General features: G+C 43.0%; 6 protein-coding genes and 2 long non-coding RNA genes across 59 annotated transcripts in view; 2 read left to right on the forward strand and 6 right to left on the reverse strand.

The window, feature by feature from the left end:
* The window catches only part of LOC123575853 (cartilage associated protein), a 26836-nt gene extending 899 nt beyond the window's left edge, over positions 1–25937 (forward strand). Inside the window, exons 1-7 of the mRNA XM_045436700.1 lie at positions 1–1404; positions 5618–5767; positions 8917–9088; positions 12081–12209; positions 15405–15550; positions 16679–16762; positions 25079–25937. The exon at positions 1–1404 is cut by the window's left edge and continues 899 nt beyond it. Coding sequence (XP_045292656.1) covers positions 934–1404; positions 5618–5767; positions 8917–9088; positions 12081–12209; positions 15405–15550; positions 16679–16762; positions 25079–25132 — 1206 coding nt within the window. The 5' untranslated portion in view covers positions 1–933 and the 3' untranslated portion in view covers positions 25133–25937. The remainder of the gene's footprint in view (positions 1405–5617; positions 5768–8916; positions 9089–12080; positions 12210–15404; positions 15551–16678; positions 16763–25078) is intronic.
* A 4718-nt stretch (positions 25938–30655) lies between these two features.
* On the reverse strand, positions 30656–81795 carry SUSD5 (sushi domain containing 5). The gene is made up of 5 exons (XM_045436705.1): positions 81610–81795; positions 71904–72081; positions 67518–67636; positions 53540–53728; positions 30656–34171 (listed from the first exon to the last, which is right to left on the reverse strand). Exons 1-5 carry the CDS (start codon positions 81713–81715, stop codon positions 32880–32882), a joined length of 1884 nt encoding a protein of 627 aa, XP_045292661.1. The 5' UTR covers positions 81716–81795; the 3' UTR covers positions 30656–32879.
* Positions 81796–98538: 16743 nt separating this feature from the next.
* On the reverse strand, positions 98539–110919 carry LOC123575857. The gene is made up of 2 exons (XR_006701039.1): positions 110751–110919; positions 98539–98673 (listed from the first exon to the last, which is right to left on the reverse strand). It is a non-coding gene; the product is annotated as an uncharacterized LOC123575857 (long non-coding RNA).
* Positions 110920–111000: 81 nt separating this feature from the next.
* Positions 111001–245919, forward strand: FBXL2 (F-box and leucine rich repeat protein 2). 6 transcript variants are annotated; one of them, XR_006701040.1, is made up of 17 exons: positions 111001–111110; positions 131211–131320; positions 145268–145329; positions 174649–174703; positions 175067–175141; positions 180910–181004; positions 191807–191875; positions 191976–192071; positions 192543–192669; positions 192791–192865; positions 194361–194491; positions 196186–196282; positions 197162–197206; positions 197785–197841; positions 224335–224547; positions 225205–225431; positions 244809–245919. XR_006701040.1 is itself a non-coding variant. In XM_045436710.1 (16 exons), exons 2-16 carry the CDS (start codon positions 131249–131251, stop codon positions 225310–225312), a joined length of 1377 nt encoding a protein of 458 aa, XP_045292666.1. In that variant the 5' UTR covers positions 111001–111110; positions 131211–131248; the 3' UTR covers positions 225313–226141. The 6 variants fall into 6 exon arrangements, 5 of the variants coding, with proteins under 5 accessions (XP_045292666.1, XP_045292667.1, XP_045292668.1 ...); XM_045436710.1 differs by lacking the exon at positions 244809–245919 and having other exon boundaries at positions 225205–226141; XM_045436711.1 differs by lacking the exon at positions 244809–245919 and having other exon boundaries at positions 196222–196282; positions 225205–226141.
* LOC123575861 lies at positions 169783–170603 on the reverse strand. Its single transcript, XR_006701041.1, has 2 exons — positions 170488–170603; positions 169783–170032 (listed from the first exon to the last, which is right to left on the reverse strand). It is a non-coding gene; the product is annotated as an uncharacterized LOC123575861 (long non-coding RNA).
* Positions 227252–278998, reverse strand: UBP1 (upstream binding protein 1). Of its 3 annotated transcripts, XM_045436707.1 has the most exons (17): positions 278889–278998; positions 278321–278504; positions 264076–264227; positions 255006–255082; positions 250404–250509; positions 249848–249954; positions 247096–247248; positions 246881–246991; positions 246323–246430; positions 241083–241186; positions 239177–239231; positions 238840–238933; positions 235865–235955; positions 234991–235106; positions 232276–232418; positions 231505–231556; positions 227252–229202 (listed from the first exon to the last, which is right to left on the reverse strand). In XM_045436707.1, the coding sequence occupies exons 2-17, from the start codon at positions 278431–278433 to the stop codon at positions 229165–229167; spliced, it is 1620 nt and encodes a 539-aa protein (XP_045292663.1). In that variant the 5' UTR covers positions 278434–278504; positions 278889–278998; the 3' UTR covers positions 227252–229164. The 3 variants fall into 3 exon arrangements, with proteins under 3 accessions (XP_045292663.1, XP_045292665.1, XP_045292664.1); XM_045436709.1 differs by lacking the exon at positions 246323–246430; XM_045436708.1 differs by lacking the exons at positions 246323–246430; positions 278889–278998 and having other exon boundaries at positions 278321–278714.
* Positions 278999–283956: 4958 nt separating this feature from the next.
* On the reverse strand, positions 283957–286531 carry LOC123575862. The gene is made up of 2 exons (XM_045436715.1): positions 284529–286531; positions 283957–284418 (listed from the first exon to the last, which is right to left on the reverse strand). Exon 1 carries the CDS (start codon positions 285505–285507, stop codon positions 284563–284565), a length of 945 nt encoding a protein of 314 aa, XP_045292671.1. The 5' UTR covers positions 285508–286531; the 3' UTR covers positions 283957–284418; positions 284529–284562.
* A 4882-nt stretch (positions 286532–291413) lies between these two features.
* On the reverse strand, positions 291414–473565 carry CLASP2 (cytoplasmic linker associated protein 2). Of its 45 annotated transcripts, none has more exons than XM_045436717.1 (45): positions 473208–473565; positions 459441–459519; positions 453390–453493; positions 451601–451692; positions 450362–450437; positions 448472–448569; positions 439100–439170; positions 416078–416224; positions 400777–400856; positions 397522–397614; positions 393442–393587; positions 390817–390952; positions 385348–385418; positions 380605–380664; positions 379345–379422; positions 378444–378611; positions 376202–376257; positions 374852–375025; positions 368530–368553; positions 366557–366574; positions 364351–364455; positions 364168–364194; positions 360524–360550; positions 357827–357997; positions 357275–357382; positions 353021–353083; positions 351938–352044; positions 350256–350279; positions 348618–348862; positions 346158–346221; positions 343588–343590; positions 335324–335487; positions 334493–334571; positions 334316–334366; positions 330203–330346; positions 316269–316412; positions 314380–314486; positions 312817–312970; positions 309314–309542; positions 302128–302321; positions 301489–301617; positions 297181–297387; positions 295539–295655; positions 293098–293207; positions 291414–293028 (listed from the first exon to the last, which is right to left on the reverse strand). In XM_045436717.1, exons 1-44 carry the CDS (start codon positions 473400–473402, stop codon positions 293121–293123), a joined length of 4716 nt encoding a protein of 1571 aa, XP_045292673.1. In that variant the 5' UTR covers positions 473403–473565; the 3' UTR covers positions 291414–293028; positions 293098–293120. The 45 variants fall into 45 exon arrangements, with proteins under 45 accessions (XP_045292673.1, XP_045292672.1, XP_045292676.1 ...); XM_045436716.1 differs by having other exon boundaries at positions 400777–400859; XM_045436720.1 differs by lacking the exon at positions 366557–366574 and having other exon boundaries at positions 400777–400859.
* Between the last annotated feature and the right edge of the window lie 60761 nt (positions 473566–534326).

A 534326-nucleotide genomic window follows, 5' to 3' on the forward strand; every position in this document is an offset into this window, starting at 1 on the left:
GATTGTTGTCTGTAGATTTGCTTTTAGAACCTACAAACTGACAGATTAAGGGCCAAGTGGGCTTGATGTATGCGACCTACTCTCAAATGATTCAGGGGAAAAAAAAACCCTATAAATAAAATAGAGGAAATGTGGTGTAATATTAGCAATTTATGAATGTGGATCATGGATACATAGGAGTTGTTTGTACTATCTGTGCAACTGTTCTGCAAATTACTTAAAAAGTTTAAAGCATTAGAAAAATAACAGGTCTGCCTTTAACATCCCACCCCTATCTCTGGATGCACACATACAAGTTTCTCCAGCATATTCTTGAAGAGTGGAATCGCAGACTGAAGGTGTGTGCATCTTCAACTTGATCAGCTGAATAGTTTACAAAGGGTCACTGACATCCGCATTAATTCTGTTTATCCATCGTCTTCCTCTCACTGAGAGGTAAGGTCGTTGGCAGTGCCACCAAGGTGTATAGGCCTTGGACCCGCGGCATCAGCCTCACCAGGATGCTGGCTAGAAATGCAAATGCCCGGACTCTCACCCCAGACCTTCTGAGTCGGAAACTCTGGGGCACCGCCTAGGAATCTGCGTTTTCACAAGCACTCTAAGCGATCAAAAGGTTTTAAGCGGCGCTGCGATCCGCTAGGGCCGCGTCCGGCTTGCAGACCACCAGCTCCAAACAAATGAACAAAGGAGTCCCCAGAGCCCGGTGCAGAACCGGAGGGCAGCGCGCCATCCCCAGGGCACCCTCCCCGGCGCGGGCAGCTTCTCCCGGACCCCCCGGCCGGGTGGCTGGGTGGGGGAGGGCGCAAGGACGGGGCGGGCCGGAGGCTGGTGTCCCCGCCTCCCAAGCCTTGGGCTCGCCGCGTTGCGCAGTCCTCCGCCTTCCTTGCCTTCTCGTCCCCTTCCTTCCTTCCTTCCTTCCTTCCGCCGGGCGCGATGGAGCCGGGACGCGGGGCGGCCGCGGCGCTGCTGGCGCTGCTGTGCGCAGTCTGTGCGCTGCGCTGCGGGCGCGCCCAGTACGAGCGCTACAGCTTCCGCAGCTTCCCGCGGGACGAGCTGATGCCGCTCGAGTCGGCCTACCGGCACGCGCTGGACCAGTACAGCGGCGAGCACTGGGCGGAGAGCGTGGGCTACCTGGAGATCAGCCTGCGGCTGCACCGCCTGCTGCGCGACAGCGAGGCCTTCTGCCACCGCAACTGCAGCGCCGTGCCCCAGCCCGAGCCGGCCGCCGGCCTCGCCCGCTACCCCGAGCTGCGCCTCTTCGGAGGCCTGCTGCGCCGCGCGCACTGCCTCAAGCGCTGCAAGCAGGGCCTGCCAGCCTTCCGCCAGTCGCAGCCCAGCCGCGAAGTGCTGGCCGACTTCCAGCGCCGGGAGCCCTACAAGTTCCTGCAGTTCGCCTACTTCAAGGCAAGTCGGCCCGCCCCTCCTCCCGGGCCCCGCCCCCAGGCCCGGGCCCCGCCCCATCCCCGGGCCCGGGCCCCGCCCCATCCCCAGGTCCGGGCCCCGTCCCCAGGCCCGGGCCCCGCCCCATCCCCGGGTCCGGGCCCCGCCCCATCCCCGGGCCCAGGTCCCGCCCCATCCCCGGGCCCGGGCCCCGCCCCATCTCCAGGTCTGGGCCCCGCCCCCAGGCCCGGGCCCCGCCCCATCCCCAGGCCCAGACCCTCCGTCTGGGCGGCCCCGCCTTTCCTTGACCCGGCCTGCTCCCACCCAGCCCTGCGAAAGGAAGCCTCCAACTTCTGTTCCCCTTCTTCGACTTAAATAGAGGTGAAAATGCTTTTCTGGAAGCGTTGTTCTGAGGCAGAGAATTCGTACACAGAGCGTCTAGCGCAGTGTCTGCCACGCAACAGTGCCTGATGAATGTTACCGGGTATTTGACAGACTCTCCTTTTCTGTGTGTTCCATGAAAACCCCTTTTTGTCTCCAGTGGCGGCTTTCAGTAATTGAGGGGAAGAGGACCTGAGCTGCCGCCTAGTCTCTCTTAAAGAGAAGGAAACTGAGGCCAGGCCGGGGCAGAGTCTCCTTGGGAGCACGCACCCCGGCCTGGAGGAGCAGAACGGGCACTGGTTCATCCGGGTTGGTCCTCTCCGCTCTTTTTCGTCTAGAATTTAACGCGGTTGACTTCCTCCTTTGCGGCTGCTTAAATCCTGTGATTGCTGGCTAAAAATAGCCACAAATTGCAATTCTTGACCCTCTGAGGCCTTTCTCAGGGGACCCACAAGTTCTAAGGATGGGCTCAATTGCCTGTTACTGGACGAAGTGACTTTAACTTGGCAGGTCTTTACCAGATTTTGCCAAGGAAGCCCTCCTAAAGCCCAGCTTCTGCTTTACCTAATTGGAAACGCTTTTCAAAGGAATATATTGCGTTTATGCATTTGTTTTAACGACTACAAAACTAGATTCATGGCATTTTCCAGACTCTGGAGGTAGAAGTTGTTTGCTTTTGTCTTTGCTTTGAGTCTTTGCACTGCAGGGTCTGTTTTTCGTATTTCTGAAACAAATCCATGTTACGCTGTGCTCATAAGAGTAATAAAATAGCGTGAAACCCTAAATAGGTGAACACCTGAGTTATTTCTATGCTTACATTTTTGTACGAGGTCTCGATTTTGTGAATGTTTGTTCTGGCAATAAAAAAAAAATAAGCTTTAAAATAAAACCAGGGGATAAAGTTCCAGGACGTAGAAAAATGATGGCTGGCTCACACCATCCCTATTTTTAAGCTAAAAGTGACTCATTTAATTTTCTTTTTTTGTATAGCTTTTGCCAGATTACTGTCTGAACCGAATTTGAGTCATATAATCAAGGGGGAAATGTTTTATTTTTAAAACTGGAGAACAGTAGAAGCTGATTTCTTTTCTATACAGATGAATTTGAAACAAAAGGTATACATAGGGAGGAGGGAAAGGATTTTCCTTAATGTGACCAGAAGGCAAAGGTTTTCTCCTTCGGCATGGCGTCTTCAAAGGTCGGGATGGTCACAGCTACTCTTCAAAACCCTTTACTTAAGGGGCGCCTGGGTGGCGCAGTCGGTTGAGCGTCCGACTTCGGCCAGGTCACGATCTCGCGGTCTGTGAGTTTGAGCCCCGCGTCAGGCTCTGGGCTGATGGCTCAGAGCCTGGAGCCTGTTTCCGATTCTGTGTCTCCCTCTCTCTCTGCCCCTCCCCCGTTCATGCTCTGTCTCTCTCTGTCCCAAAAATAAATAAACGTTGAAAAAAAAAATAAAAAAAAAAACAAAACCCTTTACTTAAAAGTCAGTAAAATAGCATCTGTGTTGGTATTTTGAGATCTCTTATGGGACAGGAAAAGGTTCAGAGTTTTGTGAGTAAGCCAGAATCTTCACTTAGTCGCTTCGACTGAAAATCACTGAAGAAGTGATTTTGGGTGGTGTTACTGCATGCTTTATTCTTTTCCTTAGCGATGTTTCTATTTTCAGACCCAATGGGTGGGGACCAAACGAGGGTGTGCCGGGCCCATACATCGGGCCTGGCACCTGAAACCCGAGGCTGGTTCTGAGTGCCGCCTGCTGTGGGAGGACTTGAGCAGGTGTTATTGTGCCACTCTGACTTGCAGGCCTCTGTTTCCGTGATTAAGGACAAATGCCTGAGTTGAACACACAGATGGGGATGGTGGGGCTGGCCTGTCAGAGTGAGGCAAAGAGGTATGGACGTGTGCTTTTGTAGGAAGGGGCTCCTGGTATGGCCCGCAAGCCCACGTAGGTTTTAGGTCATCGCCTATCTTAGGTCCACGTCCCCAGCCGTGGGTTCTCTCCATGGCCGCATTTCCACGAAATGCTCACCGTCCCCACAGGCTGAGCAAAAAGTGGGCCCCCGCACTTGATCAAATCCCGAATGACTGTTGAGGCCTGCGCAGGTAGAGCGGGCCCCGTCCCAGGCACTCCTAGCCCACCCTTGGCCGGGACCAGGACCCTCTCCCCACGCCCCAGCCCCCTGTCACCACATCGAGGAGTGGCTCGTAGGGAGGTAGCTGGGGTCCTCCCGTGCAGGTGGCTGGTTCTCAGGAGCTCACGGGAGGGTAGTTCTCCAGAACCTGCCTGGGTTTCTGTGCGAGGTTCAGCTGCCAAGATGTGGCTCCACGTTTCAGCGGGCAGAGCCCGACCTGAAGTGAATACACCACCCTTTCCTCTCCAGGAAGGGCTTCCATAAAACTCAGATCCTAAGTTAGCGGCCTTGAAGATCCCATTCTATGCCCTTTTTTCTAAGTGCCCTTCTAAGAATTCGAGAGTCTCATTTCATTGGCAGATGCTGTAAAGGGCTGCATTCATACCTCCTCCCTTCCTGCGGGCCTGCCTGTTTCTGGCCCGGGGCGTAAGGCCTTCTGTAGAGCTCTTGCGAGGGCATTCCCACACGGGCCACTCGCGGGCATTTCCGGAATGCCAGCGCTGACATCCGGGAGTCTGCCCTCGTTACTTCTCCGGCCTAGCTGCCGCCTCGTCTCCAAATGACTTGGTGCCAATCCTGGGGCGCTTTCCTGCGGATATACGCTACCCTTTGATGCGCAGAATTCCAGGATGTGCCAAGTGTCCCTTTGTTTTCTGTCTGCAAACCTCACTCCCCCCTCTGAGCGGCCCTCTGGATTGGCTGAAGGAGGCCCCGTGCACATGTATGGGTGCCTCCGCTTCCCCACAGCGAGGTTGTGCCATGATTCCCGGGGACGGCCAGGGACAGCACGTCAGCGTGGGGGCCCTCTGCTTGAGGGTCGCGTGTCCGCCCAGGGGGGCGTCCACATCCTTGCCCTCCCGCCTGCTGGAGCCCACACCCCAACACACGCTTCCTCCCCGAGGACTTCTGCCTTCCTGGTCACTGTCCACGAGGGTGCCCTGCCTGAAGCTCCCGGGCCACACACCTTAATGGATGTTGCCAGGAGATCGGGAAGCATACTCGAGGGCGCGGTACATGGCGGCAGGGGTTTTCTTTTCCTGTTTTGCTCGTTGTTACAGACCCACTTCCTAGAGCAGCGGCTGGCAGGCAGGAGGCTCTCAGCGAATGTTTGCCCAGTGAATGGATAAGGGAACGGTGATGGGGGTCATCGAGAATGGTGAGCAGGAGGTTCTGCCAGACATGTGGGGAAATATTAATATATTTAGGAACATACACGTATCTTGGAAAATACTAATGTATTTTTCCAGAAGGCGTGGTGTAGTCATACTGGGTAGTTGGAGGAATGTTTGAGGGTGGTTATTTACAAAGGCTAGTGGTGGTAAGTGTGAGCACCCCTTGGCCAAAAAGGGCGAGGGTGAGGACAGTTCCAGGACGCAGGAAGGAGGGAGACTATCTGGAGAGGGCCGCCTTGAAAGGAGCTGTGGCCTTCAGTTAAGGGGCACTAGCAGCCCAAGGTGACAGAAGGGAGGGAGCCAGGAGGCTAAATAATCCAACCTCACCCTTTTGCCTTCCTTCGGGCTCCCACTGGGGCTCCTCACTGGTGACCCCCATTGGAAGCAGGAGAGCAAGAGTGTAGGTTTCATGGGCCATGGAAGTCAATGAACCCCCGGCTGGAAGCCCTGTGTTGAAACACAGAGTTACTTGCAGGACTGAACATTCTTGTTTTGCAAAAATCGCTGTTCATCTTCCATTGAGTAGATGTCACATCTCTTCGTTGTACTTAGGCAAATAATCTCCCAAAGGCCATTGCCGCCGCTCACACCTTTCTACTGAAGCATCCCGATGACGAAATGATGAAGAGAAACATGGCGTATTACAAGAGCTTGCCTGATGCCGAGGACTACATCAAGGACTTGGAAACCAAGTCATATGAGGTATAAGTGGGTTTTCACACAGCCGACAGTGGCAGCGTGAGTGGCTGAAGGAGGAGGTCTTGATGAACAGCTGTTGACGTCTAAGGGCCTCTAGGATTTTTGATGACACTGATGAATATTAGGGCAACAAGAACGATGGACTGTTTCGCACAACGGTGACCCACTTAAGAGTGAGGTTTTACATTCCGTGATGCACCTGAAGCCATCTTTCCTTTATCAACGTTTATTTATTTATTTATTTTTTAAATTTTTATTTTTGGGACAGAGAGAGACAGAGCATGAACGGGGGAGGGGTAGAGAGAGAGGGAGACACAGAATCGGAAATAGGCTCCAGGCTCCGAGCCATCAGCCCAGAGCCCAACGCGCGGCTCGAACTCACAGACTGCGAGATCGTGACCTGGCTGAAGTCGGACGCTCAACCGACTGCGCCACCCAGGCGCCCCACCATCTTTCCTTTAAATGCTATATTTTATTTTATTTTATTTTTTTAATTTTTTTTTCAACGTTTATTTATTTTTGGGACAGAGAGAGACAGAGCATGAACGGGGGAGGGGCAGAGAGAGAGGGAGACACAGAATCGGAAACAGGCTCCAGGCTCTGAGCCATCAGCCCAGAGCCCGACGCGGGGCTCGAACTCACGGACCGCGAGATCGTGACCTGGCTGAAGTCGGACGCTTAACCGACTGCGCCACCCAGGCGCCCCTAAATGCTATATTTTAGAAATAAGGTCATTTGATCGTTTGGTTTTTAAGATAGAGGAATAAACACACAGTTTCTGATGAGACTAAAAGACATATCTTTACACACACACACACACACACACACACACACACACACACACACCATATGTACTGAGGTGGAGAGGGAATCGGGGAGTGTGGAGGGCTGACTTGACAGATTAGAGACTACTGGAATCTCTGCCTCTGCAGGGGGGAGTCTGATGAGAGGGAATGGGGAAGAACCTAACCCCTGTGAGCACTTGCTGTTGTCTGGACCTGTCGAGCGTGGGCGCGGGGGGCATGGGTCCTAAGGGAGGGCGGGGCCGGGTTGAAAACAGAGGGATGTGTTGAGGGTGTCCATGGGCAGCTGGTAGATTCCAACCAAGGCCCAGGGTTTCCTGTAGTGCGACCAGACTGCAAGCTCACTTTTTCACTGGTGGGGGCCCTCCAAGTCTCTATTCTGAGGGCCCTTCAGTTTTCCAGGGAAGAGTCCTCCAGCCTTTTGCAGGACTGGTGGCGGCTCGTGCTCGTCCGCTGGTGTCCGAGAGCCGGTCTGGGGAGAGGGATGGGGTCGCCGCGGCTGGGTCGGAGACCTCACCCGCTTCCTGGCTCTCCCCCCCCATGCCTCCACCCCCGCCCTCCTATGCCTGGTCCCTGACCCTCCAGCCTTTATGGATGGGGTCTCTAGAAAAGGAATCACTGGTCTCTGGTAAGGAGCAGCTTTGGGAGGTGGGATCTCTTGGGCCCGGAGGTGGGTGTGAGAGGAAACCTAGGGCTCCAAAAGCCCCGTTCAGACTTCCAGTCCTGCTCTCTGCTCCGCGCCGGGCGCCAGTCTCCGTGCTCGCCAGCGCCCGCAAATCCGACAGGCGTGCGGCGTAGTGCAGTGTGTGGTGTGTGGGGGTCACTTCCCCCCGAGACCCTCCTCTGCGATAATTTGGCTTTCTGTCCTTCCAAAGGTCGCCGGAATGTCTTATCTGCCGCTCGCTCCTTTTTCATTCTCCCGTGCAAAGGGTTTATGCCTTTTAACCCACTTCGTCGCCGTGGCTGTCGTGGGGCTTGGGGAGCAAAGCGGAGCGCACGTGGTCGGTGTACTGGGCACAACTGCAGCTTGGCTGGACGGTTCTTTCCCTCTTCCGAGTCCTGCCGGCTGTGGTGGGGCTGCCCTCCTGTGTGCCCAGGGGCCCCTCTCCACACGTGGCTTTCTTCTTGTCGCCCCGGCCCTGCTGCCCCTGCAGAGCCGGCTGCCCGGGGTTGCTGCTCGCGTCCCCGGGCAAGGCGCCTTCAGTTCTCTGCTGGCCTCGTTTGCAGGGGATGCTGCCTGCCCGGGAGGTTTAGGGAGGTCTTGCCGCGCGAGCTGACACCTGAAGCTTGGCGAGAAGCTCAGGTCTGAGGGGTGGCCCTTGGATACCCCGTTCTGGAGCAGCTGGAAGAGGACCTCGAGGGGAGCATTCCCTGCTTACGTCCCGGCCCGTCCTGCACCATCCACACTTGCAGGGTCGTGTATGCATCCCAGATCTCTGCTCATTTCTTCTGAGACCAGGCAGCTTCCTCGGCCCCCGTTATTTCTCTCTGTCTGGTCCAGCCGACGATGAGCAGAAATCCCTTGACTTCTCCGCTGCCAGGCAGGTGGCCACCGTCCCCAGCAGCTAGTGTAGTGGCTTTCCTATTTTATACGTAGCCGTTGGGGGAGGGGGCCTGCCACCTGCTGTCGAGCTTATGTGTTTTCTTCGGTTCAGTTTTAAAAATCAGCTTTACTGGGGCACCTGGGTGGCTTGGTCGGTTAAGCGTCCGACTTCGGCTCAGGTCATGATCTCATGGTCCGTGAGTTCGAGCCCCGCGTCGGGCTCTGTGCTGACAGCTCAGAGCCTGGAGCCTGTTTCCGATTCTGTGTCTCCCTCTCTCTCTGCCCCTCCCCTGTTCATGCTCTGTCTCTAAAAATCAACTTTACTGAGGGATAGCTTGCTTGAAATGTATTCACCAATTTTAAGTGTATAATTCAATGATTTGGGGGGAGGGTGTGCAATTGTGTAAGCACCACCATAATCACACTATAGAATAGTTTCATCTCCTCTAAAATGCTCCCTCAGGCCCCTTTCCAGTCAAGCCTTTGTCCCAACCCCTGATCGTTGGGGGGGGGGGGGGGGGGGGAGCCGGGTGGGGCACTGCTCTGATTTCTGTCACTGTAAGTTTTTCCTTTCTTCTCGACCTGAATTTGGTTGTATTACCCAGCCCCCCCTACTTTTTGAATTAGATGAGAAGGTACCATTGTACACAGGACAGAAAAAGCCAGATAGAAGTCAGTTCCCGGTTGGCTCATGTGTGATTAAGGGTCGGCGTGGTTTTCTGGACACTGAGGAGAGCAGAACTCCGTGCTGCTCTGCCTCCTTCAGGCCTGCAAGCTCCCCGCCCCCCCTGCACCGTGCCTTCCAGAGCCTGTTCGTCCGAGCCGTGCGGGCCTACAATGGCGAGAACTGGAGGACGTCTGTCACAGACATGGAGCTGGCCCTTCCCGATTTCTTCAAAGCCTTTTACGAGTGTCTGGCGGCCTGCGAGGGCTCCAGGGAGATCAAGGACTTCAAGGACTTCTATCTTTCCATAGCAGGTTGGTGGCGTTTTGCTTTGGACCAGGGACCAACGGGACAGCCTCGTGTGGCATCTGCGTGCCTTCCTGGTGCCTGCAGTGGCCTCTGGGGGACGTTTGAGCGTCCCTCTGACTGGGTAGCTGGGGAGGTACTATGTAACCCACGCAGACCAGCCTTTGACTTTCCAGGGGCTTCTGGAAAAATAACTGAGTACAGCGTCCAAGCACAGGCCTGGAAAGGGGGTCGGCCAGATCAGCCCTGCCCAGTCACAGATTCCCCACAGGCTTTCGGAAAAATAAAACCGGGCCCGAGAGCAACTCACGACCCACGTGATATAAAACATTGCCGTGTTCGCCATCTCTGAGCGTGCAGTCCCTTGTCGTACAGCCCCCGCCACCTCCCGCCGTTTCATCTTCTCAAACGGAAATTCTGTGCCCAGTGAGCCCAGCCCCACCCTCTTCCCACCACGGCCCCTGGCAACCACCGTTCTAATTTCTGTCTCCACGAATTTGGCTACTCTAGGTGCCTCGGATGAGTAGAGTTAGTATTTGTCCTTTTGGCACTGGCTTATGTTACTTAGCATAACATACTCAAGTTCCAAAAATATTGTAACAAATTGGTCATCTTTTAGGTTTATTTATTTAACGTTTATTTATCTATTTTTGAGAGAGAGAGAAGGAGAAAGAGACAGAGCGTGAATGGGGAGGGGCTGAGAGAGAGGGAGACACAGAATCTGAAACAGGCTCCAGGCTCTGAGCTGTCAGCACAGAGCCCGATGCGGGGCTCGAACCCACAAACCACAAGATCGTGACTTGAGCCTAAGTCGGAAGCTTAACCCACTGAGCCACCCGGGCACCCCTATGCTATTGATATTTTTTAGGACTATAAGCCACTCACTTTATAGACTATTCCTCAGTTTGAGTTTCTGTTGTGTGTCCTCACAATTACATTCAGGTTGCGCACTTTGGGCTGGAACGTTACGGAAGTATGCTTCTCAGGGTATCACATCCAGATGTACGTGGTATCTTTTTGCCCCTTACTGGTGACGTTAATTTTGAAGCACTGGTTAAGGTACTTTCCAGTTTCCAGTCTCTCTACGATACTGTTTTTCCTTTTGATACTAATAAGTAATTTGCGAAGAGATACTTCAAGGCTCGGACAATTTGTTGTCCCTTAAACTCTGTCTCCACCCCTCCCCCCACTGCCACACGTATACTGATTTAGCATGTATTGAAGACTCTTGCCTGATTCTTTTTTCTCTATAAAGGAAAATAGACATATATATATTTTTTTCTGTATTTTTATGTTTACTTCTCTCATACCGAATAGGTACCATACTTTGTACACTGTTCTGCTCTTGATTTTTTCTACTTAGCAATATACCTTACCTAGCACGTGGAGATAGTCATTCTTTTTATTGTTGCTGAGTACTCCATCGAGGGGTGGTGGGAATAATATGCCCCAGTTTATTCAGTTACCTGATGGACATTAGGTTTGGCCCAATCTTTTGCTATTACATGAAATATTGCAAAGGGGGAACTTTAGGGTGTGTTTGTTTTTTTTTTTTTTTTTGCTAAGTGTAGGGGTATGTTTTCAAAGTCAACACAAGTGGGATAGACAGTTCAAAGAGTAAATGTCTCTGTAAATTATTTAGTACGTTAAGGTACCATTTTTGTATTCCTACCAAAGGAATACACAACATGTACACATGTACTCCTACAAAACATGTACCGTCATCCTGGAGTCTTCTGCTTCTAACTGCGTGAAGGGAGAAAAGGGAGAGGACCGAGGATCATGTGGGAGACTTTAGGGACCAGTCCCAGAAGTGGCACGCATTAGTTGTTGCTATCCACGTTTCATTGGCCCAATTACCCATAGGGCCCCACCCTAACTGCAAGGGAAGCTGGGAAATGTAGTCTTTGACATCTCGCCCTGTTATATTTACGTCTACCTCTTCTCTTTTAAAGGCTGTGTAGATTCCATTGTTTGTATGTATCAGAGTTGAGTAGTCACTAGCCTGTTGATTGGCATTTAGGTTGTCTGTTTGCTGTTACAAACAGTGCCTGGGTGTGCCTGTGTCTAAGGAAAATTTCCTAGAGGTAGACTGCTGGGTCCGAGAATTTGTGTATTTTAATTTGATACTTTTTGCCGAATTTGTCTCCAAAAAGTGTGTTTCTGTTTTGCTTCTATCAAGGGAATATGAGACTGTAAGTTTCCCCATTTTCCCTCTAATGCTGAGTGTTATCAAATTTTAAAAATGTTGCCAATTTAACTTGCAGATGTGTGGAGTGGCCATGTGGTACCCGTGAAACTGATGTAATAGGTGTGTCCACCATACTTAAGTTAAGCAAATTTTTATTTGCCAGTTTAACGCTTTAAGATATTTTAGGTGGGATTGTGTGTGGGTGTGGAAGGGGCAGAGAGAGAGGGAGGGAGAGAGAATCCCAAGCAGGCTCCCTGCTCAGCACAGAGCCTGACTCGGGGCTCAGTCCTACCAACCGTGAGATCATTGCCCAAGCCAAAAATCAAGAGTCAGAAGCTTAACCGACTGAGCCACCCAGGCGCCCCTGGATTGTGTTTCTTAATTACAAATGAAGTATAACATATTTTCACAATGTTTATTAGCCATTTTTACAATTTCTTTTCTGTGAACCTCCTTTGGCCATTTTTATATTGGGTGTTTGTCTTTTTCTTACTGACTTTGAGGAACTTTGTATATTAAGGATTTCAGCCCATTTATCATCACTGTTGTTGAACTATGTTACCTTGATTATCTTTACCTTTCACCGGGATCATGAGGAGAAGGGGGGCAGAAGTAGTTTTAAGAAACTAATGAATGCAGGGGTGCCTGGTTGGCTCTGTTGGTGGAGCATGTGACTCTTGATCTCAGGGTGGTGAGTTCGAGTCCCACGCCAGGTATAGAGATTACTTAAAAACTAAACAAGTGAAAAAAAGAAAAGAAAAAGGAACGAATGAACGTACTGCTCTGAAAATCTGTGTGTATTCTTTCAGATCATTATGTGGAAGTCCTGGAATGCAAAATGCAGTGTGAAAAGAACCTCACCCCCGTTGTAGGAGGCTATCCCGTGGAGAAGTTTGTGGCCACCATGTATCATTATTTGCAGTTTGCTTATTATAAATGTAAGTAATTATCTTCCATGCGAGCTTGGGCAAGGTGCTCAGTCCTCCTAAGACTCAGCTTTCCCATCTGTAAAAAATAGGGTTAAGAACCCTTACCTGTGGTTGTCGAGAGGAGTTGTCAAGGTCACGTCGACAGCCCCAGTGCTGGGCCTCGCACAAAAAGGTGGCAAGGCCTGGTGATTCAGGGCGCATGTCAGCTGCCTCACTTACTAATTTCTCTCTGCCTCGGGTCCTCATCTGTAAATCAGAGGTCATCGTATTAACCTCCTGAGGTTGCCATGAGGGGCCAGTGGGTTGACAGGTGTGGAATGCTTGGGGTATTCGTACACGGGCGTGTGACAAACCTCTATCAACGTGCTTTGTTGAGTGGCTGTCCTGCCACGGCCACCTGCCGTTTTACCCCACCTCCTGTCCTCTTGAGGGTACTCTGAAAGATTTGCCTGCTGAAGGTTAAAAAAGGGACCAAAAAAAAAAAAAAAAAAGGTTTTTCTTCTATTGTGCATATGTGAGTGTATACATATATATATTTAAATTTTTAATTTTGGTAATCAGGATTGTCCCTGGGAAGGCTGTATAGCAGTCATTTGTACCAGAGCTCTGTGAGGAAGGGAAATGGCCCCTTCTGGCAGTGACCCTGCCATTACGACGGCCTGAACCTCACCTAAGGATGCAGTGAAGTGTCCTGGAATGTCCCTTGCTTGGGACATCGCAGGTCAAGAGGAGGGCGAGGTGTGGCTTCATCGGGTGTCCTTCCCCTTGCACAGTGGGCAGGGATGAAGTTTTGTGTTTAAAAAAAATTTTTTAATGTTTATTTATTTTCGAGAGACAGACAGAGCGCGAGAGTGGGAGGGGCAGAGAGAAGGGGACACAGAACCCGAAGCAGGCTCCAGGCTCTGAGCGGTCAGCACAGAGCCCGATGGGGGGCTCGAACTCACAAACTGTGATATCATGACCTGAGTTGAAGTCAGATGTTCAGCTGACTGAGCCACCCAGGCGTCCCTGTCATGTACATTTTTTAAACACCCTGGAAACTTAAAAACATACATTAGAGAGAGTGGTAGTATGCCCATCACCCAGCTTCAACTTTAAAAAAAATTTTTTTCAATGTTTATTTATCATTGAGAGACAGAGAGACAGAGCATGAGCATGGGAGGGGCAGAGAGAGAGGGAGACACAGAATCCGAAACAGGCTCCAGGCTCTGAGCTGTCAGCACAGAGCCCGACACGGGGCTCGAACTCACAGACCGCGAGATCGTGACCTGAGCCGAAGTCGGATGCTCAACCGACTGAGCCACCCAGGCACCCCATTTATTTATTTATTTTTAATGTTTATTTATTTTTGAGACAGAGAGAAAGACAGAGTATAAGCTGGGGAGGGGCAGAGACAGAGGGAGACACAGAATCCGAAGCAGGCTCCAGGCTCTGAGCTGTCAGCCCAGAGCCTGACATGGGGCTCGAACTCACGGGCCGCGAGATCGTGACCTGAGCCGAAGTCGGACGCTCAACCGACTGAGCCAGCCAGGCGCCCCACCCAGCTTCAACTTTTGTCTACACTTTAACAATCTTGGATTCACAGTTTAAAAGTTTTCTGTTGGATGAAAAGAAAAGTTAGCGTTTTTGTTGTTGTTGTTTTAAATTATCTTTTTCTTTTAAGTTTATTCATTTTTGAGAGACAGAGAGAGACAGAGCATGAACGGGGGAGGGGCAGAGAGAGGGAGACACAGAATCTGAAACAGGCTCCAGGCTCTGAGCCATCAGCACAGAGCCTGATGCGGGGCTCGAACTCACGAACCGCGAGATACTGACCTGGGCTGAAGTCGGCCACTTAACCGACTGAATCCCCCAGGCGCCCCGATGTTGTTGTTGTTTTAATAAGCTAGTATTTATTTCATTTTCACAAAAATCTCTGTTGGTCCCTCTGTTGGACTTTGAAACCCAGGGAAGAATCGATCAGGTCTCCGAGCCCTGTGAGCCCGGCTTTGTGCTGTGTGCACAGGGCCAGAACACTAGGAGTTTAGGAGTGTTCCAGATACATCCAGGCTCTGGCGGCTCATGGGTCCTCGAAATTCTCATGTGCTCAGGAAATCACCCCGCATCTCGGAAACTGTGGCAATGACTTATGAATACTGGCAGACCAAAACCTTTACATCTGCTTGATGCTTCGAAAGAAAATCTTTGCTTTCCGGGTTTATAGGTAAAGAGTATGAGTTAACGTTTACTTCTTGAAATTGGCTTCTTGAAAGCTGGCCCTGTTGTGAACTCTTTCTACACTATCTGCCACACTAAAGTTTTTGAGGGCAGGTGTCATTTATACTTGAACCCCGGCCCTGAAAGGCCTTGACCTAAGTGCCTTTCCCAGCCTTCTAGACCTGGTGAATAGCCTGTGCCCTTAAGTGCAGGTTTTAAGGTTGTTGTCACAGGAAACAGCCACTAGGTGGCACAATTTATTCATACCCGAGTTTTGGTTACTCTGGCCAAGCTGAGCTTTTAGCAAGGGTAGTGTTCTGGGTTGTAAATTGGAGTGCAGTGTGTCAGGATTAATTCCCCGGGGGCCTGTGGCTTATCACCTCTTTCCCTTTGCCCCCACCCCCCCCCCCCAAAAAAAAAAAAAACAAACCCCAGCCCCTGCAGATCCTCTATGCTGAAGGTGCCATCGGAGGTGGGGCAACTCTAATGAGGGATGCTAGAGGTGGGAACCCCAGTTTCCAGGACATGTCAATACCAGGTGACTTCACATCTTTTCCGGCCCAGAGGGCCCACCGCCTTTTGGGTTTCCTAGCTTTGGTTTAGCTGTAGGAGGGCTGCCTGGATCTGGCCATGGTGGTGCCATCCGGAGGGGACCCAGGCACGTGCTCCCTACCTCCCTCAGCCCGGGAGGACAGTCCAGGCCTTGGGAACCCAGCCTTTCCTGCCCAGGTCAATGGATCCCGCAGTGCAGTCTAATAGACATTTCTGCAGAGGCGTCTGCCTAACGAGGAAGCTCCGTGTTTGAAAACCACTCCCCAGGCTGCTCTGGAGACCCGGTCTGTGACCTGCCCGCCCAGGGGTGATTCTGGTCCGTCACAGGCTTTCCCGAGGAGGGGATGTGCACGAGGGGCTGGCTCATGGCCGTTTCCTTTAGGCGGCTGTGCTGGTGAGGGGAATTGCAGGGCAGGGTTTGCTGATTTCCCGTTCCTCTTTTCTCCCCGGCCTCAGTGAACGACCTGAAGAACGCGGCCCCCTGTGCGGTCAGCTACCTGCTCTTTGACCACAGTGACAAGGTCATGCAGCAGAACCTGGTGTATTACCAGTACCACAGGGACAAGTGGGGCCTCTCGGACGAGCATTTCCAGCCCAGACCAGTAGGTATCAGGGCGCCAGGCATCACGTTTGCTGGCCTCCTCTTCATTCTCACTTTCAGCATACTGTTCCGCATCTTAAGACGAAGAGTTATTGCAGAAACGAAGGGGAACTCCTTTTCTTCTGTTGTTTTTCCAGTTGTCGTTGTTGTTTTGTCCTTGAACATTTTACCGCTCTATTCTGATTCCTAAATCAGTAAAAACTACCAGTTTCACACATCATGGAAATGTTTTACTCGGAAAGCGAAGTTCTTTCAAAGTCCCATGCCTTTTCCCTACGCCCTGCCTTACCGCTACATACGTCTCATGTGCACAGCACGTGTGTCTTTGATTTTATGGAAACAGGGTCACACGTTACCTGCTCTTGTGCACGTTGCTTCGTCTTTCTCGTGAACGTTTTCCGTGTCACATTCCTACGCCTGCTTATTTTTTGCACCTCCAAGGCATCATTTAATTCCCCTGATGGACGGGCCCAGCTTGGCGTGTGTTGCCAGGAACTCCAGGATTGTATCCTACTCTTTTTTTTTTCTTTTTGAGAGAGAGGGAAAGAGGGAGCGAGAGTGCGTGTGTGCGAGCAGGGGAGGGGCAGAGAGAGAGGAGGACAGAGCATCCAAAGCAGGCCCTGCCCTGACTGGGTGACTCAAACTCACAAACTGTGAGATCACAACCTGAGCCGAAGTCGGACGTCTAACCGACTGAGCCACCCAGGCGCCCCGCTCCTATATTACTTGCAAAAAAGCTTTTTAAGTTGGCCTCTGCCCTTAACTTGTATTTTCATTGGGATTTCTATGTGCTCTCCTGTCTGCCATCCATACGTTTTCCTTCGTACCTCGCTCCCCAGCCAACGCACCCGCACGCTTTCTCTCTCTCTCTCTCTCCCACTCTCTTACTTACTTGGGGCTGGCCACTCTTTCTTAATTGAGATAGGATTCACATGCAATAAAATTCATGCTTTTAAAATGTACAGTTGAGTGGTTTCTAGCACATTCACGGAGTGGCACGACCATGCCCACTCTCCAATTTTAAACATTTTTATCGCCCCCGAAAGAAGCCCATACCTGTTTCTCCCGCCTCCCGGTTCTGACGTGCAAAGGTTGGTCGTAAAAACTGTTCTGTGTTTGTGTCGAACAGGAAGCAGTTCAGTTCTTCAATGTAACTACGCTCCAGAAAGAGCTGTATGACTTTGCTAAGGAAAATATAATGGACGATGATGAGGTAAGTTTGCACGGTTAGCACACGTCTGGCTCGGAGAAAATATTACTCACATCTTTGCTGAAGTCACTAGAAGCCCTAGTCGTCCCTGAAACAGAAGGGGACCCGGAGGAATACAGTCTCTGTGGGCGTTTTAGTGGAAGCCAGAGCTCTGGGGAGGGGAAAGACGGCTTTCTAGGAAACCCAGGCTGCAGCCCCACATTTCCTGACGGTGAGTGTGGAGGGACCCATCATAGACGTCATCCAGACATCATGTTTTAACTTTATAAAAACACAGTGGATTCTCAATTACTCAGTGCTCCGAACACCCTTGGAAACCCTCATCCCGATTTCTCTGTGATATTATTATTATCTCTTTTTTTTCTTTCTCTTTTTGTTAATTAGGTCCTTGCTGAGTGGCATTTTATCCTTCTCGGAGACAGCTTGAAATTCCTGATTTCAGCTGACTCCTTTTTGAGAAAGACTCGGCTCTCCTGCTCTCGGAGCATTTTGGGGGGGCGGTATTTAGAGAGATGCATTTGAAACAAACCAGAACATGCTTCCTAAGGCCTAAGCCTAGGGGCTTGCCGGCTGTTGGAGCATATCTGGGCCTGACCCCTCACCTCTGAGCTGCTAGGCTGCACCCAGGCGCCCGGGCCCTCCGGATCTCCTGTTTCCACTGCCCTGGTTTTTGGTGGAGCACCTCTAAGTAAGATACCGTGGGATTTGTTTTCGATGCACAAATTTGCACGGGGTGGACCTGTATTCATTGGATTTCCCAGAGCTTCATTGTTTCACTTATAAAATGGGACGAATAATGGGGACCTCACAGGGCTGGGGAAATGAAATACCATGCTGCATGTGGAAGTGATTTATAGACCAGGAGGTGATCGTTGTGGCATGTGTCTGAGAAGCAGAGCCTCAGATAAGGTCACAAGGATGCTGCAAAGGCAGGGGTGCTGGCTTGATACAAACAGGGTTGGCTGCTGTTGTTTGGAACGTGGAGAAAACCATATTGAAAAAAAGGGAGAGTTGAGTTCCTAGTGGAAGCCACTACTGACATTTTGAGATGTATACCTCCACTTTTTTCTATCCATTTTCCAATATATATTCATTACAAACCCAATTGTAATAGATATCATGGCTTTTCCATTTAACGCTGTAATATGAGAAGCTCCCCTTGTTATGTTTTTCTAGAACAGCTTTATTGAAATATTATTTGCACATCATAAATTATCCTTTTTAAAGTACAAATACAGTGTGTTTTTGTATACTCACAAAGTTGTGCATCCATCACTGCTATCAAATTTTAGAGCATTTTCATCACCCCCAAAAGAAATCCCAAACCTGTTGGTGGTCTCATTCCCCATTCTTTCTCCTCTACCCACTGCCCCCCCCATCTCTGCCCCCAGCCTCTGGCAACCACTAATCTACTTTCTGTGTCTATGGATATGCCTGTTCTGGACGTTTATATAAATGGAATCATAGGGTATGTAGTCTGTTGTGACCGGCTTCTCTCACTGAGCATAATGTTTTCAAGGTTCAACCATGTTGTAATACGTATTATGTTACATGTGAATTTCCATTTTTATTGCTGACGAGTATTCCACTGTTTGGTTACCTGTTCCTCTGTTGATGGACATTTATACTGGGTTGTTTCCACTTTGGGGCTATTTTGAATAATGACACCATGAGCATTTGTGGGCGTATTTGCGTTTGGACAAAGGTTGTTAATTCTCTTACGTACCAAAAGTACATATGTGGAAGGGGAACTGCTGGGTAATATGGTAACTCTATGGTTACCTTGTTGAGAAACTCCCAGACTGTTTTCCAAAGGGGCTGCACCGTTTTACATTCCCAGCAGCAATGTATAAAATTTCCAACTGGCTACATATTTGTCAGCCCTTCTCGGTGTTTGTCTTTTCTATATTAGCCATCCTAGCAGGTAAGAAATAGCATCTCATTGAGGTTTTGATGTTCATTTCCCTAGTGACTAATGATGTTGAGCATTCTTTCATATGCTTACTGGCTATTTGTATATCTTCTTTGGGGAGATGTGCAGTCTATTCACACTCTTTGCCCATTTTTTTTAATTGTGTTACTTTTCTTTTTATTGTTGCATTATAAGAGTTCTTTATCTATTCTGGTTATAAGTCCTCTGTCAGACACAGGAATTGCAAATATTCTCTTGCAGTATTCTCTGTGGGTTTTCTTTTCGTGTTCTTAATGGTATCTTAAGGCATAAAAGTTTTAAATTTTGATGGGATCCGATGTATCTGTTTTTTCTTTTTTGCTTGTGTTTTTGGTATCAATCTCTACGAAACTATCACTTATCCAAGATCATGACATTTTGCTCCTATTTTTTTTAAGATTTCTATAATTTTAAGACTTTAGGTCTACAATCTATTTTGAGTTAATTTTACATATGATGTGAGGTAGGGGTACAATTCCATTCTTTTACATACGGATAACCAGTTGTCCCAGCACCGTTTGTTGAAAAGACTTTCTTTCCCATTGACTTGTCTTGGTACCCTTGTTGGAAATCAACTGACCGTAACTCTGAGGGTTTATATCTGGGCTCTCAATTCTAATCCATTGATCCAGATTTCTGTCCTTATGCCGGTACCACACTGTCTTGAATACTGTAGCTTTGTAGTACGTCGTGAAACTGAAAATGTGAGTCTTCTGATCCCATTCTTCTAGATTGTTTTGGCTATTCTTAGGTCCCTTGCATTTCCATACGAATTATAGGATCAGCTTGCCAATTTCTCTAAAGGGCAGCTGGGATTTTTTATAGGAATTGGGCTAAATCTGAAGATCCTTTGGATAGTATTGACATCTTTTTTAAAAAATTGTTATTATTTTAAAATTTAAATCCAAGTTGGTTACATATCGTGTAATACTGATTTCAGGAGTAGAATTTAGTGATTCATCCTCTACATAGAACACCCAGTGCTCCATCCCAACAAGTGCTCTCTTTAATACCCATCACCCATTTAGCCCATCCCTCACCCAAAACCCCTCCAGCAACCCTCAATTTGTTCTCTGTATTTAAGAATCTTTTATGGTTTATCTCTCTCCCTGTTTTTATATTATTTTTGCTTCCCCTCCCTTAAGTATATCTTAAATTCCACATATGAGTGAAGTCATATGATATGTGTCTTTCTCTGACTTATTTTGCTTAGCATAATACACTCTAGTTCCATCCACGTTGTTGCAAATGGCAAGATTTCATTCTTTTTGATTGCCAAGTAATATTCCATTGAAAATGTATATACCACATCTTCTTTATCCATTCATCCGTCGATGGACATTTGGGCTCTTTCCATACTTTGGCTACTGTCGATAGCGTTGCTATAAACATGGGAGTGCATGTGCCCCTTCGAAACAGCATACCTGTATCACTTGGATAAATACCTAGTAGTGCAATTGCTGGCTCGTAGGATAGCTCTTTGTTTAATTTTTTGAGGAACCTCCATACCGTTTTCCAGAGTGGCTGCACCAGCTTGCATTCCCACCAGCAGTGCAAAAGACATCCTCTTTTTCCATATCTTTGTCAACATCTGTTGTTGCCTGAGTTGTTAATGTTAGCCATTCTGACAGGTGTGAGGTGATATTTCATTGTGGTTTTGATTTGTATTTCCCTGATGATGAGTGATGTTGAGCATTTTTTCATGTGTCGGTTGGCCATCTGGATGTCTTCTTCAGAGAAGTGTCTATTCATGTCTTTTGCCCATTTCTTCACTGGATTATTTGTTTTTTGGGTGTTGAGCTTGATAACTTTGTTATGGATTTTGGATACTAACCCTTTATCTGATATGTCGTTTGCAAATATCTTCTCCCATTCTGTCGGTTGCCTTTTAGTTTTGCTGATTGTTTCCTTCACTGTGCAGAAGCTTTTTATTTTGATGAGGTCCCAGTAGTTCATTTTTGCTTTTGTTTCCCTTGCCTCCGGAGACGTGTTGAGTAAGAAGTTGCTGAGGCCAAGATCAAAGAGGTTTTTGCCTCCTTTCTCCTCGAGGATTTTGATGGCTTCCTGTCTTACATTGAGGTCTTTCATCCATTCTGAGTTTATTTTTGTGTATGCTGTAACAAAGTGGTCCAGGTTCATTCTTCTGCATGTCGCTGTCCAGTTTTCCCAGCACCACTTGCTGAAGGGACTGTCTTTATTCCATGGGATATTCTTTCCTGCTTTGTCAAAGATGAGTTGGCCATACGTTTGCGGGTCCATTTCTGGGTTCTCTGTTCTGTTCCATTGATCTGAGTGGCTGCTCTTGTGCCAGTACCATACTGTCTTGATGATGACAGCGTTGTAATACAGCTTGAAGTCCAGAATCATGATGCCTCCAGCTTTGGTTTTCTTTTTCAGGTTTCTTTGGCTATTCAGGGTCTTTTCTGGTTCCGTACAAATTTTAGGATTGTTTGTTTTAGCTCTGTAAAGAATGCTGGTTATTTTGATAGGGAATGTGGTTAGTATTGACATCTTGACAGTATTAAGTTTTCTGATCCATTAACATGGGATGTCTTTCCACTTCTTTAGGTCCCCTTTAATTTCCTTCAATAATGCTTTCTTACATTTCATTAAGAAATGAAATTTTGCTAATGGAATTTTTTCTTATTTTTGTTTTCAGTTGTTCATTGTTAGTAGATAGAAATACAGTTGATTTTTGTATATTGACATTATAATTCTGCAAATTTGTTGAAGTTGTTTATTGTAATAGTTGTGTGTATGTGTGGTTTTGCTTAGGAGGTTCTATATACTAGATCATGTTATCTATGAATAGAGGTGGTTTTATTTCTTTTCTTCCAATCTGGATGACTTTTATTTATTTTGCTTTGCTAATAGCCCTGACTAAAACCTCCAGTAAAATGTCAAATAGAAATAGAGAGATTGGACATCCTTGTTTTGTTCCCAATTTTAGAAGGAAAACATTTGGTGTTAGCATTAGGAATGCTGTTAACTGTGGGTTTTTTGGTAGGTGCCCTTTGTCAGGTTGAGAAAGTTCCCCCTTCTACTCCTAGTTTGTCAAATGTTTTTATCATGAAGTGGTGTTGAATTTTGTCGGTTGCTTTCTTCTGTATCCATTGAGATGATCGTGTGGTTTTCGTTAACCTTGTTAGTTAATGTTTATTTTAAACATGACTTTTTAGTGACTAACAGTCCGTGGTATGGATTTTTAAAGTTGAGCTTTTTGTTTTTATAAGCATTTTAGGTTGCTTCCAACTTTTTGCTTTCACAAATAACACAGCTGTGACTACATTGATTACCTTTTTCCTGGTCATTTCCTTAGGATAAATTCCCATGGGTGGGATTCCTGGGTCTAAGGCTATGAATGAGGGCTTTTGATGTACAGAAACAATATATTTAGAAAAATCATAGGTGTTAGAACAACAGGAGAACTTTTACGATATTCACTCAAGCTCCCTCACATCACAGATGAGGAAATAAATTCAGAAAGGTTGAGTAACTTGCTCAAAGTCACACAGCTGGTTAGTAATCATCCATTGCTCACCAGAATTATTCTAGGCTTCAAAATTCCTAGGATTCTTGGACCTGACACTGCCATGATAAATTTTTTTTTTTTAAACGTTTATTTATTTTTGAGACAGAGAGAGACAGAGCATGAACAGGGGAGGGGCAGAGAGAGAGGGAGACACAGAATCTGAAACAGGCTCCAGGCTCTGAGCTGTCTGCACAGAGCCGGACGCGGGGCTCGAACTCACGGACCGTGAGATCGTGACCTGAGCCGAAGTCGGATGCTTAACCAAGCAAGCCACCCAGGCGCCCCAACACTGCCATGATAAAGAAAGAAGTCTGTCGAAGGTCCTAGAAGCATTTAGCTTCTTTTTTTTTTTTTTAATTTTTTTTTTCAACGTTTATTTATTTTTGGGGGGACAGAGAGAGACAGAGCATGAACGGGGGAGGGGCAGAGAGAGAGGGAGACACAGAATCGGAAACAGGCTCCAGGCTCTGAGCCATCAGCCCAGAGCCCGACGCGGGGCTCGAACTCACGGACCGCGAGATCGTGACCTGGCTGAAGTCGGACGCTTAACCGACTGCGCCACCCAGGCACCCCACATTTAGCTTCTTAATCAAAGCTTTAGAACCGTGAGCAAGCGACTTTCTTTTCTATATATCAAATTATATTTCAGCTTATTTTCAAATCATATTGGGTTATTTCTATGTATCAAAGAAATAAGTATAATCAATACAATAAAATTATTAATTTAATCTTTAAGATTCCAAAGGCCAAAATACTACATTGAGACAAAACGTCAGTATGATTTAGCTACTGATATTAGGGGATTTCTCCTTTATTATCCTGAAATGTGTTGTAAGAGCTCCTGAAAGTTTTGCACACTCGTTAAGAATTTTGCAGACGCTTATTATAGTTTCAGAAACCTTATAAAAAAGGCTGAAATGGATGCATCAAGTTTCAGGATCTGATGGTTATTTGTTTCGGGAAGGTCCAAAAGAAATAGATTACAGTTTGCAGGAGTGATTTACTGAGAGGGAGTGCTCTCAGGAGGGAAAGAAGTGAGGGGCAGGGGAAGGAGCCATGAAAATAAGAGGTCTCCGCCAGAGTCAAGCTCAGCCTGATCCCATGGGAGCTCCGGGGCACGAACTGTCCCACAGAGCTCTTCCTGCATTTTGTACGCACCTTATCATCCTCTCCCTGGTGGCTGGCAGCCTGGAGGGCTTGGGGTGCAAACTCCCCGGTAGGGCTGCTCCCTTTGGCCAAGGTCAATTGTCCAGAGAAGGGGCAGCTGTAAGCCATCAGCAACTAACACTCCCAGCAGCTGGGGGACGGGTGCCCCCGAAAGATCTGAGCAAGGCCTCTGCTATAACAGGCCACAGAGGGGTAGTGTTTCTTTCGTCTGTATTGCCTTGGGTACTTATCAGTGAGCTAAGAGCAAATAATGCCACACCCCTATGTCACGGCAGCCACACCGCGAGAAACGGTAACTCTGGGAACCGCTGTCATGGCCATACATATAATCCCTCCACTGTGTTTTCCTTTTGGGGCCCAGAAAGCAACGGAAGCAAACATCGTTTGTTCAGTCGGTCGTCTTCCACTTCTGTCACTTTAGTTTCTAATCTCAGGCATGATACGGTAGAAATATTTGACGAAAATAATAAGACCCCCTTTTTTTTTTTTTTTTTTTTTTTTTAATTTTTTTTTTTTCAACGTTTATTTATTTTTGGGACAGAGAGAGACAGAGCATGAACGGGGAGGGGCAGAGAGAGAGGGAGACACAGAATCGGAAACAGGCTCCAGGCTCTGAGCCATCGGCCCAGAGCCTGACGCGGGGCTCGAACTCCCGGACCGCGAGATCGTGACCTGGCTGAAGTCGGACGCTTAACCGACTGCGCCACCCAGGCGCCCCAATAAGACCCCCTTTTGTGTCTCACGTGCTCGGGAGGTTTCCCAACTATTCTCTGATGCTGAGAGGTCATAACAGGAAGTGTGGTAAAATATGAAAAGGAGCAAAGAGGCTCTTGGCCTGTGACGGTGACCTCTGTGAGGGAGGCCAAGCTGGCCCTCACGGTGGGGGGGGGGGGGGGGCTGGCCCTCGTGGGAGTAAGACTCGGCCTGCTTGGTGATTCGCTCATTCTTGGCACTGGAGAAAATGGGTGTCCTCAGCTGGTGGCCCAGGTGTGTCGTGGGAGAGAATTCAATGCAGGGAGGAAATGAGAAAGTGTGCTGGGCTATCAGATTGAGGCTTAAGGCTGATTGCGGAAGGGGGGAGCGGGCGTGCTCCTGGTACTAACCGTGGGCAGGCGGGTCCCACGACACCCAAGAGACCGTCCTGTGAACGGAGTGACCGCTTCAGCCACACCAGGGATACGCACACATACACTCTTCCTGTAGCAGGTTTCCGACTATCTCCATTCCAGGCTCTAGGGAAGGAAAGTCACCCGGGTCCTGGTCCTGGTCCTTGAAAAGCTCATGATCTGCTGGTCAACGTAGAAAGGGAGCAGACAGAGAGTGCTCCTGTGGAGTAACTACCAAGAAGGGGGATGCCCAGAAAGGGGGGCTCTAAACGGGTCTTTCAGAGGGTGGCTGACTGCCCCCCTCCCTCACACAGGCCATCTGTGGGGGTTGCAGGGCCCTCGACTCCAAGTTCCCAAGGAGTGGAAGCCAGGTCCCCTCCCAGGTAGAAGGCAGGTCCTCTGGGCCCAAGGGCAAGGGGGAGGGGCTGCTCCAGCCCACACAGGCAGCTGGCAGCGTCCGGCCCACAGTCTGGGGGCTGGGCCTCTTAGAAACAGTCTTGGCTCAGCAGCACTTCTAAAGTCAGGTAACCCACTTAACAGACGTGTCCTGTCGTCTCTTACAGGGAGAGGTTCTGGAATACGTGGATGACCTCTTGGGGCTGGAGGAGACCGGCTAGTCCACAGCAAAGAGAAGCCCCTGGGTGTCCAGGGGACACAGATTCTGTCTGCCTTTCCCCAGTAGCCCACGTCGCTGATACCTCAAAGCCTTCCCTTCACTCTGCGAAGTGAAAGGGAAGCCTCGTCTCTCACTACGTATGATAAGGGGTGAGCCTGCCTTCCCCGTGACCACACCTGCCTCCCCACGCGCCTCCCGCCTTCACACGGGCCTTTCTCACTATTTTGGTTGGAAGCACAGCCCTCCATTTTCTCCCCCCAGAAAATCACAATTTTTTTTTTTAATAAGAAAAATACTCCTCTAAATTAGATAATTGTGAAAACCTATTTTGGGCTTTCCGCTCTTTCAGGTTTTAGACCCCATTATCCCCATGCCCTGATTCAGGAAGACAGTGGAAGACACGGGCCAAACTTCTCCACACACACCCCCGACCCCGTGACAGCGTACAAGTGGTCAGACCCGCACCATTTCTGGCACCCACTGAAAGAGAAGCTGCGTAGATAGTGCAGGCTCCAGAAATGTGGCTTTTGCCCCACACTTCTGCATCTCCAAAGTCTTAACAATGGCTGGTCGATCCCTAGGCACCATAGTTGCAAGTCTCAGAGTTGGAAATGGAAGAAAGCAGAGGGGGTCTGGTCTCATTCATTTTTTCAATAAATATTTATTGAGCACCTACTACATGCTAGACGTTGATGGGGGCACTAGAAACGCTGTGCAGAATGATGGGGGGGAAAATCCCTGCCCTCCGGAGCCTACGTCCTCTAAGGGAGACAGACAACAAATAAATAAGAACAAATGTATATAAACTATCGAGAGTGTTAATTGCTATGGGAAAAAAATTAAGCAGGAGCGCGGGCAAGGGGGCCTGGAGATGAGGCCTGGAGTCTTAAATCGGATGGGCAGGGAAGGCCTCGCTGAGAAGGCGACATCACGGCCAGACTTTGGGGAAGCAGGTCTCAGGGAAAAGCATGCCAGGCAGAGGGAACAGCGTGTGCAATGCTTTACATGGAGAACACGCTCCCTGTGGCCACGGAGGCCAAGGAGAGGAGTGGGCAGGGGGAGAACGGAAGGAGAGAAGTCTGACAGGTGTTAGTACATGAGGTGGGACGAGCACAGACGGCTTAGGCCAGCGTGAGGCTTCTACTCCGGCTGAGGTGGGAGCCGCTGGGAGAGCGCCCTGACTGGATCCCTCCAGCTGCCACGTTGTGAAAAACCTGAGCGTGAGCCGGGCGGGAGGGAGTGCTGGCTCGGACCAGGGCGGTCGCGATGGGGACGTAAGAAGTGACCCACTGGATGTGGAGCCTGAGAAAGAGGGGCTAACGGTGGCCTCCAGGCCTTTGGCCAGAGCACCGGGAAGGATGGCGTTGCCATTGGCCGAATATGGGGAAGTTTGGTGCGTGGGCTCCGTAAGGAGTCTGGTGCAGAGCAGCTGAGGCTGGGATGGGAGCCTCCGGCTGCGACCAAAACTTGAGAAGCTTCTCAGATCGGGTCTTCAACAGAGCGTGAAGCAGGGACCCAAATGCCTGTGGTTAATTGTGGGGGTACGTTCAGCAGGCACCTGTAAGGTCTCCATCACTGAGTCATTGACTGCCCCTTAGTGGGGTGGAGTGGACCCTCGCAGGCAAGTGGCTTGGTCAGCCAAGGGCAGGTCTCTGGAAAAAGGCCTGTGGACCCCTGGCAGGACCGCTGTGGAGAGGCACAGCGAGGGGGCCGGGGGGCAGGGGTGCGGGTCCTGACTCTCGTGAAGGGGCTCTGGGAGGAGCGCCACGCCCCCTGCTGAATCATGGGCAAGTGTGAGGCCGGAGGGGGTCACCTAGACTGAACGTGTGTGAGAAGCCAGAGAGAAGGGCCAAGGAGGAGCCCTGGGGCTCTCTGCGAAGTGAGAACCCCACCAAAGAGACCGAGAAGAAGCCACCTTTGAGGCTGGAGAGTGGTGTTCTGAGTCTCCTTCATTCAAGCTCATTCCCTCTTTCAATGAGCTGCTTAGTCTAGTTGGGACCCTCTGGGGCTGCAGGGTGGATGAGACTGGCGTGGCCTTGGGGAGATGGGAATTTTCTCACAGTGGCATGGGAAGGGAAGAAGGGAGAGAGAGTTGGGGGTCTTTAACGTAATGGGGAACAGTGGGAGGTGGAAAACGCACGTATTTTTGGCTTTCCAGCCCCCTCCCCCTCCCCCCCCCCATGTCTCTATCCGCCCCCCCCCCCCCCCACCGTTCCCCCATCTCACTATCCGAAGCTCCCGGAACACAGATGGGCGCTTGTGTTCCTCCTCCTGAGCTAGTCTGCTTCCTCCCTGGGGAGCACCACATTTATGGAAACAGTGTTTTCACGTTTGAAACGTGAGCTGGAAACCTAAGCTACTTCAGGTTTTTTGTTTTTTTTTTACTTTAATTCAATAGTGAAACTGCGGGGAAAAGGGGGCACTTGCGCTCTTACCTGCACCAGAGTCCTCCCGTGAGGTCCCCTCCCAGGGCACTCGAGACCGTGAGCGGCGGCTCTCTCTGGCCGGACTTGGCCTACAGAGCCTGCGCTCCCGGGGACCGTGGGGCCAAGGAGTCAGGGTGATTGGCGGCACGCGGGTCCCCAGCAGCCCCCACCAGGGCCCCCAGCCACGAGTCCGGTCCTCCGCGGGTCCTCCGCCTCGCCTCGCCGCCCCCCACCCCAACCGGACAGACTTCCTTCCCGTGGAAGCCGGTGGAGAGGACAGTCCTGGGGCAGGACTCCCGAGAGGGGTCCAGGCAGTGGACGCCCCGCCCCAGGAGGCCTGGGCCGGCGGAGAGGGCACACCTGGTGGCCGTTGAACTCCCCAGCGAGCCTGGCCGCAGCTGTCCCTCCCAGCCGGGCGAGAGCAGCCAAGCACAGCGGCGCAGGACAGGCCGGGCCCGGCGGTGGGAGCCCCCTCACCTCTGCGCGCCCTGCACAGCTTCCATCTGGTCCCGCCCCTCTGAGCCGGGGGCGAGCTCTTGGTGGAGGATGGTGTTGCGCACAGGGTTGAGTGGTGGCGGTGGGAGGGGTCCGCGTTCGCTCCCTGAACTTGGCCCCTCTTCACGGGGGACCGAAAAGCCCCCGGAGGAAGCCCCCGGAGGAAGAAGCCCCGGGAGCAGTCTGGTCCACACTGTCTGGTCCACACCGCACGTTGCTCCATCGACCGACCGATCCATCGATCGGATGGATGGATGGATCGCAGGCGGTGGGGCTGAGTAACTCACGTTTTCATTTCAAAGGAAACCAAACCAATGTTAAAGCAAACAGCCAAAAAACCAGGAGGAGGCGGGCTGATTCCTCCACACCTACCGTGAAACCCAGTAGGCAGGCTCTACTCAGCGACCTCAACCCAGCACCTCCCTGACAGCGTTTCTTGGAAGAGCCTAGAAGACTCCTGCATTGAGACTTGAGGGGTTCAGCGTGAGTTGGGCCTGTCTTTTGAAAGAACAAACACGTCTGGAAGCTTTGTGGGAGTTTCCAGGCCCGGCCTTGCTTGTCCTCTGACCCACCTGCACGGGGCCCAGCGGTTGTTCTGGGGAGTCTCCTCTGGCCGGTCCACCCCAGGGAGGGGGCCCCCGCCGGGAAGGGTCTAGAGGCCACCCACCCAGGCCCCCGTGAACGTTCAGACTCCACACGAGCAGTGGAGGGCCGAGGGGAGGCTTGTGCGGACTCGGGTTTAAAAGCGCCTAATTGCAGCCTCTCACACACCAACATGCCAAGTTGTTGGTGCCTCTGAGTTTTGAGCCTTTCCGACGGCTGCCACAGGCCTGCTGGGCTCACCGCTGGGATCAGGTACGTTGGCCACGAAGGCCGCCTCAGGAAATGTTGCTTTTCGGAGCTCTCACCAAGGGAGTTTTAAGAGCACAAGCATTTTATTGAGCCCAACTGCGTGGCAAACAGAAAATGATCTGTTAGGTTGTCAGTGGGAAAGGGTTTTTTTTTTTATTACGACTGCCGGTGGAGTCAACGGAGGCCGGTTTCTGCCAACATTTATGGAAATAATGTTTTTAAGTTTTAAATGTGAGCTGTAAACCTAAGCTACTTTAGTTTGGGTGTTTTGGGTCTTTTTTCTTTTTTTTTTAATTCAATACTGAAACTGGGGGAAAGGTGGGTTGGTGCCAGAGAAAACATTCTCATTTAATAGTGTTTGCACATGGGACTGCGACGCAGTTTGTAGCGAGGCCCCGAGGAAAACCCACAACTAATCCTTCATCACAGCTGTCTGCACTCTTGATCATCTGCCATCGCCCCGAACAGCGACTTCTTTTTTCTGGTGACTCCAGGCTTGAATGACCTAGTGTGGAGATTTTAGGCTGTATACAAGGGCAGGGGAGAAAGGGAAAGGAGCCTCAAATAAGCCTCAGCCAAAGGTTTTGTGCAGAGGACTTCCTGTGCCCGCAGTCAGGGGCAAGGCGGTTCCCCACCCCATCCCTGTCCTCGTCCTCATAGCGGCTCCCCGAGAGGGATGACACCGTGAGAGTTCAGCATCGCCTCGACTGACCGGCTCCTGTCCCCGCAAAGAGTCAGGACTGGCTGTGGTTTGTGCCACAGTAGGGCGCCTCTGCCCTGGGGCAGGCTCCCCCAGCCCCTCCGGCTGCCCCCAGACGCCTCCCCCTCCCCCCCAGATATCTGGCTTTGGTGGCTTGTTGAATGAATGAGTTGGCTCGCGACTCTCTTGAACTGACAGGGTAAGATACTGATGCCCATTTTATAAGACAAGGATAAGAAGGAAGCAAGCAAGCAATTTGGCCAAGAAATACAAATAAGATCAGTTTCAACCTTCCTTTAAGGGGACACTCAGCAGGCCAAACGAGAAATACTGTTTCTCCCCTCCCCTCCCTCGGCCAGGGGGGTGTGTACCATCTCACTCGTACTTACAGGAAATTAGAACTTGGAAAGTCATTGAAAACAAAGATTTTTTTTTTTTTAATGTTTGGTTTTTTTTAGAGAGCGAGAGAGCGAGTGCAGGGGAGGGGCAGAGAGAAGGAGACAGTGGATCGAAGCAGGCTCTGTGCTATTAGATTGATGCAGGGCTCGAACCCACGGACTGTGAGATCATGAACCAAAATCAAGAGTCAGATGCTTAACTGAGTGAGCCCCCCAAGCGCCCCCCCCCAGTTTTTTTTATTAAAAAATTTGTTTTTAATCTTTTTCTTTAAAAAAAGTTTATTTCTTTTGAGAGGAGAGCGAGAGAGAGAGAGAGAGAGAAAGAGAGAGAATTCTAGGATTCCTCTGGAATCCCAAGCAGGTTCCTCACTGTCTACACAGAGCCCAACATGGGGCTCAATCTCACCAACTGTGAGATCATGACCTGAGCTGAAATCAAGAGTCGGTTCCTGAACCCAGAGGCCCCTAGAGAATCGTTTGTGTTTTTTTTTAAACCATCATGATGTAACTCAGATATAAAATACATTCAGCAACTGTTTGGGGAAAGTATTTATTTTAAAGATCCCGGAAGCTTTGTGTTAATAAACCACCCAACCTCAGTTTTCATGAACATTAAATGTTTACCAGTCCCAAACACGAATCATGACATAAAATTTAGGTACACAATGTTTTAATCATTCCCTTTCTACATGCATTTTTAGATCCTATGGCATTAATTTAGATGACAGTAAGTCACTAAAAACGTAAAAACTCATGCGTTGGGTTTGTTTTCATGTAGTTCACGTCTACAGAATAATACATTTACATGTATTAATGTATCTGTAATAAGTTTATTAATACATTCATATTAACATTCCCCATTTCTGGGTTGATATTCAGTGTTCTTGGGTTATGACATAATGATAGTTGAATAACACGATCCCCATGTTGAGATGGAGGTTATTTTATATAGTTAAAAATAGAAACGGTATCTTGTAATAGATCAGAAGAGAATCTAATTTATAAATACATACAGTCTCTGGCTTTTATTCTGTGGCGTTCTGCTTTGGCTACACACGCAGAAAGTATTCGGTCCTATTCTAGATTTTACCTGACGTGTAGGTGTTCCATTCGGTCCCTTCAGGCCTTCGCTTTACCCAGTGATGGTGACTAGGGTCTTTGACTTTGCCACGCTGCCTCTATAGATCCTTATTTTTCCAAAGCATGCACCCAGGTGCATTTTTCCAAAGCAAACAGGTGGCGGGGTGGAAAACACGGTGTGCGAATTTTCCACACGTGCGTGTGCAAAACACCACCACCAATTCCTCCATTGTAAAGGAGATCAGGATTTCCTTGCATGTAAAACCCCTCAATTAGTGTCTTAAAATCAACGTAAGGCCTTCGTCACTTTTTTTTTTTTTTTTTTTTTTTTAACCACTGAAAACTATTCCTAAGAAGGTGACTCATATTATAAAAGCATAATGTGTTTCGTCTCTGGGCCAATATATCGGAGACCATTGGCGACGGCGTAGCAGCGGCTTCAAATGCTGCCACAGGTGCGCGTGGCGATGCCCGGCTTCCGCGCAAGGCAAGCCACGGGCGCTACTCATCTTCTGGGCCTTCAGCTGGCTCAAGCTCACAATTTATAGTCTAAAGCAATGGTTGTCCAACGTGACTGTGCTTTAGGATCAGCTGGGGGGCTCCTTAACACACAGCGAGCTGAGCCCCGCCCCCAGGGTTTCTGCTTGGGAGCTGATACTGCCTGTCCGAGGACCACGCTCTGAGAGCCTCTGTTGGACACGGTACCTGCCGAACCGTCCTAAGGGGATCTAGATACCATGAGATGGGGTGCTCCATAGCCAGGAGGAGCCCATCCCGGACTCATGCTGTTTCCATGGAGCTCCCAACTGCCACGACAGAGTACAGAAGACGTCAGCACGGGGAATTTCATATTCCTTTTTAATTCCTCTGCATCCCTCTACTTTGATATCCTAAGCCCTCGGCCCTCTTAAAAGATTACTTTCCTCCCGTGTCATTCCCTCTTGCTGGAGTTCGGAAAAATGGCGAATTCTAAGAGAGGAAACCAAGAACTGAGCTTTGTTAGTTCAACAAAAAACTCTATGGCATTCTTAGGCACAGACTGGTCAAGAACAACTAGGCCACTGCATCCAAGAGGAAATCGTGCTTACTGGTACAAAGATGACCTTGTTTTCAAAAAAACAATGGTCTGTCCTGCAGAACGGAGGGGACAGAAGTGGATGGCGTTTCTCATTACTTTTCAACTCCCCTCACCCCCAACGAAACAGCAGTCCTGAATTCTCTCCAAATTCAACAAACAGCTAAAAAGAAACCTCAAAGCTTCTAGACTACGCCCCGGTTCCTGGCTCATTTGCCCCCACAATGTCACAACGTTAAAAGGAAGTAGCCTATTAATTTTCTATATCCTACCCTCAACAATTAAATATCTATCTCCTAAATAACACTGTTCTCAAATGTCAGGTTATCACACTTTTTCTAAAAATTTCACGTTGTGGAGTCATTTTTTTTTTTTTTTCTCTCTTAAAAAAGGGAAAGAAGGCAATAGCATGATGGAGTGGGAGATGACTTTTGACCTCACATGGGAATCAGGGCCCGAGCACAGGTCTGGGGTTAGCGCAGCACATTCCGGGGCAGTTGGTTAGGGAGATGTTGATGTGTGTGATGATGCCACCGAGGCCTTCTTGTCCTACCAGGTGCCCCCAGAGACACTTCTTGGCCTGTAGAACAAAGACCTGAGCACAAGAAGGATGGGCCCAGCCCCACCTGTTTCATGGTCTAGTGAATCATGCGTGTTTATCGGCGAGACGTGGCCCGGTTCATTTTCCTCCCAAGTGGCTTCGGGGGAGCCCACACTGAAGGCTAGACCTTCTCCATCTCAATCTGCTGGTGGTAGTGCTGAGCCTGCCGCTGGCCCACGTTCAGCTTGTACACAGAGCTCTTGTGCTGGCACTTACGGTGGCCCCACACCGCCCCCACGCCTGCCAGGAGCAGCAGCAGACACAGGACGGTGACGATGGTGGCAATGACAGGGCCCCTGCCGAGGCCGGGACACCCATCCCCTACACACGGTTCCCCGGTTGGGAGAAGCTCGTCACTTGCACGTGGGCCGGGGCTTTCCTGTCCCAAGAAGTCCTCGGACAGCAGGTAGGGGAAGCTGTCCCGGACCTCAGGAGCAATGGTTTCCACTGGAGTCTGGGTGGCCGCCATGACAGTCGAGGGACTGGGATCCGGCATCTGCCGGGCAGCAGTTGTTACCGTCTCCGGGGCAGAGCTGGTGAGTTCATAGGGGAGGGTGGCCACGGGAGACTTCTCTGTGGCAAACTTCCGAGGAACAGTTGACTGGTACCTGGGCAAGTCACCATCTCCCTCGCTGGGACTCTCCGTTTCGGACACATTTATCGGTCCGAGAGCCAAAGCTTCCACATCTAGCGTTTGAGACAGAAGAACTGAACCGCGGGTCACGTCCTCACGTGGTGTGAGCGTGGTACCTCCAGGCTTCTTAACTTCGACAGGAGTGGGCTGGTTGGGGGCAACTAGAACCCTCTCTTCCGGCCCTACTGACCCACCTCCCTTGTCCCCGTCCTCCTCTTCTGCCCCCGTCTTCCTCCAAGCCCCGTCGGTCACAGGGTAGCCATCTAACCAGGACTCATCACTGCTGCTCACCATCGGGTCCCCTGTCTTGCCGTCGGTCCTGCCCACAAACGTCCCTGAGTGCCCGTCTGTGCTGCTATCGGCCATCTTGGCGTCAGGTTCGCCTGGAGCCGGTGTGATGCTACCATGCTTGTCTCCAGCCAGAAACTGCTTTTTGGTGTCATCATCCGTCCCCTTTTCCCCCTCAGGCTTGTGGAAGGGCTCCGCGGGAAGCCAGAACAAGTACTTGCGGCCCAGCCGGGATCCTGGCAGGTCTGTGGGGACGCTGCTCCCAACGATGGACAAGCCTGTCGTTGGCACAAAGGCCGTATCCTGGGCTATGTTGTCTTTCCCCACGGAAACGGAGACCAGACGGTCCTGCCGTGGAGCCTCCTCAGAGGCCTCTCCTGGACCTCTGTCCTCCTCTGCCTCCGTCCGGGAGTCCTCCATGAGCTCTCTGAGTGACACAGATCTGTCATCAGGGAAATTATCTTCATAGTCAATGTGTGCCTCGGCATCATCTGGAAAGGAGAAGGAAAAACTCCATCAGGTCCTGGAGCCGGTGGTGTAGAACCCAAGGACTAGAAAGTATAGGGACTGGGACAGATGGAATAACACTGTCCTCCACAGATGCTGAGCCTTCTCAGATGACAAACCCAAAGAATCTCCATGCAAACTGTTACAATTAACATACGGGTTATCAAGGACACAGGGTCCATAGTCAGTGGAAAATATCAATTGTATTTCTATATACCAGCAATGTACAGAAACAGACATTTTAAAAGACACCATTTGCCATAGCATTAAAAAGAATCCAACACCTAGGAATAAGGCTAACAAAAGATGTGCGAGGTTTGTACAAGGAATGGTACAAAATACCACTGAGCAACATTAAAGAAGACCTGAATAAATGGATATACCATGATCATGTAACAGAAGGCTCAAAACTGATAAGCTGTCAACTCTGTCCAAATTGAGCGACATAGATTTGATACAACCCTAATGAAAATCTCAGGCTCGGACAAGCTGATGCTGAAATTTCTGGAAATGCAGAGAACCAAGAAGATTCCTTGAAATGTGCAAAATTTCAAGATTTACTATTAAACTGAAATACTTTGTAAGACTCTGGTATTGGCACAAGGATAGATAATTGGGTTATATTAACTTTAGGGACTTCTGTTTATCAAAAGCTACCATGAAGACAGTTAAAATGTAAGCCACAGACTTGAAGATATTTGCAACACATATCATCTCCAAAAGATTCACGTCCAGAATTGATAAAGAATGCCTACAAATCAATACTAGGTAGGCAGACAAACCATAGAGAAGTTGGCAAGATACTTGGGTTGGTATAGCACAAAAAAGACATCTATCTAGGTAGTCATTAAGCATGTGTAAAGATGGTCAACCTCATTAGCAACAGAGAAATGCTAATTACAGCCATAAAAATATGCCATTACATAGCACCAGAATGGCTAAAATTAAGCAGACGGACAGTATCTAGTGTTAACTGATGATATCCAGTGTTTGGGCCCCAACAGACATGCACGTGAATGCTCATAATAACCAAAACCTGGAAATAATCCAAATGTCCATTCACGGCAGAACTGATGTAAATCACTGCGTATCTGTACGAGGAAAATCTGTACATCGATGAAATGAACAAGCCGTTGCTTCTGACAAGGACACAGATGAATCTCACAGCCAGCATGTTGCGCAAAAGAAGCCAGACACAAAAGAATACACTTTGTGTGACTTGCATAAAGGTCAAAAATAAGCAAAGCTAATCTATGGTGTTAAAAGTCAGGTTGGTAGATAGAAGCAGTAATTACTGAGTCTGGGGACAAGCAGGGCTTTGCGGATACGGGCAACTTTCTACTTCTTGACCTGTGTGATAGCTAGTTTCTTTATTTTCTGAAAACTAATTGATCTGTTCCCTTAGGATTTGTATGTACGTTATGTTTACATAAAAATGTATCTTTTAAAACGCGGACTTGCTCTTTGTAAGACTTCTTGAGATTATGCTGTGAAATACTCTAAATGAGCTGAGCAAGAATGAACAAAGGGCCCCACAGTTAGGAGAGCAGAATGAAGGGACAGCAGGTCAAGAAGGCTCAAGAAGCCGTGTCCTCAGAAGAGAGCAGCCCATGGGGCTTTCCCCATTCACAATGGTTTTTGAAAGTCAAGTCCTACTGGAAGTCATACTTCATTATTACAACAGAAAGACTCCCTGTGACGTTGGGATATAGCAAGACATAGATGTTTAGTTCCTAGCATGAGCTCCTAAAAGCCTTGGGATTTCCAAGCAATAGGAGTGAGAGGAACATTTTTTGTTATTCATAACACGGTCCTCTTGGCCATACCTGAATTTATGCTAATGAGGTGACCCCTAGATGGCTTCCGGATGCGGCTGGTTGCCAGAGGAACCAACCAAGTGATTAGAGGGTTGGCGCTCTCGGCCCCGGCCTCTGACCTCTGAGGAGGGGGAAGGGGACTAAAAGATGGAGTTAATCACTAACGGCCATGATTGAATCAATGATGCCTAAGTAATGAGCCCTCCATAAAACCCCTGAACTACCCGGTTCGAAGAGCTTCTAGGTTGGTGACTGCATCCAATGTGCTGGGAGGGTAGCTCCCCCTGACTTCACGGGGACAGGAGCTCCTGTGCCTGGGATCCTCCCAGACCTTGCCCTGTATACCTCTACATCTGGTTGTTCATCTGTATTCCTTTTTTTTTTTTTTTTTAATTTTTTTTTTTTTCAATGTTTATTTTTTTGGGACAGAGAGAGACAGAGCATGAACGGGGGAGGGGCAGAGAGAGAGGGAGACACAGAATCGGAAACAGGCTCCAGGCTCTGAGCCATCAGCCCAGAGCCCGACGCGGGGCTCGAACTCACGGACCGCGAGATCGTGACCTGGCTGAAGTCAGACGCTTAACCGACTGCGCCACCCAGGCGCCCCTGTTCATCTGTATTCTTTATAATATCCTCTTATAATAAATCGGTAAATGTAAGTAAAGTGCTTCCTTGAGTTCTGTGAGCCTTTCTAGCAAATTACTGAGCTCGAGGAGACAGTTGTGAGAATCCCCAATTTACAGCCGGCTGGTCAGAAGCACAAGAGGCCCAGGACTTAGGCTTGGCGTCTCAAGTGGAGGCAGCCTGGAGGGACTGAGCCCTTCACTACTGAGTAGCTAACGTCAGCACTGGATTAAATCGTATGACACCCAGCTGGTGTCAGAATTCCATGGTCTTGAGACCTGCCGGGTCGAGTTGCAAACCTTTGGTACGCGCAAATTCTCATCCGTCCTGCCAAATAAACACTAGGTTTTGCACTGAAGTACCATTTTTTCCTTGAAAACAGAACAAAACGAAAAAAAAGCTACTGTGACAAAACGTTTCTCTAAAATCTACCCAAACAGCTGGACATTTAAGACGCCCATGACTTCAATCTTTGACCTTAAGATAATGCAGTTACATCGTGTGAACGTGTGTGCGCCGACTGGCTGAGGGGGGGAGATCACGGAAATGGCCACACCGCTCTTTCCTGCCCCGAGTCCTTTTGCAATGTGATCGTGGAGCTCCTCCTTCCAGAAGCGGTGACTCTCTTTCCAGCTCTCGAATTGGGACTGGCCTGTCACTTGCTTTGACCCACAGAAAACAGTGAAAGCCTTGCATGCTCACTCTCTTTCTCTTCCCCTCTCTCTCTCTTTCTCTGAAGCCTGCCAGCTGCCATGTGAACAAGCCCAGGGAGCCTACTGAGGGATGAGAGGCCATGTGGGGGAGAGGCGACCGGCACCAGCTGAGGCCATCCTACACCAGTCAACCCCGGGGGGCTGGCCACATCCCCCCGAGTGAGCCCAGCCAAGACCAGAAGAACGAGCCAGCTAAGCCCATCCCAAACTGTTTACACAGGAAATCGCCACCAGGTAAATGAGTGCTGACTAAGCCATTACGTTTTGGGGGGTGGTTCATTATGCAGAAAAAACTGACACACTGGCCACGAGCTGCAGCTGCTCGAGGGCAGGGTCCCAGGCACTGTGTCAGCAGAGCAGAACAGCGCCCCGCCCATTAGAGGTATTCTTATGGGTATTCTTGAACGAGGGGACCCATGGCACTGGGAGAAACAGGAAGGAAAATCTACTCGGATCCCAAGATTCTCCTGATCTTTGCCTCGTACCTGCTCAGAGCGGAGATCTAGTTCCAAGAACACAGTGCTGAAACCCAAGGGGACTGTGGGCTCATTTCCAATTTACGAGGAATGCATTACACATAACCATGGTTTCTTCTATCAGCTCTGAAAGGTGCCATCATTGGAGTACTACTTGAATATACTGACATCCACATGGGAGGGCAACACACACACACACACACACACACACCCCTTTCACACGCAGGTGAGCAAATCAGCCCACAGCCAGGCCCATGAGAACATCTCTTCTCTTCCCAGCCTTTCCTTGGTGCCCCCGCCCTACAATGTAAAAGGGCACCCTAACAGAACTCCCTCCCCGCTGCCGGTAGACTCACGTTGACACAGGGAGGTAACCTCTCTCCGCAAAATTTAGCCCTCGCGCAAAGAAACTTGGCATTTCACACATCCGACAGGTCATTTCTGCCTCAAATCGGCTGTATCCAACTTGTTTTTTATTTAAAAAAAAAATAGGATGTATTTTATGGCGTTGCAGACAAAATTAGCATGTTTGCAAAACAATACCCATATGCCAGTTGTCTCCCAGAGGTGCTGCCGTTGAGGATAAATATGGCTGTGTTCTCAGAACACAGCCCCCTTTCACGATGGGGAAAGGCAGGAAGCAGGTCTCTCCAAGACCATTTTTCCTCCAGAAGCTTTGCCCCACTTGAAATCGCAGACTATTACCTCACGCGCAATCTTAAGTGGAAGGCCTCTCACCACACGTTATTTTACCAAGGAGCATTTCTTTGTTGCCTCACTGCAGCCCCGAGATGCCAACCCGCAGAGAGCCCACACGTGGTCCTGTTTCCTTCCGTGGAACTCCTGTCGTTGCTGGTTAAATTCTGACCCTGTGTTTTCTCTCAGCTCATCGACCAGAGCTCACCGACCGTTGGGTGCAAGTTGGCCAACGGGACCCACGTTTGCAGGGCAGTGTCACAGTGGGAGCTGGCCGGGGGCCGGCGTGAGGGCGGGCAGCAGTACGGGGGTCTCTCTCGCGGTCCAGACGGCCATCGCCCTACAACCCAGAGGACGCCCAGACTCATGTGGCCTCGGGCAAACTGAACTCGGCCCACATAGGCGACAGCTGAAAAGAAGTGTGAGTGAGGGAGACGCAGAACCTTCCAGAACTTCAGAGTATCTGTGGCCTTGACGAGTCCCCGTAACCTCTGCTCTGGCTTCCTCCCTTCTCTTCTCCCCCAACCCCGATTCCGTCGCCCTCGGCTGCTGTCTGGGGTGCTTGTTTGTCCTCGCCCCTTCTGACGGCTCTCCCTCTGTTCAACCTTCTCTTCCTTCTACCTCACCCCTCACACTCCAGACGGCTAAATATGTCGCCGGGGCATAAGCAAACATTTCCTTATCCTCAGAGTGGATTACATGCCACACTTTACAACACCCAAGTGGTCCAGCTGAACCCACATCACGCATTTTCTCTACCCTACACCTTCAACATGAGGACACACACACACACACACACACACTAGGCTTGCTGAATACGAATTTTTTTTAATGAGGAAAAAACACGAAACACCAGGAAAAAGTTCTTACAAACAACCACCATGCGCGGAAAGGGACATTATATTCTGCAGCAAACTTCAAAAACCAGTTACCAGAGGAGAAACGGAAAATTCTGGAGAAGAGTCAAGAAGGGAGCATGATTCCACTCCCAAGCCATCCTTACCCTTCACAACCGTACTGAGGAGTCAACAAATCCCAGACAGAAGCAAAGTGGGTGGAAACAGACCAGTAACCTGCAGGGCGGGTGGTTCTGGAATCCAAAACGCCAGCACCTGCCTTGTGCAGGTGAAGCAGAGCTTCACATGGGACACGTAACCTTTCTGGAAAGAAAGCAGAGCCCAGATACCTTAAAGCAAACAGATAAAGTAAAATTACACCCCCTTCTAGCTACCATTCTGCCTTCAGATGAAAGGAAGATGCATGTAAAAGGCAAAAAACCTAACTTAGAAGAAAGAATTCACAGAACAGAACGAATTCCTAGCAACAGCCTCACACTACAGAACTTAAGAAGAAAGTGGGCACGGGAGCACCTGGGTGGCTCCGTCAGTCAAGCTCTTGGTTTTGGCTCCGGTCATGATCGGAGCGGTTTTGTGAGTTCGAGCCCCGAGTCAGGCTCTGTGCAGACAGCACGGAGCCTGCTTGGGATTCCTTCTCTCTCCCTCTCTCTCTGCCCCTCCCCTGCTCACACTGTCTCTGTCTCTCTCAAAAATAAATAAATAAGCTCAAAAAAAAAAAAAAAAACAGGAAGAAGAAAGTGGGTGCAATTAAACGAAAGTTCCAAGGAGAGGTGATAACAGGATGTTATATGAAAAGAGTGATTTTAAACTTCAGGAATCAAATTGAGGACCAATGTAACACAGAACGAAAAAACAGGAACTTCAAGGAACAGAATACCCTGAGAATTTTACAAAGCTGAGAAAAATAACAGGAAGACACGCATTCAAGAGTCAATGCAAACCCAACGCGGGGCTCAAACTCATGGACCGTGAGATCACGACCTGAGCGGAAGCCAAGAGTCGCACGCTTAACCGACCGAGCCACCCAGGTGCCCCGACCCTGCGATACCTTTAAAGTGTCACAAGAAAGTTAGAACGGCCACCCAGGACTTCTTTGTGAAAATATCCTCGCGGAAAGCCTCTGCACTGAAAGCCCCATGATGTCGGCAGGAAAGAACACTGAAGCAGGTGAGTATGAGGTGGGGGACGAATCTAAGTGAATACTGACTGCATAAAACGAGTACACACACACACACACACACACTATTATTATTTGAAACGTGTGGCAACCGTATAGAAATTGGGAGGAGGTAATTGGAGTCAAAATATTTGAAGGTATTTAAATTGTTCAGGAAATGGTATCACCCTTTGATAAGTCAAGGATTTGTGAGTAACCACCAAGTGTAAATGTGTTAGAGGAGCGCCTGGCTGGCTCACTCTATAGAGCATGCAACTCTGATCTCAGGGTTGTGAGTTCAAGCCCCACGCTGGGGGTAGAGATTACTTAAAAAATTAAATTAAAAAAAAAAAAGAGAGAATGTGTTGTTAGAATGTAATAGATGGAGTGAATATAATAATTTTTAAAATGCTTAATCCCTCCAAAAGAACACAGGAAAGCAGAGGATAAAGAACAAAAAAACAGCTAGAACACAGAGAAAACAAATAGAGACAGTAATTTTAAACCCAAATCATTGATGATTAAATGTAAACGGATTAATGCTCCAATTGGTTGTCTGATGCTTATAAGAGACATACTTTAAATATAACTTTACGGGAAAAAATTTAAAAATAAATATAACTGTGCAGGAAAGTCGAAAGTAAAAAAAAGAACGAAAAAAAAATACACATAGAAAGACTAACCGGCAAAGAAGACTTTAAGCCAAAAAACAATACTAGAGAGAAGGAGGCTCATTTCGTAAAGATAAATGTTTCAATTTACCAGGAAGACATTAATTTTTAAATCTGTGTGTACTTAACGGAAACTCAAAGTATATGAATCTAAAATAAGTGAACAAGGTGAGCTTGGGCGGGTTAGTCGGTTAAGCATCCGACTCTTGATTTTGGCTCAGGGCCAGTTCTCACGGTTCGTAAGTTGCAGCCCTGTGCCAGGCTCCGTACTGACAGTGCAGAGCTCACTTGGGATTCTCTCTCTCTCTCTCTCTCTCTCTCTGCCCCTCTCCTGCTCGAGTACTCTCTCTCTCTCTCTCTCAAAATAAATAAATGCACTTAAAAATATGTGAACCAAAAAAAGAAATCCATAATCCATGATCATAGACAGAGGTTTTAAATATCTCTATCAGTAACAATTAGAGTAAGCAGACAAAAAGCTAAGAATACATATCTGAAAAACATGCTTATCTAATAAATTTGGCCTATTTGACATATACAGATCATATCTAAAAACTGTAGAATACACATTCTTTTCAGATACACATAGAATACTTTTACAAAATTGATCATAAATGAAATGTCAACTGACTTGAAAGGATTAAGTCATATATATGTTCTCTAGCCATAGTGAAATTAGACAAAAGATTACTAGGAAATTCCCATATGTATGGAAATTAAGCAAAATATTTCCAAATAAATCATGGGTCAAAGGATAAATTACAATAGATATTAGAAAATATTCTAACTGAATAATGAAAAATGACATGTCAAATCTTGTAGGAAGCAGCAAACACTGGGCTAACTGGAGAAGTGATAGCTTTAAATACCTCTTTTAGAAAAGAAGAAAGGCTGAAAATCACATCGATCTCAGAAGACTAGGAAAGGAAGAGTAAGTTAAACACAAAGAAAATAAAGGAAGGAGATTTTTAAAAAAGCAGAAATTAATAAAATAAAAACCAAACATACAATAAAGGGTCAATGCAGCCAAAAGTTAGTTCTTGGAAAAAAACTACTGATTGATAGCTCAAAACATCGAAGTCCCTAGCAAGAGTACTTAAGAAACTCTTAGAAAGAACACAAATTAAAGCACCAGGAATAGGGGCACCTGAGTGGCTCAGTCAGTTGAGCGTCCGATTTTGGCTCAGGTCATGATCTCTCGGTTCATGGGTTTGAGCCCCATGTCAGGCTCTGTGCTGACAGCTCAGAGCCTGGAGCCTGCTTTGGATTCTGTGTCTCCCTCTCCCACTCCCGTTCTCTTTCTCTCTCAAAAATAAGTAAATATTAAAAAATTTTTTTAATATCAGGAATAAAAAAAAGCATCACCATAGATCTTTCAGATATTAGAAAAGACAGTAACAAGATTATGATAAATTTATGCCCCCAAAATAAAAAAATATTTTTTAAAAAATTTTAACTTTTTAAAGTTTTTCCTTCCTTCCTTCCTTCCTTCCTTCCTTCCTTCCTTCCTCCCTTCCTCCCTCCATCTCTCTTTTTTCTATCCTTCTTTCTTTCTCTTTCTTTCTCCCTTTCTTTCTTGTAATCTCTACACCTAACATGGGGCTCAAACTCATGACTCCAAGATCAAGAGTTGCATGTTCCTCCAACTGAGCCAACCAGTCTCTCCCCAAACAAAAAATCCTGATGAAATAGACAAAATCCTGGAAGAAGCTCACCAAAAGTGCCACGAGAAGAGGGAGAAAAATTTTATATGCCATTAACTATTAATGCAGTTGAATCTCACTACACACAGAAAACTTGGCACAGCCGGCTTTGTCAATGAATTCTATCAAATATTCATAAAGGAGGATAATTCCAATCTTCTGTCCTCTTACTCTTCCAGAGGACAGAAAAAGAGGAGATACTTCCCGACTTATTTTATACATCTGGTGTAACCTTGGGAACAAAAGCTGGCAAGGACATGACGAGAAAGTGGAATTGCAGACCATTCTCACTAAACAGAGATGCAAAAGTCATTAACACAATGTTGACAAATGGAAACCTGTAGGCGTTATATTAAAAGGATAGCACATCACACCACGTTACGTTTAATCCCAGGAATTCATGATTGGTTTATTTGAAAAAAGGAGTTTCAGGAAAGCAACTGACGGAAGTCAACGGGATAAAAACCCCTAGGATTTAGGAATGTAAGGAACCTTCCTTAACCCGATTTTTAAAATATATAAAAACTGAGGAAAAACGGAAAAGATTACTATCACATGCTAAAACACAGATGAACTTTGAGGACATTGAAATAAGCCTGTCACAAAAAGACAAATACTATCCAATTCCACTTCTATGAGGTACCTAGAGTAGTCAAATTCACAGAAACGGAAAGTAGAATGATGATTGCCAGGGGCTGGGGGGAGGTGGGAGAAGGTAGTTGTTATTTAATGGGTATAGAATTTTGGTTTTGCAAGAGAAAAATGTTCTGGAGATCTGTTTGACAACAATGTGAATATATTTATGGCTAAGATGGTGAATTTTGTGTTCTGTGTTTCCCACCATAATTTTTCTATTTTTTTTAAATTTTTTTTAATGTTTATTTATTTATTTTTGAGAGAGAGAGAGAGAGAGAGAGAGAGAGAGCGAGCACAAGCAGGGCCGGGGCAGAGAGAGAGGGAGACACAGAATCCGAAGCAGCCTCCAGGTTCTGAGGTGTCAGCATGGAGCCTGACATGGGGCTTGAACTCATAAACTGTGAGATCATAACCTGAGCCGAAGTCAGACACTTAACTAACTGAGCCACCTAGGCGTCCCTCCACCACAGTTTTTTTTTTTTAAAGGAAAGGATTAATAATATACCCTACATTAAAATTCTATTCATCAAAGATACTATGAAGAAAGTGAAAAGGCAACTTACCTAGTAGAAGACATTTGCAACATATATAATATACCTCAAAAGTTCAGGTATCTAGAATCCTATAGAGAACTCCTACACATCAATATGAAACAAATGGACAACCCAGTAGAAAAAATGAGTGACAGAAATGGATAGGCACTTCAGAAATGAGATATTCAAATGGCCAATAAACATATGATAAGGCGCTCAACACCATTAGTAACAGGGGGAATTAAAATTAAGTGACAGTACGACCTACACATCGGAATGCTAACAATTAAGAAGACGGACAATACCAACTATTGGTGAGGATCTGGGGCTCCCGGAGTTCTCACACCTGAGACAACAAAAATGTTCATCGACAGTAGAATGGAATATTCCACAACAAAGAAAAAGAACGAACTGTAGCTTCATCGAACAACACAGATGCGCCTCCCAGACACATGTTGGACAAAAGAAGCCATACACAAGAGGGCATCCTTTATGCTTCCACGGAAATAAAGTTTAAACAGGGAAAACATAGTTCCTGGTCATGGAAGTCTTAGGAAGGCAATGACTGGAAGGTGACGTTGGGAGCAATTCAACAATGTTACACATCGTTAATGGACAACAACAGTAGGCATTCATTCTTCTTAGGATGTTTGTACTTTGAAAAGATTTCAAGAAAATACTGTGTGACCTTATGCATGTGTCACTTACATTAAGCCGTGAACCAGCTGCTGCTGACATTCCAATTAAGAAGTCACAGTCCAGGGCCACCTGGGGGGCTCAGTCGGTTGAGCGTCCGACTTCAGCTCAGGTCACGATCTCACCCTCCGTGAGTTCGGGCCCCGCGTCGGGCTCTGTGCCGACAGCTCGGAGCCTGGAGCCCGCTTCGGATTCTGTGTCTCCCCCTCTCTCTGCCCCTCCCCTGCTCATGCTCTGTCTCTCTCTGTCTCAAAAATAAATAGGAACATTAAAAAAAAAGAAAAGAAAAAGAATTCACAGTCCAGGGGCGGACAATTAGCATTCCCATCGGGACATTTGCCCTCTAGATGTGTGCCTACGACAAGTACTTCTATTATCTGTGCCTTGCTCAAAGCCACGGCAATGCTAATTAGTGTCCTGAATATCTGAAATGACCACTGGTAAAATTAGTGGCCTGGTAACGACCACGATACGTATTAGAAATGGGCTCTCGTTGGCAAAGTGAGAGGTATTTATGAATGGGGATTGGCTAAGGATATCTTGGAGACCCTTCTCATCCTTATGGACGCTGGGTAGCTGCAATGCATACCTTGCTGGTGCTTGAGACTTAAACCCCAAACGGTCTCATTTGGGAATCACGGTTACGCATGGAAACTATGGGAGCAGTCTCGATCTGTGCGCTGGGCACACCTCCCTGGTCTCACTGCACAGTAGGTCCGGCCGGCCCCTCCCGGCCTGGGGCCTCTGAGAACAAGGAACTTTGCCTTTGCGTACCCTGCACACAGCGTGGTGCATGGCACTCCATAAACATTTGTTGAATAAACAAATGAGTGGGTTAAGAGGTGAATTCGTGAGTGGTAGAAACCCTTTTGATGAAGCTCGATTCAGCCCAGAAGTCCATCGAATGGCATTATCTGATTCGTGATGGCAGCGAAGAATAGTAAAGGACCTCTTAGTTCCAGTACTGGGCATGATCGACGGCTGCTAAATTCCCTCTCCCGTATAACCCACCCCACGAGCTTAAATATGCCATGAAGTCAAAAGGCACCCAGAGCGTGGGCAGTACATGAGTCTGTTTTCTTCCCCCACCCCTCGTCCTGCAGGCAACAGTGGCCTAACGTATAATGGTAGAGCTGAGGGTTTGGGAAAGGCCAGTCCACTGTGGCCGTGAGCGGGCCTCCCCTGGCCTGGGCCCTTATGGTCAGTGTGAGCAGTGTGTGTGTGTGTGAAGGGTCCGCTTCCAGAGCCCCTGAGCCTAGAGCATCCCTGGGCAGCAGCCTGGGGCCTTGAACCAAGTGCTCCCTGTCTCCCTAGGTTCTCAGGTCGAGGTCCCGGCTCAGAAACAGGTTTTCATCACGTCACGGTTCTCCCGAACCTCAACTGAAGACAAGGGCACTGACCGTTTACCAAGAGGCTACCCCTGGGAAAGTATCCCAAGCCTGCTTTTCTCCTCATGAGTAAGAGTAAAGTTTGTTACTCATTGCATTTCAACCAAAAATTAGGTTCTGCCTTTAAGCTGGGAAAGTCCAGTGCCGTGCCTGTTGAGCGGCTCGTTCGCTCACGTCCCCTCTGCTTTCCTGTGTCTACACTCTCCTCAATCATCAAGGATGCAGCCATCCTCCTTGCCCTCTCCCCTCTCCCGCGCTCCCCCTCAAACCTGTGCTAATACAACCTGGGGTCCCCTGAGTGGACCAGAAAGTCCAGAAAATGTAAACTTCACCGGAAAAAGCCAGATCATTCCCCGGGTGTTTACACTTCACTGTTGCCTTAGGAAAGTGGAAGATCCAGAGAACCCAGGAGTAGAAGGAGAAGGCTCGCTCGCGTCCTGCCTGCATCTACCCTGAAGTGCACGGGGTCACAGCCCAGAACCCGGAGGCTCCCCCCGGGCCTGCTGCGCTCCACCTCTTTTCAAGTCGTTGCATTTCCAGAAGCCCACACATTCCTTCTTTTTTCCTCTCGTCTTGGCTACACGGTCGTTAAAAATAGTAATTCCGAAAAAGACAACCAGACAAGCCAGAAATAGCCACCGGCTCGATGAACTTCTGAACAAATATGGCAATATGGACAAGGAAATTCTAAATTCAGTTGCAGACTCCGGCTTCATTCTAGGAAGGAAGTGAAATCCAAAAAACGGAGACAAACAGAAACTGGAGTTAGTTTAAGAAAACAAAAGGAAGGCTTTCGAAAGGCGATCAAAGAGCCAAGGAACATGGCGGGAGAAGAGCCAGTGCGCAGGGCCCGGCGCCCCCCGTTTCTCTCGCTCCCTGAGCTGCAGAGGCCTGTGGAGGGAGCCCGAAGACCAGACAGGTGTTGGAAGGAGCCCTGCCTCTGCTTTCACATCCTGGCTCTGCTGCTTTCTGGCTGCGTGTCACAGAGGAGTCGCTGACCTTGTGCGTGCCTCAGTTTTCCCATCTGTTAATTGGCGCTAACCACGTCTACCCTCAGATTTCTGCGGATTCAGTGACGTAAGATGTGTAAGACTCCTCTCACGGAAACGTTCGCTGTCGTGGGTGGTCGTGGTGCCATGGGTGCGGAAACCTGTGACAAGTCAGAGGCTTTCGTAGCTCGGGTGGGCACAGTTTATTGGATGCCAGTTGGACCTCAACCGAGTTGCTGGGAAAAAAGGAGCAAAAACAAAAAAGACAAAAAAGACAGAGACGGCCCAGAGCGAGCGTTGGGTTTTACGAGTGCTACGTGGGGAATGTCTTGTTTCCACAGCTGTGGCCGGCCAGGGAAGGGAAGGAGAGAAGCTATTTGTTGTTGGACTCAGAGGAGGTGGGGCGGGTGGGGTGAGGTCAAAATGGGTGTCACTCACTTTCCTGATATTCCAGACCACAAAGCGTAAACATATCCCAAGGAGCTTGGGGTGGAAAGTCTTTTTTTTTTTTTTTTTTTTTTTTAATGTTTATTTATTTTTTGAGAGAGAGGGAGAGACAGAGCGTGAACAGGGAAGGAGCAGAGAGAGAGGGAGACACAGAATCCGAAGCAGGCTCCAGGCTCTGAGCTGTCAGCACAGAGCCCGACGCGGGGCTCGAACCCACAAGCCGTGAGATCATGACCTGAGCCAACATCAGACGCTCAACCGACTGAGCCACCCAGGCGCCCCTAAGAGTGGAAAGTCTTAAAGGATTTTCTGAGCCTGTCTTAACACTTGGTGATGCCTTTTGTCCGGGCAAGTTTGAAAGGGCCAACAAGGGGCAACTGACAGAGGGAGAGTCTCCGAGTCTTTCACTTCCGGGTCATCTGCCCTATGCTACTTTGCAGTAGTTGTCCTCTCCCACCCCGACCACAAAGACGGGATAAACGGCCTGGCCTGGAGCCCAGGGCGGAGGCCACAGGACCCCTGAGTGCTAAAGTCAGGAGAGAACGGAGGTGTTGGAGGCAATGTGAGGCCAGGACAGCGAGTAGGGGAGGGGCAGCATGCCAAGGGAAAGACACAAGTGAGACTGTGTGGGCACCATCACTGGGCTTGTGTGGCCAGGGGTGGCCTCTTGTGGGGCTGAGAGGCCCGATGGTTTTCAGAATACAGACGACCAGAGACAAAACACAGCCTTGAAGGTGACTGTGGACTTGGCATCAGAAGATGCCCAAGGAAAAGCAACCCCAGCATGGAAGCCTGCTGCATACACACTCAGGGGCCAAAGCCTCAGGATTTCTCGGTAATTAGGGCCACGACCGGTTAGACACTGAGGACATCAGAGAGGTGTGACAGGTATTTCCTACTGCCCAGCTGGGAACAGGAACCAAGAAGATGTGTGGCTTTGGACAGGAGAACGGGAAGCTGAATGGCCAGATCCAGACCTGGCCTCTAGGAACCGAAGCTGGAGAGACACCGGCTCACAGGAGGCAAGGCGGCAGTTAAGTCAGCCCTCGCCCATGTAAGTTCACGGTCAAGGACAAAGTCACGGTGCTTAAGCGAGAGACCTCACTGGCGCCACTGAGGCTCGACCTTACCTGCAGTGAACGCACAACCCCGGGCAGCAGGCGAGCGAGGCACGTCCTGCACCCCCGCCCAGGTGTACATGCCCCTGTGGGTTCATCCTTGCTCATCGTGACACAAGCTTTTCCAGCCAGTCCCCACCCTGTTAACGGATTTCAAGCCAAACCCAAACCACTGATGGCTTAATAAACAGCTACGTTCTCCACTGCAGTCGTGGGGGCTGTGGATGTCCCCAACCACGTCCCCTTTCCCAGGCCGGTGCACCCATCCCCCGGCTGCTGTGAGTGCTGGCAGCTAATGGTTCACAGACAGGCCCTTCTCTGGACAACTGCCCTCGGTGGAACGAGAACCGGCCTCGGTGCCCCCCACACAGCACGTCACCCGGCCCAGCAGCCAATGCCGGATGGATACAGAGGAACTCGGAGCTGGCCTCCTCGCTTCCAGTGGGACCGACCCTGTGGCACAGTTCGTGAGGTCAGGCAAAGGGAGAGGGCTGCCGGGGTCACATCGACCCGCCCCTCACCTCTCCTGCCTCCCTGCCCGCTTTCCTCCATTGATAAATCACACGCATCTGCACAGGCTCCATGTGTAGACAACGTGACCCAAGACATCCCGCCAGTTTTCAGGTGTCTATACAAGGCCAGCTTTGAATGGAATAGCCTTCCCAGTAGCCTTGACCTCCTAAGCCTCCAGAATGTCAGACAGCAAACTCGTCAGAGCCCCAGGCTGTTTCAAGTGCGACCTCCGCTCTCCAGAACCCTCTCCAGAACCCGAGACGCCTGCTGGCAAAGACTAGTTTCTCACAAGGAACAGACAGTTGTAAGTCCCAGCATGCCTTTGGTTGCTCGGTGGAATAGGGGCTAGAGTCAATAACATACAAGGAAGCGGGCAGGGAGCCAGAGTCATGCGCAAAGCCCCTCGGATCCCGTAAGTGAGGGGGCCTGAGCGCGCTCTTGGATCAGCATGAAGGTGAAGGGGAAAGAACATTCCGTGAGATTCCATTCATCTCGCAGGTCCTGCTCTAAGTGGTGCAGCGGCAGGAACCCCATGCGGGTGTCCGTGCTTTCCTGTGAGCGAATTAAGACTCGGGGAAGTCAAGAAAACAGTTCAGTCTCCCCTCCTCTTCCGAGCTTTTCCAGCGTCGTTTACACAGCCTGAGGTTTCTCCCGCCTTAAAATGACAGAGTGAGCGCGCAAACGACATAAACCCTCACAGTCTCTCTGGTCCCCCGGTCCTCCCCCGGCCCTGCCCTGTGTCTCTGCCTCGTTCTGGTGGTGAGCAGGCAGCGGCAGAGCTTTTAGGATGACTCGTCTGCCCCCACCTCTTCCTCACCCCGCCTCACTCCTGTCTTCGCGCTCCCCACGTTCACACTGAGAACACGAGGGCACCCGAGCCTCCTTGTGCCGCGACGCTAAGGCAGCCGCTTCAGCTTTCATTTACTTGCTCTCTGCAGCCTCTCGCATCGCTGAGCGCGTCTGCCGTCTGGAAACAGACACGGCCTCCAAAATTTCACCTGGTTTCCAGCTTCCCCTTCCACCGCATCATCTGCGGCTCGGGACTCCCTTGAGGCACCGGGTTCGTAGAGTTCCCTTTAGTGCTGGGACAGGCTTGCTCAAGGGCACACACAGAGCACCTGGGCCGGGCCAGACGAAGGGATGTGAAGTGGCCCCTCAGCCCAGAGCAGGCAGAGCCGTTTTCCAAACCCGCCGGGGTCCAGCCCCCGAGCGGCCCCTCTCCCAAGACGACTTTTCCCCAACTTGAAGCAGTTCTCTCGCCAAAAGATGGACGTTCACTCTAAACCTCCATGTGCCAAAGGGAGTGGAATCCCTGGTGAGGATATTCTCGTAACACACACACACACACACACACACACACGCCCCTTATAATGACACGGCTAGTTTGAACGTTAAATCTACAGGGCAACGAAAACTGTAAGAGTCTGTATACTCAGCCAGGGATAGAAACCAGAATTCCCGCCCCACAGCTGAAAGCTCTGACAAGTCTGCCTTGCTGTGCGAAAATAAACACGGCAGCACACACACAAAACCTGCATTTAGTTCTCACTGCCCTGGAGCCCGGTAAACAGCCCAGCCCCGGGGGCGGGTGGGCGTGGCTCCCGAGCGGGTCAGGCTCCAAGGCCGGAGCCTCACCAGAAATGAAGCCCGCTCCGCTCTGGGAACAGTCTCGGGGGGTGGGCTTTACTCTGGGGCCCCGCAGTCTACAAACAGGAAGCCGGGGCCTCAGGCCTGGTTTCCTCCAGCAGGTGAATGATCAGAACCAGCAGGGAGGCTCCCGCCTGCCACCAAACAACAGCAAAGTCGCCGCGATGAGTCGGGTGCTGAAAGATCACCCCCACAGTGCTTTTTGTTACTAGTCTGCAATTTCTTGTTACTAGTCTGCAACAAGGCGAGTAGATACCTGGAGAGCACGTTTTTAGAAGCTTTCATAACAATTTGGCAGGGGGATTTTATGTCTATTTATAAAAAAACAAACCAGTATTGTATTTGGGGCTTTAGGTTAGCTTTATATTAATTGGCTTTCACTATACTTTGTGCTAAAGCATCAGTCTGCCAATACTAGAAAAGAATTTTCAATGGTGCACAGAGAGTTTGAGAAGCAGTGAAATAGGGAATTTTAAACAATCCCATTCGTGGGGCGCCTGGGTGGCGCAGTCGGTTAAGCGTCCGACTTCAGCCAGGTCACGATCTCGCGGTCTGTTGAGTTCGAGCCCCGAGTCGGGCTCTGGGCTGATGGCTCGGAGCCTGGAGCCTGTTTCCGATTCTGTGTCTCCCTCTCTCTCTGCCCCTCCCCCGTTCATGCTCTGTCTCTCTCTGTCCCAAAAATAAATAAACGTTGAAAAAAATAATAATAAATAAATAAATAAACAATCCCATTCGTTACAAGATACTCCAAGAGGAAAAAGATAAGCCACGGAATGAGAGAAAATGTTTCCAACACACTGAAGAAAGCTTTATGTGGGGCACCTGGGTGGCTCAGTCCGTCAGTTGAGCGTCGGACTTCAGCTCGGGTCACGATCTTGCCATTCGTGGGTTCGAGCCCCGTGTCGGGCTCTGTGCTGACAGCTCGGGGCCTGGAGCCTGCTTCCGATTCTGTGTCTCCCTCTCTCTCTGACCCTTCCCCACTCATACTCTCTCTCTCAAGAATAAATAAACATTAAAAAAAAACTGACAAGACAGGTTTATGTAAGAGAGAAATCCTACATGACGTAAATAATTTGAATCAATTAGAAAAATGGGCAGAAAGGCTTGGATAGGCATTTTACAGAGGAAATGCTAATGCCTGCTGAACATGCGGTAAGTCTTCAACCAGAGAAATAAATGCTACAAGCAAGTGACTGCAGAGCTGTCCCTAGGTTGGCAAAGGTAAAAATGTCACAGTCCTGAAGGTTGGTGAGGAGGCTGAACAATGAGGGCTCTTAGACATAGCTAGTCCAGAGAGTGAACTGGTCAGAATACTCTAGAAAATTCTGCAGCAGCATCCACCGACACCGAACACACGCTAACCCCCGGAAGGCAATTCCAGTCCCAGGAACCAGCAGGGAGACGCTCGCGTGTGACCCAGACGACCCGGATGAGAACAATCGTGGTGGTACAGCTTGCAAATGACAACAGGCAAAGGTCCGCCGGCAGACCGCAGGGACAGTGCTGCTGTGTTCACCCTTCGCAGACAGCAGCACAGACAACTAACCACAGCTCGGGCCACAGCACGGATGCATCTCATAGACAGGACATCACCCTAGTCTCCTCGTGGTTCCCCCGTGGGATCTGTGGGACGTTCTAGGGACAGACTGCCCAATAAATGCGTTACCATTGTGCCTCTGGACTCATTCCCCTCTGTGGAGCCAACCTCCGCTTGGTACCCAGATGTCACGGGGGGTGGGGGGGGTGGTCAGGAAGTGGCCCCCAAAGGAGCCTTGGGGTGAGAGGAGCCTCCTGAGGTCAGGGAACAATTCACAGTCCGGCAAGAAGCCATACGCCCAGGTCACGAGGAGGGAGGCCAGGCTGTGGCTGGGGACAGTGATTTCTGCTACAGGGAGAATCCCCCAGGGTGGTGGGGGGTGGGTGCAGAAGCCTGAGACCCTCAGGTTTACGACAATAATGGAGTGGGGACACCTGGGGGAATCAGATCAGGTTTCTGGTGTCTGATGTCCACCCGGAATCGTTAGTCTCAACTAAATATCTGCCTCAGGCTGCAGCCCCAGGAATAGAACGAGGTGGCAGGACAGCGGCGGGCAGCTGTCGTCGGTGGGGCCAGACCACACAGCTGTCTTGGAATATCCTCCCGGCGTCACCCTCCACCCCCACGACAGCCCCAGGACGGCTCAGGGGCAAAGAAGCAGGGCTTGCATGTGAGGCTGTGGACCCGCCCCGGTGGATGAGCCCCGGGCCCCACAAGAGTCACGAGCTCCTGTCACAACCCTTAGCGAAGCCCTCAAGGTCCCCACAAAGGTTAAGCCCAGTCGCGAGACCCCCCACACTCGGGGAAGCCCAGCTTGCATCCTGCGTTCATGACCACCCTCCGGCCCGGGTTACAATCAGGGCTCCTCTTTACCACAAGCACTGTTACTTGGTTCGGCATCTTGATCAGATTTCCAGGGAAATAAGTTAGAAAGTTAACCTAAGGTCAAGTGCAGACGTGGGCAGGTCCAGAACTCGGCGGGGGGGTGGGGAGGTCTGAAAGCCTCTTTCAAAGGTACCTTTGTGGAGAAGAGGCCACCCCAAGCTGCCAGCAGAAGGGGCGAGGCCCTGCTCACGGTGTGTGGGCGCCCGGAGGGGGCCCAGCCCTGGGGGGCGGGGGGGGGGGCGGTGCTTACCTTTCCCGCAGGCCTGCACCAGGCCGTACCACTCCCCGCAGCTGTTACACAGCAAGGTGAAGGCCGATCCGCGGCGGCCCGTGGCGGGGCCCGGGGCGCACACGTACAGCAGCTCATCCCCGGTCTCCAAGCCCGTGCGGCCCTGCAGGATGGTGTGTGGGAACGAGGGCGGGTCTCCACACGGCTTGTCTGAAGAAAAGGAGGCAGCAGTCAGCCTTCCCCAACTACCGGGAGAAAACAAACCTGAACGAACAAACAGCTCTCCCCCTCCCGGGTGCTGCCTGCACCCTGAACTGGGGTCACGGGGCCCACTTCGCCTTCACCCTGGTGCCCCCAGAGCCTGGCCGGATGCCTGGCACCAATGGGGCACTAAAGACAAAATACCGGCTGGGGGCGCCTGGGTGGCTCGGTCGGGTAAGCGTCTGGCTCTAGGCTTCAGCTCAGGTCACGAGCTCACAGTTCAGGGGTTCGAGCCCCACGTGGGGCCCTGTGAGGACAGTGTGGAGCCAGCTTGGGGTTCTCTCTCTCCCTCTCTCTCTCTCTCTGCCCCTCTCCGGCTCCCCCCACTCTTGCGTTCGCACGTGCGCTCACTCTCAAAATTAAAAAAACTTAAAAAAACTTGTTGAGTGAATAAATGTGCTACAAAGTGCTACAACTTTGTATCTTGAAATTGCCAGGCAACATGACCCACTAATGTCTCCTGGCAAGGAAGACCCAGAAGCGAAGGTCTAGCAGCAAAGCTCCTTTCCGTCTCGCTAACGAAAGCGAACAGATAGATACTCTTGGTCGAAAAGCTAAAAGGCTACAGACCAGACGGTACAGCAGAAAGTGCCCCTCCCTTCCCCCAGCCTCTGATGGGACCCCGTCACCAGCTTGGTGTATGCAAAGAAGCACAGATATAGGTATGGATACATACCAACATACGTACACGTGTCTGTAGACACATAGGTATAGTTTTGTGTGTGGTTTTAACCTAAGTTTCTAGCATATGTATTACCGATAGCTGTTTTTTGGAGCAGTTTTAGGTTTACAGCAAAGTACAGTGGAAAGTACAGAGGGTTCCTATGTGTCCCCCGAGCCCATACAGGCACAGTGTCCCCTATTATCCACATCCGACACCACGGGGGGCACATCTGTTACAAACTCGGAACCCACACTGTCATGCCACTTTCACTGGAAGTCCACAGTTTACATTCGGGTCCCTCTGTGGGGGAGCCCCACGCTTGGCTCTAAAGATGAAGAAGAGCCCCCCCTCCCCCATTCCCTGGAACCTCTTCCAGGGCTTTGCCCTCAGGCTGGTCCCGAGAGTCACTTTTGGGGAATGAGGCCCAGGTTTCCTTTTAAACCCTGGTTCTAAATGTCCTCTGAGAATGTTTTTACTGGTGCATATATTTTTTTTTTTTTTTTTACTGGAAATGAGCCTGTTAGCCATGAATGTAGGCTGGTTTGTATTAAAACTTGCAAATTGCTTATGAAAAACCCAAGACTTCAGCCAGCGACGGAGCCCTGAAGGTGAGAAGAGGAGGATCCGAGCTTTCCTGCTTCCGCATCAGTGGGAGCCCTGGGGTCCGGCTCATGTGAGACCCTTGGGTTCAGAGGTCTGTGGGACAGATCCCAACACGGAGTCCGATTGTGTGGAATGAACTCTTAGCTGAAGGAAGAGGTTAATGGTTACAGAGCTGGGGCTTGAGACACGGGTCAGACTCCACCCCCGAGGTGGGCAGGGCCACTCCTGCTGTGATCCGAAGCCCCTCACCTACCCGGTCCTCTCATGTAGGGACAGACACAATAAATTCCCTTCAAAGTACACAAAATAACTTCGTGCTCCCACTAAGCTTTCCGGCTTCAAATTTCCCACCATTAAGTACGAGGGTGTCTGTAGGGTTTTCATAGATGTTCTTTATACAGTTGAAGAAGTTCTCCTCTGTTCCTAGTTTGCTAAATCGTATCTCGAATGGGTATTGATTTTGTCAAATGCTTTTCTGCATCTATCAATACGATCATGTGCGTTTTCTTCTTTAGCTCGTTGATGTCATGGGTTATATTAATTGATTTTTGAATGTTGCACCAGTCTTGCGTACCTGGAATGAATCCCACTTGGTTATGGTGTATAATTCTTTCTTATAGGTTGTTAGATTCAAATTGCCTACGTTTTGTGGAGGATTTTTGCATTTATGTTCATTAGCTATTGGTCTGTGGATTTACCTTCTTGTCATGACTCTGTCTCATTTTGGTAATAGGGTAATGCTGATCTCATAGAATCTGTTAGGAAGCATTCGCTCTGCTTCTAACTTCTGGAAGAGGTTGTCTTAGTAATTGGTATTATTTCTTCCTTAAGTGTTTGGTAGAATCTTCTGCGAACTCATCTGGGTCTCGTGCTTTCTGTTTGGTGAGGTTATTAATTATTGGTTCAACTTCTTTCCTTACGTGCAGGGCTGTAAACTAGAAGCCTGTTTTTTCCCTAACGTTTTAGAGTTCCTTCCACATTAGCACTTTAAATTACCCCAATCTTTTGAAAAGCTATACCATAGCAAATTATTTAATCATTACAGACATTTTGATTCCAACTTTTCAGTGTTTTCAAAAAAATTTTAACTTTATTTATTTCTTTGTTTGTTTGTTTGTTTATTTAGAGAAGCAAGGCAGGGAAAGAGAGAGAGGAAGAGAGAGAATCCCAAGCAGGCTCTGCACTGTCAGTGTGGAGCCCAACCCAGGGCTCAGACCCACAAACCATGAGATCATGACCTGAGCCGAAAGCAAGAGTTGGACGCTTCACCTACTGAGCCACCCAGGCACCCCTCACGTTTTCAAAAACAATGCTACAAAATGACCAGCTCATTTCGGCACATATTTTATTAGGATAAACTTCTAGAAGCGGAATTGCTGTGCCAAAGGGATGTGGTGATGCTTGTTTTTCGTGTTCAAAGAAAGGAAATAATTTTTAATTTTTTTTTTCGACGTTTATTTATTTTTGGGACAGAGAGAGACAGAGCATGAACGGGGGAGGGGCAGAGAGAGAGGGAGACACAGAACCGGAAGCAGGCTCCAGGCTCTGAGCCATCAGCCCAGAGCCCGATGCGGGGCTCGAACTCGCGGACCGCGAGATCGTGACCTGGCTGAAGTCGGACGCTTAACCGACTGCGCCACCCAGGCGCCCCAATTTTTAATTTGAATTTCTTCTAGTTTTATGTTGGAAAGGAAAGCCTTTCAGTCAAATTACCTAAGAAGCATATTGCTTAAAAGAAGACATGCTAAAAAAAAGAAAAAGATGAAAACAGAAAATAGGACTTGTGCCCGAAGCCACCCTGATTAGCCTGTCAGCTTGTAATTTTGGTAGCACTTTCTCAAAGAGAGTCGTTGCCATGCATGTTCTTCCACACAGGAGGTTTTGAATGAAAAACGGGGTGGTTGTACTTCGGGAAGCTGGCGCAGAGTACTGCATTTTAACCCCAATTGCCTTGACTGTGAAGCCCAGGAGCTCAAGTGTTTGCTTCACGGGTGGGGCAAGTAGGCCATCTGAAACTTGCCACAAATCCAGGGGTCCCCCCAGCCGAGCAGGGAAGCGTCATCCCTGGGTTCGCTCGGTCTGAGCAGGGCATCCTGGGAAGAACGGACCAAGCCTCAGTCAAGCAGGCGGGCCCGAATTCCAGCCAGCAGCTCAGGGGCTATAGCCTCCCTCGCTCTCTCCACCATCCTCGGCTGGCCAGGACTCGTGCTGGACGTGCCAACTTTCTCTCCTCTTCCCAGGATCTAGTCCTGGAAACCGGAGGCTCTTGGTCCAACACTCACTATCGAAGGACTGGTAAATCCCATGGGTCTCACACGGTGCTATCTGTGGGACACGACACCAACTCCTTGGAAGGAAAATCCAGGGGCAGAGTCACTGTTCCGAGAGTCGACAAAGGGGCGCTTCAGGCCAAATTCGCAGCCTGCCAGATTCGTGGGATCTTCTCCCTCAGAGTTAATTTGCAGAATGGCACAGGCTGGAATCTGGCTCGGGAACAACGCAATCGTGCTGCGGAGGGTCTGCATACACACACCATGCATTTCTGAACTTCCCGCAAATGCTCAAGACAGGAAACAGACGGCTTCTTGGTGGTGTAATTTCAGAAACTCCAGGACAACAGTTCCGTGTGCTAACACAACCAAGCACGTGTCAAAAGCACCACCCACGTCCAGGCACAACTTGAATCATTTCTTTTCATTAGCCTTTCCATCTTGAACCTCCCGAGGGAGCTCGGGGAAGCAGCTGGCTATATGCCTGGGTCCTCTTCTCTTCAGGGCAACTTCCATTTGGGCAGCCTTTATTTCTACTTCTCCATTATTCCGCAGGTAGGGACTGCGGTTGGTAGATTTCTCAGACCCTCAAGCTGGATTTCAGCAATTGCAACATAAAGGGCAATTTCTATTAGTTTCCCTTCCAAGAAAAGAGATTTCATAGAAGATCTTGTCTATAAAATCGTATTATAAAATAAACGACTCATTTGCCAATCACAGCTTGTGAAAACCAGTTTCCACAGGTTTAGAACTCATATAAAACTTGGTGCTTCTCTTTTGCGAAACTTGAAGCCTACAGACCCTCATTATTACTTTGCAAAACCAAAATGTAGAAATTCTGATACAAATGCTCAGCCTTTCCTCCTTCCTTTTGGTGTTTCTAAGCTACGTGAGGCAGCTGTCTTCTGGGCTTAACCTACCCCGTTCCGTCCCACCCTACTCACCCCATACACAACCAGCGCTGCCCTCCCCATTCTGTCCAATTTTGTTCTTAGTCCCCAAGCTCTTCAAACTTGAACATGACCAGAATCACCTGAAGGCTGGTAGTGCGCACGCGCACTCTCTCTCTCTCTCTCTCTCTCTCTCTCTCACAAGCACACATACACACACACTACTCTGAGTTTCTAACTCAGCAGAAGGTCATGGTTAGGGCCCAAGAATTTGCATTTGTAACAGGTTCCCAGGTGATGTTAGTACTATTTGGTCCAGGGACCATTCTTGGAGAACTACTGTTCTAGATAAAAACCTACCCCCCAAAATGGGCTAAACTAATATATGGCGATGGGAATCAGAACAGAGATTGCCTTGGCTCTGCTGGGATGAGGACAGGCAGAGGATTTTTGGAAAAGGGCTCCAGGGAACTTTCTGGGGTAAAGGAAATGTTCTGTATCACAACTGGGTGTTGGTTACACAGGTGTATACATTTGTCAAAACTCATCAAACTTAAGATCTGTGCCTTTTGCTGATATAAATCATACCTCCATGAAATAAGTTAATTTAAAAAATAGCTCCCCTCCAGAAAGTCTGTAATTTATTCAGCATGAGGTATAAATGGGTGAAAATTACTCACAACCTCTCCCAAGGGAAACTGCGTTTGACAAGGATCTGTGCCTTTTAGGGGAGTGGTTTCCAATTTGCAGACTTTCTACCCTAGAAGTATTACAGTATTTGCAAGGTGTGGGAAAGCTCATACACAGTTAAATCCTGTGTAAATCAATAAATTTAAATCAATTACTGTCACATGGAATCTACAAGAAACCAGTTCCGGAGTTTCCCCTCCTAAAAATAATTTTCAAAATTTCTAGAATGAAATGATATCATGTCTGGCATTTGTTTTAAAATATCTCAATGGGGGGCGCCTGGGTGTCCCAGTCGGTTGAGCGCTGACTTGGGCTCAGGTCATGATCTCACAGCTCGTGGTTGGTTCAAACCCTGCATCAGGCTCTGTGCTGACAGCTCAGAGCCTGGAGCCTGCTTCAGATTCTTTGTCTCCCTCTCTCTCTGCCCCTCCCCTGCTCATTCTCTGTCTCTCTCTGTCTCAAAGATAAATAAAAACATTAAAAAAAATTAAAATATCTCAATGGCAGAAAAACACTGGAGAAAACAGATGAAATCAAGTTGGCAAAATATTGCCTACTGAAGCTGGGTGATGGGTACATGGGGATTGGTGATACTATTCTTCCTGTTTTTGTTTGTTTGAAAGTTTTCATGATAAAACATTTAAAAATTATCCATATGGGTATTTCTTATACAAGCCAGAAAACCTGAAAAAAATCACAGGGAAAAAATGCCACAGGAAAAATTAAAATTCTCTTTGAATTTCACCAATGATAACCATTGTTAACATGGGTTTTGTTTTCAGTTTTGCACACACACAGTATCTTGCCACACTATGATATAACTGTTTTGTTCTGTAGCTTATTAATTTAACATTATATTGTGGTATTTTCCCTATCAACAGATAATTGAATCATTGGAATTTACTTGTAAATCGCTATGTATTAATCCATTTGTAATGGATTTATCAGAGTGGACTCCCCTACTGTTAAACATTAACTTTGTTTCCAATTTTCCCTACTAAGTAATTAATATCTTTGTAACATACTTTTGTACTTATCCAAGCTCATTCCTTAGAATAAAATGTTCAAAGCAGAATTGATGGATGAGATGGTGTATGAATTTTTTGAAAGGGCACACACATTTTTAAAGCTTCTGACAGGTTATGCCAAGTTGAATATGAGTGTTTTAAGAATCTTCACCCCTCAGTGGTGTATAATCTTGCCTGTTTGTCCTCAGCACCCTGGGGACTATCATTTTCATAAACTTGGACAATTTCATGAACCAAAAAAGTGATTTCTTATACAAACATGCATATGTTTAAATTGGTAAAAAGAGTTGAATATTTATTGACCAACTGTATTTCTTAAAAGTATTTCTGGGGCGCCTGGGTGGCGCAGTCGGTTGAGCGTCCGACTTCAGCCAGGTCACGATCTCACGGTCCGGGAGTTCGAGCCCCGCGTCAGGCTCTGGGCTGATGGCTCGGAGCCTGGAGCCTGTTTCCGATTCTGTGTCTCCCTCTCTCTCTGCCCCTCCCCCGTTCATGCTCTGTCTCTCTCTGTCCCAAAAATAAATAAACGTTGAAAAAAAAATTAAAATAAAATAAAATAAAAGTATTTCTGTATTTCGGTCTTTCCCTTATCAACCTATAAGAGATTTCCTTACATCGGTACAACAATGCATTGTCTCACCTTCCCAAATTCTTAACCAATCACTTAGCACTAACTATCAAATACTCCACCCATCCTTCTCCCACTGATCTGAAGTCTCACCATCCACTATGTACTGATCTACTCCCACTATATACTAACACTTAAGCACATTGGGTCTGTCTGGGTACTTCCAGCCTTCTGCTTTCGAGGATTTATCTACTGTGCCCTCTACAGTGCCAAATGATTTTGCTTACTATAGCTTTAAAATGTATTTTGATATCTGAGCCTTTCTCATTACTTGAGGCATGGAAATATGTGAGTGAGACGGGAGGCTAAAATACAACGGAGGCAGGTGTGAGTTTAGGGCAGGCCGTTGTAAGCCGGGTAGGAAGTCTGGAATTTGTCCAGTGGGGAAAGGGGGACAGTTAAAGAGTTTAGAGCAGGAAAGAACACAATCCCCGTGGCACTGTAGGAGGAGCACGGTTGCAGGGTAGAGAACGGATTGAGGAAACAATCTGAAAACTGAAAGGAGCAGTGAGGAGGCCATTTGAGACGTCCAGGGGAGCAGGACAGGGGCTGATGTGACGTGCAGATGGCAAGAGCCAGGTGAATCCGGGAGATACTGAGTAGGGAGGTTTTGGAGAACTTATAACAGAAAAGTTGTGGGAGTAAAGGAGAGGATGGGGCAAGGGAGAGGGTAAGGAGGTTAAAGGACATGAGCGCAGTGTAGGACTGGTGGCGTTCGAGGTGCGAAAAGAAGCATCTGTAAGTAGCTGCGCGTGTGGAATCTGGGGCTTAGTGGAGACCCCTCGGCTTAGGGAGACCCCAGATGAGTATTTGGATGAAAATTGAAGCCACTGCGGAGTTAGGGGAGATGAGGGCCCAGGTGAGAGTCCCAGGAGGCGAGTAGAGAATGAAGAGTTCATACAGGTCCCTGCTGCAGCCAGGCAGATACACAGGAAACCCAAAGGAAGTCAAAGGAAAACGTGTTTCAAGGATGAAGGCAGGACCAAGTACTTAAGGCTGCAGAAATAGCAAGCAAAATGCACCACAGTCGTCCATAGGGAAGCCTCCAGTAGCCTTGGTGAGAGCACTTGCACTCACGTGGTAGGACAGAAGCCAGAAAGCAGTGGACAGAGGGATGAAGAAACGATGGGAGGTGAGATCATAGAGACGGTGAATATAGAGGAATTTTAGGGCCATGAAGGGGAGGAGAGAGAGAGAGGATGGCAGCAAAAGATAGCTGTTCAATGAGTGTATGAATTATTTTCTAAACAGTTTCATCTGCTCTGACTCCTTAAAGTAATGCCCTCTCTTTTGAAATGTTGACACCTTTCACTTGTATCATAATTCCTCTCTGTTTGCTTGCTGATTCCAACTGACCAGTGGTGTGCTGGTAAATACTAACAACAGGCTCCTGGTTGGGGGTGGGGGGGGTGGGGATTGTCTCTGCCAGGAGGCTGACCCTGTCTAATGCAGCATGCAGTAGACAAGGTCTTAGTGCAATTTCTGACACAGTTCCTGAGAAATCGTGGTTATAAAAGGAGCCTGAAATAATTAAAGATAGGCAGAGGGATATATGTATGAGGATGCTCAATCATGGTATTATTTATTACAACGAAAACCACACAACTACCAAAATGTCTGAGAACAGGAGAATGCCTAATTTATGGTACATTCATAATAGGCTGTTGTAATAGCCGTTAAAAAATCATCCTTTGGAGCATATTCACTGTCATGGGAAGATGTACATTACGGAGTGAAAAAGACAGAATGCAAACCTATATATGGTCCATAGAATCCCAAATTGGTGAACTAAAAAAAAATGCAGGGTAAAAAGATCTGTCTGACGATGAAGTACTTCTCTCAAGGCAGACTTGTCGTGAATGATTTTCATTTTCTTTTTTTAATTTTTTCAAAGTTTATTTTTGAGACAGAGACAGAGTGTGAGCAGGAGAGGGGCAGAGAGAGAGGGAGACACAGAACTCGAAGCAGGATCTAGGCTCTGAGCTGTCAGCACAGAGCCCGATGAGGGGCTCGAACCCACAAACTACCCTAGGACCCAGCAATAGCACTGCTAGGAATTTACCCAGGGGGTACAGGAGTGCTGATGCATAGGGGCCCCTGCACCCCAATGTTTATAGCAGCACTTTCAACAATAGCCAAATTATGGAAAGAGCCTAAATGTCCATCAGTTGACGAATGGATAAAGAAGATGTGGTTTATATATACAATAGAATACTACTTGGCAAAGAGAAAGAATGAAATCTGGCCATTTGCAGCAACGTGGGTGGAACTGGAGGGGATTATGCTGAGTGAAGTCAGTCAGTCAGAGAAGGACAGATAGCATATGTCTGCACTCATATGCGGACCTTGAGAAACTTAACAGAAGACCATGGGGGAGGGGAAGGGGGAAAATAGTTATAGACAGGGAGGGAGGCAAACCACAAGAGACTCTCGAATACGGAGAACAATCTGATGGTTGCAGGGGGTGGGGGAGAGGGGAAAGTGGGTGAAGGGCACTGAGGAGGGCACCCGTGGGGATGAGCACCGGGTATTGGATGGAAGCCAATTTGACGATAAGTCATGTGAACAAAAAGAACCGTCTACTCTCAAAAATTCCTTACTGCTCTTAAAGAGGTGAGCATCCAGCTCCCTCCTCGATGACATAAAGGAAGGGAAGAACCCCTTCTCTGTTTTCAGGGGAAACACAGGCAATTGTCCAGGATGCAGAGGAAGCAGTGTGCAGGGCTGAGCAGGTAAGGCGGCTGGTAGGAAGGAGCAGGCCGGCCAGGGGGGAGACAGAGGCATACCTTTCATGGAGCCTTGGGGGTGCACCGGGAAGGGGGCGAGAAGAGACGTGACGCCTGCAGACGTCAGGCCCTCGACCCCACAGACGAGCCGCCAAGAGAAGCAAAGCCAGAGAACCGCGCGGAGGCCGCTTATGCCATCGGCATCCAGCTGGTTAAAAATAACTTCACTTATTAGTTTAGGTGAGATCACCAGAGGGCTGGAAACTCACTGTCAGTGAAACAAAAATACTGGAAGGAAAATAAGAAAAGTCTACATTCATGATGAGCTTTATTTCAAAAAAGAAACCCAGGAAGGAAGCTGCCAGGATATTCCACAGGCTCTGTTTTCCTTCTGAGCTCTTTATGAGGCCCACGTCTGCCATTTTCGGAGTGAACACGCTTCGTTGTTCCCATCTTGCCAAAGACAAGTGGGGGCACAGAGTTAAGTGCCGTGAAGCATCGTCAGGGAAAAGGCAACCTCAGGAGGGGACACTGCCCTGGTGCCTATGCTGAACCACACCTCACCTCCACCACCACAGGAGCCGCAAGGACGCCCGTTCCCCTCGGCTTCCGCTAAGGCGTTACACCTTCAGCACACAGGTTTCCCTTGTTGACTGCGCTGTCGACAAAGGCTCCACTGAGGAAAAGTAACGGCTCCACTGAGTAGGGCGAGGCCTGCATGGGAGCGGTTTCAAGGCTCAAAAGGATGAAAGGAGGCTCTGAACAGGGACGGCGCTCTCTCTGAGTGACTCTGGCAGAATCCATCCTCCTTTTCTAGAATATTCAAGAGAGAGCAGCCCTCCATCCCTAACACCCCCTCAGCATGCATTCCTCAGTCCCCTTCATGGCCCACCCGAAGCCTCCTCATAAATCAGGCCTGTAGGACCAAGACTCCAGTCTTCCCCACATGAGGCTATCCCTCTCGACCTGGAGGTGAGGGGAGGCCAGGCCAGGCTCAGGCAAAGTGTTCTGGGAGGCAGGACTCTGGAGCACTAAAGAGCCACACACGGTGCTCCCTCTCCTAAAATGACATCACCCTTCACATAGGCTGACAGCCGTCACGAATTGGCTTCCCATGTTGGTTCCCACGATTCAGAGTGTTTTTTGTTTTTCCTGTTGTTGTTATTGCTGTTGTTTTTTGGAGAACTTCGTAGACCATTTTTTTGTTGTTGGAAATTTTTTATTTTTACATAGTTTAACGTTCCAGAAAAATTTTAAGAATCAGGATTTCCACAAAGCCGTTTATCCAGGGGGGCACGGCACGGATGGCTCAGTCGGTTAAGCATCCACGTGCGACTCTTCACTTGGGCTCAGGTCATGATCTTACGGCTGGTGAGATCGAGACCCGTGTTGTGCTCGGTGCTGGAAGCACAGAGCCTGCTTGGGATCCTCTCTTCCTCTCTCTGTCTCTGTCCCTCCCCTGCTCTCACTTGCTCTCTCTCGAAATAAACATTTAAAAAAACAAAACCCAAAAAACCCATTTATCTGGATTTACCAAGGTGTTTTCATTTCATCCATTTGCTTTATCATTTCCCCCTCTCTAGATAGATAAATAGATGCATGATAAATATAGGTATCTATTTATACAGAGACAAATATATGTATGTTTGTGTATATATATCTATATATGTATGTATATCTGTATCTGTAATTCTTTCCTGAACCACTTGAGAGTATGTTGTAGATATGATGTCTCTTCATCCCTAAAACCTTGGTACACATTTCAAGAACAGGGATATTCTCTTACACAACTGCAGTACAGTTACTAAACGATTATCTAATTCCTAATCCATATTCAGATGTTATCAATTATAGCTATTTCCTTCTGGTCCAGGATACGGCCCAGGCTCACAAATTATATTTTGCATTTTGTCATCAAGTCTTTTTAGCCTATTTTAATCTAGAACAGTTGCTTTGCCTTGCTCCTCTGAGACATTTTTAAAGACTAGACTGTTTCTCAGTTTGAGTTTGGCTAATGTTTCTTCATGATTAGAGTCAAACTATGCCTTTTTGGCAGGAATACCCCTGAATTGAAGTTGTGCTCCTCTGAGTGCGGTATATCAGAAGGCACATTGCGTTGGTTTGGCAAAAACTCAGTAATTCTGGAGTTAGTATCAGGGCTTTGAGCTTGGTGCCCTACGGGATGTGAATCGATGTTTCCAAACTCTGCCTTCACGCATTACACTTGCATAGACGCAACCTGTCTGAAGGCCTGTGAGGCGGGAAGCCCAGGCTACCCTGTTGGATGATGATGAACAATGGTTCAGTGGCCCCTGGGGCCCTAGCCAACAGCCACCAACTCCCAGAAGCAAGGCCACCTAACCAGCCACTGACTGTAGACTCCTGAATGAGCCCAGCTGAGCCCAGCAGCAAAACACAAACCGCTGGTCCAAAAAAGACGGTGAACTCAATAAATAGTTGTTTAACGCCACCACACTGTGGGGTGTTATGTTACGTAGCGAAAGCTGACACCCATGGTTATCAGGGAAAGAAAAGACTCAGAAGCCCCACATATTCACTAAAGGAAGAAAGTCATGCTCTCTTTCTTCTGGCTCTGTTCTATCTCTCTCAGGGATCTGAGCTTTTGCCTGCGTTTGGGATTCAAAGGATCATTCTAATTTACTTAGGTGATTTTGAAAAACAAACCATGGGTATTGTTCTCCCCAAGCCCTGCAGAGCAAGGCCACATCATTCACTAGCTCCACTGGGCAGATACTAGGAGACTCTCCCAACACACCCTTCCATAGCAATTAGCAAATGAAGAAACCCTTCTGGAGGAAGAGCCCGTAGGAGCAGAGAAACCTGTCACTGATAAGCATCTAACGGGCACCAGCCAGGGCCTTGGGGTTCCCCTGGCTCTCTGACTTCCCAGCTCCTCTAAGCCCTTCCTCCGAGATTAGGATTGGTGCCTCTAGAATACAGCCTGAGGGTTTGTATTCCTAACAGGTCCATTTGGTATTTCTCATCATCAGAGCAGTTTGGGACACTCTGCATTAGGAAAGCAGTTCTCGGGGCGCCTGGGTGGCTCAGTCGGTTAAGTGTCCGACTTTGGCTCAGGTTCTCACGGTTTGTGGGTCCGAGCCCTGCATCAGGCTCTGTTCTGACAGCTCAGCCCGGGGCCTGCTTTGGATTCTGCATCTCCCTCTCTCTCTGTTCCTCCCCTGCTCTCACTCTCTCTCTCTCTCTCAAAAATAAAGATTAAAAAAAAAATTAAAAAAAAAAAAAAAAAAGGAAAGCAGCTCTCAAGCTGGACGATGTGTTAAAATCACTGAAGAGCTTTAAAGAACCCGAATGCCCAGAACATTTATATCTGAATGTCTAGGGCTGGTACCCAGGAATCAGTACCTCTTAAAACCTCCCGGATGAGGCCAATGTGCAGCCAAGCAGCACGTATGCTGATTTCCAGCACTGACGAGTAAGCAGCTGTCTTTTGCCCCGTTTGCACGTACACCCCCCTCTCAACAGCACTTGTTTCTGATAATGAAGGTGTACTGATTTCAGTGCACATGAGATGCTATCCTGGAGACTCCACTGTGGTTTTCTCACTGCTCAGCCGATTTACCAGAGGGAAGCAGAATTATCCATCCTAGGAGCAGTTTCCTAAATCCTGTAAATTTCCTTTTGGGGGAAAAAATGATTTTTTTTTCCTTTTTAGTGTGCTGTCCACTGCGAAGACAGACCGAAGGACAAGCTGTATCAGCAACTGTAGCAGATGCTGCAGGGGTCTGCCCCGCATCACCTAGATGCCTTGATCATTTCCATGGTGGCTCCTGGTGGGCACTTTTGCATCTTTGCCGGAGGGTGGCACTCAGGCTACTGGAACCCTTTGCCAGCACACATCGTAAACCAGAAGAGCCTGGGGATTTACATCTCCCTGAAGCAGCCCTTATCCAATGACTGACAGGTGCAGTGGTGTGGATACCCCTGCCTTCTCACCCCTGATCCAGGAAACTGGTGACCTTCACTGTCTCCTGAGACCTCCTGTAGGACCAAGCCAAAGTTACCCGTCACCTCAACACCACTGTGGACTTTGCTGAGTGTGGCACCCCTGCTTGGTCCACTTCCTTTCTCTGCCCACTACCCCACGGGCTTTTCTTTGGAAGCCTTTCTCGTCACAAGGTCTGCTTCCAGAGAATGCAGCCTCAGATGGCAACCACCATGCACACCCTCCAGAACCTTTACAAGGGTTCTGGCACTGACCTTCATCCTTCATACAGAGGGCATTGGACCTGCCACCAGGAACCGGGTTGCTTTCAATTCTCACGTCCACGGCTCTCATGATTTGCTGCTCACCCCTCCCCTTGCTGCACACGGTTGTCCTGAAACACACAAAGAAGACTGTGTCAGGGGGACTAAGAACGGGAAAGAACAATTCTTTTCTGCTGTCGGTTCGGAATCAGCAGACATTTTTCTGATTTAGAATCTTTGGCTGAAAGCATCCGTAGGGAAATACTCTCCCCAAACACATGTCTACAGTCAGGAAGACAGGTGATGCTTCAGTGAGGCCGAAGGTACCAATTCAAGTTTCAGAGGAAGGACCTCATTGATCTTTTCTAGAGTGTGGTTTTGTTTGGTTTTGTTTATTTCACAAAATGCTGCTTTTTTATCAGTTCCTTTCTTTGGGAGGGGGTTTTTCTGTTCCTTTTCAGATTTATTAAGACGGATTGTAACTTAGTTTATAAACCTTTAGCCTTTCCTCTTCTCTAACACAAGCATTTAAATGCTTTACGTGAGGGGCGCCTGGGTGGCGCAGTCGGTTAAGCGTCCGACTTCAGCCAGGTCACGATCTCGCGGTCCGGGAGTTCGAGCCCCGCGTCAGGCTCTGGGCTGATGGCTCAGAGCCTGGAGCCTGCTTCGGATTCTGTGCCTCCCTCTCTCTCTGCCCCTCCACTGCCCATGTTGTTTCTCTCTCTCTCTCTCTCTCTTAAAAATAAACATAAAAAATTAAAATACTATATATTAACATACTTAAAACACTTCCTGACTTATATGCCACTTAGTGTTTAGTACTATTATTCTTGCTTTATATAATTACACAATTTCAATTTACCCCTATGTTTACTCTTTCTATTCATTTCTTTTTTGAATCTCCAGGCTTCCACCTGTAACTACTGTCCTCTTGCCTCAATATTAGCCTCTAGGGTTTCTTTTAGTGCGGGTCTGACATAATGAATTTTTTCACTTTTTGTCTGTCTGAAAATGTCTTTATTTTACTTTTATTCCTGGAAGATATGTTCACTGGGTATAAAATTCTAGGTTGGCAACAATTTTCTTTCAGCACTTTGAAAGTATCATTCAACTGTTTTGGGGCTTTCATTGTCCATTTATTGTCGCTCCTTGGAAGGTACCCCTTCTTATTACTACTTTTAATATTTTTCCTTCATATTATTAGATTCTTATCAGTTTCACCATGATGTGTCAAGTTGTGAATTTATTTGTCCCACTCATGTTTTGAAGGGTTTCTTGAATCTGTGCCTGGATGTTTTTCCTCAGTTGTAGAGAAGTCTTTTCTTAAGTTTTAGATAATTGCTTTTGTTCCTTCTTTCAAAATTCCAATTACTTATTTCTTTGCCTCTTACCCTTTCTTCTGTATTTTTCATCCTTTTTTCTTCTTTTTTTTTTTTTTTTTTTAATTCTGGATACTTCCTGAAATATCTTCTGGTTCACTAATTTTCTCTTTGGGTTTTTTTTTTTTTTTTTTTTTTTAATCAGCTATTAGATCCATCCACTATGCTCTTAATTTTAGTTACTGTATGTTTCACTTCTGGAGCTTCCACTTGGTTACTGTCATAGTTTTAGTCTTTTGTCAAAATTCTCCTTGTGTCTTCTGTAACTTTGAACATTTGAAAAGTTATTTTAAAGTCTGCATCTACCAATGCTAATATCTAGAGCTTCTATTCACTATCTTTTTTCTGGTTGCCTTGTCTCCTTATGTAACTGGTTAGGTTATATTATGTGGCAGGGTGCCCGGGTGGCTTAGTCAGTTAAGTGTCTGACTTCAGCTCAGATCACCATCTCACGGTTTATGAGTTTGAGCCCCGTGTCAGGCTCTGTGCTGACAGCTCAGAGCCTGGAGCCTGCTTCGGATTCTGTGTCTCCCTCTCTCTCTGCCCCTCCTCCGCTCACATCTGTGTCTCTCTCTGTCTCAAAAATAAATAAACATTTAAAAAAATTTTTTTAATGTTATATTATGTGGCAAATCGTATTTTTCCTAAAATTGTTTGTGGAAATACATTGCCTAGGATAATGTCATCCTTCTAGAGAGGATGTTTAAAATCAGTTCCACTAGCTATATGGGACACTGGAGCTCCAGTATCATCTCAAGCCACACTCATGGCTCCAGAAGATTTTAAGCCACGCTGCAGTTCCCGTGAGGGCCTGCATACTTCTTCCAGTTTACTCTTACTCCTGGGGTACAGCCCTGGAATGCCCCAGCCCAAAGCAAACGACTCCACAGGACCTGCCTACACAAAACCTGAATTCCAATCTCTGTCCTAGTCCTATGAAGCTATGTAAATTGTCGCTCGGTTTTGTTCAGTCATCCTTTATGGAATGAGCAAAGGCTTCCAGGAGGCGAGTGGCCCCCAATTTTGGATTCACCACTTTAGGGCTCCATCCCCCTCTGGGTTTATGTGTATAGTCAACTGAAATCCATGGAGACACAGATCACATGAACTGTATGTTTATTATGCCATCAATTGTAAGACGTGCCATACATTTAATAATTGGCCTTCAGGGTGGAGGGCGGATGGCTGAAATGTATGTATTGATGATCAGATACTCCTTAGTTGCAGAAACATCAAAATAGTTTTTGTTTTTGTTTTTGTTTTTTTTTTTAATTTTTTTTCAACTTTTATTTATTTTTGGGACAGAGAGAGACAGAACATGAACGGGGGAGGGGCAGAGAGAGAGGGAGACACAGAATCGGAAACAGGCTCCAGGCTCTGAGCCATCAGCCCAGAGCCCGACGCGGGGCTCGAACTCACGGACCGCGAGATCGTGACCTGGCTGAAGTCGGACGCTTAACCGACTGCGCCACCCAGGTGCCCCAAAATAGTTTTATTTTTAATACGTCGTGTTGTAAATCTATCAAGGAAGTATGTTTGCTACAAAGAAATATCATCTAAGCAATGTAGAGATCTGCTAATATGTCCTAACACCATACCGCAAACCCAGAGAGGACAGACCTTTCCAAAGACCCACTCCTGATCTGTAAAGCCTGGGAGACCTAACCCTGGCTTCAAACTGGCTGTTCGGAATTCCTAAACACCCTGGTGATCTGATGTAATGACAGCAACAACGTTATGAAAAATATTCACACTTAACTACATTGTGGAAATATGCATGCACAGGACCTACTTTGTCTGTCCAGAACCCGGATGTAAAATGGAAGGCAGAGAGAGCCACGGTTCCAGATTCACTGAAAAGCTTTGGGGGTAGCCTTAGCGGTCTTCTTTGTTCAACTGCTGCTTCACGTGTGGCCCAATTGGAAATGTAAGTCAGCCCGGTTGTGTGTGTTGTCTATGGCCATCTGCCAGCCCGTCCTCAAGGTTATTATCAACCAAAGTAGTTGTTGGAGCCCGCTCCGCTCGTTCACATTCCTGTGGCATGAAGGAGACAGGAATGGCCCCTGCCTTTTCTGAGTATGACTAAAGAAGCAGTGACCAGAACGAATGGGAAGTTTTCTCCCGGCTGGCCACAAGAATCATTTCTCCACAAGGATTCCTTTGGTCAGGAACTGAGGGCCTGAGGGGAATGGCTTGCCTCCGATCTGTGATGTCTAGGGCCTGAGCTGGGAAGACCCAGAAGCTGGCAAGAACTCAACAGCTGGGGGACAAGAATCACGGAGAGACACCTTCACTGGCATCTCTGGCGGTCGATGCTGGCTATGGACCGGGACCCCGGTTGGGGCTATCGGTGAGGGCACCTCTGTGGGGCATCTCCCTGTGGCCTGGACTTCCTCACAGCATGGCCCTCTCAGGATAGGCAGACGTCTCACATGACACATCAAAAGTGAGTGTCCCAGGAATCTGGGCATGGATTTTTCCGACCTAACCTCAGGAGTCACATGGTAGCACTCTTGCTGTATTCTATTGGTCCAGGCCATTCTATGCTGTGCCTGATTTAAAGGGAGAGGACACAGACCCAGCTCTCCACGGGAGTAACACGAAAGAACTCGTTCCCATCCTCCTATTTGCAGGTATGTAGACGAACCCCCACAGGGAAAGAAGAGATCAAGGATATACACCGAACAGTTAACAGCCATTACCTCTGAGGTGGGGAAGAAGAGAGAAACTCACTTTGAACTTTACACACGTCTGTATGACTTGAACCTTTCACAAGCATGTATTAGTTTCGTGACTTAGAAAGAAACTCGGCACAACAAAGTCAGGGGGGAATACCGTGACAGAACTCCAGAAACGTGTTTTTATTTGAGAACTGAAAACAAGAATGTGCCCGAAGCCACTGCCCGCTGGCCTTGGCCCCTCCTGGCACCTCAAAACGGTGACCGAGCCCCCGCAGGAGCCCTGGCGGGGGGGCGGGGGTGAGAGGGAAGGAGAGCTCTCCGCAGCATGCCCGACTCACCCCAGGGTGCCATCCGCCAGCCAGCCCGTGGTGCACACCGCAAAGGCACAGTCCCGGACCACCCTCCGCAGCTCGTCCGCAGATACCAGGTGTGCACCCCTGCTCCTGCAGGAAAGCCGGGCCACCTCCAGTTCCAGGCCGCGCGAGCCGTTCTGAGACTCCAGCACAAACAGCTTCCCTGTGTGGGGACAGGCACGAACACGGGCTTACCCCAGGATCCACGGGGTTGAACCTCAGCACACTCAGTCTCTGGCAGACACGGGTCGCAGCTGTGGTTTCCTGCTGGCCGCGAGTCCCCAGCGAGCAGCGACCCCCGCACTGTACTCGTCCCGGGACGAGGTGACGACACTTACTTTGGTCCTTTTACCTGTTTTATGCTCCTGTCGCCTTTAATGACTTCTTTTTGCTTTTAAGTTTATTTTCTTAGAGAGAGACAGAGACAGCGCAAGGAGGGGAGGGGCAGAGAGAGAGAGAGAGAGGGAGAGAATCCCAAGCAGGTTCTGCGCTGCGAGAACAGAGCCTTGATCCGGGGCTCAAACTCCTGAACCACGAGATCATGACCTGAGCTGAAACCAGGAGCCGGAGGCTTCATTGACGGAGCCACCCAGGTGCCCTGCTCCTGTCTCCTTTAAAACAAAATTAACCATCTGCTTTGCATGCTTCTCTGGACACACCCTTGAAACCTTCCTTTTTCAAAGCTATTTTACAAACACCGTGTCATAAGGCCCAGCGTCCTAGTTGTCCCGGGCAGCTGGGCAGTCGGTGTCCAGGGGACGGATGTCGGACTCGGGTCTGCCTTCTTCTGCCTGCCCTGGCCCCGGGGTGACCCCGTACACGGCAGGCTGCTTCCCCTCTCCTTGTCTCAGAACATCATCGGGCCCGTCCCGCGGTGAGTCCACTTGTGCAGGCTGCCACTTGTCCCGGGCCGGACGAGACAGCGGAGGCCACATCTGGGGCACCGCGGCTTCCCGTAGCACCTCGGTAAACGGGCGTGCAGCGAGCCTCAAAAACGTGGGACAGGTGAGTGCCATGGGAACAGGAAAGCAGGCAGAGGAGGAAGCTGAGTCTGAAGGCGAAAGAGAGCTTTCGGCAAGAAACTCATGGCGGAGGAGGGAGGGAGCACTGTGGTCTCTGGGAGCCTCCTGCAGAGGTGAAGCAGTGCCTGGGAAAACCCTATCAGGTTTAAGGTAGGGGGGAGGAAAAATCCCGGTTAGAATGAGGCACTTCGCTTCCCTCTTTTGGCAAAATTATCGCACCGTGTTGATTTTATTGGAATGAGACACTTCAGCTGTTATCAGCTCTGAGATAATTATAATAAATACGATAAGCCCTCAGCTTTGGGATCAAAGCCGTGAGGAAAATTAAAAAATGTTTCACACGAAACGTATCTGTAGGTGACTCGTCCTCCCTTAGACTTGGTGCCAGTGTGCAGTACACGGTCTGAACAACTGTACTCGATGGCCCTGCCTGGAGAAGCATGTGCCCCAAGACACTTCTGTGTCAATGGCATTTGCCTCAGTGGGAAAAAATATTGGGAAATTTAACCGATGCGCTGAGAGTCAAGCCCTTGAACGAGGGGGACAACAGTGAAAGCCCAGGGCACACATGAGGCAGAGAAGGCGACAGGCCTCTCCTCTCATCTCCACCACCATCACACCCGCACGTAAATACACAAAGCTGGGACCCTGAGGGGTTTAGCTCTCAGGATAAGAGTGACCGAGGATAAACAGTACTCCCTCCCCTCATTCTCAAGGGACTGTGGGAAGAGTTGTCTGAGTGCCAGATACCCAAGCGCTAATACTCAGTGGGAAATGTCACCCTGACAAAAACTGACGTCTAAGCTACTTTAAGCCGTGAATTTAGCTTAAAGTGGCTTGAGGCCGACATTTATCGACACCTGGTAGGAACAAAGGGAAATCTTGTCTGGAGGGAAAAAAATATCTTCATCGTAGGCTTCGGGAAATCCCATGCAAATATTCTTTCAAAGGCAAAGACCACAACACTGAAACACGGCTAAGTGTTCAGGAGACGAGGCACCACGAGTGAGAAACAACATACACAGTGTCCAGCAGAAATTGACCTAAAGGTACATCTGATAGTGTTATTAATAGGTACAGATCATAAAACAATGATAATTACCACATTTAAAGGAAGAAAAGACAAGTCTGAAAATATCCGCAAAGAAGAGAAAACGACAAAAAGGGGCTTAGCTGAACTGCAAAAGAACCAGGTAGGACTTCTAGAAATAAAGTCACAATGATAAATCAAAAATGCAGTGGATGCTTTTGGCTGCATGTCAGACACAATCGAACAAAGAACTTATCCTTGGGGAGCCCGGGGGGCTCGGTGTTCGACTTCGACTCAGGTCATGATCTCACAGGTCATGAGTTCGAGCCCCACGTCGGGCTCTCTGCTGACAGCTCGGATTCTGTGTCTCCCTCTCTCTCTGCCCCTCCCCCGCTCACACTCTGTCTCTCTCTCTCAAAAATAAAATACAAACATTAAAAAATTTTTTTAAAAGAACTTATCCTTGAAACAGAAGTCAGAAGAAATCATTCAAAAGGTAGTAGAGAGACAAAAAAGATGGAAAATAGTAAGTTAACAGAAAGACATAAAGGAAAGAATGAGATTCCAGAAATAAATCTCCACGTTGACAGTCAACTGATTTTCAACCAGGGTGATCGAGACCACCCAATGGGAAAAGAAGAGTCTTTTCAAGAAACGGTGCTGGAACAAGTCAACAGGCACGTGCAAAAGAGTGAAGCTGGACTCCCGCCTCACCCTTTACACAATAATTCACTCAAAGTGAATCAAAGGCCTAAATGGAAGAGCTAACACCGTAACACTGAAGAGAAAACATAGGAAATCTTTGTGATCTTGGATGATGCCATGGTTTCCTAGATATAACACCAAGAGCACAAACAACCGAGGAGAAAATATACAAACTGAACTTCATCCAATTAAAAACGTTTTGCTTCAGAGAACAAAATCAATAAAGTGAAAAGACAACCCACAGAATGAAAGAACATTTCTGCAAATACACATCTAGTAAGAAACTCGTATATAGAGTGGGTAAGGAACTCCCACAACCCAACAATTAAAGAGACCAAGCAACCTGAGTACAAATGGGCCAAGGACTTGAAAAGATCTTTCTCCAAAGAAGCCATACAAATGGCCAACAGGACATTGCTGATGTTGCTAACCGTCAGGGAAATGAAATCAAAACTACAATTAAATGCCACTTCATGCTCACTAAGATGGCTACTAATAAAAAAGAAACGACAGAAAATAACAGGGTTGGCAGATAGGTAGGGAAAAAATATCGAACGTGTATGCATTGCTGGTGGGATTGTGAAGTATGATTCCCGACAACCATTTGCGGAAGCAACCAAACTGTCCATCAACAGATGAACAGGTAAACAAAATGTGGTATAAAACACAAAGGAATATTAATTATCCTTAAAGAGAAGGAAAATTTGACAGATGCTACAACATGGATAAATCTTGAAGACATTATATTAAGTGAAGTAAGTTAGTCAAATTCATAGAGATAAAAAATAGAATGGGGGTTACCAGGGGCTGGGGTGGGGACGGTAGAGAATTAATGCTTAATGGGAATGGAGTTTCGGGTAGGAAAGATGAAAAAGGCCTGGAAATGGATGGTGGTGACAGTTGTATACCCAGCTGTACTCAAATGCCACAGAATTGCACACTTAAAAATGGCTAAAATGGGCAAGGGATCTGAATAGACATCTTTAAAGAAACGGCCAATAAGCACACGAAAAGATGCTCAACGTTATTGGCCGACAGCAAAATGCAAATCAAAACCACAATGAGATGCTACTTCCTATCCAGTAGGATGGCTATCATCAAAAAGACATTTTTTGACATAAGTGATGGTGAGGAAGTGGGTAGAGTGGAACCCTCAAACGCTGCTGGTGGGAACAGAGAAGGATGCAGCTGCTTGGAAAACCGTCTAGCATCTCAAAAGTTGATAGCAATTTCTCCTAGAGTTACCACGTGACCCAGCAGTCATACTCTTAGGTGAATACCCAAGAGAACTGAAAACACATGTTTATATAAAAGCTTCTGTATATGCACTGGGTGTTGTATGTAAGTGACGAATCATTGGGTTCTCCTCTAGAAACCAACACTACACTGTACATTAACTAACCTGAATTTAAATAAGTGAATAAAAAAAAAAGAAAAGAAACTTCCGTATGAATGTTCCTAGCAGCGTTATTTATAATAAATAATAAATTAAGTCCACAATTATAAAACTGTGTGTATCATAGCCAAAAGGTAGAGTCCACCCAATGGCCATCAACTGATAACTGGATCAACAAAGTATGGTCTGAATAGCCACACAAAAGAATATTATTTGGCAGGGAAATGAAATGAGGTCTTGACACATGCTACAAATGGATACAAACATTATGCGAAGGGAAAGCAGCCAGTCACAGAAGTTCACACATTGTATGAGTCCATTTACATGAAATGTCCAAAACAGGCAAATTCACAGACACAGGAAGTAGTTGCCTAGGGGTTGGGGGGCTGAGGAGTAAATAAGTGCCAATGGGAATAGGGTTTATCTGGGGGCAAAAAAAATGTTCTAAAATTGTGCACAGTGATTCATAACTTGGTGAGCCTGCTAAAGACCAGTGAATCACACGCTTTAAAAGGGCAAATTGTACAGTATATGAATCATATTTCAATAAAGCTGTTATTAAAAAAGCCATTGCTAGAGAGGAACAGGTTCTGTTATGACAGTTATTTCATGAGTAATGTAAAATAATTTTGAACAAATAAATAACAACTCTAGACTAGAAAAAGGCAATATTAATAAAACTACAGGGAGAATTGGAAAAAATCCACAGTGCTTATGAAAATTTTAACCACTGGCCTCCTCAGGAATCGATAAAACAGGAAAAAAACTGGAAAGAACATATAAGATTTAAGCAACACAATTAACACACTTGATGTAAGGACTGATGCACAATATGGCAAAGTATAGAATGCACATTCAGTATAGACACACAAAGGACATTTATAAAACTGATCAAATACTGAGCTTCAAGGCAAATCAAAAAACATTTCAAGACTCAAATCATACAAAGCATATTAAAAAAAATTCTTTTTAATGTTTTTATTTATTTTTGAAGGAGAGACATGAGCAGAGCATGAGCAGGGGAGGGGCAGAGAGAGAGGGAGACACAGAATCCGAAGCAGGCTCCAGGCTCTGAGCTGTCTGCACACAGCCCAACGTGGGGCTCGAACCCACAAACTGTGAGATCATGACCTGAGCCGAAGCTGGACGTTCAACCTACTGAGCCACCCAGGCGCCCCTATACAAAGCATATTTTTAAACGACAATACAAACAACCTAAAATGACTTGTTTTATTTATCAAACACTTATACAGTGTTTACTATGGGTAAGCACTTTATAAATTGCTTTATAAATTGCTTTATAAATATTAAATTAATCCTTATAACAACTCTGTGATGCAGGTGTTATTATTATCCTTATTTATAGTTAAGATTTGGTATGAATTATTTGTCCAAGATCACACAGCTGGGATACAAAACCAGGCGTTTTGGCTGTATCTCAAAGTTCCTAACCACTGTATTATATATACTGCCTCTCAATAGCAAAGTAATAACTAGGAAAATCCCCTTGGGGATGGAAATTACAAAATATACTTCTAAATGAACGATGGGTTCAAAGAAAACCACAATTCAAACAAAACATTTTTATGGAAGTGACAAAAACTTGTGGGGAAACTAAAGTAGTATTTAAGGGACATTTGTAGCCTCAAATGATCATATCACAAAAGAAGAGTTGTTGATAACCAATGATTTAGTTTCTTATCTTAAAAACATAGAACATAAAATTAAAGCTTCTAAAGAAGTAGAAGCAGGGAAATAACAAAGATAGAACAGAAATCAATGAAATGGAAAGCAGATGTACAATAGAGGAAATAAAGCCAAAAATTGGTTTTCTAAAGAATGATAAAATTGATAAATCCTTAGCAAAACTGATCAAGACAGAAAGAGAAAATGCAAATTACCAATATCAAGAATGAAAGGGGACATTACTACAGATCCCATGGACACTGAAAAGATAGTAAGCGATTATTATGTTATATATGCCAGTACATTTGACAATTTAGATGAAATGGACAAATTTCATGAAACAAACTTAGCAAAACTGACCCAAAATGAATAAGAAATCTGAATATGTCTTTACCTACTGAAGAAATTAAGGGGCACCTGGCTGGCTCAATGGTGGAGCATGTGACTCGATCTCAGGGTCTTGAGTTTGAGCCCCATACTGGGTGTGGAGATTATAAATAAATAAACTTAAAAAAAAAATAAATTAAATTCATCATTTAAAAATCTTCCCATGAGAAGAACTTCAAACACATATGACCTCACTACCAAACACTAAACAAAACGAAACAAAACGACAGCTCACCTTGCAGCCACCTTTTTAGACAACAGTGGAGGGAACAACTTCCCCACTTATTTAGAAATCACCATAATACTGATGTCAACACTTGACAGGAATATTACAAGAAATGAAAATTACAGGCCAATATATCTCACGAATGTAGTCAGTAACCGTAAATCTGTTTCTTACTCCAGGCTCTAGGTCATCTCTTTTCACTACGAAATGTTTCTCTAGGATTCTATCCACACACATGGCTTCATACCTTACACAGATGACTCACCTTTTTTCTCTTTAGTCCAGACCCTTCCCACTGACCCCAGCCACCTCTACACACCTCCACCCTCTCTCGCCTGCACAACTCAAATGGCATCCTATATGGTCTCTCTCTATGTCCAGTCTTGCCCTGGTCCCATCCGTTCTTCCTACATCACCATCAGGGCAATCTTTTCAAAATGCAAATCTTATTAGCCATTCTACCACTGGAAATCATCCAATGACTTCCTTCCCTTTTTTGGATTAAAAAGAAACTTTGTCTATGACGCCCCACCTCATTACACCCACTCCAATTTTCCTAGCATCATTTCAAACCGTTTCCACCTCGGACTCGTGACTCCAGCCACTCTGTCTCTTATCACACGGCCCGTTTTCCCTGCTCACAGACTTTGTGTGTGTGTGTGTGTACGTGCTATTCTCTACCCAGACACCTGTTCTTCCCCCTCTTTGCCTGGTCAATTCTTATTCCTCTCTCGGATCCTAACGCACCAAACCAGAATCTCCTGGTACAGGCCCCCATAGTACCTCTGTCCTTTAATTTAATCACTTATCAAAATCACAAGTTCACATTTTATTCACTGACTAACCCATTGGATGTTAAACTCCCTGATAGCAAGGACCTACTTCGCCTCACCATTCTATCCCCAACAGCAAGGGTTGTACTTAGCATATGATAGATGCTCAATCAATTATCTGTTGCATTAATGAATCTTTTCCTATAATCATTACCCAAACACAATTAATTTCCATTCAGTCAATGTGAAAAGTTCTCAGTTTCAAAAGTATTTTAAAAGCACAGTAGAAAAAAGGGGGAAAAAATACAGGGGCAGATCTCTCTAATATAGGAGATGCATATCTCATTAGTCAAATGCAAACTAAATGTTTTTCATTTGAATTTATCTCATTGACATTTTGTAATGAGTCCATGGAGGTTTTAATAACTCCAAGTCCCGGGGCGCCTGGGTGGCTCAGTCGGTTGAGCATCCGACTTCAGCCAGGTCACGATCTCGCGGTCCGTGAGTTCGAGCCCCGCGTCGGGCTCTGGGCTGATGGCTCAGAGCCTGGAGCCTGTTTCCGATTCTGTATCTCCCTCTCTCTCTGCCCCTCCCCCGTTCATGCTCTGTCTCTCTCTGTCCCAAAAATAAATAAACGTTAAAAAAAAAATTAAAAAAACAAAAAATAACTCCAAGTCTCTCTCCAGATGTCTGTGACACATCAAGTCTAGCTGAATGTTTCTTGTTCCTTCCACCACCGTAGAGCACAAATAACGAAATGTGGAAAGCGAAGGTCGTTAAACACATATTTCGTAGGGAAAAGAATCCTTTCATAATATAGATTATAATTCTTCAATGGCTCTGTTATAAGAGTTGGAACTCACTAAATGGAGTTTCTTGAAAGTAAGTGTACTTAGGGAAGCAGGGAGAGGAAAGAAAGGAGAAGGGAGAAACAGAGGCATTTCTGGCAAGGGATAACCAGAAAAAGAGCCGTGGTGTTTCTGTTTCTCTCTCCTTGTCCAGTGAAAGTTCTGCCTTCAAGTTTCTAGGACCCACACTAAGCCAGATAGGCACAAAAAAGCTGATCCGTATCCACTCCGCATTCCACTTAAGCAGTTATAATAGGGTGAAACTCTAAAGCCTCGTGGATTCAGAAGTACTTGTTTAAAACGAATTAAAGTTGGTACAATACTATACGTTGTTCAAAAGTCGATACCAACCCCTATTTATTCCACTTGCATTCATCAGACAAAAAATACTACAGTAAAAAATTAACAGTGGGTTGGCTGCTAATAGGTATGGGATTCCGGTTCAGCGGGTAGAAATGTTCAGGAGTTAGTGGTGATGATGGGACAATGCAATCAATGTACGAGCTCCACTGATTATAAATGTTTAAATGGTAAATTTTACACGGACTACATCTCAATGAAAAAAAACCCAACAGTCTTCAGGAGGAACCTTCAAAGTTAAAACTGTTTTCTTTTCTAACACTCTGAGGCTATGAAGAAATAAGACATTCATCCTTAATTAGGAGCAAAGGGTTCTGCAAGCTGGCACTTAGGACAAAAGCACCAAGATTCTCAGATAGTATCCCGAGGTTTTTTTTCTCACTTTCCCCCTTTCCCTAACGACCACGCCTCTTTCTGGCAAGCCCACTTCCTTCACCGGGAATTGTTTACTCAAAAAGCAACGACGTTTAAAAATATACAAAGCATCCCGAATCAGCCAAGCGTTTTTCTTCTTCATCAATCCAATCTGTGCGAAGCTTGGACTTTCTAGAAACCGCTCATGGATGTGAGAACTGCTGTCTTCTTTCCTCCCAGATCCTCCTGCACGAACTCAATGGGGTTTTGTCCCAAAATGAAAATACAGCTGAATTAGCTTTTCAAAATGTAGCCGATATAAGGCTCTGATCCTGCCAATTTAAGGGAGGCGCTGAACGCTGAATTCAGGTTTTTAAAAAAAAAAAAAAAAAAAAGCAAAGAAACAAGCAAACAAAACCAAAAAAGCGGGCCAATTCTCACAACCTGCAAGAACCTGTTTCTTGCCTATTTCTGCGGCCTCGCGTCACACGACAACCTCACCTCGCACGCTCGGCTCCAGCCACTCTTTAATCCCATCTCCCCTGCCCGTCACAGGGCCTTTGCACATGCTACTTCCTCTGGGCAAGGCACTCTCCTCTCCCCTTTGACTGCTGATTCCTATACTCATCTTTCCGATGTTCTTGGACCAAGACAAACCAGCCGGTGGCCTTGTCAGCCTCGCCGCCGCCGGGAGCCCCTTGAACGGACGTGGAAAAGCAGGTCTCCGCAGAGGCGGCTCCGGGGCGCCCTAGACGTGACTTCACCGCAAAGCCCTTTCATGACGACCTTCGGAAGGCCAGGCTTTCTCGGGTGCTCGGGGAGGGGTCGGGAGCCAGGGTGGGGGGGCGAGAGGGGACCCGGAGGTCGAAGGAGGGCAGCGGGGGGCACCCCCGCGCACACTCACCGTCCGCCTGCACGCACACGCGCGGCAGCCCCAGCAGCAGCAGCAGCAGCAGCAGCAGCGCCGCGGCCCAGAGCGGGGCGCGGGGGCCGCGTCCCTCGGCGGCCATGGTCGCGGGCGTCCGGGCGCCGCGGGCTGGAGCGCGGGCTGCCCCGCGTGGGCGCCGCTCGGCCGTGCGCGCCCCGCGCGTCCCGGGGAGGAGCGCGCCGAGCCCCGGGGAGGCCGGGCGCCCGGAGCCGCCGCGCGGGGGCCCCCAGCTCCCGGGGGGGTGGGGGGTTGTCGTCCGAGGCGCCGGGGAGGCGGCTGGACGCGCGGCTCCGCCTTCGCGCCGGGCACCTGGAGGTCTCGGCACCGCCGGAGGCTGCGCCGCACGCCGAGCTCGCGGGGCGCCGCCGGGGCGGAGGGTGAGGGCGCGGGGAGGCGGGGAGAGCCGAGCGCCGGCCGCAGGGACCCCCCCTCCCCCCCCACCCCGCCTGCCTGCGGGGGGGCCGTCGGCCAAAGGGGGACGCGGTCTGGCGGCCTGACCCCGGGAGGAGGGTCCGAGCCCGAACGCCCACGTCTGCGCTCTGCACCCCGCCTCCCCGAGGAGGAACACGGTGGTGGAAAGGGGCCTCCAGCCAGCTCGCCCCAAGGAGCCAGGCGCACGCAGCCGCGAGACCCCTCCGACGGCGTGGCTGCAAAGGCCCTGCGGGGGGGGGGGCATCTTCCGCCGCCTCCCTCACGTCCCCAGGTGCGCCCAGCATTTCTCCAACGTCGCGCCTCCCAAGGCAGGGCTCCTCCACCTGCACGGGGCCTGGAACTCGCGGTCCGTTAGGGGCTGGGATTCACCTGCTGAAGCATCCTGCCGAATTCGGCCGCGGGAGTCCCTGCCCTCAGTTGCTTCCTCCTCCCGGTTCGCCCCCCCCCCGTCCGGTGTCCTAGCATCGGCCTCCCGCGGTGGGCGAAGGCGGGTTTGCGTTCTTCACGCGTGCAGTGATAAAGAGCCGTGTTGTAACTCGGGCCCCGTGGCGCCGGACGGTTTACCAGCCCCTCCCGCCTTCGCGTCCTGGTCAGACGTGCCCACGGCGTGCCTGCCCCCGAGCTGGACCCCGCAGCAGGGAGGATGGGTCCTGAAAACGCTCAGACCGAAGTAACACAGGTACGTAAGGAGGACGAACAAGTGGTCTCAAAGGAACACATGCTTGGCCCCAGGACGATGCGCTAGGACGCAGACGCTGAAAGACTACTTTTTAAGGTAAAAACTGGGATTTGGGGTCCCTGGGTGCTCAGTTGGTTAAGCGGCTGACTCTTGACTTCTGCTCAGGTCATGATCTCACCGGTGCGGGAGATCAAGCTGGCTCTGTGCTTGGGATGCTCTCTCTCTTTCTTTCTGCTCCTTCTTCCCAGGTCACATGCTCTCTCTCAAGTGAACAAACACCAAAAACAAAACAAAACAAAACAAAACAAAATCCACGGGGATTTGAACCCACACCTGATTTACTACAGGCATCATTTTTCAGCTCGTATAATTTTTGAAGTCTAGGGAAAAGATGTGTCCTCTCCTTGTTCCTCCCCGGATGTCGACTACAAGGCTATTATTTATTAGTGAGTAATTCCTTTACGAATAAAACTTGGCTTTCAAAATACAAATACTCTAGGGTGTTAAATGCAGTGAGGCCTGACAACCATTCACATGTGAGTGTAAATTAATTTACTTAGTCACTTCTCTTCTAACAGCTATATGGTAGCCTAAGGAGTGGAACTTCACATGTCTGGGTTGTAGGGGACCTCTTAAAGCCTGATTATTGCTGAGAATGGAGGGGAGGGGCCAGGAAGCCCCTGCAGGAGCTACTCACTGACTTTCTCAGGAGCCCCACCACTTACATGTTTACAGTAGTCAATTGGCTATTGCTGTCTAATCCTAATGACACTTCAAAGTTGGTCTATTTTCAGATGCATCTTGGCTTGTCCCAATCTGGGGAGATGGTGTGCTCTGAAGGTTTGGTACAGCTGATTAGAAAACCATTTGGACTTTTCATGCAAAGTTAAATATCCACCTCTCCTGTAACACAGAATTCTGCTTCTAGATGTATATCCAAAAGAAATAAAACTTATGTCCACACACAAAAAAACTTGTACACACATTTCATAGCAGCTTTATCCACAACCATGACAAGTTGGAAGCAACCCAAACGTCATCAACAGATGAACAGAAACCCAGACCGCATCGTGGCCACACAAGGGAGTACTATTTAGCAATCAGAGGAATGAAATACTGGTACACTCAGTAATGTGGTGACTGACGGAAAGAAGCCTTCCACAGAGCTCGAACTCACAAACGTTCGACGCGGGGCTCGAACTCACAAACCGTGAGATCGTGACCTGAGCCGAAGTCAGACGCTCAACCGACTGAGCCCCCCGGGCGCCCCGCTGAAGTATTTGTCCAGACCTTAATAGCAAATTCGGAACATTCCCACTCGTCAGAAGCTCCTTTGTGTTCCTACCCTGTCAAAGGCAGCCACAGTATTTACTGTCACCACAGACCAGTTTTGCCCCTCTTGAGCTTTGTTTGAATGGAATCATAAAGTACAAACAGGTCTTCGTTCAGTCAGAAGTAGGAAGCCGTCACAACTTTGAGGCCCGAGGGCAGGAGGGGAGGTGGAGGTGTTAGCAAAACCCAGCAAGGGCCGTTGCCACGAAAGAGGCTTCCCGAAGGGGACGTTCGTTAGCCGTAGGTAGCAGAACAAAATCCCTGCCACTTGTCTGGTAGGAAGGGCGTGGGGCAGAAAATACCCCAACATCTCTGTCCTCCGCCCTTCGGATTCCTCCTGATGCCTCCTGTTGGCTGAGCCATTTGATAGGTGGAGGGGAAAGGAACACAGGTACCAGCGTCCTTAGAGGTCATGGTCTCAGGGTGCAGACTTGGCCAGAGGAGGGTGGAAAACGGAGCTGGAGACACAGTCGGAAAACAACCAGTAGGTCTATCTAGTTTTTTCATTCATTGGGATGAAGAAAATGCAAAATAAGACTGAAGTGCTATCAGTTTCTGTATGTCGATTCATTCATATTCTCACCCGAAGATACACTGTAGTATTAGCCACCATCCGTGGTCATTTTCGCATAAGTGCTATTTCACATAAAAGGCAAGTGGGAGAAGCAGACAATGATGAACTGTGGATGCTACAGTCCCCACTTCCGTAACTGGTCATGGGCCCTCATTTGACGATCATTGCAATGTTCCCCCATTCGAGTCTATGAGCCTCTTGGCCTGCATGACTGTTTTCTTTTAACCGGTGAGTGGGACCCACACTTTCATTTGTACTAGAGGATCTTTATTTGTTTATTCATTATTTTATTCATTGGCCTTGGTTTCTCACGGACTGTTGTCATTGGACATGGGAGCTGTCTGGGATCTGGACAGTCTTTCGTGCCATATTATGTAGCAGCAACACAACCTCCCCTTGGTAGTCAGGACCAATCACCAGCCAGTAGGGTGACCTTCTTCTCTGCCGGTTGGAGAGCAATCTTTGCTTCCAAGTTACTGGCACATGCCTGAGTGTTTACTGGTGGAAATATTTCTCCTTTGCCCACCCAAACCTCCCAAGTCACGAATCTAAATGTCGTGGGGATGCTATACAAAACCTTGGCAGGTGGATTATTATATATAATGCATGGGAGGTCATTGCCACTTCCACTCCTTGGTTTTTAGACGGCGTCTTCTGTCTGTAAGAGAAATGGCCCCACATATCGGCTGGTGGTTTAAGACATATGCTGTATCTGGGCAGATGCCCTCCTCTCTCAAGGTCACCAGCTAGTGACCTCACGTTTCTATGAAGCCACCCGCTTCTGAGTAGTGAGGCATATAGTAAAAACAGATGTGGCTGGAGTAGGAGGCACCTGACGACTAGAGAACGGGTCCAGTTCTCAAGGTGTCAGCCTGATTATTCAGGAAACCCTCTCCATTGAATGCCCCTGGGTGGGGGGCAGGCAGCTAGTTTACGTCTATATTCACAGGCTGCCAATTCCGGTAGGTCCATACGGCCATCCTTGTTATTGGCCTTTCGGTCTTGAACTTTTCAGGTCTTTGACCAACTATTTTAGGTATCATCCATAAATCAGTGTGGATTCATGAGTAAGGCCACTGGTCATGGAAACCAAAGTTTCACCCATTGGGAGGATTTTCTTTTGCTTTCTTTTTTTTTTTTTTTCATTGTGGTAAAATATACTTAACACAAAATGTACCACTTTAATCATCTTCAGTGTGCGCTCTGTGATATTAAGTACATTTGTGTTGTGGTGCAACCCTCACCGCCATCCATCTCCAGAAAATCTTCAGCATCCCTAACTGAAACTTCGTACCCATTGAACAATAAATCCCATTTCCTCAGCACCCCCAGCCCTGGCAACCACTCTTGTACTTTTGGTCTCTCTAGATTTGACTGTTCCAGGTACCCCACGTAAATGGAATCGTACAATGTCTGTCCTGTGTCACTACTGATTTTTAGTGCTGGACCGGAGTGGGGAAGGTTAGTGCCATGCTGTGGACACTCAAGGGTAAAGCAGGCCCAAGGATTTTCCTCCTCTGTGAAGTGAAACTCCACATGAGTCCACAGGTGTGGGCTGGGGTGGAGGAAGCCGAACAGTAAAACCAAGTGCCATGGAAGTCTGAGCCACCGGCTCATCAATTTACTTGTCCCTTCCAGGCCCACTGACGTATATACCATTTCCATTTGAGAGTGGAATTCTGCTATACATTTCACAATAGCTCATTCATAAGACCAGCTAAGGTCTCACACTCACGTGATACCTGTGGTCAAGGAGCCCGATAGCAGGATACAAAGTGCTTATCAAATGGAGAGTAGTTGATTCAACTCTGACACTCTAGGGGTCTCCATTGCCCTTCTGCTAGCTGGTGTGCCCAAGCATCATAAGGCATCCGTATCTCAAAGTATTGTGCCTTTTGTGACATGAGGCCAAGGTGGCAAGGCAGTTTGTACTGAAGCCTGGTTGCTACAAAGTTCCCTCTTGCTATGAACTGCTTTCAAAACTATGAGCCTTATGGGTTTACACACAGTAACTGGTCCCAAAACCTTTGTAACTTTTTATTCATGCTGGCAGTACACACGTATCGATTTATCCCTAAATACAGCTCGGAGATAACACAATGAAAATCTCCTACTATCCTAGCTAGGTGAAAGCAAATGGCTTCTGATTGTGTTTGCTGACGGAATTAAAAATAAACCATTTACTTGGTTAATAACCCCCTAACAGGTGCCCAAGCCTGTATTGATTTATTCTAGTAAGGACAGTATTCCCGGAAGGGCACGTATCAACACCTAATTCTTTTGAGGATAAGCCACTAACATTTCCCAAAGTCTTCTGGCTTCTGCTCCGGCAAACAGGAAAGAAACACTGAATGACCAAACGTCCGGTTCCTTCCTCTTGCTCGTCACTGTTGTCCCAGTATCCCATCCCATTTCGTATTTGACCTGGGTGTTTCATTTTCTGAAGAAATATCATCAAGAGTAGACTCACCATAAGCCAGAATGATCGTCCTCCATCTTGCACTTCGGGTTTGTGAATGTTCTCATCTAATAGTGTGTGAGATGCATGTACCGTTCCGGCTTGAAAAGTGATTAAGCGTGAAAGCTAACCAGTGGCCCATCTCATTTTCCCCGGCCTTTTTCCGATGCCATGTCACCAGCTTCTCCCTTTCAAGGACAGTATGCAGAACCATCAGTTACATCAGTTACATCATCGAGTGCGCTCAGACACGGGTGGCTAGCGACAGCTTACTCCTTATGGTCTGTGGTCGTGGCGGGAAAAGTATTCAAAGCTCCCGCCAGCCACCAGTCAGTTGAAGATGCATGAGGCCACCAGTCAGCAGGTCGGTGGGGAAAGTGGGACATTCTAGTTTAGGTTTATGTGCAACACGTGCAGAAAATGAAGGCTGAGGAATTCAGGCCTGGAGCCCTTCGTGTGGAGCTTCAACAGTCTTGCTACTCAGAATGATCATTTATTGTATGGTGCAAATCTACAACTACTTAGTCATTTATTTTGTTTTTGGTAACAATGTTGCAATAAATCCTTTTGGTGGCAATGAGTTTTAAGAAGGAAATGCATATTTAATGAAAAGCACTGTATTTCCCTTTCTCAAGATAGTTAGTAATGAACACGTAGGTTACCCAAAATATTTGTCAATATTTACCAACCATCATGGACCTGAGAAATATCACGGACAACATGAAAATCAGAACACATGAATCTGCTAAGGAAGCATCGGCAATCATTTCAAAAGTTTGAAGACAACATTTTAACAGGTACAATATCCATTCACATATCATTCTATGAAACGTGACTTTTCTATTCAAATGACTTTTCTTTTAAATCAATTTCTTTCATTTTATTTCAAGTTTTCTTGTGCACATACGTTGATTCCATCGATGCCTAAATGATGACAGTTTCACATGGTGTTACCAGATACTTTAAATAGAAAATAAGTCTACTCCAATAATGGTCCAATTTTTTTCACCAACTGTATGCATGAAATCAGAATAAATTTTTTGGAAGCTCAGTTCTGTCAAAAGATAACATTTGACATTATTTAAAGGCTATCATAAATTGTTTTATTTTTTTCTGGTGATTATATAAATACCAATAAATAATATCCACGCTAAATTAAGAAACCTCTGGATGTTTCTAGAATTCTTGAATACATTATGATGCCCATATAATCCATAATTTCAAACAAGTTGTGGTATCCTGTAGACCTGGGGAATTTGCTTGGATTATTTGTTTATTATTGAGTATATTTGACATATAACATTGTATACATTTAAGGTGTACAAAATGTCATTTTGATACATTTATATCTTGTAATATCATAGCCTTTGTTCTATATTATCACATTCCGTAATCATGGTGCAGTATTGTTGTCCATATTCTTTAAACAGTGCATTCCATCAATGTGGATACATTTGTATCTTGTAATATCATAGCCTTTGTTCTATATTATCACATTCCGTAACCATGGTACAGTATTGTTGTCCATATTCTTTAAACAGTGTGTTCCATCACTGTGGCTTACTCACTACTTGTTGAAGTTTGTGCCCTTAAACAACATCAATCTTCTTTCCACCCCCAACTTATATACTTTTATCATTTATTCAATGTTTCCTCCCTCTGTCAAATCTCTTCTTTCGGATTTCCTTTTTTTTTTTTTTTTTTTTAATTTGAGAGAGAGAGAGAGCGTGCTTGTGAACATGCACGGTGGGGCATGGTGGGTGGCGGCAGTGGGGGGCGTGGGAGAGAGAGAGAAGGAGAGAGAATCCTAAGCAGGCTCCACACTCAGTGTGGAGTCCAACAAGGGGCTGGATCCTGCGACCCTGGGATCATGACCTAAGCCAAAATCAAGAGTTGGATGACCACCCGACTGAACCACCCAGGCGCCCCTCTTCTTTTGGATTTCCTACTTTTAATCTCCTGGGATCATTCTTTCATTTTGTTATTTTTTCTCCCTAAAGTTATGAGGATGGCCGAACACATGATCCCCAACACTAGACAGGTAAGATTGACAGCAGGTTTTTTTTTTTTTTTAATGTTTATCTGTTTTTGAGAGAGAGAGCAAGCACGTGAGCGAGCGAGGGAGGGGCAGAGAGAGAGACACAGAAGGTCTGAGGCAGGCTCCGAGCTGGCAGAAGAGAGCCTGAGGGAGCAGGGCTCGAACTCAGGAACCGTGAGATCATGACCTGAGCCAAAGTCTGGTGCGTAACTGACTGAGCCACCAAGGCATCCCAGTAGTGGTTTAATAGTCACTTACACTCACAGCGTAGGGGAGAAGGACCCCGCATGCCATGGAGGGTCATTTGGGAACAAAGTGAACACGTAGGGGCTAAGGGACATAGGCTTTGAAATAACAAGAAGGTCAGGTGTTCTCTGATCCTCCTGGGAGGATGTGATTGTCCTGTTTGAGTAATTTCCTCAGGCTGGTGGGGAACTGGAACTCTCCACTACTCAGAGAAAAGCAGACACTATGCCTGGTCCCCACGGTAAGGAGGGTTGTTTGGCTAAGGGACCTTGTCCATGGGATCACAATGGGGACGAGAACTCGAGGCTAGCCGTGTGAGAGCCTCCTGCTTTTACCAGATGCCATGACCACGGGGAACTGTTTACGGGCTGAGTTTCACATCCTTGTTTGTGAAATGGGGATAATACTATCAATGCCCTTTGGTCCTCGCTTTGATGGAATAAGAGGTCCAGCGTGCTGCAAATGCAGTGAAGGAACTGGCTGAGCAACAGGTCTGTAGTTCATTCCCTTCATGACTTGGGAGAGACACCAGGAAAGGAAGAAGGTGATCCAGTCAGATACCTTTATAAGCATTTAATGACAGACCTCCTAGCAAACAATCTAATGATACTGCTGGCAGGGAAGTCTCGCCCTTGGAATGCTTTTGGAAGGATGTACTTGGTTGTCTAGGATTGCTGATGGTAAATAAGCCTTTAGTCTATGGCTCCACGGGGCACGGGTGCCTGGAGGTGTCACGTAAGTTACGTAACCATCTAAATAGAAAATGGAGATGTGTCATGACTTAGATGGCTCCTTATGTGTCAGTGTTGTCACAGCACACATCCCTTGATGGCTTCATGTGTTGAAAGGTAGACAATGCAGGACCACCAGATATCTGAGGAAAACCTGTAATATGATGGAGACCTAACTAAGGAAATGACAAAGAAGAAGAAGAAGAAGAAGAAGAAGAAGAAGAAGAAGAAGAAGAAGAAGGAGGAGGAGGAGAAGGAGAAGGAGAAGAAGAAAAACCCAGAAAAGACAGAAACAATGGAGGGAAAAGGAAACTTCAACACAATAACCTTACTGCCCTCTTGGAGATAAGACTCAAGAGTCTGGAGGCTGCCTCAGATTCTGTGTCTCCCTCTCTCTCTGCCCTTCTCCCACTCACGCTCTGTCTCTATCTCCAAAACAAATAAACATAGAAAGAAAGAAAGGAAGGAAGGAAGGAAGGAAGGAAGAAAGAAAGAAAGAAAGAAAGAAAGAAAGAAAGAAAGAAAGAAAGAAAGAAAAAGAAAGAAAAAGTGTTATACCCTGCTGAAAAGAAAACCATCAGCCCCAAAGGGCATCTCTTAAGTCAAGTCACCGAATCTGAACCTAATACCTCATTGCAGTTTCAACCTCCCCCAAATGTAGTCTTAATTGGTCAGTCAGGAATTTTCTGATCAGCATGTGTGAGGAATCTATCACAGATGCCTTCTCCACCCATTCAAAACAAGATGAGGTAATCTACCTAATAAGACCCTTGCCCTTTCCCCTAAGGAAAGGTGACCTTGCCTCAAACAACCCTTTCTTTTCCTTTGCTAATAACTTCGCGCCCCATCCTTCTTCCTATAAAAACCTTCTAGGTGGGATGCTGCCGGCCTAGTTCGTGAATCATTCATGAATCATTTAATAAAGTCAGTTAGATCTTTATATATTTACTCGGCTAGATTGCTTTTACAACCCTCCCCCTCCCAAAAAGGAATATTTAGAGACCACCGTAAGATCAGAAATGGAAAACTCAGTAGACGGCCTTGAAGATAAAGTTGAGAAATCTCCCAGTGAGGATAGTGAAAAGACAAAGAGATAGTGAATAGGGGAGAAAAAATAACATCCAGAATGCTCTCTGCCTGCACCCCGCCTTGACCTTTCCACGTGGTCCCCTGAGGCACGGCCAGGTAATTACTTCGAGACCTGCAAGTAATAAACTTCTCTCTGGCTTCATTTAACACATGTGAATTTCACAAAGTCACAAGTGTCTGTGGAAAGTCCAAAGTCCCCCCAAAAGTTTCTGAACTTTCCTGCGACACCTGGGTTTTGAATCCCTGCCCCTGCTGCTGATTTACAGAAAGTGGCTGTCACTTTATTTCCAGCCTAGTGTCCATTCAAATGGGGAATTCACGTTGGAGTACCTTTTTCTTTATTTGTGCGCAAACTATTCCCTTAAAGCTTTACCTACAAAATAGCCCTTTCAATCAAAGGATTTAGAAAAGAGAGAGGATATGTTTTCATAAATGCGAACCACTTAAAACGGAGTATTAGATTTCCCTATTTTTAGCAGTCCTACTGGACACTGTGCAATAGTCTGTGGCCGCCTTCTGCTCGTGTCCCCCCTCTTCTCTTCTCAGGTCTCCTCGTCCCCTAGTTTCCCATAATCACATACAAACACAGCGCTTGTAAACATTCCGTGCTGCTTAAATTTGTACGCGAGAAATGGAATGAGCTTAGACCCTCCCTGAGAGTCCACTGTTTACATTCAAAATATTTTGCTTTGGCTAAGGTATTTCAGAGTTCATGCATTCAAAAAGATGTCTGGCTATGCTCCAATCCCTAGAAAATCCATAGACTAGTCTATACTGTCCAACTTGTTTTCTCGGTTGTAGAGAGAGAAAGTTGGTTTTCTGTCTAAAATCTGACCAAGGACTCTAATGGCCTGGATCATTAAGTAGGATCTCTTGGAATAACCACTGAAGGTTCAAAAATTGAATTAGCATACCTGGCCTCATCTATATTTTGTTATGTCCAGATTTCTCCTGGTCATATGGAGTCAGAAGGTCAAACCCTGATCATAGTTTTCTTAACAGTGAAGTAATGAATAATGATCAGCCTTAACGTCTCACTTCGGTACTGGAAATTCACTTCTCAATGTTATTTGTGCACTAAGAAGTAATTGCCTTTTACTGATCACCTATGATAACCAGGCACTTTAATAATATAGATTATCTCTAATCCTTGCAACAACCATAGACAGGTTGCAGATGAGAAGATGAAGCTTTTTTTCTACGTACGTTATGCAAATTGCCCAAGGTCATACAGCTAGCTTGGCAAAAGTGGGATTTGAACACAACTGTATACGATTCTGAAATCCCCACTCTTACCTTCGTACCATGTTGCCTCTTGTATACCCTGTAAACATTTCTTCCTATTAAATTAGGGTTAAGTTCTAGAAAGGCAGACTCTAATGTTGACACTCTGTGTCCAGGTGTGAGAAAGAAACCATAAGTAACCTCTTGAACACCTTCTGACTGCACACCTTAGGTCACTGTATTATGGTTCTATATTTATAGGTCTATCCCTTCCTCTGGAGAATAAGTTTCCAGGGGTCTTGCCATTCTGTGTATTGCTAATGTCTACTACAGTACCTATTCCAGTGCCTGGCACATAACGGGCACTCAATAAATGTCTGATGAAAGAATGAATGAGATACTGTCCATGGTATTGGGGACACTGTTTCCCACAGCCCACCTGGATGAACACCTGCTCATCTTTCTTGAATCAGTACCATCATCTCGTCTGTAGAGTCCTCTTTGTAACTTGGTCCAGTCCCTCCACCCAAGACTCTCTCCCTTGTGCTTACACCATAGCCTGAACGGTTGTCTCTTACTAATTATGGCTCTTTAATGCAACCATTGCCCGGCAGATCCCTCCCTCCCACTAGTCTGAATATCCTCGAGGACAGAAACCATGTTTTTCTGTGTTGTTAACTCTGCTGCCTTGGGAAGTACCTGGTTCTATGAAGTACCTATGTCTGATGAATTAATCATATACCCCAATCTGTTGAGTTTAACTCATCAGAGGATCCCAAGAAGAGAGCATGACAAGGGTCACGTTAATGCTCTGAGTAGAATAGGGAGCTTGTCAAGGGATTGCACAGGTCTCTCCTTATCATCTTTTTTTCAGGGCAATGACCATGTCCTTTTATGTTTTCCTATAGCTGGTAGCTAGTACAGTGCCTAGCACACAGGAGGCATTTAATTAAGCTTTGATGAATGGAAGGAGGAATGAATGAGCGTAAAAGCAAAACATACCAGCCAATGTCGAATTTCAAACCTGATGGATCTGAAGCAGCCTCACAAATCATCTGCCACCAGCCTGAAGCCACATAACCCCCAAATCACTGCACAATGTAGCATTTACATGCAGGCCGCCTTTGGGGCTATGGAGGTTGTGGGCTGGTCCTGAGTAAACACAGGCTGCACTGAAGAACCATTGTGGGCACTGGTAGTTCTTTCAAGTTCCTCTGGGGTCTGAAGTTGATTTGCAGCTGGAGGCAAGTCCCTGCCAAGCCCCTACCCCCCCTCCCCCACCGACATTTTTGGCAATTGAATTATTAACTAAAAGAAAATCATCCAGGGTGTAGCCGCTAGCAGTGGGCTGCCGATGCTAGGGAATTTTTATTTTGTTTACTCAGAGTGTTTGCACCTAATCTAATGAAAAGTAGGAATGAGCCCACAGAAAGCAATTCAGAAGCCCTGGCCCCAGAGGAAGACAGTCTTTGGACTTGGCAGGAAGGCCATTCCAGGCGGCCAAGGAGGCGGCTGCAGGGCTACCCCTCAGGGTGAGACTTGTTCCCAGGGGAGTATTACCCACAGGTTGCTGCCGTGCTGGGTTTTCAGGGACCCTGGGAGGGCTCCAGCGCTCCAATCTCCTAAATATCTCCGGGAGTCCCTGGTTTGAATCCTGCAGCTTTCACGGAAGACTGATCCTTATTGAGATGCACATGCCACTGAGAGGGACAACTCGGGAAAGGAGTCAGCAGAACTGAGTTTAAGTTTGACTTTTGCAACTTCATATCCATCCTGGAGACATCACTTTACATCTTCCGTCTCAGTTTGTTTGCCTATAAAATAGACATGATAAGGCCACCTGACGTACAGGGTTTTTAGATCGGATTACTTGGTAAATCAAAAAACTTTCCACAGATAAAATGATTATCCATAATAATTTCTAATAATACGTGGTACTTTAGCACATTGCCTTGCTCTGCAAACTACTTGAGGGCAAAGGCTGTGACTTCCTTTACACCTGCAGCTTCTAGCTCAGTACATGGCACAGAAGGTGCCCAATAAAGGGTAGGAGAGCTGAGCAAGGACAAATTTGTGGCAGCAGGAAGGCTAAATATACTCCACTCTCCTATCATATCTGACATCAAGAGCCTCACTTCCTTAAAGATCACAGAGGAACTGCTGAACCACACCCTCTTGCTCTGGGAAAGCGGGGCATCTCTTGGTCAAATTTCCAGTGTGGCCCTCAGCCATTAAACAAGACGACTGCTATTCTGGGGGCCATTCATTCATCCTAGACCTCCTCCAGATAGTCCGCGTGTTATCAATAGACTCTTTTGGAAACACTGGTATGCCTGTACTTGTTGAGCTATGCACCCAAATCTTTGTTTCCACAAGAATGGTCATCAAGTACATGGAACATGGGGACAAGCCAGGAAAAAACTTGGTCTAATGATGTGACATGTTAAACATCTCGCATCTTAGCCCATATGTTGATTCTGCGCCTTACCGAAGTGTAGCAAAGGCATGGATATTTTAACATTTGCTTCAAAAAATAGTGTGACAGAAGGGCCCAAGATGCCTAGCCATCAGAAGGCTGGATTCCCCTCTTAGTCTGCCATCAACTCGCTGGGTTAATTATTCCGTTGCCCTGCATTTGTTGTTCAGTGAACCCCAGCAAGGGAGAGACGACTGGGTCCAGGGGCCTCTTTCCTCATGCATGGTGGTTCTTTGTGTTTGGAGTGCCTCCTGTTGGCCAGGCTGGAGCCTCTATCCCCACACTCCCAAAGTTGTCAGATTGTGGGACCAAATGTTGGCCCTGCTGGAAAGAGTTGGCATGGAGTTGTCTTGGTCCTGTCACACAAGGCTGCCTGGAAGGGCGAGGAGACTTCAACAAGAGGACAGAGGTTTGTGTAAGCTGTCCAAGAGCTGAGAAAAGAGCTATGAGCAATCGCCAAAGACAGAGGCCCCCACAGGGACATGGGAGCCAAAACAGGAGGAGAGAAGACAATGCCAAGCAAGACTGTGTATTTGATCAAGTGTCTAGTGCCACTTTCTGAAACAAAACTATTTGTAAATTTAAGTGTGGTGGGACCTTTACCTTCAAGTGGAAAACAAATCATGGACCCACAGGGAGTTGAGGGACAGGGACAATTGTCTCCATTAAACAATGTTCAGAGGAACAGTGGGAGGTAAAAACAAACATGTGCTTTTATCGCAATGCATATATTCCTTTTGTTCAACGTACCAACTCATCTTCTTTCAATATTTGTTACTCATCTGAGGCTTCAGTCTGAAGATGTGTGTCAAGCTATGTGCAAATATTGTCTCATTTTAATATCATGTAACAGAAGCTAAAACCACTCATTGCCGAGTTAGCAAATCAACAATAACTAAGTCATCCACAAATGACAGTATAGATACATTTATAGGAAAATACACGAGACGGTTTTCCAGGCACGTAACTAGAATTGACTTGGACCCACATAGGGAGTCAGCAAAAGGAGAGGGATTAATTTTGTGTCTCTCTTACTTTCTACAGTGGGTAGCAGAGTGCCGAACAGAGAAACAAAAGGGTTCTGCCCCTCGGTAGTACTATGACCACGAGCAAATTAATGAGCTTCTATTCATTCACTCACTCACTCACTCACTCATCGAATGAACAAGTGATAGGAAAACAAGAAGTCAAGAAGCAGTCTCAAGGAACATTCCAGTTGGAGGAGGTTGACTGCCAAAGTCCAGGGATGAAGCTGGATTGGGATTAAGAGGGGACAGCCACAGCGTGGGAGATGCTGCATAGGTATATAGCCCCACCAGACATTGACTTAATACCAGACTAAACCCTGCAGAAAAAGATCCCTGCTCTGAGAAGGTTTGCATTATTTACATCTTAGATCGCTAGTCACGCCCTGTTTACTTTCTATGCCATCCATGAAAAGGTGGCCAAGCTTGCTTTAATTTATTAGAAAGGGTAGGAAAACCTTTGGGAGAATAACTAGAAGCCCACTGTTTTTCATTATATCATATTTTAAGACAGCACATTTTCTTGTCTACTGACTTTTAAGAGGGCCCTGCAAAATAGTCTGTGTATGAAGAAATGAGCAGATAAAAGAATTGTTCTGTAGCTATTTGGACTTGGTTTTTAAGGAACTTCATCTTCATTCATATGAAAAAACAAAACAATTCTTAACTTCAGCTTCCAGGTCCCACAAAAATGCACAATGTTTGCTTACAAAGCAAAAGGGAAAAACAGATGGAAAGAATGACTCAGTATTCAGAGGAAAAGATTCTGTTATCAGTGAACAGATTATACGGATTGATTAGCTGGTGATATTGACCAAATTACTGAGGAAAAAATGGAGGAGGAGGAGGATGTTTTGAAATGCTACAGAGAAAAAGTTACTGTAAACACAGTATGTTAGGGGCGCTTGGCTGTTGCAGTGGGTGGGGCATGAGGCTCTTGGTCTCAGGGCTGTAAGGTGGAGCCCCACATTGGGGGCACACATTACTTAAAAAATAAAATCTTAAAAAACATAAACACAGTGTGTTACATATAGTCCCCAAATGCCAAAGAAGTTGTCTGGAAAAGTGACGCTCCCTTACCTAAAGGTTTTCTGTTCTTACTACAAAATGCCCTTTCCACCAGTATGGCTACTCATTTTTCAAATGTTTAATTATGCAACTCAAAACAAATTCATTCACCTTATAACATAATGAAAATGTTATACAAAATCCGAGGTACCCTTTGACTACTAATCATGTCAAAAGGCAAACCCTTACGACCCTCCCTGTCCATCATTCTGAGTTTGGTGGGTATTATTCAGAAAAGAATGAGGAAGATCTGTATGTTTTAATATGGAAGCCTGTGCCATACTTGTTGAGAAAACAAAGACATTTACTGAGTACAGTTATGATATCACTCATGTAATAAATTAAAATGTACTTAATACCAATACCACGTATGCCTATTTATCTATAGCATATCTATCTATCTATCTATCTATCTATCTATCTATCTATCTATCTGTATTTATAGCTATGATATCTACCTCTATCTCTGGGACATAAACAGGAAATGTTTAAGGGAGTTTTCATTTCTGGTAATGGCGAAATAAGTTAGATTAGTCTCTTTCTGAAGCACAAGAACAGTTTAAAAACTTGCATAAAATTTGGTAATGGCTATTCAAAGGCATCACACAGCTAATAACATAGCAAATAATTGATTTGAATAAATAAATTAACTGGGGAGAAGGAACAACTCTTTCTTTTCTTTTTTTAATGTTTATTTTGAGAGAGAGAGAGAGAGAGAGAGAGAGAGAGGCAGAGCACGAGCAGGGGAGGGGCAGAGAGAGAGGGAGACACAGAATCCGAAGCAGGCTCCAGGCTCTGAGCTGTCAGCACAGAGCCTGATGCGGGGCTCGAACTCACAAACTGAGAGATCACGACCCAAGCCGAAGTTGGACGCTTAACCGACTGAACCACCCAGGCCCCCAAGGAACAACTCGTTCTTGCAGAAGAATGTCAATAATAAGTGTAAAAGGAGTGAGGGAGGAGAAAAACCACCATCACAGTTAGAACACCACAGTTACACTGGCTGCAAGAATATGTGCCCATAAATACTATAATTAGTTGGCAAACGTTTCAGGAGAAAAACAATATTTGCATATCTTCAAAGTATGTCTCCACATATATGTATTAACTACAAAGGGAAATGTCACTATACAGTGGAGAAACCTGGCCAACACCACCTGCACCAAATGATCAGCTTTAACGTCACCTCAGTAAGACTTACTTTAAAAAAATTTTTTTAAAGAGAGCATGAGCAGGGAAGGGGCAGAGAGAGAGGGGCACAGAATCTAAGGCAGGCTCCAGGCTCTGAGCTGTCAGCACAGATCCCAACGCGGAGCTCGAACCCACGAACCACGAGATCGTGACCTAAGCCAAAGTCAGATGCTTCACCGACTGGGTGCCCCTAACGTCACCCCAATAAGACTTATTGACATGAACTGTCTTCTGCCATGCACTGAGGAGGAACCACAGGCTTTGTTGTATTCTTCCCCCAAATCTACGACTTCAATAGAATCACGAGAAACTATCAGACAAACACAAATTGAGGAATGTTCTCAAAAATGCCTGATCAGTACTCTTCAAAAAGTATGAAGGTCATGAAAGATTGGAGATGACTGAGGAACTGTCACAATTTGGAGGACACCGATAAGGCAGGTCAAGGAAATGCAACGTGAGGTCCTGGATTTGATGCTGGAACAGAAAAAGGACATCGGTGAAAAACCGGTGAAATCTGAATAAAGCTGCAGTTCAGTTAATAGTAAGGTAGCAGCGGTAATTTCTTAGTTTAGATAATTGCCCCCTGGTTGTGTAAGATATCAGCATTAAAGGGAAAGATGCAACAACTCTGTCCTATCTTTGCAACCCTTCAGAAGTCTAAAAATCATTTTAAAAAATGTAAAATCACTATAAAATGTGAAGAGTCAGCTGTGAGAAAAAAAAAAAACTAAAAAGGATTTTGAAAATACAACACATAGCTGTTGGAATTTGCAAAAACCCAAATAGATGGGTTGAATAACAGACTGGATACGGCCAAAGAATCATTAGAGAACCGAAGGTCAAGCTGAGACTATCTCTTGGGACACAGCACAGTGAGATAAAAGATGGAAAATATGGGGGGGGGGGGGAGATCAATCTTGTATTGATTGCCTCATATGGCGAACAGACCCAGAAGTCCCACGGTGTGTCTAATAGAATCCTAGGAAGAGACAATGGAGAGTGACATCAGTGAGTGGTGGAATAGGAGTTTCTACCTCCTTCTCCCAAAGAACATAAACACTGGCCATCAGCCATGGATGAGAGTGCAGAAGTCCGGCACCGTTGGAGGAAAAAATACATATTTGGGATTAGATGCGCTGGAGAGGGTAAGAGAAACAGCTTCACTTCGCCTGTGTCGCCCACATCTCTCCTACGGGGGCACAGCTCAGTGCAAGAGAAAACTTCCCAGCCGGCGATTTCTCCCATGGGAGAGAGTGAGAGCGTGTGAGCGGCTGTGGAGAGGCCGCTCTTTTCCTGCTCCGTCCAGAATCCCGAGGCCTTCTCTACAGCTCGGGTCGGTGGGGGACAAAGAGGCTGGCAGGACAGCAGGCGGGACACTCCACGGCACAGAACCCACTGGCTGCCTTGCGGACTCCGCTGGGGAGGCTGCCCACACGTTGCTGGGGATGACTCACTTGTGGATCCCCCCACCTGGGCTGTAGGTATCCTCCCGACCCTACCCCCACTCCACATACCGCCCCCCTCCAGACCAGCACCCCACGGCTTCCTCCCTATGGCACCCCCAGGGGCGGTCAGTGCGAGCCTTCTCGAATGGCTAGCGAAAGCCAGGCCGGCCAGATCACTTTTGCATTCGGTGAGGAAAGCTTGATGATGCTTTGCCACTTTGCTAGAATTGATGTGCTAACACTAATAGTGAGGATTTTCACACCTGTGTGTATAAGTGAGCCTGCCTTCTGCTTAGTGGCTACTGTTTTGCTGTCTATGTGGGTCTAACTTTCGTGACAAGATTCTTCCAAACTCACAACATAAGTTAGTGTTCCATGGTTTCTGGGCTCTGCAATATTTTGTATAAGATAGCATTTTTCTCTTCCCTGAAGTTTTTTGCAAAACCTGTCTGTAACATCATTTGATACATTTGGGAAGTTTCCTAGATTTTTCCATTTCTCACGTGGTCAGTTGCCTTTTTATGTTTTCTACATTTCCTTTACTTTTTTTTTTGAAGTTTACAATTTATTTTTGAAATTTACAACTTTAGAGAAAAATGACTATTTTCATCTGAGGTTTCAAATTTATTAGTGCAAAATCATTCCTGGTATTATCTATTGTTTTTCTCATAAAATGCCTGTAATGTTTTTACGTGCACTTTCTCCCTTAAAAAAAATTTTTTTTATGTTTATTTAGTTTTGAGAGAGAGAGAGACTGAGTGCCAGTGGGTGAGGGGCAGAGAGAGAGGGAGATACAGAGTCCCAAGCAGGCTCCAGGCTCTGAGCTGTCAGTACAGAGCCCAACGCGGGGCTCGAACTCCCGGACCACGAAATCATGACCTGAGCCGAAGTCGCATGCCCAACCAACTGAGTCACCCAGGCACCCCCACCTCCCTTTTTGACTTGATCAATATTATCGGGAGTTAACTATTTTACTAATTTTCTCAAAAAACCACATTCTGGTTCTCTTCAACTCTATTTTTCCCCCTGTGATGAATTTCTGACTTTTTTTTTTAATTAAGAGACTTTAATATTTTAGAGCTCTTTTGTTTACAGAAAAATTGAGCAGACGGCACAGAGTTCACATATATTTTCTCTCCTGCCCAACCCCACCCCACCCCAGGCCATTCCCTCACAATTTCCCCTATTCTGAACATCTTGCATTACTGTGGTAATTTGTTACCACCGATGAACCAATACATTATGATTAACTAAAGTCTATAGGTTACATTAGGGTTTAGTCTTTTTTTTTTTCCAATTGGGGTATGGTTGACACACAAGTTACATTAGTTTCAGGTGTGCGACACGGTGATTGGGCAAGTCTATACTTTATGCTGTGCTCACCGTGAGTGTGGCCACCCTCTGTCACCACACGATGCTGTATTCCCTATCCTGTAACCTTCCCTGCCGTGACTTACTCATTCTATAATTGGAAGCCTGTACCTCCCATTCCCTTTCACTTATTTTGCCCATCCCCCCATCCTCCCCTCTGGCAACCACCTATTTGCTCTCTTTATTTACGTGTCTGTTTCAGCTCTTTGGCTTGTTTATTTTGTTTAGATTCCACACATAAGTGACACCGTTTGGTATTTGTCTTTCTGTGTCTGACTTACATCACTTAGCATAATAAAGGTGTCTCTCTTTGTACTGCGTAGTTCTAAGGGTTTGACAAATGGATGACATCTGTCCACCATTACAGTACCGTACGGAATCATTTCACTGCACTAAAAATCCCCTGTGCTCCCCCGCACTCCTGACAACCATTGATCTTTTAACTGTCTTTATACTTTTGCGTTTCCCAGAATGTTATGTACTTGAAGTCTTACAGTACGTAAGCTGTCAGATTGGTTTCTTGCACTTACCAATAGACAGTAAAGATTCTTTGATGTCTCCTCATGGTCTGACAGGTCATTTGTTGTTATGGTAATAATATCCCGTTGAAGAGATGTAACACAGTACCATTCATTCATCTACTGAAGTATATCTTCATTGCTTCCAAGTTTGGGCAATAATGAATAATTATGCAGGTTTTTGTGTGAACATACACTTTTGACTCGTTTCGGTAAATACCAAAGAGTAGAATTGCTGAGTCAGTATGTTTAGTTTTATAAGAAACTGCTAACCTGGGGTCGCCAGGCTCAGTCGGTTAAGCGTCCGACTTCGGCTCAGGTCATGATCTCACGGTTCATGAGTTCAGGCCCCGCTTCAGGCTCGGTGCGGACAGCTCAGGGCCTGGAGCCCACTTCGGATTCTGGGTCTCCCTCTCTCTCTGCCCCTCCCCTGCTCATGCTCTGTCTCTCAAATATAACGTTAAAAAACACACACACACACACAAAAAACCCCTGCTAACCTGTCTTCGAAGTGGCTTTACCACTTTACGTTCCCAACAGTTCCTGTTGCTCCGCATGTCCATTAGCCTTTAACCATTCTACTAGGTATACAGTGGTATTTCATTGTTGTTTTAATTTGCAATTCCTGTACGGCATATGATGTTGAGCGTCTTTTCATAAGCTTATTTGCCTTCTGCATGTAGTCTCTGGTGAAGTGTCTGTTCAGATCTTTTGCACATTTTTAAATTGGATTGTTTTCTTACTGAATTTTAAAAGTTCTTTGTATATTTTGGTTACAAGTTCTTTATCAGATGTGGTATTTTGCAAATATATTCTCCTAACCTGTGATTTGTCCTTATTTTTTTGTCGTCTTAAACTTCCTTCATTTTTACTAGTTTTTTCTTCAACATAATTTTTCTTTAAGTTTTCTTTAAGTAATTTCTACACGCAACATGGGGCTCAAACTCGTGACCCCGAGATCAAGAGTCACAGGCTCTTCTGACGGAGTCATCCAGGAGCCCCTCTTCAATGTACTTTAGGTTTGTGTACTTTTTCTAGTTTCTTCTGCTTTGTTTTAGTTGTTTTGTTTTTTACTTAATGATTTAATGATAATAACATTTCCTCTACCTACTGCATCGGCTGATACCCACAAGTATGCATCCATATTATTTCATTTTGTTTAGTTCTAAATATTTTTATTTCAAGTTTTATTTCATCCCTCAACCATGATTGATTCAAATCTGCCTTTTAGGTCTTCAATTTATGGTTATGTTTTGTCATTTGTCTAATTTTATTGTACCATGGTCAGTGAATAGAGTCAGTAGGGTTTTTTAAAGAATTTCAAACAACATCCTTGGTGTCCCACTATGATTAATTTTGGGCAGGGATATCATGTTGCACAACTCTGGGGGTACTAATTATGTCCTAATTTATGTGACTAATGCCCTTTATGGTTGCATAGTATGGAGGCTTTGTAGCTCTCCATGGTGGCCCTTCCTGATTAAGGGAACATTTTGTGTATTTGAAAAAATGTGCATCTCAGTCACATTTGTCAATTTTTGTGACATGTAATTTAAAGCTCTGTTGTTAACGGAATAACATTGAGAGTCCAGAAATAAACCTATACATCTGTGGTCTGCTGATATTCAAAAGGGTGCCAAGACCATTCAATGGGGAAAAGAACAGTCTTTTCAAGAAATGATGTTGGGATAACTGGATGTCAAGATGCAAAAGAATGAAGTTGGACCCTTACCTCAGGTCATGTGCAAAAATTAACTCAAAATAGATCAAAGATCCAAATGTAAAAGCTAAAAACTCTTAGAAGAAAACATAGAGATAAATCTTCATGACCTTGGATTTGACAAAAGATCCTTAAAATATGATACCAAAAGCACCTACAACAAAAGAAAACAGGACAGCTACCTTGATTAGAAATGAGCAGGGGTGCCTGTGGATTAAGCGTCTGACTTCGGCTCAGGTCACGATCTCGCGGTCCGTGAGTTTGAGCCGCATGTTGGGCTCTGTGCTGACAGCTCAGAACCTAGAGCCTGCCTTGGATTCTGTGTCTCCCTCTCTCTGTGCCCCTCCTCTGCTTGTGCTCTCTCTCTGTCTGTCTGTCTCTCTCTCTCCCAAAAAGAAATAAACATTAAAAAAAAAAAGAAAGAAATGAGCAAAGGATATAAATAGACATTTCTCCAAGGAAGATACAAAAACCAGTAAGTGCCAGTAAGCACTTGAAAAGATACTCGGCCATCATTAGTCATCAGGAAAATGTAAATTAAAACCACAGTTTAGGGGGCCTGGCTGGCTCAGTTGGAGCATGCAACACTTGAACTTGGGGTTGTGAGTTCAAGACTCATCTTGAAGAGTGAATTGTACTTACAATATTTTTTAAAAACTTAAGGGGCGCCTGGGTGGCTCAGTTGGTTAAGCGGCCGACTTCGGCTCAGGTCATGATCTTGCGGTCTGTGAGTTCGAGCCCCGCGTCGGGCTCTGTGCGGACAGCTCAGAGCCTGGAGCCTGTTTCAGATTCTGTGTCTCCCTCTCTCTGACCCTCCCCGTTCATGCTCTGTCTCTCTCTGTCTCAAAAATAAATAAACGTTAAAAAAATTTTAAAAACTTAAAAAAAAACCCACAATGAAATATCACTTCACACCCACTAGGATGATTAGAATCAAAAGTGAGATAATAACAAGTGTTGGGGCATCTGGGTGGCTCAGTTGGTTGAGTCTCTGCCTCTTGAGTTTGGCTCAGGTCCTGATCCCAGGGTCATAGGATTGAGCCCTGCACGTTCAGCATGGAGACTGCTTAACATTCTCTCTCTCTCCTTACCTCTTCCTCTCCCCCACATGCATGCTCTCTCTCCCTCTCTCTCTAAAAAAAAAAAAAAAAAAAGAAAGAAAGGAAAAGAAAAAAGAAAAGAAAGAAAAAAGAAAAAAACAACAAGTGTTGACATGGCTGTGGAGAAATTACAATCCTCATTCACTACAAGTAGAAATTAAAATGCGGTAGCCACTTTGGAAAACAAATGCTCCCCCAAATGCCTAACCATAGAGTTTGATCCATATGATCTAGCAATTTTACTCCTAGGCATATACCTAAGTCAGATGAAAACATGTGTCCCTACAAAAACTTGTACAAGAATGTCCATAGGAGCATTATTCACAATAGCCAAAAGATGGAAACAACTGAAATGTCTGTCAATAGAGAAATGTATAAGCAAAAAGTGGTATGTCCATTCAGTGGAATATTATTTGGCCATAAAAAATAATGAAGTGCTGATATGTGCTACAACTTGGATGAATCTTGAAAATGCGCCAAGTTAAAGAAGCCAGTCACAAAAAACCCAATTATATACATAAATACAGCCATATAAACTTTTAGGATAGGGAAATCTGTATATTGCACAATGGAATATTATTTGGTCTTTAAAAAGAAGGAAATCCTGCCATTTATGACCACATAAATGAACCCGGAGGGCATTATGCTAACTGAAAGAAACCAGATGCAGAAAAACAAATACTGTATGATCTCACTTATATGTGGCATCTATCAGTGGTCAGATACGTAAAGGCAGAGAATAGAATGGTGGTTACCAGGGCTGGGGGTAGAGGCAAATGGAGAGATGTTGGTCGAGGGGCACAAAGTTTCAGTTATGCAAGATGAGTAAGTTCTGGAGAGCTAATGTGCAATAATGTGATTCTAGTTAACGGTAACATATTGTGTACTTAAACTTTGCTAGGAGGGAAGATTCTACGTTCTTAGCACACACACACATACACACACATGAAGAAAAGGGAATGGTAACTCTGAGGCAATGACTGTGTTAATTTACTTGATTGTTATGGTTACTTCACAATGTATACCTATATCAAATCAAATCATGAAGTTGTACATCTTAAATACATATTATGTTTAATTATCAAGTATACACCAATAAAGCAGGGGGAAAAGTAAATGGGATTCAAAGAGAAAAGTTCAGGACCCAGAGGGATAGTTCATACTGATACAAAGATAAATGACCAGGAATATGTTAGAGTAAGAATGTATATGAGCTGAGGCACCTGGGTGGCTCAGTCAGGTAAGTGTCTGACTCTTGATTTCGGCTCAGGTCATGATCTCATGGTTTGTGGCTCTGTGCTGACAGTGTGGAGCCTGCTTGGGATTCTCTCTCTCTCCCTCTCTCTCTCTGCCCCTCCTCCACTCATGCACACATACACTTTCTCTCGAAATAAACATAAAAAAAGCATGTGTATGAACAACATAGCTTTAAAAAAAAACAGCTTTATTGAGATATAATTTACATAGCATGCATTTCACTAATTTATTTATTTTTTTTTTTTAAATATTTTTTTTTTCAATGTTTTTATTTATTTTTGGGACAGAGAGAGACAGAGCATGAATGGGGGAGGGGCAGAGAGAGAGGGAGACACAGAATCAGAAACAGGCTCCAGGCTCTGAGCCATCAGCCCAGAGCCCGACGCGGGGCTCGAACTCACGGACCGCGAGATCGTGACCTGGCTGAAGTCAGACGCTTAACCGACTGCGCCACCCAGGCGCCCCGCATTTCACTAATTTAAACTGTGCAAGTCAGTGGTTTTTAGTATATTCACAGATACGTGCCACTATCACCACAGTTTTAGAACATTTTCCTCACCTCAAAAAGAAACCTCATACCGTTTAGAAATCATCTGTGTACCCTGTCCACTTCTCCCCCAAGCCCTAAATGACAAATAGCCATCTCTACGGATTCTCTCCCTTCCCACAGGGTTTCTGGTGTGGATCACTGAAGGTCACAGCTTTCCACTTCCAAACTGTTTTTGCAAAGGATTGTACTACTTGTCACATATGCTCACTGAAGTCTCTGTTCTGTCATCTCAGCAGCCAGCCAGGGGACAGAATGTATTTCCTTAAGTGCCTGAAGACAAAAAGAAAAGAAGAGAAGAGAAGAGAAGAGAAGAGAAGAGAAGAGAAGAGAAAAGAAAAGAAAAGAAAAGAAAAGAAAAGAAAAGAAAAGAAAAGAAAAAAAAACCTTCCTGGGTCTTTGCATATTGGCTCTGAGCCAGGATGCACCTTCGATGCTAAGCCAAGCTGATGACAACTCTGCCTTAGCCTTCGCTTCCTACTTAAATGTAGTCCAAGATCAGTCAGAGCTGTAAGTCTAGAGTCCTGTCAGGTCTTTTCTGAGTCTGTGTCTGTCCCTGGGCATGCACACTGCCCTCCAGATCCCCCAGTGCACACGGTAGTCCTTTACTCATCTTGTCTCCCCAGAACCTTCCTCCTCAGACTTCTCGTACCCAGGCCTTTGGGCCTGTCACGCTATTTGCTTCACCCTTCATTCCTTACCCCAGTCAGCAACAGGTAGCATATGTCTTTAAATGCTTCTGTCGGATGCCACACAGAAAGCCACTCCAAACCGAGGCAAAATAACGATCAGTCTCTGCACTGGTCCCTTAAGCAACCGCCAGACAGGTCAAATTCACGACCACAGTTTTGGAGAATGATGTCCATGTTGCTTTCCGTGGCACCGATACATTGTACCAGGAACATGGGCCATTGTCCACAAGGCTGCTGTTGAGCTCAGGAATAAAGGATGCTAGGCAGGCAAGCAAAAACTACACGGTGCCTCCTACCAAAATCCAGCTGCTTCTCCCCCCATGAGGCGCTCGCGACTTGACACATGTATTTGATTGGATTCCGGAGTTCCAAAAATGTTGCCTGTGTCAGTTTTTGGCTAGCTGGATTCTTTCTGAGAAGACCAGTTCTTGCAAGGGACCCATTCTTGGAGCTCTCTACTCTGCTAATTCCAAGTCACTTCTCTTGAAAGTACTTTGGAAAACACTTTGCCACCATGTGGCAAATCTAAAGGTATACCAACCAGGAATTCTACTGCTTGTTCTTTACCCCAGATCAGTGATTCTCAACGGAAGCGGGGGGGGGGGGGGCAGTTCTTCTCCAGTAACATATGGAAACGCTTGGAAACATTTTTGGTTTAAACAACTGGGGCCATGCCACTGGCCAAGGTTAAGAAATTGCCAAGGTTAAGAAACCCTCATCCAGAGAAATGAGTACTCCCATGCACAAGGAGAAATGCTCATAATTGCATTGTTTTAAAATAGTCCTGGGGTGGAGCACGTGGGTGGCTCAGTCGGTTGAGCGTCCGACTTCGGCTCAGGTCATGACCTCCTGGGTCGTGAGTTCCAGCCCTGCGTCGGGCCCTGTGCCGACAGCTCAGACCCTGGAGTCTGCTTCGGATTCTGTGTTTCCCTCTCTCTCTGCCTCTCTCTCTCTCAAAAAATGAATAAACAATTGGGAATGGAAACTGGTGCAGCCACTCTGGAAAACAGTATGGAGGTTCCTCAAGAAATTAAAAATAGAACTACCCTACGACCCAGCAATTGCACTACTAGGCATTTATCCACGGGATACAGGTGTGCTTTTCGAAGGGACACATGCACCCCCATGTTTATAACAGCACTATCAACAACAGCCAAAGTATGGAAACAGCCCAAATGTCCATCAATGGGTGAATGGATAAAGAAGATGTGGTATATATACATATGTGTATATATACATGTATATACACACAATGGAGTATTACTCGGCAATCAAAAAGAATGAAATCTTGCCATTTGCAACTACGTGGATGGAACGGGAGGGTATTATGCTAAGTGAAATGAGTCAGTCAAAGAAAGACAAATATCCTATGATTTCACTCATATGAGGACTTTAAGAGACAAGACAGATGAACACAGGGAAGGGAAACAAAAAGAATATAAAAACAGGGAGGGGGGCAAAACATAAGAGACTCTTAAATATGGAGAACAAACACAGGGTTGCTGGAGGGGTTGTGGGAGGGGAGATGGGCTAAATGGGTAAGGGGTACTAAGGAATCTACTCCTGAAATCATTGTTGCACCATGTGCTAACTAAATTGGATGTAAATTATAAAAAATAAATAAATCATAGAAAGTAAAAAAAAAAAAAAAAGAAGAAACATTATAAATAAATGAATAAATGAATGAATGGATAAATAAATGAATAAATAAATAAATAAATAAATAAATAAATAAATGAATAAATAAATAAATAAATAAATAAATAAATAAATAAATAATAGTCCTGGGAACCTGGGTGGCTCACCTGGTTAAGCAGCTGACTTCAGCTCAGGTCATGATCTCACAGTTCATGGGTTCAAGCCCCGCATCGGGCTCTGTGCTGACAGCTCAGAGCCTGGAGCCTGCTTCAGATTCTGTGTCTCCCTCTCTCTTTGTCCCCCCCCCCCACTCATGCTGTCTCTCTCTCTCTCTCTCTCTCTCTCAAAAATAAACACTTAAAAAATGAAATAAAATAAAATAAAATAGTCCTAAACAGTAAATAACCCAAACAACCTAAATGCCTATCAACAGTGGAATGGATATATTCTTGTGTACATATTCAGTGGAATACATTATAGAAATGAGAATTAATGAATTATAAAATTATATAAAGAATAGCAAGAAAGCGTTTTGTATAAATATTAAGATAGTGGTCGCTTGGAAAGGGGGGGGTTAACATTGGGAAAGGACACATGAGTTCTTCATTGCTTTTCGCAATGTTCCATTTGTTGACCTAGGTGGTATTTACATAAGTGTTCACTTTTGAAAAACTGTACATTTATATTTTACTACTTATATGAATATTTTATGTTAAAATAGATAAAACGTATCAGTAATTACAGTTTTTCTTCTTCTATCACACTCTCCATTTTGACAGGTCATGTTCTCTTTTGTATCTTCATCCAGTCTGAGAACAGATGTTCATTCATTCAATCAATCAATCAATCATCAATATTTATTGAACATCCACTATAAGCCAGGAACTGTTCGAAACAGTAGGAACATAGGGAGGGAACAAGATAGACATCTTGCATTCCAGGGTGAAGAGACGGGCAGTAATTAATATACCAAAAATTATAAAAGATGATCTCAAGGGGTACTAGGTATTTTGAAAACAAGACGGTTATAAGAGAGGTTGGCTGAGGTGAGAAAGTAACTGGGGTGAAATATTTCCGATTGAATGGTCAGGGAAGGCTTCGTTGAAGATGACATTTGAGGAGACAACCCACCTGTTTCAAGCAAAGAAGTGGGCAATGCGGAGTTCTGGAGCAAGAATATTCCAAAGAAGGGAAGCAGCTATTGCTGAATCTTAAGCAGGAAAGTGTCGGACACGATTGAGGAACCCGGGGAAATAAGGCGTGGCTAGTGTGGACTGGAAGGGGGAAAAGTGGTAGGAGATGAAGTGAGTCAGTGCAGGAGGCAAGACCCCCACCAGGAAGAGTTTGGATCTTTTTCCTAAGTGCCGTGAGAAGCCACTAAAACGCTGCTTTTGTGTAGGCTGTAGGAGAGAAGACAGGTGGCACAGAGACTAACTTAGGCAAGAGATGATGGCGACTGTGAGGTGGAGATAGTGACAAAAGGACAGATTCAGGTTTTATTTAAAGATAGATTCCAGAACGTGAGGAAAGGAGAGAATCGAGAATGATTCCTAGGTTTTTGTCCTGAACAACCAAGGGGGAAGTGGGAACTTTTGCTGGGATGAAGAACACTGGAGAGTGAGTATGACATTTGGATCAAAAGTCTTATGTGGCCTATATTCAGTTTGAGATACCTGTTAGACATTCAAAGGGAGATGCCAGACTGGCTTTTGGACATGTCTCCATAGATTTAACGGGCTGGATGTGAGGATATCGAAAGTTCCCTTCAACCATATTAAGCACATCCAAGAAATTGCCAATTGATTTACTAACCTGGAGTAGACACACGCAACGGCATGCAAAGATGATTTTTATCCAAAAGAAGTAGCTTATAACAGTGCGTCCGGTTCGCTTCTATTTTCAAGTTTATTTACTTTGAGAGAGAGAGACAGAGACAGAGAGCATGAGCAGGGGAAGGGCAGAGAGAGAATCCCAAGCAGGCTCCATGCTGCCAGCGCGGAGCCCAACACGGGGCTCGAACCCACCAACCACGAGGTCATGCCCTGAGCTGCAACCAAGACTCAGAGGCTTAGCCGACAGCCACCCGGGCGCCCCTGGTTTGCTTCCATTTTTAAGAATACAGTATATTATAATGCACCCTTCACTGGAAGCAGATAAACGAGGAGAGAAGCAGGGGTTATGTGCGCGGGGAGTCAGCGTGGCTTTATTCTTACTTAATTCTTGCTCTCGTTAGTTTCAAAAGCCCTTCACAACCACGCATTACCTGTGTAATCTGCTTCCGAAACAAAGCAGCTCCACCAAAGCCTCTTCCAGCGGGGCAGCCGGTCAGGTGAGGGGCGTCCAGGTGACCATGGCGACGGGGCCCCACGCCCAGGGTGAAAGGCCAAGAGGCCTCGCGCCCAGGACCCGGGCGCCGGCCGGGCGGGGGCGCAGGGGGCGGGGGCGCAGGGGGCGGGCCCCGCGGCCCCGCCCTGCGCGTCACGTGCTCTCCGCCCGCCAATGGCCGCCTCGGAGCCCACCTTGGGAACGGGGCGGGACGCCCAGCTGGCGTCACCAGGACAACGGGCGTTGCCGGCGCCGTGTGACTCCGGGCTGCGGGCGCGCTCGCGGCTCTTCGGCCATGGTGAGTCTGGGGCCCGCGCCGGCCGGGCCTCCGCGCCCGGCCCCGCCCGGCCCCGCCCCGGCCGGGTCCCGGCGCCGCCGCTGCCGGGGTCGGGCGGGCGGCGCCGGGGTCGCGGGGAGGCCGGGCCGCGGCCTGCGGGGCTGCGGGGCGGGGCGGGGCGGGGCGGGCCCGGGGGGAGGGGGAGCCCGGGGGGGGGGACCCCCCCCTCCGGCCGGCACCCGTCTGGCGGCGGTGGGGGGGGCGGGGGGGAGAGGGTGGTGCCCGCGACGCGGCGCTGTCTGCAGGGGGAGGTCTGGGCCTCCGCCGGGACCCCCGCCCGGTGGGCGGCCGGACGGCGTGACGCCTTTGGCCGCGGCGAGCCTGGGAGGCCCCCCAGGGAGGGTGTGGTTTTTTGTTTTTTTAAGAAAGGGACCTGTGTGCCCACCCTGTTTTGCAGTCTGTGCGCTACCTGTCTCGTTCCTGCGCAATTACACGCAAATAACCTGACACACGATCTGCATTTCTTCCCAGTTCATCATTCGTACAGGTCTTTTGGCAGTTGGGAGACGTGGATGTGTAATTTTGGGTTTTTTTCCAAAAAAATGGGGGCACTGAGCTGGAGGCTCTTTCTGCGAGCGGCCCCCTCAGAGATTCGATTTGTGATCAGTGTGTGAACGTCTTAAGTGATCACTTGGATTCCCTAAACTTGTGAGTGGGCGTACCACCTGGCCCCCGTCAGCTCGTTTTTAAAGCCTCACTTGAAGACCCGGCCCCCCTGTTGGCTTGAGCAGACAGGGTTCGAGGAATGGCTAACCAAAGGTGTGATTTTCCCCTGGGGCGGTGGGGGGGGGGCCTCCAAAGGGTGTAAGAGCAGAGGAACTGAACGAACTCTGCTGGGGACACAGCTTTGGTACAGCGCCTGCGAGAGGGGTTTGGGGTGGACAATAAGGAAATGCCTCGTTTTCAGAAACAGGTTTTCTAACCGTCAGTAATTTCGTGTAGATTTGCTCTTTCTGTGCAAGGTTAGTGCAAGTGCTGATAAGCTGAGATGGCAGGGGGCTCCCCAAGTGCCAGTTGGCCTGGAGAGAAAGCCTACCACTTGGAACCCGGCAGGCTTTGTCTTTTCAATAAGTAGGGAGAGGCATGGTTGGAGAAGGCGGCTGGCTGGTCTGTATCTGTCATTGACTCTGAGAAAACAACTGCCAGACGCGTGGCCTTTTGATAGTAGGGAAAAAACCATTACCCACAAATAACAGGGCTTTGTTTCGTGTATGCTTCTTTTTCATTCTGAATGGCTTTTAAGTGACAAATTAACGGAGCCGGCAAGAGTTTCCGAAAATGAATTTTACAGAAATCGGAATGTCAAATATTGCAGTGACTTTAACATGGTTTATGAGAGAAAAGCTCTTACAGCTAGCCAGGAGAAAGTAAGAATGTTCAGGAATTAAATTCTCACAGCCCTCTGAAGTCTCCCATTCCTCCCGCTGCCCGTTTTTCTTTTCTTCTCCTTTGTCTGCCCCCTTCCATTCTCACCCACCTTGATTCACTGTTGTGCCTTTTAGAGTTTTATTTACTTTAAAAGCATTCTGCTATACTTGTGTACTCGTGGTTGCTTTGCTACACTTAGAGATGTTTTGCTTTTTGTCTGTTTTGAAGCATTAAGGTTTCATTCGTGGAGAGGATTTAAGGGAGTGAGGAGCCGATGCCTGGGCTCCAAGGGGAGTGGGGGGATGGTTGGTATAGGAGGCGGAATGAGGAGGGTGCCTGTGTGAACCCCAAAACTGCATCGGAGATCATAACATTGCCCTTCACTAAATGCTTGAAGATACAACTTTAGCTGTTGGTATGAGTGACTTTGCACGTGAATTTGGAACTCTGCTTAACTGTTTCTCAGTGAAAATGTCTTCAATTAAGCCACTCGCTTCTATTGCTTCTGTAATGACACCTGGCATTTATTGTGTACATTCTACGTGAGATATTTTACCGAGCACCTTACATGTCTTATTTGAGCCTCACAATAGCCCTATGAGGAATATACCATTTCCCCGTTTTAGGGATGAGGAAATTGAGGCACAGAGAGGTAGAGAAACTTGCACAGGTCAACCAGCTGATAAATTAGGTGAGGTTACAAAACCAGGCAGGTTGTCTCAGAACCTGCTTATGTAAACACCGGATGACACCGTAATGTATAGAGTATCAGTGTGTGTTCCCTAATTTATACGCCAGGTGTATGTTACAGAATTTGCTTTCTTACTTGGATTTTAGTATTTTTGAGCACTTATGAATACTTGCATTTTGTGGTTCCTGGCACTGAGCTAGATGCTACAGAACAGAGTAGGCCTTCTCTTTTCTTACTTTTCCCTCCCCTGAAGAGAGATTACTGGATTGGGGTTCATACTCATGACCGTAACAGCTTTGAAAGTTCCTCCTGTCATTTCGGTTTGCATTCAGGAATTGGCACATCCTTTTTGGGAAGCACAAAGACTAGTGTTTTACATAAAGCCATTTAGACTTAGAGAATGAATCTGTTTTAAAACATAAAGTTACATTTTCTGAGATTTTCCCCAGTAGTAACTTTCTACATATATTTTAGTTGTATATTCTAAAATTGTTACAAAAAGACATCAGTTTGATTCCTATGGATCAAAATAGACAGGGGATACCTGTTGTCATCATGTTTTTTGCTGTTGCCTAATACTTTGCGGTGTAAAGCAGATTTTTTAAGGGGGAAATATAAAATAACATCGTATCCTACTGTTTTCCCAATCTTCATTCATTCACCTGGACTTTCCCACTATTTTGGCCCTCTTTCTGTATTGTCTGTAGTTAGGACTTCTTGGAGTTACTGGGAAGCACAAGGTCGGGGGGAAACTTTACAATAAAGCATATCCAAGTTTACAGACAGTTTTGGTTTCTTTGCCATCAAATGCTACAATTAAGAGAGCTTATATGCTTATATAATGAGATCCATGTTAACAGATCATGAAAAGAAGAGGTTTATACATTTTCCCTCTGTTGACGATATTGGTCTCCCTGTGGTCTGCACTGAGGTGGGGGTGGGGCATAACTTTTAGTAACTGTAACAATAACTTTTCCCTAGAGCCCTTCTAAGAGTGTCCAGTTTTAGGGTGATCATATTTATCTCACTTAATCCTTCCACATCCCTGTGAGATTGACATTATCATACCCATTTAGCAGGCCCAGATTTACTGAGGTCACATGTCCAGTGTCACATAGTGGCAGAGCCTGGATTGGAACTCAACCAGTCTGTCTCTAAAGCCTGGCCTCTTAGCCATCACACCATGGCTTCTTTCCAGACTGAAGATCGTTCCCAGCGCCTGGCATGAGTGTACTCAGTGTTTTATCAGTGGAGCCAGCGAGCTTGTTTTTTACTTTATGACATGCTCTCTATCGTGATGTTGTTTAATGACATCCTGCAGGATTTACTCGGCTTCCTTCCTCCCCACTTAACGGTGCAGACAACCAGGGGCACCTGGCTGGCTCAGATGGTGAAGGGTCCCGCTTCAGGTCAGGTCATGACCTCACGGTTGGTGAGTTCAAGTCCCGCGTTAGGCTGTCTGCTGTCAGCATGGAGCCCACTTGGGATCCTCTGTTCCCCTCTCTCTCTGCGCCTCCCCCACTCTCTCAAAAATAAATGAAAACGTTGGGGAAAAAAAAACAACAACTGTGCAGGCAACCAAAGCTCGGATACGGCCAGCCATGAATTGGGCTACCCTTCTCCCTCTGCTTCCTGGCCTCATTTTGGGTCTCAGCTCTACCCTGTGTGGGGTCTCCTACTACGACCTCCCGCACTGGGGTGGCTATGAGACGGTGCGATGGAAGCAGAGGGGTCTAAGAAAGCACAACAGGCAGTCGTTGGGGACGTTTTTGTGGAGTCAGAACCAAGGTCCACACCCAGCTTTTCAGCGTTGCCCCTATGGATTGTCTTCCCATTAAGTTTTCTGGCCTGTGGTTTTCTCTCCAGCAGATATTGGTTGTGCACTACCACGTGCCGGTCACTCTTGTAGGCAGTGGGTACCCAGCAACACAACAGGCAAGGCCCTGACCTTAGGGAGCTTATGTTGCGTAAGCGTGCAGATGAGGTGGTGAGAGCTCTTTGGAGAAAAGCAAAGCTGGGTGAGAGAGGGCGGGAGGAGAGGAGGGAGGAGTTGCGTTTTATATGGGTGGAAGGGAAGGCCTCTCTGGCGAGGTGACGAGGTGACGTTTGAACAGAGGGTGTGTCACAGGGATGCCCGGAGAAAGGCCATTTCAGGGGAGGACACAGGTGCGCAGGTCCGATCGTGCCTGGTGTGCTGGAGGCGTAGCAAGGAGACCCGTGTGGCCAGAGTGTAGCGGGACCGGCGCGCAGGGTAGGAGGTGAGATCAAGCTAGTTAGGCCAAGTCACACAGGATTCGTGAGGCATTTGAAGGGCTTCGTCTTTCCCTTTGAGGGAAGGGGAAGCACTTGGCAGAGTTTAAGAAGATTGACATGGTGTGACCGTTCTGTCTGCGCTGTGGAAAATACGTTTGGGGTTTGAATGAGGGGAGAAAGGACAAAAACAGAGGACACCAGATAGGACATTATTGTTGCAGTAATCCGTAGGATTAGTTGATAGATTCATGGTGGAATAGAAAAGAAAAGAAAGTCCAGGATGGTTGCCATGATTTGAGTCTGAGTGATAGGAAGGAGTTATCATGTACAGGGATGAGGACCAAGGGAAGAGTAAGTTTAGGGAATGGATAAAGAAAGCAGGTGTCGGTTTTGGACTTGGTAAATTTGTGATCCTCATTAGGCATGTGAAATCTGAAGACACAGGCTTTCAGAAGTAGTGTGATGCTATAGATTTTATTTTATTTTATTTTTTTCAACGTTTATTTATTTTTGGGACAGAGAGAGACAGAGCATGAACGGGGGAGGGGCAGAGAGAGAGGGAGACACAGAATCGGAAACAGGCTCCAGGCTCCGAGCCATCAGCCCAGAGCCTGACGCGGGGCTCGAACTCGCGGACCGCGAGATCGTGACCTGGCTGAAGTCGGACGCCCAACCGACTGCGCCACCCAGGCGCCCCATAGATTTTAAAAACACAAACTTCATTGAATCTTGAAGTATTAGGTTTGAAGAAGACGTTGACTTTCTCTAGCACGGTCCCTTCAGTTTACAGACTAGAAACACCAAGAGGTTAAATGGCGGGTGCAAATAGCCTTTTACTACCTGTCGTGCAGTACGAAGAATGCTGGATTGGAGTCAGGAAATATACGTTGAAATTACAGGTTTTCTGTTTGTTTGTTTTGCAAGTTCTAAACCTTGTGCAAGTCATTTATCCGCCCTGTTTTTCTCCCATCAAAAAGAATGAGAAAGACTCCCACTTTCTATGAGGATGTTGAAAATGGCAAAAGTTAGATGTGTTTCCACCCTACCGGGGAGAAAAGGTGGAGAAGCTAGAAAATTGGCAGTTCTCTCGAAACCCACCAGAGAGCTGAGGACACAAAGAAATCTCGATGATTAAAACCCAGAACATAATGAGCCTTCCCAGAAAAAAAGCCTTCCCAGAGACACATAGATACTTCCATCCGTGGCTGGACAGCAGGAGGAAGAAGAATCTGCGATAGACTGGTAAAGAGAAACCAGCCAAACTTTATTGACTGCATATGGGCTGGAGTGACCATTTGGAATTTTTGAAGAGCCCCAGCCACAGAGGGAGGCCCCACCCCCCTGCCACCTCTTTCCGAGGGGCCTTCGCTGAGTCCAAGGAAGTAGTTAATATGCTTGAGCCTGGGGTCAGGGAAAGAGCTAAGAATGGTCCTGAGGTGGATGAAGCCTTCCAAAGGATAGAGGCGGGGCAGGACAGTTCCTAGAACTCTCTCTGAGCCACTGGAGGCTTTTACCAAGTGTCCAGTGGGGCTGTCGCAGGCTTGCGGGCATGGCGGGAGAGCTGACACATACTCCCCTGTGGCCATCCCGGTTTTCACTGTGGTCAAGGCAACAGCCTTTCAGAAGGTGGAGTCCAGAGAGACAGACAGATCTGAAGGTACAGACAGCAGAGGGTGCTCTGGGAGAGCAAAGACAGCTCCCTGGCTGGCCGCAAGAATGTAACTTAGAGAAATCCCTGAGTTCAGGAAGCAGGCAGCTAAGTTGCACGGCTCAGGGATCTGGAAAGATTCACCAGTGCTCAGATCCCGACTTCCCCTGAAGGGTAGGTTCTGAACTTGCCCTAAAATGATTTTAACCCAATCCTGAACCGAATCTAATAAATACTAAAATCTCAGACCCAGCTCAACCATAGATTAAAAGGATTCAGTTCCCCTTACCTCCCCACCCCCAGCCTCAGCAACCTAATTGAAAAAGGAACTGCATTTTATGGAGGTAAATTACTGTTTGTTTTAATCCAAGTATTATTGACATATAACGTTGTTAGTTTCAAAGGTACAACATAATAATTCAGCATTTGTATATATTGAGACACGATCACCACAGTTGGCATAGTTAACATCTATCACCATACTGATTGCAAAAAATTTTTTGTGTGTGATGAGAACTTTTAAGATGTACTCTCTTAGCAACTTTCAAATAGATGCAGTACAGGATTACTATATAGTCACCATGCTGTATGTTAGTTTACATCCCCGTGACGTATTTATTTTACAACTCCAAGTTTTTACCTTTTGACCCCTTTCACCCATTTGGCGCACTCCCCACCCCTGGCCTCTCTGGCAACCACAAATCTGCCCTCTGTATCTATGAGCTTGGGTTTTTTGTTTGTTTGTTTGTTTTTAATTCCACATATACATGAGATGATAGTATCCTTGTTTTTCCCTATGTGACGCATTTCACTTAGCATAATGCCCCCTAGATCCATGTCGTTGCAAATGGCAACATTTCCTTCTTTTTGTGGCTGAATCATGTTCCATTGTATATGCACCACATTTTCTTTATCAGTTCATCCATCGGTGCTCACTTAGGTTTTTCCGTATCTTGGCTATTGTAAATAATGCTGCACTGAACATGGGGGTACAGATACCTTTTCAAGCTATGTTTTCGTTTTCTGCAGATAAGTACCCAGAAGGAGAATCTGTATCATAGGGCAGTTCTATTTTGAACTTTTTTTTTTTTTAAATGTTTGTTTTATTTTTGAGGGAGAGAGCACAAGCAGGGGAAGGGCAGGGGAGGGGGACAGACAGAGGATCTGAAGCAGGCTCCACTAACAGAGTCTGATGTTGGGGCTCAAACCCATGAAGTGTGGATCATGACCTGAACTGAAGTCGAACGCTCAACCTACTGAGCCACCAAGGCGCCTCCTGTTTTGAACTTTTTAAAGAACCTCCATACTGTTTCCTATAGCAGCCGCACCAATTTAGACTTCCACTAACAGTGTACAAGGTTCCCTTTTCTGCACATCCTTGGCAACACTGGTAATTTCTTGTCTTTTTGATACTAGCCGTTCTGGCAGGTGTGAGGTGACACCTCATAGTGGTTTTAATTCGCATTTCCCTGATGATTAATGATGTTGATGACCTTTTCATGTACGTGTTGGCCACCTGTGTGCCTTTGGAAAAATATTTAGATCTTCTGCCAATGTTTTTAATTGGATTGTTTGGTTTTTTGCCATTGAGTTGTAGGAGTTCTTTGTATATTTTAGATATCAACCACTTATGGGGCGCCTGGGTGGCGCAGTCGGTTAAGCGTCTGACTTCAGCCAGGTCACGATCTCGTGGTCCATGAGTTCGAGCCCCGCGTCGGGCTCTGGGCTGATGGCTCAGAGCCTGGAGCCTGTTTCCGATTCTGTGTCTCCCTCTCTCTCTGCCCCTCCCCCGTTCATGCTCTGTCTCTCTCTGTCCCAAAAATAAATAAACGTTGAAAAAAAAAATTTTAGATATCAACCACTTATCAGATACATTATTTGCAAATATTTTCTCCTATTCAGTAGGTTCATTTGTTGATGGTTTCCTTTGCTGTGCAACAACATTTCGTGTGTGTGTAGTTTGATATAGTCCTGCTTGTTTATTTTTGCTTTTGTTGCCTTTGTTTTTGGTGTCAAGCCCAAAAAATTGTCACCAAGCCATCGTCAAGGAGCTTTCTTGTAGGAGTGCTGTGGTTTCAGGTCCTGTGTTCAAGTTTTTAATCCATTTTCAGTTAGTTTTTGTGAATGGTGTGAGATAGTCATCCAATTTCTTTCTTTTTCATGTGGCTGTCCAGTTTTACCAACACCGCTTATTGAAGGGACTGTCCTATTCCCACTGTATATTCTCTAGTCCTTTGTCATAAATTAATTGATCATATATGCATGGGTTTATTTCTAGACTTTCTAGTCTGTTCTGTTGATCTGTGTGTCTGTTTTTATGCCAGTACCATACTATTTTGATTATCTTTATAGTATAGTTTGAATTATACAATATGATTGTATATTGAAATATATAATCTGGGATTGTAATGCCTACAGCTTTGTTCTTCTTTGTCAAGATTACTTTGGCTCTTTGGTGGCTTTTGTGGTTCCACACAAATTTTAGGATTCTTTGTTCTAGTTCTATGAAAAGTACTATTGGTATTTTGATAGGGATTGCACTGAATCTGTAGATTGCTTTGGGTGGTATGGACGTTTTAAGAATAGTAATTCTGGGATGCCTGGGTGGCTCAGTCTGTTGAGCGTCTGACTTCAGCTCAGGTCATGATCTCACGGTCTGTGGGTTTGAGCCCCACGTCAGGCTTTGTGCTGACAGCCTGGAGCCTGCTTCCGATTCTGTGTCTCCCTCACTCTCTGCCTCTCCTCTGCTCATGCTCTTTCTCTGTCTCTCAATAATCAATGTTAAAAAAAAATTAAAAAAACAAAAACAAATAAACACTAAAACAATTCCAAGAATAGTGACTCTTCCAGTCTGTGAAGCATGGTCTATCTTTCCATTTATTTTTGTCATCTTCAATTTCTTTCATTACTGTCTTACAGTTTCCAGAATACGGGTGACTTTACCTCCTTGGTAAATTTATTCCTAGGTATTTTATTATTTTTGATGCAGTTGTAAATGGGATTGTTGTCTTCTCTTTCTGCTAGTTTGTTATTAGTGTGTAGAAACACAACTGGTTTATTGATTTCGTATCCTTTATTGAACTGAAACTTTACCAAATTCATTTATTCTCACAGTGTTTTGGTGGAGTCTTTACAGTTTTCTATATATAGTGTAATGTCATCTGCAAATAGTGACAGTTTTACTTCTTCCTCTCCAATTTGGATTTCTTTTATTTCTTTTTCTTATCTGATTCCTGTGGCTAGGATTTTCAGGACTATTTTGAATAAAAGTGGTGAGAGTACACCTTGTCTGATTTCTGATCTTAGAGGAAAAGCTTTCCGCTTTCACTATTGAGTATGATGATGTTAGCTCTGGGTGCGTCCTACATGATCTATGTTTATGTTCCCTCCAAACCCACTTTGTTGAGAGTTTTTATCATAAATCGATGTTGAATTTTGTCACATGCTTTTTCTGCATCTACTGAGATGATCATATGATTTTTATGCTTTGTTAATGTGGTGTATAACATTAATTGATTTGCAGATGTTGAACTATCCTTGCCTCCTGGGAATAAATCCCACTTGATTGTGGTGTATGATCCTTGTAATGTATTTTCTTAATTCGGTTTGCAAATATTTGAGGATTGTTGCATCTGTGTTTATCAGAGACAGTGGTCTGTAATTTTCTTTCTGTCTTTGTTTCTGCCTTTCTTTCTGTTTTTCTTTTGTAGTGTCTTGTCTTTCTTTGCTTTCAGCACCAGTGGTGTAATGCTGGCCTTGTAGAATGAATTTGGAAGCATTCCTTCCTCTTCTGTTTTTTGAAATAGCTTGAGAAAGATAAGTATTAACTCTTCTTTATGTGTGTGGTAGAATTCACCTGGGAAGCCATCTGGTCCTGGACTTTAGTTTGTTGAGAGTTTGATTATTATAATAAATATTTTTTATTTTAGAGCGCACGCAAGTGGGGAAGAGGGGCAGAGGGAGAGAGAGAGAGGGAATCTCTTTTTTTTTTAAAGTTTGAGAGAGAGAGAGAGAGAGAGAGAGAGTAAGCTAGGGAGGAGAAGAGAGAGAGAGAAAGAAAATGAACCTCAAGCAGGCTTCATTCTGTCAGCACAGAGCCTGATGTGGGATTTGAACCGACAAACCATGAGATCGTGATCTGAGCCGGAGTCAGCAGTCGGATGCTTAACTGACTGAGCCATCCGGGCATCCTGAGAGGGAGAGGGACTCTTAAGCAGGCTCCCTGTTCAGTGAAGAGCTGACACAGGGCTCAATCACATGACCCTGGGATCATGACCTGAGCTGAAACCAAGAGTTGGATGCTCAACCAACTGAGCCACCCAGGTGTCCTGGGAGTTTTTTGATTATTGAGTCTATTTCATTACTGGAAATTGCTCTCTTCAAAATTTTTATTCCTGATTTAGTCTTGGAAGATTGATGTTTCTAGTAATTTATCCATTTTTTTCTAGGTTGTTCAGTTTGTTGACATGTAACTTTTTGTGGTAGTTTCTCATAATCCTTTGTATTTGTAAGGTGTGGGTTTTAACTTCTTCTGTTTCATTTTTGATGTTATTTGATCTCTCTCAGTATTTTTTTATATGTCTGATTAAAGTTTTATCAAATTTATCCTTTCAAAGAACCGACTCTTAGTTTCATTGATTTTTTTTTTTTTTCTGTTTTATGATCTCTATTTCTTTTATTTCTGATCAAAGAACCGGCTCTTAGTTTCATTGATTTTTTTTCTCTTCTATTTTTTGGTCTCTATGTCATTTATTTCTGTTTCATTTTATTTCTGATCTTTATCATTTCCTTCTTTCTGTTAACTTTGGGCTTTGTTCTTTTTCTAGTTCCTTTAGGTGTAAGTTTAGATTATTTTTAGCGATTTTTGGTTTTTCTTCAGGTAGTCCTGTATCACTATGAAATTCCCTCTTAGAACTGCTTTTGCTGCATCTCTTGGGTTTTGAGCTGTTGCATTTCCATTTTCATTTTTATCTAGTTATCTTTTGATTTCTACTTTTTTTTTCTTTTTAGGTTTATTTCACTGTGATTGGAAAGGATACTTGCTATGATTTTAGTCTTTCTGAATTTATTGAGATTTGTTTTGTGGCTTAACATGTGATCCAACCTGGAAAATGCTCCATGTGCAACTGAAAAGAAGCTGTGTTTTGATGTTTTTTGATGGGATGTTCTATAATATTTGTTAAGTCCATCTGCCTAATGTGTCATTCAGATCCATTGTTTTCTTAATGATTATCTGTCTGGATGATCTATCTATTAATACAAGAGAGGTGTTAAAGCTTCCTACTATTACTGTATTACTATTTCTCTATGCCTGTTAATATTTGCTTTATATTTTAGGTGCCTCTGTGCTGGGTGCGTAGATATTTATAATTGCTGTATCCTCTTGTTGGCTTGGTCCCATTATCACTATGTAATAATACCCTTTTTTGTCTCTTGTTACAGTTTGTTTAAAGTCTATTTTGTCTGTTATAAGTATTGCTACCCTAACTTTTTTTTCACTTCTATTTGCACAGAATATCTTTTTCCATCCCTTCACTTTCAATCTGCATATACCTTTAGATCTGTAACAAGTTTTTTGTAGGCAGCATATAAATGGGTCTTTTTTTTTTATCCATTCAGTCATCTTCTGTCTTTTGAATAGAGCATTTAGTCAATTCACATTTAAAAAAAAAATTTTTTAATGTTTATTTATTTTTGAGAGAGGGAGAGAGACAGAGTGTGAGCAAGGGAGGAGCAGAGAGAGAGGGAGACACAGAATCTGAGGCAGGCTCCAGGCTCCGAGCTGTCAGCACAGAGCCTGACACGAGTCTCGAACCATGAACTGTGAGATCATGCCCTGAGCTGAAGTTGGACACTCAACTGACTGAGCCACCCAGGCACCCCTATTTTTAATTTTTTGAGGAACCTCCACACTGTTTTCCAGGGTGGCTGCACCAGTTTGCATTCCCACCAGCTGTGCAGTAGGGTTCCCCTTTCTCCACATCCTCACCAACAACTGTTGTTTCCTGAGTTGTTAATTTTAGCCATTCTGACAGTTGTGGGGTGGTATCTCATTGTGGTTTTGATTTGTATTTCCCTGATGATGAGTGAGTTGAGCATCTTTTCATGTGTCTGTTTGCCATCTGTACATCTTTGGAAAAGTGTCTCTTCATGTCTTCTGCCCATTTCTTCACTGGATTATTTGTTTTTGGGTGTTGAGTTTAAGTTCTTTGTAGATTTTAGATATGAACCCTTTATCAGATATGTCATTTGCAAGTATCTTCTCCCAATTCCATTGGTTACCTTTTAGTTTTATTGATTCTTTCCTTTGCTGTGCAGAAGCTTTTTAGAAGGTCCCAGTAGTTCATTTTTGTTTTTGTTTTTCTTGCCTCTGGAGACTTGTTGAGTAAGAAATTGCTGCATCAAGAGGTTGCTGCCTGGTTTCTCCTGTAGGATTTTGATGGTTTCCTATCTTGCATTTAGGTCTTTCATTCATTTTGAATTTATTTTTATGTATGGTGTAAGAAAGTGGTCCAGTTTCATTCTGCGTATGGTTGTCCAGTTCTCCCAGCACCATTTGCTAAAGAGACTCCGTTTTTTCTATTGGATGCTCTTTCCTGCTTTGTTGAAGATTAGGTTGGCCGTATATTTGTGGGTCCATTTCTGGGTTCTCTATTCCATCAATCTATGTGTCTGTTTTTGTGCCAGTACCATACTGTCTTGATGATTATAGCTTTGTAATATGACTTGAAGTCTGTAGGAGGATTGTGATGCCTCCAGCTTTGGTTTTCTTTTTTAGCGTTACTTTGGCTATTTGGGGTCTTTTGTGGTTCCACACAAATTTTAGGATTGTTTGTTCTAGCTCTGAGAAGAATGTTGGTACTATTTTGATAGGGATTGCATTGAATGTGTAGATTGCTTTGGGTAGTGTCGACATTTTCACAATATTTGTTCTTCCAATCCATGAGCATGGAATGTTTTTCCATGTCTTTGTGTCTTCAATTTCTTTCATGAGCTTTCTATTGTTTTCAGCATACAGATTTTTTTACCTCTTTGGTTAGGTTTATTCCTAGGTATTTTATAGTTTTTGGTGCAGTTGTAAACGGGATCAATCCCCTGATATCTCTTTTTGTTGCTTCATTATTGGTGTATAGAAACGCAACTGATTTCTGTACATTGATTTTGTATCCCGTGACTTTGCTGAATTCCTGTATCAACTCTAGCAGTTTTTTTGGTGGAGTCTTTCGGGTTTTCCACTATCATCTACAAAGAGTGACAGTTTGACTTCTTTGCCAATTTGGACGCCTTTTATTTAGTTTTGTTGTCTGATTGTTGAGGTTAAGACTTATAATACAATGTTAAACAGCAGTGGTGAGAGTGGACATCCCTGCCGTGTTCCTCATCTCGGGGAAAGCTCTGTTTTTCCCCTTTGAGGATGATATTAGCTCTGGGCCTTTCATATATGACTTTTATGATGTTAAGGTATGTTCCTTCTATCCTGACTTTCTTGAGGGTTTTTATTAAGAAAGGATGCCGTGTTTTGTCAAATGTTTTTTCTTCATCTGTTGATAGGATCATATGGTTCTTATCCTTTCTTCTATTAATGTGATGTATCACATTGGTTGATTTGCAAATATTGAACCAGCCCTACAGCCCAGGAATGAATCCCACTTGATCATGGTGAATAATTCTTTTAATGTACTGTTGAATTTGATTTGCTAGTATCTTGAGATTTTTACATCCACATTCATTAGGGATATTGGCCTGTAATTCTCCTTAAAAAAATTTTTTTTTAATGTTTATTTTTGAGAGAGTGACAGAGAGGGTGTGAGTGCTTCCCCCCCAGGGAGGGACAGAGAGAGAGGGAAACAGAATCCAAAGCAGGCTCTAGGCTCTGAGCTGTTAGCACAGAGCCCAACATGGGGCATGAACCCATGAACCATGAAATCCTGACCCAAGCTGAAGTCAGACGCCTAACCGACTGAGCCACCCACACACCCCTGTAATTCTCTTTTTTAGTGGAACCTTTGTCTGGTTTTGGAATCAAGGGAATGCTGACTTCAAAGAATAAGTCTGAAAGCTTTCCTTCTGTTTCTAATTTTTGGAACAGTTTGAGAAAAATAGGTATTAACTCTGCTTTAAATGTCTGGTAGAATTCCCCTGGGAAGCCATCTGGCCCAGGACTCTTCTTTGTTGGGAGATTTTTTGAAAACCGATTCAATTTCTTTGCTGGTTCTGGGTCTATTGAAATTTTCTGTTGCTTCCCATTTGAGTTTTGGTAGTGTGTGAGTGTCTAGGAATTTGTCAATTTCTTCCAGATTGTCCAGTTTGTTGGCATGTAATTTTGATAGTATTCTCTGATAATTGTATTTCTGTGATGTTGGTTGTCATCTCTCCTCTTTCATTTGTGATTTTATCGATTTGGATCCTCTCTCTTTTTGAGAAGTCTGGCTGGGGGTTTATCAATTTTGTTTATTTCAGAAAAACCCAGCTCCTAGAGTCATTGTTCTGTTTTTTTTTTTTTTTTTTTTTTTATTCTATATCATTTATTTCTGCTCTAATCTTTATTATTTCTCTTCTGCTGGCTTTGGGCTTTATTTGCTGCTGCTTTTCTAGCTCCTTTAGGTGTAAGGTTAAGTTGTGTATTTGGGACCTTTCTTGCTTCTTGAGATAGACCTGAATTGCAATGTATTTTCCTCTTAGGACTGCCTTTACTGCATCCCAAAGGGTTTGGACTGTCATGTTTTTGTTTTCATTTGCTTCCATGTATTTTTAAACTTCTTTAATTTCTGGTTGACCCATTCATTCTTTAGTAGGATGTTCTTTAACCTCCCATGTATTTGGGGGCTTCCCAAGTTTTTTCTTGTGGTTGATTTCAAGTTTCATAGCACTGTGATCTGAAAATATGCGTGGTATGTCAGTCTTTTTGTACTTGTTGAAGGATGCTTTGTGACCCAGTATGTGATCTGTTTTGGAGAATGTTTCATGTGCACTCAAGAAGAATGTGTATTCTATTGCTTTAGTATGAAATGTTCAGAATATATCTTGATAAGTCCATCTGGTCCCATGTGTCATTCAGAGCTGTTGTTCCCTTATTGATTTTCTGCCTAGAGGATCTGTCCATTGTTGTAAGTGGAGTAGTAAAGTCACTTACAATTACGGTATTATTATCAATAAGGTCATTTATGTTTGTGATTAATTGACTTATATGTTTGGGTGCTTTCATATTGGGGGCAATAAACATTTACAATTGTTAGCTCTTCTTGATGGATAGACTCCTTAATTATGATATGATGCCCTTCTTCATCTCTTGTTACAGTCTTTGTTTTAAAATCTAGTTTGATATAAGTATGGCTACTCTGGCTTTCTTTTGACATCCATTAGCATGATAGATGGTTCTCCATCCCCTCACTTTCAATCTGCATGTGTCCTCAGGTCTAAAATGAGTGTCTTGTGGGCAGCATATCCATGGATCTTGTTTTTGTATCCATTCTGATACTGTATGTCTTTTGGTTGGGTCATTTAGTCCATTTGCATTCAGAGTGATTATTGAAAGATATGGATTTAGTGCCATTATGTTATCTGTAGATTTCATGTTTGTGGTGATGTCTCTGATCCTTTGTAGTCTTTGTTGCTTTCCACTCACAGAGTCTCCCTTAGGATCTCCTGCAGGGCTGGTTTAGTGTTGATGAACTCCTTCAGCTTTTGTTTGTCTGGAAAAGCCTTTATCTCTCCTTCTATTCTGAATGACAGCCTTGCTGGATAAAGGATTCTTGGCTGCATATTCAGCCATTGAATATTTCCTGCTACTCCCTTCTGGCCTGCCAAGTTTCAGTGGACAGGTCTGCTACTACCGTTATGTGTCTCCCCTTGTAGGTTAAGGCCCGTTTGTCCCGAGCTGCTTTCAGAGTTCTCTCTTTATCTTTGTATTTTGCCATTTCGTGGTGCTGACCTGTTTTTGTTTATTTTGTTTCGTTTCTTGGAATCACTTAGCTCTCTAATTCTCCCCTTGTGATCTAGTAATTTCCTTTCCCTCTTTTTTTCAGCTTCATCATTTTCCATAATTTATCTTTTATTCCATCTATTCTTTCCTCTGCTTCTTCCATCCTTGCTGTCACTGTATCTAGTTTATTTTGATTCTCATTTATAGCATTTCTTTAAATGTTTGTTTATTTTCGAGAAGGGGGAGGGGCAGAGTGAGAGGGAGAGAGAGAATCCCAAGCAGGTTCTGCAACTGTCAGCACAGAGCCTGATGTGGGTCTCAAACTCATGCACTGTGAGATCATGACCTGAGCTGAAGTCAGATGCTTAACCGACTCAGCCATCCAGACACCCCCATTTATAGCATTTCTTATTTATTGCAATAAATAAGAATAAATAAAAACTAGTTCTTAGGTCTTTGATCTCTGCAGCAAGAGATTCTCTGCTGTCTTCGATGCTTTTTTCAAGCCCAGCTATTAGTCTAATGGCTGTTACTCTAAATTCTTGTTCAGATATATTGTTTATATATTTTGAGCAATTCTCTGTGATATCTTCCTGAATTTTCTTTTGAGGAGAATTCTTCTCTTTTGTCATTTTGGCCATTTCTGTCTTTTGTATGTTTTAATAGCTGTACCTGCGAGTACTACTGTATCAAAAGGGGTACACTCCAGGGCCTGGCACTTCAGGAAGTATTTTTGGTGCATCCTGTATGCATCCTGTTGTTGCATTTTGGCTGCTCTGTCTCACTGGTCAGTGCTCTGCAGAGCTCCTCCTTGCGTGTAGTGGTGGAGCGTTTGGACCTTCAACCAGGTGTGCTTTGATTTGTTTGTTGAAGTAACCCTGGAAAAAAGGAAAAACGGGAGGGGGGAAGCCTGATCCCATAAAAAGACAAAAATGAAAGGGCAGAAAAGAAGGACCAGACAGATAAAAACAAACAAACAAAACAAAACAAAACAAAAAAACCAAAAGGCTAAATCCAGAGAAGGGGAAAGGAAATAAAGAGGAATAAGAGATAGAAAAGGTGTAAAAAGAACAGAGTAAAAATGCCTGATCAAACAATTTATGTATATGTATAAGTCAGAAACTATAAGCCTAATTCCAAAAGAAAAACAAAAGGGTAGAAAAAAAAGAGAAGAAAAGAAAAGAAAAAGACAAAAGCAAAAAACAGCTGTCTGTTGGTGCTGGGACTGGTGGCCGTGGTCGTGCTGGTCTGGAGGAGAGGCCGTCCGTCTGGCTGGTCCGGGTCCGTCGCACTCCGGTACATCAGCAGTTACCGGCCCGGAGGGGTGGGACTTGGTGTAAGCGGGTGCCGCCTCCCACGGGAGGGCGTGGGGTGGGGAGGCGCTGTCCTGCGTCCTGAAGCCCCACGGTGTTGGTGATGGAGAGAAAAATGGCGACACCCCAATCTCTCCCTCCCCGGTGGGGTGTCTCAGACCCCGCTGCTCAGGCAGCCCTCACAGAGTAGCATGGACCCCCCGGCTCGTCCTGCTCCACGGTCTCCCCCGCCTCCTAGGCACTCTGCTGGGTCTCAAAACCCCATGTCTTAAAGGACCCTGCACCACACAGACCCCATTCTGCTATAGCACCACTCAGCCCTGCTGACAAAGGCCTCTGGCTGGCGCCTGCAGGGTCTTTTGTCCTTTGGGGGGGGGGGCAATAAACCCTCTTCCTAAAGTACTTGAGGAAGGGGACTGTCCTCTCCCAGGGCACCCCTGAGATTGTTGCAGTGCTCACCGTTGGCTCCCTCCTCCCCAGGAGTGCACATGATTCTGGCTTCACTCTGGAGACCCTTTACACTTCGAAACCTCTGAGTTTCAGCTCCTAAGGCTGTTTGCAAAATAGGAACTGACTCTCTGTATTTCTTGTTCCCCAGTCTGTGACCCGGAGAGAGGTTTTCCCCTTGTGCTAACTCAATACCACAATTTCACAGCCTCCCCCCCGCCTCTCTTTTTCTTCCTTTTGTCTCTCCACAGAAGGGATCCCCTCCCCTCCGTGCCTATGCTGTTGTATCTACCCCAGTTTCACATACACGCACCTCGATCCTGCCAAGCTCTCTCCTTCCACCTGTGGAGATCCTTCTGCCACTGCACACATGGATTTCCTGGCTGTTCCAAGTGATCTGACCTCAGTACAGCTGTGTTTGAGGGACGAGGAAAATCCTGGTTCCCCTACTTCTCTGCCATCATGACTCCCCATATGCCTGGAACCCTTCCTCTATTTTTCGTGTATCGTGGTTTGCAGTTACCATGAGGTTCATATATAGTATCCCATATATACAGCAGTCTTTAGCTAAGTTTGAACACATTCTGAAAGCACTACAATATCCATCCTGCCTCCATGTTTTATGTGTTGATGTCACACTTTAACCTTTTTATTTTGTATGTCCCTTGACCAATTTTTGTACATATAATTGATTTTGCTCTTTCTGTCTTTTAATCTTCATATTAGCTTTGTAAGTGATTGACCTACTACCTTTACTGTAAGCTTGCTTTTACCAGAAGTTTTTTCCTTTCATGATTGTCTTCCTTCTGGTTATGGCTATTTTCTTTTCCACTTAAAGAAGCCCCTTTAGTCTACGGCCATACCACCCTGAACGCGCCCGATCTCGTCTGATCTCGGAAGCTAAGCAGGGTCGGGCCTGGTTAGTACTTGGATGGAAGAAGCCTCTTTAGCATTTCTTGTGAGGTCGGATTAGTGGTGATAAATTACTTTAACTTTTGTTTTTCTGGAAAACTTCTTATCTCTCCCCAATTCTGAATGATAACCTTGCTGGGTAGAGTATTCTTGGTTGTAGGTTTTTTCCTTTCAGCACTTTGAATACATCATGGCACTCCTGACCTGCAAAGTTTCTGCTGAAAAATCAGCTGATAGCTTTCTGGGCTTTCCCTTGAACTTAAATGTTTACTTTCCCTTTGCTGCTTTGACGACTGTCTTTAATTTTTGCCATTTTAATTATTATGTGTCTTATTGTGGCTATCAGGTTGGTCTTTTTGGTGCTCTGTGGTTCCTCAGCCTGGGTAACTTTTTCCTTCCATAGGTTAGGAAAGTTTGAAGCTCTTGTTTCTTCAAATAAGTTTTCTGTTCTCTTTTCTCTCTTTTCTCCTCATGGGACCTCTAAAATGTGAATGCTAGTAAAGCTCACTTTGTCCCAGAGGTCGCTTAAACTGTCTTCATTTTTTAAAATTCTTTTTTGTTTTTACTGTTCAGCTTGGTTGCCTTCCATTACCCTGTCTTTTAGATTGCTGATCTAGTCTGTATCCTCTAATCTGCTTGTATTTTTCATTTCAGTTGTTGTATATTTCAGTTCTGACCGGTTCTTTTTATGTTTTCTGTTTCTTTGTTGAAATTCTGACTGAGTTCATCTACTCTTCTCTCAAATCCAGTGACCATTACTTTGAACTCTTTATCAGGTAAATTGTGTATCTTCATTCATTTGGCAATTCTTCTGGGGTTTTATCTTGTTCTTTTGTTTGGAACATATTCCTCTGCCTCCTCATTTTGTCTGAGTCAATGTATCTATGTATTAGATGGGTTAGCTATGTCTCCTGGTGTTGAAAGTGGTGGCCTTATGTAGAAGGCGCCCTGTGGTGCCCAGTAACACAGTCTCTCCTGGCACTCCGGGGGTGTCTTCTGTGTGGACTGCACACTCCTGTTGTGGCCAGGCTGCCACTGCTGCAGGCGTGCTGGTGGACAGGGCTGTCTGCAATGACTGTCTGTGACCGCTACAGGGGCATGGTGGACAGGGCTTGCCCCAGCGGGGCTGGTTGAGAGGCCCGGCTGTAGCTGCTGTGGTTGTGCTGGTGGGTCAGGCTGGCTCCCTCTTTTTCCCCAAGGTGGGAGTCACTCTGGAGGAGTGCTGGTCCTGTCCGGGGTCGCCTGCTGTGTGTGGTAGGGTGGGGGCTGGTTTGGAGGGGCATCTGCTAGGGCAGGTCCACAGGGGAAGTCCAGGGTGGGGCAGGTGGTACTAGGAATGTAGGTGGAGTGTGTCAGAACTGCTTCCCACAGCATTAGGCCAGCTCGACTGAAAGAGGGCAAGAGAAATGACACCCACCAGCACTTCCATTCCCATAGAATGTCCTTACAGATCCCGCTCCTTCACATCCTAAAATTAGTCTGTGAATGTCCTTCACGTGTCACCCAGGCACCGCTGCCTTCAAAGTGCTGCTCCTCTGTCTTGGAATGAGAGCTACGTCATGCAGCCTCTTGGAGAGCACAGACTTGGTTTCCGGGAGCCCTCTGACTCTCGCAGAGGTAAGCCCTGCTGATGTTCAAAGCCAGACAGTGGGGGCTTATCTTCCTGGTGTAGATCCGCAGGGCTGGGAGTGCCCGGTGTGGGGCTTGATCCCCTCGCTCCTCCATGCCTGTGATATCCCTGCTGTTTGTGGGTCACCATGCTGGAAGTTTGATTCCTGACCGTGTCCTTGCCCCTCCCACCCTGCTCTGTGGCCTTCTCTTTATGTCTTTAGCTGTGGAAGATCAGTGCTGCCAGTATTCAGGTCACTTTCAGAGTGAGTTAAATTACATGTAGTTGTTGCCTTGGTGTGTTGTGGGAGGAGGTCAGCTCGGGTTCCTCCCACTTTGCCATCTTCTCAAGCATTTGAAATTGCAAATGGGATTGTTTTCTTAATTTCTCTTAACTGTTTATTATTAGTACACAGAAACACAGCAGATTTCTATACATTGATTTTATATCCTGCAACTTTACTGAATTTATTAGTTCTAACAGGTTTTTGGTCAGGTCTTTAGGGTTTTCTGTATATGATATCATGTCATCGGCAAATAGTGAGTTTTACTTCTTCCTTTCCAATTTGGGTTCTTTTTATTTCTTTTTCTTGCTTAATCACTCTGGCTAGGACTTCCAATACTGTGTTCAATACAAGTGGTGAGAGTGGGCATCTGTCTTGTTTCTCAGAGGAAAAGCTTTCAGTTTTTCACCGTTGAGAGTGATACTGGCTGTGGGCTTGTCATACATTGCCTTTATTATGTTGAGGTACATTTCTTCTGCACCCACTCTTTTGAGAGCTTTTATCATAAATGGATGTTAGTTTTTTTAGGTGCCTTTTCTGTACCTTTTTAGATGATCATATGATAATTATCGTTCATTTTGTTAATGTGACTTCTCACATTGATTTGTGGGTGTTGCATCCCTGAAATCCTACTTGATTGTGGTGTATGATCCTTTTAATGTATTAGTGAATGCAGTTTGTTGGGGATTTTTGCATTTACGTTCATCAGGGATATTGGCTTGTAATTTTCTTGTGGCATCCTTGTCTGGTTTTGGTATCAGGGTAATGCTGGCTTTGTAAAATGAGCTTGGAAATGTTCTCTTTTCTATTTTTTGGCAGAACTTGAGAAGGATTGATATTAATTATTTCCGTTTTGATAGAATCCACCAATGAAGCCATCTGATCTGGGGTTTTTGTTTGTTGGGAGTTGTCTGATTTAATCTCCTAACTAGTAGGGAGTCTGTTCAGATTTTCTGTATCTTTGTGATTCAGTCTCGGTAGGTTGCATATTTCTAGGATTTTATCATTTGTTTTACATTGTCCAGTTTGTTGGCATATAGTTGTTAATAATCTCATATTTCTTTGTATTTCTGTGGTATCCATTGTAACATCTCTTTCATTTGTGATTATATTTGCATCTCTTTTTTTTCCTGATGATGAGCTTGGTTAGAGGTTAACTTATCTTGTCAAAGAAACAGCTCTTGGGGCGCCTGGGTGGCTCAGTGGTTAAGTGTCCAACGTAGCTCAGGTCATGATCTCATGGTTCGTAGGTTTGAGCCCCACGTCAGGCTCAGTGCTGACAGCTCAGAGCCTGGAGCCTGCTTCAGAATCTGTGTCTTCCTCTCTCTCTGTCCCTCCCCTGCTTGCACTCTGTCTCTCTCTCTCTCAAAAATAAATAAACATTTAAAAAATATTTTAAATCAAGGAAACAGCTCTTAGTTTCATTGAACTTTGTAAATTACTGTTTTTTACGTACAATATCTGACATGAAATAACATTATGGACATGCAAAGAAACAAAATACCAGGAGAAGAGATAAGAGAAACAAAGCCAGTGAAGGTCCAGATGTTGAACATGAACAGAAGATATTAGCAGGAAAATGGAAAACTATAAAAAGAACCAAAATGAAAAATGTGTCAGTTACAGTATTCATTTGATGGCCGTAATAGTAGACTGGACACAGTCAGCAAACCCCAAGCAAGATAAATACAAAGAAATCTAAACTTAGGCAAGTCATAGTCAAGTTGTTAAAAACCAGAGATTTTTATAAAGGTAGAAAAGAAATAATACATAAATGGAAGCAATAATATGAATGATAGCTGACATCTTTTCAGAAAAAATGCAGACCAGAGGACAATGGTATAACTTTTTAAAGTGATTTTTTTTTTTTTTTAAGGCACACATGCTCACTTGGAATTCCATATTTAGGAAAATGTCTTTAAAATGCAATAAAAATAAAGGTATTTTCTGGGAGACAAAACCAAAGGCAATTTGTCTATAGCAGACCTATATAATAAGAAACATTAAAAGAAGTATTTCAGTGATGAAGGGAAGTGATAATAAAAGAAGCTTAGATCTGAACGAAGGAGTGAATTACACTAGGAAGGTAAATGTAAGATTAAATGATTAAAACATACGATCAAAAGATTATGCCTGCATAAAGCAAAAATAATAGCAATGTATTGGATACTTAGTGTAAGAAGTAATATATATAACTATAAATGCAAAACATATGAGGAAATTAAGTTTGTGATAAGTTAAAGATGCACTTTATAAACACTAGAGCAAACATTAAAAAAAGATACGCAGCTGTGAGCCACAGCTGAATCCACACACTAAAGGAAATTGAATAATATTGCTTTATCAAAAATTAGTCATGAAAGCAGGAACAAAGTACAAGACAAATGGAAGATAAATATCAAGATGGTAGACAAAATGAATCAAATCAAAAAGTTCATTAAATATAAGTAAGCCATATACTCCAGTTAAAAGTTAGCAATTGTCAAACTGGATAAAATAGCACGGCTCAACTATGTGCTGCATATAAGAGACACTTTATCTTTTTAAGTTTATTAATTTTGAATGAGTGATCATGAGCAGGGGCAGGGCAGAGAGGAGGACAGAGAGAATCCCAAGAAGTCTCCAGGCTGACAGTGCAGAGCCCGACACGGAGCTCAGTCTCATGACCATGAGATCATGACCTGAGCCAAAATCGAGAGTCGGATGCTCAACCGACTGAGCCACCCAGGCACGCCTGTAAGAAACACTTTAAATATAAAGGCACACCAAGTGTTCATCAATGGATTAATGGATAAAAGTGGTATGAGATACAAATATAGATATATCACATAATGGAATATTCAGCCATTAAAAAGAATGAAGTCTTGCCATTTGCAACAACATGGCTGGAGCTAGAGAGTATAATACTAAGCAAAATAAGTCAGAGAAAGACAAACACCATATGATTTCAGTCATATGTAGAATTTAAGAAACAAAACAGATGAACAAAGGAAAAAAGAAGGAGACAAACCAAGAAACAGACTCTTAGCTATAGAGAACAAATTGATAGTTACTAGAGGGAACATAGGGGGATGGGTGAAATAGGTAATGGGGATTAAAGAGTACACTTATCATGATGAGCACTGAGTAATGTATAGAATTGTTGAATCACTAAATTGTACACATAGAATTAATATAATACAATAAACTATGCTGGAATTAAAAAAGTAAAACAATGTGATGTGTGTGTGTGTGTGTGTGTGTACAATTACAGTAAGTGATAAACCACACTTATTGTGGTGAGCTTTTGTAATACATGTAATTGTCAAATCACTGTCTTACACCTGAAGCTCATATCTGTTTAAAAGATAAGAGTTTTTGTTTTTAATGGAGTACTGTGACTCTTCACAAAAATATTACTGAGGAGGGTCAAAGATGGTGGTGGAGTAGGAGGACGCTAGGCTTTTCTCGTCCCATGAACGCAACTAGATAATTATAAAGTCATCCTAAATACTGCCAGAAATTGGCCTGAAGACTGATAGAACAAACTCTACAACTAAAGGGAGAGAAGAGACCACTTTGAAGAAGGTAGAAGTGCGGAGACGTGGTTTAAGGGTGAAATGGATCACCAGTGCTTTAGAGGAGAGGGAGCAGTGGTCATGGAGAAGGACAAGAGAGAGAAGGGAACACATGGAGAACAGTTCCCCAAAGCCATTGGTTTGGAAAATGAGAGGGGTGGAATTGAGTGAATTACTGCAACCAGTAGGGCTTAAAGTGTGGAGTTTTAAAGTTCAGTGGGCTTGGCTGGGATAGAGCCAGGAGGGCACTGCCCTGCTCCTGGAGAGAAGGCAGGCAAACATCTGGGGGCAGACAGTGTGGAAAGAGCAATCTGAAGAACACTTAGGTCACACAGTGGGGAGATTATTCACTTGGCTCGGAGAGTGTCTCTGGGAGATAACGTACACAGAGATGCCTCTCCAGGGACAGGGGAGCTGGCTGGTGCCATTTACCTCCCCCACCCCTCATAAACAGAGCATAAACACAGAGCCACTGGTAGGAGGCAGTGCAGTGCTGACACTGGCTGGCTAACTTGCTTACACCAAGCCCCAGCTCCTCCAGCGCTGTGGTAGGACTGCCCTTCTTAGTCTGGCTTGATTCAGTCCCAGTGTGGTGGGCCCCTCTCCCAGAAGACCAGCACAAATCCTATCTCCCAACCAGAGAGTTCTTCAAGGCCTCAGTTCTAGTGGAAGTAGCATCAGGTCTCATTTAACAAGCAGACCAGAGCACACTTAGTTAAAACTCGCCACATTCAGGCCAGAGACCCAACACTGCCCACAGCAGGCAAGGAGAACCTCTGTAGGTGAGTAGCCTGAAGGATAGAGCAGCCAAAACACAGCAGCAGAATGCACGCAGCATATACCAGAGACACTCTCTGAAGCACCAGGCCCTGGCCACTGTATGACCTCTTCTTCATAAGACCATTACTTTCAGGAACAGGAGATATAACTGGCTTTTCTAACACAGAGAAGAAGGCAGAGATTTCTACAAAATGCCAGGATGGAGGAATTTATCCCAAATGAAAGAATAAGATAAGGCCATGGCCAGAGACTAAGTGAAACATACATAAATAACATGCCTGATGGAGAATTTAGCGCATCGATCATAAGGATACTCACTGGGCTTGAGAAAAGAATAAAAGATGTCAATGAGACCAGTTCCTCAGAGGTAAAAGAGTTAAATAAGAAACAGACGAAGAATGCAATAAGTGAAATTGGAAACAGGCTTGATGCAATGAATAGCAGAGAAACGAATTAGTGACCTAGAAGACAAAATAATGGAAAATAATGAAGCTGAGCAAAAGAAAGAAGAGCTATGCAACATGAGAATAGGGACTCAGTGACTCATCAAAGGTCATAACATATAGGAGTCCCAGAGAGAGAGAAAAGGGGGAAGATTATTTATTTCAAGAAATAATAGCAGAAAACCTCCATGATCTGGGAGAGGAAACAGCCAAATCCAAGAGGCCCAGAGGACTCCCAACAAAGTCAACAAAAGCAGGCCAACGCCAGACCTGTGGTAATTAAATTTGCAAAATTTAGTGATCAAGGAACCATTGTGGAAGAGAATATACTTGGTATGATTTCAGTCTTCTTGAATTTGTAATATTTGTTATGTCTCTTTTTATGTGATTTAACCAGGTGATTTTTTTGTGTGTACTTGAAAATGTGTTGTATTCTCTCTTTTTTTTAAGGATGGAATGTTTTATATATACATATATACAATATATATAATATATAATATATAATATGTATTATCATATTATACATATAATTATACATATATATCATATTATATATTATTATATATTATACATACATATACTATATATAATATACATATATTATGTATTATACATATATAATATATAATAATATACAATTACATATATTGTATATGTGCATCAAGTAAGAAATGTCCATGTTGAAGAAAAATAACTTTAACTGAGGGTACTCATTCATATCAGAGGGGAAGTAAGTAGGGGGATGGGTAACATAGGTGAAGGGTATTAAAAGTACACTTTTGATGAGCACTGAGTAATGATATATAGAATTGTTGAAGCACTATATTGTATACCTGAAACTAATACTAAACCATGTGTTAACTGTATTGGATTTAAGTTAAAATCTTAATTAAAAAATAGTAAAAGGGGCACTTGGCTGGCTCAGTTGGTAGAGCATGTAGCTCTTGATCTTGGGGTTGTGAGTTTGAGCCCCATGTTGGGTGTAGAGTTTACTTAATTAAAAAAAACATTGGGGCGCCTGGGTGGCTCAGTCGGTTAAGCGGCTGACTTCGGCTCAGGTCACCATCTCGCGGTCCGTGAGTTCGAGCCCCGCGTCGGGCTCTGTGCTGACCGCTCAGAGCCTGGAGCCTGTTTCAGAGTCTGTGTCTCCCTCTCTCTCTCTGACCCTCCCCCGTTCATGCTCTGTCTCTCTCTGTCTCAAAAATAAATAAACGTTAAAAAAAAAAAATTAAAAATTTTCTTTAACGTTTATTCATTTTTGAGAGACAGAGACAGAGTGTGAGCAAGGGAGGGGCAGAGAGAGAGGGAGATACAGAATCCGAAACAGGCCCCAGGCTCTGAGCTGTCAGCACAGAGCCCCACGCGGGGCCGAACTCACGCGAGATCACGCGAGATCACGCGAGATCATGACCTGAGCCGAAGTCGGACGCTTAACCGACCGGGCCACCCAGGCGCCCCAATTTAAAAAAATGTTTAATAAAACATGAAAAATATTAAAGAAGTAGATTAATTGAACACTAAGAAATATTGTTTGGTTGCTTTAAAGATCTATATAACATGTCTTTCACAACAAATATAAAACTTTGAATCTATAGCAATAATCTAGAAGATTTTATTGTATATTCAGGAATGTTATATACTAAAATGGCCACAACAACACAGCATAGGGAATATAGTCATACTCTTGTAATATACGTCATGTTGTAATGGCATTGTATGGTGACAGACGGTAGCTGCAGTTGTGGTGAGCAAAGCATAGCATATAGAGAAGTTGAATCACTTTGTTGTATACCTAAAACTAATGTCACATTGTATGTTAGTTATACTCAAAAAAGTTTTTAAAAATAAAAAACAAAATGGACTCTAAGTTTGAAAATACACACACACACACACACACACACACACACACACACACACATATATATATATAAAGCCACAGATTGCAAGTATAAAAGGATGAAAAAGATGCAAAAATCAGAAGAAATCTGGTGTTGCGGTATTAATATCAGTCAAAGTAGATTTTGGGGCAAGGATAATTTCTAGAAAGAAAGGACATTTCATAATGCTTAAGGGTTAATTCATTAAAAATACATAATAATCTTAAATGTATATGCACCTAACAAAGCTTCAGAATATATGAAGCAAAACTCAGCAGAATCCAAGGTGGAAAGAAACAAATCTACAATCATAGTTTTAAATAACACCTCTCTCTTACTAATTGATAGAAGTTGAGGATCAAGAAAACTCAGTAAGGATATAAAAGATTTGAACATCACTACCAGTCATCTTGACATAATTCACATTTATCTAAGGATTTACTTCAGAATATAGAAATAGCAAAATGGTAAAAGTAAGTCCTTCCTTAATAGTAATCACTTTAAATGTAAAAGTATTAAGTATAAAAGTGATCGTTATATTTTGATAATTCCTCAAGAAGTTATAATAATTATAAGCATATATGCACCAAACAACAGAGCCCCAAAGTATGTGCGGCAAACTGACAGAATCAAAGGAAGAAGTAGACAGTTGTACAATAATAGTTGGAGGTTTCATAGTCATCATCATAACTATTATTTGTTGAGCACTCTCTTTTTGCCTAGACTGTTCTAGCCATTTTATGTATATGAATTCATTTAACTCACAGCATCCCTTGTGGCAGGTTCCATTCCCCATATTAAAAAGAGGAAATCGTGGCATAGAAAAATGACATACCCGAGGTAACAAAGGAGTATGTGGCAGAACCTGGATGACAGATTCTGTAAATTAAACTTGGTTCTTAGAGATGTTCTATTCAGACCTCCCACTGAAAGAGGGATTCTTTTCTTCAGCGCTCCTGGTTCTGTGATCCACGGGAGCACTGTGGATAGAGCATCACTGCTTGAAAGAGTAAAACATTCTAGTATGGGCCATTCTAATTGCTAGACAGTTCTTTCCTATGCTGAGTTGAAGTCTTGTAACTTTGGTTTACTCGTCTTTGTAATCACAGAAAATAAGCCCATCCTTCTATCAGCTATTGGGGTGTGTGAAGATTGTCGTGGTGTCATTCACCAGCATCCTCAAGACCACTTGGGCATGTCAATACGTACTTTCAGTGACAGGGCAGTTAGATGGCAGATCAGTAAGTAGATAGGAGACTTGAACGATGCTATAAACCAAACAGACTTACTGGAGATATATAGAACATTCCACCCAACAACAGCAGAATACGTATTCTTCTCAAGTGCACAAGGAACCTGTTCCTTTTTTTTTTTTTTTTTTTTTTTAATTTTTTTTTTTCAACGTTTATTTATTTTTGGGACAGAGAGAGAGAGAGCATGAACGGGGGAGGGGCAGAGAGAGAGAGGGAGACACAGAATCGGAAACAGGCTCCAGGCTCTGAGCCATCAGCCCAGAGCCCGACGCGGGGCTCGAACTCACGGACTGCGAGATCGTGACCTGGCTGAAGTCGGACGCTTAACCGACTGCGCCACCCAGGCGCCCCTTTTTTTTTTTTTTTAATGTTTGTTTACTTTTGAGAGAGAGACAGAGTGTGAATGGGGGAGGGGCAGAGAAAGAGACACAGAATCTGAAGCAGGCTCCAGGCTCCGAGCTGTCAGCACAGAGCCTGATGTGGGGCTCAAACCCACAAACTGAGATCGTGCCCTGAGCCGAAGGTGGGCACTTAACCAACTGAGCCACCTAGGCACCCTGGAACCTATTCCTATAGAACCTATCCTGTTCTCCAGGGTAGATCTTATGTTAGGCCACAAATATAGTTTCAAAAGATTGACATCAGAGAACTCTGACCACAATAGAATGAAGCCAGAGATAAAAAAGAAGGAAAAGTGGAAAATTCAAATATGTTGGAATTGAACAGCACACTCTTATACAACAAATGCGTGAAGAAATAGAAAGGATTTTAGAAAATAATTTGAGGTGAATGGAAATGAAAACAACATATCAAAACTTATGAGATGCAGTTAAAGCAGTGATCACAGGGAAATTTAGAGTTGTAAATGCCTACATTAAAAAGAAAGGGGGCACCTGGGTGGCTCAGTTGGTGAAGCATCCAACTCTTGATTTCAGCTCATGTCGTGATCTCACAGTGTGTGGGATTGAGCCCTGCATCAGACTCTGAACTGACAGCATGTAGCCTGCTTGGGGTTCTCTCTCCCTCTCTCTGTCTGTCCCTCCCCTGCTCACATACCCCTGGTCAAAGTATCTCTCTCTCTCAAATAAATAAACATAAAAAAAAAAAACCAGGAAAGATTTCATATCAATAACCTAACTTTACATTTCAAGGAACTAGTAAAAGGTAAATTATCCGGTTAACACAGTGCTTAATGGGGCTTGGAATACAACGGGCACTTAATAAATGTTAGTGTCTCTCTGTCATAAGGTGGAGGGGGGTCAGATTGAGAAGATTCTCCAGATTGAGAAGTCACTTTAACGTGAAAATCAAAGCAAACCACTCCATGCCACTTACACAGAGTTTTGTTCAGGGTCCCTTATTGACAGGGTATCGGGCCAGCAGGTGGAGGGAGGATCCAGGGCGCTGCACCGCCATTCTCCACCCGGCTCGGACCTCAGCCCTTATCGAACAAGGGGCATGGTGGTGTGGTCACAGGGTAGTTATGTAAAGTGAGTGCTAGTTACCTTCTGCACACCAGTCATCTCCACTAGTTATCTGAAGCGGCGCCGTCTCTGTTCCGGGGGGAGAACAAGACGGGGGCCAGTGGCGGAGTCTGTAGTCAGCACTCCTGTATGCACATACACATCGCTAAGACTGATGGTTCAACGTACGTTGCAAATGAATGTAGGATACTATTTACAGCACTTTCTACTTCTGCAGTTTGCCTTGATGGATTAGGGCACATGTGGGTGTTCTAAACCATGAGAATTCATGATAGCCTCGCTTTGAGTTTCATGGAGGAAGACTTTATTAATTATAAGGGAAAGGGAATATAAAGAGCTAAACAACTGTAGTGAACACATATAGAGAGAGAAGTATAGAGAAGAACAAAGTTTACTACCTCAAATTGGATACATACAATATGCACCCTTCTGGCTGGGGAAGCCCCATGGTAAACAGCCCGGCTGGGGTCCCGATTGCGTGTCCTGGGAAGAGTGTCCTCCCCTGAGGTGAGACTTCCAACTAGCTATTCCTGCCAGGGCAGTCGATATACTATCCGCGTGTGATTTGTGGCTAGTTATTATGTTTCTTATGTGCAGTCCTGAGCGAGCTATTTTTTCTCTGTTTCTTTTATAGTATCTCGCAATCTTAAGGGCGTTTGCATATTCCTCTTCCCTCCCTGATCCATCCCAGGGGGCCAGCTTGGTCTGGCTCAAGGAGGAATGTGAGGCATATTAATCCCTCGTGGCATCAGGAACAGAGGGGCCAATTCTGACCCCTAGAAAAATATAGAGTCCAAGCCCACAAGCCCACCAAGCCCCCAGGATGGCATATCATGGCTCTGGGCAGAAATGCATGACAAGTCACATAAACAGCTTCTAAAAAAAACAGTGGGTTTTTAAATCCATCTTTTAAATTGAGATATTATAGGTGCGCCTGGGTGGCTCAGTCGGTTGAGCGTCCGACTTTGGCTCAGGTCATGATCTCGCAGTCTGTGCGTTCGAGCCCCGCGTCAGGCTCTGTGCTGACAGCTCAGAGCCTGGAGCCTGCTCCGGATTCTGTGTCTCCCTCTCTCTCTGCCCCTCCCCTGCTCATGCTCTGTCTCTCTCTGTCTCAAAAATAAATAAAAACATTAAAAAACATTTTAAAAAATAGAGATATTATACATGTGCTGTGAATTTCACCCATTTAAAAAGTACAGTCCCGTGTGTTTTAGTATATTCACCAAGTTGTGTCTTTGTCACAACTGTCTAATTCAAGAACGTTTTTGTAACTCTAAAAAGAAACTCCATACCCATCAACGGTCACGCTAGTCTTAGTTGACCACTAATCTATGTTCTTTCTCCATGGATATGCCTTTTCTGGATGTTTAATGTAAATGAAATCTACAATGTGTGGCCTTTTGTGTATGTCGTTTTTCACGTAGCACAGTATTTTCAAGGATCGTTCCTGTTGTAGCATTGTCAGTGCTCTGTTCCTTTTATTGCTGAATAATTTTCCATTGTGTGAATATACCACGTTTTGTTTATCCATTTATTAGCTGTTAACATTTGGATTGTGTTCACTTTTTTTTGACTTACTACGAGTAGTGCTGCTGTGAACATTCACGTACCAGTTTTTGTGCGGAAACGTGTTTTTGTTTCTCTTACGTAGGTACCTGTGATTGGAATTGCTGATTTATACGGTAGCTCTATGTTTAACCTTTGAAGAACTGCTAGACTGTTTTCCAAAGTGGTTGCGCCATTTTATGTTCCAGTTTCTCCACATTCTTGCCATTACTGTTTTGTTTTAGCCATCCTTGTGGCTGTGAAGTATCTCCTTGTGGTTTTCATTTGCCCTTCCCTAGTGACTAATTATGCTTAACTTATTTTTGTGTGCTTATTGGCATTTGCAGATCTTTGCAGAAATGTCTATTCAGATCTCACGCCCATTTTTTTTTTTTTTTTTGAGAGAGAGAGAGAGTGTGCGAATGCACATGTGAGCGGGGGAAGGGAGAAGGAAAGGGAAAGAGAGACTCTTAAGCAGGCTCTATGCTCAGGATGAGATCATGACTTGAGCTGAGATTCAAGAGTCAGATGCTTAACTGACTAAGCCACCCAGGTGCCCATCATGCCCATTTTTAACTGGTTTATTTTTCTTTTTGTTCAATTGTGAGAGTTCTTTGTATATTCTAGATGTAATTCTCTTATCAGATATGTAATTTGCAAACATTTTTTTTCCTATTTTATTCATTGTCTTTTCACTTTCTCAGTGATGCCCTATGAAGCACAAAGGTTTTTTTAATTTTGATGAAGTCAAATTTATCTATTTTTTCTTTGATTGCATGTACTTTTGGTGTCATATCTACAAAACCATTACATACAAAACCATTACATGCATACAGGTCACCAAGATTTATGCTTATGTTTTCTTTTAAGGGGTATAGTTTTAGGTCTTATATATTTTTTTAGCTCTTCGATCTATATCAAGTTAACTTTTTAATATAATATGAGGTCGACATTATATTTTTATTGCATGTAGACACCAGTTGTCCTGACACCATTTGTTGAAATACTGTTTTTCCCCCATTGAATTACCCTAATGCCCTGTCCAAAATCAATTGCCCGTAAATATAAGGGTTTCTTTCTTGACTATTAATTCCATTCCATTGATCTATATTTCTATCCTAGGCCAATACCATGATATTTCAATTACTATAGCTTTATCATAAGTTTTGAAATCAGGAAGTGTGAGTCCTCCAACTTTGCTTCCCTTTTCAAGATTATTTTGGCTCTTTTGCAACCCCTGCATTTCCATATGAATCTTAGAATCAACTCTTTAATTAAAAAAAAAAAAAAAGACAGCTGGAATTTTGATAGAGATTTCATTAAATCTGTGGATTAATTTGAGAAATGTTGCTAACTTAACACTCTCAAATCTTCCAATTTGTGAATGTGAGATGTGTTTTGTTTGTTGTCTTTAATTTCTCTGAACAGCGGTTTTTGTGTGAATTTTCAATAGATGTCTTGCATTTCTTTAGTTAAATTTATTCCTAAATATTTTACTCTTTTGATGCTGCTGTAAATGAGATTGTTTTAATTTCGTTTTCAGGGGGGCACCTGGGTGGTTCATTCAGTTGAGCGTCTGATTCTTGATTTCAGTTCAGGTCGTGATCCCAGGGTTGGGGGGAGCAAGCCCCAAGTAGGGCTCTGCACTGAGTGTGCAGCCTGCTTGACATTTTTTCTCTCTCCCCCTCTGTCCCTCTCTTCCACTCGCATTCTCTTTCTCTTTAAAATAAAATAAAACTAAAAGAATGTTTAATTTCATTTTCAGGTTCATTGCTAATACAATTGATTTTTATTTATTTATTTTTTTCAACGTTTATTTATTTTTGGGACAGAGAGAGACAGAGCATGAACGGGGGAGGGGCAGAGAGAGAGGGAGACACAGAATCGGAAACAGGCTCCAGGCTCTGAGCCATCAGCCCAGAGCCCGACGCGGGGCTCGAACTCACGGACCGCGAGATCGTGACCTGGCTGAAGTCGGACGCTTAACCGACTGCGCCACCCAGGCGCCCCGATTTTTATTTTTTAATGTGTGGGTTTTTTTCATTTTTTTGTGGGTTTTTTTTTTTTTTTGAGAGAGAGAGAGAGAGAGAGAGAGAGAGAGAGAACAAGTGGGGAAGAGGCAGAGAGAGAGGGAGATAACAGAATCCGAAGTAGGCTCCAGTCTCTGAACTGTCAGCACAGAGCCGGATGCGGGGCTTGAACTCATGAACTGCCAAGATCATGACCTGAGCAGAGGTCAGACACTTAACCGACTGTGCCACCCAGGCGCCCCTACAATTTATTTTTATATAAAAATACTACATATTTGTATATTCTGTAACTGTGCTAAACTCCTTGATTGTTTCTAATGGTTTTTTGTGAATTTCTTAGACTTTTCTATATACGGGATCAAGTCATCTGTGAATAGAAGCTATTTACTTCTTCCTTTCCAATCAGGGTGTCTTTTATTTATTTTTCTTACCTAAGAGCCTTGGCTAGAACTTCTAATACAATGTAGCATAGAAATTGCTGCCTTGCATTTTTATGAAATGGTGATAGGGTGTAAACTCTTTTATATCCATTAATATTAAAGTGTGGTGACTTCATGAAATTAGTGTCATCATATCTGTAGGACAGTAATTGGGACTGTTATGATCTAAAAAACATGTGAACTGTTTTTTTTGTTTGTTTGTTTGTTTGTTTTAGTTGAGCAACACTTTAACAATGTCTGTGTTTTTTTTCTTTTTCTTTTAGGTTTTCTCAAATAACGATGAAGGCCTTATTAACAAAAAGTTACCCAAAGAACTTCTCTTAAGGTAAATGTAGATAAACTTTAAAGAATTCAGATTTGATTCAGTCATCAAGTTCCAAGACAATCTTCTTTCTCACTATGAGTCCATAGCATAGAAAAACAGACAGAATTAGCCTAACTGACTTTTTGTTTTTGTTTTATAGAATGCTGTTCAGCTTGTTGTTAAATTTTACTTGGTCTAATCCAGAATGTACTAAGTATGTACATAGCATTGGTCTGGATTCTTTTTGTAATGTGGTAAGTATTGTAATAATCTTCAGTAGGTGCCACTGTTTTGGTATCAGTAGATGTTCTCAATGTAGTCAATTACGTGAGGAGAGATGATTATTAAGGTTATGAGCTCCTGAGGTCACAGGCATTTGGATGTTTTCTAATCAATTTTAAAATAAGTATGGTCAAAATTCTGAGTGCTTAGAATTTTGTCAGTCCAAATGTTGCTATATTTTTATCCACTTGATGAAAATTATGTGCTAAGTGACAGTACTATAAAATATGGTTTTTGTCCTGTATTTCTGGCATCACAATATACAGTAAATGGTTTTTGCTTTACCACATAAAGCCGTCAACCAACATTTGTTGACCCCGAGGCACTGCAGTTTCCTTTAGTGCTCTGCCATCATCAAAGAAATCTTCTTTTAGTTTTGGATGTTATATTTTACTTGTTTACAAGTAATTAATACATGTATACATGGTAATCCTTGAGTGGCATTTCCCAAATGCCGCTGATGTTCCGCAAAACAAAAAAAAAACCCACCACTGTGTGATCAAATAAGTAGGGAAATACCGGGTTAACAAAACCAATTTCTTTATGCATGACTTCTCAGAGCCTTAATACACATGATGATACTCCCAGATGGATAGTTCTGACATTTCAAAGTGACTGACCATGGAATTCTTTTAATATTCCATATTAATTCCGTATTCCATTGACAAAATTTGGGGAAATGCTGACATACAGTAAGTGATAGACCAGATGACTCCGTTCCCTGGTTGTGCTAGATCTCATGTTAACATTTAGGGAATGGGTGTGAGTTTTGTTTACATATCGGAGTTCCCCACAGACTTACCCTGTAAATATCACATATTACTCACCTCAGGATGTTAAACTTTGTCTTGAAGGAGAAACGGTGCAGACAGCGCTTCTTTGTGGTGAAGATCACATTCCAGGGGCTTCAGAAGGTGTTCCGTTAGTCGCTGGGTATCGTGCGGCACTGTCGTCATAAACTCATTCACTCAATAAAAAAGAAAATTAAGTCATGACAGAATCATATGAAAACTACAGCGATAATATTTCAGTAACATACTTGTTTGGATAGGAGAGGCTATTCTCTGGCATTTCAGACTCTTTTAAAGTTAAGAAAGTGGTAACAAAGGAATGATGTATCTTTCATATAAACCTGGGAGGTCTTGATCAAGCACCGTGAGCTCTTAGAACGAACATGGGGGTGCTTGGGTGGCTCAGTTGGTTAAGCGTACGACTCTTTTTTTTTTAATTAAAAAAAATTTTTTTAACATTTATTTATTATTGAGAGACAGAGCATGAGCAGGGGAGGGGCAGAGAGAGGAGGAGACACAGAATCCGAAGCAGGTTCCAGGCTCTGAGCGGTCAGCACGGAGCCCGACGCGGGGCTTGAACTCACAAGCCGTGAGATCATGACCTGAGCAGAAGTTGGACGCTTTACTGACTGAGCCACCCAGGCGCCCCAATTTTTTTTTAATTTTTTTAATGTTTATGTTATTTTTGAGAGAGAGAGACAGAGCGTGAGCAGGGAAGGGGCAGAGAGAGAAGGAGACTCAGAATCTGAAGCAGGCTCCAGGCTCTGAGCTGTCAGCACAGAGCCCCACACGGGGCTCGAATCCACAAACCCTGAGATCATGACCTGAGCCGAAGTCAGACACTTCACCGACTGAGCCACCCAGGCACACTGTGTCCGACTCTTGATTTTGGATCAGGTCATGATCTCACAGTCCGTGCGTGGGTTTGAGTCCCGCGTCAGGCCCTGCACCGATGGTGCGGAGCCTGCTTGGGATTCTTTCTCCCTCTCTCTCTCTGTCCCTCCTCCAGCTTGTGCTTGCTCGCTTGCTGTCTTTCTCTCTCTGTCTCACAATAAGTAAATAAACTTAAAAAAAAAAACGTGGCTGGGTTAGGATAGGCAGGCTGTTACTATACAAATAAGTGGACGGGATGCCATCCACAACGGACTGCAGAGTGCGTGGTGTCCCCTAGAACTGTGCAGTTTCACTCTTGGTCCGAACATTATTTAGCACAGGCATCAAGCTGTAATATGAACATGTGATTCTCACTCTGGGGAATCAACCAGCTTGAGGCAGACCCATTATTAGTCATTCAGCACTGGGGTGTGATTAAACTCCACTCTTGTTATGAATACTGCTTCTATCTGTGACTCAAAGCTGCTAAGTTAATCTTTTTCCCCTTTGATGCAGTTAGCTTTGACACTGTTCTCCTCCAGGGAGCAGTTTCCATCTCCTGAGCAAAAAAAGGGGGCGGGGGCGGGTGGGATTTTATCAGATTCTGTGTTAGTGTGATTTCCGAACTGTTTGGGAAATTTTAGTTCTTTTAAAGATCCCTGGTGGACTCAGCTATTATAAATTCTGCAGTTGCCGGTTTGAATCATGCCACGAGGCTCAAACAGGGATCGTTTTTCAAAAGGAATTGCCACTTGAGACCAAGTGTTCGTAACATGTCTATTCATAGGTTTGTATTCCCACTTCTGCTCTTATTTTGGAGTCTGTAAGGGGAATTTAAATTATAAAGTACAGGTCTTCCCTGGCTCGTGAGTCTCAAAATTAATTCTAGGCAACCGTGGTATTTTAATCTCGGTTGGCCTTCGAGTCGCATCTGCCGTTTTACTCGCAGACTCTCTGTTCTCAGTAACAGCAGCTCTTCCCTTTCCTAGCTGCGCTTTCTGAGCAGAATCGTGGAGAAACGTTTGAACCAAGTTACCAAAGCAGCCATCGTCGTCACCAGCCTCCTGGAGCTTAAGCCTCGATTATTTTCCCAGTTAGATGATGTCTTCATACTCTCAGTGGGTCACAGGCTCACTTTTTTAGTTCCTATTGCAGATATCTCTGTGACAGTGCAGACTTCCTGTCCTTGTTGAATTCCTGTCTACCTTCCGTCTTACTTCATCAGTAGATGTGACTCCTTTGGCTTTATGATCCTCCTGTTTCCTTCCAGCCGGGGTCGTTTTCTCTCTGCCATTTTTCTCTGCATCTGTTACCACCCTCTCAAATTCTCTAACTTCCATTACTGGTCACATCAAGTGAAGCCCCCACTTCCCGTTCGGAGCCAGTAACAAGCACAACCTGGAATTACGTGCGGTTTTTTCCCTTTCTTGATGTCACTTTGAATCCACCGAGAAAAATCTGCGAGGTGGTTTTCATCTGACCATCTTCTTGCTGGTTTTAAGACTGCCCAATATTACTGATTCACAGATTCCTTCTCCCACCCCGTTTTGAGTTTGTTACTTAACAAGTTCTTCCAATTTTGCTCTTTGTACCCAGTTTTCACGTACAAATGAAAGGTATTCCACTTCTCCCTCTCTATCCTTTATGCCCATACAATTGACCAGCTTGTAATTTTACTCTTCCTGGGGAGTCCGTTGTATAATGCTTATTATAACAATGGGACTCTTCAGTTTTTTGAAACCTGTATACATAATATACATATATATATATATATATATATATATATGTATATATATATATATATATATATATTAGTGAGTTGGGTTCTTATATTTTGTCCTCATTGTTATTGCCTGTATGACTTTTGGAGCCAGACTTGGTTGGGATTTCAGCTCTCCCCATTTCCTACTTGTATGACCTCAAATTTAGTGACTTAACTCTCTGGGCCATAGTTTCCTATATCCGTAAAAGGGGGGTAGTAATAGTTCTTACTGAACGGGGTTGTAGCTAGCCCGTAGGGTGCCTGGCAGTTAACGAATGTTAAGTGATGTTAGCTTCTATTGTTAATTAATTTCAATTTTCAATGCCTGAATTACTTACTAGGTGCTGTTTGACAGTGTCCTCAATACTTATGCAGGCAACTGATAAAAGAAAGCTGCCCTGCTGTGGATCTCAGCATATGCTGCTGCCGCTAACAGTATCTCAGTAAATAACCTGACTGATAAGTCGCCGAGACCCAGTGCTCCGTTTCATCACCTGGGCTGATTCGGTCCCAGTGGACGGTGCTCGCTACCAAGTGATACTGAACCGACGGCTACCAGGGCTCACGCAGCTTAGGGGTGGCAGCATGGACTTTTTGACTTGGAGTTTTTCCTTCTGTTACGGTTGCACTCAGGTGTTGATGGTGACAGGAAAACATATGTAGACCCCCTCAGGGGGTAGGGAGTGCTAAACGCAGGAAATATTTTAAAACACTCAGAGAAGGCAAAGCTCTTGTTAGTAATAAATAATAATGAAGGAAACCTCATAGTAGACACATTTTTAAAAACTTAAATCACCATTATTTAGATCATTTTGTGTCCACTTAAAATTTATGTGGATACGTGACAGAATTAAGCACCAATCGTGTTTGTTGGCTCGATGAGAGGAAGGTTTGATTGCCCTGAACAGGAGAGCCGAGCCTGATAATTCTGGGCAAATGAAGTCAGCTACACAATCACATATATTCAGCGGTTTTACTGGTCAGCTAGGGAAAATTGTAAAATGACCCGTGCAAACATTTAAAAATTTTCCTTTTCTAAAATTCGTAAACCAATTCCACGAGTGAAAATAATTGTGGCTTGTGTTGCAATCATCAAGTGCTTACGCGTCATTGTGGGCCCCTGAGGAGCAGGGCAGCGAAGGGCCCCCTCCTGTCCAGGGCATCATCGAGTGGGTGTTCCTGCCCGGGGGCTGGCTTCAGCACACCAGGGAGTTTTTCAAGGACTGGGGCGTCCGCCTCCTGCTGTGTGCGATGCCTTGTTGTGTGTCCCAAGGCAGCCCAACAGGTAGGATGCTCTTTGGGGGGTACACGCTGCAAATTCAAGTTTAAGCAGCTGTGCAGGGTTTTCCTTTTTGTGAACAAATGTTTTCATTTCTTTGTTCGTTTTTATTGTTTTTTTACCTAGCATGAGGCAGTACATGACTAAGTTAATGTGTGTTAAAGTCTCAGGTGCAGAGACTTAAAGGCCTTTCCTTTTCATTACCTCCGAATACTGTTATATACTCTTTTAGGGTTGGCATCTAAGTCTGAGTCATGCAGAAGCAAATTTTCCTCTTTCTAGGTTGGGGTTATACTTACGCACTAAAAGTCCGTGCTGCCTTTGGATTTTTTACATATATGTATGTATTTATTTATTTTTACCTACGTTGGTGTGGCATCAAACACCAGCAAAGCTCCACAGCTAAGAGTGATAGAACTGGTACATTCTTTTCCAGAGCTTCATGCCTGGAAAGTTATGTTAGAGAGCTGTTAATTAAAAATCTGTGAATTCAGAAGTTACAACAGAAAAGATTGGTAAACTTGACCCTGTGAGTAGTAAGATATGGCAAAATATACCATTACCACAGATACATAGCGCAGTGGTGGGTGAAATAATTAGAATACACGTTAGAAGCAGGGGCCATATTCTTCAATGCACAAATAAAAAACGCTTAAGCATTAGGAATAAAGTGGATTCTTCTTTTTTTTTTTTAAGGTGGATTTTTTTTTAATTTTTATGTTTTTAATTTTTTTGAGAGACAGAGACAGAGACAGAGTGCGAGCAGGGAGAGGTAGACAATGTGAAGAATCCGAAGCAGGCTCCAGGCTCTGAGCTGTCAGCCCAGAGCCCGATGCGGGGCTCGAACCCACAAACGAGAGATCATGACCTAGGCTGAAGTAGGATGTTCAACCGACTGAGCCACCCAGGCGCCCCTTAAAGTGGATTATTCTTACAACAGTTTGAAGAGAGTTATGAACGAAGGGAGAAATACAAATGGCCAGTTTGCTTGGTTCTCAGTCAGGACCATATTTAAATATAAATCTCAATAATGAGATATTACTTATCTGGCAAAACCCAAAAGTTCGATAGTGCTAGGTTTTGGTGAGGAGACAGAAGACAAGTCACTCTAAGATGCTTCAGAGGTGGGACTAGGAACTGCTAGAGCCATTCTGTGGGGCCACTGGGGGGAGATCTTCGAAATGCTAAACATACGTCTTCACAGACTCCATTTCTAGGAATTTACTAATATATTTGCAAAGACACATCTATGGGGATGTATCACTCAGGTGTGTATACAGGAATGATTACTGCAGCTTTTTTTTTTCCTTAACTCTAGTTAAATTGGATTGCAGAGTTGGATTACTCGTAATTCTTGGCTCATCGTCCTTTTCATCACTGATCTGTGTGTTGCCTATTCCCCCTCCCCACCGTCAAGTTAATATTGTCAAGAACTTGGTATTTATGATTCTTTTCTTTAAATTTTTTTTACCTTAAATATATTTGACTAAACAATCAAATTCCTAAAAGTAAATAGTGTTTACGTTTGCTTGTGTATTAACTTTGTAAAAAAAAAAACAAAAGTGTGCCTTCTGAGACATGGTTTTCACTCAAAATTATGGTACTTAGAGTGACCCATGTTGCTTTGTTTCACTGTTTTTCATTTTACTGCTGTATAATATTCTATCGTGTGAATGGACCAAGATTCACTTATTGATTGTTCTTTGGTACATGCTTGGTTTCCATTGTTTTGTTAGCAAAAGCAGCGCTGCTATGAATATCCTCATAGATGTCTCCTGCTACAAATACACAGAAGTTTCTCTCTGAAGTTGCCGGGGGGTCATAGGCTATACCCCTAAATAATCAACTCTATTTTAGTAATACTGTTTTTCCAAAGGGATCTTACCAATTTCCCTTCATACAAACAATCAGTTAAGAGCCTCGTTGAGTCAGTCTAACATTTAGTGTTGCTACATGTCTTAAGGGTAGCAGAGCATCACATTGTGCTCTTGATGTGAATTTTTCTGAATTCTGGTAATGCTGAGCATCTGTTTATCAGTTGCATGTATGTCCTCTTCTGTGAACTATATTTTTTGCCTATTGGGTTGTCTCTTAGTGATTTGCCATTGTTTTTTTTTTCTCTCTTTAAAAAAATTTTTTTTGTTTTTACATTTATTTATTTTTGAGAGACAGAGGAAGACAGAGTGGGTGAGGGGCAGAGAGAGAATGAGACACAGAACCCAAAGCAGGCTCCAGGCTCTGAGCTGTCAGCACAGAGCCCAACGCGGGGCTCAAACTCTTAAACCATGAGATCATGACCTGAGCCGAAGTCGGATGCTTAACCAGCTGAGCCACCCAGGCGCCCCTTCCCTCTTGTTTTTAATACTGTATCTTCTGTATTTTGTTTATCAATCCAATTTGCCAAATAGTGTCCCAATGTAATAATCTTTGCAAGAGGGCAATTTAGGATTTTAATGATTAAAACTAATATTTTAGGGGCACCTGGTGGCTCAGTTGGTTAAGCATCTGACTCTTGGTTTGGGCTCAGGTCACCATCTCACAGTTGGTGGGTTCAAGCCCCATGGTGGTCTCTGTCCTGACAGCACGGGGCCTTTTTGGGATTCTCTGTCTCTCTCTACCTCTGCCCCTCTCCCCCACTCACAACGCTCTCTCTCTCAAAAATAAATAAATAAACTTACTTTTTTAAACTAATACTTTATTCACTATGATTATTATGATTTTCTTTTTTGTTACTTCTTTTTTTTTTTTTTTTTTTTTTTTTTTTTTTCAACGTTTATTTTTTTTTATTTTTGGGACAGAGAGAGACAAAGCACGAACGGGGGAGGGGCAGAGAGAGAGGGAGACACAGAATCGGAAACAGGCTCCAGGCTCTGAGCCATCAGCCCATAGCCTGACGCGGGGCTCGAACTCACGGACCGCGAGATCGTGACCTGGCTGAAGTCGGACGCCCAACCGACTGCGCCACCCAGGCGCCCCTTTTTTTTTTTTTTTTTTTTTTTTTTTTTTTTGTTACTTCTTTATCTTACAATTCTGCCTGTTTCCTGCCTCAAACCTTTCTTACTACCTTTAGTGTAAAGCCCATTTAAATTGTTATGACCTAAGTTATTCACCAGAAATGTATACTTAACTCTTACTCTGTCACATCTCTCATTCTTTTCCAGCTTCCTTGCAAACTCTGGGAACTCTGAATTTGTTCCAGTCCCTGAAATTGTCATTCTCTAATGTGTTTTCTCCTGGATTCATTCTGCTTCTTGAAAATGTCTGTCTTTCACTTACCCGTCTTTCACTTAGTTCAACCTAAGGCTTTCCCCAAGTTCGAGGCCATGTTCTCTCCCTCTTGAGTGTGCCTATAGATTCTTTAGGCATTTTGTAACTTCTGGTCTTTGACTTGGACTTTATGTGCCATAACACAGTCAATCTAACTTTTAAAATAATTTATATATGTATTTGACATATGACATTAGTTTTCAGGTATACAGTGTAATGATTCAACACTTGTGTGTATTGTGAAATGAACATCACAACAGGTCTAGTTAACGTCCATCACCATACATAGTTACAAAAATTGTTTCTCATGATGAGAACTTTTAATGTCTCCTTGCTTAGCAACTTTCAAATAGGCCATACAGTATTATCCGCTGTGGTCACCATGTTGAACCTTACATCCCCATGACTTACTTATGTTATAACTGGAAGTTTGTACCTTTCGATCCCATTCATTCATTCATTTTGCCCCTCCCCTTTCCCCACCTCTGGCAACCACAAATCTATTTTCTGTACCTATGAGCTCAGTCTTTGTTTTGGATTCCACATGTAAGTGAGATCGTACAGTATTCGTCGTTCTCTGTGTGATCTATTTCACTTACCATAATGCCCTCCAAGTTCATACATGTTATCGCAAATGGCAAGGTTTCTCTTTTTTATGGCCGGATAATACCGCATTATATTAGGAACCAGTTTCCTTATCCACTCGTCCATAAGCAACTTAGGCTGCTTCCATGTCGTGGCTATTGTAAGTAATGCTGCAGTGAACATGGAATGCAGATATCTTTTTCAAGTCTTTTTCATTTTCTTCAGAGAAATACCGAGAAGTGGGATTGCCGGATCATATGGTCGTTCTATTTTTAATTTTTCGAGGAGCCTCCATACTGTTTTTCATAGTGGCTGCATCAATTTACATTCCCACCAGCGGTGCATAAGAATTCCCTTTTCTCCACATCCTACTGTTGTCTGTAGTCCCTATAGTTGCAGTTTTGTGCCCTTAAACAGCATTTGTTCCATTCTTCCACCGGTTACCCACAGTAATTGTTTTACTCTTTGTTTTGTATGAGTTCAACTTTCTTCGTTTTCCCAAAAATGAGTGATACACAGTATTTGTCTTTCTCTGTCTGACTTATCTCAGCATATTGTCCTCAGGGTCCACCCAGGTTGCTGCAAATGGCAGGATTTCCATCTTTCTCATGGGTGACTAATACACACACACATGCTCATGCACACGCACACAGACGCACGCGCTACATTTTCTTTATCCATCCATCGATTGATGGGCATCCAGCTTGTTTCCATCTCTTGGCTATTGTGAATAATGCCACAATAAACATGGGAGTGCGTCTCTCTCTGGTGTCCTGTTTTCATTTTCTTTAGTTATATGCCCAGAATTGGAATGGTAGTTCTGGTTTTTATTTTTTCAGGAACCTCCATATCATACCCCATCCAAGTTACAATTGATTCTTCCTTCTCCAGAAGTAACCACTATCTTGACTTTTATAGTTATCACTGTATTTCATTTCTTTTTAGATTGATCACCCAAATATGCATTGCTGGACATTTTGTATTGCCCACTGAAAATTTATAAATCTTTTAAGTCTCTGATAATCAGGAGATCCCCTTTTAATCTCTTTCTGTTCCGTTTTATGTTGAAGAACTTGGGTTATCTGACTTGCAGAAGTTACCACAGACTGAGTTTTGCTAATTGCATCCTGATTGTGCAATTTCAGCCTGTTGCCTTTATCATCTATAGTTCTTGGAACTTGAGAGATCCAGAAACTTGATCAGATGCAGGTTCTGTCCCTTTGGTAAGATTTTATGTGGTGTTGTACTCTTTCATCAGGAGTCACAAAATTGTCTGGTTTTCTTTTTTTGTGGGGGATGCTAGTATCTATTGATGCTTACTGCTTAGACCATTAACTTAATTGGGATTGCAAACTGATATTCTGATTCTTTTTTCATTTATTAGTTAGAATACTCTTATAAAGAGCAATTTCTCTTCATTTCTATTTGATTATATAGTGTTACAGTTTACATGAAAGTCAAGGTAAATGCTTGATTCTTCCTGTTTGCCAGTTTTTGACTTTTTTTGTTGTTGTTAATTTTTTTTTTCAACGTTTATTTATTTTGGGACAGAGAGAGACAGAGCATGAACGGGGGAGGGGCAGAGAGAGAGGGAGACACAGAATCGGAAACAGGCTCCAGGCTCTGAGCCATCAGCCCAGAGCCCGACGCGGGGCTCGAACTCTCGGACCGCGAGATCGTGACCTGGCTGAAGTCGGACGCTTAACCGACTGCGCCACCCAGGCGCCCCTTGACTTTTTAAAAAATGTTTAGTTATTTTTGAGAGAGAGAGTGAGACAGAGTGTGAACGGGGGAGGGTCAGAGAGAGGGAGACACAGAATCGGAAGCAGGTTCCAGGCTCTGAGCTGAAGTCGGACGCCCAACCGACTGAGCCACCCAGGCGCCCCCTGTTTGCCAGTTTTTGAAAGTGAGATATGTGAAGGTTTGACATTGGGAAACCAAACATTTACATAGTTTCAAGTGATCTTCCACAAAAAGCTATATTAATTACAAAGGGAAAAATAGTAATTTTATTTTTTTAATTTTTTTTTCATTTTTCTTTTTTTTCTTTTTTTTTTTAATTTACATGCAAGTTACGGGGCGCCTGGGTAGCGCAGTCGGTTAAGCGTCCGACTTCAGCCAGGTCACGATCTCGCAGTCCGTGAGTTCGAGCCCCGCGTCGGGCTCTGGGCTGATGGCTCAGAGCCTGGAGCCTGTTTCCGATTCTGTGTCTCCCTCTCTCTCTGCCCCTCCCCCGTTCATGCTCTGTCTCTCTCTGTCCCAAAAATAAATAAAAACGTTGAAAAAAAAATTAATTTACATGCAAGTTAGTGAGCATATAGTGCAACAATGATTTCAGGGGAAAAATTGTAATTTTATAATGAGGCAGTCTGGCAGACAGCATCTTAACCAAATGATCACAGTTAATATCCCCGATAACAGGACAAATGGACACGCTGTGCCTCCTGATATGATGTACGAGAAGACCACAATATTATTTCTGTGGCATTTGTGACAGAAATTAATAACTTGAATCTAATCATGAGGAAACAGCAGATACATACAGAGGGACATCCTACAAAGTAACTAGCCTGTATGCTTCAAAAAAAAGTCAAGAAAGATAAAGGCTGAGAGAATGTTCCAGATTCAGAGACTAAAGAGACAAGACAGCTAACTGCACTCTGTGGTCCTGGGCCAGAAAAAAATGTTTTTCTTTTGTTGGGAGGGCCATTAATGGCACATTTGGCACATTTTTAATATCTATAGATTGAATAATAGTATTGTATTACTGTCCTTGTTTTGATCATTGTACTGTGTCTTTGACAAAGAGTGCCCTTGTTTTTAGGAGATACTTGAGTGTTTTGGGGTAAATGAACATCACGCCTGCAACTCCCTCTCAAATATTTCCGGGACAGTTACATATATGTGTTTATATGATACTGGTTAAGAGGTAAACTAGGGCATATTAAGAGTTGTAAGATTCCTTTGAGCAAGAATCCGTTTGGGGCACTGCGAAACCAGGAATGCCAGGGAAAAGGCTTCTGTATACAAGGGAAGGAGGCGAGGAAAGGAAGTTCTGTGATAGGCTGTGTATAGTTTTTCACGTTTGTTTCTTTATTTTTGAGAGAGGGAGAGAAAGGCAGGCCGAGAGAGAGGAGAGAGAATCCCAGGCAGGCCCTGAGCTGTCTGCGCAGAGCCCGATGGGGGGGCTCTTTCTTAGGAACCACGAGATCCTGGCCTGAGCCGAAAACAAGCGTCTGTCGCTTGACTGACTGAACCACCCAGGTGCCCCTGATTGGCTGTGTCTTAAAGCTTAGTCTGCTCTTTTGTGATTGGTTATCCCTGGATTCCGATCTCATAACTTGGGGGCATCTAAAGACTTCGAGTTTTGGTTGCTCAGGCGGCCCCAGCACTGGAGCCACCTCAGTCTAATAGGCTCCCCGTTTGATTAGTTTAACATCTATCCATCTATCTGTAAAAAGAATGATAATGCAAAGACATTATGTTGTTAGCATGTTAGCACTTGGGGAATCTGGATGAAAAGTACACAAGAGTTCTTTGTCCTGTTTTTGCACCTTTTCTGTAAGTCTTAAATTACTTAAAAATAAAAATGAGGTGGTTTCTTCACATCTTTTGGAGGTGACTTAGAATTTTTTAAAGTATTATAAATTTATGAATTCAAACCTATTTAATGATTTTTAATTCATTGCAGTTATTACTTTCATTGAAATTCAAATGGTCTTATCTTTGTTTCCTGAGTCCTTTCCCATGACCGTAGCAGTTTTGATAGTTTCCTTCCTGACAAATATGCAGGTGTATCAGGCTCATTTCATATATTCCCTGCCCCAGACCTGAAATCAGCTACTTTCTCTATACGTGTTGGTTTCTTTTTGTGGGAAAGAGTATGTCAGAACTACGATCTCGTTGCTAGAGGTATTTTTTCAGTGAACGTATAGTTATTTCTAGTTCAGTATAGTGAACGTATAGAGAGATGAGAAACTCATGATTTCATGAGTTCATACTGAGGTATCTGATGCGTAACTTAGTACCTTACTTCATCAGTCTGTGCAACTACGTCTCCTTTTTTCCATACTACTAGTCCTGGCTCGGACACGGGGAATTCTAGAATTAGGCCCTGTATTTTCCCCTTTGCTTTCTCCACATCACAGACACGGCAGCCTCAGAATAACAATCCCAGAACGGTTTTCACCAGTATAATTACCGAAGAAAACAGTGACATTTTTTTGCATACGTTCTTTTTCCTCACCTCTGCTTTTAAATGGTTATACTAAATCTGCATTGTCAAACTTACAGCCATCATGTATTACACCCTCTCCCATTTAATTCTCATTTGGTCTATTTAATGCCCACCACCAGTCTTTATTTAAAGTCTGTGTAGTCATTGTGTTGTCTGGTGCTTATCCTGTCGAAGATTCCTCAGGAAGGGTTCCCGGGAACAGTATTCTCCGAGGTCTTGTATGTTGACCCCAGTTTGTGCCCTTCATACTTGAAAGTCAGTTTTTTTTATCTTAGTTGGGTTCAGTCCTTAATTTTACTAATATCCATACGAACCTGCACATTACAGTATACATGTGTGTGTACACATTACAACATCCATACACATTTTGGTGAATAATTTTGAAATATGGTGGCTTGTGAATGAATCCAAACCTAGCATTGGTTCCTGTCAGTTTAATGGTTAATGTTTGAACCCGTAGGTGATCAGTATTACAGTAAGTACTGTGAGAAATGCAGTGGAAATTAGCATTTAAAACATTTGATGAAAAAGACAAGTCCCAAGAATGTATACAGCTTTATGTATGTAGATTCATTTTAACTTTTTCAGAAAGTAAAGGAAAACTGCATGAAAAACTTTTTTCGTTAGTATAATTTATAATTAACTCAGTAAATATTGTGTAGAATTTTATTTTTTCATTTTACCAGAATTTCAAATGCCACCTTTTTGACTTAGGATTTGGTAAACAGATAGGGACAAATTCTGTAACTATTCAGATGAGTTTATTTCTAAGATCTGTAAATAAGGCAATGACTTACTTCTGAGATGATGGATAAATACACATTCCAAAATTTACATGAGATAGTACCTGTCAAAGTGACTACCCCCCACAGTGTTTAACATACAGAAAGCACTTAGTAAGTGATGTGTTTTAAATCTGCTAAACTTGTGTGATAATCTTGTATTTACTTATATTATTTTCTTTTTTTTTTTTTTTTAATTTTTTTTTTCAACGTTTATTTATTTTGGGGACAGAGAGAGACAGAGCATGAACGGGGGAGGGGCAGAGAGAGAGGGAGACACAGAATCGGAAACAGGCTCCAGGCCCTGAGCCATCAGCCCAGAGCCTGACGCGGGGCTCGAACTCACGGACCGCGAGATCGTGACCTGGCTGAAGTCGGACGCCCAACCGACTGCGCCACCCAGGCGCCCCTTATATTATTTTCTTTTTAAAGAAATGAACAGTGTTAATATTTAGATTACTATTAGCATTCCTGGTGATTTTTTTAAAAATGTGTGTTCTTGATTCAACTTTAAAAAAATTTTTATTTAGTATAAAAATATATCTTTAAATATGCAAAATACAGAAGAGTGCCAAAGAGAAAAAAAAAATCACTCGTACTGTCATTGACCAAGGAAATGAAGTGTTGGGACGCCTGGGTGGCCCAGTTGGTGGAGTGTCCGACTTCAGCTCAGGTTATGATCTCACGGTTCGTGGGTTTGAGCCCCACATCGGGCTCTGTGCTGACAGCTCAGAGCCTGGAGCCTGCTTCTGATTCTGTGTCTCCTCCCTCTCTCTGCCCCACCCTCCACTTGCACTCTGTCTCTCTCTCAAAATAAATAAACATTAAAAAAAAATTATAAAAAAAAAAAGAAAGTTTTGCTGGATATACACTTCTTTGTTTACACTTTCTTTTCTTGATTATCTTCAATCTATTATTTCATTTTCTTCTGCCATAAAGCTTTGCATATGAGGTTGGAAAAGGGAGGGAGTACTTTCATAGCCTATTCATATAATTGTGGATATTTTGCTGTGCCACCTAAACTTGACAGGTGGCAATTTCTTTAAAAATTTTTTTTTTTTTCAACGTTTACTTATTTTTGGGACAGAGAGAGACAGAGCATGAACGGGGGAGGGGCAGAGAGAGAGGGAGACACAGAATCGGAAACAGGCTCCAGGCTCTGAGCCATCAGCCCAGAGCCCGACGCGGGGCTCGAACTCACGGACCGTGAGATCGTGACCTGGCTGAAGTCGGACGCTTAACCGACTGCGCCACCCAGGCGCCCCGACAGGTGGCAATTTCTTAAATATTAGTTGCAAATTGGAATTTTAAAACCATGGCAATCAACTTTTTGTACCTTACTAAGTTAAACTCCATTGGTCTTTGTACTTTGAGTAGATCTTTTCCTCATTCAGTGTGGGTTTTGAAACATCATGAATGTATCACTTGGAAAATACTGGTTCACTAAGTTCTGCAAATCTTCCCATTTTTTACACATTTCATATATAGCATGAAAATACAGTATTCATATATAGTATTAAAACATCACAGGCATTGAGGTATCTGGGTGTCTCAGTCAGTTAAGAGATCAGGTCATGATCTCGCGGTTCGTGAGTTCGAGCCCCGCGTCGGGCTCTGTGCTGACAGCTCAGAGCCTGGAGCCTGCTTCAGATTCTGTGTCTCCCCCGCTCTCTGCCCCTCCCCCCTCATGCTCTGTCTCTCTCTCTCTCTCTCTCTCTCTCTCTCTCTCAATCTCAAAAATAAATAAACATTTAAAAAATTGTAATTAGCATATTTTAGGCCAAGAGTTTGGTTGGATTCTTTGACGGAATTTCAGAATTTGCTAATCTTCTGATATGTTTGATTCTAGTTAGTTCCCTGTGCCTGTAACCCCAACCACTTTTAGACTGCAGCCCAGGACTCCTTTATTGTACTTTTTGCCCCTACTTCCTCTCTTTCTCAGTGGTATCTCTCCCCTGAAGCGATAATAGGCTTGGGAAGAAAGGGCACAACTTTAATCCAGTCTTTGCTGCAGGATTTAGCTAATGTATTTAACAGAGAATTTCAAGTAATCTCAAGGTAACTTGTAAGTTGTGGAAAGCAGTATTCAGACAGACAGTAATTGGCTTTTCGGCAGTCTCGGGCCTGCAGTTTCTGTGCTCTCTCCCTTTTCTTTCCGCTTGCCAGCCAACCAGTTTTTTTCCGGAGCACTTGCTTTCTTATAATGCCTTTCTAAATGTGGCAGCGATAAGCCACGAGTCGTTAAGTCTTCTCTAGTTGAGAAGTTTCTAGAGGTAGTTTCCAGAGAGAAAGGAGTTGGAGGGGTGGGGAAACAAATGAAAATTAAGGGGTACAAGCTCTCAGTTATAAGTCATGGGGATGAAACATACAGCCTAAGGAATATAGTCAATAACACTGTAACATATGGTGACAAATGGATTACACTTATTGTGATGAGCATAGCATAGTGTATATGATTGTTTGATCTCAGTGCTGTACGCCTGAACACTATCTTCTACGTCAGCCATACGTTGATACATTTTTTAATCATGAAAAAAGTGTTAAAGAATATACAGAAAAAAAATGTCTGTATTGAGTGAAGAGAAGGGATATTTCATGAGATATGTGGAAACTCTAAAAAGAATCAATGGAATTTCTAGAGCTGAAAAATACTCAAATGTTTTAAAAAAGTTGGTTAGGCTTTCAAGCAAACTGAACAATGCAAAAGATAGAATCAGTAAACTTCAGGAAAGGTTAATAGAAGTTATCCAAAGTGATCTGCACAGAGAAAAGAGACAGCAAAAAGTTAACACATCCTTAGCACCTCGTACTGTCAAATGGTCTAACATGTGTAATAGGAGGTCCAGAGAAAGGATGGACCATAAAAAAGTTTGAAGAAAGAACCCCAAATTTTCCAAATCTGATGACAGTCTACAGATTCAGGAAGTTTAGTGAATGCCAAGTGAATAAATATAATGAAAAATATCCCTAGGTACACCATGGTTAAATGACTGAAAACCAAAGATAAAGAGAAATCTTAAGATATATATATGGAGGGGCGTCTGGGTGGCTCAGTTGGTTAAGTGTCCGACTTCGGCTCAGGTCATGATCTCGTGGCTTGTGGTTTGAGCCCTGCATTGGGCTCTGGGCTGACAGCTCAGAGCCTGGAACCTGCATCAGATTCTTTGTTTCCCTCTCTCTCTGCCCCTCCTCTGCTCATGCTCTCTCAAAAATAAATTTTAGGGGCGCCTGGGTGGCGCAGTCGGTCAAGCATCCGACTTGAGCCAGGTCACGATGTCGCGGTCCGTGAGTTCGAGCCCCGCGTCAGGCTCTGGGCTGATGGCTCAGAGCCTGGAGCCTGTTTCCGATTCTGTGTCTCCCTCTCTCTCTGCCCCTCCCCCGTTCATGCTCTGTCTCTCTCTGTCCCAAAAATAAATAAACGTTGAAAAAAAAAATTTTTTTAATAAATTTTAAAAAATTAAAAAAAAAAGATATATATGTGGAATAATAATACAAATTCTCATTGACTTCTTTTTTTAAGTTTATTTTATTTTATTTTATTTTATTTTATTTTATTTTATTTTATTTTATTTTATTTTTTTTAGAGAGAGAGCAGAGAAGGGGCAGAGAGGGAGAGAATCTCAAACATGCTCTGCACTGTCAGCACAGAGCCCAGTGTAGGACTCAAACTCACGAACCATGAGATCATGACATTAGCTGAAATCAATAGTCAGACACTTAACTCACTGAGCCATCCAGGCGCCCCCCATTGATTTCTTATAAGAAATAATTCAAAACAAAAGACAGCAGAATGGCATCTTTAAAATGCAGAGAGAAAAGGGGAAAACCTCTCAAAATTATCTATCCAACAAAATTATCTTTAAAAAATAAAAGTATTTTCTGGTAAAACAAAACTAAGAATTCATCACCAGCCTTCCCATACTGTAAGAAATGCTAAAGGAAATTCTTTAGGTTGAAGGGAACTGAAAATCATGTACAGAAAAGAATAAGGAACACCATAAATGATAGGTATGTGGGTAAATATAAAATACCTTTGCCTCTTAAAAATTATTTATAGTTGTTTTAAGCAAAAGTCATAACACTGTATGTTTTATAATATATGTGAAGGAAAACAGATGACAACATTAACACAGAAGATGAAATGAGAGTATATTGTGATTGTGGCTCTGGAGGTATAATATTAATTTAAGCTGGATTGAAATGGGGATGTATTGTGTTTAGAGCAACCACCAGAAATACAGAGACGTCATTCATTATTTGGTTATTTTAAAGAATTCTTAAAAGGAGAGCAAAGGAACAAAGAGCATTTGGGGAAAATGGAAAACAAATAGCAAGTGTTTAAATTGGAGTTTTAAAAATGACAAGAGATGAAGTTTGATAGAAAGTAAAAGCTGTTGTGGCTTCGTTAACATTGACAAAGCAGACGTTAAGTCAAGATGTATATTAGAAACAGACATTTCTTGACAAGAAAACATCTATTGGACAGCAATAGGTATCTTAAGTTTTGATGAACCTGATAAAATAAGTTGAAAAAATATAAGGCAAAACTAAAGGGAAAAACAGACAAATCCATAATCATATGTAGAGTTTTAACATACCCTTGATAGACTAATAGTAACTGATAGAATAATCAGACAAAAAAAAAGTAGAATATAGGAGATGTGAACCATACTTAACCAACCAGACCTATACAAGACACTACATCCAACAACTTTAGAGCACACATTCTTCTAAAATGCACATGAAACATTTATCAAAGTAGATTCTATGTTGAGCCATAATGTAAATCTCAACAAATTTCAAAGGATTGAAATTATCTAGAGTATTTTGTCTGACCAGAGTGGAACTAAACTAGAAATCAATAATAATAAAATATTAAGCTACCTATTTCTAACTCCATGAATCAGAAGTTATCACAGTGGAAATCAGAAAGTATTTCAAACTAAGCAAGAATGAAAGTATGGCATATCAAAATTTGTGGGATGGTTCTTGGAAATGCTTTAAATGCATGCATTAAAAAAGGAAGGAAGAAAGTCAGTAATCAAGAGTTCCATCTCAGATGACTGGAAAAATGCAGAAAATTCGAAGAAATATAATGAAGGAATTGATGAAGATAAGAGGATAGATTAAGGAAACAGAAATCAACAAAGATAATTTTTATTACTGAAATTGATAACTCTCTAGCTTGACAAAGGAAAAAACAAGAGAAATTATTCTAAAACTGGAGACATAACCAATTTTTAAAAGTAGTATGGATAGGGGCACCTGGGTAGCTCAGTTGGTTGAGCATCCAACTTCGGCTCAGGTCATGATCTCACAGTTCATGAGTTTGAGCCCTATGTTGGGCTCTCCACTGATAGCTCAGAGCCTGGAGCCTGCTTCAGATTCTGTGTCTCCCTCTTTCTCTGCTCCTCCCCCACTTGTGTTTTCTCTCTCTGTCTTTCTCTCTTTCTCTCTCTCAACAATAAATAAATAAACATTTTTTTAAAAAGTAGTATGGGGCGCCTGGGTGGCTCAGTCGGTTGAGCGTCTGACTTCGGCTCAGGTCATGAACTTGCAGATCATGAGTTCAAGCCCCGCGTTGGGCTCCGCGTCGGGCTCTGTGCTCACAGCTCAGAGCCTGGAGCCTGCTTAGGGTTCTGCATCTCCCTCTCTCTCCGTTGCTCCCCACTTGCGTGCGTGCTCTCTCTCTCTCAAAAATAAAGATTAAAAAAAATAATAAAAGTAGTATGGACATAATTATGGAACACATTTAACCACTATATGAAACTAGATTAAAGGAGAAAATTCCTTGAAGAGCACAACTTTTAAAAACCAATAGAAGAAATTAAAAACCTGAAGTTATTTTACTACACTTGATCTTAGCCAAAAGGCCAAGAAGGAAATGGGGAGTTATCTGTTGAACAGAATTTAGGAATAACATTTTCCTGAAGAAAATAAACCCCGAAAGCTTTTTTTTACCACTCCTGTTCCAATTGCTTTGGAAAATATCCAAATTTTAAGGAAGAAATGATACCAGTCTTAGACTCTTTCAAAGTATAGAGGCAGTTTTATGAGGTCAACATAACCCTAATACCAAACTGAATGAGGATGTTATAAGAAAGGAAAATTATAACCAATAGTTGTCATGAGCATAGATGTAAAAATCCTAAACAAAACTAGCAAGTCAAGTCCAACAATATATAAAATGCCTAATAATTATAACCAATGGGTTTGTTTTAGAGATACAGGATTTGTTTGTGTATTTGAAAATCAGTCAGTGTAATTAAGCACAATAATTTGAGTTTCCATTTTTGGAAACTAGAGAGAGGATCAATGGAAGTCTAAAGCAAGCAAAACAAAGGACCTAATAAAAAGTTGAGCAGAAATCAATGAAATTGAAAACAGTAGAGGAAATCAACAAAACCAAAATTGGTTCTATGAAAAGATTAATAAAACTGATAAACCTCTGGTCAGTTTAAGTATGAAAGAGGACACAAATTACTAATATCAGAAATGGGAGAGGGATCATCCCTGTTGATCTCTTGGACATTAAAGGAATAATCGAGGAGTATTATGAACGCCTCTATGTCCACAAACTTGATCACTTAGATGAAATGGACCAATTTTTTGAAAGACAAAAACTACTAAAGATCACACAAGGAGAAATAGATAAACTGAATGGACATATATCTATTAAATACAATGAATCAATTATTAATAACCTTCCAAAACAGAAAGCACCTGACCCAGATGGTTATTTTGGTGAATTCTACAAACAAGATTCTTTACATCGTCCAGAAAATAGAAGCAGTAGACTTCTTAACTCATTCTGTGAAGACAGCATTACTGTAATACTAAAATCATATAAAGACATTATAGAAAGGAAAAACTGCAGAACAATGTATCTTGTGAACATAGATGCAAAGTTCAACAAACTTAGCAAACCAAATTGAAGAATGCATAAAAAGAATTATATGCCACAATCAAGGATACTTCATTCCAAAGTGAAGGTAATCCATCACATCAGTTGTCTAAAGAAGAAAAAATTACAAGGTCATCAGTAAATGCAGAAATAGCATTTGATAAATTCTAATGTCCATTAGATGATGATGACCAAGAGTCTCATCAAACCAAGAAGAGAGGGGAACTTCCTCAACTTGATCAAGAACACTACAAAAAAACCAGGCTATGGCACAAGAACAGACACTCAGATCAGCGGAACAGAATAGAGAACCCAGAAATGGACCCACAAATGTACGGCCAACTAATCTTTGACAAATCAGGAAAGAATATCCATTGGAATAAAGAGACTCTTCAGCAAGTGGTGCTGGGAAACTGGACAGCGACATGCAGAAGAATGAACCTGGACCACTTTCTTACACCATACACAAAAATAAACTCAAAATGGATGAAAGACTTCAATGTAAGAAAGGAAGCCATCAAAATCCTCAAGGAGAAAGGAGGCAAAAACCTCTTTGATCTTGGCCACAGCAACTTCTTACTCAACACGTCTCCAGAGACAAGGGAAACCAAAGCAAAAATGAACTACTGGGACCTCATCAAAACAAAAAGCTTCTGCACAGTGAAGGAAACAATCAGTAAAACTAAAAAGCAACTGACGGAATGGGAGAAGATATTTGCAAATGACATATCAGGTAAAGGGTTAGTATCCAAAATCCATAAAGAACTTATCAAACTCAACACCCAAAAAACAAATAATCCAGTGAAGAAATGGGCAAAAGACATGAATAGACACTTCTCTGAAGAAGACATCCAGATGGCCAACTGACACACGAAAAAATGCTCAACATCACTCATCATCAGGGAAATACAAATCATAACCACCATGAGGGGTGCCTGGGTGGCTCAGTCGGTTGAGCATCCGACTTCGGCTCAGGTCACGACCTCGCAGTCCGTGAGTTCGAGCCCCGTGTCGGGCTGTGTGCTGACATCTCAGAGCCTGGAGCCTGCTTTGGATTCTGTGTCTCCCTCTCTCTCTGCCCTTCCCCGCTCATGCTCTGTCTCTCTCTGTCAAAAATAAATAAACATTAAAAAAAAAAAAACACCTTAACACCTTTCAGAATGGCTAACATTAGCAACTCAGGCAACAACAGATGTTGGCGAGGATGCAGAGAAAGAGGATCTCTTTTGCATTGTTGGTGGCAATGCAAGCTGGTGCAGCCACTCTGGAAAACACTATGGAGGTTCCTCAAAAAACTAAAAATAGAACTACCCTATGACCCAGCAATTGCACTACTAGGTATTTATCCAAGGGATACAGATAGGCTGTTTCGAAGGACACATGCACCCCAATATTTATAGCAGCACTATCAACAACAGCCAAAGTATGGAAAGAGCACAAATGTCCATTGATGGATGAATGGATAAAGAAGATGTGGTATATACATATATACAATGGAGTATTACTCGCCAATCAAAAAGAATGAAATCTTGCCATTTGCAACTACATGGATGGAACTGGAGGGTATTATCATAAGTGAAATTAGTCAGAGAAAGACAAAAATCATATGACTTCACTCATATGAGGACTTCCAGAGACAAAACAGATGAACATAAGGGAAGGGAAACAAAAATAATCTAAAAACAGGGAGGAGGACAAAACAAAAGAGACTCATAAATATGGAGAACAAACTGAGGGTTGCTGGAGGGGTTGTGGGAGGGGGGATGGGCTAAATGATTAAGGAGCATTAAGGAATCTACCCCTGAAATCATTGTTGCACTATATGCTAACTAATTTGGATGTAAATTAAAAAAAAAAAAAAAATTAATAAAAAAAAAAGAAAAATGTTTTAGGGCTCAGTAGATTTATTTCATCTCTGAGTTTTTTAATAAAAAGCAGCTATGTGTTTTCTCTTTTAAAAAAAATAAATTACCTGATTTTTTTTGTATGCATCAAAAAAACAAACAAACAAACAAACAAACAAACAAAAAAACCAGGCTACCTGGCTGGCTCAGTCAGTAGAGCACGTGACTCTTGATCTTGGGGTCATGACAGAGCCAGCTTTGGGTCCTCTGTCCCCTTCTCTCTCTCTGCCCTTCCCCCACTTGTGCTCTGTCTCTCTCAAAAATAAATAAACATTAAAACAAAATAATATCTATGAGAAACCTACAGCTAACACTTAATGGTGAGAAACTCAATGCTTTTTTCCTGAGATCAAGAATAAGAAAAGGATGACCACTCTTACCACTCCTGTTCCTCATAGTACTGGAAGTCCTAGCTAATGCAATTAGATAAAAAGAGGAAAGAAAAGGATACATGGGAAAGGAAGAAATAAAACTGGTCTTGTTTGTGTATGAAATGATTATGTATGGAGAAAATCCCAAAGAAGTGACAAAATATTTCTATAGCTAGTAAGCAATTAAAGCAAGTTGGTAGGATACAATGTTAATATGTACAATGTAATTGCTTTCCTATATACCAGTGAACAACTAAAAATTGAAGTGAAAAACAATACCATTTACGTTAGCATAAAAAAAATGAAATACTTAGGTATAAATCTGGTATAATTTGTACAGGATCTGTATGATGAAAACTCCAAAATTCCAATGAAAAAAATCAAAGAAATATAAATAAATGGAGAGATGTTACACATTCCTGAATAGGAAAACCCAATGTTGTTAAAATGTTCATTCTTCCCAAGTTGACCTGTAGAATCAACACAGTCCCAGTCAAAATACCACCAAGTTATTTTGTGGATATTGACAAGCTCATTCTAAAGTTTAAGTGGAAAGTCAGAAGATTCAGAAAAGCCAGTACAATACTGAAGATCAATATTGGAGAACTGACACTACTTGACTTAAAGACTTACCATAAAGCTACAGTAATCAGGACAGTGTGTTGTTGGTGAAAGAGTAGACAAATAGATCAGTGAAACACAATCAAAAGCCTGGAAATAGAGCCACACAGAGTCAACTGGTCTTTGACAAAAGGGCAAAAGCAATTTAATGGAGAGAGTATCTTTTTCCACAAACGATTTTGGGACAATTGGGCATCTATATGCAAAGGCAGTATGTAGACACAGACCTTACCCCTTTCACAAAAATCAGCTCAAAATGGATCATAGACCTGTATGGAAAATGGAAGACTGTGAAACTTCTGGAAGAAGCATGGGAGAAAATGTAGGTGACCTTGGGTTTGGCAGTGAGTTTTCAGATACAGTACCAAAAGCATGATCCATGAAAGAGAAAGCTGGACTTTGTTAAAACTTTCTTCTCTGAGAAAGACAACATTAAGAGAATAAAAAGACCACGGATTGGGAGAAAATATTTGCCAAAGTCATATATGATAAAGGGCTGATGTCCAAAATACATAAAGAACTCTTAAAACCCAGCAAGAAAACAAACCCAATTAAAAACTGGGCAAATATTTAGGCAGATATCTCACCAAAGAAGATCTACAGATGGCGATGAACGTATGAAAAGTTGCTTAGTAGCATATGTCATTAAGGAGTTGAAAATTAAACAATGAGATATCACTGTACACCTGTTTAAATGGCTAAAGTTTAAAAATCTAATCATACCAAGTGTTGACAAGATTCAGAGCAACAGGAACTCTCATTCTTTGCTGGTGGAGATTCAGAGTGGCACAGGCAGTTTGGAAGACAGTTTGGTGGTGTTTTGTTTTTGTTTTGTTTTGTTTTTACAATGCTAAACATAAAGTTACATCATCTAGCAGTTCTATTCCTGGGCATTTATCCAAATAGGAAACATCCACACAAAAACCTGCATGCAAATGTTTATAGCAGAAGTATTCGTAATTACCCCAAACGGAAAGCACGTAAGATGGCTTTAACTGGATGAATCAGTTCAATATTATACAGCAGTAAAAAATAGTGAGCTATCTTGCCACTAAAAGAGAAGCACCTTAGGGGCGCCTGGGTGGCGCAGTCGGTTAAGCGTCCGACTTCAGCCAGGTCACGATCTCGCGGTCCGTGAGTTCGAGCCCCGCGTCAGGCTCTGGGCTGATGGCTCAGAGCCTGGAGCCTGTTTCCGATTCTGTGTCTCCCTCTCTCTCTGCCCCTCCCCCACTCATGCTCTGTCTCTCTCTCTCTCTCAAAAATAAATAAACATTAAAAAATAATAATAAAGGGGCGCCTCGGTGGCTCAGTCGGTTAAGCGTCCGACTTCAGCCAGGTCACGATCTCACGGTCCGTTAGTTCGAGCCCCGCATCGGGCTCTGGGCCGATGGCTCAGAGCCTGGAGCCTGTTTCCGATTCTGTGTCTCCCTCTCTCTCTGCCCCTCCCCCATTCATGCTCTGTCTCTCTCTGTCCCAAAAATAAATAAACGTTGAAAAAAAAAAAATTTAAAAGGGAAGCACCTTAAATGTATATTGCTACATGAGGGACACGAATCTGAACAGGCACATACTGTATGATTCCAATTATGACATTCTAAAAAAGGCAAAACTGTGGAGACATTAAAAAAATCGGTGGCTGGGGCACCTGGGTGGCTCAAGTTGGTTAAGCATCCAACTTCAGCTCAGGTCATGACCTCACAGTTCATGGGTTCGAGCCCTGCACTGCATGTTCATGGGTTCAGCTGTGCTGACAGCTTGGAGCCTAGAGCCTGCTTCCCCGACTTGTGCTCTGTCTCTCAAAAATAAACGTTAAAAAAAAAGATCAGTGGCTAACAGGGCTTCGTGAGAAGGAGGGACTTGTGAATCAGGTGACTTATAGGCTGGTGAACTCTTACATATAATACTGTAATGGTGGGTATATGTCATCCATTTGTCAAAACCCATAAAACTAATTATACAATGCAAAGAGTGAACCTTAACCTAAACTATGGACTTTAGTTAATAATAACGTACCAGTATTTAACTGTCAGAAATGTGCCACAAGAATGCAAATGTTAGTAATAGGAGGAAGTGTGTGTCAATATGGAGGGTAATATATGGGAACTCTATATGTACTATTTTCTTTTAATAAATTTTTCAAAGGGGAGATAAGTGAACGTGAAAGAGATGTTTAAGTCGTGCATGGACAAAACTGAAACCTTTTACAGGGTATAACAAAGTAACTTTTAAAAGTTGAAAAGGAAGGGGGAAAACCCTATAGTAAATGTCATAATAACTAAAAAGTGACAGCTTTTTCTCTGAAATGGCAATGAGAAAAAGATGTCTTTCATTACCATTATTGACACTAGAGAAGAGCATATATTAATGAATTTGGAAGTGTTGGTGGATACAAGGTAAATGTATGGAGATTATGTATACTCGCAATGATTAGAAAATGACATTGAAGAGGCGTTTGGTTGGCTCATTCGGTAGAGCATGTGACTCTTGATCTCAGGTTCATGAGTTCAAGCCCCATGTTGGGCATAAAGCTTACCTAAAAAAAATATGTGGGTGTCTCAGTTGGTTAAGCATTGGACTCTTGGTCTCAGCTTAGGGCTTGATCTCAGGGTCATAGATTTAAGGTCCACGTTGGGCTCCATGCTGGGCATGAAGCCTACTTAAAAAAAAAAAATGACATTAAAAAATTTCATTTTAATAGTAACATATCAAATAACTGGGGGGCGGCAGGTAGAATCTAAAGATGAACAAAATCTATGTGGAAAACTACAAAAATTACTCTGAGAAATTAAAGATGTCCTAAATAAATAAGGGAATATATCATGTTTCTGAATTGGAAGACTTAATATTGTGAAGATCTCCTTCTCCCCAAAGTTTCTATAAATGCGATGTAATCCCAATAAAAACTTCATAAAGTTTTCTTGTGAAAATTGACGTGCCAATTCTAAAATGTAAGCGGAAATTCTAAGCATCAATAGCCAACGTAATCTTGATGAAGAACCAAGTTGAAGGACTTACGTTAACAGACACCAAGACTTAGAAAACTTCATAAGTCGAAGAGTCTTACAAAGCCCAGAAGTACAACCACTCCTGGATACCCTTCTATATATTCGCTTATGACCAAGTTGCCATCGCAATGCTTTCTTAATGAAGGGTGAAATGATAACATTCGAGGTAGGAAGCAATATCCAGGAAAAAAAAAAAGATTGCCTTGCAAAGTGCAGAACTCAACTTCCCAGGACTCTAACTCCTCTAGCGAGCTCCGTTTCTATTGCCAGTGTCCCCGGCGCTGCCATTCAGGGCATTTATTTTATTCACCAAAACATGATTCAGGAATTTGGCTTAGGCTGCGCTTTGGCAGTTTGGAGTCCCATCTTGCCTATTTAACTTGTGCAAATTCAACTACATGGTTTCGTGGGGTCATGGGGAAAGGGGAAATAATGTAAATACTACAGGCGGTCTACTTTTTCATTCAGTAACCACGAAATTTGCTAGTAAGCATGAGAGACGTAAGCTTGCGTTCCAGCTGTTGGTTCTCGCGTGTGTCTGGACGTGTGGGCATTTCGCTTCTGTTAGTGTGATTCTAGCATTCGAAGATACGTGTTTTCCATACGTAGTTGTCTGTGGAAACACAATTGCTTCGTCTGCTGTTCAGTTGAAGCAACGGCATCCGGTCCAATCCTGAAGGAAAACCAGCTCTGGTAAACTCTCTGAGGCTGCGTGGATAGTGGCCCTAGGCTTGGGCTCTCAAGCCGGACTACCTGGGTTTACGTCCTAGCTCTGCTCTTACCGTCTGTGCGGCCTGGGCAAGTCACTGACCTCTCTGTGCTCCGCGTCCGAGTCGGAAGAAGCAGATCACGACAGCATCTCGTGACGGCGTTGAGACCGGGAAGTGGCTAACATAAACTGCGGCTCGCACCTGGCAAGCACGCGCTCAGAGTTAGCTACTTTTATTACCATCAGGACAGCCGTTCTTGCTAAGAGGTGACGGCACGTGGTCTCCAAAGCGGCAGGTCTTGAAGGGTTTCAAGGGAGACTTAGCAGCTCCTCTTTCCCCCTCGGCTCACGCTTTAGAGCTCAGCCCCAGCGTGGAGCGCTCCGCCCTACCGTGGGCTTTTCTCCGCGGGGTCCTCGTTCTTTTGGGGGACTGGTGATCGGCTGTGGCCCGTCGGAGGAGGGTCGTCTGGCACAGGACGTGGGCCTTGAGGCGGCAGGGCCCGGGGGTGGGGCGCGATGTGTTTCCACGGAGGCCGTGCGAGTGTTGGCGGACACGCTGAAGCGTGTTTGGCGTCGTGTGAGTGCGCGTGTTCAGCCACCGGCATTTTCCTGTAGACGGAGTCCCACCGGGGTTTGTAAGGTCGGCGTGGCCCGTGCGCTTCTAGCCTCTGCTTTTCACCCGAAGCCGCTCGGCGCCTCCGTTGTCCACAGCGGGGCCTGCGGCCTCACTAGCGCCGTGGCGCTTGCGGTGCCGCGGTGGCTCGCGGGTCCTTCCTGAGCGCGCGGGTTTTCGGCTCGCCACCGACTGTCACCTCTGCAGAGCCTCGAAGAGCTTTGTAGGCGCCTGTTGGCCAGCGCCCTCCCGCCCCTTGCGCCGCACGGACGCAGACTGCCGTGGGTACCTTCCGGAACGATGCGAACGGAGATCCTATTACCGTCCCCGACCTCGGCCCCGCCCACCTTTCTTCTCGCGAGAAAGCCGCTCCCTGTTTGCAGCCGCCGCTGCGCAGCGCCGACCGCCCCCGGCAGCTGCCTCCACCGCCCGCCTGGGGACCGCGCTCGGACGCCTGCCACGCTGACTGGCGGTGCCGCGTCCTCCGAGGGCACAGCTGGCGTCAACTAGGGTTTCGTTTCCTCGCCTGCCTTGCTTGTTCCCACCTTCCTCGTCTCCTGTGGTTCTTGGCCTCTGCTCAGGAAAAACCGGTCTCCCGTACAACTTGCCAGTGACCGGGCTCCATCCTTCTGCCTTGGCGAACAAACGTGCCAAAACCAAACGGAGTTTAGCACGGAGTGTTGCTCGACCGCGTTATTTGAGGCTCGGGCATGTGAGCCTGTTGGGTCCATCTGCCACCAAAAGAGGGGTTTGGGACATGAAAATTAGAAGGATTTAGCTCTCCCTGGGCTTAGTGTCTGGGAGGTTAGAGATTTGGCTTTTTATTTTATTTTTTTTCAACGTTTATTTATTTTTAGGACAGAGAGAGACAGAACATGAACGGGGGAGGGGCAGAGAGAGAGGGAGACACAGAATCAGAAACAGGCTCCAGGCTCTGAGCCATCAGCCCAGAGCCCGACGCGGGGCTCGAACTCATGGACCGCGAGATCGTGACCTGGCTGAAGTCGGACGCTTAACCGACTGCGCCACCCAGGCGCCCCGAGATTTGGCTTTTTAATAGAACAAGTTACGATCTAGTGTCCCGTGTCCGTGTCCTTGGAACAAAGGGCATACGAGTTTAATTGGTGCTGTTTTAAGGGGATTTGTGTAGTGCGTTTAAAACAGCTTTGGAACGTGTGGACATTTAACATTTCACAGAAGTGACGTAGAATTGTAGTGAGCTTGTCTATTGTGAATTGAGGAATCTTGAAAAAACTTACGATCTATCCAGGTGGCACATGAGATTTTATTAAAGTTGTAAATATCCTAAAACGTTAATACTGTCTCATTTTTTTGTTTTTCCCCTTTCTTCCTAGAATATTTTCCTTCTTGGATATAGTAACTTTGTGCCGATGTGCACAGATTTCCAAGGTAGAGTATTAACCAGATGTTTATCAATAAATATCAAGTTTTATTAGAATGAGAATGAGTTTTAGTTCAAGCAAGCAGTTAACTTTAATATCATCTTTTGTATTTAACATAATTCCATATTTGATTGTCAACTTAATGTATATCAAGAATAAAAGTTTAGGGGCGCCTGCCTGGCTCGGTAGGTAGATCATGGGACGCCTGATCTTGGCGTTGTAAGTTCGAGCCCCACGTTGGGTGTAGAGAGGACTTAAAAATAAAATCTTTCAAAAAAGATAATAAAAGTTTGAAAATACAGAGGCTGAGTCAAGACTTCCTCTAACAGTTGCCCTCACCCCTGTCTCTCCTCTTCCTCCCGCCTCCCAGGCCTGGAACATTTTAGCCCTGGATGGAAGCAACTGGCAAAGAATAGACCTTTTTAACTTTCAGACAGATGTGGAGGTAAGTTAGCTTTATTTTAGCCATAGGACTTTTTAAAAAGGTGAGTAAACTGGTCACTCTTTCCTGCCTTTTAATTTTGCTGCATTTAGTCAGATTTAATATAAAGACCCAAGAAGGTGTCTGCATACATGAGGACCAAAATTCTACTTGCATTTTGTTTTGGGTTCTGTATCAGTAATAGACTACTTTTCTCCTTGTTCATGTTTATAACCTTAGTGGTATCACTGAGCTTTTTATTTTTTTTTAAATGTTTTAATTTATTTTTGAGACAGAGAGAGAGACAGAGCATGAGCAGGGGAGGGGCAGAGAGAGAGGGAGACACAGAATCCAAAGCAGGCTCCAGGCTCTGAGCTGTCAGCACAGCGCCCGACGCAGGGCTCAAACTCACAGACCGCGAGATCGTGACCTGAGCCGAAGTCGGACGCTCAACCGCCTGAGCCACCCAGGTTCCCCATCACCGAGCTTTTTAAAGCCCCATTCCTGCATCATTAACACCTGGTTCCGTGCTTTAATCTTAGGAGACTCTTGACACACATTTATTGATCTGAAAGCTCCACCGAGAATTCTCATTCAGCACCAAGAATGGAGGAATAGCAGAAGAATTGGGGCCAGGAGTGAGGCTGGAGACCTGGACGATCGCTCCCGCTCAGCCACTTAAGCCACAGACTATCTCAGCGCTTCAGTTTTATTATCCGTAAAGTAAAGAAGCAAAATGATCCTTAAAGCCTTTTCTAAGTGTAGGATTCTCATGTATTTACCTAGAAATATGGGAACATCTCCATCTAGGAGTGATCAGCCTGAGCAAATGAGAAAAGTTTATTTTCAAACAACTTTAGTATTGAATACCAATTTGTAACTAAAAAGCAAGAGAGAAGTAATAAAGAGCATTGCACACAGGGATTGTCTAGAGAGCTGTTTTAGGGTGTTGAGATTCTGAAGTTTATCTACCCAATGTTAGGAAAACCTTGTTCACTTCTGGGGTAGCCAACTCAGGTATAGTCAGTGGAATTGCATTTTGGTTCGGTTCCTCATATAGCATTTTCGTGAAGTGTTTTTGCCAAAGTGTACGTTCTGTGTCTTTTTTAACGGATAAGGAAATAATCACGCTTGACGGTGAGTTGTGCCCAAACAATTTCCTTAACCCGGTTACTTAACCCGGTGCCAGTTACTTAACCCGGTGTTACCTCGGGGAGCTAATGGCCAGTGTGGGGCCCCTTCACCTCCTTCTCCAGGGGATTAGCTGGAGAGTCTCCAACCCAGTGTCAGACCAGTGGGGCAGAGGGGCTGAGCACAGTGCTTCCCACTGTGGGTTCCTCGCTTGTTCTGAGCTTGGAAGGCCTCAGGGCTTCACGCTCACCTGGAAAGACAAACTCTCTTTGCTGGCTTGGACTGTGGCCCCGGGGTTAGGGGTTCTTTAGCGCTCTTTCCAGACTTAATAGCAGTGATTGCAACAGTGCCCCACCCAAACATGCTGACACGTGATTCCCCTTCAGACCGATAATCTCTAGATCTTTGTTCATTGTGTTTACTTAGTGATGTTGAGAAGCACATTAGATTCCAAAAATTGCAGTCATTTATGCTGGCCAAGGGAGAGTCATTGTTTTTTTTTTACAATTTGCAAATTATGCATTCTTACTCTTGGTTCTTATTGTCCCCTCAGTGTTCTTTGATGATTTTTCCAAACCGTACAACCTTTTGAAAGCACACTTCAAACATTTACGGCCAGAGTTTTAAAAATGCTATTTCAAGTGAGTGGCGCTACCTTATGTATCATTTGACTTCAGAATTTTAGCTGATGGCTGACTGCCGTTCTATAAACACATTGCAGAAATATTTAAGAGTACGTACTTCCGCTGAAGAGAGACTAGCTTACGGCTCACCAGTTATGTAAAACATTACTTGTGAAAACTTGAAACAGTTGGTACCAGGGTTTCAGTCTAGTCTAACACTATTTAGTCACCCTTGCGGGCTAGCAATTTGAACCCAGATTGGATTCAAGTGTTGAGGCCCCCGGTATTGTGTAAATAGGACCCATTGGATACTCACTCTGGGAAGCATTCCATGGATAAGCCAATCATCTCAAATTTATTTGGGACGAAAATGACGATTTATGGATATGTTGAAAGACAGAGAAGGTACCAAGGTTCTGGATTAATAGGTTAATAGTACTTACTGTGTGCCTGGCACTATTTAAGCAACTTATTTATGTTCATTTAATCTCCTCAGAAACACCACATTGAGGAAGCCGAGGCACAAAATGTTTGAGTGACTTACCCAAGGCCATTCACTTAGTAAGAGGACAGTAGTCACCTTGAACACAATGGATTACGTGATGTCATGTTTTAGAGAAAAGGCAGACTAGAGTGCCCAGAAGGCACGTGTGCTTCGGCGCCTTTCCTTCAGCATCACTCTTTCCTGAATAAGTGTTGTTTCCCTGATGTTTAGGCATTTCCCATGCCTTTAAAAGTTGGATATTTTTGTGCCATTGGATTCTACCAGCCAAAAGTGAGGAATAACCGAGTGGCATGCTCATCTAAAAATTACAACTCCAAAGGTCCCTCCATTTAGGCTTTGTTTCTCTCTAAATCCCTTCATTCCAAAATCCACGCCTACAACATACTATCTAAATGGATAACATACAGCCATTGACTTGACTTTTGCATTCAGAAAGAATTTGCTCATTTTTTCCTCTTAGTTGGAAACAGCGGAGTAGAAAATTCTGAATATAATTTTTTTTATTCCAGTACAAAAGCCTTTCCTCCAAAGAAAGGAAGAATAGAAAGCTCATATAAATGTAACTAAATTTAAATGGAGAAAAACATGTTGTGTGCTCCAATTGCCGACATTGGTATGGAGGGGTTTTTGCTGTCTTATTCTGTACTTAAATATTTATTTATCTTGGACTTCCAAGTCATAATCTGTTTTTCCCTCTAAAGACAGAGATTTGTTAACTCTTAAGAAAGCATAAATAAAGCTGCTAGCAATACCGAAGTTTAGATTTCCATCTTTTTTTAAAAAAATTTTTTTATTGTTTAAATTCAAGTTAGTTAACATACAGTGTAGTATTGGTTTCAGGAGTAGAATTTAGTGATTCATCACTTACTTACAACACCCAGCGCTCGTCCCAACAAGTGCTCTCATTAATGCCCATCATCTGTTTAGCCCATCCCCCACCCCCACCCCTCCAGCAACCCTCAGTTTGTCCTCTACTTAGGAGTCTCCCCCTCCCTGTTTTTATCTTATTTTTCCTTCCCTCCCCCTATTTCATCTGTTTCTTTCCTTAAATTCCACGTATGAGTAAAATCATATTTCATTTTTCTTTGCCTGACTTATTTTGCTTAGGATAATACACTTTAGTTCCATCTACATTGTTGCAGATGGCAAGATCTCATTCTTTTTCATCACCGAGTGTATTCCATTGTATATGTATCTGTATCTATCTATCTATCTATACGACATCTTTATCCATTCATCAGTTAGCCAGGTAACAACATATGTGAGCCCTGTTCCTGTGATCCTGTGGTTTGATGAGATCTAGTGAATTGTTAGTGCTTACAGTTCAGGGCCCAGATGGCTATTATATATAGTAAGGATAATAGTATTTTTTTAGAAACCCCAATGGCCCTTTTTTCGGTATTTTCTACCTTGTAGAGGTAGTACTTACGCAGAGTACACGGCCTTTAGAATCACACAAACGTGTTAGAACCCTAACACTACTACTCACTAAAGTGTAACCTTGGCGATGTAAACATTTTCTTTCTTTATTTGCAAAATGAAGGTAATAGATCCAGTCTGCATTAGGATTCTCCAGAGAAACAGCCACTAGTGTGTGTGTGTATGTAGATACATAGATTTAGTGTAAGGAATCGGGTCAGGCGATGATGGAGGCTGAGAAGTCCCAAGGTCGGCAGTTGGGAAGCAGGAGGCCCAGGAGAGCTGACGTGTAGCTCCAATCTGGGTCTTAAGACCTGTGAATGAGCAGAGCTGATGTGGGAAATTCCAGTCTGAGAGCCGACAGCTTCCAGACCTAAGAAGAGCTGAGGTTTCCCCCGAGTCCCAAGGCCAGAAGAGACCAGTGTCTCAGCTCCAGCAGTCAGGCAGGAGGAGGAGTTACCTTTTACTCAGCCTTTTTGATTCCATTCAGGTCTTGAGTTGATTGGATGAGGTCCACCCACACTAGGAAGGGCAATCTGCTTTACTCCCTCCACTGATCCAAATGTTAATCTAATCCAGAAATGCCCTCACAGAGATACACAGAATACTGTTTGGCCAGCGACCTGGGCATCCCGTGGCCCAGTCAAGTTGGCACATAAGATGGGTTAGCACAGGTTCACCCCTTGTCAATGTGGCGCCCATACGCGTCTCCTCAACCTGCACTTAATCTCTGAAGACTGTAATTGCACCTAATGTGATACAAGTATCCAGCCTACAACGGAAACACACCAACTCCTTCCTCAGAGGAAGAGAGAAAGTCCTGAGTGATGTTCACTCTTCCTGATACCCTGTACCTTAAATACCGTGATGCAGAAGTAACAGTTAAATACCAATACATCTTATTTTACATAAGGGAATAGGAGGGGAAAGAAAACAAACGTGGGGCGCCTGGGTGGCTCAGTCAGTTAAATGTCTTACTTTCAGCTCGGGTCACAATCTCACTGTTGGGGGACTGAGCCCCACGTCAGGCTCCGTGCTGGGCACAGAGCCTGCTCAAGATTCTCCCCCTCTCCTTCTGCCCCTCCCCCACTCGCACTGTCTCTCTTAAAAAAAAAAAAAAGTATTATCTCTACACACACACACACACACACACACACACACATACTCATAACAAAATAGGAAGAAACACTCATGACAATAGCAGTTTTCATTTCTGGAATTGGTCACATGGTGATCCTCGGTATTTACAACTACTTTCTTCTACTGCACGTTCTGTGCTCCCTTTATCTCCAGCAGGCCCCCCAGCTAAGTGCAGGCCCCATGGTTCGTTACCATGGTACTTTCTGAGGTGTATGGGTCATTGGTCGTTCCACCTGGATTGACCTGTAGTCTTTTACTGGCCTGAATCACAGGGCATGGTAATGCTAAGAGAGATTCCTAAGGGATCTTCTGTATTCCAGACACATTCTTCATGGTCTCCATTGTCGAGTAGTAGCCCGTGAGGTTGTCGTGAATATTAAACGAGTCGTAATACGTACAAGGAAGTGTTAAAATCGTGCCTGAAAAAGTGAAAGCGTTAACCGATGTTCATTTTTTTCCCCTTTAACGTATCTGCCAGCCCGGGTTCCTTTTTCAAAGGAAATGTGTTTACATAGAGATTTCTAAGAAGAATGCGGGGGAGCTTTTATGATACATCTTCAGACTTCTAGTGCCGTAATGTTCGGCTACAACAAAGTTTGGTTTTTTTGGAGCAACGTTGTTGTAGACCCCTGCTCAGCACCCAGTGTTCCCATAGCTGACGTCACAAAGCCTTGTCATCGGTGGAGTACCCATGAGCCCTGTAAGGGGAGGCCTAGCTCCGGGGCTAAAACTTCCAAAACATAGTGCATGGATTTTTTTTTTTTTTTTAATATTTAATGCTTTAATTGAAACTATTTCTCCATGCCTGCAGCTCCTTTATACGCTAGGAACAAGGTGGGGTGTTGGAGGAATGTTCCGAAATAGCTTCTTTTATGCCTGGGAAAATTCGATTCCGTTTCTAAATTTCAGGTTATTATGCCATTAGATAAGCAGCATGAAAATTAAGATGTTTTTCCCGATTTTCTTGATTCAAGGGTCGAGTAGTGGAAAATATCTCCAAGCGATGCGGTGGGTTCCTGAGGAAGCTCAGCCTGCGGGGTTGCATCGGTGTTGGGGACTCCTCCTTGAAGTAAGTTGGATCCACAGTGATTCACTCTGTCGTGGCAGCTCGTAGCCGACTTGCCATCAGCAAGAACAAACCAAGCATATTAAGTGCTCTTCTCCTGTGACGTTGTTTCTGTGGTAATTTGTGTAGAGTAATAAAAGAACCGTAAGTGTGGAATCCTCCGGCCTGGGTTAGGGATGCGGCCTGAGGACGCATTATTTTACCTCGCTGGGTGTTGCTCTCTCTTCTGCAAAGCGAAGGCAGCTGTGGTTCCTGCGTGACAGTGTCACGGGCATCACTCGAAACAGCACGCATGAAGGGCCTGGTGCATGATGATACGATGGTTCGCCTCTGTTCCCTTCTTCACTTCCCCTTCTTGCTAGCTTCATCTTCACGAAAGTGACCACCTTTTTGTGTATTCTCCTACTTGGCAAAATAATTCTTTCAGAAGCGTCCTGCACATAACCTGGAATTTTGCATGCGCCTAAAAGGATGTGATTACCACAGTCTTTTTATGATAGTTAACCCAAACACATGCTTGCCCACCTCTTACCGGGTAGCCATTATTTATTGGAAATGTTAGCAATCCGCTGTTAAGAACACGTGCTTTTCTGGAGACAAGACATAATTAAAGCCTTTATGTTTTTATCCTTGTGGCCTCTACTATTGTTTGAGGTTGGCTACATTAGAATACACACTGCCCCCTAGAACCTTGGGATGGACTTTGTCTCTTGTAGACCTAAGCATCACCCCCATGTACGTCAGTCACAACTGCCAGTGAGAATGTGCAGTAAAATTACAGATGGCGTAATTTGTCATTGAAACATCTGCTGCACCATTGCTAGGAAAATTGACTCGTAACATGTTTTTAAATGTTTATGTATTTATTTTGAGAGAGACAGCACAAGCGGGGGAGGGGCAGAGAGAAAGGGAGAGAGAGACTCCCAAGCAAGCTCTACACCATCAGCACAGGGCTCGACTTGGGGCTTGATCTCAAGAACGATGAAATCATGACCTGAGCCAAAGTCAAGAGTCAGGTGCTTAACTGACTGAGCCACCCAGGTGCCCCCCGTTCATACTATATTTTAAGGACCATAATACTCCCTTTAAATGTTATGGAACAAAGTTTTTTTTTTTTTTTTTTTTTTTTATTAAATCAAGAAATTCAGGTCATGAGGCCAAATTTTCTGCTACTTCAAAAGTTCTGTGGGCGCCTGGGTGGCTCAGTCGGTTAAGCGTCCGACTTCAGCTCAGGTCACGATCTCATGGTCTGTGAGTTCGAGCCCCGCGTCAGGCTCTGGGCTGATGGCTCAGAGCCTGGAGCCTGCTTCCGATTCTGTGTCTCCCTCTCTCTCTGCCCCTCCCCCGTTCATGCTCTGTCTCTCTCTGTCTCAAAAATAAATAAACGTTAAAAAAAAAACAAATTAAAAAAAAGAAAGTTTTGTAAACTGATGGAATAGATTAGTTCTATTTTAATATGAAGCTTCAATGTACCAAATAGGTCCTAAGATAATTGGTAGTAGAGAACATAAGTTTAATAGTGGTTCCGTTAAAAAAAACAAATGTGAAGATGTGGATTATAGATAAGGAATATCAAAGAAATATATTCTTACCTTGGCAATTAGAATAAAGCCATATACACTAGCAAAACTATCCTGTGAGACTGAGAATATTATTGGTTTACCATAATTTTTATAGTAAAAATCTATGTTAATATCTCATACATCTTTAATATGTGAGACCAGATTACTGTGAGAAAACCTGACAAGCATAATCCCAGAATTATGACTCGGAAAGAATTTTGTTATGTCTCCGGGTTTTTTTTTTCATTAAAAAATTTTTTTTTGACATTTGTTTATTTTTGAAAGACAGAGAGTATGAGCAGGGGAGGGGCAGAGAAAGAGGGAGACACAGAATCTGAAGCAGGCTTCAGGCTCTGAGCTGTCAGCACAGAGCCCGATGCAGGGCTCGAACCCACGAACCATGAGATCATGACCTGAGTGGAAGTCGGACATTTAACCGACTGAGCCACCCAGGCGCCCCTCCAGTTTTTTCTTGTAATGACCTAGAGCTAGCCTTGGCATCTCCTCTGTTCCACATATGTAGTGTTGTTTTTGATGGAGGGAGGCTATTCGTTTGCAAATGTTTATTGAGCCCGACTACGCCAGGCACTGATCTAGGGAATGGAGATACGGTAATAATCAAAATAGATTAAAACCCCAGTACTAATCTTCCATGAATGCTTCTCTGTAACTCTTGCTCCATCATTATATATGAAGGCCTGGGGATTTTTAACAGGTTTATTGAGATGTGATTGAGATACAATAAACTGTATGTACTTGAAGGGTACGATTTGATCATTTTAGGCATATGTATATACCCACAAGACCAACACTGTAATCAAAATAATGAACATTGCATGTCCCGTGAACGTTTCCTCGTGTGCCTTTATAATCCCTCCCTCCCTCCTACCCTGTGTCCGTCCCACTGCTAGGCAGCCACCGATCTGCTTTCTGTTGCCATAGCTTAGTTTGAATTTTCAAAAGTTTAATTATCCAGTATGTACTCCTTTTTGCCTGGCCTCTTCCACTCAACATCATTGTTTTGAGATCCACACGTGTGGTCGTATGTATCAGTAATTCATTCTTTTTTATTGCTGAATAGTGATCCATTTAATGGATATAATACCATCTATTAATTTCTCATTTGGGTTCTTTCCAGTTTGCAGCCATTACATATAAAGCTGCTATGAACATTTGTGTATAAGACTTCGTATGTCATATATGTTCATTTCTCTTGCGTAAATACCTAGGATTAGCTAGATCATTTGGTGGGTGTGTGTTTATCTTTTTAAACCTTTCAAACTGTTTCCCAAAAGGATTATGCCATTTTGTATTCCCACCAGAAGTGTGTGGTACTTCCAGTCCCTCCCCCACCTTGTCAACATTTGGTAGGTCAGTCTTTTTAATTTTAGCCTTTCTGATAGATAGATATGTGTAGTGGTATTTCATGGTGGTTTTAATTTGTATTTCTAATGATTAATGTTGTTGAGCATCTTTTTTTTTTAAGTTTATTTCTTTATTTTGACAGAGAGAGAGCATGAGCAGGGGAGGGACAAAGGAGGAGGGAGGGAAAGAGAGAGAAAGAGGGAGAGAGAAAGCACATGTGAGAGTGGGAGAAGGGCAGAAGGAGAGAGAGAGTCCCAAGCAGGCTCCACACTGTCAGCGTGGAGCCAGACACGGGGCTCAAACTTACGAACTGTGAGATCATGACCTGAGCCAAAATCGAGAGTCAGATACTTACCCGACTGAGCCACCCAGGCACCCCGAGTATTTTTTTATGTACTTTTGCTATCCACATATTTTCTTTTCTTTTTTCGAGAGGTAGTGAGAGTGCATGAGTGGATGAGAGGGGCAGAGGCAGAGAGAGATAATCTTAAGCAGGCCCTACACTCAGCATGGAGCCAGACACAGGGCTCGATCCCATGACCCTGGGATCATGACCTGAACCGAAATCAAGAGTCAGATGCTGAATTGACTGATCCACTCAGGAGCCCCTATCCACGTATTTTCTTTGCTGAAATATCTGTTCAAATGTGGGGGTTTTGCCCTTTTTGTTCATTGGATTGTTTTTTGTCTTACCATTGAATTTTGAGAGTTACACTCTGAATACAAGTCCTTTATCAGATTTGTATTTTGTAAATGTTTTCTTCCAGTCTGTGATTTATCTTTGTATTCTCTTAACTGGTTTTTGAAGAGAAGTTTTTCATTTTAATGAAATTCAACTTACCAATTTTTGTCAATGATATATGAGATCTTTGCCTAACCCAGGGTCATAAAGATTTTCTCCTGTGTTTCTAAAAGTTGGTAGTTGAGATCTATGATCCATTTTGAGTTGATTTTTGTAAATGGTGTGAGGTATAAATTGAAATTCATTTTTGGCATATGATGTTTGGTTATTCTAACACCGTATGTTGAAATGACCACCCTTTCTCCACTTCATTGCCTTGACACCTTTGTTGAAAATCAGTTGTCCAAATAACTGTGGGACTATTGTTATACTCTCTACATTTTCCATTGATCTATTTGTCTGTCTTTATACCAAACCACACTGTCTGGATTAACTGCAGCTTTATAAGTTTGAAATCAAATAGTGTTTTTCCTCCAACTTTGTTCTTTTCAAAATTGTTTTGCTGTTCTAGATTGCATTTTCATATAAACTATAGAATCAGCTTGTCAATTTCTACAAAATATCTTGCTGGGATCATGATTTAGGATGATGCTGAATTCATAGATCAATTTTGGGAGAACTGACATCTTAACAATATTGAGTCTCCCAACTCATGAACATGGTGTATCTCTCCATATAGTTAGGTGTGTTAAAATTTCCTTCAGCATGTTTTACAGTTTTACAGTTGTCATAGGACAATTATACACGTTTTGTCATATTTATCTGTGTTGTAATGTTATGAAATGTTATTATAAGTAGTGTTTTTTGTTTCAATTTTTGATTCTTCATTGTTAGTAAACAGAAATACTATTGATTTTTGTACATTGATTGTCCTTCAGCCTTAATAGACTCCGTTTTAATAGCTTTTTGTTTGTTACTTTGGATTTTCTGCATAAACAGGAGTCATGTCACCTATCATCAAAGATAGTTTTTCTTCTTTGTTTCCAATCAGTGCCTTTTCTTATTCTTGCCTTATTGCACTGGCTAGAATCTCTAGTACAGTGTTGAATAGAAATAGTGAAAACAGACATCCTAGCCAGTTCATGACCTTAGGGAGAAGGCATCCAAATATGGTGTTAGTTCTAGATTTTTTTGCTGATGATCATCAAATTGGGGGAATTTTCCTCTATTTCTAGTTGGCTGAGGGTTTTTCTTTTCAGTGGAGTGTGGGTGTTAGATTTTGTCAAGTCCTTTTTTTGTGTAAGATTATTGTATGGTTTTACCTGTTTAGTTAGCATGGTGAATTACATTGGCTGATTTTTTTTTTTAGTATTTATTTTTAATTTTATTTTTTATTTTTTAAAATTTACATCCAAATTAGTTAGCATATAGTAAAACAATGATTTCAGCAGTAGATCCCTTAATGCCCCTTACCCATTTAGCCCATCCGCCCTCCCACAACCCCTCCAGTAACCCTCTGTTTGTTCTCCATATTTATGTTTTGTCCCCCTCCCTGATTTTGTTATTTTTGTTTCCCTTCCCTGATATTCATCTGTTTTGTCTCTTAAAGTTATCATATGAGTGAAGTCATATGATTTTTGTCTTTCTCTAATTTCACTTAGCATAATACCGTCCACTTCCATCCACATAGTTGCAAATGGCAAGATTTCATTCTTTTTGGTTGCCGAGTAATACTCCATTTGTGTGTGTGTGTGTGTGTGTGTGTGTGTGTGTGTGTGCGTGTGTGTGTGTGTGTGTGTGTGTGTACACACACCACATTTTCTTTATCCATTCATCTGTTGATGGACATTTGGGCTCTCTCCATACTTTGGCTGTTGTTGATAGTGCTGCTATAAACATGGGTTGATTTTTTAATGTTAAACCAACCTTCCATCCCTTGGATAAACAACATTGTGAGCCATCATGTATTATATTATTTACATATTGGTGTATTCTATTTGCTAAAATTTTGTTAACTTTGTTTGCATCTATGTTCATGAGGGATACGGTTCTTTGGTTTTCTTTTCTTGGGATATTTTTGTCTGATTTGGGTATCAAGTAATACTGGCCTCATAGAATGAATTGAGAAGTGTTCCCTCCTCTTCAGGATTTTGGAAGAATTTATGTAGAATTTTGTTATTTGTTTCCTTAAATGTATGGTAGAATTCACCACTGAGGCCATCTGGGCCTGCATGTTTCTTTTTCAGGTTTTTAACTACAAATTCTATTTATTTAGTATATGTAGAACTCTTCATGTTTTCTATTCCTTCTTGAGCAACCTTTGGTATAATTTTTATCTTTCAAAGATTTTGTCTATTTCATCCAAGTTGTTAAATTTATGGTCATAAAGTTGTTTATAATACCATCTTATTATCATTTTATTTTTATTTTTTTAAGCAAACCCTACCCCTAACATAGGGCTCAAACTCACAACACTGAGATCAAAAGTCACATGCTCTACTGATTGAGCCAGCCAGGCACCCCCACCTTCTGATTATCATTTTACTGTTTGTAAAATCTGCAGTGATACCTCCTCTCCTTATTCCTGATGTTGGGTAATTCTTTTTTTTTTTTTTTTTTTACTATATGGAAGTAGTTGCGATGTCGAATCAAAGGCACAGTGACCGTACATTGCCTATTTCAATTTACATATTCTTTGGCTTTTTTATTGACATTAATAGCGTATTTTAAAGTGAAGATGTGTCGGTTTCTCTGATACATGTTTTCCCTTTTGTGTTTTTCCCCCCTGATCATTCTGGCTACAAGTTTATTAAGTTTAATGATATTCTCAAAAAACCACCTTTGGCTTTTTAAAATTTTTTTCATTGTTTTCCTTTTTGCTGCCTTATTGATATACATTCTGATCTTTTATTCTTTTCTTTTGTTTACTTTGGGTTCATTTGATCTTCTTTTTTCTGGTTTCTTAACATGAAAGCTTAAGTCATTCGCTTGAGACCTATTTCCCTTTACTAGAATGGAAAGTTAGTGCTATAAATTTCTCCCAAAGTACTGATTTAATAGCATTTCATAAGTTTGAATTCTTTGTTTGCATTTTCATTCCATTAAAACTGTATTCTGTTTCTCTTTTGATTTCTCCTTTGACCATGGGTTATTGAGAAGTGTATTAATTAGTTTCTAAATATTTGGGTGTTTCCAGATTTTTATATTATTGATTACTAATTTAATTCAATTGTGATCTGTGAATATACTTTGTATGACTTGAATCCTTTTAATTTTATTAAAACTTATTTTGTAGCCAAGAATATGGTCTGTCTTGGTAAATGTTCATATGAACTTGAACCGCTGTGGGGTGGAGTGTTCTATAAATATCAATTAGATCAAGTTGATTGAGAGTGATGGTCAAGTGTTTTATATCTTTACTGATTTGCTGACTTCTTATTTGATCGACAGTTACATTGAAATCTCTGCCTATAATTTTGTATTTGTTTCTCTTTGCAGTTCTGTCACTTTATTTCTTCATGTGTTTTGAAGATCTGTTATTAGGTATATAAACATTTAGGGTGCTGTGCCTTTATGATGGATTGACCACGTATCACTATCACATGGCCTTCTTTTATTTCTGGTAGTATTTTTTGCTGTGAGGTCTATGTCATCTGATATCATAGACGCTCCAGATTTCTTTGATTAGTGTTGGCATGGCATGTGTTTTTCTATTCTTTTACTTTTCACTGATTTGTATCTTTATATTTAAAGTTAGTTTCTTGTAAGCAATGTATGGTTGGATGTTGCTTTTTTGATCCATTATTACAATCTCTGCTTTTTAATTTGGGTATTTAGATTATTTAAATTTAAGGTGATAATTGATATAATATGGTTGGTTTTATATCTACTCTCTTGCTATTTGTTTTCTATTTGTCCCATACACTTTTTTCTTTCCCTTTCGTCTTTGTCTGCCTTTTTCTGGATTAAGAATTTGTTATGGTTCCATATTTTATCCTTTTTTGGATTAGAGCCGTAATGTGTTATTTTGTAATTTAATTGTTGTTTTGGAGTTTATAGCGTACATCTTGGACTTGTTATAATGTAGCCTCAAATTATATTACATATCAATTCCAGTTTTCCTCACTCAGCCTTTATGCCATTATTGCTACACATTTTCAATCTACATATAATATAAATTCCACACTAGATTGTTAGTAGTTTTTAATAGTCAATTATTTTTTTAAGAGATTTAAATAACTAAAAAATTGACTTCATATACCCAAGTAGTTACTGTTACCAATTCTTCATTCCTTTGTGCAGATACAAATTGTCATCTAGTGTCACTCTTTTTTCTACCTAAAGACTGTTCTTCCACATTTCTTGTACCGCAGATCTGGTTCATTCTTTCAGCTCTTTTTTTTTCCTTCTTCTTCTAGTTTTGAAAGAGAGAAAGAGCACGAGTCGAATAGGGGCAGAGAGAAAGGGAGACACAGAATCTGAAGCAGGCTCCCCACGGTCAGCAAAGAGCCTGAAGCAGGGCTCGAACTCACAGACTTTGAGATCGTGACCTGAGCCCAAGTCAGAGGTTTGACTGACTGAGCCACCAGGTGCCCCTCTTTCAGCTCTTCTGTGTCTGAAAAAACTTATTTTGCCTTCACTTTTGAAAAATATTTTTGCTCAGCATAGAATTTTGTTGACGGTTTTTTTTTTTGTTTTCAGTATTTTAAAGATGCTGTTCCTCTGTTTTCTTGCTCTTTTGTTACCTGTGAGAAATCTTCTGTCACCCTTATTTTTCTTTCTCTGTACATAATGTGTCTTTTTCTCTGGTTGCTTTAAGATTACTCTGTCACTGCTTTTGACCAATTTGGTTATGATATGCCCTGATGTATTTTTCTTCGTATTTCTTGTACTTCGCATTCTTCGAGTTTCTTGGATCTGTAGGTTTATAGTTTTCATAAATTTTGGAAAAATTTTGGCCAATACTTCTTCAGATATCCACTACCCGCCCCCCCCCCCAATCTCCTATTCCTTGGAGACTCCCAGTCACATGTATATTAGGTTGCTTGAAGCTGTCCCACAACTCATTCGTGTTCTGTTCTTTTTATTTTTTCTTGTTTTCTTTCCATGTTTCATTTTGGATAGTTTCTATTGCTATGTCTTCAAGATCACCAATATTTTCTTCCACAATGTCTCATCTGCTGTTAATCCCATCCAGGAAATTTTTTATCTCAGCCATTGCCTGAAAGTTTAATTTGGGTCTTTAAAATTATCTCTGTTGTCTCTACATGGCATATTTAATAAACATAACTCGTTTAATCTTTAGGTAGCACCATAGAACTACATTCTACAGAACACAGTTGTAATAACTTTTTTTTTTTTTTTTTTTTTTTTTAGTTGTAATAACTTTCAATGTCTTTGTCTGCTATCTCGAATATTTGTGTCAGTTCTGGGTCAGCTTTGATTGAAAATTTGTCCTCATTATGGTTGTGTTTTCCTTCTTCTTTGAATGCATGGCAACTTTTTGTTCAATGCCAGACATCGTGAGTTTTATTTTGGTAGCTGAATATTTTGTATTCCTATAACTGTCTTTGAGTTTTGTTCTGGACACAGTTGAGTTATTTGGACATAGTTCTCTTCAACCCCTTTTCTTTTTTAAATTTGTTAAGTTGGACTGAAGCAGTGTTTCGTGGAGGGCTAATTGTATACCTGAAGCAATGAGTTCTCAGTGCCCTACCCAGTGTCCCACAGATTAAGATGATTTGCATTGTTGGCCTGTGGGAATGGGCACTTTCCTGACTCCGGGTAGGCTCTGGCCGTTGTTCCCTTTAACGGTTTTTAAGGATTCTTTCTCTGGCTTTGGGTAGTTTCCACATACGCATGCTCTGATTAGTACTCTGCTGAGTTCTTGAGGGGAACCCTCTAAAGTTCTCTCTGCTCTGATACTCTTCTCTGATCATTTGAATCACCTTGGTCAGACTTTGGGCTCCATATCTTCAACTTCGGCATCCCACCAGGCTCTAGCTCACTTCCATAGCACCCTACCAGGGCAGAAGGAGCAGATAAGAGTGACATGTGGTTTGAGGCCAGGTTTGGGAGACATTTGGCTACTGTATGCAAGAATCAGGACTCACCCCTAAAGATACATTGAAGCTATATCTCAGGAAAATGCAGATGAGCGGAGCCCAGTCCAAGCTGATATGTTGAAGAGTAAGTGGAGAGGAAGAGATATTTAATTTTCCACTTCTGGCCTTGCTACCAACCCACAAATTGTTGAGGAAGTTGCCTTTTGTGACTGAGTATTTGCACCAGTAGCTGGATGGTTCTTCGTACTGATCAACCACTGACCCTATCAATGGCCAAAGATGGTTTCTCCGGGAAGGCTCTTAAATAACCAAATGACAGCATGGCACAATACAAGAAAGATTCAACCCCCTTGCTTCGAACTGATTTTTCTATAAAGAGAAGTAACAAGGAGCCAGGCCTCCACCCTCAGATATCAACCCACCAAGGTGTGGTTTGAAGGAGAATTATGACCGATGCATAGTCAGTATTAGGCTTTGCTTCTCAACCTGTAGTTCCAGAGCAGCAGCACTGGCATCACTTGGGAATTTTGTAGAAATGCAGACAGGAAGGAAGGAAGGAAAAGGAAGAAAAGGAAGAAAGAAGGGAAGGAAGGAAAAGAAGGAAGTAAAGGGAGGGAGGGAGGGAGGAAGGGAGGAAGGGAGAGAGAAAGAAAAGGAAGGGAAGGAAGGAAGGAAAGGAAAGAAGGAAAAAGAAAAGGAAGGAAAGGAAATAAAGAGAAAGAGAGAAAGAAAAGGAAGAAGGGAAAGAAGGAAAAGAAAGGGAGGGAGATGGATGGAGGAAGGGAAGGAAAAGAAGAAAGGAAAGGAAGAGAAAGAAAAGGAAGGAAGGAAGGAAGGAAGGAAGAAAAACACAGACCGTTAAGCAGTTTGCTTAGCAGTACCATTAGAATCTGCACTGTGGGAAGAACCCCAGCTGTTTCATGTGCACATTAAAGTTTGCGGAGCACCAGTACCTAAAGTCAGCCATAATATATTGTACTCTTAAAATTTGTGGAGAGTAAGTCTCATGTTAAATGCTCTTTGCACAGTAAAACAAAATGTTTAGCTTGAGGAGCACTGTTCTAAATGTGAATGGTGACCCGCGCCCTCTAGTGGCTGTCCAGGGAGTTTTTAAATGTTTTCTCTTTTTAGGACCTTTGCACAGAACTGCCGCAACATCGAACATTTAAACCTCAATGGTTGCACCAAAATCACTGACAGGTAAGTAACGAGAGTTAGTTCGGTGGCTAATTGACCATGCGGAGAGTGAGGGGAGAGAAACATGGTTGAAAATATCTTTAGTGTGTCTGCTCTCTTCCAGCACGTGTTATAGCCTTAGCAGATTCTGTTCCAAGCTGAAACATCTGGATCTGACTTCCTGTGTGTCTATTACAAACAGCTCCTTGAAGGGGATCAGGTAAGAGTGCCCGCTGCCTGGAGAAACACCCTAACCTACGATAATCCTGGTGTGTCTATCTTTCCATCTATCTTTTTTTTTTTTTTTTTTTTTAATTTTTAAAATGTTTATTTTTGAGAGAGAGAGAGAGAGAGAGAGAGGGACAGTGCTAGTTGGGAGGGGCAGAGGGAGAGAGGGAGACACAGAATCCGAAGCGGGCTCCAGGCCCCGAGCCATCAGCACAGAGCCCGACTCGGGGCTCGAACTCACCGACAGGAGATCGTGACCTGAGCCGAAGTCGGACGCTGAACCGACTGACCCCCCGGGGCGCCTGTCTGAAACCTAGCGGTCCCATTGGAACAAGAAATAGGAGACACGGGTCACAGCGATTTTCTCTCCCCGAGGGGCTTGTGATTTACCGAGCTCACGCTCGGTAACAAGCTCTCCGTGGGACGGGTTGCCCACGCGTCGCGTCGCCTCTCGTTCCCCCAGTGAGGGCTGCCGAAACCTGGAATACCTGAACCTGTCGTGGTGTGAGCAGATCACGAAGGACGGCATCGAGGCGCTGGTGCGCGGTTGTCGCGGCCTGAAAGCCCTGCTCCTGAGGGGCTGCACGCAGGTACCGAGGGGCCGGCGACACACGGCGTGGGCCCCTCACCGGAGAGCTGCTGCTGGTCCCTCCTGGTTCTCGCCGCGCCCGCAGCCGGTTCCCTCCTCTTCTGTTTTCTGTGTCCGCGCAGTTAGAAGACGAAGCCCTGAAGCACATTCAGAATTACTGCCACGAGCTCGTGAGCCTCAACCTACAGTCCTGCTCGGTAAGTGACGCGCTGCCCCGGGGGCGCCCTCCCCCGGGGTCCGCTGCGGGCCCCGCCTCTAGGCACCCAGGCAGGGGGGTGGGGGGTCAGCACACCCTCGTTTCCCAGTCTGTGTCCTCGCGCGATCTGTCGCTTTGCCACAAGATGAAAGAATGACAGTCGAAGCGAAATGGCCCATCCAGAGCCGCTGACGTTTCCCCTACAACTGGGGTCTTGGTCTGTTGTAAGATACCAGGAATTCCGTGAACCAGTCACGAACCTGAAGGAATCCCTGGTAAGGTCTCAGTGTTTTGTTTTGTTCTCTTCACTTCCAAAATGGGGAGGATGACGGTCGTCCCATCTCAGTGGATGAAATGAAATGACAGATGTGACGGTGCGTTGAAAGATAAAGGACAAATGCGAGATCGAGGTGTCACTTCCGTCATAGCGTTAGCGTGCGAAACGCTCCTGTTGCTTCCTCACTGCCATTGTCGCTGTTGACCCTTGAAGAGGCCGCGTGCTGCGTCCTGCGGGTGTCTCAAGGGGAGCATAAGTTTTGAGGAGAGTAAGAGAAATTGGTTGCGCGCGCTCCTCAGTGAACGAACCCTAGCGGTCTTTGGAATCCTTGATGGTGGCAGATACAAGAGAACCGCCTTCCGGACAAATAACGACCTGACGGGCGCTGCTCGGTGTTCAGACCCTGAATTGTGTTAGGAGAGCACTGACAGGTGACTTCACGTGCAATGTCAACGTGCGAGCAACTTGTCGGTCTTTTAGTGACTTCCTCCATTTACCATTTGCTAAAACATTTGAGGGCATGTTATAAACATATACATATATGATTTAGACGGTAGATATTTAAAGCATTAATCTGTAGAAATTCAACCCAAAATTGTTCTGTCACTTAACCGGGCAGTTCCTGCGAGCTCTTTATCTAATGTGATTTTTAACACGAGTTTATGAACTTTTCCTGAAAAAAACAAAATCAAATCAGTGCCGGGGAGGAAAACGGAATTTTAGAGTTTCAGTCCCCGTTAGTAGCACTCAGGTATGTTGAAGCTGTGCGGAGGGGACAAACACAGGTCCACCCTGTGTGTCACCTTGTTTTATGTATGTATGTATGTATTTATTTTTTTTAAGCATGTTCTTCGTTTTTTTAATGTTTATTTATTTTTGACAGAGAGAGACAGAGACAGAGCATGAGCGGGGGAGAGGCAGAGAGAGAGAGAGGGAGACACAGAACCTGAAACGGGCTCCGGGCTCCGAGCCGTCAGCACGGAGCCCGCCGCGGGGCGCGAACCCACGGACCGCGAGGTCACGACCCGAGCCGAAGTCGGCCGCCCAACCGACTGAGCCCCCCCGGGCGCCCCTCACCTCGTTTCACTTAAATCGTTAGGGTGAAACGCTAGTAACTGGCAGCCCAGACCCACCGGCCAGCACTAGATCGCGTTTTTCTGCTCTCCTTCCGGTGTCGCCGGTGCCTTCTGACGCCCCTTCCTGTTCTGGTTTTCCGCAGCGCGTGACGGACGAAGGAGTCGTTCAGATTTGCCGCGGCTGCCATCGGCTGCAGGCCCTGTGCCTCTCCGGCTGCAGCCACCTCACGGACGCCTCCCTCACAGCCCTGGCGCTCAACTGCCCGCGACTCCAGTGAGTGCGCCGCGCTTTGGCTTCGCGGCTCGGAGCCCGTGGCCGAGGCCCCCCCGCAGGAAGGGAAGGGAAAGGCTCGCGAGCGGGTGGGGTGGGTGGTGACGGAGGAGGTGGTGGCCGCGTCGGCGGCGGGTTGGGGCGGGACGGAGCGTAACCCAGTTCCTTAGGGACGGACGGGAGGGCGCAAAGCCGTCCGCCGCCCCGGAGTCTGAACTGCAACTTCTTGACGGACTTCACCCGTGTGCCCGCCTGATTTGCCCCACCCTGTCACGGCCGCTGACGTCAGAGTGCCCTGACGGTGGCACCACGATAGCCTCACAGCCAGACCAGTCACTAAATGGACAGAAGTGGGGGGAGATCACAGTCGCTTTCTCTGTCATCTTCCCTAGCAGAAGGAGGTCTTGTTTTAACAAAAACGATGGGTTTTCTGATCCTCCAGAAGTACTGTGAATCTTAAAACTTTTTTTTTTTAACGTTTATTTATTTTTGAGACAGAGAGAGACAGAGCATGAACGGGGGAGGGGCAGAGAGAGGGAGACACAGAATCGGAAACAGGCTCCAGCTCTGAGCGTGAGCACAGAGCCCGATGCAGGACTCGAACTCACGCGAGATCACGCGAGATCCTGACCTGAGCCGAAGTCAGCCGCTTAACCGACTGAGCCACCCAGGCGCCCCGAATCTTAAAACTTTAATAATGGCAGCAAAATGCTAACGCTAACGTCAGTTGAACTCACGTATGGTTATCGCATTCGATCCTCCTCCCCTCTAGGGAGACATGCACTGCTATTCCCACTCGTTTGGCAGAGGAGAAACCAGGGCTCCAGGAAAATCACATAATATACTGAGTCACGTGATGAGTAGGACGTAAAAGTAGAGTTTGAACTTGAAACTTTGACCTCAGAACCGGTCATCTTAACCCCTGTGCAAGAGGCAGAAAAAAGATACTTCTTTCCTTGTTTACTTGTCGGTGAAACTGATCCATTTCCCCCGTTTCGGCCAGTTTCCCATCTTCTTCTGTCTGTTGTCTTTTCATTAGGGATGATTCTGGGGAATTTTGATATTTTTGAATAGGGGAAGGAATGTGGATGATCAAAACTTGTCAGAAGGTGGTCAGAATTACTGCTATAAGGGAGTATTTAACTTCAGAGTGTTACTTATCCCTCTGTCCCTGTTAAGCATTAACTCCTGTTTTTTCACTGGCTGCAAATTTTTAAAATTGCCTTTACGGTAACTGGGAATTTCATTAAATTCAGTCTATATCGAGACGATTTTGTTCAGTAAAAGTTGATTTTAATTGTGTTTAAAAGTCAACAAATATTAGATGGGGGCGCCTGGGGGGCTTAGTTGGTTAGGTGTCTGACTCTTAATCTTGGCTTAGGTCTTGATCTCAGGGTTGTGAGTTTGAGTCCTGCGTTGGGCTCGAGCCTACTTACAAAACATTCAACAAATATTGGAATAATGCTTAGAAACAACAGCAGCAACAATGTCCTGGTTTTGTGGAAAGATTGTTGGGTTCACTCCCAAGTTTGGGCTGGAACTTTGGGCCGTAGAGCAGGCCACGTGTCTCCTTAAGCCTCCTTCCCCTCATCTGGGCAGGGGACAGCAGTCCTCAGGACTGTTCCAGAAGCGGAGGTGTGTCAGCAGAAGAAAGTCAAGAGTGTGCATCATAAAGTTTGTTTTCTCTTGTTAACCAGTCACTACCTTTTCCTCCCGTGCGCTTCGCATCCCAGGATTTTGGAGGCTGCTCGGTGTTCCCATTTGACGGATGCAGGCTTTACACTTCTAGCTCGGGTAAGGCAGAGCTTTCAAAAAACAAAACCCAACTGTAATTCACCGCCCTCACTTCCAAAGGACTCGCAGTGGTTTTGCAGTGTGCAAAGTGCGTGTCCCGTCACAGAGTTGACCAAGTGGTGTTGTTGGTATTCTACCAAGTAGAATGGCGGGCACAGGGTGCATTTCCCCATTGTCCCAGAAAGCTCAGGTGGCCCCGCAGGAGGTCCTGGAGCAGTCTGGACCTCACTGTCACCTGGTCAGGTGGGACCACAACGAGAACGTCCTCCCTGCGGTACGTGCCCTTCGCCCCGCGCACCCTGACCCAGCCTCTTGGTGCCTCCTCCAGGTGGGCTGTGCCCCACGTCTGTTCCCTTTTCCACCTCGCCTGGCAGACGTGACCATCATGGAGGTCCCCTCTGGCCTGCTGCCGGGAACCCGTGACCTTGTGGGGATGGTGATACGCTCCCTTCCTCCTCCCCTAACCTTCACCTGTCCACACTGTGCCCAAGCACCACGCCCCATGCCTTCCCAGAGCCTCTTCTGTGGCTAAAATGTACAGGATGATATCCATGAGTCGCTAGGAAGGTGGAGGCCACTACCTTTCGGGGTGAGAGGAGGCGCAGCCCAGGGCAGCCGCATTCCTGTTTAAGTGAGTGTGATTCAGAAGGCACTGCTCACAAGTGCTGGCTCGCTGGGTCAGCTTAGGGACAGGGCACCCCCTTCCTGGAGGAGAGTAAGGGAGGCGGGGCCGGTTCACACAGGGGCAGGGCACGCCCCTTCCTGGAGGAGAGTAAGGGAGGCGGGGCCAGTACACACACACGCACACACGCACACACGCCACCAGTGCTGCCCTGACCACTGACCGCACGGTGGGGGTGGTTTTATTGGCTTTTTCAGAACTGCCACGATCTGGAGAAGATGGATCTTGAAGAATGCGTCCTGGTGAGTAGACTCGACAAGCCCTGCTAGCGCTGGCCCCTCAGTCCCGACGGCGGGCCTCAGCCGCTCAGCCACACCCCACCTGGCTGTTGTGTGCACCCCGCCTGCCGCCGTGTGCGTCTCGGGGCCTGGGAGCCCACGAGGGCCTGACAGCGGGCTGCATGGACTTTGGGCTCCTCTCAGCCATCCCGGCTACAGCTGAGACGTTCAGCTCTATCGTTTGCAGACATCGAAATATACACGTCTTTCCCAGAGCCGAAGGGAGACTTAAGCTTGTGTGTCCAGTGATGGGGTGACTCTACAGAGGAGAATCCTGGGGGACCCTCCTTACCTACTTCCTGTGTGTCCCCTGTGCCTGGGCCCTCGTGGGGCCCAAGAGGAGAGCCCCAAGAGCAGCTTAGTGACCATACGGGTGGGCAGGTCTGAGGTGGCCTGCAGCGAGAGGAGCCCCCAGCCCAGGTGTGCTGGCGATGAGCTTTCAGTTCCATTTTGCACCTTCGATCGTCGTGTTCAGGAGAAGCCCAAATCAGGTGCTAGGTTCTGGCGTAGAAGCCACACTGACACAGCGTGTTTGTCTGCAGATAACCGACAGCACTCTCATCCAGCTCTCCGTCCACTGTCCCAAGCTGCAAGCCCTGGTGAGTTCGGGATTTTCGTGACATTACGCGCCGCTTAGGGACGAAAGACTCTCCCCTGGCACCGAGAGTCTCTTTGGTTTCCTTTCTGTAAAGGCGCCATCATTCTTGGTTTCAGACATCTGTGAGTTGGGCTAACTTGGGAGGCAGGGTATCTAAATGTTCCTGCTTTCATCTTACGATGCAAACCTAGTCTAGAGACCCGCGTCCTTACCACTCCGTTCACAGTCATCGTCTCAGGGACGGTGAACTTAGCATGTTTCGACGATAGATCTAGACAAGAGATCGAGGCCATCCTTGTGTCATACGTGCATTCCATACCTGCTCGCACATATCTACAGGGGGACGGGCATGAAAATACCTCGCAGGATCCTAAATGAGCCGTGAAAAGTGTCACCGAGACTCTTGGCCATGCGGACCTCTCGTGCACATTTCACGAGCGGCCGTTAGACGGTGAGCGAGCCCGGACAAGGAAGGCATCCTTGCGTTCCCTGGGCGAGCCCGTGTAAGCTGTGCTGTGCCCCTGGACACACTGCCTCGTTTTAATCCCCCCACAGCCCTGGGTGGAGGCACTCTGGACGTCCCCTTTTTAGTGGTGAGGACCCTGCGGCTCAGAGCAGCTAAGAAACTTGCCCGAAGTCGCACGACTGCTCAGAGGCCCCAGATCTCTTGGCCTCCACGAGTCTGGTCTTTCTCCTCCCCCTGAGGCACACCACAGGTTTTTCTTAAGCTACAGAAACTGTGGTCTTTGACACTTGCTCTCTCCTCGGGGGCTAGAACTTTTTATGACGTCATTCAGACTCCTTTGGCCTTGAGTTATCGTCCCCACCGGTTTTCCTTATGGTCACATTTCCTCTGGATACTTTTCCCTCCAGGCACAAGTCCAGCTGGACGTGGACAGCTCTGGTACTTTCTTTTTTGTGAAGGGCCTGGAGTCAGATTGTATCCAAACCCTCTAAATTGTCTCCCTCCCTACATGTCTGCGTATGGAATGCAGATAATTTTGTAGTTTTGCCTTTACTCCCAAATTAGTTCAGATCCAGTTTTGTAATTGACTTGACCCTCTCTACTCCTATCCCCCTTGACCCCCAGGCTCTCAGAGATGGGAAATTCAGGAGCCCTGTGCTTTATTTCCCACTTCAGCCCCTCCTCTTGGCTGCTCAGGGTTCTTGCTGCCGTGCCCTGAGGTACCCTGCACTCAGACTCCCAGGCCTTCATCAGCATCCACCAGAAATCTCAGATCAGGGTGGAGGGGCCCAAGTGGAGGCCCACGAGCACAGCAAACCTCCTGCTAGCTCTGTGCCTCCCGAGGAGTGTGGGGCCCGCTGGCGACAGACTGGGTCCGTCTGACAGATATCAGGTGTTCTCCCAGCAGGGACACTGGCGACTGAAAGTCTTCTCCATCTTGTACCTATACTTCTACAAGCTCCTTCTAGAAATGGGACTTAGAATGAAAGATGAGCTATAATAAGGCCAAAAGTCCAAGAGCCCCAAATAAAAGCTAAGAAGGATTATTAGCAGAAAAGCAGGGAAACAGTGGCAGTTGCAGTCCAAGCTTAGCGTTGATAATGCGTAACCGCCGGGACAGAACAAGGAACGATCTGGGTTACGTCTGTTGCACGTTCACCCCATTCAGCCCACGAACTCCTGTTGGCCACCACGTGCCAGGCTCTGTTCTAGGCCCCGGAGAATAAAAGACGGGTCATCAGGGGGCACCTGGTGGCCCAGTCGGTTGAGCGTCTGACTCGACTTCAGCTCAGGCTGTGATCTGGTGGTTTGTGAGTTCCTGCTTGGCCTTCTCTCTCTCCCTCGCTCTGCCCCTCCTCCACTCGCACGCTCTCAAAATGAATAAACTTAAGAGAAATCATGAAACTTTTTCAAAAATGAAAAAAAATTCACCAGGAGAGGCCAACTTGATGCTCACTCTGAAACTCTGGAGCGGTGGCCTGGATCCTCGTTTTGGGGATACCGTGCTCCGGGAGCGCTAGGCACTGTGACGGGGGCAGCCCTCAGGTGAGAGCGCGGGCCTGGGGAGAAATGCGCGTTTCCCGTGTGGACGGCGCCCGTGTGCAGCGCCCGTGCCCGCAGTGCACCCGGAGGTTAGAGGCCGGCAGGCCGTGAGTGTGCCCAGTGGCTCCTGCCCACTCCTTCCCCGCAGGCCTCATGCTGAGCCAGGCGGCCACCGAGAGCAGCCCCGTGCCGGCCAGCGGGCAGCCCGCCTTATTGAGGGAGCTTCAGACGGTGCTGTCTCTCGACAGAGCTGGGGACGGGCCTCTCTGGGGTCCCCCTCGGGGACTGCGACCCCAGCCTGCAGAGATCAGAGGAGGCAGTTACTACTGGGGGGAAGGCTCCACAGACTCGGAATTTTGGAAAACGGCTTTTGTGTCTTACTGTAAAGATCTGCGAGCAGGAGGACGGAAGTGACCGCCAGTCCAAAGCCAGGTGACCATCACGTCTCAGCTCCCAACATTTCAGTTTCCGAGGCCGTCCTTAGACGCGCCCTACTTTTAACTTGTAGGCTTAGGCTGTGTCGCCGGTAGGTTCTGTTCATTTTCAAACTTGCTTTGTTTCCTGCTTTCGTTTTCAATGCCAGAGCCAGTTCGGAGGGACTTTTGAAAATCTTATTATGCAACTCATTTGTCCCAGAGACTATCCAAGAAGAATTTTAGCAGTTTATTATATACACATTAAAAAAAATTTTTTTTAACATTTATTTGTTATTGAGAGACAGAGCATGAGCAGGGGAGGGGCAGAGAGAGGAGGAGACACAGAATCGGAGGCAGCGTCCAGGCTCCGAGCCCTCAGCACAGAGCCCGACGCGGGGCTCGAACTCACAAGCCACGAGATCGTGACCTCAGCTGAAGTCGGACGCTTAACCGACTGAGCCCCCCTGGCGCCCCAGGCAGTTTATTATATTAAAGAGTAAGGAATATACCCTAAAAGCAAAAGCCCCATTCCTGTCTTCATTGCTGTAGAGCTTTATCTTTCATCCAGATCGGTCAGAGCTCAGGGATGTCGTGTAGGAAGCCCAGGCCGTCAGGGGCCTGGTCAGTCACTGCCCCTTTCAGAATGACAAGCATTTAAGTCACCCCACTGCTAGAAGGCCGCTCCTGGGGATATGAGACAATCTCGTTATCGAAACGCTACTCAACTGCTCTAGAGGAAAAGTAGGGACTTGGTACCATTTAGGTGAATACGTTGTCCGTTTTAAAGTGAAACATTTAACGCCTTGGAAGATAACAGCGTGAAGCAGACTGTGTGCTGTCGATGTCTCACTGTCGCAGCTCACAATCTGACCAGCATCTCCTGTCTGTCCCAGTCACTCCTGTCACCCACCTGCAACCCGAATCGAACCTGAATGGGTACTTTGAACCCACCATCTTGGGATTGCCAGTCCCCACTCGATGTCCCCTCCCTCTCCCTTAAATCGTCTGGTCGCTTATTAACTCACTCCCTTGATCCTCAAGATTCACCTTCACTTAGCACAGCTGTCGTTCTGTTTAACTCTCAGCTGCTGAGCCCAGGTGTTCTTTTTTAATTTTTTTTAAGTTTACTTATTTGTTTTGAGAGACAGAGACAGCGTGAGTGGGGGAGGGGCAGAGAGAGAAGGAGAAAGAATCCCGAGAAGACCCCACGCTGTCAGCGCAGCGCCCCACGCGGGAATCAAACCCGTGGAACCGTGAGACGGACGCTTGACCGACTGAGACACCCAGCTGCCCCTGCTGAGCCAGCCTCGAAGCAGGAGCAGGCATAAGGTCGAGAAGGGCTTACCAGCTGTTTGTGTGCTGGAAACAGTACATACTCTTAGCCTGACGGAAGCCATGGCTGGGTTTCAGAGTGAGGGAGGAAAGGACATGAGGCTCAGTGACAGGCAGGACCAGGGCCTCACGGCTCCTCCTAAGTGGGCAGACCTGTCCCTCTCCAGGGTGTCTGTGAGACCTCCCAGGCTGACGGTGAGAAGCGGAGGTGAGGGCTCGCAGTCCGAAGGCCCGGTGTTCCGTGGCATCCCCGAGAGCCAGCTGGCCCATATTTTGCTTCCAAATTAGGGACCCTGGTTTATTCATGCCTTCTGGTTATCTCAGCTAGACTCGGATCACTCCTGAAACTTTATGAGCAGAGCAACTCCAAGCCCGCAGGGGACCCACAAATCCTGTCCCAGCTGCTGGGGCTAAACCCCACTCCCAGTACACAGTATCCCATGGCTAAGACTTTAAGTTTATCCTCACTAAGGTCTTATCCTCCGATGTGGGTGCATACAGATTTATGATGGCTAGCTGTATCTTCCTGATGAATTGACGTTTTTATCACTATTAAATGTCCTTTATCACTGAAAAAACTCATTGTCTGGAAGTCTACCAGTATTAATATGTCTTTTTATGCTTACTTTTTGCCTGGCATCTCATTTTCTTCCAGATTGTCTATGTTTTTATATATAAAGACTGGCTTGATTTTATCCAGTTCGAGAAACTCTCTTTAATTGAAATGTTTAGTCCTTTATATTTAATGTAATATTGATACGGTTGGGTGTTTTTCCCCTTTTGTTTTCTATTCTTTGCCCCTCTTTTCCCACCTTCTTTTTGGGTTAACTAAATATTTAATTGTATTTTGACTTATCTGTTGGCTTTTTAGCCATATCTCTATGCCTTGAATTTTTTTTTTTTTTTTTTTTTTTTTTTTAGTGGTTACACTATTAGCAATGGGAATTTAGGAGTAGTCTAGGATTGTGATTTGGACATCAATTCCCAGAAGACAGAGACAGGATCTTCCCTCTCTCCTCTACCAATAGCACCTGGCACAAGGCTTAGCCAGGGGAAGCCACTTTCAATCCTCTTTTGGAACAAAGTGAGATACAAACAAGCCAGCCCAAATCTGAGAAACTTTTGTGTGAGTGATAAAGGTGGTCCCTACAACTATGGTGCTCAGGTCCCAAGGATTGCAGCCCTTCTCTGGAGACTGCCAGCAGCTCCCTGGCCATGCTAGAAACCTTCTATGAGAAGCTGATCTTTTGGAGGAAGGAGCAGTCGAGGAGCTCCTGCAATCAGAAATCCTAAACCCCCTACGTTCCCCTTACAGTATCAAGCAACCTTGTCAAGGCAGCCTGGCCAGCTCCTTCAGTTTCACACCACCAAACTCAGAGAGGTGAGGGGGAGGAGAAGCCATTTCTTGTTTCAGTGTTCTTGTTGGAACAGATTTCAGGGCAAGATTCTGGGCCCTGGGGAAGAGGAAAGTGTCTGGATTCCTTAGGTCATGGCCTATCCTAACTTTAACAGACAAGTGGCTTGGATTTTTAATTTTTTTTGATGTTTCCATAAATTTCCATTAAGTCCCTGGCTTTTGGTGGGGAGCACTGCCCAGGATGTGGGACATACACACACACATACATGTACACATGCACATACACACACTTCTGAGTCCTAGGAGACCCCTGGCAGCCTAGTAGAAGTGGAAGAAAGGGGATGAGAAAAAACAAGTCTGAGTACTATCATATCAGCCTCCTATCTCTGCTGTAAATGAACTTCCTTAGCTTTAAAAATAGCAAGTCCTTCCTTATCAATAATCATTCCAAATGTTTAAAAAATTTTTGTTAATGTTTATTTTTGAGAGACAAAGAGCACGAGGTGGGGAGGGGCAGAGAGAGAGGGAGACAGAATCCGAAGCAGGCTCCAGGCTCCAGGCTCCGAGCTGCCAGCACAGAGCCTGATGCGGGGCTCGAACTCACGAGCCATGAGATCATGACCTGAGCCAAAGTGAGACACTTAACTGACTGAGCCACCCAGGTACCCCAATAATCACTCTAAATGTAAGCGGATTAAATTCCTCTATCAGAAGACATAGAGTGGCTAAATGAATAAAAAACCATGACCTAGATACACGACTAGACCTAAAGCAATCTAACTTTACACTTAGAGCTAGAAAGAAGCTGGAAAGGAAGAAGCAAACCAAGCCCAACGTTAGCCAAAAGAAGAAAATAACAAAGATTAAAGCGGATATAAATTTAAAAGGAGAAAATAGAAAAAAATAAATGAAACAGAGTTTCTTGAAAAAATGAAATTGGCAAACTCTCAGCTAGACTATGGAAAAAAAGAGAAAGGCAAGTAAAGTCAGAAACAAGAGAAGAGACATTACAACTTAAGATGTGAATACAAAGAATCATGGAGGTAACTATGAACAGTTATTTGCCAACAAACTGGATAACCTAGAACAAATGAATGAATTCCTAGAAACATATAACCTACTAAAACTAAGTCATGGAGAAATAGAAATCTTTAATCAGAATCATAACCAGTATATAGAGATTGAATCAGTCATCAGAAACCACCTAATGAAAAGCCTGGGACCAAGTAACTTCACTGGTGAATTTTACCGAACACTTAAAGAGGAATTAATGCCAGTCCTTCTCAAAAGTTTTCAAAAACTTAAAGAGATAAAAACACCTCTGAACTCATTTTATAGGCAAACATTATTCTGGTACCAAAGCTAAACACACCACGAGAAAAGAAAATTACAGGCCAATATCCCTACTGCATATAGATGGGTACATCCTCAATAAAATAGTAGCAAACTGAATCCAACAGGACATCAGTAGAATAAAGGATAAAATCACAAGATCACTTCAGTAGATGCAGAAAAAGCATTTGTTGAAATTCTATACCTTTTCATTAAGGCTAAAAAGTCTTAGCCAGAGAGGTGAGATTAAAAAAAAAAAAAAAAAAAGATAAAAGACATCAACATTGGCAGGGAAGAAGTAAACATATCCCTGTTTGCAGACAACTTAGTATTATATAGAGAAAACCCCCAAAGACTTCATTTTAAAAACTTAAAGAACTAGTAAATTCAGTAAACTTACAGGATACAAAATCAACATACAAAATTTGGTTGTATTTTGTATACATTAACAAAGAGCTATTTGAAAAGGGGATTAGGAAAAATAATTCAATTTCCAATAGCGCCAAAAAGAATAAAATACTTAAGAGTAAACTAAGGAAGTGCAACACTTACATACTGAAAACTATAAAACGTTGATGAAAGAAATGAAACAAATGGAAAGACATCCCATGTTCCCGGGTTGGAGGAATTAATATTATTAAAATGTCCCATACTACCCAAAGCAATCTACAGATTCAATGCAGTGCCTATCAAAATTTCAAAAATATTTTTTTACGGAAATAGAGTGATGCTGTAGTGCATATGGAGCCACCAAAGGTCCTGAATAGCCAAAGCAATCCTGAGAAAGAACAAAGCTGAAGGCATCACACTTCTGATTTCAAGTTATATATTGAAACTACAGTAACCAAAACAGTATGGTACTGGTATAAATACCAACATGTAGATCAGTGGAACCCAATAGAGAGCCCAGAAGTGAATCCATGTGCATATAGTCAACTGATGTTCAACAAGGATGTCAAGAACACACGATGAGAAAAGGATAATCTCTTCAACAAACGGTGTTGGGAAAACTGGATATCCACCTGTAACAGAATGAAATTGGACCTGAACTTTATTCATACATAAAAAAACAACTCAAAAATGAATCAAAGACTTAAATATGAGATCTGAACTGTAAGAATGCTAGAGGAGGGGTGCCCGGCTGGCTCAATCTGTAGAGCATGCAGCTCTTGACCTCAGAGTCATGAGTTTGAGCCCCACTTTGGACATAGAGATTACACACATACATACACAGACCCCTAGAGGAAAAGGGGGGAAAAGCTTTATGACATTGGTCTTGGCAGTGATTTCACAGATATGACACCAAAAGTTCAGGCTGCAAAAACAAAATTACACAAACGGGATTACATCCAACTAAAAAGCTTCTGCAAAAGAAAACAATCAGTAGCGTGAAATGGCAACCTGTAGAACAGGAGAAAATATTGCAAGCCATTTCTCTGCTAAGGGATTCATCTCCAAGTTATAGAAGGCACTATAGGACTCAGTAACAAAAAAACTAATAACCTGATTAAAATAGGCTGAGGACTTGGATAGATATTTCTCAAAAAAAGATACACAAATGGCAAGCAGATACATGAATAAATGCTCTTCACTAATCATCAAGAGAATGCAAATAAATATCATATTTGCCAGGATGGCTATTAAAAAATTTTTTTTAAGTGTTGGCAAGGATGTGGAAGAACCAGAAGCCTTGTGCACTGTTGGTAGGTGCAGCCACTGTGGAAGACAAGATGGAGATTCCTCAAAATTTAAATCCAACTACAATATGATCCTGCAATTCCACTTCTAGGTATATATGCAAAAGAATTTAAATCAGCACCTTGAAGAGAGATTAGCACTCTCATTTTCACTGTAGCACTATTCACAACAGCTAAGATGGGGAAACAACCTAAAATGTCCATCAACAGATGAATGGATACATAAAATGTGGTATATACATACAATATAATACCATTCACTCTCAAAAAAGAGGGAAATTCTGCACTATTTGACAACGTGGATGGGCCTTTAGGACATTATGCTAGGTGAAATACACCAGACACAGAAAGACAAGTACCACACAATTCCATTTATATGCACTGTCTAAAATAGTCTAATTTATAAGATTAAAGACTGGAATGGTGGTTACCAGGGTGTGTGGGGGTTGGAAAATGGGGAGTTATTTATCAACAGGCATAAAGTTTTAGTTGAGTAAGATAAATAAGGTCTAGAGATCTGCTGTACAACTTTGTACCTAAGTCAACGATACACTTAAAATGTGTTAGGATAGAGTTTATGTGTTTTTAGCACAGTAAAATCTAAAAAGAAAAAAAGACATACTGTGTGATTACACTTACATGAGGGTATCTACAGTAGTCAAATTCATAGAAACAAAGTAGAATGGTGATTGCCAGGGGCTGGAGGAGGGGAGATGAGGAGTGTTTAATGGGTAGAGTTTCAGTTTTGCAAAATGAAAAAGTTCTGAAGATCCATTGCACAATAATGTAGGCATATGTAACACTATTGAACTGTACGCTTTAAAATGTTAAAGATGGTAAATTACAAGTTATGTGGTTTTTACCCCAATCAGAATTTTAAGGAAAGAATGGAAATCATGAAAAAAGGGATCTTAGGACATTAAGGAAGAAACAACAGTGGAAAGAACAAGGAAAAATGTGTAAATAAAACAGATTTTTTTCTAGATTTTCTAAATTTCTAAATTCTGAGTTTTCTAAATTTTATTTGATGAAGCAAAAATTATAACCTTGTCTGCTGTGGTTCTCAGTGCATATAGAGGAAGTAATTAACACAACATATGATAGGGGCACCTGGCTGGCTCAGTCACTGGAGCCTAGAGCCTAGAGCCTCACTCTTGATCTCAAATTTGTGAATTTGAACTCCATGTTGGGCTTAGAGTTCACTGAAAAAAAAAAAAAAAAAAAAGACAACATATTATAAATGAGGAAAGGTGAAAGGACTTTTTAAAATTTTTTTTTTTTTCAACGTTTATTTATTTTTGGGACAGAGAGAGACAGAGTATGAACGGGGGAGGGGCAGAGAGAGAGGGAGACACAGAATCGGAAACAGGCTCCAGGCTCTGAGCCATCAGCCCAGAGCCTGACGCGGGGCTCGAACTCACGGACCGCGAGATCGTGACCTGGCTGAAGTCGGACGCTCAACCGACTGCGCCACCCAGGCGCCCCTGAAAGGACTTTTTAAAAGGGAGGTAAAGTTTCCATATTTTACTCAAGTTGGTAAAATCTTGATGCCAATAGGTTGTGATAAGTTATGGTTGCATAATATAATATCTAGAGCAACCACTAAGAAGTCTACAAAAGAGAAACACTCAAACACAGTAGGTAAACCAAAACGGAATTTTGAAAAATGTTTCAGAAACTCTTGGTAAGGCAGAGAAATGAAGAGCTGAAAGAATAGGGGAAAAGGGCCAAACATAAGCCCAAGCATATCATTAAACATAAATGGTCTCAATATACCAATTAAAAGGCAGAGAGTGCCAGAGTGGATAAAATAACATGATCCAAGTATAAGCTATGAAAAACTCACTTCAAATGTCACATTATTGGTTGGCTAAAGTAAAAGAAAGGGACAGATATACAAAAGAAACTTTAAACAAAAGAAAACAGGAATGGTTATATTATTGTTGGATACAGTAAACTTCAGAGCAAGGAAACTACCAGGGAGAGAGAAAGACATGCCATAGTGATAAGAAGGTCAGTCCACCAAGATGACAATGCAATCCGTAATGTATATGCACCAAACAACAGAATTGCAAATTATGTGAAGCAAAAACTATTAGAAACAGAAAATCCACAATTACAGTTGGACACGTCCATATTCTCTCAACAATTGATAGTGCAACCAGCCAGAAAATCAACAAGGATATAGAACTCGACACCAGTATGAGAGTGCAAACTGGTGCAGCCACTCTGGAAAACAGTATGGAAGTTCCTTAAAACGTTAAAAATAGAACTACACTATGGTCCAGCAATTTTAGTGCTAGGTATTTACCCAGAGGGTACAAAAATACTGATTTGAAGAGATGCATGCACCCCAGTGTTTATAGCAACATCACCAACAATAGCCAAATTATGGAAAGAGCCCAAATGTCCATTGACTAATGAATGGATAAAGATGTACACACACACACACACACACACAGCGGAATATTACTCAACCATTAAAAAATGAAACCTTGCCATTTGCAGTGACATGGATGGAGCTAGAGAGTATTATGCTAAAGTGAAGTAAGTCAGAGAAAGACAAAAATATGATTTCACTGATATATGGAGTTTAAGAAACAAAGCAAATGAATATGATGGTGAGGGGGTGGGAGCAGGGTGGAGAGAGGCAAACCAAGAAACAGACTCTTAACTATAAAGAACAAATTGATGGTTACCAGAGGAGAGGTGGGCAGAAGAATGGGTAGAAATAGGTGATGAGGATTAGGAAGGGCACTTGTGATGAGCACCGAGTATTGTTATGTAAGTGATGAATCACTAAATTCTATGCCTGAAATTAATATTGCACTGTATGTTAATTAGCGGGAATTTAAGTAAAAACTTGGGGGGAAAAAACCATAAGGGTAGATGCAAAAAAAAAAAAAAAAAAAAAAGGAACTCCACACCATTAAGGACCTAATGGACATTTATAGAATATGGACATATAGACCTAATGGACATTTATATTATACAACATCAAGGGGTGCCTAGGTGGCTCAGTGGGTTAAGCATCCGACTCTCGATTTCAGCTCAGGTCATGATCTGACAGTTCATGGGGTTAGAGTCCCAGTGGGGCCCCACACTGGCAACACGGAACCTGCTTGGGATTCTTTCTCTCTCTTTCTCTGCCCCTCCCCCACTTGTGCTCACTTGCATCAAAATAAACATTTTTAAAAAATAAAAAAGAATACAACAGCAAAACACATTCTTCTCAAGAGACCATGGGACATGTACAAAAAGAGGCCATACCTATATCCATAAAACACCTCAAAAAAACTTAAAATTTAAAAAGAAATAATCCAGAATGTGTTCTCTGACCACAGTAGGATCAAACTAGAAATCAATAACACAAGGTAACAGGATTTCTGAAGATATGGAAATTAAACAACACACTTCTAAATAATCCATTGGTCAAACAGGAGGAGTCAAGGGAAGTTTTTTTTATATATATTTAAGTACTCTCTACACCCAGCATGGGGCTCGAACTTAGCCCCTGAGGTCAAGAGTTGTGTGCTTCACCAGCTGAGGCAGCCATGTGCCCCTCACCCATTTTTTCTAAAGCAAGTCTGTATTACGTTCCCCCAAAAGTTAACGTATCAACCATAAGAACAAATTTTGGCCATGTGACTCCAGTAAATACACCTGTCTCTTGGAAAGAAGCATTTCTTTTTTTTTTTTTTTTTTATCCTTTAATCCTTTAATCTCTACACCCAACATGGGGCTCAAACTCACAACCCCGAGATCAAGAGTCGTGTACTTCACCGACTGGGCCAGCCAGGCACCCCAAGAGCAATTTTTTTTAAAGTTAAACTAAATGAAAATCAAAATATAACATATCAAAATGTGTTGGATATAGCAAAACAATGCTAACAGGTAAATATATGGCATTAAATGATTACGTTAAAATAAGTAAAGTCTTGGGGCACCTGGCTGGCTCAGTCGGTAGAGCACATGACTTGATCTCAGGGTTGAGTTTGAGCCCCATGTTGGGTGTAGAGATTACTTAAAATAAATAAAATAAACTTTGAAACAAATGTCAGTAATCTTAAACTCCCACCCATATGAAACCAGAAAAAGATCAAAATAAGGAAAAGAAAGGATATAGAGCAAAATAAGGAAAAGAAAGAAAAAATGAGAGAACCCAATGAAATTGAAATGTGAAAAGTAGAAGAAAATCAGCAAACCAATTCTTTGAAACAGAGCTCTAGCAAGACCAAGAGAAGACACAAATTACCAATATCAAGAATGAAAGAGGGTACTATTGTTGCTAATGTGTGTGTCCCCCCAAAATTCATATGTTGAATGGGAGGTGATTCATGAATGAGTTAGATGCTCTTATAAAACAGCCTCCAGATGGAGCCTCCCACATCCACCACTTGAGGACTATGCAGTGAGAAGACCTTGGCTGTGAACCAGGAAGGGGGCTGTCTCCGGCCACCATATCAGATATGCCTCCACCATGACCTGGGACTTCTGGCCCCCAAACCATGAGAGAGAGAGGTCTGTTGTTTGTAAGCCAGCTCGTCTGTAGCATTCTGTTACAACACCACGAACATGCTGAGTGAGACACGGGGCATCACCACCAGCCCTGAAGACATTAAGGATGGTAAGGGAATGCTAGGAACATCTCACAGAAATCACTTTGACCACTTCACCTAGTACATTTAAAAGCACGAACTAAAGGGCACCGGCAGCTCAGTTGGTTTAGGTGCCCGACTCTTGCTTTAGGCTCAGGTCATGATCCCGCGATTCGTAGGTTCGAGCCCCACCTCGGGCTCTGTGCTTACAGTGCAGAGCCACTTGGGACTCTTTCTCTGCCTCTCCCCTGCTCTCTCTGTCTCTCTCTCTTAAATAAACTTAAAAAAAAAAAAAAAAAAAAAAAAAGCACAGACCAACACAGCTCGTTCATTATAAAGGATCATTTGAATAACCTTGTTAGTACTAAAGTAATTGAATTTATAATTTTTAAACTGCCAATATATATTGCTTATATAGATATACAAGCAAATGCCCTTCCTTAACAAAACATTAGCAAATAGAATTCAGCAATATATAAAAATATTTATTACCCTGACCAAGCACAATTTGTTCCAGGGACACAAGTCTAGTTTAATATTTGAAAATGAATCAGTGTAACCACCATGTTAACAGGCTACAGAAGAAGAATTATCGATTGCATCAATTAATGCAGAGAAAACATTTGATAAAATTCAAAAGAAAAAATTAAAAAATTTTCTCAGTGCCAAGAATACAAGAGAAAAATCCCACTCTTATTTAAAACCCTTAATTACCCTGTTCCCCCACCCCCTCAGGGATAACCTCTGTCTGTTCCTTCTAGAGAAATTTTCTGTGAGATGGAGAGATGATTTTTCTCCCCCCCCCCCACCTCCCTTACTTACTTTATGCTGTGTTGCATTTAAAGCAGTCCTTCCTACTGTGCTCCTTTGTCCCTGCCTTCCCCTTGCCCTACCTCCACCTGAGTTCTCAGGAAGGCTCGTATCAGCTGCTCACTTCCAGAATGTGGAACTCCTAACTAGATAATGCCTAGCAGTGGTAAGCTTGTTTTCTGGAATATTCCTTCCTCCTAACATACCTATCACGAACAGACGAGGAAATAAAAACCAGTCATAAATCTGTAGGATGCCAGGGGTGGGGGAGGGGGAAGAAAATACTGGGATTGGGGAGAAGCTTTAAGGCTAGCCTGAGCTGATTATAATGGACAAGTCTCATCTTCTTTGAGCCTCAGTTTCCTCATCTGTAAAATGGAGATCATAATACCTATTCTGCAGGGATGCTCTGAAGCATAAATGAGATCATGTATAAATCGTGGCCTAAAGCAGAAGGCTTTGACTCTTAGCTCTTTATTAGCGTAAACTAAAAGGCCCTTCTTCTGTGTGAACCATGTTGGCAGATTTTCCTGTGAACTCGGGGAACAGGTCAAGAGTTCCTCTGATTATCTTTTTTTTTTTTTTTTTCCTCTGATTATCCTTAAATTAAACCAGTTTTAAATAATGTAAATACTTGCATATGCCAGTATAGAAGCTTTTCAATTAATATGGGAGTATCTGCTTGATCCCAGAGGCAACTGTTAACGTTTTAATTCCTCAGTTCCTCTGTATTAAAACAATGAAGCTGACACTTTTACACTATCTCCATCGTCCTCTTCCTCTAATCCTCGTGGTGCCTATGCGTGTATATCCACAGATATATGTATATGTAAATTAATATACATACACACACGCTTTGTTTCTGGTTGTTCTTTATGGTAAATAATTGTTTCTTTTAAAAAAATTTCAGCTCTCTCAAAAAAAAAAATTAAAAAGGCGGGGGGAGGCGCCTGGGTGGCTCAGTCCATTAAGCGTCCAACTTCGGCTCAGGTCATGATCTCACAGTTCCTGAGTTCAGGCCCTGCGTCGGGCTGTGTGCTAACAGCTCAGAGCCCGGAGCCTATTTCGGATTCTGTGTCTCCCTCTCTCTCTGCCCCTCCCCCGTTCATGCTCTGTCTCTCTCTCTCAAAAAAACAACAACAAAGACACACCAAAAAATTGGGGGGTGCTCCTGGATGGCTCAGTTGGTTAAGCATCTGACTCTTGATCTCGGTTCAGGTTGTGATTTCATGGTTCGTGAGATCAAGCTCCACACTGGATTCTGCGCTGACAGTGTGAAGCCTGCTTGAGATTCTTTCTCTCTCCCTCTCTCTCTGTCCCTCCCCTGTGCGCGCGCTCTCTCTCTCAAATAATAAACTTAAAAATTTTTTTTAATTAAAGAAATTTCAAATTCAATTTCTTGATTTAAACAGCCTCCTGAAAAGTTTTCTGGCTTTATTCATAAATCAGTTCTAAAGCTAAAAATGAATGAGCATCGGTAATTGATTACATAAATACTATTTTATGAAGAATCATGTAGTGTGGTTGGATTCATGAGAAAGGAAATATTTCCCTTGTTCAAACAGACCTCAAAGAGGAACCTTTCAAGCATCACCGTCTGACAGAATTTCTCTTTTTCTTTCTAGGTTCCCTTCCCCCTAATTTGTACTCAGCTGCCTATCTCTTGTTGCCAATATCAGTCTTTCTTGATTCTTTTTTCCCTTTGCAGAAACACCTCTCATCCATCCCCTTATTTGTCCCATCCTCAGAACTCATTGGGCTCAAACCAGCAGGCATTTCCTTGTCTCAAAGATTATAGTAGGCTTCTAATTGCCCAACTGCATCTACATTTACATCCTGAATAATCTGACAGGGTGCTTTATCTTTTCTTTTTTCCTTTTTTTTTTTTAAAGTTTATTTATTTATTGAAAGTAATGTCTACACCCAACATAGGGCTTGAACTCATGATCCCAAGCTCAAGAGTCACATGCTCTTCTGACTGAGCCAGCCAGGCTCCCCTGGTGGTTTTGTTTTCAATTTTAATCTTTTACTGAAGTAAAATACATGCAGAAAAGAGCACTTATCATCAGTATATATATCAACGCACTTGCATAAGCTGAATGATGAAGAATCAACATTAGCAGACTCCAGGCAGCCCTTTTCTGCTGTTCCAGGCAGCCCTTTTCTGCTGTTCCCTTCTGGTCACCAACAGACACCCACCCACCACCATCAAGGGGAGTGACTTCTGACCCTAACCCCAGATTAGTTTTGCCCTTGTTTTGTACTTTATTATCCAAACTGTGTGAATGGAATTATCATGTGTACTCCTCTGTGTCTGGCGTCTTCTCCATTATGTTTGTGAAATTTCCCCATATTCTTGCATGGAAGTGAACGTTGTTCATTCTCCTTGCGGTATGAGCGGTTTCCAGGTTGGGGCTATTCGACCAGTATTGTAATGTCTTGTGATGAACACGTGTGTGCCTTTCGGTCCCAACAGCCGAGCCCCCGCGGTGGAGGAGAGTTCTGGTTGCTCGGCGGCCTCCCCGGCAACTTACTTTCCATCTTTTTCATTTTAGCCATTCTGGCAGGTATGTAATAGTACACGATGGCATCTTTGAAAACCAAGTAGAATACCGCCTTCTTCTTAGCATTTCCCAGTGACCCAAGAACCAAGGTGAAACTCCTTCCTGTGCCCTGCACAGCTCCTGTTCCCTCTGGCCCTTCGGCATCTCCATGCTCCCTCCCTTCCCCTGTGCAGGACGTACCGTTCTCCCCCTGCTCCCTGCAGTACCACCCACAACACTCTCCTCGCTCTCGTCCGTCATGGCTCCTAACCCTTGGTGTGTCCAAAGGTCTAAAGCGGTCTAAAGCCACACTGTTTCATTTCTGGACCCGTTGCTCCACCAGTGCAGAAAAGCGTGTTCTTACTCACCGTTGCCCCGTAGGGCTGGCCACAGAGCCAAGGAACAAATGAGTAATAGGACTTTGGTGTAACCTCTTTTGCCCCTGAACGGTTATGGTGGGATGGATATTGCTTTTGTATGCATTTGGAGAAAGTGTCAGGTCTCAAACAGTTGAAATGGAGAACTTAAATTACAATTGTAATTTCAATTACAGAAATGCCATCTGGCTATATAACATTAATCTGAATTTGTTATGTCTGTTTATGCCCAAGAGAAGCCAGGAATGTCAGATCACACTATTCAAGGTCTGTTTAACCATAACCATCAAACGTGCTCAGTATGTCTCCCGAGTCATGGCTGCATGCATACTTTTCTAAATAACATGGGCATCAGATTCGTTGACTGCACTGTTCTCCCTCAAGGGGAGAACTGGGCTATCAAACTGCACTAAATGGAGTAAACTCTGAAATTTCCCTGCAATCTTTTTTTTTTTTAACTTTAAAAAAGGTCTTTAATAAGTGAACAAACTAATAGCAATTTAATAAAAATGATATAGCCATGCTGTGTCAGGAGTGGGTTTTCATCCCATTCCTCCATCACCAGAATATTAGTGAATCTATGGCATATGTGGTTTCAGTCCACATCATAATCTAATACCCAGCAGTTTGCTTTTCTTCCAGCACCCTGCTCCTACCTGACTCTAATTGAAAGCAGGAAGCTCTATTATTCTTTTGCTCATTATTGAACTGGATTCTTCTCAAAGCACCCCCACTCCATCCCCAGGGCATGGGGATCCCTGCTTAGGCAGACCACCCAGGATCCCACAGAAAAGTGGTCAGTCTGAGTGCAGGTAGGTGGTTGATCTCAGGTTTCTGTTAAGAACCATTAACTCTGTCTTGATGAACACTTATGAGCATTTACTCCATTCTCAAGCCTTGTGGCAGTAAAGTTTGAATTTTCCAGAATTACTGCTACTCAGAGGTATAATGGAGGTATAATTGATATAATATTATTTTAGCTTCAGGTGTACAATGTAATGATTTGATATTTGTAAATATTGCAAAATGATCAACATGATAGAGTTTAGTTAACATCTGTCACCCTATTTAAAAATTTTTTTTCTTAGAATGAGATCTTTTTTCTCTCAGCAACTTTCAAATAACATTAACTACAGTCACCATGCTATACATTACATCCCTAGAACTTATTTAATAGTTGGAAATTTGTCCATTTTGACCCCCTTCACCCTTTTCACCCCACCCCCACCCCACTTCTGACAATCATCAGTGTGTTCTTTTTTTTTTTTAATGTTTCAAATTTTTATTTAAATTCCAGTTAGTTTACATATAGTATAATATTGGTTTCAGGATGTATTCTCTGTATCTATGAGCTTGATTTTTTTTTAATTCCATGTATGTGGCATCATACAGTATTTTCTTTCTCTGCCTGATTTATGTCACTTAGTATAATGCCTTCAAGGTCCATCTGTGTTGTTGCAAATGGTAAGATTTCATCCTTTTGTATGGCTGAATAATATTCCACTGTGTGTGTGTGTGTGATGTTTTCATTACCCATTCATCATTAGTGGACACTCAGGTTGTTTCCATGTCTTGGCTAATGTAAATAATACTGCAATAACCATGGGAGTGCAGACGTTTTCGAATTAGTGTTTTCATTTTCTTCAGATAAATACCCAGAAGTGGAAGTGCTGGAAAATATGGCAGTTCTATTTTTAATTTTTTTAGAAGATTTTTAAATGTTTTATTTTTGAGAGCAAGAACGTGAGCTGGGGAGGGGCAGAGAAAGAGGGGGACAGAGGATCCAAGGCAGGCTCGCCCAGCAGTGAGCCCAAAGTGGGGCTTGAACTCATGAACCATGAGATCATGACCTAAGCTGGAGTCAGACACTCAACCGACTGAGCCACCCAGGTGCCCCTATTTTTAATTTTGTTTAAGTTTATGTATTTATTTTGAGAGAGAGAGTGTGCAGGGGAAGGACAGAGAGAGAGAGGGAGGGAAAGAGAGGATCCCACATAGGCTCTGCACCATCAGCACAGAGCTAGATGCTGGGCTAAATTCCACAACTGTGATATCATGACCTGAGCCAAAATCAAGAGTCAGTCACTTAACTGAGACACCCAGGTACCCCTTAATTTTTTGAGAAATCTCCATATTGTTTTCCATGGTGGCTGCACCAACTTACATTCCCATCAACAGCACACAGGGGTTCCCTTTTCTCCACATCCTCAACAACATTTGTCATTTCTTATCTTTTTAATAATAGCCATTCTGCCAGGGGTAAGGTGGTATCTCATTGTGGTTTTGATTGGCATTTCCCTGATGGTTAACAATTTTGAGCACCTTTCCATGTGTCTCTTGGCTCTCTGTATGTCTTAACTGGACAAGTGTCTCTTCAGGCCCTTTACCCACTTTTTAAATCAGCCCCCCCCCCTTTTTGCTACTAAGTTGGATGCATTATTTATATATTTTGGATATTAGCCCCTTATCAGATATGTGCGTTGCAAATATCCTCTCCCATTCTTTTTATTTGGTTGGTGGTTTCCTTTGTGCAGTATTTTTTAGTTTGATGTGTCCCACTTGTTTATTTTTACCTTTGTTGCCCTTGCTCTGGGCACTCATTCCAAAAATGTCATTACCAAGACCATTGTCAAGGAGCTTACTGCCTATGTTTTCTTCCAGGAGTTCTGTGGTTTCGGTTCTTACATTAAGTCTTCAATTTGAGTTAATTTTTGCATACGCTATATTAAGATAGGAGTCCACTTTCATTCTCCTGCATGTGGCTCTCCAGTTTTCCCAGAAGCATTTATTGAAGAGAGTGTCCTTTTGCTGTTGTATATTCTTGGCTCCTTCATTGTAAATTAATTGATTGTTTGGACTCTATTCGGTTCCACTGATCTGTGTTTCTGTTTTTATTTTTATTTTGTTTTGAGAGAGAGCACAAGCAGGACAGAGGGGCAGAGCAGGGAGAAGGGAGAGGGGGAGAGGGAGGGAGAAGATCCTAAGCAGGCTCCACACACAGCATGGAGCCAGACACAGGGCTCAATCCCATGACCCTGGGATCATGACCTGAGCTGAAATGAAGAGTCAGACGCTCAACCAACTGAGCCACCCAGGTGCCCTATGTGTTTGTTTTTAATGCCAGTATTGTACTGTTTTGATTACTATAGCATTCTTTGTAATGTAGCTTGAAACCAGGGAGTGTGAGGTTTTCAGCTTTTTCTTCTCAAAATTGCTTTGGCTAATCAGGGTCTTTTATGGTTCCAATACAAATTTTAGGATTCTTTGTTCTGTGTTTCTATGAAAAATGCAGTCGGAATTTTGATAAAGATTGCTTGAATCTGTAGATTGCTTTGAGGAATATGGACATTTTAACAGTTTGCCTTTTTCCAATCCATGAGCACAAAGTATCTTTCCATTTGTGTCATCTTAAATGTCTTTCATCAAGGTCTTGTAGTTTTCACAGTACAGGTCTTTTACGCCTCCTTGGTTAAAGTTATTTCTAGGTTTTTTATTCTTGTTGATGCAATTGTAAAAGGGATTGTTTTCTTAATTTCTCTTTCCGATTGCTCACCAGTGTACAGCAGTGAAGCCAGGTTTATGTGAATTTTGTATCCTGAGACTTTACTGAATTTGTTTCCTTTAAAAATTTTTTTAATGTTTACTTACTTTCGAGAGAGACCGAGCACAAGCAGGGTAGGGGCAAGGGGCTGGGGGGGTAGGGGTGGGGGACACAGAATCCGAAGCAGGCTCCAGGCTCTGAGCTGTTAGCACAGAGCCCGATCCCGGGCTTGAATCCACAAACTGTGAGATCATGACCTGAACCAAAGCCAGACACTCAAGCAACTGAGCCACCTAAGCACCCCTGTTTATTATTTCTAATGTTTTTTGGTGGAGTCTTTAGGGTTTTCTATATATAATATTGTGTCATCTGCAAATAGTGAAAGTTTTCTTTCTTTATTTATTTTTCTTACCTAATTCCTCTGGTTAGGATTTCTATTACCGTGTTGAATAAACTTGGCAAGAGTGGGTATCCTTGTTTCTTCCTAAGGGGAGAGTCTTTCAGGCTTTTCACCATTGAGTATGATGCTAGCTGTGAGCCTGTCATATATGGTCTTTACTACATTGAGGCATGTCCCTTCTTTACTGGGTTTTTTTTTTAATCACCAATGAATGTTGGATTTTGTCAGGTTCTATTACTGCATCTATTTAGATCATAGGATTTCTGTCCTTCATTTTGCTAATGTGCTATATCATACTAATTGATTTAAGAATGTTCAGCCATCTTTGCATCCCTGAAATAAATTCCACTTGATTGTAGTGTATGATTTAATGTACTGTTGAACTCAGTTTGCTAATATTTTGTTGAGGGTTACTGCATCTATATTTAAGAAGTTGTTTTATTTCTTTTTGAGAGAGAGTGTGTAGGGGAGGGGCAGAGAGAGAAGAGAGAATCCCAAGCAGGCTCTCCACTGTCAGTGTGGAGCCTGATGTGGGGCTTGAACCCATGAACCATGAGATCATGACCTGAGCCAGTATCAAGAATTGGACACTTAACGGACCGAGCCACCCAGGCGCCCCTGCGTCTATGTTTATCAGAGATATTGGTCTGTAATTTTCCTTTTTTTTTTTTTTTTGGTTGTTGTGTCTTTGTCTAGTTTTGGTTAGCAGGGCAATGCTTGCCTTGCAAAATGAGTTTGGAAATGTTCCCTCTTCTTTTATGGAAGAGTTTGAGAAGGTTTGGTATTAATTCTTCTTTAAAATATTTGATAGAATTCACCAATGAAGCAGTATGGTCTGGGACTTATCTTTGTTGGCAGAGTTTAGATTACTGATTCAATCCCTTATTAGTAATCAGTCTGTTCAGATTTTCTATTTCTTTATGACTCAGTTTTGGTTGGTTCTTTGCTTCTGTGAATGTACTCGTTTCTTCTAAGTTGTCCAATTTGTTGGCATATAATCGTTCTTAGTGTCTTACGATTTGTTGTACTTCTGTGGTGTCATTTAGAGTGTCTCCTCTTTTGTTCCTGAGTTTATGTAGTTGATCCTTCTCTTTTTTTTCTTGGTGAGTCTAGCTAAAGGCTTGTTAATTATATCTTTTCATAGAACCAGCCCTTCATTTCATTGCTCTTTTCTCTCATTCATGTCTTCTCTGATCTTTATTTCGCTTCTTGTACTAATGTTGGGCTTTGTCATCTTCCTGTAGTTCCTTAAGGCGTTAAGTTAGATGGTTTCACTTTGCTCATTCCTTGAAGTAGGTAGGCCTTTATTGCAACAAGCGGTTGCCCTGGAAGTGCTTTTGCTGTATCCCCTAAATTTTGGTATATTCCATTTCCATTTTCATTTGTCTCAGGCATTTTTAAAACTTCTCTTTTGATTTCTTCTTTGACCCACTGGTGGCTCAGTAACATGTTACAGATCCATGTATTTGTAAATTTTCCACTTTTCTTCTTATAATTGATTTCTACTTTCATACCATCATGGTTGGAAAAAATGCTTGATATGGTTTCAGTCTTCTTAAGATTTATTAAGATTTCTTACATGTCCTAACGTGATCTGTTCTGGAGAATTGTTCCACGTGCACTTGAGAAGAACGTGTGTTCTGCTTGGATAGAATGTTGTGTATATATCTGGTAAGTCCATCTGTTCTAACATGTTGTGTATGGCTGATATTTCCTTACTGATTTTGTCTGGATGGTCTATTGATGTAACTGGGGTATAAATGCCCTCTACTCTTATCGTATTGCTGTTTCTTCCTTTAGATCTGTTAATATATGTTTTATATATTTAGGTGTTCCTATACAAGGTGCATAAATATTTACCCATGTTTATGCTCTTGTTGGATTGACCCCTTTATCACTATGTAATGCTCTTCTTTGTTATTATGGTGTTTTAAAGTGTTATTTTGTCTGATGTATGTATGGCTACCTCCAACTTTCTTTTGATTTTCATTTGCATGGGGTATCTTTTTCCATCCCTTTACTTTCAGCCTGTGTGTGTCCTTACACTTAGAGAGTCACTTATAGGCAGCATATAGATGGGTCTTTTTTTTTTTTTTTTTTAATTCATTCAGGTACTCTGTATCTTTTAAGAATTTAGTCCATTTAAAGTAATTATTGATAGTTATGTATTTATTGCCATTATGGTAATTTTTTTCTAGCTGTTTTGTAGTTCCTCTTGTTCCTTTCTTCTTTTGTTCTCTTCCTTTGTGGTTTGATGACTTTCTTTAGTGGTACACTTAGATCCTTTTATCTTTTGTGTATCACAGATTTTTCCTTTGTGGTCACCATGAGGTTGTTACATATAACAACTTATATTTGCTTTATGTTTGTTTGTTTTTGAGACAGAGAAACAGAGCATGAGTGGGGTAGGGGCAGAGCGAGAGGGAGACACAGAATCTGAAGCAGGCTCCGGGCTCCCAGCCGTTGGCACAGAGCCCGACACGGGGCTCGAACCCACGAGCTGTGAGATCGTGACCTGAGCCGAAGTCGGACGCTCAGAGGACTGAGCCACCCCAGGTGCCCCAACAACTTGTATTTGTAACAGTCTATTTTATGGTAACTTATATTTGAATACATTCTGAAATTCTACATTTTTACTCTCCCTCCCTCCCTCCCGTTTTGTTTTCAGTGTCACATTTTACATCTTTCTATCTTGTGTATCCCTTGTTTGTAGTTTTAGAATTTTTTTTTTTTTTACTACTTTTGTCTTTTAGCCTTCAAACTACACCATTATTCCATATTTACCTTGACCAGTGAGATTTAGCCTTTCTCATGTTATTAATTAGTGCCCTTTCTTTTCAGCTTAACAAAGTCCTTTTAATATTTTTTGTGAGTTGGTTTAGTAAGATGATTAACTCCTTTAGCCTTAGCTTGTCTGGAAAACTCTATCTCCAATTCTGAATGATAACTTTGGTAGTTAGAGTATTCTTGGTTGGAAGTATTTTTTCTTTCGGTACTTTGAATTTCATGCCACTCCCTTCTGTCCTGCAGTTTCTGCTGAAAAACCTGCTGTTAGTCTTATAGGGGCTCCTTCGTGCATAACAAGTTTTGAATCTTGCTGATTTTAAGGTTCTCTTTAACTTTTGACATTTTAATTATGTGTCTTGGCGTGCATCTCTTGGGGTTCATATTTTTAGAACTCTGTACTTCCTGGATCTGGATGTCTGGGGTTTTTTTTGCCCTAGGTTGAGGTTTTTAGCCACCATTCCTTGAAATAAGTTTTCTCCTTTCTCTCCCTCTCTCCTCCTACTGAGAGCCCTATGATATGAATGTTAATCCACTTGATGTTGTCCCACATATCTCTTAAGCTATCCCCACTTTTTTTCATCTGTGTTTCTTTTTGTTGTTCTGTTTGGGTGAGTTCTACCGCTCTGTCTTCAGGTTCACTGATCCTTCTGATTTATCTAGTCTGCTCTTGAACCTCTCTAGTGATTTTTTCTGTTACTATATTCTTCAGCTCCATGACCCCTGTTTGGTGTTTTCTTATATTTTCTTTGTTGAAGTTGTGTATTGATCCATTTTCCTCCAGGGTATGGTGAGCATCTTTATGACCATTACTTATCCTTCTTAAATTTTGTAATGTTTATTATTCTGAGAGAGAGAAATAGAGATGGCACGAGTGGAGGAGGGGCAGAGAGAGAGAGAGAACCCGAGGCAGGCTCCATGCTCTCAGCCCAGAGCCCGATCTGGAGCTCAAACTCAGGAAACCTTGAGATCATGACCCGAGCCAAGATCAGGAATCAGATGCTTAACTGGCAGTCAACCAGGCACCCCACTTATCTTTTAGTAAGGTGTTTTTCCTGAGGTTCCTAGATAAAAAGGCCTCTCCTCTTCATGGAGTGAGCTCCTGTAGAAGATGGACCTTCTTGTTCAACCAGGTCCTATCAGTGGCTCTCAAACCTTTGTGTCTGTACAGCCTGTTTTATTATTCATGGTTCCCAGTAGTTGAGGAGGTGCCAAGATCGGTCAGTGTCCCAAAAGGGAGAAGCTCAGCACCTAGATTCAGGCTGACTGGAAGATACTCGGGCAGCAGCTTAAAAAATATGCAATGTACACAGTTCTTTGGGACTGCAAGCATGAACTCCACTGGCCACCAGGGCCAGGTGATCTAGGTGTCCTCTGGGTGGCAGTTGCAAAGACCAGGACTCCACACAAGTGCATAAACACCTGTGTGGGAGATACCGGCATGCTGTAGTGAGGCGGGGGGACCATGCGCGCAGAGATGGCGTGCACCGGCCTGGTTCCCTGAGAACACGTGGTAGGCCTCGGGCACGTGCCAAACTCGAAGCCCACCCTGCAGGACTAAGCTGCAGCTCAAGCACGTACAGCTCTTTATCGTCAGGCGGGGGTGCGTTTCGGTCTGCTTTCTGGGAAACGTCCTGGGGGCGGTAGCCTGCCAGGGAAGAGCTGATGATTGAAGTCCCGTGGGACCCAGGAGCCCCTCTGGCCAGCAGGGCCAGGTGACCAAGGGGCATCCCCGAGTGGCTGGCCCCAAAGACCGGGACACCAGATGCATGTAAAAGCTCCCCTCCAGGAGATCCCGGCGCTCTGGAGTGTGGCAGCAGGGTGGGGGGGGGGGGGGTGGAAAGAGGGCGCCTCCCGAGGTCCCCGGGGAGGAGGGCGGGCAGCCCTGAGATGGGTTTATTGGAAGCCTGCCCCTCAGGCTGCCGCTGCAAGGGTGAGCCACGAGGCCTCTTTCGTAGACAGGACTCCTGGGCCTGTTGTCCATTTACCGTCTCTTCCCGTGCGGCCCACCAGCAGAAGCCCCGCTGGCCCCCAGAGCCAGGAGATGCAGAGGTGGTGTTCTCTAGTAGCCGGAACACCAGGGTGCCAGGTGGGAAACCCAGGCACTGGACACACAGAAGTTCCTTCCGGACAGATAATGGTGTTCTGAAGCACAGCACGGGGAGAGGGAGAAGTTGGTGCCCACTGGCTGAGGAGTGACCGAGGGGGGCTGTAGAGAAGGTGCCCACCGAGAAAGAGAAATTGGGAAAAAAAGCCTAGAATTCCTTGTCTTCTTTTTTAAGCCTTCTCAGTCGGAGCAAGACAGAGGGAGCGCACGAAGGCGGTGGCCGCCAGTCCCTGGGCCTAGAGCGTCCCAGCAGGCCCCGAGTGTGTCTCAGACCAGATGCATGGGCCTCAGGCCAATGCTCCCACACAGAGTCCAGGAGGCCCTCAATGGGCCACTTCCAAGCTGGGCTCTGGGGCGGGGCAGTCCAAGTGTGTGAGCCCTTTAAGAGCCATTTCTGGAATCACTAGCCTCGTGGGCCTGGTGGATGTGAGCCTGTTGGTGTTCAAAGCTAGATGTTTTAGGGGCCTGTCTCTCAGGCACAGATTTTAAAAGTTGGGGCGCCCAACGTGGGGTGCAAGCCCTTTGCTCCCCGGGGAGAAACTCCGGGTTTTGAGCTCTCTCCCAGCCGTGGGTCTCTGCACTGGGGGTGGGACTTACAGCAAGACGGTGTCCCAGCTTCTCCCACCCGCCATGACACGGGCCTTCTTTCAGTGTGTGAGTCACTCAGCTAGCTTTTAGGGCTCTTTTGTCAGATCAGGCTGTCCTTCACGTACCCGTAGAATCAGGGTGCCGAGGGGCGCCTGGGTGGCGCAGTCGGTTAAGCGTCCGACTTCAGCCAGGTCACGATCTCGCGGTCCGTGAGTTCGAGCCCCACGTCAGGCTCTGGGCTGATGGCTCGGAGCCTGGAGCCTGTTTCCGATTCTGTGTCTCCCTCTCTCTCTGCCCCTCCCCCGTTCATGCTCTGTCTCTCTCTGTCCCAAAAATAATTAAACGTTGAAAAAAAAAAAAAATTAAAAAAAAAAAAAAATCAGGGTGCCGACGGGAGGAGGGGAGACAAGATCCTCTCATGTCATCTTTAACCGGATCACCTGCAGCTGGAAAGATGAGAGAACAGCAAACCCATGGCCGGAGGACCCCGAGGCTTTGTGTTTGATCCTGTTGATAAGCGGCCGCCACAAGGCCCTGCTCAGGCCAGCTTCCGTGCTTTAGGCCTCGGGTCTTGCGAACATCCGCGCTTTCCTCCCTGTTCCAGAGTCTGTCCCACTGTGAGCTCATCACAGATGATGGGATCCTGCACCTGAGCAACAGCACCTGCGGCCACGAGAGGCTGCGGGTCCTAGAACTAGACAACTGTCTCCTCATCACCGACGTGGCCCTGGAGCACCTGGAGAACTGCCGCGGCCTGGAGCGCCTGGAGCTGTACGACTGCCAGCAGGTCACCCGCGCGGGCATCAAGCGGATGCGGGTAAGCGGGGGGCACGCGTCCCCTGGCGCTTTCGAAGCTAACGGCGAACACGCCAAGAATCAATGTCCGCTCCCCACATTTTACCCTCGGCCCGTATTCTGCAGACTGGCAGGCTGAACAGGAGTCTCCCTGTCCAAAATCTCCATAGTAGACCTCACCCTGGCAGTTTCCACTTCCAGAACGGTGTTGGTCTGAGGTTCCTCGTAGTCTGATCGGAATCCTGAGGAAGGAGCCTTACGGCCGTTACCGGCAGGAAGGAGACCGGGGTCTTGGTTACTTTCCAGATGAGAGGGCTTCAGGAGAATGTGGCTTCCCCTCCCCCCAGGCAGTTTACCTTGTCTTCTTGAATGCGCTCTGAGCTTTGCATCTCCCTCCCAGAGCTGCCCCGGGTGCCAGAGCTGTGAGGCCCGTGCTCAGTCTGCATCCAGGGCTGGTGACGACACCAGGGCACGTATTCTGTGCTCTTTGGAAGGTGCTGGCTTAGGGGGACAGTGTGTCAGCAGCAGCTCTTGCCTGCACCGGGAATTCGCTCTGAACTATCTGCCCGAGGGGAAGGGGGTCGATTCTATGTGAACGCATGGGCCCGTCTAGGACTGTGCCTCTAATCCTCAGATCCCCGCGTAGTGGTGACTCCAGGTCGGGCTTTTCTGCTTCCAGGCTCAGCTCCCTCACGTCAAAGTCCACGCCTACTTTGCTCCCGTCACCCCCCCGACAGCAGTGGGAGGAAGCGGACAGCGACTGTGCAGGTGCTGTGTCATTCTCTGACGGCAGCGGCCAAGCCCAAGGCGCGAGGTGTCCCTTCCTCCAGAGAAGACCCAAGTCTTCCCGACCTGCCCCACCTTCGCCCAGATCTCTTGGTTCTCCATTGGGAAAGGCACGTTCAGGTAAAAGACTCCGGTAGGGACCGCAGTAACTCCGGTGAGAGTTTTCACCTTTATTCTGCTACGAGGCAATCCCGTCACAGCCCGGAGTCTGGTGGCACGAGGCAAGAGTGGCCTCGGGGTAGCTGGGCCACACGGGAGAGGTGGGGGCCTTCTTAGGAAGTCCCGCCCTTGGCTTTGTCGGCGTTCCTCAGACCGACCATCAGTGTTAGCACAAATTGAGCAGAAGAAATAAGCTGTTGATCTTCTGATACTTAAGCCAGCGGCCTACTTTAATTCACACTGATTCCATTTTGACGAGTAGGACTTTTCCACTTTGAACACTAAATAGCAACTTTCTCAAAGTGACTACTGCAAATCCACGATGCCTGCTGGTTTTGTATGTAGAGCCTTGGGTGGGAGGCAAGTTAGCCGGTTTCCACGAGACACCAAAGAAATGAGGACTCTGAACTGGGTGGGGCAGGGTCTTCACCCTTCTGTGTCCGTCAGCTTGTCACACACACTTTCGGGAACCGAGCGCTAAACACACACGGCTCGGAGGTTGCGTCGCTGCCTGACCAGACGGGCTGTGGCCCGTGCCGCGGCACGGAGTGCGTTTTCGTTATAGGAGAAGAGCTAATCACGCCATCTCTCGCAAGACCTGGGGGACCTTAAAGAAACAGAATGACGGCTTAAGTTATCTACAATATAATCAATTAAAAATAATGAATGGATGCATGTAGAATGGGTGTGATTTTTTCCAAGTTTATTTTAAAATCTTAGAAATCAAGTTACACCAGAACTATTCAAAAATTGTACACACTTAAAACTCAGATCAGTAAAGTGTTGGCACCTTTCAGACTCATAATATAAAAATGAAAAAACCATAGCAATGCTTAAGTCAGAGGGTTTTATTGCTATAATCTTATGGCAGACAAATCTGAGCAAAACCACTTTCCCAACTCAGACCTTCCTAATATTATTTAAAATCTGATAAGCTCTAGTTTCCACTCTGGGCTGTCCACACGTGTGATATTAAGACTAGAAACCCGTCACCACCCTCACATTGTAAACTTCAGCGTTCATGGCAGCTGATGACCCTTCCTAGCGACCGCTCCCCACAACGAGGAGCACAGAGCTCACGGGAGGCTGCGGTGGGACAGCAAAGCCGGGGCACTGGTCTCCCCCAGACCAGCAGTCGGTCAGAGGGACCGGTCAGGAGCATTTAGGGTACAGTGGGAGACAAGGCGGTACCTACGCGACCCCTTAAGTCACTTTAACAAGGTCTCGGAATAAGCGTTCGAGTCCTGATGACTTCAGCGCCCGAGGACACATCCTCTGGCATTCCCTGGCCGGAAGTGTGCACACACCACAGCAGTTGTTTGAAAATACATTTGTACCACTTTGTGTGGCGGCGTGACTGTGGAAGGGAGCTATTTAAGTAAACAAAGAGCAGGGAACACAGGCTTGCTTCAGTAATTATAGTCTCCATTTTAAAAATTCGCACGACCAGGGCTTTGTATACATGGGCTCTCTTGAGCCAGGGCACAGCCCACTGGGGTTCCTGGACTCCCTCCTCAGTGACCCGTGACCTCATTCAGGAGAACCCCAGGTGAGGTTTCCCAGAGGCACGGGCTGGGTCCGCTTCCTCTCCGTGTGGGGAGCAGTCGATAGAAAAGTCTGCCACATCAGCTTTGAGAAAACAGACCGAAGAGAAAACCGCACAACGGGCCTCACCTCTCGCAACATCTAGACTTCGGTGTGCTCAGCAAATGTCCGGAACCCCTCAATTCTGGACTCGAGGGGACACGGTCAGGAACTAGGGTTTAAATGAGACACGCGTGTGCAAAACAATCGGAAAACATTTATTTTACTGAAATGTATACATCCTACTGTTAAAAAAACAAAGTAGCAAATTTGCTGGTGCCATAATTTAACCTGCTTCACTGGGACAGACTAATTTTCAATGCTGCTTGGTAGAATTTCAAGTTCGATGAGCTTTTAAAGTGTTTTCAACCCCATTTCTAACACCTGATGAGGAATTCGAAATAGCACACAGCATTAAATGACATTTATTGTTCCGTATATCTTGAGACTCAAAAAGGAATGCTAAATAGACAAGCAGAACTCTAAAAACAAGAGATATGCTCACTTCTTTCCCAAGTGATTGGTACAGAAAACATGTGTTCATACAAAAGCAAAGGGAGATGACAGAAAGGAACGTTCCCCCGCCTCAGGGTCTACAGAGTTACAGATATTTTCAAACTAAAGATGAAAGTATTTAGAGACCGTGCGTCTTAATCCCCTTGAAGGATAAAACACGAACCGTCAAAGCTTTTTACCCACTGAAGTGGTCTGTCTTCTGGGAGGGATTTCAGAGTCCAAATCACTCCTATTTCTGCCCGAACAAAGATAAGAATCGACACGTTCAAAACCAAGACAGCCGGGCACGTGGACAGAGGTGCTATATAGCTAAAGGGGCGCCGAAGTTTAAAACACGGTCTGCTCCACCACAGGTTTCACAGGTGCCTGCTGGTGCGTGTGGGGAGGGAAGCGAGAACGAGGAGGAAATCGCAAAAGCCGTGGACTCCCTCTGAGAGACAAGCATTTGGTTTTGTGGAAGACGCACCCTTTTTAAGAAAAAGAGGCCATCGTGTGGTGTAGCAAAAAGCCTCTTAAATAATCACCAGAACGTTTACCATGATTGTACTAGAGCTCAACATCTCAGAAGCGTGGGCCATTTTTACGGCACAATTTAGTGTTTCATTTGCGACATCTGGTTTGCCGCGATAATTTCAACTCATTGATAACAAAGACCCCTCAACGGCAAGTCAGAAAACTACCATAGTCTTCCCCCTCCCCAGGGCAGCTGGTTCCACGGTCTGGGGTAGGGCTTTAAAAACACTTAAGGACAGGACGGTTCAGAGCGAGGAGGGATGGGGTGGTCGGAAACAGCGAAAGGGAGGAACGCCACATGAGTTTAAAAGGCATTGGGGCTTCAAAAATAAAAACCAGAAACAAAATGCTAAAAATGGAAGCGGAAGCAAAAGGTTTTTCAAGAAATCTGTGACGAAGCAGAAACACAAAAGTCTTTGTACCTATTAGGATTTACACTGATCCTCTCACCAAGGTACTCTTGATAATGCAGTTTGCTTCACACCCGCCTTCCTGGCTCGGGTCTTCCCCGATCTGGCATGATCCCGTCACACACACCCTTACGTGATTTCTTCCGAGAAGGTGCCAAGACTCTTACCTGACCACCAATCACGGTGTCAGCACGTGGCCTCTGCAGACAGACTCCGTGCTGGTTCCACGACGGCACTGTCCCCCACCCCCACCCCGGGTCGGCATAAGGTTCAGGCCACAAAAGCCAAACTGGCACAGAAAGGTAAATGCCCACGGTACATTTTTACATTCATTTCCAAACCGCATACAGTGTAGAGAGACAGCCAAGGCTGCCTCTAGGAACTGTACCTACTGGCCTCTGCCAGAGAAGCAGCAGCCGGGCCTGCGCGTGGCCCCCAGAGCTGCACGCGTGCCGTCCCGACGTGCTCACTCTCACGAGGATGCTTGGCTATGGCAGTGACAGTGAGGAGATTCGCCTCTCATACAGCTCATTAGAAAGGTCATCTTGTGTTTTCAATATGAAACATTTCATATGGTAAAATCCAATCCCAAGACTTCTTGGATTCAGTCTTCACACACTTTTAAGCGTGACTTTATTTGGTACTGAATATAGTTCAGACTAAGTAAGACATCACTTCAAAACTATGTGGATACCGTCACCATTCTCTGCTGCGGGAAAAGGAAAGGCACGTTACACACGACTCCTTTCGCCAGGCCCAGGAGAAGCCAGACTCTTAAATCGCAACTCCCAGAAAGCTACACCCTCCCTTCCCAGTATTTCTGGAGAAAAACACGGACACCTTCCCTTGGCTTTTGCTTTTTAACATCCGGCCCATATGCCCGTCGGCGCCCTGTGCCCATGCTGCTGGGCAGCTCTGGGGTGCTTGGGGGATCCAGACCAGTAGCCAAAGCGACGTGAGCAAGGGGGCGGGGGCCGGCGGCAGAGCAGGTGACGACACCGTGCCGGGCCGGAGAACGGCCACTCCACGCAACCCGCACAGACCGAGTGCCTCCGTCCCATCTTTTCTGGAAATGATTTCTTAGCTCCTCAGAGGCCTGTCTGAAACATTCTGAAAATATCGCTGCTTTTGTCTGATGGCCTAGTGTGTCTTAGGAAATAGCAAGAAGCGGCACGGGCATTCATCGAGGAACGAAAGAGACTTTCTCGTGGGGACGAAAAGGCTGAGAAACAGGGTGAGACTGGAGGGGACGGCCCGTCATGTCTGACACGAGCAACAGCCATGGCCGTCGTGAGACCCAAACATACAACCGGACTACGGCTTTGCTGTCGTAGACGATTGGAGTCCGCAGGGGAAACGCCGCACAGCTTTCCCCGCGAGAGCCGGGCGCCGGGACAGTGAACGATGGAGCCGGAGCGAGCCAGCCTGGTTCAGGCTACCCTGGCTGGCGGTGGCTGACGGCAAACGCAAGGCACCAGCACAGGCGAAGTCATCCCTTCCATGCTGGTGTGGACTGTCCCTGCAGGAGTGACTTCCGGGAAAGGGGGACACAGGAAATCTCGGCTCTCCGAGATACAGCTGAGGCTGGGTTTAGATCTTAACCCACCAGACTTATTTTAAAAGCCTCTTCTTCACATACTATCATTTTGCATTTAGAAATCCCCTCCTGGGGCGCCTGGGTGGCTCAGCGGGTTGAGCGTCTGACTTCAGCTCAGGCCATGATCTCATGCCTGGTGAGTGCGAGCCCGCGTCGGCCTGTGTGCTGACAGCTCGGGGACTGGAGCCCGCTTCTGATTCTGTGTCTCCCTCTCTCTCTGCCCCTCCCCTGCTCACACTCTGTCTCTCTCTCTCTCAAAGAGAAACAAACATTAAAAAAAAAGGACAAAAATTCCCTCCTTTAACCCCCCAGGTGGAACTCGCCTGAGCCCCCTCCAGGCCCTCCTTCCGTATCCTTTCCCTAAATGACCGCGATCATTTCCACAGCTTGGAGCCACTGCTGATGTGCCGAAGGCCTCCAAATTACATCTCAAGTCCAAGCCTCTCCCGCCAGCCCCAGACGGGGACAAATCACTGCCAAGTTGACCTTCCCAGCACACCTAAAAGGGGACTCTTAACCGCTTCCCTGCAGTCACTCCTGCCTCTCTCCTGGGACCACAGTCTGCCTGCCCAGCGGCTCTTACAGGAGCCACAAGTGCCCCTCCCCAAGTGTAGAGCCCAGCAGGGCCCTGCCCATAAACGTGTCAGACTCAGGTGACCTCTCCTGCCTCCAGCTTCGCCCCATTCTCATGGCTCCAGGGTTGCAAGAGTGGAAGAAAAACCAAACTGCATTTACACAAATACTCCTTTGTTTAAACAACTTCACTGACTTCCCAATACGTTTCAAACAAAATCTGTCGTGCCCGGGTCCTACACACCCGACCAACACCCCCCACTCTGACTCCACCTGGTTCACGGGCCTCTCACACTGCGTGGCCTTCTCTCAGGTTCGCACGCAGCCTCACATCGCCTTGGGGGGTTCCCCAGGCGGGCAGCTCCCCTCGCTGCTCCAGTCTCAGCATTACGGACACGACACCCCCTCGCCCAGCCGCTCCATGTTCCCCAACCCAGCTCCTCCCAAAACACAAGCTCCCCTGCTTTCCCACTCCTTCACGGCACCTACAAGATTTCGTAATTATGTGCATCTGTCGGCCAATTCTGGTTTGCTTTCCGCTGGGAGTTCCAGGAGTCTGCTTTGGTCAAGACCTTTCTAGCACCAAAAGCTGTCTGATACAAGGTGCTCAGTAAAATGTGGCTGAAGTTTTTTTTCCCCTAATAATCTAGGACTGACTGCTTTTCCTTATTTGCCAGTTTCCCTTACAACCACTGGAAATACTCTTGATTCGTTTTTATAAATCTTCTTCAAACTCTTAAAGCCAGCATTTTCAAAAGTAACCTCACAAGAGGACAACTGATGACAGGCACACGCTTTCATGATTCCAGCATTTTGAGACACATGCACTCATGCAAAGTACCTTTTACTGTGAAGAATAAAAAACAACTCTCATCTTGAAAGTTCTGAACCATCTAGAAGGATAAAGCAGATAAATGATTAAGATCCAACTGTCTTTTCTGAGCTGATTAGAAAAGAGTAAAATTAGAAGCTACAGGAAAATGTCAGAATCTATGTATCGTTGCACACAGAACTCAGGGGTTAAAAAAAAAAAAATGCCTTCACGAAGGCAGTGTGAGGTAGTCGAAGTTTACACCTGCTGCACTGGGCGGGACCCCATGCTGACCATGCTTGCCCATGACTAGCCCCTGAGACATCGAAACAGCTCATCTGACCCCCTGGGAGCTCCCCCACCCCCACCCCGGGCCCTGTGAATAATGACTCTTAAGAGAAAGTCCTGGGGTAAGCACTCTTCTATTACCTGCTTGTCACTGAACACCAGGGACACAATAACCTTAATGTTTTTAAAAATTAGTCATCAAACAGTGGCCAAAAGGAAGATACATCCAAACGCCTCCCTGCATAAAACGGGCCAAAGCCCTGCTAACCCCAAAGTTCCCCGGTGAACGTCTAAGGGGTGAGGGGTGGAGGTGCCTGAGCCACGGGTCTCCTGGACCTGTAGTCCTTATGTCACCAGGAGACCCAAACTCTTGTTATCAATTCTTACAGATTTGATCCCAACTCTGAAATTGATTCTCAGGAGTACTTGCACAAGAGACCGCAGGATTTCCCATAGTTCTTCCACGAGACAGAGGAAGTGTGCAAAAGCAAGGGGCGTGCCAGTTCGAGTTACCTGGTCGCTAACAAGAATGTGAATACCGGTGGGACCCTGTCTGTAGACCTGGTTAATTTGGTGGAAAGGAATATTGAACACCGATGCAAGTTTTCGAGCAACTTCTGAAGCAACCATTTCTTCCAAGTAGATCGCATGATAAACTGAAATAAAAAATAAGAACAGCATTTTAGCAGTAATCTTTGATCTGTTTTCCACCTCATCCATAGGAAGATCACCCTTTCAAAGTACTAAAAACCATACATATAAAAATTAAAAATGGGAACTAGTATTTCTTTCCCCCTCATTACTACCTGCTGAAATCTGATACTGTATGAACTATGCTGGGGCTCCTAGCTGGCGCAGCTGGTAGGGTGCACGGCTCTTGGTCTCAGGGTCAAGAGTTTGAGCCCCACGTTGGGGGTGGAGATTACTTAAAAATAGGTATAGATGGGGCGCCTGGGTGGCGCAGTCGGTTAAGCGTCCGACTTCAGCCAGGTCACGATCTCGCGGTCCGTGAGTTCGAGCCCCGCGTCGGGCTCTGGGCTGATGGCTCAGAGCCTGGAGCCTGTTTCCGATTCTGTGTCTCCCTCTCTCTCTGCCCCTCCCCCGTTCATGCTCTGTCTCTCTCTGTCCCAAAAATAAATAAATGTTGGGGAAAAAAAAAAAAAAAATAGGTATAGAATTTTAAAAAATTAACTATGCCGCACATGCAATGTAATAACCATTAACCGTAAACTGTACGAGAGGATCTGAGGTTTTCATTTTTCTTACAGGAATTAACTGCAAATGGGAACAGGGGACTTTTTGAAATGTTGGGACTCAAACGCAATAGCGGTAACGGCTGCAAAACTCTAAATTTACTAAAAATATCCTGAAATGGTTTACTTACAATGGAAGGATTTTATGGTATATAAATTATAGCCGAAGAGAGCGGTTTTCAAAACCGCCACGTGTTTCTAACAACATATAAGAAGAGCCAACCCTGTCACTGTTCTGGACTCAGTGATCCTACTACTGGGAGTATACCCTAAGGAATAAAAGCCGCCCCCCGTCCCCCCAAAACCATTAACCGCGTAGAAGACCCACACAAACAGCTAGGGACGTGGACGGTGAAAGCTGCTGCTGTTTCCGAGTCACAGCCACAGGCCACCCAGGGTCCTGTGTCCCTGCCACGTGGAACCCCGCAGCAACTGTCACGTGCACAACACCCAGTCCCTCTGCAGTGAGCACGGCCCCTGTAGGTCCCACTCGGCCACAGACCCCAGGCAGTGCCAGAACTTGGCTTCCCCGAACAAGGGGGTTTTCTTGTGTTTACGATAATGGAAACCTCTGCTAATTACACATTACGAAAAGCCTAGAATGTGGAACTACAATTAAGGAAAGCACAGAGCCGATCTAGAGCGGAGCCCCCGAACTACAGCCTGTGTGAGCCAGACCCTGCCCTCACTTGCTCTTTTCAAAACCACAGTGTGGCCCCAACCATCGCTACATACGGTCTGTGGTGGTTTTGGGGCCACAGTGGCAGAGCCGGTGGGAAAGAGATCCCGTGGTCCACAAAGTGGAGACCTTTACTACCTGGCCTTTTATGAAAGTTTGCCGGAAACTTAGAAAACCCTTGATGAAGGGCTGAGATGGCCGCTGTTTCCACACATTCCTCCACAAACACTTTCCCAAGCATGACGGGCCTGACTCTGTATATGTAAATGATACACAAAATCTCGATGATACACGGAGAGCTCCTTAGAATTTTATCCTTTTACACAAAGACTTGTTCGTTAGTCTCAAAATTCACAGCTTTAGAGTCAAATGGAAAATGGAAAAGCTCACAAGAGTGAGACTTTCCTTGGGATTTTTCCAACACCGTGTTTCTCAGAGCGCGACCCAGGATTCGGGTAAATGACTGCCACTGTGAATGCCGTAACACGGTTCTCTCCGGAAAGTCTGGGGTGTGCTGCCCTTGATTTGGAGTGTGGGAAGGAGGAAGAATTACCTGACAAATGAGAAAACACATCCTTTAAAAGAACTGCTTTTGTTTTTAAGGGCCATACACAGAAGAGGAGAGAAGGGCCGAGGTTCGTCTCTGCTCTGCAACAATCTCTTACACAAGTAGGGAAACTCTAGGCTGAGAAGCCCGCCCATAATGGCATCGAGCGTGTTTACAGTGTCACAAGCACAGGGAGCCACTCAGCACCCAGCGCTGGCCAGCTGCCTGCTGGAGACAAGTCCACACGCTTAGTACTGTTCTACACACGGATCTTTGCACGTGGGATATTTGAAGCTCCGCCCCCCAACCCCCGCCAAGCCAGTCAGTAAAATAGAGGGAAGAAACAAAAGAGACACCTTCCTGTTTTCTCACCAAGCTGCTGCCGTCATATTCACCGTTTCAGTAAATGTGAGATGCGGGGAGGAATAAAGGCCAGCAAAACTCCAAAGAGCACTCGGGCTGGTCTCGCTTGTTAGGTACTTCTGGCGCCAAGGGCCACACACACAGGAGACGGAGGTGTGGCGGAAACAGCCGACAAGGGTGGCTGGCGGCCCCCCCCCGCCCCCCGCAGGCCCCACACTGCCGCCTCTCCCTGCTGTCGGGACTCCGAGCGGCTGGGCAGTCTCGCCGGGCCGGGACTAGGGTCACAGCCCCGCTCGGGGCCCTCCTGCTCCCACTGCAGTGTTGGGAGAGGGAGGGACGGGAAGGCACGACGCCCTCAGTGCCCACCAGTGCCCACCGGTACCCACCGTAGGGTGTCCCGCCGCTGCCCTCGCCTCCGCCGCCCGCCAGCTGCTGCCCCTGCAGCGGGGAGCCGCTCGGCTGCTCCTGGCAGACGTAGATGGTCAAGCGGGGCCTCACCGACCTGCAACCAGAAAAGGCCACTCGTCAGCCCAGGGGCAAGGCTGCCCACAGCGGGGACAAATAACTACCGGAGTCTAAGCTCTATCTCCTTAGGAGGACTTTTCAGCATTATTTCATTACACAAAAGAATTCACGAAGAAAAAGGTAAAAACGCACCCCTCACACCAACTATCCCAGGTGGTCTAATCTGATGATCCAGACTCTAAACCATCGAGATGGTCTGTCAGATGCCGGTAAATTTAAGTTTCAAGATTAACTCAGCAATTTCAAATCAGTAGGATTCCACTTCAATGGAATTCTCATACCACAAGTCTAGAAACAGCAACGACAGTAAATGGGCCTCAAGAGCCAGAATAATTTACAATTCCATCCTTCTCATTCACAATTACGAGTTTACATTGTAGCAACTGTTTAGTAGTAGTCACATGACCTTGGAAAACCACAGATTCTGTACCTCTCACCTAAACGAGAAGTCTGTTTTCTTGGAGACAAACCCAGTGGTCTTCAAGAATCAGTACCGCCCATGTGCATTCCTACCGTCTTACGGTCTACTCTGCCCCCATCAGTGCCTGCCTCGTATCTGGGCCCACCCTGGGGGTGCACACGAAACAGTCTTCTTGTGAGCACGATGGGGCCCAGGCCCCGCAGCACACGGGCACGCGCCCACCTGCCACGGGAACACGTTCTGCCCAAATTCCCCACAAAGAAGGGTACGTCTTTACTTCAAGCAAACCGTTCCTTTTAAACACAGTACTTTACCTTGACTTGAGTGAATTATAGAGCCGAATGCCATCGGCTGCACCACAAATTTGTACTAAATCCTCCTTTGTCAGTTTTAATAAGTCGGCACCTGGAGAACAGCAAAGAGAGATTCTTCTCAGAGACGTGGAAAAAACAAGCAGGACTGGCCGCTGGGAGCACCTGAATTCAACACAGTGAACCCCCCCTCAAGACCATCGCACCGCGGCCTCCATACACCCGCACACACAAACTACACAAACACAAGAGTGAGCATACACAGTCCCTGTCCCAGAGAGCCCAAGACAAACGCTTCCATGTTCCAGGAGCTCAGCTCGGATGCCTGGGTGGCTCAGTCGGTTAAGCATCCGACCGGGGCTCGGGTCACGATCTCGCAGTCTGTGAGTTCAAGCCCCGCCCCAGCCAGGCTCTGTGCTGACAGCTCGGAGCCTGGAGCCTGCTTCGGATTCTGTGTCTCCCTCTCTGCCCCAACCTCACTCATGCTCGCACGCGGTCTCTCTTTCTCAAAAATAAACATTAAAAAAAAGGAGGAGTCCAGAGGCCCAGAGGCAGGTGAATCGGATCGGTGAGCGGGGCCTTCCGGCTGTCTGGTCCTAGTACGTGACTTCACTGCCCGCCTTGTTTTGGCTATCTGGCAGTTGTGTAGATAAACAGGATTCTGACCCCAGATAATTAACCTTGAGATCACAACAATAATGTTTTATTTGACCAGAAGAGGAAATGAAGTCTCAAGTTTTGGGGACCCACCCATTCACTCGAGATGGCAGCAGAGCAAGGACTCGGCCTCTTCGTATCGCAACACACACTGTCAAGTCAGGCCCCCTGCAGCCTGTCGCCGCAGCCGGTCTTAATACGAAGCATGGCACAGAACCGCACGTTATACCTGAAGAACTAAGAACTCCCCCATAAATCACTGGTAAGCAGAAGTGTCACGGTATCCGAGATCCGCTTTAAAATATGACACAAAAGGGGGAGAGGGAGTGGCAGAGAGCACGACTGACCGAAGGCTGGGACGGTTACATGGAGCTTCATCGTCCTCTACCTTGTGTGTCTGAATGTGTCCATGATCTTGCTCCCCCCACCCGCCCGCTATTAACACTCGAGATTTAGTTTATTGGTAGAATTTAAATGCCCTCTGGGATTAAGGCATGACTTCCCTGTAAAAAAGATGCACTTAGGTATGAAACAAGATAACGGAGTTATCTTTTCTATTTGAACACGAAAGCCTGACAACTCTCCAGCTTATAAAAGACCAGAGAAGCCCGGCTCCGTGAGGCGCGAGCCCCGGTGGTGTCACTGGACGGAGCGAAAAAAGCAAGACTGGCGGCTTCCCGATCTCTCCGGGGCCCACAGCCGTGCCCGGGGACGCTGGGCGTGCATCTCCTGGACGTGCACACGGAACAGGACGGACGCTCGCGTGCACAGCCTTTTCCGGAGGTGAATGCCCCGGGGGGCTCAGAGCCGGTGGCCTCACCCTCCTCCCCGTCCTACTGCCAGGAAGCTCCAGGGCAAGAAACAGCGGGCGGCCGGGCCGCGTGGGCGCCACTCAAGGTGAAAAGAGCTTAAGACTCTCCACACAGAAGCTAAGGCCCTCCCGGGGTTCCCACTGCCAGGGCTTGCGGTGTGTGCTTCGCTCTTCGTGTGTCTTCCCACGAGGGTTCCAGACGCATCTTCCCCACACACGCTAACACTTTTAAATTGCCAATTTCTCACAGATAAAAGGTACAGTCATACAAAAATGTGGCTACCAGCTCGCAAGACTTTCACCCGTAGTTTCCTTTTAAAGAGACAAGGAGCTACCCGGGAAGGACTAACCGTGCACGACACTGCGGCAAGGGGCTGACAAACAGAACCCGTCTTTGTGAGATCAAGCTCTCCCCTGGGCCAGGTGGGCGCACACACAGGCCTGTCCTCTCCAAAGGCTCGCGCCGTGGCCCCACGGCCCTGCGGGCGAGGCAGAGTCACCACAAGGGTACCGCGGCCCGGGGATTCCCGGGGTGTTTGGCCAGGGTATGGTAGTTGGGCCACCGACGCCGGGGAAGTGCCGGTCCCGCCCTGTGTGGCGCATCTATCAGTGTCCCTCTAAAGCAGGCTTCCTGCTGCACCGCCTGGAGAAAGCCCGCTTGGCCCCTTCTGAGAGCCCGTCTGCATCTGCGTAGCTCGCTCTGCAAGAAGACACTTAAGGATGCAAAAGCCATACCCGAGGAGATTCACATCTCATACTACCGCACAGCAAGAAAGAGGAATAAACTATTGATACGCCCACTCGGAGGGACTCAAGGGCATTATGCTGAGGGGCGGGGAGGGGACGCCAACCACAAAGGTCACATACGGTGTGATTCCATTTACATCACAACATTTTCGAAACGACAAAATCCAAGAGACAGAACACAGATTAAGGATTGCCAGAGCAGGCACGGTGGGTGAGGGGTGCGGTAGCACGAAGGGAATCCTCATGGGGCTGGTGTAACCCTGTATCCTAACTTCAGTAGTGGTCCTACGAGCGCATGCTTGTGATAAAATGACACAGAACCATACAGACTCATTCCGCCCACGCCAATTTCCTGGTTTTGACGTCGTACTAACATTATGCGAGAAACCTAGCGAAGGGCACACAGAACATCTCTGTACGATCTTTGCAACTTACTGTAAAGCAAAAATTATTTCAAAATAAATTTAATACATTTAATAAAATGAAAAGCAATGCCCAGAACTATATACAACTGTGCCAAAAGGCAGGCACGTAAGACTGGTGAAGCCACGGACTGTGCCGAAGTCAGTTTCCCACTACAAGAGGTATGCGGGGTGTTACCACTGGGCGAGGCCAGGTGACAGGTACGCGGGACTTCCCAGTACATGTTGACAACTTACTATGAATCCAGAATTACTTCACGTTTTTTCTTAAAAATTAAGGTTAATGAAAGTCCAGAAACAAGTACAAAACACTCATGTACACACACGTGCACAAAACATACCTGAAAAATTGGAAAACAGTCTTGTGTAAGAAGAGAATCTGTTTTTGAGCAGCCATTGTTGTGTTTCCTGGATCGTGGCTGAAGGCTGAAGTTGCTATTAACAAAGAAAACGAACATAAACAGAAAAAACAACTCAAACTTAATAAAAAATAATCCAAGTCCCTGTCATGCTGTGAAGAACATTTCAACAAAACACAGAAACCCTGCAAGTTTAAAGTCCAAGAAGACCCAAGGGGAGCACAGGTCTGACTACCCAGAGACCCGAACGATGACTGGAAGAGCCTTAAAAACGCAGGAGCCTTACAGCCTCTGCCGGTTTCAGGACAAAGATACTTACTTCACTGGAGGGCTGTGAAACTCCATCTCCCTGATGATTTGGGGAAGAAGAATTGCTAGGGAGAACGGAAGGAAGGAAAGGAGGATTATTACACACATATATTTAAATCAAGACGTTAAAAGGTGAATTTACCCTAACACTGTGGGACAGAGCATATAAATCTGCAAGTTAACAATGTTGGCACCACCGGTCAGGGAGTGAACAGGACGATGAAATTAAGCCAGGAGGCTGTTTAATTTGCGCCTCCTCCTTCTCCAGCAGTTCTAGTAAGAACTTCCAGTTTTATGAAACATTATCTCCAAGGGCTTCATGAAAATGAAGGCTACGCATTCATTTTAGTAAGGAAAAAAATATGAGAATCCAAGACGAACAATTTGAAATTAACTGCAAAACACACACGCTTTACTAAGGAGCTACAAGAAATGGTATAATGATCCTAAGCCAACACGGAAAGTGTCCCTTAATTAACACGTTTATCCATCATTAAAGACGGGGACATTCAAGGCAGCGGAAGGAACAAACGGGTGCCGCTGTCCTCGGGTTCCTAAGGGAAAATGAAAACAAAGGCAACTCCACAGACAGGGTGGCGCCTTCCTGGTCCTGTGCTCTGCCTCCTTTCTTAGCATCTGTCCTTCAATCACTTCAGTTCTGACACTGACTGGTGACTGTCCTTCTGGACCCACTGGGACGGGGACGGCTCCCGGACGGTGCGGGAGCCCACAACCCGCCCCCGAAGTCATGACCGTCACGCCACCCAAGAGGACTCAGGACCGGGCTGTGACAGCAGAAGGGCCCCCACATGGGGACACACCAGTCCCTGGTCTCCCCGACGTTCCTCCTCTTACAGCGCAAACATCTACGAGCTGAGCTGCCCACCAGTCTACTCCTCTGCTTGTCTTCTCATCAGACCCTGTCGCAGACCGGGTCCCTGTGTTCCCTCAAAATGCGGATGTTGACCCCCAACGCCCCACTCCCTGCATGACCGCACAAGGAGGCGGGGCTGTGGGGCAGGGACCAGGAAGGCGAGGTCCCACGGGCGTGAGGACACAGGCAGCCGCCATGGCGGAGGGCCCCCGCCAGAGCCACCCGACCCCACGCTCCCAGCTCCACCACCGCGGGAGACGAGCCTGCACCGTCTCTAAGGCCCCGGGGGCTGGTGTTCCCTTCACGGCGGCCAGGGTGGACCGCGACGGACCGCGTCGGGGCAGCCAGGGCGGAAGGAAGAGAACCTCTCCCTCGGCAGTCTCCTGTAACTTTCCTTCCCAGCGAGAAGCTTCCAGCAACAGGGGACCTCCGACGTGACCCGCCGGCATGAGCTCTTCGGCAGAGGGCGCCTGCGGCACCCCCACGCACAGGCCCCGGGGTCTCAGGTGCAATCCCAACCGAGAGGAACGTGGAACGAGTCCACCGTCTCCGGGTCTAAAACCACAGTAAGGTTTTAGAAACGGAAGGCTCTTCAAGTTTAAAGACTCACCAATAAACGTAGTGTGTGTAGCAGGAGGGCAAAGGAACAGGGCAGAAAACAGCCCTGATGTGGTGCGATTCAAGACCAATGTACGTCCTAAGAAAGGCAATCTCAACACCTGCAAGTCCGTTCCACCGTGGTAACTCACTGTCCTTCTCTCTCCAGGACTCCACTAATGTTCCTTCTCTCTCACCTAGGATGTATCTGGAAAACGCCCCCTTTCCTACAACTTCCACAGTTGTGAACGTGTGAGGCACCAGGGCTGAGAACAGAAAGGCCAGCAGGCAAGGAAGAGACGACTTTCCTCTCAAACCGAGGCAGCCGGACCCCACCACTAAAGACTTCAGATCCGTGTCAACGAGCAGACGCCGTCAACCAAGGAGGGGACGCGAGGGGGCACGGCCCGGGCCGCCCCGGGCGCACGCCGGCACGAAGCAGTACCTGTCTGGGACGCTGCACGTGCCCTGCTGTGGGGAGGTGAAGGCGGGCGCTGTGGAAGGGCTGCTATTCACGTAGGCTGTGGGGGTATCGGGCCACGGAGAGCACTAAGGACAGAAACAGAAATAAATTAGCGAGCTGCTTTTAGAAGTGTATGAAGAAGTATTTCTGCAAGTCACTCTCTAGTCTGGCCAAATGCAAGGTCATAAAACACAAGACACTTGACACTCATCAAGAAACCCCACAGAAACATCAAATTTACTGCCGCGTGGCCTTTACGTGCCACCTGCGTCTATGCACGGACTCATCACAGGGAAGGCCTGAAGTGAGGACAGCAGCGAAAACGTATGCAGGCATTCGAAATGTACAGTTATGCACAGCCGGCTTTCAAGACCCCTCCCCTTCCTCTTAGCAAGGGTCTCACAGGCACCTATCAAGGTTTAGGAACTGCAGAGGCAAGGACGGTTCGTAAGCATCCGCCACGTATGGTGACCAGGACAGTGGCTCTGTCCCCCTAGTGCTCCTCTGCTCTCCTGCTCGAGCAGCACCCTCACCAGTACCCACTCGCCTCCCAGATTCCTTTAAGGTTAACAGTCCCCAGCCAAGCAAGGCAAGGCAGGCCTAGCATCGAAACACATCAACTGTGCACGGTGCTGCCTATGTCTCTCTACCGGTCTACCCATGTCTACACACGCTTCTGGCTTCTCTTTTCTGAAAGGGGCATGGTGAACTAGGACAGCTTTCAGCCTAGGCACCATTCTGACCACAGACAGAGCAAAGACACAGACACGCGCTATTACAATTAGGAGAAGTGGAAAAGCTAAGTCAAAAGCATGCTGAGCAGGTCAGGGCAACCAAGGAGGAGCTTCAAACCTGAGCAGGAGTCCACCTCACTCCCTGACAGAGTCCCTAGAATGAGTCCGTGGGAGGACGCCCTCGGTTGCCAGGCCCCCTTCGCAATCACCCTTCTCAGGTTTTACACAAAAAAGCCATCATGTCTCACCACGGCCAGGGGACAGAAGACCCTCCCCCAAACAAAGCAAAAGACCAAAGATATCGGGATAAATCAGAAAGTACATGACTCTAAAGCAATGCTTCTGTATATGTCGGGTAGTCTTCAACTCCTTGCCTTCCAACGCTTCAGGAACACCTAGCATCAGCTGACACCTACTCAAGTAATCGACCAGATCATAAAAAATAGGTCACTGGGATTTGGGGCAAATGACTCAAAAGGAATTGCAAGACCTGAATGACACCACTCAAAGAAAAGTAAGCACGTCTAAACAAAGTTTCTTTTCTCTACAAAAAGAAAAAAAAAAAAAGACAAATGTAGAATGTGACTGCATTCCTCCCTGTCTCATCCTTCAACAGGCGTTTCCAATAACATTTCTATTTTTACATTTAACTGTTTATTAATAATTGTATAATTTGTTGTTTTGATAAACTGGTACCAACAATAAGTAGCTGGCTGGCTCAGTCAGGAGAGCACACAACTCTTGATCTCTGGGATGTGAGTTCAAACCCCACACTGGGTGTAGAGTTTACTTTCAAAAACGTTTCTCAACAGACTTAAGAGCCTTATGGTCAGAGAAAATATTAAATTTCAGTTTGAATAAGTCTGTCATAAAGAAGTAATTAGGGTGATGGTTAAAAGATTTTCAGGCGTAAGAGTCTGTCGTATTGAGATGAAATTATTTATGGCAAGTGGAAGAGAAAACAGATCAAGGAGGAAGAATGGGATAAAATTTCAGGCATAACTACAGAACTCCATCATGAACTTTTTATTTAACATTTACTTATTTTTGAGAGAGAGACGGAGAGGGAGAGAGAAAGCGAGTGGGGGAGGGGCAGAGAGAGAGGGAGACACAGGATCCAAAGCAGGCTCCAGGCTCTGAGCTGTCAGCACAGAGTCCAAAATGGGGCTCGAACCCACGAACCATGAGATCATGACCTTAGCCAAAGTCGGACGCTTCACCGACTGAGCCAGCCAGGTGGCCCCATCATGAACTTTTTAAATGAACAACAGTTGGGTGTTAAATTGCTATGGTATTTAAATTCGGCAGGATACACTTCAAAAAGCAATGTCATAGTTGTATCTTAAATCGACCACCCATCATGTGTCCCCTCGAAAATGGGAAAATTGACCAGAGTGTTCCACTACTACCAACTTTCAAAAAGAAATCTCATCTGCCCAGACAGCACCCTGAACTTACTGCACGCACACCAATTTCACTGTAAGTGGCCTTTTACGCATCAGTGCCCCCTCTCCTGCAACTAGGTCGTTTCTCTTTCCATCTCACAAAGTAACACCGCCTCATCTTGCAGTCTGAGGAGCCCAACTGGCAGATGGAGCAAGTTCTAGGTGTCACATGTTCACGGTCCCCTCCACTACCTGGAAGACGGTTCCCTTGCTACACCATAAAAAGTATGACCATGTCGCATAACATGCACATCTAAATAAGGTAACCTTTTAGTACTAAGTCTCCCCAAATCTGTTCATCGCTGCCAGCTGTCTGAGGAAATGAAGCCATCAAAAGCTCCAAGTTAACACGGCACAGTAATACGGCAGGGACACCAAATTTATGAAACTTCCATAAACACACCTACTTCACTTTTACACAGCGAGATTCCTTCACCAGTAGAAACGCAGGGATGCTAACAGCTTACTTCTAAAACCTGCCCAATAAATATGAGGCGTGACTCACTGAACACCAGGAAACCAGTGAAAACTGGTCCTGTTGGGAGGCCTTGGCTTCTAAGAAAATGATGGGTGCCAAGTTCTGAAATGGCCAGGCTGAATGGAACACCAAGGCCCGCTCTCCTTTATAGGTTTCTCTTGCAGTCTCAACTGGAGAGGGGAAGGGCATACCCACGAAGATTTTCACAATGTTTCTTCTACCCTGTCGTGCTTCCCTGTCTTTAAGCAATGGGGGGTGGGGGACACCTGGCTGCCTCAGTCATGAGAGGGCACGACTCTTGATCTCAGTACCCCACGCTGGGGGGAGAGACTACTCAAAAATAAAAATCTTTAAAATAAAAAATAAAAGAGAGCGGGCACCTGGCTGGCTCGGTTGGTTAAGCATCCCACTTTGGCTCAGATCATGATCTTACGGTTCGAGAGTTCTAGCCCCGCACTGGGCTCTGTGCTGACAGCTCAGAGCCGGGAGGTTGCTTCACAGTCTGTGTCTCCCTCTCTCTCTGCCCCTCCCCCATCCTCTCTCAAAAATAAACATTAAAAAAAATTTTAAATAAATAAATAAATAAAATAAGCAACGGTGCAGCGCCCACGTTCCGGAGGAAAGTCTGTGATTCGTTATGGCTCCAGCAATACCCGGCTTGGACTGGTGGGGGCACGGTTTCAGTGCACCGTGAACGAAGTCCCTCCCCAGGTAGACTGGAAAATGCCAGCCCGTTTTAGACCGCAGACATTGGCAGCCTGATCTGAGCCAGTAGAATACAGCTCAGGGACAAAGACCGACAGACACACTAAAGGGGTTGTCGTGCAGCAGCTGGCCAGAGCCAACAGTAGGGCCTCTACTCAGCGTGGGACCATTTCAAACAGCACCTGGTAACAGGTGAGCCTGCCGTGCTTTCCTAACGAAGGCCAAGTGTAACTACCCAAGAACTGTAAGAAATGCTGGCCTGCCTTTGTAGGTACTCGCACAAATATACGAAATGCTGTGGACTTTTTTAGAGGGACTAATCTGTACCTTACTTTTTCTTCAACAGGTTTCAAAGAGGAGCTCTCGCCACCCCCTACGAGTATCTTAACCAAACTAAATACAGCCCAGGGCAGCAAGCAACACGCTCTAGGAAGATGTGAAATCCCAGGCCAGTGAACTGCTGACGTTTTGCATACTTTAGACTTAAGAGTCATTAATAATTTACCAACAATTCTACCACCTCCAGATTAGCTCCGGACTATAATAGATTTCCTCAATTTACGAGTTATCAGAACGCATTCCTTTTAATTAAATCGTTTCTAACAAGAAAGGAAAAGCGACTTGAGTTACCAGGATCTCCCCAGAAAAGTTTACTAAGAACGATTTGTGAGTCTTCTGCTGGGAAATGCAAAGAAGATTGAAAAATATAAAACTGAAGGGGGCCCAGGGGACCCTGGGGAGGGAGCATATAGTTGTCCACACAAGCTTTGATCCAAATCAGAAAAGCCCAGTTAAAGAAAACGCGTTATGTGCGCTCCCTATCCAGACATCCGCTTTTCTGTTTTACCGCACAAAGAAGCACTTGAAATATTTTCACTCAATGCTTTAATCTGGAAATGAGGGTCCTGTGATAAGGCCTGTGACTTTCATATTCTACAGAGAATTACATATACACGTGTTAAGAGTGAAAACGTCATGTCTGGCACCTTGATTTTACAAACACTGCCATGATAAATAGAGCAGCCGTGAATACAGACGATGACGGTTACTTTTAAAAATTACCGAATGCTCTGTGTTTACATTTACTGCGGGTAGCCGGTGATCTAAGTTTAAGTAGCAAGAGAATGCTTGGTGGACGTCGTCAAATAAAGACATGCTGTACTTAAGGTGACAGAGCCAAAACCCTCGACTGCACGTTGGGAGAACCAGGTCTCAGTGGAGCAAGATGCGCTCGCTGTTCTGGCCCGAAGCACAAAGTCACAATGCAGGAGCCAAGAGGACACACTGATGCAAAGACTTTTTTCTACCAGTGCCGCCAAACAGGCTTTTAAAAGCACAGACAGACACACATTCTTATACTACATGCAGGGAAATGTGACACAAAGTATTGCCTGTTAATGTCAAGCTTGCTGCCACCATTCCTCTAGATATCCATTGCATTTTCTTATCAGTTATACACATGAGAAAGCAAAACCTTTTTTAATTACACAAAAATGATTAACTCTTTTACTAAAGAAAGTATTTTCAATTAATTTCAATGCTCTTGAAGGGAGTGTGTGTGCAAAGGAGAGAGAGGGAGGGAGGGAGGAAGGGAAGGAGGAAGGGAGGGAACACATTTCTGAGTGTCGTTTTTCCTTCCAAAACCACCCAATATGGTCCGCTTTGTTTTAAAGTGTTAGATTTAGGAAATTTTCCTCAGTGAGGAACAAACAGAAAGCAGGAAGTCTAAACAAAAGCAAATTAAATCAAGACAAGGACATCAAAAACAAATTTGGCTTTACTTTTCGGTGGAAGTTGATCCTATATCTAACACTGCACAAGGTTTCCTGCACAATGAGAAGAGAAGCAGAAGTCCCTTACACTGCCTCGCTTTGCCAGAGAATCACCGTAGTCTGCTGGCAAAGTCCGCTTGCTGGACTTTTTCTGCTCATGTTCAACTGCATCTTCAATTATAGGCTCAAGCCTCATCTGGACAAACACCAAAGATTGGGATCAATGTCTTTTCATTATACAAAGAAAGATCTAATACCCTGTTTTATGTCTCTGCAGTCCAATTAAACAAAGGTATGACTAGCAGGATTCAAAGTTAAAGAAAATGCAAAACCCCAGCAGTGACAAAAATCAGACATTCTAGGCCCCGACTTAATCTCTTGACAACTCTCAAGGTTTGTAAGGTCTGCTTCTGAGACCTGATTGGGATTTCAGCATCTTCATTCCGGACCCCACCCAGGAAACTAACCTATTAAAATCCCCGAATTTAAATAAAACATCTTCCCCACAAATTTCACAGAGAACGTTAAGTCAACCCCCCGCCCAATCTTCCCAACCCTCTGTAGCGAAACCCCTCCTTAGAGTGCTGCTATGCAGACCGCTGCGCGTTTCCCTTCAGAAACCAGAGCGCTGCTGGGCGGGCGTTACCTCCGTAAGGATGGTGGTGTCGTAGGACGGCTGGTACTTTTCCTTCTCGTGAGCGGTTCTCTTCTCCATCTTCTCTCGGTCCGTTTTTTGTTTCCTGTCTGCACCTTTAGGCTTAAACACAAAGCAGAGGGCTTCGTCCAGCAGGCTGAAGACGGAAAACTTACAAGCAGCACCGGCCCTTGGTTATCACTAAACGCCTACCGTCTCTCTCTCACCTTAAACACTTTGATTTGGCAGCTAGCTGAGTGCAGATGATCTGTGTATTCTCCGTTTTCATTCTGCTTAAAGGTGTCGACCTGGATCCTGAAAGGCACCCCCTTCTCGCCTCCGTGCTTCCGGGGAGTAAATTCTGTGCTGATGCAGTGCACCTGGAGAACAACTCAAGCTGAAAGGCACTCAAAGAACCGTCCAAAGAAGAGTCCCCTTCTATTTTAGTCCCTCTTGGACGTCCTGCCGCGGCCATAAATTCAAGATCTCTTCAAACCAACCCCTCATGTTAGCCAGATGCCTGTCATGAATTTCTCTGTACGGCTCTCCTCTCACAAATCCAACTGGGCCTTTCTGGACTTTCCCCAGTCCAACGCCTCCCGTCCTTTACTGCAGGACTTGTTCCAATCACGGGTACGCTCCTACCTCCACTCTGGACTCAGTGATGCTCTCAGACGCAGGGTCCTCGGCCTTGCACACGGCTCGGTCCACGGCAACGGACACCTCACCGTTGAGAGCTTCTGTTTGTCCGCCCTCTCCCACCACCGCCTTGTCTAGCCAGCCCATCACCTTACCGCCGTGCCTACACACGCCAACTGTGAGACCGACCACCTGGGCAGTGGCCACCTTCCCCCAGAGCCCACTACTCACCCTGCCAGTGTGATCTAAACTCCTCTGTCAGCCTTCAAAGTGCACTGAGGACAATGCCCATTTCCCACCACAGGAACTTCTGTTCCTCTTCCGATACCAGGACAAGGTCAGCTAATATGAACCATGTCCCTAGTGATTATTAGTTGATGGGAGGTACTATTTGGTAGGCCACAAAAACACAAAATACTAAAGATTCTTTACAGTTCACACAAATGAGAGCCTACTTAGGCTCATCAGCAATTAAGCAATTTCCCTTTCTACCTGATGATTACCTAGCAATTTCCCTTTCTACGTGAAGATTACCTAACTCAGTAGTTTTAATAACACCATACACAAATTTGAACATAGAGGGCATAAAAATTACTACTAAGTATATTTTACACATATCATATTTATATTTTTAAAAAACTCATCTCTTAGGGATACAAACTGGGTATTTAGGGCGAAATGAAATGCCTGGGAGTTGCTCTAAAGTACTCCATCAATAACAAAAACCAGGGAAACGACTAGTAACTGTTGAAGCCAGGTGGTGGACACGCTGAGGATTCATTCTTCTTCTTCTCTCACTTTGATGGGGGTTTGACATTTTCAATATTAGAATGTCTTTAAATAATGGCAGAAGGAATCTTGAGCTGTACACTTTTTTCAATCTCGCCCTTTAATTTTTTTTTTTTTTTTAAATTTTTTTTATTTTTTTATTTTTTAAAAAATTTTTTTTTCAACGTTTATTTATTTTTGGGACAGAGAGAGACAGAGCATGAACAGGGGAGGGGCAGAGAGAGAGGGAGACACAGAATCGGAAGCAGGCTCCAGGCTCTGAGCCATCAGCCCAGAGCCCGACGCGGGCCTCGAACTCACGGACCGCGAGATCGTGACCTGGCTGAAGTCGGACGCTTAACCGACTGCACCACCCAGGCGCCCCTTTTTTTATTTTTTTAAGTAAACTCTATGCCCAACGTGAGGCTCGAACTTACAACCCCAAAATCAAGAGTCGCATGCTCTATGGGCTGAGCCAGCCAGGTGCCCTAATCCTACCCTTTTAAAAACAGCAGCTTTTGGGGGTGCCTGGGTGGCTCAGTTGGTTAAGCGTCCGATTCCTGGTTTTGGTTCAGGTCACTGTGTCGTGATTTGAGTTTGAGTCCCAAGTTGGGCTCTGTGCTGACAGTGCAGAGCCTGCTTGGGATTCTGTCTCCCTCTCTCTCTGCCCCTCCCCCCGCTTGCTCTCTATTTCTGTGTCAAAATAAATAAAAATAACCTTAAAAAAAAAAAACACCTTTCGTTTCGAAGGAGCACATGCATCCCAATGTTTACAGCAGCAGTATCAACAATAGCCAAAGTATGGAAAGAGCCCAAATGTCCATCGATGGATGAATGGATAAAGAAGATGTGCTATATATATACAATGGAGTATTACTCGGCAATCAAAAAGAACGAAATCTTGCCATTTGCAACTATGTGGATGGAACTGGAGGGTATTATGCTAAGTGAAATTAGTTAGAGAAAGACAAAAATCCTATGACTTCACTCATATGAGGACTTTAAGATACAAAACAGATGAACGAACATAAGGGAAGGGAGCAAAAATAATATAAAAACAGGGAGGGAGACAAAACATAAGACTCTTGAATATAGACAACAAACTGAGGGTTGCTGGAGGGGTTGTGGAAGGGGGGATGGGCCAAACGGGTAAGGGGCATTAAGGAATCTACTCTTGAAATCATTGTTGTACTATATGCTAACTTGGATGTAAATTAAAAAATAAATTAAAAAAAACCCAGGAGCTTTTGTTCAAGAGAAATACATCTTACGAGAAATAGAAGTTTTAATTAGAAGTTCTGATTAGTGTTATTACCAATGGTAAAAGTAGTTTGAGTAATAGGTTAGTCTATAAATGACGGATTTAGTAGGATAACCCCAATTTCACTTTATACACACACGTATACAGTTATGTGTACGTAGGTTGAAAAATATACACAGATAGAAGACATTATAAGATAGTTTACAAACAAGCATTTAAAGAAGAGAACATTGTGTGTCAAGAATTCAAGCTCATCCATGGTCCTTCAGATGACCAGGCTGGTGGACTTCTAATAAGGTAAAACTCCAAACCTGAATGAAAGCAGACGTGCGCTTTGCAGGGTCCCACAGAAATTCAACCGCATTTAACTGGCTTGGATTTGTCCTGGTGTCAATTATTCCCACAGACATTGGAATATCTGTATTTTAAGAAGAAGTTACACAGAAACTCATCTACTACAAATAACTGAAAAGCTTACAACTTAATATCATTATGTGCAAATGAAATCATTCAACACCTCCACGACGAACCTTTTCCTTCAACGTTCCCATGGTCAACCACACTAACACCCAAGCCCACCCAACGTGCACGAGACTTTCTCCCACCATGGTTTCTATTTCACTTCATTCAACGCACGATGGATGTGCCAGTCGAGAACTAAATAAATGGTTTCAAAGTCAAAATTCCTGACTCAGGTTCTTTTAGCACCAAAAGACCCACTTCATTTCGAAGTACAGAACAAATCAAGGCACGCAGGACCCACTAACACCAAACCTCTCTCCTCACAGTTAAACATGCTGCCAACACAGTGACAGGTACGGCTGACCAACCGCCGTCTCTCCAGAGTCTTCTGACAGCCACTCGTACCTAAATCGAGGAGTCTGTCTCCAGGGCGATTCCACTTCCAGCCTTCGAGTTGCTGATGCTCCGTGTACTGCAGCCGTCTGTCATGGAATACAACTCTTATGATGCTCTATGGAGTAAGTGGGGAAAATGAGCACTTTTAAACTATTCCAGCTAAAAGGCAGAAGTGTTTTCACTTCTTATGCATTAACCTATAATAGACGAGCATGCAAGGAAAATTCTGCTTTCAACATTTTCTAAGTGAACTGCTTTGTTCTTGGAATATGTGGATTGTGGGTATAATTATTCGGTGCAAAAAGAATTACAACTCAGAAATAAAAAGCACAAATAAAATGATCACTTAGGTAAAATTTTTATTTAAAAAGTTGACATCGCCACTCAAAATTAAGGTACATGTCCATAAAATCAGAGAGCAAGAATTTGACTTCTATGAAGAAAACATCAGATTACAAAAATGAAAGGGCAGTATAAGCAGACAGAAACCCGGGCACAACGGCAAAACTATTTAAAATAATAGTTAATAACTGAGGGTTTTTTTTTTTTTTTTTTACAGATAGTCAAAGACAAGTACTGAGTAATATATAGAAATGCTGAATTGCTGTACCTTACAACTGAAACTAATGTAACACTGCATGTTAATTTTACTTCAATAAAATGAAAAACTAAAAAGACAGTCAAGGGACAGGTGGGAGAATGTGCCCACACCCACCAAGAAAAGAACATATATGCTAAAGTCATTCTCTACTATTTACGTGCAAGAGGTTATCTGAGGTAAGCAGTGGGGGGAAGTTCCGCCCACAGGCAAACTTCATCCAAACACTCTGGTGCCCAGGGAAGACTTTACTCCACACACTTGAGGCCAGTTCTCTGCTCTCCACCCATCCCTCCTTCACTTCCCACACGTTTCAGGTGCCAATGATTGTTTGGTTCCAGAAACAAGAAAACAGGTCATGCAATGTCTTCAGATACCAGATTTACCCTAATTAGTGTTTCTGACGCATTTATAAGCAACTTTCTCATGATGCAGTAAGATCATGTTGCCAGTCTATGCTCTTGTTTGACTAGGAAATAATCTGTTAGCAACACATATAAATACTACTTTAGTGCCTTGCCTTCCCTACCCACCAGGGTACTGCCCAAAATGTGGCAGAATGGAGAAATATTTTGAAGGAAACTATTAAAAAGCAGCAGTATTTTAATGTGAAATACAGTTGACCCTCGACAGCACAGGGCTTGGAGGCGCTGAACCCTCCCACGGTAGAAAAGCCACGTGTAACTTTGGACTCCCCCAAAACAACTACTTAATAGCCGACTGTTTACCAGTTTACCGATAACATCGACAGCTGAGTAACACACATCTTGTGCATTCTTACAATAAAGTAAGCTAGAGAAAACAAGCTTATACTAAAAAATCGTAAGAGAAAATACATTCACAGTACTACACTGTGTATATTGAAAAAATCTGTTCCTAAGTGGACCCGCGCAGTTCGAACCCTTGTTGTTCAAGGGTCAACTGTAGTTTACAAAGAGGCCAAAAAAGTCACTGGGACCAAAGTGGAAATCTATAAAGGCACAGTCACAGCTCTGGTTCGTGCCACCCGCCTTGCCACCTCCACCCACGTCTGCGGGGCCTGCCCGGGCCGTCCACCAGCACCCACGTGACACCACCGCCCGAGGGCAGCGAAGACCTCACGGGGAAGGTGCACGGGCTGGCGGGGGCCTTGGGTCACATTGCCCAACAAGCTGAACTCAGAATAAGGTGCGGCACAGAAATGTCATGATTTTGATTCTTTCGTATTTAGTGAGAACCAGATCGAATCCACAAATTCAGATGAAAATAGTGTGAGAATATCGGTATTAGATTTAAGAGCTTGACTAAACCTCATTCTAGTAGGCCAGACTAAGATGGCACAGTAAAGAATATTAAAAGAGAACCAGAGTTAAGAAGTGGCAGCCTATTAAAAAAAAAACTTATGTGAATTTGGAAGGGGAAAAGAAAGTCAAACACCAAGAGAGCCAGCAGGGGAAAGGGGCCCTAACAGCAAGAACGAGCAAAGCGAGCACATCACCAAGGCTACTGAGCACGGTCAAGTTCCAAAGCACCTCTGCCGACCTGGCATTTGTTCCCTAAGATGCCCCCACCATAGCAGGCTCAAAGATCGTGGAGTCAGGAAATTAGACACCAGATTGCTGCACAGTACTTCTGGGATATATATTGCAGATAAAAAAAAGGGTGGGATTCTTAAGAAATTCACCCTGCAGTCCTCTGGCAGGAGCAGACTGTTGCTCTGAGTCCCAGGCAAGCTCTCGGGCTCTAACTTGATGTATTCTGGCACAGCCACCAAATATCAGACATGTGGCTTATCATGTGGAAGATGAAACTGATTGAAAACCTTAAAAAACGTTTTTAATGTTTATTTTTGAGAGAGTGAGAGAGAGAGGGAGGGAGGGAGAGGACGAGTGGGGAAGGGGCAGAGAGAGAGGGAGACACAGAACCCGACACGGGCTCCAGGCTCTGAGCTGTCAGCACAGAGCCCGACGTGGGGCTCGAACTCACAAGCAGTGAGATCCTGACCTGAGCCAAAGTCAGACGCTTAACCGACTGAGCCACCCAGGCGCCCCAAGACCTTTTAAAACTTAACCTTTCCACTCTGTAAGCTAACTGTTTAGGAAAACTGATGCTTTCAAAATAAGTGCCCTTGTCGAGGAAGAATATGCTTGTTTAATGACAGCAAAACACCCACTTTGCACTTAGAGGGAGACGGTTTCTCTACTGTCAACAGTTCACTTACCTCATAATGAAGAGTTGTTTTTGCCTTAATTTCTTCACTGGCATGAATCTTGTAAATTAGATGTTTTTACATATTTTAATTTGGAACTAAATCCAAGAGGCAGAACTTAAAGCAATCAAGCAACAACTTAATTAACCCTGCCATTCCAAGTTAACCTGACTGGTATTCTCGAGTAGCTTATCACAGGCACCCATGATACACGTGTGTTTACCATAAACCACGTGATAAACACATGTGGATGCATCATCGCACCATTCTACCTGTTATGTTTCAGTTTTACCATATAAGTAGCTTTTTATTAACGTCTACCATTTTTAGGTCCAGTTTTCAGGACCTCAATACCAAGCACATAATGCCTTACTTCATTTTGTACAGAAGTCTACAGTTTAAACAACTGTTCAACACTTCCACATCGATTTTTTTTAAAGCGGCTTCTCACAGTCATCCGATGTAACTTTCACAGTGACAGAAGAATTCACCCACATCTTCCCTTAAAATATACACTCCTGGTGGCATTTTCACAAATACAATTGGCAGATTTGCCTGCAGGTGAACCAGGGCACCCGGTGGCCTGACAACAAGCCAGCCTGGTAGGACGAGGGCATTCCGAGAGAATCTCTGACATTTCGAAGCTTCCTACACACTAGAAAATGAGAGCTGTTAATCTGACCTGACTCACCTTCCGGGGAAAGGACCAAACCCACTGACCAAGCACAGACCCGACAGACTCAAAGTGCAAACTGGTGAATGTGAGAATGGGAAACAAGCTGTCTCCCTCTGGTCCGGGGAAGATGGGAGCCCTGGGAGTCGGAAGTCTGGGAGCTCGCTCCAAGCTGGCAAGACAATGATCAGTGGGGAGCAGATCCCCATCTTTCCTCCAACCTCCCAAAGGATTGGGGTCATCCTGCCTCCCAGGAACGGAGGAAGCACTAAAACATCCCAAAGATGCTCCGGCTCTCCCAGATGGGCCCAAGCTCCCTTTCCCACGCTCACCCTCTAAAAAGGCAGACCCACAGAGGGGAGTCCTTCCATGGAACGCCTCTCCATACCGAGAGCCCAGCAGTGCCCAGGCCCCTGGGTGCCTCTCTGGGAAGACAGAAGCGTCAAGAGAACAAAGGTCTGCTTCTCTCACGCTGACACTTAGCCACACTGAAGCTCTGCCTTCCCTCAAGCTTCTTCCAGAAGTCCTGCCCTGTAATGCCACCGAATCTATAGTACAGCACTCTGTGTGACAGGCAGACTGTCACACAGCTCTGCAGGACACTGGAGGAGCAGGACGGTCCCGAAGATCTATCCTAAAAGGAATGGACTAGCCAGCCGATGGTTATGCCTCCTACACTTGGAATGACCGCCCTCATTCAGATACGTCTCAGTGTGGACACAGGGTGCACAGAGATTTCCAGTCTTCAGAGAGATTTTAAGAGGTGAAATAAAAGGGCTTTAAAAGTATCATATGAACACTTAACATTTCCCCCCACATTATTCTTTTACTTTTAAAGGAAAAACTTAAAAGTCTCTGTTGTGGTGGTGGGTTTCTCCCCCACGGCTGCAACTGTGGTGCCTTAGTGTCCAAAGGGCTTTCACATTTACTTAACCCAGTAACTGCTATCATTGCTGTTTTATAGACAAGGACACTAAATATAGTTCAAAACGTCAAGAGTTGCAGTATAGCCATTACTTCTTAAAGTGAAATTAAATGATTTTAAAAGAACGACTCTCGTGCAAAAAAACCTAAACCTTCTATGGCAAACCTGCTACTTTTTTCAGTCACTGCAAACAATACCTGTTAGGAATCAAAATGGATCATCCTTACCTTTACCAATTTTCCAGTAATCTCGGGCATATCTCCCATTTTCCGATTATCCAGCATCCGAATTTCGTAAGACTGACCTATTTTGAACAAATTGATGAATTTAAAGAAACTGTGTATCACCGACAGTCCACACGAAGAACATCGCTGTTTAACATAAAACTTCAATGGCCTCTCAACCAGAGAAACCATTCGGGTTGATCTTTCTTTCCTACAAACCACATCATCCTTTCCTTCGTACACTATGACAGAAGAATGAAGAGCTTCTCTGACAGTTTATTTTCAAGTGCTAGACTCTCACATTAAAATTTTATTATACACACAAGCATAATCCAAGACCAGTTTTTTACCACAGCTTTACTGAGATACAATTCACATACCATAAAATTCATCCTTTTAAAACCTGACTCGTGCTTAGCATATTCAGAATTGTGAAATCATCACCACTACCAACCATGGGGCATTCTCATCACCCTGAAAAGGAAACTGCACCCCTCAGCAGGCACTTCCCACCCTCACCCACTCCGCCCCTGGCAACCACTCATCACTCTATTTTCTGTCTCCAGGGACTTGCCTGGCTCACACCGGACATAAACAGTCACACGGTATGTGATCCATCGGCTTCCTTCACTACGCATGCTTTCAGCGTTCACGCATGTCACAGCAGGACAACGGGCAGATATCCTTTCACGGCACTCTGCTGCATCCCCCTTGGCAGACGCCACGATTTTTACAACTGGAGGTTTGTGACCACCTGCATCAAGCAGGTCGATCGGCACCATCCTTCCAACAGCACGTCACTAAGAGTCCTCACGCTGTATCTGTCACATTTTGTCATTCTCGATATTTCAATTTGTGTAATTCACAGTATTGCAGACTTTTTCATCATTATTGTGTTTGTTATGGTGAACTGTCATTGTAACCCACTGTTTAGCAATAAAGCATTTTTTTTGAAGTTTATTTATTTTGAAAGGGAAAGAAAGAAAGCGAGAGAGCAGGAGAGGGGCAGAGAGAGAAAGAATCCCAAGCAGGCTCTGCGCTCTCAGCGTGGAACCCGATGCGGGTCTCAAACGCACAAACTGTGAGATCGTAACTGAGCTGAAGTCAAGAGTCAGACTCTGAACCAACTGGCCTCCTCACTGCCTGGGCCTCCCAGATGCCCCGCAATGAAGTATTTTTACCTAACATACATACATGGTTACTGCACGCTGACTCGACCACGGGATGGTGTAAAGAGAACGTGCATGTGCACTGAGGAGCCGAAAAGCTCATCTGACTCATTTTACTGCCACGGTCACTCTACTGTGGCCTGGAACGGAACCTGCACTGCCTCTGTCTGAGGTGTGCCTGCACTTCACTCCTTTTTACTGCAAATGTTCCATCGCAACAACGTACCCCGTTTTGTTTGTCCATTCACTAGCTGACGGACATCTGGTTGGTTCTCCTTCTTGGCCATTAAGAGTAGCGACACCGTGAACATCTGTGTACCGAGTTTCGTGTGAGCCAAGACCACGTTTTAATCCTAGAACCTTCTTCCTTGTGACCAATGGACCCCACGCACATTCTCTCACTGTTTAATGTCCATAAGAAAACACAAATAGACATCGACACACCAACCTGTATCATTAGGAACATGAGCTGTTGCCAACAGTCAAGAATGTACTCCGCAACCACAAAAATGATTTCTCAATTACCCATCATTAAGTAGTAACGACGACAGCATAATCTGATATGGAGAAAATCAAGAGTGCTTACAGGAGCACCTGGGTGGCTCAGTGAGTTAAGTGTCCGACTCTTGATTTTGGCTCAGGCCACGATCTCATGGTTCACGGAATCAAGCCCCACATCGGGCTCTGTGCTGACAGTGTGGAGCCTGCTTGGGATCCTCTCTCTCCCTCTCCCTCTCTGCCCACCCCTACTCGCTCATGCTCCCTTCTCAAAATAAATCTACTTGAAAAACAAAAAAAAAAGGCGTGTGTCTGGTATGCATCATATGAAGCTGAGGATATTTATGACCTAGTCCACTCCAATGGCGCATACCCTGTATAAAAATATACAGAAGGTACTAGATCATATGGTCAAAATACAACAAAAGGTTATTAAATCACAACCGAATCACTCCAAGGCTGGTGAAGGAAAACCACTGCATATAGTATGTTACTAAGAAAAAGTCCTTAAGTCCTTCAACAGATTGAGATTACCACTAGCTAACACCATGGCAAAAGACATTCTTAAAAAGTTAAATTTGCAGCATACTTAACAATGGATCTAAACTCAGAAAAACAGTAAGAAATAAATTTTAAAATAAAGCATATGAATAGGTATTTTGAAAACTATACTATTATACATTTAAAAGTACACTCAACTTCACAAAAATTTAGGCAAATTAACAAAATGTTTGTGTTAATTATCAGATCAATAAAAAAATGTTTAATTAAAAACCAAGTAGGTGAGGACAGGGGAGAAATAACCTGCCCAGGAGGGAGGGAAAACTTGTCCTGTGAGGATTATTTTATGATCCTCAAAATCTCAAAATTCTCAGCACTGAAAAAAAATCAAATCAGGTGCCTGAGTGACTCAGTCGGTTAAGCCTCTGACTCTTGGTTGAGGCTCAGGTCTTGATCTCAGTTTCCTGAGTTCGGCCGGCATCGGGCTCCGTACTGGCAGCGAGGAGCCTGCTTAGGATTCCTCCCACCCCCTCCCGCCCCCGCCCCTCCCCCACTCACGCTGTCTTCGTCTCTCTCTCTCTCTCGAAATAAATAAACTTAAAGAAAAAAAACATCAAATAAGGACAACATCTCCGTGTTCCTGTCTTCCTTTGTATGGTTTTTCCTAGTCAACCTAACAGGACACCTCTGTGCTCAATACAAAGTTCAATGTTTTCACAAACAGATCTCAGGATTCGTTGCTCCTGTATTAAAGCACTGGCGATTTCTATTCTAAAATCCAAAGTAAGTTTCTACAACAGGCTCTGTAACACTTGCTCTTCTTTTTAAAAAAAAAAATTTTTTTTTTAATGTTTATTTATTTTTGAGACAGAGAGAGACAGAGCATGAACGGGGGAGGGTCAGAGAGAGGGAGACACAGAATCCGAAACAAGCTCCAGGCTCTGAGCTGTCAGCACAGTGCCCGATGCGGGGCCGAACTCACGCGAGATCACGCGAGATCACGCAAGATCACGCGAGATCATGACCTGAGCCGAAGTCGGCCGCTTAACAACTGAGCCCCCGGGCGCCCCACGCTTGCTCTCCTTTAAATGGCTTCTCTGTGGGCGCCTGGCTGCCTAAGTAGGTAGAGCAAAAGACTTCTGATCTCAGGTTTGTGAGTTCCAACCCCACGTTGGGTGTAGATTACTTAAAAATAAAATCTTTGAAAAAGAGATGATATTCACTGAACAACCAGGCCTTCATTGGTTTAATTTCTCCTTCTATTTGATCCCCTTCCATAAATCTCTTAATAATATAGTTTCCAGAAGCATGTCTAGGTTTTAACTGAAATATAAAGAAGACTCCAGTATCAATGGAGTATACAGTTAACACAACAGCAGTACTCTGATTTGCTAGTCCTATTTTACTTTTTTTATTTTCTTTTAAACTCTGTAAAAAATGTCGATTTATTTATTTTTGAGAGACAGCATGCATGCACCTGCGTGAAAGAGCAGGGGAGGGGCAAAGAGGGAGACAAGAGAATCCCGAGCAGGCTCCGTGCTGTCAGCACAGAGCCCAATGTGGGGCTCAAACCCACGAACCGTGAGATCATGACCTGAGCCAAAATCAAGAGTCAAACACTTAACCAATGGAACCACCCAGGCTCCCACTAGTCCTGTTTCCAACTTTATATTCTGAATTTACCTTTCATGTTTTGACTTTAAGTTTTATTGAGAGAGAATGTGCGTGTGCACACATACACACACACACACACACACACGCGCACACGCGCGCTCGCAAGAGTAGGGGAGGGGCAGAGAGAGGGAGACAGAGAATCCCAAGCAGAGTGCACTGTCAGCACAGAGCCCAATGCAGGGCTCGATCTCAAGAACCATGAGATCATGACCTGAGTCAAAACCAAGAGTCCGAGGTTTAACCTAAGCCACCCAGGCACCCCTGAAGTTTTGACTTTTTATTCTTTTGGCTTACAAATGCAAAAGCACTGACAGAGTTGAAAACTATAATTGTTGTGAGTTCACATCCCCACCCAGTCTAGCTTCCTCAGATGGACTCCAGAGCAACATGGAGCCCAAGCTGTGACAGTCCCCACCACCCCCCATGGGTAAGTTCAAAGAATTGATTCCTAAGGTCCTAATATAGACCTTTAATCTATAACAAGAACCACAGCTAACCTCAGGGAAATGCACAGCTGTAAAATGAAATTAACAAGAAATATATTCTTTTTTTGAAACTTCTATCATTTAACAGTATTTTTCTTTTTTTTTCTTTCCAAGTTTTTATTTCTTACATATTGGTTTTCTTCTCTCTCTTCTCTTAACAGTATTTTTATTCCAACAGACACGCTATTTCCTAGGGCCTAAAACCTGGGTTCTCCAAATAGAAGTTGGCCTTCCAATGAGTAGGTATTTCTCATCTGACAGCAGCAAAAAGCTGACCTGGGAAAATCAAGGGGTTCAGATGTCACATCCCTACCATAAGGAGGGAAGCATCGAGGACTCAGGTGGAGCTGTAAGACAAGGGGCGGTCCAACTGCAGCCAGATCCCCACCCCAGGGGAGAGCCAGCTGCCTTTACTCCACCCTCCGGGGCTCCGCAGCATTTAGACTACAGTCTTTCACTTCGCAAAGTTGAGACTAATTCTTGTTACCTAAGGGCAGAGGAGGTTAGCTGCTCAAGCATAAACAGGAGAACACAAATATAGTTTTTAAACTCTGTACTTGTATTGTTCAAAACAGCACAAAAACTGACGCTCCGAGGCACTGAATACAACTTGGAAAACTTGCTCCAATTTACACGTGCCTAGGACGCTAAGACTACCCAGAATTTATCTTTTCTTTATGGTTTTATGCCATGGCAAATATTCTTCAGCAATGGCTGCCCAAGAGGCAGAAGGGGAGCAATGAACTTTAAGGGTAGGCTACCTACCAGCAGTGACCGAGCTACAGCCAAAGGATGGCACAAGCATGTGCCAACACTCAACTGAGGAGACCCATCCATAAAAGGCAGTGGTGAAGGAAGCTTGCATACTTGCCTGAATATTCAAGGTGATTAAAATACGTAAGCAGGGGTCCCCAGACCAGCAGCAGCGGCATCACCTGGAAACTTGTCAGAAATGCAAATTCTCCGGCCCTACTCCAGACCTCTAGAGACAGAAGCTCTATGGGGCACAGCGATCACGTTTTGACAAGCCCTCCGGGTAACCCCAAAGCATGCTACAGTTGGGGAGCCACTGGTATGTGAAGCTCCCAACAGCCAGTCCATCAGTACTCTCTCCAACACGAGGCCCTCAGGACCCTCTCCTGGGAGTAAACTTTATATTCAAAAAGCCCTGAGTAAAATGCCAAGAATTAACCATCTTTTCCTTAGCAGCTGAATAAATACCGTATTATGATAAACACTCCCAAAGTGCTATGCCAAAGAGAGAAACAGCCTGGTTTGCAAGGGCTGGTTATACACAATTGTATCATTTTGCACAGGGTTCATTTAATATAATGCTTTATCCACCACTGTGCAATATTACAGGTGATAAGATTTCAAAATCCTTCTTAGTTTAAATGGCTTACCGGTCTACGCCGAAATTAAGAACTAATTCAATCTAGAGCTGTTTAAATTGCATTATGACTCCTTTGCAAGTAACCGCAATGCATTACATTCGTTTCCTTGTCTGACAGCATCCCAACAGTCCAGGATACCTCTTACTCCGTCATTAACGGGTGCTCCACAAATACACTATATTCACATACGTGCATTATACATGTGTGTACAGTTCACATATGTGAATATACACACATGCGCAAGCACACACACACACACACACACACGCACAAGCACAAGAGCTCAGACTTGGTGAGATGCCCTTTCGAAATCCAGCTTTGGCAAGGCCTTCAGAGGTAAGCAAGGAGGCGGGACCATATGATGCAAGCGTTTTCATCTAGACTCTAAGAGTAGATGATGCCCACCTTGTGGAAACAGCTCTGATACACACAGCAGTGGCCTACTCCGCACCACCCTGGAGATCAGCCACCTGGTACACATTTGCTTCGGCTGACGTCATAGTTGTTTACTGTTGCTACAACAAATTTCGACAAACTCAGTGGCCTGAAACTATACAAACTTATTATCACACAGTTCTGGAATTCAGAAGTCCAGCATAGGTCTACTGGGCCAACATCAAGCAGTCAGCAGGACTGTGTTCCTTTTGGAGGCCTTCGGGTAGAACCCACTTCCTTGTGGTTTTTGGGTTTTTTGTTTTGTTTTTGATGCCACTAATATCCCTTGGCTCATGGCCTCTTCCTCGGTCTTCAAATCTGACTCCGACTCTCCTACCTCCCTCTCTATAAGGACGCTTGTGATTTCACTGGGACCACCTATATAATCCAGGATAATCTCTCCATCCCGACACCCTTTATTACTATTTTTTTAATGTAATCTCTACCCCTAATGTGGGGCTTGAACTCACCACCCTGAGACCAAGTGTCACATGTGCCATCAGGCGCCCCTAACACTCTTTATCTAACCACATCTTCAAAGTCCTTTTTGCTATATAAGGTAAAATATTCACAGGTTCTGGGGATTAGGGCATGGACATCTTTGGGGAACAATTATTCTGCCCACCACAGTTCCTAAGCAGTGCAAAAATGCTATTTCTACAGTTTAAAACTCTGACTGGCTTATTTAAAAGATTGTGATAATACACTTTCCAATAAACCTGGCAAACTTCCTGAGTCACGGAACAGGTATCTAGGACCAGGTTGGGTTCTAGCAATTTGCAAAAACTGCTCATCCAGCTGCAACAGGAAACTAACACATCAACCAAGGTCTAAATAGTTGGTTTCCAGTGTGATCAGAAACCATTAAAGCTACTTAGTTGTAAGTGACAGGAACAGCAAATAAAGGTCGTATTGGACTTCGTATGTGTTGGCTAGCTTGTAAGTGCATCATATCCATTAATTCAATTTAATCAACTGTTCTCACCTTGTCTTACGAATCTGTAAAATGCGTTTTTTAAGTAAGCTCTATGCCCAACAGGGGGCTTGAACTCATGACCCCAAGATCAAGAGTCTCCTGTTCTATGGACAGCCAGTCAGGCACTCCTAAAATGGATTAATAAAACTTCGGGAGTTATTGGGGAACTAAATAACACATGCATAGTACTTAGTACAATGCTTCACACATTGTAAACACTCAGCAAACGTTAGTCTAATACATCATTACTATAGATGGTGGCTGGCAACTTTTATCAACATGAGAGATCTTTTCCCAGTTTAATAGTAACAGTGATAAATTATGGATGTTTCCCCAGGCCAACAGACAGACACATCCAACACATTCCTTTAAACAGGGGTCTGTGTGTACTCGATCATCCTGTGGTATGCATGCAACAGAACTTACTCAACTATTCCCCAAGTAAGAGAAATGCACGTGACTCCCTTGTCATTAGAAATAAAGCTACAGCGGATATCCACGCCCCTACATAGTTTCTTCTGATATTTTTTTATATCTAAAACAGGTTACCATATACACTTAAGGTTCTTTCAAATATGACACTTAAGTCTCAAACAACAGAAGGCCTACCCAAACAATATTAACACCAAAGTTAGGGTACTGCTATGGGTGCTATGGTAGAATAACCTGGGTTGTAAAACCTCATGGATCCTAAATTTATAGATCAAATGAAAGGCTAGCATAAGTTATTCTTCCATATTTCAGAATACTATTATTTCATAATAATCTAAAATCTACAGCTCACAGTTCAAGGAATTAAAGATCCTATTTAATGATGGAAAAATAATCATAATATATCTTAAGCGAACAGGTGTTAATTCCAATTTTGTTGAAATATACACAAGAAAATACACCTAAAATGACATTTAAAATACTAAAAAGTATTCTTGGTGGGTGCAGCTACAGCCAATTTTCATCTTTATCTCTTGAGGTATTTCCCAATCCTTCTACAATGAGAGTATGTACTACTGTTTTTACAAGAATAAAAGTTCAGGGGTGCCTGGGTGGCTCAGTTGGTTAGGCACCCAACTCTTGATTTCGGCACAGGTCATGATCTCACGGCTCGTGAGTCTGGGCCCCACTGCACTGTCAGTGCGGAGCCTGCTTGGGATTGATTCTCTCTCTCTCTCCCCTCCACTGACCCCCGCCCTCCCTTGCTCACTCTCTCGCTCTCAAAAATAAACTTTAAAAAAAAAAAAAAAAGGAAACTCTAGATTTAAAAGAAAACTAAAGGAGCAACATGCTTTCAGTATGTATATCCAACAAATGAATAGCTGTGTACCAAAGTACTTTTGTTTCATTTGGTCAGTCACATTGGCCCATGCCCAGACTGCTAAAGGTACCTGAGAAAAAATCCCTTATAATTTCCAAAAGTAAATTCTACACCCACATCCGTTTTCCACTCTGCCAGCTCTCGTTTTCATATCACCAAAACATGATATTCTCATCACGTGCAGACAAGATACGGGTGGACAGAATCTGACACGGTTTATTTTAGCCACAGACTCCATCCTGGCGCAGCTTGTCTATTTTCAGCACAAACCTGCTTCAGGCCTGAGACCCAGGTTCCTTGCTAGCTGGATTTCTGATTCATTCTCAAGTTCCATATTGAAACCAGGGTTCCTAAAAATAACTGACATCCTTTCCTACTTGCTCCTCCTCTGGATTTGGTCTGAAAAACCCTGTAATAAATCTTGTTCCACAGACCTTATTGATGCAAATCGGCTTCCACAAACTTTTACCTCGTTGGCTCACAGTAAAATTCCGACAATTTCTGTTAACTGAAGCTGTCGAACTTAAGAAACACAATCGAATTTCAAGCTGTTACCAGCAGACTAGGCTGTAGGGCCGCCGTGGATATATCGAAGTTCTTCCGGCAAAACACGACCCAGCCATACGAACCTTGGTTCAAGTAAGTGAGCGTCTCGTCGTGCAGTTTGACGGCTGGCGAGGTGGCGGCGCACATCACATACTGAAAGGGTGGGTGTTTGGTCTCACCGTCCAACGGAAGGCTGGAATCTTCCTGCTTAAAAATGGGCAATGCCAAGACATCGCTGAAAGGCAAAGGAATCAACATTGACCTGAGTTTGAGTTTAAAATACTTGAAAGCATATAAAAACATGTAGGGGTAGCTTCTTTTAAAACTTTAAGTTCAAGGGCACCCGACTGGGTCAGTTGGTGGAACATGCAACTTCTGATCTTGGGGTTAGGAGTCTGAGCCCTGCATGAGGTCCAGGCGCTACTTAAAAAAATAAATAAACTTTTATAAAAAAATAAATAAAATTTAAGCCCAGAAACGTCATGTAGAATGAGAGAAATATTAATGTTAATCTGGCTCCCCCAAAAGATAGTATTAATAACCCATCTCTCCAGCGTGGGTTGGGGTGGGGGGGGGGGAGTGGGAGAGCAGCTATGATTAGGCAGATAAAATAAGAAGTATTTAATAGTTAATAAAGTCCATGCTGATTAAGCAAGAGATCTAACAATATGTATTTTACTTCAAAAAACTCTTTAAAAACTTTAAACTCCATATTATTTCTATGAAAAAAAAAGAGCGAGTGCATAGCTACCTGTTTTGAAAGGTAGGTCACACTGGCACCATAAAATCACAAAGAAGCGTCTGATTAAGACGGTACTTTACAAAAAGTGCCCCGCTAGGCCTGGCAAATGCTGGGCATAAAGCTTCAGGCTTCGTCTGAAACAGTGGCTTCTTCTGAGAAGCAGACAGTTGCTGCAGAAGCAGCTGCTATCTCCCCAAGGATAACTTGGGCACCGGCTGGGGGGATGCGGGGGGGGCCTTCTGGGGCACTGCCTATATTCTTCTCTGTTAACCCAAACGCATGGATGTGTTTGCTTTGCTTTTTTACAAAACCAGCAGAGATATAACTTACATTCCATAAAAACTCACCCTTTTAATCATGCAGTGGGTTCTGGCATATTAATAGAGTTGTGCAGTTATCCTATCTAATCCCAGAACATTTTCATCACCCCAAAAAGAAATCTCATGCCCGTTAGCAGTCACTCCCCAGCCCTATTGCCCGACACTAACCCTAGTCCTGGCAGTGACCTACTGTGTCTCTATGCACTTGCCTATTCTTTTTTTTTTTTTAATGTTTATTTATTTTTGAAAGAGATAGACACACACACATGGAGTGTGGGCAGGGAAGGCGGGCAGAGACAGGGAGACACAGAATCTGAAGCAGGCACCAGGTTCTGAGCTGTCAGCACAGAGCCCGACGTGGGGCTCGAACTCATGAACCACGAGATCACGACCTGAGCCTGAAGTCGGACACTCAACCTACTGAGCCAGCCAGGTGCCCATGCACTTGCCTATTCTCAACATTTAATGCAAAGAGAATCCCGTGGCCTTTTGAGACTGGCTTCTTTTACTTGAGGTTTTCAAGGTCCCGCTGTTGTAGCATTCCCATTTAGGGATGAATGATACTCCCTTCAATTAGACGGATCTAACAGATGGATCAGTCTGTTTATCCACTCGGGGGCATCAGGGCTGCTGCTGCTAGTGTAAACCTAGAAGAATTGCCAGGTTATATGGTTACCCTGTTTAACTTTCTAAGGAACTACCAAAGGGCTTTCCAAAGAGGATACACAATTTTACATTCCCACCATTAATGTATGAATTATAGGTATTTGCTTTGGAGATAAATCGCTGTTTTGTACACCTGTATCTTGATAATGTCTCTATGTTCCTTCCTCCATAAAAAAGTAAAGTAATAACAAAATATTCAAATGAATACTTTATCAACACCACTAGCAAGGGGTTGTCTGAATTGCTTCCCCCCCCCCCCCAAAAGCTGTTAACATACTCAGATATTTGGCTAGTCCATTTTAATTAAATTCAATTTAAAACCAAAAGTGTAAATAAATGAGATGGGAAAGGCTGCACTGCATTCGCTCCTCCCTGCACACACTCTATTAAAGCACCAGACTGATTATTCAGAGACTAATTACCCACTAGCCCTCTTCGCACCTGGGAATTGCCAACACGCTCCTAAGCACTTAAGTATAACTGAGAAACACACCGTCAGCACTGGTCCTCAATCCTCTCGAGTTCTTCTCAACACTGCAACCTGAGGGTCACCCGAGGGGCACAGATCTAAAACTTTGCGGCAGATATAAAAACTTTTCAGGAGGCTGAAAAACGGTGCTTTAAGACTTAGAGTAACTCTCTTCATGAAAAACAATCATGATTGTTCCATGGTAGATGAGTGTATATATATATTCTTACGTTCTATATACGTAAGCATTTTAAGGATGAGAAAAAGGGGCACCCGGCTGGCTCAGCCAGTAGAGCATGCAACTCTTGATCTCCGGGTTGTAAGTTCGAGTCCCATATTGGGTGTAGAGATTACTTAAAAATAAAATCTTAAAAAAAAAAAAAAAAGATCCTTTGCTATTGAAATCCCAATTCACTTGAACTAGGGTCCCGGCAAGGCCCCACTCTGCTCTTCTTCCCTCTTCTACTTGTCCTCACTGCCCCTGGCCCCCACACCAGCCTCCTACCCTGCCTCTTTCAAGGCATCGGTACCGGTGCTGGGTTTGGAGCCACTCTTCCGCTGATGTCCATCTACTTCACTTCATTTAAATGTCACCTTCACAGCGACAGCCTGCCAACTGCAGTCCGCCCATCCGTGTTCCCAACTCCCCTTGTCCTGTTCCATCTTCCCACAGAGCTTATCACCTTCCCACAGTACACAGGACTTCAGTTTGTACCACCCCTAAGTATACAACCATCTCCCAAATTTGTTTCACTTCACTGACTCACCCCAACATTTAGAGCCTCAAATACCTGCTGAATCAATGAACCAACTGCAGCCCTAATAATCAATCATTATTAAAATGAAAAAAACAGGTATCTAGGTAATTTAAGATCCTCATGTCTACTAAGCCGAACCTTAGGAAAGAAAGTCCCAGGAGTCAACTGTTTTTTTGTAACCCCACATCCCAGACAGGTAGAGCTCCCAGGGATCAGACAAGCAAATGAAAAGTCTCAAGGCTTCAAATTATTACAAGTAATTTTGAAATGCCAGTACCCAAAAATAACCAGGCACACAAAGACAAACAAGACTCTGGGAGCAAGAACCAACAGCAAAAACAACAGATGGCATACACCCAGCTCCAGATCTGTCTGTTGGTATTCAGCTCTTTTCCGCCTCTGTTGCAGAGGGGTTCGAGGTCTGAAACTACATATACAAGACTTCTTGCCAGCTGGAGTCTTGCTAAGTCATCCCAGAGGGAAGCACTGGTGGGAAATGAAAAGGGAGTAGGAAAAGACAGAGGCGGGCAAGCGCACAGAGGGTGGCTACAGGAAATTTCTAGGCCACGGCAGCCATGCCCCCAGGCACAACCAGGTAACAAGCCCTCCTCCCCAAACTGTTCCAGCACCTTTGCAAATACTTCACTACATCTTTCTCTGCTTGAAACATCTAAATGGTTTCTATTTTCCTAACTGGACACAGACTGATACCCCCAAAGAATTCAGATGCTGGAATTATTGAACCCATACTATAAAATTATGCTTACTCTGTATAAAGAAATACAAAAGGCAAGCCCAGGGACACCTAGGTGGCTCACTTGGTTGAGCGACTGGCTCTTGGTTTCCACTCAGGTCATGATCTCACCATTTGTGAAATCGAACCTGCTTGGGATATATTCTCTCTCTCTCTCTCTCTCTCTCTCTCTCTCTCTCTCTCTCTCTCTCCATCTCTCTCTCTCTCTATCTCCGTGTCCCTCCCCTGCTCACTCACACACACGCTCTCTCAAAATAAATTTAAGAAAATGTAAATAAAAGACAAGCCCAAATGATCTGCAAGGAAGAGATAATTTTAAGGGACAGTAAAATAAAAAGGAACAAACAGAACTTCTAAAACTGGAAAATAAAATTGATAAAATTAAGAACTTAGCTTTAACAGCAGCTCAAACAGAAATATATAGGTAAAAAGAAGTTATGGAAAATGCAAAGAGACATGAAGAAACAAAGGACAAGGTGAGACAATTTTACACTGAATTGAATTCCCAGAAGAGGAAAACATATCACAGAGGCAGTATTTGACCTAAAGGCTGAGCAATTCCAGAACTGATGAAATATACCAATTGACTGATTCAGGAAGCCCAAATAACCAAAGCAGGATAAGATGTGGTACATATACACAATAGAGTATTACTCAGCAATCAAAAAGAATGGAATCTTGCCATCTGCAACTACGTGGATGGAACTGGAGGGCTTTATGCTAAGTGAAATTAGAGAAAAGACAAACAGCATATGACTCCACTCATATGAGGACTTTAAGACACAAAACAGAGGAACATAAGGGAAGGGAACCAAAAATATAAAAACAAGGAGGGGGACAAAATGGAAGAGACTCTTAAATACAGAAAACAAACTGAGGGTTGCTGGAGGGGTTGGGGTGGGGGGTGGGCTACATGGGTAAGGGCACTAAGGAAGACACTTGTTGGGATGAGCACTGGGTGTTATACATGGGGGATGAATCACTGGAATCTTCCTGAAATCATTATTCCACTATATGCTAACTAACTTGGGTCTAAATAAATACATAAATTAAATTAAATTAAAATAAAGATATTGTGTTTAAAGAAAAAGGGAACCAATCACTGGAAAGCGGGAATGGGGAGAAGAGGTGGGAGATGAGGAGGGGTCCTGGAGTGTCCTGGAATCGTCAAGTGCTAGGGGTGGGGAGCAGAGGATGAGGCCACCGTGGGAGCAGCACAGTCGCAGCTGTGGCAAAAGGATGCACTTGAATGCCGAGGCTGTGAACTTCAAGTAAGACCCATTCACTGCTTTTCTAGACCACATTCAGCTGCTTAGGTGTGTTAGGTGTCACATTTAATCAGGGTTACAGTTTTGCTACAATAAAAAAGGTGGGAGGGGAATAAAGCAAGAGGGCCAAGAGAGAGGGAATATTAACAAGGAAGAAGTAATTACAACAACTGCACATGGAAATTAAAAGTGGCTGAAGAAAAAAAGGTGTTCAAGAAGGCGAACTGAGTCCAATCAACGACCGTAGATGGGCCAAATGACAGAGCAAGAGGGTCCTAAAGGAATGAGCTGGGAGGGTAGAAGGTGGTAGTTAACGCTTAACTCTGAATTTGAGAGTATATGTGGGTTGCATGGTTGGAAATGTCAAGGTCTAACCATAAGATTGAGTAGCTAAAGATAATACCACTGTAAGAAAGATACAAGGAACAGAAATGTCAGGCTACTAGAAGGCCCATTTAAGTGTCTTCTGAATCACCAAAAATTAAAACAGCAATAGTGTCAGATAGTGACAGTGAACCAGGACCTAAAATTTTAAAAATGAAGAACGAACCAGGGTGCCTGGGTAGCTCAGTCGGTTAAGTGTCCAACTTTGGCTCAGGTCACGATCTCATGGTTCCCAGGTTCGAGCCCCACTTTGGGTGAACCTGAGCCCCACTTTGGGCTCCACGCTCTCTCCCTCTCGTGGGATTCTCTCTGCCCCTTGCTCACTCGCACTCTCCTCTCTCTCTCGGGGGGGGGGGGGGGGGAATGAGGAATGACCCAGAAATCACTAAGATGACTGCAATAATTGGGTGACTGGTTGATATTTGGTAACATGAAATTCAAAGTTGGGCGGTCTTGCAAGGAAGGAGACAGGAAGCGTAGTTTGAGATGGCAATGAAGGAAGGGGGTCCTTCCCTAGGCCTGTGGAAACAGACCACCACCGCTTGAGAGGGCTTCAGAGGAAAAGTCATCATTAAGAGACAGAGTTGACTACGTTAGTTTCCCAGGACCGTCACAACAAAGCACCAAGAACCGGATGGCTTAAAACAGAAATGTGTGTCCCTCGGCTCTGGAGGCCAGAAGTCCGCAATAAAGGTGTCAGTGTGGTTGGTGCCCTGTGAGGGCTGTGAGCGGGCTCTACTCTGGGCCTCTCTCCCAGTTTCTGGGATTTGGTGACATCTTTTGTGTTCCCTGGCTTGTGGACGCATCACTCCAATCACATGGTCAGCAGCAACCAGTGTGCCTTCACTTAAGTCTTCCTCTGTGCCCGAATGTTCCCTTTTTATAAGGACACCGGCACCTGCCCTGATTACATCATTTTTACTTGATTACCTCTATGAAGACCTTATTTCCAAGTAAGGTCACATTCTGAGGTCCTGTGGGCTAGGACTTCCAATATATCCTTCTGGGGGGGGGGGGGGAGGGAGGGGCACAATTCAACCAATTAACATTGACCACTTAGGGGATTTTTTTTTTTTTAATTTTTTCAATGTTCATTTTTGAGGGAGCGACAGAGCACAAGCAGAGGAGGGGCAGAGAGAGAAGGAGACACAGAATCCGAAGCAGGCTCCAGGCTCTGAGCTGTCACCACAGAGCCTGACGCGGGGCTCGAACCCACGAACCGTGAGATCACGACCTGAACCAAAGCCACCTAGGTGCCCCACTAAGGGGATTTTCTGATGACAAACTGAGAATTCCAGAGGGCAACATGGAAGGAAGTTAGGAACTGGTAAGAAAGCGGAGATGGGTAAAGAGTTGGGGGGGGGGGGTGCAGGGGCGCGTGGGTGGCTCAGTCAGTTGAACGTCTGACTTTGGCTCAGGTCATGATCTCACGGTTTGTGAGTTCGAGCCCCGGGGACAGGGTCTGTGCTGACAGCTCAGGGCCTGGAGCCTGCTTCTGATTCTATGTCTCATTCTCTCTCTGCCCTTCCCCCACTTGTGTTCTATCTCTCTCTTACTGTCGATCAAAATATAGGAGAAAAGCAGCGACCTGAAAATCTGGAATTTCTCGTAGTCCTGACAAACAAATACTAAGGGCACAAAAGGTCTGGCCCAATATGCCCTAAAAAACTTACACATATGTCTAGGAGAGACAGATCAAAAAGGCACAAGTATAATAAAAAAGAAGTTATAACTAATGATATAACAACTAAAAAGATGAGAATATCACTACCAACTTTGTGCCAATATATTGGAAAATATGGATAAGATGAATATGCCCTAGAAAGAGAACTTATCACAGGGTGCCTGGGTGGCTCAGTCCGTTGAGTATCTGACTTCGGCTCAGGAGTTCAAACCCTGTGTCAGGCTCTGTGCTGACTGCTCAGAGCCTGGGGCTGAAGCCTGCATCAGATTCTGTGTCTCTGTCTCTCTCCCTCAAAAATAAACTTTAGAAAAAATTTAAGAAAAAAAAAAAAAGATAACATCAAAACTTTCTTCAAGACATAACAACACCTGGCTGGCTCAGTTGGTGGAGCATGTGACTCTTGGGGTTGTGAGTTCGAGAATAAAATCTTAAGAGAAACAAAAACTTTCTTCAAGACATAAATAGCTGTTACAAAATAATCCTACAGACACTGATATCATGGTTAAAACATTTCCCCCCAAAGAAAATCCCTGCCCTGGAATGGTTCTACAGGCAAGTTCTATCAGACTTTCAAAGGCAGTTCTTACACAAACTCTTCAACAGAACAGAAAGAGAACACTTCCTAACTCATTTTATGCCTAGGACTGTAATCCTAGGCATAGTCTATAAAGTAACAGATCATTAGAAAAGACTGTAAAAATATCTTTGAACCTCACAGTAGAGAAAGACTAACTGTAAGTGAAAACATTAGTCAATTTGACCATCTCAAAATCAAGAACGTCAGCTCAAAAGCCACCAAAAAGACAACGGAAAGACAAGTCATGGAGGTGAAGTATTCATGACCTCTATGCATAATCAAAGACTATATCCAGGACCTATGAAGAACTACAATAGGAAAAAAGAAAACAATAGAATTAAATGACGACAAAGGTGCTGCCTTCAAATCTTGAGACACTTACAGATAAACATATACACCCTTAAACGTATCTATTAGAAGACAAACACCAGGAGGAGAAAGCACCCAACCAAAGAAGTTGGAAAATAACCAGAGCAAGCAAGAACCTGAGGAAGAAAATAACCACAAAAATAAAACAGAAAACCCAACCTAAAAGAAAAACAAAACCAAAACTGGTTTCTTTTTTTTAATGTTTATTTATTTTGAGGGAGAGAAAGCACGTGGGTGCAGGCGTGACGGTGGGGGAGGGGCAGAGAGCGAGGGGGAGAGAGAGAGAGAGAGAGAGAGAGAGAATCCCAAGCAGGCTCTGTGTGCAGGGCCCGATCCTGAGAACCAATCCTGCAAACCCTGAACCGAATCAAAACTCAAATGCTCAACTGACGGTGCTCCCCAAAATTTGGTTTCACGCAAGGCACTAAAGATACAGACAAACCTCTGACATAGGTCACAAAAGCAGGAAAAGACGGGGAGTTCCTGTGAGGTAAAAGGGAATAATCACAAATACAGAGGTCTTTTTTTTTTTTAAACCTAAAAACTTAAAGCAATTTTATATGAAGAGTAAAATGACCACAACTGGCTAACGTTCATAAATTCTGAATATTCTTATGTCCACTGCATAAATTACATGTACAGTCAAACATCTACTTTGTGCGAAAAACTTAAAATCACCAAATCCAGGCTGCATTCCAGGTGAGCTTTACAAAATCTTGAAGAAACCGTTAAGTCTCATCTCCTAAAAAATTTCTAGGGGTACCTGCCTGACTCGGTCCGTAGAGCGTGAGATTCTTGGTGCGTTCAAGCCCCATGTTGGGCATACAGTCTACATATCTAAATACATAAATACAACTTTTAGCCCATAAGAGAGAAAGCTATCCAACTCACTTGAAAGTGATACAGCCTTGATGTTAAAAAAAAAAAAAAGAAAAAAAAAAGTCTTGATGTTTAAAAAAATAACAGGAGTACAAGAAAATAAAATAGAGGACCAATCTCATCTAGGAACAAAGATCATCTATTTATGAAACTTTGGAAACCTTCTCTAAAATCAGTAAGAAGATTAAAGAATCAAGTTTTTAGTGGTTCTAAACAACACTACAGCAAAGCCACGGCCAACACACCAAGGCAAGAATGTGAAATGTAAAGACCATACAGGAAGAAACAAGTCTACCGCTATTTACAAATACTGTTGGGGCGCCTGGGTGGCTGGCTCAGTCAGTGAAGCCTCCGACTTCGGTTCAGGTCATGATGTCACAGTGTGTGGGTTCGAGCCCCGCGTCGGGCTCTGTGCTGACGGCTCGGAGCCTGGAGCCTGCTTCGGATTCTCTGTCTCCCTCTCTCTGCTCCTTCCCAGCTCGCACTTTGTCTGTCTCTCAAAAATAAATAAACGTTAAAAAAAAAGTCAAAGTAACTATGAATAAACGTTTTAAAAAATATATATTTTTTAAACGTTTAAACGTTTATTCATAGTTATCTTGATTATGAAAAATAACTAGAAAAACTGACTAGAAAGTCTGAGGGCCTACAAATTACTAGAAGAGTAAATTCACCGAGGTCCGGGGCGGGGGGCGGGGGGGAGAAGCAAAATACAACAAGTCGGAGAAGAAACATATATACAGCCTTCCCGGCAGATTTTCCTTCTATCCAGAAAGAGCGCGTCCCACTACACGCATGAACTGGCAGGCGGCCAGAAGGTGCCATGGAAACAAGTGGAAGCCGTAGCCCGGCTCCGGAGCGTCGGAGCCCAGCCGCGCCGCCTGCTGAGCCGCACGGTGGCAGGCTGCTCGACTTCTCTGAGCTCCGACACCGGGTCTGCTCTTCATTTGGAAGAAAGTCTGTTTCCCGCATCTCCAGTCCAGGCACACGGCGAACCAGCGACGGTCGGAGGTGTGGTCTACGGAACCCTGAGGAAACGGAGACTCTTTCAAGGGGTTCGGAAGGTCAAAGTTATTTTCAGCATCACAGCAAAGCGTGATCTGCCTTCTTCCCTTCGATGACATCTGCACTCGGCCGACGGTGATCAGAGCTGCTGGTGCCTCGCACGAACCGGGGCAGCGGCACCAAACCGGACCCAGATCAAAGCAGTGGGAGCCGCTGGCAGTAATCATTCATCTCCGGATACAGCGGCTCTTGGGCGGGTATCACAGATTTCCGCTGCACACCTAGTGGTTGTCCGAAGGAGAGCGGTTATGCCACCGTTTGATCTGCAGGCCGCCCCGGCAGTTTCTCTCACAAAGTATCAGTTTTACTTGAAAGAAAAACTAACAGGCGCGCCCGGGTGTCTCAGTCGGTTAAGCTTCCAGCTCCTGATTTCACCTCAGGTCACCATCTCAGGGTTGTGGGACCGGAGCCCCGCATCGGGCTCCCTGCTGACAGCACAGAGCCTGCTTGAGAATCTCTCTCCCTCCCTCCCTCTCTCAAAATAAATACATAAATATTTAAAAAAAAAAAAAAGAAAAAGAAAAAGAAAAACTACGATTATTCAGACCTAGGTATCTGGCAAATTTCCTCCAGAACCGAACAAAGCGGGCCCGTCGTTTCCTGGAAAACAACTGTGAGAGTGTTAGAGTAGGCAGTCGGCCGGGTTCTAGAAGGACGGCTGGAGGCCGCCAAGAGGAAGTCGTGGCCGGCCAGGAGGCAGCCAGAGGCCGGTGCTGGCGCCGCTCCAAGACAAAATCACGAGCGACTGGATCAAAGCGGACAGGCCAAGATGGCTGCTGCAGTCGGGCAAAGTTCAAGTTCGCGTGACTCGTTACCCCGCCCGACCCCACTAAAATCTCCCTCGGGCTCAGGGTGCCGTGGCAGGACACCCCGGGCCAAAGCAGGAAGACGAGGCTCGGCCTCCGAGAAACGCCCACCGCGAGCGGCAACCATTCCGGCCCCCGGTTAACAACACGACAGAAGCCCGACACCCGGCGGGCCCCGCTCTGCCCTCGGCTCGCCGCCCCTCGCGTCCTGACGGCGTCCTTCCGCCTTCACGAACTTTGCTGCTGGCACCGCTGGGCTGTGTCCTTGGATCCTTTCTCCTGATGGGATTAAGGCCCTCCAGGGCCGTCTTCTGGACGAGCGAGCGGGGTCAGAAGCCTCGGGCCGAGGTCTCCTCGGTCTACCCGGCCGTAAGACCACTGCCCCTCGGTGAGGTGATGACCTAATGCGTTATGTGTGATCTAAGGAGCTCACATTACTTAAGTCCTGAAAATTCCGTTGCTACAGACTCTACGTTTCATGTCAGCAAAACTCAGGTGGCCCCAAAGACCCTCTCAAGAAAGTTCTGAAGAGTTACTTTCTAGAGGCCACGTGGTTATCTGCCCCTCACTTCGCAAAACACCAATGACCCAGATTCCAAGTTCCGAGGGGCTTCAGACTTCCGTCCTTCGGCGACGGGAACCTCGGCCTTCGTCTGGAACGGCAGTGCCACCGGCAGGTGACGCGGGCCGACCCCATAACATCTGTGGGCTCCGGGTTACCCGCTTCAAAGGGAGGGACTGGTTAAGAAGTTCCTAGGATCTCTTCACCCATCTCGAGAATCCTGATGTAACGAGCGCAAAGACTCTCGGAAACGTTCATGAGCCGCCTCGTTTCCAACAGAGTCTGCAGCGCTCACACCTCGTGCACACACGTGGCACAGCCGTAGACACAGGGGGAGGGGGAAGGGGGAGGAAGAGAAGCAGAGAAAACAAACGAACCCAAGTCAAGTGGAAAGAAAGGAGAAGCAAAGGTAATACGAGAAATTGCCACAACGTCCCCCAACACTGTTAGCCTGCGCTGTTTAACGCACACAGGTTTTTCTTTTTTATTTTTATTTTTCACCCAGGCTCCGTGCCTAATGGGAGGCTTGAACTCACGACCCCGAGATCAAGAGCTGCATGCTTTACTGACTGAGCCAGCCAGGGGCCCTAATGCAAACAGATTTTTAAGTCAGACTATCGAGAGAAACCGTCTTTTTTTACAAGCCGTCTTCCCCCAAATCCACAGAAACCATTTCTTAGAAAGTCTTTAAAAATGGCTTAAACCATCCAAAGAGCAAATAGAGTAAGCACACTTCACTCTGGAACACGAAAGGAAAGTTTACTTTGTAGGCAGCTTTCCATTTTATTAAGAAATCCGTTCTCCAATAATTTCCATTTTTGCACCTCAAATTTACTTCTTGAACTTACGGGAGAACAGATCAAAGGGAAAGCTAGGCAGCAACGGCCTTACTTCCCATCTGATGCAGAGGAAAAGAGCTTGCCTGCCCGCGCACGTGCATTAAAAAGACACCAGGCCCCCCTGAGATCCAGCCTCCTCAGGGCTCCAGGTCCAGGCCAGGGAAGGACGAGGGCAATCACAGGACGCCTGCAACAGCCTAAATCTTTCTTCAGACTTAGTCCACAGAAAGTCCATTTTGGAACTGTCCAAGTTTGAATCTCAAATCAAGGGCCTTGAATTTGCAAGAGGCAGGCAAGTACTGTCATGGGTTCCTCAGTTTTGAGGACCCAACTGCATATGAAAAAACAAAACTAAACTAAACAAGCTCCTTGAAAACCCGGCATTTGCCTTCAAAGATACCTGGAAATTTAGATGAAATGGTACACCGTGAAACAATAACCAAAAACATCCAATGGAACGTTTCCCCGTGGCAAGTATTGTAAGAGACCAATACTTGTAAGATGTCAGGCATTATTTTAAGAACAAGGTCAGGGAAATGGTTTACAGCATGATTTTCTTTCCTTTCCACAGAATAAACCATAGATAAAAGTTCATTAGTTGGCTGAGTCACTAAAACAAACAAAACTCTAGGAAAAAAGTAAAAGCTCAAAATAACCCTAATAAGCAAAGTTCTTGGCAACAAACTCTCCTTTTCCTGTAACTGAGAAGTGAGAAGCAGCTTTTCAGCTGAAAACGCTACATTCCCTTCAGGTGCCTTAACTAGCCTCCAGGAGCTGCGTGGCACTTGAGGCCCACGTTTTCAAGTGGGGAATCACGGTCTGCAGGACGCCTGTCCGAGATGACCCTATGACTTTCAATAGATCAATTTCTTCAAGTGAAACAGTTGTTCCCGAAAATAAGCCACCTCACCCAGAGCCCTCAAGTTGCACAAGTGCCGAGAGGAAGTGCCAAGTTCAGGGAGAGGAGCACATACCCACCCAATCAGGGTCAGAGTCTGGTGACGAAAGGCTTTCCCCCACCCACTTCCACGCTCTAAGAAACACCTCCTCCTTTCTGAGAGTCCTTTAGTGCCCAAAGTTTCCCGTGTAAGACCCACAAGCTGAATTTCTTCAGGGAGCAGTCTCCACCATCCCCGGCCTGCCCTGACCCACAAGTCTTTGCTCAGGACAGTTGTGTCCTCGGTCCTCGCGCAGAGCCACAGGGAGGTGTATGAAAGCTACTGGGAGACTGGACAGCTCTTCAAAGACACAGGCATTACGTTAAAGGACTTACTGAGAAAATCTCACTGAATTAGCCTTCATAAAAAGCTGCCAAGCCACGGGATTTTACACTTTAATCGGGTGAATTTATAGTGCATCAACTGTATTTCAATAAAGCTGCTAAAAATAAAAATAGCGAGCTACCAAACTGACAGAAGTTATTTAAGAAAACAAAAACAGAACCACGGCATTCTTCAGGATAAAGGCCAGAGACTAAGCTCAGATCTGTTGCAACCTTCAAAATTAAACAAAATGAATGGCTGCTGGTACAGGCAGCAGAGACTAAACAAACTATTGTTTGTTGTGCAATCACGGCATCTTAAAGCCTTCTTCAAAAGAAAATAGCCTAAGAGGGTGGTCCCCAAAACGAAAAACTTCACATTGAAACAATCAAAATACAGAACTAAGGCGCTCCCCCCCACCGTGTCCACTTTCGCTTATGACATAATTACTGTTGTAACAGCCGTGATTAAAATTTGCAACCAGGAAAGACTACAATGTAGAACAGAATAGGAACGGGTAACCGAAACCTTAAAGAGTATTTTCCCAGTACAAGTTCTACTATTTCGTACACTGTATTCCAGCTCCAAGCGGCTTGTAAATCACTTGCCAGGAAAGGAAGCCCCTTCCCCCACCAAGCCAAGCCATCCTAACAGCCAGCCAGTTTTCCAGCAAAAATGAAGCCCTCAGGAGCAGTTTCCCGGAGCCAGGCTCGCTCCCACCCCCCGCCACCCCCCTGCCACCCATCTGGGCAGAGGCCCGCGGGGCTCCCCGGCCCCGACGACCACGCGGCAGGGCCCGGACCCCGCGACCGGGAGGCCCGGGCACCGCTGGGAGCAGCCGCACCCGGTAGAGGCCCAGGGTCGCGCAGGCCTTCCCCCAAGGAGACCGAGGCTTCCGCCCGCCCAGCCCAGGGCGCCCGGTACCTCATGCTGTAGGCGCCGGCGCCCAGCTCCTGCCCGATGCCCGAGAGGCTGGCGTCGAAGTCGTGCACCAGCCCGGACTCGATCACCTCGTCCATCTTGAGCACCCAGGCCATCTTCCGGCCTCGCCGCCGCCCGGCGCGGCCTCCGCGAGCAGGCGATGGGGCCGGAGCTCCGCGGGCGCGCCCTGGGGGAGGGCGCGGGTGAAGCCTCGGGCGGCGCGGCGGATGGTCACCACTGGCGGCCCGGACGGCGGCCGGGACGAGAGCGTCCGGGGCCCCGCAAGCGGGGCACGGCGAGCCCGGCGAGCAGCTGCAGCGGGAGCGGCCGGGCCGCCGGCAGCGCCTCCCTCCCGCGGGCGCCGGCCCCGCGCCTCATGCCGCCGCCGCCCACCCCCTGCGCCGCTAGCGCTGCAGCCGCCGCCGCCCGCCCCGCCCCGGAGCCCCCGGCCGCATACTCCCCGGCCTTGCGCGGGGGCGGGAGCTCAGCCCGCCAGTCACCCGATCCCCGGCCTCGACCCCGGCCCTCGGCCCGCCCGCCCAGGCTCTAGCGCCCCGCCGCCCCGGCCAACCCCGCCGACGCCGCTCTGCCGGCCCGGACGCTGGCTTCTATATGGCTGCGGCCCGAGCTCTCTCGCCGCTTCCGCCTCCTCCGGCCCCGCCCCGGCCCCGCCCCCAACCCCGCGTTCGCCCCTCGCCGGGGCCCGCCCCGCACGGCCCGGCGCTCCGGGGCACCCCCGGCGCTTCACCACCGAGAAACTGTTCAGGCCGTGCGGCGCAGCCCCGCCCACGCGGCAGCTTCGCAGACCCTGCGGCCAGCCGCCTCCCCGCCCCCGGCCCAGGAAGAGGCGGTGCCAGCAGGGCTGCCAGTTTCCGCTCATCCAGGAAAGCGGGCTGATTGACAGGCCAGCTGGACAATAATGGCAAGCGCTTGGTCGAGGCTCCCGTGGGTCTCTGTGCGAAACACCCAATCAAAATGCTCTTCCTCTTGGGCGGTCTCTAGGACTGAATTGGCTCCCAAAAGAAAGAGTTCATTGGACCGCACCGGAGGAAGTCGCGCTAAACGCCACTCCTGGAGGTTCTTTGCTCCCCCGTGGTCTTTCCGGGTAGCCTCTGGGTTTGCCCCGACTACAGATGGAGAGAGCGTGCCGTGGTGCCTGGGGGCCGAAAGGCCTATTGGGCAGAAAATCTTGATCGACACGAACGTAAGCCAATCAACACTCCTGAAAAGGGCTCCGGAAGTCTTCCCCCCAGTTGCAGAATGCCGACAGCATAATGGCGAGCCGGAGCTACACTGGGCTTCGGTCGCGGTAGCCGCGGGGAAGCGTGTTGTGGTTGTCGCTCATGCTTCTGCAGGTTCATTGGGCTTAGTAAGCTAGATGATTCTCGTTCACGGTATCTGCTCTGTTGTACTCATATGGCTGGGGCTAAAGTCCTCTAGGGCTTCCACACTCAGGTGTTTAATTGCTTGATGTTGGCTGTCGACTGGCACCCCAATTGGGGTTGCCGGAATGCCTACACAGTGGCCTCTCCGTGTGGTCTAGAGTTACTCTCAGCATGGCAGTTGGGTTCCAAAAGCGAGTGACTCGAAAGGAAGTGGAGATTGCTGGTTTCTTAGTGACAAAGGTTCTTTGCTTGAACACACTTAAGTCAGGCTCCCACCCGAACCTTCTCCTGGTCCCATCTGTGCACTTCATTGTAAAGTTCAGTTTTGGCGAGAACGCTCCACCTCCCTGGTCTGATCAGGTTCCTTAGCCTCCGCCATCCTCCAGGTGATGTCTGATGACCGCGGCAGGCCTTCAAAAGAGTCCTGTTAAGTAGTTCTGCCAGAACCACCCTGCCTTACCTCCTAGTAATTTTTTCATAGTGACTTTTACATTCAGCGCCTCCCAACCTGCTTCTTGGCTGTAAATTCCCACTTAGCCATCTGTATTGGGAGTTGACCCTAATCTCCACCGCACATTGCGTTGGTCTGATCCCTGATACGTATTGCGATGGTCCTGAGTACAGTCTGCCTTACCATTTTTAATAATTGCCACGGAATATTTTTTTCTTTAACACAAAACCTGGGATCAGAAACTGGCACAGACTCTTTATTCTGTACTGTATTAGTGAAGCAGCCGTAGAATCAGGTTGATTGGAGGAGAGTTCAATCATTTGGGGGCCATGTTTTAAAACTTTCAAAATCCAGGGGCGCATGGGTGGCTCAGTCGGTTGGGTGACCCACTTCGGCTCAGGTCACGATCTCACGGTTTGTGAGTTCGAGCCCCGCGTCGGGCTCTGTGCTGACGGCTCAGAGCCTGGAGCCTGCTTCCGATTCTGTGTCTCCCTCGCTCTGCCCCTCCCCCACTCATGCTCTGTCTCTGTCTCAGAAATAAACAAACATTAAAAGAAAAATAAAAATAAAAACTTCCAAAATCCACCCTCTGGCCTCCAATGTTTCACATTCTTTCCACATGCAGTAAACACTCACCTCCTCCCCAGACCCCTGCAACGTTGTCATCCCATTACAACATTAAGGTTCAGGAAGCTGTGAGGTCCTGGAACAGATGAGGCTCCTTGGTTGTGCATTAATTAAGTGGTTCCTCTCTATGAAAATCTGTGAGATGAAAAAATGATCTGCCCAACCACAACTGCACACATCACATGCAGTAATGGGAGAAGCACAAGAAACTTGCCTCTACAGACATTTCTCTTGGAAGAGAGGGGAACGGAAGGCACACAGCAGTCACTAGACCACAGACATTCTGAAATCCAGAATGGATTTCCTTGAGTAGGACTTCGTGATTCATCCTGGGAATACTCAGTGGCTCCTGTCTCCATCCACTGGATTCTTGATTCCATCCTGAGGTATCCTCCTGTTCCTTAAAAAGGAGCCCATGTTTCCAGCTAAATAGTTTTCTCTGCTGCTTCCTGTCCCTAGTTGTGCAGGGACCTGAAGTACTCTCTCTGTGTGGTACTCAACTTGTCCCTTTCTGATACAATTCATTTTTAAACTTCGTGGGTTTGTGTGTGTGTGTGTGTGTGTGTGAATCAATTTATACTTACTCCAGTAAACAAAAACTACCGACGTATATTTCAGGGGCAGCGAGGCTGCACCCTTCTTTCTGGCTCAGGTTTCTCATAAGGTTACAGTCAAGATATCAGCTGGAGCTGTGCTTATCGGAGGGCTTAACTCAGGAGGTGCAGGAGGGTCCACTTGCAAGCTCATTTGGTTGACTTGTTGGCCAGAAGTCTCTGTGCCTCATTTGAGACCACAGGGCCACCAAGTGTCTTCAAAACATGGCACCTGGCACCCCCCAAAGCAAGTAAACCAAGACAGAGAAAGGAGGTCTCCAAAGTCACTCATTATCCCTTCCACTTGATTGCTGTTCCAGAGAAGCAAGTCGGTCCATCTAGCTTCTATTCAAGAAGAGAATTTGTCTCCATCTTTTGAAGGATGAATGTCAAAGAACTTGTGGACATATTATCAACCAGAACAGCAGTGTTCTTGGGGCACCTCGGTGGCTCAGTCGGTTAAGCGTCTGACTTCAGCCCAAGTCATGCTTTTGCAGTTCGTGAGTTTGAGCCCCGTGTCAGGCTCTGTGCTGACCGCTCAGAGCCTGGAGCCTGTTTCGGATTCTGTGTCTCCCTCTCTCTCTGCCCCTCCCCTGTTCATGCTCTCTGTCTCAAAAATAAATAAACTTAAAAAAAAATTTATAAAAAAAAATAACATCAGTGCTCATTATTATCACTTAATACGTTTTTGAAAGCACTAAACAGCACAATTCAATCAAAAAAAGATTAGAGATTTAAAAGTGGAAAGAAGAAGTTAGAATTATCACTATTTTAGATTACATGGTTCATACACCTGAAAATCTCATGGGAAACAAAAGTTTAATAACATAGTGGCATACATCATGAATTTTCATAAATCAATAGTTTTATACAAAAAAGTTTGACAATATGAAAGCAAAGGTTAAATTTCTAACTGGATTTAAAAAGGTTAAAATACCTCAGAACTAACCTAACAGGAAATGTAAAGAACTATGTGAGCAAAAATTGTAAATTCTCAAAATGAACACAAAAGTACAGTGAAAAGAAAATACTACGTCCACTATTATAATGGTAGTTCTGCTTAAACTAACCAGTAAATTTAATGTGATTCCAGTAAAAATGTTAACAGAATTTTTTTTTTAATTTTTAATGTTTATTTTTGAGAGAGAAAGAGACACAGTGTAAGCCGGGGAGGGTCACAGAGAGGGAGACCCTGAATCTGAAGCAGCCTCCAGGCTCTGAACTGTCAGCCCAGAGCCTGACGCAGGGCTTGAACTCAGGAACAGTGAGATCATGACCTGAGCTGAAGTTGGGACGCCCAACCAACTGAGCTACCCAGGTGCCCCTGACAGAATTTTTTTAATTGGACAAAACGATTCTGCGATTAATGTGGAAAAGTAAACGAGCAAGAATAGTAAAAAAAAAAAAAAAAAAAAAAAAAAAAAAGGGGGTGCCTGGGTGGCTCGGTCGGTTAAGCGTCCGACTTCAGCTCAGGTCATGATGTCACGGTCCGTGAGTTCAAGCCCCCCGTCGGGCTCTGTGCTGACAGCTCGGAGCCTGGAGCCTGTTTCCGATTCTGTGTCTCCCTTTCTCTCTCTGCCCCTCCCCTGTTCATGCTCTGCCTCTCTGTCTCAAAAATAAATAAACGTTAAAAAAAAATTTAAAAAAAATAAAAAAAAAGAATAGTAAAAAAAATTTATTTTAAGTGAAGATATTAAAACATTATGAAACCTAAATTTTTAAAAACAGTATTCATTGATGAAAGAATAAATGGGCAAAGGAAAAGAACGAAGAATCTAAGAACAGATCAATATGCATATGGAAATTTATTATGCACTGGCATCTCAAATCAGTAAAAGAAAATAAATTATTCAATAACTGCTTTGGGGATCAGCTTTAAGTACCCGCTTATGCCAAAATAAATTCCAAGTGGCTCAAATTTCTTCTTCAAAAAAGTCTAAAAGGATAAAAAGCAAAATTATAAAACACTAGAAGAAAACATGGGAGAATAATTTTAGAAACTCGGGAAGAGGCTTTTATAACTTTTATACATTTTCTAAAGAATTTAGAAATCTTAAGAGATTGATGCACTCTACAACATGAAAATATTATTTTCCTTTTTTTTTTTTTTTTTAATTTTAGAGAGAATGCATACACGCAGGGAAGAGAGACAGAATCTCAAAAAGGCTCCCCTACGTGGGGCTTGATCCCATGCCCCTGGGATCATGACCTAAGCCGAAATCAAGAGTTGGACTTCCAGGGCGCCTGGGTGGCTCAGTCGGTTGAGCATCCAGCTTCGCTCAGGTCATGATCTCACGGTTGGTGAGTTCGAGCCCCACGTGGAGCCCCACGTTGGGCCCTGTGCTGACAGCTCAGAGCCTGGAGCCTGCTGTGGATTCTGTGTCTCTCTCTCTGCCCCTCCCCTGCTCATGGTCTTCCCTATCTCTCGAAAGTAAATAAACATTAAAAAAAAAAAAATTTTTTTTAAAAGAGTTGGGCGCTCAACTGACTGACCCACCCAGGTACCACCCAAATACTGCTTTCTTTTTAGTAAACACACCGTATGCAAAATCAAAAGAACAGGAAAAAAAACAAAAACAAAAACAAAAAAAACCCCCAACTATTTAGAACTTGGATCATGATCAAAGTTTTATTTCCCTAATGTATTAAGAGTGCCTGCAAATAGATTAAACACATTGGTGAAAATGGCATTTGTATCCTGCCCCTCCGAAGAATGCACACTGCACGAGCCGGAGCGCCTCCGTTTGAGATACGCGCACACAGGAATCTTCACGGAAGAGGGTTGAAGACCTGCCTCCTACGACACAATCTGGATCCGGTCACGAGAATTTTATGTCGCCAGCGACGGATGAGGAGCAGCAGCCCCCGAAGAAGGCTCTTCCCCTGCTCTTGGGCAGAGTCGTGAAACGAGCAGGCACAGCTCTCGGCAGAAAGGCTGCCACGGCCACGGTCACTGATCCCGCGCTCTCCATCTTCTCCCAGTGAAACGTGACCCCGGAGCCCGGCCGAGGGAACAGCCTTTATGCGCTCAGTGCTTAGCAACAGCTAAGGGACGGGAAGGGACAGCCGGCAGATAGGAAGACGAAGCTCGTGAGGGAGAACCTCGGGTCTTCCAGAAACGTTGACGTCCGCCTGCCCAGATGAAAAAGACCTACCCGCGCGGACCTCTGCACAGCAATTCGTTCTGCCTCAAGACAAGTCAGCGATAAACGCTACGATTTTCAAATGCTCTCGAGTCGCAAACACGCTTTCTGCGCGACGGCCCTGGGGCTGCTTAACCGTCTCAGGACGCGTATCGTTCCGGAGTCTGCCTTCGTGAAGACGTTCACGCGGGCCCGCGCCTGAACGCCCGTGTCCCTTCAAAATCCGCACGTTGAGATCCCCCCCGCCGGGGCTAGTATGAGCACGTGGGGCCTCTGGGCGGGGCTTGGCCCTCCGGAACCGGATCAGGCTCTTTCCGAGAGCCAGGAGCTCTCCCGCTCCCCTCTGCCGCGTGGGATCCCCTGAGAAGTCTGCGCCCCGGAAGAGGACCCACCGCGACCCCGCGGGCACCCCGATCGCAGCCCTCCAGCCTCCGGAACCGTGAGGTCTGCAAGTCACCCGGTCCGCCGTGGTTTCTTCGACGGCCTGAAGAGACGAAGACGGGACGGTAGCAGGGGCGCCTCTGAGACACGCCGCGGTCGGCGGGGAAGCCGGGGCCACGTACCCAGCCAGCCGGACTAGAACGAACGTGCGCCGGGTTCGAAATGTAACGACTTCAAGCAGCGAGCGTTCCCTTGGCTCGCGCTGCTGTGCGTCGGGGGTTTCGCGCGGCTCGGCCGTGCAGCGCCTCCGAGCCCTGCGGCTGGGCCGATCGGGCCCGGCTTTCCCACACGTCTGGGGGTGGGCCGGGACAGTCGGGCTGACTCGAGTCGCCCTCCGCGGCCCCCGCTCTCCGGCCGACCAGCCCCGCCTCGTCCTCCTCGCGGTGGGATGGGTTCCGAGAGACCCCGGGGCCGCGCGGAGCCCCAGCGCGGGAACGCCATCGCTTCTGCGGAAATCCCTCGACCCGAGCAAGCTCCGGCCCGGATCCGAGGGATGGAGCAAACAGACTCCACCTCTTGGTGAAAGGACACGCAAAACCGCAGAAATCATGCAGCCGTGGATGTTGACCGGGAGAAACCATGCTTTGGGTCGGGGGGTTCTTGAAATGCTTCGCCGTTATGAAACACACACTTCTCAGATTCTCTCTTTGAGAGAAATGGGACAGGGGTTAGGAGATCGTGGCCATGCTTGTAAACAGCACATACAGCCGGGCAGGTAGCAAGACGGCTGAAAAGCTTCCAGTCGAGTGGATTCAAAACTAGCAAAATTGGTTCCTGGAGCCGTTCACAAATATACTCATCCCGAGACTGGTGGGTAACGATGCCATTAGGTGGGATTCCACGAAAGTCCCCTTGTCTTTAAAATGAGAATGTTACCGGGGCGCCTGGGGGCTCAGTCGGTTGAGCGTCCGACTTCAGCTCAAGTCATGATCTCACGGTTGGTGAGTTCGAGGCCCACCTCGGGCTCTGTGCTGACAGCTCAGGGCCTGGAGCCTGCTTCGGATTCCGTGTCTCCCTCTCTCTCTCTGCCCCTCCTCCTCTCTCTCTCTCTCTCAAAAATAAACATTAAAATACATACATACATAAAATGAGAATGTTACTGGCCCTGGGGGGCAGGGGTGGGGGGTGCCTTGCAATCAGATTTTGAGAACTGGAACGGTGTCAGAAACAATATGAAAATCATGCAGACCACACAACCCCAAATATGGGCCAGGTATGCTTTGGAATATAAGATAGTCAGCCTCCGTAGCTAGATTGCCTGGATTCAAATTCCAGTTCTGACAATTACTAGTGTGCGCTCTAGGGCTATTTGTATAACCTCTCATTACCTCAGTTTCCTCATCTGTAAAATGGAGCTAACAGTAGATCTCCCTCATGGAGTTGTTGTGCACGGATGAAATAATACATCGGCCGAGCTCAGAGTAAGTGTCACGTAAAGTGCCTGCTGTGGCGTGTAATCTCTGAAGAGCTTTTAGCCTCTGACCATCTCATCCACAGGAATTAGCTGCCTACCACGTCCCGGATAAGCAGGAGACCCAAGAACGGTGCCCTTGCTGTCACCGTTCGTGACGGTGTTGACCATGTCGTAAAATCCGACAAGGACGACCTGTTATTTGACCTGTGCGAATGCGGACACTCTCCAGCTCATAGTCATTTTGTCAACACGCTGAGCCATTTGGGAGTTTCTTAGATATTTTACTCAGTAATGACCCAGAAGACTCTGACCCTGGGGAACTGTAGACCAGATGATCCGAAGATGCTTCCAAGTGGCCCAAGTGAGGAAAACAGAACAGGCGAAGTTTTTTTCTCCTAGGCGCGCTGAATATCAAATTCTGCTTTTCCAAAACACCTAATAATCTTCCTTATTTGTTTTCTCCAACTCTGTATTTAAATTTTTTAACCTACAGAAAAGCTAAAGGAACAGAAAAACAACCAACTATATATTCTTTAGTCACATATTTTATTATTGTTAATATTTTACTCATTTCTCTCCCTACTTAGGTGTTTAATCACGTGAAGCTAAGTGGTAGCTTTCAAGGTAGCTCAGGCCTAAATTCTTCAAAATGCGCTCTGAGAGGACAGAAATGCTCTATCATGATTCTAATATCATTATTACATCCAAGAAATTCAATAGTAGTATCTAATAGTCCATTCATTTCCCAACCTCTCCATCTGTCCCTGCATTGTTTATTATAGCTTTTTTCGAATCTGGGTTCAACCAAGGACCACAGCTACATTTCTTTTTCAGTTTCTTGAGTCTCTTTAGAGCAGTTCCCCCACCTCCCATCTGTTTTGTTTTGTTTTGTTTTATTTACATTTGTTTATTTTGAGAGAGAAAGCACAAGTGGGGGAGGGAGGGAGAGGGAGGGAGAGACGGAATGAGAATCCCAACAGGCTCTGTGTCGTCAGCGTGGAGCCTGATGCAGGGCTCGAACTCATGAACCGTGAGATTATGACCTGAGCCGAAGTCAGACACTCAACTGACTGAGCCACCCAGGCGCCCCGAAACCCGCCCCCGCCCCCGCCTCCACTATCTGGTTTTTAAGAGGCTTCTTTTAGACCAGTTTCTTTACAGAAAAATCGAGGGGAGTACAGAGAGTTCCCATAGGATGTTACGTCCAGCTTCCCTTCACATAAGTTACTTCAAGGCTTGGCCGTTTCAAAGCTCTCGGGAGACTCTTTGCATCCTCTGTTTCGGGGGTGACTTACTCTGATTTCCTTTAACAGCCAGACCCGATGGAGAGGATTTCACGTCACTGGACATTTGGACTTGGGGTGGGGTGTGGACTGAGTAGGCTATATCCCTTACCCAGAGTCACTGTTCCGGGGGGGTGGGGGGCAGAGGTGTGCACAGACATGTGGAGGCCAGATGGGAGAGCGGGTATTTTGCCAAACCAATTTTCTTTCGGCGGGGCCGGCCAATGCGGTCCAGTTCCCAGGCTCCCTTGCGACAGCTGAGCCGGCCGGCCGTGCAGGACACAGGTAGGAGGGTCGCTGGCCTCTTCCAGGCCCAGCCACTCGAAGTCTGCCTTGTGATCGTCCCTGCTCGCTCTTTATCTTCGAGTCGGATGCGAAGTGCCCGGTGGGGGACCGTGGGGCCCACCGTGTCCGTAGAGGAGAGCCGCGGCCCGCCTGCGTCGCGCTGGCGCGTAGATGCGGACTGAACGGCTGTTGGCGGAGGCCACCACGATCCGGGCGGGGGACGGTGGCCGGGCTCCGTGTCCAGCGCGCCGCGACCGACCCCCGGGCGGACGAAAACCGGCAGGACGTGTCGCGTCGCCACTTCGGGAGGGCCGAAGCCCCGCGGCGACTTCAGCGGGCCTTCCGCGGGCCTGAAGGGCGGGGTCCTGGGGGCGGGGACCCGTCCCTTCGCCCTTGGCAGGCCCCGGGGGGCGCTCGCCCGGCTCGGACGACGTCTGCTCCCGCTCTGCCCCTCCCGCCTCCCTCCTTCGCGGACAAGGACACTGATGACCTCGGGCCCACCTGGGTGGTCCCGGCCCGCCCCCCGCAACATCCTCCAGTCGGTAACACCTGCGGGGCCCCTTGGCCGCATGGCGCGCAAGAGGCGCGGGCCCCGGATCTGGGGCACAGACAAGTCGGGGGTGTTGGGGAGCCCTTCCTCCCCCCCCCCCCCCCCCCAAACCCGCACCTGTTTGCTCGGCCTCCTTCTCAGGGAGGGCTGCCCTGGCCAGTCCTCGTGAGCGGGGAGCCCACCCTCCCCTCTTACAGCCCCCCTTCCCCGACCTCTTGCCCGCTTAGCCCTTGTCACCATCTCAGGTGCTACTTGCCTTATTTCTCCTTTCCCTTCGGCGACAGGCGGGAAAGGCTTTTGCCTGCTTCCCCAGTGCGACGCTCCTAGGGCCCAGGACACTCTCCGCCTTTCCCCCAGGGCATCCGAGCCCTCGCTGAGCAAGGGCTTTTCCAAGACAACGCAGTCACACTCCTTGTGTGGCACTTAGGCCTCAAGCGAGGCTCGTGTGGGGCCAAAGGCCGTGTCACTGCGATGCCGCACACCTTTCGTGACCACAAGCCGGGTGACCTCAGATGTACTCCCGGAATTTCCAGGACGGCAGTTAATGAATCTGCTCCTAGATTTCCTAGGAGGACGTGTTCTGAAAAAAAGAGCTGCCAGCTGGAAGGCATCCAAAGAGGAGCCCATAAACCACCGGACAATTGAAGCAAAGGCTTTTTTTTTTTTTTTTAATGTTTATTTTTGAGAGAGAGAGAGAGAGAGCATGAGCAGGGGAGGGGCAGAGAGAGAGGGGGACACAGAATCGGAAGCAGCTCCAGGCTCTGAGCTGTCAGCACAGAGCCCGACGCGGGGCTCGAACTCACGGACCACGAGATCGTGACCTGAGCCGAAGTCTGACACCCAACCGACTGAGCCCCCCAGGCGCCCCACGATTGCTTTTTAAAAGTAGGCCCCATGTCCAACCCAGGGCTTGAATTCATTACCTGAGACCAAAAGTCACATGCCCCGCGGAGCCAGCCAGGTGCTCGCGTGGTGACTGATTTTTTTTTTTTTTTTTTAAATGAATTCAGTTTCCTAGTATTTTGTTGAGAATTTTTGCATCTATGTTCAGCAGGGATACTGGACTAATTCTTTTTAGTGGTGTCTTCATCTGGCTTTGGTATCAGGGTAATGCTGGCCTCACAGAATTAATTTTGAAAAATTTCCTTCCTTTTCCTTTTTTTTGGAATAGTTTGAAAATAGGTACTAACTCTGCTTGAAATGTTTGGTAGAATTCACCTGTGAAGTCATCTGGTCCTGCACTTTTGTTAGGAGTTTTTTGATTACTGATTCAATTTCTTTGCTGGTTTTCAGTCTGTTCAATTTTTTCTGCTTCTTCCTGCTTCACTTGGGGTGGGTTATGCTTCTAGGCATCTAACCATTTCTTGTAGGTTGTCCGATTTGTTGGCGTGTAGTTTTTCACACTCTGTTTCTCTGGTGTCATTTCTCTTCTCTCACTTGTAATTTTATGGAGTCCTTTCTTTTTTCTTGGTAAGTTTGTCTAGAGGTTTATCGATTTTATTAATTTTTTCAAAAGACCACTTCCTGGTTTCATGGGTCTGTTCTATTGTTGTTTTTGTTAAGTATCTATATAATTTATTGCTACTCTACACAGATGGGTAACTTTTTAAGAGCTTTTTAAAGCTTCTTTCTTTTGCATAGCTGTAAAACTGTACTTGACTGATCGCAATGAAACAAACCTAAACAACACAGGAAGCAAAGATCTCAAAGTTTAAAAGAGCCCACATGTATTATGCCAATCCTCGTTTCTATTGACTGTAAATGTTATTCTAAATTAATAATGATGATACATTTGAATCTACAAACAGATCTGGCCTGATACGTTTCCAGTATTTTATTGTGAGACATATTGGGTGAAAAGTCATTCTGACCCAAAGTTAGATAGCTAAGTTAGATAGATGTAAGATAGATAGAATATGAAAGAATGCAGTAAACACACTCTAAATTTGAAACCTCAGGTTCAATCCACATGTTACTTGAAAACCCATTACAGATTTTGAAAACACAAGAAACAAACACGGCTTATAATTTGGAATTATGTGCTCTTAATTAGTTCTGAGCAGTGCAGTAAAGGAATGAGACTGATAATGGTTAGGGAGAAAAGCAGAAAGAAGAAATTTAACCAGGAGCTTACCACCATTCTTTAACAGTTGACATCTAAATGTGTTTCTGGGATGAACAAATGTGAATAGTCAATAATAACTTTCCTAAAGCCTCACTAACTGAAGCTATACAATTTTTTCATATGTGTGTGTGTGTGTATACATATATATACATATTAATTTTTATTTATTTTTTGTTATTTCTTAATCTCTACACCCAATATGGGGCTCGAACTTAAGACCCCCAGGTCAAGAGCTGCATGCTCTATCGACTAAGCCAGCCGGGTGCCCCTGAAATTATACAACTTAAATATGACTTTTTTCATGTGTTTATGTATTAGCTTTCACTCAGTCACATTAAACCATCCTCTTTCAGAGCTCAGTTCATTCATTTGAACACCTGCCTTTAGACGCCAGGTCCTTGATCTAAGTTTTCAAGCAGAGTTATTATTCAGCTTACGTCACACTACCGAGTCGTCAATGGTAGTTAAAAGCAGTATCTTAAAGCAGAGGTCAAAATTAAATTGTTAGATTAAAAACGATTATAAGACATACCAAAGGTTATGGAACAAAACACATCACTGAGAAGAATTCAGTGTTTAAAATGCCTTTTCTTCCTAAAGATAAGCGATGTTATAGACGTGCAGATACAGCTATATAATTTTGTGGATGCTACTCCTGACAAATCTTTTCTCCTCAGATGCACTTATAAAATTCATGAGAATACCACTGATACAGGACCTTCAAAATATTTTTCAAGACCTAGTTAGGAGCTAAATGACTTGTCACACAGTGAGACCGAAAAACAACCGATGTACGTTGTTAATTTTTTCAAGTAATGTTATGTACAGTTTTATTGCCAGTATATGCACAACAGTAAGCATAGAACTATAAATACACGATGTAATTAACAGTAGAAAACAAAATTGTTACAGGTAAAGGGGCGGGGATATAGAGAAACTATTTTCCTGCTGCTAGAACAGAAACAAAGGGAAAAGCCCATGACAAACCATCCATCCAGTACTTTTGTCTTAAATTCTTTACATACATTTCTACATGTTTTTCAGTTAAACAAAGAAAGTACAGATCACTCTGTAACAATAGCAAACTGCTATTTGCCTTTCCAGTCAAATTCACTTCATGTTAGGATTAAAAAAAAAAAAAAAAAAGCCAAGATGAGAAATCATTAGTGTCCCGGTTCCAAGTGATCCCATTCGCTTTGCACCAAACTGGTAAGTTTTGCAAGTCGGCTGCACAGGAAAAGAACAGGTGTAGCGAAAGGTGATTAAAACAATGTGTTAAAATGTAACAGAAAATCACCCTTGAAGTAGTTTTCCAAAAGACACTGTAGGCAGCAGCTCAGTTAAAAGGATCAGCCCTGAAGAGGTAGAGAATTTGAGTCCATTACAGAGATAATAGCTTTGTGCCACCTTCTCTCTCGTCAGGATCGTTTTCAAGTAAGACAATTTCACGGTCAAAGGAAACCAGGTGCCACCGTTTAAAGAAAAGGTGCTGGTTGACTCGCGCGTCTCCGTGATTAATAAGTTTGTTTTTTAATGAGAAACAGAAGACGGTCGAGACGCACGTGCACTGGATTTTCTTCTCTCTTTCCATTATCAAGTTTATTCATAAGTGAATTTGATATTAATAAATACGAAAAAAGCATCATTCACAACAACGAAAAACAAACCAGAAACCCTGCAAGAAAACCTTCTATTGTAATAAGCATCTAGAAAACAACAGGCGGATGATCTGGTGCAGCTTTCTTAAGGGGCCGCAGGGGGGACACGGTTGTAGGCGAGGCGGCAAGATCGAGAGCCAACACGCGGGATCGGCGTCACAGAACTGGCTGATTCTGTGGCACTCTCTCTGAGGACGTCGCTTTACGCTACGGGTCCCCCCAAAGAAGTTGCGACCAACGACACGTGGCACCGTCACGTCGACAGAGTCCAGCTGTGGTTCAAATCAGTCCTGCTTCGTTTCACATCATTTCAGTATTTCTAGCCTAGGACATGATACAGAACGAAACTCCAAGTAGCAATAAAAATAGTATTCTGCATTTGAATAGAGGCAAAAAAATGTTTTAGACTGTTAAACTTTTAAAGCTTTAAGCATTCCTCTTTCACCAGCATTTAAAAAAATGTATACAATCATAACACTGGCAAAGGTTAATGGGAAGACAAGTACAAACATGTGAAATGATGAATTCGATTAAAAATTACTCTGTGTCGATCCACTGATGTTAATACTGCTTCTTCTTGAATTTGGAATAACTATCATAAAAGTTACATGCAGACTGAGGAGAGCCCTCTGTTACAGAAAATACAAAACGAAACAAAAAACTAAAGCCGGGAAAAGATGGGGAGTTCCGAAAGATGCGTTTGAGTACTTCCTCTCGCTGCTGAGGGGTGGTCTGCCCGTCCCGGGTCGGGGCGGCCTGGCCCGCTTCGGCCCGTATTTCCTTTCACTGCTGAGGGGTGGTCTGCCCATCCCGGGTCGGGGCGGCCTGGCCCGCTTCGGTCCGCGTCACTAACTCTGTCCGGAAACATCAGCAGCGGGGTCAGCTCCTCCAGAACCTGTCTGTGCGCGTTTGATGTACAGATTCAGGAGCTTCATCTGCAGATTGAAAGCAAAGCGAAGGCATTGAGCAGGCTGCTCTAAATTACAGGAAGACGCTCACGAAAACAGGTCTGTACGTATCGTGAGTCTAAGAAGAGAGGTTTTAGGGGCGCCTGCCTGGCTCTGTCAGGGCGGCATGTGGACCCTCGATCTCAGGGTTGGGAGTTCGAGCCCCACGTTGGGTGTAGAGATTGCTTAAAAATAAAATCTTAAAAAAGTAACTAGCGATTTTAGATTACGTTATGCCCAAGTTATTGCTGATAGTTAAGAATTACCAAAAAGCTTTTCAAGTCTCCATCTGTTCATGACTGAGTGCTCTATTTATGCATTTATTTAAGTAACCTCTGCACCCAACGTGGGGCTGAGATCAAGAGTGACGTGGTCTACCGACTGAGCCAGCCGGGCGCCCCTGGTGACTCTTACAACGTGCCTTTTCTGTGACACTAAACCTGCTGTAGTGTTAGCATGTGAAGCTTAAACGTAGAAAAGAAGTCTCATTAGGACAAACGTTCGAGCACGGTGTGCTGTAGAGTAAGCTAACGACCTCACGTTGCCTCTATCTCAACGACACTTTACACACGAGGAAATCAAGACACGAAACATGCCAGTCGCTGTCTAGAGTCACAGAGGCAGGTAAGAAGCGGGCCAGGACAGAAAACCAGGCCCCTGGGTTCCAGGACCCGAGATCTTCAACGACTGTAACACTGCCCTCCAAGAATGTTCTTGATTGGTGTCATTTTGTGGTCTTTACCAGATGAGACCCTATTTTTGTCAAGTGTTAATCAATGGATACGCCATTCTGTATTCTACTTCTTTTCGTCTGATGTCATTTCCAAGTATTTTTTCGGCCTGGCTATAGTCTTCATATGCAACATTACTGGCTGCCTCATATTCTGACAAAGTGCTTAACTTTAACTCTTCCACAGACATCTTTGGTCATCAGGACACAACCTGAGCTTATCCCAAGACCTGAGATCGTTTCTCTTTGAAAAGCACTGTGTCGGGGCGCCTGGCTGGCTCAGTTGGCAGAGCACGTAGGGCTCTTAATGTCGGGTGGCGAATGCAAGTCCCATGCTAGGTGTAGAGTTTACTTGAAAAAAAGAAAGAAAAAAGAAGACTGTGTTGTTTAAAGTTTGCTTTTGTAACATTAAACCATTGATCCAACGGGTTTTTAGTCTGATGTCCAGGGGCTTCGGGCACTCACTGAATCCCCTGAAGCCACGTGTAAAATTTTCTGTATTTATTTACCTTTCTTGGATGTGGTAGTAATGCCCGAATCTCAAAGCGGGTCTGCGAGTCAGAGTTAAGAACTACCACCCACCGAGAACGCAGGCAGGTATTTAACGCAAGGTGCGTACCTGAGCCTTACGGGCATTTTCTCTACTGTTTTGGTATTTTAAAACTAAATCTGACGATAGTAATGACGATCGCTAGGGTCCTGGGAAACTCTTAAAATGAGGGTGTCTCCTGCAAACAGCTCATAAGCAACAATCCAACAATCATCACCTCGTAGAATAAATTTCAATGTTTGATAGTATCAAAAAAATGAGGGAAACAAGACATATTAAAAACATTTTTTAAATGTTTTATTTATTTTTGAGAGAGACAGAGACAGAGTGTGAACAGGGAGGGGCAGAGAGAGGGAGACACAGAATCCGGAAAGGGCTCCAGGCTCTGAGCTGTCAACCCGGACGGAGCCCGACGCGGGGCTCGAACTCACAAGCCACGAGATCGTGACCTGAGCCGAAGTAGGACGCTCCACGGATGGAGCCGCCCGCGCGCCCAAGACTTACATTTTTTAAAAGTTTATTTATTTAAGTAATCTCTACACCCGACGTGGAGCTTCAACACACAACCTTGAGATCAAGGTCATGTGCTCTACTGACTCAGCCAGCCAGGTGCCCCTGGTTTTTCTTTTAAGTCTTAAGGACAGTGAATACTTGATTATCGGAATTCATAGGGGAAAATCTAAGAAATATTCCAGGATTCCCCATTTTGGGAGACAGGAAGTAATCCACGAACACACAACCACTATTTATTCTTAAACCGTCCTTGGGGGCTATGATCGGGTGTGGGAGCTGGAAAGGAGTCAGCTGACTGGAGGCGTTTCTCTCACAGCCACACACCCTCTACCGAACCGGCGGCTTCCCCCAGCGACCGATGCGAAAGTAGAAACAGTTAACACTCAAACGGTAGGAGGAATGAGTCGGATACTCAAAGCCTGACTTATCCAAAGCCAAATACGAATTTACCCTTTAACCCGACAGAGACCTAAATGTGAAACAGGCACCACTGCCACCACCTGTAGACCAAAGCGTCGCCACTTACCTTGCTGCCCGTGAGCTGACTGAGATGTGGTTTTAGTTCGTCACCAATTACCGCGTGAACGGCCACCAGGCAGAAGACACAAGCTTTCCGAACACTGCTCTCCGAGTTATCGTAACCCTAGGGAGGAAAGTCCTCGTTAGCACTCCTGGGGGGCGGGAGAAAGAACCATTCCAGCACGGACAGGCGGGGTGGCTCCAACACGAGATCGCGGGCGCACCAAGGACAAGAAGCTTTAAGGATGGAAGTGACTCCTCCAGCTCTCCCGGCAGAAACGTGCCCTCCTCTCCTTCCGCCTCCCCTTCAGCGCCTCCCCTCCACCGTCAGCTTTCCTGATCGGCTCCTACCTGATTTGGCCTGGAAGGCGGTCCCTTTGCCGACCTGCCCTGTAAAGTGTCGGATGAACCTTGCTAAAGCACTCAGCCGTAGGGAGCCCAAGAGCGCCTCCCTTCCGGAAAAAAACCTGAACTGAAGTAACATTGGGCCTGGCGGTCAGGGCCCGCCTATAACCCAGGCTGAATTCTAAGCTCAACATATGTCCCACCCCTACCGTTACTCGAAGTCACTCACCCAACAGAACATGCAGTCAGTAGCCACCGTGTGTATGATACACACACCATGTACATTCTGTACAAAGAAAGGGATTTGGATCCTATCTTCAAGGACCACACAATTTAGTGAGCAATATTAGACTCAGAACAGAGTCAAAGAGAACACTACAGATGCACAAAGAAATGAGTAATTCTCTTCAGGAGGGGTATACGCTCTGCAATTCTGGCCATTAAAATTACATTACAGAATAATAATTTACTGGATGGGAGAGTTAACAATTCATGATTAAGCAAAAAAGCATGCTATAAAATATGATCCCGTTATGAAAATGTTTCTGCAGATGGGTTTGTGTGCATAGAAAAAAACCACATTACACCTATGGCTGTAAATCAGTGTAACCATTTTGGAGAGCAATTTGGCAACACCTAGGAATTCTACTTCTAGATATATACATAGAAGTATAAGAAGATACTATAAAGAAGTTCACTGCGATATTTATATCATTAAAAAAGGAAACAATCCATATATTCATCAAGAGACGAGTGGATCAACCAATTGTGGGATTCACATACGTGGAAATTACTCAGCCATAGGACAGGAATGAAATTCTAACACATGCTGTAACACAAGCCCTGAAAACATTATGCTAAATGAAATAAGCCGGCCACAATAGGACAGATACCGCGGGATTCCATTTAGGCCAAGAACCTAGCAAGTAGAAGAGCCAAAGCAGAATAGGAGTTACCGGGGGCTAAAGGGCATGGGAACAAGGAATTATTCATTAATTAATGGGTACAGTTTCCACTGGGGACGAGGAAATCTGTTCTGCACATGGGCAGTTGTGAGGGCTGCACAACAGCATGCACGTATTTAATGCCGACGAATCTCACGCTTAAAAGCGGCTCAATGGTAAGTGTTAGGTTACGTATGTACTTAACACACACACACGCAAAGCTGGCTACGGAAAGTCTCTGCTCTGAACGTCCGGGGAGGCAGGAAGGCTTGGTTATGCCGCTCGTGCTGCCTAGAGCGTGCCTAAAATAACCGAATCCCCAAGGTAGTACAGCTTACCCCTCCAAGTTTGGTTTCTTACCTGTATCAAGCCTGGCATAATCTCTGGCAAAAGCAGGTTAAGGGTGTCCTTGGACACCCGCTCTATCACTTTCGTTTGCATCTTGATTGCAGCCAGATTGATTGGGTAATCTGCGGTTTGGATGATGGGGCAAAGCACTTTGATGCACTGCTCGGGACTGATAGAAGTGGCCAGAACCGATGCTGCTTCCTCAGCAGATCTCACCACCTGAAACAAAGGGGAAATTGGGCCGGGAGTAAATTTAAGAACGTTATGCTGGGGCGCCTGGGTGGCGCAGTCGGTTAAGCGTCCGACTTCAGCCAGGTCACGATCTCGCGGTCCGTGAGTTCGAGCCCCGCGTCGGGCTCTGGGCTGATGGCTCAGAGCCTGGAGCCTGTTTCCGATTCTGTGTCTCTCTCTCTCTCTCTGCCCCTCCCCCGTTCATGCTCTGTCTCTCTCTGTCCCAAAAATAAATAAATAAACGTTGAAAAAAAAATTAAAAAAAAAAAAAAAAGAACGTTATGCTGCGTCCTGGAAGTACAAACGTCGTGAAATATGAAATAGGACAGGATATCTACAATTAAAAGCAACTTTTCAAAATGTTTGTTTATTCTTGGAGAGAAAGGGAAGGAGTGGGGAGGGGCAGAGAGAGAGAGGGAGACAGAGAATCCGAAGCGGGCTCTGGGCTCCGAGCTGCCCAGAACCCAACACCGGGCTCGAACTCACAAACGGTGAGATCATGACCTGCGCTGAAGTCGGGACGCTTAACCGACAGAGCCACCCAGGCGCCCCAGCACATCTACAGTTTGCTTTGAAAATACTACAATAAACACGACACAGTGAGGGTACAGATAAAACAGGAGTGGCAAAATATAACCTGCTGAAGCCAGAATGGACACATGGGGAGAATATTTCTTCCAGACATTCTTCCTTCTTTTGTGTTCTTAATGTTGGCTAATGCGATTTTTACTTTTACTCTTTTTGAGAGACAGAGCAAGTGTGTGTGTGCGCACACAAACGTGGGAGGAAGGAGAGGAGGAGGAGGAGAGGGATGAAGAGAGGGAGGGAGAGACAGAGGAAAAGAGAGGGAGGGAGAGGGGGGGGGAGAGAGAGAGAGAGAGAGAGAGAGAGAGAGAGAGAGAGAGAGAGAATCTCAAGCAGGATCTGTGCTCTCAGGATGGAGTCCAACACAGGGCTCGAACCCATGAACTGTGAGATCACGACCAGAGCTCAAGTCAAGAGTTGGATGCCCAACCGAACGAGCCACCCAGGCACCCTGGCTAATGCAATTTTTAAGTGCTACTGTAGTCTTGCTGTGCTGGGCAGTGAAGGCTCTATTTACCAAGGCTCTATTGACTGTAACGCGAACGGACCCTCTGCAGCAGCCGTGCTGAGACCCTGCTCGTTATCCTGTACCCGCAACTCCAGGAGTGTTGGTGTTCTTTTCATCACGTTAGTACAAACTAAAACCTCGTTAGTAAGTTATCAAGTTCACATGCTATTCTGTTCATAGTGATTTTCTTTCCTTCTGCACTGGGCCTAGGAGAACGGACACGGACTTTGCAATGAAGAAAAGAAATGCTTGTCCATCTTCACAGAATCTGTAGTCTCTAAAGATGGTCTTGAGACCACGCAAACATTACTGCTTTGGACTCTACTTTAGTCGTTTCTCACTTAGGGTCTCAAGCTGTGAGCGTCACCAAGGAAAGGTACAGCGGCAAATCCAATGGTAGACCCGGGGCTAATTTTAGCTGGATTACCTTAAGAATGTTGATTTTACCTTTTGTAAACATACGGATTCCGGGTCTTATTTGGGTCAGAGGGTGGATAACTGCACCACAAATAGTCATTTTTTAAACCTTCAGCAAGATACTATGGATGTTCCACTACTGCTGAACAATAGCTCAATAAAAAATAATCCGAATAAAAATCCACACAGATTTAAAAGTTATGACTTACTCTCCTACAAGACTCACAGTCATATCATTTGAAACCCAGAGGGTTTCAATTTCTTCAAATATGCACCAACACTTCTTTTTTTAAGCTATCTCCACACCCAAGGTGGGGCTCGAACTCAGGGTCCTATCAAGAGCTGCTTACTCTACTCACTGAACCAGCCAGGTGCCCCGAAGTCCTCACCAACACTTTTGTTTTATTTATTCATTTTGAGAGAGAGAGAGAGGGAGGGAGGGAGGGAGCCTGTGTGCCTGAGCAGGGGAGGGGCAGAGAGAGAGGGGGAGACAGAGCATCCCAAGCAGGCTCTGCACTGCTGGTGCGGAGCCCAACTCAGGCCAAACCAAGAAACCCTGAGATCACGACCTGAGCCGAAACCAAGAGTTGGATGCTTAACGAACCGAGCCACCTGGGGGCCTCATCTCACCAACACTTCCAATTGTCGTTCTTCCTAGTGTACATAAAGTGGTATCTCATTGTGGGTTTAGTTGTATTCTCCTAATGAGTACTGATATTGAGCATCTCTTCTTGTGCTTATTGGCCATTTGTATATCTTCTTGGGTGAACTGTCTATTCAGGTCGTTCGCCCATTTTTAAATTGAGTTATTTCTTTTCGTTGTTGAGTTGTCAGAGTTCTTTATATATTACCTCATCAGACATAGGATTTGCAAAATTTTCTATTCTGTGGGTTAAATTTTCCACCTTTTTTATGGTGTCCTTTGAAGCACTAAAGTTTTTTTTTTTTTTAAACATTATTCTTTGTGACACTGCTTTATTTATTTTTTGAGTAAACTCTATGCCCAACGTGGGGCTTGAACTCATGACCCTAAATGAGTCTCACTGACTGTCGCAGCCAGGTGCATCTGAAGCACAAAAGTATTTATTTATTTTATTTTATTCATTTTTAAATGTTTACTTATTTTTGAGAGAGAGAGAGAGACAGAGCATGAGCAGGGGAGGGAGAGAGAGAGGGAGGGAGACACAGGTTCCGAAGCAGGCTCCAGCTCCGAACTGTGGGCACAGAACCCGACGTGGGACTCCCAACTCACAAGCTGTGAGATCGTGACCTGAGCTCAAGTTGGACACTTAACCGACTGACCCACCCAGGCGCCCCGTTATTTTATTTTTAAAACAATATTTTACTTTTAAGTTATCTCACCACCCAATGTGGGGCTTGAATTTACAAGCCCGAGATCGAAAGTTGCGTGCTCTGCCCACTGAGCCAGCCAGGCGCCCTGAAGCACAAAAGGTTTCAATTTTGATCAAGTCCAATTTATGTTCCTGTTGCTGTTGGTTACTTGTGCTCTTGGTGTTATATCTAAGAAACCACTGCTCAATCCAAGGTAACAAAGGTTACAATCGTGTTTTTTCCCGAAAGTTTAGTTTCAGCTCTTTCATTTAGCTTTGATCTACTTTGTCTCACTGCTGTTTTCTAACTTTTCTTTTTTGATTTCTTTTGCTTATGTCTTGGTTCTACAGAGACATCTAATGCTACTGCTCTGGTGCCTTCTCTTAGAATTGCAGTGTGTACCTGACATTTCCTTTTTTTGTTATGTCTGAGACAATACAAATCCTCATGGTTATCTCATCAATGCCACTGTAGGTGGTAGAAATATTGTGACTAAAAAGAGATGAGACAGGAGAGCGAGACAAACCAAGAAACAGACTCTTAACTCTAGAGAACAAACTGATGGTCCCGAGAGGGGCAGGTGGGTGGGGGATGGGGGAAATAGGTGATGGGGATTGAGGGGGGCACTTGTGATGAACTTGGGGAGTTGTATGGAAGTGATGAATCACTGTATTGTACCCCTGAAACTAATCCAACTCTGTGTTAACTAACTAGAACTTAAATACAAACTTAAAAAGCACCCCCACCAAATGTTTTTTTACACAACTGTAAATGCATACAGGAGACAGATTTGCAGGACTTCCAGGAAAGCTATCCTCATTATTTTATTGAATAAACTTTTAACAGATATCTAGTTCCCAGAGGCGATTTATTACCACTTTAAAATAATGATTCTTGTCTTCATTAGTTATCTCAAAAAACCAAATTCTTATCGGTAAGTGGAAAGAGAAGGCTGGCGATTCTAAGTAGAAAACTACAAGACAAATTACAGAGGAAATGAAATCAGGATTATTTCCTAGAGCTGGTTGTATTAGGGGAAAGCCCATGATATCACCATAATTCACTTAGTAGAAAAAATATGACTGCAACTCCATCAGATATTACCTGGAACATCGAAGTGAAGTGTTCGTTTGATTGAAATGATGGATACTCTCCAAGGGTACCCTTCAAGCAATGTTTGTATGTTTCATGCAATCACATCAGAGGTACTGAGAATAAAATAGTAACTTAATCATCAGGTAACTCACCTCCTTATGAGGGTCTTTATGTGCTTCCAACGTTTTCATGACCGTCAGTTCTGCATAGTTTTTAAATCTGGCTGGTTGATGCCTTAGGATTTCTCTTAAAACCTTTAATGCCAAAGCCCTGATTGTAGGCTAAGAAGAAATATTTTAATGTTTTTAATATTTTGGGTTGTAGACACTAACCTACTACATTTTCTGTATCTGTATCAAGGATCTTAATGTTGGCGCGGGGATAAGTTGTAGACAACTGTATAAAGCATACGGTATATGGCATAATTAAGTTTTCACATCTCTACTTGAAAACTTATATCATACTTCATATATTTGTAGGAGATCCAGAACCAACAACATTCTATGAAAAAGGAAATTTTACTTCTGAACTGGTTTAAATACGCAAAACAAGTACTCGTCTATAAAAACACTTTCAGCTACCTTTCATTTCTCCCATTGTCAATTGTTCCAAATCAACTGAGTTGTTGGTTTAGAAGACAAAGTACTCATAATGAAAATTTCACACGGGAAGAAACAGTAAAAGAGACCGATCTTCTCAATTTCCAAATTTGTGAAGCACTTGATTAGCAGGCAAGGGTGGGCAATAAAGACAGGAATAACAGGCTATTATTTACATATTCTGCCATTTACCTCTTTATCCCCAAGGGTTTCAAGCAACAGAAGTAATATTGTTTTGAAGTGTTCATCCCAAACGCTGAAAGATTCCTCCTGTGTCAGTTTCATGAGTTCATAGAGGGCAATTTTTCTTTCCTCTACACGTTCATTATGGTTAGACAACTCCTTCAACAACTCTGCAACCAGGTCAGAATGGTCTAGGGAAAGATCTGGCAGGAGGACACAAGATTAATTCTGTAACTCTTGTTAAGTATGGGGATGACAACTTTAGTTTTAAGGGAAAAAAAGGACTAATTTTCTTTTCCATTTAGTCATCTTGAACCCATCAGTTTTAGTTGAAAACTTTTTATAATAAAAATTTACATGGAGAAAATATATAATGAACCCCATATACCCATCGCCTAGATTTAATAATTAGCCAGATTTTACCGTTCTTACTTCATCTTCCTCCCTCCCCACATTCTTCCTGAAATATCTCTAGTAAATGGCAATACATCACTTTATCTTTTATCTTTAAGTACATCAGCATGCACATCTATGGTGTCACGCCAGGAGGCTCGCAATGTTTGATGCCTCCATTTTCAGAGGTACCAACAATGGCCAACAGATTGAGGTGGTGACAACGTGACCTTCCGTTGTAAAGTTCCCCCTCAATCTTTTTTTTTTTTTTTTTTTTTTTGAGGGAGCTGGGGTATGGAGAGAGAGACAGACACAGAGAGAGAATAAGTGGGGGAGGGGCAGAGAGAATTTTAAGCAGGCTCCACACCCAGCACGGGACCCGAAGCAAGGCTTGATCTCAGGGCTGTGAGACATCATGACCTGAGCTGAAATCAAGAGCTGGATGCTCAACCGACTAAGCCACCCAGGCGCCCTAAGAAAGACTATATTTTACTTAAGGGGGGATTCAGAAACCTGAGGAAAGGAAATAGAGCTGAACCATTAGAACAGATGAGTTCAACGAGAGTAAAACTAACAGATGATAGGGAAGGAAAACGGAGCCAAAATGATGACAACATTCGCTAACTATTAAAAAAAAAAGTTTGCTCTGACAACTTTCATGGAATTACAATTAGAACACTAACGTCATCATACACAGCGCACAAGATATGATTACTGAACTTAAAAATTTGAGATATGTGAGAAGACCACTCACATATATGAAGATCTATGACCACTAAGGTGAACCAAGTTGGGGTTTTGGAAGATCAAGCAGAAGAACCTCTATAAAGTGCAGAGCAAACCATGAAGAAGAAGAAATCTGAGTTTAAGGATAACATCAACATCTTAACTTGTAGGATGAAAACTGTCCACAGTAACTTCATTGCCAGCACTGGAACAGCATTGCCAGTTTAACAGGAAATACCAAAGCAGGATAAATGCGTCTCTATAAACCTCATAAAAGTCATTCCTGCAAAGTTCTGTTATCAGACTTGCACAGAGGATTGTTCCAGTAAGAGTGTATTTTATTTCGGCCCAATAAAGGGAAGTCACCAAAGAATGCTTTCCAGGGAATGCAGCTCTTTTCTCTACGAATATAAGCTTTGTAGTTACCTAGGAGATAATCAGAAATGACTAAAATGGTCTGGACAGGTGACTGACAGGAAAATCATTTCTGCCAAAGAAAACACATTTGTTACAAAACCAAACTACTTATATCATACAAATGAGATAAGACTAAAGTCATTAATTCAGATAAAGTGTAACCGACTGTATTTCCTCTTCTGATAGACAGGCATCAAGGTCATGTGAAAAGAAAAGGCTCTGGACCCACCAAACCTGTGCCTCTGATTCTGGGTGCGACAGAGGTACATTCTTAATTACTGTGGAGGCTCAGATTTCTCACGAGTAAAATGGGAAAAGAACACCGACTTCCTACTGTCATGGGGAGGACCTGGGCTGAACTAATAGTTTTTCTTGTGTCTTTATGATAAATATTGGCCCAATTACAACTCTGATAATATTTCTGTTGCAGTGCTGAAAATATATGGGCTATTCTTTTCACTGGCAAACTTTGATAAGAGGATTCCTTGAATAACAGTATCATCCTCACCAGCAGTAATATTCTGAAATCTTATGGTCTCTGGTAAACTTTACAAACGTCATGTGGACATTAGTGGGGTGTTAGTTTTTTGTGACACGTTAATCTTGATAAATTTATCACTCATGTGTCTGTAATGTGTAGAGAATCATCTGAAGAATAGACATACTAATTAAGTCTCAGAATTTCAAAACAATTTCTTTCTACAGAAATTCTGACTTAAAAAAATAACTACATCCTGCCAAAAGTTATGGATTTTAAAAACCAAAAAAAAAAAAAAAAAAAAAAAAAAAAAAAAAAAAAGAGGAGGAATTTTGCAACCAGGCAGACATGAAAGGACAATCCAAAAACCAATGGAGGTCAATACGCTAAAAAGAATGGGTAATGTTAGCAGTGTTCACGATAAAATAGGCCTTTCTAACAAGGCCTTCCCCACCTCAAGTTTAAAAATGAACGCAGACAATAAATGAAAAGAACTGCAATATGAAGCTTAGAGCAACTACTGTTTTGTTTGATGGCTTATCCATTTTCAGAGAGTGTTTACTCAACGTAAAATGGCTGTCTTAGGTTTCAGAAGTCAATCAAGTGTTATGCTGTGAAGAAATTTTCTCAAGTTCAAAAATATTCCACCCAGTTTAGATTTTGGTTATGTAATTTCCAAACACATCTTCCTTTAACAAATGGAAAATATATGATCTTTAGTAAAGGAGAAGAGAATTAGACAATAAGTGGATAACCTTGCCAAACTGTCATCATTTTGGCTTTGTGATAATATTAACTCTCTGAACCTGAGCAGTTGGTAAAAACATAATTCTTCAGCCTCACAAATGAAGAGATTTTTCCATTCACCAAACTACAGATGACCAGGCCTGGGAACACAGATTTCTGAACAGCGTAAGTAGGGTCTCCACACCTGACAGTGGTGAACTACGGAATTTCAGGGCTCAGCCGGGCCAAGAAGGGTGTCCACATGGAGTGGTGACCAGGTGTGACCTGTGAGAGCCCAGGGAGAAGGAGAAGGGCACCCATGGCCCCAGGAGTCAGAGCCCAAGGAGGCTGAGCGCACCCAGGTGGAGTGGCAGAGACGGAAAGCTGGCTGCAGACAGGAGGACTGACCCAATAAGTAAATATATTAAAGGTAATGAAAGGCAGGTTGCTCAGTGTCACAAAAGGGGCTTATCCAAAAGGGGGCTGATGCCAAGAGCACATGACCTGAATCCAATCACAAGAGAACATCAGAACAGGAGGATACTAGAAATAATCTTATGGTGCTAAATTGAATTGGGAGTTTATGTAAACTCATAGCTCTTGATATAGAAATAAATAAGTATACATCAGTGTGTGTATGTGTGCCCATGGACAGACATACGTATACATATATTCCCTTAGCTTTGGCCGCTGAGAGGTCTTAGGGGGAGTGATATCTCACTAGCAGTGGGTATCCCTAGTGCTCAGACTTTAGCCTTTAAAGACCATTTTCTATTAAATGAAACCGAGGACCGACCCCTGGGGAAATGATTGATTCGAAGACTCAAGCAGGGTCAGCACAACATTTTGTCATGCCAGATGCAAGGATGGGGACACTGGCAAAAGAACAGGTCAAATCAAAGGCAATCTGAGCATCAACATAAATAATGATATTACGAATTATAAACGGTTGAGTACAATGCAAACCATGAGTTCATGTAATTATAAATACATAAATGAAACCTTTTAAATGAATACATTTTAACACAGTTTTAAAGTACCACCTTACAAGGCACTTACTAATTATACTTTTTTTTTTTTTTTTTTAAACGTTGACTCCTTTTTGAGAGATAGAGAGACAGGGCATGAGCAGGGGAGGGGCAGAGAGGGGGGAAACACAGAATCTGAAGCGGGATTCAGACTCTGAGCTGTCAGCACAGAGCCCGATGCAGGGCTCGAGCCCACGAACTGTGAGATCATGACCTGAGCCGAAGTCGGATGCTTAACCGACTGAGCCACCCAGGCGCCCCGAGCACTTATGAATCATAAAAAGAGTAACTTCACAGTGGAGAAGCGTGGTAAGCACCAACATAATCAGGTGATAAAAGTTTCTACACCAGTCACTGGGCAAAGTGAAACCATTTATTACCTGAAGAATGGACTATCACTTCTGGGACACTGATGCCAAGAGCACATGACCTGAATCCAATCACAAGAGAACATCGGACAAACCCAAACCGAGGGAGATGCTAAAATATAACTGGACTTCACAAGTGCCACGGTCACTGAAGGAGACTACAGAGACACGATGAGATTCTGAAGTGGGTCCTCTGGCTACAAGGTATTCTCACTGGACAAGTGACAAAACTCAAATGGAGTTTCAGGACAGGCGATTATTAATGCACGAATGATAATCACCTGATTCTGAGGCGTATCTTGGGGTTATGTGGGAGAGGGTCTGTGTTTAAGGAGAGCACATCCTCAAGTACTTGAGGTGACGGATCATCGGTCTGAAGCTTACTCTCGAGAGGTCAAGAGAAAGTTCTTTGTGCTGTACCTTCATTTTTTAAACTTTTGATTGCTTTAAAATTAAAAAAAAAAAAAAAATACATAAATTGCAGCTGAGGTAAGAAATGTCAGCGGACCCAGTCTGGTCTGCCAGCTTGTGACGGCTGTACCTAAGTAATTTTTTTTTTTTTTTTTTTAATTTTTTTTTCAATGTTTATTTATTTTTGGGACAGAGAGAGACAGAGCATGAACGGGGGAGGGGCAGAGAGAGAGGGAGACACAGAATCGGAAACAGGCTCCAGGCTCTGAGCCATCAGCCCAGAGCCCGACGCGGGGCTCGAACTCACGGACCGCGAGATCGTGACCTGGCTGAAGTCGGACGCTTAACCGACTGCGCCACCCAGGCGCCCCTGTACCTAAGTAATTTAAGAACAAAGCTGCTAAGCTACAGGTCTCAGTTTACTGGGCTGCTGGAACCACACAGGGATTAAGGGACAGGCACACGCTACGTCCAATGCATTCCCTCTGGTTCTGTTGCTGCCACAACTAAACCTCAGCAACAGAGCCAGCTAATTGTGACAGATCAAAATACACCAAAATCAATCATTTCGGCAGTTTATAGATTCTTCTGTAATTCAGAGTTAGTTTGGCAAGTTGCCGTAATTTTGTCTTTGTGATAATTGAGATATATTAATACTTAAAAAAATTTTTTTAAATGTTTATTTATTTTTGAGAGAGAGACAGAGAGAGAGAGAGGGAGAGAAAGTGCAAGCAGGGAAGGGGCTGAGAGAGAGGGAGACACAGAATCCGAAGCAGGAGCCAGGCTCTGAGCTGTCAGCACAGAGCCAGACGCAGGGCCTGAACTCATGAACTGTGAGATCATGACCTGAGCCAAAGTCTGACGCTTAACAGACTGAGCCACTCAGGTGCCCAACATTTTTTATATTATTAAAAAAATTTTTGTTTTAATGTTTGTTTCTTTTTAAGACAGAGGGAGACAGAGTGCAAGCAGGGGAGGGCCGGGGGGGGGGGGGGGGGGGGAGACACAGAATCTGAAGCAGGCTCCAGGCCTTGAGCTGTCAGTACAGAGCCTCATGTGGGGTTCAAACCTATGAACCACAAGATCATGGTGTGAGCCAAAGAAGGACGCTTAACCGACTGAGCCACCCAAGGTGCCCCTAAAAATTTTTTTAAAGTGTTTCTTTTTGAGACAGAGCGTGAGCAGGGGAGGGGCAGAGAGAGAGAGGGAGACAGAATCTGGAGCAGGCTCCAGGCTCTGAGCTGCCAGCTCAGAGCCCGATGTGGGGCTCAAACCCATGAACCGCAAGATCATGACCTGAGCCAAAGTCGGGTGCTTAACCAACTGAGCTGCCCAGGCACCCCGATACATTAAGACTCTTAACGTGACATATTGGTAAAAACATGATTCGTCAACCTGGTTGGTAATCAAAGAAATAAAAATGAAGATATTTTTCCACTTACCAAATTATAAAAATTAAAAAAAGATTGCTGATCTCTAACTTCTCAATCTTTCTAGTGATTGAGGAAATGCTACCATTGGGATGACCTATTTTATATCCATCATGGTGACAAAATTTTAAAAGGTTTGAGTGTTCTGTGCTGGTGAAGCAATCAGCACTACACCTCAACTGGCCAAGTATTCTGAGTCAGTAATTGGGTAGTAACTCTCAAAACTTCAACTTAGATAGCCCTTTATCAAGCAATTCTATCTCTAGAAATCTCTCAGAGTAAATTACTTACATAGGTGCATGAAAGCTGATGCAGAAACATGTTCACTGACAGCAACACTGGGGGAACAAAGGAAAACCAGAAACTACCCGAGCGTAGTATCATACGAATGTTAAGGGGGGGATTTTCAAATTCACCCACATACAGTTATCTATTATTTTACATTACTTGAATCTTCAGTAAAAAATTAATGACTTATATAAATTTGCAGAGAAAAATGTAGTTCCTTCTTACTAAAAATACCTAAGCCATATGCAGTGTTTTGTACTTTGTCTCTGTACACCTTACTCGAACCTAACTGCAAAGTGTGGCTGGAAGGGCAGACCGGTAGTACGTATCCACCCTCCTTCAGAAGGGACGCTGAGGAACAGTCAACCAAGCGCCAGGCCGGGCAGCGGAGTCAACGTTGCAACTCAGTCCTATGCCCTTGGTCCAAGCACCGTGAGTGCTGGAGCTCGTCCCGCGCCCTCGGTCCAAGCCGCTGACAGCGTTGGAGTTGGTCCTAAGCTGACTTCAAATTCTAATGGTGACTTTGTCCACACTTGGTCGTGAACGCATCTTATGAGAGTTTATGATTTCACACTTTATTAAAGGGCCCTTACAAAGAATGAGTAGTTCTTCAAAGGTTTTGTCACGCTGGTCTAAAAATTAACGGCTGAACGGCGTCTAGAGATAAACTAAATTTAAGCCGCAGCGGACTTCACTTGTTTCTGGGCGGTCAGTATGGTTTTCCTGGTTTTTGAGGATGATGTCAGGGTTACCCTGTTTCTCTCTCTGCGGCAGAAAACTACCAAACCACCAGAAAGGAGCTCCTGGAAGATGGGGGAACACCTCTCCATCCCGAAGCTCCTTACTTCTTAGGGAGTTACGGTATTTCTCCTGCTCCACTGATTACCAGCCCCCGAAAGCACAGGTGACCAAACATGACCCACGACCTACCGTCAGGAAACTGGTCGGCGTCGTCGTCAAACATGGCTTCCTTGAGGGCAGACTTATTGAAGGGACTGATGCTATCTGAATAGTTATATGGATTATAGTCTCGCGAGCGTGGGGAGGAATGAGCAGGCATCGACTGGAGCAACGAAGCTTTATTATCAAGGGAGGTTTGGCTTGAGTCGGTAGCATCGCCTCCTGCCCTTGGGTCAGGCATCCCGGGACCGCCACACATCTATTAATGGGAAGGGGAAGGCGCAGAAAATTAACTCACTTTCAAGTATCTCTTTGAAATTCTAAAAAAGATGTTTCTCTGTTGCTTCAAAGGAACCAACATGAGGAGTTAAAACTTACATTCAAAATGTCAAAGCTTATCGTAAAGATGTAAAACAGAAACAAAAAAACCAAAACCCGCAGCTGTGAGAGCAAATAAGAAGCACAAAAGAATGTTGTTTCCAATGACTGCCGCAGTTCCCTTGCTAAGGGCTTGACCAAACAACACGCAGGCAATTACAGCTCTCTATGCCACTTAAAGACATAAAAGGACTTTCGCTACCAACAGGGAACTAAAAGCTGCCAGATTCCATTGTTAAGGTAGTAAATCACACAAGGACAGGATGTCAACAAAGTATAAAAGAATCAAATTTTGGGGTTGCCGGGGTGGCTCAGTTCGTTAAGTGACCGACTCTTCATTTTGGCTCAGGTCATGATCTCACAGTTCCTGAGACTCGGCCCTCCGTCAGGCCCCATGCTGGGCATGCAGTCTGCTTGGGATCCTCTCTCTCCCTCCCCCTTCCCTGCTCTCTCCCTCTCGCATGTGCACCCTCTCTCTGTGTCTCTCTCTCTCAAAAAAGGAAAAAAAAGGGTGGGGGTTGTCTGGGTGGCTCAGTCAGTTAAATGTCCCACTTCTGCTCAGGTCATGATCTCACGGTTCATGGCTTCGAGCCCCGTGTCGGGCTCTGTGCTGACCGCTCGGAGCCTGGAGCCTGCTTCGGATTCTGTGCCTCCCTCCCTCTCTCTCTGCCCCTCCCCTGCTTGTTCTGTCTCTCAAAAATGAATAGTAAAACATTAAAAAATAATAAAACACTTTTACCAAAGGCCTCAAGGCTTGTAACTTTTGAAAGGATGCCTGATGGAGTTGGAGCGCATGAACATACTTTAATCATAAAACATCAATACTGACACTGATTCTAATACTAGTATGAAACTCATTACTACCACCAGATCACCATCACCACCGTCTACTCAGCAACTATGTGCTAAGCCATTACTCAGGTGCTTTACTAACATTCTTCAAACATTCACCGTGCACCTACTGTGTGCCGGGCTTCATTCTTGGCAGGGGGGTATATTAACGAACAAAAGAGAATGCTGTCCACCTTCACGGAGTCTACATTCTAGTTGGGGGACAGACAGTACAAAACTAACGAATGAGTAAAGTAGACAGAATGGTGGAAGATGATTCGCGTGCGGGAGGTGGTGCCGTGTTAAAGGGACCGTGAGTGCTGCGGTGGGAGGGAGGCAAGTGCAGGCCAGTTAGGGTGGTCGGAGTAAGCCGTGCGAACCAAGACTTGAAGGAAATCAGCCAGGAAGCAGGTTTCAGACAGAGGGAACAGCCCAGACAAAGGCCCCGAGCAAGAGCCCGCCCGGGAAGTTCAAGGAACAGCAAGGAAGCCAGTGTGGCCGCAGCAGAGGAAAGCGGGAGGAGACGAGGCCAGAGAAGTGACAGGGAAAAAAAAAGCCAGTCGTGTAGACGTTGGCTTTTATTCTGGGACGTCCCACAGGGTTACAAGCGGAGGTGTGCCAAGACGTGACAGGGGGTCACCGGCAAAATCGAGGAGGCCGGTTCGCTGCCGATTTTAACAGCCCAGGGGAGAGAGGACTGATGGGAAGGCCGGCTGGAGCCAGAAAGGCAGTGACGGAAGTGGACGGAGTTTGGATCGATTTTGAAAACGGGACGACAGAGCGAGCGTGGAGGATGAGAGAAAGAGGGGCGGTGAGGACAACTCTCCGGTCCCAGGCTTTTGGCTAAGTGACGAGTGCTACCAACCGCGACACAGAGGAGCAGCGTCGTGGACGAGACTGCAGATGCGGCAGGGAGCTGGCTGGAGGCATGAGAGCTCCAGAGGGAAGTTGGGCTGGACAGACGCGTATCGCTTCTGACACTGACAACACCTTTCAGAGTAGGATGTCGTCGCCTCGTCTTCCTAACGGAAACACTGAGCTTTAGACGTGATAACATCGTCTGACTACTGGGTATCTGCCAGGAAGCGGGATTTGAAGTTACTTCGGCCAGAATCCTGTGTGAGCTCCCCACCCCGCACCCTGCGATCTCTGAGGAAAAAAAGTCTCAGCAGTGATTCTTACCAAACCGTTATTGCTTTTGGGGTGGGGAACCTCAAATATGAGTGGTGAGCCGGCTCTGGCCCGATAGGCACGGGGAGAAAAACAACAGCGGGAAGGCAGAGGAGGGAGCCCTTTCGAGATGTGCTGAAGAATTGCCATGCTCCCCAATTCTGCAAACGCTGAGAAACCACAGATTCCATAGGAAATGACGGGATGGCTTGTTCTGAGAAAAGTCTAAGCAGCAGCAGCAGGGTAAAAGACAACTACTCTTTTTTTTTCCTTCCCTCGCCCCAAACAACTACTCTTTGTATGAACAAACTGAGCAGTATTCACCAATGTCAGAAAAATGGGTCATAACATTCTTCACTGGAGCCACACAAACCGATGACACAAATCTCCACCACTGCACTAAGGGGGAAAGAAAAATCGAAACACATTAGGTCTTACGAGACCCATGTGATCTGGCCCACGTCCCACGCCCCAACCCTTTCCCAATGATCCAACAACACTGCCTCTCATCCTGGTTCCCGACTAGGCACAACTTGCTCTCATCTACATGCCTTTGGACTTGCCACTTCTTCTATGGGATTCTCCTCTCCCAGATCTTGTACGGCTCCATTTAGGTCTCGGTGGAAAAATCACCTACTGAGAGAGGCCTTCCCTGACCGATTAATCTCAAACAGATTCACTTTGGGGAGCCTGGGTGGCTCAGCTGGTTAAGCGTCCAAGTCCTGATTTCGGCTCAGACCAGGATCTCATGACTGGTGAGATCTCTCCACACGCGGGGCTCTGCGTGGACAGTGCGGAGCCTGCTGGGGATTCTCTTTCTCTCTCTGCTAGTCTGCTTGTGTGCGTTCAAGTTCTCTCTCTCTCAAAATAAACAAACGTTAAAAAAACCAGATTCATTTTATGTTCTAACCTAAAACTCAATAGTACTCATCTCTATCAGAAAATTAATAAGGAACTTGAGGGCGGCGACTTTGCCTTGTAAAATCTACGACCCAGCACGGTGCCCGACGTGTGGCAGATACTCATTGAACGCTTATAGAGTGACCCCTAAAAAGTGACATCTGAAGACGACAGAAAGTTAAAAAAAAAAAACACAACCCAGGAAAAATCTCTTAATGAACAAGTCTGCACCGTAAGAATGTGCAAATACTCACAGAATCACCATCATCTTTTTTAGAATCTCTTTTCAACGGCTCATTCATATCTTCTTGACTACGGAAGCTGAAATTCTGAATTGCTTCAGTGACACCTCTAAGAGAGCTATAAATATCTTCAGAGTTCATATTTTCTGTGTCATAATCAAATGCACTATGAAAAAGACGACTAATTGTTATTTGGGTGTCATTTTAAAACACATAACACATTTGAGATTAGGTAGGGTATTTCTAACAACAGGATGAGAATGTACACTCCCCGAAGCACAATTAGCAAAACCAAATCAAACCTGACAACTGTCAACGGTGAAGGCACATGTCCCCTGGTCCATCCACTAAGGGCAGCTTACGAGGACTGTGAATGCATAGCCCTTAACAACTGGTTTGTCTTTCACCTTCAAAAATGTTCTGATTAACCAGAGGTCAGCAAACCATGACCCGTGAAATCTAAAAATGTTTACTTGTTTAAACACTTGGGAGAAAAGTCAAAGTAACAATTCATGACACGTGAAATAAAATTTCACGTTACATAAAATTCTTCTTTCAAGGTCCGCAAATAAAATTGTTATCGGGTATCGGTACCCGCAACACTTATTTACTCCGGCCTCCTCTACGGCCGCCTTTACGCTGCACCAGCAGAACTAGGTACAGGTAACAAGGCCTAAAATACGTACCATGCGGCCCTTTAAAGAAAGTTTGCTAACTCCTGTGATTTGTTTACAATAATGGCACAACTTGAAGACAAGATAAAGGTATTATACACAAATTTACAGAAGGCAGAGAAGTTTCACTACTGAACATATGTTTATAGTACAATTCTATAATTAGATTCTAAAACTCAACTGAAGCTGGAATTCAGCCATCAGATCGTCACATATGTGTGACAAGGAATAACTAGGCTAGATGTTAAGTCTGCAATGTATTTTTCTTCCTCAGATGCTGAAGTATTCTATAAACGTAATGAATATGATGAAGCATGCTATGATACATGGCTAATAATAAAATTAGTAACTACACTAATAAAAATGGACTGCTATACAAATGTTTTTAAAAGCTAGGAAAAGGGAAAAAAATGTTAGTCCATTAATGAGTCAAGAACTTCATCTGAAATACAGCCTATGCTTGAACTTCACAAGTGTGTGAAAAGTTTACACAGCTTATATTTTGTATTAAGGCCCAATCTCATAGTCACATTTTTTTCCGAAGACACAGTCATAATGCTATTTCATATTTAGCCTTTCCCCATTCTTCACTATTTTTATGCTTTTGTCTATAAGCACATCTGAGAAACATAGAAACATAACTATGCCATTTAACGCATTAAGCAGTAATTTACAAAAGTAAGTGTCCTTTGCACTTACCAAAAAATTTGATATCCTATGCGTTATTTTCACTTAAGGCTTAGTTTGGGAATAAACTTAAACATTTTTTGAATCTGCTAAATTTCTACGTGTCAAGACCTTTGAAGCCAAGTGGAAATCAACTGGAATTGTATCAATGTCCGTTGTCTAAGAGTGGGAATCTGCAAACACAAGCCATGATGGAAAAGAACTCTTTTGTTACCTTGGAGATAAAGTATTCTGTGATGTGTTGGTAGGAGAAGTAAGAGGACTGGACCAGTTGGCTGGTGAACGTGCTGTTGGCCTTGTCAAAGGACTCCCCATGGGACCCTGATGGGGGGAGTCAAGTAAATATTAACACATGACAGGTAAGTTCAACTAAAAGGCTCTTGAGGAAGCCATGCAATCAAGAAGTTGAACAGTATGAAAGAGCTGTATTTGCAGGTCAGTATTTTAAATATTCATGTCTTTATCTCTGCTTTCTGTAGGGAAAAACTTTCCCCCTACTTGGAAACCTAACTCTTTAGTCTTCTCTTGTTTTCCTTACCCACTTCCTACCCTCAAATATCATCAACATCTTCCTCCTCAAAGATTCATTGGACCCCAAACTAACAATTTGTTTTTTAAAAACAATTTTGTTTTTAAACAACAGTTTATTTATTTTGAGAGAGAGAGTGAGCGTGCATGTGAGCAGGGGAGGGACAAAGAGAGAGAGAGAGGGAGAGAGAGAGAGAGAGAGAGAGAGAGAGAGAGAGAGAGAGAGAGAATCCCAAGCAGGTTCTGTACTGTCAGCACAGAGCCAATGCGGGGTTTAATCCCATGAACCATGAGACCACGACCTGAGCCGAAATCAAGAGTCAGATGCCTGGGGCACCTGGGTGGCTCAGTCGGTTAAGTGTCAGACTTTGTTCGCCTCAGGTCGTGATCTCACGGTCTGTGAGTTCGAGCCCCGCGTCGGGCTCTGTGCTGACAGCTCGGAACCTGGAGCCTGCTTCGGATTCCGTGTCTCTCTTTCTCTCTGCTCCTCCCCTGCTCGCACTCTCTGTCTCTTAAAAATAAATAAACGTTAAAAAAAAAAAAAGAGAGAGAGAGAGAGAGAGAGAGAGAGAGAGAGAGAGAGACGCTTAACCTACTGAGCCACCCAGGTGCCCCCCAAACTAACAATTTTAAATTAGCTCCCCATCCTGGGGTGCCTGGGTGGCTCAGTCGGTTACGTACGTGTCTGACTCTTGATTTTGGCTCAGGTCATGATCTCATGGCTTGTGAGATTGAGGCTCAGAGCCTGCTTGGGATTCTCTCCTTCTCTCTATGCCCTTCTCTGCTCATGCTCTCTCAAAATAAACAGAAGTAAAAAGAAGTAAAATTCACTCATATTATTAATTTGCCTGCCTGTTAAGATATAATTAAACGATTCCTTTTCCTTTTAAAAAGATAACTAGCTTTAGTCCCAAGACATCATTCTGATTATTTTTAACGCTCAGACTTTACCTTAAGCCTGCTATAAATGCATCTAATTTCTCCTTCATCCACAATACAAGGTCTGTCCTTTTAAAAAACCTAAGTTCGGTTCTTTAGGCATATTATGTAAACGATGCTTGCCATTTAAGGTCTATAAAACACTGTAATGTTTCATTTATTCAGACCTTCCTTTCCCAAAACCAAAGTTGGTACCTTCAAGCGAGTACGGACCCACAAACCTGTGAACAGGTTTTGGAACACCCCTTCCCAAGCCCCAGCTTCTTCAGATGTTATTTGTCAATCAAGTCACCCCTTCTAGCCCTCCAACAAGGACCCACTTCTCTAAAGAGCACGTCCTCATTCCAAAGGCCTGCAGAGCCGCCACCCTCATCGGAGTTCTGCTCGCGTTTTACTTTCCTGTTCGTGTCCTGGCCACGTTCACCACCAACCTAGTGGATGGAAACATGCTAAGCCTAAGGACGGTACTCTTTCCAGGACAAGATTTAATTCTGCTTAGGGAATGCTGCCCAGTACAGATGCAAAAATTATATACTAGGATCAAAAGTTTACTTCGGGTAAAAGCAAGCAACTACTGTGACGCCAACCATCCATCCATCATACCACAGGATAGCCGAGAGGAGAACCGAAACGTACCTGGGTTCCGTTGCCAGTGTTTCGAAGGTGATTATGAAGAAGCTTGGTAGCACCATCCTGAAAAGTTTTTGGTAAAGCTCCTAATAACATTGTAAACTCTGGAGTATTGAGTTCAAATAGGGAAATGAGCACGGACTGTGCTGCCTGTAAAATGAAGACATTTAAGAAGCAGATGAGTGTATTTCGGTAACTCAAAGGAGGCAATTTTCTTCAGTCAACATTTCTGTTCAATAGCACAAGGCCATCGTTCCCACAGAAACATAAGTTGCCTTTACATACTTTCAGATTTTGTTGCTGGGAGAATAAAAAAATATTTATTTGCGAGAGACAGAAAGCGAGCACGCACGAGCGGGGGAGGCGCGGAGAGAAAAGGAGAGACAGAAGAAGCCCAAGCAGGCTCTACGCTGTCAGCACAGAGCCTGGCATGGGGCTCGATCCCACGACTCAGAGATGACGACCCGAGCCATTACCAAGAGTTGGATACTTAACCGACTGAGCCACCCAGGTGCCACATCATTTATTTTTTTTTTGAGGGTAAGGGAAGACAAAAATTGTCAAGAATATAATCTAGCACTCAATGGCAGCAGTTAACCGGTCTCCGGGGTTATTTTTTTAAGTTAAAAAAAAAAGTATTTTGAGATAGAGAGGGAGAGGCAGGGGAAGGCAGAGACAGAAGGTCAAGCAGGCTCTGCATCGTCAGCACAGACCTGATATGGGGCTTGATCTCACAAACTACGAGATCATGACCCGAGTTGAAACCAAGAGTCGAACGCTTAACCGACTGAGCCACCCAGGTGCCCCAAGACCGTTTCCTTTCCAGGGTTATTCTACCAAAATATACCACTTCAGTTTTCCTAATAAATAACTACAAAAAAGACGGATGGAAATACCTAAGTATGGGTATCCCATACCCTTCAAAAATTCCCGTTGTACCACTTGACTTTTATGAAAGACCTACCACAGTACCTGCTTTCCCTAACCAAAAGAAAAACAAAGATCCTCACTTTTATAAATAAAGGCAAAAAGCCAAAATACATTCAACATTTGCTTTGCACTGAGCCTGTACTCCAAGCAGTGAGAAGGGCGTCACCAAGCTCCTTCCCCAGGAACTACACTCAGCATCTCAGCATTAAGCCAGCATCGCTTTGTTGAACTGTGTTGTGTTGTGTGTGCTTTATCTTGATTTGTGCTGTGTGTCTGTTAGCAAGATGCATCCCAAGGTGTCAGAAAAGACGAAGAGGGAACTCTCAAAAGTTTTTCCATGGAAATTAATGGGACTGCTTCTTTGCTTTACACATTTTGGTGTATGAAAGGTTTCACGCAACAGTCTACTTTCGGGTAGCAGGGGAAACCTGTATATCCCTAAGCTATACAAAGCTCATCCAGAGCAACTTCTTACTTTTCATTAGATAAGTGAAAAACTAGTCTAACGTTTGGGTGGAAATGGGAACAAAACAAAGCTTACTCAGATCAGTTAAGAAAACTTATAAATTTACTTTCTTCTTTTAAAATAACCAACTGAAGGGCGCCTGGGTGGCTCAGTCAGTTGGGCGTCCGACTTCGGCTCAGGTCATGATCTCACAGTCTGTGAGTTCGAGCCCCACGTCAGGCTCTGTGTGACAGCTCAGAGCCCGGACGCTGCTTCCCATTCTGTGTCTCCCTCTCTCTCTGCCCCTCCCCTGCTCATGCTCTCTCTCTCTCTCTGTCCCAAAAATAAATGAAAACATTAGAAAAAAATAAAAAAAAAAAATAACTGAGTTATTGAAAGCCAAACTTTGAAATTCAGATTTCAAAGAAACTTAATGAGAGGAGAAAGACACCCACAAAGTTCACAATCACGACTCAGAGGGAAATGTGTGCATCTGATTCTGGGCGTGTTCAGATCCCAGTCTTAGAAAACTTAAGCGTCCTGAGTTTACGACATCTGAATATGCAACACTAGTGGAATGGTTACATTCTGTTCCACTGGTGCAACGGCAGACCGCACAACACAGCCTTGGAAGGTGACGGAGTTGAATGCACGAAGAGATCGGCAGAGGGCTATTAGACGCTGCCGAAGGAAAGATCTAATAAAACCACAGCTGTGACATAAGCCCATTTTTCTGAAAACGACAAAACACCATTGTGTGGGTATGCACTCGAACACAGTGCTTGAATGAAACGGAGTGTATTTTGAAACAAAAGTTTATGGTCTTTTCTGGAAAATATTAAAACTACCTCAAGTTTATTTGAGCCAATGAATTAAGGTACACTTTATTCCATCTAGGGTTTATTCTGGTGTATGAGACTCCGCTTTCTTTCCTCCCAGAGACAGAGAAGCCAGCTGTTCCAAAACCACTTCCCGGTCAGCGTATCCTTTCCTCGTGACTGCAAGTGACACCCTTATTGTGAGTTAACCTCCTAAAGAAACCTAAGTGTCTTTGATCCTCTATGTTCTATCAACTATTTCTCTATTTCTGCATTAAGTAATATGGGTTTAAGTTGCATGATTTAAAATGCAATAGTTTGTGAGTATATTTTGATAAAGCCCGTTTTCCTTATATTGTAGTATCACATTTTTTTTTTACTAGATACATTTTTTAAAATGTTTATGTTGAGGGGTGGGGGAAAGGCAGAGAGAGAGAGAGGGAAAAAGAGAATCTGAAGCAGGTTCCATGCCGCCAGTGCAGAGCCTGACATGGGGCCGACCTCAGGAACTGAGACCATGACCTGAGCCCAGATCAAGAGTCGAAGCTTCACCGGGACACCACGGTGGCCCTAGGTTTTAATTAATCAACTTACTTCTTTCACAGCATAAACCAGGTCTTTATTAGAGTACTGTATCCCATTTCTGTCTTTTTATCTTTTTAAAGATTTGATTTTTAAGGAATCTCTACACCCAACGTGGGACTTAAACTCACAACCCTGAGATCAAGAGTCCTACACTCCACTGACTGAGCCAGCCAGGTGACTCCCCTCCTTTTTTTAAAGTTTTTACCGTTAGTCAGCATAACAGTGTTATCAGTTTCAGGTGTATAATACAGTAATTCAACAACTCCACACATCACCCCGTCTTCATCAGAAGGGTGCTCCATCACCTACTGAATCTCCCCACCAATCTCCCCTCGGGTAACCTTCGGTTTGTTCTCTACAGTTAAATTTGTTTCTGGGTGTCTCTCTTCTTTTTTTCCCTTTGCTGCTGCTGCTTTTTTTTTTTTTTAAGTTTATTTATTTTGAGAGAGAGAGAGAGAGGGAAGGAGTGGGGGAGAGAGACAGGGAGAGAGAGAACATGTGCACGCCTGCAGGGGAGGGGCAGAGAAAGAGGGAGACAGAGAGAATACCAGGCAGGCTCCACACTGACAATGTGATGTAGGGTTCAAACTCACAGACTATGAGATCATGACCTGAGCCGAAACCAAGAGTCGGATGCTTAACCCACTAAGCCATCCAGGTGCCCCACTTGTTTTGTTTCTTAAATTCCACGAGTGAAATCATATAGTATTTGTCTTTCTCTGACTTATTTTGCAAAGGATTATACTCTCTAGCTCCATTCATGTCATTGCGAACGGCGAGATTTCATTCTTTTTTACAGCTAATATTCGACTATGTATGTACACCACATCTTCTTTATCTATTCACCTATAGATGGACACTTAGGCGGCTACCATGATTTGGCTACTATAAACAATACTGCTATAAACATAGGGGGATATGTATCGCTTCGAATCAGCGTTCATGTATTCCTTGGGTAAATATCCAGTAGTATGACTACTGGATCGTACGGTAGGCCCATTTTTAATTTGAGGAACGTCTATATGGTTTTCCACAGTGGCTGCACCAACCTGCATTCCCACCAACCACACAAGAAGGTTCCTTTTCTCTACATCCTCACCAACACTTGTTTCCTGTGTTTCTGATTTTAGCCATTCTGGCAGATGTGAAGTGGTAACTCATCGCAGTTTTGATGTGCATTTCCGGGATGATGAGGGATTTTGAGCATCTTTTCATATGTCTGTTGACCCTCTGTATGTCTTCTTTGGAGAAATGTCTGTTCAGGTCTTCTACCCATTTTAAATTGGATTGTATGTTTTTTGGGTGTTGAGTTTGATAAGCTCTTTATATATTTTGGAGTTCTGTGACAAACCTCTGTGTTGAACAAGTCTGTCGGCACGTTTTCTTTTTTGATTTTAGAGAGCGGGGTGGGGGGGAGAGAGAGACAGCATGAACAGGGGAGAGGGGCAGAGGTGACAGAGAATCTTTTTTTAATTTTATTTAATGTTTATTTATTTTTGACAGAGAGAGGGAGCAAGCAGGGAAGCAGCAGAGAGAGAGAGGGAGACCCAGAATCCGAAGCAGGCTCCAGGCTCTGAGCTGTCAGCACAGAGCCCAACGTGGGTCTCGAACTCGCAAACCGTGAGATCATGACCTGAGCCAAAGTTGGACGCTTAACCGACTGAGCCACCCAGGGGCACCCCGCCTTTTTTTGAAAAAAAAAAAAAAATTATTTAATGTTTAAGAGGGAAAAAAATTATTTAATGTTTAAGAGGGAAAAAGAAATTATTTAATGTTTAAGAGAGAATCTTAAGCAGGCTCCATCCTCAGTGTGAAGCCTGATGTGGGGCTCGATCTCACAACCATGAGATGATGACCTTAGCTGAAATCAAGAGTTGGCCATTCAACTGACCGAGCTACCCAGATGCCCCCGGCACACTTTTCCAAACAGCATTTACTCATTTTGCGTCTCTGCGTCACATCTGATAATCCTTGCAACATTTCAAACTCTTTCACTGTGATCTCTTACGTTACTTTGTAATTCTTTTGGGGTACCGCAAATTGTGTCCAAACGAGATAGCAATCGATACATGTTGTGTGTGTTCTGACAGCTCCACTGAGCAGCTGCTCCCCGTCCCTCTCCTTCCCCGCAGACCTCCCTGTTCCTTGACACACAGCCGTGTTGAAATGAGGCCAGTTAATAGCTCCACAACGGCTTCTACGTGTTCAAGTGAAAGAGAGCGTTGCGTGGGTCTGACGTTAAATCCAAAGCTAGCGGTGATTAAAGTTCGGAAGGCAAGTCAAAAGCCAAGACAGGCCAAAAGCTAGGCCTCTTGTGACACACAGCCAACTTGTGACTGCAAAGGAAAGGTGCTTGAAGGAAACTGAGCATGAATGGTAAGAAAGCAGAACAGCTTCATGGCTGATCCAGACCTAGTTTCAGTGGTCTGGAGAGGAGATCAGAGCAGCCACAACGCTCCCTTAAGCCAAAGCCTCATCCAGAGCAGGGCCCTAACTCTCTTCAAGCCCGTGAAGCCCGAGATCGGTGAGGAAGCCACGGAAGTTGGCTCGTGAAGTTGAAGGAAAGGAGCCGTCTCCATAACCGACAGGTGCAAGGTAGCACAGCCAGCACGGGAGTCCCAAAAAGTTACTCAGAGGACCCGGCTAGGGCGATCCCTGAAGGTAGCTAACTGAACAGCAGATTTCCAGTGTAGACGGAGCAGCCTTGTATCAGGAAGGAGATGCCACCTCGGACTCTGACGGCTGGAGAGGAGAAATCGGTGCCTGGCTTCAGAGGACAGGGTGACTCTCTTGTTAGGGCTAATGTAGCTGGTGACTTTAAGTCGAGGCCAGGGCTCGCATCATTGTGAAAATCCTGAGACCCTTACGCATTGTGTTAAATCTACTCTCCTTGTGCTCTGTAAATGGAACAACAACGCCGGAAGGACAGCTCATCTGTTGACACGGTTTCCTGAATATGTTAAGCCACTGCTGAGAACTATTGAAGGACAGAAGATTCCTTTCAAAATATTACTGATCATGACAATGCACCGGTACCCAAGAGCTACAGTGGAGCTGTGCAGTAAGAATTAACGTCGGTTTCGTGCCTGCTAACACCATATCCGTGCTACAGCCCATGGATCACAAGCTAATTAAAAAAAAATATGTTTCTTTAATATTTACTTTTGAGAGAGAGAGAGAGAGAGAGCGAGAGCGAGAGCGAGCAGGGAAGGGGCAGACGGAGACAGAGGATTTGAAGCAGGTTCTGTGGTGACAGCAGAGAGCCCAATGTGGGGCTCGAACTCACGAACCATGAGATCGTGACCTGAGCCGAAACCAAGAATTAGACACTTAAATGACTGAGCCACCCAGGTGCCCCGAGAAGTAATTTTGACTTTGATGTCTTCTTACTTAAGAAATACATTTTGGGGCGCCTGGGTGGCACAGTCGGTTAAGCGTCCGACTTCAGCCAGGTCACGATCTCGCGGTCCGTGAGTTCGAGCCCCGCGTCGGGCTCTGGGCTGATGGCTCAGAGCCTGGAGCCTGTTTCCGATTCTGTGTCTCCCTCTCTCTCTGCCCCTCCCCCGTTCATGCTCTGTCTCTCTCTGTCCCAAAAATAAATAAACGTTGAAAAAAAAATTAAAAAAAAAAAAAAAAAAGAAAAAAAAAGAAATACATTTTGGGGCGCCTGGACGGCTCAGTCGGTTAAGTGTCTGACTTCAATTCCAGCTCAGGTCACGATCTCACGGTTCCTGAGTTCAAGCCCTGCCCCGGGTTCTGCACTGGCAGCACAAAGCCTGCTTGGGACTCTCTCTCTCTCCCTCTCTCTGCCCCTCCCACTCAAGTTCTCTCTCAAAAACAAAAAAGCAACAGAAATACATTTTGTAAGGCTACTGCTGCCATAGTGGTTCTTCTGATGGATCTGGGCAAAGTAAACTGAAAATCTTCTGGAAAGGATTCACCATCCTAGACGCCATTAAGAGCATTTGTGATTCATGGGAAGAGGTCAAAGCATCAACACTAACAGGAATTTCAAAGAAGCTGATTCCAGCCCTCAAGGAGAACTCTGAGGGATTCAGGACTTCAGGGGAGGACGCAACTGCCGACGTGGTGGAAACAGTGAGAGAACTGGAAAGAGAGGTGCAGCCTGCAAACGTGCCCGGATTTTGCCGTCACCTCTTGACAGAACTGGGAGATGAGGAGATGCCTCTTACGGGTGAACAGGGAAAGTGGTTTTTTGAGACGAAGGCTATTCCGGGTGAGCATGCTGTGAAGACTGTGGAAGTAACAGCAAAGGATGTAGAATATTCCATAAACTTGATTGATAAAGGAGCAGCAGGGTTTGACAGGACAGACTCCAATTTTGAAGGAAATTCTGTGGGTAAAATGCTATTAAGCAGCATCTCATGCTACAGACAAATCTGTTGGAAAAGGAACAGTGGATCGATGTGGGGAACTTCACAGTCTTATGTTTTAAACCTGAATTCTTAATGATTTTACTTTGAGTTAGTTATTTTACAACAGTTTTAAACCTCTGAGTGCAGCAGATACCCAACATGACATTGTTTCAGGTATACAACACAGTGACTTGACTTCTCTGTTGTTCTATGCTCACCCGAGTGTAGCTACCGTTCGTCGCCAAGCAATGCTGCCATGACGTCCCTGATGATATTCCTTCTGTGGTACCTCTTATGACTGTGACGCATTCACTCCGTCACTGGAAGCTCGTATTTTCCATTTTCCTTTACCCATTTTTCCCATCCCCCCCCCTTCCCTCTGACAACTGTTTGTTCTCTATACTTATAGGTCCGTTTCTGCTTTTTGTTTATTCATTTGCTTTGTTTTGTAGATTCCACACAAGTGAAATCACACGGTGTTTGTCTCTCTCAATCTGACTTCTTTCTTGGCATAAGTCCCTTTAGGTTCATCCATGTTGTTGCAAATGGTAAGATCTCAACCTTTTTTTTTTTTTTTTTTATGGCTAGATGAATAGATCCATTCATCTATCAAAGAACACTTGACTTGCTTCCATATCCTGGCTATTATAAATAATGCTGCAATAAACACAGGGGTGCAAAAGACCTTTTCAAATTAGCATTTTCACTTTCCTTGGGTAATAACCAGTAGTGGAATTATTGAATCATATAGTATTTCTATTGTTGTCTGAGGAATCTCCATACTGTTTCCCACCACTTCTGCCTTTTTAAAAAAAAAAAATTTTTTTTTTAATGTTTGTTTATTTTTGACAGAGAGAGACAGAGCATGAGCGGGGGAGGGGCAGAGAGAGAGAGAGAGAGAGAGAGAGAGAGAGAGACAGAATCTGAAACAGGGTCCAGGCTCTGAGATGTCAGCACAGAGGCCGACACGGGGCTCGAATTCACAGACCGCGAGATCATGACCTGAGCCAAAGTCGGACCTCAACGGACTGAGCCACCCAAGCGCCCCAACTTCTGCCTTATTTCAAGAAACTGCCACAGCCATTGCTTCAGCAACCACCACCCTGACTAGTAAACACTGAGACAAGCCCCTCCACTTGCCAAAAGATTACGGCTCTGAAATCTCAAATGATAATTAGCATTTTTTAGCAGTGTTTTTAAATTAAGGTATGTACTTTTTTTTTTAGACATAATGTTTTTGCACACTTAATAGGCCACAGCATAAAGATAACTTTTATATACACTAGGAACTGAAAATAATCATGTGACTTGGCTTTATTGCAGTGGTCTGAAACTAAATTTGCAGTTTTCTTAAGTATGCCTGCCTATATAAGGTTTTAAAATCAGGAAGTGTGAAGTCCTCCTACTTTGTTCTTTTACAAGGTTGCTTTGGTTATTATGGGTCTTTTGCAATTCCATATGAATTTTGGAAAGAGCTTGTAAATTTCTACAAATTTCTGGGATTTTGACAGGGATTTTGACATTTCACCTGTAGATCCCTTTGGGTGGTATTGCCATCCTAACAACATAAAGTCTTCTCATCCATGAACATGGAATGTTTTTTGGTTTATTTAAATCCGTAATTTCTCTCAAAACTGTTTTGTAGTTTCTACTATAAATTTTGCACGTCTTTTGTTAAATTTATTCCTACAGATTTTAATCTTTTCGATGCAGTTGTAAATGAAAGTGATTTCTGACTTTCATTTCTGGATTACTCATTTCAAGGGTTTAGAACTATAACTTCTGTATAGCGTTTTATATCCTGCCGCCTTGCTGAACTTGTTTAATAGTTTTTTAGTGATTCCTTAGGATTTTTTCTACATATAATCGTATCATTTGCAAATGGAAATGGTTTTACTTCTTTCTTTCCAATCTGGATGCCCTTTATTTATTTGTTTGTTTAGCTTTAAATTCAATTTAATTAACATACAGTGTAATCTTGGCTTCAGGAGTAGAACCCAGTGCTCATCCCAAAGAATGCCCTCCTTAATGCCCACCATCCATGAGATGGGATCTTTAGCCCGTCCTCCTCCCCCATCTCCCCTCCAGCAACCCTGTTTGGTCTCTGTATTTAAGAGTCTTTTATGGTTTGCCTCCTTCTCTGTTTTTATCTTATTTTTCCCTCCTTTCCCCTATGTTCATCTGTTGAGTTTCTCAAATTCCACATATGAGTGAAATCATAAATCTGGCTTTCTGATTTCATGTAGGGTAATACCCTCTAGCTGCCATTTGCAACAATGTTTATCCACTGAGACAGAGTGTGAGCGGGGGAGGGGCAGAGAGACAGGGAGACCGAATCTGAAGCAGCCTCCAGCCTCTGAGCCGTCACACAGAGCCTGATGTGGGGCTCAAACCCATGAACCAGATCATGACCTGAGCTGAAGTCAGACGCTTAACCAACTGACACACCCAGGTGCTCCAAATCAGCATTTTTGTATCCTTTAGATAAATTCCTGGTAATGCAATTGCTGGGTCACAGGGTAGTTCTATTTTTAATTTCCTGAGGAACCTCCATACTGTTTTTCAGAGTGGCTACACCAGTTAGCATTCCCACCAACAGAGCCTAGAGGGTTCCCCTTTCTCCACATCCTAGCCAACATCTGTTGTTTCCTGAGTTAATTTCAGCCATTCTGACAGGTGTGAGGTGGTACCTCACTGTGATCTTGATTTGTATTTCCCTGATGATGAGTGATGTTGAGCATTTTTCATGTGTCTGTTAGCCATCTGGATGTCTTCCTTGGAAAAGTGTTTATTCGTATCTTCTGCCCATTTCTTGACTGGATAATTTTTTGGGGGGTGTTGAGTTTGGTAAGTTCTTCATAGATTTTGGGACACTAACCCTTTATCCAATATGTCACTTGCCAAGGATGCCTTTCATTTCTTATTTTTTCCTGTCATAGCCAGAACCCCCAGTTGAATAGAAATAGAAATTGCTGAGTTGTACGTATTTTTAGACATAAGGGTACTGCACACTCAGACCAGAGTAGAGTGTAACACATAGTATATACTGAATTGTAGAGTATATGGTGAATAGAAATGCTAAGAGCAGACATCCTGTCTTCCTCCTAATTTCAAGGAGGAAGCATCCGGTCTTTTACCATTAAGTATGATTTTAGCTGTGGATATTTGCAGGTACCCTCTCTTGGGTTGAGAAAGTTCTCTTCCATTACCAGGTTTTTTTGGTTTTGTTTTTTGCGGGGGGTTAAATCATGAAAGGATGTTAAGGTTTTGCCAGTTGTCTTTTTCTTTTTTTCCCCAGATTTATTTTTAAGTCATCTCTACACCCAACATGAGGCTCAAACTTACAACCATGAGATGGAGAATCCCATGCGCCACCACCTGAGCCACCCAGGGACACCACCAGATGCCTTTTCTATTGATATGATCACATGTCTTGTCTTGTGACTGACAGGGGGTATTACATTAACATACTTTCAGATGTTAATTTAACCCAGCATTCCCGGGATAAATCCCATTTACTTGTGCGTGGTGTATAATTCTATGTTGCACGATTTAGTTTGCTAATATTTTGTCAAGGATTAAACGCATCCATATTTGTAAGAGATACTGGCCTGTAGGCTTTTGTGTGTGTGTGTGTGTGTGTGTGTGTGTGTGTGGCATCTTTTTCTGGTTTTGGTATCAAGGTAAAACTGCCCTCATAGAATGAGTTGGAAAGTGTTCTTTCTTCTGTTATTTGAAAGAGTTTCTAAAGAACTGGTATTAATGTTTGCTGGAATTCACCAGTGAAGCCATTTGAGCCTGGGCCTCTCTCTGTGGGTTCTTTTTTGATTACGAAGTCAATCTCTTTACTTGTTCTTTCATTTCTAATTCTAGTAATTTAAGTCTCTTTTCTTCTTTGTCAATCTAGTTAAAAGTTTGCCAATTTTGTTGATCTTTCAAAAAACCAGCTTTTAGTGTCACTGATTATCGTTTTTGTATTTTGTTAATTTGTGCTTTAATCTTATGTCTTCCTGTTTACTTTAGGGTTTGTTCTTTTTCCAATGTCACAGGTGGCAGTTAAGCTTTCTAATTTAAGATGTTTCTTCTTTTTTATAATAGGCATTAACACTTATAAATTTCCCTCTAAGCACTGCTATAGCTGCATCCTGTAAGTTCTGGTAGATCATGTCTTCATTTGCATTCACCTCACTGTATTTTTCTAATTTCCCTTTTGAGTTCTTCTTTGATCCACTGGTGATTTAGAAGTTATCTAATTTCGACATATTTGTGAGCCCTCCACACTTCTGTGTTACTAATTTCTAGTTCCATTCCATTGTGGTGACAGAACATTCTCTGTATTATTTTCATCCTTTTAAGAAAGCTACTGAGGTTTATCACCTAGCATGTGGTCTTATCCTGGAGAATGTTCCATGTACATTTGAGAAGAAGGTAATATTCTGCTTCTGTTGGGTAAAGTGTTCACCATTAGAAATAAAGGTCAAAAAATGTATACTCCATGCTCTTCTTTGTAGTAAATATTGAAGATAATGATTCACAAAGGAAGAGAGTGAGCAATGCTACATGTAGGATGCAAGAAATGACGGGTGAAGACGAAGTCCCAGGAAGATGGCAAGAAGAACAAAAGGTCTAAGAAGGGGCTCCCCATGGAATAAATAAATAAATAAGTTACGTCTTTGAGCACACGGAAAATGTTAGCCATAAGCATGTTGCAGAGATGGTGAAAACATGAACAGATAAACATTAAAAAAACCCAGGCAAATGAAAAACAAGGCAAATTATTTACACCACGACAAAACTCTTATAAGAAAAGAAGGAAGCAACAAACCACTTGGTATAGGAGTGAATACTTCCACAGTCAAAAGGTAAATTGATTCTATTGATTACCAATATCTGATTCATACGTATTCTGAAAATTATGGGGAAAGATACACGAGAAGATGTGGGAATGGTATGGGTTAAGCTAAGTTCTTATGTACAAAGGTAGATAGAAAGCTACTCATGGCTAGATTTATCAACAGATCAATAGATCATGCCCAAAATGAGTAAATCAGGAAACACTGTAAATTCTTATCTGAAATACACTGGTGCATGCAAGTGGAAACATTTGGACTACAGTTGACCCTTGAACAATGCAGCGGTTAGGGACACCAACCCTGTGCAGTCAACTCTGCACTTTTTAGAAGTTGATTTCCCCTAAACTTAATCACTAATAGCCTACTGTTTACCAGAAACCTTAATGGCAATATAAACAGCTGATTAACATACCTTTTGTATGTTATATGTATTATATACTGTATTCTTTTAATAAAATAAGCTAGAGAAAAGATGTTATTAAGAAAATCATAAGGAAGAGAAAATACATTCACAGAACTACGCTATAAAAAAAATCTGCATGTAAGTGGACTGGCACAGTTCAAATCTGTGTTGTTCAAGGGCGCACTGTATTTTTTTGTTTTTATTCACTTTATTTATTTTTTTGATCATGATACGTGTACTCTTTAACCACCCTTCTGTATTTCCCCCATCCCTCTCAGTTTTTTCTACAGTTAAGAGTCTGTTTGGGGTGTCTGGGTGGCTCAGTCAGTGGAGCGTCTGACTCCAGCTCATGATCTCGCGGTTTGTGAGTTTGAGCCCCACGTCGGGTTCTGTGCTGACAGCTCGGAGCCTGGAGCCTGCTTCGGATTCTGTGTCTCCCTCTCTCTCTGCCCCTCTCAGAGCTCATGCTCTTTCTCTTTCTCTCAAAAATAAACAAACATTAAAAAAAAAAAAAAAAAAAAAAAAAGGAGTGTTTTCTTGGCTTGTCTTTTTTTCCACCTTTGTTTTGTTTCTTAAGTTCCACATGAGTGGGATCATATGGTATTTGCCCTTCTCTGACTTATTTTGCGCAGCATTATACTTTCTGGCTCTATCCACGTTGTTGCAAACGGCAAGATTTCATTCTTTTTTTATGGCTGAATAATATTCCACTGTACATGTATATGCTACCTCCTATCCACTCATCAATTGGTGGACACTTGGGCTGCTTCCATAATTTGACTATTGTAAATAATGCTGCTATAAACATAGGGGTAAATGCATCCCTTTGAATTAGTGTTCTTGTATTTTTTGGGTAAACACCTAATAGCGCAATTCCTAGGTCATAGGGTAGTTGTTCTATTTTTAATTATTTGAGGAGCCTCCATACTGTCTCCCAGAGTGGCTGCACCAATTTGCATTCCCACCAGCCAAGCAAGAGGGTTCTTTAGTCTCTACATCCCCACTAATACTTACTGTCTCCTGTGTTTTTGATTTTAGCCATTCTGACGGATGTTAAGTGACAACTCATTGTGGTTTTGATTTGCATTTCCTTGATAATGAGTGACGTTGAGCATCTTCCCATGTGTTTGTTTGCCATCTGTATGACTTTTTAGAGAAATGTCTGTTCATGTCTTCTGCTCATTTTGAAAACTGGATTGTTTTTAGATGTTGAGTTCTGTAAGTTCTTTATGTATTTTGGATACCAAAAAGGGTCAACTATATTTTGAACGGTTACAAGATTAGAGGTTGGGAGGACTGTGGCAATGAGAGTTGGTTTCTTATTCTAAGTTTGAAAACTATACTCATATTAACTGGATAAAATTTTAAATCATTTAAAAGAGAAGGTTAAAAAAACAAGTCTTCATATCACCAAGTAAATAAATCAATACTAACCGGTAATGTCCAGAAATATTAATTCCCTTTGTTGGGAATCCAAAATGACTGACTTGTTTTTCTAATTTACCTTCTAAATCTTACGTTAAAACTTACCTTCCGAACATCAGAACTTTTGGGTTCTGTTGTCCAAGTGATGACCCGAGACACTGCCAGGCGAGTTTCACTGGAATTTATAAAATCTCCTGGATCCATCTGCTTGGCCAGAGTTTCTATGTATTTAAGGATAGCAACCTTCACCTGCAGAGGTAAGCAAATGAGAGAGGACAACCCGGTCACTGAGGGATACTGACTACACTTCAAAAGCAATCAGGTGATTATTTTTCCAACCAATACGAAACGAAACATCAACAATAACAAAAAAAGAAATTACATAACCACCTACATACCTGAGGTACAAATACATGGAAATGTGGATTTTTGTTTTCACATATAGCAGAACTTTTAAGTCCCAGGTGTTTCATTCCCTGTGTCTGAACTGCTGAAGACTCTCTTGACAAGATTATACCCTTCTCCTTGAGTCGGCCTTCAGAGCTTACAGCTGACTCTTGTCTACATTTCCCTGGGAGCCAGTCTTTATAAATTAAGTGTAATTTGGCTTTTGGGGAAATGAACCAAAGTATTCTGGAAATAAGGTATCATAAACCAAGTAAGTAATCAAGGTGGGCGATACAGGTTTTTTTGCCAAACATACAGTAACATTCGCCCCATGAGATCCAGAACCACCTTTCAAAAGAAGTGTCACAAAAAAGTTTTACACAAGGACCGCTGGAGCAAAGACAACATTTCTTTGTAATTCCTGAGGTTTGGGTGCCTGGTATAGGTGGGGGTGTGGTCAAACGCAGGCTTCAAAATCAGGTGGGGCAGAGCGTACACGCTTCTCCCGTAGGCTCAGCCTCTGTTATCCTTAGAGTGAGCCGCTGTTCAATTACCACCGTTCTCTCAGGGATGTGAGGGCAGAAGCACCGGCTGAGAAAAACTTTCAGAAGTCACATCTTCTAACACCCTAGCGGTTCTGGACAAGGACTCTGAAAGACTCTGCTAGTGCGGTTTAGAAGTGGCAGCTGGCAAACCGCACAGCTGGACAGAGCAGGTGTTACGTAGAGCAACATATTAAACACCCACTTGCTGACTTAGATAAAGGCGTGTATGATTAAAACAGCAACATTGAAAAAATACTGCCAAAGACGAATATAATCGGGTTTTCAGTGTTCTGTCTCCCCTTGTTATTGATCTTAAGATGTTACTTGTCTCACTAAACCCAAATAAGGTCTTCGAGAGGTACTGTGCCAAGTTTTATGTAAAGGAAGCAAAGTGTTAATATAAGGTTCTGACTCTTGCGCATTTTCCCCCTTTGGCTTCCAGTTTAAAAAAAGGGGGGGGGGATCAGATTACATTCTTCATTTCAAAATGATTAAAGTTTTAAAACTTTTTTAATATGTTTATTCATTTTTGAGAGAGAGAGCGAGCACGTGCAAGTGTGAACGGGGGAGGGGCAGAAAGAGAGGCAGCGGGGCGGGGGAGGGGGGGGTGGCGGATAGAGGATCTGAAGCGGGCTCTGAGCCGACAGCAGTGAGCCTGATGCAGGGCTCGAACTCACAAACCTCAAGATCGTGACAGGAACTGAAGTCAGATGCTCAACGGACTGAGCCACTCAGGCGCGCCTCAAAATGAATACATTTTAAGAAGTAATCATAACTTTTAGATGTATTGAGAAAAAATTTGAGAGTTAATCCATCATCTGTCCAGGTAAAATGTCCAGTGGAGAGGGAAAGAGACTTATGATTAATTTTGCAGTAGCAGGCCCGATAAATTACAGTAGCACTTAACATTCTGGATTCCCAAAGCCGTGTCACCTCTCAGTGTGAATAACTGAACAGCAACTACAGTGAATCAAAGAATGAACATCAATGTAGTCGTTTTCGACTTGCTACCACCAATAACTGAATACATTTATTTGTTCTACGTGAGATTCAACTAGTGTAGTGTCTTAGCAATTTACGGAGGCATATAAGCTTTCAAGGGTTTCACAGAGTAGGTGTGTTTATAATACTACTAGGCAAAATAACCACAATACACACACAATAATCATTTGAAAGTTTAGATTTAAGTAGGATATTTCACGAGTTTATATACACAGTCTGTAATTTTAATAACACAAACATGCATTCAGAGAAGGAAAAATAATCTAGCTGCTAAAGTGTGTTTAACTTTACAACATATCTGTGAAACCCAGAAAGAGATCACCAAAATTATTCTTTTTAATATTACTCAGAATCACTCTGTATTGCTATTTCCCCCTATTCTATTGCTTCTTTTCTGACATTTAACCACATGACTGTGAGAAATAAATTTTCTCTTTTATCTGAAAGATCCATCATTTTTTATCAATAAAGAATTTTATAGATCTCATACACAAGTTGTTTGTGTATAACCTGTTTTTTCTATAACCTGTTCAGTGTTTTAACCTTAATCTGTCACCCAATTTAAAGTTACTTTTATTTTTGGCCTAAGGTATGGCTCCAATTTAACTTTTCCTTGTTATCTTCAAGTATCAATTTAGGAGTTTTAGAGTGATTTTCCCCTACAACGTTGCCTGTATACGTGTGTGTATACAATCTATAATACATGTATATATAACATAAGATATAAAAGCCATATAGATAATGGCTTTTACAGATTTAGTCTGTAACTCCAGTACCCACTATGTTTCCCAATAGGAAAGCAGATTTTAATTAGTCTTGTTTCCCACTGTTTTTCTTTAGGCATTTAGCAACTTTATTCTCTCCCCGAACTCCCCTATGACCCTTATTTCTTAAGCTAATGGTTTAGACCTCCCTTTCCGCGGCCCCATGAAAAATCTCTACGTATATTTTCTACAGCACTTGAGTGCCTACTCCCTGGTACCTAAATCATAATCCTTACTACAGTTTATCATGCATTATAATAATGATAAGAAACTGTAAGTTTTATATTCCTAGGAGTGCCTTGCACAATGGCTAGAACAGAGAATGAATTCAAAACATATTTATCAATAATATCAAGTAAATTATTCTCCTGTAGGTCACGTTTTTTTTTGTTTTTTTTTTTTAATTTTTTTTTTCAACGTTTATTTATTTTTGGGACAGAGAGAGACAGAGCATGAACGGGGGAGGGGCAGAGAGAGAGGGAGACACAGAATCGGAAACAGGCTCCAGGCTCTGAGCCATCAGCCCAGAGCCCGACGCGGGGCTCGAACTCACGGACCGCGAGATCGTGACCTGGCTGAAGTCGGACGCTCAACCGACTGCGCCACCCAGGCGCCCCATAGGTCACGTTTTAAAATCAAAACAGAATCCCTTTCACAAAGCAGCTCTGAGAAATTAACATTATGTCGAGTCTAAGTCAACCCTGGTAACAAACATAATTGTGAATTTTAATAAGGCAAAATCATATTCAGAAACTTAAAGGAAAATTGATCATTGGCAAGAATGCTTGTAGAAATATATTTCGTGCAGAAGAGAGCAGAAAAACGTAAGGCTTTTAAATGCACATATGCTTGTTATTTCCCTGACTTGAATCTCATTTAATAAAACTAAGAAAACATCCCTACTAAAGAATTTAGGGGCTTCTTTATTATTTTTTCTTTTATGTTTAAGTCACAAATTGGAATCCACCTCGTTTTCACATAAGTTAACTAGAAAATGTGTGCTAATAGCAATTGAGAAAGTTAACCCCGACTCTAAATTTTATGCACACATTAGAAATATCACATTGCACAAAGAAGAAAAAAGTTTTCGTTTCCGTTAAAGAGAACTGGAGAACAGCAGGGAGATTAAACTTAAAATTTTTTGTTTACTAGAATAAATACACAGGCAAAACTGACAATTTGCCCAAAATACCTATTCAAACTTCTACACTTAAAAAAACAACTGGGAAATCACAAACATAAGATGAGAGAGGACTTTGTAGAACGAGTCTGCGTTACCAGCTTAGAGTTAGACGGCCATACTTGTGCTGCCTTCTAAATGGAGATCCCCAGGAAGCTTCTCCCAGAGACAGTCTGGCATTTGAGCCACATTTGAAACAAAATCTGTGCATGCTTAAAGTGAGGCTTACAGAGGTTAGTAGTTGAAAACAGATGCACACAAACATTCTCTGCAACACGGCAGCGTTTTTAAAGAGAGTCAAGAAAAGAAATAATGCAGATTAAAACAAAAACAAAAAAACCTTGGAGCTCCAAAAAGAGTGAAGCTGGTCCCGAAGCGCTGGCTTGAGTGTCTGAAAGTTTATAAAACAAAATCCACTGATGGAACAGCTTCTTATTAGACAGAAATATAAACGTCAACATTATTAATAAAATGCTTTAATTCCTTACAATGTCTTCGAAAGACTGCAAATTTTTACCTTCAAGCTTGGTGTTTGGGTCTGATCAACTGTAAATCTCATTAGAATATTGAATTGAAGATCATTTGGAAAAGACTCTCTGAAATAAGGAAAGAACAAAGCAGAACAAAAATTAATCAAGTAGACGTTTAGCAAACTAAACAGAAAACTCATGCTTACTACCAAAACATCACGTCACTCAAAAGAGCACGCACAAAGCGGTGTCTGTGAGCGGTATACCGTCTATGTCGGGCAGCACACAAGCTGTTCCCAGAACAATCTGAACATCTGAATCTATGCCCTACTGGGGCTTAAAAACCAACACTACAGTAATAATGGTCTATCTTGCTTCAACTGTGCATGTAAACAGAACATTCTGCAAGTTGACATGATCAGAAATGGCTCCCTAGACCTAGTATCTGAATTCTTAGGCTCACCTCAACAATCTATCTACACAAGAAAGTAGAAATAGATCACTGGTTCAACATCATCTGAAGAAAGATTCTGAATGTTTAAATGCATAACAAAACATTCTTTTTAAATTTAGGAAATATTTTTTTTTTACATTAGATTGAATAAGATCTTGAACTCTATTTTGAATATCTTAAGTAAGATAAAATACGACCTTGAGTTACTCAACTAATGTTCATGACAGTTTTAGATAAGAAAGGCAGTGTTTGATTTAAGGACCATTGTTGCATTAAATATATCATGTGAACGAGCATGATTAATAATTTTCAAATGAAGCCCATGCAGCATAAATGGATTGAAAGGACTCAGAAATCGAAACAGAGAAACTAAACACTCCTGATTACTACTGGATAAACTAGAAACAGATGAAGAAACTATTACCTTGTAACATCAAGGGCTTTCTGAACTTTTGCCTGAACAGACCCCAGCAAATCAGCACCCATTTTTTTTAAGAGTTGAGTCAGCAGTACAAACAACCAATCTTGAAGATCATCTTTGTGGACTTGTATGAAATCCACTAGAGTCTCCAAGAACATGCTGAATACCTACGGTGGGTAAATGGGGAAGGGGAGAGAAAAAGGAGGAAATATTGACCTCTATGCTTCATTCAAAACCGAAATAGAAAGGGAATACAGGAATCAGAGGCACAGCGATTGGCAGCCAAGCGGAAAAACAATCTCTCTTGCTTTTCATTGGACTCTGTGATACAAGAGTACATTTGAAATGTTATCCAACTTCTGCCGAAGTTCAACAATTAGCTATTCCATGCAGCATCACTTGGTAAAGAAACTTTGGCCACAATGGCTGGCACACCTAATGATGTCAATGATGCCATAGCTTAATCTTGTTCAACCGAAATCCGCGGTAATCTGAAATTTCGGGCAAGGAACTACCTACTGATAGCCTCGCCAGGCCTCAGCTCTTTGAAGGAGTGGCACTGAGTTAATCAGAGGGGGACTATGCTGACAGCTACCTTAAAATACAAGAACATCTTGACATATTGGGCTAATTGGAGACTCCTACATTTCTCAATAGGTCAGTTGTCACTCATTTTTTTGGTATGAGATCTATTATTTATTAAAACCTCCCCAAACATAATTTTAACTGATCTGGAATAAGTATAACTGTACCTAAAATAAAATAAATTCAGGACACAACTCTCCATCTTCATTTTCGTGATTTCTAAAAAAAATCCTAGATGGCTATTAGTCTCCATTTCTTTTGATGGGTTTTGTACTTGGTTCCAGTATTTATCTACTAGTTTAAAAAACTTTATAAGATAAAAAAAATTTAAGGAAAGGAATGCTAATATTCTTAAGTAATGCATCTCATTAAAATACTTAGGAAAAATGACCGACACTAAGGTATATCTCTACAAGAAATTCAGCACCATAGTGGAGAATTTATTTCCAGGTAAAGAAAAAAACTCTTAGGACAACGTCAGGCATTATATTATGAGACAACGTATAATCACAACAGACCATAAAAACTATAGTTTAAAAAAGTTAATAGTCTCAAAACTTTGCTAATTTGAGAATTAAGGAGTTTTGCTCAATATATATCTTATTATTGACTTTCCGTTATTCAGTTATACGTGAACTCCCGTTTATTCTCTTATGTTAGAAAATGAAGGATTTTCCTGACCAGAATTAGAACTAAGGTTTCATATTTGACCCCGAGTTAGAAAAAAATGCACCTTAGCTCTGTGCTCAAATGTACTCTAATTATAAAAGCAGGAACTATGACTACTTAAAATTTTCTAATACCGTCCGATCCCCAGGCCGTATCTCTTCAACACTGCTCTTGCTTACAGTGCAAAATCATTAGCTTCCACCCCACTTCCCCCCAAATCTGGCTTCTCTTAGATATAAAACTTGGCCCACTGACTCGAGTAGCTGCTGGCTGTCTCCTCAGAGTCTGGCATAAAGTTGAGGAACCCCACTAAACCCACTCTAGAGCAGAGGCATGTATCTAACTTAGTACTCACTCTTACTGGTACCTGGCAAATCAGTCCAGTGCTGTGCTGGAGTCAGTGGGTACTCGCCTAGAAAGCTGATTGCTAAGTGTTCAGGAATTTCGTAAGCTGGCTGGTAGCTTGAAATCGGCCATGGTGGGAGTATCCACACCTCAGAAGTTACAGCAGACACTACACGTTGGGGCTTCCGGTCCATCCCCTTACACCTGCTTTGCCAGGCACAGCACTCTGATTCTTCGATTCACCTTGAATCTTGTTTCAACTCCTGCCTCTTTTCCTGAAGATTCCAACTTTAAGCTTTCACTACAGCAAAGCCTAAGTCAACTCTCATTTTATCTGGTTCTCAGGAAACTGAGAACCAGAAAATTACATGACTTGCCCAAGGCTTCCATAGTGAATGGTTGGATCGGGACTCAGAGCGAACTCGCTAGGTTTCCCACTGTGTTCCATCCACTCTATGATGAGATAACTTACCTCATTCACTTTACTGTCATCCAACATAAAATTCTCCACGGACATCCCCCCACCCCCTTTGATTTCCTCTACAGCCGTCCTACTAATAATCGTTTCTACAAGGGAGAACCAATGTTATTCCTCTTTAAGACTAATCTTTCTATTCTGGATTCTTGTTCTCTCCCCTCTATTATCTTTACTCTTTTATTCTCAATCTAAATCCCTTGCTTACAGCTGCAGAAGACAATGTCTCACGACTTTCCCCTTCAGTTTCCCTCCCACCCATCATCTTCTCACCGTGAAATGTAGCAGCTTTTTCACTAGCTTAGTATGCTTGGCCATTCTGGAGCTTCCACTGCTTTCCTCTTATTATTTCCCGTCTTTCTTTCATTCTAGTTGCCAGGCATTGTGCTTCTCCATCCTAAATGTGTGGCGATGAAGAGCTAGTCTTCTTCCTGATTCTCTTTTCATCCAAAGTGTGACCTTCACAGACCCTCTCTGATCTAGCCTGCTAGGCCCCATGACCTCGAGAACAGTTCTCTTGAGGCCTTCTCCAAATCTGTCCGTCACACTATCACTTGAGGCACCTCGCCTTTCTACCTCAGGTCTGGATTTCTAGAACAAGCCAGGTAAGCACGCGTTCTAGGCTTTGCAGGCCATATGGTGTCTGTCACAACTACTCGACGCTGCCACTGTAGCACAGCTGCAGACAGTGTGCACATGAGTGTGCACAGCTGTGCTCCACAGAACTTTATCTACAGAACAGGCAGCAGGCCAACGCGCGCCTGCTTTCCCACCTCCAGACGGGTGCCATTCTGAGAGAAAAAAAATCCTCCACTGTCTATACAACAGTGTGCAGAATGACATCTCAAATGCTTAGACACGGTTCTAACTCTCCAACCTGATCTCAGACTATCTGGCAACATACGGTCTACTGTTCCTGAGCACATCTCACCACACTCCTGATTTCCTACCAGACTTCCTCTATTTATACACAGCATGTGACTCACTACAAAGTTTGCCACTCATGTCCCAGCCAAAGAGCTTCTCAGACCACTTTAGGACATAGCCACTGATCTTTCCTTCTTGGAAGCTGTTGTGGGACTAGCTCTATGGTGCTATTTAGCTTTTTCTGTATTTATATTATCTTCCCATTTGAAACACAGAACACTTGAGAATGAAGCCTCTGTTTTTGTATAGTTGTGCATTACCAATTAGAACCAAGCTCACAGCTTACCAGAGGCTGAGGACTGAGTAAAAAGTTGTTCAATTAACGTGCAGGAAAAGTTCCTTAAAGGGTAAGGATCTTCTATTAAGCGGAAATTTACCCTGTAATTGGTAGCCAGCCCTTTGTTCTCATTGGCAAGGGAAGATGCACAGGATCTTCCCTTCATCCCGGCCAAGGTTAACCTCTTTCTCTCTTCTACACACTTTCTGACATCTCCCACTTCTCGGGACTCAGGGCAGTCCTTCCCAGGAGGCCCTACCATCTCATGCTGCCATAGCCGAAGTTTATGTTCCTGACAAGATCTGAACTGCTATTTTCTTCAAGAAGACTTCTCTGAGTCTCCTGGGTAGAAATTTCTTTTGATAGAGTACAGATGCCCAAAAAAGTAGACATGTTATCCTCAGTACTCCACACAGAGAATTCTACTATTGTTTTTCAAAACACATCCTATCAGTGGTACTTACTAAGTGACAACATACACGCCTGTATCTATCTATCGATCTATCGATCGATCTATCTAAAATATATATTGGGAATGTCACATAAAATTTCTTATGTGGCTGCTTTATCACAAAGAGTTCACTGCCAGATGTTGATATCCTCCCATGACCTTATCTAAAATTAAAGAAGAAAATGGAAAGTAGATATGCTAATATTAGGGTTAAAAATTTGATTTCAGAAAAGAAATTTGAGACCCACTGCTCCATAAACTGTTTTGTTTGCTTTTATGGAATGACATTTATAGAATATTAGAAAGCATATATGGGGAGATTGGGACTAATTATTTTTTTAGTAATTGCAAAATTTGGGAATACTTTTTTAAATAATTCAATGGAACCAACCTTCAGTGGAATCGATTTATAATTCCACGTATCTCACACCTGTAATTTACTAGAAAACGACTAGACCACTGGAGCTGTTACAGTTGAGGTGGTCTTTTCTTAATCTCACTTATGTCTTAGGTGTGCCAGTCATCAAATACAGAACAGAAGAACATCATCAAATTAGATTAATTAGTAGATTAAGAAGCACATCTCCAAACAGAATGACAGTTTGCATAACTGCAAATAGCATTTCGTGGATTGCAAAGGGTCCAACACTGCATGAACTCTTCGGGAGAGAAAATAGAGAAAAAGGGTTAATTTCACAGTCATGCAGTAAAGTTAGGTTTCCAACAAATATTGAACCAACTTACTCTCTATTGAGAGTTCCAACACAGGGGACAGCATGCAAAAAGAAAAAAAGAAAAAAAAGAAAAACACACAAATTAGTCGCCATCAATGCAAAGTTCCTGTATGGAAGAAAAACACTTAGAAAATAAAAGTGACAAATGTTTTTCAAAGTTTTGTGATAAACTCAAAGTTGTTTTTAAAACAAGAGTTAAATGAATAGTATGAGAGAAGAGTATGTGATTTTTCCTGTGTTTCTCCCTCACCTCCTTGCAAAAGAAATTTAAAACCAAAAACCAGAAAACCAACTTCTTTTCCAGACCCTAATATCCTTGAGGCTCAACTTCTAGAAAGAATCTAAGACTAACAGCCACCTGCCCCCCGTTTCTGAAGAGTGCCAGCATTTATGTCCAAAGCACAGCATCTAGAGTTTCTCTTTTCCTCTTCAGAAGCAGTACATTCATAAGTGACTTCTGTGAAGGTTTAAAGCAACCACAGCTGTCTGGAAATAAAAAGGAACCGTTTATGCCACAACTTTAAATCTTGCCCAGGTAAGATGTCTGTTCTAGTGTCCTGATCCTAGGACACCTCTGCTGCCTAGCACACTCTTTAAGAGACCAGATGTGACCTGGGCACTCAAGTGTGTCCATTTTAGTAGCCACAGATTAAACTCCTACCCTAGCTATTCAAGACTCAAAGATAGGACCTCAAGAGGTAGGACTAGACGGACCATAAAATGCCAATTCACAGCATGCACCTTGGTGAAGGTGGCTCTTTTCCAATAGTTTCTTCAGAGACAAATGTCAGAACACGTAAGATAACTTCTAGCATCTGACGCTCCTTACGTTTGAGGGGAAAAAAATGAGTCTAGAGCAGTCAAAATAAAAATCTTCCCTGATCTCAATTTTCAAACTTATTTAGTCTTGAAAAACTTACATGAGTGCTTGGCTTTCTAAAGGCTTTACGTATATTAACTCATTTAAATATCCTCACAATCTTACGAGGTACTACTGATTATTAGCTATTCATTACTGTTAAAACTTGATTTTACAGGTTAGGAAACTAAGGCACAGACTACCAGGAAGTGCTGAGGCAGCATCTGCACCTAAGGATCTAGCTCTGACATCCACGCTTATCACCGTGTTGCTCTCTCTCTCTGGAAAAATATCAACAGGCTTTAAATCAGACATTTGTAGCTTCTGTTCTAAATTACTGTCATACATACATCATCACTTATTCCCAACTCTAGGTATCTGAAGTAAAAAAAAAAAAAAAAAAAAAAAAAGCGTAGCAAGTTACAGGCATATCAACTAACTTCAGCCTGCAAACTCTATTTGCCAATGCTGCCCAGCGCCTACCTCCACGGGATTCAGAGAGTGCTCTTTTCTGGCGTGTCTGCCTCATTTACCAGAGCTCACCTGATACTTTAGTTGGACTCGGGTGTTTACCGTGAAATATGTAAGAGGGGAGCATTCTGGGGGCTGGAGAAGGAGATCCTATATGAAAGTGGACCGGGCTGCCCACAAACTGTTTCTCTAAGTATCTTGTTTCTGCTGAGGACAGCATGTAGTCTCGATCGTGTTGGGCGTGAGAACACCTTTCGTTTATCATGGCAGCTGGGTGATACCCAGAAGGTGTGAACACAGGACTGAAGTGTTGATTTCAACCTAAAAAGACATGGGAAAATCCACCTAACCAAGCTCATGGAATGAGATGTCTCCCGAACACTGTGGCCCATTCTGGGGGCAAGTCTTCAGAGAGTTTCTGCCCTGTGAGCTTTCAGGACAGTTGAGGTTATGGATAAGAGATTCCAGTTCAGAGTGGAGAGCTAACCCAGGCTTCAGGAACACAGGGAAATGTCCCTGATGGCATTTTTCAAGGCTATGAAAAAAAGTGCATGGCTCCTTTGGGGACACGGACGTAGTCCAGGCTGGGGTGAGAGTGAGGAAGGGACGACCAGCAAAACGATAGGCTTTGTTCGGGCGTTTTCTTGGGGACAACGAGCAGTCACCGCAGGGTTTTAAGCTGGTAGAAAAGATCTGTCTCCTGTGCAAAGGATGTGGTGTGGAGCGGGTGCAACAGGCAACAGACCACTCTGCCCCGAGTTAGCAGTGAGAACAGAGAGATGTTCAGAAGACCGAGTGAGGAGTGAGTGGAGTTGCCAGAGTGATGCCCAAGTCCTTCCCTGGAGCAATGAGGGAATGGTGATTTCACGAGATGAGATAAAGCAACGCAGGGGTTCTGAGGCTGAAGATGACCATGAGGCAGGAGACTACGTGCAAGAGAAAATATGGGCTGGAAGTGCACCTCTGTGAGTCATCAGGTTCCCGCCAGTGGTAACGTAAGCTTCAGAGAAGGTACAGAATTAAAGACAAGAGCCTAGGGCAAGAATCTAAGCAACACCTATGCTCAGCAGAACGAGCAGAGAGAGAGGTGTTGTAAGACGAGGGGTACGAGAGAGACCGGCTAGGACACAACAGGCACATCACAACAGACACATCATGCTCCTCAGAACGACAGAAAAGATACACTGAATAACTGACAGCAAAGTTGAAAGGCAAAAAGGAACGTCAACCAGCAAACTGGAATTTATGAGAAGTCCCTGGAAGCCGAGAGGATAAGACCATCTCAGCGAAAAACAGAATACTTATTAATGTGGCTAACGACAGCTTTGAGGTGACATCTCCTTCTATTTCAACCGGAGGAGAGGTAGAAAGCATGAGTTTATGTGTAGTTACAGTGGCTGGTCTGGAGGCAGGAAATGGAGTTTCTGCTTGATGGCTTCCGTTTTCTGGGTAAGCTAGGAAGCCAGGACACGTGCTTAGGGCATAAGATAGGTCGGGAGGTGAATGGGCTGCAGTTCTGAGGACAGGAAGTGTTTGACATGGTCTCCATTGAGAACAGAAGACAAAGAGGAGGATTCCAACACAGCACTGAGCACTAGACAAAAACCACAGAGCAGTAGTGAGAATGGCAGGAATACACATAGCTGATTTCACTCAGGGGCCAGTACAGTGTTTCCCTTCAAGAATCCTAACCTCCAACCAGGTGTCACGAGCTCCACGAGCAGATAGGTTCTTGAACCTATGTTTCTATTACAGTGTCAATAACTTAAGAATTAAGCATAAAAAACAGGGATCAGGAAACTATGGTCTGCACAATGGTTTTTACAATTTTAAATGGTTAAAAAAACTTTTTTTTTAAGGCAATTTCGTGGGGTGCCTGGGTGACTCAGCCGGGTAAGCGTCTGACTCTTGGTTTTGGCTCAGGTCATGATCTCACGGTTCACGGGACTGAGCCTTGCATTGAGCTCTGTGCCGACAGGGTGGAGCCTGCTTGGGATTCTCTTTCCCTCTCTCTGCCCCTCCCTGCTCACTTGTGCACTCTCTCTCTCTTCTCTTAAAATAAATAACTTAAAAAAAAGTAGGCCTTTAGTATTACATAAAAAGGCGGTTTTGTGACACATGAAAATTAAAATTTCAAGGTTCATAAAGTTTTGTTGCAACCCAGCCACATTCATTTGCTTACATACTGTCTAAAGATTCCTTTGTGCTATATAATGTCTGAGTTGAGCAGTGGTGACAGGGATCAATATGGATGCAGATATTTACCATGTTGCCCTTTACAGAGCAAAACATGGTCAACTGATACAGAACAACACTGTATTTGGAACGGGGCACTTGAGTGGGTGGCTCAGTCAGTTGAGCGGCTGACTCTTGGCTTGAGCTCAGGTCATGCTCACACGGCCGTGAGACTGAGCCCCACATTAGGCTCCAAGCTGAACATGAAGCCTGCTTAAGACTTTCTTGCTCTCTCTCACTCTCTCCCCTGCTCCCCTCCCTCCGCCCCTCTTCCCAGCTCATGCTTTCTCTCTAAAAAAACAAAACGAAAACAAAACCAAAAACACGCTGTCTTTGGAAAGAAAAGCCACAACCATTGCCTGATCCTGAAGACGGGGCTGATGGTACTTTGTAAAATGGGGAGGGAGAAATCTGCTATTTTAATAATATCAGGATATAATGCAAAAGCTCAAATCAAACCCTGACATTTTAAACTCAGCACAGTATGGTGACATATCCAGTTTGTTCTTTTTTTTTTTTTTTTTTTTTTTTTAAATTGAGAGGCAATGTGAGCAGGAGGGGAGGAGCAGAGAGAAAGGAGAGAGAGTGCCAAGAGGACTCCGTGCCCAGGGCAGTGTGCAGCCTGATGTGGGGCTTGATCCCAAGACCACAGATCATGACCTGAGCTGAAATCAAGAGTTGGATGCTCAACCAACTGAGCCACCCAGGAGCCCCATCCAGTCTATTCTCAATGAATTCCATTACTGGCAGGGCCTCGGACAATCACCAAACAAAAGTCAAACAAACAAATGAATAAAAATCCTCCCATTAGTCCTCGCTGAACTAAAAAGCCAAAAACCTAATCAAACACAGCAGATGGGTAAGAATTATATACTGTTACAAAACCTGATGAAGAAAACCCAAAAAGTCCTCTTTCTCACAACTCTAGGGAGGACTGCAGCTGGTTCTCTGAGTCTACTAAGGAAAGCCAAACGTATGTGCTCGGTTCAGGCCCTTTACCAACATCAAACTCAATTTCCCTATTGATCTCTAACAGCCTCTTTTAAAAACCAGTTCTCTTTATTACTGTATAAACCCTAGCATCCAACTAAATTGTATTATTGCCCTAACGAAAAATAAAAAATTGTGACTTCGAGCAATAATCCAGCCCTGGTCCTATACCTTCCAGTAGACAAGAATTGTACCACTTAATGAAGATGTTTTAAAATTCTGTTTTTAAAGGCTGTATAGATAATTATTAAAATATTATTTATAAAACAGGTCCATCCAGATCACAATTGTCTTGTCCTTTGGTTTATATTGCCAAGAAAATATTTCAACAACCAACTTGTTCAGGATTTATAGAACTTTTGCATTACAGGGAGTCCTACAGCTGTAATTAGTGGTAGGAATAGAAGTATACAATGGTACAGTTACCTACATGCCCAGCTTGCAAATTAGAAACTGTATGTACGTACGTATGTATGTACGTACATACTTATTTATAATCTCTACACCCAATGTCAGGCTTGAACTCATATGAGGCCCTGATTCCAAGAGTCACATGCTCTGTCAGTTGAGCCAGCCTGGTGCCCCTGAAAGTTGTAAACTTTAAAACAAACTGCTTGCCAACTGTTTTTTTAATCTTTGTTTTTAATGGAATCTTGTATTCTTGGATAAGATAAATATATCTTCCGATAGAGGATAATCTTTGAAAATTGTTTTAAAGTAGAAGCAATTTATCACCTGCAGCTGGATTTTATTATGTATAAAATGGGATTTTGTTATCTTTAGCGTTCCAAGTAATGAAAATCTTGAAAATAGAAAAAAAATGAGAATGATATGTGCAACAATAACGTGAAGACAGTAAAAAAAAAAAAAAAAAAAAAAAAAAAGCAAAATTCATTAATATTTTTCTTATAATTTCCCTTCCACATCTCCCTCTCACTTAGGTTAGAAGTTCTCATGTAGACAACTGGTAACCTAAAAAAAGATACTTAAAGTTTCACCACTGTCAGACACATTACTGAAAACAGAATAAACAAATATGTTTTATAACAGTACTATCCTGCAACGTAAACCAAAATTTCACAGTACACATGCACATTATGCCTCAGTATTTAAAATTAAGTATGTTTAAAAACTTTTTTTTTTTTAGCAATCTCCACACCCAATATGGGGCTTGAACTCATGACCCCGAGATCAGGAGTCACATGTTCCTCTGACTGAGCCAGACAGGCACCCTTACAATTAAGTATGTTTTAATCAACATTAAAAATTAAACAATGTTCTGAAAATTTTTATGGACTACTTCAATAAATAAAATGCTTTTTTGACTGTTACTACCAAACCGTGGCCAACACTGTATTTTGTGCTTTTGTGTTATTTAATGGCAATTCTTTTCTACACAATTGCTCTTTAAGAATATATTCACGTTAACATTGCAAAAGAAGAAAACAATAAGAAGCTCACAGAAATGTCTCTTTTTGACTTACCCCAATTTCTTTTTTTTTATAAACAGTAAAAAGTTTCTAGTAATACAAATACATTCAGTTTGACTAATTCTGTGAGTTGTGCTTGTTACTATATCCCTCAATTTATATAGTCTTAAGACAGTTCCTCTTTGGAGAAGCTTAAAAGGTTGCCAGTGAACAATTTCTAAATTATGTATGACATCAAACAATTTCAATTGTGTTTGAAAAGATTATTACCATTTTGGAGCAATAATAAAATGAAAATGGCCTACAGTGCTTTGCTATCACTTTACTTTTTTTTGCAGCACACAAATGACATCCCATAGGAGTAAATAATCTTAAATACTAAAACATACCTTGCCGTGAGGATCAGCAAACATTCTTGTGAAAATTTCACATAATCTTTTCAGTTCAACTCGACTGTCAAAATAATAAAATAGCTAATTAATATCTTGCTATAGGAAGAATTCATTTAAAAGTAACTTTAGGGGTACCTGGGTGGCTCAGTCGGTTAAGCATCTGACTTCAGCTCAGGTCATGACCTCATGACCTAGTTTGAGCCACCAGGCTCTCTGCTGTCAGCACAGAGCCCGCTTCAGATCTTCTGTTTCCCCCTTCCTCTGCCCCACCCCTGCTTCTTCTCTCTTTCTCTCTCCCTCTCTAATAAAAAAACAATGAAACCCCAAAACCAAAAAACAACACTTTGGAGTAACCTTAGCTGTAATTAGCTTCTTACAAAAAGAAAGGCTAAAAAAAAAAAACAAAAAAAAAACCAGTCCTCAAAATCATAAAGTTTGTGGGACTTACTAATCAGGAATAAACACAAATTTATCAAATGCAACAATAATCATCCTGTTGAAACCCACATTATCTTAAAAGTTGAAAGTTATATTAAAAGAAATACAGTTGTATTTCTTTAATGTAGCATGACAGGGGAAACTGTACAAATGACATTCCTAGCACACAAATTTTATCCTTTATTTTTATTTTTTAAAAACTTTTTATTTATTTTCAGAGACAGAGCATGCATGTGAGCAGGAGAGAGGGCACATGTGTGATACGGGGCTTGATCTCATGAATGGTGAGATCATGACCAGAGCTGCAATCAAGAGCCAGATGTTTGACCAAATAAGCCACCCAGGCGCCCCTGAATTTTTCCTTTAATTTTTTTTTTTATTAAAAAAAAATTTTTTTTTTAACATTTATTTATTACTGAGAGACAGAGAGACACAGAGCGTGAGCATGGGAGGGGCAGAGAGAGAGGGAGACACAGAATCAGAAGCAGGCTCCAGGCTCTGAGCTGTCAGCACAGAGCCCAACGTGGGGCTTGAACCCATAAACTGTGAGATCATGACCTGAGCCCAAGTCAGACGCTTAACTAGCTAAGCCCTCCAGGCGCCCCTGAATTTTCCCTTTAAATGCGAAGATGTTTTCTTAAATTTGGCCACCTGACGACTAAAATCTTTCTAAACTATGCCTACTCCCTCGCCACTGAAAATGATATACTGAACCTAATATTAACCTAATCTTGATGGGGCCAGGAACAATATTATGATGATTTCTTGCAATGATTCATGAAGTGTGATATACACACATTAGAATATATTAGGTAGTACATAAACATCTATTTTAGATCAAATAGTTCTAATACTTCCTAAAGTAAACATACAACTAGTAAATCTAACCCTGATTTCAGGTATCAAGTCAGGAAGTATCCCTCTAATTTTCCAGTACCCTCAAACTTATGAATTATCTGAAACTAGTTTTTTTTTTTTTTTTTTTTAATGTTTACTTTTTATTTTTGGGAGAGTGACAGAGAGTAAGTGGGGGAGGGGGGGAGGGGCACAGAAAGAGAGGGAGACACAGAATCTGAAACAGACTCCGGGCTCTGAGTTGTCAGTGCAGAGCCTGACATGGGGCTCAAACTCACAAACGGTGAGATCATGACCTGAGCCGAAGTTGGACGCTTAACTGAATGAGCCACCCAGATGCCCCTGAAGCTAGGTTCTTAAAGGGGTTGGCCAGAGAAGTTTAAAACATTACAAAGATAAAGACAATAAAGAATTTAGGGGGAAAAAAAGGAAGTAAAAGCCATTAGGAAAGGAAACCAAATCAAGTCAAACCAAACTAAAAACCAATATAAAGTTCTGTTGCATTTTTTAAATTTTATTTATTTATTTACTTATTTATTTATTTATTTTTTTTTATGAAGTTTATTGTCAAATTGGTTTCCATACAATACCCAGTGCTCATCCCAAAAGGTGCCCTCCTCAATACCCATCACCCACCCTCCCCTCCCTCCCACCCCCCCTCAGCCCTCAGTTTGTTCTCAGTTTTTAAGAGTCTCTTATGCTTTGGCTCTCTCCTACTCTAACCTCTTTTTTTTTTTTTTTCTTCCCCTCCCCCATGGGTTTCTGTTCAGTTTCTCAGGATCCACATAAGATGAAAACATATGGTATCTGTCTTTCTCAGTATGGCTTATTAAGTTCTGTTGCATTTTAATACACTGGTCAACTTTTTTTTTTTTTTTTTTTTTAAATAAACCAGTCAGTTTTAATTTTATGTACACTTTATTATTTTTAATTTTAAAAATAACTTTTTTCATTAACTTCTATTTGTGAATACAAAGTTTCCTTTTAAATAAAAATTTCTAGTTTAGATAATACAGATGGCCTTGGAGACTGGGAAAATATTTTGATAATCACCTTCTGAATTTAAAACAAGTCTGTTCCCATACGAATATCTTGAAAGTGTCCTGGGAACGAAGTTGAAAGTGCGAACCTGACAGGACAATTATTTTAAGATAATAAACTCACCTTAGCGTTCTCTGATTTTTTAGCAAGTTTTGTAGCCCCAGGAGGCCTTCTTTCCTTTCTGACCAGTTGGAACTGGCACATCTATTGAGGACCTCGGCCACATCTTCCGTCTGCCTCATGTAGGTAGGAATACTGCCATTTCGAGAGCTATAGGAGCGTTCTGAACAAGCACTCGATGCATCGCTGTTGGCGTCATCATCTGAATGCATTCCGTAGGATTCGTATCTTCTTCGAGCAGGCTTTTTCTGTTACACATAAAGACTCTCATTAGCAGTAGCCAAAAGAATGTACTGGTATTTCACAATTTCTACTGACCACAAAAGGACTGTTTTTTTTTTTAATTTAAATCAGTACCAAGCATGCGTCTAAGCACTGTAATAATAAAATTATTATCAATGTTGTATCAATCGATAACTGATTTTATTTTCAATATTTAGTTTTGCTTCAGAAAACAGGTTTTAGAAGTTAGTAGACAATGAAATAGTTTTTAATGATGGGATATAGTGGAAACAGAATAAGACTACACGAAAGTTCATGTATGTAAAGTGAGAAGTGCTCAACTTGTGGGTTTTTCCTTTTCATGGAAACCAAAGAACGACTAGTATATATTATAGATGAACAGAAATTACTGGGAATTTGAGTTGGTAAGAAGAGAACATTATTTTTTTTGAATATGACTTTTTTAAAGGATGAGAATGGGTCAGAAAAACACGTTTTCCTATATGAACTTCTACTTTTTCCCGTGTGTCTTCTCTTTTCTCTAGTCTCCCTTTTACTTCAGCTACTGCTTCTCTTGTCACTCTTTCTTCCCTTGTACCCAACCCTCAAGCCTCCTAGAGAAGTAAAATACAGACATCATGAGAATGATGAGAACCTATTTTGCTTACTATTATTTTTAGGAGGCAAGCTCCTTGAGGGCCCTCCATGTTTTCCCCAACGTGTCTATACTGTCTATTTCAACAAATGCAAGAAAGTGCACTTAGATTCGATTTCTTTACATCTGAAGCTTACCGTTTAATATACTAACTGCTAATTATGCCTTGCATACTAAAAATGAAATGAGCAAATAGTTTATTTGAGATTTCCTTGGAAGAATTGGAGATACATCTTTATATAATCCGGTATTTGAATTTAGGCTAATGAACAGTGAAGACATTTCTATGAAACATGTTAATAAGCACAAGAATTTATAACAGTTCCAGATGGCTGTAAATTCTCCAAAGTCTAAAATCTTAAAAAAAACAAACTTGAATTTAATTCGAAACAGTTTTATAAAGACATTTCCATCACTAAATGCCTCTTACTGATTTAGAGACACCAAGTTAATCTAGAATGTGATAATGTGCTATGTCCTGTGCTGGGCTCCAGGATCAGTCTTGTTACAGACATAAGTGTCAATGGTATCACCTCATCTGTATGGAGCAGTCAAGCTTAAAGGACAAGAACCCCCACAGGACATTCTATCCAAGCAGTATCTCCCTATTAATAAGCATATATACAGAAAAGTGGGTGTATTAAAGGATCTTATTACTTCCACTTGAATATTTATTTTATAGAAGACTATCATCTGTTAAACTGGTGAAGCAAAGGAAAAAAGTTATGGTATCATAAGATGTCAGAAAACAGCAATGTCTATACCTTAGTCCGTATGTCTCCTAAGAGCTGAGCGCAGTAAATTTTTAAAGAGAAAAATTGAAAATAATGAAGAACATTTTGCTAAACAGCACAATGAAGCAGGCATAAACAATGCCCATAATCAGACAGTAAGTTTTGTTTGTATACAGATACATAAAAACTGCTTAGTAGCAGAGTAGATCTTCAACCTTGGCAATATCCTTTAGTCCTAAGCTACGAGAATATTCCCATAACCAGTTTCCTAAAGAAACTAACATTTTCTTTCTAATTGGATCCTTTTGTCGTTTCCAAAGTTAACTTTGTTTCTATAATTTTCCCCAGGTCCAAATTAGGCTTAATCAAGTTTTTTTTCTAGAAATTGATAGTTATAACTGGAATATCTAAACTATGCAAATAATGGAAGTAGACCGAAGGAGATTATTGGGATTTAGCTTTCAGCCCTGGTGGCTAAATACCCCTTATATAATCCACACACACTTTAGTATTAGAAGTAATAGTTCAAAAATAACCCATTCAATTCATAAAACTTATGTGAGCACAATTTAACTGGTACATCTTCCATCTAAAAAGAAACTAGAAAACATGATTTAAGGAATACGTTGATTAGGAATAGTAAATTTAAAGCACTTGACTGATCATCAGAACAAGATGTGATCAATATACCCCATGCCCAAGAGAACAAAGTTCCTACCTAGTTGTATTATTTATAAAAAATTAAATAACGGAGGTAAAGGGGAAAATTCCGCACTTACAGACTGTTAGTGCAGAACTACACATGTGATTACATTTCCTGTACTACAGCTACGGACAGCAGATATTTTTTAAAAGTTTTTTCCAAATACATGTGGCATAAATTGTATTACAGCAACACTGGTTAAGATGTGATACACAGTTTTAAAAGGCACAACGTATTTTTTTTTTATTTCAGAGCAAAGATGAGGACTTTTATAAGTTATGATAAGTAACTGAGTAAATGCTTCTTAAATATAGATGGGATTAATACAATTTGAAAGAGGAAGTGCAGACCGAATTGACGTGGGAGATTGGCAGAAACCAACTGTACTCCCTGTTTCAAATGATACTCCCTTCCTAATTTTAAGTGAGAAAAACAACGGTGATATATGGACAGCACTCTTCTGACAAACTATCGTGGATCTGTAGATGATGTTTTAAAATCTCACTCCTTAACGTGTCAGGCATAACAAACCAGGAGGGTATCTTAATTACAATTTGTCTTGAAGTCGTGCTTCTCTCAGCTCAGAAAAATCCAAGCAAGTAAGACTAAAGAAAATCCTACCCCGAACTAAAACAATGCCTAAATACTCCAAAAGTGAAGCAAGCCTTGAAATGTATGCCTGCAGTGCACCTGTTCATGTACTAAATCTGCCCTTACTCTTCGTGGACGACAGTGCCCCGAACACATCCTCACGTTAACAACATCAATATTCACATTATATTCCTGACACCCCATCAACTGCTTCTGGCCCTCGCTTCAAATTCTGACCGAGGAACAGGGACCAAGAACTGATGACACAACTCTGCTTTTTCCATGGCCCACGTTTGATCTTCCTGGATTGAATCCACCAGCTTTCCCCGTGACCTTCCCCACACTGGGGGACTGGCTTACCCACACGTGAGTTTCGTAATTGGAATATCTCTAATGGAAAGGAAATGGAGAAGAGTACCAAGGCATCTGCTACGGCCTCCTCCACGTCAGAGCCTGTGTTCAGGACTCGCATGGCACTGACAGAAGACGACAGTCGGCTCGATTGGCTCATCCCATACCCTGGACCTAATTCATCAGAAGGAGGAAAAGAGCTTTGAGAGAGTCATAAATGTAACAGCGTCACATTGGAAACTTCAAGATCCTTAAGGGGAGGGGAGGGGAAAAAAAAAAAAAAAAAACCAATGGGGCAAAGCATTTTAAAAGCAATTCTGTATTTTCTGGGTACATTTGGTCTTTGGTCAAATAAAATGCTAAAGGCAATTAAATTACTGACAGTGTAAGGAAAATAAATTTAAAGAACAGTAGCTATGATACATTTATGACCAGAAAATAGAAGAAAGCATGGGCGGCTAACTAAGGGCTTGTGAATCTACAGCCCTGGCAATTAATCCAGCTCTACCAGCCAGGCAAATCTCAGCCATGCAGGTGAGCCATGGAGGAGTCTAGAACACACGTCAAACCTCAAACCAATGAAGATGAGGGAACTCAGTGAAGCTACACCGGTCTACAGGGAACACCCGCCAATTGTTGTCTCTTGTCCGTCAGGAGAGGGTTTCATTCTACAACTAAGACATGCCATTCGACATCTGTTAAGCACCTAGTGTGTGCCCAACACTCTGAGGTATGTAAAGACAAACCAGAGATGGATTCTCCCCCTCAACTACTTTCTACACCATCATTTACAATTAAAACACTTCATCCACCATTTTGGTTTTTTTTTTTTCCAAAACATGTACAAAGATGAAGTACGTAATTGAGAACAGAAAACAATTCCATATTTAAAAATGACGTAACTTAGATTACATACACACAAAAAGGCTATCTGTCAGTGAGAAAAATGCTCAAATAAGGTTGTGGGAGGGGAAAAAGTTACTTGGGGGAAAATTAAAAAAAAATACACAGATGATTTATTATCTGACAAATCAAATTTAAACAAAAACAAAGTGATTTAAAAACACGAATATACCATTCAATGGAAACTGAAAAGACAAAAATCTGAGATGAATGCACAGATGATAGTGAAAATGTACTCATCCTTCACCTGAGGCCCCATACACATCGGGGGCGTAGAGGGCACCAGTAGATCTGGAATGGTGTCTGGAGGCTGGAATAACAGGACCATACAAACCTCATCTATTACCACAGAAACAAGGAATAGTGGCAGCACTATAGTCAGGCAAGGAGACTTAGTCAACACTGGTATTACTAGTATAGGGAAGGATCAGAATACTGCCAAGCAAGGCAATTGAACATCAGCACCGTAACATTATCCTCGACACACAGAAGATCTTACACCTAAGGGGACAGACACAAGCCCACAGGAGACAAAAAAAAAAAGCAAGTATTCAAATGGAAGGAAATGTCGAAAGTACAAGCATGAGACAAAAAAATGAACACCGTAGTTTAAAAAAAAAAAAAACCACCATGGTAACTAGTAACCAATAATACACCTGAATCCTTTAGTCCCGAACCCAATGAGGCAGGTATTACTGTTCCATTTCATAGATGGGCAAATTGAAGCAGACAGGGACGTTAATTAACGTGATCAAAGCCACACTACGAGTAAGTGATACACCTCGGCATCTGTACCCTTTCAAGGCCTTTGCTCTTGAAGGTACATGTACCGTCTGCACATCGTTCAAAAGATAACCTACCTCACTTACGTTAATCGAACATTTTCCATAATGGTTCACAGAATACAAGTTCTGCGTTCGGTAAAAGATTTAAATATCAAAGACATGTGAACGTAAAAAAAGGATATCAATAATACAATCAAAAGACCTACAAAAGGTCTCCCTATATTTATGTCATGTTTCTCTACATCTAATTTTAGCATATTTTAAGTTTCATACATTAAAACCCTGACTTTCACAATACCATAAAGTCCATCTTCTTCTTACATAAATATTAAAGATTCATTTTAATATTTAATGAAATAGATTACTCACAGTTAGAAAGTTACTCTTCTTCAGATATATATATATATATTTTTTTTTTATTTAAAATTTTTTTAAAATGTTTTTTTACTTATTTTTGAGAAAGAGAGACAGAGTGTGAGTGGGGGAGGGGCAGAGAGTGGGAGACACAGAATCCGAAGCAGGCTCCAGGCTCTAGGCTCTAGGCTCTGAGCTGTCAGCACAGAGCCCGATGCGGGGCTTGAACCCTTGAACTGAGAGATCGTGACCTGAGCCAAAGTCGGACGCTTAACCAACTGAGCCACCCAGGTGCCCCTCTTCAGATACATTTAATTAGAGCAATTAAAATACTTTTTTTTTTTTTAATTTTTTTTTTTTTCAACGTTTATTTATTTTTTGGGACAGAGAGAGACAGAGCATGAACGGGGGAGGGGCAGAGAGAGAGGGAGACACAGAATCGGAAACAGGCTCCAGGCTCTGAGCCATCAGCCCAGAGCCCGACGCGGGGCTCGAACTCACGGACCGCGAGATCGTGACCTGGCTGAAGTCGGACGCTTAACCGACTGCGCCACCCAGGCGCCCCTAAAATACTTTTTTAAAAAAAGTTTATTTACCTATTTTGAGAGAGAGAAAGTGAGCAGGGAAGGGGCAGAGAGAAAGGGAGAGAGGGAGAATCCCAAGCAGTGGGATTAGTCCCCAACGTGGGGACTAAACTGACAAACTGTGAGATCATGACCTGAACCGAAATCAAGAGTCGGATGCTTAACCAACTGAGCCACCCAGGTGCCCCCAAAACACTTTATTACATGAATCACTCTTTTCTTTGCCACTGGACCTTAAAGAACGCAAAAACGATCAAAAGGATTGAGACAAAGGATTAAACAGAATGCTGTTCAAAATGTTTAATCAGACTCTAAAAGGTGACTGCTGTTGTTAATAAAACATAATAGTTTTAATTCTACCTGAAACAATTTTTAAAATGGTGACGGTTGACTCAATATGAACATGCCCAATGGATGAAAATTTGTGAAAAATTTTATGGTATCAATGGTGGCTGAAGGTAAGAGGTAAGTGGCACCACTCACATTCTTGTAGGAACATACGCCTATTTTTTGAAACTTGGCTCCAGAAGTAAATGGAAACCAGGGTACAAGTTCCAGAGAAGTTCAGCTTTGCTCAGCTCTGATTTATTTCTGATGCTTTGGAGCCCTTACAGCGGCTCTGTGCCACAGCTGAATGCATAGCAAACTACGGGGCTCACTTGCTGAATGGCGATATTCAAGTCGGAGGTGAAAAAAGAGATTCACCGGGTAAACCCAGCAAACACGGCAGAATGCAGGCAGACAGCACAGACGACGGGGATGGGAAGGCTAACCTGATCTCCGAGGCGGCTACTCCTCGCCCGTCTTATAAGAGGGCGAATCTGCTACCTTTACGAAGCAGCATCCGGATGTAAATAAAAGGGCTACAAAAATCAATTCTCCGAAAACTACAGGATTAAAAGATCTAATCTTCTTTAACCCAAATAGAATGTTTCATTAGAATCAGGAAAACAGCTTCCTTTAATAATAGAAATTTAAGTGACTTAAGTTGTCAAATGGAGGCGCTGAGATGAATCTAGAAAATTAATGGCTAGCTACCATTTCTCTTTAAAAAGACCTAGTAGCAGGCTTATTTTTTAAGTGATTCATGGTTGGTTATAAATTTCCTCTCATGTCTGACTACTGCACAGGTTTAAAAGGTACAGAAACAGATTTCGTTTTCTTCTTGATATCTCATGTTTTCTAATAATTCTGCAGTACGGCATTATGCAAAGACAGGTGTTACCCCATTAAAAACATCTAAGATCTCTGCCACAGAAGTACAAGGGAACTACTTCGAGGCAAGCAGTCAGAGCTTGGTCAGATGACCAAGTGCTTACTGTGTGCCAAGCACTGTTGCCTATGTTCTCTCATTTACAGCTTCTTCAAAACAATCCTAACAAGTGCATGCTATTCATGTCCTACTTTTACAGATGGGGAAACTCAGGTACAGAAGTTACAGAGCCCAGGCCGTCTGACCCTAGAGCACAGGCTCTTAAACCATCACATGCCCACTCACTTTCTTCAACTCTTCAAGATGGCACGCTTACTTTATACAAACATAGGATTTATTTCATTTTTAAACATATACACATGAACATATACCGTGTACATCTATACGCATGCATGTGTGCATATACACATACATAGTCTGCATATGAACGAAAAATACTGTATATGACTATTGCATATGAGTTAAAAACATCTCTGGCAAAGCACTGGAAGGGAACTCTTCACCCGGAACTAGAACACACACATCAAAGGCCGAGGATGTCCCTATCTGTGTCCCCAGCGCAACGGGGTTTTCTAGGTCGGTACACGACAGTCCAGTGACTTATTTGAACCAAATGGCCCAGAGAACAAGAATTTAACCTCTGGATGTTCTACACTAACATGTCTATTGAAGGAAATAATAATTCCACTTGGCAGAACTGCACCATGTGCAGAACTATGTTCTACTTAAAAGTCACAAAATCTGAAGAGCAACTCTCTAAGTATTACCGTAATCTCTATTTTGTGCAATTAAAAGAAAAAATCTGAAATGGCTTTAGGTATATATATATAAACAAAGTACTAGTTAAAAAGCTGAAAGACCATGCAGAAATTCTAAAACACTTCAATGTAAAAAATTCTGCCTCTCTGATTATTCTCAAAAATTGTAAGTTTAAAAAATCACTTACTATTTTTATAGCTGAGGTAAATATACTATTATAGGGAAGGATATAGTATAATCTCTATAATCAGGAACACAGAGGTTTTACAGCAGGGACACAGCACAAGCTAATATATGGGGAACAACGATTAACCTGTGTAATACTATTTTATATACTAACCATTTTAGTAAGTAGTTCATACGGTATTTTGCAGCACTCTTTCTGGTAAATATCTAAGGTGAAATGTTAGTATTTCTGCTGAAAAAACCAATAGCATTTATCTTATCAAATGAAATGGTCCATACTTCACATGAGTAAATATTTAGCTATTATCTTTAAATTTTATAGGTTTATTTCTTAAGATAAATCTTGAACTCAACATCCTGTAGTCCAAATCTATGTGCTATTTACTTGATTACGGAGACAATCTGTTTATACAAGGTCTAGCCTACTCATTTCAACAAGTAAATGTCAAAGGAATTGCCAAACCTGTAATTTCCTTACGACTCTTTCTTCTGTCAGGGCAGAAAAGAGAGGCAAAGAAAGACACAGTCGATGAAGAAAGCTAAGCCCTAAGTACACGGAAGTTACCTGATGGCGATTAACACGGCAAAGAAACGCACCCGACACCTGCGCAGGTACCTACCGAGGGGCTGAAAAGAACGAACAGGACTTGTGTCCCGGCTGCTCTCCCGACTGGCTTCCCGGCTGCACCCTTGACTCACACTTGGTCGAGGAATACGACTGCTTCGGGCTGGTACAAAGAAACAGCCGCAGAGAAAGGGAGGAAACAAAAGACAGAGTTTGCATTTTTGATATGTTCATTTTAGTTTTCTTTCTCAAAAACTGATGAATAGGTTAAGTTGTACTAAGGCTGAGAAGAAACTACTCTTGGTAAGGTATTACCAGGAATACGATACAGGTAAATTTGAATACAGTCCTCCAGTCTGTATGAGATGAGAAGGGTAAAATAGTATTTTGCAAACATAAGTAGGCTGCAAATAAAAAGCTTTAAAATAGACTTCAAAATTATACTTTCAAGGTAAAATACCTAATTCAATTTACAACCTGTATTTAAATTCTCCCTGAACTCTCAGTTGTTTTCTTCTAGCTTCTAAGCACCCAGCTGAAGTCTTCACTGTTACCCAAGCCTGGAATACAAAAGAAGAGGCCCCAAGTCTCACAAAGAAGACCTTACCCACGGACAGCCTAGACGGACTAGCCTCTCTGCTACACCCCTGGCTCCGTGGGATCTTGCTTCTCTTTGGCGCCGAGGCGGAATTGACCAAGACTCTCTGAACACCAGAGCTCACAGTGGAGAGGGCTGTTGTGCTCAGAACTCTTCCCGGAGACCCGGACCGGCTGCCAGCTGAACACCAAACACACGTGCAAGTGTTACGACGTGAATTCTAAGAGAACTTGTTGAAAGGATAAAAATTCAAGAAATACACCTGAGGAGACTGGGATAGTATGGCAAGTTCTAAGTTCAAAGGAAATGGACTGAGGAAGACATGTGCATAGAATCATAACCTGGAAAAAAAGGTATGCTGTATATACTAGGACTGAAGAGTGAATCATATAAAATATATTTTCAGTTTTGGGGGTATAAGATATTATGTTTAATAAGGGCAACACTAACAATAGTATGTTTGTTTCAGAACACAAATAGTATAAAGGATTTCCAAAAAAAAATTTGGCTGAGGCTATACATTAAAACTATGTATTTATAAGGAACGAAATTAGTCATTACGTTATTTCCATTTTTTTGTTAAGGATATAATAAACATTTGCTTCCTGTGAAACAGCTGGCCTTTCTGAGATGCTTCTGAATGGGTATAACAAAATTATTTTGTTACTATGTATACTTTTAATTTTTACAAAATTAAATTTTAAAGGTTTGTAAAATTGGGCCTGCTGAAAAAGAAACTTGCTTTTTGCCTTCAAACCGCAAAGGGATCTTGGGTGGCCACATCCAGGATGGAGATGCAGAAGTACCGAGAGTAAAAGAGAACAGCAAATGTCAGAGAAGTCCGACCCCTTCCCAACTAGGGATTCTCAGTCTTGGAAGGCAGAGGATAGCTGGGCCGGGGAAAAGAGAGAGAGGGCGCTGGACAAAATCTCAGAGACTGGGGCAAGGATTAAGAGATGGGCTCCTCGTCAATCAAAACATTTTACGTCTGCACTGAACGGGAAAACAAACTAGGTCAACTCCAAGATGTAAGTTAACGCTACATTCTGAATGGTAGCGTTATAAAAAAGGTGAACTGGCACTTAAATAAATGAAAGCAACTTTTCCCCTTTGTTGGGCATCGCTTCTCTTCACCAACAGGGCAGTCACTGCTCACCTTGATAATCTTATTTCATTTCCACAGAGCAAAACCCAAAGACTCAAGTGCCAATGTGGTCAAGCAGGAGATGTTTATGAGGGAGGAGCACTGAGTGTGAGGCAGGGAGTGGTGACTTTTCAGCTCCAGCCAGCTGTGTCTTGAGGCAATACTAGCCAGGTTTTAGGGTTTTGTAAAAAAAATGAAAACTCTGAAAGTTCCTCATTTTTATCATGGTGTGTAGACCAAACAATACATGAATGGAGGCAGGCTGGATATTGTCCATGGGCTGCTGATCTGTGACCTTCACTGTAGTTTTCTTGGCATGGTCTTGCTGAATACGATTTAAATTCATGCTTAATTCACAAACTTTATCAGCACACAAATTTTAAATTATCTTCCATTGGTTATAGCAATACTGTATAAAAGCAGTGTTTCCAATGAAATTAACAATTTATTTGAATAGAAGTAATTCTAAGTTATTACAGGGAAATTATTCAACTCTACTTTAAAGTGATGGCTCATGTGAATTATCTCTTGGTGTTTCAGGTGAAGAATCTTCAAAGTAGGTTTTTTTCAGTTATAACCTTAAGGATACCCACAAGGCACCTATTTTCTCCATGCAGTATCTAAACTAAACATACACACCAAAACATCCAAACACCCAACATGCCACAAACTCACAATGCAAGATAAGCCAATGGAATATTTTATGGGAACACTTGCAACGATATAAGAAGTATAAATAATGAGCTGAATGAACACATACAACATGATATTCTGTTAAAACTGATATAAAATTTAAGGGGTGAAGGTGTTGGTAGGAGACTGGAGAATTTCTTGAAATGTGTGGGTCTATTCAGCAGAGAGGAAACATGCAGGACTGAAGTACGGTAATCACTCCACCGGTTCTGGATTAACTGTATTTATCAAAATTATGCAAGCTCACCCTCTATCTAAACTCATTTATACCCTCTCCTAGAAAATAAAATCAGCAACGTTTATTTTGCTTTCATCACTAGCCTCTCTTCTCCACTAAATCCAGACCTCAACCAACAGTGTGATAATTCCAATGCCTAGGACTCGTTTTGGAGTTATTTATACTTAGGAGATAACACCAAGGCTCATTTCCCAGCCAAGAACTGCCAAGGCTAATTGCTTCTTCTAAGAAAACCACTGACTTGATGAAAAAGGGCGTGGTGTACCTGGGAGCGGCATGCTACTGGAAAATACTCTAATTTGCAAAACCTGACGGTGGGTATCTAATTTTTCTCACGCTACCTAAAATTCTCAAACTACCATTTTAGAACTTTTTACAAGGTATTTTCAAGGCATTACTAAAGCTCCTTTGCTTTTGAATGTCAAAACCTGTGGGATCCACTTGGATATTTTCAACAACTCAAGGTTTTAGTGATAAAGACAGGCCAAAGATAACTGGCAATTTTTGCCCCAATATGGTTGCACCACGATGGAATATGATGTTGAGAATTTCTGCTGAATAGAACCCATTCTCGATCATGAAAACAGGTGATCAAACAACAGATGCACACATAAAGTCTATAGATTCTTACCACCAATGGTATTAGCAGATTGTGATCCTGAACAAGTGTAAAGGCAGAATTAGGGTAAGGATTATAATCCATGAAGAGGGAAGGAGCAGATTTAAAATGAATGGCAGATGAAAATAAAGCTTTAGTCAGTTCTCATAAAATAAAAAAGCCCTGAAGCAAAAAAAGCAAACTTCAAAAGAAAACTCCCTAAACCATAGACGCCTGTAACAAAAGCAGTACATTGAGTAGCTTTTACAGCTGAAATCAGACACTCATGTACAAAGCAGATGAAATGAAGTGCAAAAATAAATGTAAATTCTTCAGCTTTCCTTCTGCTAACGGCCTATAATCTCAATAATTAAATGTTTAACTTTTTATTAAACATTTAATTTGAAACTACAGGTAAAGAAGAACTACAACATCTTAGAGCTGAAGAAAGCATACACGAAAAAGCTACAGTTTTTTTCTCTCAGATGCACAGGAGAAAACCCCAAAAACAAACGGCAGGGGCTCGGGGTGAGGAGACCCAGTTTCTGACGGGCCGCACAGCCGTTTGTACACAACCAGTCGCTACCGACAAGAACACAAGACGCCACCCTCACGTGCAACCAGAAACCTGGAAATCTCTCCACTGGGTCTGCTTTTATTTACTCTGATCAGTCATCAGAACACACCTGCTTTGACCCATGATGCTTTCCCTAAATGCTAATCTACAACCATGGAAGGACCACGCAAACTCTAATGAATTGCTTCACAACAAAGTGAAGACGGAGGTCACAGCGATGTTTCTGTGCAAGTATGTTGAAAAGAAACTTGCGTCAAATCATACGGGGCCACAATTTCTTTTTGCAAAAGGATCTAGAATGGAATATACAGTCACTCGAATAAATAAGGAAGCAAGCAAACAAAAACCTCTCCAATGTGATTTAAAACCTGAGTGATTTTATAGGGAGCAAGACTTCCGATCTTAAAATCCTACCAGGTCTAAAAAGCCTGTCATTATGTTCTCATACTTCCGTAAAGTATTCTAAGTATTGTAGACTGGGTTTCAAAGTGAAAAACCAAATGTAAAATAGTTATTCTATATCCTACTGACGTGATCAGTAATTACAAAATGCCTAAAAGGGAAGTCCTTAATATATTAGAAAACCACACACAAAGCACTTTGAATCTTTGCCACAAGTTCCATCTTGCTATTCCTTTAGAAAAGGACTAAGTAAAACAGCTCACATCAAATTAAATTTTATCCTTAAGATCCTAGATATAGACAGTTTTGGTCTGCTGTCTTTATTCTTCTTTATGCTTTAAATTTCCTAACGTTCTCATTATTTATTTGTTTCCCGAAGGTCATAAAAAAAAAAGGTATAAAAGTACACAACAGGAGGGGCGCCTGGGTGGTGCAGTCGGTTAAGCGTCCGACTTCAGCCAGGTCACGATCTCGCGGTCCGTGAGTTCGAGCCCCGCGTCGGGCTCTGGGCTGATGGCTCAGAGCCTGGAGCCTGTTTCCGATTCTGTGTCTCCCTCTCTCTCTGCCCCTCCCCCGTTCATGCTCTGTCTCTCTCTGTCCCAAAAATAAATAAACGTTGAAAAAAAAAAAAAAATTAAAAAAAAAAAAAAAAAAGTACACAACAGGAGTTTAGATTTCAGTTATAGTTAATATGGTTAATATATATATATATATATATATATATATATATATATATATATATATAATGCTTCTTCTGGGCCCAGGTACGGTCTTCAAGATATTAAATGTACTACAACACTGAATTACTGCAATCCTCTGAGATTATCTTCTTCATTTTATAGGTGAAAATACAGGGGCGCCTGGGTGGCTCAGTCGGTTAAGCGTCCGACTTCGGCTCAGGTCATGATCTTGCGGTTCGTGAGTTCGAGCCCCGCGTCGGGCTCTGTGCTGACCGCTCAGAGCCTGGAGCCTGTTTCGGATTCTGTGTCTCCCTCTCTCTCTGACCCTCCCCCGTTCATGCTCTGTCTCTCTCTGTCTCAAAAATAAATAAACGTTAAAAAAATATATATATAGGTAAAAATACAGAAACACAGCAACTTTAAATGAACTGGAAGAGCCATGATTCAAATGTGGGCAGGATGGCCCCAGAATCCATGATCTGAATTGGATACTTCTCAGACTTTACTATAACACGCTCACTTGGCAATCGTGTTAAAAAGCGCCTGAATTCAGGAGATGTGTGGTGGCATGAAACTGTGCATCTCTAACGAGCTCCCAGGTGGTGCTGATACTACACTTGGAGGAGAAAGGTTCTAAGCTGCTATACTGCAACTGCTAAAGACTGAGTTACTTAAGAGGTAAGCCAGGGCTCCTGGCTGGCTCAGTCTGTTAAGCATCCGACTCTTGGTTTCGGCTCAGGTCATGATCTCATGACTTTGTGCGTTCAAGCCCTGCAATCGGGCTCTGTGCTGGCAACTTGGAGCCTGCTTGGGATTTTCCCTTTCCCTTTCTCTCTGCCCCTCCCCGACTAGTGCTGTTTCTGTCTCTCAAAACAAACAAACAAAAACTTAAAAAAAAAAAAAAAAAAAGTTACTCTTAAATTCCAGAAAAAAATAAAAATAAAAATACGGAATATCAGGGAAGATTGTGGATGATTTATTCCTAATTTGGTTGGGAGAAGAGCCTTTACCCAGAGGACATTTGCCATTTTTCCTATTTATAAATAATCCTCAAATTGCAAACCAATTTTACCAAGCATTTCCTTATTTTTAGGACTCTTGTTGAACGTTCCATCATTTTTCTGCCTGGATTTTTTGACTTCGGAAAGAGGAGGAAAGGAGAACCCGCTGGCAGGACCTGAGTCATCACCGCCTGGCTCCCTCCAAGCCCAGCTCTTTTCCTGGATTCCAGGATTCGGGAATCAAATAAGAAAGCAGACAGAGCATCTGTATCTTTATAAATTGCCTAAACCACCCTGAAAGATAAAGATATTTCTTTTCGAAATGGCCAAGTATGTAGAATAACCCCCAAATTATTTCCTTAGAAAAAAAATCTCTGTTTTTAGAGCCAAGGGCTAATGAAAATCTCTTGATAAAGAAAGAATAGGAAGAAACTCTTTTAAATTAATAATGCCATAAATGTGTTCAGGAACATGTAGAAATGAATCATTCACTTTACCTAGACCTCAAAATTGTGCTTTTTAATAATTGTTCTTATGAGGAACTCCGCTTCCAACGAAATAGTAAATATAAATCTTAAATTTAACAAGGAGCATAATAGAACTGGCCATTTCAATTTCTGTTTCCTCACTGTAAATCAGTATATACCTGTCCCAAATGCTAACTGTATTCCGAAAGATTTTGGAGAGAGTTTGAAGACCCGCTTATCTGTCCTCGAATAGCATTAGCTAGATGCAACCAGATTAGATGCTAACACATGGCGATTATTTTGCCTCTAAAAAGCACAATTTTCTACATTTGCAAGTTTGAGTAGACCGTGAAAACCTTAAGGCTAAGAGTTCTGTGCCATTTAAAATATCTCCATGCAAAAGTTTGTACAGCAGATGAAGTATTTTCTTTCTAAGTGGCAGATACCAATGATGCAGCCCTAGGAACACACCAAAGACAAGACGACACCCACTCAAAAAAATTCCAGAACATGCACAACAACTGATCCAAAACATTGAAAAAAAAAATACCTTCATTTTTGTCAGGTGATGACGAACCTAAAGTACAGAACAAGAACTCAGTATGCGGCTTGTGTCTGGAAGTCAGCTTTGTCTTTACCCACTGCTCAAGCGCCTAGGACAGTCAGTCATACGCAAGCAACACGCTTCTCCTCAAGTATCACACATCCGGGAGGACGCATAGGCAATACGTACGCTGAGACTGAGACACCATTTTGGTTCGACTTCTTCCTCGAGAATCTGTCTTGGCATTTCCCATGCCCGCGAGGGGCGCTGCTGAAAGCTTTGCTCTCACCCGGCCTGAGGAATAAATTTACGTATGTAATTAAAGACGTTTTTCTAGAATAATACGTACTAACGAGGAGAAAAAAAAAATCTCACTCTAAGTTTCTAATTGGGTGTGCTTTTCAAGTATCGTTAAATTCTGTCATAATGGAACCGTCACTGAGAGGTTATAGTTCTCTTTAAATTTCTAAAATATATACTCCTTTTTATGTGCTGCACCATAAGCTAACTTTTCTTCAAGGGTAAAAATAAAGTCAAACTAAAAGATCTCCTTTCTTAGTTTGATATTATTAGTCCAGTAGAGTTATAATTAAGATATTTACCACAGGCATGCCACTTGCTTCTTAACTGGCAGTTCCAACTCTAAAATTTCAATTTCTATGAAACTTAGTTTATTCTGAAATACAGACTATAGTTTTAAATATAAGCCTACTCTTAGAACCAACAACCCAAACAATTCTTTTGACTGAAAATACACTTCTAGATTTGCAAGAAGAGATATCAGGTCAAGTATTTAGTTTTTTATCCTGTGCTAAACATCAGATTACTATAGATATATTCTCTTCCCCCAACCAATTTCATTTATGAAACAACTTGAGGAAATACCTATCACAGAAGAGCTGGTATCATATCTATCACATACTTAGAAATGAATTCACATACAGAAAAGAGCGATCACATACTTTTCTCGGTATGTTTCCTTCTCCACCTCCCGGCCGCACTCCCTTCCCTACCGCTGCCTCATTCCCCTCCACAAAACCAAGCCACAAACATCTATTTCTAGAGCTCCTGAACCAAAGATCACGTTTCTCAAGGTACCTAAGTGTCATTAGTAAAAAAATATATTAGCAGTAAGCAGTCTAAACCACTATCAAATCTGAACCCATACTGGATGCAATCATAAAGAGGGCTCACAATCCTTTGAGGTTAAAAGGTACAATTTGTAGGGCAATCGCTGTACTACCTAGCCTGGTATGGCCATATTAGTCAGGAAAAAAAATAAATGAAGAGTAAGGACAAATTACAAAATTAAGAACTGAGTGACAGAAGATAAGAGAGTGATTAAAAACCAGGAATAAAACAGAAGTCTAGCTGGTGAGTCCTATTCTCTCAATTCTTCAAGGCCCTTAATAAGCCCATAGTTCAGGCCTTTTACCCTTTTACAGAGTCTGTTTAAAGTAGGATACAACGTTCTCCCGACTAAGAAGCAAAACAGAAAGACAAAATTATTATTTTTGAAATGGAGAATTTATCCAACATAACAAGGAAATGAGAATAAATATTTTGATACTATCATTCTAAATTACAAGGCTAACGTGCCAGAAACCATTTTATAGAGTACTCCAATTTAAAATTTAAAATATGAAAATATGAAAATACATCAGAGTAAATATGAGACCAAAAAAATGTTAAATATACTTGGCTTTGTACCACAAGGTCATCCATGTAAAACTCAGGAGAAAAAAGGTGTTTCAAAATCAGAGGTTTATAGGACAGCCTTCAGGCAGTATAAATTGAAACACGGAATTTTTTTCCTTCCTACAAATTCAAAAGCAATGAATAATTATTTTCTTAAAGTAAACTGGCTTAGTAAAATAAAGTGGTATGTCTACGAAGTTTTTGAAATCCCCAATTCAAATCAGATATGCAACTTTCCACCGTTTCTAAATCAAAGACACACTTAAAAGCGGACTAAATAAATGCACTTAGCCCCTCATGATAAAGCAATGGAGCATGCTCCCCCAAAGTATAAATGAATTAGCATAAATTAAAAAAAACATACACAAAATTAAAGAAAAACATTAATGATGCTGCTGAAAAAAAAAAAAGAAACTATTTATTAACTTTATACCAGATATTATTAAACATGTTAAGCAACTATGTTTTCCCAGCACGAGACGATCCAAGATACAAAGCAAAGCTCAAGATGAAGAACTAAAGAAAACAATCCACATCTGTAACTAACACAACCAAACATAAAATGTAGAAGTTGTCATGGCTGTCAAATTATATAGTTTTGCAAATTAGCCTATTTTAGTTTGTGATATTTAATTCCTACTAATGAAAATATTAATGTAGAGGTATTCGTGTTACTAACAAAATGTAGGATTCTTACCATCTTCAGATGTTGCTCCTAAATAAGAGAAATAAAACAATAACATTTCAACAAATTCTGCCAATGCTGATGTTAAGATCTACTCGTACCTCCCACCCAAGACTACAATGAAAGAGTGAAAAAAAAAAAAAATCTTCTAGTCTGACAGCCTTAAATTAACTTACGAAACATTCAGTTTGAGAGAAAACAAAATTTGAAGTAACCTAATGACACACAGCATAATAAAGATTGAAACTAGACAAATGAAAATGGCAAAATCCCACAACAAACACTTTTACCTGTGACATTTCACACTCAAAATTTGAAATGGTGAAGAAAATTATAGAAGCTAATCACCCAAGAAAGATGCAGTCTTGTCACTGCTTTCTTTGAAATGAAGATTTTTATAAAATAAGAATACTTTCTGTGCATTTTCTAAAAGCCATCCATAAAAGAACTAGAAAAACTGACAAACACGGGAGCCAAATGCATGACCCAGGCCTCATTAACCCACTATTTTCATCAAAGCATTACAGAGACCTATCAATCCATTAGCTATGTACTCAACATTTATATACATTCCCTAAGATGTAAAGGAAAAGTAGCGAAAATGAACAAGTAAAAATATCATAACTCACTACTACTAAAGGGCAGTAATAGATATACCTCTGTATGTGTATAGACAGATTAAAAAAAAAATAGGATTGAACATCATTGAGAGTAACACATCACATGACACAGATGATTCTTCAAACAGGTTTATGTTTCTGACCCAAACAAGAAAAGATTTTAATCTGGAAAATGAGAATAATTTAAGGAAATACAATTTCAGTGCGAGAAGTGGTACTAAAGGGTTTTAAAATACAGAAACTATCTTTTGGTGGACTTCCATTTCATTCAGTAATTTTTAAATTTATGAAATACTTTGGGGCGCCTGGGTGGTGCAGTCGGTTAGGCATCCGACTTCAGCCAGGTCACGATCTCGCGGTCCGTGAGTTCGAGCCCCGCGTCGGGCTCTGGGCCGATGGCTCAGAGCCTGGAGCCTGTTTCCGATTCTGTGTCTCCCTCTCTCTCTCTGCCCCTCCCCCGTTCATGCTCTGTCTCTCTCTGTCCCAAAAATAAATAAACGTTGAAAAAAATAAATAAATAAATTTATGAAATACTTTAAACATAGAGAGGAGCACAGAGACACTCATGTCATGTATCCAACCCAAGATTAAATAAACCTTCCATTTCATTGGAATGGAAGTTAAATCTATTTGAGTTTATGAAGGAATAAACAGGAAACCACACAGTTCTCCATTTTTCCTCGATCTCCTACTAAGACTTACAGATTGAGTATCTTCTTACAAGTTCTTAACAAAAGCTCAAGTTCCTACACAACATTATGGTATCTGATGAAGCGAAGGGAAAATGCAGATAATACATTGTGTAGTATCAGACAAAAAAATACCAAACAGATACAAAACACCACACTGAACTGAGCAACTACAGATAAACTATATTCATTTGAATACTGAAATTAAAAAGGCAAGACTTAAAGTTCAGTTCTGGTTAAATGTTAGTTAAAACTCACTCTTAAAAAGAAAGCATCTGTGACTTGCATTTTATTTTCACAGATAACTATATGAATCTATCAGAGCTAGGAAACTCAAGAGTTCAATCAAATGACTTAGGGGATTCCTTTCCATTTTTATGAGTCTGATTCTATTTCAGAGGAAGACTTAAGAAATCGAGACTAGTTCTATGAGCTAAGGCAAAAAATTTTAAGATAATTGATTTTACTTACAACAAACAGTAACCTAGTACTTGAGTAGACTGGGAAACCCCAAAATGGATCTGCCTAACCCCAAATTCAGAGAAATATGTAGCTATTTTTATATCAAATTGCTGCTAAATAAACAGTCTATTTTCAGAAATTAAGAGAATGAAGATATTATATAGGACCCAAGGGCCAAAAAATCTTTAGTAGAATTAGAAAAGGAAGTGCTTACCATCCATCTTGTCAGAAGTATCCTCTTTGATGAAAGGGCAAGCAAAGAACAGAGGAAAACTTAGCATATTAGAAAACAGTAATTTTACAATCCCTAGAAACATTATTTTTGAGAAGACAATTCATAACACAGACATATACATATGTTTTCAACTAAAACATACTAGGAGATTTAAAGAAGATGAGGTGCCCACATGAGGGAAAGATAAAAACAACAAAAAATCGGTAATGAATTTCATTTTCACCGGCCGAGAGAGAAGTTAGTGAAGCCTATATCCCAAGCTGGGACCTTTGCCATCATCAGGCAAACCTCTTGCTTTGGCCTTCGGATCTTCTTGAAATCCAACACTCGTGGGGCGCCTGGGTGGCTCAGTCGGTTAAGCGTCCGACTTCAGCTCAGGTCACGATCTTGCGGTTCGTGAGTTCGAGCCCTGCGTCAGGCTCTGGGCTGATGGCTCAGCGCCCGGAGCCTGTTTCCGATTCTGTGTCTCCCTCTCTCTCTGCCCCTCCCCCGTTCATGCTCTGTCTCTCTCTGTCCCAAAAATAAATAAACGTTAAAAAAAAAAAAAAGAAATCCAACACTCGTGATATCCCTGTTCCCAAAGGATTCAGTACTTAGGTGAGAGGAAAAACCCAGTGGCAATTGCTTTAAGGAACGTACTGTTTAACATTGAAAGAATATAGTAAGAAACATCTCTAGTGACTTCCAACTCTCCTCTCAAGCACAGGTCTCTCTCCTGAGTTGCAAACCACAACACCTCGATGCCACTGGATCTCTCCTGCTCTCGTTATACCACTAGGGTTCCTCAACACCTCCAGTCCGATGCCTCCCTGGGACTTTAAATGCTAAACGCATATAACACAACAAGCTTCTAGCGGCTCATCCTTTAGCAATCTACCACTAGACTGAGAGACTCTGAGTACAGAAGCATATATTTCTGCACCTCTTGTACCAAGTGAGGTGCCTGGCAAGACCGAAGTGCTCACTGAGTGTTTGCTGAAAAACAATGGAACACTTCCTCGGATCCGTAAATGTCCAGTCATGAGAAGACTCAAAGTAGAAGAAAAGAGAGTATACCAGTCACATGTGTGTAAGAACGCTGGTGGTGATGGTGAATGGGGAGAGGGAGGGAGGGAAGAGGAGAGAGGCGGAAGAGGGGGGAAGCGGGAGAGGGCGAGGGAGAGGAAGAGGGGAGAGGAAGGAACAGAGAAACAGAAAGAAAGAGAGAGGAAGAAGGGAGAATCCGTCATCCCCGGAAAGAGCCAGAGGCAAGTAGCTCACTGGGTATAAACCTGGGCCACATAATGAAGTCAATGTGTGGTTCAACCCTCAAAGAACCAAAATAAACTGATCCATCTCACAGCCCCATTACAGACGTTAAGGAAAAAAACGTTACAAACTGCCGTCCTAGTTCACATTAAAACGTTTCAAATATTGTATGTTTTTTCTGCTAACAAAAATGATAGACACTAAATCTCACATTTTTATCTTGAAAACTCCAGATAAATAGGTTTTATGCTTGTTTTCCGGTGTTCTCCCCACTTAAAAAAAGGTAAGCTATAATTCCTGTACCATAAAATTCACCCTTTTATAGTATACAATTCAGTATTTTTAGTATATTAACCCCCCTCATCACAAATTCCATAAAGTTTTCCTCACCCCTAAAGGAAATCCTGCGTCCATTAGGAATCACTCCCTATACCCATGACTCTCAGCCCCTGGCAACTACTAACTTATTTTCTATTTCCGTGGGTTCACCTATTCTAGACGTTTCATGTAAATGGACTCAAACAGTAAACGTCTGTGTCTGACTTCACAATGCTCTCGAGGTGCACCCCTCCCGAAGCTTGCATTGGTACCTCTACGTAACGTACTCCCTTGTATGGCTGCCTAATATTCCATTCCACTGTATGGACACATCTGTTTGACGATTCACCAGCTGATGGACATCGGGGTTGTTTCCACGGCTACTATGAACACTCATGTATACATTTTTATGAGAACGTATAGTTCATATTATCTTAGATATACGGCAAGGAGTGGAACAGCTAGGTCACATGGTACCCATTTCACTTCGTGCGAAACTCCCAAACTGTTGCCATAGCAGCGTTCTTACCAGCACCGTGTTAAGTGCTCACCAGCACTTGGTACTGTCTATCCTCACCAGCATTTGTCACTGTCCATCTTTTTGGTAACATCCACCCTCGTGGATATGAAGGGATAGCTTATTATGCTTCTGATCTGTACTTTCCTAATGGCTAATGATGGTGGGCATCTTCTCATGCACTTTCTGGCAATTAATATGTTGTCTTTAGAGAAATGTCTATTCAAATCTTTTGCTCACTTTTAAATTTAATTGTCTTTTTGTTACTGAGCTCTAAGAGTTCTTCATGTAATTGGGATCTAAGTCCCTAATATCAGATACGTAATTTGCAAACGTTTTCTCTCATTCTCTGTTCTGTCCTTTCACTTTCTTGATGGTGCCCTTTGAAGCACGAAAGTTTTAAATTTTGATGAAGCCCAGTTTATCTCTCCTTTCTTAGATGGTTTGTGTGTTTGGTGTAGTATGTGAGAAAACATTATTAAATCCAAGGTTACGAAAATTTACACGTATGTTTTCTTCCAAGAGTTTTATAGTTTTAGCTCTTAAATTTGGGTCTTTGATCCATTTTGAGTTAACTTTCTGGATATGGTGTGAGGTAAGGATCCAAATTCATTCCTTGGCAAGTGGCTATCCAGTTGTTTCAGCACCACTGCTTGAAAAGAATTCTTTCCCCACTGAATGGTCTTGGCACCCTTGTGAAAAAATCAACTGATCATAAATATACTGGTTTATTTTTGGTCCCTCAACTCCAATTACACTGGTCTATATGTCTATCCTTATGCCAGTACTACAGAGACTTGATTACTTTAGCCTTTAAGTTTTGAAATTGGGAAGTGTTGAGTCCACTGACTCTCTCAAGATTGTTCTCAAAATTGTTTCATCTAGTTTTGATCCCTTGCATTTTCATATGGATTTTAGGATCTGCTTATTTCTATAAAAAGGCATCTGGACTTTTGACAGGGATTACATGGAGTCTGTATGTGAATTTGCTATATTAATAATATTAAGTCTTTAGAGAACCTGGGTGTATTTCCATCAGTTTAGATCTTATTTAATTTCTTTTACTATAGGTTATAGTTTTCAGTGAACAAGTGTGAAAATAAATCAATATATACACATATAAATATATATATATGCATACATTTTGCCCTTGGTTCTCTGTTCCCTGGTTCCTGAGACAGAGTACCTAAGTCCCTTAAAATTTCCTAAATTGTAAGAGCACTAAGGATATCTTTTGTTCTAATATTTGGTCTTTGACCCTGGTGCCTGACAGATACCTTAAGACCCCTATAATTTCCTGGGTGACAGCAGTGTCTTTTGTTCTACTGAGGTGATTCCTGGTGGCTCCTGGAGAGCTTCAGAATGGAGGCTAGTCGCCAGAAAGATGAAGCCACGATTAGAAGCTTGAGAGTTTTTAGCCCTACTCTTCATCTTCTGGGAAGGGGAGAAAAGCTGAAGACTGAGTTAATGACTCATCATGCCTATAGGATGAAGCCTCCTTAAAAATCCCCAAAGTACAAGGTTCAGAGACTTCTGGGTTGGTGAATGTACCAGGTGGGTGGCATGCTGTGACTCCATGGGGACAGAAGCTCTTGTGCTAAGGACCCTTCTGGACCTTGCCCCATGTGGTTCTTCATCTGGCTGCCCATTCACATCCTTTACAAGTCCTTTGTAATAAACCAGTAATCTAGTAAGTAGACTGTTTCCTCGAGTCTGTGAGTCAGGCTAGCAAATTAATTGAACCTGAAGAGGTTATGGGAACCTCTGATTTATGGCTGGTTTGGTCAGAAGCTTGGGTGACAACCTGGATTTGCACGTGATGCCTCAAGTGTTGGGGTGGGGGCAGCCAGGGGCAATCTTATGGGACTGAGCCCTTAACCTGTGAGCTTTGCGCTTACTATAGTTAGTGTCAGAACGGAACTGAAATGTAGGACACCCAGCTGGTGTAGGAGAACTGTTTGGTGTGGAAAACCCACACGTCTGGTGTCAGCAGCATTATTAGTGTCAAAGTAAAGAAGAAACATGGGAGTGGTTTCTCCTAGAGAAGTCTTACACTTCTTTTGTTATATTAATTGCTAAGTATTTTATGCTTTTTAATGCTATTATGATCGATATTGTTTCAAACTGTTCATTGCTAGCATTCGGAAATACAACTGATTTTTGTACATTGACCTTGTATTCTGCAACCTTGCTGAACTCATTTTTAAGCTCTAATAGTTTTTTTGTGGATTCCTTAGGATTTTCTCTACATAAGATCATGTTTTCTGCAAACACAGACAGTTTTACCTTTCTTCCAATCTGGACACATTTGATGTCTTTTTTTGCCTTAACGACCTGGCTAGAACCTCCACGGTAATGTCGTTGGGAAGGGTAAGGGTGGAATATTCTCTTCTTGCTGCTGGTCTTGAGAAAGTATCCCGTCTGTCACATTAAGGAAGATGTTAGCCCTGGGTTTTTCATAGATGTTCTTCACTAGGTTCACAAATTTCCCTTCCATTCCTAGTTTGTTGATTAGTATTCTCACAAAAAGGGGTCGGGTTTTGTCAAACGCCTTTTCTGCATCTACTGAAACAACTGTGGGTTTTGTGGTTTTGTCCTATTACTCTATCAATAGAGCGTACTTAGTTGATTCGTTTTCATATACTCAAGTCACACTGCATTCCTAACCAGGGAACATTTCTGTCCTTTCACTTTGTAACACAGAAACGTTTTACGAATATTAAAAGCATTAAACAACCCACTTTTGACATCTTTTTTAACATCTCTGTCCATATATATTTACCTAGGTATACTTTTATAGAAAATGATGAAATTATCACATTGTTAGGTACCATTCATTTGATCTTTGTTGAAAATACTACTTGTTAATGGCTGCCTAGTATTTTAAGTACATATCATAATTTAATCATATGTCCTTTGTTTACATATCAAGGTTGACTCTAATAATATCTATTATTAAAAACATGATGAATATTCTTTTTTATTTCTTGGTATAATTACCCCTTTTAAGTTTTCAGCCACTCAATTTTATATTTTTACACTTAAGACTGAAATCAGAGGGACTTTTCCCTCCTGGCTTTTGGCTTTTACGTTTAGAAATTCCTTCCCCAATCTGAGAAGAGATGAATAGTCAAGTACTTTGGTTTCATCAAGTTGCTTTCCAACTTTTTAGTCATCTGGATTAAAAAAAAATTTTTTTTTAATGTTTATTCATTTTAGAGATAGAGCACAAGTGGGGGAGGGGCAGAGAGAGCTAGAGACAGAATCGGAAGTAGGCTGCAGGCTCTGAGCTGTCAGCACAGAGCTCAACGTGGGGCTCGAACCCACGAACCATGAGATCATGACCTGAGCCAAAGTCGGACACTTAACCGACTGAGCCACCCAGGTGCCCCTGGAATAAATTTTTATATTTTTATAAACCCTATTTACCGAGTAATGTAACCTTTCCTCACTGACTGTTGCTGTGCCACACTTTATCACGTACTACAATTCATCCTACTATCTCTGCACTTCCTACTGCGTTCCAATGATCTGCCTGCCTAGGGTTCTACCAGTACTACCTAAGAGGGAAAAAAAAAAATGAAGCACAAAAATAGAGATAAGCAATATGAATCACCAGCCTCAAACTTTTAAAGTTGATAACACACAGAGGCACCTGGCTGGCTCCGTTGGAAGAGCACACAGCTTTCAGTCTTGGGGTCATGAGTTTAAGCCCCACGCTGCGTGTAAAGATTATTAAATAAATAAACTAAAAAACATGAAGTCGATAAACATAAAAAACAAACTCCAAATAGCTCTGGGAATACAGGGTTCAGCTCTGATTATAATTAAGCTTTGCACTTTCCCCAGATCCCCGAAAGACTTTCTCGTGGTAAGGGAACAGAAGCTGGCTACAAGGCCAAAGCCCTTCCCAACTTCCTCAGGTAGGCAGTGGTTGGGTGTGGCAGGAGCACAGAAGGGTGCAAATTCTATAGGCAAATTATGGAGTCAAGAACTGTTCCTCTGATGCGGATGTTCGGGAGGATGACAAGGGAAAAGTCGAAACAAGGCAGCTTGAGTACCTTCCAACTATGTCCTAAGTACGGAATTCTATTAAAAGATGCAGACTATCCTTAACTGGCGAGAATGGACACGAGGCGATTAAGATATCGCGGTCGCCTGACTTCGCTGAGACCAGGGAGAAAACAACGGATGCTACCCCACGGAGAGCGGCCTTACCTAGTGACGCGTAGGAACCCGGATTCAGGGCCCCTGCACCCAACCGCCCGCTTCGCGCAGACTGCCCGGCAGCATGGTGAGCCTTGGCACCAGCAGCAGCATTCACGTCGATGTCGCTTCGTGAACGCTGCAGGCTTCCGGGAAGGCAACTGGCTTTGCTGCTGCCTGCCGACACTACGGGAAACAGAGCAGAGGCGGCGTATACGATTTAAATCGCCACAAACAGTACGGAAGTTACATCGACTTGAAACCACGACGAGCTAGTCCATGACGACCAATGGTCAGAGAGGGAGTGGTGCACAAACGGACACCGGAAAGCACTTCGCGGTATTTGCAGGTCGGGGTCCTTCCGCTTCAATCCTGTTACCCCTAAATCTTCTTGGACAGTCTTCCCAGTGTTTTTCTGCCTCACTTTCCTCTTGCATAAAATGGGAAAAACCTCTATATTGGTGAAATTCACACAACTGCTCTGTAGATGACGAGCCGGTGTCTGTGACTGATTCATGAAAATAAAGCACAGGAAGCACTGTACAAGACACACGGAGGACAGCAGGGTTTTTCTTACTATCAGAGACATGCAAGGAGAACTACCACTCTAGCATATGGTTATTCAGAAAATCATGCAAATTCTACCCCTCTTAGGCAAAGCAAATGGAGCCATTCAATTTCTGGTCTGTAGTTTTCAGTTTTAAAAATGAAGATTTTATAAACTGACTTATGATCCATGAATAGGCCATGAAATCAACAGAGTGGGTCACGACCAACATTTTAAGGAAGTGAAACAAAAAAGAGTGCATCGCAAGTAAAGGTAAGCGGTGCTTCAGGGAACTTGGATTATACTCTATTCTGTACAGTACATGTATATCATATGCATATAATTACATACACCACATTGTACATACTGTGTGTAGTATATGTATATGGTATACAAACGTAGGTACAACGTACATATGTGGTATTAGCTTACTGCATAAGATGATGTTCTCACTACACAGTTAAAAGCAGTAACTTTTAAACTGTTCTGATGTGGCCCGTGGTGAGAAAATACTTTTATTATTTTTTTAAACGTTTATGTATTTTGAGAGACAGCATTAGCGCGCACGAGGTGGGGAGGGGCAGGGAGAGAATCCCAAGCAGGCTCCTCGCCATCGGCACAGAGCCCGATCCGGAGCTCAATCCCCGGACCTTGAGATCATGACCCGAGTTGAAGTCGAGAGTTGGCCGCTCAACTGACTGAGCCCACCAGGCGCCCCGAAAACAATTTTAAATAGTAACATGACTTCTAACGTAGCTTTACTTTGTTATTCAGTACAACATGCTTGGACTCTTGCTTAGAAAAAGACAGTTTACCTCTTCCAGCCACAGTCGATGGGTTTGCTGTAGACCATTTGGAAGAAAAAGGGCGACTGCAAGGTAAAAATAAATGCTTTTAGTAAGAAGATGTAATTGATCACTCTTCTCAGAACAATGAAATACTGAGTTTTCTGAAGGGTTGTCTTGATTTCACTGTAATTTTCCTTTTACAAATCACTTCAGGACGGTGTGGTCCCTCAGCTGTGGAGCAGAAATGAAACAACTAGCAGCGAAGAGACCGTAAGCTCTACAAAGACCAGCAACCGGCCTGCTGGTGTTCACTCGGGTCCCCGGCACCCATCATAGTGCTCACCACACAAGACTCAATAGAGCACACTCCAACCCCGGTACCCCAAGACGTCTTCCTTAGAAGGAGACAGGGGTAGTGTCATCACCAGCACACAGGGAGTTCGGCGTGACCAAAGCCTCTTCACCTAAGCCGTAACGGGCGCGGCCAAAGGCACTTCAGGCAGCTACCGCGAAGGTATCACGCCGCCTATGGCAGTGCTGAGCGTGACTGCCTGGGACGAGAGGAACGAGGCTGAGGGCTACTGCTGAGGATAACACCAACGATTAGAAAGCAAAACAGCTCAGATCATTTCAAAGGATCCATCTGCCCTAGTTATCTTTACAAAAATGTTTTTTAAATGTGTATTTCTGAGAGAGAGAGAGGCAGAGAGACAGAGAGAGAGAGAGGGGGAGACACAGAATCCGAAGCGGGCTCCGGGCTCCGAGCTGTCAGCACAGAGCCCGACGCGGAGCTCGAACTCACGGACTGCGAGATACTGACCTGAGCGGAAGTCGGTGCTCAACCGACTGAGCCACCAGGTGCCCCTGCCTTAGTATCTTGATTATCTTTCATTATAATGCTATTCTGCAGCCCATAGGTAAATAATATGTCTAGGTATGTCTAGGGGGTCAGGGAAGTTTGTCCACAAGTTTTAAAGGTGCGGGAAGAGGAGCAAAGACCCCAGACAGGTTCATGGTAGGAAAGGTAATTATTCCTACGATAATCACACTGAAATGGATCGTATCTGCTTTTTCACTGGACGTAAGTACAGCACTTACAAAACACTGGGAGCACCTTCCTGGATCCTGTGCCCTGGGTGCCTCACTTGCCCCTCCCTCGTCCCACTCCTGCATCAGGGCCCCGCCACGCAACCAGCAACCTTTGTGCGGCCAAGGTCCCACAGGATTACACAGAGGTGAGCCCACATTCTGTGAGCTGTTCTTCCCTGGGGAGACCTGCAGATACTTGTGGCCACCCTAGGGAGTAGACATGGCATCAGAAATTCTAGCAATCTCACAGGGCTAGAGAGAGAGAAAGTTAGGGTTAAGGCTGCCAAGGCAGGAAGGGTTTGAGGAAGCCGATATAATGAGAATGCTATTACACAGAGGTGAGTCGGATACTAGTGAATCTGCCACTGATCCAATTTGCCACTGAGGAATTGGCTCAAGTCTTCAGTTGTGCAAAGGCAAGGAAGGAAAGCAGTGTGTTTACTAGTCACACGGTGCGGTGTAAGGGTTCTGAAGATGACTTCAGAATCCCCATTACAATTCTTCCATTATAATGCCCTAGAAATGGGCGGTCTACTGTACCAACTATTTTGGGGGTACTAAAAAAAAAATATATATATATATATATATAAATTAGTGCTTCCCAAACTTTTTCAAAGGCATGAAAGCAGACACAAAATCTGAATCACTACACCCTTTGCCTGAAAAGAAGCTATACTAGCATGGAATCCAACCCTTGCAACAACAGACCGAGAGACGACTAAGTACAGCCGACCTCGAACAACACACATCTGAACTGAGTGGGTCCACCTACATGAGGATTTTTTTTAATGCAGTACAGTACTGTAAATGTGTTTTTTCCTTATGATTTTCCCAATATTTTTTCCTCTACCTTACTTTGTTGTAAGAATACCGTATATAACATACATACAGCATGCAAAACGTGCCCATCGACTGTTTATGCTCTCGGTAAGGCTTCCGGTCAATAGCAGGCTATTTGCAGTTAAGTTTTGGGCGGGTCAAGTTGCATGCGGATGTTCGACTTCACGGGGTGTTGATGCCCCTAACCCCCATACTGTCCAAAGGTCAACCACACTTTCCAGTAATCATTCTTTTAAGGCTTGAAGGAGAAGCAGGCAGACACCCAACCATCTAACTTACGGAACTACAGGGAGTTGGAGAGAGAGTAAGAAATCAGTAATTATCATTTATATGACCTTACTTGAGACTTTCCTGTGAGCTAGATGAGGACCTGTCTGATTGTGGAAGAGATGCTACACTGCCAGAGCTCTTTAAGTAAGTCTGAAGACTCTTCTGGTAAGATGGCTCAAGTGAATTATACAACGTTTCAGCTTCACCAGGAAAGTGGTTTCTAAGACCCATGTATGTCCTGTAAAACAAAAGAACAAGTAACAACAAAAGAATATAAAGTAATAGCTTTACATAAAATGTGCACATTCACGACGAATGAAGATGAGACCATATTAATATATCCACCACCTATCAAGTGAATACTTTCTAAATCTAACAAGTTTTGGTGGAAAGATGGCAGGCTTTTGAGAAAAGATCTCAGTCCAAAATCTGGTCGTGATCCTTACTGTTTGCATGGCCGTGAAAAAACCCCTGAATCTCCAAACTTCTGTTGCCAGTCTACAGAGATAGCATGTTTGCAGGTCATTTCCAAGACTAGACAGTAATGTAGACCAACTGCTCCACAGTATCAGGTACTTAGCACGTTCTCAATAAGTGACAGTTATTTTTATTCATAACGAAAGTGAAGGTGTTATGATGGAATAGGAATACTGACGATGATACAAATGACAATGTGTTAGACATCCAGTACAGATATAAAAAAAAAAATCTCTACTCCCAACATGGGGCTCAAACTCACAACCCTAAGATGAAGAGTCGTAGACTCTACCAACTGAGTCTGCCAGGCGACCCATACATCTAATACAGATTTAATGGAGAAAAATCTATCTCAATTTTACTAAAGGGCTGATGTAGTAGAATACTTGAGACACTGCTGTTATTTTCATTATTTTCATTCTTCCAGTATAATTCTTTTCAAAGAAAAGATCCAAGTATGTTTAAGATGTGACAAAAATACATTATAGACTTACTTTCTTGCCTCCACTCTGGCTTCAGCATCGGCATCATGAATCCCCTTCTTAATAGTTTCAACCAAGACAGCTGCATGTCTATTAAAACAAAACATATTACTTTTTTTAAGATTTTGTTATTTTTAAGCAATCCCTACACTCAACAAAGGGCTCGAACTCACAACCCTGAGATCAAGAGTCGCATATTCCACCGACTCAGCCAACCAGGTGCCCCAAACACCTTTAGATTCAGGAGTAAAACTATATTTCACCACAAATCATACTGCCTATATGTTACAAATTAATCACAAAGGGGCAGGGGAGGTAAAAAGATTAATCAGTGCGTAATAATCTAAGATTGTAAGAGTTTCTGATAATCTAATAGTAACCCCACATATTTCATTCATGGATGGTTTCCTCCTGACAAGTCAAATATTAAAAACTTGAATATAATTATTTTTATAGAGTCCAAATAACGTATAAATGTACAGTGCTGAAATTTTAAATTCTTAACGAATAAAAAAAAACCCTTTGGTGTGGTTCTCACTAACCCACCAGTGTAGAAAATAATCTGCTAATAGTATGATCAGTTATGATCTGGACCAAGCTAAACAGTAGTTGCCACAAAGAACTTAAAGGAAACTTAGAATTATATCATGCCTACACGAAACAAACTTATTTAAAAAAAAAAAAAAAGGCTGCGAATAGGTTCTTACAATTTCCATGTAAATGCAGGTATACGCCAAAGTTCAAACTTGAAATTATACCGTGCAAATAGCCAACTAGCTAGCTGGCTGCCAAATTTTTCTCTTGTTCATCTCAGAGCTGCATGAGATACTGCCCAGTATATACCTTACCAATGATACTGGACAGCTGGTATGGAGAAACTTTCCAATGAATCTCTCTCTTCTTAAAATCTTTCTCCTCTGAAAAGAAGTGCCTTCCTTCTATCTTAAATCATTCATTACTTGATTAATTATACCTCAGGAAACCTAGGTCACTTGTCTGGAGATACATTTTAAAATTTCTGTCCAATTTAACCTGCAGTATCTTGTTTAATCCATCCTACTTAAGAGATCCTCATTCACCCCATAAGTAAAGAAGAAAATCAAAGCTGCACCAAGTAAGAGGAATCAGACTACATCACAGCTTTAAAGGAAAACCAGTATAAATAGCTTTTAAGCAAAAGGAGAAATAATGCAAAACCAATAGCATCAACTTCTAAAGAACTGGTGATAATGGGAAGGAGAGGGAAGCAGGAAAGGAAGAGTTAATACATACCTTTCCAACGAATGAGTCTGCCACTCTTGTAACAATAAATCTAAAAATTCAAATGAGCGCCTGAAAAATAAGTTAATTGTAACTAAATGTTACAACACTATGGTAAGTTATGTTTATTTAAAACTAATTGTTAATTAACACTTCCTTCTACTGTACTTTGTTCTCTGAATTAAAGTACAAGGGGGGCACGTGGGTGGCTCAGTCAGTTGAGTGTCCGACTTCAGCTCCGGTCATGATCTCACGGCTTGTGAGTTCGAGCCCCGCGTCGGGCTCTGTGCTGACAGCTCGGAGCCTGGAGCCTGCTTCAGATTCTGTGTCTCCCTCTCTCTCTCTGACCCTCCCCCACTCACGCTCTGTGTCTCTCCCAAGAATAAATAAACATTAAAAAAAATTTTTTTTTTAAATTTAAAGTACGAGATATTTTTAGGTTATCTTTTTTTTTTTTTTTTTTTAGGTTTATTTATTTATTTTGAGAGAGAGAGAAAAAGCGCAAGCAGGGAAAGGGCAGAGAAGGAGCCGGAGAATCTCAAGCAGGCTCTATGCTGTCAGGGCAGAGCCCTACGCAGGGTTAAATCCCACGATCCATGAAAGCATGACCTGAGCTGAAGTCAACAGTCACACACTTCATCAACTGAGCCACCCGGGTACCCCATGTTTTCAGTTACTGGAACTTCTCAAATACTTAACTACTTTAAGGCTCCAACTACTCCTATGCTACACAGTTCAAAAAAACCTCCAGGGTTCCCCATGATTTTAACTTAAAATGTGTGTCAATTACAAAACTTAACATTATTTCATTTTAAAAAATACTTCTCGAGCACCTACTATGCACTAGAAATTGAAGACCTACAAAGGTGACCAAGAAAGATGGAACGGATCTTCCATTTCCACATCTGTTTTCTTAAACATGCATACACGTGATTTTTAATCAAGTGTCTGTATATTTCCTCCTATACCCTCTCGTTCTCAACTCCTTCAACTGTCTCACTCTTGAGCTTCTCCTTCTTGGCGTCTGATGACACAGTTCTCCCCTATTTTTCTTCTTTTATGAGCACTTTTCCTCCACCTTCCCTTAAATAAGTGTTCACCTGGTTGGCGCTCTTTGTAACCCACCTGTTTCATAGCCTTTGCTTGGGAAACATCATCTGAATCGTCTACACCCTTAGCTCTGACTACCAGCTCTGCTGCTCACATCTAGTCCTTTACCTCCAGCACTGGTTCTTTCATTCGGCCGTGAAGTCAAAGTTTCTACCAGCTCGCGGACATCTCTACACTGGCAGAGACTGTCAGCTCAAACACTACATACGAAAGAACAAATTAATTCTTACCCTCTCAAATCCATTCTTTTAGCCCATACTGTATAGTTTAGAAAATGTTAAGTTAACTTGCCCAAAGTGATAGGACCTAAACCCTGGCATTCTGACTGCAGAACTCCCAGGTGAAGCATCTGATCTACCTCCAATGATCAAGTTCTCATTTCTATGCCCTTAAATCCCTTGGATTTATTTACTGAATAAAATCTGTATCAGGGATCACCAATACAGCTTACTTCAGACCCTGCCCCTCTTACATGAGCTACAAGAACAATAATTCCTACTTAATTAAACCAATATTTCTCATTGTCCCCTCTTTTTAAGTATATTTATTTATTCTGAGAAAGAGGGAGAGTACAAAGGGGTGGGCCAAAGAGAGAGGGAGAGAGAGAGAGAAATCCCAAGCAGGCTCTGCACTGACAGCATGGGGCCCGACGTGGGGCTTGAACTCACGAACCGTGAGATCATGACCTGAGCCCAAACCAAGAGTTGTATGCTTAACGGACTGAGCCCCCCAGGCGCCCCTCTCACTGTCCCTTTTTAATCACTGGTCATAGCTGAAATAAAAAGATGGATGACATTACCTCCTCACCAAAAACTGTCCGAGTATGAAGCAATGTCAAAATTTCTCTTCGTAGACGTTCACAGCCCTCTACACTGACTTTAACCTACTCCTGGCCTCCCTCCCCCACTCACGTCAGCCTCTTTTCCTACTGTAACCTTCCGTTTATCACGTGTTCTGGCCTCAATGGCCTGTCTGATGGCTCTGCACCACTCAGAAGCTTTACATCTCTGCCTAGGTAACACCCACTCAATTCCCCTACAGTTACTGAATTGCTTCCCATTTTCAAGGCATTTGTTTTTTAAATTAAAAACCTTTATTCATGTTTATTTATTTATTTTTTTTTTTTAATTTTTTTTTCAACGTTTTTATTTATTTTTGGGACAGAGAGAGACAGAGCATGAACGGGGGAGGGGCAGAGAGAGAGGGAGACACAGAATCGGAAACAGGCTCCAGGCTCTGAGCCATCAGCCCAGAGCCCGACGCGGGGCTCGAACTCACGAACCGCGAGATCGTGACCTGGCTGAAGTCGGACGCTTAACCGACTGCGCCACCCAGGCGCCCCTATTCATGTTTATTTTTGAGAGAGAGAGAGAAACACACAGTGCAAGCAGGAGTTGGGGAACCGAGAGGGAGGGAGGGAGACACAGAACCTGAAGTAGGCTCCAGGCTCTGAGGTGTCAGCACAGAGCCTGAAGCGGGGCTCGAACTCACAGACCGCGAGATCATAACCTGAGCCAAAGTTTGACGGTTCACCTAAACGACTGAGCCACCCAGACACCCCTCAAGGCAATTTTATGACGCGTTTCCTGACTCCCTCTTCTCTGTTACATTCCTATTTCTCTAGCTACCACTTTCCTCGGTGTTAAGACAGAGACTGGCAAACCTCTTCGGTAAAGGGCCAGGCACGGAGATTTTAGGCCTTGTGCACCAACAACAGTCTCTAACTCGTACTTTCCTTCTTTCTCCCTTTATAACCACCTTCAAAAATGGAAGAAATAGTCTTTGCTTGCAGACTGCATCAGACTAGACTGTTGGCCAGATGTGACCAGCGACCTGTCATTTGCTGACCCTGGGCATAAGAGACAGGTGACAGAACACTTGTCACCAAAACTCTGAACCACTTAAAGGCAGTAATACCTCCTTCAGCTTCTTCCTAGCAAAGTACTTAAATACATATATTTATCAAGTAAAAAAAAGAGATTCTTTACAATTTTCTTTGTTTTGTTACTCAAGCAATCATGACCAAAGGAGTAAGAACAGATTTTATAAGCATCTAGGAACAGAGGTAATATCAACATGATCAGATAGGACTATAGCTTAAATTGTTTTGAACTAAACATCCTTCACTGCAAATATAAAAATGTAGTTTGATTTTCTTATATCTGCTGTCTTGCAAAAATCGTTTGAGACGGGTTTTGAATAAAATAAATCAAACCAACAAAATTTTAAAGCAGTTAAGAAATTGAGATCAGGAAAAGAATATGAATTCAAAACAGATGGGTACATGCATCATACTAGCATATAAAATATGGTACTTAAAAATGTCTTTAAAGTCATTTCTAAAGCTTATTTTTAATTGTAGTTGACATACAATATTATATTAGTTTCAGGCATACAAGCTAGTGATGTGACATCACAAAATGCTCACGATAGTTATGACCTGTCACCATACAAAGGTAAACAATATCATGATTATGTTCTCTACGTTGTACTTGACATCCCTGTGACTTATTTAAAGTTCAAGTTGGTACCTCTTAATCCCTTTCAATCTATTTTGCCCATCTCCCTCCCCTCTGGCAACCATTAATTAGTTTTCTGTATTTATGTTTTTTCATTTGTTTTCTTAGGTTCCACATGTAAGTGAAATCACATAGTATGATTCTTCAATTTTTTCTGTAGTATCTATATATTTATGTATTTATTTCTTTATTTAAGTTAAGTAAGTAAGTAATCTCTATACTCAACATGGGGCTCAAACTCACGCCCGAGATCAAGAGTCACGTGCCCTTCTGACTAAGCCAGCCAGGCGCCCCTGACTCTTCACAATTTTCTTTTTTTTTTTTTTTTTATTTTTTTTAAATTTTTTTTTTTTTTTTCAACGTTTATTTATTTTTGGGACAGAGAGAGACAGAGCATGAACGGGGGAGGGGCAGAGAGAGAGGGAGACACAGAATCGGTAACAGGCTCCAGGCTCTGAGCCATCAGCCCAGAGCCCGACGCGGGGCTCGAACTCACGAACCGCGAGATCGTGACCTGGCTGAAGTCGGACGCTTAACCGACTGCGCCACCCAGGCGCCCCTTCACAATTTTCTCAAACATCAAACGTACAAATCTTGTTTTTGTTGTCTTTAGTATTGATGGTGATCCCGATGGTATTAAAACCAGCAGAAATCACAAGACAGAGAAAGACTGACAGGCTGACCTGGTGTGGCTGTTTATTCTGTCCCAAACACTATAATGAATTCTACTCATGTGGATCTGCCTCATTTAATCCTCACAATGGTATGGGGTCGATATCATCAGCGGTACTAACATATACACACACCGATGTGCAGAGCAGTGTAAATTGCCCAAGTAGAACAGTCAAGTGGCAGTTGTGGCACTCTAGCAAAGGCCTGATTCCAGACTCCATTCTCTCTGAAAATGAGGCAACGAGTGGCCCAAAGAAATCAAAGCTTAAAAGGAGAAATCTGGAAAACACGGGTGGTTGTAATGGTCATTTCTTTTTCCTTGTAGGACACGAGATGAAAAAGTTTACTAAGGTTTCTAGAAGGCAAGAAATTTGTGACAACTAAATTTTGCACCAGAATTAAGAATTTAACATAATATAAAACTATACTAAATTAGTTTTTTCTCAAAACTTACCTCCTTACAGGAACTGATTTTGATGTGCAATTGCTTGTGATTAAAGGTATAAGTCTGGGTACATGGGTATGCTGAAAAAGATGTTTTAGAAAAGGTTGAGAAATACAGTCCGCTTCACATAATCTCTTCTATTTGCCTTACAACCAAGTATTTAGATATATTAGAACAGAACAAAAAGACCATAAAATGAGATCTGGAAAGAAATCAAACCTGTCAAACAGTTTCCCCCACTTAAATAACAGTAATGATGATATAGTTTCAGAAGGACAGGTGTGGCTGTAATACTACCTAAGAGAAGTTAATTGTGTAACTGCAAAGAACTGTCGGGGCAGTTGTGTTTGGGGGCGGGAGCCCTAGCAGGACTGGGCTTGCATCTGTCAAACTCTCTGAAGTGCCACAGCTACGGCCGGTGGAAGAGAATAATTAGTAGGCCATCAAAGCGAGTAACCAGAGTGAGCCTGCAACCCTACCTGCTGGGAATGCACTCGGAAATGGTGATTTTAATGGAAGTTTCACTGTGGCTAAACCACAGCTGTCTAGAATTCAGGTAAAGTTCAACAGATATAATCTTTTGATTTCTATTAGTAATTTTACATTCCTCTAGTGAAGTAAACACTAAAAAGTACACAACAGACAGAAGGATAAAATAGTAACCTAAGCATACATATTTGATGCTTCACATACCCTATTTTTTCTTCTGAGCTAATGGTACAGGCCAGATTACCTAGGAAACCAGCTCTGAGATGAACTCTAGCATATAGGATACTACCAAGTGCCCTTGGGATCAACACTTGTGGAAGGAGGGCAAAGGAGGCAGGGGTGGGCGGAGGAAGAAATCCATCTGTGATTGGGCCTCAGGATCTCTTCGCTAAAAGCCATTAGGGAGCTCTGGAGTTAAAATGGCCCTTCAGAGCAGCTCGAATTGGTTCCGAATGGCCCCAACGTCAACTTCCACATCAATCAGTTGTTGAATGTGGGCCATAATGGGAAGGGGCAAGACCCTGGGGAACGCAGCTCTCTGCAGCTAAAGACTTTCTGCCAAAAGTGCTTCCGGTATTGGAAAAACCAGTCTTTCGCCGAAGAGGAGTGTGTGTGGCACATCTGTGAGCTAGAGTGAACTCAACCGAAATAAAAGAGCCAACTTTGTTCAGCTGCTTCAGAGGGAGGCTACCTACAGACCTGAAGTTGCTCCAATGAGAAGTACACAAGAGAGTGCTGACCTGTGGGCTACTGAACTTACACTCTGCCTAGAAGGGCCCTGTGGACTTGCTCCCTACAGCGCCCAGAAGAGCCTATTCCCAAACACTGCCACAGACCTCGAGCCCAAGGAGACTCTCCAGCCACAACACACTGCGTAGGTCTTACCTATCATCCTTTTCTTCCCTTCGTAACCTCCCAAACCCACTGCTGATGAACACACATTCAACACAGCGGCACGTATGGAGAGATACACTGACCTAGCCGTTGTTACGTCACATTCAGGGAGAGCTGTACCCAAGGAAAATAAAAAGTGAACGTTACAACTACAGACGAAGCGTTCAACCAAACACCAAGTCGGACAATTTAGGTTTTAGTTTATGAATGCCAGCTGACAACCAAAAAATAAAAACCTTCTTGAGAATTAAAAAAAGAATTAGAAGTCAAAGACAGCAATCTAAGGAAGGAGTCTTCTGGGAGACCAACAGAATACAGAAAATGGGAAATAACATAAAACAACAAAACCACCTGATTTGTATTTTCAGTGAGATGACAGGATAGTGTATCAATAACATTAAACAAGCTTATGAAAAATAAGAAGTTTGAAAACAATGTATGATGTATAAGGCCTCAGAACGGCAGCATGGGTATTGTCACATAAGTAGAATTTAAAGGAATTTTTCTTGAGAACATACATCTGTAAGGCAAAAAACAAAAAAATTATCCAAGAAATGATAAATGATACTGAAGGTTCCAAAACTGTGTAACAAGAGTAACAGGGAAAACAAAACAAAACAAAACAAAACAAAAAACAAACCCAAAAACCTAGCAAAGAAAACAGAAGCAATAAATAAATGATCCACAAAAATTAATACAACTTAAGGAAAATTCACCTTCATCAGAAACTCTTACACACTGTGGAAGGAAAGCACTAGTGAAGCTGGAGGAAAACTCCTAACACCTGGAAAGCTTCCGCAAGTTTTTATTTTTGTTTTTCTAGGAAAGAAACAAGTGGGATCTCAGTTCTTAGAGACACAATAAAAAGTGAAAATAATTCTGAATGGAAGGTAAATAATTCTGAGAAAAAAAGGAATATGAACCTGAAGTCCAACTTTTTAGCTCTGTTAGGGTAAAGAAAAGTCATTTTAAAATATGCGAAAGTAAATATACATGAGAATTGAGAACACACTAAACCAAACAGAAATTACTCAGAACTAATTAAAAAATGGGTGGTAAGAGCCAATGGCCAGGAGAGAAAGAAGTAAAAAAACTACAATTTCCAACTGCTGGACATGAAAATGTTTTTATTCAGTTTAACGCTTGAGGGGAAAATGACATGAATTAGACAAAAGGTAGTCTTTTTAAAAGGTGGGGGAAGCAAAACAGGTTCTATTCCTGACACTGAAAAAGAATAAGGAACTTCTAAGAAAATAAGAAACAGGTAAGAAAAAGCACAATGAACAGAAAACAGAAATTACAGGAAGAAATGCTATTTCAAAATGGTAATAGTAAAAAACTTTGACCATACATAAAATAAAGTAAGAACTGTTAGGAAACTGAAATTGACAAAAAACAGAATCAGAATTTTTTAGATAAATTACCTTTTTAAAAAATGAGACCATGAAGAATTGGAATAATAGAAAATATCAAGTTGGATTTAGAGATGAACAAAGTACTTTCTAAACAAATTCCGTAGTTTGCAAGTACTAAAAGACTACCTATATAAATTTATGATGTACTGAGACACAAATAAAATTTAAGGCACTCACTGAAGAAGAAACCGTGTAATCAAATTCTCTAGTTAGAATGTAATGAAATTATAAACTAAGGACAAGAGCAACAAAAGAACCATCTGAAAACGAACTATCATTATGTAACTCAAAGAGGATGTTGAAATGAAAATTACAAGTGATAAAGAAATATAAAGAGAATGCGGTAACTCTAAACGATTCATGCCAAAATCCAAGAAAACCTACAGCCTTATAATATTACAAAACAAAAACTGTAACAAATTATCTAAGGACATACTACAAAGATCTAAGGGGGGAAAAGGAGCCAAAGCAGGTCAAAGAAAGGAATTAAGAAACTTATAGGAACTAAAAGTTAGAAAAAACTGAAGAACATCGCTGGAACCAACAAAACTAAAATTTGAGGCTTATAAAAGAAACAATGCCTCTGGCAAGTTAAAAAAGAAAAAAAAAAGAAAATTAGTATTAAAACAAGAAAAAATGGTACAGAACCACAGTGCTACAGAGGCATTATTTTTTTAACTTAAGAGAAGGCAGTATACCACCTCGTGCTGAAGATTCTTAAACTCTATATGAAAAGAATATTCTAAGAAAATACAAATAACCAACAATTCAAAGTGAAATGCAAAAGGGCCCAGGGTCTAAAACATTTGAAAACTTATTATAGAACTTCCAAGGTCAGCAAGCCCTCACAATAGAGTAATGTAATAATAAAATATATAAACTAAGAAAAGTACAGGAAATTCTAAAACGACTCATATATTAAAATGAATGCCAACATCTGAAGTATCAGCCAAATGAATCCAGCAGTATTGTAACAAACAACGGCCAAGCAGAGTCCAGTTCAATGAAAGTCCAATGGATAACTAAAAAGAGAACCATTTCTAAAGATATTACACAGATAGCTGGTAAGATCTCACATCTATTCCTGACCAAAATTTAGCAAAATACGAACAGAAGTAAGTTCCCCTAACCTAATATAGAGTAGCCAAAGATATCTGCACCAAACATCATATTTAAAGTACTCCCATTAGACTCAAGACAAAACAAAGACCTCAATAATTTCTGTTATTTTTCTGGATTTAGAGAACCTTAAAAAAATATTAAAACAGAAAAAACGGACCATCTTCAAAGATAAATTCATAGCTTTTTAAATAGCCATTTGATTTTACCGCTGAAAAAACCTTCTGGTGCAGCAACATCAGAAAGAAATTTCATTCCTTTAATAGGAAAGAATAAACTGACCAAAGAAACTGAATAGGAGCTCAGGAAACAAACCCATACACTTAATGGAAATTTACTATATGAAAATGCTGCCGTTGCAAAAAAGACTGAATTATACATGCCACTGAGTCAACTCATTTTGTATTTGGGGGGAAAATCATGTTAGATATCTGTATTTCACACAGAAACAAAATCCAGTTAGATTTAAACATAACAAACAAAATTATAAAAATGTTAAACTGGATATTTTTATAATTGTGAAACAGGGAAAGTCATTTTAACTATAACAAAAACCACAAAACGAACATGGTCTCAATACATAAAAATTTAAAGGTCCTCTATATAACAAACAATAGTTTAAACAACATTTGAAGCACTGACAGACCGGCAGAAAACAGTACCTGCAACATATGTAAAACAGATGTAACACAGAATCAATATACTTATGATATATAAGTATATCAGTGAGGAGAAACTGTACCAAGAGTATAAACTGGGCAATCCATAGAAGAATTCTGAAAGGAAAACAAAGTAGCCAATGTCTCTAATAATCTAAGAAATGCAAAGTACAGAATATGAAATAATATTCCATGTATTAAATTATAAGACCTGTAAGTGACTGGTAATACACAATGTTGGTAAAGGATGGAAAGAAAGGACTCCATAAAGATGACTTAATGTCAATGCCTTTTAACAGAGAACCAATCTAGACGTTAAGAAGAATTAAACGTACAGACAAGAGAAGGCGCCCAAGTTCATGAAGTTGAAAAAACCAAGTGAGAAAATATTATTTATATATAGGTAAAATATAAACATTAGGTTTATATTTTGTAATAAATACTGTTTGTATAGGCATAGAACAGACGTTTGCAAAAGTATATGCTGAATGGCTAGACTGATTAATGGTAGAAGAGAATTCAAGAGGGGAGATTTATTTTTTTTAACTGTTCTTTTGGGGGCACCTTCAAGATATTGAAGATGAGAAATATTAAGAATCTGCCTATCATACCACTGCCTATAACAGTTTTACTGTTTGATATCTGCCCGTTACTACCTGTAACGTAATTACACATACCCCTAAGTACATGCACACGTGTATATCACATTCTGTATGCAAGCGTATTTACTTCAAAATCTTCTGTATTATTTAAATGTTCTATATAACTGTAATAAGCATGTATTGCTTTTATTTCATAAATCAGTGAGTAAATAAGTAAATAAATAAAAATGCCAATGACTTATTTAAGTATGTTGAAAAAGAGGGAGGGGAGGAGAGAGGGAGGAAGACAGAAGAACCTACCCGAATGATGAACCTGATAGCCGCACATCCAGAAGTTGCCATGACTTTTGCACTATTGGGGACGAGATTAAAAAGCGTAGGTACAATGGCTTCAGCGCCATGATCAAACTTGTTTCCCAAAACTGTTGAAAGATGTCTACAAAGGAAGACCAAAGAATGTTGTTTTGTTTTTAAGTTAATGGTAAGTATAGGTAGAATCAGATACTTTAAAAATATTCTCATTGAATTAACTTAAAATTTTTATTTTAAACAGTTCGAACAGCAGAAAAGCAAAAGAGAAAGGGAAGTGCAAATATTACTCGTTTCCCTCTTTTCCCCCCTTTCAACTGTCCAGTCCAAAGCTGAAATCTGGCATTTTACTCCCTCTTTACAATGGCAAAGAGAAGCCATCTGATCTCAGAATTTAACCATTATCTTGACAGATAAAAACATTCAGCCCTGATTGCCCTGACCTCTATTAGTCTTCATGCATCTAGTATTTCTATTCTGACACTCCGACATCGATCTTAAATTCAACATACGTTCAAAATCTTACGCAAATCACTACTCCTCAAGGCAGCCACTACTTCTATTAATGGTACTACCACTATTTTAGTCAGCAATACTCCACCTTTGGGGTAGGGTTTCAGAATTTTTGACTGAAAATACACCTCTACTACACACTAGTTAGCTGGCTGACCCAAAGGACGTCTGTCTTCTCTTTCCAATTCTGTAGTTAAACAACGAAATTCAGTCTTTAATTGCGTGATTTAGTTAGGACACTTAGAAAGGATGTTGTAATCATGCACAGTTCTCACAATGCTGCGGTACTGGTTCTGTTCTATGTATCTTATTTAAAATACACTGTTGGGATACAGTTAGCTCCAAAACCTCAGACTCTTGATTCAAAGAGGAAGTCTGACTCAGGCTTATTTACTAGTGTTCAGTTATACTTTCAGTTTTCGAATGTCTAGACTCGTGGGCAAAAAGGAACCTCAAACCAGAAGCAAGCAAACAGATAGTGTGGTCGTCCTTTAAAAAGGGAGTTTTGTTCCGGTAGGCAGGTGAGGCACTTGGGAATCAGTCTGATCTTTATCAGTCTATTGGAAGGAGCCTTGTCTTGGAACCGCTTTAGTGCCATCCCCATACAACGGCCTCTCTGGGACCTCTACCGAATGTCCTGGGTGTTTAACTAGGTTTCTGCATCCTACTCCTCGGAACTTGAATCTCTCCAGCCCACATGAGCTCTGGGAACTGTTGTTTACCTTCTAGCTCCCAGCAACAGTTCTTTCCCAACCTCAGGGAGCTGCACCTCTCACACGCACAGATCAGAATCAGGCTAGACTCATGGGATACACCTGACGCAGTGCCATCTCTATAGCTCTTTTCCGTTTCTCTCCCTACTCTCCCGGATTCTGCATCGCAAATGGTAACCACTACAGCCTTCCGCAACTCCAGCCTCTGTTTCTTCTTCAACTCGATGGAACTGTCTTGCTCTGCTTGGTTTCCTTCTTCCTTCTCCAAGGTCCAGAAAGTGTCTCTTGGTCACACTGTGCTGATCATACTGCTCAACTGATTGGTTTCTTTCCAGAATCAGAGTCCTGCTCTGTCCGCTGTCCACCGTCTATGAGCAGCTGTTCTACACGTTTTATCCACTTTGCTGCAGGACAGCTAGTCCTGTACCAGCTCTGTTGCATCATCAGCTAGAAGCAGAACTCTCGCCATGAAATATTTTTCAAGGTTCTATTTTGTAGATTTTTGTTTTCCTTTTTATTACCGCTTTTAAGAGACGCTCAGTTATTTTGTACGTTGACTTGCATCTGGCATCTTGCTGTCGTCCCTTAATTATGATAATTTACCTATATATTCTTGTGGTTTTCTGCATGGATAATTGTATCATCTGTTAATAATGTCAGTTTTGTTCCTTTTCTAGCAATCCTCAGAGTTTTTATTTCCTGGGCTTTTTCCTCCACTGCTGTGACCAGGACAGAATTCTGATTAGAAATATTAATAGTAGACATCTTTGTGTTCCCTATCTTCAAAGGAATGTTTAGACAACAACAGTACCCATATCAGAAGTAGCGGTAAAAGAAATGTAAGTGTCACACCATACTAGCATTTTGGGAGAATATTAACATGCACAATAAACTTAGATATGGATAAGCTAATGACACACGCTGCAATTCCAGAATAATTGCTACAATTTCAGAACCGGAAATCCAAATCAGTAAAGAGAAAACTGAACAGTTCTCAGACCCATTCATTTTCTTCTTACGCACTCAGTGATCAAAAATGAACCGGTGGGCTTTAGATATATAAGCACATTTTAACGGTTTTGTTAAGAAAGATTAAAAAGGAGAGAAAGGAAAGGAAAGGAAAGGAAAGGAAAGGAAAGGAAAGGAAAGGAAAAAGACAGAAAGAAAGAAAGAAAGAAAGAAAGAAAGAAAGAAAGAAAGAAAGAAAGAAAGAAAGAAAGAAAGAAAAAGAAATCACACAAACCGAATCCTTATTTATAATAAAACTTATTTTTGGATCACATACATGCTGTTTTTGGGTTATCCTGCTACTGCTTTACGTAATGAGCACTGAATCACTGAGCACTAAATTTACTCATAAAAAATACAAATCCAAAAAGAACATACTTACGCTACAGTAATGCAAGCTTCTCTAACCACTTGGGATCTAAGATCCTTTGCTGAAAGTTTAAGCGCTCCATCCAACAAGCGTAAATGTTGGAAGAAGCAGTCATATTGTGCAGCTCCAGCAACAAGCAATGATCGAATTTTCTTAAGCTAAAGTAAAGAGAATTCTCATTATTGACATAAACAGTGTCAGTGCAAAAAAGAAAAAAAAAGTTACCAAAACTTCATTATTTAAACAAAATTTAAAAAATAACATTTCAGTATATTTGTATGACTACATTCAGACCTTTTACCAGCATTAAATGTATTTTATAAACATGCAAACCACAAAAAGCTTTCTGGAAAAGAACATTATATATAGATTTAGTTATATACATAATGGACATACATGATGTATGAATAGGTAAGTAAATCTTAAAGTTTTAAGGGAGTCTTTTTATTGTGTAAAATACACATTAACATAAAATTATTTCAAACATTTTAAAGCATACAATTCAGTGGCATTAAGTACAGTCAAAACGGGAAACATCACCACTATCTCCCCAGGAGATTATTTTTAAAAGAGCCAGATTTGCAACCTGCACTCACCCATAAGCAAAAGTGCAGAATCCAATGGACCAACTACTGTGCCAGCTTCGTATTTTAATACGGTCACAGGTACTTTGTGAAATAAATAGCTCTTTCTCCCTATTTCTAACCTTTAGCATGACTTTTTAATACAGGATTGACAAATGTGTTCCATGTTAGCACCCGACATACCTAATAAAATCACATACTCAAAACATACCCACCAGGGCACATCTGTGCTCACACATAATGAGAAGCTAAAAGTTTACCCATCATCTCCATTATGTATAATTTCACAGTAAACTCTGAGGTTCTCTAAAATTCTAAGAGATCTTTATAAATCAGACGGATTAACAATGAAAAAGATACAAAAGATACTATAATAGTACAAAAAAATCTGAAAGAATAGTTACGTAATCTTAAAGCACATAATGAAGGGAAACTATCATTGAAGTCAGAAGACACCTAAGCAAGAGTAACTAAAAACAAAAATCACAATACGGTAGGAAAAAATTACTTGTAACACAGGAGTACAATACACAAAGAATGACAATAAAGTGAGACAAAGACAAATAACCCAATATTAAATTGAGCCAAATAAATACATGAAAATGTGCTCACCCTTACTAGAGATAAGCAAATGCTAATTACAATAAAGACACTTCATTTTTCTTCATCAGACTAGCAAAACTTAAAGACTTCACTGCATCCAGTATCAGAAAGAAAACAGACGCTCTTATTGTAAGGAAGATTACGAGTTACTGACACCTTTGTTCAAAACATTCTGGCAATATCTACTAAAATAAAATTGTATCTATTCTTTACCCAACAACCTCACTTTAAAAAATTTAGCCTACAAAAATAGAAACACCAGTGTTATAAATGTGTATAAGGATGTTTATTGCAATGCTGTCAAAATAGCAAAAAAGAAAAAGCAACTGTTAAGTGCATCAAATGGGAAATGGGTTAGTAAATCACATGGTATCTTTCAACTAAGGAATATACGTACATATTGATCTGCGTTCAATAAATATCTGAGCAACTATTATATGCTTGGCACCTATAGCAAATGTATTGAATGGGCACAATTTATGAAAGTGAATGAAAATAACTTATTAACTAATATATCTAGTATGATCTCTATTTTTATAAAAGGAGTGGGGGGGGGGCTGTTTATTTTATCATACACATACAGAGAAGAGGGTATACTCCAAAATGAAAACATTTGTTTCCCTAATACGAAGGAAACTATTAACTTTTTCCTTATAAAACTTCTGTACTGTTTCACTTACTAAAATGAGCCTATGTTACTTTTCTAATTAAAAAAATTAGGGGCTCCTGGGTGGCTCAGTCGGTTAAGCCTCCGACTTCGGCTCAGGTCATGATCTTGCGGTTTGTGGGTTCGAGCCCCGCGTCGGACTCTGTGCTGACAGCTCGGGGCCTGGAGCCTGCTTGGGATTCTGTGTCTCCCTCTCTCTCTGCCCCTCCCCTGCTCGCGCTCTGTCTCTCTTCTTTCAAAAATAAACAAACATTACAAAAAAACTTTTTTTTAAATTAAAAGACCATCTATATGTTTCCAAAAGGGTTGTTTCAAAGTAAAAGAAAAACACTCATTTTTTTAAAAAAGTAATCTCACCCAAAGCGGGGCTTGAACTCTCAACTCCTTGGACTCCCGACCCCAAGGATTAAGCATTGTATGCTCCAATGACTGAGCCAGCCAGGCACCCCAACAGGAAACTCTTAAGTACCAAGTATGTGTTTTATATTGACAACATTTCATTTGTCCTGTTTCTCCACAGATCCCCTATGATACAGGTCATCCTGTCTCATACTAATCTCAGAGCTGAAGACAGAGTAATGAGCCATATTTAACAAAGATGGGACACATTTTCTGTTAAACTACTTTAATACTTTAAAATATGTAAACTTCCTATTAAAGAGAAGCTAACATTCTTTTGTTTATAGCATCATAAAGGCCAATTTTCAGAAAGCCATATGCGATTTATTAACGAAAGTGGAGACTGAGAACAGGCTGCTCTCCAAGTGAAGACTTCAGATGGAACCCTTTCTCTGGCTTTTTGGGGGTACTGAGGTACTTATTTGGAATCTCAGATGTAAATCTGACAAATTTACAAATTTTAACATATACAGTCCTTTGTCAATGGAGATGTTATTTTAAAAATATTTATCAAATATTTTATCAAGGAATTTAGGCTAAATAAAATATTCTTTTTCAAAATTAGATTTATTTATTTACTAAAAAAAAATTTTTTTTTTTTAACATTTATTCACCTTTGAGAGACAGGGAGTGAGCAGGGGAGGGGCAGAGTGAGAGAGAGAGAGAGAGAAAGAGAGAGAGAGAGAGACAGAATCCGAAGCAGGCTCCAGGTTCCAAGTTGTCAGCACAGAGCCTGACGTAGGGCTTGAACCCTCAAACCGTGAGACCATGACCTGAGCTGAAGTCGGATGCTTAACCGACTGAGCCACCCAGGTGCCCCTAGGTTTATTTATTTATTTTGAGAGAGAGAGAGGGAGAGAGAGAGAGAGAGAGAGAGAGAGAGAGAGAGAGAATGCATGCATGCAAGTGGGGAAGGGGCAGAGAGAGGGAGAGAGACAGAGACTCCCAAGCAGGCTCCAAGCTGCCAGCGCAGAGCCTGACGCGGGGCTTGAACCCATGTACCGTGAGATCATGACTCGAGCTGAAATCAAGAGTTGGATACTTAACTGACCGAGCCACCCAGGTGCCCCCTAAATAAAATACTCTTTTTAAAAAGTTTTTTAAAAATATTTATTTTTGAGAGAGAGACAGAATACAGTGGGGGAGGAGCAGAGAGAGAGGGAGACACAGAAACCCTTCGAAGCAGGCTCCAGGCTCCAAGCCGTCAGCACAGAGCCCAACGTGGGGCTCGAACCCACGAACCGTGAGATCATGACCTGAGCTGAAGTCCAGCTTAACCGACTAAACCACCAGGCTCCCCTAAATAAAATATTCTTAAGCATATGAGACTTTTTTCTTTTCAAATCATGGGCGAAAAATATTTATTGTACTCAGAGACATGTATACGAGGAAAGAAAGCAAGCCAGACACACATACTGTCATCGATTTCTGTCAACACTATGTGACTATCGAGCATGCAGGCAAAACGACCTGCTTTACTGGAAGCCCTTCTACGAGCTGAGGACACTGCTGAGGAACAACTACGTTCGTCACAGCCCACAGAGCCACTGCCCTGCGACATCAGTGAAGCTCACATTTTCCTGGTCCGACAAGAGGTGGCACATGGAGAGAGACAAACAAATGTGTGAGCCAGGCTCCACTGCACTGATCAGCACGAACAATGAAAACTAACCCTACCTAAGCGAATTCCGATCACCTCAAAGTATTTTCCAGAAAGGTTAGCTATCAAACTCTCTCTTTCATAAAGCAAATACTATGTAGTAATATTGCCCAATGTTCATGTCTTTGGAACAGTGAAAAAAAGAGGAAAGGGGTCAGAAAACAAAAAATAAAACTTACTGCATTGGCACGCTGATCCCAGTCATGTTTGTCATCTGACAATATTTCCCTGATTTTATTTAATGTTTCTTCAAGTTCTCGACTAGAATAGATCTTAAAGATACAAAAGTATACCATTAATATTTCTTGTCATTAAGCAAAATCAAAACTGTGCCCCGATATTTACAATAATCTTTCAAGTAATAAGATTAATTCTCATTCTAGTACCATTTTATTTTTAAATAAAATGCTATGTAATTTATTTTGTATGGCAGTACTTAGCGGCAGTGTTACTGCTCCCATCTTATTTATTTTAATTGACATCCAGGTTAGTTATATAGTGGAATAATGATTTCAGGAATAGATTCCAGTGATTCATCCCCCATGTATAACACCCAGTGCTCATCCCAACAAGTGTCTTCCTTAGTGCCCCTTACCCATGTAGCCCACCCCCCACCACAACCCCTCCAGCAACCCTGTTTTTAAGAGTCTCTTATGTTTTGTCCTTGTTTTTATATTATTTTTGCTTCCCTTCCCTTATGTTCATCTCTTTTGTATCTTAAATTCCACATGAGTGAAGTCACATGATATTTGTCTTTCTCTGATTTCGCTTAGCATAACACCCTCTAGTTCCATCCACGTAGTTGCAAATGGCAAGATTTCATTCTTTTTGATTGCCGAGTAACACTCCATTGTGTGTGTGTATATATATATATATATATATATATATATATATATATATATATATATACCCCATCTTCTTTATCCATTCATCCATCGATGGACATTTGGGTTCTTTCCATACTTTGGCTATTGTGGATAGTGCTGCTATAAACATGGGGGTGCATGTGTCCCTTCGAAACAGCACACCTGTATCCCATGGATAAATGCCTAGTAGTGCAATTGCTGGGTCATAGGGAGTTCTATGTTTAGTTTTTTGAGGAACCTCCATACTGTTTTCCAGAGTGGCTGCACCAGCTTGCATTGCCACCAACAGTGCAAAAGAGATCCTCTTTCTCCGCATCCTTGCCAACATCTGTTGTCTCCTGTGTCATTAATGTTAGCCATTCTGACAGGTGTGAGGTGGTATCTCATTGGGGTTTTGGTTTGTATTTCCCTGATGATGAGTGATGTTGAGCATCTTTTCATGTGTCTGTTAGCCACCTTCTAGTACCATTTTTAGTGGAAAATGGAAATACATTATAGACAATAAAGTAAAATCCTTTGTCTTCCTTATCTGTTACCCTTATGCTATTTCTCTGCTCATGAGTAACTTCAGATATATTCTTAAAATGGTTTGTTTTTAAAAACAAGACGCAAATATCCTAAGAAGTAATAATAAGCCCAATTCCCCAAAACGACTTCAGGTATGTATCTACAGCGTTCATATCCTCATCATGATTCACCACTGCAGAAGGACATGGTTTAGGTTAGCTCCCCCACACAGTAACCAGGAGAGCTACAGGCTTTGTCTCCTCAGGAGCCAACCATTTGCCAAACACCGTTATCCTCTCATTCACTTCAATATTGACATAACAGGGATGCGCTACGCTAGGCATGAAGGAGACTATGGTGAGCACACAACAGGTCTTTGCCTTATAGAGCTTAGAATCTAACTACAAAGAGAAAAAAGAAATTTATCAAATTATATAAAATTGCAAATAGAAAAGTACTGCCAAACAGAATTACAGTTCCATGCGTCTATTTATACACAACGGGAGGCTTGAACTAGTTAAGAGAGTCAGGTGTGAACTGAGAGCTAAAGGAGGAGGTAAGCATCCTCAGGCCAAGTAGGGAGAGTAGCCTTCCCTAGAATGAAAAGAACATGCAAAGGCTCTGCGCCAGAAGGACAGTAAAAGAAGGCCAAAGTACAGGAGTAGAAAGTGCAAAGGGGGCCAGGGGAACAGCCAATGACCCAACCAGAAGGCAACAGGTGCACATTATTTTTCCACATCACAAGGGTTCAGCGTGCACATGCGATCTAAATCGGTTCAGTCAGAAGGACTCTCACAATTTTACGGCATCAACCAGAAAAGAGGCAGAGGGCAGTGCAGCCATGTTGCTGACCACGAGGGAAGACAAAACGGAGGAATCCAGAAGCGAGAGATGGGAAGAAAAGGGGTCCTGGTGACACTGAGTATCACTATGATACGATGCGTTGCTCTGGAGTACAATATCGAACAAGCACCTTCCTCAAGAGAGTCTTTCTTTTTCAGTAGCCATTGCTTTCCCCTTTTGCTTGAAACAAAAGCCCCCCAAAAACAAGGGTACAGAGGGGAGCAGGGCACGAGACAAGGTGAGGTAGGAGGGAGTCCAGATAACATTCTGTTAGAGAATGACTGTTGGAGGATTCTGAGCAGCGCTTTCTTGCCTCCCAATAGTCCTTCTGCCTAATTTCAGAGTAAAGGCAGGCCCCCCAGCCGCTCTTAATCTTACTACGATACGATGCATTGCTCTGGAGTACAATGTCAGACTCCTTCTCCCCCAACAAGAGAAATAGGGTCAACTCAAAAACTTATTTCCGTGGGAGGGTACACAACTTTTCAAACATTCTCTTAGGAGACGATACAAGCAAAAGAACTCTGAATACCACTAAGTGAGAAATCCGACGCAGTAGGATTCCTCGATTTCTGACTTTTGCAAACTGGACTGATGGTGTCCACGTACAAAACACTGGAAGTGTAGACCTGTAAGGGGTCGATCACGAGTCCCGTTTCGGACAGGTTGGGTGTGAGATGCCTCTGAGACCTCTAGAAGGACATGTCAGGTAAACATCAGCGGAGAACTTACGCTGGCGCTCAAGAGAGATAAAAAGCTGTGCGGGAGCTGAAGCCACGGGTGTGAAGAAGTGACTCAGTAAGAAAGAGGAAAGGAGAGGGCCCACCACTGACCCCGAAGAAATCCCCCATATTCAACAGCCAGGTAGAGAATGGAATGCCCGTCAAGGAGACAGAGAGGAAGTGGACAAAAAGGTAGGAGTGTAAAAACAAAACAAACCGAGTCAAAGGAAAGAAGAACGATGTGTCACAAACAGCTTTAAGAAACGCGGATGCAGTCGACCGCTGCTCAAGGTGATGACTCAACTTTAGCCTCAGTGAAAAATCACTTGAAACTCTGATCGCACCAAGCAAATAACAGCTTGGTAATAATAAGCCCAGTGTTTTACTTACACAGTCCTTTAAGGGGAAAAAGAACTTTGAGAAAGAGACAAAATAACTCTATGAACAGGTGTATGAGCGCTAATCACAGGAAGCGCTTCTTCGCCGGCATCCTTACCTGAACAGCAGGGACGTCGGTGAAAGCTTTTACAAAATCATCTTCATCCACGGCTCCAGCACCCCCTTCCTTAGAAGCACCTGCTAATGAAAAGGAGATGGATTTATTTCTCTAGTTTATTTATTTTTTGAGAGAGAGCGAGCGAGCGTGTGCAAGCACAAGTGAGCAGGGCAGGGGCAGAGAGAGAGGGAGGGAGAGAATCCCAAGCAGGCTCCGTGCTGTCAGCTCAGGGCCTGATGGCAGGGCTCAAACTCACGATCCATGAGATCATGGACCTGAGCCAAAATCAAAAGTCGGACACTCAACTGACTCAGCCACCTAGGAGCGCCTAAAGTTTATTTTATGCATTCTGGCACCAAGGAAAATATGGAAAATATAACTCTTTTGATATAAAAAAGGCATAATTTTGAGAGAAGTTCCATTTTATAAGCCAGCATTAAAATAAAATCAACATCTTTCAGAAAAGTCAAGGTACCTAGCAGTAGTCGACTAATTCTTTATAAAGTAAGAGGGCAGGGGCGCCTGGGTGGCTCAGTCGGTGAAGCATCTGACTTCAGCTCAGGTCATGATCTCGAGGCCTGTGAGTTCGAGCCCCGCATCGGGCTCTGGGCTGACAGCTCAGAGCCTGGAGCCTATTTCAGATGCTGTGTCTCCCTCTCTCTCTCTGACCCTCCCCTGTTCATGCTCTGTCTCCCTCTGTCTTAAAAATAAGCGTTAAAGAACAATTTAAAAAAATTAAATTAAATTAAATTAAAAAAATAAAGTAAGAGGACAGGCTAGCCGTAAAATGCAAATTATAAGAACAGAGCCCTCCCATCCTTATTCAATGCAACGGCAAGTACACAAGAAATACAGGTGAAAAGACAATCATTTAAAAAGGTAAACAGCAATTTTAATGACACCGAATATCAATAAATGATGGCAAATAAATGAGGCAGAGGGTCCACGTACGCAGCAGAGCCTAGGAAAGCAAATGTGAAGGAAACGAGGTTCTTGAAATTAAATTTCAACAGGCAAACAGATCTCCCCTGACTGCACACAGACAATAAAAAAGTGAACTTAACAGGTAGTAGCCGTTTAAGAGCCAGTAACTGAACCACCGTCTTCCAGCTCCGGCTGTACTCCTTCACGTTCCGGGATGCTGGGCCTAGGACCGGGCAAAGCACCTTTCTGCCAATTCTTTTTTTTTTTTTTTTTAATTTTTTTTTTTTAACGTTTATTTATTTTTGAGACAGAGAGAGACAGAGCATGAACGGGGGAGGGGCAGAGAGAGAGGGAGACACAGAATCGGAAACAGGCTCCAGGCTCTGAGCTGTCAGCACAGAGCCCGACGCGGGGCTCAAACTCACGGACCGCGAGATCGTGACCTGAGCTGAAGTCGGCCGCTTAACCGACTGAGCCACCCAGGCGCCCCTCTGCCAATTCTAATGGTTTCCTGTCGAACTCTGCCAACAGGGGGACCGGGGAGAATGGAAGGAGACCCAGTAGGGGCACCGGAGAGACTGGAAAGGGGAAGAAGGGAGCTGCTCCTTCCGGCTTCCTGCTTGTCTCAGTAAAACCCTAACAGCTCTGACAGGGCGCTCGTCTCAGTAGCAGCACGTGGCTCCCGTCAGCAGTTGTTCTAACCCTGACCAGGCCCACGGCGCCCGCCCGCCCGTCGCAGAGCAGCTCCTCACAGAGGTGGGAGCGGCAGCTCTGCAGGGCCCCCCCTCCACGTTTTAATAACCGTCACCCCGTTTTCCCTGCTTAGGAACAGGAGCTCTTGACTGTAATTACTACCTCCATGATGCTTTAGTGCCCTGTTTTTTCATTTCTAATTCACCAGGTCCATTTAACAATTCTGTATATTAAGTTCTCTCTGTAAAAATACCTGTTGTGGGTTTCGTCTCTGGACTGAACCCTGATCGATGGAGGCAGTACTCAGTTTCTAACTCTATATATTTATTTCTTCATGGTGATAATTCGACATATTGAAATCGATTTCAACCACACCAAATGTATATCCTAAGAGACAATTAACTTAAAAAATCTATCCAATTAAAAAATTAAATAATAATATCTCCCAAATTAAGTTTATCATCTACCGAGAGAAATATTAATACTTCAAAACTGGATTTAAAAATTAACATTGTCCTTGGGGTGCCGGGGTGGCTCAGTCGGTTGAGCCCGACTTCGGCTCAGGTCATAATCTCGCGGTTCGCGGGTTCCAGCCCCACGTCGTGCTCTGTGCTGACAGCTCAGAGCCTGGAGCCCACTTTCGATTCTGTGTCTCCCTCTCTCTGCCCTCCCCTGCTCACGCTCTGTTTCTCTCTCTCTCCCTCTCTCTCTCTCTCTCTCTCAAAAATAAACATACGTTAAAAAAATTTTATAAAAAATTAACATTGTCCTAATAAAAACAAAACCACTCAGGATTTCCCAGGGCAGGTAAGAGGCTCCTCATCTTTAACAAAACAAACAAACCCTTTGAAGTTCCATCTTGTTGTGTGAGTTTTTTTTTTTTTTTTTTTTAATTTTTTTTTTTTTTTCAACGTTTACTTATTTTTGGGACAGAGAGAGACAGAGCATGAACGGGGGAGGGGCAGAGAGAGAGGGAGACACAGAATCGGAAACAGGCTCCAGGCTCTGAGCAGTCAGCCCAGAGCCCGACACGGGGCTCGAACTCACGGACCGCGAGATTGTGACCTGGCTGAAGTCGGACGCTTAACCGACTGCGCCACCCAGGCGCCCCTCAACACAGTTTTTATAAAAACAGTTTTCTTTCCTCTTTCATTCAATATGGGTTGTTCACTTATATGCCACTTCCCGCAAAATACTTTGTTATAGTAACAAGAGGAAGCATTAGGCAAGTTTGAGAACAGTAATTGACTCCTGGAAAGTATACCTCTCAACTGGCAGAGGAGGCCTGTGCAGACGTCCCAGAGCAGAGCCAGTTGACAACTTTGGTGTGCTCAAGTGTGGAAGACAGAGTCCTACAGAGGACTGGAAGACAGAGGGGGAGAGCAGTATGAAGACTGCCTACAGCGTGCAGTTTACGAAAGGTATCGTATGTAGAATAGAACGTCAACTCCAACACATCAACCCACCAGCTACAACACAGTATTAAAAACCTTCAAGGGAATGCAGAGCATCTGAACAAATCCCAAATGAGCCCAGAAAAACATGCCAGGGACTGAGGACGTACATAGGAAAAGTCTACCTTTAAACAAGTCACGATTCACTCAGATCGTAAAGCCTTTTATTATGCAGTGAGTTACGTCTTAGGAGTAGGGCCAAATAACCTAGTGGGGAGGGTGGGCAGAGTCGACATTAAATGGCTTTGAAAGTCCCACAGAAGCTGCAGGCGCAAAAGGCTACAGATATCACCCCAGCTGAGATGTGACAATTAGGTCTCTAAACCCGGACACGGGCATTACGGAATTTCTCAAGCATGCGCACGGTTCTGAACAGCTGACCCCAACCTATGTCACTCTTACCTTTGAAACTCACTTTGTATAAGCAGAGCTCCTGCCACCGGGAGCGGACTGGGTCCGCGAATAGTGTCAGGACAGAGGACGTGCGGATCTTGTCCTTGCTTATCTCTTGTATGAATTATAAGTAAACCTTTCTACAATCCTAGTCCGCCTAATGCTTCCCTTCCCCTTGGTTTTGACTGGGTGGCCAACAAAACAGAAAAGGATCAAAGGGGAAAACTCTGTGGAACAAACTGTTTCACCTCACGACCACTATTCCATTTTCTGATGCAGCTTTAAAGTTCACCTAAACAAACGCTATCAGACATTTTTAGCACCAGCAAGGAGAATGAATACCATAGGCAGAGTCAGAACGGGTGATGGGTTCTAATGTCAAATATTACTGCAAGGGAAGGACAGCGAGTCTCTACACCAAGAGGAGGTAAAGTGAGTCTGCAGGCAGGAGCACGAGCAGGGGCTGGAGGGCAATGCTGGGCTCCAACCTGACTGAGCTCTTTCAGATGTAACTGGGTCAACAATCACACCGGAACATACTGATAGGCCAAAACAACAGAACGGCTCTGCTCAGATGTCTACCCCTGCTAAAACAGAGGTCACTACATTTTTTCTGTAATGGGCCAGACAGTAAGTGTCTTAGACTTTGTGAGCCATATGGTTTCTGTTGCAATTACTCAACTCTGCCACTGTAGGAGAGCAGCCACAGACAATATGTAAAATGAATGCGTGGGGCCGTCTTCCAATAAAGCTCTATTTATGGACACTACAATTTAAATTTCATATAGTTTTCACATGTCACACAATCTTATTCTTCTTTTGAATATTTTTAATCATTTAAAATGTAAAAAAAAAAAAAAAAAAAAAAAAAGGCATTCCTAGCTCAGGCGTAAAACAGAAACCAGTCGGCTGGACGTGCGTGGCCTGTGGGCTACAGTTTGCTGATCCCTGCTCTAGAACTCACCGTAAACTAGGTGATGCCCCTACTTGGATGGGGGCAGAGCGGGGGGTCAGAGGGTTCTGACATTCAGGGGGTAGCATGTTTCTAGTAAGCCAGAATGACTAGGGTAGGCACTCTCAGAAATTCCCAGATAGTACTTAAAGGTTGAAGTACAAAGAGAAAACTCATTCTACTCAGTCCTCAACGACCAATAAGATGAAGTGCTGAGTGCTGGATACAAAGGTGAGTGAGCCAAAGGGTAAAGCAGTGTGTTTCAGAGACAGGAGCATGGGGAACAAGTCTCAGAAGTGGGAAAGGCCAGGTCCTTCCCATGTTACAACCAAGGGACTAGCCCTTAGAGAAGATGAATAATAAAGAAACAGCATGGGGGGTAAATATGGCTTAAACCCCAATAAAATTCATAGAAGACCAGAATTTTAATTTTTTAAATTTATTTTAAAGGTTGATTTATTTGAGAGAGAAAGAGAGACACAGCACAGGCTGGGCACGGGCAGAGAGTGAGGGGGACAGAGGATCTGAAACGGGCTCCAGGCTCTGCACGGACAGCAGCAAGCCCGACGTGGGGCTTGAACCCACAAACTGTGAGATCTTGACCTGAGCCGAAGTCAGACGCTTACCTGACTGAGCCACCCAGGCTGCCCCTAAAACCCATAGTTTTCACAGTGAGTGATCCAAGGAGAGCATTACCAGTGCTTCTGAAGAGTGCTACCAAGAGTCAGAGACAGTTTAACCTAAGAGCCTTCTTTCAAGCAGGGTTGAAACCGATACTCGGTCGAAAACACAAGACTTTTACGCAAAAGAAGGAAACATTTCAGGAGGCACAGCCCAGAGTTCCGCACAGACCAAGAACAGAGGAAAACACTGGTTTAGAGAACCACACCCAGAGAGAGAATAAAACCCTCAAAGAAACACAATCCCAGAAGGAAGGGAACCTGACGACAGGTTCCTGTTGGATTTGAAAGCTGCCATTAAGTCAGTGACTACTACGAACTTCCTGTCCCTTCCCTTCTCAAATGGAGTGTCCATTATGGATATTCTGTTCTGATACCCGATTGTGATGCTAACTGTCTGGGGTGCGAGTACGACGTCTTTTTAGTTCACAGGCCTCTGGATGGAGAGGAGCCACACCAAAGAACCCTCCCGTGTGACCTGATGGAGACCACAAGATCATGTACTTTGAACCTGGCACTATCAACCAGTTGAAACTTTTGAGAAAAGTCCATGAGTGTATCTTGTACCTGAAAGGCATGTGAATTATCGTGGTCAGAGGGCGAGCTGCAATCGATTGTTCGCAAGAACAGCTGAGCAATTCCTCGCATTCCCGAATGCTCCTTTCACAATGTGACTTTGCATCCCCGGCCAACAGGTGAGGAGTGACCTTGAATTCTCGACTTGAGACAAGACCTAGGAGAGGCTGGGGGGCGGGCGGGGGGTTCCTGATTGGTGATGCCCCAGTTTTGAGCAGGAATAAATCTCTGAGGAAAGCTTCTACAATTGCCAGTTTAGGCTCAAAGAACTCTCATCAATGAAATTAACTTCAAGCAATGAAATCACAAGGCAAACCATTATGAACTAAGAGTCACAGGTAACAGATAATAAATTTTAGAATTACAGACATTAGAACTGTCTAGTACAGACTACAGAACATATGTGAATACACGATTTAAAGAAATAATGTGGACAGAATCACGAACATACCAGTCAACAAAGGCATTAGGAATGACAAACGAATTTGGGGGAGGAAGCACTTGCCCTATCACCTATCAAGATTTACAAAGCTAATTATGCAGGAACAGGCCAACTAATCAAATAAACAAATCAGAGACTTCAAAAAGAGACCCCCAAATACAGGAAACTTTGATACATGACAAAGAAGTGATTAGGATTAATGGCGCAAGTAGAAACTATTCACATAGTAACCCTCTGGGGCACCTGGCTGGCTCAGTCCGTTAAGCGCCACTCTTGATTTTGGCTAAGGTCATGATCACGTCACATGGTCTGTGGCTTGAAGCCCGCATGGGGCCCTGCGCTGGCAGTGTGGAGCCTGTTGGATTCACTCTCTTTCTCTCTCTCTTTCTGCCCCTCCCCAGCTCGTACTTTCACTCACTCTCTCCCAACATCAATGATAAACTCAAAAAAACAAAACAATAAAATAGTGTCCTAAAATTCAACAAAATGCTGAGATAATGGCTTGTCAAGAAAAAAAGGTATTTTCTTACTAAATATTAAAACTTATAGGAGACATTTTGAATCCCGTGGGAAACGGTAGTTCCCCAAATTCAAATCAGACATTCCACTACATACTCCAAAAACCAAAGACCAAAAAGAAGAGCAACTAAAACCACCCACAGCACATACTTATAATACAGCTAAGAGAAGACTAATAACACTTCAAACTTTGACTTACAAGTAAATGGGGAAAAACAAACATCCAAGGCCAGCCCTGGACTGGACTGGAGAGTCCTCACTGGAGGGAAAAATCAGAGGACGCCGTATGGAGGATGAGGGTCCTGGTGGTGGTAAAACAGACCTCAGCTAAGATTCCCCCCAGGACTCCCAGGTAAGTAGCGCTCAAAAAGGAGAGGTATCCCTTCGAAGCTTGTGGATAAAGGAAAGGAAGAAAGGGAAGATACAGGCTCTACTGAAATGAGATGCTATCACAGAATTAGAAAGACAAAGCCCCCCAGGTATCATTTAGTGAAGACACCGCATCTCATTATAACGAGGGCATTCTTGAATGAAGACACTGAAAATTCTTCCTGGGCCCATAGAATTTATATATCTGATATAAAAAAATATTCTTAGGATACTTGAGGAAATTTGAATACAGAATGGAAGTGCTTAAAAGGAGGGGAGTATATAATTTAACAATTTACAAAAACTAAAATGGCGAGAAAGAACAAGTTAAATAACATCAAAAAGAAATCAGACAAATCTAGAACAAACCCAGACCATCTAAGACAACTGGCCTAGACTCTTCAAGTTATATCAATGTTACGGGTATAAAAATTGGTAAGGTGACTGTTCTATACACGTTATAGAATCTTCTTGCATATGATAGTGATATTATACATATAACAACGGTAGCATACCTGTAAGTCTTAGGAAGAGCATATTTAATATTTATGGCTGGAATGTCATAACGTCTACAACTTGGACACTACAATGTTTCCAACTGTTGAGATTAAAAAAAAAAAAGAATATGTGTGGGAATAGGTTTATATAGAGTCAAATATGGCAAACACTAGTTATTCAATCTAGGTGATGGGCGTTTGCTGCATGTCAACTTTGCTATATATGCTCAAAATTTTTCTTAATAAAAAGTTTGAGGAACCACTCGCTATAAAAGCTAGAGTAAGTACAGAGATATAGATCAGGAAAAAAGAAACTATAGAAACTAACTGAAATATATGCAATAGCACTCATTCAATGAAGTAAAGAATGTTTTCTTTAAATGCACAGACATTAATTGGCCATGCATAAGAACATAAATTAAAATAGATAAATTGCCATTGTATACAAAAATAAATTCAAGATATACTGATAAAATTAAGTGTAAAATAATAATTTTTTTTGTAAGTTTATCTATTTATTTTTGAGAGAGAGCACACGCAAGCCAGGGAGGGGCAGAGATGGAGACATGGAATGTAACACAGGCTCCAGGCTCTGAGCTGTCTGAGCCCAATGGGGCTCAAACCCACAAACCATGAGATCATGACCTGAGCCAAAGTCGGAGGCTCAACCGACTGAGCCACCCAGGCGCCCCTAATTAATGTGTTAGAATAAATTGGAATAAAACATTTGCATAGCCTTGGGACTGGATAATAGTCCTTTTTATTCAGGTTAGGAAATTTGGAAGCCAAAAAGAAAATAACACATATATTACCTACCACAACAAAAAGTTTTTAAGTTTTTTTTTTAAACTATTTTTATAATTTTTTTTTTTACATTTATTTATTTTTGAGAGACTGAGAGAGACAGAACACAAGTGGGGGAGGGGCAGAGGGCAAATGAGACACAGAATCCAAAGCAGGCTCCAGGCTCTCTAAGCTGTCACCACAGAGCCCGACGCAGGGCTCGAACTCACAAACCACGAGATCACGACCTGAGCCAAAGTCAGACGTTTAACCAACTAAGCCACCCAGGCGCCCCCCAAATTTTTTAAGTTTTGATGTAAAAATGCCATGGACAGAGGAGATACGGATGAAATATTTATGATTTTTAACAAAAGACGAAGAGGCCTAATATTTTAAAAATTATAACAAACGGATGAGAAGAAAAAAAGCCCAATAAAAAATGGGCAAATAACAACAACATGTAATTCACAGAAGAAGATATGCTAATTTCATTAATAGATGTAAATATTCTGAACCTCAATAGAATAAAAACTCCAGGAAGGCAGCAGGGTCTTTGTTTTTGTTCACCGACTGTTTTCCGGAGATCACAAAAGTAGCAGCATGCTAAAAAGCTTTCAGTAAACGTCTGCCAGCTGCTGGCCAGATGGATAGGTGAATGGAAAAATGCAAATTAAAAAGAAAAAAAAATACACACCATTTTTTACCTATCAAAATGACAATAATTAATACGGCTGTTACATTCAAAGCTGGAAAAGGTAAAATAATGTCTTTATTAAAATTAAAAATACAACCTTTAATTGAACCTTCAGAGGAATCGATTCCACAGATCAGCAACAGAATGTGCAAATACAGGAAGTACACGGAGATCTGCATTCTTGGTGACACCATAAAGCTACAGACAACCTGAATGACCCTGGCAGAGAAACAGTTTATTACATCATGGTACGCCAATCATGTGGAATACTAGATGGCTATTAAAAGGATGTGATCGCTGCCATTCTTGATGCTGAAGGATGGACGTCTTGTGAAAAAAATCAAGTTGCAAAGTGTTTACTAACTAGTGTGTTTAATGTGGGTGAACCTAACACGTAATCCGGGCACCGACATAAACGAACGTGGAGTTAAGAAGTAGTAGGACACATATCAAACAACAGTGGTTACGGCAAAGCAACAGGATTCGAGAGGTAAGATACTATTAAACTAAACCTGTTGAATTACTTGAATCATACTCATCTTACAACTAAAGCTGAGACAGATGGCACCAGTGCTTCTTATGATGAATAAAAATCCATCAGTGATATGGTTTTTGTTGTAATTTAACATGGAATGATGGCTACAGGCCAATCACTAAATTCCCAATGTCAATAACAGTATCTTGCTATATGGGATAAAAATAAGAAATATGCATCACGGGGCGCCTGGCTGGCTCAGTCGGTTAAGCATCCGACTTCCGCCCGGTCATGATCTCACGGCTCGTGAGTTCGAGCCCTGCGTCGGGCTCTGTGCTGACAGCTCAGAGCCTGGAGCCCGCTTCGGATTCTGTGTCTCCCCTTCTCTTTGCCCCTCCTCTGCTCATGCTCTGTCTCTGTCTCAAAAATAAATAAAAAAAAATAAAAAACGTTAAAAAAAAAAAAAAAGAAATATGCATCACACACAGTGCTGGATAGGAGATGACCAGAGAGGATCCAAGAAAAAGCCTCTGGCCAAGCAGAGGCTAGTAACTGTCTTATCTTGGATACATCATTTTACTCTCAGGAGGCTCAGTCTCTTCACCTGAATTGGGCCAGATAATCTTTAAGATTAAGGGCTAAAACACTCCGCTTCAGTACCTTCCCTTGGCATTAAGCGAAGAGAAGAAAACAAACACAACAAAACAAAACACACAAACAGAAAAGTTATTTGATTTCATATAAAGTTCAATAGCAAGATATCGAGGTTTACCCGTTAAAAATTTGAATTCCAAGATTAAACATCCAATTCTGTGAGATTTGTTTTATTAAATATATACCGATTCTCATGATCTTTCTTTGTTTAAAAGAAAAAAAAACTTAACTGTTTGCATGAGGGGAAAAAATGGGAATGATCAGCATGGAAAATCGATATTTGGATCTTCTTAATAAAACTTCAGGACGGACATAAACGAAGTTAAGCAAATATAAAATATCAAAATGATAAGTACTTCTGAATCTGAAATGGTGGTAATCATCTAATTATATGAATTAAAAGTTAAAACCATTTCAAAGGAATCTTTGATATTAGATGAAAAGAGTAGAGAGAAAATACTGTCCGCTTGAAAGAACGAGCGAGAGAGAAAGAACATCAGAACTTTGAGAACTAACTAAAGATGCAGCCAATGATGTGTCTCAATGATTACATACAAGCCTCAAAAACAAATGACTAACCTCAACATCTGGTACTAATCATTAACAATTATATTATCATCTAAGTCAACCTCTATATTAAAAAGAATAACAGCCAAAATAATTGGTACGGGGTGATTTCAACAAGAAAATACTAAAAAGCATTTCTATTGACAAAGAATAAATTTCAGGTTTGCCTATTTCCAAATATTCTATTTTTCTGAGAATCATATTACTTGAGCTTTAAAATGACCGAGTTATGGATGCTGAAAGGTAGCGACCATCCCTGTAGATTATAATCTTAGAGCTAAAGGATCTAGAAGAATTCTTATTTACCCAGTGACATTAGTGTGGGTGGCTGTACAGCAAAGTGCTTTCTGTGCTTTGCCCACTTATTAGATGCATGACACTATGCAACTTAACTTCTCCAAACCTAAGTTTACTCATCAGTAAAATTGGGATAATAAAGCACGGAATTCTACGGGGTTTGAGGTTTAAACAAGAGAATATATGTGAGAACACGAAAACATTTTTTTTTTAAATTATTACCTAAAGTACTCTAGAGATACAAATATTTTAAAAAACCAGGTTCCATCAGTATATTCTAAACCATGAACCCAAAAGAAAACGTATTTACCTTAACCCCTATTTAAAAAATTTTTTTCAATGTTTATTATTATTTATTTAATTTTTGTGTTTGGTTATTTTTGAGAGAAAGAGAGGCAGAGCATTCGTGGGAGAGGGGCAGAGAGAGAAGGAGACCCAGAATCCGAAGCCGGCTCCAGGCTCTGAGCTGTCAGCACAGAGCCCAATGTGGGACTCGAACTCAAGAACCGTGAGATCACGACCTCAGCCGAAGTCGGACCCTTAACCGACTGAGCCACCCAGGCGGCCCCAATGTTTATTTTATTTTTGAGAGAAAGAGACAGAACATGAGCAGAGGAGGGGCAGAGAGAGAGAGAGGGAGACACAGAATTCGAAGCAGGCTCCACGCTCTGAGCTGTCAGCACAGAGCCCAATGTGGGACTTGAACTCAAGAACTGTGAGATCACGACCTAAGCCGAAGTTGAACCCTTAACGGGCTGAGCCACCCAAGCACCCCTACCTTAATCCCTATTATGAAGTTATAAATGTTATTCAGAAAAGGACTATTTAAAGGAAATCATTAAAAAAAAAATAATACATAAAGGAATTCATTTTATCCTCTTATCTAATTAGCTAAGCACAAAGGTAACGCTGACACTCACATAATATGGGTTTCTATAGCAATAATATACTGGTATGGAGCAACCCATGACCCTTTGTTTGATTCTCCTTGACTTAAAGGCCACACGATTACAATATGAGTAAAACAGGTTGGCACCCTGAGCCAAAGGACAGAGAAAAACTAGCACACACTAAAGATTAAACACAGGTCCTATTGGCTTTAATTAACTGGATAGGACACTTTGCTAAAAATAGTACGCATCTCTTTTATCTTGACATATATCTCTGAGAAGTAACTTAAACTCCAAAACTTCAAAAGTAGATTCAGTAAGGATTCCAAAGAAATTCACTTTATTTTTATCTTGGCAATCTTACTTGAAAGAATATTTGTTAAACGCAGTGGACTGTGATGGGTTTATTCAACTAATACATATACCCCTCCACCACCATATTCCTTTAATAGGAACTAAGCATACCTATCAGTATATAATATGCCTAGAAGTAGCAAACGAAATGCTTAGACTGAATCCTCATTATTCCATATAAACTGATGAGAAAGAAAGTGTATAGTCTAGAAAGCAGAATAATTAGAGACAGAGACAGGGACAACCCAACCTTCAAGTATTTCAAAGTGTCATGTTAACAAATAATTAATCTTCCCTGCTTAAGTTACAAGGAGGCAGAATTTAATGCAATGTAAAATAGAATTCATTTATTCAGAACTGAGTTTGGCTGATAGCCTTTCTGGAGGACACCGTGCCACCCTGAAAGGAGAAATCCCTCTATCTTTTGATTCAGTAAACTTGAGAAATTTATTCCAAGGAAATGATTGCAAGAGATGTGCTAAAAGATACCCATACAAGCATAATGGAATTATTTATAACGGCAGGAAATATTGAAAGCAACCTAGATATTATTTAGCTATGAATAGTTTTCAATTAATAAATTAGGATAATGAGAAAATGCTCCACGTAAAATACGAGTAAGAAAAAAAAGGTATACAAAAGGACATCACGAATGCTGCCAGTTCTGTCCTCCTCCTAAGAAAATGTGTGTGTAAGTTTATATATATGTAAATTATTGGAAAGTAATTACAAGAAAGCTCATCATAATATATCAGTTGATTATGCTCACATATAGTGGTATTGTAGGTGGTTTTATTCCAAATTGTAATCAATGTGCATACGTTATTTTAATCAGATGTTGAATAGTCACCTATCAGGAATACTGTGAAAGGGACTGCTACCCTTGAACACTAAACTGAACTATACGACCAATGTCCTTTCTAATGCAAAGGTTCTTAAACTCTTACGAAAACTTTCTATAACTAATCTAAAAATCAATAAGCCTCTGCCAAGAACAGAAAATCTAAAGTTAAAATTTCAAAGGACTGAGAGCCAAGAAGGGCATTAGTTTCGGAAGCAGTATCAGTATCTTCTGGCTAGTAGCTCTTTTCTTAGGTAGAGAAACAGGCAGTGAACCTAAATGAGCTGGGGCAAACAAAAGCAACGGACAAAAATTTGCAGGATGAATCTGCAATTGCCAAAAGGAGGAGGATGAGAAAGAGGACAAGGAGGGGAAGGAAGAAGGAATGAAGATCTCGTCCTCATTTTTATCAAAAGAGCCACTGCTTAGGTGGATGGTATAATCTGTATGAGTGATTAATGCCTATGATCACAAAAGCTATCTAGCATTTTCATGTCTGGTAGGACTACAAACCAGAGAAGGTGATGTGGCAGAAAGGAAATCTGTTTCCTTAAAAACAACAACAACAAGACACTCCGATCTTATCAGTTTAATTAACATCAAAATTAAGTAAGCTTTTGTAGGTAAACTACAATCTCAATTTTCCTCTAAGGAAAATAAAACATGAAAAGCAGAGTTAATCATAAACCAATGAATGGCTTAGATTCACAAAAATGTTAAATATTATCACCATGCATTTCATGTATTAATCCATTTTAAGTTAAATAAGACCTGAAATCACTATTGTATCATATATCAGAAATCTAGAATTCAAAAATGAAGACAAAAAAAAATCCCCTTTGCAAGTAATTCAAGGTAGCCATATGTTACAAAAGGAAGAAAGCACAGAATTGTCGTATACTTTTTACCAGAGATAAGAATGCATAATAGACAATGTCATGTAATAGGATATGATAACTAACATTCGGATGATAATATATTCCTATAACAAAGAGAAAATAATTAAAACACTAAAGTGTAAATTACCCAAAATACCAAGAGAAATCATTAAGACATTTCTATTTCAAAATATTTACCTATTTATTTATATGCATAAGAGTATATGTAAAGAGGTTATATGTTTATATATAGATATATAAGTGTGTGTATATATCATCTTTTTTGCTAGTTATATGGCACACTAAAGACAGTTAAAATGAAATATTTATGGCATTTTTTCTGCATTGAGAATATCACATGACTTGAAATTAATGTTTAGTTGTACAGAAAGGTCAAGAGAACACAACTTCTAGGACCTGGTCAAAATATACAGCTTATTTTTCCTTTCTCTCTACTTTTAATAAAAAAGCTATAGGTAAAAAGGGGAAAAACAAAATTCTGAAGATCAGGATTTTCCTACCAGTTATCAAAAACAAGGCACAATCTGTTCTCTCAAATTATAACACACACACACACACACACACACACACACGAAAGCAAAAGAGAAAGTAGCTAATGTCCTTTTAGCATTAAATATTTACTTATTCTACTAGGATTCATTCTACCAAAAAGACCTGGCAGAAAGTAGCACCTGAAAAGTACTCGTGGCTTTCTTATTAGAATATGAAAAAATACCCATAAAAAAATTTAAAAGATAAACAGTATGACAGAAGCAGTTCTAATACGATCAAAGAATGTACTCTGTGTTTGTAACTTCATAAAAGCTGTTTTTTCCAATTTATTATTATCAAATCCAGAAACCATTTTTGAGGCAATTTCACTTGACCACCACCCATTTCCTATTGTGACAAATGATTCAATATCCAGTATCTTCAACCATTTTTTCAACCCTGAAGTATTCAAGACTCACTACTAGATGAACGTATAGAAACGTTACATAAATCAGTATTTCTTTAACAACGATAGCACCTGAAAATTAATAGCCAAAATCTGAAAAACCTGCTCTCTCCTTAAAAACAAAACCAAAAAACCCCAAATCGAAAAATTCCCTTAAATGTCTCCCTTGAAAAATGGCATCTGAAAAATGAATGCACTCAAGATACACTAATTCACAGGAAACAGCAATAGATCCCATTTTAAAACCATTTTGCAAAAGGCAGCACATTCTTCTGTGTGTTGCAAGAGACGCCCCAGACCTGCAACCATGCTGCAGTCATGAATAAACATATTCCTCTGAAGTTCTAAGTATGTGTGTCCACATCAAGGGCACGAGGCATGCACATCAGATTGGAAATGGATTTCCATTACCTCCAACCTTAGGGCCACCTGCTGAACCAGGCTTCCTCGCACTGTTGACAGGATTTCCGGATGTTTTAGGTGCAGGAACCTTGAAGGCTGAAGCAGCTGATGATGGCCTATTTCCATCCACCGATTCCTCATCATCAAAGCTTTTATCTGCACAAAGCATTAGAAAAATGTATTTTAAGAGAACTACGCCTTGCTCCATTTCCCACAAGACTCAAAAATCAAATAAAGCTGTAAATAAAATCATTACTTTGTAAGACAGGATACAAAATAAAGCTCCTTTGCATAAGCATTTATATACTGGCCAACACCATATGAAATAGCCCAGTATTATTTACAATTCGACTGCAATATTATCATAGTTCCTACCTGCACATGAAGGCAAATCATAAAACCAGATATATTAACCCTGAGAGCGAAAAGCATTTTTCATTTTTCTGCTACTCATGTAAGCATTTTCTGCCAGCTCCTCCCATAGTGTATCTTCCAGCACACCCTGCCTTATTCCTTACACCCAGATTTTGCAACTTACAATCACAGATCCGTTTGCAAATCAGTCGCCTCATTCCTCTGAAAGCGCTGAATTTCCCTCACCCTAGGATGCTCCCAATGGTTCACATGGCCAAATACAGTAGATCTGGTACTAATCAAAGATTCTATCAAAAATAGACCGAAACAACCACAGAACCACCACTGAGGTTTGTGCCGGCATTTTTCTTTCTCTTCCCTGCCCTAGGTGCTGTAACAGCCAATCAGCTACAAGGTGACATCATCTTATGGCAGCTACTGCCAGATGAAAGGTAAAAATTCTCCATGTATTTAAAAAATTATCTATGCAGCTGCAATCCTTATTCTTTACCGAAATTTCAGAGGCTTTCAATACAAAGGTTTCTAAACCTGAATTTCTTTTCTCCTATTCAATTCATAAGAAAATTTATACAAATACAACATAAGGTTTTATGCAATTTTCATTCTGCTGGGGTGCTTATTATTGCATCAGTAAAACATGGAATATCACAGTGCTCATTTCTGTGCATAATTAACTCTCTGATCTCACAATTCTGCTATTTATTTAGGCCACAGAAACCAAACTGAACAATCTGTTTTCATAAATGATTCTAAAATATTCTACCCAAAGCTCCTTTTAGAATATTTATTAATGACCACACTAGTATCATCTCCTTGTATAATATGAACCGCGCCGCCCCCCCCCCCCCCCCCCGCCCCATCACAAGCTGTATGCATTTTACTTGTCTTCGAAGACGGTCTTCTCTAGGACCCTGCACAGACCAACCACGACAAACAAGATGGGCGAGGCAGAACAGCAGATTTACCACAGGCTTCAGATCAATAATGGGTCAGAATCTTTTCCTTTCAACTTGTTCCCCTCACCTATGCAAATACCCAAATCAACTAGAATGAAATCATTACTACAGAGGGATACTTCAACTATTAAATATATTTTAAAGAAAATACACCAGACAAGTGGTAAGACTGTTGAATTTATCTGGAAAAAAGAAAATCAAATAGACAAACCAATATAAAACCACATTTCATTCCATCAAGTTTTTTTTTTTAATAGCATAATTTGTAAGAAAAAACTAAACTGAAAATACTATCTTCAAGTTAAAAGATAGATATATTTTTTTCTTTTTTAGCATAACACTATTAGAGAGCCAGTCTGGATAAGTTAAAACCTGTGCTCTATACTGACTGCTCTGTAAAAAACACTAATATGATCCCCAAAAAACTTTATTTTACCACCACCATGTAAAAGAAAATGTAGCCAAGAGAGACAGAGGAGACACACAAATCTATAGAAAGACAGGTACTAAAACACTGAGTAGCCAGAAGTTCCCATGGAAACAGTGTTCTGTTCCTACAAACACAAGAATCGAAGAGAGTCAATGTCTCTTACCACTTAAAAAAATTTTAACTCTTAATTTTCTCAAACTATTGGGAAATTAAATTTTAACTTAAAAAAAATTTTTTTTAATGTCTTATTTATTCTTGAGAGAGAGAAAGACAGAGCATGAGCGAGGGAGGGGCAGAGAGAGAGGTACACAGAATCCGAAGCAGGTTCCAGGTTCTGAGCTGTCAGCACAGAGCCCAACGTGGGGCTCGAACTCACGAGCCATGAGATCATGACCTGAGCCGAAGTCAGACGCTCAACCAACTGAGCCACCCAGGCGTCCCTAAATTTTAACTTTTTTAAATCAAAAATAAGGTAGACAAAAGTATATAAATTGTAAATCTGCAGTTCGGTGAATTTTCACAAAACAGACGTGCAGTGTAACCAGTCTCCAGACCAGGAGATCATTATCAGCATCCTCTACACACCCTCACTAACCTCCCTGAAGTCATGATCACCTACCAACGTTAGTCTTGACTCACAGCCGCATTGTCAGCTCTACCCATTCTTGAGCCTTCTCTAAAAGGAATCATACGAGAAGCTAGCTTCTTTTCACTCAATATACTATTTGGGAGATTCATTTTCATTGCTTATAGTTTTCTAGGGTATAAACACACCACAATTTAGTCATATCCATTCTACTGTTGATGGACTTTTGAGTTGTTATCAGCTTGAGATGATTATGAAATAGCGCTCTTAAGAGGTAAGCAAATAAAGTTAAAGAGGCTTTGGGCTTTTAAGCATTGTTGTGGGAGTAGTTTACACATTTATTTTTTACTGAATAAGTCAAAGATGCACATTATAACCTCTAGGACAGTGGTACAGACCGGCAGCTGAGCATCACCTGGCAATTTCTTAAAAATGCAAATTCTCTGGCTCCAACTGAAATCTAATGAATCAGAAACTCTGGAGATGGGGGCCCTCCCGGTGACTATGATGCATGGTCAAGTTTAAGAACCAGGAGCTGGCAAACTTTTTCTATAAAGGGTTACATGGTAAATATTTTAGGCTTTGTAAACCATCCATGAATCTCTCTGTGCGGCTACACAATACTTATGCTATTGTGGTGCCAAAGCAGTGATACATGATATGTAAACACATAGGCGTGGCTGCGTTTCAATAAAATTTTATGTACAACAGGAGGATGGCTGGATGTGGCCTGCAAGTGAGTTTGCCGATCCCTGCTAGGGTAACCACTAGAATAAGAGTAAATGTATACATAGATAAACTAATACAAGAAAAATTTAAGAATCTAAATAATTGAAAAGAAGCAGGAAAAGAGATTAAAAAAAGATTAAAACAAGTGGATGAAATAGAAAAAAAAGATAAAGTGGCAAAAATGAAACCAAATATATCAGGAACTACCTTAAAAATAAATGAACAATACTGCATTTTAAAAAATAGGTTGCTTGTACAAGATATACTTTACAAAGCCACATAAAAGTTAAAGGTAAAATGACAGACTATGGCAAATACCAATCAACAGGAAGTTGATATAGCTACTCTAATTTCAAACAAGGCAGTTTGAAGAAGCATTACTAGAGGTAGAGACTTTTAGTAAGGATAAAGGGATCGATCCAAAAGGGAAAAAAAATCAGAACTCTAAATTTTTATGGACCCAGTAACATAGCTTCAAATACATAAAGCAAAAAAGGACGTATCTACAGAGGGGAATTTTTTTTTTTTTTTTTTTACCACTTCCAAAAATGTTATACCTTTTCTTGACTGTAAGCTAAAAGAATTCATGAAATGAATCCATCATCACAAGTCCCCAAATTAAAAATGTTTTGTAATTTATATGGAAATTATAAATATTCTACGCTTCAAAATATTTTCTTAACTGTAAATATTCAGACCAAACCAGTTCTATTTCTTCCTAGCACTTATCACCTCCAGAAACAATAGATGCTTTTAAGAGTGAACTAGATTGGGGCGCCTGGGTGGCGCAGTCGGTTAAGCGTCCGACTTCAGCCAGGTCACGATCTCGCGGTCTGTGAGTTCGAGCCCCGCGTCAGGCTCTGGGCTGATGGCTCAGAGCCTGGAGCCTGTTTCCGATTCTGTGTCTCCCTCTCTCTCTGCCCCTCCCCCGTTCATGCTCTGTCTCTCTCTGTCCCAAAAATAAATAAACGTTGAAAAAAAATTTAAAAAAAAAAAAAAAAAAAGAAGAAAAAAAGAGTGAACTAGAAGTTGGACTGGAAGTGGGCAGAAATGTTGTCCTGTTTATGCCATAACTCCATTACTCCTACTCCATTAGTCCTACTTCACCCCTCTGCCCTTTCAGAGCTTATTCTCAACATAATGTCCTGAACTGAACAAAATCATACCACATCACTGCTTGAAACCCTCTTGGGTCTCCATAAGAAGGTCTATCAGTATCAGTGCTCCAAAACCTGGGAGATCTTAGATACTACGTGGTTCTCTCCAATGTGATCCTACTCACTGCCCTCCAGCTTCTTCTCCAAACCAGCCCCACCGGTCTCTTTGCCAAGACTCCTAGGAAGGCCTCTGCGCTGGTTCCCTCTGCCTCAAATGCTCTTCCCTGCAGAGCCACCCTGTCTACTCACCTCCTCCTTCAGATCTTTATTCTTCTATCGCCTTCTCAATGAGCTCTTCTCGGATCCTAAAATTATAAACTTGCCAACATCCTGACACTACCAATCTATCCCTACCTTCCTATTTTATTTCTCTCCTTAGCACTTACCATCTATATATTTTATTATCTGACTCCCCCCACTGAAATGTGTTATTATTAGAATAAGAAGTTGTCCATTTTGTCCACTGCTATAACTCCAAATGTGGAACAATGCTTAGAATGACCCTTCTCATAGTAGGAAGACCTTCAGTCTCCAGGTTATTGAAACACAATTCCGAAGGCAAACAACTATAAACACTGAATAGATACTTGAGAAAAAAATCTTCTTAACAACTAAGTATCTGACAAAATCATAAGAAATAAAGGACAAGACCAGTACATATGAATTTCTATTTTGAAGCCTTGGGGGCAAAGGAAATAGAATTTGAAAATCCACATAAAAAAGATACAGATTCTACTAGGAGACTCTTCCCATCAAAAGCTGGTTTACCAAATGACTATACTCTCAAGGTTAAAGTGAATGATAAGTAAGCCCTTATCTTCTTATAGTCTTTTATTCTGTTCCAATGACTCTCAAAGGAGAGCAATAGAGAAGTAAATCAAACGGAGTACTTCATTAAGGTGAATCACTTAGACCGTCAAGACTCTCCAGCCCTCAAACTTAGTTGGCTCACATTGGGAGTACTCCTACTCCCAAGCAACAGCCAAGGCAAATGCAAAATTTTCCTGGAATAAAGTCTCTGGCCTCACATTATGTGCACAAATAATTTTCGAAAGGTCACTTGGCATGGCAGGAAACAAGACACCATGAGCAAGAATAAGCAGAAATAGACCATAGGAACAGATCCACTAAAAATCCTAAAATTATCAAGCACAGACCATAAAATGCCTATACTTGAAAGCTTTATTAGAAAAGCTTGAAAATAATTTCAGAGACCTTTTAGGAAGTTTAAAAAGTGACAGATTTTTAAAAGCAACCAAACAGAACTTCTAGAAATAAAAATACAATAACTGAAATTTAAACTCAGTGGGCAGGCATGACAGATTAGACACAGCTCAACTGAACTAGAAGATAAATCAAAAAGAAAAAAATCACCTGGGCTACATATAGTAGGTGCTTTGATATTTACTGAATAAATAAAAAAGGATCAACTACAGAAAGCATGATTGCTTTGACACCTTTGCTCTCACTCCAAAAAGACATTGGTATAGTTTAGTGCCAAACATCATCAAGAGGAAGAATTTAAAAGTACTAAAAGATAAAAACTAATAAAGTAGCAGGTTGCAGTGGGTATGTGTAGGATTGAAATGGAAAATGAGAGAAAAAGAGTAGTGGTAAGAGCAGAAGAAAAAGATAGGGATAATAGATGGGGGAGGAAGAAGAGATGATAATAGAATGAAGAAGGGGAGGGAAGGGAGGAGGAGGAAGGGCGGGGGAGAGGACAGGTAGGCAGAAATAAAAAGCAGCCCAAGCAGAATAAGGCGCTACCTTTTGCTGCCTTCATCTAACACCAGGGTACTGTTCTCAGCAAGCACGGAGAGATTACAGGCCCACAATCCCTTAACTGCAATGCCTGAAAGCCAGGAAGTTCTAAAAGTCCAGCTTCAGCGTGTTGTTCTTTTTAATTCCAGTGTAGTTAACATACAGCGTTATATCAGTTTCGGGAGTACAGCATAGTGACCCAACCCTCCTATGCCTTACTCAGTGCTTACCACGGTAAGTGCACTTCTAACTCCCTGTACCTATTTCATCCTCCTCCTCCCCTCTGGTAACCGTCAGTTTGTTCTCCATACTTAAGAGTCTATTTCTCGGTCTGTCTCTGTTTTTTCTTTGTTCCTGTTTCTTCAATTCCTCACAGCACTGAAATCATATGGCATTTGTCTTTCTCTGACTTATGTCACTTAGCACGATACTCTCCAGATCCATCCATGCTGTTGCAAATGGCAAGAGTTCATTCTTTCTTATGGCTGAGTAATATCTCGTTACGTATGCGTGTTTATACACACACACACCCACATCTTCTTTATCCATTTATCTGTCATTGGACACTTGGCTGCTTCCATAATCTGGCTATTATAAATAACGCTGCTATAAAATAAGGGTGCGTGTATCTTTTTGAATTAGTGTTTTCATCTTCTTTGGGTAAATACCCAGCAGTGGAATTACTGGATCTATTTTTCATTTTTTCGAGGAACCAAAAATACTGTTTTCCACAGTGGCTGCACCAGCCTGCATTCCAATCAACAGTGCAAGATGGCTTCTTTTTCTCCACTTCCTTGCCAATACCTGTTGTTTCTTGTGTTTTTGATTTTAACCATTTTGACAGGTATGAGGAGATATTTCATTGTGGTTTTGATTTCCATTTTCCTGATGAGGAGGTTGAGCATCTTTTCATGTATCTGTTGGCCATTTGGGTATTTTCTTTGGAGAAATGTCTGCTCACGTCTTCTGCCCATTTTTAATTAAATTATTTGTGTTTTTTTGGTGATGAGTTGTATTAGTTCTTTACATACTTCAGATACTAATCCTTTATCGGATATGTCTTTTGCAAATATATTCTCCCATTCTGTAGGTTGTCTTTTAGCTTTAGCTGTTTCCTTAGCTCTGCAGAAACCTCATTTTGGTGTAGTCCCAATAGTTTATTTTTGCTTTTGTTTTCCTTGCCTTAGGAAACATACTGAGGAAAAAAGCTGCTATGGCCAATGTCAGAGAAATTACTGCCTGTGCTTTTCTAGGATTTTTATGGTTTCAGGTCTCACATTTAGGTCCTTATTCCATTTGAGTTGATTTTTGTGCATGATATATGAAAGTGGTCCAGTTTCATTCTTTTGCATGTAGCTGTCTAGTTATCCCAACATCATTTGTTGAGGAGATGGTCTTTTTCCCACTGCATTTACTTGCCTCCTTCATCAAAAATTAACGGACTATATAATCATGGACTCCTGGTTTTGTTTTTTGTTTTTGTTTTTGTTTTTTTTGAGAGAGAGACAGAGACTGAGACAGAGAGCAAGAGTGCAGGGGAGGGGCAGATGGAGAGGGAAAGAATCTTAAGCATGTTCCATGCCCAGTGCAGAGCCCAATGCAGGGCTCAATTCTCATGACTGTGAGATCATGACCTGAGCTGAAATCAAGAGTCGGTGGGCTCTCTATTCTGTTCCACTCATTTATGTGTCTATTTCTGTACCAGTACCACAGTTTATATCACTACAGCTCTGTAGTAGATCTTAAAATCTGAGACTGTGGTACCTCAAGTTCTGGTCTTCTTTTCCAAGACTGCTTTAGCTATTAAGGGTTTTTTGTGGTTCCATACCAATTTTAGGATGGTTTGTTCACCTTCTGTGAAAAATGCAATTGGTATTTTGACAGGGATTGCATTAAATGTGGACATGGCTTTGGGTAGTATACGTGTTTTAGTATCTGTTCTTCCAATCCACGAGCATGGACTATCTTTCCATTTGTGTCATCTTCACTTTCTTTCATCACTGTTCTATAGTTTTCACTGCACAGGCCTTTTGTCTTAGTTTATTCCTAGATACTTTATTATTTTTGGTGCCACTGTAAATGGGATTGTTTTCTTAATTTCTTTTCTTGCTGCTTCATTTTTAGTGTATGGAAATGCAACGGATTTCTGTACATTGATTTTGTATCCTGTGACCTTACTGAATTCACTTATCAGTTTTAGCAGTGTTATGGAGTCTTTCAGGTTTTCTATATATAATATGATGTCATCTGCAAACAGTGAAAGTTGGCTTTTTCCTTACCAGTCTGCATGCCTTTTACCTCTTTTTCTTGGACTGCCAGTACTATGGTGACTAAAAGTGGTGAGAGTGGACATCCTTGTCTTGTTCCAGAGTTTTGGGGGAAAGCTCTGTTTTTCACCACTGAAGACGATGTTAGGGGTGAGTTTTTCATATATGCCCTTTATTATATTGAGGTATATTTCTTCTAAACCTACTTTGTCGAGAGTTTTATGAGAAATGGATGTTGTACTTTGTCAAATGCTTTTTCTGTGCCTATTGAAATGATCATATGGTTTTTGACCTCTTTCTTGTTGATGTGATGTACACATTGACTGATTTGTGAATACTGAACTACTCTTACATCCCAGGAATAAATCCCACTTGATCATGTGAATGATTTTTAATTTACTGCTGAATCTGATTTGCTAACATTTTGTTGAGGATTTTTGCATCTATGTTAATCAGAGATGTTGGCCTGTAGTTCTCTTTTTTTGTAGGTCCTTATCTGGGTTTTAGTATCAGGGTAATGCTGGCCTCTTAGAACAGATTTGGAAGCTTTCCTTCCTCTTCTATTTTTTTGGAATAGTTGGAGAAGAATAGGTTATTAACTCTTCTTTAAATTGTTTTTTCTTTTTAAATTCATTTGGTAGCAAAATCTAAGCTGATTTGAACTCAGTTTATGGCACAACATGTGAACTGACATGAAGCTATTTTTTTGTCTTTATTTTACTCATTGTGAATTTGCATATACTTAACTGCAAAAATATTAATCTGCTTGACTACGAGGTACAGCCCAGGACACAGCTGGAGTTTTTGTATGATACAATGGTTTATGATCGTTGCTTTTCTAAATCTGACATAAGCAGAATTCCAAAACATAGCTGGTCCCCGACGTTTCAGATAAGAAATTGTAAATTTATATTACCATTATCAGATTCCTTCCTTTTTTTTCTTTTTCCCTTCTAAGGAAAGCCATGTATTCAAATGGCTATTCAAACTTTCCACTTCACTTTTATGGGTGCATGTATTCCAACACCTGAAATTTCTGCCTCTGAATTCATTTAAAGGATGAAAAACTGCTCCATCCGTGCATGACAAACAGAAGATCAAGCCAAAATTGTATACCGTATCTCCTTTAAAAAAATTCACTTTGTGTGGCTTTTCTTCAGTAAACCAACCAGTTCAGAAAAAACCCACAACGCCACCATTTTCATGCACAAATACAGTGTTTCATATTAGTTTCTTATACCAAAGTTCCTCTTTTCTCTTGAAGCTATATCCTTCCTTATTCTAATTAAAACAATGAGCAGGAAGACTCTGGATTCCTGAATAGTCTTACCTTCTTACCTATCTAACAATCACCATGGTCATATTGAACAGCTAAATTAGTAACTGAGATTAGGAAACAATAATCACTATAAGATGGTACTACAGGTTTCTCAAACTCAAACATGTTTAATCATTTGCATTCCCCATTGTGCTTTTTTAAAATTTATTTTTATTTTTTACATTTATTTAGTTTTGAGAAACAGAGTGAGACAAAGCGTGAGCGGGGGAGGGGCAGAGAGAGAGAAGGAGACACAGAATCCGAAGCAGGCTCCAGGCTGAGGTGTCAGCACAGAGCCCGACGCGGGGCTCGAACCCACAAGCTGGGAGACCATGACCTGAGCCGAAGTCGGTCGCTCAACCGACCGAGCCACCCAGGTGCCCCCCCATTGTGCTTTTACAATAGAATACTTTCCTTAGCTTTCCTCTGACCTCACAGGTCCCGCTAGCTCAGTCTCTTCCTCCTTTATCCAATCACTAAATGTTGAGTATGTTCCTTCTCTCCAGCTTACACACTTTCTAAATGCCTTCATCCATTCTCAATAGTTTAAAACACCTTCTATATGCTGACAACCCTGAGCTATTTGTCTCTAGCCTATACCATCTCTGAATACCAGACTTAGATATTCAGCTGCCCTACTAAACATCTCCCCCATGGATATCTCAAAGGCATCTCTAACTTGACATATATACCTTAACACCAACACCATCTCCAAACCTGTTGTCCTGAAGTCTACTTCTATCCCAGTAAATGAAATCACCATCTACTTAGCTGCTCAAGCTCACAATATAGGAGCCCCATTCCGAGTTCTCTGCCTTCCTTTATCAACAGCTCTTGTACATAACTCCAAGTTATATCTCAAATTCACCTATTTCTCTTTATTTCTGCTGTCCCTCCTAATCTAAGACCAGACCAGTATCGTCTCTACCTATACTGCTGCAACAACTTCTTAACTGGTTTGCCTGATTCCATTCTTAACTTTCCAAACCCCAGAGTAAACAATAAGATCATCTAAAAATGTAATTTGGACCAGTGGCTGCTGAAACTGTTAAGTGAAAGGCTGGTGGGGAACTTTTTAAGAATAGATCAGGCTGATAACACCTAAACCCACTGTTGTATATTAGTATCACACACAAAAAGACAATCAGGCACTGGATAGCTTCTGACAAAATACACAATACCATCTATAAAAATATGTGTCCAGTGGCACCTGGGTGGCTCAGTCAGTTAAGCATCTGACTTCGGCTCAGGTTATGATCTCACCCGTGGTTCATGAGCTTGAGCCCTGCATCGGGTGAGCTCCAGCCCTGCATCGGGTAAGTCCAACCCAAATTGGATGAACCATGCTCTCACGCTCGCTCGCTCTCCCCCCTCCCCCCCCGCCGCCCTTCATGGGATTCTCTCTCTCTCTCTGCCACTCAGTCGTGTCCCCGCCCCCCCCAAGATGTGTCAACCCCCCACAAAAAAACAAACAAAAAAATTAGACCTGATTCTGATCAAACCATTAGCAGAATTTTCAATTTTTAGGAAATAAAGGGGCTATAAAAACGTTAAAAAAACATAACATAAAACCAACATGGCAATGTAATCATCAAAATCTGGCAGGTGGGAAACTTTACCTGTTAGATGTTTTCTTGTTCAACAAAAAAGTGGCAAGAGAAGAAAAAGTGAGACAACTGCTGTAGATGAATAGAGCCTTAAGTGATATATCAACCAATTACAATGGTGAACCTTGTTTGAATCCATATTCAAACTGTAAAAAGATATTTAGGAAGCAACTGAGTAAAATCTGAACACTGAATATTTGACACTAAGGCTTAACTTTTTAGATGTGAAAATTGGTTGTCAATGAAATATTTCCCGGTAACAAACAAAACCTGTCTTTTCTAAAGTACTCTAATTGTCTTTTAAAAAGACACGTTATTTTGTGTGTGTGTGTGTGTGCGTGTGTGCACGCATGCGTGTCCACACACATACCCCAGGCCAGCATGAGAGGTAAGGCTAGGGGATGATAGGAGGGATACAGATGAATAAAGATTGGTTATGTATTGATAATTTCTTGAAGCAGGATAGTAGGCGGCAATGGAGGTTTGGCACAACGTTCTCTATTTTTAGGCATGTTTGAAATACTTCCTTAAAAGAAATATGGTAATTTGAATCACTTTGCTCTCTTGTTTAAAAGCCTGTGATGGAACCCTAATAAAATTATAAGCACCATCATAAGACCACAGAAAATGAGGCAGGGCAAAGTATGTGAAATCAGCACCCAAAAGAGAGCAACAAATTCTTATAAAATGCAAATTAAAAGATAGAAAGTTTTTGAAGAATAAAACCACAGTAAAGCTGCAACTCATAATTCTCAGAAGCAGACTGAAACAGCAATGAGAATTCATCTAACCCACCTTGTAGAATGACAGGAGTGACAATCTCTAAGCCAGCAAATACAGGAATGATTTGCAAGGAACCACTGAAAATCTATGAAATGATTTCATCATTTAGCTCTTCCCACGCCCAACTCAGAAAGCTCAATATTTTATATGTAAGTGTGCATGTTTACACACGCACGTGTGTGCCTATGTGCACATGTGCGCGTGTGCACGCACACACACACACACCTGTAAAAATGGAACCACCAGAAAAGGGGAAAAGGTTTAGCCATATTAACTTTTATTTGTTAAAATTAAAATTTAATAGAAGGATTAGATGAGAAAGTCAAGGAGAACTCCTAGAATACAAAGTAAAAGAGAAAGCCATAAAACTTAATAGAGGAGACAAAATAAAGGGCAGTGAATCAACACTGGAATCACAGGAGTGAAACCTCCAGTGAATCACAGGAGGTTCAACATATATCTGACGGGTTAACAATTCCATAAGGAGAGACTAAAGCTAATGAAGGGGAGAAACTTACCAAAAGAAAATAATAGAAGATTTCTCATAGTTAAAGAAAATGACAAGTCTTCATAAGTAAAAATAATCAAATAGTAAACGTTTAAAATATATTCAATTTAAACTAAAACAGAAACTTTCAGTAAAATGACTAGAAATTAAAACTCCAAGTGCTTCAAAATAAAACGGCCAAATTTTAATATTCACATAATGATGCTATGTTTCAGCAGCACAGTTAATTTTAAATTGTTAACAATTTTATTTATAAAAAATAAAGTCCATCTTATATAAAGTTGAAAAGAAACAAAATTTGATAAAGTCTCTTAGAATTTCTAGGTAGGCATTAACTCACTAGTTAAAAAGCCTACTTGAAGTCTTACACCCTTTTCTTTAAAGAAGCCCATAAAAACTTTAAGACCTTTGATAGTTCAATGAAGGGGCAAACACAATTTAAACCATCACTCGTTATTAATAAAATTAAAAACAACATATTTCATGATAATCATAATATCAAGTATATAATAAATAAGCTCAAATTAAGGTTTATTTATACCTGTTATAAAAACCATGTTGGGTAAATTTCCATGAGCACTTCAGTTGGTCATATTAGCTGTCGAGAACATCAACTATACGTTCTTTTTATTTTTTTTTTTTAACGTTTATTTTTGAGACAGAGAGAGACAAAGCATGAACGGGGGAGGGTCAGAGAGAGAGAGAGACACAGAATCTGAAACAGGCTCCAGGCTCTGAGCTGTCAGCACAGAGCCCGACGCGGGGCTCGAACTCATGGACCGCGAGATCATGACCTGAGCCGAAGTCAGCCGCTTAACCGACGGAGCTACCCAGGCGCCCCTCAACTATACCTTCTACATGTACAAAAAAAAAAAAAAAAAGATGTAAGCCTTTTCTTGAAGATTCAGGTTCATTAGCAACATCATGCTGGAGGATATGCTGCTACTGTGGCCCAAGCCCTTGCACCCAGACGGGTAAATGGAGTCTGTTTCAAGAAGGCTAAGATTTTTGATCCTAGTACCCCCTGCTACTGCCTATCTTGCTGAATGTCCAATCTTTTATCCCCTGTAACTTACTTCTTCTCCCTACAGACTCTTTGTTTTCCCCATTATCACTGCTCCTAGAAAACAAGTGTGGCCCTTTTGCCAGGGAGTCAAAGGGCTGCTTTCTTTCAGTGATTTGTATCACCCAATTCTAGCACGGAATATTCAAAGGTACAGGAGAGGCGTGATCTATCCAGCACTGGTTCTTGCTGTTGTTCCCTACCCACGAAATCAGTACTGATACGTCAGTTTGGGGTGGTCCAGAAGGCTTACCGCTAGTAAAGTCAAGGTTGTATCATTACTTGTATATGGTTTTTTAAAAGATTCGTGTTTGGCAGAATAGACTGTGTTGAAATGTTGTTAAGTGTAGAAACAGTTCGTTTGCAACAAAACCTTATTTCTTTCCAGCCATTCTGCAGCATAACAACAAAAGGCCAAATTCCTCTCATGAGCTTTTGAGGCAGATTGCAGGGCCCAGTGCCACATAATAATCCTACAGGTTTTTAACTCTATGTGGTTTGACTGCCCAGAGTTACTTCACAGTCATCTGGCTACTTGCTTTTATATTCCTGGGTAAGGATAAAGAAAACTAAACAGAAAGGCACGTAAGAGCCACCCTCAACAGCTCTTTACTTGATAGTCATTCTAGTATTTCGAAAATCTTAGTTTGCCTGTTAATAAAACTGCCAATAAAATCTTTCATATGGCCTTGAAGTTAGGCTTATGTAACATATATTTAATAGACAATAGATTGATAACCAGAATATGGAAAGAGAACTATCAAAAACAACAAGGTAGAATAACCAAAAAGTTGGCGAAGGATGCCAGAATGCAATCCATAGAAAAGGAAATACAAATAACCAAACATTTTGATCAACCTTATTAGACAGCAGAGATGCTTTTAAAAGGATGAGATATTTTTCACCCATTTGATAGGCAAATTTTAAAAATAGTAACAATAGCGAGGGGCGCCTGGGTGGCTGATCGGTTAAGCGTCTGACTTCAGCTCAGGTCATGACCTCGCCGTTCGTGGGCTCGAGCCCCACATCGGGCTCTGTGCAGCCTGCTTCAGGTTCTGTCTCCCTCTCTTTCTGCCCCTCCCCCACTCGTGCTCTCTCTCTCTCTCTCTCTCTCAAAAATAAAATAAACATTAAAAAAATTTAAAAATATAGTAACAGCAAGAACTGAAAAGAATGTAGGATAGCAAGCACTGATGGTGAGAACGTAAGTAGTAAAGCCTCTTTTGGAGGATGTCATAGCTATAACTAACACAATTTGAAATGAATAAAAACCTAGGTCCAGAAGTTCTGCTCTATAGTATTTTAAGAAACGTGTGTGTGTGTGTGTGTGTGTGTGTGTGTGTGTGTGTACATACATATGATTTATAGAAAGCTGCTTCAGAATCATTTAGAAAAATTATATATGATCAAACAACCTAAAATTCTTTAAGAGAAAAAATGGTTAGGATTCATCCATACTATGCAATATTATGCAACAGTTCAAACAAACAAGAGTTTACACGAGGACATTAAAACAAACACAAAACCCTACGTCACACTGAGTAGACACCGCAAACGGCGAAAATCCTTTCAGAATAGTATCATTTACGTGGACAGGGTCCAAACAAAACCATTCATTTTGCTTCTTAGTATGCAGGTAAGGCACAGTAAAAGGTATGCGAAGACAAACACCATACTAATAAAAGCGTTCACCTCCTTTTACGCCTAGGCTTGAGGTGGTTCTGAGGGGAATTTGCCTTTATCTGTGTTGCCTGAATTTTGAAAAGAAGATACTGCTGTTAATTAAAATGAAAGAATAAGAAACCGAGGTCAGGAGTAGCATAAACCATTTGCTATACATGTTCACGTGATACCAGTATGATACAAGCACACTATGTGTGAGAAAGACTAACAGAGAGAGGAGTAAACGTGAAACTGTTAAGAACTACAAATCCCTAGATAACCTGTTACATACTGTTTAGATTTCCCATTTTGATTTATGTTTTTAAGTTTATATTGAGTGAGTGAGAGAGAGAGAGAGAGAGAGAGAGAGAGAGAAAATGCAAGCGCACAAACACAAGCTGGAGAGGGGCAAAGAGAGAGGGAGAGAGGATCCCAAGCTATTAGTGCAGAGCCCAATGGGGGGGTGGGGGGGGCCCGCCTTGAACTCACAAACCGTGAGATCCTGACCTGAGCCGAAATTAAGGGTCAGACACTTAACTGACTGAGCCACCCACGTGCCCCTTTATTTTAATTTTTAAAATAAATTTAAAAACTTTTAAAGTAAACTCTATGCCCAATGTGGCACTCATTCACGACACCAAGATCAAGACCCTGAGCAAGGCAGGCACCCCCCTAGACTTCCTATTTCCAAATAAAGGTGTATTACTATATTAATAAAATACAACAAAAGTATTTCCATTTTGAAGACCAGAGGCGCAGGAAAGTTACCGTCCGAGCTTTATAAGAGGCTGTTACTTCGATTTTTAAAAATTCAGACTATTCCTAAATAGTCTGAATGTATTTATGTGTTGCTTGAAAAAAGAAAAATTAAGTAAATAGCCATGGAATCTATGTTTAAGAAAGAAAAAAAAAAAAGGAAATAAAATCTGAATATGGCCCAAATCAAATGCAACATTTAGAGTTGCCTGTAAATTAAGGTTTAAAATATAAATAAATATATAAACATGCAATGTCCTTAGTTATATGAGAAACTAATGTATCAATCTTGATGGATTTTGCCTTAAAACTTCATAGTTAAAATTATTTATTTCTATAAGGACATATAAACCAGTTACATAAATTCTTGGCATAAACCATTGCAATATCAACACAAGATATACTATTATATTTCCATCAACATGTACATAACGGTTCAAAAGACTGATGATGATGTACCTACATCATCATTTTGGTACATGTGCATCCCATTTCTCATCATGGGCTCGAGCCCCACATCGGGGCCCCAAGGGGACCAACTCCTGAGAGTTTGAGTCATTATACTGTCATAAGGAAGGATAAAACTGTTAGAGTTAAAACTTCTGAATACAGACCAGTCTTCCTTAAGAACCCAGTGGAAAATATACACAATATTTTGGAGGAACTTCAAATTCCCCTTCATACACATCTCTGGTACTGATGAGATTATGAAGTATACCTCTAAGCATCTTAACAAAAGCTTTAATAATGAAAAAAACAAACAAACAAAAACACCGTCCAGTAGGAAGTGTTATGAAGGACAACAGCAAACACAACTTGAGGTTCTAGATTCGGTTCTGGTTCGCTCTCCGTGCCTAGATGTGGAACTTAACACGTCAGCAAGCCTCAGTTTCCCAATCTGTGAAATGGAAATACTAAGATACTCTGTACACCTCATTTGGCTCTGTACCTGAGGAGTTAATGTATACTAAGTATACCAAAGTGCTTTGGAACACTATAAAGCACTATAGAAATATTTTAAAAATTAATCTTACTATAATAAAACACTGGGAAAATCAATTTTTAATCAAATTATACCCTACACAGGACCTGAAAAAAACTAAGTATTTTCCAGAGAGCGATTTAGTAGGGACACTGACAAATCCCAAGCACGGTAATTAAAACGGTGTCTATGGCAAGCCATTTTGCTTCTTTAAATACTTTATCAGTACAGAATTCTACTTGTCATCTCCAGCAGGAGAGAGGACGGGCTCGCTAACCAAAGCTCCCTGCCAAAACCTGTCATTCTTCAAAGGGCCGTGTTCTCTCTTCCAAGGTTTTGCACATATTCATGTTTCTTCCGATTTCCCTTCGCATCCACCACCAGAGCCTGAGAGCTCGCTTGGGTTGCAAGGTAAACTGTCACATCTGCGAGATCCCGTCCGGACGTATCAAGCAGAAAAGAATGCTACACACATGCACACACGACTGCACACGCACACACGCAAGTGTCCTTCGTGCTTCGGGGGAGAAAGGTATTTCTCACACAGCAAATGACCGTCACTTTCAAAGGAAGTGCAGAACGCAAGCGGAAGAGGAGAAGAGACCTTACTCACCATCTCCCATAGCCATTCGGAGGGTCCCGGGAGCCTTATGGAACCAAGGGGTCGGACGGCACAGCAAACAAACGCGGCTCGGTGCCTGCGCCACTGGCTCGGCCTGCAGCCGCAGACACCCGGAGCGAGCACTGTGTGACCCAGGCCGCGCCGCAGCTCTGCACCGCGATCGCCAACAGCTGCTGCTCCACTTCAAAATAAAAGTCTGGGGTCTTGCGGAAACCCTGGCCTCTTTGGTGGAACCCAGCGGAGCGGGATCAAGATTATCCCCTAACTGCACACATGCGGTTACCTACAGGTGACGATGCTTCTCCCTGTACCGGCTGCCTGGAATTTAATGCAAGAACAGCTCTGGGAGCCAATAAACGCCATCCCACTGGGGGACTTTTAATGCAATCATCAAAACACAAGGCATGTGTTCAGCAATCATTTTCTGCTTCTCTAAAGATATCCGTGTAATCAGTAGCAATCACATGATCTGACGGATTAACTGATTTGTGCCTTTTAAAAAGGTCTTCATCCTTTTGTCGTTACCTTTTAATGTTTACAACAGAAGACTGCTAGAAGTGCACAAACAGGAACAGCCCAGTTTCCATGATTAACTGCTCTCATTATGCAGGAAGCATTTCTGGCTGCCGTAAACAAATCACGTCAAAGGCAGCCCATCAAAGGCTGCTCTGTGTGCGGACAGCAGAGCCACACGGAACAAAGCTTGCTTCTGGTGGAGACAGAACCTAGCCAGTGCGCAGCTGCGGGACTCGGAGCGCCCTCCATCCAAGCTGCACAACCATCAGCACATTGTCAAGCTCCGGGAAGGCCCCGGGGCTCGTGGTCACAAACAGACACGTTTTAAAATCAATCGAAGAAAAGGGCTTCTTTGCTTTTCACTAAAGGCTATGTTACAAGCCCAGAAAAAACTAGACTTCAAAGTTACCTTATTGCCAAGTATCAAGGTAATTCCAAAGCCGGATTTCTATGCTTTGTTTTACTGCCAGCCTCCTAGAGCAATTCTTTTCCTAGCAACTGTTTCAAATAGAGAAGCTGGGAAATATTTTACAATGATTTCACCCCAAGATTTCATTAGGTCCTGCACACATGAGACAGATCAGAATTATGCACAGTTTTTTCACAGTGAAAGAGAAAAAGACTTGCAGTCACAGCCACCAACACTGTTGGTGTTTACATCTCAGCGTAGGAGACAGTCTAGAAAGCTCCATGACAACAACAGGCCCAGCCATAATCACAGGGAGCCTGCAACCCTCACCCTTTTCCTTCCTCCAGGGCTGGTGTTGCCTCCTTCCAGCCTTGATCTGATTAATGGTAAACTCAGTTTCCTTATAACAGCAGAGGGAATTCCACTGTACTCAGGGATTCTGCCTAACTTACTTTGTAATATGAGAATTAAAGTCAGACTTGGAGAACCCTCCAGACAAAAAAAATGTGCATTTCTTGCCTTCCTAAACTAAATGATAGGCTCAAATCTCTGATGACATAATTTTACTTTGTGATTTGAGTGTGCTGAACTAATTCTCTTGAAAACCGAGTCAAAGAATTCAACCAAAACTGAAATCAAGAATACAGAGGGGCGCTTGGGTGGCTCAGTCAGTGTCCAACCTCAGCTCAGGTCATGATCTCCCAGTTTGTGAGTTAGAGCCCCCCGTCAGGCTCTCTGCTGTGAGCACAGAGCCTGCTTCAGACCCTCTGTCCCTCACCTGCTCTCTCTGTCTCTCTCAAAAATTAACATGAAAGAAAAAGAGTACAGATACGGCAATTCTGAAAGAAACCAGAGACAAAAGCATGAAATGTAAAATTGTACACCGAGACATGATAAGGGAGAAGAGGCAGACTAAAGAGAAAAAATGAACAAGACTATTGCTTCAAACAGTAAATAAATGTAAGGTAGGGTTAGATCGCATCACTCCCGACTCCCCACGTCTCTCTCCAGCTGAAAATGCTTCCTCCTCCCAGGGGTCTATCAAAACCCCTCCGAAGCTTACAACAAGGCCCTCGTGTCATGCTTCCTGCTTATTCTTCCAGCTCCTGATGATACATAGTCTTCCTTCCACTTACCCCTAGCTAGCATCACTGGGCTCCAGCCAGCCCTAAAAGTCCTTTTCTACCTCTGGGCCTCTATGGTCACATTTTCTCTACCCAAAGCACGTTTCCTACCATTTATCCCATGACTAGCTCATTCTCATTTATCAGGTCATAATTCAAATATGTCAACTCTCAGAGAGGCTTGCCCCACTAATTATGTCTAAAGGGGCATCACTGAGTTATTCACCATGTCTATACCCTATTTACTTCACTTAATGACAGTTCAGATGACAACTTTCAGCTATAATGACTCTTAAAACATTATACCACCTTTATAACAAATCCTCTGGGTTTTATTGTTTTTATTTTTGTCTATGTTTACTAAAATGAATTTTTCATCCCAAAACATTCTAAATCAAAAAAAGAAGTGTGAGGTTTCATTATTATTTTAGGCAAAGTCACACTAAGAAATTTTATTTACTGTAATAGTTTCTAGACTATCATATGGAACAACTCTGAACTGAATGTCATGTTTGGGTGAACTCACAACAATTTGCTTTGCATATATATGTCCATCAAGTATCTTCAATGGCTTTTCAGTCTGTTATGTGCAGGAACTATCTGCACAAGTTTTGTGTTGAGCCTTTACTCTGCCCTAAAATGCTTTCCTGTTCTATAATTTTAACGTTTTAGGCTGGGTACACAATTACAATAAGCCAATAAGGGCTGAACATTTTGTAGGGAAAAATCGTGCAAAAATTAAAAAAAAACAAAAACAACTATTACTTTGGGTACAAAATTTTTGCCCTCAAATTGTTACTTACAAAAATTTGTTTTCAGTGTTCAATTGATATATTTCTCTACCTATAAAAATTACTCAAAAATTACTCACGGAGTGCATGGGTGGCTCAGCTGGTTGAGCATCTGACTCCTGATTTCAACCCAGGTCATGATCTCACGGTTCATGAGTTTGAGCCCCGTGTCAGGCTCTGCACTAGGTCAGCGTGGAGCCCACCTGGGATTCTCTCTCCCTCTCCCTCTGCCTCTACTCCACATTCTCTCTCTCTCTCAAAAATAAATAAACTTAAAAAAAATTACTCATTATCCTAGGTTGGGATTACATAATCCATAATGTTAGTGGAAATAATTTCAATTAGTGGTTTTCACTTAGCGGCAAGAATTTTAGGAATAATTTAATTTCATTAAACCAAGGGTAGTTGTATTTCTCCCATTACCAACTGTAATCACTGTGGATATTCATTCATTCACTTGTTTATAATCTAGCTCCCTTGCTAGAGTGTAGGCTCCCTGAGGCAGAAACTTTGTCTTCCTCACTGTTGTGATGATACCTAATTTATATTTTAAGATTATTCTCATTTCTGGGTAGAAAATAGATTCTAAAGTGCAAACATGGACCAGGTTTCTATTGCAGTCATCCAGGTAGAAGCTGAAGACTGACAGTGGGGTTTTAGCAGTGGAGACAGGAAAAAAAACGAACACATTTTGGATGTATTAGGATTTTAAAGGTAGACAGACGGGCGGTCAATTCAGGTTTCTAGCCTGAGCTGATGGTGGCAGCACTGACTGAAACGGGTAAACGGGGAACCGCAGGTTTGAGGGGAAGGAAATGACAACGGGCTTCCCACTTTCGGAGATCCCTATTAGGCACCCCAATGGGAATGTCATCGAGGCCACAGACTACCCAAACTAGAGCATTAGACAGACGAACGAGGGCCACAGAACCACACATTTAGTCAGGTGTCAACAGCAAAGTTATCATTTCAGCCCAAAGGCTTTAATTACATTACTGAGAGAGAATACAGACAAGGTAGAAGAGAGACCTGGGCCCTGGGACTTGGCAATATGACCTGGGACTTGGCTTCCCTCTTCTAGTCTCTTCCCTTATTAACAAATCCATGAAAGTGTTTTTCAATGACAGCATTACACTGTCTTCAAACCCATCCTGACCTATTTCTACATCCTACTGTATATACATACATAAATCAAACTTTAATGTTCACATTTGACCACACTTGAAATATTCAGATGATAATCTCCAAGACAAATAAATGCCAGATCCTGACCCCAAACCTCCTGTTTATGAAGAGATAAACAAGAGAAAAAGAAATGGGAGCTAACAGAATAGAGAATACAAAATCAATTTCGAAGGTAACAGAAATAACTTCACAAAACACAAGAGATCACACTTTTGAAATAAGCTGTATTCATATAATAAATATCTTAAATTTATAATATGCAAGACACTTTTTTCTTAGAGTTGTAACTACAGAGTCTGGAATACGCAGGTGAGGATGCACTAGAAATCGTATGAAAACACAGCCATCCCAATCCAAGGAATTTTAACAACTATCCAAATTCCTGCTGTTTCTGGTTTCTATAGAAATAGAGGTAACTGCTAGAAAAAGAAGGATAAGGTACTTAAAACACCTTCTATTCAGGGAAGAGTGAGAAACAGCTGGCAGTCAGGACTGGTAGCGCTGAAGTCAATTTATGCTTCTGGAACTAAGTTTAGATTAGGGTAGACAATCTTTTTAGCACTAAACTCTCACTCCATCTGCCTTCCTGCAACACAAGGCTTAGTCTTGGTTTCATCCAGAAAAAAGGAACTATATTATATTAGCAACTAGTTTTCCCATTATTTGACTATATAACAACTCACACACCCAATATTTCCCCCAACATCACTTACATTACTAAAGCTAACCACGTTCTCTTTTATAGGAGCCTACTTTCCTAGGTGGAAAAACCACCTATAACTATCTTCGGACGTAGAAGATATTCTTCACATATGTGGCTAATTATTATTTACAACCTGAAGTCTAAGTAAATGCCGCCCAATAAAAGCAAACACAATCTCACAACCTTACAAAAAGAAGAGCAACCACAAAACCGAGTGAGTGCCAGATATTAACCTGAAACCGCTTTGAATTCCAACGCGGTCTCATTCTACTTGAGAAGCCAAAGACGATTATGCTGGTGCAGTCCCTACATCTATGTCTCTTCACCACTATCAAGTCTACAGGTAGGTGTGACAGAACCCACCAACCCCACAACTTCTAACAACTAAGTAAAACAACTACTCTGAGAAAAAAAACCACTGTATTCATGAAACACAGAAGGCAAGAGGGTCAACGTTTCTTCAACTCAGAAGATACAAAAACTCAGGCAAAACAACAGTATCATTTTACCCCTTTGACCCATAATTAAATTTTCAGTTACTCCAAAAGAGTCAAGAGGACAGCGAATGGTCAGCAGTATGGAAAGACTTTGTTATTATCTCCTAACTAAGCTTCAGGCCACAAAATCATATCTGCTGAATCAGTGATAAAACAGTTGACCTGAAAACATGTTTCAGTCTCTAAAACTTGGCTAAATAATCTTAGAAATGTTTGAGAACTGGGATAACTTAATTATTCTTACCTTTGCAGACACTCAAAATCATACCGCCTGAATTTTGCACTTCATCAAATTTGGCAAAAATCATCTCTAATCTGGGAATAAAGAACACATTTTGTTTACTTACAGTTTAAATAGAATTTCCTTCACTATCTCCCTGAGAGAAATAAGGTCAGGGATTCAGTTAGTTCTACACGACTCTGTCTAACAATGATCTCACTCACTGAGAGAAAACACAAAGCCCATCCCTCATGAGTAGAGAAGGAACCTAACACAGGCACATCTCCACGCACACAGCTTCGCGTTTCCTCATAAAATTATTTTTCCAAACCCGTAAGAAATCTTTTAGTTACAACCTCCTAATAAATCCACTCAGTCACCAACACATCTTTAAAAAGTACATACTCCTAAATACTGAGAACGAACGGAGGGTTGATGGGGGCTGGGGGAGAGGGGAAAGCGGGTGATGGGCATTGAGGAGGGCACCCGTTGGGATCAACACTGGGTGTTGCATGGAAACCAATTTGACAATAAATTATACTTAATATAAAAAGAGAAAGAAACAAAGTACATACAATCATGCAAAGGAAACTTAAGGCAAACATAAAAACAATGATATGAAATGTCAGAAACTACAGTGATGCAGGTATGGCTGATAATTTGACATTTTCTCTATTAACCTGTTTTCATTCAATACCAATTCCATTAGTGCTTCTGATTTTATATTCAGAATTACTTTCTATACTTCTATCCCCCCCCCCTTTTTTTTTTTAGCTAAAATGTATTTCTTATTACAACAGCAATGTACATTCATTATAAAAGAAAGCTAGGAAATGTAATTAGGAACAAAGGAAAAAAACCCAAAACACAATCCCACCATCCAAGTTTTTAAACCATATGCTTTCTGATGGTTTGTATTTATATATAATCTTTCTTCAGATCCAAAGGCAATCATGTTGACAGCACTATTTTTTAGTTCACTTTGCCTTTACTTTCCACTATATCATGTTATGGTTTATTCTTAAAGTTATGACTTAGAGATTTGGGGAAGGAAGAGGGCCGTTGTCATGGTTTTTTTTTTCCTTGCCAGATGTTGTTCTCTGACTCACCTTTGTTTTTGTCAGTGTCATTTCTACAACCTTAGTTAAGCGTTGGTCCACATTCTGTCATTTACTTGTAAATTGAGGATACTTTTGGTCTTAAAAATACATATATTTATTTTAGCTGAAAACCTTCTAGGAACTCATCATAATGAGATTTCCAAACCTTAACCTCACCTCCTACCCCCATTAAATTCAACAAATAAAAATATTCACACATCTGGGGTGCCAGGGTGGCTCTGTGGGTTAAGCCTCCGACTTTGGCTCAGGTCATGATCTCACAGTTCGGGAGTTCGAGCCCCACATCAGGCTCTCTGCAGTCAGCACAGAGCCTGCTTTGGTTCCTCTGTCCTCCTCTCTCTGCCCTTCCCGTGCACACATGCACTCTCTCTCAAAAAATAAACACACATTAAAAACTCACACATCTAGAAGGACTTCAGTTTAAAGACACAGGTTGCTCATTTACAGCTCTTCCAGAGTACTGAGCAGACAGCAGACAGGTTGCCCAGAGAAAAGAGGTGGGCAAGACGAAATGCGGGAAGAAACCCTGGAACCGGAAGGTGGGACCTGGGAATGAAGACCAGACAGACAGGAACAGAAAGGAGAGGATCCAGGAGAGCTCTTTGGGGAAAAAGGCAGAACAAAGATGTTAAGAAGTATGAAATTAACATACAGCTAGAGTAGCAAAGTGGGAGTAAGAAACTGACGATAGAAAGCTGAGAAGAGAATTGGTAAGGAATTAAGGTCGGCAGACAAAACATACAGCAAGAAATGTCTACGGGCAGCTTTAATTTAAAAAAGGAGGGGGGGGGAATAAGCTGAAATTCTAGGGAAATATAATGGTAATGGGGAAGGAGGGAGGGAGGTTTAGTTAAGGTGGAAGATATCACCCAAAGGTCTTTGAAACTGGGTTGGGCTACGAGAGATGCACACTGAGCTTATCTCACACCCTTTATCCTGCTGCCAACCCTCACTTAGCTTCCTATAACTATCCTGCTCTCTCTTCTCAGTCTCTTTTTTTTTTTTTTTAGTTTTTATTTATTCATGTAAGTAATCTCTATACCCAACATGGGGCTCAAACTCACCACCCCGATATCAAGACGTCACATGCTCTTCTGACTGAGCCAGCCAGGCACCCCCAGTCCCCCTTTCCTTCTAATGCTTCTCACTTGACCAACTTCCACGTGAAACATTGACATTTGCTTAGTATTCACTGAAAGGATTTTAGTTCCCTGTTTAAAATTTTGTAAGAAGTTCACACCTTCCTATCTTTATTTTTTTTTAGTATTTTTATTTTATTTGAAAGAGAGTGAGAGAGATCCTGCACGTGTATGAGTGGGGTAGGAGGGGGAGGGGCAGAGGGGGAGAGACAGAGAGAGAGGAGAGAGGAGAGAGGAGAGAGAGAGAGAGAGAGAGAGAGAGAGAGAGAAAGAGAATCTTACGCAGGCTCCACGCTCAGCCTCAGGACCCCGACACGCGGCTCAATCCCACAACCCTGAGATCGTGACCTGAGCCAAAATCAAGAGTCAGACGCTCAACCAACCAAGCTACCCAGGCACCCCACACCTTATGATCTTTAAAAGAAAAAACTAAACATACTGTAATTTTCTTTCTATGTGGCCCTCGCCAGATTGCCCTCATCCCTGATCATTAAGTCTCAAATAATACAAAGCTCCATATAACTATTTAGCTTATTCATAGTGGAAGATCACTGCACATATAATCCGATGGCAAAGGAATAAGGGCAGAAAGAAGAGATGAGGATCTTTTAAGTAATTCAGGAAGAAAAAAAATTATAAAATTCAGTGGAAAGAAAGTACAAAGAAGCCGGATTGTCCAAAAGGCCAGTAAGGTTCTAGGAAGGTTCTGACTCAGGAGAAAGACAGAGACCAACCAGTAAAGCTTCAGTATAGAACTGGAAAAGCAACTCTAACCAAAGTCCACATTTAAGTTTAGAGTCAAAATAACAAATTTCACTGTAGTTTTGATCTGTATTTCTCAAGATGGCTAATGGTGCTGAACATCTTTATTATGGGTTTATTGGCCATTTGTATTTCTTCTATTCAAATCCTTTGCCTGTTTTTAAAATTGGTTATCTGTCCTTTCACTGTTGAATTGTAGAAGTTTTTTATAGATTATTTATATACTCAGGACATAAGTCTTTTATGAGATGTATGATTTGTAAATATTTTCCCCATTATGTGGGTTTTCTTCAGATTTCTTGATGGTATCCCCTGAAGCCCAAGTGTTGGGTTGTATTTTGATGAAGTACAATATACCTATTTATTTATTTTGAGAGAGTGATCATCAGTGGGGGAGAGGCAGAGAGAAAGAGACAATCTCAAGCAGGTTCTGCGCTGTTGGCACACAGCCTGACACGGGGCTCGATCTCACAAACTGTGAGATCATGACCTGAGCTGAAATCAAGAGTCAGATGCTTAACCGACTGAGCCACTCGGGCACCCCAATATATCTATTTTTAATTTGGCTGCTTATGCTTACGCTTATGCATATGTAAGAAACCACTGCCTAGCATTTTCTAAGTTTTATCGTTTTAGCTCTTACATTTAGTTGTACGATCCATTTAGAGTTAATTTGGGGGTTTGGTGTGAAGAAGCCCAACTTTTTTCTATTGCCCATGGAAATTCGGTTTTTACAGCATCATTTGTAGAAAAGACTATTCTTTTCCCACCGAGTGGTGTCAGTACTTTTGACAAAAATCAACGGGCCATAAATGTAAGGGTTTATTTCTAGACTCTTACACTGGTCACATGCCTAGTGTTAATGCCACTACCACAGCACCAGGCCTTATCTTTTTAAAAATAGCTGACAGGGGCGCCTGGGTGGCGCAGTCAGTTAAGCGTCCGACTTCAGCCAGGTCACGATCTCGCGGTCCGTGAGTTCGAGCCCCGCGTCGGACTCTGGGCTGATGGCTCAGAGCCTGGAGCCTGTTTCCGATTCTGTGTCTCCCTCTCTCTCTGCCCCTCCCCCGTTCATGCTCTGTCTCTCTCTGTCCCAAAAATAAATAAACGTTGAAAAAAAAAATTAAAAAAAAAAAAAAATAGCTGACAAAGGAAGAAAAAAATTTTAATTATTATTTTAAAACTATTTGATTCAATGGCTTTATAAATTCTACTTACGTTTAGCTATTTTAATAAAGAAGAAGGTCTTTGACAGAAATAAGGGTGGGCAAAACCAGAAATTTACCCTAAAGAGTTGTATCCAACAGGAAATTTGGAAATCACAAAGAGAGCAGCATTTGAGAAACAGAAATATCCTTTCTGAAAATTAAACTTTCATGACCACTATATGATTAAAAAATATAATTCTCAAAGAAATTTAATATTCGATATAAAGTTAACTTTTGAGAATAAATGCTGGTGGAAAGAGGGCAACAGTGGAACATTATTCGAAGAAAGAAGTAAACCAAACAGCCATTCATATTTTACCTTATGAAAGTTTTAGATTCTTTGATATAAATGGGTCCAGTATTTTGAAGATTCGAAATAGTGCCTACAAAATAGTCAGTCATCATATGCTAAAAGGATAGAAGACACTCTGTGCATGCTTGAAGCAAAGCTCATCACACCTTATACCTACACAGAGTCCTTCCCATTCCGTACTACCCGGCAGAGAAGCATCATGGAGAAGAACAACACGAGCACAGCACTGAGGAAAGAACTGTGGGCCGGAAGTCAGAAAGCCTCAGCTTCTCACCAACTACCTGTCTCTGCTCTGGTCTCAGACTCCTGAGCTGTCGAGTGACTAGCCCGCTTAGAGGTTGGAGAAACAAGAAGAATGGACACGGTTAATAAGTCATTGGCTTATTTCAGTAAGAACATTAGCATGAGCTATCCAGGTATGATAAAACCCTTAAAGTTGATTCTGATGGGGGGAGAAAAAGCACCTAAGGAGTTTCCCCTAACAACTAAAGTTACTTATAAAACATAACTTGGGAAGAAAGGAATATTACACATTAATCTTACTTGGAGCATAAATGCAAAAATCCTAAGCACATATATGGACGCTTAATTTATAAACACAAGGAACACTGAAGAAAGACATTTTCAATAAGTGGTCTGGGTCAAGTGGACACCCACATGGAAAAAAAAAATGTATCTGCACCCCTATCTCACACCATTTTCAAGGAAAATACCACATGGCCTATAAATCTAAATGTGAATGAAACTTGAAGACAATTACCCAGAGCATGTCTTTAAGACATTAGGGTAAGTAAATATTTCTTAAACCAGGCACAAAAATGTCTAATTGTAAAGGAAATGATTGAAAACTACATGAAATTTAAAACTCACGTACGTGAAAAGACATCACCAAGAAAGTAAAAAGGCAAGTCATAAGGTGGGAGAGGATATCTGAAGCATATACATAGCTGACAATGGGCCTGTATCTAGAACATATTTTTTAAAAGTTCTAATAATCAATTTTTTTAAATGACAGACCACCGAATTTTTTAAAAACAGGCAAAAGACCTGAAAAGACACTTTAAAAGAACATATCCAAATGACTGATAAATGCATTAAACGGTGATCTTCTTTATTAGTAATCAGAAAAATGCAGACCATAACACATTCACCAGAAATCTAAAGTTAGTAAAAATAAGACTAATAATTTAGGCAAGTAGCAGTGAAAATATAGACTAATAGGAAGTTGCAAACAGTGCCAGTAAGAATACAAATGGGTACAACCACTCTGGACAAGTGTTTGTCAATATCAATTACAGGTGAACATACCCTATGGCCCAACAATTTCACTCTCAGACATATTCTAAGAGAATGAATACATACGCACACCAAAAGACATGTACAAGAATGTTTTTAATAGCATTATCCAAAAAAGCTACAAGCTGAAAACAACCCACAAGCCCATCATTAGTATGGATTCATAGTATAATCTATTTGTAAAATGGAAAACTATATGGCAATGAAAATAAGCCAACTGTAACCAGATCCAACAACCCAAATGAATTAAAAAAAAAAAAATTAACTGAGAGAAGGCAGACACAAAAGAACACATACTTTATGATTCCATTTATATAAAATTCAAAAACAGGCAAAATGAAACTATAGTGATAAAAAGCGGGATCATGGTTACTTTTGGGAAGGACAGAAAAGGCAAGAATTAAAAAGGATTTGGGGAGGCTTCTGGATGATTATAATGTTCTACTTTGCCACCTGTGTGGTAGATACATGAGTATATTCACTTTGTGATCATTTACACAGCTGCATACTTATGAGTTACATATTTTTCTGTATGATGCCATACTTGAATAAAATTGTAAAATTATTTAATAAAAAGTAATTTCAATATAAATTTTTAATTTTTTTAATGTTTTATTTTTGAAAGAGAGCGAGCGAGCAAGGGGTAGAGAGAGAGAGGGAGACAGAATCTGAAACAGGCTCCAGGCTCTGAGCTGTCAGCACAGAGCCCGACATGGGGCTTAAACCCAAGAACCTTGAGATCAGGACTTGAGCTAAAGTCAGGCACTTAACCGACTGAGCCACCTAGGCGTCCCTAAATTTTAAAATATATATAACGTAACATATATACATACATATATGCACATACTCATACACATAAATATATTACATTAACGTCAATTCTCTCATTCACATAAAATAACGTACTTTACTCAAATGAAATTGTTAGCTTTGTAAGTAGAAAATGAAGAAGCACTCAAAATAATGCATATTCCATGTACGATCTTGTTACCAAAAAATAATCGGTACTGGGAAAAAACTACATGGTAAGAGACACAGCCAGACAGGAAGAGAGTTACGACAACAGAATAGACCACCACCTCTTAAGTGGTCTGGCTTTTCCTGACACCACCCTACACCACCAAAAATCTATCAAGCCTCCAGATCCAACCAGCAAGTTACAGGGGGTGAGGACAGAAGAATATCTTAAACCACAACCACAGGAAAGGAACTAGCAATATTCAGAACACGGGAAACTTTACAGGATAAACTGCCTGGCTTATTGAACAAATAAACACAAGGGAAAAAAAGTGTTGGAGGTACATAAAGATTTGGAAAGACTTGTAAGAACATACCAGCTAATTGCGGGACTTCATTTGGGTATTGATACAAACAAAAACAGACACATACTTATGATGTTTAAAAGCAACTGGAAATTGGGGTGCCTGGGTGGCTCAGTCGGTTGAGTGTTCGACTTCAGCTCAGGTCACGATCTCACAGTTCGTGGGTTTGAGCCCCGCGTTGGGCTCTGGGCTGACAGCTCAGAGCCTGGAGCCTGCTTCGGATTCTGTGTCTCCCTCTCTCTCTGCCCCTTTCCCACTCATGCTCTGTCTCTCTCTGCCCCTCAAAAATAAAGAAACGTAATAAAAAAATTTTTTTAAAGCAACTGGAAATTTGTTTTTTGGGTTCTTTGAAACAACTGGAAATGTGAATGCTGACTGGATATTTGACTTATAGAATTATTTGCAAAAAATTTTTAACTTGTGATGACGGTATTATGGTCGTGACTGGAAAAAAACCTCTTTTTCAATTTCTGAATAATTACAGATGAAACATCATGACTTGGGCTATGCTTCAAAAGAATACAGGACAAGAGTAAGTAGGTAAGAGTATAACATGAAACTGGCCATGAGTTGTTAATTGTTGAAGCTGTGTAATGGGTACATGAAGGTTCATTATACTACTGCCTACTTAAGCATGTTTGAAATTTTCCGTAATAAAAAGTTAAAAAAAACAACAAAGGGGCGCCTGGGTGGCTCAGTCAGTTAAGCGTCCGACTTCGGCTCAGGTCATGATCTCACGGTCTGTGAGTTCGAGCCCCGCGTCGGGCTCTGTGCTGACAGCTCAGAGCCTGGAGCCTGTTTCAGATTCTGTGTCTCCCTCTCTCTCTGCCCCTCCCCTGTTCATGCTCTGTCTCTCTCTGTCTCAAAAATAAATAAACGTTAAAAAAAAAAAAATTAAAAAAAAACAACAAAAAAAAAAACAACAAAAAAACTTTCAAGCCTTCCTTAAAATGGGGACTAAAATTTGATAACAAAAAAATTTAATTGGAATAATATCTTTTTTTTTAAACCTATTTTTTTAAGTTTACTTATTTATTTTGAGAGAAAGAAAAAGGGAGAGAGGGAATCCCAAGCCGGTTCTACACTGTCAGTGCAGACCCTCATGTGGGGCTTGAACTCACAGAACCATGAGATCATGACCTGAGCTGAAACCAAGAGTTGGATGCTTAACCAACTGAGCCACCCGGCTGGCCCTTAAGTTTATTTCTGCGGGGGGAGAGAAAGCACAAGCAGGAGAAGGGCAGAGAGAGAGAGAGGGAGACACAAAATCCGAAGCAGGCCCCAGGTTCTGAGCTGTCAGCGTGTAGCTGGATGACATGGGGCTTGAACTCACTAACTGTGAGATCACAACCTGAGCTGAAGTCGGATCCTTAACCAACTTAGTCGCCCAGGGACCCCTGAAAAAAGATCTTTAATAAAAATAGAAACTCTGAGAAGTACTAAGAAAAAAAGTACCTCTGAAGAAAATGTTGATATATGAGAAGCTTATCGATGGGATTTGTATTTTTACTGACCTGATTGATGAGACTCAGATATTCTTAATTTTCCTTTTATTTGACTACAATTTAAGAGTAGTGACTAGGGGCGCCTGGGTGGCTCAATTGTTAAGCAGCTGACTTCGGCTGAGGTCACGATCTCATGGTTCATGAATTTGAGCCCTGTGTTGGGTTCTGTGCTGACAGCTCAGAGCCTGGAGCCTGTTTCAGATTCTGTGTCTCCCTCTCTCTCTTCCCCTCCCCCGTGTGCACGTGTGCACTCTCTCTCTCTCTCTCAAAAAAAAAAAAAAAAAAAAAAAGAGTAGTGACTAATTCTTATATAGCTTTCTGTTATCCAGTTCCTTGTATAGTGTCTTTCAACAGGAGGCACTAAAAAAAATATTTACTTAATGAATGGATTAATATTTTTACTATAATCTTGCTCAAGCATCTTCCAAATACTGTAATGATTATTACTGCCTGGTATCCAAAAACAGTTTACCTGACATGGTATTTAATTACATATGAAATAATACAGGAGTATATATATAATCAACCAGTGTCCAAGAAAATTACAAGATCTCAAGAACTTTTTATTTAATTTTATTTTTTAAATGTTTGTTTATTTTTGAGAAAGATGCGTATCTTTTTGTATCTTTAGAATTTTAAAAAATTTCAGAAAATTGAACCTATTTAAAATACACACATGAAAGTAAACTTCTAAAACGAGTGGCAAATAAACAAATGTAGCGAGACTTACCTAGCGGGGGGAATCCCCCTCTTACAGAGGTCCACCCTCACTCTCTCTCCCACATGTCTATAGATCTCCACCACAGCCAACACTGCCGCATCTCTCACCTGCCAAAGAATTCAGAAATTAAAAAAAAACAAAACAAAACAAAACAAAACACCTTAGATGAAACATAATAAAATACTTCACCTCAAGGCAACATTACACTCGCACACCAACTTGAAGCTCTCAGTTGGTTTTAATGCTTCTAAACCCCTGAAAGATTTTGGCAGGTCATTAACAAAAACCAAGAGGGCCTGCAGAGAAACCTCTAGAGAAACCTTGTAAAAGGTTCCGTAGAAACCTAAAACATGTAAATAAAAGCTATTAACGTGGCTTTTAAAAAACCTTCTATTTGTAATAAGCCCGCATAAAAGCTGCCAGTAACTGTATGATTACAAATCATTACTGCGGTTAATACGCTTTCCTGGAATAAAACTGCCCTTCAAGAATGTGGTCCGAACCCAACACTCAATAATGCGCAAAGCATCATTACTCACAACGGTCAAAAGATGAAAACAACCCAAATGTCCACCTATGGACGTATGTATAAAGAAAACGTGGTATACACACACAATGGAATATTATACAGCCTTAAAAACGAAAGGAGGAAATCGGACAAATGACAACACAGAAGAACCCTGAAGACGTTATGCCAGGTAAAACATGTTAAATACAAAAGGACAAATTACATGGTTCCACTTTCGTGAAATACCTAGAGCGTAACAATTCACAGGAGAAAAAGTAGTATGTGGCTGCCAGGAGCTGGAGGACTGGGGGGAATAGGGAGTTCTTGCTTAACAGGTACGGGTTTGAGAAGATGAAAAAGTTCTGGAGATAGACTGTGGTGATGGCTGCACAACAGTGTACTTAATGCCAACGAACTACACACTTCAAAACGATTAGAATGGCAGGGGCGCCTGGGGGGCTCAGTTGGTTAAGTGTCCGACTTCGGCTCAGGTCATGACCTCGCGGTTTGTGAGTTCGAGCCCCATGTCAGGCTCTGGGCTGACAGCTCGGAGCCTGGAGCCTGCTTCAGGTTCTGTGTCTCCCTCTCTCTGACCCTCTCCAGCTCACGCTCTGTCTGTCTCTCTCTCAAAAATAAGCAAACATTAATAAAAAATGACCAGAATGGTAAATTTTATGTTGTGTATATTTTACTACAATTAAAAGAAAAAAATGTGGCCTCAAGACAGGAATTTGGAAGATGGCCATATTTTCCATGCCCAGCCCACCGCCAAAAAGCAAATGAAGAGGAAGTAAAACTCTACAAACCTCCAGGGGCAGAGCCAGGCCTAGTAGCAAGGAAAACCTTATCCAGGGTTATTCCAAATGCCCAAGCTGTGCCAAAAAGGTTACAGTCAAGATTCAACTCCACTAGGATGGACAGGATCCAGAATGCTCCCTTTTTATGCCTAGCATACGCAGCTCAGGTAAATTTCTAGCAAGGGATATACCACTGGTACAAATTCTCTCGTTAAACAGGGTTCTGTGGCAAAAAGTTGTTACGCAGCCACTTTCAGGAATGAAGAAATGAGGCTGACAACCTGTCCTCACGGTTAAGAGCGGGACTACGGAAAGGAACGCTCTTTGTCACTCCATCTTTCAAACCCGAGAACTATCCTTTCAGCACCACACATCCTTAACGCCAGTCAAACGAGTGACAAACTTGAGCAACTGAAGTGAATATAATGTGTTCTCAGGAAGTACCTGGTGGATTTTAAGAGCAAAATGACACGAAATCTTGATTTCACAACCCCCTCCACCCTCCCTCTTCTTTTTTAAAAACGGAGTAAGAGCCCTAAGAAGAAGAGGTGGCCAAAAAAGGTAGTCAACGCTTGAATGTAAATAAAATTTTACCTGACTGTTGGAGTCTCCAAATAAGATACACAAATGTGGTACCAACTTGCTGAGGACTAGCGGCCGAGCCCCAAAACTAAATAAAATTTGAAACAAAATAAAGAGAATTTGGTGTTAGTCAAACAGTAAACAAACTATACTTTCTTCTGGTTTGTATCAATAAGACAAATATGGTGGACAGCACGGGCACACATCATTAAAACATGAAGGATGTGAGACACAAGCAAAAACTAATTCTAAACAATGTGAAATATGCAAAAGTGAATAATCATGACTGACAATGAAAACCGTCGACACATGATCCAACAGAACAAAATGTTCAACCGATGGCACTCTTAAACCTAGCAACCTATCAATCGCTCATGAAAATTTGAGCTTTTGCTTTAAAATAGTGATATTTTTAGATGCTGTGTCTCCAATAAATTTGCATTCCAATAAACCTTTATGTTTATTAATATTTTGATGAGGTCATGGGTTGAAAGCAAATGACAGGAGAGCCAAAAACCACAAAAGTTGTGCAGACTGAATGCACTTACAAGCTCTAGATGGCAGAAAGGACCACAGAGGAGTAAAAGAAAATAAATGAAGGTATAGTTAGAATAAAGGAAGTAACGCTACAGGAAAAGTTGAAAGTTACAATAGATCACCTATCTTGTTGCATAGAACTTGAGCACATAATCAAGAAAGGGAACAAAAGCCCTGGCTTACCAGTTTTTCGGACTGCAGTTGTGAGCTCTGTGTTATCTATGCTTCCGAGCTCTACATAATGCTACCCAATTCACCGTCTAGCTACCTGGCCGAATCTTGGTCAGTCTATGATTTTGGTAACTACCCACAGTGGTTTAGAAAACCTAGGTGGGGGAAATAGCTACAATATCTGAAATACCACTGAGTTAAAAACAATGCCAAACTGGGTCCAGAACAGAAGAAGATCCTAAGTTATACCCGCATTCCTGTTATATGACCATCCATTTTGGGTAGCAACTACTACTCAACTTATTTAAGAAAAAAAGAGAAACACTTATCACTGACTAGTTGTTTTAAATTAACATACACATAAAAAATTAACAGCCAAAGATATTAGATCAAATAAAAACTCTCATACCAGAGATCAATTAATAACTAATTTAAAATTTGTTATTTCCATAGCTTTCCTTGAGCTTTACAAAATGGATACTGTTTTTTCTTTTTAGCAAAATGAAAAACAAGTTGACTATTTTCAATAATCATAAAACTTACACGTTTAAGGTTTCAATAAGACATAGACACACGCCTTCTCGAGATCGAAAATTCTTGTGCTTAAAACCAGAAGTCAACTGTTCCCAAATGTACTATTTGAAGGAGAAGTAAACAAGAATAACAAAAAATTAAATTACTCATGCTTTAATCTTTTATCTATTCCCAACCTTATCACCAACTTTCATGAGAACTCAATTTTCCCATCAGATTTTACTTCTCAGTTTTTCTAAGCCAATTTGTGCTAGTAGCATTGCTCTCACCCATTTTCTAATATTATAATCACATTTTTTGGTTTTTATTTAATATCTTTCACTTTAGATTTCAATTATTCTCAGAAAAACAATGTCCAATACCTAAAAACCTTACAATTTCCATGCACAGAGAATTCTAAGCTTTAGAAACCTTTGACAACAATGCTACCATTATAAGCCCAGTAGTCCAGTAAGCATTCAAAATGTCTAATGTTGCCTGGCAACTACTACAGACTGTCACATGGAACAGGATTTTTCAACATTTTATAATTCAGGCTTTTCTCCTTCAGCACTGGATCCAAATACAGAAACATTATTTGGGTAAGTCATTTTATTGCTGCCTACTATAATTCTCTTTTGTAAAAAGCATACATAAACCTATACAGATAATCCAACTTTATTTTCCAAACATACAGCCAATTGTCTCAATCAGTCCTTTCTCTGCAGTTAGAAACACCATCCTTTCCATTTATTAAATTCACGCATGCATACACACACACACACACACACACACACGCCCTTCTCTTCCTGGACTCTGTTCAGCTCTACTAATATTACTCTCTGCCAAACTTTCTAGCAGGTAACCTGGAAGTTTACCTGGAAAACCTGAAATGTGAATAACCTGATGCAGCACCACCATCTCTGGAACACCAGTCTATATAAATACTTATATTTATGTCCAAAAACACACGTACAAGGATGTTACTTATAGTACTATTTATAATAACACATCAAAAGGGAGTTAAAATTTGAACCACTAAGCAAGTGCTGAAGGATACCCACCAAACTATTAGCAAGGACTTCATTCTAAGGTGTAAAATATCTCGGCCAACAGTTTAGTTTTACAATTGAACACTCTTTGGATGTTTTTCTAAAACGTATGTAATACATAATTTTAAAACTGTATTCTAAGTGACAACACATTAAGTGATAACACATTGCACATATTGTAAATTCTGATTTTTTTCTACTTAACATGAGATATTCTATAAATCTTTATTTACATGTCAATTTATTTTCAGTCTCCTTTCAAAACATCTCCCTAAGGGCTAATTTTTTTTTTTTTTTTTTTTACTATATTCATAACACACAAATCAGTGCCCTAGAATATATGCTTTATCTAATTAGTAACCACCTGTTTAAATAAAAAATTTTGTTCTTGTCAGTGTAAAAGTCGCAGTAATTAATACAACATTCAGTAGTTCTCAAAAGGAGCTTTCTCACTGAACATTGTATAACCTGCAGGTAAGAGAAACCAAAGAATAATATATTCAGCATATTGTCCAAGTAACAGAATCTGAGTCAGCTTTATAAAAAATGCCAAAGAGTAGAAAATAGGAAAAAGCAAAACAACACAATGTTAAACACTGACATTTTACTTTAAATTTCCATTTCTTTAGAGCATTAACAATGATTCAGTGTTTCCAATTTCAGCTTCCATGTCCCTGGAGGCTTCCATGACTCGCTGTGATTACCATCCATCCATCCCGATATTTCATCACTGATTAGCAAAATCGAAATTTAAAAGGTAGGCCTACCATAGGTGCTGCTACTTGATCCATCAGCTTCAATATCAGAGTCTGAGCTTCGTCTCGAACCTTGTCTTTGGCATCTCCCATTCTGTCTATTAAGGCTACAATAACTAGAGAAAGGCAGGAGGAAGAGAGTAAATATTTATAATTCATCTCCATTATAAGCTATAGTTTACAAAATTATAATCAGCTCGTTTCATAAATGAAAAGTTATCAGGTAAGCAAATTATTTTCTTTACTCATGAGTCCAATAAAAACTAACGGAGAAGGAAGGTTCAACAGTATACTTACAGCATGATATCCACTTAGGATAATGTTCAAAAAACAGGCAGGACTAAACACTATCCTATTTAGAGACGTGTATGGCTAGTCAAGCTCTACAGATCAGCAAGGGAATGGTCATGTCAGTGGAAACGTCATGTCAGTGGTAACGTCTGGTAGAGGGAGGGAGGGGCATCAGGAAACGCAGAGAGGAAGCAGCTAAGATGGCAGAGTTCTGGTTTCTCGACCTGGGCACAGGCAGGTGTTGGTTTATGATCACGTTTGATAGGCACTTTTATGTATGTATGACATATTATTCTGACAAAAATAAAAGCCTAGGCCCCCGGGATTACAGTTTTTCTCTACTATGTCCAAGACTGTGGCACTGTTTCACGCAAGGAGGCAAGAAAGGCAGGTGAGAGTCTATTCTTGGAGAGTTTTCATGAAAATGGCTTCTGTAACTGTAAGTCAACAAAGAACCACAAAGAAATGACATCTGTTGAGGGTGAGGGTGAAGGGAAAGGGAGGTGAGGGCAGAATTCAGAGGGCACAGATTCTAAAGTTCACTCATAGGGCAGAAATCTCTCACAGTCAAAATTATCTTTTTGTAATCCCTTAAATCACCACTGCCCCTCGTGTGGTATTACAAGGTGTGAGGCCACATTATTTACTCTCCTTTTGTCTTTACTTTCTCAGCTCCTAAAGGTTTGCAGCAGTGCTCACCCCAAAAGGTGACTAAAAATTAAGGAGAGAATACATTTAACTTAGAGTGAAGGGCACTAAGTAAGTACTCTGTGTGTCACCTGCCACCCCCATCATCCTCCATGTTGGACGGCAAAGAAATTAACTTGTTTCTCTTTTGACACGATAGCTATAGCCTTCCTTTCCCTGAGGCAGTGAAGGTTGAGGCCTAGTTTAAATAAGGGAAGGAAGAAGAAATAAGATAGAGAAAGGGATTTTCTCTCATTTATTTATAGACAATTATAATTAAGTGTATACATAATTTGATGCAAATATATTCTACAATAAACATTGTCTACAATATAACAACCAGACTGGTTTAGTAATAATAAACAACACTTAAGGTAAAAAAAAAATTACATTATTTTTGGAAGAAAATTAGACTATAGTGAGAAGCCCACTATACCAAATGGAATATTATCCAAAAACCTAAGCTTAATCAAGGAAATGACTGTATAAGAAAACAAAGTTCTTGCCATAAAATCATAAGCCTCATCATGAGGCAACTGAAGTACCTGTCAGCTGGAACAATATAAATACTTTTCATCTCGCTTAGATGTATTGTTAACATTAGAGAAAACCATTGACATCTGTAGGACTGGCTGTTGTGGGACTCTGGTTCTGATAGCTTCTGAGAGGCAGAAGATAGTAATAAACACTTAATAAATGTTAGCTATTATTCCGTACTAAGCATTGAATTATCTCAAGTCAACCTCATAACAGCCCAATTAAAGAGAGTAGGCTCATTTGATAGAGAAGGCCCAAAAGGATTAAATACCTTGCCCAAAGTCACAAAAATGGCAAGTTGAAACCAGGATTTAAATAATCCACACAATTAGGTCCCAGTTATAACTACTTCCATTTACTTGTAATCGATGGGTTCTATGTGTGTGTACGTGTGTGTGTGTCTGTGTGTGCTAACAATCACACAACAGGAGTATGAAAAAAAATATCCACTGCATTCTTGAGAGGTGGGATTTAACTCCAAAAAGAAAATTAAAATGTTGGCCCAAACCAACCTGTGAGTGTCTTGGCTCACTTCAAGACAAAAAACTAAACTTTTATAGAATATAAATAGCAAAAGCAACCTGACACTACATAAACATTATAGTTATTAAACAAAAAAAAATCCATAAATTTTTTGCATTAGAGTTCCTTTTTGATACATACTCTCTTGGTGTGAAACAGAACAAGATTTTATTCCTAGTTTTACCAGTTGTTAATTATTTAAGACCGCAAACTTCTCTGAATTTGAAAGTTTCCTTGTCTATAAAATAAGGAGGCTCCCTCTCTCTCTGCCCCTCCCCCATTCATGCTCTGTCTCTGTCTCAAAAATAAACATTAAAAAAAAATTTAAAAAAATAACAATAATAAAATAAAATAAGGAGGGGTGCAGGCCTATACCTCACATGACTAGTGACAGAATGACGTAAAACTGGAAAAAAAAAAAAACGAAAACAAAACCCACTTGTGCTAAGCCCATAGTAAGCATTTGAAAGAGTCAACAGTCTACCCAAAAGATCTGTACGTATAATAATGAGCCCTGAACTACCATTCAACGTGATGGATATTCAACAGATAATTATGGGACTCCAAAACAGAGCTTTTTACCGTGCAGCCAGTAAGAACCTGTTGCACAGACTGGAACCCGAACAGTGAAACAGCGGAGAAGTTCAAAGCACAGCCGGTGTCTTATTCTCTCAGCACTGTCCGAGACACAGACCATCCCGCGTTTTACAAGATGCGACAGTGATGAGCAGGAAGCCCGATTATTCTAATACTCTTTCTGCAATTCCATTTTGGGTCAAAACCATCTGCTTAAAATTTGTAAAATATGAGGTCCTTTACTGAATTCAGTTATCACAAAACCAGGGTTGGTGATCGTTGTTAAATGTAAATCGGATATATTTTTTTGCTTGAAAAACTTATTTTTCCACAGTATCTGTGGCCACAAAAGAAATTTTAAATATTTTACATTAAAAGAGCTACATCAAAAGAGCCCATACTCTTTCTGGAACTTTGTCTAAAACTGAACATCAATCTCAATTTTCCTAAAACATCTCTTCACTTTTAATGTAAAAAGATAAAAAAAAAAAAAAATACCTTTGATAGTTAATAACCTAAGTGTACCAAAAGACAGTATCACTCACATCAAGTTACATACATCTAAGATGACATTATTTAAAAAAAAATAAATAAACCTTCAGGGGCCCCTGGGTGGCTCAGTCAGTTAAGCGTCTGACTTCGGCTTAAGTCATGATCTCACAGTTTGTGGGTTTGAGCTCCACATCGGACTCTGAGCTTACAGCTCAGAGCCTGGAGGCTGCTTTGGATTCTCTCTCTCCCCCCCCCCCCCCGCCCCCCCGCCCCCCCCCCCCCCGCCCCCCGCCCCCCCCCCCCGCCTCAAAAATAAACACATGTGAAGGGCTCCTAAAGTGGTTTGGCTTAGGTATAAAACAGAGTAAAACAAAAAAGCTAACCCTGGGCTCTTCATTTAGTACTGTACCTCCTTAAGAGTACACAGAGGGGCACCTGCGTGGCTCAGCTGGTTAACCCTCCAACTCTTGATTTTGGCTCAGGTCGTGACCTCACGGTTCCCAGGTTCAAGCCCTGCAGGTGGGTTTGAGCCCTGCGGGCAGGCTCTGCTGGGGATTCCCGCTCTCCCTCTCTCTCTGCCCCTCCCCTGCTGGCTCTTTCTCGTTCTCTAAATTAAAACAAAATGAAACAAGAGTACAAATATATACTGCCTATCTTGTGGAGCTATCATACAAATTAGAAATAATGTGGGGATAATCTTTTATACACGTAAAGTTGATAAAGCCCAATATGGGTAACAAGTAGGCAGTATACACTAGCAAAGCAGTGATGAAATTTTCGTTATACTACACTGACTCTGAATTAATAACAAGTTTGAATCTCACCAAGGAAAATGATGGACACTTGGGGTTCAAAGTGAAAATGATACTAATATTAATGTACACAAATAACCATAAAGAGTAGATGAGAAGACAGAAAAAAACACTACACATATAAGCCTATATACATATATGGAAAACACATATGAAAAATTATAAAAGCAACTTAATGTAATTCATTGACTATTTAACAGTATAAGAACTATAGAGTAAAGAAAAATTCAATTTTAGTATATGTGCTGCCGAAGAGGGCACTGAGTAAAGAAAAATTCAGAGCAGGTTGAGGTTGGTCTGAAAAGCTCCCAGACACTGAAATCTGAAGTAGGTCCTTTAAAGAGAAAGGACGGACCATGGGAAAGAGGAGAGGATTTCAAAAGGAAAGAGCAGCACAGCAGAACCATGAGCGAGTTAAGCCAGAACTACCAGGAGCGAGCAAGTTGCTGACTAAAGTGGAGACAGTGCTTGCTGAAGACCGCTGATAAAGAAGGCTGCTAAGACGTAGAAGGGACGTACAGGCTGAGAGAAGTGGACCGCCACCAGAGGAGAGCAAAACAGAGGTTCTGAAAGCAGGACAGTCCCGGGAGGCAACAAACTGCGATTCTGGTCCCGTTATTCCTACTGCCTCATTATAAGGAGTCGGTGCATCAAACTCCATGTGGCTCTCCTTGCATTTGAAAAACAAGCAAGATACACAATACCTAGAATTACCGTCCGGTCTAAAATACGGTCTGTCACAACTAATAATAGGGAGCTACTATAGGGCAAGGGTCCCAAACATAAACGCCTCCAGTCAGGGAGGTACGGGAAATGCCCGAACTGAACCAGCTCTAGAAAGGGCGGTACTCCAAGCTGGCGGTATTATAACTGCTATCCTCAGGAAGGGGCAAGACGAGATGGGAGGACTTGTGAAGCAGAAAGCTCAGGACCCATACAAAAGAGAATCTACGACAAAACTTCAGCCAACAAGTAAGTACCTGTGGGGGTGGACAAGCCGTAAATACGAATCTTTTACATAAAACTTCCTGATTTTAAACAATGACTCAAACTGTTTTAAGAAAATACCTAAGTAAAACACATATGCCTAGTTCTTAACATCTATCACAGGATTTTAAGCAGAAGACTGATACGGTAAAGAATCGGCCTTTTCAGAAGACATTCATGCAAAGAATGACCTGGAACCAGGTAGTGATTAAAAAGGGAACTTACTGAAGGGAACTTACTAAGATGCTTCTGCTGAAAGGATAGTTAGACAATAAAAATAAGAAACCAGCAGAATCTGGGGACATACCCAACATGAAGAAAAAGTTGACCAAAGATAATTAGAAAGTAAGTGTGAGGCATTAGGAAGCATTAACTTAATCCATAACAGAAAATCATGAACAGCTGCGATTTCCCTTAACTATCGCTATACATTAGGAACCAAATCTACTCGTCAAAGCGCTCCAAAAGGCACACGAGGGCCACTTGGGTTTAGGAAACAGGTCAGAGCCAGCACTGTAATCCTGACGACTGTGCAAAGAGAAGAACTGCACCACGGCTCACACCATACCGCACACACACTGCAAGTGAGTGCGGCTCAAAGGATGGCTGGCAGCTCGCGACAGCTCTACGAACTATTTGCGGTAACAAAAAAAAAAAAAAATTGAGAGTGTTTATAAAATAAAGTTTTAAAAACAATCTGGCCAAAGTAATTTGGTCTATTGAATCTAATAATAAAAAATTGGGCCCCATAGTTTTTTTTCCTTTCATTTTGCTGTGTAACTTATTTTTACTGTATTTTACAAAATATTGGTCCTGTACCACAGAAGTCTAAAAAGCAGTGCTGTAAGTTATAAATTTTTAATGTTAAAAAAAGTAAAAGTTACAGTAAAAGTTTTTAAGTTATGAAGTAAAAATCTATTAGCAGGATATTTAATACGTCTTTTGCTTTTTTTGGTTTTATTTGTCTCAGAGGAAATAGAATTATTTTAATAGGCTTAAAATGTTTTATGTCTAGGCAAACTAAAATACTACGTAGTAGATCTCTGGGCTGTAGAAAATTACTTTTTTCCATTCACAGAGAACCAACTCTGTTAAAAACCATGAGAAAAAATGCCAGTATGTCAACACCGACAACGATTTTTAAATAAAGTTAACTTACCCATTACTACATAGGACTTAAATCGTGTTGATAATCTGTCCACGAAGGCACTTAAAATTTCCAATCCCATTAATGATACCTACAGACAGAAAAAATTTTAATGAATACAAACTACCAAAACATTCTTTAGTATCAATATATAATCACTGACATATAAAGACCTTCATATATTACCAAGTTTTTGTTTTTTCTAAGATACATTTTATTTTTTTGTATTTTTTTAATGTTTATTTATTTTTGAGAGAGTGTGTGAGAGAGAGAGAGAGAGAGAGAGAGAGAGAGAATGAATGAATGAATGTGTGCAGGGGTGGGAGGGGTAGAGAGAGGGAGACACAGAATCCAAAGCTGGCTCCAGGCTCAAAGTGGTCAGTAAAGAGCCGGGTGTGGGGCTTGAACTCATGAACCGTGAGATAATGACCTGAGCCTAAGTGTGATGCTTAACCGACTGAGCCACCCAGGCATCCCTATTACCAAGTTTTTTTTTTTTTTTTAAGAACATAAGGAGTTATGGAAACCAATTCAACAATAAATTTCATATTAAAAAATTTTTTTAAAAATCCCAAAAAATAAGGAGATTGAAGTATTCAGGGGAGACAGTCATGAGGTTAGGGCCCTCTAATCTCAAATGGTTCAATAAATGCCACTACTCCTACTAATGTATAAATATGCAGGAAGATAAAGGCCAAATGGTAATAACTGGTAAATGGGTGAAGGGTAGAAAGGTCACTGACTACACTTCCAACTCTCTTCCTGTAATGTTGAAATGTTTCCCAAATGCAAGTTAAAAACGAAGAGCGCCTTTAATTACAGAGGAACTCCAGCTTTTATCTCGGATGGAGACACTAGGAAAAATACCACTCCCACTTTACAAGAAAAAAAAAAATCTACAGATCTATAATTACTCTTAAATTCATCAGAAAGCTGAAGTTGTAGGATAGTCACCTCGCCTGAAACTTAAGGAAAGACAGGTGCTCCCAAGGGGAGACGGGACGTGAGCAGTAGGTCACATGTGGCAGAAGACAGAAGGAAAGCCGAGCCGTGGGACAAGCGGGCTAAGCGTTCCGCTGTACGTAACTCATTGTTAATAGCCGAAGGTGGGCCAGCGTGCACATGTGTAATCCTCGCGGCCACAGACACAAAAGGAGGGACCCCATTTGCAGACTTTTTCTCCCCAAACCTCCACCGGACACCGTGACTGGAAAAGGGATCTATCTCTTGGTTGTCCGGGTCTCCGAAGAAGACAGCAGCTACCTCTGCAGGAAAGTCACAGACTTTTCCTTTCCCATGCCGTTTGTGAGAAACAAAGGTATGAAGCCGCTGAGAGAGAGACAAATCCTGTCACCCCAGGACACAGGTAAAAACTCACTGCTACTGAGTAAAGAGGAAAGAAAAAAAAGAGCGCCCTACCTCTGAGGGAGAAGCAGAAAATCACCCCGGGCTCAAATGTTTACAGGTCTCCAGCTGAGGAGGGGCAGGATCTCTAATAAGGCCTCATCCCCTGGACTCCGGGACAAAGGGCTCGGAAGGCTGAAGCTGGACCAGAAAACCCAAGAACACTGCCACTCCCCACAACCAGGCTCACAAGAACAGCCTAGGAAGCAAGAGCACTTGATCACTGGAGGAGAAAACACGGAGAAAAACCCTCCACGAAGCACAGGAAAAAAAGGGAAGGACTAAAGTGTAGGGTGTTGAACACCGAGCACCTAACAATTCATCCCACTCCTGGGTGTGTATCCAAAGCAGGACACAGACACTCGTATGCCAATGTTCACTACAGCATTATTTGCAACAGCTAAAAGGTACAGGGGCCCACATGTCCATCAACTGACGAACAGATACAGAAAATGTGGCATACGCTCAATTAAAAATGTGGCCAGGGGTGCCTGGGTGGCTCAGGTGGTTAAGTGTCAGACTTGAGTTCGGCTCAGGTCACGATCTCATGATTCGTGAGATCGAGACCCACCATGGGCTCCACGCTGGGGGTGGAGCCTGCTTCAGATTCTCTCTCTTCTCCTCGTCCTCCTTTTCCTCCTCCTCAGGGGGGAAAAAAAAAAGTTTGGCCATAAATAGGACTGACTGGTACATGCTGAACATGAATGAACCCTGAAAACATTATAAGTGAAAAGAAGTCACAGATGGCCAAATGTCATATGATTAAACTTATAAGAAACGTCAAGAATGTCCGGAATCGATGAATTGTACACTTCAAATAAATAAATTGTATAGTCTGTAAGCTGTATCAATAAAACTGTTAAAACATAGTTGAAAATCTACAAATAGACTCACAGACTTAACACACTTTACAGATGATAAAAGCAGTATCTCAAATCAGCAGGAAAAACATGCACACTTGGTAAGATCTCACTTAAAAAAAATCTATCCCTAAGATACACTAGCAAAATTATTAAAAACATGCAGACATTATTCATTGCAAGAGACCGGAAACTATCCAAACATTCATCAATATGAGACAGAGTCAATAAATTATGGTACATCCACACTCTAGGGTACTGTAACACTTTAAAAATAAAAATGACTACTCTCCTAATTCTGCTGTGCAATGACCTCCATGATATATTGTTAAGTGAAAAAAGCAAGTTGGGGCAATGTGTATATACACAAAGAGGGCTATGAATAGACACAGTTACTTAGAAATGTTTATTAAAAATGACAACAATGAGAAACAATCAGGAAAAAAAATTAATCATTAGGAATAGGCTGTAAGTAATAGAGAAAGAAACCAAGACTATTGTGAATACACCTTATTTGTAGCAATAACTAATTTCACTGAAAATAAGTGAACCTAAATGTATACCGAATTATTATTATAACCACACAGATTTTCAAGTATAGCAATTTGATGATTTCTCTCCAGGGGGATAAACACTAAACACAACAACAACTCTGCAAAAAAGAAACTTTAATGCTTTTAGAAATCTTGTTGGCTGAAGGAGATAGAAGACATACAGAAACAGGAAAGACTCCAGTCCGGAATCTGAATTAGAATCACTATAAACTCATGATGCATTTTTCTTTAAAGCTAAAATAAAACCCAACCCTCTTCACTGACAAGAACAATGAGTCCCACTGGCACTCACACTGCATTTTCCACATACTCGTTCCCACTAAAAAGAACAAGAGCTTCTTGGAGAAGCAGCTGATCCCAGGGCAGGAGTGGGAAATAGGACATCTCATGATGCCAGACAGCAAAGATACTATCAGAGTCATGCCAAGATAGGGCAAGATAGGGCAGTTTGAATATTAGTAAGGATAATAGGCGCACTGTCTTGAAACACATCAGATGTGCTTAAATACAAGAATCCGTAATGATGAGAACTATGTGGCCGATGTTGGAGGATGCTAGAAGACCACCCCAGTATTCTGACTATTAGTAAACAAAAGGAAAGAATCATATAAATTACAGGTGTACCTCAGAAATATTGTGGATTCTGTTCCAGACCACTGCAACAAAGGGAATATTGCAACAAAGTGAGTCAAGTGAATTTTTCCATTTCCCAGAGCATATAAAAGTCACGTTTACTCTGTACTGTGCTCTATTCAGCATGCAATAGCATCATGTCTTTAAAAAGCACACACCTTAATTAAAAAATACTTCATTGCTAGAAAAACGTTAACCATTATCTGAGCTCTCAGCAGATTGTACTCTTTTGGCTGGGGGAGGGTGGTTGATGGCTACCGACTGATCCGGGAAGTGACTGCTGAAGGCTGGGGAGGCTGTGGCAATTTCTTAAAGACAACAGTGAAGTGTGCCACAACTGGCTCTTCCTTTCATGAATGATTTCTCTGCAGCATGTGATGTTGTTTGACAGCATTTTACCCATAGAATTTCTTTCAAAATTGGAGTTGATGTTCTCCAACCCTGATGCTGCTCATCAGCTGCTCAAAATATGCAATATTTTAAACGTTTGCTGTCATTTCAACAATCTTCGCAGCATCTTCACCAGGAATAGATCTCGTCCCGAGAAACGTTTTTTTTTTTTTTTTTTTTTTGGCTCATCCATCAGAAGCAACTCCTCATTTGTTCAAGTTTTATCAGGAGACTGCAAAGTCAGTCCCGACTTCAAGCTCCATTGTTTTTAAGGTTTTTATTTTAATTCCAGTTAACATACAGTGTTGTGGGAATTTCAGATGTACAACATACTAATTCCACACTTACATCACCCTGTGCTCATCACAAGTGCACTCCTTAATCTCAATCACCTCTTTAACCCATCAGAATATCCCGTGGGAAAAGGACAGTTTCTTCAACAAATGGTGTTGGGAAGACGGGACAAGAACGTGCAAAAAGTGAAACTGGACCACTTTCTTATACCTTACACAAAAATAAGTTCAAAATGGACCAAAGACCTAAATATGAGGTCTGAAACCATAAAAATCCTTCAACGGAACACAGGCAGTAACTTCTTTGGCATTGGCCGCAGCAACTTTCTAGGCAGGTCTCCTGAGGCAAGGGAAATAAAAGCAAAGAAGCAATTGGGACTACACCTAAATCGAAAGCTTCTGCACAGTGAAAGCTCCACTTCTAGTTCCGCTGCTATCTCTGCCGCATCTGAAGTTACTTTCTCCACTGAACCCCTGAAAGCCATCAGTTTCTTCCAAACTGTTTATGTTGATAGTCTGACCTCTTTCCAGGAATCACGAATGTTCTTAATGGCATCTAGAATGGCAAATCTTTTCCAGGTTTGTTCAATTTATTCTGCCCAGCTCCATCACAGGAATCACTACCCATGGCAGCTACAACCTTATAATATGTATTTCTTAAATAAGACTTTAAGAAAGTCTTGATCCATGGGCTGTAGCACGGATATGGTGCTAGCAGGCATGAAACCAACGTTAATTCTTACTGCACAGCTCCACTGTAGCTCTTGGGTACCGGTGCATTGTCATGATCAGTAATATTTTGAAAGGAATCTTCTGTCCTTCAATAGTTCTCAGCAGTGGCTTAACATATTCAGGAAACCGTGTCAACAGATGAGCTGTCCTTCCGGCGTTGTTGTTCCATTTACAGAGCACAAGGAGAGTAGATTTAACACAATGCGTAAGGGTCTCAGGATTTTCACAATGATGCGAGCCCTGGCCTTGACTTAAAGTCACCAGCTACATTAGCCCTAACAAGAGAGTCACCCTGTCCTCTGAAGCCAGGCACCGATTTCTCCTCTCCAGCCGTCAGAGTCCGAGGTGGCATCTCCTTCCTGATACAAGGCTGCTCCGTCTACACTGGAAATCTGCTGTTCAGTTAGCTACCTTCAGGGATCGCCCTAGCCGGGTCCTCTGAGTAACTTTTTGGGACTCCCGTGCTGGCTGTGCTACCTTGCACCTGTCGGTTATGGAGACGGCTCCTTTCCTTCAACTTCACGAGCCAACTTCCGTGGCTTCCTCACCGATCTCGGGCTTCACGGGATTGAAGAGAGTTAGGGCCCTGCTCTGGATGAGGCTTTGGCTTAAGGGAGCGTTGTGGCTGCTCTGATCTCCTCTCCAGACCACTGAAACTAGGTCTGGATCAGCCATGAAGCTGTTCTGCTTTCTTACCATTCATGCTCAGTTTCCTTCAAGCACCTTTCCTTTGCAGTCACAAGTTGGCTGTGTGTCACAAGAGGCCTAGCTTTTGGCCTGTCTTGGCTTTTGACTTGCCTTCCGAACTTTAATCACCGCTAGCTTTGGATTTAACGTCAGACCCACGCAACGCTCTCTTTCACTTGAACACGTAGAAGCCGTTGTGGAGCTATTAACTGGCCTCATTTCAACACGGCTGTGTGTCAAGGAACAGGGAGGTCTGCGGGGAAGGAGAGGGACGGGGAGCAGCTGCTCAGTGGAGCTGTCAGCACCACTGCGTGTAGAGACTGAGTTGGCCTTCTCAGATGGGCGTGGTTCGTGGTGCTCCCTAACAATTACAATAGAGCAATTGTAACATCTGAACGTACTGACCACAGACCATCATGGCATACTGTAACCAGAAAAGTCTGAAATATTGCCAGGATTTACCAAAATGTGATACACAGATAACAAAGTGACCAAGCGCCACTGGGAAAATGGCAGCAGTAGACACGTTTCATGCCCGGTTACCGCAAACCTTCAACTCGTGAGAAATGTATCTACGAAGCAAATAAAGCAAAGCACAACAAAATCAGGGATGCCCGCCTTTCTATTACAAACTATGCCAATGAAATAGAAGTGGAGGCCGGGGCGGGAGCCTGGGTGGCTCAGTGGGTTAAACATCAGACTCGATTTCTGCTCAGCTTATGACCTCATGGTCGTGAGATCTGCGTGAGGCTCTGTGCTGAACGTGGAGCCTGCCTAGGACTCTCTCTCTCTTCCTCCCCCTCCCCCTCCCACCTCCCCTCAAAATAACTAAACATTTTTTAAAAAAGGAGTAAATGGGAAGTTTCTCTGTACAAAGTATCCTAGTTAATAGGTGACAGAATGACAATTACAGTATCACTGTACAAGCCCTAACGAGTTAAGAGATCTAAGCACCGAACATTAATGATTGCTAACATCATAAAAAGATACTGGCAGACCTTATGTGCCTCCTGAGGGGGAAGAAAAAGAAAGGTTGCAACTGATCAAGCTTTAGGTCCAACTACCAACTTATGGTAAAATACAGAGGAACTAACACTACAGGAGTGAAATCAGCAAAATCACAACTGTGTGAAACTCCACAAATAAAGCCCAAGAATTTTTTAAAAGAATCTTAAAAAAGAATTTTTAACAGAGGTAGAAACAAACTCAGAGACTCAAGAAACAAGTGAACTGAGGGATGGCCTCCCAAAGGTGTTCGCATCCTAACCTCCAGGACCTTATGCGGTAAAAAGAACTTTAAAGGTGTGGCAAAGATCTTAAAACGGGGAAATTACTCTGGATTATCCTGGGCCCAATATATCACAAGATCCCACACGAGCGAGAGGCGGGAGATTCAGCAGAGATGTGAGTACAAAAGTGGCAGTCAGAAAGATCTGAAGGTGCAGGGCCCCAGGGTGGCTCAGCAGTGAGGTATGTGTTAAGATCTTTCGCTCATTGTAAAAATCAGATGGTTCATTTTCTTATTGTGGACCTTTGAGAATTCTTTATTTTGGGGGCGCCCGGGTGGCTCAGTCGGCCGAGTGTCGGACTTCAGCTCAGGTCACGATGTCACAGTCCGTGGGTTCGCGCCCCACGTCGGGCTCTGTGATGAGCGCTCGGAGCCTGGAGCCGGCTTCGGATTCTGTGTCTCCCTCTCTCTCTCTCTGCTCCTCGGACCCTGCTCATGCTCTGTCTCTCAAAAATAAACATTAAAAAAAATAACAAAAATAAAAACACCCACAAAGACTTGAAGGTGCTATACTGCTGGCTTTGCAGATGGAAGAGGCCATAAGCCAAGAAACGGCACGCAATTTCCAAAATCTGGAAAACTCTCTCCTCTAAGTTCTCCAGAGGAATACAGTCTTGCTGAAACCTTGATTTTTATCCCAATAAAATCCATTCCGTACCTCTCGCCTTCAAAACTCTAAGGAAATAAATGTACTATATGTTGCTTTAGGCTACTAAGTGTGTAATAATTTGTGACAGCAGTAACAGAAAACTAACGTATTAAACATACTGTGGAAATCTTATTTGGATCCTGATTTTTCTTATAATAACGAATTTAAAAATTTGTATGACCTTTTTTAATGTTTATTTACTTTTGAGACAGAGAGACAGAGCATGAATGGGGGAGGGGCAGAGACAGAGAGAGACACAGAATCCGAAGCAGGCTCCAGTCCCCGAGCTGTCAGCACAGAGCCTGACGCGGGGGCTCGAACCCACAAAATGTGAGAACATGACCTGAGCCAAAGTCGGATGCTCAACAGACTGAGCCACCCAGGCGCCCCGTATGATGTTTTTGAAAATTAGAAATTTGACCCCGCACATTCAATACCAAGGAATTAGCTTTTTACATGTGTTAATGGTAGTGAGGTTATGGTAACACTTTTTTTTTACAAACACTTATCTTGGAGACACTAACTAGAAAGTCTTATTGATGAAACACTGTATCTGTGATTTATGACGAAGTAATGAGCATAATTAGCCACGGACTGGTGTTGTGGGTGGGTCTGCTTCTGTCTACCTTTAGATATGTTAAAAATCCTTCACAGCTAAAAGTTAAAAATTACAGCAAGTGTGACTGCTCATGGTGAAATTGTTCTTGAAACAAAGGACAATTCAAGGCCCACACTCTTTCACTCAACCTCATCCTAGGAGTCTTAGCCAAATGCACCAAAACCAAGCAAAACTAAATAAATGGAAAGAAGAAGCAAAACTATCATTATGGTCTGGATTTTACAGTAGTCCCTACTCATCCCCAGTTTCGCTTTCTATAGCCTCAGTTACCCAAGGTCAGCTGTGATTTGGAAGCAGATAATTCTCATCAGAAGGTCAACAGTAGCCTAACACAATGCCACACAATTACAATGCCCACATCATTAACCTCCCTTCATCTCATCACTTTATTATCGCACATCATCACAGGAAGGGAGAGTACGGTACAAGGAGATTTTAAGAGAGACCACATTCACGTAACTTTTATTGTATTATGTTGTTATAAATGTTCTGTTTTATTATTAACGTTAATCTTTTATGGTGCCTAACATAAATTAAACTTTACCATAGACATGTATTTACATGGAAAAACACAGTAGATACAGGTTCTAGCTGCCGTTTCTGGCATCTGCTGCGAGTCTTGGAAACAGATTCCTCATGGATGAGAAGGGACTACCATATGTACAGAAAACCTAAAAGAATCCACAAATTGCAGAAAAAAAAATGTTCTGAATTGTAAGTAGGCTGGCCATAAAAAGTAATACACAAAATGCCATTTCATTTCAATATATCAGAAAGCAAAAATATAAACAGATATTAAATATATAAATACAAAAGTATGACAATAAAATGTTACAAATATAAAAGCAAAATAACATTTTTTAACAGGTAGAAAAACAGAAACTCTAAAAATCAAATTTGGAGCTAAGACCAAGCTTAAATTTTAGGGTGTTTTAAAGTCACAAAACTGAGGGCCGCGGATGGCTCAGTCGGCTAAGTGTTCGAGTTTGGCTCGGGTCATGATCTCACAGTTTGTGAGATCGAGCCCCTGCGTCAAGCTCTGCGGAGACTGCTTGGGATTCTCTGTCTCCCTCTCTCTCTGCCCCTCCCCTGCTTGCTCACTCTGTCTCAAAATACATAAACATCTAAAAAATTTTTTTTAAATTTTAAGTGAAATCAGTTAGAGGTTTTGTGTTTTTCTCCATCTACCTTCAGCTGCACTGGTACAGGTGTGGGATACGCAGAGTTCAATGAACCAGAATTGCACTTTATCAAATGAGGACCATGAAATAAGTGTGAAGAGGGAGAAGAGAATTAAGAATGAATGTCAGATATCTGGACTGGAGTGACCAAACTCTTTAAGACGGAATACTCAAGGAAAATAAGGTTCGGGATTTGGAGTTCCAGAAGATCACAATCAGCAACAGTAATGCCACTTGTCAAGTCTGAGCCAGCAGCAACCACACACCTGAACTGCGTGGCAGCATTTACAGCAAGAATATGCACTGGTACAGCCACCTAACTACCATTATGTCTTCATGGGTAGTCAGGCTGGGACCTTTCCACATCGACATCTACTTTATCTCATCACAAATTACACATAATTTTCCTTTTTTAGTACAGTTAGGACATTATTGGGACTTTGAAAAATTATGTGTACTAGGTATCATGTATAAATTTTATTTCAGGATTATAAGGGAGACATTAAAAGAGGGCACTGAATCTGATGGGTTCAGAATCACTGCCTTACTCAACTTTCGTGCACATATCCAAGGTGACAACGTAAAAGGACGGTTACAGTAAAAAAATAAAAAACCTGGGCATTCTTTAAGTAAAAAGAACAGGCAAGATCCATATATAAAACGCTAGATCTCAACTTTTATTTAAGCAACCTAAGAAATGGTATGTTCTAAGAAATTGATAGTTTATAAGAAATACAATCAAGGTGAGGCTGATATTGGAAAGTATCCTTCAAACGGCAAAGGGGCTGTGGTTTCGGATTCTGAAAATACTTGAAATCTTAGCACATTACTTAGCTGAGCACTACACAGTTATGATATAAATGCTATTTATTTCTCCATTTTTTAGGGTCAACTTACTGTTATAGTTGCAGATAAACAATACAAAAAAGTAGAGCTGACAAATGATAGGATACTCAAGAGTCAGGTTACAGAAAGGCAGAAAAGGAGGAGGAAAACCTTAACCTTCCCTAGGTTCAAGTACTCCTCGATCAATTCACCAAGTATATGACGGGTGCTCAAGCAAGGCAATGACGCTTAATTCTTCTTTCTGGACCCAAAGGAGGTCCCACTGGCTCTATCCCCAAATTGCATCTCAAATCCTCCCCTTTCCAACACTGCTGTGCCACCAACCATCTCAGCCGCCTCCCTGCTTCTTCTGGTGCGCCTCCACTCTCAGTGGAGGGAAGCCACCCCTCCACTGACTTAGAGTAACCCTACAGGGCCCTTTCCACCTGCCTCCTCAATTTCATCTTTCTTAACACCTCTCGCTTGTAAACTCTAGCCATGTTGTCCTTCTTTATCTTCCTCGCAGAACTAGGGCCTACACATTTGCAGTTTCCTCTGTCTAAATCATTCTTCACTCCTACATTTATTTCATGTCTATACGCAATTTTCACCTCGCTTTCTCGACTACCCCCAACTAGTCTCATCTTAGCCTCATTCCATCCACATCAGTTGATTACAATCACTTGTTACCTGACATGATCTACATTGTATACCCTTCTGCCTTTTTTTTTTTTAATGTTTTATTTATTTTTGAGACAGAGACAGACAGAGCATGAGCAGGGACGGGGCAGAGACAGAGGGAGACACAGAACCCGAAGCAGGCTCCAGGCTCCGAGCTGTCAGCAGAGAACCCGACGTGGGGCTCGAACTCACAGAACGCGAGATCATGACCTGAGCCAAAGTCAGATGCTCAACCGACTGAGCCACCCAGGCACCCCCTCCTTCTGCCTTTCTCTTTCTAATGGGATCTCCATAAGTGCAAGGTTCTGACTTTCCCATGTGGGTTTCTTTTTTTTAATTTTTTTAATGTTTCTTTATTTTTGAGACAGACAAAAACAGAGTACGATCAGGGGAGGGGCAGAGAGGGAGACACAGAATCCGAAGCAGACTCCAGGCTCTGAGCTGTCAGCACAGAGCCCGATGCGGAGTTCAAACTCATGAGATGGTAACCTGAGCCAAACACTCAACCAGTTGAGCAACCCATGTGCCCCAATGACCATCTATTTAAAATTCCAACACTTGAAACCAATTTGACAATAAATTTCATATATTGAAAAAAAAATTCCAACACCTGCATCCTGCCCAACACTATTCCCTTCCTGCTGTTTTCTCTGAAGCTCTTCCACCATCTAGCATACTGTAGGTTTTACTTATCTTGTTTGTTCCCTGCCCCCACTAGAACCTAAGTCCACAGAGGAAAGGATTTCTTTCTCCACTACTGTATCTGAAGTGCCTGAAGAGTGCCTGCTTATAGTTGGTCGTCAATAAATATCCAAATGAAGTTAAATGAATGAGCTTTGCTAGTTTTCCTCACAGCGGGATCCTCAGGATCTAGACCACCACCCAGGATACAGCACCACCACTCAAATTTATGGAAGTAATGATGGCTGTTAAGACGAATTGTAAAGTACTATCAAATCTGAAGAAAATTAGAACTTGCTCAGCATAATTTGAAATTTAAATACAATTCTCTATTTGTGTGTAGGTTCAAAAAATTCCACGATACGCTTTTTTTCAAAAGAGTCAAATATGTTTTATTGTATCTTGGGTAAAAAATGACGACCTAGTTTGGTAACTTACTTTGTGAAACTCAAATAAGAAACAAAGCCCAATGTCCTCTAACAATGCCAGAAAAAGGTTTTATATGCAGCATTCGGTAGAAAGAAGAGAACTAATGGTTCGGGAAGAAGAAAGTGGAATTGAAGAATTAATGTCCTTAAGGAGGCAAGAGACCACGGACGCGAGAAAGACCCTTCTCTCATGTAACAGAGCAGATGGCAGAAGGTATGGGCATAGCTACAAGGGAGTGTGTGGCTAAGGTCGTGGAAGCCTGTGGCAGTTACCTTCTGATTGTGGGAACTGTCTCAAGCTACAGCATCTGGTCAGGAGCATGGACAGAATGGTGAAGAGATGAGAGCCTGCGTCAGATCCTGGATAGATTCTAGTTCTTATGGACCAGTTGAAAGGAAAATACAGCACTGAGTGCAAATAGTGCAAAAAGACATTAAAGAAAAATTGGGCTACTGTGGAAGGTGGTACATCTGAGGAGTGAAATGGCCCAAAGCCAACTCACCACGGGCTGCGTAGGTGACACCCTTCGCTGGGAAGGGAAGAAGCAAGCCCTACCAAAGAGCTGACTTTTTCTACAAGAGCCTATATTACGACATGAAATCAGTTCTCTTGAGTGGGTATATGCCTTGACATGGTGAGTAAATTCAGGTGGTTTCTCCCAAATGGTACGGATATATTAAATGTTAACTTTTGCTGAAGTTCTACAAAAGAATGACGAGCTAGTATGCAACAGAGCATCAAACTGGTTAATTCTCAAACGGCTTACTATCCTTGTAAAAGTCAACCCCTTCCAAAACTCATGTTTAAGCTTCACCATTAAATCTGCACAGCAGTAGAGTCTGTCTTTCTACTCTATGAGAATAAAGCTTTCAAAGTACAGCCTGTTCGCAGGGTTGTAAGTATAAATTACTTAGGAGAATCACTGCGTCCAGAGTTGAACTCGCATTTTAAAGCAACACTGCCACCAGAAGCCTCGAAAGAAAAATAACTGCTAAAAACTGCGGTACAGGCTCATTACAGAATTACCTGGTCTCTCAACGTGGCTACATTACAGCCCACCTCCTACCAGCTCTTCAAAAACACTCATTCCTGCTTGTATAATTTATTTTCGGCATCAGCTAACCTGCTAAAACACAGGTTTCAAATCCGAGTCGGTCCTCAACTACGGTAAAAGGACTTAACAGCATTTAACTGCTTTCCGTCCACAATAAATGAAAAACAGACACCTAATGCCCTGGGGTCAGCATCTTTGTATTAGATTTAACAGTAAACTTAATCAGGCACCTGATTAAGCTCTAAAGATGCTTTTAGAGACAAAGAGCACAACGTTGCAGACTCAAAATTTATTAAAAAAAAAAAAAAGCAATAAAGAAAAGAAACAAGATTAAGCAGGCTAAACAATCACTAAATAAGAGAGACTGATTTAACACACTCTTTTGAACTTAAAAATATCGTATCCTAATGTCCTCCGTCTCCAAGTAGCGATGGACACAGGTACGTACAAATGCAAAAAGTCTTCGAGCGCTTTGTGTATGCAAATTACCAATGCGTTTGAAACAGGAGGCGAAACGCTGTGTCCTAATGCCAAGTAACTCCGCATCGTGTCGCGGAATCGCTGAATTTGTCACTCTTCACAACCGGGGGAAAGCTCGGTCGCGGTGCGAACGAAGCCCCCGGCTCGGGGGCGCGCCCGGGGACCCCCCCACCCCCACCCCCCGACCCCCGAGCCCACAGGCTTCCCGTTCCCGGGGCGGTTCGGAGGCGCCGGGGGCACCCCGGGGGGCTCGCCCGGCGGGACGCGCACGTCCGGGATTAAAGGGCCGGCCCGGGAGGGCGTGCCCGGCCCCGCCGCGCCACCGCCGCCGCCGCTTACCCGGTAGTTGCTCGAGCCCACCCAGCCGGTGAGCGCGTCGATCGTCTTGCCCAGGCGGCCCAGGTCCTCCTCCAGGTCCGGGATGGCGCCGGGGGCGCCCAGATGGAGCAGCAGCTCCTGGCCGACCTGCAGGCGGCCGCCGACGTCCTTCTGCTGCACCTGGGCGCTGAAGTACTCCATGCCGCGGGGCTCCATGGCCGCCCGCCCGCCCGCCCGCGGGGGACCAACTTGCGCCGAGCGCCGCCCCGCCGCCGGTGCGGCTCCCCGCCGCTACGGGCCGGCCGACGCGCGGCTCGCGGGGCGCGGCGGGCCGCGGGAGCAGCGCCAGGCGCCGGGCGGCCCCCAAACTAGTCAAACTCGGCGCCCCCCGCCACCCAGCCCGCTTTAGAGGCCGCGGCCGCCGGCTACGTCAGCACGCGCGTGACGTCGGCGCGACGCCGGCGAGCGCCCGCCTCCCCCGCCGGCGACTTCGCCGCGGCGGCTCCCGCCGGCCCTGCCGGGGGTGGCGGGGTCCCGGCCCGGCTCGGCCTCTCTCTGGAGGCTGGCCGTGGCCCGGCGGCCGCGGCATCTTCGTCCCCGCCTGTAAAACAGAGGTCGCTTCCAAGGTTGCTTCTTGAAATCAACGGCGGGGCAAGTTCCTGGCCCTTGGAAAGCCCCCTTCCCCGTCCGGCACACTTCCTCTTAAAAAAGCACCGTGACCCCTGCTCCCAGCCACCTTCATCGGTTGGGTCACCGTGTAGTTTGTTTGTTTCTAACTCCGGTTTAATTTACATGGAGTAAAATACACCTATTTGAAGTGTGCCGTCCATGAGTTTTGGCAGATTCAGCCACCAGGGTAACCACAGCACCGACAGAGAATAGCACCCTTCCATCACTGCACAGGCAATTCTAATCCGGTTTCTATCGCTTTACCGTAGTTTTACCCGTCCTTTGACGTCACACAACTTCTTGTCATCTGTACTCGTTTGAGCCAGCCTTCCTTCTCTTAGCATAATGTCTTGAGTTTCACCCAGTACTGCTGGTGTGTCCGTAGGCCCTCCTTATGCACAGTAGTAGTCCACTGTACGGAAGCAGTACAATTGTGGACCCGTTCACTATAGATATTTGCAGCTTTTGAACGATTATGAATACAGCGGCTATAACCATCAGCAGTTTTGTGCAAGTCGTTGTGTGGACGCATGTTTTCGTTCCTCTCGGGTAAATACCGAGGACTGGAATTACTAGGTTTTCGGATAAGTATGTATTTCGCTGTTGTCCGAAGTGGCTAGACCATGTTACAGTCTCACCGGCAGTGGTTGAAGTTCAATTGCTCCACATTCTCCACAATATTTAGTAAGGTAAGGGTTATTGATTTTAGCCATTTTAGTGAGTGTGGAGTGGTCCATAATATATTCTCAATGCACAATGTATTTATCTTCCTGCCAGTTACTTCCAACCACACTTTAGTAATTATTTGTATAATATCTGGGTAGTACACAAACAGCTCCAAGATAATTTGTGTTTTCCCTAGGATGCGGCTTGGCAAATAATGGAGCCTCGATCAATTTAAGGTGAACAAGTGAATGAATTCAGCGAAAATTGACATGTTGATAATTGAAATGTTCATAAAAACAAAATAATAACAATGACAACAATAATAATACATGCTCTAACTTCTATTCTTGTTTTTTTAATGTTTATTTATTTATTTTCAGAGAGTGAGCAAGCAGGAGGGGGAGGGCAGAGAGAGAGGAAAAGAGAGAATCCCAAGCAGGCTCCATGCTGTCAGCGCAGAGCCCGATAAGGGGCTCGATCCCACAAGCCGAGAAATCGTGACCTGAGCCAAAATCAAGACTCAGACGCTTAACCAACTGAGCCACCCAGGTGACTCGTGTGGGTTTTTTCTTCCATATTTGTGTTTCACATTGTATTTTAAAGTCTCTTTCATCAATAAGTGCTATAATTTCCCTGAAACTGGAGGTCAATGAAGTAAACTGTGGTAACTATTCCTCAGGTGCCTAAACGTTCTATTCATGAAGGTTGCAGAAGAACGTAAGAGGATCCTGTCCACAAGAAGTTTATACTCTCGGGGCGCCTGGGTGGCGCAGTCGGTTAAGCGTCCGACTTCAGCCAGGTCACGATCTCGCGGTCCGTGAGTTTGAGCCCCGCGTCGGGCTCTGGGCTGATGGCTCAGAGCCTGGAGCCTGTTTCCGATTCTGTGTCTCCCTCTCTCTCTGCCCCTCCCCCGTTCATGCTCTGTCTCTCTCTGTCCCAAAAAAAATAAATAAACGTTGAAAAAAAAATTAAAAAAAAAAAAAAAAGTTTATACTCTATTTGCCGGTGACCAGGTGTAGTGCATGGTGTGGAAAAAGATAAAATGTAGGAGCCCTGGAGTCCAGGTTCAGCCCTACCTGTTCCCATAACCAAAAGTGACTGCTGCTCTCAGCCTTCCATTCACCTTTCTGAACTCAGAGATCACACTAGATGGTCTTTAAGTAACAAGAAAACTAAATCGTCTTCGAGTTATAAGATAATACGATGGCATTCGAATAACCCTGGGAGTACCTATAAAATGCTTAGTAAACACTGGTTACTATTACCCATATATACCTGTGTACATTTTATTAGTTCATCAACAAATACCTTCTGAGCACCTGTTACATGCTAAATACGGTGCCAGATTCAACAGATACAAAATTCATTTAGATCTGGTCTCCACCCTCCACAAACTCAAACAGAGACAAACAAATCAAAGATCCTAGGATGCTATGTTGGGATAAGCAATGTGTTTTTGGAAACCTAGATGACAGGTGCCTTATCTAGATGGCACTGAGAATGGGAGTAGGAGAGTTACAAATCAGGGAAGGCTTCCTGGAACAGGTTATATTTTAATTGAGATTTGAGGATACACAGGAATTAGCTAATTAAAGAAGTGGTTTCCTGGGGAATAGTTTACCCACAAATTTCGTCTGACTGTTGTAACATTTGTTATTACATACCTACTACAAAATCTATATATTCCTCTATATTACTGTTGTCTGTCCTAGGTTAAACATCTTTAGAACAAAGTTAGTTCACAGCACTTAGTATCTCAGTCACTTTTTCACATACCCCTAGGCCAAAAGGAATACCTAAGAAATACCACCTACTATGTAGTAAGATCCAAACAACTTAATGAATATTCATATCCTAAGACTTTAGTAGGCATATGAAAAATAATACACAAAAAAATTGAGAAAAATACATTTTTATTTCATTTTTAAATAACCCCCCTTAGGTACTAATGAGATATCTTTACCTCTTGGTCACTGCAATTTCTCAAACCTTGGATTCAGATGGGATTTTGCTATCTTCTACCTGTTGTACACAGATTTCCACGTAGCATTTACTTTTTGTCACAGCAACCACAGAAAACAGTCTTGCAAAGGTATGACATCAATGAAAGAAATGTACCATAATTTAATGCTGAAACTGCAAACTTCCTGGGGCCAGTATAGTTCATGCCATGTCTGACAGATGCCAAGTTTCACTGTTTCCCTTTAAAATTTAAAATATCCCAGGGGGTGCCTGGGTGGCTCAGTCGGTTAACCGTCCAACTTCACTTCGGCTCAGGTCATGATTTCACAGCTCGTGGGCTCAAGCCCCGCATAGAGCTCTGTGCTGACAGCTCAGAGCCTGGAGCCTGCTTTGGATTATGTGTCTCCCTCTCTCTGCTCCTCCCCCACTTGCGCCCTGTCTCTCTCTCAAGAATAATAAATAAACAGGGGCGCCTGGGTGGCGCAGTCGGTTAAGCGTCTGACTTCAGCCAGGTCACGATCTCGTGGTCCGTGAGTTCGAGCCCCGCGTCAGGCTCTGGGCTGATGGCTCAGAGCCTGGAGCCTGTTTCCGATTCTGTGTCTCCCTCTCTCTGCCCCTCCCCCGTTCATGCTCTGTCTCTCTCTGTCCCAAAAATAAAATAAAAATGTTGGAAAAAAAAATATTAAAAAAAAAAAAAAAAAAGAATAATAAATAAACATAAAATAAAATTGTCCTGGACTGCTCTAGGTGGGTTTGCTGCTGTACCCTGAGATGCCTGAGTACACAGTTTAGGAAACTTGGCAGACAGATCCCTGCCAATACCCAAGTTATCAGAAAGACAACAGGAAACACAAAAAGCAGCTTATGTAGGAAGAAGGCCTGGTCCAATGAGAACTGGGCTTCACAAAGGCTGTTGCCTGAAGAGCTCAGCTTGACTTATGTCTTTTAATCCTCCAAGAACTCCTGTATGGAAGGTATTGAATCCCCATTTTAGAGACAAGAAAGCTGAGGCTCAGAAGCTAAATCTCCAGGCTTGCTCATGATTTCAGATCCATGATTAAAACCCATGTCTGTCTTCTGTTGTCTCCCAGATAGATAATCCTAGAGGAAAGAAAATGAAAAAGAAAATTTTGGAATTAACTACCAAAATAATAACACTCCTCATATAACATAGATTTCCTTTGAATATCTATATAGTATTTCCACTTAGATCTGCCTTTCTCTGAATTACTATTAAAAAAAAAAAAGAAAAAAAGAAAAGGAGGGGCGCCTGGGTGGCTCAGTCGGTTGGGCGGCCAACTTCAGCTCAGGTCACGATCTCGCGGTCCGTGAGTTCGAGCCCCGCGTCGGGCTCTGGGCTGATGGCTCAGAGCCTGGAGCCTGCTTCCAATTCTGTGTCTCCCTCTCTCTCGGCCCCTCCCCCGTTCATGCTCTGTCTCTCTCTGTCTCAAAAATAAATAAAACGTTAAAAAAAAAATTAAAAAAATAAAATAAAATAAAAAAATAAAAAGAAAAGGAAAGGATAAGGAGATGAAGAAAATGGGTAGCACTTTTAGGAAAAAAACAGTGTAGGAAACATCTACATTCTTTTGTAATCAGTCACTAAAATGTATCTGGGAGCACAACTCTATTTTTAACTGGCAACAAGACTGAAATAGATCATTTAAATACGGGAGACTGACTTCCTGACCCATTTGTTCATTATTTGTGATGATAGTGGAAACTCTGAGCAGACTTTGTTATGACATTGGACTTTATTTTCCATTTGAAGGCCAAGAGACAAACCACTGCTAGTTTGAAACCATACTTCACCAAAAATCCATCAAATAGGGCACTGTGTTAAATACTAGAGTGAGGGGCGCCTGGGTGGTGCAGTCGGTTAAGCGTCCGACTTCAGCCAGGTCACGATCTCGCGGTCCGTGAGTTCGAGCCCCGCATCGGGCTCTGGGCTGATGGCTCGGAGCCTGGAGCCTGCTTCCGATTCTGTGTCTCCCTCTCCCTCTGCCCCTCCCCTGTTCATGCTCTGTCTCTCTCTGTCCCAAAAATAAATAAACGTTGAAAAAAAAAATTAAAAAAAAAAAATACTAGAGTGGGAGGTGGCACTGGATATAGATCACATCCTTCCTCAGGGGTTAAGTATGTACACAAATGTGCAGAGTAGCTTTATTCATAACTGCCTGTACTGGAAACACCCCAAGTGGCTACCAGCTGGCAACCGGATAACTGTGGTATAGCCATACAGTGGAATTCTACAAAGCAATAAAAAACAGACTACTGGTCCATTCAACAGTGAGGATGAGTCTCAAAAACCCTGTGCTGAGCACAAGACACAAAACAGGGATTCTATTTATGGGAAGTCCTAATACAGGGAAAGCTTACCAATGGTAATGGAAGTTATCACAAAGAATGGGAGTCAGTGGGTATCGAGTAGGAGGGAACATTCTGCTTCCTGATCTGAATGGTGATTAGAGCAGAGAATGCATAGGTAACAATTCAGCAAAGCTGTGCACTTGAGATTAGTACGTGGTGCATTTGCGATGTATATGTTATAACTAATGAAAATGAGAAAAAAGATTAGGAACAAAGGATTACAAGGAAAATAAGGAATAAAAAAGGGACGAAAAGGAAAATATGGTCTATCGCAGTGCTATTCACTAGAAAGATGATATATATGTGATCATAAAATAAACGCAGTTAAAAATTTTCTAGTAGTCACATTTTAAAAAGGAAAAAGAAATGTGAAGTTATATTTAGAATATACAAATTACATTTCATAATATCTTATGTGGTAATATTTTTAAGTGACATTTAATAAGGTTATAGGTGACAATCTTTTTAAAGGTTATATTGAATAATTTTATAATATTTAACAATATCTTATTAAGGTTTAAATAACTTAAATTTGTTATCAAAATTAAAATCATTAATAAAACATTTTACATATTAGATGGTGCAGGTCTATTGAAAGTAGCACCAATTTAGGAGAGAACAGACACTCTGATATTATTAGCTGGGTAAATAAAGTGATCTATTGACGTCTCTGAGCTTCAGTGTTTCATTTTATTTAATTAAATTAATTAATTTATAAATTTTTTTTTTCAACGTTTATTTATTTTTGGGACAGAGAGAGACAGAGCATGAACGGGGGAGGGGCAGAGGGAGAGGGAGACACAGAATCGGAAACAGGCTCCAGGCTCTGAGCCATCAGCCCAGAGCCCGACACGGGGCTCGAACTCACGGACCGTGAGATCGTGACCTGGCTGAAGTCGGACGCTTAACCGACTGCGCCACCCAGGCGCCCCTAAATTAATTAATTTATTAAAATTTTTTAAATGTTTATTTATTTTTGAGAGAGAGAGAGAGAGAGAGAGAGACAGAGCACGAGTGGGGGAGGGGCAGCTAGAGGGACACACAGATTCCGAAGCAGGCTCCGGGCTCTGAGCTGGCGGCACACAAACTGGGAGATCATGACCTGAGCCAAAGATAGACCATTAACTGACTGAGCCACCCAGGCACCCCCCGTGTTTTGTTTAAATAAAGGGGATTAATAATGATTATTGGGAGAGATACTCCTCCCTGAGCCCCACGGGTCCTGTTGGGTATGCCAACAATGCAAGGCCTTGACCACTCTGTACTTGGGCTACTGCTCAGGGTGATGTCTGCAGCAAGCAGCCTTGAGGGATGAAATCATGTCTCCCTCCAGGACAAAGAACAGTCTTGCTTACTGCCTGCTATAAAATGAAGAGTTGCCAGCCTCTGGGTCTCTCCTGTAACTCAACCTCAACCCTCATGAGATTTGAGAGGCGAAGGGGAATCATTGCAAACATGAAACTCTTGTAACTTACTGTGCAATGGGTAAGAAGTTTCTGGTCTCTGACCCAGGAGTCTGCGAAACAGCAACAGGCTAAGTTCATAACTTGTAAGTAGGGCAAAGTCAAATCCCATCACCAGCACCAAAGACTTTTTGTTTCTTTTTGGTAAAGATCAAATTCAATCCATTAGGAGGTGAAAAAGCTTCATAAATGTAGCAAAGACATTTGAATATATGTATTCATAGATTGCTCTGGAAATTAATAATTGATGAAATAGACCTACCTGTCTCGGCACCACTTGCTGTAAACTTACTTCTGTGAGTAAATGTTTTCTCATTGGCTTCTGATGTAGAAAACTCAAAGGTGCGTTCCCAGTGAGTGGAATGCTTTGCTGAGGAAGGGGGCTGGGAGTTAAAGTGGGGATCGGGTAGACGTGCACTTGCTGTGACCCTGCCTACCAGGAGGGCTCTGCCCAGCTCCGCACCACCAATGGCGTCAATTTTCCTAACTTCCCACTATGTCCCTGAGGTGCAGAAGGACTTCTTTATGTAACCCTTCAACTGGGAAATGCCTTCGAGTCTCCTACCATTTTTAAGAATTTGACTTAAGCTCTATAGACCGTAACGCCAATCCAGAAGGCACTTAAATTCTCCTAGAATTTAACTCCAAACTCCCAATGTCAAAAATGTATGTTGCAATGCTAAATGTGGGAATGGTCATAAAAGGGTATGGTCCAAGGTAGGAAAAGGTAACTCTTATATGGCAGATTTAAGAGAAGTTTCTTGATATATGAGCAAATGAGGTGAATGGGAGTCTGAGCATGATTTCAGCAAGGAGAAGCAGAGAAGGAATCCCAAGAGATAAGAAAGAATTTGGATGTAGAGGCAGGAAATGACAGCCTGAGCTTAGTAATTGTGGCCAGGCCAGTTCAGCTGGTTCCTTGGGACCTACATGGGGGAGTTCTTGTCAGAATTTGTAAGCCCCGAAAAGGTTTTGTCACATGTATTCAGAAAGGAAAATAAATAATATACCACTTTTCCATGGTAGTCAGTATCTTGTTTTCCATAAAAACCTGGAAAAACCTGGAAAACCTGGAAAAATAGACAGTTTTATGTGCAATGAATGATTGGAAAATTTGGTGCTTTGATGTTACCAGGGATTTCTGTCAACTGTGTCAAAGACGGATTAGATTATGGTAAAAAAGACCATTGGGGAGCCTGGGTGGCTCAGTCAGTTAAGCTTCTGACTTTAGCTCAGGTCATGATCTTGCAGTTTGTGAGTTTGAGCCCCACGTCGGGCTCTGTGCTGACAGCTCACAGCCTGGAGCCTGCTTGGGATTCTGTGTCTCCTTCTCTCTCTGCCCTTCCCCCATGCACACCCTGTCTCTCTCTCAAAAATAAATAAACATAAAAAAAAAAAAAAGACCATGAAAATATCACCAAGAGCCACAGCATTAGTGTGCAATTTCTTGCCCCATCTGCAAGGATCCGCCCAGCTGGTATTTGCAAAAATAAATTCCTCAACAAATACAAGACTGTTTTAAAAAATGTCATGACAGAAAAATTATCCAGTAACTCCCATAAAATCAATTCCTGCCTAGTTGCCTGTGATGGATGTTTTACTCCAAATGGCATATTCCTATTTCATTTAGTGGTGAGTTTTCTGATAAGAAAAAAGTACTAAAAAATTTGTGTTTTGAAACTTTGGTTTCTGTCTCATTTTGGTTTCTGTCTCATTTTCTGTATTAGTTACCTATTGCTGAGTAACAAATTGCCCCAATCTTAATAATGTAGAACAATGACACATATTTATGATCTTACAGGTTCTGGTGGGCCAGGAATTTGAGATTGGCTTAGCTGGAGGGTTTTGGCTCAGGTTCTTGCATGAAGCCGCAAGATGTCAGCCAGGCTGCATCATCATCCGGAGACTTGACCGGTGTTGGAGGCTCTCCTTCACATGGCTGTTGGCCAAAGTTCCTCGTCTCCTGAATTTCTCCACAGGGCTGCTTGGCTGTCTTTATGACAAAGCAGCAGACATCTTTCAAGGTTGAGTGATCCAAGGCCACAGATAAAGTCGCAATGTCTTTTACGACCTAAAATCAGAAGTCAGACACCATCATTTACACAATTGTCTTATGATTCACACAAGTCATTGTGGGAAGGTACTAAACTAGGGCTCCGAGTCTTCATTAGAGGCAAGGATGGGGACCATTTTGGAGGCTGACGGCCACACTATCTTTATAATACTTTTTAAATATTGAAAATTGTATTTTCAAATAGAAATAGAATCAATGGTTAAAAGCAGTAAGTTATTTATTTATTTATTTTGAGAGAGAGAGAATGTGTATTGAGGGGGAGAGGGGCAGAGAGAGAGGGAGAGAGAGTATTAAAAGGAGTAAATTTCAGTTATAAGTTTGAAACAGTGAGAATAGAAGCCATTCAGGAAAACCTGAAATTACTGATGTTACTGACAGTCAGAACTACCCAAATCTCCCTATAATTATTTTGACAGTGATACATTCCAAACACCATTTTAATAAACTGAAGTTCATCTAAAATGTGTACAGGATATAATCAGATGTTAACTTTAATACAAATTTCCATTACTGTGGATGTGTGAATAAGCCTATAGGTTGGTACCTCCAGTTTTTGAGAAAAATGAACAGTAATTGCCTGAAACCATTTACATTTGAAGTGATGTTTAAAAATCATATTTGGGGCGCCTGGGTGGCGCAGTCGGTTAAGCGTCCGACTTCAGCCAGGTCACGATCTCGCGGTCCGTGAGTTCGAGCCCCGCGTCAGGCTCTGGGCTGATGGCTCAGAGCCTGGAGCCTGTTTCCGATTCTGTGTCTCCCTCTCTCTCTGCCCCTCCCCCGTTCATGCTCTGTCTCTCTCTGTCCCAAAAATAAATAAACGTTGAAAAAAAAAATTAAAAAAAAAATCATATTTGTAGGGTGCCTACAAATATTTGTAGCGTGTTGAGTTTGATAACTTCTTTGTAGATTTTGGGTACTAACCCTTTATCAGATATGTTGTTTATAAATATCTTCTCCCATTCTGTAGGTTTTAGTTTTGCTGACTTGAATGAATCCTTTAAATGTCCCCTTTACTGATAAAGTTATCTTACAAAGTTGAGTCAATTTTCATTTTAAAAGGTAGCCTCTCAAATGATAATTAGAAAGTTATTCTAGTATTTTCAGTGCACATGACAAGGCTGCTAAGTGAAAATAAAATCTGAATTGTATGAGAATTCATGGTGGAACTATAAGTTGTTTAAGACTCTTGGTTCATTTACATCAGATTTAAAAGACTGGCAGAAATAAAAATTGTCAGGTTTTTTTTTCCCCCACTAAAAAAACATTACTTGGCAAGTATTCTAAGATAACAAGGGAGTTGGCATGATCAGAAATGAGTTTGGTCTGCCAATAAACCACAGGCAATTAGATTCTTGGCGCATTGTGGTCACTATAGGTCTGGGCTGCCTAGCACTGTCTCCCATCCATTTTTGGATGATGCGGTGGTGGGACTAACTGTCCTGCTATGTATGCCCCACCCAGTTTTATCACTTGAAGTTCTGTGTATGGGAAACCCCACAGCCTTGGGAACATGGGAAGAATTTGTCACTCCAAGGGTATGGGATATGGAGTGCTGAGACGCTGACAATCAAACTGCCATGGGTATGGCATTCAGTCAAGTTTTGATCAATCACTGCATCCCACCCACATGGCCAGTGATTAAGTGAGAAAATCTGAACAAAGCTGGTCTGTCTCTGGCACTTTCTTCTAGAAAATGAGCTCTTTTCAATTGTACAATTTACCATGACCACCATCTTGATCGCCGTGTGGAAACACCCTGCCCTAGAAATGGAGAACCAAAGCCCTGATCATTGGACTCCTAGACAGAGGCACAGGTAAAGCCATCTGCAACCCTGGACTTTAAACTTACTTAGCTATGGAGTCCCTTTTCTGTGTCAGCTGGTTTGAGTTGAGTTTCTATTGCTTGCAATCCTAAGAATAGTGACACTACAACCTGTTAGCATGAAGAAGGATTTATTAAAATTTTAAGCGACAGTAGTCCGAAAATGTACTGTTCTACCCCTTTGTCAGCATGCAGGGCATTTCTACTCAATGATTATCCCACCTAGCTCCTAAAGCAGTTAAAAAAGTATATCCATACATTTTTAACTGTCTGGATTTGAGAAATATTGTGACACCTGTAGCGAAAAGAAATCGCCTGATAGGAACTGTCAGGTCTCTGCTATTCAGTCTAATTATCCAAAATTGGTACTTGATGCGATAGCTCATATCAGTTAACCAAGGAAACAGTAGGAAAAAGCTTTTGAAAACCTTCCTGATGGCAAGAAATGTAAAATGTGTCCTAAGTTAAAATAGGTATAACCATATAATGGATTAGAATGTAAAGCTGACATCAAATCTTAGGTGCCTATAATTCAAGGATACTTCTTACTTGTGCCTAGTTGTTTCAGTTTGTATATCCTGGGGCACATATTCATTTTCCTGTGTAATTAGGAAAGGCATTTCTGTGTAAAAAAAAAAAAAAAAAAAAACTTAGTGAAGTCTCATAATGGAAATGGGGAGCCATAAAAATCTTTGGAAAATCTAGAGATATGCCCAAAACTACAGCAGTAGCGAAAATGAACTGGAAAGATAGGAGGTTAGAAATGAGATCCCTTAGGAGTTCAATGCAATTGTCTAGACAATAAATATGACAGTCTCAATAAAGAAAAATGATTTCTTGCTCTGGGATTCACCTCACCAATGCAAAGCACCCATCACACAAGGCAAAGTACATATGAAATACCAAACAGTCAACTTATATAGAGTTCTTTAGTTAGCAAATTTTCGGATAGCATTTAAGAGCCGGGTGCTGTTTTAAGCACGTTACATATATTGATTGGCTCATTGAGTTTCCATAACAAACTTATGAGGTAGGTACTGTTAATATCCCCATTGCACAGATGGGGATACAAACACTAAGGGAGATTAAGTAACTTGATCATGTTCACCCAGCTAATAAATGGCTTAGACACAATGTGAATCCAGATAATCTGACCCCAAATGCTTTCACCCCAACTGCAATGCTCTGCTCATTTTTTGGAGGGAAACCGTTAATTGAGTGCTGCTACTCAAAATACACAGTTTAAAGCATTATTTTGAGAGCAAAAATGTCAACAGAAGAGTAAAGAGGTACTTTGTGGCCCTGAATCATTCAGAACGTGTGGAAAGGAATTTGATCCACATACAAAAAATGGCTAAGCACAGCAAACCATCTCTGAGGTTGTAATATTAGCTCCACCCCAATTGATACTTAGGCAAAAATCAATCAATCAATCAATCAATCAAAAATGGGGCTCCTGAGTGACCGAGTCGCTTAAACATCTTGATTTTGGCTCAGGTCATGGTCTCACAGTTGTGAGATCGAGCCCCTGCACTGGGCTCCGTGCTGAGTGTGGACCCTGCTTAAAATTCTCTCCCTCTTCCTCTGTGCCTCCCCAACTCTCTCTCCTAAATAAATAAATAAATAAATAAATAAATAAAAATTTAAAAATAAAAACAAAAATATAAAAACCTGTGTTTATCAAGGTAAACTTCTCAATATATGCAGAATATCTCTAGAGATCTATATTGTAGTTGGAAAATATGAATACATCTACCATGTTTTGTGTTGTCACTCAGGGAGAGGTAAAGTGAAAGGCATTTTAGTTGTCTTCCTGCTTGTGGCGGCAGTGACAATGTTGAGGTTTTCAGAACACTGAAGTCAGCTCAGTTAATGAAAGACTACACAGCTACCAAATAATGATGAATGATGGAAGGAAATTCACAATTGTAAACACTAGTGAAGCTGGAAAATCTGTTAAGAAAAAAAACACATCAGGTTGCTTAAAAAAAAAAGAGCAATTTATGCCCAATAAATGATCACTTTTCTAAAGTGAGAGAGGCAGGTAAATGTAATTAATTTGACAAATCAGTTTAACGAACGTCGCAGATATAACATGAGCACTATATTATGAAATCTGCTCCTGGGAGTTTTCTAAGCAGTTCACATACATGTCTTGGGTCATTTAATTCTCATGGAAACCCTATAAGGTTTGATTACTATCATCCTGCTTCCATAGATGAGTGAATTGAAGCACAGAGAAGAAAAGTCACATAACAAATATGCCCGGGAAAGTAGATTCAAAACTCTCAGCTCCGACACCTACAGACAGCTCTATACATTCAGCTCAGCATTCTGTCCCCACACTTTTCCCTGGCAATGAGAGTTGCTGTGGGGTTGAGACCCCAGGAACAAGCTGCAACCAAAGAGGTTCAGAAATTGGTAGATAAAGACCCCAGCTTCCCTGCCTCTCTGTGAGACAATCCCAAACATTCTTCACAGACCTCGGAGGGACTGAACCCCAATTACCCCCAGTAGTAACTCGCTCATTAAAGTTCCCTTTCCTGGCTGTCTTCCTTCCAGGTCTCTCTCTCACCACCCTTCCGGGGATCACTTTCTTTCTTTCTTTCTTTCTTTCTTTCTTTCTTTCTTTCTTTCTTTCTTTCTTTCTTCTTTCTTTTTTTAAGTCCATTTTTATTTATTTTGGGGGAGATAGAGAGCAAGCAGGGGAGAGACAGAGAGAGAGAGAGAGACAGGATCCCAAGCAGGCTCTGCACCATCAGGGCAGAGACCTAAGTGGGGCTTGAACACACGAACCATGTGATCGTGACCCGAGCCAAAAATCAAGAGTCAGACACTTAGCCAACTGAGCCACCCAGGTGCCTCCGGGGGTCACTTTCTGAATCAACTACTTGCCCCCAAATCCTTGCCTTTGGAAAAACCCAGACTAAGACAAAACCCAAGCCAGTCTGCCCTCAGCTCCCAGCCTCTGCACATCTACGTGTTCTAGGAGCTGGTTGTCATCATAGTCCCTCTAGGAGACAGTACACACTCATTGCCGCAATGACTATATCTGTATCTCATACCCCAGGTCCCCAAAAACTCGTACCCGGGAAAGAGAGGTCCATGCCGGTAACCACGACTGTCCCAAGAGCTGGATCGTTTTTTCTGAACCCTGAGTCTCTGATAACAGATTCTCTGGTGCCTGCTTCTCAACCCTTCCCCCTCAGCCAGAGTTGCACTTGGCCTTGGCCTCAGCTGTTCGTTCCTGCTTAGCCCCGCCAGGCTCCACTATGGCTCCCACAGATCCAGCTCCAGAAAAGACCTGCCTCTCCACTTCTCTTCTCACCGCACACCGTCCCAACCTCACCTTCTCAGGTGCAGTTGTCAGTGTCACTTCTCAGGTGTCGCTGCATTGATTCATGCTAAGAAAACTGCAGTTTTGCCCCGTATTCTTTTGTAGCATCAGTGCCAATACCAACCCCGCGAACAAGGCAATATTGTCTTAGTATTATTATGAAAATAATGGACTCACTTTGAGAACTATGGCACCAGAATATCTAGAGTGGGTTTAGTTGTGGCCTCCCAAAAGATATGGCCGTGTCCTCACCCTAGAAACTGTTGAATGTGACCTTATTTGGAGAAAGGGTCTTTGAAAAACATAATCAAGGATGTCAAGGTGAGTTCATCTTGGATCATCATTAGTGTTTCCAGCCTGAGCTCAGAACATGAGGTGCCACATCTGGTTTGACACCCCAGTTAGGGGGAACCATGTCAAGGCGGTCACAAGGCCACACAGCTTTAATATCCTGTATTACCTTACTGTCAACAGTCAGCCTAAGTCCACAAATCCTGACTTTTTCTTTTAGGTATCTGTGTATCTGAAGTAGTTGATAAGGAAATCATTTTTTTTTTTTTTAAGTTTATGTATATATGTCAAGAGAGACAATCCCAAGCAGGCTCCACGGTCAGTGCAGAGGCTGAGGCAGGGCTTGAACTCATGAACTGTGAGATCATGACCTGAGCTGAAATCAAGAGTCGGACGCTTAACCAACTGAGCTGCCCAGGCGCCTGATGAGGAAACCATTCTGTCTTTATTTTCCTAATATGTCACTCAGATTTTTGATAGTCGTGAGAATCTCACTCCAAGAGTAGAGAACTACATCTTCCATCTTAAATTATTGCAACAATCTCCTTAAGAAATTATTCCCTGGTATTATGGAATGAATGTGTCCCTCAAAACTCTTAGGTTGAAGTTCAATGTGGTGGTGTTAGGAGGTGGGGTTTGGGGGAGATAATTATGTTTAAACGAGGCCGTGAACGTAGGGTCTCCATGATGGGATTAGTTCTTTCTCTCTTCTCTCCCTCTCTCTCTCTCTCCCTCCATCCCTCCCTCCCCCCACCCAGGTAGGGACATCACAAGAAGGTAGCTATCTGCACCCTGACTGTGCTGGTACTGATCTCAGATTTCCTAGCTTCCACAATGGTGGGAAATAAATGTCTGTTGTTTAAGCCACACAGCCCACGGTATTTTGTTATATAAGTCTGAGCAGTCTACAGCACCTGGCTTCTCCTTGACCTGTTCTTCACTTGCAGCCAGTGATCTTTCCCTTTCAAAATTTGATGTTAGATTTTTTTACTTAAAATCTTCATGAACCTCTCTAATTCCAAAAGACAGATTATAAACTGTTGACCTGGCTCCTATGATCTTTCCAGCTTTCATGCACCTAACATACCCAATCCCAGGGAACCAGTTGCTGTCTCCTGAAAATTCCAAACCCTTTCCTACTTCAGCCAAACACATATAGTGATTTCCTGGTCTCAGGAACTACTCTGTACCGTTCTAAAAGCTGTCAGGTCATGAATAGCCCACTTTTCCTTAATATCAAAGCTTGTTAAGGCTTTACAAAGAAGGATGGATTAGAAGAAATTTGACACATTATAGAAAAGGAAATGCTAGCCAGCCAGTTGTCCAAAGTGCATAGGCGACTTGGGGTCGAGCCAATGTGAGCGAGGGAACAGCTTCTCAGACAGGAATGATGCCAAGAGGATTTCAATGAGCCCATTCTTCAGACTCCCTGTTTCATTATTTAAAAAAAAAGTTTTTTTCATGTTTATTTATTTTTGAGAGACACAGAGAGACAGAGAACAGGCAGGGGAGGAACAGAGAGAGAGGGAGACACAGAATCCGAAGCAGGTTCCAGGCTCTGAGCCATCGGCACAGAGCCCGACGCGGGGCTTGAACCCACGAACCCGGGACCCAGGACCCCGTGACCCGGCTCGAGATCATGACCCGAGCCAAAGTCAGTTGACTAACCGACTGAGCCATCCAAGCGCCCCTCCCTCTGTTTCATTATTAAGGTTTTCAGAGAAGAGTCAGATGCTGTGAGTAACTCTGTGCCCGTCATTGCAAAAGCCACTGGGAGCAAGAGTATATAGTACGAGAACCTGTGCTAAGACCTTTACTGTCTGGGCTCTCGTTCCGTCCCATCTCTTTTTTGTTTTGTGTTGTCACACAACTCCCATGAATTCTCCCATGTTATGATTGCATATTATTCTGTCAAAGTATCTCATAAAGATATTTTGAAGTGTTTTTAGTCCCCTAGTGTAGTCCAGTTGTTGGAAAGGTCCAGATAAGATTGGCCCGGGTGTGCACATTCCTTGCTGCGGGGAAAAGGAAACCCAGTGCCCCGGCCAAGATCTCTGTGAATTCCCTATGGAGTTATGGTCTCATGGCTGTGCTGGCTCTGACCGCCTCCAGCTGAATTCTTGTTCTCCATCGCGCAGCTAGAGGCTGTTCCTTCGTCTCTACCCTGTCTTCATCCATTTCTACATTTTCAGACCCAAAATGGCTTCTGCTTCCCCGAGGTTCTGAGTACGTATCCGTCTACAAGGAATGTTTAGGGAAGTGGAGACACAGAAGCATCTCACAATCAAACATCAGACACTCTTGTTCTCAGCTGTCTTTTGGTTCCGTCCCTCGTTTCTGTGCTCACTCCTCTCCTCTGTGCTTGCCCTCTCCAAAGAGAAACACACACACACACACACACACACACACACACACACACACACACACACACACACCAAATTCTTTCCATTTTCTTCTGTTAGAGCAGTTTAATCTTCTCAAGCTCCTACCTTCCCAAAGCAGCTCTGAGCCTTTGACCAGGGACTTTTACGGTTTCCTTTTATAGATATAAATCTTTGGACTATCTGGTATTTGTTTTTGTTTAAGACTAATTAAAAAAAATTTTTTTTTACTGTTCCGTATAGCGATACAAGGAGGTTGGATATAAATCGGCAAAAACAAAACCAAACAGCCACCTTCTTGGTAGGGTTGCCCTTGGGCTACTGGAGTCACCTCCAGCTGGAAGGTTGGAGATTTCAGGAGTTCACATCTCTGAAGGTGACCAGCAGTTGGCCGCTGAATAGTTGAGAGTGTACGAAGCCCAGCTCCTCAGCCTCAAGACTGGATGAACTCGGAGGTGTAAATTATGCCCCAGAACTCCCCACAGGATCAGACTGACTCCAGGAATTCATCTAAAATTGTATACTTGTCTGTCTGCCTCCTCTTGCCTATCCTGCTTCCCCACTGCCTTGCTAGTCTGTCCTGGGAGCACTTCCTTAATAAACCTCTTCCACTTGAATCTGTGGCTCAGTCTGCTTCTGGGAGAACCCAATCTAAGATGTTAAGTATTCCATTTTGTTGGACAGGCAACCTGGGAATTCATTCTTTCCTGCGTATACACTGAGCACCTAATATATGTACTGGGTACTATTAAAACAGTCGGTACCCTCAGGAAAAGTGCAAACTAGTTAGTGAGGTAAGACACGGGGAGCCATAAGGATAATTTGAGGCCACATGTCCTTTATTTACAAAAAATACTGAATATTCTCTATGTACATATGGTAGAATCTCAACATGATAGGGAAGGAGTGCTTATAGCTTCATGGTCTTAGGTGCTGGATTTGGCAGGGCATAGAAGATTTCCAAACAGAAAGTTGGAAGTGGAGAAATATTAACTAGGGAAAATTGTATGGGTAGTTGAACATATAAGGTTGAGAAGATAAAGAGAGACATCGTGTTCGGGGCACCTGGTTGGATCAGTCAGTAGAGCATGCACCTTTTTTTTTTTTTTAACGTTTATTTATTTTTGAGAGAGAGAAAGAGAGAGAGAGACAGAGTGTGAGCAGGGGAGGGGCAGAGAGAGAGAGAGGGAGACACAGAATCAGAAGCAGGCTCTAGGCTCTGAGCTGTCAGCACAGAGACTAACACGGGGCTCGAACTCACAAACTGTGAGATCACGACCTGAGCTGAAGTCAGACACTTAACCGACTGACCCGCCCAGGTGCCCCAAGCATACAACTCTTGAGCTCTGGGTTGTGAGTTTGAACCCCGCATTGGGCATGGAGACTACTTTAAAAGAATAAATAAACAAATAAAGAAAAATTAAAAAAAAAGAAAGAAAGATGTAGTGTTAAGAGAGCTCTTGAGAGGATCCTTTGTCTTCTGAAAGAGTGAGTCCTTGCCATATAGCTTAATCCTTTCACTTGGCCATTCGTATCCCATGAGCGTATGATATGATGCACACAAGGGGTCATTCTGTACTTGGGTAATGGCTAAAAATCTTAGGGAACAGGTTCAAATATGCAAAAAACCATGTTACATCCTTTTCCTCCCCTTCTATATAATTTCCTATGTAGTTATCCTTGTAAGCCTCCATTCCGCTAGGGTGGTAAAAATTTGATCTTGATCAAATTGTGTGTCCCTCTACCACCCCTTTTCCTTCAAGTTGCATCTAAGTTCCAAGAGCTTTTGGGGGAATTTAGTAGGACCCTTAATCCTCACCACCATCCAGACATCTGATCCCTGGGTCATCAGGCATGAGCAGTTAACTGCTGAGTTGTCCTTCATGCCTATCCTCAAGACATCTGTAGATTCCGCTATCCTTTCTGCTAATCTCATTCTGTGCTGGGGCATGGTGTGCTCCAGTAGGTTGGTCCCGGGGTGTGCCCAGGGGTGAGCAAGGTGCAAGGATTCATCTCTATTTAAACTTCCATCATTTTTCTGTTTTCCTTCCTCTGCTTCTTTCCTCTCTACTTCTAGAATCATATTTAGTAACAGGACAGGAGTTGGCCCTTACATTATTCTGGTTTTTTTTTTTTCCCCTCCCAAACATTGTCTGTATTTTAAGCCATTTCCATTCCTTAAGGATTTTGAAACTATCAAGTGAAGAGGAGATATGCTGTTCTCTTCCTGCTGTCACATCTTGAAGGTGGGGAGAAATCATAGAAAGAAACTGGACAGGGAAAAGAGGTGACTACAGCACAAAATTTAAGAAAATACTAACTCTTGGGGTCATGTAAATGCTGACTCTACAGAATCCTGAGAATGAGTGCCTCCTAAATTTCATGCCCTACAGATCTCACTTGCCTCATGCTAGTCCCAGACTTGGAAGAAAATACCAATCATTGCCCCTAAAAACCAGTTAAAATAAAATTTTTAGCCTATCTAACTTGGACAAAAGACTAAAAGAGACGTCAATGGTGGTTAGAGCTCCACAGTGGATTATGGATGATATCTATGTTGTTTATCTTTTTTTGGTATTATTTTCTTTTTTTCCTCCACATTTATTGAGGTATAATTGCCAAAACTGTAAGGTATTTAAAGTATACATGAATATTTGATATATGTACACATTGTGAAGGGATTCCCCCATCAAGTTAATGATCACATCCATCGCTATATATATTTGTTTTGTGTGTGTTGGGGGCGAAGGGTGTGAGAAAATTTAAGTTCTACTTTCTTGGCAAATTTCAATTATATAATACAGTGTTACCAACTATAGTCACATGTTATAGATTAGATCCTTAGGACTTATTCCTTTTATACTGAGTAGCCTTTTTGTTCCAGCAACCCTTGTGCTAAAGACTTGTGATAAAAGGGTACTTAGAAGATATCAAAAAGGATCTTTGGCTCATTGTTATCTGAACGTGGCCTTCTTTCCACTTCATTTTCCAGAATGTTGCCATAGGCAGAGACAATGAAAAGGCGGGAGAAATGGTCCAGAACGAGGCTGGGGATGACTGTTGTATCTTGTAAATGCTGTGCACATTTTGTTTCTGCTGGCTGCTTGAACCACCCTTTAGAAGTCCCTGCTAAGTGTTGTCACAAAATATTTGTAGGTATTCTGTATATTTCTAATATTATCCAGTGAGCATGTAATAATTTTATGATTAAAAATAAAGTTACATAAAATAAAAACTATTGTGATAACATTGACAGGGAAGCTGGCAGAAGTGTGTAAGGGATTTTTTTGCATTATTCCTGCAGTTTTTCTGTAAGTTTGAAATTGTTTCAAATCAAAAAATTTGAAAATTATGAAAAATCAAAACCTTTCTAAAATTAAAAAAAAAAAAATGTGTTAAGTTAAAAACCTCAGTGGCCCCAAACAGGTTGGAAGCCAACCTAGAATTTTGTAAGTCCCATAGTTCAACATACTTTCTCATATGCTGTGTATATGAAGCTACTTGGCTTTTGCTTTATTAAGATTTTGGCAGATCCCCAATTTAGGCAACTTTCTTAAAGACTCATTACAATTTTTATAATGGATAGTTATAAAGGTTGGTGTCCAGGAAGCAGAGGACACACAGAGGAATCTCTATGCAACTTGGGCTGTAGACCATGTTTCATGTCCAGTGAGGTTCTTATGTTTATTTTTTGGTTTCCTTTCCTTTCTTTCTTTTTTTAAGTTTATTTACTTATTTTTGAGAAAGGGAAAGAGAGAGAGTGAGCAGGGGATGGGCAGAGAGAGAGAATCCAAGCAGGCTCTGTACTGTCAGCGCGGAGCCCAACATGGGGCTTGAACTCAAGAACCGTGAGATCATGACCTGAGCTGAAATCAAGAGCCAGATGCTTAACCGACTGAGCCCCCCCCCCCCCGCCCCGGGCACCCCACATTAGGTTTTACTCTTGATGTTCAACATTCTATTGGTTTGGACGAATGTATAATGACATTTATCCACCATCATACCTTCATACAGGATAGCCACCCAGCCTCAAAACTCCTCCGTGCTCTGCCTACTCATCCCTTCTTCCTCCCAACACGTGGAAACCACTGATCTTTTTACTACATTCATTGCTTCGCTTTTTCCAGAATTGCTGGAATCATATATTATGCAGCCTTTTCAAGTTGGCTTCTTTCACTTAGTAGTATGCATTTAAGTCTTTTCATGGCTTGATAGCTCATTTCCTTCTAATTCTGAATAGATCCATTGTCTGGATATCACCCATTCACCTGCTGAAGGACATCTTTGTTGCTTACAAGTTTTGGCAATTATGACTAAAGCTGCTATAAACATCTGTGATAGCACAAGTTTTTGTGTGGACATAAGTTTTCAGCTCATTTGTATAAATACCAAGGAGTACAGTTGCTGGATCGTGTGGTCAGAACAAGTTTCATTCTGCAAGAAACCTCCAGACTGTTTTCCAAAGTGGCTTTAGCGTTTTACATTTGACATTCCCACCTGCAATGAATGGGAGTTCTCACTACTTTATATCCTCACCAACATTGGGTGGTGTCAGGGTTTGGGTTTTGGCTATTTTTTTTTTAATTTTTTAACACTTATTCATTTTTGAGAGACAGAGTGTGCGAGGGGGAGGTGCAGAGAGAGACACACACACACACACAGAATCTGAAGCAGGCTCCAGGCTGCTTCAGCCCACGTGGGGCTCAAACCCACGAACTGTGAGATCATGACCTGAGCTGAAGTCGGATGCTTGACCGACTGAGCCACCCAGGTGCCCCCAGGTTTTGGCTATTCTAATAGGTGTGTAATAGTATGTCACTATTGTTTTAATTTGCATTTCCCTGATGACATATGATGTGGAACATCTTTTTATATGTGTATTTCTTTGCAGCATGTAAGGGTGTCTGGTAAGCTGTCTGTTCAAATCTTTTGCTTATTTTAAAATCAGGTTGTTGTCCTGTTGTAGAATCTTAAGAGTTCTTTGTGTATTTTGGATAACAGCCTTTGACCAGGTATGGCTTTTGTAGATGTTTCCTCCCAGTCTGTGTCTTCTATTTTCATTCTCTTAACAGTTTCTTTTGTGGAACAGAAGTTTTAAATTTTAATGAAGTCCAGTATATCATTTTTTTTTCATGGATTATGCTTTTGGTGTTGTTTCTAAAAAGTCAACACCATGCCACCATGCCCAAGATCATCTAGATTTTCTTCTATGTTATCGTCCAGGAGTTTTAGAGTTTTGTATTTTACATTTAGTTCTATGACCTATTTTGATTTAATTATTGTGAAGGATCTAAGTTCTGTGTCTGGATTCATTCTTTCTTTCTTTCTTCTTCTTCTTCTTCTTCGTCTTCTTCTTCTTCCTCTTCTTCTTCTTCCTTCTCTTCCTCCTCCTCCTCCTCCTTCCTCTCTCCTTCTCCTTCTCCAGCATGTGGACACCCAGTTATTCTAGCACCATTTGTTGAAAAAGATGATCTTTTCACCATTGTCTTGTCTTTGTTTCTTTGTCAAAGATCAATTGACTATATTTACGTGGGTCTATTTCTTTTTCTTTTTTTTTTTCAACGTTTATTTATTTATTTTTGGGACAGAGAGAGACAGAGCATGAACGGGGGAGGGGCAGAGAGAGAGGGAGACACAGAATCGGAAACAGGCTCCAGGCTCTGAGCCATCAGCCCAGAGCCCGACGCGGGGCTCGAACTCACGGACCGCGAGATCGTGACCTGGCTGAAGTCGGACGCTTAACCGACTGCGCCACCCAGGCGCCCCTCATTTCGACCTTTCTCATGCACATATCGCTGCCCTCTCTGGCTACCTACATCCCCGGTATGCCATCAGTATTGACACAAAAGCGGTGCTCTTGGTATTATTATAAATAATAGGTAACGTTAATTTGAAAGGGACTTGTTTTGGTATTTGGGATACTTCCTAAGATGGCTGATAAGTACACAACTTGTATTTAATAGAGGAGTTGGAAGCGAAGATACACAATCGTAGAGTGATACAAGTTTGGGAAAAATATTTCGTGAATAATTTAGTGAAAAAGATAATGCATTGAACCAGTAGACTTAGATGAGTGTGTCTGGGTCAGCAGGGGCACACGCATGACGATGGGAAGAGGTAGTTCAGTTTCTACACTTGTGTGATCAAAAAGTAAAGCAAGCAGTAAGCGAGCTGAGAGCTGACCAAGGGGATGGAGGTCTTGACTGAGAACGAATTCTACAACCTTGTGAGTGCACGCTAAGGAACTCTGTCCGTGTTGATTACATTATAATGAGTAAAAACGCATGACCATAAAATAAGTGGTACATAGGAGCTGATGGGGCCTGTAAGAGGTCTATTGGCCATAACATTTAGAAGGAGTTTCAGGAAAAGATTAAAAAAAAAAAAAATTAAAACACTGGGGGCAGGGTGTAGATTTTCAATTAAAGGAATACGTGGCATCTGTGAGTTCCTGAGTGTCTTGGCCACTGCTCAGACCCATGTGAAAATGAATGAAGGGAAACCTCACTAAAATGGGTTAGAGAGGCTAGAAGGGAAGGTTAGAAGGGGGAGCCCGACCACTCAGTGTCAACCACAGGAAGACTTGTCAGTTGCAGAGACCAACAGAAGAGCATCAACAGGAAAGAATCACCAGTTCCAGGGCCCAAAAGGGAAGCACGTATGTTGCGTCTTTTACAAGAAATCAATCAGCCCTGCAGTTCACCCAATGACAAAAGTGATCACCCTGAAATCTTGCTTTTTCTCCAGTGGACTTTCATTCAAAACAACCCCTCCCAAATTTTTCGTTCTTCTCCATAAAATAATGCTTTGTTTGTTGGAATTGCCTATGGTTTTGCCAGCGCTTGCATTTCTCCACTATTCCTGAATAAACCCATTTTTTTTTTTTTCTGGTAAAATAGCTCACTTTTATTTTTAAGGTTAACACCTATCATTTCTCCCACTGGTGTAGCTACGACCTTTGAAAATCCACCAAGGATCTATGGATCCACATGGCCTATCCTCTCCTGTTTACCAATGCTACCGCATGGAGTAAACCCAGAGAGGGAGACAGCAGAGCTCTCTCTTCTCACAGCTTTTTGAGCATCGGCTTTAGTGTATGTGCTACCAAAGCAAGCCCTTGAGCACTGGTTTTAATATGAGCCTGAGGGGAGCCCGCTATGGTTGCTGTCCTCCCCGCTCTGAGATCAGAGATGAGGGTGAGACCCTCCCCGCTCTGAGATCAGAGATGAGGGTGAGACGGGTCAAACCTAAAATAAGGAAGAAGCAGCGTTCTCCATCTCAAACAGGGGTTTGAGATGATAAACAGAGAAAGAAGTCAGCCAGCACTTTTCCCCTGTTTACACCAAGAGCTGACTCTTGCTCTGCATGAATAGTTTTGGCCCAACAAAGTGCTAAGTATCTGTGAAAATGCATACATTAGGGTGGTTTATTTTCTACGTCCAATAGTGTCATTTAATAAATAAATTTTGCTAGTAGTTCATTCTGTTGGCTCTCTAAGCCTAATGTTTGTCGTTAACTTTGTTGGGTAGATGCCAAGCTTTTTGACTGCAGAGTAACATTTTTGTTGCTCAGAATGCAGCTTTGAATGATTTTTTTGATTTAAAAAAAATGTTTTTTGTTACTCCTCCTGTTTGTAACAAAATTTTCTAACTATATTGGAATAAGTTATTTTGTGCTAGATAAAGAAAAAAATCAACAGATTTTTATCCGTGAGGTCACTGATTCTTTGAAAAAAAAAAAAAAAAAGCAATGTTTTGATGACCTCCCACCAGTAGTTGATGGAGTTTGAAACCAACCTGTATAGTCTGGTCCAGGGACAAATGGATTGCTGAGTTCCCATAGAAATATTTATTTAGTCATAGTTATACTTTGTCGTAATTTTTATGAAGTTTTTAACTAAAAAAAAATTTTTTTTAATGTTTATTCATTTTTGAAAGACAGAGAGAAACAGAGCATAAGCGGGGTGGGGTGGAGAGAGAGGGGGACACAGAATCTGAAGCGGGCTCCAGGCTCTGAGCTGTCAGCACGGAGCCCATCGTGGAGCTCAAACTCACGAACCGTGAGATCATGACCTGAGCCAAAGTCGGATGCTCAACCGACTGAGCCACCCAAGCACCCCAGTTTTAACGTTTATTTTTGAAGGAGAGAGACAGAGCGTGAGCGGGGGAGAGGCAGAGAGAGAGGGAGACACAGAATCCGAAGCAGGCTGCAGGCTCTGAGCCATCAGCACAGAGCCTGATGCGGGGCTCGAACTCACGAACCGCGAGATACTGACCTGGGCTGAAGTCAGACGCCCAACCGACTGAGCCAACCAGGCACCCCCCCGGAGTTTTTATTTAAATTCCAGTTAGTTAATATACAGTACAATATTAGTTTCAGGTGTACAATTTAGTGATTCATCACGTCCATACAACACCTGGGGCTCATCACAAGTGCCCTCCTTAATCCCCATCACCTGTTTAATCCATCTCCCCATCTATTTCCCCTCTGGTAACCAACAGTTTGTTCTCTATAGTTAAGAGTCCGTGTCTTGGTTTTCCTCTCTCTTCTCCCCTGACCATCACCGTTTGTTTTGTTTCTTAATTCCACATATGAGTGAATCATATGGTATTTGGTTTTCCCTAACTAACTGATTTTGCTTAACATTATACTTTCTAGCTCCACCCACGTCATTGTAAATGGCAAGATTTCATTCTTTTTGATGGCTAGGTAGTATTCCTTTGTATGTATACACCATATCTTCTTTATCCATTCATCCATCGATGGACATTTGGGCTCTTTACATAATTTGACTATTGTTGATAATGCTGCTTTAAACATTGGGGTACATGTATCCCTTTGAATTTTTTGTATTCTTTGGGTAAATAACTAGTAGGGCAATTGCTGGATCATAGGGTAGTTCTATTTTTAATGTTGTGAGGAACCTCCATACTGTTTCCAAAGTAGCTGCTTCTTTTCAACGGCACGTGGGACATTCTCCGGAAGAGATCACATGCTAGGTCACAAATCAGGCCTCAACAAGTATAAAAAATTGAGATCATACCATGCCTATTTTCTGACCACAACACTATGAAACTTGAAGTCAACCACAAGAAAAAAATTGGAAAGACCACAGATACATGGAGGTTAAACAACATGGTACTAAACAATGAATGGGTCACCCAGGAAATCAAAGAATAAATTTAAAAAATACATGGAAACAAATGAAAATGAAAACACAATGTTCCAAAACCTTTGAGTTGTAGCAAGTGGTCCTAAGAGGCAAGTATATAGAAATATCAGTCTACCTCAAGAAGCAAGAAAAGTCTCAAACACACACCTAACCTTACACCTAAAGGAGATAGAAAAAGAGGAACAAACAAAGCCTAAAGCCAGCAGAAGGGGGGGGGGGAAATCATAAAGATTAGAGCAGAAATAAATGATATAGAAACTAAAAAAACACAGTAGAAAAGATCGATGAAACCAGGAGCTGGTTCTTTGAAAAAATTAATAAAATTGATAAACCCCCAGCCACACTTATCAAAAAGAAAAGAGAAAGGACCCAAATAAATAAAATCACAAATGATAGAGGAGAAATAACAACCAACATCACAAAACACAATTATAAAAGAATAGTGTAAAAAAAACTGTATGCCAACAAATTGGACAACCTGGAAGAAATGGATAAATTCCTAGAAATATAGAAACTACCCAAATTGAATCAGGAAGAAATAGGAAACTTGAACAGACTGATAATCAGCAAAGAAATTGAAATGGAATCAGTAACCAAAAATCTCCCAATGAACAAAAGTCCAGGGCCAGATGCCTTCACAGTGAATTCTACCAAACATCTGAAGAAGAGTTAATACCTATCCTTCTCAAGCTGTTCCAAAAAATAGAAACGGAAGGAAAACTTCCAAACTCATTTTATGAGGCCAGCATTGCCCTGATTCCAAAACCAGACAAAGACTCCAATAAAAAAGAGAACTATAGGCCAAGATCCCTGATGAACATGATGTAAAAATTCTCAACAAAATACCAGGAAATCAAATCCTTCAGTCCATTAAAGGAATCATTTGCCACGATCAAGTGAGATTTATTCCGGGGCTGTAAGGGTGGTTTGATATGCACAAATCATTCAACATGATACGCCACATGAATAAAAGAAAGGATAAGAACCACATGATCCTTTCAATAGATGCAGAAAAAGCATCTGTTGACAAAGTACAGCATCCATCCATGTTAAAAACCCTCAACAAATTAAGTATAGATGGAACACACCTCAACATCATAAAGGCCATATATGAAAAACCCACAGCTAGTATCATCCTCGATGGGGCAAAAGGGAGAGCTTTTCCTTGACGGTTAGGAACAAGGCGGGGATGTCCATTCTCATCATATTGTTCAGCATAGGACTCGAAGTCCTAGCCACAGCGATCAGACATGCAACAACAACAAAAAAAGGCATCCAAATCGGCAAGGAGGAAGTCAAACTCTCACTATCTGCAGATTACATGATATCCTATGAAGAAAACCCGGAAGAGTCCACCAAAACTTTTTTCTAATTGATACCTGGATTCAATAAAATCACAGGATACCGAATCAACATACCGAAATCGGTTGCATTTCTATACACCAATAATGAAGCAGCAGAAAGAGAACTCAAGGAATCAATCCGATTTACAACTGTAGTCATGTTTTTTGTTTGTTTGTTTTAAAATCTACCGTGTACACATCTTCATTTTACATTTGTTCTGGGACCTGTGACCACTGTGCAGGAGATTCTTCTTTAAATCCACTTTTATAAGTCTGAGGTCCCCTTAGCGTCCCTAAAATACTTTTCTCCTCCCCAGGGAGGGATGTGGGAAGCAATAAAAGTTAAAATTTCAGGACAGCTATTTATTAGTCTTAAGAAAGTCACATTAAGATCTCTGAACATCTTTAGGAAAATCAATTCCATTTTATTGTAACAAATGAAACATTTAATACTTGTGACATTACTTGAGACATCTTTGTTTCAAAAATTGTGCCAAAACAGCCTGGAAGTTCCTCAAAAGGTTAAGCAGAGTTACTATGTGACCTAGCGCTTCCTCCTCTAGGTATATACCCAGGATAAATAACAATACACAACAACTTGGACACGCATTTCAGAGCGCATCAGTCACAATCATCAAAGGTGAACACAACCCAAATGTATACCAGCCGGTGGATGGATAAACAAAATACGGTAAAGCCACACAATGAAATACTGATGCACGCTACAACATGAACGAACCATGAAAAGATGCTAAGTGGCTGTTACCAAAGACCATATATTATATAATTCTGCTTATATGAAATGTCCAGGATAGGCAAATCCATAGAGACAGAAAATAGATGAGCGGTCGTGTAGGGGCCGGGAATTCTCTAGAAGGGGCGTGTGAGTAGCTGCTAAAGGGGTAGGGTTCTCTTGGGTGATGAAGATGTTCCGAGATTAGATAGTGCTGATGATTACACACCTCTGTAAGTATACCCCAAGCCACTGAACTGCACGCTTTAAGTGGGTGACTTCATGCTTTGCAAATTATATCTTAATAAGACGGTTATTTTTTTTAAGAAGTACCAACTATGTGTTTAATATTGCAGCTAAAGAACAGAGAGAATGCTGCTGATGAATGATGGCTGCCCTACGTGGGGTTTTAAATGGGCTTGGAGCCTCTGTGGCCTTTGAAGCAGGCATCTGGCTGAGAGGGAAGTCTCTTCTCAACACCATCTCCCCCCAAAAGGTGGGGGATCAAACTTGGCCTGGACACCTTGCAAACGGAAGGCCGAGATTACTTAAGCAAAGGATGGAAGGCAGGGTGGCAGCATCTGAATGCCGTTCCTCGCGGTTTTTCGCAGAGCAGCGGATCTCGCCCGCGTGCTCACCTGAGGCGTTTAAACAAGATCGATGCCCGTGGTCCCACCTGGAGAGGTTCTGATTTGCTGGGTCCGAGGTCAGGCCCGGGGTTGGAATTTTAAAAGCTTCCCTCGTGGTTCTGATGTGCGCACAAGGCTGAGCGGTACTGCGGTGGAGAAAGAGGAGTAGCAAAATATCTGACTAGTTTATTGGGCCCTGGGTGCTCTGAAATTTCCACTTACTGCTCAGTTTTAAGAGCTTAAAATTAGGCCTCGCCCAGACAAGTGATTCTGGCAAGGGCTTAGAACAGCCAAGCTATTCTCAGCGATGTATTTAGGCTATTATTTGCCTTACTACTTTTAAGCTTCCAAAAACCACAGCTCAGTGATCGATGTGTTAGAGGACTTGACAATGTAGAAGAACACAGCAGAAACCGCCAGAGCTATTAAGTTTAATAAAAGTAAACAATCACATGGAAATAACTCAAAACACCACGGCTGCGATAAACTGGATCTGGTTAATTAAACATGAGCCAAGATAACGTTGTTCTTTCGTAACGATTTCAAAGCCGTCTTTGGGACTGTGATGGTTTCTAAGAGTGTAGCCGGACTTCTGAGAAAGTAACAGTTAATCCTGTATTTCAAAATTCTGAATAATACTGTTTATTGCTTTTTCCTCAGAAACCTCCAAAGTACTTGAGAATCACAGACAGCCACAACTTCAGAAACCGTTAGTGGCTCATGCTTCCATCAGTAGTAAATCATGCACATCACGTTGGCAGATGCCATCACCATGGCATAATTATAGCCCCTTTAACATTTTTAGCTTTTTTTTTTTTTTAGTATTTACTACCACATTGCTAAATGCCAGCTATGAGGCTATTTCTTGTTTCTTTTAAATTCCGCATCAGCTAGTGTCTTTTCAAAATGAAATTGAAGATTTATTTATTATTTTTTTTTACATTCCCATTTTCCTCTCCTCACCTCCGCTGCGTCTCATCCCATTTTCCAGATATAATTACGATTTGCAGTTAGGTCAATATTCACGGTGTATTTTATTATGGACTATGTGACTGTTTTTACTGTTAAGCAACACAGAAGATTGTGATTATATCTCCTTTTTGTGTAATTCTTGTGTATTCAACCTCTGAAGGTATAATTGCCTTGGGTTTTTTTGTTTGATTGTTTAATATTTTTAGACCCGTCATTAATTCATCCTCGAAATCTTTGTCAAAGTGATGAAACTCCTCCCAATCACTGTAAGCACTATAAACACAAACCTAAAATTATAGCTTATCAACTCCAGCGTTTTCTTTAAAGGCATCCTTCCTGGAGGCCTCTGTCCTGTTCCAGTCTGGATCATGGCTTTCTAGGTGGGTTACACAGCTGTCAAGGGAATGCACTTCACCATATTTTAAAGAATTCCATTCTGTCCCTTGTGTTATGGATTCTACATTTTCTCTATCTTGGTTTACGCTTTTACCTTGTAAACCACATAGCCCATTGGAAGAGAAATTATTCAAGACCTGGCATTTCTAATTGTATAGTTAGTTATTCTACCCTCATACTTGGGTAGTTTGGTTCTAGAATTCTACGTTGTAATCCATTTTCTCTTACGTTTTGGAAGTCATTGCTCGAAAGCTTGGAGCATTGCTCCAAACTCTTCTGGATTCCAATTTTTTTTTTGAGAAGCTTTATATTTATTTCAGTTGTAGTGATGTGTCTTGATATGGTTCCCTGTCATTTATTTTGCCAGCCACTCAGTAAACCCTTGCCATCTATCCAGGTTGGGTGAATTTTGTCTTATTTCTTTGAAAAAGTTCTCACTTCCATTGCTCTGTTTTCACTTCCTGGAATTCCTATATGGTGGATGTTAGACTTCCTGGAATAATTGAACTTACTAATATTCACATATCTTTTCTTTGATTTTTTTTTTACCACTTTCCAGGAAGATTCCTCTATTTTCATTTCCAACCTATTAAATTTTAAATTTAAAAAATTTACTCCCAAGAGCTAATTCTCCTAACGTACTTTTAAGAAATCAGTTCTTGCATCACAGATGTAATGTCTTCTGTTATCTCTTGAAAGGTTCTTACAGATTTTTTTCCCATTCCCTGCATACTCTGTTTCCTCTGACTTCCTTTCAAAAATCTCTTTCATGATAAATATTTCCTAAAATGTTTATTTATAAGGAAGATAACATGAAGCTATCAGAAGCGTTGTGAAGCTGTGTGTGTGTGTGTGTGTGTGTGTGTGTGTGTGTGTGTGTGAGTTGAATCACCAGGGGCAGTCAGGCAAGAACCTGGATATTTGATTGAGGCTTCAGCAAATATCAGGCTCTGTAGGATTCTTTTTTTCTCTTAACTCAGTCAATTTTCCCAGAGTGTAATCCTCCAATCTCTTGCCTAGGAGGTGGTTATGGGGTGAATTTTGTCCTCCCCAAAATATGGTGGAGTTCTCACTTCTGGAGCCTTGGAATGTGGCCTTATTTGGAAACAGAATCATTGAAGAGGTAATTAGTTAAAATGACGTCCTACTGGAGTAGGGTGAGTCCTTCATCCAATATGATGGCGTCCTTATAAGAACAGACAGTGATGGGGGGCGCCTGGGTGGCTCAGTAGGTTAAGCATCTGACTCTTGATTCCGGCTCAGGTCATGATCTCATGATTCGTGAGATTGAGCCCCACATGGGGCTCTGTGCTGTCTACTTGGGATTCTCTCTCTCTGCCCCTCCCCTGCTCTCTCTCAAAATAAATAAATAAACTTAAAAAAACAAAAGAGATTCTTCCTTAAAAAAAAGAAAGAACAGGCAGGACAACACACACACACACACACACACACACACACACACACACACACACACCCCAGATGGCTATGAGGAGATGGAGGCAGAGATCGGAGCGATACATCTACATACCAACCAAGGAGCACCTTGGGTTCCCGGAAGCTGGAAGAGGCCATGTAGAATCTTGGAGCCTTCAGAGATAGCATGGCTCCAAGACTTTGGTTTTGGGCTTCTAGCCTCCCGAACTGTGGGGTGATACATGTCTGCTCTTAAGGTCACCTGGTTTGTAGTACTTTCCGAGCTACAACAGCTCTAGGAAACTAACGCAGCTGCACAAGCCTGGCTTTCAATATTCTAGGAACCAGCAAGCAAGGATCTAGAGATTTTCCTCATTCGGTACGTAGACTTTTATTTGTTCCTCTTCTTCTCATTATGGCACTTCCACCCTGCCCTCCGTTCCGCCTCAGATCCTCTGTGGTTCAACGTTTCCCAGTACGTCAACCTCCAATATTATGCTGCAGTGGAGGAAGGATGACCTTCCGGTGGTGCAGGCTGGGGGCAGTGACCTCTTATTCGGAACTGGTGTTTTAACTGCTCCTTATACATATTATCAATCAGTCTTCCCACCCCCTTACCCTACCAATGGCTTGCTTGGTCCTTCTGAGTTCAAGTCTTTTCTGGGTTTTGTTCTTCAAATTTATGTTCTAATCTGCTTCCCTAGCAATGGAAGAGTAGGTAGGTTTTTGGTGCCTTTTTTTTTTAAATGTTCGTTTACTTTTCAAAAAGAGAGTGCAAGAGAGGGAGGGGCATAGAGAGAGGGGAACAGAGGATCCAAATTGAGCTCCGTGCTGACAACAGCAAGCTTGAGGAGGGGCTTGAACTCATGAACTTCGAGATGGCTACCTGAGCCAAAGTCAGATGCTTAACCGACTGAGCCACCCAGGTGCCCTGGTTTTCAGTGCTTTTAAGTCAGTTTTTACTCCTTTGTCTGCTTTTTATGCCACCAATATTTTATTTTTTATTCTTACAGATCTATATTTTTTGCTGCCAGCAATTAATTTGCTGCCAGTATATTTTACTTATGTATATATACTTTAAAATTTCATCCTTTGACTTTACTTATGTATATATACTTTAAAATTTCATCCTTTACTTATGTATATATACTTTAAAATTTCATCCTTTGATTCTTACGATTCTTATTCAATTTGGCATCCTGATTCGAAAATAAGCAATGAGAACTATGTTTTACAAGCATTGCGATACAGTGCTATCATTGTGATAGTTTTGCATTGATACCTAGATAAAAAACAACTTTGGAATTAAGGCAATAACTACATGTGTGAACCAAGCACATTACCCTGACATGGTGCTTAATAAAAAGCTCTTTCGCTTAGGTGATGGTTGAAACTGCTGGCATGCAAGTCGATTGCTTTGAAGGAAATTCCTCTGAAGGACAAGGTATGAATAGCTTTATTAATTTGAAAAATCCCTCCTACTGTCCTACAATGGCTGGACATGTCCACTCATGTCACTTGCAATCACTGTGCCCAGGGTCTTCTGGAACATCTAATGAACATCTGTTTTGTTTATACAAGATCATCTCACTTTGAGTAACCACCATCCTGACACGGTGGAGTCACCTGTGCCGGCACGTTTCCTAGAAGAGCTTCTCAGCCACGAGGGTAGGGTGGCTCAGGACATACTGCAAGATGGTCTTCAAACCACTTTCAACATTTCCAGAAAACTCACAGCCAACACAATTTAATAAGTCTCAATTAGCCATCCTGGAGAAAGTCTCTACGGTAGCAACACTGAGCACCTTCCTAAGCCAACTGGTAGTTGATAATCTGGTTCTTATCACAATATCCCTGGCACATGGAAACAAATACATTTTCAAGGGACACCTGGGTGGCTCAGTCGATCGAGCGTCCGACTTCAGCTCAGGTCATGATCTCACAGTTGTGGGTTCGAGCTCTCCGTCGAGCTCTGTGCTGGCAGCTCAGAGCCTGGAGCCTGCTTCTGATTCTGTGTCTCCCTCTCTCTCTGCCCCTCCCCTGCTCGAGCTCTGTCTCTCTCTCTCTCTCTCTCTCTCTCAAAAATAAATAAACCATTAAAAATAAATTAACAAAACAAAAATACATTTTCAAAATACCTTAATGTCTCTGACCTAATGTCCTTTTCAAGGTCTTGTACAAATTCTGACTGATAATATCTGACAATTTCTCAGATTTCCTTATTTGTTCTTGTTCACAAAATTTCAGTCAATACACATTCTTGAGTTTTTCTGGGATAAAAAAAAATCATCCATGATTATTTTGGTAGGATTCAGGAAGGACCAGAGAAAGGCTATGCCCAGGCAGGCAAGTCCGGAAATCCAATCCTATAACTTTTTAGAGGATCCAAGCTACCAGCTAAGTTACAAGAGAAGAGAATTTGTTCAGCTTGATGAAGGGCATCTAAAAAAAACCTACAGCTAATATAATACTTAATGGCAAAAGATTTAATACTTTCCCCCTAAGATCAGAAACAAAACAAGTATGTTCACTCTCATCACTTCAATGTAATATTGTACTAGAAGTTCCAGCCAGTGAAATCAGGCAAGGAAAAAAATTAAAAGGCACCCAGATTTGAAAGGAAGAAATGAAACTGTGTTTATTTATAGGTGATATAATTGTCCATATAGAAAATCCAGTGAAGGTACTAAAAAGGCTTCTAGAATATATGTTAGTTTAGCAAACTTACATTATACAAGATCAATTTGTGAAAATCAATTTTATCTTTATATACTAGCAAAGAGCAATGTAACATTGAAATTTTAGAAAAACACTATAAATTCCTAGTATAAAAATGAAACCAGGATAAATCTCACAAAGGATATGAAAGCTATAAAATATAGATATAATATAAATATAAAATATTTCTGAGAGAAATTTAAGAAGTCAAATAAATGAAGTGATATCTCATGTTCATGGGTTAGAAGACTCAATATTGTTTAGACGTCAACAATCCCCAAGTGAACTATAGTTTCAGCACAATTCTAATAAACATCCCAGCAGGCTTTTTATGTAGAAATTGACAAGCTGATTCCAGAATTCAAACAAAAATACAAAGATCCTACAATAGCCAAAATTTTGCGAAAGAAGAAAGAAGAACAAAGTTAGAGGACTACCAACACCTAACTTCAAGATTAATAGGGCTATAGAAATCTAGATAGTACGGTGTCATCACAGACAACAGTGGAACAGAATAGAGAGAAGAGAAGGAAAACCCCCACATGTGGATGACTGATTTTCCCAAAATGTGAAAGGAAATTCTGTAGAGAAAGGATAATGTTTCAACAGGAACAATCGGTCACTCATATGTAAAAAACAAACAAACAAAAAGCAATTTTCAATTAATGAGTTTCACCATATGCAAAAATAAACTCAAAATAGACCATGGGACTAAATGTAAAACCTAAACTTATACAACTTCTAGAAGAAAACAGAGGAAAAAAAATCTTTGTGACTTTGGGTGGGGCAAAGATTTCTTAGTATGACACCAAGAATATAATCCATAACAGAAGAAATCGATAAAGTGGAGGTGAGCCAAATTTAAAACGAATGCCCTTTGGGGGGCCTGCATGGCTCAGTCAGTTAAGCGTCTGACTCTTGATTTTGGCTCAGGTCATGATGTTACGGTTGTGGGATCGAGCCCTGTGTCGGGGTCCACGCTGACAGTGTTGTTGTGGAGCCTGCTTGGGATTCTCTCTCTCTCCCCCTCTCTCTCTGCTCCTCCCCTGCTCACATGCTTATGCACTCTCTCTCTCAAAATAAATAAATAAACTTAAAAAAAAAATGAAATGAATGTCCTTCAAAAGGCAACGTTAAAAGAATAAAAAGCCAAGCCACAGATTCAGAGAAAATATTTGCAAAGTAGAATTTAGATAAAGGGTTGTATCTAAAATATATTAAGAACTAAAGGTCAATAATAAGGGAACAAAGAACACCTAAAATATGGGCAAAAGAGTTGAACAGACACTTCACCAAAGAAGGTATATGGGTGAAAAGATGCTCAACATCACTAGTCATTAGAGAAATGCAAATTAAAATCAGAGTGCTATATCCCTGCATACCTATTACAATGGATAAAATTAAAAAGACCAAATAGGGGTGCCTGGGTGGCTAAGTCAGTTGAATGTCCCACTCTTGGCTCTGGCTCAGGTGATGACCTCACAGTTTGTGAGATCAGGCCGGGTATCGTGCTCTACGTTGGCAGCGTGGAGCCTGCTTGGGATTCTCTCTTTCCCTCTCTCTCCGCCCCTTCCCCACTTGCTCTCTCTCAGAAAATAAATAAACACACATTAAAAAAAAACAAAAGACTGACTACACCAACTGTTAGCAAGGGTGTGGAGAAACTGGGCCTTTCCTACACTGCTGGTGGAAACATGAAATAGCATAACCACTTCGGAAAACGACTTGTCAGCTTCTTTAAAAGTTAAACATACACCTTTCCTATGAACCTGCCACTCCGGTGCTAGGTATTTACTCAAGGGAAATGAAAGCATCTCTCCATACAAAGACTTGTATATAAACGTGTGCAGAAATTTTACGTAACAGCCCAAACCTGGAAACAACAAAATGTCCAGCACGTAATGGATGAACAGACTGTAGCCTATCCGTACAATGAAACGAAATAGAAACGCAATAGAAGGAGTGAACTGTTGACACATTACAACATAAATCTCAAAAAAATTAGGCTGAGTGCAGGAAGCCAGACACAAAAGATGCACACTGTATGATTTATCCTTATGAAAGTCTAGGAAATGCAAACTCACGTGTAGTGACCAGAAAGCAGATCAGTGGTTGCCTGGGAATGGGTAGGGAGAGGTAGGAAGGAGAGATTACGAAGAGGCACGAGAAATTTGGGGGGATTATCTTGATCGTGGTAGTGGCACTGGTGTGCGTGCGCACACACACACACACACACACACACAAGTGTACACTTTAAATATGTATCATTTAGGGGCGCCCGGGTGGCTCAGTCAGTTAAGCGGCCAACTTCGGCTCAGGTCATGACCTCGCGGTCCGTGGGTTCGAGCCCCGCGTCGGGCTCTGTGCTGACAGCTCAGAGCCTGGAGCCTGTTTCAAATTCTGTGTCTCCCTCTCTCTCTGACCCTCCCCCGTTCATGCTCTGTCTCAAAAATAAAATAAACGTTAAAAAAAAAAATGTATCATTTATGGCATGTTAAGCATGCCTCAATAAAGCTACTAAAGTTCAACTCTAATTAATTTGGTGAAGTTGCAGGATGGGGCAGAGAAATAGATACAGTTTAGTCACCAAGTTTAACTAAAAATATGATCGCATACCGTGTAAAAGAATCCTGTTCTCATTTCAAAAAGCACTTTTAAGAACTTTTGCTTGCTGTAGGTCTTTCTATCACTCATTAATACTTCCATTCATTTCTGTCTCATCTTGTTCCCGACCTAACCAAGTTCTGGGTTGGGTACTAGGGATGGGCCCCGATGCAATGAATTACCAAAGGCGGCTGGAATGTTACTGCCCGAGGATTCATTCCTTAGTTAAATCAGGTACAGATCTGTCCATGAAGCAAGAGGATAGACGAAGCAATCTTTCAAGTTCTTTTCAATAAATTCATCGCTTAGTCATATCATAAATGGTTAACCGTGAAAATGAAGGAGCAGGTGGGTTAGATAATGGGTCTTGGCATTTGCAGTTTCATATACGCCCCCTCCCTTCTCACCCCTTAGTCCAACCCTTGACTCTATAGGTTCCCGGAATGGGTGGAACGAGCACGAGAGAAGCACACATGCGAGGTATGCCCAGGACAGGTAGGGACATGCCAGAGGCACACCTACACCATGATTGGTGGATCTGGATTGGAATTCTTCTCCTCAGAAGTGCTTCAATCGTACATCACTTCTTTAATAAAAGGAGCCTCTGGTTTTACTAGTTATATGTTACTCACAACCATAGTGGGCAAGTCGTGTTTTTAATCTGAAATGTTTTTGTGCCCACAGTGATTGGGGAGTTCCCAAATGGTCAGGAATTCAGAATTCAGAAACCAAAACTCCCAGATCTCAAAAATCTTTAAAATAGAAACCAGAAGGCTCCAGTCTGGAATAGCACTTTACAAATGAGGTAAAGCAATTGACTAAATTGTTAAAGGAATCAGGAAGGAAAAAGGAAGAAAATTGGGGAAAACGAGACCCTTGAGGGTAGTGTCTACACTTTATTACCTCCGTATTCATGTTGCCAAGCACGGTAGGTAGACATCTGTTGGACATCTATCCTGTTGGGTGTGATTTGCATTCTTTTCCTCTTACTCTGATACTGGGCCACTCCTTTCCTGTGGGGGAGTCATTTTGTGTGAATCTGGTGAGACTCTCACTGCTCACTAGCTCACGGGTGACAAGGACTGGCAATTCATTTCCTCAGGAACAGTGATGGATTCAGAAATAGGCACATGAACTAGCTGGGCCCGTTGCAGTTTTCCCAAGGCTTTTCTTGCTTGTTTGTTGGACAGACTTTTCTGAGATATAGACATAGCTTCTGACTATAGGAAAAAAATATGAGGCTGTGAAGACTGTGTTTGAGCACCCGCCCCCCCCCCCCCAATCCAGCTGTCACTAAAAGTAGCCATGATCTTTTTTCTGTTTGAGCTAGCTTGAGTTGGGAAAGTCATTGGCAACCAAAAGAATTCCAACTAATGCCACCAGGATGATTTAATGACATCCTTGAAAAGAGGATTTTGAAAATAAATATGAAGATCAGCTGTCTTCCGACTCAATGAAACCAAAATATAAGAAAATAAAATCCAACCACACCTTGAGAGAGTATGGCTTGCAAGAAGGAACAATTTGCAAATAGTAAAATCTTTTAGACAATGAATGGAGGTCGTGAGGGAATCTACAAACTTTCTTTTTTTTGTAGAATTAAAAATTTTTTTTTAGAATTTAAAAGAAATCTGGAATTTCTTTTTTTTTTAGAATTTAAAATCTTTTAAACAATGAATAGAGGTTGTGAGAGAATCTACAAGCTTTCCTTTTTGTAGAATTTAAAAAATTTTTTAGAATTTAAAAGAAATCTGTAATTTCTTTTTTTTTTTTTAGAATTTAAAATCTTTTAAACAATGAATAGAGGTCATGAGGGAATCTACAAATTTTCTTTTTTTTTTTTTTTTTAAGAATTAAAACAAATTTCAAAAGTGGTGTAGCTACCTGGATCTGGAGAATGAATAGCATCTCAAACACCTCTGAGAAGCCATCTGGGTGGCTCAGTTGGTTAAGTGTCCAACTCTCCATCTGGGCTCAGGTCATGATCTCATGGTTTGTGAGTTCGAGCCTCCTTCTCCCCTGTCAGTCTCTGGACTGGCAGCGTGGAGCCTGCTTGGGATTCTGTCTCTCCCTCTCTCTGCCCCTCCTCTGCTTGCATGCGCGTTCTCTCTCTCTCAAAATAAATCAACTCAAAAAAAAAAAAAAAAAGACTTCTGAGAATGCAACTATAGCCTCTGTGTCTAAGTTGCACTAATTAGGAATAAAATGAAGCTGGGGCTCCTGGGTGGCTCAGTCAGTTAAGCATCCGACTTCGGCTCAAGTCATGATCTCATGGTTCCTGAGTTCGAGCCCGCATCGGGCTCCCTGCTGACAGCTTGGAGCCTGGAGCCCGCTTCCGATTCTGTGTCTCCCTCTCTCTCTGCCCCTCCCTTGTTTGTGTTATAAATAAATAAGTCCCTTAAAAGAATAAAATGAAGCTACATTTCCTTTAGTATCCTGATTGCAATGACTTATCCTGACTGCCCCTGCCTGCGCGCTGACTTTCCTAGTCTCTGCCCCTGGATGCCCTGTCTTTCCACCAAGTTCCCCCGACACTCTCTCACATGCCAGGGACACAATTACTCTCAGTCTTCTACTCTTGTCTTCTCATCAGCTTGCTTGACTGTCTGGGTTCTCCAAGAGGAGTCCGTCCGTGGTCAAGGAGCAGTCCTGTCTCCTGAATCTCCTACTGCCTCCTTGGGCTGCCAGAGCTGTGTGACTTCTTATGTGAAGGGAGGGAGACCAGCTTCCCTGTGAATGAAAACCACCTGCTGTCAGCTGGGGCCCGAGAGAGCACGAAAACCTCACCAGGTCGCTCTTGAAAGCATGGTAAGCCGTAAGTTCAAACACGGTCTCTCATGTACATACATATGTACACACACACACAGGTACACACACTCATCATGTACATACGTATGTACATACACACACGCAGATACACACACACACACAGATACACACACACAGGCAAATACGCTGCTTTTTAGGCATAGAACACAACTCTTTCTCTAAAGTCCGTAGTCGGTCTGCCTACAGCCAGGACAAACTTGAGCTTTGTCATATTGAACAGTGCAGTAATATGGAGCCTTCCACATTTCCATTAAAAAATTTTTTTAATGTTTTTATTTTTGAGAGAGAGAGAGAGAGAGAGAGAGAGAGAGAGAGAGAGTGAGTGCAGGAGGGGCAGAGAAAGAAGGAGACACAGAATCTGAAGCAGGCTCCAGGCTCTGAGCTGTCCGTACAGAGCCTGACGCAAGGCTCAAACTCATGAACCTTGAGATCATGACCTGAGATAAAGTCAGACTCTTAACTGACAGACCCACCCAGCAGCCCCTCATGTTTCTACTTTAAAAGAAGCTCTTCTTTTGGGATGAGCACTGGGTGTTGTATGGAAACCAATTTGACAATAAATTTCATATATTAAAAAATAAATAAAATAAAATAAAATAAAATAAAATAAAATAAAATAAAATAAAATAAAATAAATGCAAAAAAAATAAATAAAAGAAGCTCTTCAGTTTACTTTCTTTAGTGGGACTGGTATAATTGATCACTTTCTTCTTTATAATGTTCTGTATTCTTTGGATTTTTACTCTTTTGTTTTGGTATTGCTGTTTTATGAGTGAAGCATGGAACCCTTATCTCCCTTTTCCCATTACTCACTCCCTAATTGTCTTGCCCATTTCCTCTACATATGTGGAGAATCATGCCAGACACTGCTATAATTTTTGCTTCAACAATCAGACATAATTTAGAAAACTCGAGAAGAAGAGCCTGTTATATTTATCCATATTTGTACTCTCCATTGTTCTTTCTTCCAGATGTTCCAAGATCTTTTACAATTTTCTTTCTTTTTGAATCCCTTTTGCCATTCTTTTGGGGGTGGTCTGCTGGTGACAAATTCTTTTAATTCTTCTTCCTCTGAGAGCGTCTTGATTTCCCCTTCATTCCTAAAAAGTATTTTCCCTGGATGTACAATTCTGAGTTCACAGTTCATTTCTCTAAACGTTTCAGAAATGTTTTGCCACTTTCTTTTGGCCTCCATGATTTCGGATGAACAATCTGCTCTCATTCAAAATGTTTTTACTCTATGAGTAAAGCATTGTTTCTGTCTCTTGCTTTCAAGATTTTTTTTCTCTGTCTTTAGTCTTATGGCGTGTCCTGGCAAGAATTTCTTTGGGCTTATCCTGTTTGGGGTTCACTAGCTTCTTGGATCTATAGGGTATACATGATGCGAGGTTCAGAGACATGCCAGCCATTACTTTGTCAAACACCTTCGCAGCCTCATACTCTTTCTCCTCTCTGACGACACAAATGAAAGCCTTTCAGTCTGTTTTCTTTCCACCATTCATTTTCGGCAAGTTTCATTGATCTAACCTTAAACCCATCGATTTATTCTCACCTCCTCTGCAGTCAGCTGTTGAGCCCATCCAGTGAGTTTTCATATTTTATTATAGGTTTCATTTCCACAATTTTCACCGGACTCTTCTTTATAATTTCTGTTTCTTTGCCGAAACAGAATTTCGGCATCACAATTTCTCATTGAAGCATTCTTTACGATGGCGGCTTTAAAATCCTTGTCAGATAATTTCGACGTCTGTTGTCATCTGGTCTTGCCATCTGTTGATTGTCTTTTCTCATTCCAGCAGAGATTTTCTTCTTTCTTAGGAAAATGATTGATGTTTTAAATTAGTTTCACGTACTTTGGTTATTGTGTCATGAGACTCTGGATCTTATTTAAATCTTCAGTTTTAGTGGGTTTCCTCTGACACTACCCCCCCCCCCCCCCCAAGAGGAAGGATGATGCCGCCATTCACTGTCAGGTGGGATGGAAGTCCAAGGTCTTCCTGTGGTGTCCTCTGAGACTTCAGAAGATGGAGGTGCTTGTTCCTGACTGATTAGGATGAAAGTCCTGGCTCCTCACTCGGCCTTCTCTGACACCACCCCAGTTGGGGCAGAGGTGGAGAAAAGGAATGCTCCATCCCAGTTCAGTGAGGGCAAAGTCTAGGTCTCCCACTCAGTCTCTGTTGATAGGGGTGCAGGTGGGGCTCAGTTTTTCCCGTGGCATTTGACTGCAGTAGGCTACTTATTGTCTACAAGTTTTCATTCTTGCTAGACTGCCACCATCCTTTGGTGTAAAGGTCTACATCTGTGTTTTCGTCTACATCTGTTGGCATTTCTGTGTTGTTAGCCTCTCCAGCACCCAGCTGAGACTGAGAAAATTCAGGGAACTCAGTGCATGCCATTCTTTGGGTTCTGAACTCCCTAGCCATTCTTTTTCTTTGCTCACGTTTTCAAGGTCTTCTTCAATTTATTTTATATATGATATCCAAGGTGTTTAGTTGTACTTAGTAGAAGGAATAAGAAGTGTGTCTATTCCATTTCATCTGCGACCAGAAGTTTCTTTAGTGTACTTTCCATACTTAAAATGCTCAGCTGGGAGTCATATTGTTTGTATTTAAGTCCCAACTACGCCATCTGAGATCATTCTTTGAGTCTCTGTTTTCTCATCTGTGAAATGGAGATTAAATTAGCACTTGCCTCATGGGGCTGTAGTGAGAATCAAATGAACACACACACACACACACACACACACACACACACACACACGCACACACCCAGTACCAGTGGCTGGCCCAGTAAGTGCTCAACAAAGCACTGAGCTGTTATTATTTACAGTAGCATAAGGTATATATCTACTGGATAGATTGGCCCCACCCATGGGTTAGTAGGCTGTAGTTTCTCCTTTCAAGGTTTTGTGCTAGCTATTATGTGCCAAAGAAGGTGTCTCAAGTCCACCCCTGAACTTGAACCCACACTTGAACCCAACCTCTTGACTGCATTGTACCTTACTTAAGGTTTCAACACTTCCTCAGTACCAACAGCAGGCCCTTCCCTCCTGGGCACCATTTCCCATATAATTGCTCCGGGAAATTGGAGCTTTCTACTTTCCACTGCCTCAAGTGTTCTTAGAGATCTCTCCTTAGTTTCCTCCAAAGCACCTTATATAACAGGCTCACCAAACGTTTTAACATTACACACACACACACACACACACACACACACACACACACACACACACACACACGTATATATGTTAGTACAGAGAAAACAGAACTTTAAAAGTGTATATCAATCATCACTACTCCTAAATCAGCCATGCTACAAAATCTTGAGTATTTTGTGTCAGCTGAAAGCTCTTGAAAGTGTTTGTCCAAATAATACAGCTCTTACAACCTATAAAGCAAAAGACAGCACAGGGATGGGACAAGTCGATATGTTTTGCTGTGCTCACGAGCATAGCTGCCATCTGTCACCATGCAGTGCTCTTATCATATCATTCACCGTGTCCCCCATGCTGCACCTTTCATCCCTGGGACTCACTTATTCCATAACCGGTAGCCTATACCTCCCACTCCCCCTCATCCATTTTGTCCATCCCCCCAACCTCTCCCCTCTGGCAGCTATCAGTTTGTTCTCTGTATTTATGGGTCTGTTTCTGCTTTTTTGTTTGTTTTGTTTTTTTTAGATTCCACATGTAAGTGAAATCCTATGGTATTTATCTTCCTCTGACTTATTTCACTTAGTATAACCTCCTCTAGGTCCATCCATGTGGTTGCAAATGGCAAGAGACAATGATAGTTTTTAAAACAACAGTATTTATCTTGTCCCTATACCACTAAAAACAATCTACAACAAAGGAGTATTGAAACCATCTTTTAAAAAATGTTTTCTGTGTCTTTCTACTAAGAATTCAAACATCTTAAGAAATAATTAAATAGCTCTAATTCATACAATGATACACTCTTCAAATAAAGATATATCTTTTCATGCATCCAAGAACTAGTCACAAAATATGATTTTTAAAAACAATATATTTCAAAAAAATAGAAATAGCATAGGCAACGTTAGTTTTTGGCAATATTATTTTGTACCAGCCATAATTAAATTAGAAATTAATAACAAAAGTATACCAACAAATCATAAACATTTTTTGTATCAAGGAAGATATTGAAATGAGGTGTGAAAACAGTGAAACATCTGAGATACACACAAAGCAGGTGCTTGGAGGAAAAGGGAAAGTCTTAACACTGAATTTTTTTAAAAAGCAAGGTTGACAGTAAAATAATTCAATGTACAAATCAAGAAATCGGAAAAGCACAGGAAAATAAGTCTAATGGTATAAAAGTTAATGGATTAATAAAGATAAAAGCGGAAGTCAGAAACTGAAAAAACTAGCAGATCCGAGAAATTAAATCTGAAACCTAATTCTTCAAAAATAAAGCAAGATAAGTCAACTGTTATTCAATTTAACTAAGGTTAAAAGAGTAAAATTATGAATGCAGAAAATAAGAATTTATATGAGAGACTCAAACATAGATACAGGAGAAATTAAAAGATTTAGGAGAGACTACCTTGTACATCACTATAAAATAAATTTGAGGACCTGGTCCAAATGAGGGATTACTAAAACTGATCTCAGAATGAAAAGAAAATATAGGGACTGATTACCATAGAAAAAGCATATGTAGGGGCACGGGGGTGGCTCTGTCGGTTGAGCATCTGACTCTTGACTTTGACGCAGGCCATGATCTCATGGTTCGTGAGTTCGAGCCCCACATCAGGCTCTGCATTGTCAGTGCAGAAACTGCTTGGGATTCTCTCTCCCTCTCTCTCTTCCCCTCTCCTGATAGTGAACTCTCTCTCTCTCTCAAAGTAAATAAATAAACATTTAAAAAGTGTGTGTATGGGGAAATATTAAAGAGGTATTCCCTAGAAGGTGCCCTGATACAGATATTTTTACTTAAGACTTCTACCAAATCTTCAAGAAATAATGACTTTGTGCTTCTATGTTCTAAAGTATGCAAGGATAAGACTTCTAAATTTCTGAAGAAGTGAATATAACTACAAATGCAATACAAAAAAATAAAATTATAGTTCAATATCACTTATGAATATGTATATAAAAATCCTAAGTAGTGATACCCATAAAAAAAAAAACCCTAAATACCATATTAGCAAGCAGTTAAGAAATACATTAAACAAATAATATAACTTGACTAAGTGGTATTTACTCCATGAATGCAAGGATTTTTCAGTAATTCACCATTTAGTAGAGAAAAAGTGGGAAAATAATATAATTATCTCCACATACACTGAAAAGCATTTGATGAAGCCCAACATCCATTTTTTAGAACAGCTCTTAATAAAATAGGAATACTAAGATGGCTTAGTCAATAAATTATATCGAGATAACTGGCTAGTCACCCAGAAAAGAGAATTGGATGACTGCTTCTCACTTTACACCAAAGCAAATTACAGATGCATGAGATTACATTTAAAAAATAAACTTATTAAAGTATTAGAAGAAAATATGACAGAATTTCCAAAAGAATCTTGAGCAAGGAAAAAACTTGCCCAGCACCACACAAAAATCAAGAAACAACAGATTTGTATATTCCACTACCTAGAAACAGAAAACAAAGCTGCAAAGCATTGAAATTCCATAAACAAAGGAAAAGGAGAAATGATAAACTTGGAAAAATATTCATATCACATCACAGAGAGTTAATTTTCCTACACAGTGTCTACAAATTAATAATAAACAGCCAAAAGCCAATATAAAAATGGCAAAGAACATAACTAGATAATGAACAGAAAGAGAAATGCAGATGTTCTTAAACATATAATACATGCATAATCTCATTAATTACAAGAGACACTTTTTCTTTTTTTTTATGTTTATTATTTTTGAGAGAGAGAGAGAGAGAGAGAGAGAGACAGAGTGCCAGTGGGGGAGGGGCAGAGAGAGAGACACACCCACACACAGATCCAAAGCAGGCTCCAGGCTCTAAGTTGTCAGCACAGAGCCCAATGCAGGGCTCGAACTCACGAATTGTGAGATCACGACCTGAGCTGAAGTCAGATGCTTAATTGACTGAGACACCCAGGCGCCCCAAGAGACTCCTTTTCTTATATGCCAAACTGACTACACATCATGTTGGTGAGGGTTGGAGAAACAGCCATTCCCTTCTATTTTTAGTGATAGTGAAAACTGATTTAACTTCTGTGGAAAGCACCTTAGCAATATCTGCCCAAATTCAAATACATGCACCCTCTGACTCAGGAATTTCACTAATAGGAGTTTATCCTACGAAAATATTCATAATTTCTGATACTTCATACGAAGATTCACTATAGCATTGCCATATATATTTACTTAATAGCTAAACATTGCAAAGCTACATGTCCAAAATTAGGGGGCCAATTTCCTAATTACAGTAGATGCATGCAACGGAGTCCTCAACAGCTCTCACAGAAGGAAGAATACTGTGTGCACTGGGTAAGACACATCTCCCAGACACATTATCAAATAAAAAGGCAAAAGGCAAAACAGTGAGAGTGTATGATACAATCCGTTTATATAAAACAAAAATAAACCCACAAAAATGCATATTTAATACAGCTATTTTATATGTACATACTATACATTTTCCTATATTTCTCTAAGGTGACCCGAGACACCGGCAATCCTGGTTACCTCTTAAGAGTGAACTGGGTGCCTTGAAGGAAAGACGCAGACAAAGATACCCTTGTCTTCCGTCAGATTCTCTAGACACCGAGGCTGAGATAGGGATTATTGAATGTGTGATTTCAGAAGGGGAGATAAGAAGGATAAGGCAGGAACCAAAAGCTAAGCAAGAAGGTGTCTTAGCCGGAGTCTAGACTAAGTTCTGGACTGTGCGTTTTGTCCCAGCGTCGGTCCTACCTTGAAACAAGGGGCCCGGGTCTTGGTGCCTTTATCCGTCAATCCTTGGCTGTGAGCTGCCTCTGGAGGAGGGAGGATCCTCTCGGGAGGCTGTTATTGGCTAAAGGCAATTGTCTAGAAAAGGAGCAGCTCTGAGCAATTAGCAATCAATCTCCAGAGCAGTGGGGGAAGGAGCATGATTAGAAGCAGGGATCCGGGCCCAGTAGTTGCCTACTGCAACCTCACTGTACTTTTTGAAAGCTGTAGAGTATGTACGGACCTCTTCCAAAAAAAAAAAAAAAATTCAATTAAAAAACCAGTATTCCAGAAGGGTCTCTTTGTGGTTTGTCTAGATTCTAAATTCAGCATGAATGCCAAAATGTAAACGGGAAAAGTGAGCCTTAGACATCCTTAGCAGGGCTCCAATTTAGGACCAGATGTTCGTCATTTTTTCCCCCAGGATTGGAACAAATTGTGTTTTTTTGGACGAACACCACGTGAAATAGTTGGCTTGCATTTGTGTGACCTTCTGTTTGAAACATTTACCACGTTAAACACTGGACTTGTATTCATTGGTGCGAGGCCCCGGGACATGGAGAGGAACGGAGGGAAGAGTGGAGTTTTATGTGCGATCGCTCCAGGATGGAATCGTGTGTGGGTCTGTAGCCTTTATTTTTCCATACTAAATGTAGTCGTGAGTGTAGCACATGTCACACAGGAAAAATTACCCGGACTGGACAAAATGAAAAGATAAGTAAGGGATATTTTAACATCGTATTAGAGAATTTTCTAACAGACTCACCTGAGTTGTAGCTCTCAAGAATATCACTTTGTCTGAGCACTGATTCGGGCCCAGATGTCTCCTAACTCCGTAAAGTTAGATGTTAACTTGTAAAACTTGCAAGGTACGATTCCCCTCCCCCCACCCCCAATCTGGTAAATAAGACGAACACAAAGGTTATGGTTTTATTGCCTTGTGGGATATGATCCTGTTCCACGTCTAACTCAGCAATGTGATTTCAGCATCCCTGTTCCCCCTGACGTTTCCATCTCCGTTTTTCATATCCTCATCAAACTATTTTCTCTGTTTTCTGTTTTCTTCATTAGTGAGTTAAGTAAAATATTGACATGTACAAATTATCTTGATAATCATGCTTTTTAAAAAATTTTTTAATGTTTATTAATTTTTGACAGAGAGAGAGAGAGACAGAGCATGAGCGAGGGAGGGGCAGAGCGAGAGAGAGGGACACAGAATCCAAAGCAGGCTCCAGGCTCTGAGCTGCCAGCACAGAGCCCGACGTGGGGCTCGAACTCACGGATCGTGAGATCATGACCTGAGCCGAAGTCGGATGCCCAATTGACTGAGCCACCCAGGCGCCCTGATAATCATGCTTTTTAAAAAATTTGAGAAAGTATGCTTTTTCAGTGTGAATTAACAGAATGTACATTTATGTGGTTAAAAGCACGCACTACGTAGCTTGCTAAAAAATAATACATTGACTGACAGTGAATCCCAGTGGAATAAAACACTACTAGATTCATTACACATTATCTTCTCTCTGGAGGGCATGGTTGCATGTGTTTTAATCTAAGCTCATGAGTCTCGCCTGGCTGCTGAAGTACTTGACGTGTATAGATAGTGCTTTGAAAAATAGCTTCACCAGGAAAGAGAATAAAAAGGAAAACATTCATATATTTTTCCTGATGCATTTCCCCCCCAAATCCACGTACCATGTTTAAGCAAATAAAAATATAGGACATCTAGTTAAATTTGAACTTCATGTGAACAATTAAGAATTTTTGGTATACGTCTGTCCCAAATATTATGTGTACTTTATCTGAAAAGCTTACCTGGGGTATCTCAGAGGTCAGATGGGATTGTGGGAAACTTGGGGCAAGAAGGTGATTGGCCGCAATGCCAGAAATGCAAAGGGCCATAGGCACAGACTGAGTGCTGTGCTCCGAATACCAAAGGCCAAACCCAGGATGTAGAAACCTGTTCCAAGTTCATTCCGAGGAGTGAACGATAGGCGTTGAGTGAGAAGCCGGGTGGCAATGGAACAGGGCAAACAGCTAGAGCCAGAAATGGGGCCAATCTGAAGAATTCACAGAGCTGCTCTGAAGGTTAATGTGGTGAGTGGGTTCTTACTGCTCTGGAGGGTCCATCCAGATAAAGGAGTTGACTAGACATATCTAAAAATTCAGGGTCAGGGAAGACATATTTTTAAAATTGTGGCAAAACACATATAACTTAAAATTTACAGTTTTAACCATTTTACCTGTACAATTCAGCAGCATTAAGCACATTCATGGGGTTGTACAAAGCATCACCACTATCAGTTTCCAGAACCTTTTTCGTCTTCCCAAGTAGCACCTCTCTATTCACTTATTCATAACTCCCCCGTCCCTGGTCACTTCTATGAATTTGCTTACTCTAAGTACCTCATACAAATAGAATCATACAATCTATTTCTGTGTCTGGGTTATCTCCCTAAGCATAATGTTTTCAAGGTTCATCCATGTTGTAGTATATATTAAAATTTCATTCCTTTATTTTTTAAATTTTTTATTAAAAAATCTTTTTTGATGTGTATTCATTTTTTGAGTGACAGAGAGACAGCACAAGCAGGAGAGGGGCAGACAGAATCCGAAGCAGGCTCCAGGCTCTGAGCCGTCAGCACAGAGCCCGACGCGGGGCTCGAACTCAAACGGTGAGATCATGACCTGAGCTGAAGTCGGACACTTAACTGACTGAGCCACCCAGGCACCTCAGAATTTCATTCCTCTTTAAGGCTGAATACATACCCACTGTATGTGTATACACACACACACGACACATTTTGTTTACCCATAAAATGACATGTTTGTAAACATTTTTTATTTGTAAAAAATAATTTTTTGTAAACGTTTAATTTAATTTTTGTAAATATTTCATAATTTTTTAATTTAATTTTTTGCAAGCATTTATTTTATTTTAATTTATTAACGCTTATTTATTTATTTATTTATTTTCCAACGTTTATTTATTTTTGGGACAGAGAGAGACAGAGCATGAACGGGGGAGGGGCAGAGAGAGAGGGAGACACAGAATCGGAAACAGGCTCCAGGCTCCGAGCCATCAGCCCAGAGCCCGACGCGGGGCTCGAACTCACGGACCGCGAGATCGTGACCTGGCTGAAGTCGGACGCTTAACCGACTGCGCCACCCAGGCGCCCCTTATTTATTTATTTTGAGAGAGACAGCATGTGCAAGCAGGGGAAGGGGCAGAGAGAGAGAGAGAAAGAATCCTAACAGGGTCCGAGCTGTCAGCGCAGAGCCTGATTGATGCAGGGCTCTATCCCCTGAACCGTGAGGTCATGACCTGGGCCAAAACCAAGAGTTGGATGCTTAACTGACTGGGCCACCCAGGGCCCCAGACATTTTAGTTTTTAATTTTCCTGTGTAAGATGCCTATTCCTATATTATGTCATAAGGAGAACATTTTAATTTTTCTACGTTTTTATTTGCTTATGTATTTGTTGCTAAAAAATACCCATTCCATATTTATGTGTATTAAAATGCAGCCTTCAAATGAAAAAAAAAAATCGAGGAGTCGGCACAATGTTACATTAGTTTCAAGTGTGCACCAGAGTGATCCAACTCTCTGTACGTTATGCCATGGTCACCACAGGTGTAGCCACAGGTCACCATCCAATGCTGTTACAGTATCATTGCTTGTATCCTTTATGCTGTGCCTTTTCCTGTGACTTAATTCCTCCATAACTGGAAGCCTGTATCTCCCACTCCCCTTCACCCGTTTTGCCGATCCCCTCACCCCCTTTCCTCTGGCAACCATCAGTTTGTTTTCTATATTGATGGGTCTGATTCTGCTTTTTGTTTGTTTATACATTTGTTTTGTTTTCAGATTCCACATATAAGTGAAATCATATAGTTTTTATCTCTCTTAGCCTGACTTACTTCACTTAGCATAGTTCCCTCTAGGTCCATCCATGTTGTTGCAAATGCAAATCATATATGCATATGTGTCTGTGTGTGTATATATATGTCTATCTATCTTCCTTATCTATTTTATATATATACACACACACACAGATTATACATATATAATCTTCCTTATCCATCCATCTGTTGATAGACACTTACGTTGCTTCCATAATTTGGCTATTGTAAATAATGCTGCAATAAACATGGGGGTGTGTATATCTTTTGGAATTGGTGTTTTCGTTTTCTTTGGGTAAACACCCAGAAGTGGAATTATGGCATCCATGGTATGTCTATGTTTAATTGAGGAACCTCCATACTGTTTTCCACAGCGGCTGCACCAGTTTACATCCCTACCAACAACAGTACACGAGGGTTCCTATTTCTCCACGTCCTTGCCAACACTTGCTGTTTCCTGGCTTTTTTATTTTGGCCATTCTGACAAGTATGAGGTGGTTTTCATTTGCATTTTCCTAATGAGTGACGTTAAGGATCTTTTCATGTATCTGTTGACCATCTGTATGTCTTCTTTGGAAAAATGTCTATTCAGGTCCTCTGCCCATTTTTTAATCAGATTGTTTGAATGATACCTACTCAAAACTGCTCTAGGGGCGCCTGGGTGGCTCAGTCAGTTAAGCGTCCTACTTCAGCTCAGGTCATGATCTCAGGGTGCATGGGTTTGAGCTCCGGGTCGGGCTCTGTGCTGACAACACAGAGCCTGGAGCCTGCTTTGGAGTCTGTCTCCTGGTCTTTCTGTTCCTCCCCTGCTCCCACTCTCTCTCTCTCTCTCTCTCTTTCTCTCTCTCAAAAATAAATAAAGATTAAAACATTTTTTTCTAATTGCTCTAGAGTCTTTGGATAGACTGGGTAGCTCTGTTAACTTGGGCTAGGCTTTTGTGATCTCAGCTGAATTGCCTGTCATATCTGTGGTACCTTCTAGGTTGGCTGGGAGCTGGCTAGTCTGGGGCAGCCTCACCGAGGGTGACTTATCTCGCTCCATGTGGTCACTTATCCTCCAGTAGGCTACCATGATCACGTGGTAGTAAAATAAGGAGGAGGGTGGAAGGTGTCTCTAAGCCTAGGGTTGGAATTACCACGATGTCCCTCTTGCCTCATTCTTTGTGGTCAAAGTAAGTCACAAGGCCAAGCTGGATTCAAGGGATGAGAAATGAGTCCAGCTTTTGATGGGAGGAGCTCAAAATTCATGGCATCTGGGGTGCCTGAGTGGCTCAGTTGGGTAAGCATCCAACTTTGGCTCAGGTCATGATCTTGTGGTTTGTGAGTTCGAGCCCCACATTGGGCTCTGTGCTGTCAGTGTGGACTCCCCTTCGGCCTCTGTCTCCCTCTCTCTCTGCCCCTCCCCTGCTCACTCAAAATAAATCTCTCTCAGAAATAAGTAAACATTAAAGAATTTTTTTTAATCATGGCATCTATCCATATATGGGGAAGGAAATAATTGTGGCCATCTGTGCCAAAAGGCTACCACAACCTAAATAATAACATCATTTTATAAGTTTGTTTTCTACTTCTCAAATTGATCTACAGAATCCATGCAACCCCTATCAAAATTCTGTGGGTTTTTTTTTTTACAGAAGTGGACAAGCTTATTCTAACATTCATATAAAATTTTAAGGGACCAAGAAGAGACAACACATTCTTGAAAAAAAGAAGAGGGAAGTTGGAGGATTTACACATCCCAATTTACAAACTTACTACAAAACAACAGTAATCAAGACCATGTATTGGCATAAGGATAGCAATGTAGAACAACGGAATGGAATTGAGATATAAATAAACCTCCATAAATAAATGTCTGCATCTATGGTCAATCGAAACTTGACAGAATGCCAGGACCGTTCAGTGTGGGAACAATAGTGTTTTCAGTAATTGGTGCTGGGACAACTGGACATGGAAAAGAAGGTGGTTGGATCCCTATCTCACATCACATTCAAAATTGAACTCACAGCAGATCAAAGACCTAAATATAACAGCTAAAACATGAATGCTCTTGGAAGAAAACGTAGTAAATCTTCATGACCTCCTTCCTATTTAGCAATAGATTCTTAGACGTGATACCTAAAATATGAGCAACAAAAGAAAAAAGTAGACTATTTGGATATTTTGAAATTAAATACAATTTATTGTTAAATTGGTTTCCATACAACGATAAATTGGATTTAAGCCAAATTGAAAACTTGTAGTGTCATGTTTCAAACAACACTATCAAGAAAGTGCAAAGAAAACCTACAGAATGGGTGAATGTATGTGCAATCATATATCTGATTAGGGACTTATATCTAGAATATATAAAGAACTTTTATTTATTTTTTTTTTAATTTTTTTTTCAACGTTTATTAATTTTTGGGGCAGAGAGAGACAGAGCATGAACGGGGGAGGGGCAGAGAGAGAGGGAGACACAGACTCTGAAACAGGCTCCAGGCTCTGAGCCATCAGCCCAGAGCCCGACGCGGGGCTCGAACTCACAGACCGCGAGATCGTGACCTGGCTGAAGTCGGATGCTCAACCAACTGCGGCACCCAGGCGCCCCTATAAAGAACTTTTAAAACTCAGTATTAAGAAATGTAACCTGCTCTTTCCCCAGTATCTCACCGCTGTGTCGTGCAGGTAGGGGATTGAGCTCGAGCTAGCTCGAATAAAGGCTCTTTTGCTTTTACATCAAAAAAAAAAAAAAAAAAAAGAAATGTAACCTAATTTTACAATGGACAGGGGAATCTATAATTTATTTTTGTAATAATTTTTTAAATATTTGTTTGTTTTTGAGAGAGAAACACACTGAGACACACAAGAGAGGGGCAGAGAGAGACTGGGAGACACAGAACCAGAAACAGGAATCCAGGCTCTGAGCTGTCAGCACAGAGCCCGACACGGGGCTCGAACTCAGAACGGCAAGATCATGACCCCAGCCGAAGTCGGATGCTTCACCGACTGAGCCACCCAGGTGCCCTGGACAAGGGATCTAAATCGACATGTCCTAAAGAAGATATAGAAATGGCCAAAAAGCACATACAAAGACACTCAGTGTAATTAATCATCAGGGAAATACAAATCAAAACCACAAGCTCCCACCTGACACCCATTGGGATGGCTATCATTAAAAAGTCAGATAATAAAATGTTGGTCACAGGAACTGGTCACAAAAGATCACGTAGTGCATGATTCCATTTATATGATGTGTCCAGATACACAAACCCATAGAGATAGAAAGGAGATTACTGTGGCGCCTGGGTGGCTCAGTCGGTGGGACACGCAACTTTGGCTCAGGTCATGATCTCCCGGTCTGTGGGTTCGAGCCCCGCGTGGGGCTCGGTGCTGACAGCTGGGAGCCTGGAGCCCGATTCGGATTCTGTGTCTCCCTCTCTCTCTGCCCCTCCCCCACTTGTGTTCTGTCTCTCTCTGTCTCTGAAAAATAAGTAAATGTAAAAAAAAAAAATGAGGAAACAAAAAAGAAAGTAGATTACTGTTTGCCAGGGGTCAAGGGAAGAGGGAATCTAGAACGCCTGTTAATAGGTATGGAGCTTCTTTTTGAGGTGATTTAAATGTTCCAGAATGAGAGGGGAGTGACGGTCGTACAACATCAAGAACACCCTAAAAACCTCTGGGTTGTACCCTGTAACGTGGTGAATTTTATGTTACAAGCATTTTATCTCAATAAAAAAATTGTAGCTGGTTTTGTGTTGTAGACATTAAGACTAATGGTTGCATACACTTCTATTTAAGGGGAGCTCATTAAGTCATTGATCCCCTCATTAAATCGAGATGAATTATTTTAAGCAAACTTAAGTACACTTAAAAAAGTTTCAGTAAAAGTGCTCAAGTGTCTCTAGCTTCTCACGGCTCTGATGTACACCGACTATAATTTGCATCCCTACACCCTCTTTACATGACCGTGCTTACTTGTGGGAAGAATAAGAAACTCAACGATTATTCTAGGCTCATGGTTTTAATTAGTGTAATTATATCAATCCGAGGGAGTTTTAAAAAGCATTTGCTAGACGTTAAAGTAGGTTTTAATAGCTGTAATTTTCAGATTTAACTATTTGGCCTAAATATTCTTATTTACACATTTATACAAAAAAAAAAAAAAAAAAGGAAGAATGAATTACAGGCATTTCTGTTTTTGGAGTCTTCCCCTGGGTTCACATTATGACAAAATGCTTTTGTATTTAGGACAAAGATCAATATGGAGTGATTCAATAACAAATCGATCTTGAATTACAAGTATTGCCACGGTCACACTACAGCTCACGTTAGTGCAACACGGCGACAGTGTGCATCTAAATAATTACTATCTGCTTTGTCTATGAAATGTTACGCAAATAAATTTTTAATTCATTACTTTTTCCGTAACTAAAGCTCTTGTCTCAGAAGGGTGTCTCTTGAAACCTACCTTGCCGAATGTTTAACTATTACTATCTTATACGTTTAAATAAAAGTACGATTGATACCTGGGACTTGGAAGATTCTTAAATTTTTGAATAAGAAATGAATTTATTGATTTAGAAAAGATAATGCCCAGAGTTGATAAGGATGTGGAAAAATAGACACTGTCAATACTCTTTGCTGAAGATATAAATTGCTGCGAACCTTCCGGAAAACAACTTGGGTTCAAAAACACAGCAAGATTCTGAAACTTTATGTAATTTTGACCCAAATATTTCAATTTTAGAAATATGTCCTAAGTGGGGCGCCTAGGTGGCTCAGTCAGTTGAGCATCCGACTTCAGCTTAGGTCATGATCTCACACTCCGTGGGTTCGAGCCCTGCATCGGGCTGTGTGCTGACGGCTTGGAGCCCAGAGCCTGCTTCAGATTCTGTGTCTCCCCCTCTCTCTGCCCCTCCCCTGCTCATGCTCTGTCTCTCTTTGTCTCAAAAATAAATAAAAACATTAAAAGAAAAAAAAGAAATATGTCCTAAGAAGATAATTGGGTTAATGTGCAAAGTTTTGTTCATTGTATCACTGTTTCTATATAAAAACTGTACTGTATGCCATCTACATATCTACCAGTAGGTATTAAGTTAAGGTTGACATATTTATGCAAGAAAATACTCTGTGGCCATAAATTGATATTCCTTACTATGGAACGATGTCCAAAATACGTAACTGATGGAAAAAAGAACCATTAAAGATGGTTCACAGAGCCTTTACACTTTCTATATTTTCTGAATTGTTGCAATGAGCATGTGTTACATTTATAGTCATAAAGGTCAATAAAATGATTTCTATCTCACAAGGAAAGATGACTTTCTGTGCAGTAACCAGTGGTTACCCCTTTCTACCTTATCCTTTTTAACTACTAGATGTCATTCTTATCCTAGGACTTCTTTGAGCTTCCTCACTACACTACCCTGAAAGGAAGGCAGAGTGGATATCTCCCTCCTGTCTGACAGCCTAAAAGATGTCACAATCGGGCCAAAGTTCACACCAGCCGAGGACACTGACGGCCAATTCCAGAGTCGTTAGCTAGTTGCTGCATTCAGGGTTCTTAGGTAGAGAGTCGCTACAATGTTTTACAATTAAGTTTGCTTGAGGCCTCTTGCAGTAGCTTTAAGGAGCTAAGCACAGGTCACCCTACTGACCTCACCAAACCCTCAGCCTTGGGGACTCAGCCTTGGGGACTCCCTCAGCCTTGGGGACTCTCCTAATCCTCTGACATTCCTCTCTACTGTTCATCCCATCCCTCCTGTTCTCCGTCCAGGAGAATCCTGCATAGGCTTCCTTCAAGGGGCCTTTAATAACTTAGTTGGTCTCATTTTATTGGGGGTAGGAGAAAGAGTCTGCTGACAACTCTGTTTCCATCGTGTTAAGTATCAGGTGTACTGAAACCACACATTAATGTGCTTGGTCACCTGGATGAAAAGTTCATTTCACTTGGCTACTCTTAGGAGAAAAAAGTCCCATACCTATGATCTTGTTCTATAAACTTAAAGATGACATAAATAAAAGGTAGGAGGATAGGATATTCACAAGTTGACATGAGCTGTATTAGTCATAAATATCCTTCCTTCCAGGAAAAAAAAAAAAAAAAAAGGAGGGGGAGGGTACGGAGCTTACCAGCCTCAGAAGTGCCACTTGTCCAAGAATTGTGTGCAAGTCATATTATCACTGTTCTTATATAACATGGTACCCCCATGGTTGACTTCCAATAAATGTCCACTAAACATAAAGGGAGTTAATGTTGCATAGAAACAATATGAATTTTATATATTCAGTTGTGCACCGCTGTTGGATCTTGATATGCTGAATGTTTGCAAGAAGGCCTCCACTATAGCCAAGTTAGATCCAAATTCACAATGAAATTGGCAAAGTTTCTCTTTTTGAAGAGGGAAATTGCACCCTACGGAGAATACTGACATCCGTAATTCTGCAATTGAAAGCAGTATTTATGAAAGAGAGAAAAGTTTTAGTGATCAGAGGAAATGAAAAAAAAAAAAAGTAAAACATATTTGTCTCAAAATAGCCAAGACTGGACATGTTTCTCAAAGCTTCCACCAAAACTGGGTTACAAAACTGAGTATAATTGCAGGTGAGTCCTAGATTATAAAAATGAGGGAAATCCAAGTTTTTGTAATTATCCGTTATAAGCCCTGTGTCAGTGTGATTTTTCACACTCACTCCAGGCCAGTCTGAAATTGGCCGTGTCTCCCCTGGGCTCCTTTAGCTTGCCCAACCAGGTGCTTAGTGTCTTCTCAGGACTGCATTCTTCCTGTGACTCCGTCATTCACTCCTTTCCCCTAGTCCCTCCTGGGTCACCTGATAAACAGCCTTAGTATTTAAAGAAGTATTTCCTTCCCATTATCCTGTGCACAAAGTGCATTTCAAGCATGGCCAACTTCTAAGGGAATGAATCTCCCTAAACAGGGAAATCTCAGGGTGCCTGGGTAGCTCAGTCGGTTAAGCAAGTGACTCTTGATTTCGGCTTAGGTCATGGTCTTGCAGTCATGAGATCAAGCCCCATATCATGCTCAGAGCTGGGCACTGGAGCCTGCTTATTCTCTCTCTCCCTCGCCCTCTGCCCCTCACCCACTCACGCACGTGCACGCTCTCTTGCTCTCTCTCAAATTAAAAAAAAAAAAAAACCAGAAATTTCAGGCAAGAGAACAAGCTGGATAAGATATTTTGGTTAGGAGTATCTCTAGGTGCCCCTCAAATATTGTTGAGTCTTACCCTCTAAGGCAGGCTCCTCCCAGTCTGGCTCTCTTCCCTGGTGCAGCAGGGAAGCTAAGCTCATGTCACCACCCCCCCCCCCGCCCCCCAGTGTGTGGCAAATCGCCCTTCGCCCCACACCACTCCCTACCAAGACTGCCTACCCAACTCCCCTCAAGGAGGGCTTTCAGAACTGCACCGTAAGCCATCTGCAGATCTACCAGCAGGCATTAAGTTAAGTTTGACACGTTTATGCAAGGGCTCCACTTGTCTCTCGGGAGTCTTTGGAAACAACGTTGGCCTCTCCGTTGAGGGAAGGAGTGGAGAATGCTGATCAGAGGACTGTTGGCTATGTTTGTTGGGACCTCTCAGCGGGCTACCATTCTTGTCGACACTTTTGGTAGGCTTCTGGACGTGGGCTCCCTCTTGTGGCCCATAGGATATGAATATGACATACAAGATGTAGGAAATTATATCTGCATTTTTGCAGTTGCAAAGATTACTTGGGGACTGGTAGAAAAATGATTATAGCTAAATTGATCAATATATTTTTTAAAGTCATCTCTACACCCACCATGGGGCTTGAACTCACAACCCCAATATCAAAAGTCTTATGTTCTACTGACTGAGCCAGCCAGGCACCCTTGAATTGACAAATGATTTTTAAGCAAAGATTGTATACACCTAAATTAACTTATTTAATCTAGAATCATATGTGTGTAAAGACCCAGGGTATAGGAAATTATATCACTTGAATGAAGAAAAACCTGGCTTATCCAGCATTCAAAAACTAATAATTAACATTTATTGAGTGCATACTATGTTCCAGATACTGCTGTAAACAATTTGCACGAAGAATTATGTACCTTTTTAGTGTGGAAAATTTATTATGGAGAATTAAGAAATATAGAAAAGCTCATATAAGAACCTCTCTCTCTCTATCATCCACTTTCAACCATTATCAAAAACATTTTCACATTTTGCCATCTTTGTTTTATGGGGACATCATCATTCTTGTCTTCCAATTTTTTTTTTCCTGGAGTATTTAAAGCAAAATCCAGATGTCCTACAATTCAGTCATAAATATCTTAAATGTATTCTAAAGTTTTAAAATACATGAGCTATTTTAATGTTCACGACAAAAGTAGATACTGTTATCATTCCCATCTTGCATATGTAGAAACTGAGGCAAATATTGTTAAGAGGTTCAAACCCAGCAACTCTGACTCCAGAGGCTGTGTTGTAGCCAGCTTCCAAGATGGTCTCTGCCTCCTGGTAGGTTATACCTTGTGTAGTGTGCTCAATGTTGGGCTGTGAGACCGATAGCAGAAGAGATGGCGTGTCACTTCTGAGATTAGACGGTGACTTCTGTCTTAGGTGACTGCCCTCTCTCTTTCTTGGATCATTTGCTCTGGGGGAAGCCAGCGGCCACAGCCAGCAGCCCCCTGGAGAGCCCCAGATGGTGATGCAAAGCAGGCTTCTAGCCCACGGCCACAGAGGAACTGAAGTTTGCCAACAATGAGAGAGTTTGGAGGCCCATTTCCAGCCCTATTTGAGACTTGAAATGACTGCAGTCAGAGCTAACGGCTTCAGGACAGTCTCGTGAAAGACCCTGAGCCAGCACCATCCAGCTAAGGCCCTCCCGGATTCCTGACCCACGGAAATTGTGAGATAATAAATATTTGTTGTTTAAGCTGCTATACTTCGGGGTAACTCGTAAACGTAGCGATAGATTACTGGCAGCCTGCATCCTCAGTCACTGTTTTATTCTTCCCCCAAATGCAAATCTGCAATAGCTTTTGTTTTGTTCCTACCGTGACGCTTGATGTTAAGGACAACATTGAGGCAGTGCAATGAACTGAAAAGATATATTTAGGGGAGTTTAACAGTACTCGTGCGTTACATCGCTGTTCTAATCTGTGAGTGTGAATGTGGCAATGCTTGAGGAAAGGTACCAGTTAATGAAGCCAAACATCCTACTGTTCATACCATTTCCATATCAGCACAAACTAATCTACCTCATATTTTAAAAAAATGATTGCAGACTATTCTATCTTAAGTATTAAACCAATACCCTATGAATTAGTCATTTGTTGTCAGGTTTTGTTTTTGTTTTGTTCTGCTATTACAAATGCTGCTTCGTGGAACATCGTTATACATCCTACCTCGGTAAACTTTTGCAAGTATAGCCTTATGGGATATTTCTAGCAGTGAGCAGGATAGGCCAAGCGTATGTGCATTCTGCATTAATAGTGGATGCCAGAGGCGTCTGGGTGGCCGAGTCAGCTAAGCATCCGACTCTTGATTTCGGCTCCGGTCATGATCTCACGGTTCGTGATGGAGCCCCAAGTCAGGTTCTGTGTTGGTGGCGCGGAGCCTGCTTGGGATTCTCTCTCTTTCCCTTTCTCTGCCCTGACCCTGCTTGTGCTCTCTCTTTCTCTCTCTCTCTCAAAATAAATAAATAAACGCTAAAAAAGAAAAAAAAGAACTGGATAGCACCAAACTTCAAAATTTTCCCAATCTAAAAGCTGAAAGAATATCTTCCATGGTTTGAATTTGTATTTCCTTAACTGTGGCTGAAGTTAAGCCTCTCTTTGTAAGTTCACTGGTCGTTAGTATTTATTTTTCTCAGAACCGTCTGTCCTTAACTTTTGCACAATTTTAATCTTACTGGTTCATAAGAGGTCTTTATATAGTATAGAAATTAACCTGTCAAATGTGTTGCTAACATTTTTCTCATCATTTGAGTTTTGAATTTGTTTATGGTTTATGCATTTATGTACTCCTTAGTAAGGCTTTCCCTGTTCTACAATAATAAAACCTTATTCCCATGCTTTCTTCTAGAAGCTTTTGTTTTTCATTTGTTGCATAACATCTTTGCCCCTCTGGTTTGAGAGTGAGGTAGGCATCCCGCATTTTTGTCCTCCAAAAGTTACCTAGTTGTTTTGATATCAGATATCTCTTATCAGTTTGGGCTGCCACCTTTAACGCTAAATCTCTGCACATATTTGGGTCTATTTTGGACTCTGTTCCATAAATCTGCCCATTGTTTTGCAAGTATTAAAGTGTTGTTATTATTATAGCATTAATTTGTAGTAGGACCAGTCCCCTGCCATACTTTGCTTTAAATTTTCCTAGTTACCTGGGGGAAAACAGGTTCTACTTACATAACTGGGTTAGAAAAAAGCTTAGGGCAGAAAGCCACCACCACGGGGTGAAAGCACCCAAGGTTAGCTAGTGAGATATTGTAATG

This window comes from Leopardus geoffroyi, chromosome C2, assembly GCF_018350155.1.
Source record: "Leopardus geoffroyi isolate Oge1 chromosome C2, O.geoffroyi_Oge1_pat1.0, whole genome shotgun sequence".
Classification (NCBI taxonomy): domain Eukaryota; kingdom Metazoa; phylum Chordata; class Mammalia; order Carnivora; family Felidae; genus Leopardus; species Leopardus geoffroyi.

Excerpts from the sequence above, each read along its gene's own strand:
- LOC123575862 (XM_045436715.1), bottom strand. The coding sequence starts at position 285,507 with ATGATTTCTGCGGTTTTGCGTGTCCTTTCACCAAGAGGTGGAGTCTGT.
- CLASP2 (XM_045436716.1), bottom strand. The coding sequence starts at position 473,402 with ATGGAGCCCCGCGGCATGGAGTACTTCAGCGCCCAGGTGCAGCAGAAG. Across the intron at positions 400,860-416,077 it reads AGGTGGCCCTAAGGTTGGAG|CAGGTGCTTCTAAGGAAGGG; the intron begins GTAATGGAAATC and ends CCTTTTCATTAG. Across the intron at positions 385,419-390,816 it reads CTATCAGGTTCATCATTCGG|CATACCCATGTACCCAGACT; the intron begins GTAGGTTCTTCT and ends CATCTTTTTCAG.
- FBXL2 (XM_045436710.1), top strand. The coding sequence starts at position 131,249 with ATGAGAGCTACGTCATGCAGCCTCTTGGAGAGCACAGACTTGGTTTCC. Across the intron at positions 174,704-175,066 it reads GATGTGCACAGATTTCCAAG|GCCTGGAACATTTTAGCCCT; the intron begins GTAGAGTATTAA and ends CCCGCCTCCCAG. Across the intron at positions 192,072-192,542 it reads AGCTCCTTGAAGGGGATCAG|TGAGGGCTGCCGAAACCTGG; the intron begins GTAAGAGTGCCC and ends TCGTTCCCCCAG.
- UBP1 (XM_045436707.1), bottom strand. The coding sequence starts at position 278,433 with ATGGCCTGGGTGCTCAAGATGGACGAGGTGATCGAGTCCGGGCTGGTG. Across the intron at positions 235,107-235,864 it reads TATAATTCACTCAAGTCAAG|GTCGGTGAGGCCCCGCTTGA; the intron begins GTAAAGTACTGT and ends TTCTGGTTGCAG. Across the intron at positions 229,203-231,504 it reads TTTATTCTTCACAGTAAAAG|CAGAGAATGGTGACGGTATC; the intron begins GTACTTTGCATG and ends CTTTTCCCGCAG.
- SUSD5 (XM_045436705.1), bottom strand. The coding sequence starts at position 81,715 with ATGGCCGCCGAGGGACGCGGCCCCCGCGCCCCGCTCTGGGCCGCGGCG. Across the intron at positions 67,637-71,903 it reads CTGGCGGATGGCACCCTGGG|GACAACCGTGTGCAGCAAGG; the intron begins GTGAGTCGGGCA and ends TGTGTGTTTCAG. Across the intron at positions 34,172-53,539 it reads GGTGCAGGCCTGCGGGAAAG|ATGATGCCGAGGCACACATT; the intron begins GTAAGCACCGCC and ends TCTCCTTTCCAG.